The sequence below is a fragment of the Chelonia mydas genome, chromosome 2 (genome assembly GCF_015237465.2).
Source record: "Chelonia mydas isolate rCheMyd1 chromosome 2, rCheMyd1.pri.v2, whole genome shotgun sequence".
Classification (NCBI taxonomy): domain Eukaryota; kingdom Metazoa; phylum Chordata; order Testudines; family Cheloniidae; genus Chelonia; species Chelonia mydas.
The window spans coordinates 227,908,386-228,374,338 of record NC_057850.1 but is presented as its reverse complement, the minus strand read 5'-3'; the positions used below and the strand labels follow the sequence as shown (position 1 = coordinate 228,374,338).

Genomic DNA, 465,953 nt, shown 5'->3' with positions numbered 1-465,953 from the left:
GAAAGGAAATGTATCATTGAGCTGCTGCCTGACCTTGGGTGTCAATGTATCATTGAGCTGCTGCCTGACCTTGGGTGTCACTTTGTCTCTCTGCGTCGCTGTTCCCCCTCCCATCCTTTGGCTGTCTTGTCTGTTTAGACTATAACTCTTCAGGGCAGGGACTGTCTCTTTCTATGTGTTTGCACAGTGCATAACACAATGGGACCCTGATTTGGTTGGGACTTCTGGGGGCCATTGTGACACAGGTTTAAATAAACATTATTTCTGCAACAATGCAGAGTTTTGTTTAAAGCTGTATGTGGGATCAGTTCAATGCAAACAGTGTTTTTAGGAGATTCATGAGAGATTATTTTAATTTTAGCTTATTTAGGATACAAATTAAAATTAAAATGTAATAAATGCAGAATTGCTACCACTAGTGCAGTGTTAATGTTGTAAGATTAAGCATTCAAAAAATTCTGAAAGCTCCCAAAGTGAAGCTTGCCATAGCGATATTAATTTGGCCATATTATGCATGCTGTATTATTTTATGGCATACATTAATAACATTAATATTTTACAAGGGAAAGAACAGCAAATACAACGTACAAAATGGGAGACAACAACCTGTAATAAATAATAATAAAGCAACAAAAACAGGATGAGGAGAAAAATAAATGTATAACATGCAAAACATACATTTGTGTTAAATGTCTCTGGGTGGACACATGAAACACTCAAAAGTTAGGAAATGCCATATTTAAGATTGTACAGGCAACAGAAATGATCCCACTGTACCTCAGGCCCTTCCTGATCTCTTTGGGGCACAGTGGGATCATACATGCTGCACAATTCCTTTGGATACTCACAGTCGGTTTTCTTCCAAATCATCCTTCTCTGACTCTCAATGCAATTTATGGATCAGTTTAGAAATATAGTTTAGGTAGCTTTTCTTTATTTTAAATGTTCTGTACTTTCTTCAAAACTTCTGATCATTACTTAGGTACATTAGAAGTTCCTAAGACAGATAGAGGGGTATCATTCTCTCAGTTAGCATGTCACACAGCATGCTCTGTATTAGAGCACATCATTTTATAGCTTCTGGATTATTTATTATATACAGACATAGCAAAAGTAACAAGGTTAAAGACATAAAATAGATAAACTTTTTAACGAAGAAGAAATACGAGGTTTACATTATCCAATCTAACGATCTTTCTTAGACACTTCTAATGTGAGCATCACCAGAATGGTGAAGAAAGGGGAAGGATGCTCTTGTGCTTAAATCACCAAATTAAGATTATAATAGTTAATTATTATATTTATTTATATGGTGGAAGCACCTTGAGGCCCCAGGCAGGGACTAGAATCCTAGAGTGCTGGGCACTGCATACACACACAGAACAAGGGTCCCTGTCCCAAACTCTAGTCAGAGCTCTGCCACAGATGTCTTGTGTAACCTTGGACAAGTTATATAGGGTAGGCCTATGCTAGGAGCTGGGGGTCTGAGTCCCAGCTAAGGAGACATTCTTGTACTTGCTCTGATAGAACTAGCACACTAAAAATAGAACGTAGCCACGGCAGCATAAGCTGTGGGATGGTTTGTGCCCACACGACTGACAGGCATGTACTTGGGGCAATTAGCCCATCCTGCTGCCCCAACTACATTCCCTGTTTAGTGAGCTAGCTCAATGAGAGCGAGTGTCTCTCCCCTCTGGCTGGGAATCACACCCCCAGCTCCAAGTCTAGACATACCCTTTATCTCTCTATGTTGCAATTTCCACCTCTGTAAAATTCAGATAATACTGCCCTACATAAAGGGAGGGCTTGTGAGGATTAATTATTTGTGTGGCATTCAAATACCACACTGCCGTGTTCCATAGAAAAAAAATATATAAATAAGCAAATAAATAAATAAGAAATTGCATCTAGGCAGCAGAAGATAGACTATTGGGTTAAGAATTAAATACAAAGAGTACACTTCTCTCTCTGAATAATTTTTTTTTCTGTCTACTCGTTCAGCATAACTCAACAAATTTCTCCCCTTTTGGTGTCTATTACAGGAAACAATACTTACCTCTACACCTAAGCAAATATCCTTCAGGAAAACTATCAAGTAGCTTGTCTATGCTATAGCCAATTGTTCTTCTGATCACACGTATTATTTGCCATAATAAATAATTGAGCATAACCCAGTTCCAGAGTTACCCATTGAGTGCACAGATTTCTTTGAAACATTTAGGCTCTGCCACATATTTTCTTTAGTGACTCAAAAGAGCTCCCTATCCCTTTCTGCAGCTCTTAGAGGTGTGATCTGTGTAATCACATTTAAGGGGCTGGTTGGCTCAGGAAATTGTTAATAGGATACAGAGCCTTTTGCATCTAGCCTGGATCAGGGGTGATGAAAAGTTGTTTCCATGTAACAGCTCTTTGGGATCATATGTGATTTGAGCTAGTGGCCTTAGTCCAGTTCCTAGTGGAGAAATATTTGCATTTATTATTTTAATGTATAGAATGTGTTTATCAGACTTCTCCAATTGCCTGGACAACACTGAAAGACATTTGGTAATTAACAAAATAATTAATGTGCCCAATGACAATTAAAAGATTCAACCAGGTCGATCATCAAAAGGATCAAAAAAATCTCCACTCCAAAAAATATCTCCTTGACCTATGCAAGCCATTGCAAATAGGTGAACATTAAAGAGTGCCTTAGAGATCAATAAACTTGGGTTCTGTCAGAAACCCCGGGGAGTGGGTTAAAGAGTTGAGAGCCCTTCACTGAGATTCCTCTTTTATACACTCCATGGCATTAAATCTAGGGGCTATTAGACTGAACACCTAAAAGGATCTCTCTGTCAGGAGAGATTGAGAGGACAGAGGTGGTCTCTAAATTAACTTGGATTGAAACCATAATGGGATTTATATATCAAACCCAACACCTTGAATTGCACTGGGAAATGAACTGGAAGCTTGTGCAGATTCCCTGAAAGCAACCCCATCAAGTGGGCAGCCGCTTTCTGCTCCAGTTGATCTTTCTACATGGTCATCAAGTGTAGCCCCTGCATTGTAATAATCCAACCTGGAGTGACAAAGGCACAAATAGCTCTGGAGAGATTCAAAAGGACTGAACACAAGTAGAGCGGATAAGCAATATATTTTTAAAATTTGCAACATTTTTGTTTAAATTTCAAAGCTGTTTCCATTTCACGGGGTTCAAAACAGCCTTTTATATTTTCAATTTTTTGGTGCTTTTTTTAAAATCAAAGCTAATTACTGTCTTTTAACATTTACTGAAATCCCAATTTTGAGGACCAATTTGATCATCTTTTTTTATAACAAATTCTATAATAAATGTCAGGGAGAGGAGTCTTGGAAAACTGAGAACTCCAAAAATTTCCAGAGCTGCTCAGTAACTACACATGGGAAGGTTAGAGACAAGGTGATAATTGAAGAGATTATCTATATCATGATAGGACATCTTGGATGTGGGCCTAACAATTGTTTATTTAAGAGATGCTGGTAACCTACCCCCACTTTGGAAGTCATTGACTATTTTCACCAAAAACAGACCAGGCCTGGATTTTTGGCACCTAGAAAAATCACAGGAACACTGTGATCCACAAAGCCCGAGTTAAGCATCTAGGCATCCTTTACAACGGATGGGGAGAGACAGCCACGTTAGAATGGGCTCCATATACTTAGCAGGCTAGGCAAGGAGCTGCCTAAGATAGCCAATGGAATATGCCAGGGAGAGGGGTATATCCTAAACTCTGCCTCTCTCATGGAGTCAGATACCGAAGTCTAGACTGCAGGGAGGCACCTCTCTCTGCTAGTGATCAACAGCTGGGAACCCCTTCTTAGAGTCAGGTTGCTTAGGTGCCTAAGTGATTTTTTGTGAGAATGAGTTAGACACCTGTCTCACACCACACAAAATGGAAGAGAAGGAGGTATAGGTGGGTAAAAGTTATAGAGTGGGCACCCAGCCCCTTTCTCCTCCTCAATTTTGAATGGGACGTGATCCTATAGGCAGCCTCTGAGCACACGCACCAGATTGTGCCCCGCACACAAGAAACATGATCACCAACCTATCTTTCTCCAGTTCATGGATCGCTCTGGGACTTAGGTGGGAGATGGGCCTCCATATGCCTAGAGTGAGGAAGCAGTGCGCATGCCCAGAGGCAGGAATATAGTTGCCTAGGGAATTTTCACCTTGATAATTTATGCACCACGTGAATTTAGGTGCCTAAAGGGATTAGCAGGAGTTTTGTGGATTGCAGTGGAAGCATAGAAAGACCTTTGTGGATCTGGGCCCCAATGTCCTGCATGCTCAAGCACCTCCAGTACCTCAGTGAGTGAAGGCAGCTGAAATCCATTTACAAGTATATGTAATTTTAATGAAAATGTTAAGTTAAAATTATTTTTAAAATGATTGTTGAATTAAAAGACAAAAGAAAAAATATTATCTAAATTAAAAATACACATACACATTTTTCTGCACCTAGACCATTCCACAGCTAGTCAAAAGAATTAGCAGCTGAGTGGTTTGAGATTAAAAAAAATACACAGGAAACAAACATCTTCCTAAAATAACCATTAACTTCATTAAGTAAAATGGGCTTTCTTACTTAAATATCACTTTGTTAGCTAATGAAGCACAGCCTGATATCAATGGTTTGGTTTGGTTGGAAAACAAATGTTTTAAATATAAAACAAATTCTCATCTAAGTTATTCTGATAGGGAATTATAGGAGTAGTGCAAACACCCTGAACTAAAAAGGGCCCTTTCTGAGATTTATAGATCTCTTCCTGCAGACAAAACAAGAATTAAAATCTAGGCGCTCTTTGGGGCAGGGACTGTTATTTACTATATATCTGTGTAGCACCCAGCACAATGGGGTCATGGCTTTGTTGCCTTCTGGGTGCTACCACAATATGAATGTTTAACAAGAGGGCAAACAGAGGCCCAATCCATTTAGAATGATGAAGCAAGGCCCAAGCATTGATTAATTACCCCCTCCCCGAATAGGCCACTGGGCACAAAGATGGATTCAGCCCAAGGGTAACAGGTGACAGTTTTTGACTGGTGACCAGCCTGCGGGTTTCATCAGGGCAAACCTGTGCTTCTGTGGCCAGGGTGCTATACTTCCACGGGAGCACTCTGTACATGAAATCTATTACATACCTTTATACCCTGGCTACTCCTGCCCTGCCCAAACACCAGTTCTAGGGTCTGCACTGGTTATGGCTGCTTGCACCACTGCAATTCTCCTCCAAGTGTATCTTCTGATACTGAGAGCCCTGCAGCCCTAGTCAGGCCAGCATACTCCATGGCTGAATCAAACTCAGTGATTTTATTGTGAGTCTTGTGAAATCTTGGACTTTTATTGGCCAATGTACATGGCAGAGAGGTTTTAACCGTATAATCTCTATGCAAAAGAATAAATGGACACAAGAATTATAACGTTCAAAAGCCAGTCGGAGAACACTTCAACCTCCCTGGCCACTCAGTTTCAGACCTAAAAGTTGCAATTCTCCAACAAAAAACCTTCAAAAACAGACTCCAACCAGAAACTGCAGAATTGGAATTAATTTGCAAACTGGACACCATTAAATTAGGCTTGAATAAAGACTGAGAGTGGATGGGTCATTACATCAAGTAAAAACTCGCACCTTCTTGTCAACTGTTTGAAATGGGCCATCCTGATTATCACTACAAAAGTTTTTTTTCTCCTGCTGATAATAGCCCACCTTAATTGATTAGTCTCGTTACAGTTGGTATGGCAATACCCATTTTTTCATGTTCTCTGTGTATATATATATATCTTCCAACTGTATTTTCCACTGCATGCATCCAATGAAGTGGGTTTTAGCCCACGAAAGCTTATGCCCAAATAAATTTGTTTCTAAGGTGCCACAAGTACTCCTCATTTTTTTTTAAATTAAGTTTCTAGTTCTTGTGATTGCAGAGGTAATCTTGGCAGCATGGGCAGAGTGTACCCTAAAGGCTAAGGAATCAAAAGTCAAACTATTGCTTGTTTTAAATCTCATGATTTGTAAGCCAATCTCGTGATTCTTTGGGGCCTGACTTATGATTTTTGCACACTTGGGGTTGGCAGCACTACAATCTCTACATCACTGCCTTGGCAAAACAGTTCCTTTGCAAATTTGGCATTTTACATTATACACAAAATGTTTTGGCTCAGGTACACAAAGGGTCTCCCTGTTCAAACGCTCCCCGTTCTTCTGATTCTGGCCTCCCTTTGAAAAACTTACCAACACAGAAAACCATTTGGCCTGGATTCTGCTCCCTCTGAAGTCAAAGAGAATTTTGCTATTGCCTTCAGTAGGAGCAGGCACATTGCCTGACTCTACACACATCACAAATATATCTACTAATATCAGATTAATCCCATATTATTTGCTATAAAATATCAAAGACTAAGAATTTTTCCCTCAAGGCAAAATAAAATAGAAGCAGGCTATTTCCATCTATTTAATACCAAATGATGAGCAGTGCCTTAATCTGACAGTATCTTTACTTGTCAAAGGGAGGTCTGGCCCTCTGTCTCAAACTGTATAACCATTTTTCTAAAGTAATTGGCTTCTCCTGTCCATAGTGTCCAGCCTGCGGGTTCTTCTGAATTCCTTAGTCTCCAAATCCATAGCCACATCCAAAAATAATTCTTATAAATAGGTTTTTTTTCTGTGTCTTTCATTAATCTCTGGGGATATTCCCAAGATAGCCATCAGAGGATTTGGATTTGTCTTTCTTTTTTTATCCAATTAGGGAGCATAGCAAACAGTGGCACAAACAGGATTACACTTTCAGGGGGCCCAGATCTCGAAGGGAATAGAAATCTTTTCAGCTCCAGCTCCCTGCTCTGCAAGCTGTTCTTTTCGTGATCTCTTCCTTTTGCATCTTTCTAGTCTATTGACAACACATTTTAAATACATTGCATTTAAAAAAAAGGGCATGCAGTCCCATTGCTGCAGTTTTTAAAGCTTATTTGCTCCAATGTGTTGGACCATTTTAACTAGATGTAGCATTTCCTCTCACTGAACGACAGGAGGTGCTCAGCCCCTCAGTACCAGTATCTGCATCTATTTGAACCAATCAACACATTGCTGGTTCACCAGAGCACTTCAGACACGCTTGCTAGGGCCTACCTGCAGAGGCAGATCCTTTCAAGGCCAGTTTTCCATGGACCAAACTATGAGTAGCAATCACAATAGAAATAAGGCCCAAAGTTTTGAGAGCAAGGGTTATTAAACACTGGAATAAACTACCAAGGAAATGGGTAGATTCTCCAAATCTTGATGTCTTCCAGTCGAGACTGGATACCTTTCTAGTAGAAATGTGTTAGCCAGACAAGTTATTGGACTCAAGGTAGGGGTAACTGGGTGAAATTCTACGACTTGTGTCATACAGGTGGTCAGCGTAGATGATCTAATGGTCCCTTCTGGCCTTAAAATCTATGAATCCGTAGTAACTGAAAGGATCCTTGCTTGAAGGAATGCTGCTTCCTCCATGCACTTCTGGGATGCACATTGGTTTAAACGAATGAGGAACAGGCAGGGTAATGACTCTGTCCATCCAGCCCTTGCTGGTCACTGAGCTGGGTGATTTATCTTCAAGTTTAGCATCCTCAACTCCTATTGCGGTCACTGAGAGGTAAAGGCACTCAGTACTTTGCAGGACCAAGCCCTGGAGGATCCTAAAGGATGGGGTAGCCTGAACAATTGTTTGCACAGTGGGCTGCTCCCCAAAGCCAAAGTCCTCCTCAAACTTCCTCTGGACTGCATTACCACAGCAGGCCAGAGCCTGGGTGGCACAATTTGGCCCCCTGAATTGAAAGTTTGCCACACAGATTAGAAATCAGTTACATTAACATAAATGATTGTCCTTGGTCAAAAATGAGCTAGGCTCATTCTTAAATCAAACGACAGTATTTAACTCTTTGATCTGCTAGAACAGCAAACATCACAGACACTAAAACGTTTTCAGATGGACCACATGATTTTGCGTCTCTTAATTCTGGGGTGTCTTTAAGGTGTCTCATACATTGAGGCACTCAAAATCATTGGACATCTTTGAAAATTTCGGACTAACGGGGATTGGTTTTCTGAAGTACGACTCTGCTCTGAAAAGTAATTCTGGAAAAGTGGCATTGTGTGAGTCCATGTTTATAGTCTCTCAGTAATTCCCAAATCAAATATGCTCCAATTAGAAGTTAAAAAAAAAAAAAAAAGTTAACTGCCAGCCCTGCCAGTTCAGCCTGGGATCTGAAAGTCAAGCTAGATTCTTTCCTTTTTATACATTATTATCAGGACTGTTTCTTTCAGAGGTGCTGGCACAACCCAGTTGCCTTCAGTGGATTTGTACAGATGTAACTGACTGGAAATTAGCAAACAATTCTGTTCATGCATAAGAGGGTCTGTAGTAATAACCAGTACTTGTTACAAAAAAAAAAATCTGGTTTGTGCCAGTATATTGTATTTGTTTTTAGAACTCCCAACCCTTCAGACCTCAGCGATCTGAGCATGTAACACAATTCTGCACTGCAACAGGAGCTGTCTTACAGGAATGGCTGATGCTCCCCAAATCCATTCCCATTGCTCAGTCCCCTGTGACTGCTCAGTAGCTTCCCTGGAGGGAGACCAGAGGGCGGTAATATATTTTCTAGCAGCATTATCTTCTGCCAAGATTTCCATAAGGAAAGTCCGTGTTCTGCAAGGGATGGTGCTGAAAGTAGAAGAAACTCCCTTGCTCCATTCCCATCTGCCTTTGCTCCACCTGCTGAATTCCCCAGAGCTCTGTCCCTGTGCAGTTCCAGTGAGTGGGCAACTACATGGGAGAGGGGAGAGCGTATGACATTGCAGAGTTGACACTCTCAGGCTTTCTGCACAGAAAGGGGAGAATCCATGCACACGGGATCCTTTCCAAATGGGGTGGTTCAACTCTGAATAGGGCCAAATTGTGAGTTCCTTGTTCTTGTATCTCACCTAGAGCCCAACATCCATCAGGGGTTCACATTTAAGAACATGTTTGACAATTACTCTTATGTGCTGTCTTGCACATACACAGCAAATAGACAGTGCATGATAAACTACCCTGCTTTTCAAAACAGTGGGTTGATGTCTCAATTCCATTACACCAGGTCTAGGTTATGATTGGAGAATGAGGCCCCAAATCATGGGCATTTAAAATGAATATGATGTAGCTCATTTTACAAATACTTATGTATCAGATAGCATACAATGTACTTCAATACAAGGTGCTGTAAAGAAGAACACCACCTCACTGATCCTCTGGGAATTTTAATTTTCATGAGGAAAGAATCATTTGAATATGCTATGATGAAGAATGTTACGAACAAAATGTAAATGAAATCATAAAGCTGCATTTGAAAAACACAGAAATGTTTTAAATTGTCAGTATTTCCCCACTGCCTTGTCTAAGAAGCATGGAAGGTGGCTTGGAATGCAGGCTGCAATGTGTGTGTTTGTTAAATAATGTACCTTTGTAAAGCTGAGGTAAACTAATACTACAATTCCTTAAAACATTTAAGCTGCCAATTAGCATAATGGCCCAGCAGGTATTGTGTCAGGCTGCTGCTCAGTGCCAGAAGAAGAACTTTAAGGAGGAAAAAGCTACTAACGCAAAACTGAAATGGGACTATGATTGAGCTAATTGTAGCCATGACACCCAAGGCTGTATGGGTGAAAGTCTCCAATCCCAGATGTGAAAATGGATTTTCTGAAGCTGTTTTAGGTAAGAGGCTAAGCGGAACAAGCTCCATGACTCACAACTACTCCACACTCCTTTATAGGTGTTACTAGCCTACCGAATCCCCTCCAAGGGCCAGATCCTGCAAAGTGGTGTTTGGCTTCAGTTCCCATTGAGGTACTGGCATTAGTAGGTGGCATTCATCCAGAGGCAGTGCTAGCCCATTGGGGGCCCTAAGCACGAATATTTCCCCCCTCCCGGAACACATAATAAAAAGTGAATAGGTCCCCCTCTGGAGCTGCTCAGGGCCCTAAGCAATTGCTTAGTCTTCTTATGCCTAGCACCAGCTCTGCAGTCATCAGACTTATATCCTGCCAGGATTGGCTTCTCCATCACCAATGGGGTCCTGATTGCTGAATCTTGACCCGACCTCTCTCCTGCAAAGAGCTTGCCCCTTTTAAACCTTCAATCCCTGTGGCACTGGTAATGCCCAGCCTCAGAGTTTTATTGTTTTTTATAACTTTTTCATGGGAGTGATTGGATAGGACCAGCGAGCACTTCTCTCAATCTGGATTCTGAGCCACAGCATCATACAGAGGCCTTAAAAACAGGCATTACTTTATCCCCATGGATCTGAGGTGAGTTTTTTGGGGCCTGTGATGGCTTTGATGGTTCAGTCATCAAAGTGTGCAGTGGAACCAGCTGATGCCCTTGTTGTCTAAGTTCCAGTGGCAACAGCCCCCCTGAAACCATCATCATCCTTCTTGAGGTCAATGGTTTCTTTAGGACAAGGATATCAAGATGCTCATCTGAGTGCACTGGGATTGGGCTATGCATGGGGGCACGGGCTTTGGTGAGCCTTAGCTTTAAAGTGGGAATGTAAAACGTTGGGTCACATGAGCACCAGAAGCGGGGAGGCTAGCAACAGCTTGTTGTGACTGTTTCTTTCCTTCCTTCACTGATGCAGGACTGGCCCCTCTTCAAAAGGTTTAATAGATAATGCAGATGTCAAATATAGGTGGAGCTGATAATACAATGTAATAAATAATAAATAATAATAATATGTAATGCCCAACACTTCCCACTATAAACCTCTGTTTTCAGTTACTTATAATTAGTCAAAAATTAACCATTAACCAGGCCCAGGCTGAGAAGAGAGAGAGAGAGAGAGAGAGAGAGAGAATGTGTCTGTGTAAAATTTCAGCCAAACGTTTTACCTGTTTCTAAGAACAAGGGAAAATACATAGTTTTGCCCATCCTGGTGGCCTTTTATTTGAAAAGCTCTAGCACCTGCATGCTTAGGAGCAGGGACTTTAAATTTGCAGCAGGGATGGGACTTTTGCCATCCTTGTGTAATCCTGCCCTCATTTGGCCAAGTTGTAAGCCTTTGAAAAATTATGTTTCCCCTATGTTCAGTAGAGACTTAGATTTTATCAGCTAAATTCCTCAAAGATTCTGTCTTTGCTGAGCAGGACTTTTGCAGCTCTGGGCTGCTGCAGGCTATGCTGGGCCTGGCCCTGGGCACATGACCTGAGAGAAGGAGACTGTCTCTTCTGTGTTCTTAGGGGACTGCCTGCTTGGCTCAGACAGGGTGGAAGGGGAAGCTGCCTGATTTGAATACAGAGGGACAAGAGCTGGACCTGTTGGCCACAAGTCTGTGGAGAGGAGGAATGGGGTGTTGGAAACTGGGACTGGAGGCTGGTAGGGGGAGAGGGAAACTGGGATTAGGAGTTAGATGAGGGGTGGAGACAGGGCTGGCTGGATAAAGAGAGTGGGCCTGAGAACCAAGGAAGGAAATTGGGAGCCAATAGGTTAACAGGGATACTGAGATCGGATGAGGAGCCAAGGGGGAGACTAGGATTGAGAACACACAATTAGTGACCAGTTATGAAAAGTCTAATTTAAGTGACGTACCTAGCATGACATAGCAATGCAGTGGCAGAGGCAGGGATAGAATACAGTTGTTCAGGGCAGCTATCAACTGCCTAAACCACAAGACCATCCTTTCTCTTCCTGCAGGCCCCTGTCTCATTCACTACACACCTAGGGGAGATGGTTGGGAGATGTCTAGGTAATCTCCATGCCGGATTTTAGCATTGAGAGGGAAGAAAAAGTAAGAAAGGATACAGCTGTGGGTAGGAGAATGTATATAAGGAGGACAGGCAGTGTGGATACCAGTCTAATAGGTTATAATGGCTGTAGAATGACCTACCTAATCGGGTGAAGAAAGTGAGCGAGGCCAAACAGCAAAAATTAAGATGTTTGTACACCAATGCAAGGAGCCTAGGTAACAAAATGGAGGAACTAGAGCTACTGGTGCAGGAAATGAAACCAGATATTATAGGGATAACAGAAACATGGTGGAATAGTAGTCATGACTGGACTAGAGGTATTGAAGGGTATGTGCTGTTTTGGAAAGACCGAAATAAAGGTAAAGGTGGTGGAGTAGCATTGTATATCAATGATGAGGTAGAATGTAAAGAAATAAGAAGCGATGGAATGGATAAGACAGAGTCCGTCTAGGCAAAAATTACATTGGGGAAGAAAACTATTAGAGCCTCCCCTGGGATAGTGCTTGGGGTGTGCTATAGACCGCCGGGATCTAATTTGGATATGGATAGAGCCCTTTGTAATGTTTTTAATAAAGTAAATACTAATGGAAACTGCATGATCATGGGAGACTTTAACTTCCCAGATACAGACTGGAGGACGAGTGCTAGTAATAATAATAGGGCTCAGATTTTCCTAGATGCGATAGCTGATGGATTCCTTCATCAAGTAGTTGCTGAACCGACTAGAGGGGATGCAGCTATCGGAAGCCTGCATCCCAAGAAAGGGGAAAAAATTCATAGGCAGGAGTTGTAGACCAAGCTGGATGAGCAAGCATCTCAGAGAGGTGATTAAGAAAAAGCAGAAAGCATACAGGGAGTGGAAGATGGGAGGGATCAGCAAGGAAAGCTACCTTATTGAGGTCGGAACATGTAGGGATAAAGTGAGACAGGCTAAAAGTCAAGTAGAGTTGGACCTTGCAAAGGAAATTAAAATCAATAGTAAAAGGTTCTATAGCCATATAAATAAGAAGAAAACAATGAAAGAAGAAGTGGGACTGCTAAACACTGAGGATGGAGTGGAGGTCAAGGATAATGTAGGCATGGCCCAATATCTAAACAAATACTTCGCCTCAGTCTTTAATAAGGCTAAAAGAAAAGGAGTACTTGTGGCACCTTAGAGACTAACCAATTTATTTGAGTATAAGCTTTCGTGCTCAAATAAATTGGTTAGTCTCTAAGGTGCCACAAGTACTCCTTTTTGCGAATACAGACTAACACGGCTGTTACTCTGAAACCTGTTAATAAGGCTAAAGAGGATCTTAAGGATAATGGTAGCATGACAAATGGGAATGAGGATATGGAGGTAGATATTACCATATCTGAGGTAGAAGCGAAACTCAGACAGCTTAATGGGACTAAATTGGGGGGCCCAGATAATCTTCATTCAAGGATATTAAAGGAATTGGCACCCAAAATTGCAAGCCCATTAGCAAGAATTTTTAATGAATCTGTAAACTCAGGGGTTGTACCGTATGATTGGAGAATTGCTAACATAGTTCCTATTTTTAAGAAAGGGAAAAAAAGTGATCCGGGTAACTACAGGCCTGTTAGTTTGACATCTGTAGTATGCAAGGTCTTGGAAAAGATTTTGAAGGAGGAAGTAGTTAAGGACATTGAAGTCAATGGTAAATGGGACAAAATACAACATGGTTTTACAAAAGATAGATCGTGCCAAACCAACCTGATCTCCTTCTTTGAGAAAGTAACAGATTTTTTAGACAAAGGAAACGCAGTGGATCTAATTTACCTAGATTTCAGTGAGGCATCTGATACCGTGCCACATTAGGGAATTATTAGTTAAATTGGAAAAGATGGGGATCAATATGAAAATTGAAAGGTGGATAAGGAATTGGTTAACAGGGAGACTACAACGGGTCCTACTGAAAGGTGAACTGTCAGGCTGGAGGGAGGTTACCAGTGGAGTTCCTCAAGGATCAGTTTTGGGACCAATCTTATTTAATCTTTTTATTACTGACCTCGGCACAAAAAGTGGGTGTGTGCTAATAAAGTCTGCGGATGATACAAAGCTGGAAGGTATTGCCAATTTAGAGAAGGACCGGGATATCATACAGGAGGATCTGGATGACCTTGTAAACTGGAGTAATAGTAATAGGATGAAATTTAATAGTGAGAAGTGTAAGGTTATGCATTTAGGGATTAATAACAAGAATTTTAGTTATAAGCTGGGGACGCATCAATTAGAAGTAACGGAGGAGGAGAAGGACCTTGGAGTATTTGTTGATCATAGGATGACTATGAGCCGCCAATGTGATATGGCCGTGAAAAAAGCTAATGCGGTCTTGGGATGCATCAGGAGAGGTATTTCCAGTAGAGAGAAGGAGGTTTTAGTACCATTATACACGGCACTGGTGAGACTTCACCTGGAATACTGTGTGCAGTTCTGGTCTCCCATGTTTAAGAAGGATGAATTCAAACTGGAACAGGTACAGAGAAGGGCTACTAGGATGATCCGCGGAATGGAAAACTTGTCTTATGAAAGGAGACTCAAGGAGCTTGGCTTGTTTAGCCAAACTAAAAGAAGGTTGAGGGGAGATATGATTACTCTCTATAAATATATCGGAGGGATAAATACGGGAGAGGGAGAGGAATTATTTAAGCTCAGTACCAATGTGGACACAAGAACAAATGGATATAAACTGGTCATTGGGAAGTTTAGACTTGAAATTAGACGAAGGTTTCTAACCATCAGAGGAGTGAAGTTTTGGAATAGCCTTCCAAGGGAAGCAGCGGGGGCAAAAGATCTATCTGGCTTTAAGATTAAACTCAATAATTTTATGGAGGAGATGGTATGATTTGATAACATGATTTTGGTAATTAATTGATCTTTAACTATTCATGGTAAATAGGCCTAATGGCCTGTGATGGGATATTAGATGGGGTGGGATCTGAGTTACTCAGGAAAGAATTTTCTGTAGTATCTGGCAGGTGAATCTTGCCCATATGCTCAGGGTTTAGCTGATCGCCATATTTGGGGTCGGGAAGGAATTTTCCTCCAGGGCAGATTGGAAGAGGCCCTGGAGGTTTTTCGCCTTCCTCTGTAGCATGGGGCATGGGTCACTTGCTGGAGGAGTCTCTGCTCCTTGAAGTCTTTAAACTACGATTTGAGGACTTCAGTAGCTCAGACATAGGTGAGAGGTTTTTTGCAGGAGTGGGTGGGTGAGATTCTGTGGCCTGCATTGTGCAGGAGGTCGGACTAGATGATCTTAGGCATCCTTCTGACCTTAGTATCTATGAATCTATGAACTTCTGAAACAAATGAAGCAGGAGCTTTCTAGACAACAGTTTATTTCATTTCACAACCCTGATCCATCTTGTGGATTACATGAGGCAGGTGGCCTGTGGAAAAACAGTATGTGATCATGTAATTGAAGACTATCATAGTCCATATGCACAAGGGGACCACATTAAGATTGCACAGGTAATCCTAATTCTGGTATTTCCTAACTTTTGAGTGTTTGATTTTGCAACCTTAATAATGTTCTTTGAATTTTGTTTCAGTGTGAGATATATATGAACTATTTATAGTAGTTACTGCTAAAATATTTTGCAGGGGATATAAAATCTCCTACTGCAGGGGTTTAAACCAATCTAACTATTAGGGATTAGGATAAGACCTTAATTGGGGGCAAAGGAAGGCAGATTATCTCACACAGAATCATAGAACTGGAAGGGACCTCGAGAGGTCATGTAGTCCAGTCCCCTGCACTCATGGCAGGATTAAGTATTTTCTAGACCATCCCTGACAGGTGTTTGTCCAACCTACTCTTAAAAAAACCTCCAATGATGGAGATTCCACAACCTCCCTAGGAATTTATTCCAGTGCTTAAGCACCCTGACAGTTAGGAAGTTTTTCCTAATGTCCAACCTAAACCTCCCTTGCTGCAATTTAAGACCATTGTTTCTTGTCCTGTCCTCAGAGGTTAAGAACAACTATTTTCCTCCCTCCTCCTTTTAACAACCTTTTATGTACTTGAAAACTGTTATATCCCCTCTCAGTCTTCTCTTCTCCAGACTAAACAAACCCAATTTTTTTAATCTTTCTTCATAGGTCATGTTTTCTAGACCTTTAATCATTTTGTTGCTCTTCTCTGGACTTTCTCCAATTTGTCCAGATCTTTCCCGAAATGTGGCACCTGAACTGGACACAATACTTCAGTTGAGCCTAATCAGTGCGGAGTAGAGCGGAAGAATTACTTCTCATGTCTTGCTTACAATACTCCTGCTAATACATCCCAGAATGATGTTTGCTTTTTTTCCCCCCATCTATCTATCTACTGGGGGCTTCTTGTACCTTCCTATGAATCATCTGGCCACTATCAGTTACAGGATACAGGACTAGATGGACCTTGGGCATGATCCAATATGATAATTCCTGTGTTCCTGGTGCAGCCATTTGGCCTCAAGATTCTGATGTCTATCTCCATCTTCATTGACCCCTGCCATCTGCAGTCTTCCGCTTGGAGAACTTCCCCACCACAAACAGTTTAGTTTAGATTTTCCCCTCCTGCTATTACACCCCTGTTAATTCTTGTCATCACATACAATTAAAGCACCTGAGGTGAGCCAGGGAGTCAGTGTTGCCATTCTATGTGCACTACCACCATCCAATCAGCCCTTCTCCCACAAAAGGGTTCATTTTATTTCCGTAGGCAGTTTTGTGTCCTCAGGTTCCAGCTGTGATTGCGGCAACTGCCTGACTTAGCAGACACCACAGGACAGAAGGAGAAAAACAAATTAGAACAGCAGGCGGAGGCTAGCACTGCAAACACAGACACACAAGAGCAGTGCCACCCACATCTCCCTGCTGTGCAGATCAGACAATTGATCTTTGATTTCTAGCTTAGTTTAGCCTGAATTCAAAGGAGGAAGCTTCATGTAAGAGAAATTGTTTACGATTTTCTGCCTGCAGTAAATACAAAGAAAATATTTTCAAAACAGCAGGACTGCGTCTGACCCGCTCTCCTCTGTGTAAAACAGATCCCACTTCAAACTCATCCCTGCCGTTTTTGAGGAATGCAGCCCTCCCTGTCTGCTGCATTTACAGAACAAAATACAATGGACTTGAGCCTCCTTGTTCTAACATCAATACAAAATGGGAGTGGACTCCCCTGAAATCAAGGGTGTAAAACCTTTGTAAGCGAGAGGAAAATCTGGCCCATTTTTGCTAACCATTACAGCCAAGAGTAATGAGCTTTAATTACCATACTCATATTTGTATTAATTAGTTTCAGTGAGGCCATATGACACTTGTTTCAGGTTGTGTAGTGGACATGGATTATTGGCTACTTCCAATATTATTAGTTTACATTCCCAGGGCCTGATCCTGATCCCACTGAAAGCAGTGGCAAAAACTCTCCTTAACTTCAATGGGATACGATTCAGCCCCAGTTCACAATCACCGTTTAACAGACCAGGAGACCCAAGATATTTTGCTTGGCAAATGCAATTCACTGCTTGTTTATACACACAAGATAATAACAAGCAGTAACAATATTTTACATGTACAGTGCCTTTTCTCCCTTAGGCTCCGCAAATGCTCCACAGTTGATATATACAGAATTGATATGCCACCAGCTCTGGGGTGGAGGGTGGCAGGCAAATGATACATAACACTGCAAAAGGGAAATTTTAGCTAAGGCAATCTTAATCAAAGGTGCCCTCTATCTGTCTCTTTAAGCATTTGTAATGTGCCCAACACCACGCTATCTGTGCTGCCTTAGGCAGTGGGGGATCTCTAATGCTCACACATAGCACACAGGACCTTAGTTTTTAAGGTCTAAATCAGCAGATCCTCACAAAGCAAACTGCACAATATACTTCAATATATCTGCCTCAGTACAATTAAGGGCTGCAATATGTTATGTTTTACACTTACTATGCAACAGAGAGCAATTTGCCAATTAATTCAGGTGGTGTTAGAGAGAAGAGCTAACATGTCTTGGATTTCCTGCTTTTAATTTATTGAACAGTCCCCATGGGACTCTGAAAATAACTCCCTCAGCATGTCTATAATTTCTGACACTATACAAAAATACGGCATTTTGGAACAAGCAAAGTACTGACCTGGGGCAAGTCTTGTGTACAGAGCATTCATGATAAATTACTGTATACATATGAATGGCTCCAGTCTACTGTGAGGTATTATCCCTCGTGGGCAAAATGATTACTGCATAACATCTTTTTAACAGGATGGGGGCACAGAGGAATGAATTTCATTCACTTCCTGCTCCTCTGTTTCTTCACACTGAACAGGCATGTGGAAGCAGAACAAGGTTAGAAATCAAAAACATTTAAACCCCTTTCACAGCTCTGCTGGTAAGGTCTAGGCCCCAAAGAGGAGTCATGGTGACTGGTGGCTTGCATTGCTTTAGCCCTTCTTAGGCAGAGCTGCAGCTTGAGTTTCTGTCAAAACCCTGGAGTGAATTAGGCCCAAAGCCATCACTAAGGGTATACAGAGGACTCCATCAGCTTGTGAGCTGTAGAATGCATGGGAAATATCTGAATTGTATTGCTTCGAAGAACTTTCTGCAGGTCTTCTGCAGTTTCCACGATATGCTATGCATCCGATGAAGTGAGCTGTAGCTCACGAAAGCTCATGCTCAAATAAACTGGTTAGTCTCTAAGGTGCCACAAGTACTCCTTTTTTTTTTTTTTTTTTTTGAAGAACTTTCTGTAACTCGGCTATGAATTTCCTGCATCTCTGCAGTTTCATTAATAATAATGGGGGGAACAGCTAGCACACCAGAAAGTCCTTGTGCAGCACAGCAAACTCCTAGATTCTTCTCAGTTTCAGACTAATAAATAAGTCAAACATTTCTTATTCATGAAGTTAGCGGTGTCACGTTACAACATTTGTTGGGATACCAGAAACAATTTAGCTGGGAGTCAAGGGTCTTGTGAATATTTGCAAATACTTTTTTTTTCTCCTGGAAGGAAAGCTATTGCATCTAAAAAACAATGCTATATGTATTTAGAGAGGAGTATTACAAAATGAAAAGACACTGAGTAAATGTCCGCTGAAGGACACTTGCATTTCACGAGTTCTGCTTTATTGTGTTTAGGTGATGATAGATCATAGAGCCAATATCTAACCTCAGATGAACCTGGCTGCAACTTAATTAAATGAGGGCTCAGATGATGGCGATGGGCATGGTATAAGAATAGGACAGAGCTCATCATGTGGCCCCTCTTATTCCCCCCCAAATAATATTAGTATTTTAGAATTTAAAATGGAATATAATTATTATTAGTATTTTTCTTTTTTTCCTAAATACCAACACTAGTTCCTTTTCCTACTTACAAATGAAACATTTCTCCTCCCTTCCCCTGACTATATTCAAGCATTTAAGCAATTTTAGATTTCTAGCTAAGCACTTAAATTCTCCAACCTAGAACAGCTGTGGAAGACAGATGATTCTCATTTGTTACTCCAACATCTCCGCTAACCTTTTCTTTGGATGTTCTGTTGAGAACATAGCGGAATATTACGGCATATCTGGTCTAATGGGCTGCACCACACGTACTTGGCATACCCGGCCTAGCCAAAATAAGCCTCACTTACACCAGGTTCCACTCACACAATTATTTGGGAAATTATGAATGTTGTAGTCTGTTCTCATTTTAATCCCTGTTGGCCTCAGAATATCACATCCCAGCTCTGTATTGCTGTACTCATACAAATACTATTGAGTTCACTGCAGGATTCCTAAGCCAGGCTTTTCATTTCTGTATGAACAATCAAGTAAATTCTATTGCCTGAATGTGACAACCAAAACACGAACAAAATCCCCTCATTCAGGGGATCTCTTTCCCCTCCCTGCTCCTCTTATGGCAGCACACTTACTTGGTATCTCAAAAACAGCAAGATCAGCCCTAAAAGGTTCTAATGAGAACTCCCTTCTTACCAAAGTGGATGATTTTCAGTCCGTGTGTCTCAACAATATCGTGTGTTTTTGAATTCAATGTACAATACACGTACCCCACATGTAGTGAAGAGGACAATACAGGTAAAAATCTCATCTTCAATTTCGGTATGCTGTGGCGTTGTTATTTTGGTGGTGTTGTTTTTTGCTCTTTCCCCACAAGTGCTAGGGCCCCTTCCTTATATAAAAATATGTACCTAGGTTCTGTCCAACATTTCACCAGCAACATCAACAGATCATCAATTCCATTTTGTAGCACAATATTTAGTTCAGAGCTACAGTCCCTATAAGTGCACCACCTGTTTGTGTTTTTCAAAGCCAAATGAAACAATCTTTCTGGGCGGCAAACAGAGAAGTAAATTGTAGCCAGGTCTAAAGAGAGGAGGGAGCAGAGCAGATAAAACACACCATGAAGTGGGCTTTCAGTAACCTGTCTGATATGCAGATATAAACTCCACTGGGTGCACTGACCTGCTGCTCTATGATTTCAGTGAGATCACCTCACTGAAATGATGTTCCAATACTTCTTGATCATGTGAGCCAGGAATTTTTTAAACTAATTTTTATGTTTTTACAACTTCCTGATAAGAATATTCAGAAAATGACCAATTATGTATTTGCACAAGAGGCCAGAGTTCTCTCCTGTAGATGCAGTTTTTCTCTCTCCCTCGCATTACGTTTATTATCTGTCTTTACCAGATTTTTTGGGTAAACATAGCTGACTGTCTAGTGACTGGTCCACAAAGTTACTAGTGACTGTGACTGCTGAATTGGAATTAATTTGCAAACTGGATACAATTAGGCTTGAATAGAGACTGGGAGTGGATGTGTCATTACACAAAGTAAATCTATTTCCCCATGTTTATTTCCCCCGCCCCTACTGTTCCTCACATGTTCTTGTCAACTGCTAGAAATGGCCCAACTTGATTATCACTACAAAAGGTCCTCCCCCACCACCCCGCTCTCCTGCTGGTAATAGCTCACCTTACCTGATCACTCTCGTTACAGTGGGTATGGTAACACCACCCATTGTTTCATGTTCTCTGTGTATATAAAATCTCCCCACTGTATTTTCCACTGCATGCATCCGATGAAGTGAGCTGTAGCTCACGAAAGCTTATGCTCAAATAAATTTATTAGTCTCTAAGGTGCCACAAGTACTCCTTTTCTTTTTGCGGATACGGACTAACACGGCTGCTACTCTGAAACATAGCGACTGTGAGTTTCACTTTGAGATTTGGGTCTCAGTGATTCCCCAAACCTCAAAGCAAAACTCAATCAAAGTGCCTGGTTGAAAGGATCACATTTTACTTACACAAAGAACAGAACATACCCTTCCAGTCCAGGTAATTTTACTTATATTAAAGAAATCACAACAGATAGAAAATCTCAATGAGACAGAAAGCAAAGTATGGCACAGTTTGTTTGAAATTCTTAGTCTTGAAAGGTCTCATGCTCTAGCTTCTCCACACCTTCAAAAACAAGGAGTTCAGCTGTTTACATTTAAAGGCACACTACACAAATTAGAATCATATTGTAGCTACAGACATTCTGGGAAACCATAGTGGTTCATATGGTTTCCAATCAAGTTCCATAAAACAGTGCATGCTTGCTTGAAACTCAGCCCAGGATTGCTCTAAATTCATTACCAGTTTTGTGAACCTTCTCCAAAACTTCCTTCACCCTTTGTGAAGCTTGGGCAGAATCTCGTGTCTGTAACACAACCAGGCTGATTGTTTCGGAGTCCATTAGCAATATTTCACAGAGTTCAGTGTGAAACCGAAACCCCTGTGCCTTTGTATTGCAGATGTCTCAAAATACTGTTTCATCTCACATAACATACATGCTGTAATTCCTAAATCCAACTGCGTGAATTAGGGTGAGAATTATTTTTATGGATTTTGGTTACCATTTCAATTTTATTTTCCCTCTACATTTTTACCTTAGTAGATTCTCATCCAACAGCAATGAAACTACAGATAGAAAGCTGACATCTTCCTCCATTCATGTAAAATACTGATAAGCTTTACGATGTGTCTGTTTCTGTATATTATATGAAATCTTTCCCAGAGAAGACAATAGCTTCATTCAAGTGATTATGGAACATTTTCATTTACTATTCTCTTCATCTGTCTTATTTCAAGGCTCAGAATCAATGGATCTAGGCAAGCAATTCACAAGACAAATGTAAACCTTCCTGCTGATTTCAGATCACTCTTCTGCCCCATCAAGGGACCTATACTTTCAATTCTTTGAGCACGGAATTCTCAAAGAACCTGATGCAAAGCCCACTGACTCCATGGGAGATTTTCCACTGAGTTCTATAAGCTTTGGATCAGGCCTACAGATAACAATGGGAGCTCTGCATGCAGAACAAGATTAGGCCCACATGAGTATGACATTGCTGATGAATGGTCTGGGCCATAATGCATATTTAGAGGTTTATTCTTCCATATGTAGCTGCCATTAATGCTAATGGGAATTGGGCACATAAATCTCCTGTGCATCGGTGAGTGAACAATCCCATTTAGTTGCAGAATAAAAATTATCTTCAATATTTGGAGGAAAACTCTAGAAAATTGAATCACATTATTAATGTTTTATACACTTTAATGCTATAAAAATCCATAATAAATATGAATATCAAGGCAATCAACACTCACCGTCTCTCTCCTTATTGTTTTTTAGATGTTATCACTGTATTATACTGGCAAACTGCAGCCAGGTAATTCAAGCTTCTAAGAAAACCTGGGAAAGGAGAAGTGGAAATATCCAGGCTGCAATCTGTGTTATAAGGAGGGAGATCAACTATTTATATGTCATAAATCAAAACAACAAAATATTAAGGAAAAACCTCAATCATTTTTATACCCTTAAAGGGCTCAGGAATGTCGTTTATGAAACCATGTAATATCAATAGGTTTTACAAAATGATTTAATCTTTAACTATTTTATCTTGCTTGTGTTTAGAGCTGCTTCACAGTAAGTGATTTATTTACAGAAATCATATTATTTTAGTTACAGTTCAAAGCAACGTGAGTGTTCGAATGAAATCCTGTACCTTTATTGCAATTGCATTCCAGGACCGGTGCTGCTGGGGAATCTTTTTCATTTCTTGCTCCACTGATTTAAAAATGGTAACAGTAGCAGGGAATTGTCACAGTGGTAGTCTGAGAGAAAGCCCCTAATCTCTTAATGGCTAGCAGGCAACAGTCCAGGGTGCCGGGTTATCTGAAGCAGTAGAGTGACAATGGAATCATAGATGTTTGGAGATATTTGACCAAGTTGCAAGGCTAGATGAAAATACTAGGTCATTGATGCTTAAATGCTTCATACCTTTCTTTGAAAGCTGAAAGCTATATTATCAGGTTGTGCCACTTGACACATTCACAGGGAAATCATCATGCAATAAAATATGCCTGGTGAATGCTATTACACACCACCACCAATAAATCTTTTATATACAGAAAGAGATCTCTACGCAGTCAGAAGTCAAAAGGGAACAGTGTTACATCCCTTGGAAGTGTGTCCCCACACACTTTATTAGCATTCAATTCTATAGCAGGGCCCACTATTGTTAAGGGTGCACAACAGTTTCCACTGTAACGCTGTGTGCTGAAATTTTCCATGCATGGTCCATAGGCAATAATTATGTTTGTTAAACTTAAGAGCAATATCATCAGCAGTTTTTGAGTTATGGGGGAGGGAAGAAAATGGGTTTGCTTTATATTAAACATAACCAGGCCAAGTGTAATCACATTTCCATTTGAACAGAACTGCAGCAAATATGGCTGGAAATTGAACCTTTGTATGGATATAATCCTCACTGAGGATTCTACCTTTGCTTGGTTTGAACATTAAAACCGAAGAGTCATAAGTAAATGAAGAGTGTTCATCTGACTAATCATTGTCTGGGAGATAGGTAGGAGTTTCTAGGAGAAAGAAGATAGACATTTAAAGAAAAAATAAGTGACGCTCACCCGAGCGTAAGAGAGAGGGAGCACAGAATCACTGACTTTGCCTCTCCTTGGGCAGAGCTGTGCTAGTGTATAACTCAGTGTACCCACCTATGTGAGCTTCTGAAGTCTAGGCTTAACCTTGATGTCACCAATGGAAATGGACATATCCATCTTTCTTGTGTTTTACACTGGAGTCAAGCAGCACAAATGGACAACACACACAACAACAAATGCTCACTGTCTTTATTCTATGCTATGTAGTCTGTTTTCCATCACATACACCAACTACTCTTTGAACTGTGTACCATACATTCCCACTCATAGGTTCTCTCTTCTCAGGGACATTTAAACAGAGGCACAAAGATAAAGTCCCAGCTCTCCGGGAAAACTCTGTTTCAGATGAAGCCTTCCTGAACACTTGCCTCTTCCTTCCCCCCCTTTTTTTTTTACCCACCCCAAGGATATTCTGAACCCAATCATCATAATGCCCCAAGTCATCGACTGCTTAGTCCCAACCTAGTGGGCATACAAATCACAAAGCCCCCAGAGATACACATGCAGTACTGCCCAGTTTAAAATGGGGAGTAAGTGGTTAACCAGCTCAGCTAATTTAGCCATATAACATTTAGCATAAGTCAAAAATAGTGCAAAACGCATAAGGAATCACATTTGCTAAATATAAATAGCTATCACTTCAGAGCAACTCAGAAGCAACCAAAATGACACCACAAAAGAGAGGAGTTGAAAGAGAGCTTTCTGCTTTAAAGAGGTCACTTATGCTGAAACTAGAGGGTGCCTCCGTAAATCAGCTGAGATGCCAGGGTGGCTATTGAATGTATGAATTAATCTGAACAGTTCTGTCCTGATGTTTGAACTGTGAATGAAGCTCCCTTTAATTCTAATAGAGATGAAACTTAGAATGGCTTGCAAGTGTATTCAAAGAGTTTCATGCAGTCTGTTAAAACATTGGAACCCTTTTGAAATCCTGGAGATGCTAGACACAAACAGAGGCATTTCATGAGTGAATGAAAGAATGGAAAACATGAGAAAGAAAAGCTGGCTCTCCAAATTGAAGTGAGACTCTTCAGTCATTACAATAACACTAGTTTTCATATCACAGCACCCATCTCTCTCAGTGCTTTCTTGGTCCAGAATACAGAGACCAGCTGACTGGGTTAACAGTATGGTCACCATAATAAAACCAAACAAGTTAAGGGTTTAACTAGATCTAAAAGATTTGAATAAGCAGGACCATTATTCCATGAGGACATCTAGACTTCAGAATATAAGAATATTTTCAATTTTGGATGCAAGCCAACTGTTTTGGCAAGTCCAGATTGATAGAGAAAATGCAAATTTTGGCACTGCCTACTCTCCTCTTGGTGCCCAGGATCTTTGAACATCTGGATTGGGTGATAGATGATCTGCTGCTGTGGGGTGAAAATGATCGATACGACAATGACAGACTGTGTAATATTCTGTTGTGTGCCACAGCGAAGAACCTTGATGTGAAGAACAAATAATGCCAGAGTAGGATGAAATGTGTAGGTTATCCACTCAGGGACAAAGGAGTTCAGCTGGATCCAGGAAAGGGGTAGAAAAGCCATGTTTTATAGTTAGTTATGGGTTGAGAGTAGCTTCATGAATATGTCTATATGAATAAACTGTTTGAGGTAGAAACAGATCATAAAAACCATTAAGCCATTTACAGAATCCATCGTGCAAAGCACCAGCTAGCACTTGAGAAAAGGATCCCGAAATTGCAAAAGTACTCATTACACATGAACTACAGATCCAAGTAAGAAGTTTCTCATAAGGGAATATGATTTCAAGAGTGCCTATAAATAGTGAAAGCAAGGAGTTGGAGAAAGGGTCGTTTGAAGTAAATATAACTCAAGAGACACCCATTTCCAAAACAAAATCTGGCATGGCTGACATTAGAAACAACTGTTTGAGTGAGTAATTCTGGGTGGATGACCAATGAAAAAAGCACAGGCATCTCCAAGTATAAAGTCGTTGTAGCCCTATCTCTGGATCACTCCCCAATTGTGGTGAAGCCCTTATTTGGGCTTCAAATTCTCTGCCCTCTGTCTCCAGCTGGTTGCATAAACGCACAGAGCAGCACCTTTGACCTCTAGGACATTACAAATTATAGTGACAGGGAACCAAGGACCAACAGATTATAAATGATAAATATTTTATTCCAGAGAAAAACTAAATTAAAAGAAGGGAAAAGGTACAGGGAAGGGAATCAAAGATAACAAATAAAGGAGTGAGCAACCAATCCCACAGTGATTATTAAAACGATTCCTTCCTCAAAAGCCCTCAGCAGAGTAAAATCAAAGAGGATGCCCTCCCTCTCCAAACATCCTCCCCACAGGCCTTAGCCGGGTGATGGAGTTGGAGCCTGAAAAAAGACTGTGGTGCTCTTTGCTGGGAAGCTCTGGCCCTCCCCACTGGGAGGCCTCCTGAGTGCCAGTGACTGTCAGTTCTTTCTGGCCAGTCTCAGAGCTCAGTCTCTGCTCTGTGGAGCAGTTGGTCTCAGCCCCTGTGACTCTTGGTTGGTCTCAGCCCCTGGATTCCAGTGCAGGGGAAGACTTCTAGGCTCAGCTGGCAAGTAACCTCTCAGATCGAGAGAGACAATATGCAGTCTCTGGTTCTCTGCTGCAAAGACCACCTCAGGAGTTCACACCTCTCCTGCTGTTGCAGCCTGACTCCCTTTGTCTACAAACACTGGCTCTACTTAGGCTCAATGTCCATGTTGTCCAGCCACATGCAGGTATGTTAATCAGGTTCTGGCGCAGTGACTCCTCCTCCTCTTCAACATGGTGTAGGTCTAGGTTCAGTTCACATATCTGGGTTGTCCCAGCCCTTTGCAGGCTGTCTGGGGCCTGCAGGTGGTTTCCCTGCCAGTCAGTTGCATTTCTGGCCAGTAACTCCTCCTCTCTTCTCCTCTGGTCCAGCCCCACCATCAGGCAGGTCTCAAACACAAATTAGGCAAGGAGTTTCAGTTCCCTAGATTTGCCTCTTAGCTGCTCTGTCTGAGCTGGTGGGAACTGTCTCTCTCAAACTGCTGAGCAAAGAGAGGAAAGAGTGCAGATCTCTCCAGGCAGTGGAGAAGTCTGAGGCCTTTCAGCAGAAGGAGCTGCTGCTGGAACCTAGGGACTTTTGTTTTGGGACTTTTAAGTTTTATCTGGGGTATGAGGTAAGAGTCTTTAAACCCTTGTACAAGTGCTCCTTTTGGAAGTCTTTATTAAACGGAGAAATACCGCTGTAAAGTACAGTGTTTGGCTCCTCCTTGATTGGTCTAAGTGCCCTCATTGTTACCTCATTAAGGAAGAGAAACCGAGGCAGGCCACAGAAAAGCCATGCTCAGCCACAACGGGGTGTTCAGGAGGTGACAGCGTCCCTTGCACAAATCACCACTCCAGACAGACTCACAGGTGGAAGGACAAAATCTAACAAGCTTCTTGAGTCACAGGGCCAGATTTTTAAATGTATTTAGGCACCTAACTTCCATTGATTTCAATGGGACTTATGTCTCTAAATATATTTGAAAATCTGTCTCAAAGACAATATACCCTGAAGCAGTTACAAAAGAACAATATGCCAGGAAACTAGAACAGAAGAAATATTATGACTAGTCTTCGAAACATTGCAAATGAGAAAGAACATTAGACTGCAAACAGAAAGGGGTAGGCAATCAGCCAAGCTAGCAGCTATCCCATCTGCACCAACATCCTATGCCATAGTCACATCTTAGAATCAGACCCACAAATTACATATAAACAAAACCAAGGAAGAAGGGACACTGTTTATTTAGGATATCCAGTACGTTCCCTGCACCTCTTATGTGCTAATAGAAGGAACGCATGCCCAGACAACCCAGTTAATGACAATGAAAAACACCAAGAGCAGCAAACACAGGCTAGATGTGGCCAATCTACCGCAGTAGCCCGACCGGCCATTGCAGAAGAAAGTGTTTTGTGAACAAGGAACACGATTTTTAAAAATAGGCACCTAAAGTTAGACTCTAAATCCAGTTTTAAGCACTTAAATATGTGGCCTGATTTTCAGAAGTGCCAAGTACCCATTAGCTTCCACTGACTTCAGTGTGGGTTGTTAGAAGCCAGCACTTTTGAAAATCAGGCCATTTGTTTAGATGGGCCATGTGGTCAGAAAGCCTTTGAGGTTCAGAGGTAGCAGTTATTCACAGACATCCAAGAAGAAGGAGAATAATCCTCTCATCTGTCAGCAGGTTCAGGTCATCTGTCCTGATCTCCATCTTAGACATCCCCTCTAATGTATTTATTAGTTACCTGGGCCCAGGCTTATAAAGATCAGACTTCTACAAACATTTGTGTGTGTCACACCTTTATTAGAGGCGTAGTTCCATAAATCATTAAAATAATCCCAAGCATAACCATGCAGTTTGGTTTTAATAAAACATTTAATTACATAGTTTGTAATGCTGGATGGCACATGGCAAAGCATGTGGATGCCTTCTTTCTGGGAAAATTACTTCATCTTTCAGACGCACAGATACTGTGAAAGGCAATATATCAGAGTAAAGCAGAACACAATGCTTTGGGCATCCCAAAGCTCTCACAGACTCCACATGACAGAAATAACAAACCTCAAACAAAAAATGTATTACTATGCTATCAAGGCTTTTACCTCACTCTTTTGCCTCTGACTTGGACCATGAAAGCTTTTATCTCACTCTTGCCTTCCTGATAGAGTCCTCCTATCTGTATAAATAATCATTAAGCAAAGCTAAACCTGTAAACTTCCCTCTTTGTTGAAAAAGAAATTATTTTACATTATTTCTATTCACATTTTTAGGAACATGAGAAATACGAGGGATTAACCTTAAAACACTGGTAAAATCACTACCCAAGTTGCAAGGCCGTGAAGAATCAAGCCCAATGACATCAGTGGGAGTTCTACATGGAAGGCTTGCAGGATCCAAATTTCTGGAAACTCTGTATCTTGGACTGATCCTGCAGTCGCAGACAAAATTCCCAATGGGCTTGATCCTGCAAGTCCTCCACACACAACTCCTCTTGAAGCCACTTGGGGGCTGACTGTCTTCTCCACTACCTTGCACCTTGTCCTGTCATTTCGATCTAGGAACATAAGACATAGGTCTGGAAGGGACCTTCTGGGTCATTGAGTCCAGTCCCTGGTATGCAGACAACCCCATTATTTAATTCCAGTTATACATTTATCAAGATGCATCTTAAAACTAGTTAGGTTGTTTGCCCCCACTACTCCTAGTGGAAGGCTGTTCCAAATCCTCACTCCTCTGATGGTTAGAAACCTCCTAATTTCCAGCCTGAATTTATTTGTGTTTGGTTTATACCCATTTCTTCTTGTGCCAACATTGTCCTTTAGTTTAAATAGCTTTTCACCCTCCCTGGTGTTTACCCCCCATACCCCCGATGAATTTATAGAGAGAAATCATATTCCCTCTCAGACTTCATTTGGCTAGGCTGAACAAGTCAAGCTCTTTCAGTCTCCTCTCCAAAGAGAGGCTCTCCATTCTCCTGATCACCCTAGTAGCTCTTTATTGCACCAGTTCCAGTTTGAATAAATCTTTCTTGAACATGAGTGACCAGAAGTGTACACAGTACAAGGTGGATATGGAATGCTACCAAGTCAAAATGGTAGCACTCTCCACCCACTTAGCACCGGTGTTGTCATAAATATAAAGAGAAGGGTAACCACCTTTCTGTATACAGTGCTATAAAATTCCTCCTGGCCAGAGGCAAAACCCTTTCACCTGTAAAGGGTTAAAAAGCTAAGGTAACCTCGCTGGCGCCTGACCCAATAAGGGGACAAGATAACTTTCTAATCTGAAGGGGGCGGGTGGGGAACAAAGGGTTCTGTCTGTCTGTGTGATGTTTTTGCCAGGAACAGATCAGGAATGCAGCCTTACAACTCCTGTAAACTTAGTAAGTAATCTAGCTAGAAAATGCATAAGATTTTCTTTTGTTTAACGGCTGGTAAAATAAGCTGTGCTGGAGGGAATGTATATTCCTGTTTTTGTGTCTTTTTGTAACTTAAGGTTTGCCTAGAGGGATTCTCTATGTTTTGAATCTGATTACCCTGTAAGGTATTTACCATCCTAATTTTACAGAGGTGATTCTTTTACCTTTTCTTTAATTCAAATTCTTCTTTTAAGAACCTGATTAATTTTTCATTGTTCTTAAGATCCAAGGGTTTGGGTACCAATTGGTGAGGATTATTATCAAGCCTTCCCCAGGAAAGGGGGTATAAGGCATGGGGGGGATATTTTGTGGGAAGTCGTCTCCAAGGGGTCTCTTTCCCTGTTTTTTGTTTAAAACGCTTGGTGGTGGCAGCATACTGTTCAAGGACAAGGCAAAGTTTGTACCTTGGGGAAGTTTTTAACCTAAGCTGGTAAAAATAAGCTTAGGGGGTTTTTCATGCAGGTCCCCACATCTATACCCTAGAGTTCAGATTGGGGAAGGAACCTTAACAGGTGTAAAGGACTATACAGGGTTCAAGGCAGTGAACAACTATCATTGCCCCCAATCTGTATAAGATCACTGACAACTGAGGACAAGACAAATACACAGACAGATCTGGGTGGGGGAAAGGTTCACAGCAGACAAAGTGGCCAGGATGCTGTTAGTAATAGAATGTTTGATAACACAATCCTTTTTTAAAGTCATGCAGACTGTTTAACCCTCAACCTGGCCTCGCTTAGTCAACTAGGTTCTGATGGGCATCAGGGTGTAAAAAGTGGGTGTTCAGGAGGGATTTGCATGTGATGAAGACAGTTGCCTGGAGGAGCAGTTCAGGAAGGGCACTCCACGCATGAAAGTTGGTGTGGAAGAAGGCACAGAGATGATTGTCAGATGAATGGAATATCAGATGAATGGCATCATTGGTTGAGCAAAGGGATCAGTAGCAGGGGAAGCTACAGAAAGACACAAGGACCAGTGATTAGGGCTGGAGAGAAAGATCCATGGCTTTGATAGCAAGGGCAGGGAGCCTGAACTAGATTAATTGGAAGAGGGAGAAACAGGGATATTCAATTAAGAGGCAGTAAATTCAAAACTGATACAAGGAAATAGTTTTTCCACACAGACATAATTAGACTGTGGAACTCATTGCCACAGGAAACTATTGAGGCCAGGAATTTAGCAAGATTCAAAAAGGGATTAGAAATATATATGGATAACAAGAATACCCAGAGTTACAGGAGTTAGTACTATTTTAGAAGGGATTTTAAGCCAGGGGTTAATCCAATCTCTGACTATAAGGGTATGTCTACAGCAAAATAAATTGGCCTGGGTCAGCTGACTCAGGCTCAGGGGCTCGGGCTGTGGGGTTAAAATTGCAGTATAGATGTTTGGGCTTGGTCTGGTGCGTGGGCTCTGAGACCCTCCCTCTTGCAGAGTCCCAGAGCTTGGGCTCCAGCCTGATCCCAAACATCTACACAGCAATTTTACAGTCCCACAGTCCATCCAAGTCAGCTGACCTGGACCAGCTGCAGGTGTTTAATTACAGTGTAGATGTACCCTGAGAGACCAGGATGAGACCTAATGTTGGAGACAGATTATCCCACATCTGCCAACTGTGGGGTTCTGACACCTTCTTGTGAGACAACTATTGCTGGCCACTGTCAGAGACAGGATATTGGACTAGATAGACCTTAGGTCTGATCCCGTCTGGCAATTCCAGTGTTCCTTACACTGAGAAAGAGATCTTAGCACCTGTTTCTAAGTGGAAGAAAGAAGTGCAGTGTGGGCATTAAGGAAGCCAGAGAGGAGGAATTTACCCTCATCCATTTGAAAGAAGATGAGAACCTGAGCAAGAATTTTACTGTAAGGATACAAAGTAAAGACCAGCTCTTAGACATACTGTACAAGAAGGAGCAGGATTTGGATGTGACTTGGCTCTGATGAAGCTGTCCACTGACAGAGATTGTAAGGAAAATCACTTTTGGCCTTTTTGAACTGTCTAGGAGGAAATGTCTGGGGAACAGTCCGAGACGTCCGATTAGATGGATAGAAGCAAGTTAGGAGTGGACTGGCAGATTTGTGTCATCAGTACAGAGATTACCTCCTCTCTCTGTCACTGTGGACAACACCACCATCCTGCCTGCCACTCAGGCCTGGAACCTGAATGTCATTTTCAACTTGGACCTCTCTTTAGGTCCTCACATTCAGACTATATCTAAATGTTGCAGTTTCTAAGACATCTCTAACATACGGCCTTTCCCAGCTATCCACGCAGCTAAAAAACTCTCCTCCAGGCTCTTATCGTCTTATGTCTCAATTACTGAAACATCCTTCTCTAGCTTTGACACATGCAACCTTATCCCACTCATATACATTCAGAATGGTGCTTCAAGCACCATTTTCCCAGCCCATTGCTTTGATCACTTCATCCCTCTCTTTGCATCCCTCCATTAGCTCCTCCTTCTCTATCACATCAAACATAAGCTACATGTCTTCACTTTCTAGTGAAGGTCTATCTCACCCTATCCTCTCTCATTGACTATCAAGATGTTGACTCCTCTGATCAGTCAATGATACCAGCTTCCATCACTCTCTTGTTACATCTGCACACAAGCACCTTCGTGCTTTCTCCCATGCTGCCCCTCATGCCTGGGGGAAGCTTCTTGTAAATATCCACAAAGCCACCTCATTATCCTTCTTGAAATTCCTCCTTAAAGCTCTCATCTGCAGTGATATCTACAAGCAACTTGACAATGGCAACTGAGGCCCCTACCTATCATGCTGTGCAATATTGTTTCATTGTTTCCTTGCACTCCCCCCTCTATCTGTCATCTCATCTTGTAATTAGACTGTAAGCTTTTTGGGGCAGGGACTTTTTGTTCTGTGTTTGTGCAGTGCTTAGCACAACAGGGGACTGGCCCATGATTTGCACTATGGCAGTACACATAATAAAAAAAATAATAGTAGTGGCCATTGAAGACACATGAGCAGATGACATTACCCAAATCTTCTCATATCTTCTGTACCTCTCTCCCCTTCCCCTTCCCAGCTCTTCTGCCTTATTCCTGTCTCTCCTAGACATTCCTCTCTCACTGCTGGAGCCAGGCTCTAAGGGGAGCTCCTTTTTCTTCTACTTCTTTCTAGCAGCATATCATAGTAGAGACAGGTAGGTTGGCTCCTCTTCCTTGTTTCTAGCTGCTTATAGAAACCGCCACAGGCTCTTCTTTGCAATGAAGATCCTTAACACCTGCAGAAACCTCTGGAAGCAAAGAGAAGGATCCAGCACCATGTGAACTGCCAGCTCTCCATGGACCACCTACAAGTGCTCCAGAGACCACAGTTTTGGAACTGCTGTTAATGGCCTGATCCAAAGCCCATTGAAATCAATGGAAAGACTTCCATTGACTTCAGTGGGCTTTGGATTAAGGTCCTTAGATTTTAAGCCTCTTAATGCAGGGAGTGGCTCTTTATTCTTGTCTATGAAGTACTAGTTTACCAAGGGAGCCATATAAAAACAATTCTACATTGTATAACAGATCCAATTTTCTACACTAGAACTGCATATGCATTGGGAGGTGTTTTATGATCTGTACACTGGTTCTTATTCAAAATCAGAATAAAGAGTAACTGAATTGTTTTTGGTACTGCTTGACTGACCCTCGGCTGTTTTATGATACCTAATCTGAGATATTATACATATTCACTCATTCAGTTTTCCCCATTAAAAATTCAGTTTGAATTCTGAAAAGTAGTCAGGTAGAGCAGTGGTTCTTATGATGTTTCAAATGCTGTGATCATCCCTAGCCAACAATATTTAATGCACTAGCATTTGGGGAAAGTATCCCAAGTTTTTCAGCCGTGAATCAGTATGCAGTAAAGCTGCACATCTGAAATATCCTGCATTTGGGCAGGCTGCCATATATCTGTGGGCAAGGGCCCTGAAACAGGTTAGGAAACTTTAATCACTAAATTCTGTAATTTGACTTTTGTTACAAAAATATTTCTGGCCATTTATTATCTTTCTTCTTACAAAAATTTTTAAAAGATCAAGTAATCACAACATATAGGTAGAAAATACCACCATATAGTGTAAGTCTCTCTCTCTCTCTCACACACACACACACAAATCCCTTCATCTCTCCCCCTCCCTGCCCCACTGAAATGCAAAACCTCTGCCACAGGGGCATCATTTCAGAAAAATTCAGGGGGTGGCATGGGGGAAGTCGTGTCAGGACCTAAAACTTTATTTGTGATTATATTATATCCTGCAAAGGGGGGGTTGGGGGGAAGAAGTGGAAAACATGTAGACCTATTAAAAGTTTTTTGGGGGGCAAACAAAGGTCTGGTGGCGGCAACTACTCCCTTGCCTCATAGCAAATGACCCCCCTGGCCTGCAGTGAAATTTGGCCCCTGATTAATAATAGACTCCGTCACGAACAATTTAGGACTCAAAGTGAAGAAGAACATTGTGTGTATCTGAAACTGCCGGAGGCGCTTCAGTAAGCAGAACGTCATTATCCAAACTGGAACTATTTCAGGACATGGAGCCTAGAACTACTTTATTTGCATAGAAAAAAAAAGAAGAAAAAGTGTGGTATGGGATCAATGAGCATAGATGTCGGGATCACAATTTGACATTTTCTCTAGAGCGGTCAGATAGTTTTATAGAACAAGAGAGACATAAGGAAAAATACTTTTTTCCTAAAAGACAGTACCTCCAGCAGCACAGCATACATTAACGCCATTCTGAGATCCATGATCAGGACTGACTCTGAGAGAAGAGTACATACGGCCATCCAACATCTTGACAGATGAAAGGAAACACGATGAAGTCAGTCAGTAGTGTGGAATAAGAGCCCACTGTGTGAGCGGAAAACCTTCCCCCAATGGCTACTGGTCCACTCGCCAAATGGAGGTTGGGGCACACACTGCTTTCTGGCTCACCTGAGGCCTCAGCCTGGGCTCTCTGATGGCTCTCCACACTGACTGCACCGGCCTTGACCCAGCTTCTCCACATTGAGTGGTTGTGGGCAGGATTCTCCCAGTTGTCTGTGGGAATGTTGAATTTCTTGAGACCTTACTTGAGCTTGTTGCTGTATCAAAGCTTTGACTTTCCTCAGTTCTTGACTTGTCTGTAGAGCACAGCCTTTGGCAGATGATTTTGAGGCATGCGCTCCACGTTTCCCAGTCAGCAAAGCCTGCAAGTGTCCAGCATAGTTTGAAGAGACTGTAGGCTGGTTCTCTCAAGGATCTCATTATTGGTGATCCCTTGGTCCCAAATGACTCCAAGGGACAGTGAAGGTGGAAGCTGTTCAATCTCCGCTCCTGCTTGGAGTACGTGACCCAGCTTTCACAGCTGTAAAGGAGGGTGCTGAGAACACAATTCTGATAAATGGACACCTTTAGGATACCTTGAACTGTAAGCAGCAGAAAGCTACTATTATTTATATAACAATAGTGCCTAGGGGCCCAGTCATGGACCAGGACTCCACTGTGCTAGGAGCTGTACAAACACAGAGCAAAAAAAAAAGTCCTCCACTCTGAATGGAATTAAGGGCTTGTTTCCAAGGGGTGCAGGGTAGGGGTAGGGTTAAATCAAGTTAAACTGGTTTGAAAATGCTTGCATACACACAACAATTCATTATAGCACACTAACTCTGTATTTATTGGGAACTCTTTCAAAGTGAACTAAGTTTGCTGTGAATTGAGTTAGTTTGGTCTGTTCTCGTGCACACAATGCTGCCACACAATACTTTGGCAGTCCTTAAATTGCTACATGACACTGCTTTGCAACTACTAGTGACCAGTCTGTTTCCCTGCATGCCCTCCCCTGCTCTGGTATCTATGACGGGTTCGGTCACATAGACCCCCTGGGGACTGTCACCTGATGTGCTGAATTTGCCTCTGAGCCTGTTTTCCCTGCCAGCTTGGGACTCCAGAACCCTGCCTTGTTGAGCCAGACACGCTAGCCAGCTGCAAACACAAACCTAGGTCTGGTCCACACTCTGTATAAAGTTTATACAGGGTAAACTCATAAATCGTCCACCCTCTGTAACACTGATAGAGAGATTTGCACAGCTATTTGCTCCCCAGGTATTAATCACTTACTCTGGGTTAATTAATAAACAAAAGTGAGTTTATTAAGTATAAAAAGTAGGATTTAAGTGGTTTCAAGCAATAACAGACAGAACAAAGTAAGTTACCAAGCAAAATAAACCAACACACGCACGTCTAAGTCTAATACATTAAGAAACTGAATACAGGTAAATCTCACCTTCAGAGATGTTCCAATAAGCTTCTTTCACAGACTAGACTCCTTCCTTACCAGGGGAAAGATACAGACCTTATTAGTTCCAGCAGGCATCTTAGGTGAAAAGCAGGGGGATTCCACATGACTGGGACCCCTTTGTTCTGTTCCAACCCCTTTTATAGCTTTGGCACAAGGCGGAAATCCTTTGTCTCTCTCTCTGGGTTCCCACCCCTCCTTCTAAATGGAAAAGCACCAGGTTTAAGATGGATTCCAGTATCATGTGACATGCTCATATGTCCTGTGGGACCCCTAGTCTCCATTCTTCCAAGGCTGGCCAGCAGTACCCAGGAAGCTTTGCAAGTAAACAGAGCCATTCACAACCAATTGTCCTAGTTAATGGGAGCCATCAAGATTCCAAGCCACCATTAATGGCCCACACTTTGCATAATTACAATAGGACTTCAGAGTAATTTCTAGTTTTAGATACAAGAATGATACATACAAATAGGATGAACACACTCAGTAGAACATAAGTTTTGTAATGATACCTTACAAGAGACCTTTTGCATAAAGCATATTCCAGTTACATCATATTCACACTTATAAACATATTTTTATAAAGCATATGGAGTGCAACATCACAGTATCAAGTTGACCACATGTGCCCTCTCCCATTTAAAAACTAGTGCCCATTTACTTCTGGATTCAATATATCCACATTGCTGAGATATTACTCAGAAGTCTTCCAACATGCCTCAAGCAGCCACTTGGAGACATGCTGAGACTCTGGATCTCATCGCCATCTGGGGAGAAGTGTAGGTGCAGGAAGCTCTTTTAGCCAACCACCAGAATAAAGATCTTTGCATGGACATTGCTAAGCAGATGATACTCCTGGGGAACTCTGCGCCACTGTGCAGGTGCAGAATTCAGGTTCCTCCCCAGATTTCTTTTGGGGAAGCAATGGGAAGCTGCAAGACTGCTCATGCACCTGTGTGGTTTCTGGTGCCTGATCAGTGGCCTTGAGGACACCCATGGGTTTAGTTTGGGGTGGCATTGCCCCCCAAACAGAGGAAGCATGGGTTGGGCATGTAGCTGAGTGGTTGTCTAACCCAGCCCCCCTGCACCTGGACCACCCTGATGAGCCCCCCCACACACTCAGACCCCCACCCTACTGAGCCCCAACCAGCTGCACCTGGACCCTCACCCCACCAAGCCCGTCTCCCCCAGCACCAAGCCCCCCCAAGTCCCCTACACACATACCTCCCCAGCTGAACCCCATCTCCCCACACCCAGACCCCCCAACCAAGCCACAACCACCTTCACCTGGACCCCCCCCTTTAGAGTCCCATTGCCCCTGCACCAGGAACCCCCACGAGTAACCCGTGCACCCAGATTCCGCCCCCTGCACCCAGATCCCCCGCTGAGCCGCCTGCACCCAGATTGTCCCTCTCTTCTTACAACTGGATCCCCCCACAATAAGCCCTTCCAAACTTGGACCCTGCTGGGCTGAGCCTGCCTGGTGCAGAGGGGAAGGGCCCTGGGGTGTTTCTGGGGCACGCCTGGCCCTTGTGCTGTGTCAAGGTCGGGTTCAACCTCACTGCCACATCCCAGTCCTGGGGCGGGGGGGGCATGGACTGGGGGGCTGCAGGTTGATCTCCCACCTCTGTGCAGCCACTGGCCTGTGCTCCCCACTACCATGCTGGAGCCTTCACATGTATTTATTAAACAAATAAAATTTGCAGAACTTTAAAATGTTGTGCGCAAAACGAAACAGCATACACTGGACAGACAAAAATCCCAGTGCAGCCCTTCTCATGCACACGCCACTTACCATTTCTGAGGTTCCCCCAGATCGGGAAGCATCTCAGGAAGGGAAAGTCAGAAGTGCCAATTAAAAATATTCTATCAATGCCTCTTTGGAATATGTACAATAATAGCTTGTGTTTTTTTCCTTTTCCCACAGCCACGGCACCTGCAGCAGCCGGAACCTTAAGGCCTTGGCCTTTCTTAGGGCTGAGTGGTCATCTAACTGGAAGGGGGGAAAATGGAAAACCCGGGATAAAATGTTCATGGATCTCATTAAGGAATCCCAAGAAAAACAATAATAGAGGAAAGGTTGAGGCAGTGCTTGGGGATGGAGAGGGTAAAGGAAATGGAGCTCTCCAGGGAGATGGTTGGGCTGGCGCCAGACAGTGTCATAAGGACAGAGGACAGCGTTACCATGTCAAAAGACACTACAAAGGCAACTCCTGGAGGTACTACAGAACCAGAATCGTCTGCTTCAGCACACGCTGCTATTAATCAGGACCCACCAACGTTCTGCAGCCCCTGGACAATACAGGGTCCTGGGAACACCAGCAACTCCTCCCCACCTTACCCCATAGCATTGCTCTCAGAAGCCATTCCTTTGATAGGCCTAAGCTCAGGGCAGCAATTACAGCTGCACCTGGGAGCCCAGCTCTTTTGAGCCATTTAATGCTCCTGTCCAGTGCACCCCATCCTTCAAGCCGCCCTCTGTCTCCAGGCAATGAGGCTTAAGGCTAAAGTCAACCAAGTGACCCTTTTCTGCAGGGCTAAGGCCTAGCAGCCAGAGTCAATAAGGCTACACTGGTTCACCGGGCAGCAACGTCTAGTTGCCAGAGTCAATAGAGATACCCTGATGAGTAGGGTGGCATGGCCTGATAGCCTGAAGAGGGGTGGGCCACCAACCGGAGAGGGGGACCTGGGCCCTCCCTACTCCACCAGGTCCCACCTTAGAGCCCTGGTGGTGATGAGTGAGTTCGGCACCAAGTCAGCAGGGATCCAACTGCAACTTGCCAACTATGCTTGGACTATGGCTAGTCCCTCCTCTGGGCTACTTCCCATGGTGACTCCGGTGTCCATTGTCTGGATGTTTGGGGTTCCTGGGTTCCTTAGCCTGGGCTGGTTCCAGTGGCTCTGAAGTCCCTGGGTTGTCCACAGGTATCAGGGCATCTGCCAGGGTCTCGGTGCCTCTTACTTCCACTTTCAGGGGCTGCCGCTGCTACAAGGTGGGAGCCTGCAATGGACATTCGTCCTCTCTGGCGGTCAGCCCAGATTGAGCTGGGCTGCTCCTTTTTATACTTGTACTGCACTTGGTGCATGCCCAATAGGGACATGGGGGCATGGGTTCCTCAGCCCACGATCAGGAGTTAACCCTTTCCATTCAGTGCAGGGTGAGTTCACCCCTTCACAGCTCCTGATAACCTTGACCCTCTCTCAGAAAGCCTAAGAATATGAAGAGGTAGAGGCAAGGCATATACTCACCTGTGACTCAAATTCTTCCTCCATTTGTTGTGTTCTGCCCTCTATGGAACTTTTAATTCTTGGTTCAGAATAAATTTAATACATTGTTTAATAATAAAAACTGTTAAAAATAATTTATAAAGAGTCAATGCATTTTACACAGAAAATCCCTAGATTTTAAATAATTCATAGGGCTTTATAAAAGTACTTAGGCTCGGATACAAGATAAAATAAGGATTGCCACAGCATTCCTGTAATGAGGTGCATTCACCTCTTGCGAGTGCCCCCCAGTAGAATGTGTGTGTTCCTGCAGTTTTTTCTCAATTTCCTCCCCTCAGGGTGCCCCCATCAGCTGCTGTGCTCATCAGGTAGTCTTCGGTTATTCACTCCTCCAGCCAAATCATACCCTGTCCATGTGCGAAACAAATAAACCCCTTTCTGGGTGCACAATCCAAAATGTCCCCAATGTCCTGCAGTTCTCCCTAGGTTCAGTCTTCTAAAATAGTCCAGTAGGGTGCAATGTAGTACCCTTGGTTGGAGTGTCCGTCTCTGCAGCCCTCCCTGGGCTCAGTCTTCAACCAGTCCAACAGGGCCTGTCATGGAACCCTCGCTTGGTGTGGCTCGGTTGCAAGGTTCCTATTCTGGTGTTCAGCAGCACCCCGAGGGCTTCTTCCTTGGGGACTCCTAGCCTCTACTTGAGTCATCAGTGTTCCCAACCTTCCTGCTGAGCTACCCCTTTTGTTCGTTGACCACATCTCCCCGCTGAGTCAGTCCCAGTAGTGCAGCCCCCTTCTCTGCGGTACCACAGTTCTATTTCCCTTCCTTAGGGCATAACCACTTCCCCCCTCAGTGGCTGGTGGGTGGGAACCTGGTCCCACCCACAGCTCTGGGTCCCCACGCAGAGACCCTTTAAGTATAGCAGCCTTGTGCTGCATCCCTTTACTAATTGCTGCTCTACGGTTCCCGGGGCCACTTCCCTGTAGCCTGTCTTAGTTGAGTCCCAGCAGCCAGCCAGAAGCTCCTTCCTCACTCTCCCAGTCCCTGCCATTAACTACCTGCTTAGTCCCAGAAGCCAGCCAGGAGCTATTCTCGGGCTCCCGCAGCCCCTACCAGCAACTTATCTGTCCAGACCTTTCAGTCCCTGCAGCCAGCCAGGAGCATCTCTTGCTCCCCAAATCCGGGCTAGCAGACTGAACTCACTCTGGCCCTGAAGGTCCTTTTATATGGGCCTGATGGGCACTAATTGGCTGCATCCCACACAGCCTCTCTAGGAAACTTGGAGGACCCTTTCCACTGCCCTCTTCTGGGGCGTGGTAGGGCCACGAGTCCTTCAGCAGGGGGCCTAGTCCACCCCATCACAGTTCCACTTTCACCATCTATAAGCAACACTTCACAGCTATAATTTAAGGCACATTTGTTCTGCACCTCCAACCCATTCCACAAACAGTGCCACTTGCCTTTCAAATGGCCAGACACGTACTCCACAATCATTCTGCAACTACTGAGGCAGTAGTTAAACAGTCCCCTCCTTCTTTTGAGTGGCCTGTGAATGGTTTCATTAACCAGGGAAGCAGAGGATAAGCTGGATCTCCCAGGGTAACAGGAGCAACCTCCATACCAACAATGTCCATAGTGATCCTGGGGCGAACAGTCCTTCCGCCATTAAGGTAAACAGAGCTGAGTTCTAAAATATCCTACCATCATGGATCCTCCCTGACCACCCAGCATTTGTGTCTGTAAACCTGCCAGTGGTCACACAGCTCTTGTAACACCATGGAGAAATATCCCTGTCTGTTTATAAATTCTGTGCCCTGGTGGGGAGAGGGGACGGGCAAATAATAAGCATGCAGGTCCCATTAGTTGCTCCAAGACAGTTTGGGAACCACAAGCCTGCAAAGCCATCAGTAATCTCCTGAGCACACACAAGCTTCATAACCCAGCATAACAGTACCTTTTCCATGGCATTACACATCCACATGACAATGGCCCCAACAGTTCATCTCCCCAGACCAAAACAATTGGCTATAATTGGTAGCCTTCAGGGGCGGACAGCTTCCAGATGGCAATGGCAACCCACTTCTCCATACGTTTAGGGCACCCCATGTTGTTATGCTGCCACTACAGCTGTGGGGCTAGTTCAGCACAAATCCTGAAATTCCCTTGCTACTGCTGGTCAACGCAGGGTGGCAGAATGATCCTTCCCCACCAGTCCACACTGGTTCAGAGACCAGAAATGGTATTGCATGGTGCGAGGCTGTTTCGGGAAATGGTCCTCTAGTGTTAGTCGATTGGTATCCTCCTCTTCTTCCTCGTCCTCCTCCCACTTCTGCCATCGCTGAATCTGCTGGTGGAGTTGCTGCTGCCACGTCATCTGCCCAGTGACATGGTAGATGAAGTCAAAAGCTGAATTAATCTGCCTCTTGATGTTGAAACACAGCCCAAGCAGCCTCTGTGCATTTGAGGTTGGCAGCATATCGGTCCAGAGCATTGTTGTGTCCATGCTGGCCAACAGCAGTTTGAGAAGGATGCTAATCCACCCAGAAAAGAGGCATGGGGCAGAGACAGTGGAAAAATGGGACTTTTAAAATGTTTTACCTGCCTTGCTTCTGCTATGCATCCTACAATGCAGATTGAGAAAAATCCCACAATGCACACTGCTGAGCAACAAAGCAAAGGACCATGGGATACCCTCCAAGAATGCCCCACACTTAGCATGCAGCAAGCTGCCACCATGTGTACACAAAGATGCAAATTGAAAGAAGGAATGGCATCGCATGTGCACACAATTACTGCAGCTTATGTCCTGTGAGTTAAAAAATGCACATCAAACCAATCCAGTCTCACACACACTCACGTGTGTGGACAATCTGTAAGGCTCAAACCACTTGTGCATCCAGTCTCCTTATTCTTAAAAGCATGGGATATAAATGGGGCAGGGTGTTGCTGGGGAATTGGGATAGTTGAGAACACATGGACTTGAATGCGAGCCTTAGTGTCCAAATGAAGTACTCACTTCTGCCTTTACACCTGCTACTAGACAAAAATAATTTGGTGGCCACACAGTAGCATTCTTATTAATACCAGCTCAGGTCCCCTGTGCTTCTTGTCCTGCGTATCACTTTTTACCTTACACTTAAACTTGCAACACTTGGCACCTGTACTGGCCAATTGTTTTTACCCCTTTGTCCATGTGTAACCATTCTATAGCAAATGGATAACGTTAAAATCGCAATGTTTCAATTTAACTGCCCCAGATCATCATCCTATAGCAAATTAGTATAAACCTCATTAATAGAAGATAAAGTCTACTGTATATGAGATGGGAAGGACCCTTCCAAGAGCCTAAAAGCCATCATTACAGAGCAGTGTAGCAGTACTTGAGAAATCAACGGCACCATTAGGAGTCACTTTTCTATAGAAAAGGAACCAGACCTGGGAAGGCAGGCACTGAGCTGATAATAGGAAAGCTGTTAGTAGACCCCTTATTTGTTAGAAAATGATTCTAGCCAGAATGACGCTGGCCCAGCAAGAAGCAACCCTGCCAAATAGCTCAATAGTTTCAATTCCCTTGAATAGACAAAAAAAAAAAAAATAGACAAAAGAGCTGTAGGCCTCAATTGTGTCCTGCATTCAAGCAATTGCAAAGATGCACCTGCCTTGTACCATCTGTTAGGATGGTGTAGAATGCTCCCCTCTCTACACCTTGTAGCTTCTGCTGGCTGGTTTGGAGATGCTGTGGGGGCATGGCCCTGCCTCCTCTCTGCCCATTTGCAGCTGTTTTATAGCCCCAGAAACTCCAGACACAATCTAGCCTTCACTGTGTCTGGACTGGAGTCACCAGGGCTGAGAGAGTCAGGTAAGGGCTGCAACAAGGTGGCCACAGAAGCAGCTGGATAGAAGATACCATCTACACTGCACCATTCTTTCTGTAAGTGAAACCTTGTCTATAAGCCCCTCTATGCAAGCTTCAGTTGTGCTGCTTTTGTTGTTAACATTTGTTCGTTTCAAAGCCAATCTGAAAGAAGCGTACAGTTGTAAATAAAAGCAGATTAGGATAATTTATTAAACATATAACCATCTCCTTATTTTGTCTCCTAAAAAAAAAAAGTGACCCATCTTCTGAGGTTCCAAGTATGCTGGCTGCTCAGTCCTGTGACATCACCAGCACACCTGGATTCAGCAAATGCATAGCATTTACACAGAAAGCATGTTATCTATGCATAAGCTCTTTGTCCATAGTCACACGGAATGTGTGTAAATCCCTATTCACAGAAGGAGGAGCACAGAAATACTAAAATCTTATTATATCATTGCGTCCCATACTATGATAGCAGGGCAAATCAGCTGGACTCAATAGCATAAATATAGACTGCAAAACAATGAAAAACATACCTATTGGAAATATGCTTTCAAGAAAGCTTTTGAGGTTCTCCCCATCAACAGCTGAGCACAGCAAAACAATTTCAAGTGACTGCATTACAAGTTTCAGAGTAGCAGCCATGTTAGTCTGTATTCGCAAAAAGAAAAGGAGTACTTGTGGCACCTTAGAGACTAACCAATTTATTTGAGCATAAACTTTTGTGAGCTACAGCTCACTTCATCGGAGTTACAAGAGTTAATCCTCCAGGTAAGATGACTGTTGCAAGGTCTGCACGAGAGAGGAATGGCTGCACTCCCCTGGCCAGCCACTGATGATTATGGGCAACACTGTTTTGTGTGCTGTTTCTTTAAATCTGTTAGAGGAAACCAGGCAGGCCAGGGCTGGGGATATTTCTAGGCAGAGGCTCTGCAATGAGGCAGAGAGGGACAGAGTAACTTTATTAGAATAACAAAAGCAGATTATCTGTAAAGTTCCTTGTTCAATGTTAGAAGAAAGTGATTCTTTCTGTCACTTTTTACCATTGTCACATGGCAAAGGCCACTGCTGTGCCCCAACAACAGATCCAGATCTGAGTCTGCAAACCATGTTGATGAAAGAGTGCCCCACCAGTGCAGAGATTCCAACTCTCATTCTCTTCCAACAAACATCACTCCTATCTTGTCCGGGTTCATTCACAGTGATTAATTTTCAGCCATCTCTCTTTCTCTGTCAAACACAGAACAATGGTACTCTATAATCTGGATTCAATGCAAAGAAAATATGGGAGCTAACTCCAGTATCACCAATATATTGATAATACTGCTGCCCCTAATTTCTCTCTCCCCTAGTGGTTTCATATAAACATTGACATTAAGAGCTGCTGTGAAGAGTTGCTAGAGGAAGCCATTTGCAGGGCACAAGTTTTATTGGTCCTACAAAACTCAGGAACAATTCAATATGCTTTTGAGTGCCATCTACGGACACCAAGTCAATTAACTATTTACATATAGTCAGATATAAAATGTTTCTGTAAGAGCAATAAGATGGAATCCTGGCTCTTAGGCTCCTCCTGGAGAGAGAACACAATCACTGAACTCTTCTCTCTGCACCCTCCCCCTAAAGAAGGAAGCGCAAACCCACTGAAAATGTAGATTAAGCAGGAGATAATGATTTATACCAAAATACCCAGTAAAGAAAATTCACAGCAGTTTTGCTCTCTGAGCATCTGGGTGTTCACCAAACTCTGCTTTTAGGCTCAGATTCAGCAAAGTACTTAAGCATGTGTTTAACTTTAAACAGGTATTTAAGTCTCATTGAAGTCAAGCACATGCTTAAATACTTCAATGAATCAGGGCCTTAGTAATTTGAGATTTGAAAACATATTAAATCATCAGGTCCATCTCACAAGCCCAACATGGCAGGATATAGTTATCCATGGAAGACATTTGATATTAACCGGATATAACAATTGAAATTAGTCAATGGTCCAAGAAAGAGCAAGAACATCAACTTTATCTTGGAAAGCTCAGTAATACTAGTGTAGAAAACACACTCAAGAAGCTTAGCTTTAGATAGCATCTACTTGCCATTTTTTTCAGCAAATAAAAACGAAAAATCCGAAGTCTTCCCCCAGTGTTTTTATTTTTGAAGTAACGATGCATATATACTGTACCATATCATGCCATGCTGATTCATTATGAACTTTCTCAAAGTTAAATAAGGGAAACTAGAGACAGTAACAAGACATTGACGTACCTCATGATTTAATTAAATGAATGTATCATTTCAAAATTTGGCGAGCGTCAACTGTTTGTGACTACACACTGTATGTGCCCAAGCTGCAATGTACTCTAGTTTTGCTGGAGGCTTGAGAAATATAGCTAAAAAAATGACCTGGCAAAGTACACATCAGTGAAAATACAGGCTGATACTTCCCTCCTTTCAATGTTACTTTTCAAAGAACAAGCAGGGAAAATACAGGAATTTTCTTGTTGAAAATAACAAGATGGAAAAAAATAGATCAGCAATAGATAAATTATGGTAAATGCCAAAGTGTGAAGAGCCACGGTGAACTATAGATTCTGAGATTGTTTCTGCTGCAAATTGCAATTACAAAAAGCACCAAGAATATATTAAAACATAGAAGTGGGTAACATGTGGTTATGTTTGAAATATGCTAATGGAGGGCCAAATCCTGGACTGCTTGCAGGGTCCCTGTATGGGCTACTAACACCCTAGGTAGCACCACTGCAGGAGAGTTGGCCTACGCAAAGCCACTATATCCCCCTTTGAGCATGTGGATGGGAGTAGATGGGATAAGGCAAGACATGGGTGGAACATTGGCTCCTCCCCACAAACACACCGAGCAGCAGCATGGTTGCAATGGTTCTTTGGGATATGTGTGTTGTGCTGGGCATTGACCTAGTGCAGGGTACTTCACCCTCAGAGCAAGTGGGACCCAAGAGACTGATTGTGAGTCACAACCCGTCTTCTGCGTAGTTTCAGGAGCAGCACAGCTCCCTGCTGTTCAGGGCTTGTGTTAAACCCATGATTTATCCCTGAGAGAGAGACAGAGAGGTTCAATATAGACCAGAGGTGGGCAAACTACGGCCCACGGGCCACATCCGGCCTGCGGGACCGTCCTGCCCAGCCCCTGAGCTCCTGGCCCAGGAGGCTGTCCCCCATCCCCATCCCCCGCAGCCATGCAGTGCAATGCTCTGGGTGGCTGGGCTGCAGAGCCCAGCCCGACCCGGTGCTCTGTGCTGTGCTGCGCGGCTGCCTGTCCAGGTGCAGCCACACTGCCAGCCACCGGTGCTCCAGGCAGCGCAGTAAGGGGGCAGGGAGCCAGGGTTGGGGGGTTGGATAGAGGGCAGGGGAGTTCGGGGGTTGGTCAGGGGCATGGATAGGAGTTGGGGCGGTCAGAGGGCGGGGCATGGGGGTTGAATGGGGGCAGGGGTCCCGGGGGAGCAGTCAGGAAGGAGAGGAGAGGTTGGATGGGGCAGTGGGGGGCGGTCAGGGGACAAAGGAGGGGGGGTGGATGGGGCAGGGGTCCCAGGGGGCAATCAGGAAGGAGGGGGGGTTGAATGGGGTGGTGGTGGGGCAGTTAGGGGCAGGGGGCAGTTAGGGGCGAGGAGTCCAGGGGCAGTCAGGGAGAAGGGGTGGTTGGATGGGGCAGGGGTCCTGGGGGGGGTAGTCAGGAAGGTGGCAGGTTGGATGGGGCAGCAGGGGGCAGTCAGGGGCAGAGGGTCCAGGGGCAGTCAGGGGACCAAGGGCAGGTGGGGGTGGATGGGGCAGGAGTCCCCAGGGGGCCATCAGGGGGCAAGAAGTGGGGGGGTTGAATAGGGGGCAGGGGCTGGGCCATGCCTGGCTGTTTGGGGAGGTACAGCCTCCCCTAACTGGCCCTCCATACAATTTCATAAACTCAATGCGGCCCTCAGGGCAAAAAGTTTACCTGCCTCGATACAGAAAAATAAGGGTTTATTTTCATTTTGAAGCTTCAGATAAAAGCTAATGGTTCTCAATCAGATTCAGAGCCTGAGAAATGATAGCGCATCTCAAACAGGTGTGGGAGTCCGGGACTAATAATGTTTTTAAAAAGCTAGCATGGGGGGCTGGTAGATGGTTAGTCATAAAGGTATGATAATTTTATATCATCAAATGTCAAAGAAAATGTTACAGATGTTGGTCAAATTCATTGCTTGGCATTAGTGGGTCCTATTCCATTCACCTGTCTTGCCAGCAGTGAATTTGAGTCACTATGTTTTATAGTAGAGTCCATTTTAATTCTCTTCTGCTTTAATCCCCTTCTTTATGGCAACTGGCACCATAGTTATAGCTAGCTTTAAACACAACTTACTCCAGAAACCTAGCAAGTCTGGACAGGGGCCCTGGATGTGCATCTCATAGGTCCTATGTGATCTCCCACTCCAATGACAAGAGGGGAAACTCCTCCCAGTCTATCCGCTCTAGCTAGCAATGTGTGATACAGCTGTTACTTGTGGTCCCACAGCTCCAAAGTTTGTCCCAGACGGGCACGTGGGAGGAGCAGCAATGGCACATGTACAGTAGAGTTGGTTGAGTGTGGCTTATGGACACCCTCAATATAAACTGAGGCGCCAAAGTCCAAAACAAACACCAGAGTTTTGAGGCCCAGCACTTCTTTCATGGGGGTCTATCCTGATTGCCATACTTGAAGCTTGACACCATAAGGCAAATCTGGGGAAAGTTACCATTTCCATTGATTTATGGTTTTACTTTCAACTACTTATGGTCCTGGAGAAGTTCATGTCTGACTGTTCATACTTTCAGAATCCTTATATTACACACAAAGCTGTTCTAGTAAGAAATTTAAATATTTCCATAGGAAATGTTTCTGTGCATTCCATAAAGTTACAAAGCTTTCAATACCAAGTGGACAGTAACATGATTCAAAGGCAAAAAAAAAAAATTGGCGATATGGTGGGGAAAAACACTCTTTTCACTGATTTCTTTTTCAAATTTCTCTCAGAAAAAAAGTTGAGAAAATACCACACACACACTTTTAACTGACCACACCCTATAAAAGGTGTGGAAAGGGGAGAGAGCAAAAAATACTGGCGAAGGGGTCGTGGGGGGAGAGGAGAATTTTTACCAAAATGAATCAAAAGGTTTTAGGGTTTGATTTTTTTTAAATGTTGTACATTTTTATTTTGAATTTTTTTTTTTGCCAAGAACCACAGAACGTTGAAGACAATGAAAATTGTAGTGAAAATGTCAATTGTGTCTAAAACACCAATTTTAATTAAGAAACTGACAAAATATTCAACTAGCTCTGTTCATAACTGCCTCACTGTTATCTTGTGCTCTTCTTGCCTATCACACCTACCTGTTTTCTCTCGTCTTAAATTTAGATGAGACCTTTTGGTCAGGGACCATGTCTTTGTTAAAAGGTCTGTACACTGCCCAGCAGCACAATAGAGCCATGGCCCTCATGTGCTACTGCAACATAAATAATAGCTATGAAGGTACAGCTCTACATCATTAACAGCGGGGAGCACATGGGGTCATATGCCCCCCCAGATTTCTGCCAGGGTGGGAGTCAGGCTGAGTGCAGCTGAGGGGGACATGCCTGGGAAAGGAAGGAAAGGAAGTAGCACGGGAAGCCCACTGAGTCCCATCCCTTCCACACCCACAGCCACAGTTACCGATGCACAGCAGTCAGACAAATATTAATCCTTGATGTAACTCCACTGATGCTAGTCATCATTCAAAGCCCACAAAGTAGACTGTTCATGTATAATATGGAGGAAAGAGGAAATGTGATCTTGCAGCTGAACCTTTCCATTGTCCCTGGATGAAGAGGGACCACAAGCAGCACAAAGAGATGGCCTATGCAGAACAGAGAGTCCTTTCATTAAAGGGAAGCCCTTGCTTATGCAAATGTCCATTTCCAGCAATTTATGAGCAGCTGCTCACCACAAGTGTTTTAATTGCCAGTGTACTACTTCAATTACTAATCTGTTCTCTGTCCTCACCTCACCATGAACAGAAGGTAAATTATTGTAATTTGTTATGATGTGAGGCATTATAATGGTGCCTGAAAGCAGTACGATAACTAAGAGTCTCTCATCATTTCACTTAGCAACGTTTATAGGTGTTGGCAATGACAGGTGGGAAGAAAGTTATAAGAGATGGCAATACAATTCTGCTGTGGCCCGAAATTTAGCTGACAAGGTCGTGGGCAAGGAACTTTTTGTTGCTGTTGCAAATTTAGATTTTTTAAAATCATAATTTACATTTTATGAATGTAAGCAAAAAAATATGTTTGCATGTTTTCTAGCACTCAAAACCAATGCTGATTTTAAAAGTATAGCATTTGCAGGTGAGTAGTCCATTATGTACCTATTGCTGACTTTTGAAATTTGGTTTTAAATTTTAAGAAATTGAGATTGAAGTTTAAAAGGTAACCAACTCTGAGGCTCACTTGGGGTGTGGGGGTATACAGGATGACAAGAAAGACAGAGGACAGAACAAAGCAAGGAAAAAGGCTGCTTACTTGAATTGCTGATACATGCTAGCTGCAAAAATCTACAAAAGAAATTAACCAATTAAGGGGATATTAAGAAGTGTGGAAAAAATTGTACCTGAACTATAATATGTAATAAATTGATTAACTCTCATGATGCAATTCCAAACAGCGTTAGATTTATCAAATTCAGTCATTGCATGGATTAACTGGGTATTTTTCTTTTTAAAAATCAATCGGGAGATCTGAGAACTCCAAGCATTTACATTTACTTTTTAATTGCAACAATAATTTTAGGACCAGATACCTTCTGAGGGCCTCATGGCCAGCTTCCCCTCCTGCTCTTTCTATAAGCTAAAATGACATTCACACATGCATTAAACCTCCAACTTTCGGGCAGGGTAGAGGCTCACTACAAATATTTCACATATAATTTTCTAGGACTGAATTCTAATCCCATGTCTGACACTGATGTTCCTCCATTACCTTGGATAGGTCTCCTACAACTGGTCTACACAGTTTTTTTTTGGCACCTTAGAGACTAACCAATTTATTTGAGCATAAGCTTTCGTGAGCTACAGCTCACTTCATCGGATGCATACTGTGGAAAGTGTAGAAGATCTTTTTATATACACACAAAGCATGAAAAAATACCTCCTCCCACCCCACTCTCCTGCTGGTAATAGCTTATCTAAAGTGATCACTCTCCTTACAATGTGTATGATAATCAAGTTGGGCCATTTCCAGCACAAATCCAGGTTTTCTCACCCCCCTCTCTCCCCCCCCCGCCACAAACCCACTCTCCCGCTGGTAATAGCTTATCTAAAGTGACCTAAAGTGGGTTTGTGGGGGGGGGTGAGAAAACCTGGATTTGTGCTGGAAATGGCCCAACTTGATTATCATACACATTGTAAGGAGAGTGATCACTTTAGATAAGCTATTACCAGCAGGAGAGTGGGGTGGGAGGAGGTATTTTTTCATGCTTTGTGTGTATATAAAAAGATCTTCTACACTTTCCACAGTATGCATCCGATGAAGTGAGCTGTAGCTCACAACAGCTTATGCTCAAATAAGTTGGTTAGTCTCTAAGGTGCCACAAGTACTCCTTTTCTTTTTGCGAATACAGACTAACACGGCTGTTACTCTGAAACAGTTTTTTTTATTAGTATAACTACTTTTCTTGGGGAGGGGGTTCTTCTGACACACTTACAGTAGTACAACCCCTGTGGATGCAGGTATAGCAGTTTAAAGGTTCCTTATACAGGTTTCGCTTATTACATTCCCCTTCCCATAGGGGAATAACCTTTAGTGGTATAAGAGACCTTTATATTGGTATTGCAGCATCCTCAGAAGGACTTGTACCACTTTAACTATATCATTATGTTAACCTACAGTCAGGGTTATCTACAAGTATAAAACAGTGTTGCAGGTAGAATAGTCCTGAGCTCCTGCCAAAATACACACACTCTCCCTGAACAGCACTCAGACTTTTTGGGTGTTCATCACAGGAAGTTACAAGGATTAATTAGTTACTCTTTGTGAAGCACTTTAAAGATGAAAAGTGTTAAGTGTATGAATATTTCTATTTATTACTCCTCTGTGCTATTCACTGTTACTATGGTGTTCTGTTTAGTAAAGATATGATTAAAAAGTCTTCTCTGGAGTGGATGTAGTTAAATGTGGAAATAAACATTGCTATATGGGCTCCTTTTATTTATGCTATTGAATTTTAATTTTCTGCTCATCGAATGCATATTCATGGTCTGTCCCATGATTTAGCTATGCAACTGTGGTCTCTAGATGTTCTTGTAATTATTAGAATTGGGAGCACTGGCTGTTGGGAGTCTGAAAGAACAGGAAACAGGAAGGAGGGGGGAGGAGCTGAGAGGCTGGGAGAAAGCTACACAGGGTGCAGCAGCAGCTTGGTAAGGAGGTTTCCACTTTGAAAATAAAGTCCTTTTGAAGCTTATTAGTACCTTGTCTGGTTGACATAACATTTTGGCGACAAGGATGGATCTTCTGCCTCTGAACCCACCTGCACCCTTTCTGCAAAGCCCAGGTGAGCCTCCAATTGCTTTTACTACTTGGATCCATATGTTTGAGATTTATCTGCTTGCGATCACTGCTACAGAGATTTCTGAAGTAAGAAAGTGTGCTCTGCTAATCCACTGCCTTGGAGCAGAAGGGCAGCATATATTTTACACTTTTCCCCTTGCAGATGATAAATATGAGCCTGCACTCACTGCATTAAAGAATTTTTTGTGCCAAAAGTGAATGTAGTAGCTAATCGCTACACATTTTGCCAGCGTGAGCAGAAACCAGGGGAAACTATAATGCAGTATATTGCTTCCCTGAGGAGTCTGATTGTAATTTCTGATTTTGGGAATATGGCAGATGAGATTATTAGAGACCAGCTCATTGAGAAAACAACCATGCTTCATATAAGAGAACGCTTACTTCTAGAACCACTACTTACACTAGAAAAAGCAATAACCATTGCTACTCAGATTGAGTCAGCTACAACTGAAGCCAAAATAATGAGCATGGATACAGGAGGCACAATCCAGGCTGTGACTCCTTTGCAGAAAAGTTCACTACCACCACAGACACACAACTGGAAGAGGAAAACTAATGAAAAACCACCGAATCAACAAATTCAAAATACAGTAAAAGCATGTTTTCGCTGTGGATCCCCACAACACCTTGCAAGCTACTCAGGATGTCCGGCAAAAGTAGCTCAGTGCAATCATTGCAAAAAGATTGGACATTTTGCTAAAGTATGTCGCAGTAACCAGTTCAATCAACAGGTGCATGCAGTTACAATACCAGATGTTACTGTGCTGAGCGTGGACAAAATCACTACTGCACATATTCCAGAACAGATAAAGTGCACTGTAAACATTTCCGCCATACCCTCAGGCAAACCACACTCTAGTCAGCTAATGTTGGACACTGGCTCAGCAGTATCTATACTACCGGATTCCATCTATCTGCATTACTTTAAAGATGTGCCTCTTACTGAACCCAAACCTCACTTGGTGTGCTATTTGAAAAACCATATTCCAGTACATGGCTGCCTGCCAGTAATAGTTACTTTGGGTGATTTCTGTGTAACCGCAGAGTTCTACATTGTACACAAAGACACTCCTATCCTTGGCAGAGATTTATTGGCTGCTTTAAATCTCAGGGTAGATAATGAACAAACTGATCTTCCTCAGCAAAGCACTCTTGTGGTACGCACACCAGTTTCAGCTGCGAACCAGCACCAAGTTGAGGAGAAACTCGGCTGTGCTTATGGGTTTCTGCATGAAGTTAAAATGCGGAATAATGTGATGCCTGTACGACAGAAGTTACGGCGCTTACCATTTTCAGTCAGGGAAGCTGTTTCAGAGGAACTTAGAAAACTTGTTCAAAAGGACATTATTGAAGAGATCGACTCCTTGGAATGGGTTTCACCTACAGTAGTGAAACAGAAGAAGGGTGGAGGCATTCGCCTTTGTGTGGACTTAAGGGAACCAAATAAAGCTATTGTGATTGACAGCCATCCTCTTCCTCACATAGAAGAGGTATGTGCAGAACTCCATGGAGCAAAGACATTTTCTACTCTTGATTTGCAGAACGTATACCATCAGGTTATGTTGCCTGAAGATAGCAGAGACCTCACAGCATTTATTACATACAGGACTATTTTATTTTAAATGTGTTCCATACGGTCTCGCATCTGCCCCAAGCGCCTTTCAAAAAATGATGTAATTGATTTTGAAGAATCAACACAGAGTTCAGTGCTATCTGGATGATATTATCGTGTTTGGAAATACTTCTGAAGAGCATGAAAATAACCTGCAGTCTGTACTAAACTGCATCAGCACAGCAGACCTCCAGCTGAATAGGTCCAAATGCAAATTTAGACAAACTGAACTCTCCTTTCTGGGGCATACAATTTTACAGGCTGGACTAAAACCTGATCCAGATCATACCCTGGCAATTTCAAATGCTCCTCCTCCAACAGATTTGTAAACCTTACATTCCTTCTTGGGTCTTACCTCCTGGTATGCAAAATTCATTCCCAATTATGCTTCTGTCATTGAATCGTTAACGGGAATTACTATGGAAAAGTTCAACCTTAGTGTGGAAAACGGATGCACAAGCTAGTTTTGAAACAGTGAAAGACTTGATTGTACATAGTCCAGTACTTGCACTATTGAGTCCTGCATTGCCCACAATTGTAACTACTGATGCTTCTGATTATGGACTTGAGGCTGTTCTCAGACAACTGCATGAGGACAACACAGAGAGGACTGTTGCATTTGCTTCAAGGACACTAAGTAATGCTGAGAGAAAATATTCTACAGTCGAAAAGAAGCACTTGCTTATGTCTGGGCTACCGAAAAATGGAGAACTTACCTGTGGGGCCTCATGTTCAAGTTGCGCACAGACTACAGCCCTTTGACAACGTTGCTCACCACGAAAGGCTGACAAAGGAGGTGCTGTTGTCATCATGAATAGGTCGGAATATGAACAAGAGGCTGCTAGGCTGCTCTCCAACACCACTTTCTACAAGCCATTACCCTCTGATCCCACTGAGAGTTACCAAAAGAAACTACAGCATTTGCTCAAGAAACTCCCTGAAAAAGCACAAGATCAAATCCGCACAGACACACCCCTGGAACCCCGACCTGGGATATTCTATCTACTACCCAAGATCCATAAACCTGGAAATCCTGGGCGCCCCATCATCTCAGGCATTGGCACCCTGACAGCAGGATTGTCTGGCTATGTAGACTCCCTCCTCAAGTCCTACGCTACCAGCACTCCCAGCTACCTTTGAGACACCACTGACTTCCTGAGGAAATTACAATCCATCGGTGATCTTCCTGATAACACCATCCTGGCCACTATGGATGTAGAAGCCCTCTACACCAACATTCCATACAAAGATGGACTACAAGCCATCAAGAACACTATCCCTGATAATGTCACGGCTAACCTGGTGGCTGAACTTTGTGACTTTGTCCTTACCCATAACTATTTTACATTTGGGGACAATGTATACCTTCAGATCAGCAGCACTGCTATGGGTACCCGCATGGCCCCACAGTATGCCAACATTTTTATGGATGACTTAGAACAACGCTTCCTCAGCTCTCGTCCCCTAACGCCCCTACTCTACTTGTGCTATATTGATGACATCTTCATCATCTGGACCTATGGAAAAGAAGCCCTTGAGGAATTCCACCATGATTTCAACAATTTCCATCCCACCATCAACCTCAGCCTGGTCCAGTCCACACAAGAGATCCACTTCCTAGACACTACAGTGCTAATAAACGATGGTCACATAAACACCACCCTATACCAGAAACCTACTGACCGCTATTCCTACCTACATGCCTCCAGCTTTCACCCTGACCACACCACACGATCCATCATCTACAGCCAAGCTCTGCGATACAACCGCATTTGCTCCAACCCCTCAGACAGAGACAAACACCTACAAGATCTCTATCAAGCATTCTTACAACTACAGTACCCACCTGCTGAAGTGAAGAAACAGATTGACAGAGCCAGAAGAGTTCCCAGAAGTCACCTACTACAGGACAGGCCTAACAAAGAAAATAACAGAACGCCACTAGCCGTCACCTTCAGCCCCCAACTAAAACCCCTCCAACGCATTATTAAGGATCTACAACCTATCCTGAAGGATGACCCAACACTCTCACAAATCTTGGGAGAAAGGCCAGTCCTTGCCTACAGACAGCCCCCCAACCTGAAGCAAATACTCACCAGCAACCACATACCATACAACAGAACCACTAACCCAGGAACTTATCTTTGCAACAAAGCCCGTTGCCAACTGTGCCCACATATCTGTTCAGGGGACACCATCACAGGGCCTAATAACATCAGCCACACTATCAGAGGCTCGTTCACCTGCACATCCACCAATGTGATATGCCATCATGTGCCAGCAATGCCCCTCTGCCATGTACATTGGTCAAACTGGACAGTCTCTACGTAAAAGAATAAATGGACACAAATCAGATGTCAAGAATTATAACATTCATAAACCAGTCGGAGAACACTTCAATCTCTCTGGTCATGCGATTACAGACATGAAAGTTGCGATATTACAACAAAAAAACTTCAAATCCAGACTCCAGCGAGAAACTGTTGAATTAGAATTCATTTGCAAATTGGATACAATTACCTTAGGCTTGAATAGAGACTGGGAGTGGCTAAGTCATTATGCAAGGTAACCTATTTCCCCTTGTTTTTTCCTACCTCCCCCCCCCCCAGACGTTCTTGTTAAACCCTGGATTTTTGCTGGAAATGGCCCACCTTGATTATCATACACATTGTAAGGAGAGTGGTCACTTTAGATAAGCTATTACCAGCAGGAGGGTGGGTTTGTGTGTGGGGGGGGGTGAGAAAACCTGGATTTGTGCTGGAAATGGCCCAACTTGATTATCATACACATTGTAAGGAGAGTGATCACTTTAGATAAGCTATTACCAGCAGGAGAGTGGGGTGGGGGAGGTATTTTTTCATGCTTTGTGTGTATAAAAAGATCTTCCACATTTTCCACAGTATGCATCCGATGAAGTGAGCTGTAGCTCACGAAAGCTTATGCTCAAATAAATTGGTTAGTCTCTAAGGTGCCACAAGTACTCCTTTTCTTTTTTCTCTTTCAATTATGAACTGGAATATAAGCCTGGAAACCATAATGTGGTCACTGATTGCCTTTCTCGCCTGCCTTTGCCTTCACCAGATGGTCCACTGGAGGATGAGGATGTAGCGGTTGCACTTATTACAAGCACTCTCACTGCAGTTACAAGAGAACAATTTCAAGCTGCTTGTTCGGCGTGTCCAATTCAACGAAAACCACAGGAATTTCTGCAAAGAGATGGCCCAGTCACCCTAAAAACTTTGACCCAGTTTTGCTGCCTTATTTTAGAGTTCGGGATGAACTTTCTTTGTTTGATGGCTGTGTGCTACGAGGTACACATCGGCTCCTTGTGCCAGAAGAATTACAGTCAAAACTCATACACCTGGCACACAATACTCATCAAGGAATTGTCCGAATCAAACAATGACTACAGGATCTGTATTGGTGGTCAGGGATGGACTTTCAAACTGAAGCACTCATAAAAACCTGTGTCACTTGCCAAATGCATGATAAGACAGCAGTGACGTACCCAGTGGTGAGCTGGAGCCGGTTCACACCAGTTCGCTAGAACTGGTTGTTAAATTTAGAAGCCCTTTTAGAACCGGTTGTTCCACGAGGGACAACCAGTTCTAAAAGGGCTTCTAAATGTAACCGGCCAAAAGTGGCAGCCCTGGAGCACCCAAGGGGAAAATTTGGTGGGTGCAGAGCACCCACCGGCAGCTCCCCGCCCCACCTCCGGCCCCAGCTCATCTCACCTGCGCCTCCGCCTCCTCCCCTGAACGCACTGCCCCGTTCTGCTTCTCCGCCCCCCCCCCCGGCTTCCCACGAATCAGCTGTTCGGCGGGAAGCCGCGGCAGGCTGAGGAGCAAGCGGCGGCTTCCCGCTCAGGCCCAGGGAGGCAGAGCGGAGGTGAACTTGGGTGGGGGGGGGGGCGCGAGGAGGGTCGCCCGCGCCGCAGCAGGTAACCTGGGGGCAGGGAGCGCGCAGGGGAACTGCTCCCCGCCCCAGCTCAGCTCCGCCACCCTCGGCCTGAGCGGGAAGCCGCGGCCTGCTTCTCAGTCCTCCCCGGCTTCCCGCCGAACAGCTGATTTGCGGGAAGCCGGGGGTGGGGGAGCGGAGAAGCAGAGCAGGGCGAGGAGTTCAGGGGAGGAGGCGGAGTGGAGCGGAGGTGAGCTGGGGCTGGGTGGTGAGCTGCCGGGCACCCACCAATTTTCCCCGTGGGTGCTCCAGCCCCGGAGGACCCAGCGAGTCGGTGCCTAAGGCACCACTTTTGATGTGATTAGTGAGGGGAGCGGCCGCTCCCCCTACTCCCCCCCTAGCTACGCTCCCCCGCCCCTAGGAGCCAGAGGGACCTGCCAGATGCTTCCTGGGAGCTGCCCCAGGTAAGCACTGCTGGGACTCTCCACCTCGCTCCCCGGCAGGTCCCTCTGGCTCTTAGGGGTGGGGTGGGGTGGGCACCCACTACAGTGGCCCACCAGACCCTCCTGCCCGGTTCTGGGGGCAGTCAGGGGACAGGGGAGCGGGGTGGATGGGGCAGGTGTCCGTGGGGGTGGGGGTGGGCAACGACCCCCTCGTGGGGTGAGGAGGGAACCCGTTAAGATTTTGGCAGCTCATCACTGCATGTACCCCTCCATTACAGCCTGTGCCTCTTCCTGAATCTGCATGGGAAAAAGTGGCAATTGACATTGTAGGACCCTTTGATGCTGCTCCAATTGACTGGTGTTATGCCATCACTTTAATAGACTATTTCAGTAAATGGCCTGAGGTAGAGTTTACATCGTGAATCTCTTCTGCTACAGTATTTAAGTTCCTCTCTTCAGTTTTTAGCAGGGAAGGTAACCCCAAAGAACTGGTTTCAGATAATGGTAGTCAATTTACTTCCCTGAAGTTTGAAACTTTTCTAGCACAGAGGAACATTTTACACAGAAGGTCATCCCTATATTACCCTCAAGCCAATGGGGAAATCGAACGGTTTAACAGAAGTTTGAAAGAGAGTTTGCAAACGGCTAAACTAGAAGGGTGATTTTGGATACCCTTCACTACTGATTTCCTGCAAGCATACCAGGCTACATGACATGCCACAACGTAAAGGTCACCCGCAGGGTTACTGCATGGGAAACAGATGACTACCAAACTGAACATTGCTGGATTGGTTAAAGGGATGACCTGATGCCCCAAACGAGGATGAAGTGAGAAAAAACAGTTGAAGAGATCCAAGCAAAGTCTAAGGCTTTCACAGACAAGCGGCAGGGTGCTAAGGAACCAAAGTTTGAGTGTGGTTCCTGCGTTAGAATACGAAAACCTGGAATTTTATGCAAAGGAGACCATAAATTCACAGCTCCTCTTAAAATCACAGAGAAGAAGGGACCTTACACCTATTGACTTTCTGATGGGTGGGTTTGGAATGCTTCTTATCTTGCACCTGCCTATGCACCAAGAGGAGTTTATGCCAACACCCAGTCTGCATTGGATGACTTCACCGTAGTACCAACACAACAAGACATTGCACTGGAACCAGGGCTTGAGAGATGGCCTGTCAGACCCAGACGACCACCTGTCTGGACTAGAGACTATGTTATGTAGTATCTAGAGTGTTTTCAGTGTAATATTTCTGCCAACAGTATAGTGTCTTGTTTCATATTTATTTATTTTAGTTGGGAGAGTTTCTTAAGAGAGGAGGGAATGTGGTGTTTAGATGTTGCTTGTAATTGTTAGAATTGGGAGCACTGGCTGTTGGGAGTCTGAAAGGACAGGAAACAGGAAGAAGGGGGGAGGAGTTGAGAGGCTGGGAGAAAGCTACAGAGGGTGCAGCAGCAGCTTGGTAAAGAGGTTTCCACTTTAAAAATAAAGTCCTGTTGAAGCTTGTTAGTACCTTGCCTGGTTGATATAACAGCAACTCCCACTAACATCACTAACCTGTGACAAAAATCACTGTGTACTTCTCTAACAAGTTTATCATTAAACAACTTCTTCACCAGTTGGCCAACTACACTCACTCAATAAAAATGCACAAATTCTGGAAGTACCTTTGTAGCAGCTAAGTAGCAATAATGTTATGTTGAATGTGCAAAGCAGCTTTTTTGCATTCAAAATTCTGTGCCGTTCAAGTGTCAGCGATATAGGCTGGCAATCAGACAGCAGCTACTGGAAATGGAGGCCTGAGAGCTCTGCGCATTGCGTTATGTTTACATTTAGAATATGCTGTGGTAATGCAAGACCTGGAAATGCTGGTCATTGGTCATACACTAAGTCATTTCAGCAGAGACCTTGCATGTCATTCAGCATCATTTAGCTGACACAAGGGCAAATATACTTAATCATTATTACCCTGTAGCCATTAACAAATAAGCTTAACATAAAATATCCCACATTCTTCCAGATGCATCAAAGGCTTAACAATTAGAGTTATTCCTTTGAAATAAATCAAGATAGTCTATTTTTGTAACTTACCTTCTTGCTTATACAATTCATGGTCGTTATAATGTGATCGTACATGCTGCTATGTTATGCCTATTGATTTTGTATAATACTGATGAACTATTTACAATTGCACGCTAGATGATAATAATCCTACATATTTTCTTGTAATTAAAATGACAATAGCTTTTAACATAACACTACCTGAATGTGGCTGGTGGAGTTTCAAAGTGGTTAATAATAGCTCTCCATTTGTTTCTCAACTCTCACTGCAGTTACAAGAGAACAATTTCAAGCTGCTTGTTCAGCATGTCCAATTCAACAAAAACTATTTTTTTATAAAAAATTTTTTTTATAAAAAAAATTATATGCCACCATCTAATACTAGCGAAGCATGTTACTGCCAGCTGTACCCTCAGAATTGAAATGAAGGCACATAATCAACAAGACTTTTGCAAGCCCTTCAGCTAGTTGGCATTGTTGTATGGTAAGGGGTTGTATCATTTTTAGTTTATATATGAAGGGTTTTTTAAAAATTTGATTGCACTTCTGATGTGAGACCATAGATTAAAAATGCTCTGCTCATTTTAATGTGCTTTGTAACAGGAGGTTAGTGTGATCTTTTAAACCCCCCGAGTTCTTTATTGACAGAATGATTATAATCTTAACTACACTTACAGTTTTTATTACAATTCAAATAATTACTCAGTGTTATTACATGTAATCTTTGCTGGATACAAACCTTTTAAAAGGAGGCAGACTCAGAAATACTAAACAATAGGCACATTAAGTGTGGAAATGCATGGACATTTCTGAATATGCAGAATCGTACAATCAATTAATCTCGCACATTTTCCTAATTTATTCTCTCTCAAATAAACCACTGGCATCTGATTCACAGCAGAAATATTTGCAGTCACTGATAGCGAAGGGTTAGATTATGAGCAGTTACTCACACTGGTGAGCAGTTACTCACACAAGTAGTCCCCGCTCATAAGGTCAGGTGCAAGAGGGGGGTGTACATTTCCTCTCCTCCACTTCCCCCCCCCCCACCAAATTCCACTCTAACCAAGCAGAGATTCAGAGGTGCTGTAACTGGCTCCCCGGTTAGCCCCTCTGATTCTTTGCTTGGCCCCAGCAGAGAATTCAGATTAGAGCAGCCTAATTAGAGCTCTAAAAATGCACCAACAATTGTCCTAATGAACTATTTGCCAACTGAGGATTACTGAAGAAACTCCTCCTCTCCACCTTTCCCACACTTGGTGTGCCACCAGAACCAAGTCCCATGAGGATGCTGGTGTTAGAGATGGCTATGCCCCTTCCATGCATGCAGGGCACAGAATCTGCACGTCTGTTGGCAGCAAATGGATTGGTTACATCACAATGAACATGTTCTTAAAGTAGGGATTCGTGGCCTTCAAAGGTTTAAATGTAATAGAAGGCCTGGCATGATCCCCTTGCCTAGGGTTGAATTTCAACTTGGGTGAGCAATTCTCCTATTTTGGATAAGAAAACATTTCCAGAAGCAGCAAAAACATAAACCCTCCAAAAAAGGGGAAAGGGTACTTGGTCCATTTTGCCTGACAAGTTTTGGTTTTTTCCTTTTCTTTTCCCGCCCCCATCTTTGTTTACCACATACACAATTTTACTGAAGCCACAGGCACAGAGCAAACACATTTGTGTAGCTTGGTCAGGACACTTCAGCCTTGACCATCAACATCTCCAGCTCTGAAACTTTCTTGAACAAAGCCAACTGAGTTGCGCAAAATTGTACACCAGTTTCGGCGATGTGATTAAGTGTCCACAAGGAACCTGTAAGGGACTGGGGCAGAGGCAGCCTGGCCTAACAGTCACAGCTGGGCTGGTGCCCAAAAGTCAATGACAGCCATGAGGCGGTTGTCAGCAAGCAGGGATCAGAGTAATCGCTAGAGCCAGGATTGATAAGCAAGAGTCATGGTCAACGTCAGGCCGGGCTCAGAGACTGGAAATCAGGAAGCATGGTGCAGTCTGGAGTTGTAGCAGGCCAGAAATCTGTGTGGTTGCCCAGTCAACTTCCTGGGGCACCCTCCAGAGTGGAAAAAAACTCCAAAAACACACCACAGTTGGCTAACCAGAGGGCCACAGGGTACTGCACTCCAGATCCTTTGGGCAGTACTTCCTGCAGTACCTAATTTCCACAGTGCTCCTTGGATAGGCTTCCAAATGCCTTGCCGGTGGCAGTGTGGGACCGTCAGCTGTCCCAGGCTCCGGAGATCCAGGTTCTAGTCTCACAAAACTAGTAAGACAAGCAGGTCAACTGATATTCACTTGTGACCAAAACACAAGCTGATCCTAGGTTTACACGGGTGAAAGATTTGTGCTCATCTTCAAAATTAGGAAAGGGTTCAGGAAAGAGCTGCAAGAATGATCTGTGGGCTGGAAAACAAGCCTTACAGTGAGAGGCTAAAGCAGCTCAATCTATTTAGTTTATCCAAGGAAAGGGTAAGAGAGGACTTGACCATGATCTAGGAGAACCTAGATAAGGAAGAAATTTTTGATAGTAGATAGTTCTGTGATCTAGCAGACAAAGGCATAATCAGATCCTATGGTGTAGCAAAGCGACAACTCACCGGTGCTGTGCCTCCTTCTGGTTGTCCTGGGAATTAGCTCAACTCCAGCTCCGGAGCGCCCTCTGCTGGCCGATGTCTCGCCTGCCTCAGGCCCCATGTCACTCCCAGACCCCGGTGCCCTTTACCCTAGGAGTTCTGCCCCACAGCAGTCCCCACGCTGTAGGTCTTCCCTCCCAGGGGAACCCCCAACCCTCTAAGCCCACCTTGCCTAAGTGGCTACTGCCAGTCATCATCTAGCCCCCTTTCACTGGGGCAGACTGCAGTCTGTAATGGCCACTCATCATTGGCAAGGGGGTTGGACCAAGCTGCCTCACCTAACCCCGGGCTGCACCTCTGTAGCCCCAGTACCTCTGTAGGCCTTCAACAAGGCCAGCAGCCTGGGATTTTACCAGGCTGGAGCTCCCCCGCTCCCTTTGCCCTTCCCCAGCACTGCTCCCCTTCAGGTACCTTGCTCCCAGGCAGCTAGCCCTTCCCACTCCAGGGCTAGAGTGAGACTCCTCAGCTCGTGGCCCCCAGCCCTCTTATCCAGGCTAGCTGGGCCCTGATTGAGTTGGCCACACCTGTGGTCAGCTACTCACTCAGCTGCTCTCACTGCTTTTCCCAGCCGCAGCCCTCTCCAAGGCTGCTTTTAACCCCTGTACCTTGGAGTGGAGCCGCTGCCCCACTACATATGGATAAAAGCTGAAGCAAGAAATTCAGCTAGAAATAAGGTGCAAATTTCTAATAAGGGAAATGAACCATTGTAACAATTTATTACGGATGTGGTGGATTCTCCATGATGGGAAGTCTTTTAAAAAAAAGAGTGGATATCTCTAACATATATGCTCTAGTTAAAACAGTATTTGTAGATACGAAACAAAGATTACTGGTTGAGATTCTTTGGACTGCGTTATGCAGCAGATCAGACTAGATGATCATAATGGTCCCTTTTAGCCTTAAAATATATGATTCTATTAAAAGCCATTGTCCATCAAGCACCAGACATGTCTAATACACATTTTTAAATTCCTCATTTAACTAGTGTAATTACTGCCTGTTAACTGATATACTTGAGATTATGTCCTTCTGCTACAACAAAGGAATTACCACAACAGCATGGGACGTTGGTTCAGCTAGTCTGGTGCTCTGTTTATGGAAGTGGGCTGTAGTGGGTATTTCAGAGCAAGAGTGAACCATACCCCAATAATGCACCTGATCAATAATATAATGGTAGAACACGATGGTAGCTAGGTGTGGAAGTCCTTCCTGACTTTAGCTGAAGTGCATACATATAGATCATATGTATACGCTATTGATTTCCATATGCCTACTGAATCACGGGCATGCGTCTGTTTGGATATTTGTACCAGTCACTTATATAAAAAGAAAATATGGTATATCAGCAAAACTAGGAATGTTGAAATCATTGGAATGTCGTTCCTAACACACTGTAGAGAAAGCCTGGCTTAATTGCAATGGTCTGCTGCTTTAGAAAGACTAAGCTTGGTCTTCATCACTTTTCCAAAAAGACATCATTATTCAGTGATGAGTAGAGCCCTGCATGGATACAAAAATGTGGATCCGCATCTGATCCGCATCCACCAGAATCAATCCGTGATCTGACACGCGATCCTCTAGCCATCTTTTACCAGTATCTGCATCCGCACCTGCAGCAACAAGCCATCTCACAAGGGCTAGCGATGGGGGGCATGGGATGAGCAAGTGGGGGACAGAGACTTGAGGAGAAGAGGCTGGGAGGAAGGGGCAGCACGGGGGGGGGGGGGGCTGGGAGGAAGGGGAGTTGCATTGTGTGCTGCTCCCAGGGGCTTGCAAGCAGTGGCAGCAGTGCGTGTTGCATCACAGTGGGATCACAGTGGGGTGGAATGCTGTAGCCCCACCAGCTCCAATCCCCGCATCAATGGGCGGGCCCTGCTGCCCAGGAGCTGGAGGGCCATCAGTGTGGCCAGTGTTGCCGGGCTGGGCCATGGTGGGGATGCTGATGCTGCCCAAGGGGCCCGAGCCACTGGACAGGAAGCAGTGCGGCAAGTGGGTGTTGGATGGCCTCAATTCCAGCCTGCCGGCCAGCCCGAGCCACTGGCTGCCCAATCCAAATGCCGCGGGACAGGCGCCGCCAGTGAGTAGAGCCCTGTGTGGTTGTATCCACATCCGATCCACTACCCGGAAAAATGGTCCGCGGATATCCGCATCTGTGGGGTTCTGCGGCTATGATTTGCTGTGCTCTCGTAATGAGTATATGAGACACAGACAAATTATTCAGTTACTGGCAATCTTTTCCTTACCTTGCTCACTAATCATAAATATAATCATTTAATTCATAAGTCATTATATTAAACCTTTCCCCTGTGATACAAGGAAACAAAAAAGCATAAAATAACTTTTTTATGCTCTAGATAGTCAATGACTGAACCCAAAATGACTATTCTGATGAGCACAGACATCTAACTCAGAATTCCCCTTTTTAAAAAGGAGCAGAACAAAATGTTAGTCTAGTAAACTAAAACATCAAGATCCCTACCCAGTCAGACCCTGGAATGTCAGAAAGATTACCAAGTAATTACTGAATATAAAGTAATCTATGTTAAGAGGTAAATCAGATTTCAAGGATCAACATGATAGTGAACAGATGATTCGTGTGTTGTTCTCCCCCAAAATATGTGAAACCAACTCCGTGCATACCTTCTCGGCCAAAAGGAGCAAACATACGAGGTTCATGTAGCCCACAACATAATATTTTCTTCTAAACATTTTGCTAACTCATGGCATCCTATATAAAGAGAGGATATGATAGAATTCAGTGAAATTTTGTTTTAACAGAAAACCTACCACTCTAATGGGAAGGCTGGAATCATTACAGCCTAGAGAGAAAACACTCCAAGTCTAGGATTAGTAAACAGAGTGAATGAATTTTGCTATGCCAGAAAGTGCACAGTACTGATTTTATATTGCTTACTGGAAGGTATGATGGAAAGCTAGGATAACTGAAGCCAAGCCAAACAACTGAGTCAAGCAGGAAGCCTAATAAGGGAGGCAAAGGCCAGTGAATTCTCTGGACTGGACACTTCATCGCATTTCCTTTCCAACATAATCTGGACCTGCACAAGGACAAAGACTGCTGAAAGGGAAACAGGCTGCAAGTCCTCAAAGACCTAGATCAGAGAATTGCAATACTGCGATATAAGTGGCGGATGTGTCTGTGGAGTTTGCTGTTCTTGCTTCATAACTGTTTAGTTCTGATATCTCTCTGGTTGGTAGATATACCTCCTAAGCTTCAAGAGGAAGAACATTAAGATTTATAAAAGGTATTATAACGGTTAGATTAAATTTTATGAGGGCACCTTTAATTGCTAACCATAAAGGTATTGCAATAAAAATTATCTTACAATACTATATAGAAATCACTTTCATAATATCACTAAATTACTTTACTAAATTCTTTACTCCTAGTAAAGAACTTCTTTGATTAAAGATATTATCAAACATATTTTATTTGGCAGAGACCCTGTTTCAACTTACTGTTACTTGATGTACTTTGTGAGAGGATCCAGGCAGAATGGGAACTTATTTGCTTACCACTTACTCTTTTACTTCAGTCAGATATATTTTTGTGGATTTTTTTCTGTGTGCTAATCCTAATTCTCAATGGAACAGCCTTTTCTTGATCCATAACTCTGCCTACAATATAGTGAACAGTTCCAATGTACAGAAATCCCTACCCCACAAAAAATAAATGTCTGGACGTTTGCAGTGTCCCTGCAGCAGTTGACAACACGACGCAGGAGAAAAGTCACAGAAAGGTGATTTTTTTCCACCCCCTTTCTCTTATTTTATTCTAACAGATGGAGATTTTTCTAGAAAAAAAGAGAAACAAAATAGCATATTCATTTCTCAGACAGAATATGGAGATAGCATTCATGGTGAAAACCAAATCCTTATGCTTTGTATTGCAGCACTCTGTGTACATCTTCACCAAGCAAAAATATAGATAATGGGCCAGGTGCCCCCCCCACAGATGCTGTGGGTGCAATTTGCCTACCTCTGGGCCTGTAGAGAAACCACAGACTGGAGGGGAGAGTCACCTAAGCAATTTTTCAGAGATATGCATTTGCCAGACTAGTGGCAAATACTCAGTTGCAGTCACTCAAGCCTCTATACTGCCACCTTATCTAGGAACATTTCCCTTATCAACTCAGACCAAGTAGAAACAGCACCTTTAATTATAGCAGTAAGGTGGGCTTTTTTGGCTGAACACCAGAAAATAAGAAAAAAAGAAAAGGGGCGTATGCATATGAAAGTTAACAACAGGTAGGCTGTTGGTATGCTGACATCACAACCTATCATGCTGATCTATACTCTCTCATTGTTTTCCTGTTCTCCCCATCTGTTTGTATCCATCTGTTGTCTCTTGTCTTATATCATAAACACCTTGGGGCAGGTACCATCTTATTGTTCTGTGTTTGTACAGCACCTAGCACTCTGGGGTCCTGGTCCATGATTCAGCTCTTAGGTAATACAAAATAATAAATAACAAAGAGAATTGGGGCCAATATTTGTCTCTCATATATTTCTGATAAATGGAGAATGGCATCTCAAGATTTAGCCTAGTATAATTAAACCTGTATTTTAAGTACATTTCACAGTTCACTGAATGTGAGAGAACTCTTTACTTTCATCTATAGATATGAGATACTGATGCAGTCCTACAAGGTAAAATTATATTCTACTGTAGGATGTCTTTAAAGTAGCTGATTTACCAAGTTACATGTAGGAGATCAATCCTGGCTTTAAATTCAGCCCTGAGCATATGGAGGAGAAGTGGAGTTCAAAAATCTGGACACAAATCCCAACTTTCCCAAATGAAAGTCTCTGAATTTGTCCAGTTTTAGAGAGAGACTAAATCTAAATTCACAGCTTGAATATTGTGGGTTCTGTGGATCTGATCCAGGTTTGGACTTGCCCAGCTCTTTCTCAAATTAATTCAAAACAAAATCACATTATAAATAATACCTACAGGGGAGAAGGATGTTCAGTGGTTAGGGCACTTACATGAGACTCAGGAAAGCTGAATTCAATTCACATCTCTGTCACAGACTTCCTGTGTGGCCTTGGGCAAGTCCCAGTCAATCTGTGCCTCAGGTCCCCATCTGTGAAGTGGCGATGACAGCTTTTTACTACCTCAGAGGTCTGTTGTGAGAATAAATACATTAAAGACTGAGGGACCTAGCTACTGTAGTAATGAGACCATACAGATTTATGTGTAAATTTTGGTTTTATCTAAAACTTCTTCTGTGTTCTGGAACCCCTAACAGGAAACCTCTGAAGTTAGTGGATATCTGTAATATTAAAATACGTTGTGTGTTGACAGATTTTTTTCTACTTCATTTTTAGACCGGAGTACGGAGAATTTGTATAAGCTGTCATAAACTGTTATTTCTCTTTCAACAAAGACAATCATGTAAGGATATAGATATTCAGGCCTGTCTGTAAAGGCCTATACTCTAAGAATTTAGGTGTATTCTTATCACTTAGCTAGTTATAGCAGTATAAAAGAAAGAATCAAAATTACTGTTTGCTGGTGTAAGGGCCTTTTCTTACTGTGACAGTCTGAGGCCCTGTTCTTAGGCTAAGATTTTTGGCTAAGCTGGGAAGCAGCCGGTCACCTCCTCACATTTCAAACTAGTTACATTGAAATAAGGCAATCTGGAGCTGTTAGAAAGGTGATCTGATTTATCACCTCCAGAGAAAAGGAAGAGCCTAGAGGATGTAAAAGGAAGTTTAGTTTGATAGTTTTCTGTTCAGTAGCTGCGCATGGAGCGGCCGCCGACCCCGTTCCCCAACTGGAGCACGGGAGTGGGGCAAGCCCCAGACCCCACTCCCCAGCGGGAGCTCGAGGGCCGGATTAAATTGGCTGGTGAGCCGGTTGTGGCCTGCGGGCCATAGTTTGTCCACCCCGATTTAAACCATTTTCAGAAGTGACATGGCTGGATGCTAGAGCCCTACTGACAAACACAACTCTGCAAAAATGCTCCGCATGCATTGTATGTCAACTATGCGTATTAATTTCTAGCTATAAACAGCTGGTTTTACTCCAGGATTTCAAAGATGCTAAAATCGTAACAATCTACAAGCACAAAGGGGACAGACCTGACTGTGGCTATTATTGTGGCATTTTGCTCCTCTCCACCACTGGTAGGACCCTAGGTCCTGTTGCTGAAAAGACTTCAGGTTATTGCAGATGATGTACTCCCTGAATTCCAGTGTGGGTTTTGTTCATCACGCAGCAGTGCTGACATGATATTTAACCTACATCAGTTACAGGAGAAAGCTGCTAGCCAACAAATACCCCGTACTTTGCCTTTGGCAACCTTAATAGGGCATTCGACTCAGTCAGACGCTCTGCTCTCTGGCGCCATCTTGCAAAGTTCGGTTGCCCAAACAAACTAATCAACCTTATATGCTGCTTCCATGACAACATGCAGGCACATGCACCAGTGGGTGTCAACTCATCCGATCCTTCCCTATAGCCTAATGGGTTAAACAGGGCTGTGCGCTTGCCCCTATATTATTTACTTTGTTCCTGGCTGGAGTGCTAGAAGTCGCCGCACATACTATCACTATAGGCGTCACTCTAACAACACTTCCTCCTTGTCCCTATCCAACTCTCTTTCCTTCTAGAGAGAGACTGCAGACCCCTTCCTGCTCTGGCTTCCTGTTTTATAATCCTATCTCACCTCCTCCCCCAGCTGGGCTTCATCTGCCATTAGACATTATCAAACCTTGGTTTCCCTCCAGGTGCATTATATAAGGCTAATTGTCTCTTCCTGGCCCATATTAACCTGATCTGGGCTTGCATAGGGTGAACAATCCATCACAATCCTACATAATCACCACATATGATTACATCATTAGTTAACAATTATAAGAAGATTAACTGTTTAACATGAAATCTGCTTCCCTTTCAGTGTTCAGAAATGAATATACTTCCCCCCCCCTTTAAAAATTGGTTATTTTGAATAAAATAAGAGCAAACAGGTGAAAGAAGTGACCACTTGTCAGACCTCTCTTTCATTATGTTACTCACTGCAACAACGAACTCTGCAAACAGAACCAGCCATTGTGTTTGTTGTCTATTTCTATGTATTTCATCTGTACACTATAGGCCTGATTCTGCCACCCATACTCACACTGAATAGTTTTGCTAATATTCAGACTGAAATAATTGGGACTAGTCGTGGAATAAGATCCTAGTCAGCCTGTGCAAAAGTGACAGAGTTAATCCCTAGATAACTGGTGCAGTTATATGACAAAATGGCTATTCCACACTGCCCCTATTGAATTGTGGAGAAGCCAGAACATTACTCTACGTATTTACATTCATATTCATTTCACAGCTGGGATAGATAGTAAACTTCTGTTAATGCAAGATTATAAGTGAAACCCTTGCTGGCCTTTAGGTTGCTGTTTGCATGAAGTGTCTTGAGACTTTGTTTTTCCCTTATTATTTCTTAGCCATCATTCAATCTAATCACAGCTCCTGAAACCTTTACAGATCATTTTTTTGGTTCCAGTTTTCTCTGGCTGTGTAATTAATTTTTTTTTTTTTTGCCTTTTTTCCCCTCCAGGAGTTGCACTTTCAGTGAATTAAACAGATGGAAACCTGAAAGACTCAGGAAAGTAAAGACGTATTCAAGAAAAAAGCCAGCTAACTAAAAGGAGAATTATTTGCTGGAGCACATAATCTCCTCTTTTATGTAGTTATCCACTGATTACAGGCAGAGCAACATTAATGAAATCACAGGTGGCTTTGAAAAGAGAGTTGCATAATGGGGCAAATTTGAGGTGGGAGGAAAACATTTACATGAAAACCCCTATGGAAGAAAACCCATGTAATTTAATGAGGATGAAACCATTATGGTTTTGTAGCCATTGGGGTTTTTTTAAACCATCCTCTGGAACTCTGCAGTAAGGATATAAGACCTCCGATTTTTTCATGAAGGTTTAAAAATCCTATAGAAAAGTTACCTATTAAATTCTGAAGAGTGTCTCCACATCCATATACACTCACAAATTTCCTTTCTCATTCATTTTCTGTATCTCTCCCTACTATTCAAATATTTGTGTTTGACTAAGAGCTTTCTTCTTCAAAAAACAGACCTTTTTTAAATTCTGCCAAGAAATCATAAATCAAGATTTAGGACAGTCTGTTGCCAGGGAAATAATTGTGTTGTTACAAATTTAGTCATATGACTTCCCCTGTTAGAGAATAGTCCGGAAAAAAGAAAACCTTAAGTTTGAAAACAAATTAAAAAACAAAACAAAACTGACAAGCAAAATCCTGGAGAAAGATATCAGGGAGGCATTAACCATAGAATATTAGACTTATTACTATGTGTTTACCGGTATGCATTCAGAGCATGCAAGCACTGTGATTCGACTAACCCCTAAATTGGTGTAAGCGAGGGAGGGAGAATATTTCTTTGCCCTTTTCAGACTTGCACAGGTCAAGACACAATGTAACCCTAAAACAACCTTTGAGAGGAGACATCGCAAGATTAGGATTTACCCTAATTCGGTGCACCAACATTTCCCCAATTCTCAGATCTCCTATCCCTATTATTGGAGATAGGTTTAGGCCCAAGTACATCTTTCACAGTTTGCTCTGAAAAACAAAGTCAACAATAATGTCACTATTTCTGATACTGCATCCTTTTGACATATGATTCAAATTGCCCTGACATTAGGTGAATGAAGGAGATATAATGGTGATGCAAGCTCATCACTGTCTCTAGGTACTAAAATATACCTCTCATGGGTTACTTAAGGTCATCACTGTTCAGAATTGAAACAATGGGCAAATTCAGCTATGCTGCAAGCAGGTGTGACTCCACAGTAGTCAAGGCAGTAGAAGGCAGAGTGTTTTGGAGGAATAAGCACAGAGCTAGGAGTCAGGGGCCCCCGGACTGTAATCTTGGCTTTACCACTGATTATCCATCATTTCTTAATTACTTTGATTAGCAGTAAAATATGTATCAATATTGACAGTCCAAGTCCATATAAGTAGACTTGAGCATTAACTCCCTTTGAGCTGAATGAGGGCCCTATTGGTTCAGGCCGTCTGCAGACTCAAGTTGACATCACTGCATTGGTGACACTCATGTCCATCTTCAAGGGTTAGAGATGTGTTTTTTCAAATGAAAGCTTAGATTTTGGAACACAAATTAGCAGCCACCACCAAACAGTTCCAGCTTACCAATTCAATCAGTTGCAGGCCACCCAGTGCAAGCCAGGAATATAACAAAACCATCTTCAAAATACAGAGTAAAATTGTCAGTTATCTCAGTTGAAATTCTTCACCTTTTAATTTAACCTGATACGATCTCTATAGAAAAAAAACAAAAAAACCCCACTAAAGGCAGCAATAAGACCAATGTTGGTAGGAGGACATGCTCTAAAAGCCTGATAATCCAGATGGAACAGATAAATCTGTTACCATTTCTCTAAATATCAACTGTGCATAATTAGCAGCTGCTAAAATAATAGAAGCCAATTGAAGAAAAACATGGTATGCTCTATATACATTTATTAAATACCTTATGTTTTCAAACATAGCTTTCCATATTTGCTGCAAAACTATGTGGCTTTGTGCACCACACAACTAAGGGGAAAATGACATCAGTGAAATAGGCTATTACTATTTCCATCAGGAAGATGGGGGACTAGTCTACGTGAGCAAGATGGAAAAATATATTCATCAAAAGGAAAAGCTTTTAAAAGCTGCCACTATCTAAGAGATCAGCATCCTGTCTCCCTTGGAGACAGCTAAACCCCACATTTATCTAAATTATCTTGGTAATATGACAGAGTGATTGCTCACTAATGGTCAGTAACAGTTTTCTTTGTCATTTTCCTTGTCATTACCTTCTCAGAATGAACTCCAGAATAAACTGCTTGTGTGCTGTGACTAGAATACAAAGCACACTGTTACAACAGACACAATTTCTATCGAACTCATGTACCCACACATCAGACTTTTGACATTTCATTTATGAAAAATAATACCCTTTTATTGCATAGCCTGATGAGCTTAGAGATATTTTATACTTAAAGAGAAAAGAAGCAGTATTTACTTGGCACAAATGTCTTCTGTTTTTTCATCTGATATGATATACTCTAGCTATGTTCTCTGCAAAGCGAAGGGTTTGCATGGATAGTTGCTCAAGGATATCTACTTTTCTCGATGGACATTTTTGTACTTTGTGGTCCATTCATCTGCATTTTTTAATTTGGATGTTTAACTCCATTTGCCCTTTTTCAATGGCTATGGAGAATCACTGATTATACAGTCAGTCTGAAACTCATTTCCCCTGCTGAGCCTGAGAAAAGCCCTTACAGAAGGCTGGTACACATGCGGGCTGTTTATTGGCTCCTTTTCCTCCCCTTAAAGAATAGAATTTTTCAATGCCTGACCTCCATTGTGTTTCTTTGTAATTAAATGGAAATGATACACTGAGTTGCAAAGGGGAAGCAACTGATCAAATCAAGGGGCGGAAGCACAGGAGCAGACATCTTCCCATCTCAAGCTGTCCAGCTTTAAAAAATGTCAGACTGAAAAAAGGAAGATTTAAAAGTCATACTATGACAGAGAACACACAAAGTTTATAAGTAGCTCACAAAATATTTAGGCCCAGCTCCTCTAGTGCAGTTGGAAAGCTTTGTGCTGTTCTATTAGGACACTGCTGCCCTAAAACCAGTTTAACAGTCCACAGGAAGAACTCCTCTCCCCAGGCATAAGCAGGCTCAGTGGCCTAGAGCTATCTCAGCACTTCTGACGCATTCTCACTCCCTTTCACTTGCACTAACTGGATGTTTTCAGGGCATTTCCGAACACTGATGACCCCAACCGCTGTAACAAACCCTTGACACCATGGCACCTAGTCAAACTTAGATCAACCTTGAGATTGCCTTAAATTACCCTGGGGACTGGTCCAGCACCCAGTCAGGTACAGATGGGGGCAGGAAGAGCAAATCTCTCAAGATGTGCCATATGATCCTCCATTTATAAGCCAACTGAAATTCAAATGGGCTGGTAGCCATGCAGTAACAGCAACACCACATGTTGTTGTAGTGTCTCAGCTATGTACTGTTGGCCACCTCCATACTCTTGCCATACTGATAAAATACTTTGCTTTGCTACCGGGGCCTTGCAATAACTGAGTTACTAGCCATACCAGAAGGATCATGTTTTAGCTACACTTCCCTTATTCCTCTATAACAGTGTTTCTCAATGGGTGGGACACAACCCCCCGGGTATCATGAAAGGGACTGAAAATTTTCTCTTGTCATTTGAATAAGGAGCTGCCAACCTGAAACTGAGAAACACTGCTTTGTAACATTTCTAAGGACACTAATCAGTGTGGTATTTGAGAGACCCTAGTTGAAGAGTTACATCTCTCTTAAAACAAGCTCTACCTCACATCACAGAATTTCCATGGACACAAGGCTTCTAATTTCAACTGTCACCATGTTGACCAGGTCCTGTACTTTGAATGCAAAGCTCAACTGTGGAAAACATTTAATCCTTATGCAGAACTAATTACTAGGAAAGGTTTGATTGATTTATTTCCATGTATGTGTTAGTATTCAAAGGACAGATTCTAATCTCTGATCCAGGACACACATCGCCATATCTGAGACTGAAATGTCTGCTACCGAGATGCTAAAGGGGCAAGAGTGCCCCAGCCATGAATATCCAGTTGTCCCTGTATTACAGGCAGATTTTTTAAGATGAGGTGAGGTAGCCCATGTTCTGGCAACAAGGCTGCTGAACTTTGTGGACCTTTACTAGAGTCACTCGATAGAGTAGTTCAGACAAAGGCACCTTTGTTTATTTGGCTAAACAGCTGCTAATGCAAGGAGCTAGTGCTGCACTGATTAAAACAAAAACAAAAACAGACTTGCATAAAATATTGTAGACCTTTATGAGGGGCCATTTTGTACCTCACCCTCAGAAAGAGGCTGACCTCACACTTAAATGTGTTAAAGCCTCACAAAAACCACTATGACAACTGGCACTAATTAGAATCGTTTGCTGGCAGTCTCTGCAGAGAGTCCAGGAATTGAATGGTAATGGCCTCTTCCACCTCACTGGAGGTGGTCTCCTGTGTTGAGCCACATAGGCAGGAAAGCCATAATTGCCAAATCTCAGACTTTATCAGAAAGGTGGATGAATTAAAGAGTTCAGTCTCCATAGCTTTCAAAATGGAACCTTTTATATTAAAAAATGGCAGGGGGAGAGAATGAGAGAAGCTTGAATTTAACTGGGCTTTAAAGCAGAGTCCATGTTCTTTCACGCATATATTTTTCACCCTGAAACACAGCCTAACTGTTTGCTGTATTTTTAGTGCCTGTGCAGATAGTAGATCTCTTTTGGCAGGGTATGTGTTTGAACCAGAAGGGAGCAGATGATTGGCACAGAGCATTAATAACTTTTACGTCCAGGCTTTGGTGCATCATTGGTTGTCACATCTACTCAGACTCCAGTTTCTTGTTTTAAAAATACCACTTACTGCCTCAAGACAAGCAGTCTCCTTGAGTATTATGAAACACAGCAGCAAACCACTTCCACACACTGAACTGTGCACAAGCCTGAGATCATCAAATCATGCCTAGAGAAGGCTGGCTGATGCCCACGCATATGATCTGGGAAATCAGCACATCCTACGTATTTTAGATGAATCAGCCTCTGCTGTGTATCTGTAGCACTTATATCCTTTACATCCCAATTTCAGCACAGTCCTGTTTATGACCTACTATTCTGGAACCAGATCAACTCTTAAAATTTCCAGAGGAAGGGAGGCTAATACAAAACTGAAAGCTGCAGACTTGTTGCTCTAAAGAGTCTAGGAAGGATTTAGAGTGGGAGCTCTACCACCAATTTTCAAGTAAAACTAGCATTATGTAAAATATTTTACATAATGCTGGTCTGTCAGGAATTGACTATCTGTCTGAAGATAAAGATCAGTTCAGATAGCCGCAGACTGCTAGTCAGATTATTTTCACCATTTAGCCTTTCACTCCTGAAGCATGTTCAAATGTTTCAAAATAAAACATGGCCATAAATAGTCAATAAAAGTGTCATAAGGTGCTGCTAAAGTTCAGGAGTTTGAAATCAGCTCCCAAATTTCCCCAACCAACAATCTTTTGCATACGAGAAGCTATTCTACTCTGTACATTTTCTACTGTGTAGAATTCCTTTTGTACCAGAATGATTCTGCACATCCCAAAGTTTTGCTGTGTGCATCGAGTTCTTAGACACACTGAATGTGTGTTTTTGTGTGTTGTACGAGGTGCCATTTCAAGTGACCATCCTTTATGGGTGAGCTTGTGCTGAGCATACCCAGTGTCAAAGCAGCAGTAATAATATAATACTTAATATTTAATAATTTAACACTGGAGGATGATGGACTATCTTAGGTTTTAGTGCCTTTTTTAGTTTCATCTTGAGAAGATTTAAAGTAGCTTCCTCTATCAAGGTGAAAATTTCAGGAAGAGAAGCTGATTGCCTTACAGCCCAGTGCCAAATGTTACTGTAAATTTATCTTTGTGACAAGAGTGATGACATTGGTCATAAATTGTTTAGAGGTAAGTGATTGGTTGTTGCTATGATGGTTCTTTAATCAGCTATTTTATAGGATTTTTTTTATATTGCACTTTCCATAAATTGAGGACATAAAATCACCTTAAGACCTTTTATTCACAGAATACCATGCCACCTTCCTCAAAAGTGTATTAAAATCCAGGCTTTTGATATTTTTGGGGTGGGGTCTCAGACTTTTCAGTTTCTGTGGTATGTAAAATCCCTGTATGGTTTTTTTAAAATTGATGCTTGCTGTGGATGACCGCATTCAAACTAGATTGGGCAAAGCGGCATAGCTGTAAGTCAGGCCTTGCACCAGATGTGTCCAAAGACTTTGGAGGGAGAGGGCCTGAAAAGTGGAGTAAGAGAAGTTCATAATCTATAAGAAATCAAGGGTAATCAAGACACTTTTTGGGTCAAGTCACCTGAGGGAAGACTGATGTTCCTGAAACCCTGAGACTAATCACCTGGGGGAGAGAAAGTCCAGCTTTTGATCAATCTGTCCCTGCACCTGATGGAGGCCCACTAGCACAAGCTACTATGCAAGGGGAACATCACCATCTGGCTCCTTGACCACAGTCTCAGCTCCTATATTGAGAGCATTCAGAAGACTGCAAGAGCTGAAGAGTTTGTGAACCCCTTGTCATCTTAGGTAACTTAGTTTTCCTTTTTCTATTATTATCTGGGGCATGTCCCAGCCCTTTCTATACTCTTTAATTTGAGGGCAGGGCCGGCTCTAGGCACCAGCAAACCAAGCACGTGCTTGGGGTGGCACTTTTCAAGGGGCGGCACTCTGGCCCCCCCCCCCCGCCTTTTTTTTTGCTTTGGTGGCACTCCAGCTTTTTTTTTTTTTTTTTTTTTTGCGCTTGGGGTGGCAAAAAACCTAGAGCCGGCCCTGTTTGAGGGTATGAAAATGTGACTGTGGGTTTGTCTGTGTTAGCATTCAACATCCACATGGGACCAGGGGATCATCCAATGTGGGACCAACATCCACCATGGGACCAACCAATGTGGGACCAAACTACAACTCCCATAATGCAGCTGAATGTTTTGTTGAAATGATTTGGAAAAAAAAAGTTAAGTCAGTTTAATGAAAAGAGATATGCTGATTTGAGTCAAACCAACAGAAAAGGAAACATTACATTTTTATTTTCCCAATGGAAAAAAATCAAAATATTCCCACAGAAAATTTTAATTTAGCAGAGACTGCATTTTCCATTGAAAAATCATTCCTATGGAAAATTTCCAACCAGCTGTAATAGGGTCTCTGAGTGTCTCAGGCTTGCTTGTGTATTTATGCACAGCTTGTTGCTTTTTCTAAGAGCTATTTATACCAGAAAGTAGAATCTCAATGAGCTGGAAACTATTACTGCTTCAGCAGATGTTTTGGCAAATTGTTTCCTGGCTGTTGATATGCGTGAAAATGACAAGAAAGTTTGGCACTGACCAGTGGGAGATTTCAAGGTTCTATCATTATCATGAAGTAAGTCAGGACCTACTTCATGTAGTAGACCATGCACAGTAACATGGGCCTGTATCTACAATGGAAGCACACAACACCAGGTTAGTAAAGATGAGATCCTTTACACTATATCACTCTAACACGGTACTAGGCCTTGACGCACATGCCTATTCCCCATAGTGTTGGTTATAGCTCTTTGGCCCTTTAAGGCTTGGAGTTGTAGTTGCAGAGTACACACTTACAACTAGTCATATGCCTTATAAAACATCTCCTAGAGGGCTTCCTGCAACTTAGACGCAGAAGCAGGCAGGGGAGACATCTAAAGGGTAGTGTCTGCTGGGGAGGTCTGTAAGGACTACAAAGCCCTGGAGACAAGAGCTAAGATAAGACCCCCAAGGGGAGGTGAGAGCGCATTGGGTTGTGTCCAAATCTTTATTAATAAAGAATGTCTTGAGAAGAGAACTGGAACTTTGCCATGGTTTGGAGAGTGAGATCACCTGCCTTGGCTGGTGGATCAGTCCACCAACATACGTATCTTGACAAAGGAAATCTGGCATCTGCCTAATATACTAACATTCTGGTTCAAAATTAAGAGAGAAAGACACTGATAATAAATGATACCTACAGTCAAATTCGGAGGTAGAGCTGAGGATGTCCATGTTGATGGAACTTACAACTTCTTGTAGACCCCTGAACACCAGCTTGGAGTCCCTTAGACACAGATTCCCCTAAAAATCATTTATAAGCTACACTCCTCTATATGTCATCTCTGAAGTTAGTTCAGTAGTCTACTATATCTGAAACAGAGACAAAAAAGGTCTGTAACTTTAATGCACAGGGCTTGGAAGAGCTAGGTGATGTAGGAAAAAAAACTAAGAGGGCTAACACCTACACCACCATCTTCTATCTTCTCAGCACCTACATTAAACCAAGTTGGACTCCTTCAGTCTCAAGAGCATATTCAAAATTACATTGCTTGTTTGGAAGTTGAATTAGATCTAAGCAAAAAAGAGTGAATATTGACTTATCAACTCTTGTTTGTCTGATTGTTTACACACAATACCCTAGCCATGCTACATGATCACATTACAAATTAAAAAAAAAATACAGGGATTGAGGGTCTTCCAAACCTGAGAAGTTTGGAGCTCCTTGCTGTACTGAAAGGTCAGAGAAGGTGTACCACAACTCACAGGCTGCTGGAATATCTTTGGTTTCAGGATCTGTTAGCTGCAAAGTAAAGTTGGATAATTGGCCAGGCTGCCTACTAACTGGGAGATCCTACCTTCAGGGATAAAAAAAAACGTTGACTTTCCCAAGTCATTAGGATGCTGCCACCTCCTTCTTTTGCTTCCTTGCTATTAATTATTATTATTAGGTAAGTGCTGATGTTACTTCCAATTTGTTAATGGAAAAGCATACTGTCTGTTCAGATCACTACCATGGTTTACTCTGGTTCATGAAGGCTATTGGGTGAGACACATCCAACTGGCTTGAGAGCTGCTTGATGAGGAGAACTTTCACACATGAACCTACTACCCAACATGCATCAACTCCTCATCTCCAGAAGTCAGAGCATGACATAATCACTGCCTGTTGCAAGCTGGAAAGGGAAATTTAGCTTTCTAAGTTTTCATCTGAAATGCACTAGAGATACTATAAAAAGTTTACTACTCTTTTGGGGTGGGGGGGAGAGGAATTGGATTTTTATAGGGAAAATATACTATTTTAAATATAAATAGAATACCCTCTTGACCTTAAACATTCACAACAGAATTGAATTATAATCTTCTTAAAAGTAACCTTTGTGCCATAACATTTTGAGAGGTGTTTTAGGACTTTATTGCCAAGGCTACATGAATTCAGAGAGCATATGATTAGCATTAAACCAAAAAGCATTTTAATCCCTTTGTAAACTTAAAAGGGTGCTAAGAAAATAAAATACAGTGTTCCTGCCCCTATCTAAACGAAACTTTTTGCCCAACAAAAGCAGGAAATTTTAGAGATGAAGAACTTGAAAGTTATATGCCTTAGATTTTGGTGTCACTTAAATGGATGTCTAAATCCTGAGCAACTCCATCCACTTCAGTGAAGTTACTCTAAATTTGTACCAGTGTAATAGAACAGAATCTGCTCCACACACCTCAGGTGTTAACCAATTCAGTGGTGGCTTATTTGCAGCTCCCTAACAGAGAAGCTTACAAATAAGTGGCTCAGTTCAGTAAGGTCCAGTTTACAAGTTGCATGCTACAATACAAAGCTATCTTGTTTATTTTAAACAAATACACCAGTTTTAGTCCTGCCCCATTTGTTAATGAAATGAGAGAACCCAATAGAAATTATTGATTAAATCAAAAATGTTTTGGTACTACTGGCAAATAAGATTTTAGATTTCAGGTCTTGCACACCTGTACCACTGATCAAAAACTAACCCAGTCATTTTAAAAAGTCTTCCATATTTGCAAACTATGCACATACGTTTTTGAAAGACTTGCTGTTTGTATTATTGCCACTCTGTCCTTTGCCTTCCCCATTTGTAACCTCTTCTGTTATGTCTTTAACTATGATTGTAAGCTCTTAGGTGCAGGGATTTCCTTTCACTGTCTGTCTGTACAGTAGCAGAAATATGCTTAACAAAACTATGAGTACTATTCAAAAACATTAAAGAGATATATTCTCCCATCCATGTACAGTAGTTTGCATGGCTATTTTCCATTAATGCTAATGGAAATTGCATGCACTTCCATGGAAGACTAGATTTCATAGTCTACAGCATGGGGAGAGACAGAGAAAATCTAATGTATGTTTGGCAGATGATAGAGTGGGTCCCACTACTGCAGTATAAATAGTATACAATTATTTCCCTCCCCCCCAAGACAACTAGAATGTTACTTACTTTGAATGCTGGATTTCAAAAAAAAAGAAATATTTACCAGCCCCTTGACAGATGATGTGCTGCAGTATGACAGGTGCACAGATACTGTGGTAACAGGGCTACATGCCTACATTAGATAGACAGATGCAAAAACAGGGAATCAAGACTTTGGACCAGATCCGAAACCCATTTAAGTCAATGGAAAGACTCCTATTGATTTCAGGGGTCTTTAAATCAGGCCTTTTTCCCCTAGGTCAAATGGGATATTTATTCTTCAGCTGGTTGCCCTTTTAAACAAAATAGTAAAGGAAATATATTGATAAGAATGATATTTGATGAGGCTATTACTGCTACAGTATTCTACAGCAACAGAATTCAAACAGATTGCATCGTTTCCAGGGAGGATATCCCTAGGAATGTGGCCTAGGATGGCTCTGCAATGCTGTGCCTTAGTTTCCCTCTTTCACAGAGGGGCTCAAAAGTTCTACCCAGTCCACATTGTCTTAAAACGTTCCCCTTCTGGAGGGGGATCCAATGTATTTAACACACACAGACATCCATACTTCATGTTGGCTTCACCCAGCTGGCCACCAGTTTTGTGTTTCCAACAATTCTCTCTCCTTGACTCAGGAGTCCCCAGCCCCACTTCCCAGAGCTGGGTTATAATCCACCTACTCACTTTCTCCTCTGCAGGAGCCTGTCTTGCTCCCTGCAGCATTCACTGGCAGCTGCTTCTTTGAGTCAGCGGCAGCTTTCCAGACTTTTGTCCTGACTGGCATTCGCAGCCCTACCGACCTACCTACCTGGAGCATTACAGGCTCCCACTCAAACTCCTCACTCTCCCTTGGGTCCTTCTAGGTATCTCTGCTCTGCAGCTGGGAGCAAGCCTCCCAGCCTGGGAAGATGCACAAGACATGCAAGTCTTAGCACACTAAAAATAGCTGTGTGGATGTTGACTCAGGCTATCAAACTCACCTGACCCTCTAGGCTTCAGAGTCCAAGCCAGAACATCTACATTCCTAGTTTTAGCATGCTAGCTCAAACCCCACTAGTGCGAGTCTGTCTACCTGGGCTGGGGTGCAAACATACACTTCTTTATATCCTTGGGCCTGTCCTCAGTTACTCACATGACCTCGTTCATCATCACTCATCCTCCCCAACTGGGGAGAGGGGCTAAGCTTGTCACAGAGAAGGGGCTGATGCCTATCTCCTCGTAAGGGGCCCAGCCACTCTGATAGTTAGATTCTGCCACCATTACTCATGTTTGGTATTAACTTACTTTGCAAGTGGGCTCACTGAAATCAGCACTGGATCTCAAAACAGGGTATTAAGGCCCCAATCCTGCACAAACTTCTCCTCATTAGCCTAAATCTACACAAAGAACTGGTGATTTGCAGTATGTCACAGGGCAAGTACACCCCGTCCCCCACTGGGGCGGGGCAAGGGCATTGTAGCCTCATGGTTAAGTCTGGCTGACTACCCGTAGCCTCTGGGCAGTAGGGCCTAGCGGCCAAAGGCCATGAGGTTGCCTTTGCTCACAGAGTTATGTGGCCTAGTTGTCAGAGTACATGTGTCTGCCCTCTCCCTCAGGGCAGTATGGCCTTATGGCCAGAGTCAATATGGCCTCCCCTCTCCACAAGACTGTGTGGCCTACTGACCAGAATTAATAAGACTTCCCTTCTCCACATGGTTATGAAGCCTAGTGGCAAATCGGGGAGGTGGGCCACCACCTGGGGGGATGGGTGGCAGCCAGGGTAGGGTGACTCTGGCCCTCCCTACTCCACTAGGTCCCAGTCTAGAGCCCTGGCAGTGGCATGTGCGCTCGCCACTGAGTCAGCGGGGATCTGACCAAAACACACTGACTCCACCTGGCACAGTGACTAGCCCCTTGGCTACTTCCTACCTTGTCCCTGGTGCAATGGCCCTGGCATCTCCAGGGTCTTTGGACTCTTTAGCCTGTGCAGCTCCTGGTGGCTCCAACCTTCCTTGGGTGTCTGCAGGTGCTTGGGTATCAGGCTGGGTCTCAGCACCTCTGACTTCCATGGTCTAGGGCAGTGATCACCAAACAGTCGATCATGATCAACTGGTCGATCCTAGAGGATTTCCCAATCGATTGCGATCCCCAGTGGCACAGCGGGGCTGCCGCTATGGAAGACCCCCTGCCTGCCCTGGCCCCACACTGTTTGTGAAAGCAGTCAGCGCAGCTCCGCAGTCTCCCTCCACATGCTGCTCCTGCCTGCAAGCACCGCCCCGAAGCTCCCATTGGCCAGGAATGGGGAGCTGTGGCCAATGGGAGCTGCGGGGGTGGTGCTTCCAGAGAGGGGCATCACGCGGAGCCACATGCCCCCTGCCCCGCCCCACCCCACCCCCAGGGGCCGCAGGGGTACATTGGCCCCTTCTGGGAGTGGCATGGGGCTGGGGTTAGCAGGGAGCCTGCCTTAACCTCGCTGCGCCGCTGACTGGGAGCCACCCAAGGTAAGTGCCTCAATTTTCAGGTGCTCAACTTCAGCCAACTTAAAGTGACCTGATTTTCAGAGCATATTCAGCAGTCTCTGAAAAACCAGGCACTCAAATTACTAGTCACTTGAAAATTTAGGCGATTGACTTCAATGGCACTACTCATGTACAAAAAACTACACACATGTGGTGGGTTCAGGGCCTAAACATCAAGTGCAGACAAGTTCTAAGCATTTTCAACATTGTACAGAAGATTACCGGACTTCAATTTTTAAAAACACCACGTCTCAATAAGTTATTTCCCAAACTGGAGCAACTTTCAATTTGAATGGGCTTTTTATTGTATAAACCAAAAATACTTATTTTAAATTGTCTACAAATACTAGACTATAACCAATCATATCCATTACCTAATATCACAACGTTTTTCTAGCAATCTGTGATGACAGATCATATGTAAATAGGTCATATGGAAAGTATGGAGCATAACCAATAGCCCTATACTTCAACAGTGAGTAACTAAAACAGTGAAGTAAAGCACAAAGCAAATCATAACTTCATAGCTGCTATAATACATCTTGTTAGAACAACCTTAGAGTCCATTGATTTTAAAATTGTTCTATACCAGGGTTTCTTTCATTTTTTGACAGTCAAGATGATTGCACTATTGATTTTTCCCCTTCAGAGTTGAGAAGATATGTTGAAGAAGAAGATTGTGGCAAAATTGCGGTCCTTAAATAAATGAAGAAAGAAATATTATAGGTGTACTAGTATTATAGAAGTACTAGTACTTCTGTTTTAGACATAGATCTCAAGATGTAAATGAAAACCAACACCACCACAATGTTGCAAAGAGGGGTCATTCACTAGCAAATAACTCATTTTTTATTGCTAATGAAACAAAATCATTTTTCATTGAACTATAAGCTTTCAAAGATGTCTATAGACTGCCTTCCATTGCCTACTTGAGCCTGTTTGAAAGGATGTTTGTATTCAGTGTGAACGCTGTCTGGACCCTTGCAGAGATCTACTGCATGGTGGTCATGTGCGGTAGAAATAATGAATACAGAAGGCTAGATTCTTAGCTGCAGCTGAAATATACTTGGCAGAGCTGAGGAGAAGGACAAGGTAGCTGCTTTAAGACACCTTTGTGGTTTCCTAATCCTGATGTTGCAAACATCCTGGCCACTGGTGTAAATCAGAATAGCCCTGAAGTTGCTCTAAATTATGCACAGCTGCCAATGGCCTGGAGGGGCCTTGTGGCAGCACTCCAGCAGTATAGTCTTTTCTTCTGCACTAGCTTCATGATTCCTAAGAAAATCAGCAGCCATCTGATCTATCCCATTAAAGCGCAAGCCAGAAAAGTTCCTCTCTCTATACTGGTGCCTTGTATTAATCAACAGCAATCAGCATTAACCAGATAAAGAGAGAGCTTATTACTGGTTACGCAAGAGACAGTTTCTTCCAGGTAACAAGAAAGCAGGGACATTGCTTTGGCATAAAAGAGAATTACATTGTGGTGTCATCTACCTGATATGGAAGACAAGTGTGCAGTATGTAATGACTACTCTAAGTGATATCAAATAAATATTTAAGAAAATTGATCTGGAGAATGATCCTGGGGAAATCTCATGCGCTTACAGCATGGATAAGTAGCTGTACAGGAATGGGCCCTCTGAGAACTCAGAGCAAACTAAGATGAGACTGAATAGGTCACAGTGAAGCTCCACAGACATTTCAATAAAATTACATGGTCTGCAGTATCAAGGAGTGTTGGGGAAAAAAAATCTGTCAATACCAATAGAATTATTAACCTCTATCAGAATTAACAAGAAAGAGTAACTGCAGAGATCCACCAAGGCAGACTGTAAAATGGCCTTATCAAGAAACAACTAGATGTTGAATAAGGTAGATGGGGCACTTTTCCAAGTATGTGCCAGAAACTTTACAGCTGGAGTGGTAACTTAGTACAATATGTGATGGTAAAGTCCACGGCACACACTCTCCAGTATTCTAAGCACAAAGTGGACTTAAAGCATCTTTATATGGCCTGCAGAGGATTCTCCCTCTGAAGAGGAATGCTCCAATGGCATAGCTGCTTCCTGCACCCAACACCCCCACCTCACTTTTGGCAGGGAATGAAGATGTGTTATAAGCAGTAGACATGATACATCTTGATTTTAGTAGGGCTTTAGACATCGTCCTGCATTACAGTCTCATAAGCAAACTAGGAAAATGTGTTCTACATGAAATTACTATAAGGTGGGTGCACAGCTGGTTGAAAAACTGTACTCAGAGAGTAGTTATCAGTGGCTCACTGTCAAAATGGGAGGATGTATCCAGTGGGGTCCCACAGGGGTCAGTGCTGAGTCTAGTACTATTCAATATTTTCATTAATAACTTGGATAACAGAGGGGAAAGTATGCTTATAAAATTTGGAGATGACACCAAGGGAGGATGGGTTGCAAGCACTTTGAGGGATAGGATTAGAATTCAAAATGACCTTGACAAATTGGATAATTGGTCTGAATTCAGGAAAAAGAAATTCAGTAAAGACAAGTGCAAAGCATGGAGGAAAGAAAAATCTAATGCAGTGGTTCTCAAACTAGGGCCGCCGCTTGTTCAGGGAAAACCCCTGGCGGGTCGGGCTGGTTTGTTTACCTGCCATGTCCACAGGTTCGGCCGATCGCGGCTCCCACTGGCTGCAGTTCACCGCTGCAGGCCAATGGGGGCTGCAGGAAGGGGCGCAGGCTGAGGGATGTGCTGGCCGCCCTTCCTGCAGCCCCCATTTGCCAGTGGGAGCTGTGATCGGCCGAACCTGCGGATGCAGCAGGTAAACAAACCGGCCCGGCCTGCCAGGGGCTTTCCCTGAACAAGCGACGGCCCTAGTTTGAGAACGACGATCTAATGCACAACTACAAGATGGGGAATAACTGGCTAGGTGGTAGTATTGCTGAAAAGGGGGATTAGAGTGGATCACAAATTGAATATGAGTCAACACTGTGATGCAGTTGTGAAAAATGCTAATATTCTGGAGTGTTAACAGGACCATCATATGTAAGACATTGGATCTAATTGTCTTGCTCTACTTGGCACTAGTGATGCCTCAGCTGGAGTATTGCGTCCAATTTTGGCCACTACACTTTAGGAAAGATGTGGACAAACTGGAGAGAGTCAGAGGAGAGCAAGAAAAGCAATAAATGTTTAGAAAATCTGACCTATCAGGACAGGTTAAAAAAACTAGGTATTTTTACTCTTGAAAAAAGACTGTTATCAAGTCTACTTCCCCCTGCCCCTCCCCAGTCTTCAAATATGTTAAGGGCTACGGCTGTCATGGATTGTTCTCCGTGTCCACTGAAGGTAGGATGAGAAAGTAATGGGCTGAAACTCCAGCAAGTGATATTTATGTTAGATATGATTGTGACAGACTGTACGCTTATGTTTGCCACTTTTACAGAACTATGATAAATTTTGTACAAAGTATGCCTTGTGAAGTATTATTTGAAATTTGCTGATCATTATTGTCCTGGTAAAATGTGTGTGGCAACATTGTGTGTAAAGTTAAGATTCTACTGTATTATGTTACTAAGGCATATTCCAAATTTGGGAAAGCAGCCCAAGCCAGTTCCTCTGAGACAAAAGGCAAACAGACGCCCAGCCAGGTGTCAACAAAATCAATTGTTGAATCACCTGGGTAAGCAGCCATCAGCCATTCTTTGGCAGGAAGAGGGGTGTGAGCGAGAAAGTTACATCTTGGCAAACAGAATTGCTGTCACTTGAATCCCAGCTGGAAATGATTCTAAAAGAAGAGAAATACTATAAAAAGGGAGAAAAAAAGGCCACAAATCACCTCTCTCTTCTCATCTCTACTCACAGCATCAACAACATTTGAAAAACAAAAGGAGCATCACTGTACAGGGGGAGGGACCCTAGCTGAAGGATCCAGCCGGAGTACTGTAAGCATACGGTGAGATAAATCTTTGCTTTGAATTTCCTTAGCTTGGTAAGTTAGGTATTAGTTTGCATTTTACCTTTTATTTCTTTGTAACCAATTCTGACTTTTATGCCTGAGCTTGTACTGCACAGAAGGAAAGAACTGGGCAGTACAAGATGCACATTTCTGGGGACAAGTCTGGGACTGGGAATTTGCTGCTGTATCTCTGTAACATAATGCAGGAGTGGCTGGCTAGAAGCACTCATAATTCACCTGGGAGCGATTTTGCATACTGGAGACTGTGTGTGAATAGATCAGAAGTGGGTGTTCTCACAGTGAAGGAGTTTGAAAGGCAACCCAGGTTAGAGAACTAAGAGGACACAGCTGTTCAGCAATCCAGATTGTACCGTGGGGAATGTCACAATGAGGAATAACTTTCTAACCATACACATAGTTAAGCTCTGAAATAGGCTTCCAAGGGAGGTTGTGGAATCCCCATAATTTTTAAGAACAGGTTGACAAACACATGTCAGGAATAATCTAGTTTTATCTGGTCCAGCCTGGGTGTAGGGGCTGGACTTTACTTCTCAAGGTCCCTTCCAGTCATACATTTCTGTGAAGGCCTGGGTTGTGAGGCAGGGAGTTAGTGTGAGAAATAGGTCTGACAAATAGAGCTACACCCTATTCTCCACTGGCTTACAGTCTCATCAGGTACGCTGGCTGGGCCAGATCCTAGCCAAACTAGCAGAGAATCTGGCCCCCTTTCTTTAAGGAAATTAGCAAATCCCATTTATGCTGAACATAACACCCACCTTAGTTCATAACATTGTAATTTAACAAGAATGCAAAAACCATCTGAATCCAGGACCCAATTTCAAAGGTTAAATTATTAACAATTAAACATCTTTTTATTTTTCTTGATTATCTCCCCCTTCACCACCACATCACTTTAAAATATCTTGCCTTGCTTCTAAAGGCCCTAAGGAATTATACTCCTGCCTCCATTTATGACCTCGTCTCTCATGTCACCCCTGCTTGTTCCAATCTGCCAACAACTCTGGCCTCAGCATCCTACTTGTATGCTTCCCCCACAACAGTCTGTGCCTTCTTCAGTGGTTACCCCATACATGAAATGCCCTCCAGTTGCACCCTGCCAAACCACACTCTACCATATTCTCACCATGAAGTTGTGGAAGGGAGTCTGGAAACATAATGCTTCTCTCTCGGGGAAAATCAATGTATCATCTCTTGTGGTTTCCTGGGAAGCTGTTGATAAATAGGTTACTGCCACCTTCAACATCATGCATTTTAATGTAATGGGCACCTGGAATTGTATCAGGGAAGTTGAACAAGTACTTCATGAGGAAAATATCTATACTGCTGCTATTTAAAGAAACAACACAGGTTTTGACTCCCTGAGGAAGGAACACAAGAAAGGAGCTGGTGAAGGTCTCATGTCCTATTATTAGGAAGACACTCTACAAAAGAGACATGGAAGTGTAAGAGATGAACGCACCTACTGAGTTGGATTGCATCACTATCAAGTTAAGGATGAGGTGCTCAGAACTGTTAATGTCTATCATCCTGATGCCAGCCTAATTGATAAAGAGAAACGTGCGATAGCATTAGGAAACTTCAGCCACACAATTATCTGTGGAGATTTTAATTCCATAAGTGAAGTTGGGGGATTGGGGGAGGCGCGGAGGAAGAGAAAATGACTGATGCAAATAGAATTTTACTAGAGAACTTTGTCACTGAAAATTATTTAGTTGTTGTTGTAGCCATGCTGATCCCAGAATATTAGAGAAACAAGGTGGATGAGGTAATATCTTTTATTGGATGAACTTCTATTGGTGAGAGAGAAAAGTTTTTGAGCTTACACAGAGCTCTTCAGCATTAGCTATAACTCCAATCAGCGGCATGTCCATGAGCTTGGATTGTTTTGGAGGATGCTGGATCATTGACCTGCACTCACTTGTTGGAGTAGGAAGATAGTGAGCTCTCAATTGATAAACAGGAAGTAGAACTTTCATAAGTTGACTGTTCGCATTTCACAGACACACTTGAGACCATTATTTTTCAAACATCATGAAACAACCTTGAGGAAGATCTTAAGGTCTTTTGAATCTGCTGTGAAGAAATCATCTTGCCTCTTGAGGTGCTCTTTTTACTGAAGAAATGGGGTCCCACATTAGCAATGATACTGGCATAGAAAATCTTATTAAGGAAAAGAAGTTTGATTTGAGGTTGAAAGGAATCCCAGAGATAAGAGGCCAGAGGAAAATAGAACAAAGTTTTGAAAGAGGTCAGTATGAAAATAGCTGAATGTAGACTAAGGCATTGGGAAGAGATTTGTGAAAGTCTGGATCCTCACAGAGGAAAAGATTTAGATTTAGATGATACTGAAGAAAATTGAGAGCAAAGAAATGAAGACTCGTAAACTAAACCCCCCCCCACCAATAACCTGAAAACTGGGTGTGCAGAGGCATTAGATGACAAAGTCTGTGAACATGCTGGACAGACATTATACCAAGACTAGCATGCTCATGTACAAAGATGAGGATAGAGCCACCAAAACATGCAAGACAGATTAAGCAGAGTGTGAAGGAGCAGAGAAACTGCTGCCTGGCACAGCAGGGGTTAAAGAAAACCTGTGGGCTCAGCTAGCGTGCCCCATTTTACCTGCAGCCAATGCCAGGCCTGGAGCGGGGAGAAAAGAGGGAGCCTGGCTCAGTTGGGGGCTGACTGGTGAGGAGGCAGAAGCTCTCTGTTTGCCTGCCTGCCTGCCGCACAGATGAGCAACCTGCTAGCCAATGCAGCTACTGGAGGCTAGTAAGTCTTCCCCTGCCACCGGGAGCCTGCAGATATGCCTCAACTGCAGAGTAACTGGCCCACTGGGGCCACACCACAAACTAAAATGACTTTCATCGGAAGCAGCCCAGGAAAACAGGTCCTGAATCCCCTCCAACTGGGAGAAAGATCCATCTCCCCTCTTAGGGGGTTGAGTGACACAGGACCCTGGGTCAGAACCTGGTGGAGAGGAGAGGGAGGGGGGTCAGGTCCCCCTACAGCCCCCCCCCCCTTCCAATGATCCAACCACTAAGCTGCCCAACCAGTGAAGGCCCTATCACACAGAGAGACAAATAATCTTATATGAAGACAGATTCAGCTGAGTACCCTGGCTTCAGGAAGCTCTCATACATGAGCTAGAAGATGCAACAGAGAAGCTCAAGCCAAGCATATCCTCTGGACTGGACCATATCTATGGCTATATGGTAAAGCACTTTGGGAAGAAGGCTAAAGCTAGGTTGCTGGACATCATAAACAAATCATGGACAAATGCAAAGGTACCTAACTGCTGACTTCCACCATTTATTTCTTCCTAGAACTTGCAAGGATCCCTCTTCTCTGGGCAGCTATTGAACTGTATCTTTAACCAGTCACCTCTGTAAGACAGTGGAAAGAAAGGTACAATCAAGGCTTAGAATCATAGAATATCAGGATTGGAAGGGACCTCAGGAGGTTATCTAGTCCAACCCCCTGCTCAAAGCAGGACCAATCCCCAATTTTTGCCCCATATCCCTAAATGGCCCCCTCAAGGATTGAACTCACAACCCTGGGTTTAGCAGGCCAAAGAGAAAACCACTGAGCTATCCCTCCCCCCCTTCTGTGGTGGCTTCTAAAAGAAAGGAAGCTAGAATGTACCCAAATGGCATACAAGTCCTTGCACTTGCCCTTGCACTTCTCAACTATGAACGTTTGTCTTCGGTCAACTTATTATTGATGGATTTCAAGAAAAGCCACCACAGTCATCTACAGGAGTCTTTTTGGATCTCAGTGTGGCAATTGTCTGAGTGTGGCATGATAAGCTCTTAGTGAAACTCAGTGAGATGGGAATCTGTGGCAAAATGCACGACTGGGTAAGAGATTTTTTACAGTACAGGAAAACAGTAAGATTAAATGCTACTCTTTCAAAGACCAGGCCAATCAGGATGGGAGTTTCTCAGGGCTCAGTTTTAGTCCTCTTCTTTTCCTGCTGTATTTCTCTGAACTATGAGGCCACTTGAGATCTGTGTATGTACTGAGGTTTGTTGACTCGCAGGTGGCAAGTTCATCAGTTCCTTTAGAAGAAACCAGAGTGCTATCAACAATGCAATTTACTTTACAAATGCAAAGTACTCCACTTAGGAAGGAACAATCAGTTGCACACATACAAATTGGGAAATGACTGCCTAGGAAGGAGTACTGTGGAAAGAGATCTGGGGGTCATAGTGGATCACAAGCTAAATATGAGTCAACAGTGTAACACTGTTGCAAAAAAAGTAAACATCATTCAGGAATGTATTAGCAGGAGTGTTGTAAGCAAGATACGAGAAGTAATTCTTCCACTCTACTCCACACTGATTAGGCCTCAACTGGAGTATTGTGTCCAGTTCTGGGTGTCACATTTCAGGAAAGATGTGGACAAATTGGAGAAAGTCCAGAGAAGAGCAACAAAAATTATTAAAGTTCTAGAAAACATGACCTGTGAATGAAGATTGAAAAAATTGGGTTTGTTTAGTCTGGAAAAGAGAAGACTGAGCAGGGACATGATCACAGTTTTCAAGTACATAAAAGATTGTTACTAGGAGGAGGGAGAAACATTGTTCTTCTTAATCTCTGATAATAGGACAAGAAGCAATGGGCTTAAATTACAGCAAGGGAGGTTTAGGTTGGACATTAGGAAAAACTTCCTAATTGTCAGGGTGGTTAAGCACTGGAATAAATTCCTTGGGAGATGTGGAATCTCCATCATTGGAGATTTTTAAGAGCAGGTTAGACAAACACCTGTCAGGGATGGTCTAGATAATACTTAGTCCTGCCATGAGTGCAGGGGACTGGACTAGATGACCTTCTGAGGTCCCTTCCAGTCCTATGATTTATACAGAGGCTCAGAAAGGAAGGCAATGGATCTTTTCAATTGATCCAATAACACATTGGTATATATGGGAGTAAGATAGCTGATGATCTGGACAAAGCTGGAAGATTGGAAACTAAGGTAGGAATGATAATGGTCGAGGATATTGAAGCCTTATCAAGGAAAAATATTAGCTGAAATAAATGGTCAAGAGATAAAAGATCCTCTGACTGATATAAAAATATCTTGGAAATAACATCCACTCTTGAGACTGCAGAGAGGGCACACCTCAGGAATGAAAAATCAATAGAGGTCGAACCAAGATATGTCAACTTTTCTAGTTGTGTCAGGAGCAGGCTTTAACACCTACCCATTCTTTTGAGCGTGATATTGTAAGGAAAGTGATGATCTTAGATTTCACTCCTTGGATCAACAAAGGACCCTGTAAGAGTCAATGAATTCATTCTCAAACTTCATGGATTGATATGATTAATGTGCGACAAGACAAGACAAGACAACACCACTCTGCCCTCTCTGAGGATAGAAAATCCATCCACAGCAGGAACTTGAAATAGTCAATTTTGCAGAGGAATCCTGAATCATTTTCAGAAAATCACTTAGAAAAGAAATACTTGGGAATATGTTCCCATTACTCAAATGTGTGCATGACGTGCTCATTTTAGAACAGATTATTTCAGTCTGTGACACACCATTACAATGCCTGCCTTCACCTTTCCCTTTGCTTTATGCATCTTTAAAATCATTGAATAATAGTCTTAAATGCTCACTTAACCCGATCAAACTGAGCCCAGCAAATCTACCTCCACTCCAAAATGCAAATCAAATAATGACTGGAAAATGAAAGTAAACTACCATCTCAGTTTGTGTGTGTGTGTATAATGGCTCAATGCAAATAACGGTCTCTAGAATGTGTCCTAACACAGATCAATACCTATAATGATGCTCCAATAACTCCTCATGCTCCAATAACTACTGGAATTGAATGGTAAGAAGCATACTGGACAAAGAGTAAAACTGCTTTCTCCGGGGGGGAAAAATGAATAAAAAGGAACTCACTTTAAATGAAAAGTATTTGAAGCTAAAGGACTAAACCAAATGGCTGTTCAATAAAAAGGGTTACATGCACTAATGAAAAAGCTCTCAGAAATGGTTTACAACTATATGCAGACCATAACATAAAACATAAGAGCACCCAACCAGATTTTAAAATATTTTTTATTAGGTGCTGCTTAAGTGGTGTGACGTGCAATATTAGTAGAAGTGAGGTCTTTTCCCTCCTTTGCAATTAGACAATTACATTTTAATTCCTAGTTAAGAATATGATGACTCTCCCTACTCTAAGCAGATATGTGAGAGGGTTTTGTAACAAAGTAATTGGAGAAACCATTCCCCCCACCTCTCATTTAATTATGAATTAAAAATTGGTCAATTTCTAAAAAAAATATGGCCCAGTTATAGTTTAAATTCACAATTATTTCCCCACACTTTTAATGCAAGAACAAGATTTTGCATAAAGAGATTTGGGGCACGCAAAAGGAAACAGAATAAAAAACGTTCACAAGAAGGTGAATGAAATGGACATTGAGTGTCTATCTGAAAGTGTAACAAGGAATTACACAACTCTAGGCTCCTACTTTTGGATCCAAATACAGATTGGGTCTCTAGCATTACAAGGCATTTTCTCATAACATGGAAATAGAAAACCGATCATATCAAGTCTACTGTTCAAATCTGCAATGAGAATGTTAACTAATGCAGGAAGCTCTGTCAGTAATAATAAAATAAAAGAATAATAATAAGAATTAAGAATTAAGAATTAAAAACAACCCCACGAACACACACTTCTTGCAAATTGTACAGATTGGTCAGACTGACTGTCAGGATAACATCAGATGCTTTGCACTAAGCATACAAGTGAATACACTATTACACCTATCTAGTACCTGATCCTACTCCCATTATCAAAAATGGGAATTTTTCTGCCAATATCAATGGAAGCAGAATCGGGTCCCTGGTGGTTCTATCTTGATCTAATCACATCTAACATTATCACTTTCTAATTCAGCAGTGAAGGACAAATGTGCTTTTGTTTGTTTTGATGGTTTAAAGAATTTACCAGTTTTATTCATTCTCAATGGGAATAAAGTAACCCATTAAAGCTAAATAGATAACACAGAAAGCAAGCAAGATCTGTTTCTTTTTCAGGATCTACCTCCAATCACCTGATCACACTGCCAGTTAGTTCTTCACTGTGTTTCTTGGCAGCCAGCAAGCAACAGCAGAGAGCAAGAACCAGCACGAGAAGTAACAACTTGGGAGAGAAAAGTGAGTAAAATGATTTCAACCGAGAAAGTTAGAGTCTAACATAAATAAAAGAGAAACTGGGGTTAGAAGCTAAATCTTAATGAAGGGAGGCAACTCAGATTACTGACACTACAAATTGGAATAAAATTACATCATACAAAAAACATCGATGAAAAGTGACAAGGATGCAAGTGAAAACATTGAAATGAGACAGGCAACTACTGCGGCACGATTTAAGAAGAGAAGATCAGAGGTAAAACAGAAAGCAAGATGCAGCCGACCCAGAACTGAATGGGAAAATAGAGTAAAAATAAAGTGAAAGCCCAGTAAAAATAAATTGAGATGGAAATAAATAGAAATCAGTAGATAAATAGAAAAGGGAAAAGAGAAAAGAAAGAAGGTGATTTTAATGGTACTCTGTAGAAAGTGAAATTAAGTACATAGACCGATGGGGAACATTTTAGTATTCTGCATTAGTTTTCACTGAAATATACTTTTGATTGACAGACAAATGCTATTGTTATTTAGAAAACAGGCAGGCTGTTTTTACCACCCTGGAGGTGCACTTACAAAGTCTTCTATATGCTCACATCCGCGTTTGTAAAAGAAAGAATGCATCTGCTTGCATCAGATTCATCAGCAATAGCTATTGTATTGAGCAGGCTACAAGCAGCTTGCAGCAAACTACAGTTTATACCTACCTGAATTTTGACAGTCTCTTCTATACACAGGGAAAGGAACAGAGCACAGATCTGTTTCTGGAACACCCACGAGGGAGTGGTTTACCTTACCTTGGATATACCTACAGTACCACTGGATGTCACTGTTGCTTCATGAAAGACAAAAGACAAAAGCTGTACCAGTGCCTATGACATTTCGTAAGAAGCTTACCTGTTATCTGGAAGATTTTTCCAGAAGGACCAATGTTATAAAAGTAATATACACTATTGCAGAGTACTTCACAGTGTTTATTTGCCTTTTATGGCACTTTATCAATCATTCCCCTCATAAATTGTTTCTTTCTGTTACAGATATATTGTTTAGCATATACTGAAGTTTGCTCATATTGTGTTTCTTCACTTTCCCTTGTACCAGCTATTGAGGTTTGTGCGGTTTTTTGTTTTGTTTTTAATTATTGTCTCCCTGTGTGGGGAAAAAAGGCTTTCTCCACCTGTTACATCTGGTCATGTAGGCTGTGAGCCTCTTTGAGGCAGAGACTTCTTTATTTGTCCATACAGTGCCTAGCAGAATGGAGCCAAGAACATTGACTAGGCTTCCTACATGCTCCTCCAATACAAATATCACATCAGAAGCAAACGGGAGGGCTGCGCGGGGTGGGGGGAAAAGGGGGGAAGGCAGGAACAGTTCCCATTCACTGCTTGTGTTACTGGCGACTGATTGAGGATTCTATGTAGAATCCCCGAAGAAAAAGGGGAGCCAGACTCCACCTAAGCCTCTGGGCTAGCACCCCAAGGGCACACTTGGTGCATCAACCCATTAAAGAAATGAAGCTATGCTGATTTATATCAGGAAAGGGAGTGGCCCTCTGTGTTCTTGTCAGCATAAAGGCAAACTGAGAATTTCAAACAACTTTTACCGTGGTGAACATTGACTTGTTTAATGGTCACCAACACTAACTGCTTACACTATTTCCCTGTACATAGAATAGGAAATAAATGAAGTATCTCATAACACTGAGTGGTAAGACCTGGTGAATGCTGACTTTTTAAATGGTGGCCATAGTGTAGTGCACCAAGTGAATATAGACACAGAGTTCCCTTCACCTACCTCAGGAATACACTTCCTTTCTGTGTATTTGTGTACTTATGAGTGTCCACAGCAACACAACAGAGCAGGAAGCATGCCTTATCCAACTGAAACCCTCCAGGAGAATTTTAGGTGGGCAGAAAGTCCCATAGTTATCCACATAGGAATTTGATTAGGACCCTTTGCAGATGATAGGGTGTTAGACCCAAAGTGCCATGCACTCTAATAACCACATCCATTGTTGTATAATATAAAAACAAATAATAGGAAACAATCCTACATTGGGGTGTAAAGGATTAGGTGACCCAATGGGTGTTCTCTGTCTGTAACGTATACAATTTACCAGTGATCAGAAGGACCTTGGTTCTATGGATTATTCAAAAGACAACTCCCCAAAATCATATTTTCATCCTAGGTCACTCACTCATAGTATTGACTCAGCAGGGAGAGTGTTATTTACTCACTCCTACAACATTTGAGTATCTCTGGAGGTCTCCCATCCATGTATTGACCTAGCCCAATGCCACTTAGTTTGATATCTACTATAGCCATGTAAATGGGTATCAGACAGGAGGTTCCTGTATGGAGGTACAGTGCTATTCTGTTGACTCACCTTTGCAGCAGGTCAGGTGGCTCTCACTAGCATCAGTCAGGAATATAAAAGGCTGAGAGTCTCCCTGATTTTGAACTAGAAGGAGAGAGAGAGCTTGCTAAGAGAAATCCTAATTAGGAATTGAGGAGTAAGCAGGCTTGGGGCTAAGGCTTGTGTTCAGGAGTACAGGCTGGCCTTAGGAATTTGTTATTTAAATTAAAGGCAAAGCCCCAAAGGAGGGGGTGAGAATAGCCATTTTGTGTGTGTTATGCTATATTGAGAATGGGATGGAGAAGCCACTCTGTTACAAACAGGTTTAGCAGTGACATTTTAGTTATGGACCCTTCTTCTGGTTGCATAATTAATAAGTAGACGTTTGGGCAATGGCACGTGTTAGTGAAAATATATGCATCATGGTCACATCAGCATCAAGGTAACCAAATATGTTAATGACGGTTTTGGAGTAAACTGTGTCAGCTGGTGGTGACGTCTTGAGAGGAAGACAATCGACCTGATTATTATTTAAAGATTATGTTGAAAATTAGGTGTCACCACAGAATTTGGAGAAGCTGAAGCCAAGGTGCCACTGGGAAACATGAATGGTGGAGAGAGACAGGGAACTAGCCAAGTCATGTGGAACAAAGTGATTGCTAAAAGGCTGGCCTGCACATGGATTATGCGGATTAATAGGCAAGACTGAAACCAAAGGCAAGAAACCATCATGAAATAAGATGTGATTCACACACCGCCAGTGAGCTTTGCCTTGGCTAACCTCTTACACAAATCTTTTTCTGGCTGCAGTCTTTATTTGTGGATTTCTAACAGCAAAGGAATACTGTTAATTTCTTCATTTTCAATACAGCAGATACCATAGAACCAAGGCACCAGAGAGGGAAAAGCCCAAGTAGGTCACTCAGTCCACCTTCCCACTGACTATTTATAAGAATATTCTAGCTAACTTCGGAATATTTCCAGTTATGGAGTTTTCACAACTGAGATTTGCTGCAGTTTCCATTGGCTGGCAGAGCTTACATTACATTTCATCATGGGGCACATGGGGAGCTTGGATACTTGTTTATCTGATCTAATAAAGTTTTGACCTGAATATTCATTGTACACTAGAGGGTCACACACTTTGTGGATTCTGTCAGACAAGCTTATTACACACCCCAGGGGCTCCTCTCATTCCTCCTTCTCCCCCCGCCCCAAGTTACTTTGGTGTTAGCTGCCAGTGCCTTCTATTTAAGGGTCTCCCTGCAACCCCTCCAGCCCTCCCTTTACACCAGGGGCTCTATGTGCCCCCATTCCTCTTCCTCCCCCATTCCAGGGGCTTCGTGTGCCCTACTTTCCCCTTTCCCTGCACATGCTAGGGTCCCCCACGTCCTTCTACAACTGTCCTCCCTTCTTTCCCTCCCCCCCCATGGACTTTGTATGCCCCCCATCCTTTGCATGCTAGGTGCACCACTGTGTCAGTGGTGACAATTAAATATGTAAGTGTACGTAGGTACTATGCCTACCAAAGCGCTGTCAGTGTACATCCCTAGGTAGAATAGTGAATACAATTGTATCTATTTGAAAGATATGTAAGGTATTTGGGATATAATACAGCAGTAAGATCCCCTCTCCTGTCCTAAGACTCACGTGGGCAGATCTGCATAACCATTCTGTCCTCACGGCAGGATTTGGATCTACAATTATTTGTGCACATATTCCTACTATTTTTCAAAATGTGCAGATACTGATTTTTATAGCACCCACCGTGTGACCACTGCTTCACAGAAAATATAATAGACATGATCTCTGCCTAGAAGAGCTTTATATTCATCATACCGGTTATTCTGTGGTGCTCAGCACCATAGCTGGAGGGACCCGGGGCTGGTTCATGCTCATAATCTAGCCACTCTGCCATCAGCATAGCTTAGTTGGTGAAAACAATGTTTTCTTTTATCCTGCACAGTACTGAGAAATTTTTTTAAAAAACCCATGACTCTGACACATCAAAACAGTGTGTGAGCTCCGCCTGGTGGCGCAGAAGTCTCGGAGAGTCAAACAACAGGAACAAGGAATAAAAGGAGAAGCATCAAGAAAGGTATTACACGGGGGGGGGGGGGGGGGGGTGCGGAGAAAAAACAAAATAAGAGCTAGCTGGGGCAGTGCCTCTTTAAAAGGTTTTAGCATTTTCTCTAACATCCATGAGATGTACAAACGTATTGCACAGTCAATGCAACTGTTAACCATTAAAGATAAAGGACATTTCTGACAGATTTGCTGCTCTCGGCACTCTCCACCTCCCTTGTGTTTGCAAACTGAATCTCTCATTCTCCATTATGTGCTGACACCGATACCAGAAACCAGCAAAATTTCCTTTCTCTCCTCCCACACTACTCTAATTTTTTTTCAGTCCTTCATGATTTTAGTCTGCTGCTTTTAAATTTCTAAGCAATTATTTTTTTGGCTCAAATACCCAATCAACAGGTGTGGAATGATTGACACGGCCCTGATATGCTCCATCTGTTCGCTCCTGATAATGTAATCCTGTTGGCTACTGGGTAATATCTTCAACATACTTAAAAGGCAGCAGTCTAATCTATCTGCAGGAAAAGAAAAAGCCCTGCAGTTAACATTGTTATGCGACAGGAACAATTGGCAACAGACAGCACTTCTATAGGTACGAGGGGAGGCTTTTATTCAACTATTTTCCCCACTGGGAGTGATGATTCACGCAGTGCACAATTTCTCACTCTTGGAAATATAAAAAGGTTCATTTTGTGTCCAATTTGTCAAAAAAAAAATTTGCATGCAGCCATCCAATTATGGTTTTGCTTTTACCTCCATATGCCGGAAGAATCTTATTTTATTTTAAGAAAGCGGTGGGAAAAAAAAGACTAATATTAGCTTTGTTATAATACATAGTATAATCATCATGGTAAATATATACAAAAGTAGCAGGGCTGGTGCCTGAGATCTAGGTACAAGAGAAAATGTACATGTGCTCGTGGATATTCTCCTGTATTTAAACAACAGTAGTAGATTAAGGATTCTATTATCTCCTCAATGCACATTTTTCATTCCCCCTAACCGTAGGAAGGGCTCTGCATGCATAATGAGCAGGGAATATAGCTTTAGATCTGGGCAATACCTTTTGATAGATTGTGAAAAAATACGGAGTGCAAAACTGAGATTGCATGAAACTTCTATGGATTGGTTTTCATCATACAGTTAAGAATGAACCTGGCTCTCCCTCAGGTTGTAATCCAACATCCCCCTGTCCCAAATACTACAGCTTGCCTTTTTTTTGTGCTGAAACATTTTTTCCACCAAATAATGCAAATTCAGGACAACCAAAACATTGTTAATTTGTATCAGTTTTGGCTAATCGTTTTGGTCAAAATTAAAACAAATTCAAATATATCAAAATGGTTCATTCTGACATTAATGAAACAGCTCACGTTGATTTTTGGCGGGCTAGGTTCACAAGGGGATTTAGGCACCAAAACCACTGGAGGAAGAGATGGTGGTGGTCCCTCTTTTATAACATTTATGGCAGTGGTAAGAGCCCTCAACAAGGTTGTGAGAGACTGTGATTCAAATCCCCACTCTCAGTTTCTCTTGTAGACACTCTTCCACTTTGTATTTTTTAATAGTCATGAGGCGCCCACGTGCGAGAGAGATTCTATAGCACAGTGGTTAGTGCACTTATGTGGGAGAGGGGAGACATGGGTTCAAGTCCCTGCTCCAGAGGGTATTTGAACCTGGGCCTCCTGCTGTCAGAGCAGCCTGGCCTAGCAACAGGCACAGGCCAATGACCCAGGGGCCAGGCCAGGTTGGAACACCAGAAAAATCAGAGTCACGTGACAAACAAGAGGACCAGAACCAAGAGACAGGTGTCTGGCAGTGTTTCTGGGGAGGGCTGGTTATTTCTTCCACCGCAGTAGTACAGTTTCCCACACCACTCAGTGATTACTTCAGTAGAAACCATTGCAGTATGCAGGCTAGCAGCATGCGGGCCTGGGCAGCACTGGAACACCAGCAACGGTTGTGCTTTCTTGGTCTCTGTTACACTTGGGAGTGAGATATCAGCTAAAATCACCATCACCCACAGAAAGTGGTGCCAGTATTCAGTTCCATTGCCCTATACAACTATAACCATGCCAAAGAGCTACTCCTCCCTCATTTCCCCAACCACCCCCAAAGGTCATTCTTGCCACGGCTTATGCTGTGCTCTATCAATCCCAAGCAGAAGCAGCACTTCTTGAGAAGCAAGGGAAGTGAGCTCAGTATCTTAAGTTTCAATTTCTGTCGTAAATACACTGACAATCGTTCTTCTGTGTGTTCTATCTGAAGCTGCTGCTAATTTAGCCTTCAGGGTCTCTCCCTCCACACCTGCAGAATGACTGAGCCAGATAATGAGGAGAAAGAAGTGGACTCGGGATGGCACATTCCAGGAGATCCTGCAAGCCAGTGCTGCATCAGAGAACAAGACCAGGGCCTGGAAGATCACCCTTGCAGACAGCCTGGAGAAGGATAGAGCAGAGAGGAAAAAGGTTCAGGAAAAGGAAAAGGACGTGCAACAGGAGATGCTTTCACTTCTCAGACAGCAAACTGAAATGCTGCAGACTCTGGTAGACCTGCAGATTAAACAATCCCATGCTTGCCTCACTCTGCACAACTCAATATTGGGACCTCCCTATGCCGTCCCTCAACATTCCACGTGGCATCAAGGGGCCACTGCACCCCTACCACTCCACCCTGGGGGACATTAAAGACAATGACAGCTTGACATACACTGACCTGTGAAAGTTACTGGTGGTGTATGGGTACCTGGAATGGAATGTTCTTTCCCCTTCAAGTTTTGTTACCTTAATTTATTAAGTTTTAAATTTTTTTTAATTGTCTGGTTCATGTTACAGAATAAAATTCAATTTTTGGAACAAAAGTCATCTCTATTAGTTCACAACATATGCTAGTGCTGAGCAGGTCTGACAAGCACCAATTTCCTGTTATTTCACTTTGCCACAGAACCCATCAACATCTTTCACAGACACTATTAACAGGTTATATTACAATGTTATATTCCTACATACAGAGTAATCACTACAAGATTCATTTCTGGCTGAAAAAGAGCAAGGCCAGGTAGAACACACTGCAGCAACACACGATATTCTAGCTCACTATTAAAATGGTCTTTCAAAACCTCCCTATCTGTATAGCTTCACATTGAGCTCTTCTAATAGCCCTTGTACCTGGCTGTTCAGATTCAGCAGACAGCCACTGCACCTCCACCCTCTACCCCAGTGGAGACTTTTTGCCCCTTAGCTTCACAGATATTATGTAGGACACAGCAGGCAGCTATAACTATAGGGATACTTTTCTCATCTAGAGTCAATCTTGTACATAAACAACATCAGCAACCCTTCAAATGACCAAAGGCACATTCAACTGTCATTCTGCACCTGCTGAGGCTGTAGTTGAATCTCTCCTTGGTGCTGTATCGGTGGCCAGTGTACAGCTTTATGCACCAGGGGAGCATGGGTTTAGATGGGTCCCCCAGGATCACTACTGGCATTTCAACATTCTCAGTGGTAATCTGCTGGTCAGGAAAGAAAGTTCCAGCTTGCAGCTTTCTGAACAGTCCTGTGTTCTTAAAGATACAAGCGTCATGCACCTTCCCTGACCAGCCTGTGTTGATGTTGGTAAAGTGTCCCAGTGAGCCAATTCCACCATCATTTGCAATAGCATAGAAAAGTATCCCTTTCTGTTGATGTACTCTGTGGCAAGGTGGTCTGGTGCTAAAATAGGGATATGAATGCCATCTATCACCCCACCATAGTTTGGCAATTCCATTGCCGCAAAACTATCCACTATGTCCTGTACATTGCACAGTCCTGCATAGCGGGAGGCAATTAATGGTCGTGCATGTTTGCATGACAATGGCCCCCTGTAGCAAAGTGAGAATCACTGGTGCGGCGCCTCCTGCTGCTTATCTGGGAATTAGCTCTTTTCCAGTGTATGGAGCACCCTCTGCAGACTGGTGTCTCACCTGCCTCAGGCCCCCATGTCCCTCTCGGACCTTGGTGCCCCTTTCCCTGGGGTTCTGCCCACCACAGTACCCCCACATGCTGGGTCTCCCTTCCCAGGGGAATCCCAAACCCTCTAACCCCACCTTGCCTCAGTGGCTACTGCCAGTCATCATCTAGCCCCCTTTCACTGGGGCAGACTGCAGTCTGTAATGGTCAATCATCATTGACAAGGAGGTTGGACCAGCTGCCTCTACCTAACCCCAGGCTGCAACTCTGCAACCCCAGTACCTGTTTTGGCCTTTAGCAAGGCCTCAGCCTGGGGAGTTGCCAGGCTGGAGCTCCCCAGCTCCTCTTGCCTTTCCCCAACCCTGCTCTACTCCCGGTGCCCTGAGCTCCCAGGCATCCAGGTCCTTCTCTCTCCAGAGCTAGAGAGAGACTCTCTCAGGTGCTGGCTCACAGCCCTTTTATAGGGCCAGTTGTGGCCTGATTGGGGCATGGCCCCAGCTGTGGCTGCTTCCCCAATCATCCTAGGCTTTTTTCTAGGAGCGGGATAACTGCCCCACTACACCCCCACAATATGTGTTTGGCTGCACTTTCCCCCCTCACCTCCTTCTCTATGCACACCCTATCTGTGGCCCCACAAAGTCACAGGACCTCCTCGTCAACCTCTTCCTGGCCCTGGCTAAAACGGCCATCTATAAAACCAGGGAGAGGAGGTTGGCCGACGGAGATTCCTGTGACTATGGGACCTGTTTCCGATTCTCGGTCCGTTCACGTATCTGGGCAGAGTTCCTCTGGGCAGCGTCCACTGACTCCCTTGACACCTTTGAGGAGCAGTGGGCACTGTCCAGGGTTCTCTGCTCGGTGTCCCCGTCAGGCTCCCTTCTTTTAACCCTTTGACCGCACTTCTGTCCCTCTTATTTCATTAGTTGTCCCATGGAATCATTTGGTTTCCAGGTCCTGTGGATCCTCCCCTTAGGCTGGGGGGGGATGTCCTTAAGCAGTGGGCAGGCTTCCACCCACCCACTTCCCAGAACCCAATAGGTACACCCCCACAGTGGATTTCCCAACTCCAAATTGATTCCCAATTCACTGGTAGCAGTCTAGTATTGCAAGTTTTCACAGTGTGATGAGCACTCGCCTTCACCACTGACAGTGCAGCTCTCATTTTGGGGTCCTTGTGCTGGAGGCCTGGGGCACGTTTGGCACACAGCTCCAGAAATGTGGCCTTATGCATCCAAAAGTTCTGCAGCCACTGCTCATCATTCCAAATCTGCATGACAATGTGATTGCCCCAGGCAGTGCTTATTTCTCGGGCCCAGAATTGGCTCTCCAACATCTCCAGCTGCTCTGTGAACACCACTGGCAACCTTGAATTGTTTCTTTCTATTTCCCACAGCAATCAAGCCTCCAAGGAATCATCATGGTCCCCACGACCCCTCCTGTAGCTCTGCAAATACTGGAGGATCATGAGCCCTGTACGTGCAACGCTCATGACAAATAGAGCAGACACGTGCGGGCTCCATGTTTCTGTCAGACATGGGAGACAGCGAGGAGGGACATGCATGTTTGTGCAGATTTTGAAAAAAAGGTGCAAAATATTGAAAGGTGCAAGTGAAATTGTGGGATGGAGAACACTGCATTATGGGAAGTTGACCCCATGCTGCCAGTCACCCCTGCATGACTCATTTCAGCCCTGTCAGGCATTGCAAAAACTTCCAAAAACACCCTGCACTGGATGGTGCTGAGTTGTACAGTGGGATACCTATCCACAGTGCAGTGCATTCACAAGGAGCAAAGACTGCACACACACAAGCCGTGTAATAATTGAGGCGACCGTATGCCAACATAACTTAGGTTGACATAATTTTGTAGTGTAGACATGGCCTAGGTTTGGGAGCCTGATTAAATAACTGTTGTGCTTAGGCATAGTGCTCAGGGATCAATGGACCAACTTTGATGCTCAGCTGCAGGAATCCCTCTGAGTCAAAAGGCACCTTCTGAGCAATTGAAGACACTGGAATGACTGACGATGATGACTCTGGAGAGGACAGAGGTACATGATGAGCACTAGTGCATGTGATGAGATGGAAGAGCCCCACTATTGCAATGAAGGGGAACCAGGGTCCTGGGCTTTGGTACCAGGAATAATTACAGCAAACAGTTCCTCAGGCCAGGAATCATTAAAACTGTCATTTAATCAGGGCCAGGGGCTCCCAAACTTACAGTCTGCATCTCAGTCTCTGAATCAGGTTAGGCCTTTCTCTAGGTATCTCAGGGAGCAACTGCAGCTTGCCTGGCTTCTACTCTCCTCTTTGTTTCTGTTTATTTAACTCTGCCCCAGAGTGGGGAAGAACCTTGTAGATTACCCCTAGGTGCAGGTGCTAGCCTGTCCCTTAAAGAGGTAGCACGCTTTTCCCCATACACTCTTTCACAGCCATAGAGTAAGTACAGTGTAGTCCTATTGCAGCATAAATCAGTACATCTTAGCTATGGAAATATTCTTTCCTCTCTGAAAAGGACTTTTTCTTGTCCTCTCCCATCCTGGCTGACAATACGAAATACTGCATTGTAAGTATTTAAAGAAATCTTTCCCTAGTTCAGTTTCTATCTGTAATAATTAGAAAGATTTAAAGCCTCTTTCAAAATGATGTCCTACTTTCTGAACCCTTAACTTCATCTCCCATCTGTGGAAGGGCTAAGGTCACTACAGCGGAACAGACATCTCACAAGGAGGCCAAGGTTGGCAAAGAAAGACCCTCTCTAGAGTTTCACTTTTATTTACAGGTAGTTGTCATTCCAAAGTAAAATATATTAGTTGAGTCCAGAGTTTTACCCCTACATGCTTTGTACCACCCCTGGACAAAATCAAAACAAGATTAACAGATTAGCTGCTCTCAGCATACAGTTGTTTTGTGCTCCGAGAAATCTTTATCCAGGGTTGGTGGAACTGATTCAGCAAACAATTTAAATATACACTCTTTTAAAGCGGCACTTCCCCTCACAGAAGAGGAAGTACAGAGGAAAAATGAGCCCTTTTTTCATGGGCACTGAGACTCTCTTGAGCCAAGTCTTTTAACTCCTCCTAAAAACTGAGAGAACTCTTCTATATGTTCCTTTCGAATTGGCGGCTTAAGAGCAATGAAACCCACCTGCTGTGAGTTGCTCTCAGCAAACCCAGCTGCTTTGCCTCAACCCTGAGGAGCTGAACAGAAAGCCACTATCTGCTACACGCCCTTAAAGAGCAGAGCTGGTCAAAACTCAGAATTTCCAGTTCACAGGAAATTTCAACAAATTTTGTGTTAATTTTTTTCACTAAAATATAAACAGAAAACACTTTGATCTAGAAAAGATAAGATTTTCAATCAGGGCTAAGTAGAAACTGCCTTTAATGATTTTAAAAATAAATTATGTCAACGGCCTTTAATGATTTTAAAAATAAAATAGTGTGTATATGGAGAGAACAGTATGTAATTATAGAATTAAAATACATAACTATAAAAATAAAATAGAATATTTCAACTGTTACACTATGGTATGTCAGTAGTAGTGCAGATCATGACATAATGTAAAAATAATATAAAAATGAAACAAAATAAAATTAAAAACAAAATTTTGAAATCCAAAATGAAAATTTTTCAAACCAAATTTTTTTCTTTCCAAATGTTTTGTTCCACAAGAATATTTGTTGAAAATGACACCATTTTTCTGAAATATTTTGATGTTGACAAAAAGGAACTTTCTGTCAAATAAAACATTTTGACAAAAGATTCTGACCAGAGCTATTCTGGAGTTCGTCTGCCACAACACCTGTATAGAATCTAGATTTAAATTTTTTATTAAAGTTAATGTTAAAAAATTATATAATACACAGGTTAAGAAAAAGAGTATCTGTACATCTGGGTATAGTGCTTAGATTATCCAGAAATACAAAGTTTGTTTTAAAAGTCATAAGATACATATAGTACATAATCAGCAATAACCCAAATTTAGGTGAATAAAATTAAGAATACAGTTTAGATATTAGCATCCAAGTATTTGGGTACATCACTCAAGAAAAGTTATTCAGAGAGTTGGTTTTGGAAAGCAAATATATCAATGAGTTAAGATTGTCCCTCAGTAATTGAGAATTTAGGGTAGGTTGTCTATTAGAAAATACAGTCCATCAGGGAAGTATTTCAGTTACTTTCTGACTGTGCTTAACCCACACAGGTCCTCTGAGACCAGCATCTGGATTCTTAGGAAATCATTGGTGGCCTGAAACCCATTTTGCATAATGCACACGATGAACCCTGCTGGGCCATATAAGTGAAGTTGTGAGGGGTTTGGATCACCAAGGACTGCTGATAGTGGGGTAGGGGGCCTTTGGTCTTGGCAAGCTTCCCCACCTAATGCCAAGAGAGAGGCTAACTGTCAAGCCTCTCTCCTGATTTTGTCATTATTTATTTTTCTGCATTTGGTTTGAACTAGACCAGAAATGTCTGAATTTGATTTTTTTTTAAATCAACCTTTTAAAAATCCCTGTCCTCACACATAAAACAATCAAGGCAAAGGTTCAGGCTAGTTTGTAAATTATCTCAATGTGTTCATCCATCCCTAGTCCTAACAAATTATATAAGTAAAATATAACTCAATCTATGGCAGGTGCTTAGTTCGAAAGAGTATAACTAATTCCATGGAAAAGAGTAGAAGAGTCTTCCCATGCCTTTCAAGAAACAGCCATTGTAAATAAGTAATTGGATGGCTCTGTTTACTGACACATCATTTGAAGCAGGAACTATAAAGGCCAGATTCTGATTTCACACCAGCATAACTTCACTGATGTCAGTAGAGTTAAACAGGTATAAGATCAATGTAAGTAATCGCTGAATCAGGCACCATGTGTTTTGCTTTTCCTTTAGTTCTTTACAGTTATGTTTTAGTCACATCAGATAGTGTCTGTCAAAGTGAAGAGGGGAACAAAAGGGAAAAAAAACTAGCCTGATTAGTGAGGAACTGTCCATATTTAATCACAGGTTTCAACTCAGACTTTTATAATTTAAACTTCACTAACTGTCTTCATGATTTTGGCATCCATTTGTCCCGGCCTACACAGTATCTTTGAACTAACAGCATAGCTTATCTTTGTAATTAAGCATTCAGTGTAGCAACAAATCTTCAATTCAGTATGAGTCACTCAGCTGCTAAATCAAACAATGTGCCACTAAACAAACTGGTTTCCTCCTGACCTCAAATGATAATAATGTTATGTTATGTTAATGTTATGCAGCTATACTTAAATTTCTTTAGTATAATTTTCTGATACCTTTTGACACACTCATTTTCCTAAATATAATTAGGTGCTGTAGTTAAAAAGGGACCACACAAATATACATACAATGTATGCTAGTTATCCTGGAAAAATGACACCTCAGTTGATAAAAAGGCAAGATGACCGCCCCAAAATTATAAATCTTGGATGGCTACAGCAAAATAAATGTTGTACAATGACCGTTATCACATTGATCCTTGAACTTCAGCATATAGTGAAGGTGGCAACTTAAGAGTATTACCTTACCTGTGTTTGGATTGAAACAGCATCGAATAGTCCATTTGCTGAGACAGCACCTTGTGTTCGCACAACATAGGCAAAAGATATCCTGATAAAAGCAACTGCTCTGGCAAAAGTTGCGAATGTACAATTCTGGTCCAAGCTGAGACACCAGCACATGAATATCCATTTCATTTGAATCAAAAGAAGATTCACATAACTAGATTTTGGACCTTGCCAGATACAGACAATTGCTGACACTTTAAAATTGCCTAATTACATTCATGTGTTTGATACCATTCAGTATGTTTCAAGACTAGATGAAAAGATCAAGCTGCAATATAACGGAAAATAACAGAAGTCTAGCAACATATTAGATGAAAAGATAATTAAAGCTATTAATTAGGAAGCAGTTACAGGAAACGGGCTGTTACTCCAAAAACAGTGGTCAGCATTAAAAAGTTAGCATTTGTCATATGTTACCACACCGATGTATCTCAGGTGAATAGTTCCACTTTCCTCCATTCAGAACTGGAAAAATTTATGTTCTTATATTGGTATCCAGCACCATAGCATTTGGGCACCTCTTCAGTAAAGAAAGGAGAGAGAGATAGTTGTTGCCCTTCTTCCCTGTCAGCAAGAGGCTTATTTTTTTGTAGGGTGTAGGAGTGTCCCTTTATATTGTTTGTGAGCCTGCTAGTGGCCTCCCTATCGTCTATATTTCAGAAGCCACCAGAAGAACCCTGACAAGCTGCAATGTATAGCTAGGCCTTGTATGCTACATATGTTTAGTAAACATGACTCTTTGGACCCCACCATGCCCTTGTGTTTCTTTCATAGTATATATGTTATGTAAAGAGCAAAGGACACAATTTTTAAATTATTCCTGAACAGAGGCGAGTGGGAGCATTAGTGCAGGGGCACCAGGTTTCGTTCAGGGACAGAGACCTTGAACTGGACTCTGCGTACAGGTGGACTGCTGTGCGCCAGGCTAGGTGGAGCTTCTGTGAGACTGACAATATCCTGAACAAACCTTATGGAATTAAGATAAGCCTTATGGAGTTACATTAAACCTTGCTGAATTAGGGTTAAAACCTTTGGGGTACACTATATTAAGAATACAATTGTGCAGGTGGTGGTATGCATTGTAGGTACCTTCTCTAATAAGAGCACCTTTGTTTCTCTCCTCATCCTTTCTCTACCTTGTCTATTTAGAATGTAAGTTTTGGGGGCAAGGACTGTCACTGTGTGTTTATACAGCGCCTAGCACAATGGGGGCCTGATCTCAGTTGCAGCTTCTAGGTGCTAGTGTAAACACAAATAATAAAGTCAGACAACATCAAATACTTTGATTCTCTAGACTGCTTCTTCTGATTAACTTATTAGATGTGATGTTAATATGATCCCCCCAGTGCCCCTGTAGGGAATGAGGTATAACAGGGGTTGTGAGTAACTTATTAGAAGTGATGCTAGTTGGCAGTGATTCCCCAGTATCCCCTGTAGGGAATTAAGTATAATAAAAGTAATGAAGAGAACAACGTGTGCAATGGAAGTTTCCATATCAAGAGCTGCACCCATGTGAGGAATGGGAGCAGGCTCTGAGGGAAAGTGCATGAAGAATAGAGCAGGACAACAGCTCAAAAAGCATTCTGCCAGTATTGGTTAGACTCCCACTTAGGCATTATCTTTATATGTATGGCAGGACTGTTTTTGTTAGATCACCAAAGTGCCCTTTGAAGTATTTTTTAGAACACGAAGTGGGGGCCAGATCCTGCACCACTGAACTCACAGGAGTTTCGTTACTGACTTCAGTTAAAACGTGTAAAGTATTTTTTTGTATGCATGAGTCAGTAACATCACCCTCTACGGGCTGTCCCACAGAAAGGATGAGTAACAGGCTACTGTTAACAGCTACACTAGTAGAGGCCAGCGTTTTAGGAACCAAAGGAGCAGGTTGCAAGTTCCAGCTCCCTATGTGTATGGCTTTGAGAATGTAGAAATTGTGGGCCTGATTCTTCACTGCTTTGCATGCTGTGAACTCATTGGTACATGTGCAATGTACTCATCGCGCCTCTCCACCACCTCCCTGCTGGCTGCTTGTCGTGCCTCTCTGCTGCCGCCTTACTGGCTACTCATCATGCCTCTCTGCCGCCATCCTGCTGGCCGCTCATCACGCCTCTTCGCCACCACACTGCTGGTCACTTATTCGCCAGCTGACTGTCAGTCACCTTCTGCCTCTCTGCTGTGACCTCTGCACATCAGTCCCCCAGTGATTTTCAGCTCTTTTGCAGGCTGGGTAGAAACACTGCCCCATCTCAAGTGATTTCAGCTCTTAGCAGGCAGAGCAGAAACACAGTCCTACCACAACTGGTTTCAGCTCTGATTGAGCAATTAAAATAGGCACTTTGGTCTAACAGAGAAAGGTATAACATGATCCAATGGCTAGAAGTTGAAGCTAGACAAATTCAGACTGGAAATAAAGCATACATTTTCAACAGTGAGGTTTATTATTGGAACAATTTACCAAGGGCTGTGGTGGAGTCTCCATCACTGGCAATTTTTAAATGAAGATTGAATGTTTTCTAAATGACACACACTAGTTCAAAAGGAATCCTTTGGGGAAAGTCTGTGGCCTATGTTATACATGAGGTTAATCTAGAGGATCACGACGGTCCACACTTTTGATTTATATTCCTTGCATTTTCAGCACGTCAGCTGTCTTCCTACACATCAGCAGCCTGATTAGGCAAGTTAGCTTGATCACAATGGTTGAGCCAATGGTACATATCATAGGTCTAAAGTTACTAATGCACCATATTTTAAGCAATTGGGAAAAATACTTACATGTGCCCCAATGCTACCATAACCAAATGCCTCCCATATATTCATTCTCACAACACTTGGGAGGTAAAAGGAATATCACCATGCACATTTTGAAGATGGAGAATTGAGGCACAGAGAGAGATTAAGTGATTTGCAAAAAGACACACAAGAAGTTTTTAGCAGAGCCAAGACCAAAATTCACATCTCCTGAGTCCCAGCCCAGTGCCTTAGCTAAAATAATCTACTCTGCATAAAAATAAAGTAAAAAATAAAATGCAGCACTATTTGTATTCTGCCTGCAGGCATTTTGGAGTAAATTTTCATCAGAGCCAATACCAGGCCTCCACTTGAGGCCATATACAAATTTGCTGGTGTGAACACCTATTAAACCTACATGCTCCTGTGCTTTCAGTAGTCAAACACTAGAGCTGGTTGGAAGATTTTTGCTCAAAATGCATTTTTGCTGGAATATGCTGTTTTGTCAAATGAAAAAAGTTTCATGGAAACATATTGACTTTGACAGAAATTTCATCAGAAAGATTTCTGATGTCCAGAGCTTTCAGGTCAATGCAGACCAGAGAGAGAGAGAGAGAGAGAGAGAGTGAGGAAACAGAATCAAATCCTTTTTGAGAGGAAAAGAGACATTTTGACACTATTTTGTTTTGCAGAAGCATTGGAAAAGTTTGGGTTTTGTTCCAAAGTGGTATGAAAACAAATTTTGAAACTTCGAAAGTTGTCACAAAACAAAATGTCACCCTCCAGTCAGAGCTATCCAACACTTTTGTTGGTATATGTTTTATACAGTCTAACACCTGTGTGACACAAATATTTGCATTTCCACCTACAAAAACCACTAGCCCCAAAACAAACAAAATATTAATCTAATATTAACCAAAAGACCATCTTTCCTCTCCAAATTATTTTTTCCATATGTTCATGCTATATGGTATAAGTCAGCAGAGATCCATTGTCTTCAGTGTCGATTTACACCAACTAAGATTTTGGGTTTTTTATGCCCAAACGTCCAAATTCTTGTAGATTAAGAACACTAGGATGCATATTTCAAAATTTTATAGCAATTTACAAAGGGGAGGCTTAAAAACTAATATCTTTAAACTGATCTAAATGGCCTTTGATCCACCAGAATATTTCATAACAAACACCTTAGGTTAAAATTGAAAAACAGGTGACAGCCTAAAGGAGAAAATTTCTGTATACATTTATATTAAGAGACCTATGGCCAGATCTTCAACTGGTGTAAACTGGCATAGCTCTACTTCAAAGGACGCACACTGATTTACACCCTCGGAGGATCTGGCCTTTAAAATCTAATAATTCACCCATACTCCATACTTGAAAATAAAGAGTAACTTGCATTCATTACTGGAAATACCACCTCCAAATGGCCTGCATTCCTACCTGTAGAATTATTCATATATAGAATTCTTAGAGAAAAATACAGTAGATAGCATGGATAAGTGGGCCTGTGTCAACAGTTACAGAATGATAGAAGAACGCCTAATTTGTGACCTGTGGAGATATACCAGTAATTTAATGTAGGTGAGAAGATAAACATTACACACGCATACACGTGCGTGGCAAGGTTTTGAAATGCTTATTATGCTGCCCCATGACTTTCCTTTAAAAGGAGAATATTTTGTATCATTCAAAATCCTACAAGATGAATCACATAACACAGCATTTTTATACAACAGATTGATAGTTCACCAGCAGGTATTGCATAATGTAACATAAATTCATATTATAAATCTATAACGGATGCAGGCTTACAGCTGGCACATTTTAATATCTTGAATCACTTATGCTGGATACCCAAGAGGATAATAAACTGGTGCTTAGAACATTCAGTTTATGCAGTCACCATTGCACCAAGTCCTGGAACGGGTATTCACTTGTTCTGGATGTGGATGGAGACAAAGCATTTTTAGAAACAAGTGTCACCAAAATAAAAGTTTATTTTTAAATACAGTACAAGCACCCGCATTCCAGAGTCCTTCTGTGTTTAAGATGCCGCGACAAAGCAGAACACATTTTTCAAAAGGAGAAGTTAAGTGGAATAAATTTATCTTTTTGATAGCAAAGAAAATACTTAGATACTGATGCGATTTATCACCATCCTCTGGAAAAGAATGGGCATTCGTATTGTTGAATGCTGCTGCAGCATGAAAGACTTGCTAATCCCTCCCCTTGCCTTAGAATGTGTCAGCTGTGAGGATTCCTTCCTCATCCCATCAGCCTCTGCATAGCACCTCAGTATGCAGTCTCGTTATATGGGCTGTGTGCTGAGTTAAGAACTTGGCTTTACAGAAGAGTTCCACTGTGTTTTATAGCTGACATCGATATAACATTTACCAAAATCTAACTCTGATAGTTGACACTTGGTAACCATATTGGCAATAACATTCTGATCATGTTGGCATCTCATCTGTCTAGCATCCTGCCTTGGGTTCCTTTTCTGAAAGCATGCCTCAGACAATCTGCAGTTTTGCCACATGAGTGCAAATGCATTTCTAGGATCAGCCAAGGAGAAGAGCTAGTCACGTTATTTTATGACTATCAAGCACCATCTGGAAGCAGGGTCATATATATTGTACAGCAATAATTTTGCACACCATGGTATCCCAGCAGTAGATGAAGCAATTAGAGATGTGGCCTGATTCATTCCACACACTGAAAAAGAATCTGTCATAGTCCTGCAGAGGGGAAATAAAATCACTGCTTGGGTACTGTTCTACAGTTTCTAGCAAAATAAATCCCAATTGCAAAATGTGCCTCCTTATCCATTAGCCTGGCCTTATGTTCCAATTATTTTTCTCCTAAGCACTCAGGCAGTAAATATGAAGTTACATGTTTATGCTGAACTTTGATTGGGCTTAGATCAGGCCCTTAATGAATGATAAAGTCAATAGAAAGATTTCCATTGGCTTGAAGAGCCTGGCCCTGATCATTCTGTGATATCCTCTTTGTGTAGATGGGTGTCAGGCATGTTTCTTCCCCTTTTATACGTTGGGCCTGATTTTCAAATATGCTGAGCAACTCCAACTCCAACTGAAGTCGATGGAAGCTGTGGATGATCAGCACCTCTGGAAATCAGAACATTATTGGAGTCCTTTGGCATCTTTCTGGTATGTGTCCCAACTGAAATGAACGAGAGTTTTGCCACTGAATTCAGTGCAAAGAATCTTGGGCCATTAGCAGTATGTATTCGGAGCCTAAAATACAGTGATTTTTATGCTGTACCTTTATATATGATACACGCTGTAGTTTTCACATCTACCAAACTCCATCTGTTGCTGGGAAGGAACACACAGAATCTCTGTTAAGGTTAATGGTTTAGAGGTTAAGAACAGAGAATGCTGCTCAGGCAGAAAGGAAAGCAAAGAAAATGTATTACTTGTTCCAATGCACTTTGTGATCTGCAGTTGTGTTCATCCTTTCCCAGCTTCCTGGAGTGGCATCTTTACAGTCTTGTGGGTTATAATATTACATACATTGTGTCAGGAACTTCTGAAAATAGTATATTTTTTTCATAATTTACTGATACTTGGTATTTCAAAGAATAATTGAAATAAAGCAGCAAAAAATTCCAAGCAACTTGGAATCTAATCTTGATTTGGTGAACAATAAATGTTACCACACAAATATATTGCATATGAGAACTGTACAGTTTGCAATCAATCCAACCACAAGTACAGTGACTTTCCCAAAAGTATGTTATGTATTGACATTTAGCTAGATCCTGTAAACTGGATTTAGAGTGAACCAGGATCACCACGAATGCATCTAGACACAGATTACAATACCACAGCAGGATATAGGCCTTTGTAGGTCACCAACAACATTTTGATCTTCTATGGGAAAATAAATCTTCTGAAAATCCTACAGTGATGTGAGGAAATCTAAGGTGGCGATGGCATAAGTGGCAGTGCCCAGGCCAGCTCATCAAGACACAAGGAAGGAATCTGTTTAAATCAAGACTTTCTGGTGGAAATCTCTGCTGTCAGCTGGGAGTGGCATGAAGATGACCAAGGTTTATCGAGGAACAATACTTCAAATGGTAACTATCAGCTCTAACATATTTGATTGTTTTTTCAAACACTTTTAAAGGATATTTCATAATTATTACTTAGTGAGGGGCTGAGTATTGGTTCCAATAAAATATAATGATTACGTAGCACTTACACAGATTGCTTTCCAGCTCTAGATCTTTACAAAGAGGGCTTGATTAACATATAGACAAACTAGGCATGTGCGTAGGGCCCAGATGAGTGGGGGAATCAGGGAGCAAGTCCCAACAAACAGCCACACACTGCAGCCTGGCTGGCCATGCTGGGATACACGACGGTCGGCTTCTCCTCCTGCTGCTCAGAGCACTGCTCACCATGACAGAGGGGTGGCTGAGCCAAACCTGAGTGCTGCTGCGACCAGATCACAATGCTTCTAACACAAATTTGGCTGGGTTTTTAGTCATGACAGAGGGTGGCTGAGCCAAATTTGAGTTATGGCTACTTTTGCCATATTTTTTGCGAACTCTCTATATTGTATTTAAGATTAGATTTGCATATCTAATCCCATTTATACTTATGAAAATTAAGATATCTTCCTTGCATATGACTCCTTAGTCAATCCTTTAGAGCTGATTGATACCTGAAGGAACAGCTGAGAGGTCTCAAAGAAATGTACTCATTCGGAAAGTTTCAGCATCCCACAAATGTGTCTCTGTGGCAGGGACCTTACCTTTCCATTACGTGTCTGAGCCCCGGTTTCAGTTTCCTCATTGCTGGGTAAATTACCTCTCACTGACTGTCGCCAAGCCAACAAACTCCCCACTTCCAGGCTAAACAAGAGCCCAATGGCACAAAAATTCAACCCATGTCCCCCAATCCTTCACCTGTTGCTGCACAAGCTCTTTTCTTATCAATGAAATAACCACAACTTCCCATACAAGACCAAACCGTCCCCACTCCTGATCCGGCAACTCCCAAGCACTCTTCCATGGAAAGATCAATTCACCCCTCCCTGGGAGTTCCTTAGTCTCATGCCTGCCTCCTCCCTGGCCCGTGCACAACCTTCTTTCCACAGCCGATTGCAGCCTGCTCACCATAGGCCCCCAATCCCCTCTGCTAGAGAGAGGTTCATCCCCCGACACTGCTACTCTCTCCAAAGAAAGGGAGCTTATGTATATCCCTGCTCCCTTTCCCATCAGGCTTTGCTCTCGGGCTATAGTTCCCAGGGTCCCTCTGGGAACGATGAGCCTCAGAATGCCTTGCTGCTAACCCACGGTAATACCTAGCCATAAGCCTGCCTTAGTGAACTCAGTGCACCCTGCTACAATCTCCTTCACATTTCTGGCAGGGGGAGGAGGCAGAAGGACATGGCTAATGACACTCTAGCACTGTGGAAGGTAATTAAAAGAGACTGCACTGGAGCGCACAGCACACTGTCAAGTGACTACCATCAGCTTGGGCAACATATCACGAGGGACACAAAATGAAGGAACGTGGTGAGTGGCATAAACACAAGTGATTTGTTTCTGGGGAGCAGGGAAGCTATGTAAGGCTCTCAACATTGATGCCTGAGGTGCCCAGCATGTCATCCTATATAAAGCCAATTCCAATGCAAAACACAGAAAAAATATGAGAGAGAGAAATGCATTTGCCGCCTGGGAAATCATTGCACATTGAGAGGCAGGGAACAGACTGATTAAGGGAGGAAGTGTCCCGCACTTCCCTCATTATACATACATCAGTAAGGAATAACAGCATTCAGCTTGGCATTAGGTAACCAGCAGTGTGTGAACTGGCATTAAATGGGGTTTGAAGAGGCTAGAGGGACAATGCCTGAAGAGGAGAAAGAGAATTGTGAGGAGGAGACAAGTAGGGGGAAAGGAAAGGTTTCATATACAGAAAAAGCAAAGGAGCACAGCAAGAGAAAGAAAGGAATCCAGGAAGTTTTAAAGGGGTAATAGCAGCTTGGAGACAGAGAAAGAGGCTTAATTTCACCCAGTAAAACCTGGGGCAGAGATGCGGATCTGGAAGCAATGAGAGCTGGAGCCTGGAAGCAGAAAAGGGCAGGACTACATAACAACCTGGGGCTGAATTCATACACCTTAAAGTTACCAGCTTACTCCACACACAGGGCACAGAGAATAGAATTCTTGATCTTCTCTCCACAAACAGTGCCATCTATTATTGCAGGCTAAAGAAGGGCCACCATTAAGGACCATAAGTTGTAGCAGGCTTTAAATACCCCCTTTCTACCACCGCTACAATGTAAAATCATCATAAACTATCAAATGCGCAACCATTCTGCCAGGTGTTATCTGCAGCGAACTCCCTACCCTCTAGAGCATCAGGCCACAGGGCTTACCAATGCTTGAACAGAATGGATTCTATTCACTAGAGCAGGGGTCTCAAACATATGGCCGATAGGCTGGATCCAGCCTGCAATGAGGTATTCATGTGGCCTACATGTCAGATGTAGACTGCAGAATCTCAGCTTTCATTTTGAATCAAAAAGTAAGTTTCTAGCCCTCCTGGCAGCAGAGAAAAATCTCCAAAGGAGAACTGAGCATCAATTTGATGTTTATCTGCATACCGCCTGAAACAGTGACCCAGAGGAGTGAACCTCCCTGTTCCCTGTGAAAGTCCAGTGGTGACACTTCAGGGTCAACATTAACTAATCCATTGCCAAGCGTATGAAAGGGTAGAACAGGAAGGAGATGGGAGTAAAGCCCTCGAAGAGTGAGAACTGCAAGTTGCTGCAGGGAAGCAATTGCAGAGGAAAGAACAGAGAAGACATGCAAAGACAGGGAAAAGAAAGAGAATCAGAGGAAAGAAGATGAGGGTGAAAAGGAAACAAAGATCACAAGTAACACTGGGACTAATATTCTCTAACTGAGTCATATATTTGTGGGAGATCCACTTTAGCTTAAAGGGAATATGAAATCCTGGATTTATATCTCCTGAGCAATAATTAAACATGGACTCAAGCCCTCTCCTCTGACTTTGACACCCATGGCCTAGAGCGTAGTGGTACATATAACACAAGACAATATGTAACAATGGGTCCTGAGGGAGATGGGCTGGGGGAAGGGAAACAGAGAAGGGTGTGGGGTGGGAAGTGTCAAGGAAAGAATAAAAGAATAAAAAAACTTTGATAGAGACAGAAGTTTAGAAAGCCAAGGTCAAAGAACATTCCTGAGAGTCTAAGCATGAGAACTGTGCAATAAACATGCGAGACACAGGGAGCTGTGGAAAAAATGGTATTTTTTTCCTGGCTCCACTCACCTGGTGCAGGTCAATGTTACAAGGTTAATATCCATCTCACATGACATGAAAGAGATCAGCATCCACTGTGACTGACTACTGTTCCAAACTGTGGTTAAATCATTTTGTTTTGTTTGATTAAATGTAAAGTAATATGGGCAAAAATCACGGTAAAAATATTTTTTTAAACAATTAGAGATGTTCTAACTTAAAAAAAATAAACATTGTACAATTGGAACTTTCTGTTTTCTTAAACAGTAAAGATATTTTAGAATCAATGTTAGCGTAATTAGAATTTCTTCCTATCTGCCATCAACAGTTACTGCTTACTGTTCAGCAGTGCCTCACATCTCTGCTGTGCAGAGGTCAAACCGTGCTAATACGACATCTGAATGTCCCCGAATATAGAACTGCCAATCTTGTTAGTGGCTGGAGTGTAAGTCCAAGATGACTCTGGAGCCATGGAAGTTACCGTAGCAACCTACATTATAGATAAGAGCTTTGCTGAGGACACTGGCTAAATTAACTGTCTCTCTTAAATGGCACTTCAGCTTGATAAGCCTGCAGCTTTCAGGAGAGAGTGGGCCACATTCTGTTCTCGCTTACACAGCTGCAAATCTGTAGTAAGTCCACTGCTTTTTCTGAAGATTTACAGCACTGGGTAACTGAGAACCAAATTTGGCTCACTGAACTGGTATCAGGTGCAAGAACCAACTGGTGGGCTAATCAGAAAGGAAAAGAGAGCCTGTCATAAACATACAGCTAAGGGTAGCATAAAATCCCTCCTTTACCAGTAAAGGGTTAAGAAGCTCAGATAACCCGGTGGGCACCTGACCAAAAGGACCAATAAGGGGAGAAGATAGTTTCAAATCTGTGGGGGAAAGGGTTTTGCTTTGGTTTTTGTGTGTGTTCTCTCGGGAGACAAAGAGAGAGACCAAGCAAGTAATCTAGCTCCTACTGAGTGATACATCTAAACTTACAGAAATAGTAAGTAATAGCAAGGAAATGCATTAGAGTATCTTTTGTTTTAGCTTGTGAATTTTCGCTGTGCTAAGCGGGAGGTTTATCCCGTAACTTTAAAGTTTTGCTTAGAGGGGAATCCTCTGTGTTTTAAATCTGATTACCCTGTAAAATTACCTTCCATCCTGATTTTACAGAGGTGCTTCTTTTATTTTGTTTTGTTTTTATAATAAAATTCTGTTGTTAAGAACCTGATTGGTTTTTAGGGTCCTAAAAACCCAATAGTCTGGTTTGTGCTCACCTTGTTTACCTATCTGGTTGGCAGATTATTCTCAAGCCTCCCCAGGAAAGGGGGTGAAGGGCTTGGGGGGATATTTCTGGGAAACAGGAACTCCAAGTTGTCCTCTTCGTGAATCTTTATTTAACTCACTTGGTGGTAGCAGCAGTACCCATCCAAGGACAAGGAAGGATTTGTGCCTTGGGGTAGTTTTAACCTAAGCTGGTAGAAATAAGCTTAGGGGGTTTTTCATGTGGGTCCCCACATCTGTACCCTAGAGTTCAGAGTGGGGAGGGAACCCTGACAGAGCCATCAAATGATGCTCAGATACAAGCACTCAATGAGGCCTGCACTATTCACAGCTGCATACCTTGCAGAGACTACTGCCAGCATTTGCAGCCCAATAAATGCTGTTTTCTTACACCGACTATACATAGACACAGAAATGAATGTATAATGCTGTGAAACTTCAAGCTTGCTGATAGATGGGAGCTCCTGTCCTGAAACTTATCAAGAGCAACTAAAAAAAGCAATCCTCAAGTACTCAGCAGCAGTACAGCTCATGGTCTGTTAATGATCTTTTTCTGGTGGGTATTTTACCTTCTGTTTTTGTTTCTTTCAAGGCTTGTGTTGCCATCCACTGATCAGATTCTGTCATCCACGGACCTGCTTCTTGGATTCAAATTGGCTGGTTTTTTAGACAAGATTATTGAGTACAACATATTGCACTTTACTTAGAATCTGTTGTCTGTTTCCTTATTATAATTATAGCCTGATTTCTAGAGAGGCTGAGCACCAACAACTCCTCTTGGGTTCATTGAGAGAAATGGATGTTTGCACCTCTGCAAATGAAGCCTATGCTGTATATCCATCAGTTATGGCAGAGACCCTAAGAGCTATTCCTGTCTTTCCATATACGTTATTGAAAGAAATAAAGGATAACTGCATAAAAAGAGTAGAAATATTTTCCTGGATTTACAGGAATCTCTCTTGCTCTCTTCTTCACAAATGGCTTTCCAAAGAAGCCATTAATGCTTTAACCAAAGTCATTTAGGGAATGCTTTTCTGCAAACAAATTATTTGAAAGAGTAAATGGTTTTTATAGCCACTAACTCACTGTGTGCTCAGTGGAGTTTGTGGGTTTTGTCTCAAATCCCTCATAGTTTATACCTTTTTATCCAAACTATGGTTCAGTCAATGAGAGTGAAGTACATGCCTTTATTGCTGTTGGTAGCATATGCAAAGCTGTGTCCTGCTTTCAGAGAAATTTACCACTAAGACAAAGTGAAGGATTGGACAGGAGATATTCTGGTTAAAAAGCACCAATCTGAACTGAGGTAGCAATGAAGCCATCTCTATATTTTAGGTATTTCTCTGGCTCCAAGTACTCTGCAACCAAAATATCCCATCCCCACATACGTCTTTTCTTGTATTATTCTAGCTGGCTGGGTTTCTAAGAACCACTAGTGAATATCAGGTCTCCGCAGAAAGGAAATGAGAGTATCTGATTATATTTGTAGCAGAGTTTTTAGACTTGACCACAGGAATTAAAAGAGCAACACACCAGCTGTCTCCTGACTTCAGGAGGCTGAGAGTGTGCTGGGTAGGAAACTTGCAACCACATGCCACCTTGTGGTTACAATCCAAACTCAACATACTGTAGGAAAAAAGTCTTGTGCAGGCCCATAAAGAAGGTTCAGCAATATCAGATTATGGTAGAAGTCCACAAATTTAGAGTATGTCTTCACTACCCGCCAGATTGGCGGGCAGCGATCAATCCAGCGGAGATCGATTTATCAAGTCTAGTCTAGACACGATAAATCGACCCCTGAGCACTCTCCTGTCAACTCCGGTACGCCAGCGCCACGAGAGGCGCAGGCAGAGTCGACGGGGAAGTGGCAGCAGTTGACTCACCGTGGCGAAGACACCACGGTAAGTCGATCTAAGTACGTCAACTTCAGCTACGTTATTCAAATAGCTGAAGTTGCGTAACTTTGATCGATCCCCCCCGCCGCGGGTAGACCAGGGCTAAGCGTCAGGGCATGGGGACCCATTAGTAGAAATAAGATAGTGAATTTGCCTAGGCTGAGACTATAGAAAGAGTCAGAGATTTCAGTCAGTGCTACAAAAAGTGTCCCAAAGACAGAGGTGTCTGAGGACAAACAGATGGATCTGGTTCATGTGTGCATGTAGGGAAAGAGTAATGCCCTGATTATGCAGTGCTAATATGCCCATCCAAAGGTGTATACAGACAAAAGGACTGGTGATTACTACACATCCAAAGTGCTCCAGATCCATCCTGAAAGCTGTTCCTTAAACAGAGTCCCATTATTATTATTAATTTATTTATTGTATTTAGTTATATTACTGTAGGCTAGGGGCAAGAGGCTGAGGGTATCGCCCATTTAAATAGTTTTGAAAATAGTTCCTCATTTGATAAGAGATGAGCCAAGGAGGCTGGGTCTGGGGTTCAGGATGGGCAAAATTGTCAGTCAGATTTTGGCTTTGCAAAACCCAAACAAGGGTAGGCATTGATCTGTCTTCCATTTTGTCTGACCCACTGAAATGCAGAGGGGCAGAGGAACGATGGTTAAATGACTCTAACAGTGCCCCATAGCTATATTTGAGGCCATGTGGTGCATTGCAAAAGTAAAATAAAAATTACCTTTCCAAAGGTGTTTTATTTTTAATAATCCAAGGGTAAAGAATCATCCATGGCAAGGAAAGTTTACTAGTATCTGGCGATGGTGACAAATGCAAACAGCAGGGACATCTGCCACCCATCCACCAATCAGCTAAAAAAATGCTGAAATATTCTTTGGGCTATATTCTATGCTGAACACAGTATTAACTCGGGAGGGCAGCATGGAAAGGACACAGTTGCAACTCCCTGATTCTGAGGTCAGTTCTATGCCAGAACCCGTGTACTCCTTCCCCTCTCCTTGCCATGCAAGGGATTATAAGAGCAAAGGGTTGCCAGAGTACAGTGGCTGAAGGCTGTGTGGCATATAAGCCAGCTACACTAACTCTGTGTCTGCCAGGGGCGCTCTCACACCAGGAAAATCCTCAGCTAGAGAGACGCAACTGCTATCGAGCCCCTGTGTGCCACCAGATTGGAAAGGGGCCAGGTTGCAATGTTGGATCATATCAAAGAAGTTCTGTATTAAAATCACAAATGAGTTTGATTCCCCATAGTTTAAATTCCAGGGTTTTACTAATTAAGAGGTCTCTTGGTTTTTGGTACTGTTTCTCTCCCTCTGTGTGTGAAACTTACAAGCTGCTAATTGTGTTAGTACATTCTAAGAGTCTAAGAGTCTGTTCTCAAAGCAATTCTTTATAACAACAACTACTCACACAGAGAGAGACTCAAAACAATACTCTGTAACAATAGAAACAGCACCCAGAGATTCCCCGCCCTTTTGTTGTATTCATCTCGCTTTGTTAACAATTGTGATTAAAATAGAGATAGAGGATGTATGTGGATGGATAATAACTGAATGATCAGGGAGGTGCCAGCCTAAGAATCCAGTGTCCATCAGCTGAAGAAGGCGTCAAGTGGAAATAACCAGGCCGGTGGGCAGACTGGAATCCACCCAACAGCCTCAAGAATGGGAGAACCAAAGAACAAGATAACATCTGGCAGCACGGAGCCATCAGGAATGTGCTATCTGCTGATTGATTCAGCAACAGCATGATGAAGCAATTCCCATAGACTGACATAGGAAGAAATTCCTAGAAAAATGGACTCTGGAAAGTGAGAACTTTGGGGTCTGATTCTGCAAACCAACTTCCAGGAGCATCAGATGAGCATCTGACAAGGCCCTGCTCCCTCTTCATGTCCAGGCCACCTGGCCAGTGGCTTGGCATGAGCAACTCTAAGGCTGGTAACTATGATAACAACCTTGCAGAACCTGTGTGTGTGTGTGTATGAATGAATGTGTGAATAAATATGAGATTGAATGGAATGTTATAGCTATAACTGACTACTTACTATGATTCTGTCTGTATTCACAATAAATGTGGTATTTTGCCTTTTCCCCTTTAATAAGATCCTGCTGGTTTTTATTTTATTGGTATAACAGCAAAAGAGAATCTGAGCCCTTCACTTGGATTACTTGCCCTATGGTAGACTGAGATTCGCTCTCAGAGTTACAGAAGTGAAAAATATTTATATCAAACATTTCATCTAGCATTTGCTGTCTGACACATTGCCAAAGCACAGGTCATCTAGCTTGGTTATTACCAACATTGCCTGACAAGGATAAACTTAAAGGAAACACATAACACATAGAAAGGTAGGCAGTGTGGGGCTGGAAGGGATTATGAGAAGTCAAGTCCAGCCCCCTGCATTGAGACAGGACCAAGTAAACTAGATCATCCCTGACAGGTGTTTGTCCAACCTGTTCTTAAAAAACCTCCGGTGATGGGGATTCCACCCTTGGAAGCCTATTCCAGAGCTTAACTTCCCTTAGAGTTAGAAAGCTTTTCCAAATATCGAACCCAAATCTTTCTTTCTGTAGATTAAGCCCATTGCTTCTTGTCCTACCTTCAGTGGACATAGAGAACAATCCATTACAGTCCTCTTTATAAGAGCCTTTAACATATCTGAAGACTTTTATTAGGTTCCCCCACGCCCCCCCCACTACCCCGTCTTCACTTCTCAAGACTAAACATACTCAGTTTTTTTAATCTTTCCTCATAGGTCAGGATTTCTGAACCTTTTATTGTTTTTGTTGTTCTCCTCTGGACTCTCTCCAATTTGTCCACATTTTTCCTAAAGTGTTGTGCCCTGAACTGGACTCAGAACTCCAGTGGAGGCCTCACCGGTGCCAAGTGGAGTGGGACAATTACCTGCCATGTCTCACACATGACACTCCCATAAATATACCCCAGAATGATATTACCCTAGATCTCAGCTGTAAACATATGCAATAATGACCGACAGGAGGCGCCGCAGGGGTGAGTCTCGCCCTGTTACAATATGGAAGTTAAAATATGAACAAGGAACAACTTAGATAAATATTCACACAGAACAACTTTGTTTAATGTTAGTTAGTGTGGCTTTGTTCTGCTTTAGTAGTGTTTTACTCAAATGCTGAAAGCTAGGAAACAGAAGTGTGGTTGTTGACCTTAATTTTTTGTTTCTCTAATGTAAAATATATCAACTCTCACCAATTACTGTCCTCCTTCCACAACGTGTTGTTCACACCCAGAACTCAAACAACTATGCAGCCTTAATTCCAACCTACATATAAGAAAGGCATCTGTTAAAAGTATATGTCCTTCTTTTGATAGAAGCTTTTGTTTCTGGATTTCTTTGAAGAAAAGATAACTTTTAACATATGTCTCCTTGATATATGTTGTAGTTAAGGCTGTAATTCAGTTTATAAAAGGAGGATACATTTTAAAAACTACATTACTCCCCTACACATTCCATCTGCATAGAAAATTCAATGCTTTCCTCCATTCTATGTGGCATGTTTCTTTCTCCCCCCACCCAACTAAGACATTTATTGGATATTTCCATTTTCTCCCCATTAAACAAAAATCTCTGATACAACCTTAATTTTGGCTTCAGTACCACACCCTCAGAATACAGTATCATTGCACATCCTAGTAAACTAGGGGCCAAACCCAAACATTCTAACTCAATATTTATTCATTCCATTGAAGTCAATGAGAATTGGTCCAGTTAAGGACTAAAGAATAGCTGGCAGCCAGATCATTGCCTTCTATGCCCACAGGCTGCAGTGAAGAGTTGGAAATTTCTATCAGATTGATTTTCTGATGGAAAATGCAGTTTCCACAAAATTTAAATTTTCATGAATATTTCACTTTGGATCTGTTCAACCTGAACTGGAATATCTCATTTTGTTAAACATTTTGTTTCAAGTCAGTTCACCATTAAACTACATTTCCCTAGAGTAGCACATTGCCTCATGGGAGTTATAATCTGGGCGCCCATTCTCTTCTCTGAGATGAACTCAATGGAAGACTACATATCCCATGAAGCAAGGTGAACTCCCCTCTGATCAAACTTCTTGGTGCATCATAGGAAAAGCAGTCCTACCAAGGAGCCTCACCTAAAGGAAATAATGGAGACATCAGGCTCCTGAACTACAACTCCCATGAGGTAATGTGCCACAATAGGAAAATGCAATTTAATGTTGAACTGACTTGAAACATAGCATTTCAGGTTAGTTCAACAAAACACAATGAGGCATTTTGATTTTGGAATGTTTCCTTTCTATCAAAAAGGTCACATGACAAATTCTGATATTTCCACTTTTTGCCCCAATTTGGTATGAAAACAAATGCTGAAATATTGAAATTTCCTAGTCAATGGAAATTCCATATTTCACTCAGCTCTAGTGAAAAACTCTGAGTATGAGGTTCCCCTTGTGAGGTTTTCTCCACATTATTCCTTCAGAGAATATGGGTTGCCCCAATGACCCCCATATAAAAGAATCAGCGACATCCATGAAGAAACACTAACCTCCATATTGGCTATGGGTCCTCAGCACCACGCCTCTCTTCCCTTGCTGAGTAGCTCAGTAATTCTGCTGGTCATGTCTATCACAAAGATCCCCTGAAGGTGGGAGTGCCCCCTCATGAAAGGGGCCCTACAGAAAACATACTACAAGACCTGGTTGTGGTTCTATAATTTTTGCCTCTCTGTTTTTTGGTGCAGGCTGGAAGGGGAATGGAAATGAAGTCTACCCCGCCAATCTCAGATTGTGTAGTCATAATTTCACAATGGAAATGCATGAAGAGTAAACAGCAGTCACTGTGCTGAATTCCTGAAATTCAGGCCTTCGCTTCATAGCACATTATGACACATCAGGTTAGTTTTTTGACATGCTAATTACAAGATGGGAACACACCTTTCATAGCTCCGTTCTCAGAATAATAATAAAGACAATCAACCTATACTACACAATTCATTCAATAATCCACAGAATCTAATGAAAATGTACTGAAGGAGGCTATTCAAGAATAAATAGTACAAGTAGATAAAATTGGGATATTTTACAAAATGATGAGGCTCCTGGCCAGAAGATTTATCCACAGTAACTATGTATCTTCAGTAGCTCCACTATGAGATACTGTTCTTTCCCAGTGATTCTAGATTACGGACAGAAAAATTTAGGGAGAAAGGAGAATACATCCAGTTGTCAACATTTTGTTTTGTGAAGGAGCAGATTTGAAATTGGACCTTAAGGCAGAACATAAAGAAGTCAACCGAAATAGTCCAGTGATACGATGTGAATATTCCACACGAACTTTCTATGATGACCTAATTTAAAGGTGGATGAATCTTTCTATTATAGTCTCCTAGAAACGCACACATCCTCCCCACTCAGCTCTGTGAAACCATCCCTTACCACTCAGACCTGCCATATCTCATCTTCCAGCTGCCTGAAACATCTCTGGTCCCTAGGCACAAACCCTCACCTAACCCGGCTCCCAGTTCCTGGAATCCTTCCCTGTCCCTTGGATAAGTGTCTCAAATTGCAACCACTTCCAACTGCCAGACCCCCCACCTTAGCTCACGGACAAGAACCAAAACTTGGTTTACCTCATAAGTACTAGACTCCTCCCATACCACACAGGAAGAGCTCAGCTTGCGCCAACTCTCAGCTTCTGGTTCATTTCCATTACCCATTAGGCAAAAGATTTGAGCTGACCCCTCCAATCTGTGAGATTCATCCTTCTAATTACTTGGGATCCACCTCGCTACTGCTACAGGGTGTCTGCTTCCTCCCAGAAAAGAGCTCCAGGACAAGCCACCTCTCAGTTCCCCAAAATCCTCCAGCAAAACCCAGACAAGACCCTCGAGGACACTCCATCTCCCTACTACTGCGTGTTTCAACTGTTTTACAAAGGTGACTTTCTAATGGGAAAAATGGGTTTGTACCTATTTCCCCTTCCTTATGGTATAATAGAGGCAGCCTGAAAAGTTGTTTTTGTAATTTTTGAAGGTTTTTTTTTTCTGTTTCAAACAAGATGAATAAAAGTCACTTCCCAATTCTCAGCTAATCAAGTTTCACTGCCTTGGTACCTGTGATGTTCTACAGCAGTGGCTCTCAACCTTTCCAGACTACAGTATCCCTTTCAGAAGTCTGATTTGTCTCGTGTACCCTCACGTTTCACCTCACTTAAAAGTTACTTGCTTACAAAACCAGACATAAAAATACAGCACACTATTACTGAAAAATTGCTTGCTTTCTCACCGTTACCATATAATTATAAAATACATCGATTGGAATATAATTATTGTACTTACATTTCAGTGTATAATACATAGAGCAGTACAAACAAGTCATTTTCTGTATGAAATTTTAGTTTGTACTGACTTTGTTAGTGATTTTTTTGTAGCCTGTTGTAAAACTAGGCAAATACTTAGATGAGTTGATGTAGCCCCTGGGAGACCTCTGAGTATCCCCAGGGGTACATGTAACCCTGATTGAGAACCACAGTTCTACACCTCCAGTTCTTCAGCTGACCATAGAATTTCCCAGGGCAGACAAGATGTGGATTTTAATGTAAAACAAGCTGAAAAAAATTAAATTAGAATAATGACTTCCATCTGCTTTATACACCATAAACAAATAAGGATAGGAAATAAAAAAGGACAGCAATGTGTGAGACACGGTGTGACGTAAATGGTCTGGTTGTCACATGTGGAGCTGCCCTTGCATTTAGATAATGCCACTCTCCTGATGAGTGGTAGCAGATATTGGAGTCATGCAGCTCAGCTTCCTGGTGGAAGAGAAATCAGTGACACAGAGTCTGGGTATATTCTTAGTGCAACTTGTTCATTTATATACACCAGTCCTTGAACAGAGATGGCCACAATCAGCCTGCAGGCAATTCTATCTTTCAGGGATCTCAGCCTAAACTCCAATGTCCTCCAAGGCAGTCAATCTGCCTCAAGAATTGCCTTTAGTTAGAGTGGTGAAGGGATAGAGCAAACTTCCTTGCTGCTTGCCAGCTCCCCCAAAGAAACAACATCAGAAAAATCAACAAGGCTGCAGTATTTTCTTCTAAGTCTAAAATCTTGCTTGTACACTAAGGAAAAGAATTTGTAAAGCTAAATGCAAGAGTGTCATCTTGTGACATGCTACAACAATAACATTTGGAACTGTCATAGAATGATACAAATTAAGCCAGAAGTTATATTGATTTAATAATATCCATTTCTAAACCGAGTTAGTTTACTCTATGCAATTCCCATGTGCAGACACTCTTAGATACGTTAAAGAGAGACTGTAACTGATTTAGCTGAAATATATTAATTAAATTGGAACAATTTTCATGTACAGAATGGGTGCTAGAACTGGGAAAGGATCTTTTAGGTCATGTAGTCCGTCCTGTTACCATTAGAGGCATGTTAGCTACAGGCTATTCTTGAATACTGTCCAGTTTAGTTTGAACTTATTCAGCTACATCCCTGTGGACACCCTTCTCTGCTTATTTTACAGTCTATTGGGCACTACTGATATGACATTTTCCCTGATACTCAGCACATACTTTCCTTTACTCAGTTTCATCCCTTGTAACTCAAGGTTAAATGCTGTTACTTCTAGCTTCCTTTCAAAGGCAAAAACAAAGCACAGCAACACCCCCTCCCACCCCCACATTTCCCAGTGCTGTGTTCTCATTAGGGTTTGGCTTCTTTCAATGTTCTGTCATTCCCAGCTAGCGTAAATAACCCCTTGTCCTGTGTTATGCTACCAACTCCCAGACAACTATAGAGGATAAAATGTTCCCAAGTGTCTACATGAGTTAGGTGCCTGAGTCCCATTTTCAAACAGCAGTTAGAAGCCTCCTTATTACTGACTTCCAGTGAGACTGGAGCACCTACAGGCCTGTCACATTTGAAAATGGGGTCTAGGTGCTTTTGACCATTTTAACCATTGTTCTACCTTTTCATCTCTTTACCTCTACGTTGTACAGAACTGGCCAAATCCAGACCTGGTGCGAGTGAGTGAAATTCCACTGAAGTCAATGATGTTACAAACCCACTTACACCATGTCTGAATTTGCCCCCTTGGGGCTGTAACCTCTTGGCATATGTTCTAGTCCACATAGCCTTTTCTGTTGCAGTTTGTTTCTGGTTTCTCCAGTGTATTGATGTCCCTTTTAATGATGAGATTTCCAGAACTGTACACAACGCTCCTTTTCCCCTACACCTTGATTTATATTCGAGTGTAAGAATCCCTTTTCTTCCCTGTTTGGTAATAGCAGTGGTCATCTCGGAAATCCACATTCTGGAGGGGGCATGGGGCTATCGGACCCATCCCTTGGGCAGACAGGAATATGGCTGACACTTCCCCCACTATTTGCATTGAATGTATCATGTTTCCTATGCATATATTTTGATCACTGATGTCAAGATATTTTGCTGATACAGTTTTACTCCTTAGGAATTAACAGGGCACATAGGGATAAACTGTACGTGCTATATGATTGTTTTGGTCAGACGGAACAAAAAGCTCTGCCTGCATATTGAAGGCCAAATTCGATTTATATTACTTACATGAGTACTCTCATTTAATTCAATGGGATGACTTACATGAGTAAACTGATCATGATTTTGGGCCTTATCCAAAGCCCATTGAAATCAATGGTCTTTCCATTGATTTCAGTGAACTTTGATTCAGGCTCTCGCTTTTAACTGTGTAATTATGTCTCATCTCTATCCCTTATGTTTGCTGTAAGGTTAAATTCTGGCCAGAAATCATAAATAGGAAGTATTCAGGGTTTGAATTTGTTCAGCTAATATGGCTTACGTGGAATAAGTAGAGTATCTACTGGGATTTTTCCTGTTGATTTTTTTTCTTGATCTACAAGGTGCAGTATCTTTCATTACATTTATACAATAGCTCAGAATCAATAAAATGAAAGCTCTCTCTCCTATGTAGTACTCCATTCTGTCCACTGAGGGTTGCTAATGTACTGGATTTGAATCAGCGCTGGCTTTCTCATAAACTGATGTTACAAAAATTAATGATGATGCAATCATCTTCCCTGCATGTATTTCCATTACAAGTATTGTTTTCACATAAAACAAATGCATATGTCTATTTATAAACATCTTGTTCTAAGCAAAGACAATTCTCTTTATTCTGATTAGCCAAGTGCATCCCAGAATCAGCAACTGAAAAGAAATGCAGTGCAGAATGAAAGAGTAAATACTGTGTAGCCTCCTTCAGTATGAATTGCTTTGCCTTTTACCTCTTTTCTATATCACTTTTAGCAATTATCATTCAATCTGGGATATTTTCCTCTCCCAATTTATCCACATCTCCTACAATCCTGTCGTGAGTTTAGAAGCCTGAATACTACAGTTTTGGACATCACAATACACTACAGATAAATCAGCAAATCGTGTTGTCACAAAACAGAGACTAGATCCAGCCCAGCTTCTTCCATAAATACCAAATAACTCTAACTGGTGTCAACGGAAGCTGAGGTGGCCCAATGCCTGTGAAACTCAGACAACTGTTTAGGTCTCTAATTCTGGTCACACATGTTTGAAAGTTTTGGCCTCAGGGAGTTGCATAAGAGGATGGATTACCTCGCCAGTTAAGCAGAGGACTGGAAATCCCAAAACCTGGGTTTTAATCCTCATTCTCACAATGCCTTGATTTGCAGGCTTGTGAATTTAACTTCTCTGCACCACTTATACTCTGCCCCAGCTATAATATGGGAAAATGATATTTAAGTGCTAAACAGGGTTTTGTAATGTCCTACAATGGCCAAGTATTATTAAGGTCAGTCAGTTCAGAGACATTGTGGAGAAGGTCCAAAATCATGCATAACAAACTGGTGAAAATTTGCATGAACTTATATAAATCCCCCACCAGCTCATACCATTAAAATATTTTTGGTAGCCCCTTAAGGAGAAGTGACAACATGAATCTACAGAAGATAGCGCAAGAGCCTTGAATTAACTTTATCAATAGTGAAGAGGAAAAAACAAAAGAACCTTGTAGACTTGCGATGCATATAGAAACACCAGTAGGTGGAGCGCTGGCATTCATTCCTCCTTCCTCTGTCTCACCCCCTCCCCAGAATACTAACTTCAATAAATAAATCCGTTTATATATTACAATTAGAAAAGAGTTCACTTTTGAAAACTTTGAGATTTATTTTAATTTTACTACTACCTATAATTATAGTGGTTTATATAACAACATTGCATAATATATAGATTCAATGCTGTACTAAATGTAAAAGCACTAGAAATACAATCAAAAGCATTTCCCTTACAATCAATATCCTGGATGATAGGAGAGCCTCAATATGCTGTTAAAAGGCCCCATATGATCTTTTCCTGCACTTCTTAGCTGCAATTCCTTGACCTTGCTGAATTGCAGACAGCATAGGGATGGTTGTAGTTAGTTCTTCCTCTCCTTCCCAATGCAAAGAAGGATTTGTAAAACTCATTAGATAGTTCTATTGCCATGCAGTAGATGGTTCTTACTGTGATGATAACGAAATCTTAAGACAATGTCCTTGTTCCCCTCCGCCCCAAGTATGGCTGCTTTGCACTGTATATGAGAACCACAGCACTGATAATAGTGGCGAATGCAGGTGGTGAAGGGTTCCCCTAGTGCCGGGAAATCCCAAGGATGCATATATTACTCCTGGGGGAATTCTGTGCCACTGTACATATGCAGAATTCATGTCCCCCGCAGATTTCTTTGCTTCCCTGCAGAAAAATGACTGTCTGACAGGGAAGCAAAGGGAAGCTGCAAGAGAGGTCATGTGCCACTCCCCAGCAGCACAAGAGCATTGTTTCAGATACCTGGAGCAGCCAGCGGAGTGGTAAATCACTGGGGGGGGGAACAACACCCCAGCCAGTGGCTCCTACCCTGTGCCTGGCTGGGGAGGACAGGACTTCCTCTTCCCCTGCAGGGAGCAGCCACGCTGGGTCAGACCCACCCCCGGAAACCTCTCCAGCTGCGGGAAGCACTGCACCCTCTCCCTGCTTCCTGCCCCCATCAGTCCTCAGCTGTGGGCAGAGCGGTCACTGTACAGGGAGCTGCTCCCACATCCGCCCAACCCCCATGCATCTGGACCCACCTCATATGCATATTACCCCACCAAGCTTCACCCCCTGCACCCAGAACTCCCCATTGACCCTCTCTGAACCTGAACCCACACCCTGACAAGCCTCACTCTCTGCATCTGGAAACCCCCTGTACCGAGAACCACCCCCACCAAGCCCCACCTCTGCATCTGGACCCCAGCCCTGAACTCAGATCACCCCCCCGCACTCAAACCCCCACCCAAACAAGTGCCACCCCACCTGCATCTGGACCACCCTGACTAAGCCCCTGCAGCCAGGCTCCCATCCCACTGAACCCCACCAAGTCATCAGCCAGACTCGCACCCCACCAAACCAGCACCTAGACCCTCCCCCCACTGAGCCCTTCACACCCAGAACCCTGCCCCCCCGCTGAGCCGCAACCACCTTCACCTGGACCCCTCTGTAGACTCCCATTGTGTCTGCACCCAGAACCTCCCCCCACATGAGCACCTGCTCATCCAGATCTCTATCACACCCAAACCCTGAACCAAGCCGCCCACACCCAGTTTGCCCCACACAGAACCCTATCACCCCACACCTGGATCTCCCTACACTAAGCCCCTCCATACTTGGATTCTGCTGGGATGAGCCTGCCTGCCTTCACCTAGTGTGCTTGGCACAGGGCGGGGTGAGGCAGGGCTCCAGGGTATTTCTGGGACAGTCCTGGTCCTTGTGCTGTGTCAGGGTTGGGTGCAACTTTACCACAGAGTCCTTGTCCAGGGGGGTGGGGGGGGTGCAGGGTGATCTATCTGTGTGCAGTCAATGGCCTGTGCTCCCCACTGCCATGCTGGAGCTTCCACATTTATTTATTGACAAATAGAATTTGCAGAATTTTAAAATATTTTGTGCAGAATTTTATTTTTTTTGGCACAGAATACCCTCAGGAGTAATGTATGCAGGATTGGGGTAAAGGGGAAGCATCACATTCTGCTCTGATTTACACCTCTTCAACTTTGCTGATTTCAGTGGGATCGCCCCATTGTAACTGGAGGGAAAATTTTATTTCTACCCAGCTCTCTGTCAACATTCTGTGCTCATGGCCACCGTTACAATCAGATGGCAGACACAGTATACTCTCCACTATTACATTGTTTATCCCAGCAGGCTCACCCAATGGCCCTGGCCTCTCAGATGCTCTCTTTGACAGCATTGCTACATCCTTCCCGTGTAGGACTATTTCCTCAGATCTCTATTCTTTCCTAATCATTTTGTCCTTGATAGACCAGAATTACAACATTCCCATCTTTTTCAGAAATGCCAACAGAGGGACAAACATCCAACATGCAGGAATAAATCAGAAACATACGGATACAGGGCCCAGTGCTGCCACTTGTTCCCACATTGAATTGCATCTCAGTCTGGGAGTAGCCCTAAGTAAATCAGTGGAGCTACTCTGAGGCCCCGAGGTATTCGTTTAAACATCTGCCTAAATCCTTTGTTCTTCAGCAAAGCACCTAAAACAGGTGCTTAAGTCCCTCCGAAGTCAATGGAACTAGACACATACCCAAAGTTGAGCACATGCTGAAGTGTTTTGCTGAAGAGCTGTGGACTGGGGCCAGCATAAGATGGGATGCTTGGGGAGCGCACACTTTGCTGTTTCTGACAGTGTGCTTGCTGCCTAGGCTGCTGAATGGGAGCAGCTGCTGGGAGCAGGCCCCGGGTCAATCCCTGACGGGGAGTGCTACTGCAAGAAAGCCTGGCTCAGCAGAGCAGGAGAGCAGCGCATCAGCACGAGCAGCAGCAGGAGCGGTCATAGGTTTCAAGCTGAGAGAGACAGAGCAGAGAGCCCAAGGGAAGTGCTCTGGAGCTGACAGACAAGAGGAGAGAGACAGAAGGAAGCTGAAAGACAGGATTGGCCTGGCAGGTGCAAAGAGGCCCTTTCAACCAGCCCAGAAAATAGGGACTGTTCCCATAGGGTGCTGAGATCCCCATGGGAGATGAGAGGTGGTGGCTCTCTGGAGGACCTGCTCAGCAAAACTATGGCTGAGAAATGACACATTCCAAATTAGGAAATTCCAAAAGTTCAGGCTTTTTCCATGTCAATGTGCCCATCTGCCCATCCTGTATATTTTCTTAATTAAATTGCTAACAGTAACAGCTTACATTTAACATTGAAAATGGGGTAGAAAATGCAACCTATGTGCAAGGCTAGCTTCTGCACTGAGAATCCACTTCTGCTCCCATTAAAGTCCAGGAAAGTCCTGCCGTTGTGCACATAGGATTGCTCACCTCTGTGCTACACATCCCTGTGTGAGATGTTCAGCCCCCACTTTCCCATAAACGTGCAGGATGGGGTGGGTGAACATAAGCACAGTATTTTCCACGGCTATTGGCTAGAAAACTGGAGACTTTCACCCCAGTTCTCTGCCCCTAAAGTCAGTGGCAAGGATTCCTTAGACCATGTAGGTGCAGCCCATTATATGGAGCAGTGCAGAGCTGCCACACCACAGGGAAAGCACCAGTAGGCATCTTCTAGTAGGCCACCTTTGTACACACATCCCTGATGTGAGATTGCTGCAGATTGGCTGTTCCCCAGAACCCAGCCCCTAACAGTTGGGAATCATCTGAGTTTTGATGCTTGATTTCTCAGCTTTGCCCCTGCAGTCATATTAGGTTTTGTTTTCAACATTCTATATGCAATATTGTTAAAACTTACTGAGGAAGGATGGCCTGGTGGTTAGAGCACATGTGGGGGCTCTGGGTTCAAGTCCTGCTCTGCTAAAAAAACAGGTCATTTAGTTTCACTGTGCCTCTGGTCCCCATCTATAAAATGAGGATAATAGCATTTCCCTACCTCACAGTGGTGTTTCGAGGACAAATACATTCAAGAGCGTCAGGCGCTCAGATACTACAGTGATACGCATGATATAATTACCTAAGTTAGAAAATGAAAAGCAAATGTTACATGACACCCGTTTGTCACATGTCTACAGTATTTTTAAAATATAATTGGAAGTGCTCAGCAACTCATAGGCCCAACAGAATTGCCTGATCCAGCAGTCCAGCTAGTCCAGGGTCTTGTCTCTGAGAGTGGCTAGCGCTAGATACTTCAGAAGAAGCTGCAAGAAACTCCTACCAGTTAGTGGCTGGCTTATGCCCTGAAGCATGAGGGTTTATGTGCCTTCATGAAAACATTTTTTCAATTTTCGCTAGCATAACTACAAGCACACATTTTTGGATAGTTTTTGAAAGGACCGTTTTTTCCTGCTCCTGCAGGCATGTGCAGTTTCCTTTTCCTCCTAGTCTAAGAGCCTTAGGGTTGCCTAATTACTCTGAATCAGAATCTCTGTGAGATGTCTCTTGATGAAGAAGCAGTTACAATTTGGCAATTAGAGTAGCTTGATTTGTCATCTAAATGTAGAAATCCTTGTGGGCGGGGAAGAAGGGAACACTTGAAAAATGATGGCGTGTAGACCACAGTGAGACAATACTTACTCACATGCACTTGAACGGAATGGCATTTAAAAAAAAATAAGCCAAGGTTGCTAATAGTAGATGAGAAGGCAGTATGACTGATGGAGTGTCTAGAAATGGAAATTACCACATATGACTTGGAAGAAAAGCTCAAAGAATGTAATGCGCTCAAACTGGGGGGACCAGATAATTTCCATTCCAGAATACTGAAAGAACTGGCACATGAGATTGCAAGGTAGCGGGGGAATTTTTTTAAATCTATGTATTCAGGCGCAGTCCCATATGACTGGAGAAAAGCGAATACTGTACCTATATTTAAGAAAGGGGAAAAAAATGATCCAGGCAATGGCTAGTCTGACCTCAGTAGTACTCAAGGCTTTAGAACAAACTGTGAAGGAAAGACTAATTAAATTCATGAAGGTAAATGGAAAAGGGGATGTAATTCAACATGGGTTTACCAACGATAGATCGTGCCAGACTAACCTACTTTCCTTCTTTAGAAACTAACACATTTTTTTGGATAAAGGAAGCACAGTGTAAATACTTGATCTTCAGTAAAGCATTTGACACAGTACCACCAGGGAAATTATTAATTAAATAAGAGCAGTTGGGGATCAGTCCAAGCATTTTAAGGAACTGGCTCAAGGGCAAAGGCAGTGGCTTGTATGAAAAGTAGAATGATCAGACTGCAGGGAGGTTGCTAGTCGAGTTCCTCAAGCATCAGTCTTGGGATCAATCTTATTTGATGTTTGTATTACTGACCTTGGCACAAAAAATAGGAGTGTGCTAATGAAAACTGAGGGTGTCACACAGTTGAGAGGCATTGTCCATACAGAGGAGGATTGGAACATTATTCTGGAAGAGCTGGATGACCTTGAAGACTGGAGTGATGGAAATGAGATGAAATTCAATAGTACAACATGCAAAGCCATGCACTTAGGCTCTAACAATAAGAATGGCTGCTATAAGCTGGGGGGCTCATTATTTAGATGTGATAGAGGAGAGAGACCTGGATGTGTGGGTCAATCACAGGATGACTATGAGCCACCAATGTGATGCGGCTGTGAAAAAAGACAAATGAGATCCTAGGCTGTATCAGGTGAGGCATTTCCAACAGAGTGACAGAGAATTATTAATTCTATTGTACAAGGCACTGGTAAGACCTCACTTGGAAAACTATGTGTAATTCTGGTCACCCATGTTCAAGAAAGATAAATTTAAACTGGAACAGGTGCAGAGAAGAGCTACTAGGATGATCAGGAGAATGGAGGGCCTCTCTTATGTGAGGCAACTGGAAGAGCTTGGTTTGTTTTGACTAGCAAAAAGAAGGCTGAGAGAGAGAGATGATTGCTCTTTCTAAATACATTGGGGGTAGGAGGCAGAGAGTGGGAGGAGCTATTTAAGCTAAAGGACAATGCTAACCCAAGTACAAATCGATATAAACTGGCCATGAACAGATTCAGGCTGAAATTAGAAGATGGTTTCTAACCATCGGATGGGTGAAGCTCTGGAATAGCCTCCCAGTAGGAGGTGTGGGGGCAAACTTCATTAGCTTTAAGAGTGAGTTGGACAAAGGTGAATGTGACCAGGTGACAGGGTTGCCAGTGATGGTGGGAGGCAGGGCTCAGCAGCCCTGGGCTCAATTACAGTTTATGTTCCTAACAGTTTGTGCTTCAGGATTACAATCAGTCACCTGCAGGGGTCAAGAAAGGATTTTTTCCTACCCATTCTGGGGAGAAGGGGTAGCTCCTTTATCTAAAGCATCAGGGATGACCATGACTGGAGATGGGACATTGGACAGAGAGGGCCATGGCTCTGAGGTGCCACAGAGCATTCTCTGGCTGGCTGGTTCTTGCCCACGTGTTCAGGGTCTGATTGCCACATGTGAGCACAAGAAGGAATTTCCCCCCAGGTCAGATTGGCAGTGACCTTGGTGTTTTTCCACCTTTCTCTGCACCAAGGATGTGGGTCCCTTGCCAGGATGATCTGGGTGTAGCTCACTTAATCATTTCCTGGCCTTGGTGCACCTCAATCCCTCCTATTCTCTGCCTGTGGCATGTCATAGTCTATTCTCCTGTGAGCTGTGACACTTTGGTCTAATTTCGCTTGTCGAGTTTCGTGTGAGGGTGCTGGGTGGGCTTGGTGGCCTGTGATATACAGGAGGTCAGACAGATGGTGGTCCCTGTCGGCCTTATACTCTACGACTGTGTGAGAGGACTAGCAGTAATCCAGCTTTTTGCTGCGTTCCACTCGTGCTTTAATCGAATCCTGTTCCTACAATATAGCAATTCCCAACATGATTAGAAAATCCTTTTTGTGGACGAACTCCCCCTCCCCCCCCCCCCAATTTGCAGTATGAAAACGTTTCCATTCAGCTGGCAATCTACTCATCTTAATGCAGATTTAAAGGACCACCATCAATTCAGAGGAGGCCCAGAATTCCGCTACTAAAGCAAACTCACATAAAAGTCAGAGTCCCTACAAGTATATGGTGTTGTCAAGTACATAGTATGGGTGAAGACCTGGAAGATCTGTAATTGTTGTAATGCTTTAAAACTGCAAGATGTTTCATTTAGAAGTGAATCAAAGTTTTTATATTACTATCTGTTTTTGTGGTGTATTTTTATTGTTTGTATTTTGCTTAATGGGAGCTGCCCCTTTAAGAACAATGAGGGGCACTTGGTTGTGGGGTATGTTTGCAGGAGGCTCAAATCAGTGGGTGAAAGACTTTGGCCCGTTCCAGAGGGGTGAAGATCCTCCCTGGGTAACTCCAAAAAGTCAGAATTTGATTTAATAAACATTCCTTTCAAGAAAACTAGCCTTATTCTTCAAGTTGTAGCATATTTTCTTATGCAAGCTTTACTCGGCACTAGTAAGAAAACCTGTAATTTTTTCAGTATGTTTGAATTTTAAATTGAGTATATCCAATCAATTTTATATGTACAGTTTCCCTGGGTGCACAGGGCCATATTTTGGCCCTTCTACAGCATGTATAGTGGAGATGAGGTAAAATCACAACATTATAAAACCTCTTCTATACCACTTATGCTCTTTAAGGCTCACAGGTGTGCCTCTGGGTTGGCCTAAATAACTCAGATCTGATTAGTGTGTACATTCTGCAGCTCATGCACTCAGCACTATGATATTACTTCAAAAACTCTTTTATGTCTCAGAAGCTCTGTTGGCTCACACGTGTTCAAATGTTTGAATTTTCCACTGACATGGCTGTTTCTTCAGCTAATTGAAAGCAGAGGAGTGGAGTATAGCAGACATCCCTCTTTTTATGAAAAGGTAATAGAGATGATCCAGGAAATAACATGTCAGTGACCCTTCCCCCTTCAATACTAGGTAAATTGGTTGAAACAAATAGTCATTACCAGAGGTGAAAGTAAGCCGGTGCGCCCCGGTACGGCATACCAGCAAGAGCCGTATCGGCTTCCCCAGGTGCAATTTAAAGGGACTGCAGCTCCCAGCAGTGGCTGGAGCCCCAGGCCCTTTAAATTGCTGCCAGAGCCCTGCTGCCGGAGCCCTGGGGTAGTGGCGGCAGGGCTGGGGTGGAGATTTAAAGGGCCCGGGGTGATAGCGGCGGCCAAGCCCTGGCCTCTTTAAATTGTCCCCGGAGCCCCGCCACTGCTTCCCCAGGGCTCTGGCAGGCTCCGGGGACGATTTAAAGGGCCCGGGGCGGTCGTGGCAGCGGGAGCCCTATCCCCAGAGCCCTGCTGCCAGAGACGGGGGAAGCGGTGGGGGGGGGGGTGCTGGGGACGATATAAAGGGCCCAGGGCTCCAGCCGCCGCTATCGCCCAGGGCCCTTTAAACCGCTGCCAGAGTCCCTGGCTGCCGCTGTTACCGCCCCCGGGAAGGGGGAAGGAAGCACTTGCCGGTACAGGGTGGGCCACGGCTGGGTCTGACCTCCCCAGCCCCACCCCTTCCGCCTGAGGCCCCACCCCTTCCGGGGGCCAGAGCCAGCCCCAGCCCAGCCCTGTACTGGTAAGTCCCTAGACTTACTTTCACCGCTGGTTATTACAAATAGAATTACAAAACCCTTAAATGGTCATGACCTCACAGGAGCTAAGTAGCCTGGCTTTGGCACAGGAAAATTGTGCCTTATTAATGTAGCAGAATTTTTGAATGGGTCAGCCATGTGGCTGGATATAGAAAAAAAGGTTGAAATAACTTTTGGAACTTTTCAAAATATGGAATCATTTGAAATAATCCTGGACCTTAATGAGGTCTAAATTAATATTAACGAGTCAGCAAAAAGACTCATGCATCATAGTAAACAGCTCAATGACAATCTCTGCTCAGTGTGCATCTGCTGTGAAAAAAAGCAAAGAATGTTAGGATAAATAAGAACTGGGAGAGAAAATAATACAATGCCATTTATAAATCCGTGATACATCCTTGCCTGGAAAACTGGATTCATTTCAGGGCTTTACAGACTATAACAGTAATAGAGAGGGCTTCAGGGATAGGTAATGGCAATGATTAAAGACAAGGAAAATTATCCATACATGAAAAACTGAAAAGATTGGGACTGTTTACTTTAGCGGTGAAATGAATAAGAGGAGACATGATAAAAGTATACAAAATAATGAAAAAGTATAGACAAGATGGGCTGAATAGCAGTGCCCATTATTCCAATAATAGAGGAATACAATGAAACTACAAGACACAAAAGTTTAAACTGATAAAAGGGAAATTTATATATGCACACAATACACAATTAAACTATGGAACTCAGTGTCATAAGGTATGCTGGAGAACAAGAATTTGGCAAACATTTTTTTTAAAATTAGATATTTAGTTGAATAGTGCAAATATCCAAAGTTACACAAGTAAGAACTTAAAAGAGCAAACAATCTAAACTATCATGCGTCAGTGTATAAATCAACCTCAGAATTAGAGGGTTGGGAAGAATCTTTCTTACGGGCAAGTAATCCCCTTCAGCATTTCTTGCAACTGATACTGGCTGCTTCCTGAGATAGGCTATTAGACTAGATGACCCACTGACCTGTTCCAGTACAGCGATTCTTATGTTTCCAGTGTCTTGAGGTACACTCTGGTCCTGATTTAACAGGCTTAGTTTATTTGGCTGACTTTAAGCGTGTATGGTAAATTATATATAAAATATTTGTTATTTGAGCCTATACATCTTTTCCTTGTATTTGGTGCTTTGTTTGTTAAGGTTTGTATTTTGCATTTCATCCAATCAGCAAGATATTCTCTTAAATCATTGGCCAATATATTTTTGGTTTATAGAGGTTGCGCCCCAAGGAGATGCATCACATTTTCAGTCTGTGTTACCCCTGCACTTAGGTTTAACGTATTTTTTCCAGGACCTTGAAATATGTATATTGCAGGGGAGCAGGACAGGACAGTAACAAGATGGAAAGCCTAGGACATGAGTCACAGCACGCTTGTGAGTAAGGCTCTCAGCCTCTCTGGTGTTTTTCTTCACCAGCGTTTTGCACAGCAGCAAACAGTTCCCAGCAGTGCCACATATAATGCAGTACTCTAAACAGATCCGTTTTAAAAAAGTATTAAAATTTACCAACAAACACACAGAAAGTCAAAACAGCTTTCAAACCAAACCCAAGTATTATGAAATTCACAGAGGCAAAGTCGCCCATTATTAACAAAAGAGAGCGCACAGTGGAGGAGACTCACTTTTCGAATCCTCAGGGACTAATGGATTCCTGACTAAATTGGATAAATGGCAGTTTTACAAATTTTACTCTTAGCTGGAGCCCTCAGAAGGATCAGCCTAATGGCAAGCTGCATAACTCATTTGTACACTTTTGAATTATTTTTAGCCCAAGGAAAATGGAGTTAGATATTAGTCTTTTTCATAATTAATGATCAGTCTTTCAGATCTTCAGTGGGAAATATCTTGGACCCTGTTCTGTTCCCACTCGCTCTAGGGAGCGGCATCAGTCCTGGAGTTAAAAAGATCGGTATCCAGTATGTAGCATGTGTGTGAGAGATACAAATAAATGCCTGCGTTTGAGGACTTAGACGCTGAAGTCCTTTCTACAGTACGGTCTACACAACAGTACATATCTCTTCAACTGTATCAAGTTGGGGAGAGGTAGCAAGTGGGATACCACAGGGATCTAGCTTCAGTCCAGTCATAATTTAGTAACTTCATGAATGATCGAGACCAGCATGCTAGTGAAATTCTCAACAAATGAGAGGAGCTACAATTACGAATGAGGACAGAGAACTAACCCAGAGAGCCAAGGAACTGTCAGAAAACAACAAATTGAGATTTCACTTGGAAAACTGCAAAGTTCTACAGAGGTTGCTGTTTAAAATAGCCTCATTTATTAACGGTTACCACCCAGTGGTGTGGAGATGTTCTTGGTTTTAATTGTTTTAAATATAGGCTAATAAGCAGTACTAATATTTAGCTCTAATATAGCATTTTCATCCATACATCTCACAGCACTTACTGCTGTATCTCTGGTTTCAGAGTAGCAGCCGTGTTAGTCTGTAGCTGCAAAAAGAAAAGGAGGACTTGTGGCACCTTAGAGACTAACCAATTTATCTGAGCATAAGCTTTCGTGAGCTACAGCTCACTTCATCGGATGCATTCAGTGGAAAATACAGTGGGGAGATTTATATACACAGAGAGCATGAAACAATGGGTGTTACCATACACACTGTAACGAGAGTGATCAGGTAAGGTGAGCTATTACCAGCAGGAGAGTGGGGCGGGGAGGGGGAACCTTTTGTAGTGATAAACAAGGTGGGCCATTTCCAGCAGTTGACAAGAACGTCTGAGGAACAGTAGGGGGGGAAATAAACATGGGGAAATAGTTTTGTGTCATTACACAAAGTAAAACTATTTCCCCATGTTTATTTCCCCCCCCCGCCCCCGCCCTGTTCCTCAGATGTGCTTGTCAACTGCTGGAAATGGCCCACCTTGATTATCACTACAAAAGGTCCCCCCCCCCCGCTCTCCTGCTGGTAATAGCTCACCTTACCTGATCACTCTCGTTACAGTGTGTACGGTAACACCCATTGTTTCATGTTCTCTGTGTATATAAAATCTCCCCATTGTATTTTCCACTGAATGCATCTGATGAAGTGAACTGTAGCTCACGAAAGCTTATGCTCAAATAAATTTGTTAGTCTCTAAGGTGCCACAAGTACTCCTTTTCTTTCTGCTGTATCTCTGAGGCACAGTGTCAGACTATTTTAGAGGTTGGAGGCTCAATGGCCAAGGTCAGAAATTTCTCACTTGAGTGGGAAAGGGCTAGGACAGCACAGTTGCATGCTCTGAAATAACCTAGATTCTCAGTCTAATCATCATGCAGGTATAGCCGGCTGCACATGAAAGAGAAATGTGATGATGGTATGGAATGTTCTTCCCTAGAGGCTAGTGCTGATATTATGAGAGATGGTGTGTGTGTGTGTGTGTGTAACATTGACAGTGAAACTGAATAAACTACTTCTGGGAAAATGGCCCCTTGACAAATCTTCAATGGGATTTCTGGTTTTGTACAAATGTTTATGTAACGAAGGCTGTAACTGGACCAGGGCCATTGGGCTATAGATGTTGTTCTGAATTCTGAAACACGTATTATAGAGGCGTGCATAGTGGCAGAAGCTGTGAATGTATAGTGACGTTATTCAGATTTGTATATCATGGCCCCATAGAGAAATGCCTGATGAAAAGCAGTCTGCATGTGCGTGTGACTGCGTGCAGGGAATAGCTGCTTCTGACCTTAAAAAATCCTCCTTAACGTTATTTTTGTACCTATAAGTCACTTCCTATCAGCCCAAATAATGCTGCCCACACAGAGTTTGAATAAACAGGCTTTCAGTATCACCAATGCCAAGCACTTAATAATCCTGAGTCAGCCACACACGCGCCCATAATAAAATTGGCTTAACAATCATGAAATTTTTTAAAATAATAAATTTGGGCTTTTTATTTGCAGGATGGGGTTTGAGCCTTTAGGATTCCTATTTTCAGGCCTTTCTCTGCAATCACGAGGGCTAGAAACTTTTTTCAAACGAAAGCTGAGTTCTCCCCATAACGATTAACCTCCAGCTTGAGGAGTCATGTTCCAAATAAAGCGCGAGGCTCATGGTAAAATTGCGAGAGCCGGCAACACTGAAGAGAGGGAGTCTTAAAGGGGTTGCGAGGGAAGGAATGCATCCCTCCTCTCGCCAACCTTTGGCTTCACACAGATGTGCCGTGCAGCCATGGTGCCATCACTACTGCAGAGCATAAACAGTAGTAGGAGCTGGGGACCTGCACATTTCTTACACAGGAGCTGTTAGGCCTGTGGATCCACTGGCCATTCTCCCATCCTATCCCGAGCTTGTCCCGACCGCAACTTGAATCCCCCTCTGTATTGCCAGGAAGCCAGGCACCAGAACGTAGAGCTCAGACTCACACAGCAGAACCACTGCAGAGGTGACACTTAAGTCTTTCTGCAGCCATAGGAATTTATCTCATTTGTTAGCAAATCCTCCGAACGGCCATCTTTAAATGGTAAGGGGGCAGCTTCTGCTGGGAGATGACAGCAACAGAAACTGCAAACCTCTGTCGTAAAGCCTCTGTGAAAAGAAGAGGGCAAGGCGAAAATGCTAGGATAGAAGGGGCACGCTCACTATACCAGGACAATGACTTTTCCAAATTTAAGGTGGCCTCACCCATTGGCTGCACCTTTGTTAAAGCCCTCAGAAACACTTCTGGGTCCAAAACGGTAATATCTTACATTGAGGGTCTGACAGGGGGAAAGAGGGGCGGTGGGAATGCCATAGCTACAGGGGCAGGGTCAAGGTTGTTTAACTGCACTTCTTTACTTTCAAATGTTCAGCTTGCTTTTAGATTTAAAATTCAGGCCGAATTGCCTGGTTTTTCTGATAACTACAGCAGTGTTATAAGGTTTGGGGTTTTTTTATCCTTAAGTTACTGCTAGGTATTCTGAATCTTAGCTTTAATCAAGTTAAGGCTGGACTATATTACCAGTAGCAGTTCAACCATCCTAACATGCTTAGCTATCTAGCACCATGCAGTCTGCAAAATAGTTGTACATTAGGGACCTGCTTTATTGTCAGTCGGAAAGTTGACAATGATACCAGCATTTTCCTTTACTCTGGAAAAAATACCATTACGTATTAAACCTCACCAAAGATGGGCACAAAAGGACCGGGCTCAACAACGCTTGTTAAAATGGATTAAATATTGCTGCACTAACAGCTGCAAAGTGCTATATGACACGCTGGTTCTTTTTTTTAAATTGGTGCCTAGAACAAGGTTGATTTCTCATATCCACTTGTCTGAAGGTCTGCTTGCAAGCAGAACCAGTTCACGCTTTAATGAGTCACTCCAGCACATGTAACACAGACAATCTCCCAATAGTGCCTTGTTCTTTCCTTCTGAGCCACACGTCTCCCAGAGGGCACTTACTGAATACACATGGATTGATTGCCACCTTACACATTCAATTAAAAGCTGGAACATGGTCCAGATATATTGCAGAGAATGTTCATCCAGGTGAATTTGCACCTTAAAATGGTGGTAGAATCCCCCCTTTACACTAGAATCATTATGTCAACATATGGCATCACGTGTGTCCTTATGGACAGGGTTTGTGGGCCGCATCCAGGAAATAGGTCAGAGATAGGCAGCTGAGTTTTGAAAAGGTATGTCAAGGAGGAGAGCGAGTTTGCAAGGCATATAGGACCATACGCCATATGTATTCAGTTATATAATCCATATATATTATATATATATATATGGGGCAGTATGGGAGAACTCATGGAATTATTTGTGGGAGAAGCAGGGGAAGAGCACCCAGGCACACTCTGTGGGCACAGTGTTGTCCAGAAATGAGGCATGATGGACAAGATATATGCAGAGACAGAACTATACAGGGCAGCATGAGGGGTTTGACTGCAATATGGAGAGAGACTGGAAGCTAATGCAGTGGGGGAGCAATATGGCACAGTGGCACTAGTAAGAAGAGATATTTCATTAGTATCTCCTCATTAAATTCACTGAATTAATGCAACTTTCATTCAGAACTCAACAGAACTTCTCTGAATTTTATCAGAACCAGCAGATTATAAAGATAGCAGAAGCATTAAATTGCAAGCAAGAAAAATAAAATATGGTTATAACTACAGAAATAGCTACATAAGCTTTCAGCATTGTGTGTAAGCTATCAAGAACCGTTAATGAACTCTTATGAACATAATCATTGTAATTCATCATTGGATATTAATCTGATTGAACTGTATTCCGGGAAGACAATTTTGCTTTTACCAGGGAGCACTATAGGTCATGTTATTTGTCAAGGCTGAATCCCTACTCTGTCACTCCGAGTGCAGAAGGTAAGGGCCTGCAAGGATTCTAAAAATTAATATGTGCCACTCCAGGCTTGTATTAAACTCCCAAGGTTACAGCTTTTCTCTGACCTTGGCTTGGTAAACTCTGCCACCACCCAGATGCAAAAAAACCCCTTTGAACCCAGGAAGGAGCACTTGGGAATTCTTCCCTGTGGGGTACCCTGAAGCCCTTTCACCCCCTGCTCCAGGGAATAGCTGAGAAAGAAAACAAAGGAAATTAGCTGTGTGGCTATCAGCTAATCAAACAACATGCACAAACCTCTTAGGACACCAAAAATACAATCCTGTTCTTAAAAAGGTACATTTTATTAAAAACAAAAAGGGAAAAAATACATCTGGAATGTAGGCTTTTGCTAGATTTTAAAAGAGCAATTCCAAAAATCAATCACCCAAAATATCTTTCTTGGGGGTTCAGTTTAAAGATTACAAGCAAATAAAAGCATCTGGGGTTAGCACAGAGGAGATCCACAAGCCAAAATAAAAAATGAAAGAAATAACCCTAATCGAGTCTTTTTAGACATTCCCTAATTTTACTTACATATCTGAGGCTCCAGATAAGTAGGTTCGAGGTATGAATTGATAATCTATAAATCATGCCTGGCTTAAAGCTGGTTACAGCATTACTGCTCCGTGTCCTTGCAGCCCAGAAAACAACAGACAAAGGGAAAGTTTCTTTCTAATTTTAAAAAGTTCTACCTTCCCATTGGCTCTTTTGGTCAGGAGCCCACTCCTTTTCTTTTACCTGTGGGCTTGTTAACGCTTTACAGTAAAGCAAGCAGAGAACAGACCAAGAGGGATTTTACAGCTAACTGGCTGGCTGGGTGTCCATCAAAGGGAGCTACTCCCCTCCTCCCTTCATGTATCACATTATTAAAGAAGCTTATCAAGGCCTATCAAACCTCTCTGACTAACAATGTCAGTAGTGACTGGTCACAAGGGCCAATGGGGCTAAACCCACCAATTCAATCACCTCTCCTTTTCTTCTTTAAAGCAAACCCCTTTGGTGGCAGATGTTGGCTTTCCCGCCTTCTCTCCAGCAGCAGAATGGAGAGTGCAGGGGGCGAGGCGTGTATGGGAGAGAAGAGGCAGGACTGGCAGATTCTAGCGGCTTTAGGCCTGCAGTCAGTGGAAGGAGGGGCAGGTGAGGCTGCTGGGGTCTAGCTCCTAAGAGAGCTCCTCCCATCATCAAAGGCATAGAGCAAGGCTGAGATCAGAGCATGCCCACAGGCTCCCTTCTCAGACCCCTTTGGGGCTAAAGACTTGCCCCAGTGAGAGCCCAGGCTTGGCACTCCAGAGCAGAGCTGCACAGGAGCAGCACAAGGGACACCACAGAGAGAAAGATGAGGTAGGGGAGGTGAGGAGCTGGCCAGCCTGTAATTTCAGGCCTATGACTTGGGAGAGACACCAGTGACTTTGTAAAGGGGCTAAAAGGCAGAGAAGGGGAAGCCTATGACCCAGCAAGGGCCATGTGGTAGGGAGCAGAGCAGAGGGAGGCTGCCGGTCAATTTTCAAGAGCACTAGGGGAGCAGAGGTGGGAGATACAGCAGAAGAGCTATGAGAGAGCGGGGAAGGGCGTAGCATTTACTTCTTGGGGCAGGGGAAGAGTCCTCAATTATCTAACTGGTTGGGTGCTTTTCTTTGGGAGATCAGAAAATATTTGTGGGGGGAGAGTGCTTGGAAATATTTTGTCAGGTAGGGGTGGGAGGTGCATCCCATTTCCAGCCCCAACCTCCACCCCCACCCCCACCAATTATTTTGGTCACTTACCAGCCACCATCAATAATTGTCCGGTCAAAGTAAATTCCCTAAGATTAACAGTTTGTGTAATTCCGTTATTTACTAAATAAGGACTAATTTGGTACAAAATTTATGTTTCCAGGCAGTTGTTGCTACGGTCGCTTCACTTGATGGATACATTCCCTCATGCTCTCTCACACCCACACAGAAGATTGCCTAATATATCAAAGTACCAACCCCAAGTTCACTCTATCAATGTTTTCAGGTGTCATAATACTCCTGTACTAGTTAGGCTTAATCATAGGTAGCTGTTCAATAACCTTAACCTTCAAATCACCCTACACATACATTTTATCATCAAACTGTTACAATCCTGCCACTCTTAATTTCAGTAAGTTAAGGTGTTTGTTCAATATTTAAAAACTATATCTGTTTCATATGGTATCTCAAGCCATGAATTTAAGTCATTTCAAGCTTCAAGCTGCTTTAGATGACATCTTTTCAATTACATCCTTGCACAGTATATAGAGCAGTTACTCAAAACAGAAGGAGTTATTCAGATGTACTGAGTTTTCAAGGTCACTACATTGTTAACAAACCTTGTTAACTGGCACAAGTATTCATCATAAATCTGAGTAACAGCAACTCAGTTCCTTTCAAACCTGTCGCACACTTTCTAAAAAATGGTCACTTAAAGTCTGATCCAAGGCCCATTAAAATCAGTGGGAAGACTCCCATCAGCTTCAGTGAGTTTTGGATTAGGCCCTTAATAAAGAAGCAAACCATCACCATTATAAAAGAGTATACAGCAGACTGATCACTTGGATAATAATACCAGTGAGTTTTTCAGACATCCACATCTCAGTTACAGTTCATAGCTATAGCAGTCATCTCAGGAAACAGATGGAACTTGAGGTCAGCTCCAGGTGGTACTGTAGTTACATTTTAGTACCACAGATTTCTCTTAATGTTAGAAAGCATGACCTAAATATTGTCTTTGTTTGATGGGTCTTGTTGATGTTGCCACATGGGGAACTGTTAAGAAGGGACGGTCTTTGCTGTAGATTCAGATCTCTCCTATCCTATTCCCAGGTTTCTGCATTTCAAACAGAATGGAAACAAAGAAACAGACATGTTCCTTCTTTTATGAGGCATCCAATGAGTAAACCTGTGGCATCTATTTTTTGGGGGTTCCTTCCGGCAATATATACTTGAACCAACACGTGCAGAAAGTGCACTTTTGTACATCATTTTCCTCATCACTTAATAGGAAGCCCGCTGTGGGTTTGATCATGTGAACACACTTTCTAGTCAATACATTTCTTCTTTTGGGATATTTTTTAATTGCCATGGGGCATTTTGGCTGGACTGTGATCAGGTGATATGAGGTCCACCTGCTCTAATATTTCCGTTGTATCATGTCAATGTTTTCTCTGTTGTTATAGCAGATAAAATTCACAACAACAATCACTATGTGCAGAGTATTAAACAATACCCTTTATATTGTCTCTGCATATAAGGGATAAGGCTCTTAAAAACATGATGCATCAATAACTTCTACCATTTAGCATATGTAGCAACCTATATAGAACTTGGAGGGAAAACTACAGGTTGCAGGGAGGAAGCATTTGGAGGAGGCACCAGGAAGTCAGTCTTTGTACACATGGCTAGAATGCTAGCTGCAGCATCTCTGTAAACTGTCCTCTTGAAAACGAGCCTGATAAGTTGACAAGCATGCAGTCCTTTCTTCATGTTATCACCCAGCTCCCAGGAAATGAAAAAGTCTGGATATAAACCTCCCCCATTTATTGAACTGAGAAAGCAAAATTATTTTGATTGTTTAACAAAAATCTATGGAAAAACCTGCTTTTGACTGATTATATTAAATATTTAATAGGAAAACCTGGCTAGGGAGGTAGTGAACAGAGATCTCTGTTCGTTATGCATGTGTTCATTTTACTTTTACCATATCCTTCCGATGCCCTCTTTTGTCTGTCTGTTGTGTCCTGTCATCAGCCTAGACAGCAAGCTCTGGAAGGTGAGCACTGTCTAATGTATATGTTTGTACAGTGCCCAGCACAATGAAGCCTCAAACCTTGATTGGGCCTCTAGATACTAATGTAATGCAAGGTCTCACTCTCATATAAGAGACCCTAGATTGGGTGTGATGTGGTTGGAATGTCAGCCAAGAAAGGTGATTTTAGCAGCAATGAGCTGGACAGACCACTCACCTCCCAACATTTCAAGTGGCTAAAGAGGGATGCAGTGCCCATGCAGTTAACACCATCCACCTCTCTGCAAATGGAGATGGAGGGATAGATGGGCCAAACCTGAGTGGCCCTGTGACCCTATGTGCCAGGTTGCAACACTAATTTGTTTAGGGGGTCCTCTCAAATGCGAGGGGAAACTGCCCCTTTGTCCCCCTTCCTGGAGGGCTCTGAATGCAAGAACTCTTCTGTGTCAACTGGAACAGGGGAGTTTGGGGGATTAAAGCAGGACAGTCCCCTGAAACTCAGATGTGTTGGGAGAACTGAGACTGGAGGGGTACAAAGTGAGAGTCCAAGAGGCAGGAGAGCATTGTGTTGTGGTAATCAAGGTGAGGTTCAGAGGTTCTGCTGTGGGGATGGAAACGTTAGTACGGATTTTGGAGCTATGGTAGTGCAAGAACCAGCAGGATTTAGCAACAGCATGAATGAGAGGTTAATGGAGAGAGGGGAGGAAAATATAACACCATGGTTGCCAGTCTGAATGAATGGAAAGATGGTGGAGTGGTGAAATTAGGAACGAGAAGGAAAAGAGAAAGGGGTTAGGGCTCTGTGTGGGAGGGAAGAGTGGGGTAGGATTTTTCAAAAGCCCCTAACTGACTTCGGAGAACAAGGCCCTTTGACTTTCAACTGGATTTGTGTGCTGAAGTCAGATAGGTGCTTTTGAAAATGCCACCAAAGGGGTTTTGTTTTAAGCATGTTGAGCTGGAACTGTAGCTGGACATCCAAGACAAGCTGTCAGCCAGAGCATTGCAGGGGGTGCGATTTAATGGAGTAGAGCGGTAGGTTTGGAAGCCACCATTGCAGAGATTCTAATGCATCTGTGAGAGCAGCTGAGATCACCCAGGTCACTGGTTGTAAGAGAAAAGGGAGGGACGAAGGTCAGATCCTTGAAGGGCACCAAGGGTGGGAGAAGGGTGGATCAGGAAACTAAGAGAAGCCTCCTTCCAAGCAAATCCTGGGCTCATTTTGAAGGTGACATTAAGCACAAATAAAGTTATTTTCAATTATAGATTCCTTATCTGCACTTTGTGCAACTATTTATGTATTCTCTGATCACACTTAGCTCTGTTTACCTAGCCTGGATTTTCAGATAGGGATTTAAAAAGAAGCAGGCTTTGATATATTTTATTTGCATTTAACTACCTCCACAGAATCAAAGAGAAATGAAAACTGGTAAAATTGAATAGGTTTATGAATTTGCAGCTGATAAATGCTGCTGATGTAAATATCCAAGAGGATCCCAAGGACATTTGTCTGGTATTTGGAGTATTTGTTCCTTATGTGTACAATGGCATGGCATGATGTAATAGGCAAATGTAAAAGCAGTCAAAGGAATGCCCAGAGTCCTTCTGAGGTCACTCAGTTTAAAATTGCAGAGCTTTTATTTCACATATTAAACAAGTGGGGAGCCATGCAAACGGTCATATGGAAAGAGGTCAGGTTCACTGGTGATTTGCACAGCTTTGATTTCCTTTGTTAAGAAAAACGTTAAGGTATAGCACAGGGTCAAGATTTAGCCTCTTGTAGCACAAAGGTAACCATCTGAACCAAGCTTCCACAACTTCCAAATTCCCAGTCACAGATTTCATAACCCTCTTTGATTCAGGATGGATTTTACTTATGCCAGCTAGGATGTTAGCTGAATTAAATCCATGTTAGTCTAAAAGGGCCAATATATCCTTTTATGCCACCTCACAATCTTTCATGCATCTCTCCTCACAACACCCCTGTGAAGCAGGACTATTAGCCCCATTTTGAAGATGGGAAACTGCAGCACACATTGATGGGGCAGATTTTAAAAAGATGCAGGTAGGTGCCTTGTGAGATTTTCTGAAACACCACGTTGCCTAATTCCTATTTAATTACCGAACTGCCTTTTAATATCTGGCCGTAAGTGACTTGCCAAAGGTCACACAGACAGTTTCTACCAGAGCTGGGAACTGAACCTGAATCTCAGCCTAGTACCTTAACCACCGGACCATCCTTCCCCACTAGTTGTACTGCATCATACTGTAGATGTATTACTAACACTGCGTTAAAACCAGTGGGACTACTTGAGTAAGTGCATGTGAGGGCTCCACAATTGAAATCAGTGAAATTCCAAATGGAATAAAGTACTACTCCAAATGAGTAAGGCATCAGAATCTGGCCCTGTCAAGGTTCCTTCCCCACGCTGAACTCTAGGGTACAGATGTGGGGACCTGCATGAAAAACGCCCTAAGCTTATTTTTACCAGCTTAGGTTAAAACTTCCCCAAGGTACAAACTATTTTACCTTTTGCCCCTGGACTTTATTGCTGCCACCACCAAGCGTCTAACAAATATATAACAGGGAAAGAGCCCGCTTGAAACATCTTCTCCCCCCCGCCAAAAAAAATCCTCCCAAACCCTACACCCCCTTTCCTGGGGAAGGCTTGATAAAAATCCTCACCAATTTGCATAGGTGAACACAGACCCAAACCCATGGATCTTAAGAACAATGAAAAAGCAATCAGGTTCTTAAAAGAAGAATTTTAATTGAAGAAAAAGTAAAAGAATCACCTCTGTAAAATCAGGGTGGTAAACACCTTACAGGGTAATCAGATTCAAAACACAGAGAATCCCTCTAGGCGAAACCTTAAGTTACAAAAAGACACAAAAACAGGAATATACATTCCATTCAGCACAACTTATTTTATCAGCCATTTAAACAAAACAGAATCTAACACATATCTAACTAGATTGCTTATTAGCCCTTTACAGGAGTTCTGACCTGCATTCCTGCTCTGGTCCCAGCAAAGGCAACACACAGACAGAGAGAAACTTTGTTTCTTCCCCTCTCCAGCTTTGAAAGTATCTTGTCTCCTCATTGGTCATTTTGGTCAGGTGCCAGCGAGGTTATCCTAGCTTCTTAACCCTTTAAGAGGTGAAAGGGTTTTTCCTCTAGCCAGGAGGGATTTAAAGGTGTTTACCCTTCCCTTTATATTTATGACAGGCCCTCAATGTGTTATTGATTTTTCAGGGTGGTGGTGGGGACTTCTCACTGGGAAGTGTTGTATTGTGATGGTAAGTGAAGTTTTAAAAGGTACAAACAGTGTGACGGGAGGAGGTTAGGAGCATAGTGCTGCTGTGTACTCTGGGGCTGAGTTCAGAAAAGCGACTCCAGGGGAGCAGGGAGGCTTTAGCAGCAAGATGAAATGTTTGGCAAGAGCTTTAGTTTTTGTATAATGCTGCCAGCCTACAACTGAAATAAAAGCAGAACCAAGCATGAGCAGGAGACAAAGGAGCCACTGTGACATTTTACTGAAATGCCAAGCCTTTTGTACCACCTGCATGTGAGCTAAATCAGGCAGTGCCTGATAAGAACCAGCTGTAAGGCAGGGCTGGAATGGAGGGACAAAGGAGCGAGGGGCATTGCCTTAGGTTCTGAAATGTGTGTGTTTCTTTTCTTAAGAAATGTTGGCCAATGGGATTGCTTAGAGCAAAGTCCTAGGGTGGGATCCACAAAGGTAGTTAGGTGCTTAAGTCTTGGGTTTAGGTGTCTAATTCCCTGTTTTGGCCCCACTGTGATCCACAAAATTCCCCAGGAGCATGAGACTGGGAATGACTCTGTAGTCCACTGGCTAAGGCACCCACGTAGGAGGTGGGAGTTCTAGATCTAGTCCCGCTTCTCCAATCACTTTATCATTATTTATCCACTGTGGAACAGCTTCAGCAGGCCAGACTGAGGTAGCCCCACATCAGACTATCCCATAGCTCAGTGGTTGGAGCACCTTCCTAAGAAGTAGGAGACTCCTGGTCAAATCCTTTCCCTCTGCCGCCCAGCAGAGAGAGGGGAGTTGCACGTGGGTCTCCCACATCCCATGTGAGTCCACTAACCATTAGGCTAAAAGTTGTAAGGTGGGTGGCACCACAACCATGGATCACTCAGAAGAGCACTGCACCTAACCCCAAGATAGAGGCAGGGCTTAGCACAAAGCCCTCCCCTTGGCATTTCCTACTGGCTGGCTTAGGTGACTCACTGCCTCTCATTCTGGTTTTTTGTGGGTCATATTCTTAGGCGCTTTCCTCTCCCCATTCATTGTACAGGGAGTCTGGGTGCCCAACTTGGCTTTGATTCACAGTGTTGTTCCTGTGATATTTCAATGCTGAGCATCACAGCACCTAGAAAATCAAAGTCCTTTTGTAGATCCCACCCAAGGTATGCACATGAATCAGATTGATAGTGACCAAAAGTCATTATCACAGGACAGCTATTTAGTGCCCTAAATAAAATGATCATTTGGTTTCCATCCAGATCCAGGTGAAAAATCATCACCACCTTTTTGGTACTATTAATGCTGTTTTGGGTGGTCTGAGCAAGGATTGGTTTCAGAGTAACAGCCGTGTTAGTCTGTATTCGCAAAAAGAAAAGGAGTACTTGTGGCACTCTAAGGTGCCACAAGTACTCCTTTTCTTTGAGCAAGGATTGTCTCCAGTTGAAGAGGCTGATAAAATACAGTTCTATTTCTCGTTGGAAATGGGTTCTCAAGCAAAGAACCATTTGGCATGCGTACCTATTGGGTTCCAGAAAGTGGGCAGGCGGGAGCCCGCCCACTGCTTAAGGACCCCCCTGCAGCCTAAGGGGAGGATCCACAGGACCTGGAAACCAAATCATTCCGTGGGACAACTAATGAAATAACAGGGACAGGAGTGCGGTCAAAGGGTTAAAACCAGGTAGCCTGACGGGGACACTGAGCAGAGAACCCCGGACAGCACCCACTGCTACTCAAAGGTGTCAAGGGAGCCAGTGGACACCGCCCAGAGGAACTCTGCCCGGATACGTGAACGGACAGAGGATCGGAAACAGGCCCCACAGTCACAGGACTCTCCATCGGCCAACCTCCTCACCCTGGTTTTATAGATGGCCGTTTTAGCCAGGGCCAGGAGGAGGTTGACCAGGAGGTCCCGTGACTTTGTGGGGCCACGGATAGGGAGTGCATAGAGAAGGAGGTGAGGGGAAAAGTGCAGCCAGAAACGTAACAAGATATTTGTGAGGAGCCGGAATAGGGGCTGCAACCTGGCGCACTCCAAGTAAACGTGCGCCAGAGTCTCTCTAATGCCACAGAAGGGACAGGTGTCCGGGATAGGGGTAAACCGTGCCAAATACACACCTGTGCTCATGGCCCCATGAAGGAGCCGCCAGCTGATATCCCCGACAGGCCTCAGGACCAGGGTGGAGTATAGGCTGGCCCACCGGGGCTCCTCACCTTCTAGAGGTGGCAGGAGGTCCCGCCACTTTGTGTCGGGGCAGGACACGAGGGTGAGGAAGTGAAGGGTGTGGAGCACGAGCATGTATAGGCGTTTCCTTGGCGTGGTCTGGAAACGAACCGGCTGCAAGTCGTGCAGCTGGCTCATGGAGAAGGGGCGGGGGACCAGTTGGGTCCATGGGGCTGGGGCCCGATGAAAAGGTCCGGAGGGCCTGGGGTGGAGGGTGGGTGGGGCATGCCCTCCTGCAGGACCCGGTCGAGGTAAGCCCGAGCAGCGGGCGGCAAAGCGGCCCTCACCTCCTGGAGTATGCACCGGGGAGTACAAGGCCTGGAGAGCCCCATATGCATCAGGGGATCCAGCTAGTCTCCCCGGTCGTAATCCAGGAGGTCTCCGACTCTGGTGACTTCTGCCACGACCAACCTCTGGCGCACCGAGGGGTACTCTGCCACCTGCACATGGAGCTGGGGGTTGTGTAGCAGGGGCTTCGCGAGGAGATCTGTCCCCTCGGTGGCCGCCATGTACCTGGTCGCCGAGACCAGTTTCCAGGTCTGAAGGAGGTCTTGGTAGAAGACCGGCAGCCCAGAGAGGTCTCACGGAAGACCTCTCGGATTGAGATAAAGGAGCTGCCAGTCATATCGGAGCCCTCGGAAGTAGTGCAGGAAGGCGTGCGCCAGTACTCTCCACGCAAGACTACCTGCACCATAAAGGAGCCTCTGCAGGGCCTGGAGGCAGAAGACATGGACCTGAGTGCGTAGGCACTTCAGACCCTGCCCTCCCTCCTCCAGGGGCAGATGGAGGACCCCTGCAGAGACCCAGTGCAGTCTTGGCCAAAAGAACTCCAGAATCGCCGTCTAGAGGTTGGCCAGGAAGCCCGGGGCTGGGACCAGGGTGTTGAGCCGATACCAGAGCATGGACGGGACTAGTTGATTGAGTACCAGTGCCCTCCCTCGAAGGGAGAGGCACTGGAGTAGTCCTGTCCAGTTCCGGAGCCGCTCCGTCACCCTGCCCTGTAAACCGTGCCAGTTCTCCGGCGGAGACAGATGTGTGGCAGAAAGGTAAACGCCGAGATAGAGCAGCAGACCCGCGCTCCACCAAATGGCCTGAAGCACAGGTAGGAGGGAGCTTGCCTGCCATTTGGCATGTGTAGCGGGGTGGTTACCGTTACCGTTACCTGCTCCTGCTCCTGCCCTGTGGGGCTTAAAAGACTGCCCTGGGAGAGAGCCAGGGCTGAGGGCAAAAGAAGCTAGGCTGATTGGGGAAATGGCCGCAGCTGGGCCATGCACCACTCAGGCCGCAGCTGGGCCTATAAAGGGGCTGCTAGGTTAAAGCTTAGCCAGTCTCTCTTTGTGTTCAGAGAGGGAAGGGCCTGGCTGTAGGGACCTGAGGGAATACCTAGACTGGAGCAGGGCTGAGGGGGAAAAGCCAGGGGAGCTCTGGCCTGGAAACCCCCAGGCTGTGAGGCCTAGATTAGGGCCTGTTAGGTACTGGGGTTGCAAGGGGGCAGCCCATGGGTAGACAGAGGCAGCAGGTCCAAACCCCTTCACCTGTGATGAGTGGCTGATACACTGCAGTCTGCCCAGGGAGTGGGGCTAAGTGAGGACTGGCAGTAGGCAAGACTGAGGTGAAGTGGGGATAGCGGGTGGGGGTTCCCCTGGGTGGGGAGACTCTGAGATTGAGGGGTTGCTGCCAGAGGGGCAGCACCCCAGACAAAGGGGTATTGGGTCCGGGAGGGACACAGGGGCCAATGACAGGTGGATCACCAGACAGCAGAGGGTGCTCTGAAGGCAGGTGAGCTAATTCCCAAGGACAACCAGCAGGAGGCGCCACCGGGTGAGTCCAGCTCTATTACAGCATGGTATCCGGTACCTTCATCTAAATTGTTCATTTACCAGGGCATTGATTCTCTCGTTTTTTTTTCCCCTAAAAACATTCATAATCCTGTGCCCTATATGTAGTATTCAGGGAAATAATGCAGTTATGTTTGTTTAAGCAAATGGTTTGATTTTTCTTACACAATGTACAGCAAACAGTACAGACCTTTGTATCAAAACAGAAAATCAGTAAAAAGATTTGTCCAACAGAGAGAACAATCATCTAGACTTTAGGTTGGGGTTTTCAAAGGAGCCATTGGAATTCAGTGGGTTTGGAGCACATAACTCCCTTAGGCATCTTTGCAAAGACTTAATTTCTAGTCTATCTAAATGTCAGACTATTAATAATGTTCCTATGGCATGCTATAATATCTGCTTTGCAACTGCTGCCCCCCTCCCACACACTTGTTGGTGGTTTTTTTTTTTTTAATTATCCTGAATGTGTTTCCTTTCCTCAGTGAAAGAGGAGGCGGCAAGGGACAAATTAAGGAAAAGTGTGAACATTAAGAAAAATTATGTTGTGAAATCATTTTTTGAAACTTGCCTTAGTGACCAATTGGAATTCTACATTACCCTTTTGTGACTTACTATGGATAAGGCTAAGATTTAGTCATGTGTATTTTTAGTAAGTCGTGGACAGGAAACAGGCTGTAAACAAAAATTCTTGGCCCGTGACCTGTCCATGACTTGTACTATATACCCCTGATTAAATCTTGGGTGCTCTGGAGCAGGGGCTCCAGAGGTGCCATGGGTGCTCTGGGGCGGGGGGTAGGTTCTGGGGGTGGCGGCGCGTGGCCAGAGACCGCTGCTGGTGCTCCAGGGGTGTGTGTGTATGTTATGGCCTGGGATCGCCGCTGGTGCTAATATCGTTCAGGGAGGTGGTATGATACTGGCAGAAAAATTCCTCCTGTCAGCGTACAATGTGTCTACATACGGGGGCTATGCTAGCATAACTATGCAGACATAGGCTCTACATGTAGACATAGGCTCGCCCCCCCCCCCCCAACACTTTTCAAATCTACACATGAACATATGCAATCACCTCACCCTTCACTGAAATACAGCCCTCTCTAGGTTAGGATGCAGAAGCTGTTAACAGCATAGAGCAACATTGGAGCTTAGGGCAAAAACTGGAGATGCAGACAATACCCAAATGAAAGTGCAAGGGATTTAAGAAGGAGAATGTACAGTAAGTACCCCAAATGGAATTTTAGGAACCCAGGAATGTAACAAGGTATTACTAAAATTGTAATACAAAAATATAGGTGCTTTCTAGCAAAGTAATAGACCGACTGACTGCTACTGCGTTTGTACAGTGCCTAGCACAATATGACCCCATTCTTGGTTGGCCCTTAGGCACTATTACAGTAATAAAACAATAAATAAATCCAGAAGTCATTGATTACTCGGGGATGTTAAGATTTTTTACATCGTCCCCATAACTGGTTCATAATTGCAAAAGATAAAACAGCTTTTAATCTTGTTATCTAATTTATTAGCATCGACTTTTACATCCCGTACGTTGAATCATAATGGAATTTCCATGGAACTAAGTACAACAGTGAAAACAGAACAATATGTCTGACAAATATTATCATAGTAAACACTAAAGCACATAACTTGGCTTGTATTTGAAAAGTTTCACAGGTACTTGCTCACTTGCATGGACAATATATCAGATATGAAGAAAAATCTCCTTACACCTTATGCTTTTGTCATAATATATTTTCTTAATTTCTGTTTTACTGCAGATGAGTGACTGAATGGAACAATTGTGCACTTCATAGTGGTAATCTATAATTATAAATATTGGAAGCAAATATGAGCCTAGATGCTTCTTAGATAGCAATGAACATACTGTTTTCCTTGCAGATCGTATTTATTGTATTTTTGAAGGACATTACCAATGAAAATGCAAGTTCTCATGAAAGTCAGCAGAACACAAATTCAATGTAACATGTACATCAGTTTTCAAAATTGTATTAAACATTTGTTTTTCATCACTCACTCTATAAACTGTGTCTATTGTTTTTGCACTTCAAGTGCATTTAAAATATTTTGAATTAACTATGACTTACAATGAAGATATAGAGTTATATACCAAAATATTACAGGAGGATGTCCTGTGCATCAATACACATAAAATATGAAGACAATAAAATTACTATTAACAAAACAGAAAAAAAATATAAGTAAAGAGAAGCTAGCCAGGTTTGTCTTTTTTTTATTAAACAAATTGTGTATTTCTATATGCCTCATAAGAAGGTGGCATGTCTGAATGCCATAAGCACAGGTAACCTTTTCAGTACTGGTGAGATTTTTTCATACAGGTAATCTAGCTCGTTTCTCAATGACAGTTTGGACAACACAGGCTTTTTTAGAATCCTGTGTCATGTAACAGTGTAGGCATCATTATATGATATGACACTTTTCATTAAGAAAAATAATATCAACATATTTTTCACTGATAGCACCCAACCACTACTCTAATATTTGGAGCACTATACTCTTTTTTACATCTTTTGAATGCAGTGGAAAATTAGCACCAATCATGGATCTTGGAGTGTAGATTTCAATAACTTGGTAGTGTAGTGTAAAGCAGGCCATTTGTTCAGATAGTCAATAACTAAAACAATCAATAGCATAAATGAAGAAAATGTTCAACTTTTTGAGTATTAAAGGAATTTGAGCATTATAGCCCCACAAAGGGCTGTAAGATAAACAAGTTAAAGAATAATAGAAATCTTTTGTTATACTCCTAATATTGCTGGAGCCAATCTTTGAATAAATTAGCTCCGAACAGCTGTCAGCAGTATTGCCTCTTTAGGAAGAAAAAGGTATGACAGAGAACCAAAGAAATTTAGGGCTGGAAGGGACCTCAAGAGGTCACATACACCAAGCATATCTAGACCAAGGCTTACAGGTGTTTATCCAATCTGTTCTTAAAACCTTCCAATAACAGGGATTCTACAATATCCCTTGTTAACCTATTCCTATGCTTAACTATCCTCATGGTTAAAAAGTTTTTCTGAATATCTAACCTAAATCTCATTTGATGCAAATTAAGCCCATTACTTCTTGTCCTACCTTCAGTGGAAATAGAGAACAATTGATCAATGTCCTGTTTATAACTGCCCTTAAGATATTTGAAGACTGTTTATCAGGTCTCCCCCTCACTCTTCTTTTCTCAAGATTAAACATACCCAGTTTTTTAACCTTTCCTCATAGGTCAGGTTCAAAACCTTTTATCATTTTTGTTTCTCTCCTCTGTACTCTTTCCAATTTGTTCATATCTTTCCTAAAGTGTGGCACCCCAAACGGGACACAGTACTCCACATGAGGCCTCACAGAGCAGAACAATTACCTCCCATGACTTAGATATGACACACCTATTAATGTTGTGCAAAGCCTAAGTTATAGTTCATCATATAACTGAACCAAATTATATGTCATATTGAAATAAATATAGTCAAAAGCTTCAAAATTTTGAATTTTTAATGAAAAATTTCATCCAGAATTCAATTTGACAGAAAAACCAAAAAAGTTGATGAAAATGCATTTTTTTAATTTTGGTCAGTGACAGATGCTGCCACCTATAGATCTGGTCAAAATTTTCTGATGATCCAAAAAACTGTCAAGATTTCAAAAAAGAGGCACAAATTTAAAAAAAAACCTCCCATTTTTTCCATATTCCAACCAACTCTAGAAATAATTATGACTATCTCACGTTAACTGTGTACCTATTTCTGCTGCAGTGATCTGAAGAAAACAAACATTATATGCAACATATGAGAATGAAGATATTATCATCATAAGATCAATTAATACCTTTAATGTGTTGGAAGACTCACTTGAAATGTTATTTTTCAAAGTAGATCAGAAAACAGTTCAGTTTGAAACAGTGACCACTTTGCAATACAACATAAAAGGATCAGAAACAGATTTTCATATAAATGTGCTTTATTGCAGAGAAGTTACATTATTTACATGCTGTGACACATTACAACATAAATCTATCAAATATTTCATGGTGGATACTTAGGTTGCCAGATAATATTTTTATAAGAACTACTGAATAAAGTGAATAGACTTTACAGCTTTATTTACTCTACAAGTCTGAGTAGCTAAAATGTTAAAAGTGAAAAGGCAGTGTTTTCTCAGGCGGGCCAGTCATCGAATGCATGCAAAAGTCTAAGGAGAGAAAATATAAAAGTGCTGTCTCCTTTTCAGATCCATAATGCCACCAAAGCTGATGGGAGAGTAATTATTTGTATTTTAAGCATATAATTCTTGCATAAAATATACAAGTCTATTAAGATTGGTATAAATCTAATTATTTATGAAACAAAGGAGAGATGCAGCTTACACATGCATTTGAAAAGGACAACCTAGCAAATGTTTGTGACCTGAGCGATTATCATCTATCTTCTTAACAAATCTGCTGGAAAACATCTTAATTCTAGAGTTGTATTTCTCTTGGCTGAATAATGACAATGGAACTCCAGAAAAAGACAACTAAGCAATCTAGCTAATATATGCTGGTGGAGGAAAATCTATGGAATATAGAAAATCATTTAAGTATAAGTTAGTATGCCTTCTTTTAGCAACATTTCTAGCAGGACCATAGTGAAATATAACAATTCAGTGAAGTTTGGCCCCTTTGTTTTCTAAAGTGCTAAAACAATCTAAAGTACTAACAGAGCTGAAACCCAAATATCAGTTACGGTATGTGTCAGGAAAATCATTCCTTAATGACTGTAATTGTTTTTTTAAAAAAGTTCTCCGGTTTCACCAGGCTTAAAGTACATTAATTGAGCAAGCCTAAAATCCATAGGGATAATTTTTAAAAAGAGAGGGAAACATTCTGTCCATCAGAAAACAAACATGAAACTAAAATATCCATTCTGGGTCAGATCCTTGGCTGATATAAATCACTGTTATGCCATTGACTTCAATGGAGATATGTCAATATATACCTGTTAAGGATCTGGCCCTATTTCTTTGCTGCTGAATTTTCCCATTCCAGTTATCCTAAGGAAAAGCAATCAGCAGAGGGATCAGCCGTGGCACAAATACAGTAACACACATAGGAACTGATCCTGCCTGTGATGCAACAGGTACCACCAGTGCACGGATCCCATGTGGATCCCCAGCTGGCCTGGTTTGGAGAGCTACCCGCACATGACTGCCACATAGCAGAAGCAGCCCATTCACACGCCGCGCCACAGGAGTGCACAGGTGGCAGAAGGGGCATGGTAACTAGTGAAATCAAGGCATGGCATCACACCCCTGTGAGATCCAGGAGGTGGTAGGGGAATGCAGAAGATACCCCCACCCCATTACTCTGTGCATGCCAGCTGCAAGTGTGGGTGTCATCATGCAGACAGGGACAAGGCAGGGACCAAGCTGCACCACAAGCATCATGGCCCCAAACACACTCATCCCTGCTGGAGAAAGGGGCATGTCTGAAGGCCCATGTGCTCCTCTGCCTCTCAACACGGGCTGTCTTCTGCTGCACAGGCAGATCCCTGCACATGGATAGGATTTGCGCCGTGTGCCTCTCCAGAAGGCAGTCAGCTTGCTCCTAGAAGGCTCTGTCCACTTGGTAGCACCCTGAGATCTATGCAATGGCAGAATGAAGCCCACATATCACCCAGAGGACTTTGGGCTTGCTAACCAGGGGCTTGATCCTAATCCCACTGAAGTCAATAGACAGACTCCCATTGACTTCAATGAGCTTCAGCTCAGGCCCTAGATAACGTTTGTAGGATGGGGAGGACAGAGAGAATCTGTGTGTGTGCACTCTAATTACAACTCTTATCCACAGGCACACTGCTGGAGGCAAGGCCAAGTCTCTCACTCTCCTACAGGATTGGCTGCCTTTGCCTACACTCTGAAAAGGAGAGGGAATGCCCTCCTCGTTTCACTTTGCCCAAGTCTTTTATGAACCCACCTCTATGAGGCCCAAGAGAAGTGAGATTATATTACATATGTGTATCTACATATGCATTAAATATATCTATATGTATGTTTAATACACGTACATGTATTATGCACACACACATATATTAAACAACACAGCATTAAGTTATCCTCACTTCTGGCTTTCCCGGTAAATCTCATCATCTCTCTCAAACTGAAAACTCTTCAAGAGGACTGGAATTGCCTTTATTTTGTGGTATTGCACATCTCCAAGCACAAAGCTGGGTACATGACAAGTCCTAGATTTAGATGAGCCAGGGTGGCACCTTGTCTGCTAGTACTTTATTTATTTATTTATTAGTCTTTGTAACCTCTACAATACCTCGTAAGCCCTGACTGTGCCAAGATTTATTCCTTTGTCAATCCCATTGACTTCAACTGATTACTCAGAGTGTATAAAGTTAAACATGTCTCAGTCTTTGCCGGATCAGGGCCTTAGTTATCCCTGGGGATTAATTGTATCTAACATATTATATGTTATTACAAATGTTACACACATGTAACATAAAAACATTTGAGAGCGGAGGAGTTTCGGGGTGTGTGTGGGAGGAGTGCGATGCCCCATCCTTTTCTTCTCTTTCTGTCTCTTGATTGCATTTTGGGGGGAAAATGTTGTCTTAGCACTAATCTCCTCTTTTTGATGTTTAAAGGGCCAGTTCTTGGAAGTTCACCAGCAGGAAACACAGCAGCTCTAAACTATTTAAAATATTTCCCTTAGCTGTGTGTTTCTAGTGAAACGGATCATATTCCTAAGGTTATTTTTTGTCATCTTTGTTCTTTTTCTTTAGCAGAATATGGTCAGGATGAAATACTGAGAAATATACTGATGATGGATGATTAAAGCAGGAATTCTGGAGTGATAAATGATATTTGTCAAACTTGTAACAAACAACAGATAAGTTGTCCTTGGACTTATCCAAATATACAGCTAAATAGATGACTTGCTCTCCACTAATAAAGTCTATGAGTGCTAACAGAGAAGTGCCAAACAAATAACTTACCTTGTATAAAAACCCTGAATAATACAAACTATAATTTTAAATAATAGAGAGTAGAACAGAAAATTCACAATATAAATCACAACAAAACCCAAGGTATTTTCCCATACAAGTTATGGCTTTCATAGCCAGTGAAAGCTTACTGTAATTCATAAATAAACAAAAGTCTACAGCAGGTATTGTAAATTGCAATAATAATAGAGTATCTGCATATTGCATAAATGTGTTGTTGTGTCACATAATATCAAAGTTATTTGCAAAATGTATACAATCTGGAATGCTTTAATATGAGACACAACAATGTACTTAAACATACATGTATAAGAAAATGAGAGCAATCGTTATATAAAATGTATTTTTGGGATGCATTAAGTTAGCAGTGCTATCAAGGTTAAATATGTAAAGTGAAAAGTCATCTTTTCAGTAAGCTGCTCATTGATACCAAAGTTTGCCATCAGGACATTTTCCATGCCACACTTCTATTGGATCTTTAAAGTCCCAAGGGCAAGTTTTGCCCAGTTTGGGGCATTCAGGAATAATTCAGTTGGAATTTGATTAATTGTTATAGCCATTCACTTTTTTTTTTCTGTTTGTAAGAGAGAAATGGTTTTGCAAAGGCAGGTGTCTGTTCATTTAGACTGTAAACTCCTTAGCGCAGGGACCAGGTCCCCTCCATGGTTTGGATACCACTGATCACACTGTTGGCACTCAACAAATAAATAACAACAATAATAATAATAATTAATAATTTATTTTGCTTATTTCCTGCTTTTTTCATGTTCTGATCCCCTCAGTTAAGTGATACTCCTTAGGAATTTTCAGATCCTCTTGGCCTAGTTCCCCTCTCACTTTCCTCCTTCCTGTAGTCTTTCTTCTTAGTGCTGCTACTCTTTTCAGTCCAAAACCTCTTATTTTTGAGGAGTTGCTGTTTTAGTTGTACCTAAAGTGGCTGTGTTTGATAAAGCTACACCTCTTTCTGCATTTGGTAAATCTGGTGTTTCAAACTCCCATGGGCAGACTTCAGCTCGAGACGTTAAAGCTTGCTGTAAGTTACTACTTGATCTATAGGAGTCAGATGAAAGCATGTTTCCCTCCAAGGGTGTGTTTTTTTTCTTTCCTCCCAAATTATTGAGCTTTTCCCTTTCAGCTGTTTGCACTGCAGCTTTTTTGGGCAGTTCCTCAGATTCCCCAGCACAAATATTTGCTGCATAATATTTATTAACATTCTCACACTTAAACCCAGGGATGAGCTGAGACTTGGAATTTAAATGTTTTTTCTCATCTTCAAAAACCTGCTGCTCTGGGGTCTCCTGAGTGCATGCTTCCGACGTCTCTGTGCTCTTTTGATTCGATTGCTGATACCCGTCAGCTGTCTTAAGCTTGTGATGAGATTTCCCCTTTGGCTGGGAGGTGTGATTTTTCTCTGTTTCTGAGGAAGCAATAGACACATGTTTTTGAACTTTCGACTCAGAAGGCACAGAATCAGGAGTTTGGTCATAAATCTCCCAAGGACAAATTTCTGCTATGTCAAAATTGTCCTTAAGCAGTGACTTGCCTGTGCCTGTGTCAGGATTTGCAATTGTCTGACTAACCCTTTGTTGTTTCATAATTCCAGATTTATGGGGCTTCCTTGTCTCCTCAGTGTGAGTAGAGTTTTTCCGATGTGAATCTTTATGCTCCCCTTTATCACTGGCTGAGTGTTTTTTGCTGGCTTCTTTAACCTTTTGCTGAGGTTTATGGGATCTACTGCTTTCTTCTAGACTTTGTGTTTTCCCAGTTAACCCCAGAGTCTTTTCCTTGGCATTAGCAATAACACTGAGAGATTTTTGTAACACAGATGGTCTTGGTTGCAGAGGCTTCTTATCTGCACTTAAGTTGTGTGCACTTACTGATTTGCACACTAACGGGACGGATTCAGTGGACACAGCTTCAACTTTTTCTGTAGATTTTTTTGTGAAATTTTTCCCTGTCAAGGAATCCAGCAGTGAATTATCAGCATTTATAACTTCTGCGCTTTCTGTGGATAAGCTATTAGACTCCTCTGTTTGATCTCTAACATGATCGTAAGTGCTATGGGACTTTTTTAATGAAAAGACTCTGTTTTTCAAAGATTCCTCCTTTGGCTTTACATAACTTGTGGAATCCTGTGGGTTCTTTCTCACGACTGCAGTGTTCTTTGTAGCACTGTGGTCCATAAGGTCCTTATCCTCCCTGGAGCACTGCCTGGTGACTGTCTCAGGGATTTCAGTAATTCGTCTCATTATTGAGCGACCCAAGCCCTTCTTGGAGCACCTCTTTTTCTGGAGATGTGGGTTATTAGCAATCATCTTTTTCCTTTTGTAGATTTCAAGCTGGGCATATAGTTTCTTCAACTCATCCTAGAAAACAAACGGCAAAACTAGTACATATGACATAAATCAAGTCAAATGACCAGTCTCAGTGAATTCCATTTAAGTTCCAGTTGTCTAAATATGACATTAAATTATTTCATTGCATCTTTTCTACTGTTTAAATTTGTCATTTCTCCATGTACTTGGATTACATTTTTCATTGTTAAGGTATGTTCAGATTTAACCCATTGCACAGAATAGCCATCACATATGGTCTCACAGCATATTCCATGCACAGACAGTTATCAAATACTCATGCTGTATTTCTAGGCTTCTTCTGGAACCGAATGGGGTTACTGTACATTCTTTATTAACCAAAGAAAAAGACAACAGCCCCTTTCTCTGGGCAGTGTACAGTCAAAGCACGAGTGGGAGAGAAGTGCCCTTTTATCAGCTGAAGTAGGGATGATGTGTTTTGATCAGTTTATGAAGTTTTATAACAAGTAACACAGTCTCTGCTCATATTAGTATGTTTTCCCCAAAATATGTCACATGATTTGATATTGCTAGAACTGAGCTGGCCCACTTTATCTGGAGTCTGCAATAAAAAAAAAATCAAACTGACATGGCTCAGAGTTTACTGGTAGAAAAACACTTGTCCTTAAAAAAGAATTTCAATTAAAAGTTTTGTATTTACCCTGATGTCCTCAGGGTCCAAACTGTGCTCACTCCAAGCTGAGTTGATACTGCTGTTTAGATAGGACCCAGATCGACCCATGTCCAGTTCATCTTCATATGCTTCAGTAGCTATGTCATCTCTTGGGTTATTGCTTGAGTGTGAAAACTGCAATAAGTATTTGTAAAAAGATGTTGCAGTTAGTGTATTGATAAGGGTCACATCAACATTCAGAAGTGTTCAACTATTCTCCAGGTTTCATTTTACAAGCCTGGATTCAAACAATGGCTGTCTCTTGGTAGGCATTATTAGAAAAGGGTACTATCTTGTTAATTATTAATTATTATTGAATAGATACTACTATTAGTGGTGGGTTAACCTGAAAAAGTTCAGAGGTTCACTTCAGAAAATCCAACCCTAATCTGCGACTCCTTGGATTTCAACTCAGTCCTGGCCCTTGGCTATTGTTCCTCTTTCCTATCTGACTTCAGCTCTGACCCCGGGCTTGACTCTCAAACCCAACTCCTGATCCAACCACAAGATCTAACTGCCCAAGCCCCAGTTGTGACACCACCTTACTGTAGGCCAAAGATGCCACCATACCTTGTGTATCTTCTCGCACAATATTTCCCCTCCAAGCACAGATCAAAGTCAATATCCTCCATACAGAGGGCCCAAATTTACCTGTACTCTTATACACTGGACAAACAGACGCTTCACAACAGTTACAGAACAGTTATACTGAGGAAAGTTACATTGCAAAACTATTACTCATATGGCACTGGTGTACTTTAATCTAGATACTCAGCAGAACAGACAGACATTTCATGTGGCAAATGATCAGCACTACGGGGGCATATGCAGAAGGTGGCCAGGAATATGGAGACAGAATTAAGGATATTGTAAGTATGTTAACTTTGAATTTCCTTATGTTTGTGTAATGAAATTTTTTTCTTATTATAAAGTTCTAATAATTGATTTTTATAAGTTAAATATATTCACAAGGTTAATTCTATTAACAAAACTTTTTTGTGGGAATTTCCTTATTGTTCTTTCATCAAGAATTTCCGTTCTAAAATTAAACTTTCTTAAAATGGAAATGCTCTGAACAAGAACTGAAATCAAAGATAATCATAATAATGTTAAAATACAGCAGTGGGCAAACATATCATTTCCTCGTAGTCTTGTGTGAATTCTGATATGTGCCTTCGCAACACTTTTGAAACAGTATGTATCTCAAATACTAAATGTCATAAAAGCACTTCTGATTAGCAAATACAAATAGTGGCTTGTGTTCTTTGCAGTTAACATTATCAAAAATAATTGATTATTCAAAGCAAGAATTTCTGCGTATGTAGTAATAAAAGAGAACAAAAATTAATGAGTTTCCCAAATATTTTAAGATATGAAAAATTTTCAAATATATATATATTTGAAACAATATTGGACCAATATCCTAATCCTCCTCCCCCAGTTACTTGCTAATTTTAACAAAGAACTGCTTCTGCAGAATTATACTGTTCTTTCTGTGGACTTGACAAGAAAAAAGATAGAAGAAGAATACCTTAGGTATCAGAAGTAACCCAATGGTAACTGTCACCGTCAAGTGCGTGTGTGCAAAGAACAACATCAGCATCCAATCGGACTGAAGTCTTGAGGCAAGACTAAATCTGAAAATAGAATTCAGAGTGTTGGCAATTTGTCTTTTTTAATATGTTAATCTTAATATTCCTGGAGGTAATTTGAATTAAAGATAAAATGATGTGTTTCTTCTGTATTACTTTTATATAGACTAAAAGTTACATTTTCATCCTTTATACATGTACCATAACTCCAAAGGAACTGCGGGGCACAAAAAACAGACCTTTAAGAATATAGCTTACTTAAATATTCTCACTCTATTCAGATCCCCATTGACTACAACTGAGCTATGATAATTTACACTTGTTGAGGATTCGGCCCTACAATTTTTTGATTATTCACAAAAGCACATTCTTCTCTATTTTACAGCACACTTCCTAAATAAGTTGCAGCTACAGAAAGGGGCTGACAAACTGGCCAGCCATAGTCACAGAGAACTGAACTGAAATACATTTTAGAAGGGCTAAGTGGGGAGTACAGAAATGGCCTTGATTGCAGGAGCTCCCAGCTCAATACTACAGGGCTTAACAATCTTGCAAATTCTAGTAAATGAAAAGCTAATTTGACTAAATTAATTACATGAAGCTAAATTAAGTAATTTTTTGCTGTGCTTTTTTAAAGTGTCATAGAATAAGCACTGCAGTTAGAGCTGGCTGAAGCATGTTCGATTTATCTGCATATGAGAGTTCCCCAAAATGGTAAGCAACGGAATGGATGAATGGATGTACCACTGGCTTGTAATATGCAGGTTTAAAAAAATAATTCAAATAGAATTGATGTTTGCAACCTCTTTCAACTTAATATACATTTTATAAGAACCATATACTTTTATTAATATCACTGATCTGGCATGAAACATTCGTTTATATGCTATAATAATATACACATAATTTCTTGTTTATTACTTGTAAGCATCCTGGTTCATGCATACAATAAAATATAACAGACTCTTCCTTAAACAGAAGTTGCCACACTTATATTTTGGAAGATTTTTTTTCTAAAACTCAGTTGGACTTTGTGTTATCCAGAAATATGAGGGGTCACTAATTGTAGTCATCATTTGGTTATATATTAGAGCTGGTCAAAACATGGGGGATTTTCCATGGAAAAGTTCAACAAACAAAAGTGTCATTTTCATCTAAATTTTCCACAAAAAATTTCAATTTTCAGCAAAAATTTAAAAACAAAAAAATGTTGTTTGGGAAATGCTGCTGCAAAGCCTTTTGGGAGTTGTAGTTTGGCTGCCTCATACCACCATTCTCTACAGGACGCGAGGCTCCTTGGTTGGACTATATCTCCCATGATGAATCATCTCTCTTCTTCAATATAGTTGGGGGAAATATTTCAGTTGTCAATGAAAAGACAATTTTTTCATGGAAAATGTTGACATTTTTAATCAAAAATTTCATTTGATCAAAAACCCAATTTTACTTTTAAATGGTTTTGATGGAAAAATGTTAACCAGTTCTCATATTTTTCATATAAAATTAGTACAAGTTACTTAAAAAAAATTATATTCGGGCAATAGGCAGAGACTGAGTAAAACTTGATAGCAATCGGGTGGGAGGTATGACAGCAAGCCCACCTTGATTAGTCAGTGGCCTCCAGTATAAGTACTAGGGTCCCCACAGTGCTGCCACGCCTGCCTCTCTGTGAGAGAGAGCAGATCCCTTCTGCTCTCTAAGAAAACGGAGCCCCTGCTACCATTCCTGGGAGGACAAGAAAGCCATATGCCAACTGCCACAGCCTCTCTGGGAGGGGAGAGAGGGCCCCTACCACCAACACTGCAAAAGGACATTGGGGTCAGAGTGCAGGGGCAGAGGTACCGGGGTGGGGCCACGAGTGCCCCATGACGTGGTGTTCTAGTCAGATGGCTGTTCAATGGCCTGGCAGATGTAACTATAGCATTTTTAGAACATCCACTACTGCCCATTCCTTGTGAAAATACGTAGAGTATTGTTCCAAAGCACTGCAGCTCAACACAAAAAATAAAGGGACATTTCAAGGGCACTAACTGGCATTCTTAGCAAGAAGCCAAAGCCTGTATGGGTCACAGAGACTGATGTATTCTGTCACCCACAGATCAAGCAGAAGGCATGCTGGAAACAGCAGCTCCTGTCCTGCGGGGCCAGGCCTCGCTCTACCCAAGCCTGGTGCAGAGAGGAAGCGGGGGTGGAGTGCACCTAGAGAGCAAGCCCACCCAGCCCCACACTCACCTCAGGCAGTGGCAGCTCCTGTCTGGCGACCCTGGGGATTGAAGAGCAAACCCGACTGGCCCCACACTCATCCTGAGTATTAGTGGCTCTGTCCTGTCCCATGAGGCTGGCCTGGGCCTATCTCCCCTCTCCAGCTCATTGGCTCTTGCTGCTAGGAGGAGCCTACCACAGCATCTCATGGTACAAGTCAAGGCTTTGCCTCAAGCTGAACATGTATTCAAAGGGCAGTTGGTAACCTGGGCTGAGATTTGGGGGAGGGGATTGAGCTCCCTCTATCCCTAGCCATCTGCTGTGTATGATTGGGGCTGATGTGTCTGTCCTTTACTTATGCTGTTCAATAAGGTAGTGTGTTTGTAAATATCAGACTGGAAGAAAATATGAGATTGGAAGCAATTTCTTTAATTTCCATTGATACGGCCGAAAGCCAGAAAAAGCATTTCACACTTTGAATTTAATATTACTTGTCTGAAGATGAAGAACGTAGAAGCTTTTCGGAGGTAGCGCCACTCGTAACCTAACTGAACCACCTTGGCGTAAAATTCCCAGCAGAATTCATTCTGTCCTTAGGGGTGGAGATTTTGCTTCTCTACAGTTGTCTGATTTTATCACCATTTTATTGTTCCAGCTCTAGCTATATATACCTAAGTTCTTATATGGCATGCATCTCTGTGGTATTTGAGTGCTTCCCCTAATTACCGTGCATACACAGTCATATATTTCTCTGTTTCCTCCAATTTTCAGAGACTGGACTGTGGTCTGTGGTGTTATTTTGGGAAGGCAAGCCCAAAGAAGTGGATTTTGTATTTTGCTGTGAAGATGCAAAGACTCATGGTTGTTCTGATCTCAACCCATCTCACCCAGATTGGTGGCCAGTTGTTGAGAAGTTCCATCTCCTACACAGACAGTTTTCACTCAAGCTTGACACATGACACATGGTTATAAGGAGGTTTATGTGTCTTGATGTTGACTAAACACATTACATAAGCATGGCATTAATTAACTTGAACTACATCACAAAATACCATGACCTGCCACACAGTAACTCCATTTTACTCATGTGCCATGATTCGTGTCACCAATGTATCCATTAACAAACTGTATCATATACATGGGTGGGAGAATTGAACATAAGAACAGCCATACTGAGTCAGACAAAAGGTCCATTTAGCCCAGTATCCTGTCTTCCAACAGTGGCCAATGTCAAGTGATCCAGAGGGAATGAACAGAACGTGTAATTATCGAGTGATACACCTCCTGTTGCCCATTCCCAGCTTGCCACAGCATGGGTCCCTCATGGTTTCACTTCTGCTGCCTGCAAAGTAGTTGCAGTCCACCACTAGTCCTGTTGCTAATACTGATGGATGGGAAAGGAGGGACTCACTCTGTCATCTTTATATGCTAATTAAATAAAAATCTATTTAAAAAGAGGGATTCCTGTACACAAATGTAGAGGTGGTCTAGGGTATTGTGGGTTTGAAAAGGGACTGATACCTGATATGTAAATGACTGGCAAATGTCAAAAAGATCAGGGTTTGATTTGGATGCTCATCTGAACTTTACTCAAGCTATCTTAAGCTGCTGGAACTGTCAAATATTATGGTGTTTATCTCATCAGAATAGGTTATGCTGCAAGACATCCAGTGCATCCAACTTTTCACACATACTCTGTGAAAATGCTTCTTGGATTTTGGCTGTTTGGGTTACACCCAGAGTTTAGGGAGAAGGAGGAGGATAAAAATGAAAGAGGATGGGAAAATAAATGCACAAAACATTGCAAGAAGATTTAGTTTATATTGGGTTCTGGGAATGTTCAAAATTTTAGAAGGGGTCTTACATTTTCCAAACCAGTTCATTCATCCCTATTTAATTATGATGTATGATCTCTTATTTCAACAGAATGCCAATACATCCAACAGTAAGAGAGGCACAGGGCAACTATGACAAACAGCAAGGAAGAAAAAACACTAGATCTTGTGCTGAAGGGAATAATTCTTCAGCAGCAGGGATAGAGAATATGCCCTACTGGCCACTTCCATCTCACATTTATATGATTCTTTCCACTTCCTTATTCTGACTATGCTATATTTACACTGAGAGAAGTAGCTATTCCAGTCAGTGACAGGCGGGAGATGTCTCCAGAACTGCATGTTCAGAAAATGACAGCTTCTCTGGCCATTGCAAGGACTATAAGAATGATAATAAAAGAGTCTGAAAATCTACTGATTTTTTGAAAAGTTGAGCTGATCAGAAAGGAAATAAAATCAGACATATAGAACAGAGGGAAATTCTCAAAAACTCCAATGTTGCAAGCTTGAGTGGCATGGTAGAGTTGTCACAGCTGTGATGAAGGAAATGGGGAGGGAAGAAAGTTTAGAAGGAAAGATGAGAAGTTCTGTTTTTTCTGCGTTTGGTTTGAGGCAACTGTGACTCATCTAGGAAGACATAAGAAAGGCAGCAAGAGACATGAGCCTGACGAAAGGGGAAGAGGTAGATTTGAGAGTGGTCAACACAGAGATGATAAGAGACCTTAGGAGTGGATGTGGCTGTCCAGGAGACAAAAGGAGAAGGTAAGCGAAAGGAGACAACAAAAGACATAATGACAGGTTTCAGAGTAGCAGCCGTGTTAGTCTGTATTCGCAAAAAGAAAAGGAGTACTAGTGGCACCTTAGAGACTAACCAATTTATTTGAGCATAAGCTTTCGTGAGCTACATTGGAATGCATCCGGTGAAGTGAGCTGTAGCTCACGAAAGCTTATGCTCAAATAAATTGGTTAGTCTCTAAGATGCCACTAGTACTCCTTTTCTTTTAACAAAAGACATAAGAATCTCATAGTGTGAGACAATTTGTAGAGTATCCCAATATTTTGGATTTTCCAGAACAATTTTATTTCTGCAGTGAAAATTTTGCAAAACCAAATTTGATCATTTTCCCACAGCTGTAGCAAAGACCCCCTAATTTTTTGTTACCATTACTATAATTTCCCACAATTAAATTCAGGGTACATTATAATCCTTATAAAACATGAATTTCCATACATATTTGTTATAGTATTACATACATAAACAGTATATTATTATTGCTTTATTTTATATCCAGCATATAAACCACTATGCTTCATGCACAAACCAATGTAATTATCTTAAACCAAGGATTTTCACTTGCTGATCTGGAAGAATTCACATAAACTAATATACCGTACTTAATTGCCAGTTTGGGGGAGATACAAACCAGTGTGTGCTGTGTAAATGAATTAAAATGGACAGTAGTTCTGCTAAATCTAATTTGTTATATATATTAACTTTTGATCCAATTGACATAAAGAGCATGTAAACTAGCCATACTAAAAAAACAAATCACATGATTAATAAGTTGATTACACATATTTTTCCAGTCCTATGAGAACATTAGATTTAATAACGTTTAAATTTGCAGATTAAAATATTTACGAGGTCCTTCCGTTTTGCATCCTATCCAGTTTACCCATTTTAAATTGCACCATAGGAAACCTGAAAGAGAAACAGTTAAATACTAGATCTACAGATCACTTGCCTAATTGTATGGAATATAGCAGAGATAATGAGCTCATTGTGAACTGCAACAGTCATATAACGTGGCTCATGAAATGCTGATGGGACTGTCCGCACTGCATAGCAGAGATAAACACCCCACAAGAGGAATAAAAATTCAGCTGTGAGAAGAACAAAAAGAAATAATTTGCTATTAGTTTTATAGATGAAATATAAAGGGAATCTGAAGTTAGATAGCATGTTCTATATGTGTGTATATATATAAATATATATACATATAGACAATATATCATAAATATATACATTCATTCACAAGTATTCATATACTTTCAGATATTTTAAAATTGACATTAATATTTAACATTTAACTTCAAACATTTAATTTTTACACAATGTGTCATTAGACCAGGAACTTTTGCTTCCATGTTTTCCTACTATTTTAGTTTACAAGTGTTAAAACCAACCTTTAGCAATTTCTTGTCTGTTTTTCAACGTGATATCTTAGAAGCTTGACATTATTTGTAATAAATTTTTGATTTTTATCTCAGGTTCCTGTTATAAAGGAAGCTACAAGTGCCACTTCAGTTAAGAGTCTATAAGCCTTTTTAATATGAATATTCTATTTCAACTAACTCAGCTTGAATGATTTCTTCTGGGCTAAAGTACACCCTCCACTCACTTTAATTCTGTTGTGCCTATGTTTTATAGACATTATGAGTCTCTTTTGAGGAGCCTAAGGACTTGGTAATTACAACCAATGACACATTTCTCCTTAATAAGTACGAAATAGGTGATGAAAGAAACAAAATAGGGATGGATGAATGCTCAGGGCCAGTTCAAACCAACTCTGTATGAAGGGACTGAACTGAACCTCACACTCAAGAGTTTGTATTTCAGTCAATGTTTTACTGTGACACAATTTTGTTTGTGACACAAACATCATCTTTCATATCAGCCCAGAAAATCCCACATTCCAGGGATCTATCTCAGGGGTGTGGTTATTAGAACAGCCTGTTTCTTTCATCTCTTCTCTTCTGGGATGTCCTTCTCGAGAGCTGGGCTGGAAGAGGCCAGCCCTGTCTTGCCACATGCACTGCCAGGATCAACTCCTGGAACATGGCTCTTCTGGGCCAGTATCAAGACATGATGATGTCTATGTTGCGTTGGGTTTGCTGAATTTTGTGACTAGTATTTCGCTCATGACATCCCTCTATATTTACCACCCTAAATTATATATATGCTCATATACATAATGTCGTTTTCTGAATTCAGGTTAGTTATATTAGAAACATGCCTTCATCACATTTCACCACATCATAACTCCTAGCTACAGGCTCATCTGTTAGATCAGCAAACAACCAGCATACCATGTAGGTACCTAAACAACCTTATCATTTTCAGTTTTCTTCCCATTGGAATCAGTGACAAAGCTCCTATTGACTTCAACTGATGGAAAATTGAGCCCTAACACAGGAAATGTAAGACAGGAGAAAGAGGAAAAGAATTGTTAAGGATACACTGCCACGGTTACTAATCAAGTAACAATACTGTCTCTCTCTCTCTCTCTCTCTCTCAAAAAAGTATATTATCTCATTCAAACATTACCGTGCTTGGTAGCTCTGCCCAAGAACATCTTATGCTCAATTAGAAGCAAGTTCATACACTATTAACACAAGAAAAGAGAAAAAGTAAAACTGTGGCTGTCTATCTCTGGAATTAATTCATCTGCATGAGCTAATGGAAAACTTATATACATAATATACATGCTCCTTCCATCTTTATACTTTCATGCTTATTTTTGATACTGTGTTAAAAATATTACTGACCATCCCCAAAAAAGAAAACTTACAGTAAAAAATACAGATGATTTTTCATTTTACTTTATTTTTCTTTTTGAAAATTCTATCTACATAATGGGCACCTGTTTCATTTAATTGGTAACATCACAAGTAATGATTGGCAAAAACAGCTACCAATCTGGTTTTGATAAATATGCAACAGTTTGGAAGTTTGCAACCATATCTGAAATAGGTTCTGAGTTAAGTCAGAAATTATTCTCCTAGTATTTTAGATCTACTGATTCTATTTTGGGTCTTGTATGCAACCAGGAAGTGCAACGGCTTGAGAAAGTGAAAATGAATTCAGCATTATGTGAACTTCTTTGAGCCTCAATAAAAGAATCAGTGAGTTTTGAGCAAAGCTTTGAGTGGTTCTTGTTTTAATGTGAGTGGTTTACCCAGCCCTAAGTCCATATATTTGCTGACCAAAAGTTACGTATCTTCTCACAACTGCTAATATGTAGCACACTTGTATTACTCTTTCTCTTTGATGTCCCCCAACAAAAAAACAACAATAATTACCATTAAAAATGGAACAAATAACAGTTTGATTTGGGATTTTAAAAAGTGTCTCTTTGGGGACCCATGGTACATCTTTTGTGATTTTTTTGACTGGGTCTATTTTTGGGCTTCTCAAATGAATGTAAAGTAGTACAGCAGTACAGCACTCCCATGTCTCCGATACTGACTGCCTGGACAAATTGGGTACTAGTTTCATTTCACTACCACTTCATTGGCTACACCGCCAGTGAAGTCTATTACTATATCTCATTAATATCCCCAAACTAGGAAAGATCCACTGAATTTTTTTTCTCCCAAAGTCTTGACTGAGTACATGGCACACAACTTCTGGTTCGATTAAATTCAAGCAAACCTTAACAAGCTAAATAGCAATCTTAGAACTATTTCAAATACATTTGGTGTTCATTTGGGTGCTCTCTTTTTAAATACATTCTTCTCTTAAATCTAGAACCACAGCACAAAAAATGTATAGTTCTAACTTAGTATTAACTTCAAATACAATTAAAAAAAGAGATAATCCTGTAATAAACTAAGGTTGGTACAGCTAATTCATTGGCTCCTCTAAGGGTCTACAGAAATTTCTCATTGACCCAGCAGAGTTTGAGAGATGTGCCACCAGAACATATTGCCCCTGCTATTTGCACAAATTCTGTCTTTCAGTCCAGTGTCATCCTCGATAAACAGATATTAACAGTACTGTAGGACAGAAAAATCTCAGTGCTAGCTGCCAAGGAATGAGCAAATTCCTGAATATTACACCTAGGGCTCTCATTTCTCTTTCTCCTGAACAACCAAACTAAGTGAGAAAAACCCCAAATCTGTTACTGATACAAGGAGAAAGTGATAAGTTTCAAGGGTAAGTGGAACACTGAGAGTTCCAATAAATATAGCTAAGTGCATGGAAAGAGAAGAAGTTTAAAACTCCACGTTCTGAAGATACCTTTATTGAAAAAAGGAACCTGTATATCTGGAATAACTCTAAAGAAGGCATTGTAGTTACTCTATATTTACAGAGCTGTAATCAAAAGAATACTTTAACTATGTTTCCAGATGCACTGTAATCTCTTAAAATATCCCAAGAAGCAAGTGAAATGGAATAAGCCACACTTCAATTAGCAAAGGTCAATTTCAGTGGGCTTGCATGGGTATAAATGATGGCAGAATTTGATTCTAAGTCGAAAGAAGTTCTGTGCATTTAGTTTTCACATATGCAGGCAATATCACTCTTTCTAAGCAGCCACTTATACTGTGACTTTAATGCCAACAATGGAATTCAAAGTATGCGTATACTGGAGCACAGCAGACATTTCCATTATTTAATGTAAAATGTTTCTATCAATGCTTTTGATTTAGCACAGAGGTGGCATTTCTGACTACAGAAAATAATTAGCATGACATCTGGTATACCACACAAATGGGAATAGCTTTTAGAATGCAAGGTAAAATAAGAGTGTATATACTAGCTAAGCCCAATATTATAATAATTTAATTAACAATAACAAACAAAATAGTCTGGTTGAGAAACAATTTATTATCCAAAGCACCAATTACATATCTTAAATAGATCACGTAGAAGTTGTGCTTGAGGAAGAAAATCAGGTTTATAAAATTAATTTCAGGCTAACACTGCAATTTACAAAGAAAATCGGCAGATGTTACCAAATTTTGCTGCGCTTTTTTGTACGTGGGCATTGGGCAACATATTGTGATTCTGAGTATAAAATTAAGACAGTGATATTTTAATATCTGTATTATACTGATGGATAGTACATATATAAATAAATGAGGTTTTTTTTAAAACCAGGTAGGAGCGTGGGACACACTTTTGGGGTGCTGAAACTAATTCAACAAGAGAAAATGAACACTGCTGCTTCAACTATCATCTAAATAGTGGTCACACAAAAGACCGCATAGGAAGCTACAACCCCAGGCATGATTAACATTGTTGATCATGCACTATCCTAGCCAGCTTGTGCGACACAACTTTTAATGATAAATCTGCCAGGTTTGAAATGAGGATTTATATTTGACTCACTCAGGAATGAAACATTCAGAGAATGGAGTAGAGGAGTGCATGGGTGAAAGCTAAAGGACTATACTGGTATATTGCAAATCTGCTCAGAAATGTTCTGCAGTGTAGCAATGTTATATCACTGATATGCTACAGCAGACTTTGTAAAACTGCATTAAAATACTGTAAGGTGTAGGGTTTTGGACTAGCACTGTAGTGGGTTATTTTTAAAAAATAAGGGATGGTGACATCTTTAACAGAAGCAGTGAGGTATATGTTGACCCACGAACAGGGGTGAAAGTAAATCTAGGGCCTTACCGGTACGAGGCTGGGCTGGGGCCGGCTTTGGCCCCCGGGAGGGGTTGGACCTCAGGCAGAAGGGGCAGGGCTGGCGGGGTCAGAGCCAGCCCTGGCCCACCCTGTACCAGCAAGTGCCTTCTTCCCCCTCCCCGGGGTAACAGCGGCAGCTGGGACCTCTGGCAGTGGTTTAAAGGGCCCGGGGCAGTAGTGGCGGCCGAGCCTTGGGCCCTTTAAATCATCCCCAGAGCCCCGCCACCGCTTCCCCAGGGCTCCGGCAGCAGGGCTCCGGGGACGGGGCTCCGGCTGCCACTACCGCCCTGGGCCCTTTAAATCGTTCCTGGAGACCGCCGGAGCCCTGGGGAAGCGGCGGCGGGGCTCCGGGGATGATTTAAAGGGCCCAGGGCTTGGCCGCCGCTACCGCCCCGGTCTCTTTAAATCTCCACCACAGCCCCGCTGCCGCTACCCCAAGGCTCCAGCAGCAGGGTTCTGGCAGCAGTTTAAAGGGCCGGGGGCTCCAGCCGCTGCTGGGAGCCGCAGGCCCTTTAAATTGCACCTGGGGAAGTTGATCCACCCCGGTACGGCACACCGGGTCTTGCCGGTATGCCGTACCGGGGCGCACCGGCTTACTTTCACTTCTGCCCACGAAGTACTAAAGTGGTATTTCACTAAATGAAATCGGTCACACTTTATATTAACGTTATATTTACAAATAGTTTATAAAGGGTTACTAGATGGTATGAGCATGTTTTAGACATTTATAAGCACATCAAAAGAAGGTGTTGCAAATGGTTATGAGGGTTTACACGCAACCTGTTGGATTCTATAAGAATCTGTTACAACTGAGCAATCATTTATTTCAATATGTACTAACCAATTCTAATAAATAGTTTTTAATGTAAAACTTGGCTATGAAACTCAAGAGATGAAGCAGTAGGAGCAAGGAGTAGGAAAGAAGCCTGAAATAGGCATCTGTATTATATCAACTGTCTAATGACCAAATATGGAATTAGAATATGCAGCAAAAATGCAAAATGGAGGGCAAAAGCAAAAATAGCCAGAGGGAAGGATGCAAATGGTGTGGATTTCTTTTATTAGTCATAATATTAAAAATGTCTATAAGCTCAGTTTAATACTTCTCCATTTTTGAAGTCATTAAATAACATTACTAAACAAAAAGTCAGGTGGCAACTGGCGCACAATGGAGGTAAAGTGAGGACTAAACAAAGATCTCCCTCATTATAGGATACAACATGTAATTACGTTCTGTCCTTAGTGGTGGAACTGCGTGTTGCAACCTCACATATAGCCATGTGTACAAGAAATGTTTTACTTAGGCCTCTCATTCTTGTTGAAAGAGTAATGGAAGTCGTGCCGTTACTATAGTTGCTGCTTTCTCCCTGGATAAATAGTTTGTTATACTTTGCAGGGACATGAGGACCACTCTGACATCCCTTATTCACATGAGCACCAGCCCCTGTTAATTAGTGTTTATCTCTAAACAGAGCTCTTGTTCTAACTAAGACTTTCTTCTGCTTCAGTTCAGTTGGAGTGGGCAACAAATCATGATCTTGCACTGGTCCATGACCCTAAGCAGTGTGATACCTTCCATTCAGCATGTTGGACTAGGGACTACTACCCAGACCTGTGCTGGGTCATATAGTTTGCCAATCACCTGCAGCTAGCGGCATGTACTGTACTTAATGATTTTCCACATAGCCAATATCGTCCATCGTTGACTCAGATAGGAAGCTTATGCTCAAATAAATTGGTTAGTCTCTAAGGTGCCACAAGTACTCCTTTTCTTTTTGCGAATACAGACTAACACGGCTGCTACTCTGAAACCTGTCAGATAGGAATGCGTCTTCCGATTATAAGGGGCATACCGAAGCCTAGATGGAACTTCTGGAAGGCAGACTGGGGCTCCTATAGATAGTACTTAGAACAGAGCATCGTAACCATCCCATTAAACATCATCTCCATGGAAGATGCAAATAGTCATTTCTATTGTGCCATTTTTAAAGTTGCAAGTGCAACAATTCCACGTGGCTTCCAACCTGGATACATTCCATGTTTGAATGAGGGATTGTGTAGACTTGCTGAGGCAGAATGAGGACTCAGGTGATCCGGAGATTGCAGACCATCTTATAGAATCATTGGATGCCGCTCATTGGGCTCGATGAGAGGAAGTGACAGTAGTGCTTGATTTTACGTGGTCAAGCCAGAAAAGCTGGAGCTTAATTCACCGACTAGCTGTGGCTCAACTTCCATGGGCACAAAGCAGGCTGGCAGTTACTCCAAATCAGATTGCCAGTCATCTGTTGAAGGTCGCCAAAGCTCCTGTTGACAGAGTTGTCAAACGACAGGTACATGATGAGTGGCGGCGTTTCCTAAGGATTAATCTAGTTGACAGTAAAATGGAGCATTCACTAATCTGGAATTGGATAAAGTGCTGAATGATTTAAAAACAGGTACAGCTCCCAGGTATGATAGAATTCCACCTGAATTAATGAAACATCTGGGTACCCTTGCTCAGGAATAGCTTGTTCGGTTTTTCAACATTTCTGCGGGAATCCAGACTGCCTAGAATCTGGCACCAAGCAAAGGTCATCGCCTTGCTGAAACCTGCAAAAGATCCACACTTGCCTTTGAACTACAGATCAATTTCACTCCCAAGCATCTTCTTTAAGATGCTTGAGCGTCTGATTTCTCAAAGAATGTCACCATCTGTAGAAGGCATGCTGGTACCAGAGCAAGCTGGTTTTTGCCAGGGTCATAGTACATGTGATCAAGTGCTGGCACTTACAAATTTCATCGAAAAGGGATTCCAACATTAGTTGAAGACTGGTTCAGTTTTTCTTGACCAGACCATGGCATACGATACAGTTTGGCACATAGGCCTTTTGGTGAAATTGTCTAAAACTACACCAAGTTGGTTTATATGTGCAATGGCTTTGTTTTTGAGAAATCACCATTTCTGTGTGCACACTGGTGACAGAACAAGTGCTTGGAGGCGCTAAAAGAATGGCCTACCGCAAGGATCAGTATTATCTCCAACATTATTCATTTTACATTCGAATGACCTACTATATATCAGGTCTCACAAGTTTGTTTATACATATGACATATGCCTCGGCACTCAGTTACACTCCTTTGACATATTTGAGAGTGTTTTGAATGCAGATATGGTGGCTATGGCCGATTATCGTCATTGGTGGCATCTGATACCAAGTGAAAGTAAAACTGTTTTGAGTGTTTTCCACTTACCTCATGCCCAAGCAGGCAGACAGCTGAATATAGTTCTCAATGGTCAGCGAATAAAGCATGATTCACACCTGGTTTATCTAGGCATCACGTTGGATAGAGCTCTCACCTACTATGATAATCTTACAAAGACAGCAACTAAGGTCAAAATGCACAACAATCTGCTCAGAATACTGGCCGGAACTACCTGGGATGCTAACATCCAAACGATACACACTTCAGCCTTTGCACTCTGTTATGCAGCAGCAGAGTACTGCGCTCCAGTATGGGCTTGCTTGTCTTACACAAGGATGATCGACGCACAACTTAATTCCACCATGTGTATTATTTCAGGCACACATAAATCTATTCCTCTACCATGGTTACTGGTTCTCTGCAATATTGCTCCACCCAGTGTTCGCAGAGAGGAAAACATAGGAAATCTCATGACAAAATTGTGTGATATGCCACATCTACAGTTAATTAAAGACTTGTTTAATCCACCATATAGTTGTCTGCCCTCATGGTGCCCATTGTGGATAAGCTTACCGGGTGAGGAATTTACAGTAGAGGATACATGGTGAGCTTCGTGGTCTGCAGAGATAGTGACAAATAATTATCTTGTCTCGGACCCCACTCAGTGTCAACCTGGGTTTGATTTACCACAAAGGTAATGGTGCCATCTCAACCGGTTTCGTACCAGACATGGAATTTGTGCTGCAGCAGAATTTCGGTAGCATTTTATACACAGTCCACTATGTCAATGTGGGCAGCCACAAACCATGACACACGTTGAGGACTGAAAAATGACTCATCTCTCTGGAAGTCTTCGTGCCTTGAACGTTGTTGATAAAAACACTGTGACTTCGCTTGACTGGATTACATACACTAAATAAATAAGTGGATTGTATCTGTCTAGACTGGAGTCCATTGCAAATTGAGAGGTCTGGTCCCAATTAATGGGTGACTGCTGGAACAGGGAGTAGAAGAGAGTACTGTTACTTATCAGCTCTTTCCTCACCTCAGATTTAGCATTTATTGGAAATTTAAGAAACAGCTGTTCATAAAAGACCAATGAGCAACAAGCTTCCTGTTTACCCAAACTGAAATCTCCAGAGGATATGATTCTGTACATTTCAACTTGAAGGATTTGTTACTGGATGTTTGAAAACTATTTTGTGCAACCCTTTCCTGGTCAAAAAAATTTCAACTAAATTCTTTTCCACAGAAAAATGCCATTTCATCAAAATAGGAATGTTTTGACTAACATTTTGTTGCTATAAGATGGAATGGATAGGAGAGCATGCCACCCCAGACTAATAGCACACAGTGGTAAGGGCACTCACCTGGGATGTGGGAGACCCAAGTTCAAGTCCTTTCTCTGTTTCAGGGACTTGAACCGGGGTGTCCTACATCCCAAGCAAGTGCCTTAATCAAAGGACTATTGGCTATACTTGAGGGGGGTCTTTCTCTCAATTTTTTTTCATGAAAAATTTCAGAAGGTCTCCGCTTTGTTTCACATTTTGAAACCTTGACATTTTTTGTGAAATGGAATTTCTGTTTTCTGGCCAGCCCTAATGTTGAATACTGCTTACTCATTGGGAATGACATAACCATGGGTTGCAGAACCAGGCCCTTACCAAAACAAAACAAATTTGTAGATTATGACTATTCTTATTCATCAGGCATAAGAAATAGGTTGCACATTCTCCCATTCCTACAGAAAGAAAGGTGGGGGGGAGGGAAGAGGCAAAAAAACAGAGAGCTGTCAACATCTGCATGCAAAAGAAAGCATTAGCTCACAAAACAGGGCAAGACAATGTATCCTCAGAAACGAAGTGACAACAGTATAACTGCAAGGTAAGTATTCAGGGTGGATGGACAAATGAGAGATGTACTGAGACACATATGAGAGTAAGACAAGTGTTGCTATGAAGGCATATGTTGATGTACATGTAATTGGAAGGCAAAAGACAAAAATAGGTTGTAACTTAAATATCCCATATACATGGATGGAGTTTTTAAATGATCTCTCCCACTGTTCATTACCTTGTTCTCATCTAGATTACATCTTATTCAGTCTTTGTGTTACCCAATTAACCAGTTTTATTGTATCCCCCAATTCCTAGGAACAATGGCTGTTTTTAATGGATTTTTACATGATTTTGATAGCAATTCAGCTATTTCATGCTTTTAGTTCATTTGGAACACTTAGACTGGTTATCCAATACACTGAGCCAAATTCATGCCATATTCTACACCAGTGGTGGGCAACCTGCGGCCCGTCAGGGTAATCCGCTGGCCGGCCGCAAGACCGTTTGTTTATATTGACCATCCATAGGCACGGCCGCCCGGAGCTCCCATAGGCCAGGAACGGGCAGCCGTGCTTGCAGATGGTAAACGTAAGCAAACTCTCTCACGGCCCGCCAGCGGATTACCCTGACAGGCCACGTGCGGCCCGTGTGCCGCAGATTGCCCACCACTGTTCTACACCATTATTCATGCCTGGTGTAACTGAACCATAATGTCAACTGTACCAAAGATGAATCTCCCCCATTTTCTATTTAAAATTTCATTTGTAAATGTCCTTTTTTGGTGTTTTCACCTTTCGGTGAGGAAGGGCAATGATAAGCTTGCACTGTGTAGTGCATGTTTACTATATACAGTGGACCGGACCCTCATCTGATGTAGACTGGTGTAGTTCTATTGACTCGATCAATTTATACCAGCAGAAGCTCTGGCCCTGTATGTTTACAATGTATTGTAGAACAGGGAGTTGTCTGTGGAAGTTAATTATTGCTCTTGAACAATGAAGTATCCTTTTAATGCACATGCCTCTGACTGCAAAGCCTCCTGTCACCAGTGTAGTTTATTAATTATCTTAGCACTAATTGGCATTTTAATAACTTTCCCTATGATTTAGACTTTCTTAATAAAAAGGTTTAATGTCTACATTCACTCCTAGCTGCCATTTACTTTATCTACAGTTCATATCCACTTTTCACATTTGTAGCTAAATATTTACCATCCACACAAAAACGTGCAGATGAGGAAAATGCATGTGTAAAAGACTGATGGCTTTAGGGTGTAGAGCTTGCAATGCATTCTGCATGGCGTGAGAAGGATTAGAACAGCAGTTCTCAAACTGTGGGTCAGGACCATGAAGTGGGTTGCGACCCCATTTTAATGGGATCACCAGGGCTGGCATTAGACTTGCAGGGGTCTGGGGCCAAAGCCCTAGCATGACCCCTCACATGACTCCTCCCCACCCCACCCCACCCCCAGCCTGGTGCCCTGGCGCTCTCCCTGTCCCCTCCCCATCCCACGTTATCTGGGGGGGCTCTGTCCTCCCGCTGTGCTGGATACCGATTTCTGAAGCGCAGGGCTCTCCCGGGAACCCCAGTGGTGAAAGGAGCAGAACCTGGGGCCACCAGGCGGCCCCATGCCAGCAGCTCCTCTGGCGCGGCTGTATTGTCCCCAGCCCAGTCCTCCGGCGGGCTGTACAGACCCAAGACAGGAGACAGCTGCGTGGAAGGGCTGGGGCGGTACAGCTGCGCTGGAGGAGCTGCCAGCATGGGACCACCCGGCAGCCTTACAGTTCTGCGCCTTTCACCACTGCGGTTCCTGGGAGAGCTCTGCGGTTCTGAAAATGTGTCTTTCCGGTATGGCATACTAGCAATAAATTTCTTAATGGTACGGAATACCTGACCGTACCTGCTTACTTGCACCACTGTTTATAAACGTACTGTCGCACTTACTTTCCAGTGGTGATTTCAGTTTGTAAAGTAGCATTCTGCAGTGTGTACAAGGCTCCTGCTCTCTAGAGGTGGCCTTCCAAACCACTGTCTAATCTGGCACACCTTTCAATACACTTCTTTCAGAAGGCGAAACCATTAACAACTACGATTTACTATACATTTACGAGGCAATTATGAAGCAGGTACCACTTGGAAAACACATAACTGTTCCATTACACTGAGGACATCTTTTCTCAGAATACTGACAGATTAGAACGCTAATTAAACCCATAACACAGGCTATTTGATTTTACTCAGTTTTAACTAGCATTTTATTTCCTCAGTCTATTGTCCTTATTTCAAGTTACGTTTCCTGAAATTCACTGAGCCATGATCTGGAAAGCCGGCTATTCCGTCCATTTAACCACTCAGACTGTCTTTTGGAAGCTAAGTGAACACAATTTTAAAACAGAAAAAAATACTATGCCCTAGATTCTTCTTCTTCTCCCTGTAGAGTCTCTTTCTGCTTCGCTGCACTCCACTTCTCACCTGGAGGGCTACGCTTCGCTGCACTCCACCTCTCACCTGGAGGGCTACGCTTCGCTGCACTCCACCTCTCACCTGGAGGGCTACGCTGTTTCATATTAAAAGTTCCTTTTCACAGACTGAAAGGATTTTCAGACATTGCAAGGATCTGTAATCCCTTTATATTTCTTCAGTTCTGAATTGTTTCCTGGATCATTCTGTTACCAGGGTTTTATCTGTCCCTTTTAACTAAGCTGTACTTATTTCAGTGTCATTTTAATCTTCAAAGAAAAACAATATGCATTCCTTTGCAATATACCATATATGGCAACTATTAATGACATAGGGCCAAATCCTTTACTGAGGCACAACTCCCAAGGACTTCAGTTGGGAGCAATGTGTAATATGACCGCCTGAGCTCAAGCCTCTGAACACAGTCTCTCCCACTCCCATACCATCCCCCTCATTTTATTCCCTTCCTTATTCCACCTGCTTCTCCATGCACTGACTCCACACTCTCATCAGTCATTCCACACCCCGTCTTCATTACTGCATCTACTCTCCCACACACGTTCTCCTTCCACAGCCTCTCCCTCAGTTTCACTCTGTGTGTGTGTGTGTGTGCGCATACACAAAAGATAAAGAGGGAAACAAAGAAAGAGAGAAAGGAGAGAGAAAGTGAAGGATGGAGGACAGCTGAGAGAGGGACAACAGAGGAGACTTTGAGCTCCTTACCCCCAGCTTGACATACCACTAGATATTGAGTGACAGGGAAGCCCTGGGACCTCTTCCCTGTCCCCTCAGACAAACAGCACAGGAAGTGGCTATGCAAAGGGGAAGCACCCACGGGGCTGTGGTATCAAAAGTATCAGGAATAGGGGAAGGCCTAGACAACACAAGAAGTGGTCAGGGAAAGGGGAGCCCTGGATTGCCTCCCCAACCCAGGCCAGTGCCACTGAAAGTGCCCAAAGAAGAGGAGACCCGGAGCACCTCCCCATCTCAGTCAACAGCACTAGAGGGAACTCCTCTGAGTGGCAGGTACCTTGCTGAGCATCAGGTTTGCCAGCAGGAGCACAGCCATGCAAGCGTGTTGTTTTGATGGAACCCTGCGTAGGAACTGTGCCTGAGGCCTGGTCTACACTGCTGCTTAAGTTGATGTAAATTACATCACTCAGGGGTGTGAAAAAGTCACCCCCTAAGCAACGTAGCTTACATCAACCTAACGTGGTGTCTACACTGCGCTATGTTGGCCGGAGATGCTCTCCCACCAACTTAGCTTTTGCCTCTCGGGGAGGTGGAGTACTGAAGTCAACAGGAGAGTGCTCTGCTATCGACTTATCACTTTTCACCAGACCCGCAAAATCGACACCACTGGATAGATTGCAACAGTGCCGATTTAGTGTGCCAGTGTAGACAAGATAACATAATTTGATCCATGCCTCTGTAGGTACTAAGAAGGGCAATATTGCTAGCAGGGAGCCTAATCCTGCACTGTTGAAGTCAATGGGAATTTTGCCACTAACTATGATAGGTGGAAAATTAGGGCTACAATAATTGCATATGTGCGCAAAATATCGATTTCTTGTTCATTTGCCTTAGTAAACCTATGGATAATTAAAGCAATCATGATGTAATAACAAAGCATTTGCCATGAAACACACATGTAGCTGTGTGATAAAGAATATTTGTATGCTGTATTTGACTCGTAACTTGGTAATATACTATACTTATGCATTTTGATTTTTTGAGGTTCAATCATTTTGTTAAATTTAGATTAAAAGTCAGCTGAAACAATGCTGTAATTTTAGAGGTTTTTAGGGCTAAATCCCATTTTAGTTTTTTTTTATTAAAAATTTCAGTGGTTTTCAAATATTACACAAAAGTTTATAAGGGGCATAGAGATGAACATAGTTAATCCGGGAGCCAAGCAATTTAAATACATTTCTAGTTTGAATCAATTTGCCTCTTCAGTGCACATTCAATTGAATTGCTTCATATTCCTAAACAATATTTGTTATAGGCCAAGCTCATACTGCTGCCTATAGTTAAAGTAGATTGACACTTTCCATAATAAGATCCTTTTTTCAGCAGCTTATAACTTTGCCAATTTTTAACTGTTTAGACTGAAATTTCCCATGCAGGTTGTCTGCCTCCGGCTAAATCTTTTTGGAATGTTTCAGCTAAAACAGTGCAGCTATTTCTGAGAACATGATGAAGAAAAAATAGGTTGTTTTGCCCATTAAAAAAAAATTCTTACAACCATTTTGTTGAGCTCTAGCACCTCTATACTGAAGTACAGTCTTGAAATTTGGCAAGGTCACTTTGGTGTTAGTAATGTGATTTTTGCTGTCCCTGGGAAAAATGACCCTTCAAGTTAAAGAAGTATGGGCTGGATGAATGGACTATAAGGTGGATAGACAGTTGGCTAGATTGTCGGGCTCAATGGGTAGTGATCAATGGCTCCATGTCTAGTTGGCAGCCGGTATCAAGTGGGTATCAAGTGGAGTGCCCCAAGGGTCGGTCCTCGGGCCTGTTTTGTTCAATATCTTCATAAATGATCTGGAGGATGGCGTGGATTGCACCCTCAGCAAGTTTGCAGATGACACAAAACTAAGAGGAGAGGTAGATACGCTGGAGGGTAGGGATAGGATACAGAGGGACCTAGACAAATTAGAGGATTGGGCCAAAAGAAATCTGATGAGGTTCAACAAGGACAAGTGCAGAGTCCTGCACTTAGGATGGAAGAATCCCATGCACCGCTACAGACTAGGGACCGAATGGCTCGGCAGCAGTTCTGCAGAAAAGGACCTAGGGGTTACAGTGGACGAGAAGTTGGATATGAGTCAACAGTGTGCCCCTGTTGCCAAGAAGGCCAATGGCATTTTGGGATGTATAAGTAGGGGCATTGCCAGCAGATCGAGGGACGTGATCGTTCCCCTCTCTTCAACATTGGTGAGGCCTCATCTGGAGTACTGTGTCCAGTTTTGGGCCCCACACTACAAGAAGGATGTGGAAAAATTGGAAAATGTCCAGCGGAGGGCAACAAAAATTATTAGGGGACTGGAACACATGACCTATGAGGAGAGGCTGAGGGAACTGGGATTGCTTAGTCTGCGGAAGAGAAGAATGAGGGGGGATTTGATAGCTGCTTTCAACTACCTAAAAGGGGGTTCCAAAGAGGATGGATCTAGACTGTTCTCAGTGGTAGCTGATGACAGAACAAGGAGTAATGGTCTCAAGTTGCAGTGGAGGAGGTTTAGGTTGGATATTAGGAAAAACTTTTTCACTAGGAGGGTGGTGAAACACTGGAATGCGTTACCTAGGGAGGTGGTGGAATCTCCTTCCTTAGATATTTTTAAGGTCAGGCTTGACAAAGCCCTGGCTGGGATGATTTAGTTGAGGATTGGTCCTGCTCTGAGCAAGGGGTTGGACTAGATGACCTCCTGAGGTCCCTTCCAACCCTGATATTCTATGATTCTAAGACCCTCCCCGCAAAAATCTCACTTTGCAGATGCTCAGTAGAGATTTATTAGAGCTTGGTGGTGAAATTCTCCACAGATTCCATCTGACCGAGTATGCGCCAGCTCAGGGCTACTGGAGATGAGCAAGACTTTCCCTTCAGTTGCTCTTCCCAGCAGCCAGAGCCCACTGCAGCACTGGGCACAAGTACTGAGAGCCAGAAGACTCTCTCCAATGCTCTCAATGCTCCCCTTATGTCCACTGAGTGAGGAGAAGGAGAAAACCAGAGCCGTTCCTTGGGTACGATGAATCAGAGCGATCACTCCGGGCCCCGTGCTTTGGGGGGCCCTGCGGGCCGGTGTGATTCGCCAGCGCAGTCAGTCCCGGAAGTGACGGATTCATCACTTCCACCCTGGGCCCTGCAGTCCCCTAGGGATGGCCCTGGAGAAATCAACCACACTGAAATGCAGACAAGTGAAGACTTGGGTTCTGAGCAGCAGGAGAGGGGATTGCAGAAGCCAAAAAGGGAGAAGCAGAAAGGGAGGGTGACCAGGAGCCAGGATAGGAGGTTGGACAGCTTAAGTAGGTTATCAGTGAGCTCCTGATGGAGACATTTTGGCCTCTTACTATTCTTCTTATCTTCATATCAAGATAGTTTTCTGTTGTGCTTTAATATTGTCTCCTTGAGAAACTCCCAGCTCTGCTGAACTCATTTTCCCCTTAGATTTTCTTCCCATGGGACCTTAACCTACCAGTTCTCTGAGTTGTTTAAGTCTGCTTTTTTGAAGTCCATTGTCTTTAGTTTGCTTCTCTCACTCCTTCCTTTCCTTAAAATCATGAAGTCTATAATTTTACGATCACTGTCACCCAAATGGACTTCCATGTTTAGATTTATAACCCACTCCTCCCTGTTAGTCACAATCAAGTCTAAAATGTACTTAGTTACTTCTTCCACTTTCTGAAACAAAAAGTTGACTGCAAACCACAATACATTCTGAAAACTGGTTGGAAATTTTGTGTTTTGCCATATTACTTTTCCAACAGATATCTGGGTGATTACAGTCCCCCGTTATTACCAGGATTTGTGTTTTGCATATTGTTGTTATTTTTTTTTCTACAAATGCCTCACCCACCTCTTTCTCTTCATTTGATGGTCTATATGGTCTACCGTGACATCAATCCTGTTTTTCCCCCTTGTAAACATATTGTCAAATGTAATAGAAACTTAAATACAAAACATTCACTGTTGCTAAAGGGTTTGGATAAATATCATGATTAGTATGGAAAATACTCCATAAACCCTAACTCCCATAATCTCTGTCAACATAAAAACTTTATCTCATTATGGATTTGTAGCAGAACCTTGTTAATTTTCTCTTCACTAATCTGCAATCTGGACAATTCTCTTTCTGCCTTTCAGCAAAGATTTGACAGCAGAGTGCAATGATGAACTCTCACATTGGTAGGATTTTATTTTACAAAATATACTACAGAACACTCACTAGTATTCTATGAAGCTTTACACTCAATTAAAATTAATTAAATCAACAAAATACATTTTGTAAGGCAGCATCCTTGGTTTTCATTTTATATTATTAATCAAATATCTTCACATATGTGCTAATTTATAAAATGTAATAATTATCAATGGAACTCCCAGTCAATGGTGTAAATTAGTGAGGTTCCACACTATGTATTATTTCTCCTGCCAAGTCTCAGAAAGGAAGTATCCTGGTTTTGAAAACACATCCAGTTGGTCAAGAGCTTTTCAGATCTTTAGTTACCGCACAAATCATCCAGTGTGTGCAACTGTATTGCATCTGTAATATCTTCTGGTATCCGTGATACTGATTCATAGGATTCTAGAGATATCTGTATGAACATATTTGCACATGTAGTTTGGGTTAACAGGCAAAATGATAAAAACTCAAGACATTTCTACTTTTCCATTTTTGTTCAGGCTTGTATTCCAGCTTTATCTTCATTCCTATCTGATTCATTTTGATAGTCATCAACAAATCTAGATGTATATGCATCTTGAAATACATTCCTTGTCAATTTCTAACTCCGAGCAGAGGAAATATTTGCCATTTGCATTGGTGATCACATTGGCTGGTCACATTTTTCTGTGTGAATGCTGTAATTCCGGCTGCTATTGTGGGTACAAAACCAGGAAAATAAAAATCTTTGTTTACCATTCTGTAATAACTAACAGTAGAAGAGCAGCAGGAATATACTAATATACTATTGTACTAATTGTTCTAATATACTATTGTACCTGATAAGCAATGAAATTATGGGACAAACTAGTTTAATATCTGACAACAACAAATGCTTCACATTTTCTCCTCTTGTTATTTAACTTAAAAGAGAGATGTCTGATGATGATTGAGTTTTATAAACATGGGGTTACTGGAGAACTTCCTTTTACATTGTCCCTCACACTTTATTATATTGTATAGGATAATGCAACACACTTTAGACAGTTCTTCCAAGAGTAGTGATTTACCTGGTATATTATCAAATGTTCTACTGAGTGCCAGTTTCTACCCACCAGCACAACATGGTCTGCAGGCCACTGGCTAGAATGTTAACAAAGAAATTAGGTCTCTGACTGACCCGGAGATCTCACACAAAGGAAAGAGGGGCAGAACAGAGGGACTAGAGAGATGGCATGGGGTGGCCTTGGAACCATCTCATACCCACTGCAGTCCCTGGTGAGGTGGGAGCAAGGAGCCTGGCCAGTTGCTGTCTCCCTTTACACTGCCATGATGTCAGCCTTCTGTGTGCTACTATGACACCAAAGTAAAGCTTGCTAAAAGGAACCGCTCTTATAACCCATAGCCAGCTTCTATCCATTTCTTCTTCACTACTCCCTGGGAGCCACTGAGAACACCTTCTCCTCACCCACCAGCAGAAGAGCTCTATTGAAAAACTGGGTTGGGGGGGAACCATGAAGAAGATGAGCCAAGGGGATAAGGAGGTGAAACAACTGTCGAGACAATTATCTATTTCTGTCTCTGAAATATTGGAGAATTTGATATAGTTTGGTGGAAACAGATCCTGTGGCTCACCAATACCACTGGAGAAATGACAGGATTAGGTATGAAAAATATTAAAGGTAACTGCATATTGTCAGGTAGTCCTCTTTATAGATATACTGGACTTCAACATGGGAAACCCAACACAACCTATTACAACCCAAAGGGAAAACAAACGTGCTGCCTTTCCTCTTCAACCTGTGATACAATCAGACAAGAGCCATTGCAGGTTGTCACTTCCCCCGTGCCTCAGCAATCTGTCTCAAACATGAGGAACACTCCTAACAAATAAATGAAGTTGGCAGTTTCAACAAACATGTCATCACTTTGACAATCAATTGTGAACCTGCACTGGGCTAAATCAGCCCAGTTCACACAAGGGTGATCTATCCAGGTCTGGTAGAACAGAAATAAAATGCTTGCATTAGGCTTCTCCATACTTTGTCAGTCTAAAGAGGATCTAGACTGGTTTCCTGGTTTCAAAGCTCTTATTTTCATGAGCACCAGATCACACTGTTGTTGTAGTCCAAGTTACACACCTTTGAAAATGATACAATATTCAAAATCTTTGGATTATGTTTCACCTTTCAGTGCAGATAAAAAGTGTTATTTCTAGGGCTGTCAGGCAATTAAAAAAATTAATCACAGTTAATCGCGATTAATCACACTGTTAAACAATAATAGAATGCCATTTATTTAAATAGCTTTGGATGTTTTCTACATTTTTCAAATATATATATTTCAATTATAACACAGAATACAGAGTGTACAATGCTCACTTTATATTTATTTTTATTACAAATATTTGCACTGCAAAAAACAAAAGAAATTTTATGTTTCGATTCACCTAATACGAGTACTGTAGTGCAATCTATTTATCATGAAAGTTGAACTTACAAATGCAGAATTATGTACAAAACCCCCCTGCCTTGAAAAATAAAACAATGTAAAACTTTAGAGCGTACAAGTCTACTCAGTCCTACTTCTTGTTCAGACAGTCGCTCAGACGAACACATTGGTTTACTTTTGCAGGAGATAATGCTGCCCACTTCTTGTTCACAATGTCACCTGAAAGGGAGAAAAGGTGTTCTCATGGCACTGTTGTAGTCAGTGTCACAAGATATTTAGATGCCAGATGCACTTAAGATTCATATGTCCCTTCATGCTTTAACCACCATTCCAGAAGACAGGCCTCCATGCTGATGACAGGTTCTGCTTGATAACAAGCCAAAGCAGTGCGGACTGACACATGTTCATTTTCATCATCTGAGTCAGATGCCACCAGAAGAAGGTTGATTTTATTTTTTGGTGGTTCGGGTTCTGTAGTTTCCGCATTAGATTATTTCTCTTTTAGGACTTCTGAAAGCATGCTCCACACCTTGTCCCTCTCAGTTTTTGGAAGGCACTTCAGATTCTTAAACCTTGAGTCAAGTGCCGTAGCTATCATTAGAAATCTCACATTGGTACCTTCTTTGCGTTTTGTCAAATATGCAGCGAAAGTGTTCTTAAAATGAACATGTGCTGAGTCATCATCTGAGACTGCTATTATATAAAATATATGGCAGAAAGCAGGTAAAATAGAGCTAGAGACATCCAATTCTCCCCCAAGGAGTTCAGTCACAAATTTAATTAACAAATTATTTTTTTAACGAGCATCATCAGCACCTGTATTCTCTGGAATGGTGTCCAAAGCATGAGGGGGCATACGAATGTTTAGCATACCTGGCATGTAAATATCTTGGAATGCCGGCTACAAAAGTCTTATGTGAACACCTGCTCTCACTTTCTGGTGACATTGTACATAAGAAGTGGGCAGCATTATTTCCCGTAAATGTAAACAAATTTGTTTGTCCTAGCAATTGGCTGAACGAGAAGTAGGACTGAGTGGACTTGTTGGCACTAAAGTTTTGCATTGTTTTGTTTTTGAGTGCAGTTATGGAACAAAAAAAATCTACATTTTTAAGTTGCACTTTCACGATAAAGTGATTGCACTATAGTACTTGTATGAAGTGAATTGAAAAATACTGTTTCTTTGTTTATCATTTTTACAGTGCAAATATTTGTAATAAAAATAATAATATAAAGAGAACACTGTACACTTTGTATTCTGTGTTGTAATTGAATCAATATATTTAAAAATGTAGAAAAAATCCAGAAATATTTAATAATTTTCAATTGGTATTCTATTGTTTAACAGTGCAATTAAAACTGTGATTAATTGTAATTCATTTTTTTAATCGCGATTCATTTTTTTGAGTTGATTGCGTGAGTTAACTGCAATCAATTGACACCCCAGTATGCATCTGATGAAGTGAGCTGTAGCTCACGAAAGCTTAAGCTCAAATAAATTGGTTAGTCTCTAAGATGCCACAAGTACTCCTTTTCTTTTGACACCCCTAGTTATTTAATTTTCCTATATGCTTTTCAGGTGAAGCTCCAAGGTCTGACAAATGCTTTGAGAGGTTTTGTTTCGTTTTTTGTAAAGGAAACGAGTTTTATTTAAAAATTAAGAGACAAGCCAAAAAGTCAACATACCAATAGCCATCATGTAATCCCAGCGGTCTAGGAGGCACATATTGAAGATCAGGTGGTCTGATGTTTGTCCCTGGCCAGTAAGTGAAATATTTCTCTCCAAGTTTTGGCAGACTGCAGAAGTCCAGCCGATCAGGAACCAAAAGACTATCAGGAGAATTACAGCCAGCATCCTCATCACTCGGCCACCTGTCATGTATGGAATACGTTGAGCAGTTTGGGACAGGAATACCTTCAAAACTCTGTAAAACCAAAGAATGACATTTGAAGGATCATTACTTTCACATTTATTACATTTAAATTGAACTGATTGCTTATTAGAGACTGCCAGGCAACAAGAATTAGTGAATTTGACCAGTAATTTTTAAAGCAAAGTTTGTGTCCAAATCCCCTAATCAGAGTTGAAATTTTTTCTACAAATGAAGAGCAAAAATACACAAAATCTTCTGTCTTGAGTCTCATCATATGAACAACCCTTGATGTTCAGCAATAAAATCTTACTTCAAGATTAGCATCTACATTTACTTTTACAGGAGAGAAAGTAAATGTAACTGGCACTTCTTAACAAAGAGTAGAATAGGGTCTATTAAGGCAGAAGAGCTAGAGCTTAAATCACAGTTTGACTATAAATACAAGCTTAACACTACACGTTAAGTGAACCTGGAGATCTCAGTAAGTTCAACATTATTCAGCTGTTTTCTTCCCAACAGTTACACCATATGGAGGCATACTTCTTAATCTTTCCTTGTTTGATAGATGTGATGTTCAGTTCTCCCTTTTTAGATACTAAATATTTTATATTTGATGCAGATTCCAAAACACTTCAGACAGGAAAAGAGATGGGATCAGGACAGATAATTTTCACATGAGTGAGTCACACACAAATTCCCCCTACCTTTATCAACCAAAAACTAATCTTGCATTCTCATTTTTAGAAGAAGGAGCTTGCTACAATTCCTGGACCCTTAAAAATTTAGCCTGACCAAAGGATTTCCCGCCATGCAGGGTGAATGTCACAGAATAACACTGAGTTCCTCAGGTAGGAAAAATAACCACCCTTTTCTTGCATAACTGGGGGAATGTGAAGGGTATAAATTAGACCAAAATTCAAGAAAAAATGTATAGCATGAAATATATGAAGCTTTGAGAATTATGGAAGCATTACTTTTAAACAATTTGAGAATTATACTAGCAAATTTCCTTTTCTATCTATTTTGGCTCTTCAAAGTCAAATTTTTAGATAATATTGAAAGCCAACATGTTAACCCGTTTTGGTTGGGATGAGTCAGGACAAGTCAAATTTCTTCCAGCACCATCTCAATGACTTTTGTCCATAAAATACTTTCCCAATGGAATTGGTTGAAGCTGTATTGTGTGATCACTTCAAACTAGATTGGACAGAGCCCTGGAGACATTCTGTACACTGTTATTCTGGAAGGTAGTAATGGCTACTATCAAGTTGGTCTTTGATCTATAGACAATCACAGACGTCATTCAAGCTGATGGATGTGCTAACCATCCTTCCTTTAGGCTAAATGGAAAGAGCAATTAGCCCTCTTATGGAATGAAACAGCTGAAGACAGTTGAAACTGGCAGATGATGAAGCCTGAGCAGAGATAAGCTATGTGTTCTGAGGGGTTTCACCTGGACTGATTGCAAACGCAGGAATAAGGGGACTCACTGGTTGCGTGTTGTGTGTGAGGCTATGTCTACACTCATAGGTGCCGACTCCGTGGGTGCTCCGGGACTGGAGCACCCACGGGGAAAAATTGGTGGGTGCTCTGCACCCACTGGCAGCTCCCCGCCCTGACACCCCAGCTCACCTCTGCCCCGCCTCCGCCTCCTCCCCTGAGCGTGCCGCCGAGTCCTGCTTCTCCCCCCTCCCTCCCAGTGCTTGCGCTGCGAAACAGCTCTTTCGCACGGCAAGCGCTGGGTGGGAGGGAGGGAGAGAGGGGGAGGAGGAGGAACGCGGCGCACTTGCGAAGAGGCGGGGCCGGGGCTGGGATTTGGGGAGGGGTCCAATAGGGCCAGGGAAGGGGCGGAGTCAGGGTGGGGCCAAGGTCAGGGGGAGACGAGCACACACCAACGCCAAGGAAAGTTGGCGCCTGTGTCTACACTACAAGCAAGGGCTGTGATTCCCCTGCTTGTGCACACATACTTGTGCGAGCTCTCATCAAGCTAGCATGAGTATAAATAGCAGTGTAGCCATGGTAGCATGGGTAGCAGCCCAAGAAACACCCGGTTTCAGGCACGTACATACTCGGATACACTGTGTCTCTGCTGCAGTTACCTGTGTTACTATAGCTACACTGCTATTTATACTTACCCTAGCTCGATGAGTACACATAGCCTGAGAGGCTGAGAGCTGGCAGAAAGGCAGCAGACAGCGAGAGAAGCAGGGATGAAAGCAGCTCGGAGAGGGAGTAGAGCAGGGGTGGCCAACCTGTGGCTCTGGAGCCCCATGCGGCTCTTCAGAAGTTAATATGTGGCTCCTTGTATAGGCACAGACTCCGAGGCTGGAGCTACAGGCGCCAATTTTCCAGTGTGCCGGGGGGTGCTCACTGCTCAACCCCTGGCTCTGCCACAGGCCCTGCCCCCACTCCACCCCTTCCTGCCCCCTCCCCTGAGCCTGCCGTGCCCTCGCTCCTCCCCGACCCCTCCCCCCCGAACCGCCAGCACGCCATGAAAAAGCAGATCGGGAGGTGCTGGGTCGGGGGTGGAGCTGATGAGGGGCTGCTGATGTATTACTGGTTTCAGAGTAGCAGCCATGTTACTTTGGGTCTTTGCCAATGTACACTGGTAAATTCAGGCTCCTTCTCAGGCTCAGGTTGGCCACCCCTGGAGTAGAGGGACAGAGCTCACTGGGGCACAGGACTGGCTGGAGAGGCAGGCCTGGAAACTGTGAGCAAGGAAACTCCAGCTGTTTGATTCCTGCTGTGTTCAGGGAAACAGGACTTTATATACATTCCCTGTAAACAAAATACCTGACTTGTATAATCAATTTCTCCTCCTAAAGGAAACAACCTGGCAAGCCCCCAAATATTGATTAACTGCATGGGTCCAAAGAGGCAACAGCATGAACAGTCCTGCAGTGGCAGCTGAATGTATAAAATAACCTACCTGAGCAATTTTTTTTAATTTCTAATTTCTATTATTTTATGGCTTTTCTGAGTAATCCTGTCAAACAGCTCCGTTTAACAATTTGTTGATTTTTGTGATACAAAAGCTATATTTACACACATTAAATGACGAGAAAAGGGTTAAGAAGTGGGCAGAGTGTATTGCTGACTAGACTTCCATAGGGGAGGCAAAGTTTGCTGGCTATTTTCACTGGCGAAACACAGTAAATGGGGCTAGCTACTCAGCCTGTTTAAATCAGTATAATTCCAATGAAGTCAATGGAGCTATGCCAATTTACGTCAGTTGAAGACCAGACACACATTTTCTACTTACTGGACTTTTTTTAAAGTAAAGTTTTAAAAGGTCGCATCTATCAGTGCAAGAAATGTAATTGAGAAGATTCAGGCTCAGACTCTGCTATTTTCAGTACAGCTGAGCTTGCCATCACTTTTGCATGACATAGCACAGATGGCACAGAAATGTTGATCTAGAGATGAGCATAACCTTGCATATACGGAGACACCCCACAGCTCTGCCAGTGCACTATATTAGCGCTCCTGTACAACAACTCAATCTACTACTGAAAAAAACTTTTCAGAATCATCTTCTCGCAATTCTACATGTGCAAGAGCATTACAAACGCCAAAAGAAATACAGGAGACACCAGAATTTCTAGAACATTCTAATAGTGTTTCTTACCATGATGTCAGCAGAACTGTTGGAAAAACATGGAGAACTAGCACACCAGTGACCCAGCAACAATTTACATCTATCACCCACAATAACAATAATACACTCAAAAACTTAAATGATGCCCCTCATCTGGATATCCCACTGTGCCTTCTGTGTCTGTCCTTGAGACTGACTCTTTGGACGAAGATGTCAGCAGTTAATAAATAAAAATAGTCGGTGTAACCTGAAGTAAAGCGTGCACTGGAGATGACTGTATGCTTCAAACAAACAGAGAACAGAAGACAAAACCAGCTGGTACATGGAATAGATGCAGTGTCTAGAGACTATAAATGAGTAATGGGTCAGTATTTTAATTTTGTCTGTAAATTGGTTACCACTACCCCTGCATTGCTATTTAGGATCAAATGCTTGCCTTTGCTGAGTGGGTGTGCTGGGCTAAGGGCATGAAAGGGAAGAGAGTCTCTTGGGGCTGTGGAGCTCCAGTGGGCTAATTTGCTCAACATCGCCTTGAATATTCTACCTAGCTGTTGCATGGGCCCACTAGTAGTAGGGGAACAGGCCTTCCTCCCATCTGTCCCCCCAATCCAGCTGTTAGGGACCAGATCATAGGCAGTCAAACCTAGTGGGTCAGAGCTGGAACTGGCATCAGGAGCCAAGCCAAGGATCAGAGTGGAAGTTAGGAATTGAGCTGTGGGCCAGTAGCCAGAAAATGAGCCAGACTCAGAGCTGGGACTGGTAGCTAACGGTCAGGAGCAGAGCACAGGGGCATGAACCAGAGAAAAGGCAAGGATCAGGCATGAGCAGGAGCGGGGCAGAAATTGAGGGCAAGGGCAGGAGCAAGCCATGAACCAGGAACAAGCACAGGAGAAGAGCAGGAAGTGGGAACAGGAGTTGGATGCAGATTGCAGGAAACATGCAAGAGTGGGGTCTGATGCTGCAGCAACGGAAAGTCCACGTGGTTGCTCTGTCATAAATATAAAGGGAAGGGTAAACCCCTTTAAAATCCCTCCTGGCCAGAGGAAAAATCCTCTCATCTGTAAAGGGTTAAGAAGCTAGGATAACCTCGCTGGCACCTGACCAAAATGACCAACGAGGAGACAAGATACTTTCAAAAGCTGGGGAGAGGGAAAAACAAAGGGTCTGTCTGAGTGATGCTTTTGCCAGGGACAGAACAGGAATGGAGTCTTAGAATTTAGTAAGTAATCTAGCTAGATATGCGTTAGATTATGATTTCTTTAAATGGCTGAGAAATTAAGCTGTGCTGAATAGAATGGATATTCCTGTCTGTGTGTCTTTTTGTAACGTAAGGTTTTGCCTAGAGGGATTCTCTGTGTTTTGAATCTAATTACCCTGTAAGGTATTTACCATCCTGATTTTACAGAGGTGATTCTTTTTATTGTTACTTCTTTTTTACTGTTTCTTCTATTAAAATTCTTCTTGTAAGACCAGAATGCTTTTTTCATTGTTCTTAAGATCCAAGGGTTTGGGTCTGTGGTCTCCTATGCAAATTGGTGAGGATTTTTACCAAACCTTCCCCAGGAAGTGGGGTGCAAGGGTTGGGAGGATTTTGGGGGGAAAGACGTTTCCAAACAACGCTTTCCTAATAAAATAAACCCTGATAAACTTTTGGTGGTGGCAGTGGAAGTCCAAGGGCAAAGGGTAAAATAGTTTGTACCTTGGGGAAGTTTAACCTAAGCTGGTAAGAATAAGCTTAGGGGGTTTTTCATGCAGGTCCCCACACCTGTACCCTAGAGTTCAGAGTGGGGAAGGAACCTTGACACATGCAAGAGTGGGGTCTGATGCTGCAGCAACGGAAAGTCCACATAGTTGCTCAGACAGCCCACCCCAGTCATTTCTGGCTCAAGTAGTGGGTGTAAACCAATCAGGTGACCACACACCTTGGGCATTCCAACAGACTTCCTGTGGGCCTGATGTTTCAGGATTTGGTGAACTGCTGCTTCGTCTCTCTCACTTGGAGGTGACAAGAGAGCATCAGAGACCCAAGCCCATCACTGACCCCAGTTTAGACCCACTGAAACAGAAGACCTGCACACTCAGATCCTTACAGCAGTATAGCCACTCTAGCCAATGAAGGATTTGGCCCAAAATTTATAATGACCTGTCTGGGGGGTAATAAATGGCAATATTCATATTTGAGGATATACTGGTGATACCTTAATGAATTACTGATCAAACAGACTAAAGAATTGAATGATTTGGGAATTCAATTTTGCGTTTCCTAACAAATCATATTGGCTTTTAAATAGACATTGTTTCCATGATTCCTTACCCTGGATTTAAAGAGGACTTGTATTATAAGAGACAAGCCCAGCCCAGCCCAAACTTGTCAGACAAAGTGTGACTCAGAGGAAAGAAAGAAATGCTATTAAGCGGGGGTGGGATTTCTTTTTTTCTTAATGCGTGGTAACAACTACCTTTGCAAGCACATAAATCTAGGATCTAAACATGGTCCTAATCTATAAGCTGTTTCTGTATAAGTCCTCCCCCATATCTCCTGAGGGTTTTCTACTCCCTGTTTTCTTCTTACATTAAGTGTAGCTATTGTACTGTATCTGTAAATAAATATTAATGTTTATACAACACACAGAAGGTATTGGATTGGATTTTGGAATATTCCACTGGAGCCAGAGGAACATTATTAAGGTAATTTTGAGAATCTTTGACAAAAGTCCTATTAAGAGTGTAGGGAATAATTTATGTTGCCATAATTTCTATGTATGTGGGTTAGGGTAAGGAAAGTTTAAAGTAAGGAGGTGAGTTCACATGCAGGAATCAAGAGCCTAACGGTAGGAGATTGTGAAAAGGGGCTCAATACTTATCTCATTTAAGTCAGTGGCAAATTTTCCCACTGACTTTAATGGGAGCAGGACTGAGCCCAGTATCATGCAACTTTAATAATATGGAAATGTTAAAAATACTTTATTTGTTTTCATTGATATTTATTAATTTGAACTAGATCTTGTCAATCCATCCACGTGTAGATTTGGAATGAGAAAACTGATTATTATTTTCTTAAATTAAATCAGCCACCTAGATTACAGTATTTTCCCATGCTGTATACATGTTTTGTATTCATCTTTCATCTCTGTGTCTAAAATTTCAATCCAGTGTTAAATGTAAAATTGGCCCTCTGAAGAAAGCTGATTTTCTTGTGGAATTCTGATCAAAATGTTTCAGTGTGTGGAGCTGACTCTGAAAAGTACAGCTAGAGAGTCTTTTGACAGATCAGTTGAGGTTTGTTTGTCCCTTGAGCCTCCCCATTTCCCAGCTCACTCTTGTGCTACATGCTTTGGTTTTGGTTGGCTGCTGTCCTCCATTCCAGGGGAGACTGCACTGCGTATATGTTGTTTTTGAAGCACTGTAGTTTGCTTATTACCATATTGCCAAGATATCCCACCCTCATCACAAATGGACAAATGGCTGCTCCTCCTCTGCTTCTGTCCATTCTGGATCTGGGTGTGTGTTGTACTGACTATCTGGGGACTGAGGGGTAATAAGGATCAACACCGGACCTGCCGTGACACATAACCAGGTTTCAATAATGCAGACCATATTGGATCTCATCTGCACAAAATCCTTGTCCGCTATCCATTAATTATATCTCCTAATGGAAATAAACCACCCCATGGATCAGTTTCTGTACTAACACCCCAGACTATCCCACTGAGATCATTGGTACTGCACAGGATATAAATCAGCACAGAATTTGACCCCTTAACTGTAAAGTTATCTGATCACTCAGAACTATCACAGCATATACAACTCTTATTTATGGTGTTAAATAAGGAACCCAGTCAAACCATTCCCAAATTATTAGTAGCAGCAAGATGACAGTCTGTCAACTTTTCACCTTTGGGGTTAAGCTGCATGGTTACTTCTGCTTCTTCAGCATCTACAGATGTCAATAATAATGTCCCGTCTAAAATTCCTAGAATTTTGAAAAACACCTGCTACCAAGAGAGCCTCTATAGTGTCTTTGACTCATGTCCTTGAGCCACTGCTGTTACTTTTGTTAACATAATCACTTCAATTATTTCTCTGTGGCAGACATATTTAAAATGATTATACATACTTCACCTGCTAAAAATGAATTCTGTGCGTCAGCTCCTCAAACATCCTTTTCCATAAGCAACCCAATCCAGTCTAACCCTTTTCCCCAATTCAAATTGAAGGTGATTTGTTGTAGAAACATTAAGTTCACAAATCCATAAGGCTCTTTCTTCTAGTGCTTTGGTCTAACAACTATAAATCCTTCAGGCTACACAAGCACTGGCTAAGCTAATTATTTGCTTCTAAAAATCACCAGGTGATCATTATCTTTTTGTAAATCTAAAGCCATTCAGTTCTTTACCCGTACCAAAGACTTTCAGAATTGGCAATACAAAAGATCTCAAGGTCACTATTTAGCCCGAAGCTTATACTGTGAAAATAGATCTGAGTAATGCCTGCCTGTTAATCTCCTCTCACCATAGTTCAGCACATTTTGAAAACCTCTATTTCAAAACTAGGTTCACTTGGAGTTTATGGATTTGAACTCACCACTCCAACTAAACGTCAGGATTGCAACCTGCGTTGAACTGAACCCACCGATTTTAATTTGACTTAATTTGGTGAATGAAAGCAGTAGGTTTGAAACAGTTCTATTTCCTTTTAGTTTTGCTCTCCACAGACATTCTCTGTTGCTGAAAATGTATATAGACAGTTTTAATAAGCCTCTTCAGAGGCAGACATATTTTTCCACTGGTCAATCTTAGGGTACTATTACCCAGATGTGGTATAGTTCTGTTCCCAGCTCTGCCACTGACTTCTAGTGTGACCCCTGCCAAGTCACTTAGTCTCTCTGTGCCTCAGGTTTCTCCATTTGTTAAATGGGGATAACAACTTTTGCTTCTTCCACAGTGCCCCAAGAAAGGAGTTAATAACAACATATAGCATAGACGCTAAATACAGTTATTCCCTCCTCTGGGTTTTCCGGTGAATTCTGTCTTAAGCATTTGCTTAATTGCTTTGCTGGATCAAGGCATCAGATCTTTAGAACAGGGACTAATTTTATTTATATATGTTGTTCAGTTCGACCACACCATTGGTCATTTAATAACACAGTATTTCCAACCCCAACTGATCAAAAATCATGAGTCAGACCCCCAAAACTCATAAGATTGGCTTACAAATCCTGAGGTGTTAAAATAATAAATATAGGTTCTTTTCATTTGCCTTCTAAGTTTTGAGCCATTATGGTTCAGTTGGCTCACATTTTCTTCACAACCATGATGGCTAGAAATTTACTTTTTTTAAAATGAAAGCAGAGAATCTTGTGCGTTCACATACTCCAGAAGTTAGGACTTCAAGAAAAATACCACATATAATGAGATTTGTGATAACATTTCAAGAGCTGGCAACATTGATAACAAAAGCACTTGCCTACCTCACAGGATGTTGCGAGGCTTAGTTCACTAACTTTTGTAAAGCACTTTGAGATCCTTTAATGGAAAGCACTATAGAATAATTGTACAGGTATTATTTTGAGTCAGAAACCAAAGACTAGTTCACTAACCATAAGTTAGGCGATTAAATATATTTCACTCTGCCACCAGATTTATTGTGGGGACTAAAATATTTATCAATTGCATATTCACAAATTATATTATTTTGCTTTATTTTTAAAAATAAATTTTATTTGACAAACATTAAATAATATTTTAGCAACAGAAGAAAAAACAACAAGAGAGTTAAGAAAAGTATGTACTGGGATACTTAACTGTTTTTACTCTCTGTCTTTTTTTATATATGGCCAATATGACATGTTAACTGTTAATTTACCTACGGTGTAATTGTGTTTGAAACAGACCGATATCATACCTTTAAAATAATCTGCTTTTTTAATTCACTGACTTTCCTAAAGTCAAATTAAATAGCAAGTTTCTGCATTAAATCAACCACTAAATCATCTCACCTCTAACTGGTCCCTTCTGATTTATTATTGCTTTGAATAATAGTATTGAAAAACATTAATAGTGCTATTATCATGACTTAATACAATTCTGTATTGAATCTTCTAATGGAATAAATTAGTTGAGTTAATGCAATGCATTGCAAAATTCAGGCTTGTAACCACAGTAGGATCTATGAACTCAGTGATTACTACGAAAACTCAAACTCTTACTGTTATGTGAAAAATAGAGTACAATTAATTTACTCCTAGAGCCACGTTCTGTTTTCTTTGCACATACCTACATGATTATAAGATTGTACTGAGAGGTCTAACCCGGTCAGACAAGATTAAAGAAATGTATTTAACAATATAAACTAGTTCTTTGAAACGAGCAGTGGATAATACCAGTAGATCCTAGACCAAATCTACTTTGCTAAATCCGGCATTAACACTTCCATTTTTAAAACACACTGCTTTGAAGCAGCCCCATTTGAGAAAGAAATGGGCTGTAGATACTGTATCAGATTATTTAGAAGGCACACATACATGATCATTAACTAATATCATTTCACTATTACAGAACTTCCTCTCCATAAATTCCAACTTATTTATTTATTTATTGTTCTCTCTAAGCATTCCCCAAGAACACTGCAGAAAGTGGAGTAGCCATTATGTGCTCAGTAATAACTCATACAGCGCAGATAAGAAATGTTGGCCAGGATGGAGTCAAAAATGGAAGGATCAGAGGAATTCAGTTCCCCTAGTTAAAATACTAAAATAAAGAAAAGAGTAAGAATCACTTCAGAAATACTGTATATATACGAACATCTGAAAAGCTGTTGCAGAGGGATGGATTGTTCTGCTCTGATTAGCCTCAGCTTGGCTTGCAAAGTGTTGGCAGTAAGGTACACAGCTGTGTGCAATACCCCTGTGTTTGCCTGTAAGGTACTTCTCCATAAATTATGCACACTATCAACTAATGGTATTGTTATTTAAACAGATCAATTAAATTCAAACTCTGGAGGAGATGAATTACATTAATAACACTTTTTTCTGCAGTTTCAAATAACGTGCAACCTTTAATTAAAGAAAAGATTTGAAAATTGTCTTGTTTCAGTAATGTCTGGAGATAACGAATCCTTTCTTAAGATTCAAGGTCTTACTGTCAGATAAATGCTCTTTCAGCTGTATGGTGTGTAGCAATGGGAAGATCCACTCACTAATTAGGTTAATTGTGAATTAATATGCCTTATGAATGTCACAGAGGATCTCTCCTTGAAACAATTTTTTTTAAATTTTTTAAAAATGTCTGTCTGAATTTAAATTTGGTGAAAATGATTCAGGAGAAAAGTTGCATTTCTTAGCAAGTACAAGCTTCAGGCTTCTTTCTCATGACCTAGTGACTCACTGCTCTACGCTGTGTATAAACTGCCAGGAATCTCATACAACCTGACAGGATTATCTATTGATGGTAACTCAGCATTAAAGGTGTGTCTAGTCTGAAATAACTATTTTTGATCTTTATGTATGTTAGTGCAAGAATATGGAGGGGAGGTGCAAAGAAACTAATGAACAGTGGTTTTAGCAGTAAGCATGCTGCCTCAGGCTTCTTCTTGATATCTTAAATCCTTTAGAATATCTGTTATTTAACTGATGCTATGAGATCCTCTATGCTTTGATCAGATGTGTAGTGAAAGCACAAATCAGTTTAGTAACATACAGTGGGAAAATTCTGCTCACAGATGCACTCCAAGGTACATTATTTCTCTTTAGTAATAATATTTAGTATGGTAAAACGTTCCACACACTTAATGCAGTGGGTAACATGCCATCCTCATTCCACATACAAAGCTATATACATACACCAAAAACAGCATGTGGCTTTGTAGGGAGAAGGTGTGGCCCCCCTCAGAGAGGGATCACAACACGTCCCCTGGGGGGGCCAAACCAGGAGAACCACGTCCGCCCTGCCAGAAGCAGAAGGGCAGGATAGGAACAGAAAGTGCAAAAGGCAGGCCCTGCAGCTCAGTTGGGCGAGAGCCACTAGAGGAGATGGAGGCATCCTGCCTGCTGCTGGAGCCTGCAGAGGAGGCCTTCTGAGGATGGAGCTCCCAGGACCTCTGGCCGACCAAGGGGTTGAAGAGTTGCCAGGGCTGCCACCTGAGGACTGGCCGGATCTCCACAGGCTGCTGGTTGACCAAGACGCTGAGGAGATGCTGGGGCTGCCGCTTGCGGACTGGCCAGAGCTCCCCAAGATGACAGACACAGGAAGGCCCGAGGGGGAGAGTAGGAAGCAGCCCAGGGAAACCGGGCAACAGTCTGGTTGGGAGCTGGCCTGATAGAAGGTCAGCATGTTGCGGGGGTATCCCTGCTGACCCCGTGGCAGACTACTCCGCCGCTGTTAGGGCCCTGGGCTGGGACGCTTACATGCTGGAACAGGGGAACCAGAATGTGACTTGGGACTTAGCCAAGGAATACTATTGTGACATTATAGTGGTGCTGAAAAACCTAATAGAGTATTGTGACATCCTTCTGTTGTGAGCCACCTTGGTGAGTTTCAATCACCTGCAGCTGACACTGATGTACTAACTGAAAGCAGACAATCAGCAGAGGCTCTTCAAGGGTAACACATTTTTGCCATGGTTTTGTGCTGAGGAGAATTTTAATGCACTTTAAGGGCCTTATTGAGCAATGTTTTTGTTATATGTTAACTGCTCTTTTTCGGCTTGCTCTATAGGGAGCACTTAAGTAGGGCCCTATGAAATCCGCATTAACGAGAATACGGACAGAATCACAGAATCCTGCTCTCCCCGGCACTACGACCACAGCAGCTGGCAAGCAATGCGGGCTGCATGGCTGAGCTACCTGCAGCAGCCGCATGTAGGAGAACTAAGCTGCTTTGGATCAGGAGCCTCTTGATCTGCTGTCCTGCGCAGAGCCAGGGAGGGGCTGATGTTGGGGTGTCCCCTTCCCCCCCACTGGTGTACCTGGTCTCTGCTGACCTGGGCGGGGGGTGCAAGGGAGCGCCTGTCTGTGAACCAGCCTCTGGCTCAGGAGTGGGCGCTGCCGGCTGCTGTCTGAACAAGTGTTCAGGCTGGTGAGTACCCTGCTTACGGAGACAGCATGTGGACACACTAACTCAGGTGCACACACTCCCCCAGTGCACACAGTTTCTCTCTCTCTCTCACATACACACACACATGCACACACACATACACGTGCACTCCCCTCCACGCACACATGCTCCCCACATACACTCGGGCTCTGTCTCTCTCTTTCTCTCTCTCACACACACACACACACTCCTCCCCCGCACACTCCTGTGGACTTCTTATGTTAGTGTTCAGCAGTGTTACTGAGCGCTACTTTAAAAAATCATTTCAAATGTGTTACTTTTACTGTATACTGTATATCTGCAGGATGTTTTGTTTAAATTGCAGGATTTCTTTCTAAAATCATTTTTTCCCATTTGCAATCCAATTCTGAACATTTTTATTATTCATAGTAAGGCTAATTTTTGTCAATGTATCAAACAATTTTGATTAAACAAACCCATAAAGATGGAATTAATATTTTTAAAAAGGAAAAAAATAATAATAAATCTGAAAATGCACAATAATAAAATGCATTTCATAGGGCCCTACTTAAGCATTATTAAAGTAATTTTTTTAAAGTTCTGTAAAGCTTTGAGAGGGACTTCACACATTCCGTCCTCACAATGTTTTCTGACATGGTTGCCTACAGCACTTATCAGGTGCTATACATGATTACTCCCTGGGCATAAGTATTACCATGGTTTCAAGAACTCATGACTGTTTGGTAAGGGTTGAGTAAAAGCACTGCTCAGTGTCAGATATCTTCAATGTTAATTTAGTTTTGTTTCCGTTGTCTGTATTATCACTTAAATTATTAACAAAGATATAAATATGATTCACTTAACTTGCCTTCTGGTTTTCATTCTGGTGCTTTGAACAGCAACAGTTATTTCGTGGCTTACTTCATTGTCACGAACACTTGTTTTTAAAAAATGACAAATTCATAGGCAGTGGAGGGAAGGAGTTGTCGGAGAGAGGAAATTGTTTGCATTTCCATGGCACCAGACTTTTAAGCAATCATAGTCATGTGCTGTGAATTCTGCTACTCCATCCCAAACCTTTGGGATGAACCCATGTCAGGGTGGTGCAGTGGTGGGGGATGTGGTGTGGTGGTGGGGGATATGCTGAGGCATGTAGCATCAGAGCAAGAGGGGATGTTGGCAGGGGTCCATCCACTGTAAAACTTACCAGTGTTTTCTGCAGTGTCTCTTGGACTTTCTCAGGGCAGACTTCCTCATTTGGGTACACCATGTAGGTGTAGGATCATATGCTCCTCTTCCTCCATGTCTCCCTCCCCGGTCCCTGCAATCTCCTGACTCTGCCCCTCATCAGTGTTCTGTTGTATAATGAGGCCAATGGGGTTAAGGAGGGGTCCGTGAGTCACTTCAGGTTCCATACTCACAGCCCTGGAGAGCACCCGGTCCAGTTCATTGAAGCAAGGGCATATGTTAGGTCCCCTCCCGGAGTGACCACTGGAGTCCTTCACCCTTCATTACAAAATCCTGAGGAGCTTCATGCATTCCTGGTGCTGGGATGGAGTCCGGTGAATGCCAGCCTCCTCGAAATTTCCCGGTACAGGTGAATGTTCCTGCTGACCTGGGAGAAGTCGCAGAGGATGGTGTACTCTGACCACACATTGATCAGCACCTGGGTGTGCTCCAGAGACCACATAGCTCCTCTCAGACCATGATCACCTGTATTGATCAATAGATTTTAGCAGAAAACTGTTCTGAAGGGCTCAGCACAGGTTACTACTACTGCTGGAAATGGGAGTTTGGGGCGGGGGAGAGGGAAGTCAGGGATGTTTATACCTTGGAGTAAGGGTCAGGCAGCAAATGGATCAAGGCATTCTGGGAATGGCCTTGGAGAACTATTGATACACGACCCTGCCCCCATCCTCACTGCACTGTATAATGGGTACAGTGCCATGCCACAGCAGAAGCGTGCATACACCCACACCCCTCATGCGTGCTAGCTTTTGCACACAAGACTGTCCTTCAGAGCGTCAGATGTGGACAACAAGGGGCGCATAACATAATAACACACACGTAACTGTGTACAGTCGCAAGTGTAGACGTACCTTTATAAAGAGAGCCACAAGCTATTAACCAATAAGCTAATGGTGTGTACAACAACTACCAAAATATAAATATATTTAAATCATGGACAAAGCATAAACAATAGAGAAGGTTCTGGCACACTGGCTGGCTGTGTCTATGAAACACAATTATACAGTCACCTAAAGGAATGCCTTGCACAGTCACAGATCCACCCATCTGATTATGGAAAATGAAATTCTTATGATAATAAAAAAGAATGAAAAGGAAAAAATGTTTTAGAGAGCAGAAGTTAAGAGAGAGGCTGCAATGAGGAAGCAAGCAAAAACTGTCACAGCTCTGTCGAGTAGGCACAGTACAAAAACTAAATTAATTGCTAACACTATATTGCCAGCCACAGTAAACATTTTTAGAAAGAGATAAATTGGCTAGCTAAGATTAGCCTCATCAGAGAAACAGCAAACCCTAAATGCTAATGAGCCTGCTTCAATTAAAAAAAAAAGGGGCCTGAATAATGTTCAAACACTGGGCCAAATTCTGCCCTGGAGATTTCAGTGGAGTTAAAACTGCTTACACCAGCACTGAATTTGGCCCCTTTAATTTAGTACATGGCTAAATGTTCCATATAGCTTGAAATAGAGAATAAAAAATCAGTACCAGCTATTTGAACATGGAAGACAGAATACCAATGGAAAATCTACACTCCTTGATGCTCAAAGCAGAGAATAATTTAACAATCCAACACTGGCCTCCAAAATGGATTATTCCATAGAAGACAATGAAACCCTCAAAACGCCACCTCAGTGAGAAAAACTTTCCCCTCACACAGCACCTTCCGTACCACTAGCTAGATGAAAGACTACCACCGATCCTCTCGTAATTTAGCAATCAAAAATTCTTGGTACATGCGTGGGGTGGGATTTGTTGTTGGTTTGTGGTTGTTATTTTAAATAGTCTTGGGAAATAAAGGCCTTGTGATTTGTGTATTCCAGCTGACACACTCTGCAAACTATATCAATGATTCTGACTTTGTCTGTGTAGTAATCCAACTGAATGATTACAGACCAAGCCTCTCTGATGATAACAGGGCAAGGTGCCAATTCTTTGTACGTTTGATTGCTCTTGAGCTGCATCCAGCTGCAGCAAGTTAGAAAGCAGTAAGGTGGAAGGGTCCCAGAGTTTGGGCTGCAGCCTGAACCCAAACATCTACACTGCAATTAAACAGCCATGTAGCCCAAGTCCCGCAAGCTCAAATCAGCTGGCATGGAACAGTCCCGGGTTTTATTGCAGCGTAGACACCTTAGGAAGCTAGTCACAGAAGTAGTGTTCCTCCAGCTATGATTTTGGGCATGCTTCAACTACTGGCCATTATAGGGTTCATTTCATTCACTGTCTCCCATGCTGTGGTAACTCGGGATGACTGTTCAGTCATCCTGGAAGTTAGGGAGTCCACATAAGATGAAACGTTGGGGTTTAAAACTGAAAATAATGGTTGAGGCTTCCAGGGTGAATCCCTCTATATCAAAATCTTCAGGTTCATTATTGTGTTCCTTGAATTGGAGCAGGACACAGCTACTAGGCAAGTTTTCATTTTTTTAAAAATAATACTTTTTTTCTCATAGAAGGAGTCCAACAACTGTTTAAGAGCTTTTTTGTTTTACAAAGCCTAATCACCCATTATAGAATACAGATTTAATGGATGGAAAAACAGACAATGTATTCTTTTAAGAATATATTTGCTAGCAATCTGAAAAATGCCAGTGTTCTCATTATTTAATGATAGTAAAAAGCTTTAAATTATTTATTTAAAAATATTTGTGTTCATATTTAATAAAAAAAAGAAGATTGCAGATTATTTATAGAAAAATACATCAGTTAGATACCTGGGTATGATTTGATAGACACTGAAGAGTCTCTTCAATGTATAATATCCCTGCAGTCCTGAATTGTTTTCTTCCAGCACCTGAGGCTGTAATGTTTTGGACTTTGTGGTACAACCCAGAGATCTAATATATTTAGAGTAGACTGGTTATGTCTCAGGAAGTAACCAATTAGCACATTTGAACAATGCACAGATTGGTACAGTGTCAACTTAACATCACAACATTAGCTAATAATGTAGTCACAATATAGTTGTTACCACTGTTCAGACAAAACTACTGAATTGTTGTACACGACTGGTTTTCATGGTAAGTCAGAGAAGTATTAACTAGAAACACATACAGATAACTATTTTCCATAGTTATTTTTGAGGCAGATCGCCTGATTCTCCCAGTACTACAAGCCTGCAAACAGATTTAAACCACTTACGTGATCAGAGCTACTTTCAAGATAATCATTAGCTGGGAAAAGGTGTAGGTCAGTAAATAAGATTGGTGTGAACGTGAAATTTAAATTCACAAAAAAAAGTTTAGTTATCCATACTGACCCAAATTAACACTGACAGCAGAGCTTGTGTTTCAGAGATACATGGAGTTTAAGGCCAGAAGGGACGATTAGAACATCTAGTCTGACCTCCTGTATGAGACAGGCCTTTAAATTTCACCCAGTTACCTTTGTATTGCACTCAATAACTTATTTTTGTGTTTGCATCATGTCAGTGCAGAATTGTGTATGTTATATAATTAGTAGGACACAGGGGTTTTATTACAAAGGCTATTGTCAGGGGCAAGCTGGGATATGAGATCAGTCTAGGCATGTATTATCTGCATGCACCCCAGGTAAAGTGAGTGTGGTCAGATCCAGCTATAGCTGTACTGAATGGTGGTTAGCACTGCTTGGTAGAGATACGTTTGAGAGATCTGTGGATTATTTTGAGGTGTGTGACAGATCTGTGACTGTGACAGGAGGAGGGCTATGTTTTCTACCCTCATGTGTAGGGCCCTACCAAATTCAGGGTCTATTTTGGTCAATTTAATGGTCATAGGATTTTAAAAATCGTAAATGTCATTGTTTCAACTATTTAAATCTGAAATTTCACAGTGTTATAGTTGTAGGGGTCCTGACCCAGAAAGAAGTTGTGGGGGATCACAAGGTTATTGTAGGAGAGGTTGCGGTACTGCTACACTTACTTCTGTGCTGCTACTGGTGGGGGCTGCCTTCAGAGCTGGGCGCCTAGCCAACAGCCGCCGCTCTCCGGCAGCCCAGCTCTGAAGGTGGCACAGAAGTAAGGGTGGCAATACTGTGCCTCCCTAAAATAATCTTGTGACCCATCTGCAACTCCCTTTTCGGCCAGGACCCCCAATTTGAGAAATGCTGGTCTCACCCATGAAATCTGCATAGTATAGTGTAAAAGCACACAAAAGACCAGATTTCATGGGAGGAGACCAGATTTCACGGGGGGAGACCAGATTTCACGGTCTGTGACGTGTTTTTCATGGCTGTGAATTTGACAGGGCCCTAATCACAAGTGTGAGGAAAAGGAAAAGGGGCATCTGGACCTTCAGGATGCAGAATGCATCATTTCTATGCAGAATTTTGTAGGTGATGTTGGTAGCCAGGAATAAGGCTTTTATTACAAATCTTATTGCCAGCAGTGAGGTGGAATATGAGAGGATTATCCTTTAATGATAGTTAAGTGAAAGTACAGGTTGAGATGGTATTTTGTGAGCAAGTGTAAGGAGGTTGTAAAAGACTGTGAAGTGGCGTGCTATTGTTTTTGGGGAATCGGCTAAGAGTCTGAGGATTTAGAACCTTCTGACTCTTATAGTGCGAAGGGCCAATAAGAGTATATGCTATGTGCATACTGAGGCATTGCTTGAAGACAGCAGAGGAAAGGTGATGTGGGCAACCCTTCCCCCCTTCTTTTTACCCTTTTAAATAGTGCTAGATGGAAACCTGTAGTGGCAGTGAATGGGTTGTAAAAGGAGGTGAAGAGCGTGTACATTTCAGCAATTATGTGGTGGTCACAGTAAAGGTGTGGGGCGGGGGGAGAAGGGAGTGATGGGGCCCATTGGACATTGCGGAAAGAAGGCAGAGTTAAGGTTGCATTGGACAACCTTACCTGGGCATTTCCTGGTTTTCAGAAGTTTGAGATTTGCTCAAGTGATCATTCTGCAAGGAGACGACATATCGCCAAGCAACCTTAACTCTGCACTGAGGCATTTTTTTGACACTGAATTGCCAAGATTTTTAATAGGAAAAGATATGTTGTTGGTAGGCGTTAGTAGTAATTAACACAGTTTTACATATTACGTCCCACAATTAGTATGCTGAACCAGCCAGCCCCCTACCCTCAGCAGCAGCAGCAGCCCACCAACCTTGCTTCAGCACAACTCCCCAGCCACACCCCTTACCCATTTTTTGTGTTACCCCCTCCAACCAGGCCCTCTTCCCACTACACTACCTAGGCGCTCCTACCACAAGCAGGAAACATATCTCCCTGAAGTCCTTGCTCCCAGTTATACACATGTGAGGGAGCCCAGCTGAGGAGGAAGGAGCTGAGCTGGACTTACAAAGGCAGGAAATTGACATCTGAGGGGGCAGCTGGGAAAAGGGAGGTGGGAGAAGGGAGGTGCATTTGGGAGAAAGCGGGGGAAGCCATGAGGGTAGGACACAGCTCAGGGAAAGGCAATAAGGTCTAGAAGGGAACAGACCTTGACTGCTGGCTGGAGGGTCCCTGAGCTGGAACTCGGAGTAGAGGACATGCCTGGGTTCCCCTGCCACCACTGAGGGAGTGGCAGTACAAGGCAGTGAATGGGAAGGCTGCCTAGGACTGCTAAAGGAAGACTTTGGTACCCAGGAAGGGGAAAATACGTAGAGTGACCTGGCCAGAGGGCTGATTGACAAAGAGGTTGCAGCAGCTCGTGGAGTGAGGGAGGGGCCATAGACCCAGAGAGGCCAGCAAAGGATACCATGCAACTGTAAGAAGGGGCGTCAACCTCATAAGCTATTCCTCAGAACGCCCAGGAGGAGGTGCCATTCTAGGGGAGAGTGGATCACGCCGTCACAGGTGGAGTTTGTAGCAGGGCCAGCAAGAGAATTTCACAAACAGTATTTTGGAATATGTTTTATGTTTGAGAGAAAGGGCTTCTGACCTCTGACTGCTAGATGTCCAAAAACCAGCGAGGTATCAGAGCTTGTAATGTTTCTATGCCTTACAGTACACATTTTCTGGTCAGCAATGAACCCTCCAATTTCCCAATTAATGTTCTTCTAACATTTATTGCTTGCTTTCATATTGTTGCTGTAACAATTATTCAGCTGCTCACCCAAATCAAAGCAAACTATCACAGCTCCTGGAAACAAATCTCTGATGTGGTCCAAATCTGCTCTCATACATTGTTTGAAGTACTCACCAGGAATATGACCCAGATAATTTCTGCCTGAGTGAATCACCACAATGTCCAGTAGATCACAACCTTTCAAGTTAGACACTGCAGAGTGGGCAAAACATGATGCCAACACAGGCCTCTTCTCTCCACCCAAATCAGCCTGTAGTAAGCAATCTCCATGTCATAGTGTAATCATTGCCCTTCCTCGAACTTCTGCAACCTCACAATCCAAGAACAGCCCAGAATCCACACCTTGGCAACCCTGGCAGGGCACATATTTCTTTTCTGAGCAGCCAAGGTACCGGCACTGTCAGTTCCAAATCTGAGTACAAAGGAGGTCCCTGTTCCAAGGTAATACACTTGCTTGGAATTAGGCCCATATCCCAAAACCACAGAGGACTAAGATTCATTCTAAGACCTCTTCAGGGTACACACAAAATCATCTTTGTCCTTGGGGACTGAAATGCCAAACTGACACTGCTCTGAAATGACAAGTTGTTTTTCATATGAAGTGTACCATAGGGTGGCTGGTTCTTAAAGGGGAGGTGGGTCCCAGACCTACCTGTGACTAATCAGCTGCTTCCCAGCTGATGCAGTGAGGCCAGGGGTCAGGTGATAATTGGAAGATGATCTGGTCCTTGTAAAATCCGCTAAGGAGCTCAGTTGAGCTAAAGAGCTGCAGGCGGTAGGAAGGTGCCTGCAGAAGTCCCTGGGTCAGGAGAAAGAACCCAGTTTATTTACGACTCTCAGGTGGATGGCCTCCAGGGTATAATCCTGCAGAGTGCAGGCAATGAAAGATAATGGCACAAAAGAGATTGCCTTGACTCCAACATGGACAGCCTGTGTAAAGTATTCCTGCAGATGGTAGATATGTTCTTACAGAACACCTGGGTTGGGGGAAGGACATGTATTGAACTTGTGTCAAACAGTTTTATTTTGAAGAAATAAAGCCAAAACCCTGAAGAAAAGGGGACTGTAATACCATGGCTGGAGTATGTTTTTGATGCATGGACTACTCTTGGGGGAATTCTGCACCACTGCACAATGCAGAATTTTGCAGAAATTAATGTTGCGCATGCCGAATTTCCTTTCTCCCACAGAAATCGGCTGCAGTGTGGCTGACTGCCACCAGAGGCTGCTCGACCCGGGAAAGCCCAGCTCACACATAGAAGACACTGCTGCGGGGAGGGAGAGGGAGCTAGAGGGTTCCTAGAAGCTGCAGTTCCCAGCATGCCCTGAAGGAAGGAGGTAGCAGTGTGCAGGAAACTCCATGCAAGCCTGGGACCAAGCATAAGGCTGTTTCTCCCTCTTGATCCCTGGGCTCTGGGGAGGGCATGTTTCTGGGCTCTTGGGGTGAGAAGGGACAGGTATCTGGGCAAGGGGGGGCCACGGCTGGGCTGAGGCGTGGGTATCTGGGCTGGTGGGGGGCGTGGCTGGGCTCGGGGGAGGAGGGGTTTTGGGTGTATTCGCTGGGGGAGCACCATGGCTGGGCTCTGTGGGGGAGGGGTTGTGGGTGTCTGGTCCCCTGGCTGGGCTCTGGGGAGGGGGAAGGGGGCAGAGAAACAGGAACTGGGTTGTCATAGGGGTTTCTTTAACTGTCTGCTCCTGGGGGAATTTTTGTGTGTGTCTGTATTGTTACCGACATACCTGCTCCTAGGTATTTTGAAATAAATTACCAAAATAATTGAAACTGGTGTGATTATGTAGTGTTATTTTGACAAATAAAATTTTCAGAATTTTGCAGAATTTTAAAATATCTTGCGCAGAATTTTTAATTTTTTGGCGCAGAAAGCCCCCGGAGTAATGGGCCAATAAGTTAACCCACTGGCTTATAAAGTGGAACAGAAATTTTCCTCTGGAATCTCTAACTGGCCACCCAGTAAATATGAACTTTTCTGATGAATTATTCCTCATGTAGACATTCAGCAACGCTGTATCTCTCTTCATGTCTAACTTCCGTTCTTCTTCTTCTTTTGTATGGGTTGGGTAGCTAGCAATGACTACAAATTTATATCTAGATTTGATGGCCAGCACATTGCCGCATCAGTGAGATGATGAATGTCCTTCAGGCCCCCGGTGAAAGAACAAAGGGGACACTCAGATATAATGTGCTCCATCGTTTGTGTCTGGTGACCAAAAAGTGGAGTTACTGACAGGTGTTTGCCTAGTTTTCCATTTAAAGAGGGTTTGTCCACATTTCCCAGGAGATTTCCTGATGTGACTCAATCCACACCAGTGTTTCTGACATAAATCAAAACCCGGTGGTTCCTTGACAGGGTCAATGACAAGCTATTTGTTTTGAGTGGTTGAAACACTCCATGGGACTCTCCTTTGAGCCTCAGTGTCAAAGTTGGGTGTAAGGGTCTTGATGCAGTTCCATAGCAGGATTTTAATCTTGCCTTTGGTGGGTTCTGCAAGTCATCATGCAGCGGGATTCTTGTGTTTGCACTGACATGGTTAAGAATGCAAGATGTCTGAGCAGCTCTTCTAATCTGTGAAGCCTGGATGTGCAGTAGGACCAGGAGCCAGTCAACTGGAGTCAATTTGAGCATCCCTGACATTATGGAAGTTATCATTCCCAGGTTGAGAACCGATGGTCCAAAAAAAGAACAGTACATGACCATTCTTCCCTCCAGAATTACTCTCTCTCACCCAGCCTCTTCTGTGTATTTTTCTTTAATTTTGATGCCAAGATGGTAGACATTCCAAAAATAAAATCTAAGCATAGAACCTGTTTTTAAATAAAAAACACAGACAAGGACACAGAGACAATCTGCAGTCACAGAGATGTATAGAAAGAAGCAACATCAGCAGCTCATTTGACCCCAAAGGGCTACCTTTAGAACAGCATTGCATTTGATCCACTAGAAACATTCTGTGGACTTCATTGTTGAGGAAAGTACTAGAGTCTTCTGTTCACCTCCCTGAATTTAAATCCGTTAAGTTTAGCTCATTTTCCTGTTTTCTCAAGAAAAAGTGGAGTTATAAATTCAGCTCATTATTTATAAATGCACAGTGAATAAAAAGTGGTTGAGGGTCAGAATGGATGACATAAAAATGGCACTGATAGGTTGATCAAAGACAGAAGATGATGCTGTTTATTTTACCCATTCTTCCTACAATAGGCTGTTCAGCCGGTTTGGGCACATGTATACAGCACCTTTCGGGTTTTCTGAAAGAACTGCAGAAGGTAGGTATGAGTAATGTGTGGCTGATCTGGAGATCCTTTAGACTTTGTTAGCATCATTCCTAGGGCTGCTCCACTGTCCTAGGATTCCCGCTGATCTCAAAATAACCAATTCATTGTCATAAACAAGTTCTTCCCACAAGTAAGTGTGGATGTGGCCACAGAAAATCTTCAGTTGTCTATTCTGTCCATTCTTCATTTCTGTTATGATCATAGATTAAATTAGATCTTCCAAGAATCTCAATGCTGGTCTTGTGCGGATTTATACAGCAGCCAGTTCTTTCTTACCTCACATGACTCAATTATAATTATTATTTAAAATATGTATCATAGGTTTACTCAGTCCTTCAGGATCACTACTTATACTTGGAGGAAGACATGCCCAAAATGTTTATAAATAGAGAATAAATAATAAATAGTAAATAGAGAAGGCAAGGCATAAGATTACAATACAGACATGCAGCTATAGAGTATAGAAACAAAAATGCACACCTTGTTGAATAAACTGGCATAAAAGCCAATTAAAGCAGTTTACAAGAGGTGGAGTAGTCATAAAGTCGTGAAGAGACATTAAATGAATCCAATGATAATGTAAATGTTATAGCTGAAAAATGCAGTTACTTATTCTGGGCCTAACATCAGCAGCACAATAATTTCAACCAAGAAATAAAAACCAGAGTTCTTAAAACTTTCTCTACATAGTCCAACTGTCGTGCCCCAGTATGGTTTTTGTTTGTATTGTTTTAATTTTATTTTAAAATTTTCATATGAATATATACCCTTGTGATTGCCTCTACTGCAGCTTGGAGAGACCTATTTCTAGGGGTTCATTCATCATAACGTGCTTGACTGTCAGCAAAAGTACTAAGTAGTGTGAAATGTGGCGACGTTGCGGAGCAGGGGGTATGGAGGCTTGTGTGTTTTAGCATAGACACTTGGCTTGTAGGAACTAGACTGAGAACTCAGTTTACACAGGCAACTGAACAGCCATCAGGTAACAACTGTTGTGGTCCCACAACTTTGCCTGGATTTGAACGGGCAATCTAGAGGTACAAGAGCTTCTATTCTATTTTCCAATCCTTTCCTCGCCTTACTTAAATGCAATTCCAGGTCCCTTATCACAATATGGCATCACCATCCATGTTAACTTTAAGTCATGTGATCAGCCTGTTACAGAACCGCATGTGGAACAATAATCTGGATTCTAGACATTCCTAGGCTCTTATTCTGAGCTCAAGATAATAGCTCCTCTAAACAAAACCCCCAATTCTCCTCTATATTTTCCGAAGTCCTCCAATATACTTCCCTTCTCACACCAGAATTCATCCTCTGCAAAGAAGGTACTTAGAGTATCATTTGTGACTTTTTTGATATATTTCAGTGCAAAGAGGTGATCAGACACCATTAAACAAACAGGCAAAGTATACCTACTGATATCAATACATATAATTAGTGCAAAATCCAGATGTCATCGGCCGTATCATAGCACAGTTCAGAGCATTATACTGGATCTCACTTGTATATCATGCCAATGGATTAAAGAAGCTAGAGTAAAACATAAGCATGACTACTTTACAGCTTCATCAGTTTTCTACGTGCTAATATTTATATACTCTCTTTTGCTCGCTCTTCATAAATACATTTAGGGGATGGATGTATAAGTAAGTATTCCTCTGTATTTCTTTTCATTGTGGTGTAAGGGGGAAAGTGTTTAGATTTTATCTAATACATGCCCACAAAAGGCATTGATTTATAAGGAGGCTATAGAGGTGGGATTTGAAGTTGGGTCTCAAAGTATCAGCATCCCCAGTTGAGTGCTCTGCTAGTTCAGCGAATTTCTTCATACATAACCCAAAATTCCCTGAACACTTTCTCTGGCAGGCAGTTACATCTGAGATAGTTCAGCCTGTTTGCCATCTGTGCCTGAGGAAAGCAACCTTTGGCTTGTGAGCCTTGAAAAGCTTATAATAAGCATGTATGGCATTCTGTCTGTTTTAGGATTTTCTATAGCCTCCATCACCATGTGGTATCAAAACATTTATAACATTAAAACAAAAAAATCCTTTACCACTTTCCTCTCTTTGGACCCTTGAAGGAACGTTTAGATATTTTACTCCCCTTTATCTTCAAATAAATCTTTTCCCCCTCTGCTAAAAACTCTGTATGATTTTACAATGTGCCTGTGTAACCCATGTGCCTAATAGGGTAGCTGCTTTTCAGGGGGTCATGTACTCTGTGTGAGTTGGGAGAAGCTGAGCCCAGGAGCAGAGCAGGCTGTTATCCTTAACTCTGAAGCATTTTGCAGCAGGTTAGTGATATTGTTAACTCTCTAACAGGGAAGCAGGTTAGTGATATTGTTAACTCTCTACAGGGCAATGTTAATTATAGCAAGGGGAATTTGGGAGGGAAAAATAATTTCTTCGATTTTAACTGTATGCTTTGAACGTTGTTTTGATTTTAGCCAAACTGTTCCAGTTAAATTGTCTCAACTAGTATGATCACCAACTTTTGTTTAAATGTAGTAATGGGGAAAGAGACATTTATATTTTGCTATTCTCGGTTTTGTATTTTCTTGTAACATTTTTCTTCAAATCTATACACTTAACTGAGTGATTGGTTAATCAGGTAGCTGACTGGCTAGTAGTGATTTCAACAGAGGAAGAGTCTGGATGGATTCCAACTGAAGATTCCTACAAGCAAGTGTGGTAAGATGTTTTAGACTCTGCAGAGTGTATAGATTTCATGATCAAAGACTCTAACTGAGACAAAGGCCTGGTCTACACTATGGGGTTTGGTCGAATTTAGCCGCGTTAGGTCGATTTAAAAATGACTGCATCCACACAACCAACCCTGTCCATCGACCTAAAGGGCTCTTAAAATTGACTTCTGTACTCCTCCCCGACGAGGAGAGTAGCACTAAAATCAACCTTGCTGGGTCGAATTTGGGTTGGGTGGACTCAAATCTATGGTACTGGCCCCCAGGAGCTATCCCAGAGTGTTCCATTGTGACCGCTCTGGACAGCACTTTGAACTCCGATGCACTACCCAGGTACACAGGAAAAGCCCTGGGAACTTTTGAATTTCATTTCCTGTTTGGTCAGCGTGGTGAACTCAGCAGCACAGGTGACTATGCAGTCCCCCCAGAATTGTAGAGTATAGAATGTTTCTCCGCTCCCCCATCATCTTCGTCCCTGAGGTTATTGCAGATGAGAAGGTGAAAAAAATGCACTCACGATGACATGTTTTCTGAGCTCATGCAGTCCTCCCACACTGTTAGGGCACAGCTTACTTAATGCATAGAGGCATTCAGTGGCAGAGGCCAGGAAAGAATTAAGTGAGCGCGAAGAGCGGAGGCATGACACGATGCTGAAGCTAATGGGGGAGCAAACGGACATGATGAAGCATCTGTTGGAGCTGCAGGAAAGCCAACAAGAGCAAAGACCCCCGCTGCATCCACTGTATAACCACCTACCCTCCTCCCCATGTTCCATAGCCTCCTCACCCAGACGCTCAAGAATGCCGGGGGGGAGGCTCTGGGCACCCAGCCACTCCACTCCAGAGGATGGCCCAAGCAACAGAAGGCTGTCATTCAAACAATTTGATTTTTAGTGTGGCTACAATAAGCAATGTGGCCTTCTCCTTCCCTCCTCCTCCACCCCACCCGGGCTACCTTGTCCGTTATCTCATTTTTTTTTTAATTAATAAAGAACGAATGCATGGTTTCAAAACAATAGTTACTTTATTTCGAAGGGGGGAGTGTGGTTAGCTTACAGGGAATTATAATCAACAAAGGGGGCTGGCTTGCATCAAGGAGAAACACACACAACTGTCACGCCAAAGCCTGGCCAGTCATGAAACTGGTTTTCAAAGCCTCTCTGATGCGCAGTGCGCCTTGCTGTGCTTTTGTAATTGCCCTGGAGTCTGGCTGCTCAAAATCAGATGCCAGGCAATTTGCCTTAACCTCCCACCCCGCCATAAACGTCTCCCCCCTACACTCACAGATATTATGGAGCATACAGCAAGAAGCAATAACAATGGGAATGTTGGTTGCCCTGAAGTCTGACCTAGTCAGCAAACAGCACCAGCGAGCTTTTAAACGTCCAAAGGCACATTCTACCACCATTCTGCACTTGCTCAGCCTATAGTTGAACTGCTCCTTACCACTGTCCAGGCTTCATGAGCCATGGGAGCAAGGGGTAGGCTGGGGTAGGTGCGACTGAACGGTGCTGCCAGCTGGGAGAGCAGCCTGAGGAAGAAGCCTCCAGGTCGCATGATATTCCAAGCAGGACTGAATCTCCATGAGACGAAACTTAAAGAAGAGAATGACCTGGAGTCTCTGGCTCCCATTCGGTGCTCTAAGAGGAGAATAGCCATGTCTGTCCAGGAGCCCCTGATCGACCTCACCGAGGTCTACCAGGAGCACCCAGGAGACATATGATGGCTATCAGTCCTACTGCACCATCTGCCACGAAGGCAAGGAGCTGCTGCTGTGTAGCAATGCAGTACCGCATCTGCCAGCAGCCCCAGGAGACGTACGGTGATGGTGAGCTGAGCGGGCTCCATGCTTGCCATGGTATGGCGTCTGCATGGGTAACCCAGGAAAAAACGCGCAAAATGATTGTCTGTCGTTGCTTTCATGGAGGGAGGGAGAGGGGCCTGACGATGTACCCAAAACCATCTGCAACAATGTTTTTGCCCCATCAGGCATTGGGAGCTTAACCCAGAATTCCAATGGGTAGCGGAGACTGCGGGAAATGTGGGATAGCTACCCACAGTGCACCACTCTGTAAGTCAATGCTAGCCATGGTAGTGAGGACGCACTCCGCCAACTTAATGTGCTTAGTGTGGACATATGCAGTTGACTGTATAAAATCAGTTTCTAAAAATCGACTTCTATAAAATTGACCTAATTTCATAGGGTAGCCATACCCTTAGCTTTTGGGACTCAGCCTAAGCTGTTGGGTCCTCACTGTTTCTTCTCACTGTATTTCTGTGGGGACTGAACTATTCAGAGTTTAATTTGTTTTCTTTATTTATGTTTATGCATAACTGTGAAGATAATGCCTGTAGATTATAAAATACCCATGTTATGCTGTAAAATTAGATCATTATGTTTCTTTATCATAAGATTTTATAAAGCTGTTTAATTAAATTCATTTCTTTCATTCATTTTGGGACATGAATATGGGGAGGCTGACCCTGTGCAATTGTTGCTGAAAATCCTTAAGAGATTGAACTCTGGATCTCCAGCTACTTTTCTATGGGAGTTGGGGTTTTTTAAGGCACTAGAGAAGGGCAATGAAGCGAACTCTAGCCCACCCAAAGGTTACCCCTGTATCAATTATTCCTCCTTAGTCGAATCCTGTGGCCTTGACTCAACCACTCTGGCATATAGATTCCTCAAAAACTAATATTACTACTATTACTACTTCAGGAACATTGAGAAGAGAGAGACATTGGTTTTAAACCTCAGGAAGAGCTGTTGTTTATAATAAATTCTCACCGCTCGTTTCTAGTTGACCACACACAGAGTACATACTACCACAGTGATGGAAATTAATAATACATGAAATACCTGTGGAGCTTGAGTGTCACAGTTCCATAAACAGTAGTAAAGCCCAGAAGACGAACCCATCTTAGGAGAACACAGCGAAATATGCTTGGCTCAAAATACAAAATGATAACCTATGGAACAGAGAGACAAAGAAAGAGAGCTTCAGTGCCAGCTTTCATGGGGAAATAGTTGTTGATTCAAATGCAGAATTGGATTTATACAATATAAGCAGTGGACATTTTCAAGCTTGTATTACTGTGTAACCCACACACCTCCTGGGTGTGGTGATCTGTCCCATCTAGTGTCACCGAGACCACTTAGAGAGAGAGAGATTAATGAGTCTGCTCTAGTGCCTTAGCTAACAGCCCGATGGCTTTTAGCTCATGCAGTAGAGGCTCATGAACTAAACTCCAGAGGCCCAGGTTCAATCCCGCCCACTGACGACCGGGGTATGTCGGTGTTACAACTGCATATTGAGATTTTACAGTAAAGTAACTAGATAATCTGATCAACCCACTGGCACAGTTCTGGGTGCTGATTGCCCTCTGCAGGGAGCTGGCAAAGGCCCTATGACAAGCTATGGAGTGATAGAACCTCTAAACACACTTCTGAGGACTTTTAGCAAAATGAAAGCATATACAGTATCCAGAGGCTACAAGAGCACAAAGGAGATTTTTAGTGGACTGTTATAATATTCTTTGGTGGGCCTCGTCCCACAGCTTGATTGATTACATTTATTATAGCAACTATATCACACTTCACAGTAATTCCTTCTAATAAACATGATAAAAGCTGAGCATCTCATTTTGCCTCTCAAACCCTCGCTGTATTACTCTTGATAACATCACCATCCTTAGCATCAGGACATTGGTGATATATATGATGCCTCTCTTCTTTTCCCTTCCCTTCCCTCCCCACCACTCTGGACTCTCAAAACCCAGCTGCCTCTTCCTCTACAACATCCCTCCTCACACTGATTGGTAATTATCTTTGTTCACCTTCTGGCCTCTTCTTGTCTTCTTGTCCATACAGAACGCTGCTACTACAATCAACTTCTCTCATCACTCCAATCATGCACTCTTTTCTCTCAATCTCTTTGCTGACTTCCTCTCAGCTTCTTCATCAAGTTCAAGCTTTTCTTCCTAATCTTCAAGGCCATGAAATCATGCCCTACTTATACAGCTCTGCTCATTTCCTCTAACAACCCCTACGGCTGCCAAAGCCTCCTTCATAGACACCTGTTTTGTATCCTTCTACCAGTCTTATTTTTGTGCCCTCTTCCATCCTAAACCCTATGCTTGGAGCACTCTCCTTTTTGCAAAACAACCTCCTCCTCTTCATTCTAATCCTTTTTTACAACTACATATCTCCAAGAAAACCTTTCATCATCAACCAAAAGAGACAGAGACAGGTAAAAAAACATCTGAACCATTATGAGATTGAACTTGATTGGTATTGTGTGTGTCTGAACTGTATTATCTGACCTAGACTGTTCTAGAAGCACTTAGAGCAGTGGTGGGCAACCTGCAGCCCACGGGCCACACACGGCCCATCAGGGTAATCTGCTGGCGGGCCACGAGACAGTTTGTTTACATCGACCATCCGCAGGCACGGCCACCAGCAGCTCCCAGTGGCCGCGGTTCACCATTCCCAGCCAATGGGAGCTGCGGGAAGCGGTGTGGGCTGCAGTGATATGCTGGCCGTCACTTCCTGCAGCTCCCATTGGCTGGGAAGGCAAACCGTGGCCACTGGGAGCTGCAGGTGGCCGTGCCTGTGGAACGGTTAATGTAAACAAACTGTCTTGCGGCCTGCTAGCGGATTACCCTGATGGGCCGCCTGTGGCCTGCAGGTTGCCCACCACTGACTTAGAGCTTTTGGAGAGGAATGTTTTATAAGCTGGAAGGAAATAAAATTGGAAACTGATTGCAACAGAGATTGTGTCTTCCTCTGTGTTTGCACAGCACAAACCCAATGACCGTGTTCAGTAACTATGAACAAAGAAAGAGTTATATAATATACTTGGTGTTCAGAATCAGTAAAATCAGTCTAGAGGAAAAATGCACTGAAATGTTCAGGACCATCTGCCAGTCAGCCCAGTACACAGTTAGTACTTTCTGGCAGTAGTGGTATTATTGTGCCTATGGCCTGCCACATTATATTATCTTCCTAAGTAAATGCTTTATTCGGAGCGAGAATTCTAGCCCAGGACGTTGGCAGGGAGACCAGAACAAAGTCCTCTGGGTGACATAGATAGATTAAGGAATGGTGGAAGAAAAAAATGGCAGAGATGTAGATATAGAGCAAGAGCTGGAAAAACCTCAATTTCTCTTGCTGAAGAACCAATACGTAAGTTTTTTTTAAAAAAAATCATGTTTTGCCAAATCAAAAATAACAATGCAAAATGTCATCTGTTTTTCTCAGTCCACTCTCAATGAACTGGATGTGCTTCAGAGAAGCAGGTGATTCATAGGCATTTGATAAATGCTGCAAGGAGAGAAAAGAAACGCATGCAACTGTGTCTTCCATTACATTTCTATCAGTGGCAATGCATCTTAGCAGAGATGCTACAAGTGCTACTGAGCCCCCACCACCAATTCTTCTTATGGCAGACCAGGAGATGGGGCGTGAGGTGCAAATGGATGAAAGCCAGAGAGTGAGGAGAAGTGAATCCAGCAGAAGCAGCTGTCCTATCTCGGGGCCTCTCCTTCTGCCCCTCCACCCCCACGAACATGATACAGCTCTGTGGTGACCTAGAATCCTATTTTCGACATCTCCGACTCAAGGAATATTTCCAACACACCTCTGAACAACATACTAATTCCCAGAGACCTCCCTACCAACACTACAAAAAGAAGGATTCTAGGTGGACTCTTCCTGAAGGTCGAGACAGCAGACTGGACTTCTACATAGAGTGCTTCTGCCGACGTGCACGGGCTGAAATTGTGGAAAAGCAGCATCACTTGCCCCACAACCTCAGCCGTGCAGAATACAAAGCCATCTACAGCCTCAGAAACAACTCTGACATCATAATCAAAAAGGCTGACAAAGGATGTGCTGTTGTCATCATGAATAGGTCGGAATCTGAACAAGAGGCTGCTCGGCAGCTCTCCAACACCACTTTCTACAAGCCATTACCCTCTGATCCCACTGAGAGTTACCAAAAGAAACTACAGCATTTGCTCAAGAAACTCCCTGAAAAAGCACAAGATCAAATCCGCACAGACACACCCTTGGAACCCCGACCTGGGATATTCTATCTACTACCCAAGATCCATAAACCTGGAAATCCTGGGCGCCCCATCATCTCAGCCATTGGCACCCTGACAGCAGGATTGTCTGGCTATGTAGACTCCTTCCTCAGGCCCTACGCTACCAGCACTCCCAGCTACCTTCGAGACACCACTGACTTCCTGAGGAAACTACAATCCATCGGTGATCTTCCTGATAACACCATCCTGGCCACTATGGATGTAGAAGCCCTCTACACCAACACTCCACACAAAGATGGACTACAAGCCATCAAGAACACTATCCCCGATAATGTCACGGCTAACCTGGTGGCTGAACTTTGTGACTTTGTCCTTACCCATACCTATTTTACATTTGGGGACAATGTATACCTTCAAATCAGCGGCACTGCTATGGGTACCCGCATGGCCCCACAGCATGCCAACATTTTTATGGCTGACTTAGAACAACGCTTCCTCAGCTCTCGTCCCCTAACGCCCCTACTCTACTTCTGTATATTGATGACATCTTCATCATCTGGACCCATGGAAATGAAGCACTTGAGGAATTCCACCATGATTTCAACAATTTCCATCCCACCATCAACCTCAGCCTGGTCCAGTCCACACAAGAGATCCACTTCCTGGACACTACAGTGCTAATAAACGATGGTCACACAAACACCACCCTATACCAGAAACCTACTGACCACTATTCCTACCTACATGCCTCCAGCTTTCACCCTGACCACACCACACGATCCATTGTCTACAGCCAAGCTCTGCGATACAACCGCATTTGCTCCAACCCCTCAGACAGAGACAAACACCTACAAGATCTCTATCAAGCATTTTTACAACTACAATACCCACCTGAGGAAGTGAAGAAACAGATTGATAAAGCCAGAAGAGTTCCCAGAAGTCACCTACTACAGGACAGGCCTAACAAAGAAAATAACAGAACGCCACTAGCCGTCACCTTCAGCCCCCAACTAAAACCCTTCCAACGCATTATTAAGGATCTACAACCTATCCTGAAGGATGACCCAACACTCTCACAAATCTTGGGAGATGTGCCAGTCCTTGCCTACAGACAGCCCCCCAACCTAAAGCAAATACTCACCAGCAACCACATACCACACAACAGAACCACTAACCCAGGAACCTATCCTTGCAACAAAGCCCATTGCCAACTGTGCCCACATATCTATTCAGGGGACACCATCACAGGGCCTAATAACATCAGCCACACTATCAGAGGCTCGTTCACCTGCACATCCACCAATGTGATATATGCCATCATGTGCCAGCAATGCCCCTCTGCCATGTACATTGGTCAAACTGGACAGTCTCTACGTAAAAGAATAAATGGACACAAATCAGATGTCAAGAATTATAACATTCATAAACCAGTCGGAGAACACTTCAATCTCTCTGGTCACGCGATTACAGACATGAAAGTTGCGATATTACAACAGAAAAACTTCAAAACCAGACTCCAGCGAGAGACTGTTGAATTGGAATTCATTTGCAAATTGGATGCAATTAACTTAGGCTTGAATAGAGACTGGGAGTGGCTAAGTCATTATGCAAGGTAACCTATTTCCCCTTGTTTTTCCCTACCCCCGCCCCCAGATGTTCTTGTTAAACCCTGGATTTGTGCTGGAAATGGCCCACCTTGATTATCATACACATTGTAAGGACAGTGATTACTTTAGATAAGCTATTACCAACAGGAGAGTGGGTTTGGGGGGTGGGGAGTGGGGAGAAAACCTGGATTTGTGCTGGAGATGGCCCACCTTGATTATCATACTCATTGTAAGGAGAGTGATCACTTTACATAAGCTATTACCAGCAGGATAGAGGGGTGTGGGGGGAAAGAAAACCTTTTGTAGTGGTAAATACCCATTTTTTCATGGTTTGTGTGTATAAAAAGATCTTCTGTACTTTCCACAGTATGCATTCGATGAAGTGAGCTGTAGCTCACGAAAGCTTATGCTCAAATAAATTGGTTAGTCTCTAAGGTGCCACAAGTACTCCTAATCTTTCCATAAATATTCAACCCAAGATTCACTCATCTCTAGTATGCACATTCTTGAGCTAAATTATATCACAGTGTGAAACCAGTCACTGATGAGATAGTTTACCCCCTCTGTTTCCCAGAGAGCAAGAATGGTAGGAGAACAGCATGGTCATGGTGGATGCATATTATCCACCTTCAATCATGAAATGAACTTAGAGTTAGAGCTGGTTGATAATTTTTTGATGAAACATTTTTGATGAAACAATTCATCAACTTTGAAACTGTTCATGGGAAAGGGTTAGTTTTGACAAGTTAACTGTTCCTAAACATTGTGAAAAAAGTTTCAACCTGATTAAACATTTTCTAAAAAATTTCTGTTTTTCAGGGCAAAATGTCTTTTCATTAGGACTTACCTACATGGCCCGATAGTTTGGACTATGGAGGTGTGAACTGCAGTGCGCACCCAAGTGGTACCTTTTTGTTCACGGTGGCAGCACCCACATGGAGGAGTTACAGCGCAGCACATGGCAATTCACACCCCCTATAGTTCGAACTACAGGGCCACGTAGACAAGACCTTAGGGAATGTCTACATTGCATGCTTTTTTGATACCATGTCGATTACATATCTGCACAGTCCCTCCTCCCCCCCAAGCACGGGTACAAACAACAGTGTATGGTGAGGCACAGCTTAGTCAAGTAGACTAAAGATACACCTGAAGAGTGTGGGTATGCAAGTACGTACCCTAAATACTTTCTAGTCATCCAAGCTGTGCCCGTTCATCTACACTGGTGTTTTTAGTAGTGTAATGTCCCATTGCCTCCCCGCTGCTGGAAAAGGCTCCTCCAGCTGGGAAAGGCACTGTCAGTTCCCTGTTGTAAGAGTCTTTCCCAGCAGCAGGGAAAGACTTCAGCAGCGAGGAAAGGCTCTAGCCAGAGCTTTTCCTTGCCAAGTGAAGGCTCAAGCAGTGGGGAGCTACTGAAACTTTTCCACGCTGCCTCGCTTCTGCCAAAGCCTTTCACTGGTAGTATGTCCTCACCACAGTGTGGATGCTGCTCGCCTTTCTCTGCAGCATGCAGCTACATGTACACTGCCTGCCAGCGCCAGTGGTGTGCCGTGTAGACGAAGCGTTAGAGTAAAACAATGTACAAATAATTTTAGAAGATCAAAAATGAAAAGAATTTTCAACTGACCCTCTCTGAAGTTCTTTTCATATTTACAGTTTGAACTTTTTGTCCTGATTTAGGAAGGGAATTTTTTTTGAAAATTCTCACAGGATGGGAAAACTGTTTCTTGACCTGTTCTCCTTAGAATATTAGCTGGAAGAACAAAACAAATGGAAATGCATCTTACATGCTTATCTCCCCCATAATGCTAATGGAAGGAGAGCATTCTAAGGGTGTCAAGTATCAGAGAGGTAGCCGTGTTAGTCTGGATCTGTGAAAGCAGCAAAGAGTCTTGTGGCATCTTAGAGACTAACAGACGTATTGGAGCACAAGCTTTCGTGGGTGAATACCCACTTCTTCAGATGCATGTAGTGGAAATTTCCAGAGGCAGCTATAAATATGCAGAGGCATTCTAAGGGTGGTTTCTCATAAAGTTATGGATAGGACAGTAATTTTCTATTGCCAGCTATTGTTTTCAGCTCTCAATGTCATACATTAGTACCGTTGCAGATTTACATAGCAAAATCAGTAACACTACCTCTGGTGTTGAAGTTTGTAGGAGGGAGAAATTGCCATGATTCATCTGTGGTTCCTCCATACCAGAGAAGCAATGTCAAAAAGGAATATTATGTAGTAACTCTGAGCTCTGAAATTAGACGAAGGTTTCTAACCATCAGAGGAGTGAAGTTTTGGAATAGCCTTCTAAGGGAAGCAGTGGGGGCAAAAGATCTATCTGGCTTTAAGATTAAACTCGGTAAGTTTATGGAGGAGATGGTATGATGGGATAACATGATTTTGGTAATTAAATATTCATGGTAAATAGGCCTATGGCCTGTGATGGGATGTTAGATAGCGTGGGATCTGAGTTACCCAGGAAAGATTTTTCTGTAGTATCTGGCAAGTGAATCTTGCCCATATGCTCAGGGTTTAGCTGACTGCCATATTTGGGGTTGGGAAGGAATTTTCCTCAAGGGCAGATTGGAAGAGGCCCTGGAGGTTTTTTGCCTTCCTCTGTAGCATGGGGCACGGTCACTTGCTGGAGGATTCTCTGCTCCTTGAAGTCTTTAAATCACGATTTGAGGACTTCAATAGCTCAGACATAGGTGAGAGGTTTTTCGCAGGAGTGGGTGGGTGAGATTCTGTGGCCTGCATTGTGCAGGAGGTCGGACTTGATGATCATAATGGTCCCTTCTGACCTTAATATCTATGAGTCTATGAATCTATAATAGCAACAATAATGTAGTTCAATTTAACATCCTTGTGAGCAAGAAAAGAAGCCCATCGCAGTAGCATTTAACTTCAGAAAGGGGAACTACATAATAATGAGGAATCCAGTTAAATGGAAATTAAAAGGTGACATGCCTGCAAGCTGCATGGAAACTTTTAAAAACATCATAATTGAGGCCCAAATTAAACGTATACCCCAAATTAAAAAACATAGTAAAAGGATCAGAAAAGTGCTACCATGGCTAAACAACAAAGTAAAAGAAGTGATTAGAGGCAAAAAGGGATCCTTTAAAAGGGCAGCTGAAATTCAACGCTGAAAAATGCATAGTAATGCACATTGGAAAACATAATCCCAACTATATATAAAAATTGATGGAATCTAAATTAGCTGTAACCACTCAAGAAATAGATCTTGGAGTCATTGTGGATGATTCTCTGAAAACATCCACTCAGTGTGCAGCGGCAGTCAAGAAAGCTAACAGAATGTTAGGAATAATTAGGAATAAGGATAAGAAGACCATTAGGACAATAAAACAGAAAATAATCATAATGTCACTATATAAATCCATAGTCCACCCACACCTTGAATACTGCATGCAGTGCTGGTCACCCCATATAAAAAAAGATACATTAGAAACGGAAAAGGTTCAGAAAATGGCAACAAAAATCATTAAGGGTATGGAACAGCTTCCATAGGAGGAAAGATTTCAGCTTAGAAAAGAGACAACTAAGCAGGGATATGATTTAGAGGTGTGGAGAACATGAATAAGGAAGTGTTATTTACTCCTTCACATAACATAGGAACCAGGGGTCAAATTAATAGGCAGCAGGTTTAAAACAAACAAAAGGAAATACTTCTTCACACAGCGCAGTCATCCCATGGAACTCATTGCTAGGGGATGTTGTGAAGGTCAAAACTATAACGGGGTTCAAAAAAAGAGTTAGATAAATTAATGGAGGACAGATCCATCAATCGCTATTAGCCAAAATGGTCAGGGATGCAACTGCATGTGCTGGGTATCCCTAGCCTCTGACTGCCAGAAGCTGGGAGCGGATGACAGGGGATGGATCAGTCAATGACTACCTCTTCTGTTCATTCCCTCTGAATCAAATGGCATTGGCCACTGTCGGAAGACAGGATACTGGGCTAGATGGACCTTCGCTCTGACCCAGTATGGCCATTCTTATGTTTGAACTGAACCATTTCTATGAGTAGCTGAGGCATTACACTTCCAGTTGCCTATCAGTAGGCACTGTGGGAGAAAACAACACTTTAAAAGGAGGTGTTGAGGGCGTGAGAGTTGAAGTGTGATGGCAAATGGTGAGGACCTTTAGAGGTAATGGCACAGATGTTGCGCAGGTATAAACTGTCACATTTCCATTTATAAATCTATGGCAATTTACCCCAGCTCAGGATCTTCTCAATGTTTGATAATATGGGGCAGATTTTCAAAGACACAAAGGGGATTGAGGTGCACAATGGTACATTGTAAATCTCTCCCTGCATTTTTAGATTATGTAAAACAGCTTGCTGTACCCAGTCAAGCTGAAACCATCCCTTCCTATTCTGTTCTTTATAGCTTGTATATGACATGGCATGGATCAAGTTTTGGACAGCAAAAGCCACTACAGAGATCTTTGTCCTTTCTTCTTGTGCTTTAAGGAAGGTTACATTAAGGATACGTCCGTCCCAGTCCCACAGGACTCCTTGGGTTGTTTTACTGCATACTCTGCATAAACATTTGTCAACATAAAGTCCATCATGCCAGTGAGAGGTTTAATACAGCGCATGGCTCTTTTGCTTTTGTTATTAATAAAGTTTATATAACTGCAAGTGGCCTATTTTGAGTGAGTACTTATGGCATAGCCAGAGTCAAAGTGGCTCAAGAGAGAGATTTCCCAGGAAGCTCAAGTTTAAACACACAAACTCTGTCTGGGGTTTCTAGTTTGAGGGTGTAGCCAGCAACTGTTTCCTGAGTGCCTCCTCATGGCTGGAATTGGCTCTGCTGTGCCTGCTAATAACTTCTCCATCAAAGGGCTCTGTACACAAACCCAGCACAGGCTTTGCTTGTCCATTCACCACCCATTCTGAACGGCCCGAGATTCTTCACATGAATAAAGCTCCAAAATAAAACTCAAAACACAGTCTAAAAAAAAAAAGTTTCAAAACACAGTCCATCAGTTTTATCCTCTTGTTGGGTCACTCACAGACTTTTCCTCCCTATAGTGTCTGTAGGGGAACCCCTGGTCCCAGGTCTTTCTGCTGGAGCCCGCTCACTTCCAGCAGCCTCCAATTCACTCTACTTCCATGCCTTCTTGACTGGGGCCTTTCCAACTTTGGCAATGACTCCCAAGCCCTATGGGTTGAGTCTCAGCTTTCCCACTCTGGCTTCCAAACCCTTTAATATTAACATAGGCACCAACTCTGTGGGTGCTCCGGGGCTGGAGCACCCACAGGGAAAAAATGGTGGGTGCTGAGCACCAATCGGCAGCCCCCATCAGCTCTACCCCCCACCCCTATTCAGTGCTGCCCATCCACTGGCAGGCCTCATGGATCAGCACCTTTCCCTCCCTCCCCGTGCCTACTGCCCGACGCAATCAGCTGTTTCGTGGCGCACAAGAGGTTCTGGGGGGGAGGGGAAGGAGTGAGGACGCGGCGTGCTTGGGAAGGGGGTGGAGCTGGGCAGGAAGTTGCGGGGTGGGGGTGGAGCAAAGGCAGGAAGGGGTGGGGCCCAGGGGAAGGGGTGGAGTGGGGGCAGGGCCTGGGACAGAGCCAGGGCTTGAGCACCCCCCGGCACTTTGGAAAGTCAGTGCTTGTGGGTGTCAAGGTCTTCCCTGCAGGAGACTTTCTTGCTACCTGCAGTTTTCTGAGTTTCTCTCCCCCCACCCCTCCTTACTGCAGCCACCTGCTGCCCTTTATAGGGAATTTCCTTACTCAGGTGGGGCTTATCCCGTAATCAGGCTGGCTTAGCCCCAGGCTCTCAAGACCAGGGACAAGCCACCCTGTTACAAAGCATTCTAATCTAAATAAAACACCACAAACTTGGCAAAAGTCTCTGGCTGCTGCATTCCATCCATCTCTCTGGCTAGCAAATACCAAACACAACTAGGGGAAACTCTTAGAGTTCCCCAGATCACCCTGTATATAGCCTTCTGGTCAGCAAAACCCCTGCCCCTCCCCCGCAGTGGGGCTAACTCTCTCTTTCTTTAAGGTGCTGAATGTACCAAGCCTCAGCTAAATCTTAATTAGCTGGTAGTACATTCCTAAAATTACACTGAACCACTGTAGGGAGTTAATCCCCCCCAAAACCAGCTGCTGTCTGGGTCTGCAGGGCATCCTTCTACTCTGGACAGGGGGTCAACAGGACTAAGGGGTCCCCGCAGGGACACTGAAAGACCCCTAGGCCCATCACAAATCTGATAATGCTTAGTGTTACTTATATGTTCTTACCCTGCTCTATTTCATGAGGGCTACATAAATCTTATGAAAAGTGTCTAGATACCTACAGTGATGAATGCCACCGGAACTCCTTAGAGAGAAAAAGTAGGTGAGGTAATATCTTTTATTGGAACCAACCTCTATTGGTGAGAGAGACAAGCTTTCAAGCCACATGGAGTTCTTCAGGTCTGAGAAAGGTACTCCAAGCATTACAGCTAAATGCAAGCTGGAACAGATTGTTTAGCATAAATAGTTAGCACATATTCTGGTCTCTCTACTATCCTATGACCGACAGGGCTACAACTGCATTGCATATAGGAACTCCTTATCAGAGATTAGATTCGGTGATGCCATCAGCTTCCTTGAAATCCTACAATACACTTAAATACTAGATATTGTCTCCTATTCTGCTGCACCACCTTCATTTAGAAAAGATATTTGAAAAACTTGAGAGGTGTATTCATAGAGTTCCAGCTCATATATCATGTAACCATAGGCAGCTGGTGAAAATATTTTGTGGGGGCTAACCCCAGCCCACAGTGGCAGCTTTGGTCCCATCAGGCTGCACCTGGCTTTTCACTCTGGCCTACTGGCTCTTGCTGCATGCAGATTTGAAGGAGTCCACCACAGTGTCACTTGACACACGAGTCTGCCCATAGGTGGGGTCTTCTCCCCACAGAGCTGTGCCCCACACCCTTCCTGGCCGTAGGACCGCCAGACATGGGGCCTCAGGGTTCCCCCCATCACCTCAGGATCTCCCCTTTACACAAGACTCTCTTCCCCTCACCTCCTTCTTCCCCACTTATCCATGGGAGGCTGGTACCATAGACTCCCCAAACAGCCTCCCCAAAGAGCCAGGCGTGGCTCAAGTTCTGTCCCCAGACTCCCTGCTTCCACTTTGTAGCCACGCCTCCCACCCTCCCGCCGGGTGCCCCAGGGCTGGGGAGGCTGTCCGCCCTCCCAGCGCTCTGGGGTTGGGGGCACTAGCCTGGGGTGGGGGCCGGTGGGGCTCTGGGCTCCAGTAGGGCCTTGGGCGGAAGGCTGGGGGCTAGCCTCCTCCAACCGGTAGTTCACGTGCTGCCCATGCACTTGTCCCTCTATCATTCCCCCTTTCACCCTCCTCCCTCCCTCTCCTCTTCATCTTTCCCTTCTTCACCTTCATCCCTGCCTCGTTTCTCTTTTCTTCCCCCCACATCAATCTATCTTTCCTACAATTTCCCCCCCACACCCCATACATGCGTCCCAGCCAGCTCCCCCGGGCACTGCACCAACCTTGCCTAACAGAGGAGGAGGGAGAGCAAGCGGGAGTGTTGTCTTTTGTGTGTCTGTAATGCATCCCTGCCAAGCTCAGGTGCGATCTCTCTGACACATATATATTGTGGTGTGTATGCCTCTAGCCTAGCACATACATAGTGATGACTAAGCACAGGGAAAGGAGAGTACTTACTTCCCGGCATATGTATGATAGTAATTGAGGAGAGGTGGGAGTGGGATGGGGGAGAAGGTAGGCTGGCTTTGGCACATTCAGAGTGTAGGTTACGTTGAGAGTGTCCATTGATGATTCCCAGGGAAGAGTACATGTGTGATGACCTGGCTAGACTATGCTAACTGTGAGGAGAGGCAGAGGCAACCAAGACAAAAGGGTAAGTTTACATTTTTAGAAGTTTTATAAGAGAAAACCTCAGAATTGTACCAGGAACATAAATAATATAGAACATTACCAAAGACTTACTACTTATAATAATGAACTATAGGTTCCCAATGCATTAACTTTTGTGAGCTTGTACAGGCTGGGCAGTTAGTATCAAATGCATTGTTAGTACCAAGAACAAAAGAGATTACTCTACAATATACTCTGTCACTTCAAGGAAGAATCAACATTTCCTCTCCTTGGCTGTAAGTCCAACTCCACTCTTGCTGCCTGTTCTTTGCTTCTCTACAGCTTGAAGCGCTCCTTAGATTTGATGTTCTTGTGGCTGTACCTTTTTTCATTAGTTTATCCACAAATGGGGTTTCTTCACCTAATGGGCCCTCACTTGTCCATTAGGCACCTTTGAACTGTATTCCTTCAATAGACGTTCAGTCATTCTCTCTGTTCATACATATTAGCTCCTTTGTGGGTGGGCTTCTCGTTTACCTCTTCCAGGATCTGTTTGCACCTATCACAGCTCTTTGATCAATTCCCTTTTTCACCAATTATATTTCCTTTCAAGTTTTTCCCTTGATACTCACTCTCTGGTAAGTCTGTAGATTTTATTTCTCTCTACTTCTCTCCACTAACAGTGTCTGTTCACGTACGCAGGTCTATTTTTTCTGCTTCTCCTAACCTGAAATCTCTCCTATTTTCTTTCTTTCCTCCTTCTCAGGTCCCAACCCCCTACTTTTATGCTCCTGGTCTTCTTTTATTTAATCACCTCCCCTTCTACCCAGGCTCCAGTTCATCCACTAGCTCAGCATCTCCATTCTTCTCCTTCTCTAACAGTTTTTTCCAATTGCCCCCTTTGGGTGGATTATGAGCCCCCCACTGCAGCTCCAGCTGCCCTCTCACTGGCCAACTCTCTCCCCAGGACAGTATTCTGTGTGGCTGCATTGCAGCTGCAGCAGGTGGTAGTGCCAGGGTGAGGGTTACGACACATGTGCACTGGGCAGCCCCAGGCCCAGGTGGCAGAGGTACAGAATGTGGCGAAGCAGTGAATGGTTTTTCCCTTCCCTCTCCTTCTCCCACCCTGCCCCCTCCATGGGGCAGTGGTGCAGTCCAGGCCACGGCTCAGCCCAGAAAGGCAGAAAGATCTGGGGAGGGCTGAGCTGCCTCTCATCCTAACCACCTGCCACCTATGCATTTCACCAGCTATTGCAGCTGTGCCTGCGCTGTCATAGAGTTTAAGGCCTGAAGGGACCATCCAGTTTGACCTCCTGTATATCACAGGCCAGTAAACACCAAACCACCCCCAAGCAAAGCCCAACATCCAGAAGTAGACCAAAGTATTACAGTTCTCCAGAGACTAAACCATTGTGTGGCACTGGCAGAAAACAGGAGGCATAAATGTTTTATGTTTGTCATCTGGACAACTGCATTCAGATATTTGTTCTTACCTCAAGCAGAGCATTTTGAGCTGTTATCGCCCTTCCCAACACCCCTTGCCAGTAGTTGCATTGTGACTTTTGGAGTCAGAAGTTAAAAGTCCCTATGGGTATGTCTACACCGCGATAAAGAACCCGTGGCTGGCCTGGGTCAGCTGACTCAGGCTCATGGCGCTTGGACTCTGGGCTAAAAAGTTGCTGTGCAAACATCCAGGCCTGGGTGGAAACCTGAAATCTGGAAACCTGTGAGGGGGGAGGATCACAGAGCTTGGTCTCCAGCCCGAGCCTGAACATCTACACAGCAATTCTTCAGTGCATACCCTGAACCCTACAAGCTCTAGTCAGCAGACCCAGGCCAGCCACGGGTTTTTTATCCCTGTGTAAACGTATCCTACAAGGCTAAGAGCTAACAAACTGAGTACACTCAATGCAAGAGAACAATAGGGATAGAACAGACAGAAACTTAAAATTGCTGACATAATATTCAGCCAGCTGTGAGTATTCTGGTAACATGCTGAACAATAGATCCAGGTAGTATTTGAGAACAATGGGTAAGGCAGAAATTAAGTGTTCAAAGCTTCGAGTAATAGTTAAACACAGATGGCATGGACAGGAGAATACCAGGTACAGTGTGGACTGAGACAGAACAATTACACTATTAATAAAACAAAACAGGAGTAGTATTTGCAAAAATAGCTGAAAATAAATGGGTGTTGTGGCTTTTGTGTAATTATTTCTTAGAAGAACAAAATCACCTTTTAATATAAGTAAAATGTTAGTCTATAGGATATATCTACTGTACTGGGAAATGCACTACCTTTCACTTGTTGTTTCAGACAGATTTTACTACAGGACAATGAGTTTTGGGAAGGGCACCACTTCTGCACCTAGACTTCAGAGACACAGATAAATTGGCATGTTTACTTCAAGCTATATAAATTGCCAAAGTAAAGTGTTGCCTACTCTCACAATTTTATTGCATGTCTTGAGATACTTTGTGTTTTATTTAAATCCTCAGCCCCTGGAGTCATGCGGATGTGAGAATCTCATCTCATTTATGAAAAAAAAATTTAAGTTTCTAGCCTTCAAGGCTAAGAGCAAGAGACAGATGAAGGGAAGTGTAAGTCCTCTACTTAGAGGGCAAGGAGAGCTAATAGCTGATGACATCAACAAGGATGAGGTGTTTAATGCCTATTTTGCTTCAGCCCACACTAAAAAAGTTAATTGTGACCTGGTGCTTTACACAATTAATATCAACAACAAAGGGGAAGGAACACAAGCCAAAATAGAGAGAGAACAGGTTAAAGAATATTTAGATGTATTCAAGTTGGCAGAGCCTAATGAAAGTCACCCTAGGGTACTTAAGGAACTAGCTGAAACAATCTCGGAACCATTAGCAATTATCTTAGAGAACTGCTGGAGGACGGTTGAGGTCCCAGAGGACTGGAGAAGGGCAACATAGTACCTATCTTTAAAAAGGGGAACAATGAGGATCCAAGAAATTATAGATCACTTGAGCCTAACTTTGATACCTGGAAACATATTGGAACAAATTATTAATCAATCTGTAAGTACCTAGAGGATAATAGGGTTATAAGGAATAGTCAGCATGGATTTGTCAATGACAAAACAACATAATTTCCTTTTTTTATATGGTTACTGGCCTCGTGGATAGGTGCGAAGAAGCAGATGTGACATATCTTGATTATAGAAAGTGTCTGACACTGTCCCAGATCACATTCTCATAAGGAAACTACGGAAATATGATTGAGATTAAATTATTATAAGGTGGGTGCAAAACTAGTTGAAAGACTGTACTCAAAGAGTAGTTACCAATGGTTCACTGTCATTCTATGAGAACATAGCTAGTGGGGTGCCACACGGGTCATTCCTTGGTCCAGTACTAATTAATATTTTAATAAATGACTTGAATAATAGAGTGGAGGGTGTGCTTATAAAATTTGCAGATGACGCCAAGATGAGAGGGGTTGCAAGGACTTTGGAGGACAAGATTAGGAGTCAAAACAACCTTAGCAAATTGGAGAATTGTTCTAAAGTCAAAACATGAAAATTCCAATAAAGACAAGTGCAAAGTACTACACTTAGGAAGGAAAAATCAAATTCACAGCTTGCTATAAAATGGGTAGATGGTAGTAACTGCTGAAGCAGATCTGAAGGGTAGAGTGGATCACAGATTGAATATGTCTCAACAATACGATGCAGTTATGAAAATGGCTAATATCTTTCTGGGGTGTATTTAAAGGAGTGTCATCTGCAAGACATGGGAGGTAATTTCCAACTTTACTCAGCGCTGGTGAGGCCTCAGCTGAAGCACTGTGTCCAATTCTGGGTGTCAAATTTTAAGAAAGATGTGGACAAATTGGAGAGAGTCCAGAGGACAGCAATAAAAATTATAAAAGATTTAGAAAAGTTGACCTTTGAGGAATGGTTAAAAAACTGGGCATCTTTAGCCTTGAGAAAAGACAACTGAGGAGGGACCTAATAAAAGTCTTCATATGTGTTAAGGGCTGTTATAAAGATCACTATGATCAATTGTTTTCCATGTCCACTGGAGGGAGAAGTAGAAATGGGCTTAATCTACAGTAAAGGAGATTTAGGTTAAATATTAGGAAAAACTTTCTAACTATTAGAGTAGTTAAGCTCCATAATAGACTTCCAAAGGAGGTTGTGGAATCCCCATCACTGGAGGTTTTTATAAACAGATTAGATGAACACCTGGCAGGGATGGTTCTAGGTTTACTCAGTCCTGCCTCAGCACAGGAGGCTGGATTTGATGACTCCTCAAAGTCCTTTCCAGCTCAACATTTTTATAATTCTGTGATTTTGCACAGCTCTAAACAGGACATCACACAGACTGTTTAGTGTCCAGTTAATGAAATTAACCCAAAGACCATTAGTTTCTTATGTAAGTCTGTTACATTATCAAATGAGCTGTCTGGTCTATTCCTTTGTCACACTATCTGCCGTTGTCTGACATGGAATAGCTGGCACATGCATTGCCCATAAGTTATTCTGTCACAGACGATAGTATTAGACTTGAAACGTGGTCTTTATATGTTTCACACTTGCCTCTGCATCGGTACGCATCTTGTTGGTAGCTTAGTGTGCCTTTGAAGCCTGTGCTTTCCTTTTCTCTACAGAATTTATACACTCTTTGAGCACATAAATGTCATCCAGCATGATCTGATACACAGAAATACTTGTCAGTGCTTCAGTGCCTGGCTCTGAGAAAGGGCTTCCTGTAACAGAGATGATGTTTGTGGTGTTATGTAGGCTTCCCATCTAAACTCATCACAGTCTGGCCCTATGCCTTCTAGATAACAGTCTGATCAACTTATGTGTGAGCATAATGCCATCAGTTCACAATGACATGAACAGAGGTATTCAAGAGCCTATGTACACGATGGGTATTGCATACAAGTGTTAAGGACATGATTCCCTGCTCAGATTATCTGCTGAAATATTAGTGAATGTGCAATTTGTTCTCCAACCTTATATTACCAATAAATATTTCCCATGCAACTGAATAAAACATCTTAAAGGTGCAGTGACTCCTGTATCTATTTTCGGACCGACTAACCAAGATGAACATTTCCTTCCACTTCCGCTCAGTTTTTTCAAATGCCATTTGTGGTTTTTAACTCAAAATACTTTACACTAAAATGCCTGTGGCTACACAGTATCAACTTGTCGTGTGATCCCGTCAGGTCCCACAAGACAAGCATGATAGGACTGGGACACACGGTCCCCAATGGAACACACAGTTGCTACAGGAAACCATAATAGTGGTTCAGTAGGTTTTCTTCTTTCCTATGACTCAAAATTGAATTGAACCAATGCCCCATCATACAGAGTTGGAAGCACTCTACTGCTGGAAGGCATCTCTCCCTGGGGCTCAGGAGGGCCTACTGTGCCGTGGAACTGATACAGATTCTTAAAGCCTCTGCAGTAGGTATCCACTCTCTATATATTGTAGCTTTGGTGGCCCCACCAAAGACCAACTTCGATAAATATTTCTACCTATCTAAATCCTCCCCTGTGGTTTCAACTGAAAGAATTGTTTTCTCCTCTTCAGGTGGTAATGACAGAACTCTAAGGCTGCTCCATGGAATATATTTTTTCAGCGAGCACTGTTTGACTCCCTGACAAGAGTCATCTGGCAGTTGAGCAAACAGAACTTTGGGTTTATCATGTATGTGGTTGAGGGACTGTCCTCCTGGCTCTCACTTTTGTTTATCTGACCTGAAATATTCGCTGATATTTTCTTCTGTTTGTGACTATGGACTTTTGCCAAAGCCTCAGATGGGATTTCTGTACAGTCTATTTTCAGGAAAATATATGTGCAAATGATTTCCAAATATCGACTCTTTCAGCAACCTGATTTCTACCTCAGCGCAACCAACTTGCAACAACTTCCGAAGCCCTATTTCTGAGCTCACTGCTGCCACTTACTACAATTTCTGCAGTCTGAAATGAAGAAGGAATGTAACACAGTAACTAATCCTATTCCACTGTATGTTACTGGATCTCATTAATATTTACTGAAAAATAACAGAATCACTCTTATTATCATAAAATAAACCACACGTCTCTGTGTAAATAACAATAGACAGATAAGCTAACAGAGAGTCAGGGCTGAGTTTGTGTGTTTAACTCATACTGAATATTTTCATAGATTAACTGAAAAAGAAAATATATTGTCGCTTTCTCTGATATGTTTAATAACATTTTTGCTCAAGTCCATTTTGAAAGTGGAGAGAGACAGAAAAATCAAGGTTAGGATGTCACTCCCCCTTGGCACCGTCTCGTTTACATATACCCACCTCTCTCTCCCCCTCAAAAAAACCTCCTTAGGGGATCCCAAAATATTGGAATCAAAGGCAGAGAATGGGTGTATGGCTGGCATCAAGGTATCCACCTATGCTGACATTCTTGTGTTTTATCTTAGGTACTTATAATACTCCCATTACTGTAGTATCTGAGCATCTCACTATCTTTAATACATTTATCCTCACAACATCCCAGGGAGCCAGGAAGCCCTGATAGCCTGGGGAGCCAACTGCCCAGCTCCCCAGTTAGCCCAGGGAGCTGATCACAGGGGTAGCTGAGCCTGTCAGACATCAAAAGTTTCAAGAATCAACACGTTCCTGTGGAAGATTTCAATTCCATTGAATCAACATTTGCCAATGCAAAACTGTTCCGTCACAAGATTTTTGACTAGTTCTAGTTTAAAACTTACATAAAACGAGACCTGTGAATTCTGAACCTCCAGGGATGGTATGACCACCCAGAATTTCTGTGCCCCACATGTACTTCCCCACTGCTCCCTCCCAGCCAACCACCTCAACATGCTCCCTTCACCCATGTTGGGCCTCCACACTTCCTTACCAAATTCAGCTTTTAAACACTGATTTGTGTATGTGTTGATAGGCATGGTAGGAAGTTGGGACACAGGAGAGCAGGTTGTGTAGTGGAGGATGGCAGGGACGGGAAGATTGGAGGGTAGCATGGGAGCAAGCCCATCAAAAAAATTTGGGACGATGGTACATTATGTTTGCTGGGACCCGACTCTCTCCCATTTCACCCCCATTTCATCCCAATTGGGGAGGGGCTGAGCTCAACCTCCAGTACAACTGTACCCTTTCCCCCCCTTGTTAGCCCTGCATAGAAGGAATGGAATTCTGCAGGGAAATAGGAGAAGCAAGTCTATGGAGAAGCATAAGGAGACATTTTGGTTCCACAGGGAGCTACACAGAATCATAGGATTGGAAAGGACCTTGAGGGGTCTTCTAGTCCAGTACCCTGCACTCATGGCAGGACTAAGTATTATCTAGACCATCACTGACAGGTGTTTGTCTAACCTACTCTTTAAAATCTCCAGTGATGGAGATTCCACAACCTCCCTAGGCAATTTATTCTGGTGCTTAACTACCCTTACAGTTAGGATACATGTGGTATCTATTAACACTGATAACTACTTAGGTATAAGTGTTGATGAATATTAAAAAAAATGAGAAATTCCCACACAAAAAGTTTCAGTAACTCGAGCTGGACTGAATACTCCCCCAGTACAAACTATTGAACAGAGATAAGCAGTTAAGGTATGCAGCACTCCAGGTACGGTTGAGATGAGGAACAGATGAGATGAGTTGGGTGTAGGTGGGGTGCTAAATGCCACCTTATCTGTTTATTTCCTTTGGTTTTATGGTTTGCCTGAGGTATACAGTCTAAAAACTTCAACCCAAAGTTAAACTTCAACCCAAAAAGGTTCTGTGGGGACAGTTTCATTTATAAAGCATGTGTATATGTACACTTCAAAAACTGTAAATATCAATACAATAAAGAATATTTAACTGTTTAAAAACTATAAACATTTTTGATAGAAAGAGAAAAAGTGTTTATTTTGTCCTTTTAAACTCAAAACATCAACTGGCAAAAATGTTTACTTCCACTACCAGCTATTATTTACACTCACACTCCAACATATTTTTTCATAATTTCACATAAGTTTCCCAGTGTGACGTATAAGACATGGACTTGGATAGATGACAACAGTTAACTGAATGATTTAACACAGCTACTTCATCTCAGGAAAAAATTACAAAGGAAAATAGATCTCCAACTTTGTTTTTTTACTATGCTTTTTTCTTAACAAAGATCTGAACAGCAATGAAAAGGAAAAAGAGAATTAGCTTCAAGTAATTCAGACATCTCAGATTAAAATAAAAATCTTTATCCATCCAAACCAATCATTTGCCAAAACTTTATATAAATTTTAAACAATGGAGCTAAGGAAACAGTTATTCTCATTTTATAAATAATTACATGCAATATTCAATATAGTATTTTGCTAAAAATTATCTGACTATACTGATTTCATTTGCAAGACTATGTTTGCTATTTTAAAGGAAAGAAAAACCTTTGAAAATATAACTGTAAAGTGGTCTATGCTGAAGGGAGTTTTGTAAGAGCTACAACCAAACCATAACATGTTAGACTACATTATTCAACACAACTTGCCATGTATACTTAATTCAGGATGTGGGTCAGATAAACAGAGTTGGAAATACCCACGAAGTTCATTGGAATATGGCTGGAAACTCAATTGATATACAGTGCAGAGAAGGAATTTTCATCTGAGTGTTTTCAAATCAATGATTTTTCAAGAAAAACAATAAAGAACAGTAGACTTTTTGTAATAAAATATAACTCCTATTGTGAAGGTAAAATATAACTCCTATTATGAGACCTTCACAATAGGAGTTATATTTACAATTACAAGAGGGCTCACAGTCGGTTTTCTTGCATAATAAACCTGGTGCAATGTTTAGTGTTGAGTCTATGAGGAAAATCACCTGAGGACATAGGTTCTTCACAGGACACTGCCTCAGTGAGGTCATGGTCACTGCTGAGCTACAGCCTAGGGACAGTGTCCCTTCATAGGTTTATAACATCACTAAGGGCTTGCACACATTTGTACTTACTTCGGTATAACTTAAGTCGCTCAGGCTGTGGAAAAGCCACCCCCCGCCCCGAGTGACACAAGTTACGCCCACCTAAGCATTGACACAGCAACCACCATTCGGAAAGGTGGAGTAATTATGCCGATGGGAGAGCTCTCTCCCATTGCCATTGAGCGCTCTCACTAACAGCACTAAAGCCGCACAGCTATGTTGGTACAGCTATGCCGGTGTAGTGATTCTAGTGTAGACTAACCCTAAGCTTACATAGAAATTCTGTTGACTCCAAATGCCAAGTTTGGAACATTGAGAAAGGTGGAAGGGCAGAGGTTGTCTTCCTTTGAAAGATCCAGCTGCATCTCTGCTAGAGACAGGATGCTGGATTTGATGAGCTATGATCCTGTATGTCAAATCCTGATTTGTCCGGTATTTTGATTACCCTTAATGACCACAGACATCTTCAGTAACATCAATCTGAGAAGTCTCTTTCCACAAAACAATGGTTCTAAGACTGACATCATGTACAGCCAATATCCAGTAGTCTAATCTGGACATCACTCCTGAAATTGCTGACTTCTAAACAGTCATTTTGCAGATTGCACATTCTCAGGAACAGCAGCACTAGTGATATGTCAAAAGAGTCAAAGATTAGGATGTAACAAACTACCAGGGGAAGTGTCGATTTCTCTATTTCCTGATGTCTTCAAATCAAGACTTTTTTGGATGCCTTTCTGGAAGATATTCTTTAGTCAAACACAAGTTAGTGGGTTCAGTACAGGAGTAACTGGATGAAATTCCATGACCTGTAATATACAGGAGATCAGACTACATGATCTAATGGTCCCTTTTGGCCTTAAAATATATAAATTACAGAGAATAAATTGAGTCTTGCAACATTTGTGGCATGAATCAAGTCCAGGAGACATCAGCCTGGGTTATAAAACCAAAACTCAGTCCACATTTGAACTGAAAATGTTGTTGCCTTTCAAGCAAATCTGGGCCAGTTTGTGATTTTGGATGGAAATCACGTGAAACTAAATTTACGACCACAAAACACACAAACTTGATGACTTCAGCTGAGTTTTGCATTGAAATTTGGAGTGTATATGAGCCTGAAATTCAAAGTGAAACTTAGGAAGAGCAAATCCAAACAAACCAAAAAAGTCATCTGTATTCTACAAACTAAAACTGCTACTAACTTTCTCACAGCCCTACAAAATAAACAGACATGGAAGAAGAGTTCTCAGAATGTGCACATTGAGTCCACTGTTAGAAAACAAGATTTCTGAATGTTACATAGCATTTAATAAAGCTGAGCACACATCCACTTTTTTTTCTCATCAGCACCATATACATAAAAGGACGTCTTGTATTCAAACCATGCATTATTCTCAAGCACAAGGGAGAATGAGTACAGTGTAAGTGATCAGAAGATTTTAGAGGTCACTGCCAAATGAAAAAATACATCAGAACCAGTGGAATATGTGAAAGAACCTGATCAAAATGTCACTCAGCATAAGAACGTTAAGACCCTCCAAGAAACACAGCTTTGTCTTCAGACAGTATGTTTTAGGGATCTCTCTCTCAACTTTGCACAAAGACAGCTCCTCACCCCCAGCTCTGTCCTTGTGTTTTTGTATCCCACTAGTCAGAATTACATGTCCCCTTCTGTACCTGGTCCATGGAGGATGTTAGTCTGTTGCAGCCCCCTAGTTACAGAACTCTTCCAATCAAGCTGCACACAAGCATTTATTTAGCTCTAGCAGTTAAATCCACATTGTTGGCCAAGTTGGCAGCCATCACATAAATGAACTTTAAATTGCTATTGATCTGAGATACTTGAGATGAGCTTCTTCTGACCATAGAAATATGTATCCCAGTGGTCAGTGAGTTACATGCCATCCTCTGCATGCAATACAGTGAGTATGTGAGTCTGTTACATTCTCCCACTATAAGTCCTGACTCTTTAGCTCAAGCTAGAAAGACTCATGTTTTTATCTTTAAAGGTCCCTGGTTCAATCCCAGATGGCAGCCTTCACACCTATGTTTGGCTCAAAGAGACAGCATGAAGCTCCTGTCTGCCTTAAGGGAAAAGGACTATTTTAAAAGCACTTCTTTGTAATGGGTTGTGTGTTTTTACATATAAAGAATGTTGAGAGGTCTTGATAAATTATGATCTACTCAGACAAGATTTAAAACTTCTGAAATATGTTGGCCCCAATTTTCAGAAATGCTGGGCATCCACAGCTCCCAATGATTTCAGATGGAAGTGAGAGTGCTCACCAGGGATAACATGTTTGAAAAGTTCAGAAACCAAAGCATGTAAGATGCAGCATGCAACATTAATGGACGGTTTTCTAAATTTGGGCCAAGCCTTTCTGTGTCTCAGTTTCATCATCTGTAAAATCAAGATAATTATCTCACAAGGATGCTGTGAATCTTAATTCATTATGGCTTATAAAGAAAACATGGTCAGAAAGCACTGTATAGAAATAAATTATCAATAATATTGTGACACCATAGGACTTCAGAGTGTGTGTGAGAGAGTGTAAGAGTAAAAACTGGTATATTTCTGCATGTGAGGTCTCTTTCTCTATATCGGCTTCTGCCCGTCCTTTCCGTCTCCCTCCTCCTCAAATGAATGGCTATCCCATATTCTTTGTACATAAATTGTTTCCCTCTGGTATATCTCCAGCTACTTTACTTATCTAAGGGATCACTGTTGTATTTTTAAATCCTGGTGCTCCTATAATGAATTGCCCCTAGAATATGAGCATCATTTAATGAGGTTAAAACCTTGTCTCAGTATTGGCTTCTTTAGATTACCTTTCCTCAACTCACAATAAATGTGCTGTGATTTACTATTATTCAGTTCTTCCCATTAAACAGATATCAAATCACCACACTGCAATTTTTATTCACAACTTCTAAAAGAGATCGGCATGATTTTCCATCAGAAATCTTTGTCCCATGGCTCACAGGCAGTAACTAACACAGCAAAACATGCAACCCCACCAGACCCTTTACATTTGAAGTACTCTCTATTCAAACTGGCAATGATATGTTCCAAAATTATATCGGTCACTTCAGAGACTTCTTTTTGCTTATACTTGCTTTTTGTATATACATATATTGGGATTGCCCTCCCTCCCCTTAGGCACCTGCCAACAAAACATGCAATTTTACAGAGAAGAGAAATCTGAAAAATATTAACTGACTGTCATCCCCAAAGGAACCCATGTGCCTCTTCTATAAAGAAACACGACCTACTTTGTTTAAATAGAGGCTCTATGCAACAGTGGATATGAGGAGAAGGGAGGAGAGTGGGAAGAGAACAGAATTAAAATGAAGTCACAGCAACCAAGGATTATGCTGTACTGACGTTCCCACACTAACTCAGATTGCCCACTTCTCCATTCAGGTCAGAATGCAGGAGCAAGCAGGTTTTATCAGAGTTGCAAGTGGTGCAAGCTGAACAATTAGCTTATTCCTGTACTGGCTTTGCCCAATTTAACAACCACCTACTGCTCCTTTTGCTATCTTTGCACCCTGCAGCCCAATACAAACTACTTGAACATGAATGCTGACGTAGGCTTTTTATATTGGAGCACGGGGTTCACTCCAAGGAACTATCTTGAACATACAATAAATAAATCCTTTTACAGAGGAGGGGTTCAGATACAATGTAAAGCTCAAAACACTAATATGATCATTTTTACTAGCTGACAATGTACTGTGAGCTGTATGAGAAACAAATTAACTCAGTCCCTCCATATCATGTACAAGACAAACACAGAAAGACAAGACAAACCGGAAGAACCAGAAGGAGGAGTTTCTTTAACAATCCTGTTTTCCTTAATCTAATATTTTTTCACTGTTTTATGTTGTGGCCCTCATAGGAAAAGTGGGTATTTAGAAGCTTTTGAATGAGAAGATGGGGGCCTGGAACATAGCTATTGGGAGGATGTTCCATGCATAGGGGCACCATAGAGGAAGACAGAAAAACAAAAAGAAGAAGACAGTGAAAGGCCATAAAAGTGGCATAGGGGAAGATGAATTCTGGATGTAGTCTGAAGTGGGAATGAACAGGGCCTTACAACTGAGGACTAGAACTTGATATGATGGGCAAGAGGAAGCCAGTGGAGTTACTCAAAGAGGGGAGCACTATGGTTTGGTTAAGAGGCAAAAAAAAGAACACTTTGGCTGTAGATTTTGAATTGATTGGATGGATACAAAGTTGGTAACTGGGAAGCCAAAGAGGAAACGGTTACAGCAGGCAAGGCAGGAGACAAGGGCACTCAGGAGTGCTTTTGACAACAGGACAGAAAAGAAGGATCAGATTTTCTAAATATTTTTGAGAAACACGGAAAAAGATTTAGTGCACACTGGCTCTTTGGGGAGATGTGAAGGGGAGAATCAAAGATGACACTGAGACTGCAAGCATAAGAGAAAAGGAGGTTGGCACTGTCAGTAGCAGTGGAGAAAGAAGGAAAAGTGGAAGGCTTAGAAGGAAAAATGTGAACTCAGTGTGGCCATGTTGAATATCAGCGGGTGATAGGCTATCCTGGGTGATATGCTGGGGAGACAGTTAGATACCCTGGGAAAGCCCTAAGGAGAATCACTGTGTTGGGGCAATCCCCACTCTTTCACAAATCTTGCAGTAAAAATCCTCTCCCTACCGCGACTGCTGTCAGGCTGGAAGGACAAGAATCTTGCCTGAACACAGAGAAGCCCTCTGAAAATCTCAGAATGAATATTTCTAACAACGTATGAAAGCAGAAGACCGCTACAAATGTCAATGCTGTACCTCAGACAGGGGAAGCTGCCAAGAAACTGAACAAATCCAAAAACAACAGAAAGGAATCTCTACCAGTGAAAAGTTGGATAAGGTTGGAAAAATCTATCATTGCTAGATGGAGAAATTAGTGGGGACCCTCTCTGGTGGAATTGGAGCCAGAGCTGGGGCATAGTAGGCGAGGGTGGCAAAGTCATGGGAAGCAAGAAGGGTGGAGTTGAGTGTCTTGACTACAGAATCCATGGAGCTGTGGGAGTCATTGGTGGGAAGTACTGGGTGCAGAGCTGCAGAGTAGAGCAGAAAGTAGATAAAATGGAGGTTGCAGACTGGGTGCAAGGACTTGGGGCGGGGTGGGGGGGAGAGGTCTGAGTACCGGATGGTCCCTTCTATAGAAAACAGACATTCACTCTATATGTCTTTGAGTTTTGCACTGCTGCCTATCACCATATTATCGACAACAACAGCTAAGTGCCTAAAGAATTATCGGTATTTCATCTCCCAGATCTAAGAATTGCTAAAAAAGAAATGGCATGTATTCTGGCCTTCCAGACAGTTATGTTGCCAATAACATGAGCAAAGATTACTTTCACATTTTCAATTAACTAGTGGGGCAAATTTAAAAAACAATAAGAGAGGCAGATGAACAAATAAAAATATCTGAGCAGCAAGATTAGAATCTGTCTGAGGGCACATCTTCTGGTCTTAACATGTCATACTTTGCACTAAGTATACTGATCCTTTATCTTTGCTAATTCGAAATTTTTGTTTCCCTGCTTAATATATTTGAACTCAGGTATCCTGAAAAATAGTGACTAGTATTTATAGCTTGATTTACTAAAATATGCTTGTTTCTTTCTTTTTTTAATTAAAACTGCTGATTACATCACATGTGAATAAATAATTAGGGGAGTAAACTGTGGGAGAGGGAAAAATCCAGAGTCAAACCCTAATTATTTTAGTGACTAACAGTTGAGCTTGTATTTAACAACAACAAAAAAGTTCTCAAACATAATTTCTCCTCTAACATGTATCATATTTACCAATTTTCAGATGACAGTTGTTAAAGTTTACTTTTAACCAACAAAAACTCCAAATATAAGCAATGTCTTTCTGGGATAATACTCATAACTGAGTAGTAATCAACATACACGAGTCTGTGGGGAAACTTTTATTCTTTTTATTAAAAATAAAATGGAGACGGTCAGCAGGTGAATAGTCACTTAGTCCTTCAGTGTATATACCATGAATTTGCTCTGAACTTGCACTCTGACGTTTGGTCATATTTGCCTGTGCATTTGTCTGTCTGTCTGTCTAAAGTGATTATATGGCCCCCATCACTGCAGTGAGCACGTCACAATCCTTACAGGATTTATCCTCTCAATGCCCCTGTGAGGTAGGGAAGTGCTATTATATCCATTTTACAGATGGGAAAGAGAGACACAGCGAGACTATGGGTACATTTACACAGAGAGCAACAACGCATTTCAGAGCCTGGGCTGATAGACTCGGGCTCATGGGGCTCACGCAACTGCTGAAAATAGCTGTGTAGGCATCTGGGCTCAAGCTGGCGCTCGGGCTCTGAAGGCTGCAGAACCTGCGCGGCAGCTCTGGTCTGAACATTTACACTGCTGGTTTTAGCATCGTAGCATGAGCCTAAGTCTGCTGACCGCAGCTGTGAGACTCCCTGTTGCAGCTGTGTAGGCATTCACTATGTGGTTTGCTCAAGGTCATATAGGGAACCTGTGGCAGAAAAGGGAATCAAACCTGGACCTCCCACGTGCCAGGTGAGGGCCCTACCCAGTGGATCATTCTTCCTCTCCTCTTTTCTGATACTCAGCTGTGTAGCTGTAACCAGTGTCTGTTGTATGCATTTTGTTGTTGCCGTTGTGTGAATAAAGCATTGGAGACAAGATCCTCCTGGTCCAAAATCTCTCATTTTGCAGTATTGATGCATTACACACACCAAGTCCACAAAGTGGGTTCATTAATGAACCAACAAAATAGCCTGGAGGTTCTCTTCAAATACTCCATTCATTTCTGGGTGAAGGGGGAGTGAAGAAGCTTCCAAATATTTAACAGTTTTATGAAAAGAAGGGTTCTCCCTCTCCCAGGAGATTCAGTGCACTTCTAAAGGGAATGTATTTGATATGTATTATGTTAGGCTGGGTTGCTAGGCACTCAACTGTGTTTAAGAATTATTATTATTTATTTATGTAACTCACTCCTCCCCACCAAGAGGATTGGGGTATTAAATAAACAATGAAAATACAGTACAATTAAAGCAGAATTAAAGCAGGAGAATGAAATATTGAAGAATTAATTGAACAGAGTCATCATCACTAAGAGCACGGGGTGTCTTAAATAAGTCATACAGTGATCAAGAGAAAAATACAACCTCTGAAAAAATAAGCATGATGGGCATTTTTATATAAATGGGGAGAGAAGATATGGGTAGCATATGTCTGGATTATGTGAGTCCTACACCCTAGAAATAAGCTCGATCACCCACTCTTATGTGCAGGGGATGAACTCCTAACAGGACTACGACCTTTTTCTCCATATTTCTTGAACACTCCATCACACATATTTATGATTTAAAACAAACTCACATTCAGGCAAATTTTGACAGGATTGTTTGTAACATATACAAGGAAAATGCATTACTGTTGAAATACAAGTGACAAAAGAAATGAACCAGGAAGACTTCTGCTTATCACAATGGAGGATTTCACTTAAGCTATGAAATTCAGTAAACAGAGTGACCTTGCACACATATAGCTAAAAAAAATGTGATTTGAATGTGATTAAGTAACTTCAGGATAGCAGGGATTCTGCACTGCTCTAGAGAAATACATAGTACTCAGCTAGTGTTTAATAAGTTTCATAAAGTTGGAAGTTATGCAAACCAATCAGCTGTTTTTCGTGTAGCAAAATTAGCTTCAGTTTATGGACTTCTTTAACTTTTGAAATTTACAATCTTTCTCTTGATCCCCCAAAGTTCAAATATTTCAGAACATGTTTTTCTTTTTCTACAGCATGTATTAGAAATAGGGCTGGGTAGGATATTATTCTCCCAATGTTTGAGATTTCAAAATTTTTTCCCATCCTGAAACAGAATGAAAAGTCAAAATCTTGAAAATGTTCATGAAGTAACAAAACAAAAAAAAATTGGTTTAGGTCAATTGAAAAATTTTATTTTTACAATTTCAAAACTTTTTGTCTCAATTTTGACTTTCTTCTTCAACCTTTAGTTAAATTTTGAACCAAAAAAAGTAATTTTGAACAAAAAAAACAAAGTTTTTGCTTTGAAAATGTCAGCATGGAATGTTTCAACAATTTCAAAACATTTTTTCCTCCTACATTTTTTTCAAGTCTGGAAATTCATCAAAACCAATTCATTCCCATGAATAGTTTTGATTGTGAAGAATGGCATTTTGGGCAAAAAAACTTTGTTGAAAAATTTGTGACCACCTCTAATAAGGAATACAACGAAAGATTAACTGAAAAGCTAGGCACACCAAAATGCATTCTCTATATGGGCTGATCCAAATTCCATTGAAATAAATTGAAAACACTGACTTCGATAAGAGATGGATCAGGCTCTTTCTGGATCCAAGATATGTTCACAATATATTGTACTGTATTATTTTATGTTAGAATTTGTCTTTATCCGTCCTCTACAGTAACTCCTCGCTTAACGCTGTAGTTATGTTCCTGAAAAATGCTACTTTAAGTGAAACGATGTTAAGTGAATCCAATTTCCCCATAAGAATTAATGTAAATGCGGGGGGGGGAGGGGGTTAGGTTCCAGGGAAATTTTTTTTGCCAGACAAAAGACTATATATATATATATATACACACACACACACACACATATATACGTGTTCTCTAATTGATCAGCAAGGTAACAACAAAACAATGTTAACAGGGGTGACTTTAAGTGAAGAGTTACTGTACTTCTTTTCTTCACCCATCTGTGTGTTCTCATTCTTCACTTTCTCTGCTCTCTACTCCACTCTTCAGAGTCTCTTCTAAGTAGAGTGGAAACCAATTACATTTGAATTCCAATAAGAGTTCTGAAGTTCTCAAAGTTTTGAGTGGGTTTGAAATGAGGTAGAATGAGTTTACCCAGCCTTAGCCCTTAATTCTCCCTTAATTTTATTGCTGGTCACCTTGATTGTTTGTTTAATTTGATAAATTTATCTGAACCCTTACCATTTGTATCCAAAACTGTACAATTCCATTAAGATAGGAAAAAATGTTGTGGAGGATAGTCTATAGAGAGACATACAACAAGCAAGATTTATTTCTTAGATGCAAGCCCTTGTTAATCTCCACAAAGTATTGTATAAATTGTAGATTCAAAGGAGAAAGTGGAACCTTAGCAACTATGTCATTTGATGTGAAAAGGCTTTTGATAGAGTTGAGTTAGCTTATTTATTAACACCGTAGGGAAGTCTGGAACACTGTAGTTCTTATTGTCCAAAAAGGAGTAAAGATAACTGATAACGGGTCCAAAGCATACAGTACAAACAAGGGCTTAATATCCTACCCAAGACAAAGTTCTCTATTACCTTCCTTATTATTTGCATAACCCCTGGAACTTTTAGCAGTAGCTGTAAGGGGCAGAACGCAGTATTAGAGTAGGAGACAAAACAGATCCTGGCTATCTTAAAATGCCACCTCTCCCGTCTCTATCTATCTATCAGGATTGCATCCATTGTAGTGGTACCTAAGTGCCAACAAGATTACATGAAGTCAGCAAGCAGGCTGAACATCTAATCTGTACTTTTCCCTAAAATTTTGTAACATCTGAGATCAGCAAAGGCCTTTCTGTTACCAGCACCAAGATTTAAACTCTACAAGACAAGACATTTTTGGTGGAGGGTCCTCAGCTCAAAACCTGTACCTCTTTGTTGGTCTCCCAGAGACTGTGTTTGTTGATCTTCAGGGCATGCTGAAAGGCCCAGCTGTTTACTGGGCCTTTGCCTGCGTAAGGATTTAGTTAGAAGATATTTTGTATTTTTAAAGGGCTTGTTAAGAGCTTAGTTAGGGAGGCATTTTGAATTTTCTACCTGTGGTAGTGGTGATTAGTAACTATTTGTGCATGGAGAGCTTGCTGCCATTTGTTGACTGTATGTTGTAAATTATTTTCATTACAATTTTAAAGATGTCAATATGCCGAGAGGCTCGGGAAGCAGATTCCTGTTTTATAAATATGAATATAACTAAGTAAATAATTTATTTCTGTATGCAAATTTTTTCATACTAATTTTTTATAGGTCCCAAAGCAATAACATGGGTGGAGATGGAGAGAAGTTTAACTGGCTCAGCAGACCATACAACTTATTTACTCTCCTCTGTAACAGAACTTCAAAGTAATATTCAAGTGATTCAGTATACCTAGAAATCCTGGAATTGGGAGTTTAGAATAGTGGGTTCCTTTCTTAGACTGACTGTTTGAAATAATTCCTCATGTACCCTAACACAGGTCATTATATTTGGGGAGGGCTGGAGTCAGAATAATATTGCCGCCATAGCAGATTTAGTTAATATATGTTTGGTATTTATAAACTAATTAAAATAAAACAAAAAACATTACAATTTTCAGAATTTGTTTTGAGTATTTTGGCCCTCATCCCAGGCATGGGATCCATCTTGGTGAAAAGATCTGCTCATGCAGTTCAGATTGCAGAATCAGGGTCTAAAAATGATTTTTACAACATTTCAAATAATTGGCTATATAGAAAGTTGCCATAATTAAAAGGAATATCAAAACTCAAAACACTGGGAGTATTTTTGAGCTAGAAGTAGACACATTATGCCTTTCCTGGTTTGTACTTCTCAACCCAATATCTATTTTCCCAGCTCCTCATTCTTACAGAATGCCTGTCATCTCTAGCAATGAAAAAATAATTGCATGTTACCAGACATCTGAGATAACAAAAAGGCCACCTTTATTTTAAAAGATAAGAAAAATAATTAAAGAGCTCTGGTATTCCATCAGTTGTTATTTATTTGTATTGCAGTAGCGCCTGAGGTGCCAACTGCAGATTAAAACCGTTGTGCATAGGCCTGTACTCTAAGCTATCCAAGGTAACAAAAGTCCAGCTCAGATTGTTGCATAAACATTTTTTAGAACAAGATATACAAAGGAGACAGACAGACTGAATTAGTCCAAATAAAAAGATCTTCTGATACAAAGCAAAGACTGTGTTGAGTCCATGATTGGTAAACAAGAGGAATGCAATCAGAAAATAATGGACCAACAGAGGCTTATCAGAAAACAGTCCTAATAGAATCACAGAATTAAAAAAATGTAGGGCTGGAAGGGAATTTGAGAGGTCACCTAGTCCAGGAGGAGGCAGGAGCAAGTAAACCTAGACGCTCTCTGACAGATGTTTGTCTAACCTGTTCTTAAAAACCTCCAGTGATGGGGATTCCACAACCTTGCTTGGTGACCTGTTCCAGTGCTTAAGTATCCTTCTAGTTAGAAAGTTTTTCTTAATATCTAACCTATATATCCCTTGCTGCAAATTAAGCCCAATACTTCTTGTCTTCTCTCCAGTGGACAAGGAGAACAATTGATCGCAGTCCTCTTACACCAGCTCTTAACATATTTGAAGACTGTTCCTAGGTCCCCCCTCAATCTTCTCAAGATTAAACATACAGTTTTGTTAATCTTTCCTCATAGGTCAGGTTTTCCAAACCTTTTATTATTTTGTTACTGTCCTCTAGATTCTCTAAAAAGAAAAGGAGTACTTGCGGCACCTTAGAGACTAACAAATGTATTTGAGCATAAGTTTTCGTGAGCTACAGCTCACACACAAAAGCTTATGCTCAAATACATTTGTCAGTCTCTAAGGTGCCACAAGTACTCCTTTTCTTTTTGCGAATACAGACTAACACGGCTGCTACTCTGAAACCTCTAGATTCTCTCTAATTTGTCCACATCCTTCTTTAAGTGTGGCACCCAGAACAGGACACAGTAGCACAGCTGAGGCCTCACCAGTGCTGAGTAGAGCAGGACAATTCCCTCCCATGTCTTCCATTCAATACTCCTGTTAATACACCTCAGAATTATATTAGCCTTTTTTGTAACTGCATGACATTGTTGACCCATATTCAGTTTCCACAATAACCTTCAGAGCCTTTTCAGCCTAGTCAGTTATTCCCCATTTTGTAGCTATGCATTTGATTTTTCCTTCCTAAGTGTTATACTTTGCACTTATTAGTACTGAATTTTATCTTGTTGATTTCAAAGCAATTCCCCAATTTCTCAACGTCATTTTGAATTCTAATCCAGTCCTCCAAAATGGTAAAACTCATCCCAGCATTGTGTCATCTGCAAATTTTATAAGCATAATCTCCAATCTATTATCCAAGTCATTGATTAAAATGTTGAATAGTACTGAACCAGGACAGACCCCTGCAGGACCATGCTGGACATGTATCTTCAGTTTGACAGCAAACCCCTGATAACTATCTTTTTGAGTATGGTTTTTTCACAAGTTTTGCACCCACCTTATAATAATTTCATCTCAACCATATTTCCCTAGTTTTCTTATGTGAATGTCATGTAGGACAGTGTCAACAAGTCTTACCAAAATCAAAATATATCATGTCTCCTGCTTCCCCTCAATCCAGTGGTGGATTAGTCACTGAGTCAATGGGTCCTGTGCCCAGGGGCCCTGGACAAATGGGCACTCCTGCTCCCCAACCTGCTCTGCCCACCTGGCGCTCCTGCCGGGGAGCGTGGTCAGGGTGCAGGGGCTTGCCCCACTCCACTACCCCAACACTCCTGCCGGGGAACATGGGAAGCCCCTCTGTCTCAACCCTGCTCCCCGGCAGGCGTGCCAGGAAGGCGGAGAGGGGCAAGCCCCCATGCCCTGACCCGACTCCTCCCCCGCCCCCACAGTAGGAGCACCAGGCTCCTCAGCAGGAGCACCAGGAGGTGGGGGAGGGGAAAACTGCCGGCAGAAGGGGTGGGGAGGGACCCCCACTTCTTCTGACCCAGAACCCCACAAAATGCTAATTTGCCTCTGACTCAATCCATTAGGCCAATAATCAAATAGGTTGTTTTAAAGATAGGTACTGTATTTGACCTTCTCCAGTCCTCTGGAACCTCACCCATCCTTCAGGAGCTCTCAAAGACAATCACTAATGGTTTCAAGATTACTTAAGAAACTATCTGAAGCACCGTAGGGTGAATTGCATTAGGCCATGCCACCATGAACAAATCTAATTTACTTAAATATTCCTTAACCTGTTGTTTTCCTATTTTGGCTTGCATTCCTTCCCCTTGTTAGTATTAATTGTGTTAAGTATCTGGTCACCACTGACCTTTTCAGTGATGACTCAAGCAAACTAGCTATTAAACACCTCAGACTTTATTGTTGTAAGTAAGAGATGGGAGGTAACTGTCCTGCTCTATTCAGCACTAGTGAGGCTTCAGCTGTGCTACTGTGTCCTTTTCTGGGTGCCACACTTGAAGAAGGATATGGACAAATTAAAGAGTCTAATTCTGGATGTCATCTATTATTAGCTCTCCCTCCCTGCTAAGTAGAGGACCTACAGTTTCCTTCTTTTCTTTCCTTCCGTCTTTCTCTTGCTCCTAAGGTATGTATAGAACCGTATCTTATTGCCTTTTACGTCGCTTGCTAGGTGTAATTCTTTTTGTGCCTTAGCCTTTCTGATTTTTTCCCTACACACTTGCATTAATCTTTTGTACTCATGCTTAGCCATTTGTCTCTGTTTCCATTTTTTGTAGAATTCCTTTTTGATGTTCTGGTAATTAAAGAACTTCTGATGGAGCCATTCGGGCATCTTACTACTGTATTCTTGCCATCTGTCCTTCCCAATGGGATAGTTTGCTATAGCACCTTTAATATTGTCTCTGGGGACTGCCAGATCTCCTGAAATCCTTTTTACCTTAGATTTTCTTCTAATGAGAGCACAATATGATGAGTGGAATGGCTATTCTGCCCATTACCCCTTTTTTGGGGTCCTTAAATAAAGAGACTTTGGGGAGTATCAAAATGCCAGATGGAGATGGCTGGACTGGAAGAAAAATGCTTTACAAATAGGGTTGCCACGCCACCATCTCCTAGGACACCATTGGGCTTTCATCATTCTAGTCTTGAGAGATGTCCTGACCAGACCAGGCCAGGCCAGAGAGAGAGAACCCATGACACTGTCATTGCTATCTCCTTTGCTGTTGGCTAAATCCTGAATATCACCTGGAACGTGAACCATAGGTTCTTGCTCTCACCCCCTCCCTCACATATAGGTTTCCCTCCCCACCTTATTTCTTCTCTTTTTTTCCCTCTCTTTTTTGCCTCCCATTTAATAGGACTCTTGCTTATCTAGTCAAGACAAATGCATCTTTTGCAACACTGCTGTGTCCCTGTGATCAGAGAGCAAGCTAAAAACAATACCCTAAACAGTCCGATGCTGGTAAATGTTTGATAGGTGTCCGAGTGGTTAATAAGAGCATGTGCTGTGCCAATATACCTCCAGCAGCCAGAAGGCAAGTCAGAGTCAGCACCAGACACAGAAGCTTTATTTTCTATCTTTGTTATTCTTTTCTCTCCCCTTTTTGTGTGTTCGTCTTGTTTAGTTTTAAAGGAAACAAGATCAGAGTTTAACAGCAGCAGCAGCAACGGCTTCAGCCCATCTCAACGAACTTCTTCTCTTTTCCCCAAATAGAACAGTTATTACCATCTGTAATACCAGGGGATTTTCCCTGTAAAAACTCTCCATATCTACAGGGAAAGGGGGTAAGGGATATTGTTAAAGTAAAAGCCTTATTTAATAATTCACATTTTAAATGATTTAACTGTTTTTCCTTCTTTTTCTGTATCTTTAATACAAGGTTATAAAAAATGTAATGGTCACTGTTGCCATGGGACTTAGTAGGCTGAGGTCTCTGTACTCAAAACCCTGAACATTGTTTAACTGCTTAGTGATGTACAGTGACAGGGTCACATTAATACCTTTGACTCTTTGGGCCTATTTATTCCATCAAAATTAACACAACAAGACCCCATTGTGCCAGGCACTGCCCAAATATGACAAAAAGACCATTACTGCCCCCAAAGAGCTTACAATCTAAGTATAAAACAAGAAACAACCAGAGAATACAGACAGACACAAGGAATACAGGGAGTACAAGGTAACAATAGGAGTTTTGTTACCTTATGTAAGTGGGATGGGGGGAGGAGACTAGTCAGGATTAGCGAGACATATCTAACTTATTTTATTTATTTTTTTGGAGCTACAGAACTGGTGATTTCACTTAGAATTAATGATTTTGTAGATGTCTTTGGATTGCACGTATAGAAGATAACATGCAGGTGAAAGAAGAAACAGGAACCAACACATTATCACTGTGCAACACACCACATCTGACTTATTTCTATTTTTACACTGTTTAGTTCCTTCATTTTTTATCTATGACAGATTTTAAATGATTTTTCATGAGAGTGTGTTAGCCTTTTTACTGGACCTTAATTTTAGAAAGCCAAAATTTGCTACTCTTTTCTTCCCACTATCTTTCCCTTTTTCCAATATCATGCTATATTTACCACAGTAAACTCAACAAAATACACCAGAGATTACACAGCATCAACATCCCTCGCTCATCTAACAGATTAACACTGCACTGATGGCCAATATCTTTGAAAACTCGTGGCGATTGGAGGAGGTCCTGGACGATTAGAAAAAGGCAAATATAGTGCCCATCTTTAAAAAAGGGAAGAAGGAGAACCCAGGGAACTCCAGACTGGTCAGCCTCACCACAGTCCCTGGAAAAATCATGGAGCAGGTCCTCAAGGAAACCATTTTGAAGCACTTGGAGGAGATGAAAGTGATCAAGAACAGTCAACATGGATTCACCAAGGGCAAGTCATGCCTGACCAACCTGATTGTCTTCTTTAACTGGCTCTGTGGATATGGGGAAAGCAGTGGACGTGATATACCTTGACTTTAGCAAAGGTTTTGATACAATCTCCCACAGTATTCTTGCCAGCAAGTTAAAGAAGTATGGATTGGATGAATGGACTATAAGGTGGATAGAAAGCTGGATAGATTGTTGGGCTCAATGGGTAATGATCAACGGCTTGAAGTCTAGTTGGCAGCCGGTATCAAGCGGAGTGCTCCAGTGGTTGGTCCTGAGGCCGGTTTTGTTCAACATCTTTATTAATGATCTGGATGATGGGATGGATTGCACCACCAGCAAGTTCACAGATGACACTAATTTGAGGGGAGAGGTAGATACGCGGGAGGGTAGGGATAGGGTCCAGAGTGACCTCAACAAATTGGAGGATTGGGCCAAAACAAATCTGATAAGGTTCACAAGGAGAAGTGCAGAGTCCTGCACTTAGGACGAAAGAATCCCATGCACAACTACAGGCTGGGGACCGACTGGCTAAGCGGCAATTCTTCAGAAAAGGACCTGGGGATTACAGTGGACAAGAAGCTGGATATGAGTCAGCAGTGTGCCCTTGTTGCCAAGAAGGCTAATGGCATACTGGCCTGCATTAGTAGGAGCATTGCCAGCAGACCGAGGGAAGTGATTATTCCCCTCTATTCGGCACTGGTGAGGCCACATATGGAGTATTGCATCCAGTTTTGCGCCCCCCACCCCATTACAGAAAGGATGTGGACAAATTGGAGAGAGTCCAGCAGAGGGCAACGAAAATGATGAAGGGGCTGGGGCACATGACTTATGAGGAGAGGCTGAGGGAACTGGGTTTGTTTAGTCTGCAGAAGAGAAGAGTGAGAGGGGATTTGATAGCTGCTTTCAACTACCTGAAAGGGGGTTCCAAAGAGGATGGAGCTCAGCTGTTTTCAGTGGTGGCAGATGACAGAACAAGGAGCAATGGTCTCAAGTTGCAGTGGGGGAGGTCTAGATTGGACATTAGGAAACACTATTTCACTAGGAGGGTGGTGAAGCACTGAGTGGGTTACCTACGGAGGTGGTGGAATCTCCATCCTTAGAGGTTTTTAAGGCCCGGCTTGACAAAGCCCTGGCTGGGATGATAAAGTTGGTGTTGGTCCTGCTTTGAGCAGAGCTTGGACTAGATGACCTCCTGAGGTCTCTTCCAACCCTAATCTTCTATGATTTTATGCACCCCACAGAAATTATGAAAAAAACCACAGTGAGATCTATAATTTCTTCTGAGTTTGAACAGTCTTTGTTCAACATTGTTTTAATCATGGGCCTGAAACACTGTAATACCACTACCTAAATAAGGATGGTATATTTCATTCAAATATAACTTCATGTCTAACTGTAGTTAGTCAGCTTAGTTAGTCTAATGCGGAACTTATTCACCTATTGGCCCCTCTGGCTTTACGTTTTTTTAAACACTGGCCAACTGTCATTTTAAACATCTCTCCCAGCTGACTAACAGGGAAATACCTTGGAAATGTGCATCCACCTCTTCTTGAGTCAAAAACGGACTCTGACTTCAAACAACAGCGTACTTTTTTCTGGTGCCAATGGCAGTTGTCCAGTTGCCACACATCCTATGACATTCCTACTGTGAGAACCCACTGAGTCCATAACGAGAGGAGGAGAAGCCCAGAACTGAGAGGAGTTTCAACATACTGTTATTGTCTTTCAGTAACCAGCAAAAGTAGACATTTAAATTATCGACTAGTTCTACCAACTCCTGTCATCGATTAACATAATTAGACCAGTATTTCAAACTAACACAAATTTGAGGTGGGGTAATTTTGCTATCCATATTCATATCCACAAAATAGAACACCGTGGCTTACAGATGGTTACAGAAATTTTATACTGCATCCTCTATTTTAAAAAGTAAACTTGTTTACACTTTCAGAAGGTTCTGGGTAATTAGTTTTCTTGCCAGTTTTTCTCCATAAGTAACAAGCTACTTTGTGAGTCCATAGAATGGACTGTTCTCTAGAGCCCCAGAACGTATTCTCTACCCAACTACTCACAAGTACTGTATGTGAAGATACTTATAGTACTGCACCTGATCTTATTTATAGTAGGTTGCTATTGACCTTGGGATTTAATGAGAAGCATTAGTTTAAATCTGGAGCATCCCTCACCACAGAAAGGTATCATGGGGAAAATTTAAAAATGTAATAAAACTCTGACTTCAGCAGAATTGCTCACATGAGTAAAGAACCAGGACCTTAAGGACCATTGTGGAAGCCCTTCATCACATGATTAGTTTCACTGGATTAGGGACTGCAAGCAGGGGTGAAAGTAACTTAAAGGACTTACCAGTACGCAGGTCGGCTGGGGTCCTGGGCAAGGTGGGGGGGGGGGCCGGCTCTGGGCCCCCAGAAGGGGTGTGGCCTTGGGCAGAAAGGGCAGGGCCAGGAGTGGGGATGCAGCCAGACTCCCCCAGCCAGCCCTTCAGCGCCATCCGGCCCACTCTGTCCAAGGCTCCGGCAGCGATTTAAAGGGCCCTTTAAATTCTGGCTGCTGCTGGAAGCCCCAGGCCCTTTTAAATTGCCAGGCCCCAGGGCAGCTGCCCCTTCCGCCACCTCATCAGCAGCCCTGCCGGTACAGTCACCTGTGTACTGGCGGCCACTTTCTTACCGGTACATCATACTGGACTGTACCGGCTTACTTTCATTTCTGAGTGCAAGACTGAACCCCATGTATCCCTCCAGACCAACAGTCTAAGAGTGTAGCTTAAAATCAAAAGTCCAGTGAAAACCTAACATGGTGGTTAGTTCAATTCATTGGTCATTAATTCCACACAATTTAACACTGCTGTCTTACTCTCCTTCTCCCTATACACACATACACACAATTGGCTGCTGGGTGAGCATAAAGATTTTTTACACCTACAGGCATGTGACTGTCCAAATTGGGCTTTGTTAAAAATTTGAATGTTAGTACAGGGAATCATGGTGAAAGTTATAGCAATTTCCTGTAATATCCTGGACAAACCTTACTGAATTAAGTTAACGTATTTTAGGAGCTTGTATTAAAAATGCAAATGTTTGTGTCTTATTGTGTATTATTGTATTTAACTTGTCGAGGACACCTGACTAATGAAAACCTTGGACAGTGTTGTGAGCTTCAAAGTAATCTATTAACAATGGATTAAGACAAAAATGAATTTTTAAAAATTAACTGCACTTCCCAAGAAATTTCTAGGGGGAGGTGTATGCAAATGAACCTCATCAGGTTATGCAAGAACTCAGCCTTTTGAAGCTTCATCCTGAGAGGGGGACCTTTGTCTGACTGATTACCTATTCATGGTGGTTTCAAAGACCCAAACCGGATAAAAAAGCGATTTACAGAGCCATAAAGGGGCTGGTTCTGAGTTGAAGCTGTTATGAACTGGTGACCACAGGAAAAAACCTGTGAGGGATATGAATGTGTGTGGTTCACCAGCCAGAGCCCTTGTTGGAGTGAGGGGGTGATCACTGGTAAGGTTATTAGTATGCATGTAGGTTCTTTTCTTGTTTTAATATGTTTTCTCTGTAATGCTTTAACCTTAATAAATGTCCTTGCTTATAAAGAGCTGTGCGATAACTGTGGCAATTACATTGTTTGCCATCTCTGAGGCGAGAAATGAAACAGGCCTGATTAGACAGACTGTCTTTTGCTGCGGAGGTCACAGTATAGACAGAGAACTGTTCAGCCTGGAAATACCCTAGTCAGAAGGGAGAGAGACATGTGTCTCCACCCAAGAGAGGCAACGGCTGGGAAGCCGGAAGCCTAGAGTGGGTGCTGTTGCTGGCCTACAGAGGGGAAATACAGATGCAGTTTCCCTGAACTGTGACAATCAAATTCCAGAATTCCACACTTTACCTCTAGACCTGCAAATGAATGGAATGGTTTTTGGTCTTGGTACCACAGTGACCTTCACAATCACAAATGTCCATTCACTTAAGAAAAACTTGTGGGACTAATTAACACGAAAGAATGGAACTACATAACACAAGTGTCTCCAGCCCCACTGACAAATCTATCAAGTGCCATTTTAAAATCACACAACATGTTCTGACAGCATTACATATTTCACAATTCAAATAACTACAAGCAGTTTGACTTTTTTTTTATTATGTACTTTGCATGCTCCTGTCCTGACAAAACACATTAAAATTCACATTGAATTTTATCCATCTTTTTTTCCCCTTGGAATTATTTATACCAGAAGTCCTGACCTTCAGGGTTTCCAAATCCCAACCTTGTCACAAACACCAACAAAACTGATGACTAACAGAAGATTTTCTAATTTGCGCCAATCAAGATTTGCACAGCCATGCTGTGGGACCATGGGAACTCCTTTTAATTTCCTCTCTAATTAATATATTCTATTTTTGTATTGGTGCCAGTGAAAACATGAAGAACTGTTACATCATACAATTTACTTTTCTGGTATTCCAAACAGCATTAATAAAAAATCAGTGGATTTTTAAAAGTAGTACTGCACCCTATTCTCCAGGAAGGCAGAACAAAGGACAATTTTTTCTAACCACATGAACTGGCATATATGACTGGCTTTGCTGAGGATACTTCCTGGATTGAGTTTCGATGTGGTTTTTTGACTTACCTCAGAAGTGGCACCATCACATTATTCAGCTTTTATTATTTTGCTGATTATCTGTACCGCCCCCAAAACTGGCTAGGTACGTACAAGGGCTGAGACACACTTTGGGGATCAGGAACGTGGGCAAGGCCAGAGGAGCCCTTAACACAGACAGTGCCAGAGCAGACACCAGCCACCCTGTCGGTGGACTCCCAGTGCAATTTCTTCCTCTTTTGGGATGGTGCCAATAACTCCAGCACCACTTGTTGAGGGTGCAATCCATCCCATCATCCAGATCATTAATGAAGATGTTGAACAAAACCGACCCCAGGACAGACCACTGGGGCACTCCGCTTGATACCAACTGCAAACTAGACATCAAGCCGTTGATCACTACCCGTTGAGCCCGACAATCTAGACAGCTTTCTATCCATGTTATAGTCCATTTATCCAATCCATACTTCTTTAACTTACTGGCAAGAATACTGTGGGAGATTATATCAAAACCTTTGCTAAAGTCGAGATATATCATGTCCACCACTTTCCCTATATCCACAGAGCCAGTTATCTCATCAAAGAAGGCAATCAGATTGGTCAGGCATGACTTGCCCTTGGTGAATCCATGTTGACTGTTCCTGGTGACTTTTCTCTCCTTCAAGTGCTCCAAAATGGATTCCTTGAGGACCTGCTCCATGATTTTTCTGAAGACTCAAGTGAGGCTAACCAGTCTGGAGTTCCCCTGATTCTCCTTCTTCCCTTTTTTTAAAGATGGGCACTATATTTGCCTTTTTTCAGTCATCCAGGACCTCCCTCGATTCCCAGGAGTTTTCAAAGATAATGGTCAATGGCTCTGCAATCACACAGCCAACTCCCTCAGCACCCTCGGATGCATTGCATCCAGCCCCATGGACTTGTGCATGTCCAGTTTTTCTAAATAGACCTTAACATGTTCTTTCACCACTGAGGGCTGCTCACCTCCTCCCCAAACTGTGCTGCCCAGTGCAGCAGTCTGGGAGCTGACCTTGACTGTGAAAACCAAGGCAAAAAAAGCATAGAGTACTTCAGCTTTTTCCACATCATCTGCCACTAGGTTGCCTCCCCCATTCAGTAAGGATCCCACACTTTCCCTGACCTTCTTCTTGTTGCTAACATACCTGTAGAAACCCTTCTTGTTACCCTTCACATCCCTTGCTAGCTGCAACTCCAATTGTGCTTTGGCCTTCCTGATTACACCCCTGCATTCTCAAGTAATATCTTTATACTCCTCCCTAGTCATCCGTCCAAGTTTCCACTTCTTGTAAACTTCCTTTTTGTGTTTAAGCTCGCCGAAGATTTCGCTGTTAAGTCAAGCTGGTCGCCTGCTATATTTGCTATTCTTTTTGCACATCGGGATGGTTTGTTCCTGCACCCTCAATAAGGCTTCTTTAAAATACAGCCAGCTCTCCTGGACTCTGTTCTCCCTCATATTAGCCTCCCAGTGGATCCTGCCCATCAGTTCCCTGGGGGAGTCAAAATCTGCTTTTCTGAAGTCCAAGGTCCGTATTCTGCTGCTCTCCTTTCTTGCTTTTGTCAGGATCCTGAACTCGACTACCTCATGATCTCTGCTGCCCAGGTTGCCATCCACTTCTACTTCCCCTACCAATTCATCCCTGTTTGTGAGCAGCGGGTCAAGAAAAGCACGGCCCCTACTTGGTTCCACAAGCACTTGCACCAGGAAGTTGTCCCCAAAACTCTCCAAAAACTTCCTGGATTGTCTGTGCACTGCTGTATTGCTCTCCCAACAGATGGCAGGGTGACTGAAGTCTCCCATAAGAACCAGGGCCTGTGATCTGGAAACTTCTGTTTGTTGTCCGAAGAAAGCCTCATCTACCTCATCCTCCTGGTGTGGTGGTCTATAGCAGATGCCCACCACGACATCACCCTTGCTGCTCTCGCCTCTAAATTTAACCCAAAGACTCTCAACAGGCTTTTCTCCAGTTTCATACTGGAGCTCTGAGCAATCATACTGCTCTTTTACATATAGTGCAACTCCTCCACCTTTTCTCCCCCACCTGTCCTTCCTGAACAGTTTATACCCATCCATGACAGTGCTTCAGTCATGTGAGTTACCCCACCAAGTCTCTGTTATTCCAATCACATCATAGTTCCTTGACTGTGCCAGGACTTTCAATTCTTCCTGCTTGTTTCCCAAGCCTCTTGAGTTCATCTACAGGCACCTAAGATAACTAGCCAATTCCCCTACTTTCTCAGTATGAATCAGGCGGCGTCCCCTGCTACCCCCTCCTCCTTGTGTTTCCTCCTGGTATTCTACTTCCCCACTTACCTCAGGGCTTAGGTCTCCATCCCCCAGTGAATCTAGTTTAAAGCCCTCCACACTAGGTTGGTAAGCCTGCCTGCGAAGATGCTCTTCCCTCTCTTCGTTAGGTGGATGCCATCTCTTCCTAGCAATCCTTTTTCCTGGAACAACACCCCATGGTTGAAGAATCCAAAGCCCTCTCTCCAACACTACCTGTGTAACCATGCATTTACTTCCACAATTCGATGGTCCCTACCTGGGCCTTTTCCTTCAACACGGAGGACTGATGAGAACACCATTTGCACCTCAAACTCCTTTATCCTTCTTCCCAGAGCCACATAGTCTGCAGTGACCCGCTCAAGGTCATTCTTGGCAGTATCATTGGTGCCCATGCGGAGAAGAAGGAAGGGATAACAGTCTGAGGGCTTGATCAATCTCGGCAGACACTCTGTCACATCCTGTTCCTCCACAGTTCCTCCCTATTTGTCAGAATCAAATCTAGAACAGCTTCTCCACTAGTACGTTTCTCCACCTTCTGAAATAAAAAATTGTCTCCAATAATTCCAAAAACTTGTTGGATAATCTGTGCACCCCTCTATTATTTTCCCAAAGGATGTCTGTGTATTTGAAATCCCCCATCACCATCAAGTCCTGGTCATATTAGATTATATTCTTGTCTTCTCTGAAAACCAGAAGCTATATGAGCAACACTTTTGCCTTGCCTTTGACAGACTCTGGCAGCATCACCTTTATATCAGAGAAATGTGACTTTAACAAGGACGTTATCGAGTTCCTTGGTTATATAATTTCCATTGACAGCCTGAGAATGGACCCATGGAAAGTGTCTGTCATCATTCAGTGGAGCATCCCAAAGGATATAAAGGACATCCAGTGGTTTCTTGGATTTGCCAATTTTTATTGGTGTTTCACTAAAGAATTCTCCCAGTTGTAGCACTGATAACTGTGCTCCTCAAAAAATGGCTTTGCTTTTTCTGGTTGGTGGAAGTACAGTCTGCCTTCAATCAGCTAAAGAAAGCCTTCACTTCAGCTCCTGTTCTTGTGCACACAGATCCCACCAACTCTTTTACTGTGGAAGCAGATGCCTTGAATTTCGTAATTGGGGCCATACTTTTGCAAAATGCAGGCCCCTGAAACCAGCTCCATCCTTGTGTGTATTATTCACATTAACTAAGCCACACTGAGAAGAATTACAATATTTGCAACAAGGAACTACTTACAATTAAAAGGGCATTCAAAGAACAGAGATATCTTTTGGAAGGAACTCAGTCTCCAGTCCAGGTCCTCACAGATCACAAGAACTTAGAATATCTTCAAATGGCCCATAATCTGAATCAACATCAAGATCCACGGGTCATTTTTCTTTGCCACTTCATTTCATCACCTGCTACCCTGGGTCATGAAATGGGAAAGCAGATGCCCTTTCCCACAAGGACAAATACACCGCAGCAGACAAGACTCCCCAAAATGCTGTGCTACAACCATTAATTTTATTCATGGAACCACAGCCCAGGATTTGATGTCCCTTATTCGGACTCTATTCCATGAAGACCCACAAGCAGCCAAAATCTGTCAACATTTGATACTTCTGACATCCCATTCAGGTTTCCACTTGCACAATGGTCTACTGTATGGTAGGAAGTGCCTTTACATTCCAGAAGGTCTGTCAGGACTCAAAATGTTAAGAATGTGCCATGCCACACAAGCGGCCAGCCCTCTAGGCCACAGTTAAGACCCTGGACTTGAGGCTATGAAGTTTCTGGTGGCCACGGGAGAGTACTGACATGAAAAAAATATATCAATTCCTATGACCTTTGCTGTGTGAGCAAGTGCCCACACATTCAAGCATTCAGCCTTCTCCAGCCTCTGCCTACCATTCCTCAACCCTTGTCCATGGTCCCATTGGACTTCATTGTAGAAATACCTTGCTCCCAAGATTGTACGATCATCCTGGTAGCTGTTTACCTTCTCATTAAGGTGGTGCATCTTATTTCTTTTTTGCTCTCTCCCCAATGCTTAGGAAACAGCCTGCCTTTTCCTAAACCAGGCTTTTCAGCTCCACAGATTGCCAACTAGAATAGTGCCTGATCACAGCCCACAATTCACTTCCTGGTTCTGGCATGAACTCCTAGGAACTGAACTTTTCACCTCCTCAGCCTACCACCCACAGATCAACGGACAGACAGAGCAGATAAATCAAATCCACAAGCAATACCTTTGATCTTTCCTTAACCATAGTTAAGATGACTGGGTCATTCTCCTGCCCTAGGATTAATTTGCTTATAATAACTCCATCCATGCCTCCATCTGACACAGTCCATTTTCACCATTGTCTCCATTTAATCACACCTGCAGAATTGCAAGTTTCTGCTGTGACAGACCTCATTACCCACCTTCATCAAGTACACCAGGAACTTACAGAGCATCTGGAAGCCATCAAGGAAACATACAAACACTATGGTGACCGAGATCACCAAGTTGCATCGACACTAAGAGTGGGTTGACAGGTCTGGCTGTCTGCTAAACATCTCAGATCTTCCTGCCCATCTTCCAAATTAGATCACCAATACTTGGGTCCATTCAAAATTGCTGAACAAGTCAACCTGGTAACATTTTGACTCCAGTTGCCAGAATCCCTGGAAGTCTACCTGGTTTTTCATGTGTCCCTCCTGAAGCCCTACTCAGAAAATCCCTTTCCTAGCATCTCTGCCTCACTGGCCCCACTCATGGAGGTCCAGGGTCAGGCAGAATATAAAGTGTGAGTGTCATAAACATACAGCTAAGGGTAGCATAAAATCCCTCCTTTACCTGTAAGGGGCTAAGAAGCTCAAATAACCTGGTTGGCACCTGACCAAAAGGACCAATAAGGGAAGAAGATCATTTCAAATCTGTGGGGGGAGGTTTTGTTTTGTGCTCTTTTTGTTGTTCTCTCCGGGACAGAGAGGGACTAGGGCAGGAAAAACCATCCCCTAAAACCCTACCTAAAATAAGCATCCAAGATCACAAAAATTGTAATCTTTTAAAAATCTGGCCATAAATGCCACAATGAGAGCTACTGGGTATTGGACTCCTTTGATTATTTGGCCTTGGCTGAGTGCTGAACATTAGAAAATGTGGCCCTGACGTTTTATTTGAACCTGGTTCTAAAAGCTCAAATCTCTATCCATTTGAGCTAGAGGAAGTAACTCCACTAGCAGGTAGAAAGTAGCCTACTATTTTTCTCACTGAGGGCAGCCACTTGGACACACTAAAGACACTGCCTGTTGAACTGATTATAGAATTTACACGTGAAAACAGTAACCGCTGATGAGAAAAAGTAGGAGACACATGCAAAGGGTAACAAAATATGTTTTGTTTTCACATGAATGGAGATTGAGTAAGTCAGAGATGCAGGAAGGCCACTCTAAATATCAGGAGGTACAAAGGAGAATGCTCTCACTGACACAGAAGTATTGTGCTAATGGATGAGGAGGAGACCAGTATTAGGCAAGCATAAGGAGTGGGGAGTAAAGGGACACAAACAGGTTTGTTATCAAGTCTATGTAGGTGAGTTTAAAAATAAGGAAGGCTGTTTTGAATCTAACCCTGAAGTGAATACAGAGTCAGTAGAGTTATTTAGTGTGGAAATTGTGTGGCATAAGTCCTTGGCCAGTGAGAGAGGAGGTGCCCTAGCTAAGAAATTTACAATGGTCAAGGTGAAAGGATATGAAAGCAAGAACAGGATTTCAACAGAGGTGTATGTGAGGCATTACTGAACTGTGGTCCCTATCTGGAAAATACAGGTAGCACAAAGTGGCGTTAAACTGGCTGGAGATAGGCAGAATTTTATATTGATTGTGCAGGGACACTGCCACTCAGTGGAAAGCTGGCAGAGTCCTGTCTAGTGCCTCCTGTGCCAGTCCCCCACCACTCCTGATCGAAGGGAAAGAAAGGTTTGTGTAGGAGTTGTGTTGGAAACATGGGGGTGGGAGGGTAGGCACAGGGTGATGGGGGAAGGTGGAACAAAGCTGCAGAATGTCCAATCCTTAAAAGGACCCAGATGTCTTTCAATCAGGGACCCACAACCAGCTCACCAGCTCCATTCTATGTAAGGAGAATCAAGGCCAAAGAGAGTTATAAACATAGGAGATTCAGAATCCTGATTTTCCTTAGATGTAGTGGAGAGGGGGAGCTGCATGGAGCTGGTTGAGCACAGTATGGCGATGTACTAAACAAGAAGTAAAAAGTCCGATAAATAAATTTAACCTATTAGGCAGGAAGTCTAAAAGTGGAAGCTGAGCTTTTCACTAATTGTCATGCTACAAAATATCCACTTGACATATAAAATGAAGAACAATTATCACTGCAGTCTTTTAATTATGAAATAAAAACAATTCTGCTCCTGTTTCAACGTTTTAAGTGCATTTCCCCCAGATCTATTAATTCCTTAAACAATTTGTTCTGATTCACAGAATTACAAAAACATTCCTAGATCTTTATAAATAAATAAAAATCCAATGTAACAGAAAAAGAGTTGAAGACCAGCAGCTGCACATATGTGAATTAGGTCTGATGTGATAATCAATATCCCATACCCTACCTATCTGGCATGAATTAAAATGTGTATGAGTGCCATCTGGGTACAAGTTATTCACTCATTTTATAGCCCACACTCGATCTTTTATTCAGCTATGTGTTCCGTAAAGGTTCATGCGAGCACAGGCTTGAATATGGTGTATGTACAATAGAACCTCATTAATTCACACTTCAAGAATCCACACATCCCATAATTCACACTCCAGAGTGGCAGTCTCTCCCTATTTAACAAGGTTTCATAGCAGAATTCTACCGTGAGCTTACAGAAGTATTTCTTAAAGCTGGTGAAATAATGGTTCATTTATCTGTCTAGGCTCTATGATGGCCCCCATTACCATGGTATCTAAGCCCTTTCCCATTTATTTAAAAATAGAAACAACAATCTTTCTCTCATTTGTCCCAGCCTGTAGGAGTAATAGCTTGATTAGAGCACAGTTGTGTATGTGAGGGAGAAAGAGAGCCCCACCAGAGAGTGTGTGGGAGTATAGAACTATTGCAGAGAGGAAGCTTGATCATGAGTTTTGCATTTAGCTCTGAACCAAGTGAGTAAGTAGTGGTCATTCTTATATATTATGAGAGTGGGTTACTTAGTCTAGGACCAGTTCCATTCAAAGCACCATCTCACAAGCCTCCTGCATTGGTTCAGAGTTTCATTGTCAGTGGAATGTAGCTGTCATGGGATCTCATTGTTGTAAAGTGAGAAACAACCTGTCAGGTAATCAGGCATAGGCGCCAACTTCCCCTCTGCCCGGTGGGTGCTTGACTCCACCCGCCCCTGCCCCTCCTCTTCCTGCACCTTCCCTGCCTCTTCTCCGCCTCCTCCCCTGAGTGCACCGCGTCCCCACTCCTTCCCCTCCCTCCCGGAAAGTGCTAAGAGCCGTCAAACAGCTGTTAGGCAGCGGAGGCACGGGAAGCGCTGGGAGGGAGGGGGAGGAGTGGGGACGTGGTGTGCTCGGGCGGGGGAGAAGTAGGCGAGGGAGGGGAGCTTGGCTGCCGGTGGGTGCAGAGCACCCACTAATTTTTCACCGTGGGTGCTCCAGCTGCGGAGCACCCACAGAGTCGGCGGCTATGTAACCAGGTACAGTCCCATGGAGGGCATAGAAAATCTGGACAGACTTTGAACTTGTCTCTGTTCAATACAGAGCTGGTGCACAGAGCAGAGCACTGCAGTTATGCGCTCATGGCAACCCGTGTGACTATGCACATTGTCTGCTGAATTTTGTACTAGCTGGAGCTTTCGTAGCCAGTGTGGCTTCATTCCTAGCTGTGCAACAATCAACAGGACACAAGGTTCTTGGAGAAGATCTGGGATCAAGACAAAAGGCTGGGGAAAGACTAGGGTGAGCAGATGGGAGCCACAGCAAGGTCAGGGATGAATTAAGCCAAGTTAGGGCTTTAGGAATATCTTACATGGGAACTCTCTGCTACGGCCTCACCCTTATACTTTGGCCCAACCTCCTGCTTGAGATGGTAGTAGCTGGTCTTCCCTCCCCTTGGTTGATGGGAAGTGTGACAGTATCTCTGCCTCCTTCCTCCCTCAGCCACTTGGAGAGTATGCTCCCCACTCCCTTATCAGGAGCTGGGACTCCGCATCATAGGGCCTCCTGCTCTAGTTGGGTAGCAGGGCACCGACCTGCACCCCACCTACCTGGCTGGAGAAGGTGACAGCTGCAGTAGCCAGGGGACTCATCCTTCTTCCCCCAGAAACCCTGAGGATCTGTGAGGTCCTGCCCCACTGAACTGATGACTGTGGCTTTCTCCCCACAGCAGTGGCAAAAACTGCAGCTGAGTCCCCGGAGAGTAGCAGGCTTCCCTCCTTGACCCCAAAAAAAGCAACAGGGGCGTGGTCTGGTCTGGTCTGGTGGGTGGGCCAAATGGCTTCTTACCCAGCTTTTGTGACTGCCTTTCCTTCCTCTGCTGAGCGCTCTCTACAGATTCAAACACTCCTAACTGCAGCAGTTACACCCAGTTCACACTTTGAAGCTTCTTTTCATAACTATGAGGGCTGGAAGCTTACTTTATTTTTGTTTTAAAACTAAAGCAGGGATTCTGAACTCACCATCTTACTGTGGTAGGGACCTTAGACCCACATTTACTGGTGCCTACCCTTTAATCTAGCCCTGGGCAAGTCTATAAGGGGTCAGAGTACAAGGTTGGGAAAAGGTTGGATTGTCGGAGAGAGAGGGGATACACAGATGGACTGAGAGGAGGAGATGAGAGGATAAGCTTATGTATTAGAGAGTGGAAAGGTCGTTACATCTCTGACCAAAAGTACTGGTTTCATTCACATTCAGACTGTGAGGCAATAAACTCTAAAGCAATGAGCACAGGGCTGGGAGTCAGAAAGGGTCTGATATTCTAAAATCCCAGCTCTGACACTGATTAGCTGTGGAATTTTAGGCACATCATTTCATCTCTTCCTCATCTGGGATTCGATTTTGTCCTCTAACACCTGGGTGCTGTTCTCACATAAGTGAAGACAGACCCAATCCCCAGTAAAATGGGGGGGAATAATTATTTACCCCAAAGGGTTATTGTGAGAATTAATTAGCATTTGTACAATGCTCTGAACATGTGAACCATTAACTAAGTGTTAATTATGATTATATTTCTGTTCCAAGCACTGCATGACTGGCCTTAACATGTTCCTCATTAGTTTCTAATGGTGATGTCCATAACGCAAAAACATTAAAAAATGAAATCTGTCGAACAACCTCAAAATTAAAGATGAAATTCCAGATAAAACTATCCTAGCAATTAACAAACGCTCTTTTAGGTTAAAAGTAAAAAATGTAACACAATTTTGAACAATTTAGAAAACAAACTCCAGAGGGATTTGTGTTTATTATGGCATTTATCACCCCTCCTTTAGTACTGCATATTTGCAAATTGTTTACATGTTTGCCTGGGTGTTTTGCTTTCCAGGGTCTCATTAATGAGCTGGAGCTCTGTAAAAGCCATATAAGCATTTGACCACTGGGAAAAGCTATAAATTAGAACATAACCATATTCAAAGCAGTCTCTAACTCTGTTTCCTCCTCCATTACTTCTTGATTCCTATCCTCTTCCCACTTCGTCCACTTCCACCCTTCTTTCTTCCATCCACTCCTTAGGCCTCAGACTGCATGACCACAAACTTGCACCAGGATATCTTGGTTCTCCCTTTTCAAAAATTCCAGAAAACTCAACTGATTCATTAAGTATTCCAGCTAAAAGAACCAGAACTATATTGTTCCATATTTTGCCCACTTACACTATATAAATAACAACACATCTTCCCAAACTTACACTACACTTACAATATATAAATAACACATATTCTCAAACATAAGGTATTCCAGATGTCACACAATTTCAGAGATATTTAATAAAACATTAAAATAACTCCCCTGCTTTGTAATAAACTCCAGAAAGCACTAGATATATTCAGTCTTTGTTCTTTATACACAAACTTGACATTTTTGTCATTTTTAAGTACAGTAGAGGACCTAGTTTCCAGCTTTAGATATTCTGTTCAACTGGGAACATACAATAGGCAACCTCAGAAAGTTTCCATTATCCCCTTTCCCCCCACCCCGCCGTTTTTTAAAAAATATCACTATTTAGTGTATTTGCAATATTCTCTCTATAGTACTCCCTGCGCTTGGAATTATTACAAATACCAAAAAGTTAAGAGCACTTACTGAACACAGTACATTAAAATAATTGTATTAACTTACCTAGTATGTACATAGTTTTGATATCTGTATTTATCACCAAATTGCTTATGTTTTAAAACTTTGGCAATAAAATCAGTTAAAAATAACAACATAACTCACCGGGAAGTACAGGAGGAGTGATCCAAAAAGGATGGTTTCCAAAAGAACCAGGCCTGAAGCCCTGATGCTCTAGAAAACAGAAAAGGATGCATGACATTAGAAAATATTATTCATTTTCTCTTTAAGTTCTGAGCTATTTATGAAAGAAACCTTCATACTTGTCTGCACAGGGCCTGGCACAATAATTACCTATAAATATTATTAATCCTGATACAGTAGTTAAATTTTAATTGATTTCAACCATAAAATATCATTCCCTCTTCAGTTTTGAATGTTGTTTAACACAAAACTGTTTAGATAGCATTTACTAATGCCCAATTTTGCCTTTAAATGTACATGCATTGATTCAGATCATGGGAGTTGCAATGATGAATTTAAGGGCAGAATTTGGTCTGTTCTGTTTGGATTTCAAATAGTCCTTCAAACCTTTTCACATGCATATTTAATGCCAATACCCTGGCTTCTGTAATATGTATGAATATTCTAAAATTTTATTATATACCAGAAGTGGCTTTTTAGAATGAAAGCATATAACTTTATTTCCCCCAACTTTTGTATGAGAATGCTGATTCAGTCATTCACTTTTAAGGAATCTATATCTAGCCAAGTACTGTACCCCTTAATCCTATCTATGGCACTTTGAGGCCTAATCATTATGTTCCCATTATCATTTGCTTATTGTTGTAAGTAAAAAAAAATAAAAATTGATCAATCTTCTCCTCCCACTATAAATCTTGTTCCAATAAGTTAAATGATTTATATACAGTAATCTACAGCTTATATAATAAGATAAAATGTAGACACTGCATTTCCCATTTCCTTAACTACCTACTTCATCCAACATTTTGTAATAAATCACTCTGTAAAACCCATTGTTTTTCTTTCAAACAAGGCAATTTTATGGTAGGCTGTCTCTCCGCAGAGAGGCAGGATGGCAGAAGGGCTCTTTGAAAAATCCCCTTGCTTCCTATTAAGAAAATTCTTTTATAGCCTGGAATCAACCTGCCATGCAAATCTCTCCTGTGGCTTTGGTTGGGTACCACCATATTCGTTGTAAATAAGACAGTAATTTTTAAAGACTTTTTGAAAATGTTTTACAGAAGAACTGGGGCCAAGGGATCCTTTTTTTCCTTGGCCAAATCCCCTGCAAGGAACTCTCCAGATGCCCTCATTCAGGGAGTTCACAATCTGACTGTGACGGGACATACCAACCCCCCAAGGGTTAAGGAATTGCTCTGGGCACAGAAAGACACACCCCCTCACCCAGTGCTGAGCATGCTCCCAGTGCAGGGAGAGCTCAAAAGGAAGCAGCTCAGCTCAGTCTGTGTTGACTGAGCAGGAGAGCAGTTGGGTGCTACAACCTCCTGCAGAGAAGCCACTGGGGCTCACAGTCAAGCTGCTGCAGACCTTTCAACCATGGAGGCCAAGGACAACCAGTCACTACAGAGAGGGGAAGATGCTCCAGGGAGTGACCCAAGAGGACTCCCAGGGGGACCCCAAGACAGACCTGTGGTGCAGATGAAGGAACAGAAGTAGGAGTAGGAAGTGATCGAAGGAACAGGCATAAGGGCACCTGTCCCTAGGCCATGTATCTGGACCATTATTTTGAACAGGCCTGGGTTGGAACCCAGTGGAGCAGGGAAGATTTGGAGTTCCCTACCCCCAGCCACTGACTCTCGTTACTGGGCGACACAATCATTGAATACAGCTGCTGAACCCTGCCACTAGACCAGGTGGCCTCTGACTCTCACCATCCAGAGTACTGTCACTAGGCAAAACTGCCAGCCTTGGACTCAAAAACCCCCTTGACACTGACTAACTGAGATTCCCTTCTATCAATAATAGTTACATCAGCTGATCACTGTGACAAGTGTCTGATGTACTTCATGGGATAGATTGAAAGACTGGGCAGTTCTTACTATGCCTTTGTATTATGAAACCCAATGGCTCCTAACTCAGTTGGAGCTGAGTTTAACATCATTTCCGACAAAAATTGTTTTTTGCAGCTGTGGCTGCTCAAAGCCAGTGGCTGTCCCATGGCGCCATTACTGACAGGCACTAGCAATGCCTAATTTAGCATACGTAAGAATATGGAGAATCCACTTCAAGAATGCTTCTCTGGGTGCTGCAGTGTTTTCCAACTATTACCCATGTCAAACCTCCTGTTTTTAAGAAAGATAACCAAGAATATAATAGTACTGCAGCTCTGGGTGCCTCTCCATACCAATGACACATGAGGTAAGTCAAGATGAAGGCCTTTTTTGAAGGCTGAGACTGCATTAATTAGGGGTTATGAATGATCTCTTACTGGCTTTTAATTGAAGTCAGGGAGCCATTCGGTCATGCAAGACTTCAGCAGCTTTTAATATGAATGAGCACAGTTGATGCTTCAGCCACATAAGTTATGCCTACACAGCCTGGGAAGCAAACCTCCCACCCCAGGTCAACAGACTTGGGTTAGAGGGGCTAGCACTAGCATGATAATAGCCGTGCAGACAGCGATTTGAATTTGTGGCTCAGGCTGGAGCTTGGGCTTTGAAGCCCAGGAGGGGGGTAGGCTCCAGAGCCCAAGCTCCAGCCCAAGCTTCAACTTCAAAATGCTGCCTACACAGTTTTTGTTAGAGCTCTAGGGAGAGCCCAACTAACCCAAGTCAGTTGACTTGGGCCAGGAGGTTTGCTTCCACGGGCTGTGTAGATATACCCATAAGGACTTTACTAGTGTGTCTGGGCCACCTTCATGGGATTCAAGTAACAACTTCTTTCAATCTTCACTAAAAAGTTAATTGTGACCAGATGCTTAACACAATTAATATCAATAGTGAGGGGGAAGGAACATAAGCTAGAATAGTGAAATAACAGGTTAAAGAATATTTAGATAAGTTCAAGATTTGTTCAAGTTGGCAGGGCTGGGTGAAATTCACCCTCAGGTACTTAAGGAACTAGCTTAAGCAATCTCAGAACCATTAGTGATTATCTTTGAGAACTCCTGGAGGGCAGGTAAGGTGCCAGAAGACTGAAGAAAGGCAAACATAGTACCTATCTTTTAAAAGGGAAACAAAGAAGGACCCAGGGAATTATACACCAATCAGCCTAACTTTGATACATGGAAAGATCCTGTAATAAATTATTAAACAATTAATTTGTAGGCACCTAGAGAACAATAGAGTGACGAATAATAGCCAACATAAATTCGTCAAGAACAAATCATGCCACAACAGCCTAATATCCTTCTTTGACAGGGTTACTGGCTTAGCTGATGGGGGGCAGGAAATGGTAGACATGATATATCTTGATTTTAATAAGGCTTTTGACACTGTCCCATGAGACATTCTCATAAGCAAACTAGGGGAATGTGGTCTAGATGAAATTACTATAAGGTTGGTGCAAAATTGGTTGAAAAACCATACCCAACAGAGTAGTTATCAATGGTTTGCTGTCAAACTGAAGGGACATATCTAGTGGGATCCTGCAAGGATATGTCCTGGGTCCAGTACTTTTCAATATTTTGATTTATGACTTGGATAATGGAGTGGAGAGTATGCATAAAATTTGCAGCTGAAACCAAGCTGGGAGGGGTTGCTGGCACTTTGAAGTACAGGGTTGGAATTCAAAATGATCTTCAGAAATTGAAGAACTGGCCTGAAATCAATATGATAAAATTCAATAAAGACGTGCAAATTACTACATTTAGGAAGGAAAAATTAAATGCACAACTACAAAATGAGGAATAATTGACAAGGCAATAGTTCTGCTGAAAAGGATCTGGGGGTAACTGTGGATCACAAATTGAACTTGAGCCAACAATGTGATGCAGTTGTGAAAAAGGTTAATATCAATGTGGGGGGTATTAGCAAAAATGTCATATGGAAGACATGAAAGGTAATTTTGCTTTACTCCGCACTGGTGAGGCCCTTAGCTGGAGTACTGTGTCTAGTTTTGGACATCATACTTGGAAAAAGATGCAGAAAAAATGGAGATGGTCCAGAGAAGAGCAACAAAAATGCTAAAAATTTAGAAATCCAGATGTATAAGAAAAGGTTAAAAACACAGGGCATGTTTAGTTTTGAGAAAAGAAGACTAAGTGGGGATCTAAGGACAGTCTTCAAATATGTTAAGGGCTGTTATAAAGAGGATTGTTGATCAATTGTTCTCTATGTTCACTGGAGGTAGGAAAAGAAGTAATTGTCTTAATCTGCAGCAAGGGAAATTTAGGTTACACATTAAGAAAAAATATTCTAGCTATAAGGATAGCTGTGCATGGAACTGGTTACCAAGGGAGGCTGTGGAATCCCCATTACTGGAGGTTTTTGACAAACACCTGTCAGGCATGGTTTAGGTATATTTGGTCCTGCCTCAGCATGGGAGGATGAACAGATGACCTCTCAAGTTCCCTTCCAGCCCTACGTTTCTGTGATTCTATACCTATAATATTGAAAAGAAAACAGTCTGTAGTTATCTTGTATTTGTATTTCACCACTAAGCAACTGAAGTGCCATGTGTCTAAAGGATCTAAGATATCTACAGTGTTGTTCAATGTATATATATTATGGGCAAGATTTTTACCCACAAAGGAAAGAATTTTCATTTACTGCAGAGGAATGTTCAGAAATAGTAAAGTTAAGAACCTTGGCATTATTTTCAGCAACATCGTTTCCCTGGAAAGCTACATGTTGGATATAGTACAAAAGTGTTTTCATTCAACTGTGCAATCTGTGCAGACTGCACCCTTATTTCTCCTGTGGTGAACTTGCAGACACAATACATAATCTTCTGACCATGAACCATGACTACTGTAATTGCCTCTTGGATCTTGTCTACACTAATATTTTAAAACCTGTTTGAACAAGTTAAGTAATACCATTGGAAATCCTAGTGCAGGCAGGATACAAATGTTCATTCCTAGTTGTGTTTAACCCTTTTGGAACACATTTTTGTCTGGCCTGTACTATAAATTTCAATGATGTTAGCCAACACAAATTACAACATGATTAAAAATGGTAGTGTAGGTGGGACCTCAGTAGGGCTTCTAGCAATGTTTCACCAACCATTTGCATCCAGTGTAGAGATGTAAAAGGACATTTGTGCACTAAATGGTCACCTGTGGTCATACTCCAGCAGCCCTATGATTTTCTACACAAGCTGCCTATAAAATGGTATATTCTGAGATGAATCTGCTGAATTTTAGAGAACTCACTAGGGAGGGACTGAATAAAACTGAAATCTCTTAACAGATTTCGGTGCTCTGATATTTCATGCCTTTTAGGGGTTCACGTTTGTGCCTCTAATCAGAAGGTGATGAATCCTTTATATGGTGCTCCCTAAGGCATGGATATTGATAACCATGGACTTCTGCATCCATCTGTCTCCTCCCCATTTACAAGTCCAAAAGCACTCTCTTTTTGGAAGTGCTTTTAATATAATCACTTTCCTATGTGCTAGGATATTTTAATTCATATTTTATGTATTTATCATTTTAGCTGCTTTTGCATATAGCATCAGGGAACATGCATTAATACCTATTGACATTTTAATTTCCATGTAATCCAGTCTGAAGATTTTAGGTTTCCCCAGTGCACTCCCTTAATATAAGATAAATCCACACAGTATTTCAATAGTATGTAAGGGGCAAGGGGAAAAAAAGAACATGGAGACTTTTGCATCCCGAGTGAATAAAACAGTCTTGTTCTATCTCCCTGATTTCTGGAGGGAATACTTTATGCCTTCCTGTGTTAGGAAGAAATCTGTATTTCTTCCACTCTCGGGAATCATTAAATATCTATATTGAAATAATGCAGCTTCTTTGGGAACTGTTGCTTTCCCACAGGCTGACAAGCCAAGCAACTTCTTTGATTAAAGAATTTTATACTAAATGTTCAAATACTTCTATATTTTCCTCTGGAATGACTGTCACAGCATGACCCTCCATACTTTATACAGAGTTATAAAGCATTTAAATGGATGCGACAAACAAATTTAGCCCAACTTTTGTGCCTCTCTGACAACAGAATTATTTGAAAAAGTTTTAATGAACAATAGATAATAAACAATTGGTTCATTTTACTTACTTGGACTTTCAAAAGTCTTTGGACTTTGGGGTGAATGAACCAGGAATTAAAATTGCAAAGCTTGTTGGCAAAGCAAAGTTATTTAGGTTAATCAAAACTAGTGAGGGTTGTGAATTCCATAAGGATCATACAACATTAGGTCCTTATCCTGTAAAGACATACACAGATGTTTAATTTTATACTTGTGGATAGCTCTCTGAGAATGTGAACTCCTTAATTCCAACTGGCAAGAGGGTTATAGAATATCCTGATTGTGGTATGTACATTCTGGTTCAAAGAATGTCATGTGAGGCCTTACATAAAAACCCGGGTCACACTGGTCATTGCTACCATTGTGAAATGTATGTACACATATTACGTAAGGAGTTATGTCTATGTACTGCAATTACATTCTTAAATTCTATATCACAGGAGAAGTGAAGAAACAGGTTTTCTGTCAAACAAAAGATGGTTTATTCACCAGTCTCTCAGTTGAGATGTTAATTGGGCATTGTAAGCTAACAAAATGGATGTCTATTAACATACAAAGTTATCAAAAAGAGATGTGAAGTCAACAGGGAAGAGCACACAGGAAAAACAAACCATGGAGGGGAGATATCCTGTCTCTGAGTACAGACAATGAACTTTGGAGATATAAAAAGAAGGCAAAGACAACACCACCTTATCCTGCACCTAGGAAGTAAATGGGCAGTGCGTTTACATGAAAACTGGACCTCAACCAATCTTGGTGAAACACTGTAGAAAAGACTTTGGGTGAGATAAACTTCTTTAGATAATAGAAAAGGAGTACTAGTGGCACCTTAGAGACTAACAAATTTATTTGAGCATAAGCTTTTGTGTAGCTCATGAAAGCTTATGCTCAAATAAATTTGTTAGTCTCTAAGGTGCCACAAGTACTCCTTTTCTTTTTGCGAATACAGACTAACACGGCTGTTACTCTGAAATCTGTCATTAGATAATAGAGTAACCAGTTAAGTTTAGTCTCTAGAAAGCATGTTATGATTTTATTTTATATATAACCTTCTGTTTCCAGTGTCCTTACTCACTATTTCTTGACTGTTGAATCTGTGGTAATAAATTTATCTGTGTTTTCACATATGAATATATGTAAGAGTGGTCTGAAATTCAGTGTTGATAAGTGCAAAGTAATGCACACTAGAAAAACTAATCCCAACTATACATACAAATGATGGAGTCTAAATTAACTGCTAGCACTCTGAAAATATCTGCTCAGTATGCAGTGGCAGTCAAAAAAGCTAACAGAATGTTAGGAACCATTAGAAAAGGGATAGATAATAAGACAGAAAATATGATAATACCATTATATAAATTCATGGTTCACCCACACCTTGAATACTGCATGCAGTTCTGGTTGTCCCATCTCAAAAAAGATACATTAGAATTGGAAAAGGTACAGAGAAGAGGAACAAAAATGATGAGGGGTATGGAACAGCTTCCATATGAAGAGAGATTAAAAAGACTGGGACTGTTCATCTTAGAAAAGAAACAAATAAGGGGGGGGGATAAGATAGAGGTCTATAAAATCATGACTGGTGGGGAGAAAGTGAATAAGGAAGTGTTCTTTATCCTTTCACATAACACAAGAACCAGGGGTCACCCAATTAAATTAATAAGCAGCAAATTTAAAACAAATAGAATAAATACGTCTTCACACAACACCTGTGGAACACGCTGCCAGGGGATGTTGTGAAGGCCAAAATCAAAAGTGGGTTAAAAAAAGAATTAGATAAATTCATTGAGGATAAGTTAATCAGTGACTATTAGCCAAGATGATCAGGGCACAACCCTGTGCTCTGGGTGTCCCTAATCCTCTGACTGTCAGAAGCTGGGACTGGATGACAGGGAATGGATCATTCAATAATTGCCCTGTTCTGTTCATTTCCTCTGAAGCATCAGGCACTAGCCACTGTCAGAAACAGGATACTGGACTACATGGATCATTGGTCTGACCTAGTATGGCCATTTTTATGTTCTTATGATATTAAACACGGTGCTGATCCTGAAATGAATCATACAAGCTGGTGTGTACATTGTTTTGTTGGGGACAGCAGCCCTGATATTTCTGTGAGTGTTCAGTGGATATGGGACTGAACACTACAAGAGAATGCTTTGAAGGGGCTCCAGGACTGTAGTGCACCTATTGTTAACCGACAAAGCAAAATAAGGGCTGGCATAGCCCAGAGGAGAGCGCTTGGGTGCGTAACAGGGTGATGGTGGCCGGGAGCTGACAGTAAGTTACGCACAAGAGAGTCTCCCTCATGCTGGAGGCAGGGGGCAACAAGATGACTTAGAGTTCCTGGGTACCCCGAGAACCATCACAGCAGGATTAGGGCTTTAGGTTACTGGATAGCAGGACAGTAGATGAACTTCAGTGTGGACAATTGCACAGTAATGCACATTAGAAAGAATTACTTAAGTTACTCACACGAACTGGGTTCAGGGATAACTGAGAAAAGATCTACACATTGCGCCAGACCCTCATCTTAACATGAATGGAACCACAGTGATTTATGCACATTGAGGATTTGGCCCATCACTGTGAATTGCTCAAGATAGTCCAATATTTTATTCGCTTTTTAAAATCATTATTGCACGTTCAGCTGATGCCTTCATTAAGATGGAACCAGAGCAGCTGAGATGGAGATGGGGCAATTACACAAGATCTTTTTTTCTTTTTTTTTAAATTGTGTTTTAGCCCTTCCGGTGCTAAAGAAAGCCCTTTGAATGTGAGAAATTGGACTAATTAGCTATATTGACTATATAGGATCTGGGAACATGCAACTCATTATGTTTTTGATAAAATACACTCAATCTAAATGCTTTTTTTGGCCAGGTACGACACAAACAAATTTTTAAAAATAACAAATGATTACGCATTACAGCATTTTGAGTTGTGAGAGTAGGTGCATAGGCCCAGGCCTCTGTGAACCAGGAAGCAGTTAAGCACCTTCAGTGGGCAGAGAAGGGGCAAAGCAGAAGTTCCACCATGATGGGTATAAGAATTTAAATAGAATTCAATACACCCCTCAGCATGTGCTGATGACAATATACCCACTCATAACTAGAGCTTAAATTTACACCAACACCACTGGATTCCAACATATGAGGGCTTTATTTCAGTTAACTAAGTAATAGTCTCTCTCTCACTAAATATATAATGTTTGATAAAGCCATAAATACAATCCTGAATGCAAATATTTAAACCACCAATTGCTAAGATGCTAGTGGCATTCTCTTTAGATATAAATGACCCCCATTCAATGACTTGCCAAATTCAATCACTGTAGGAGTGAGTGTTTTATCTAATTTAGTTCTGTCCTTTTGGCTGGATTTGGATCATCACCCACTATTGTGCTTTCCTCTAAATGTTTCCCCCTACTGCACTGCATTCCCTAAAGTAATGGCTGTTGCTGACTTCATCTAGCAGAGTACTCCATACAGAGACACACAGAAAAACATGTATATCCAAATACAATTAACAACGTTGATTCTAAATTTGCAAGTCATTCATCCTGTTTAACTGTCCTTAAAAGGCCTAAAAAGGCTGGCAGTGTCTTTTATGGCTGCAGAACTAAAATTATACGTGTACTCTGATTTCTGTGAATTCAAATTACACTATAAAATCAATACATAAAGCCAACTTCTACAAGATTGCTTTCCACAGACACACTTCTACCATAATCTAAAGAGCAAATAAGCAGAAACTAGACTCGAACAGGCCAATTACGAAGTCATTACATGGAATGTTTCCATTTTATTTTAATTAAAATTACTGTAATCACAGATCTGGTAATTTAAAAGGTTTGACGTGAACTGATCACATACATCAAAGTTTTGGTAAGTTTTTATAAAATATAAACAACTTTTACAAGTTGGTTCATGTTTCTAGAAAGTCTCAATAAAGGAAACATACCCTGGGTTTGATTAAGACATATGCTCTTTGTCCGTTCAGCAGACAAAGAAAAGTCAGACTTTCCCCATTAAGTAGAGCAATGCAGTCTTACAACACAAAGTAAATGGACACTGAGTGGCTTGTACAATAGTACTGACTACCTCACATACCATTAGGTGTGAGTAAATACACTAAGTGCCTGGATCTAAGGCAATATATACCAATAAAATGTATCAGCCATCTACCTAAGGTATTCATACCGTCCCCCTTACTGTAGTGTCTGAGCACTTCACAATCTTTAATGTGTTTATCCTCACAACACCCCTGTGAGGTAAGGCAGTGCTATTATCCCTTTTTACAGATGGGGACCTGAGGCACAGAGAGGCTAAGTGACTTTCCCAAGATCACATTGGAGGTCTGTGGTAGAGGAGGGATTCATAGATTCTAAGGCCAGAAGAGACCACTGTGATCAGCTAGTCTGACCTCCTGAATAGCACAGGCCATACAACTCCCGCAGAATAATTCCTAGAGCAGATCTTTTAGAAAAACATCCAATCCTGATTTAAAAAGTGTCAGTGACGATGAATCCACCACGAGCATTGATAAATTGCTCCTGTGGTTAATTACTCTCACTGTTAAAAATGTATGCCTTATTTCCAGTCTGAATTTGTCTAGCTTTAACTTCCAGCCATTGGATCTTGTTATATCTGTCTCTGTTAGACTGATGAGCCCATTATTAAATATTTGTTCTCCATGTAAGCACTTACAGACTGTAATCAAGTCACCACCTCCTCTTTGTTATCTAAATAGATTGAGCTGTTTGAGTCTAAAAGGCATGTTTTCTCATTCTTTAATCATCCTCGTAGCTCTTCTCTGAGCCCCCTCTAATACATCAATATCCTTCTTGAATTGTGCGCACCAGAACTGGAATACAGTATTTCAGCAGCAGCCACACCAATACAGAGGTAAAATAATCTTTCTGTTCCTACTAGAGATTCCTGTTTACGCATGCCCGGATTGTGTTAGCTCTTTTGGGTACAGCATTTGAACCCAGGAAAGCACTCAAAGCACTGAACCATCCTTCACTTATGCAATACATTAGTGTATGACAAGGTAGCTGAGCAACACGCTGAGATGGGCATCACTTAGAGCAGCACTATGAGATGATAAAGGGACTCAAAGTCCTATCTTGTGAGGCCTCCAGCTATAGAAGAGCTCACACAACCAATCCTCCAACAGCGTCCCTGTGAACAACTCTTCTGTGAAGAACTTTTCAGTCTTTCCCCTCATTATCTCAAAAACTACTTCTCTTTCTCTGGATGGCACCCTCTATAGTTGAGCCAGTGTGAACACTATTAATGGGGCTGTACCACGCTATCAGTATTTGGTGTATCCAATAAAGACAGGAGAGTTATCTACACACTGGCCACAACTTGCAAGGAGTGTTACCAGCATGCCATGGGTAGATTTACACTGAAGCTGGAAGGTGTAATTTCCAGCAGAAGTAGATATATCCCTGGTAACCCTAACAGCATCCCAATGCAAATGGGCACAGGGCTCACTGGTATCTAGTAGTGAGTTTCAGCTGGCCTGAAAAGCTCCAGTGTACCCCAGCTCACTATTGTCATAACCTGTATCTAAAAGGTGTCATGTCAGATATCAGTAGAAAGCTAATAACACACTGATCATTAATATTGTGTGGTGTATGTATGGAGGACAAATGCAAAATTACAAACTTATTGGAAATTATGTTCTTAACGTGTGTCTGACAGGCAGAGCTGAAGTTACCCCATCCTAGACAAAGGAATGTGGTTCTGCCACCTTGAAGGTGCTTTCAAGATACGCTCCCATTGTCCCTTAATGTATTTACATAAAAGGCAAACAGGGCCGTCAAGCCAACAAGAGGAGGAAACAACCACTCAGCATAGCATCATGGCAGGGGTAGGAGATGCAGGAACAGATCAATGTGCATTTTAGCAAAAACCAGCACGGGAAGAAACCAGCAGGGAACTTCCTTCACCCAGAGACCCCATGTCACCTTCCTCACTGCTTGAATTTACTTTGGGGGTGGTGGGAGGAACCTTCTGAAGAATGCATTTCAAAGGTTTACTGGGCTATTAAAGAGAGGGGCAAAGAACTCCAAGTTATCTTTCACCAAAGAAAACAAAGGAGCTGAGAATTTTGTTGGAGATCCTGACCCAGGGAGTAGTGAGCCACCTTGCTAGAACAAGGTTGGGCAAACTACGGCCCGGGGGCCGGATCCAGCCCGCCAGCCGTTTTAATCCGGCCCTCGAGCTCCCGCTGGGGATCGGGATCTGGGGCTTGCCCCGCTCCAGTCCGAGAGCAGGGTCGGGGGCTGCTCCACGTGGCTCCTGGAAGCTGCGGCATGGCCCCGCTCCGGCTCCTACATGCAGAGGCAGCCAGGGCACTGCACTCTGCACGCTGACCCCTCCTCAAGCGCTGCCCCTGCAGCTCCCATTGCTGGGAAGGGGGCAGCATGTAGAGCGGAGCCCCCTGGCTACCCCTATGCATAGGATCTGGAGCAGTGCCATGCTGCTGCTTCCAGGAGCCGCTTGAGGTAAATGCTGCCCACAGCCTGCATCCCTGAGCTTCTCCCCATGCCCTAACCCCGTGCCCCAGACCTGATCCCCTTCCCGCTCTCTGAACCCCTCAATCCCAGTTTGCAGCATCCTCCTGCACCTCAAACCCCACATCCTCAGCCCCACCCCAGAGCCTGCACCCCTTCCCACTCCCCAACCCCAATGTTGTGAGCATTCATGGCCCGCTATACAATTTCCATTCCCAGATGTGGCCCTCAGGCCAAAACGTTTGCCCACTCCTGTGCTAGAAGGAAGTGTGGTAAGAATCTTACCTTGAACCAACACTATAGTTTTGTTAAGTCTTAGTCTCTAGAAAGTGTTTTTAACTTTTATTTGCTTGTAGACATTTCTAACTCCATCCTTTATGCCTGAACTCAAAATCTTATCTCCATTTGTTAATAAACTTGTTTTACTTTAAATCTAAACCAACCCTGTGCTGTGTTTGAATTGAATTGAGTGTTATCTCCAGTTAAAATAAGAAGCTGTTCATTTTGTCTTTTTAGAGGCATAACAAACTAACCTTATTATTCCTCTGAATGGTCCAGGAAAGGGTAGGACATTGAAGAGCGCATGGTTTGGGGAAAATTTGGGACTGGAGAGTGATGGGGTCATCTTGCCAGATGTAACCAAGGTTGGTGGATACCAGACTGTGGCTGGGGTGTAACAAGCAGGCTGCTGGAATCAGAGCTGCTGAATCAGAGCTACTTAGCACACAGACACTCAGTGCGTGCTTGTTTGCTGGCTGCCAATGTCCAGGCTGTGAGCCACATCAGAGCATTTAAGGCACTCGGGGTTACAGGGCAAGTGGTGACGTAACCCCTTACCAGTCTGGTAATGTAATCCCAGAACGTGATACTCACCCTAGCTTCAATCGAGCTAGCATACTAAAAACAGAAGTACAGCTGCAGCAGCACAAACAGTGAGACAGGGTAACCACCCTGAGTACAATCATGCTTGTCTGGTCTCACCTCTTAAAAGAAAAAAAATCCAAACTCCACCAGAAACAATCCCTGACAGCTCCATTGCTTGTATAATTAATCAAGTCATCTCTAACTAGCACAGTAATCAGGTGTTTTAGGATAAAGCCCAGTGGAATTTTCTTCCACTTTCATGCAATGTTAGTTGAGCTCCCCCCACCCTCCCCGATCAGCTGCTTGTTTTGTTACATCTGCTTTTGCTGTTAGCATTTGTTTAGGCTTTTGCTTATTTATTTCTCCAGTGAGATATTGTTGGTCTTGTGTACTGTTTGTTCATTTGCTGCTTTGTCTGTGTGCTCACTTGCTTTCAGAGTTTTATTTCTCTGTTCCCTTGTTTGTGCCAGTGAAAGTGTCCTGTCTTGTTTTCTTTTTCTCCCTCCCCAGTTATATGCTGCTGCCACCACAACAGATTTGACTTCTGGTTAACATTTACATTTTCCCCTCTCTCATTAGGGTTTTTTTGGGTTGTTTGAAATTAGTTTACTTCTTCTTTAAAACGTAATAATTCTGAGTAAAATGTTCACTAAGATGAAGAGTGAATGGGAGTGACCAGAGGACTCCTGGTTTACAGCTTCAATCCAGCAATACTGGGCTCAATCCAGGAGTAACTGGATTAAATTCTATGGCCTGTGTTACACAGGAGGTCAGTCTAGATGACCTAATGGTCCCTTATGGTCTTAAGCTATATGAACCTCTGAATGCCCCTCCTACACTCTGCCCTGGAAGATTCTTGAGAAGGGACCGCCACCTCAGTCAAACTATGTAGTGTGGAACATTGTTCACTTGGGAGAATTCCATCAAAGCCATTGCCACTTGTCAACCAAGAGAGTAAATGCAATCTAATTACTGTCAGTTCCTGCACAGGAAGCCACCAAGTGGACCAGACACAAGTTGTACAACAGAACTAGATGCAGTGCAACAAATAAAAAGTGAGAGCGAAATAACACTTATGCAGTTAACTTTTTCAGAAAGGTTAATCAGCAGATGGGTGTAGTTATTGAGGGCTGGGAAACAGACTGAGGCTAGGGAAATAGTTAATTTAAAAAAGAAACTAAAAGTAATTTGATTAGAGGGGTATTTGGAGATGCCCTGAATAGTGACAGAACTAATTGCACCTGTACTCCCCCTCCATGGCCCAGCAAGGGCACTCATTCTTAAGCTTCTGGCTCCCCAGCAGTCACCTCTCTTAGTTGGGGACCCGCATCTCTTTCCCTCCTGACTAGGGTATTTTCAGGCTGCTCAGTTCCTTGACTACATTGTGAATTCTCTGTTTAACCAGGCCTGCTTTGCCTTCTCCTCTGAGGCTAGGAACTAGTGTAATTGCCTGTTATGTTACCACACAGCTCTTTCTAAGTAAGCACATTTATTCTTCAGGTGAAAGCATTACCAAAAAAAACCATTAAAAGCAAGAAAATAATCTATACGCAGGCTAATAAGCTTACCAGAGATCACCCCAACTCCAACAAAGGGTCTGGTAAATGACTAGTCCTTCAAACCCCACAGGTGATTTTCTGTGGTTACAAGTTCATAGCATCTCTTTGCTCAGAACAAGCATACCCATGAATAGGTCAAATTCTCCCACCCCTTCCCACGAAGGATTGGGGCTTTCCTTAGACAGAAGATCCTGTCTGTTTGCTGGATCAGAAAGAAGATACTGAGTTTAAACTCAGGGTATTTATCCACAAGTCCTTTCTTTGTCTGCTAGTTTCTAGAGAAGCTAGTTTGAACTAGTATATGGAAATATGTCTAGGCAGTAGTACCTCTTGGGAGGTGTTACAACCTAAGTGAATTTGCCTAATCACCCCTGATTGTTCTTAGTGGGCTGTGGTCCTGCTCTCCTATGGAATTACTTGCAATCCCTGGCCCACAGTGATACATAAACTTAATATGGTATGATTCCCACAAAGATATTGCAGAAAATTGCTATATCTGTCACAAGTTCCCTTTAAAGTATATATGTAGATAAACTGAGATGTCACGTGCCTATCACCACCTTGATCACTTTACCACCTTTCCCCTCTAATTGCTGAGATCTACTTTTACCAATCTATAAATGTGTGTACCCTAGTGGAAGTTACAGCAGACTCTATTAGAATCTCTCCTCTTCTGTTTGTTTCTACTCAAGAATGAATAGTCCCCAAAATCAGTACACAAATAGACCCGTCGCTCTATTCTCAAACCTAGCTGCAAACTGAAACCAGTTGAAAAGTAAACTGTGATTTCCATGAGCACATTCTTTTAAATTATTTTATTAAAGATATTTTAAAATACTGACATATACATTCATATGCAGAGAAACAACACAAACTAGTAAGAAAATGCATAATAAACCTGGTTCATTACTTCACGCCTCCTATGAAGCAATTTCAGGTGTCTCCATGTACAAATTCTTTAGAACAGGGGTACAACCATTTTCTCACCTCCTCACAATTAGCCTTTTGTCACAAAATACCACCCAACCCCAGAAAACCATTTATCAAATGTTTGTTGTTGTTCCATAGAGTAACTTGGTCTCCAATATGAGTAGAGTGTGCCCCCAGTACTAGTGTGTGAACTCTTACTCATAAAATTAATCAATATAAGACAGAACCATGAACTGACACCTGGGATGAGAAACTGGTTGATATCAGATTGGCAAAGATCCTGGAGGGTTTTTGCCTTCGTCTGCAGCATGGGTCACTTGCAGGTTTAAACCAGTGTAAATGATGAATTCTCTATAACTTGAAGTCTTTAAACCATGATTTGAGGACTTCAGTAAGTCAGCCAGAGGTTAGGGGTCTATTTCACAAGGGTGAGGTTCTGTGGCCTGCGATGTGCAGGAGGTCAGGCTAGATGATCATGATGATGCCTTCTGACCTTACAGTCGAGGAGACTATATGGCTCATAGGATATGTCTACATGTCAAGCTGGGGAGGTTGATTCCCAGCTCAAGGAGACATACATGAGCTAACTCTGGTTAAGTTAATGCACTAAGAATAGAGTATAGCCATGGCAGCGTGAGTGGTGGGAGGGGCTAGCCAGCCAAGTATATGCCTAGGGTCTTGGATGGGCACATATTTGGGGCACCTGGCCCCTCCCTCGGCTCACACTGCCACAGCTGCATTCTATTTTTAGCAAGCTGGCTTGATCAGCTCTAGAGCGAGTGTTAGAGAGCTTATTCCTTCACTCTCCCACTTCCCTGGTCCTTCTCGCATGAACAGAGAGCAACAATACCCGAAGTCCGAAGGTGCAAATAATTCGATGTTTATTGGGGTGAACTTCCAGCAAGCTTAAATACAAGTTCCTTTTTCCTTATTTTCGAATCCCAACTTACTTCCTGTTTGCCCCTAATTTATATAGTAATATTCTTAGCTATACCTTAACCAATCATTCTACTGAAATTTAACTAACCAATCCTAACATATTGTAACATGATTAGCTAACCAATTATATCCCACCACCTTAATTAGATTACACCCAGCAAAATTAATTATACAGCTGACAGAAACAATCACAGAACCAGACAGAGATTATACAGACAAACAATAGCAAAGTGGGAACTCTCATGACAAAACAATACAGAAGTGAGGATTTCACATCCCAGCTATTGATAAGTGAGTTCTTGCCAGACAGGATGCTATCAAACTAAGTTTCCTTTTACATTTTCTAGGCACTTCCCTTTCTCTGGAGGAGATAGGAATTATCAGGACAGGATTGTATTCCTAACAGCCCAATAGCACCTTCTTTCAACGTGACTAGTTTGGAATGTGAGGATGTGACTGTTCGCTTCCTGGCTTATGGCCGCCTCTGCTGCTTAGCCAAAGGCCTTAGCCTAAGAACAGGGCCTCAGACTGTCACAGTAAGAAAAGGCCCTTACACCAGCAGACAGTGATTTTGATTCTTTCTTTTATACCTCTAGAACTAGCCAAGTGATAAGAATACCCCTAAATTCTTAAAGTACAGGCCTTTACAGACAGGCCTGAATATCTATATCCTAACAGCGAGTACATCTCCTCAAGCTGAGAATGACACCTCCACCTGGAAGTCTAGACATACCCATGATATGTGGCTCTATAGAAAACTCACAGCTTATGCAGGATATAGCTGTACCACATTTCAACTGAGCAAAGGTTACTTTCAGTGAAACTTGGCCTTGTCCACTCAAATAACTTGAGCCCAGTGAGGGTTTGTAGACAAAAACTGAAATCTTACATTTGACCCTATATTTTGATCCTAAATTTACCCTAATTGTGAGCTCAAGTATGGAAGTGCATGAAAATTCATGAAGTGTCACAATAACCTATAACAATACACCTTGATGGGAAAAGGTGCAAAAGGGAGACAGAATGATTAAATTACTACAAATAAAAAAGTCTGGTGACATAATTCAAGGACTATGTCAAAATCATGTCTGATAAACAAGAGAAATACAGGACCAAAACTGGTGTGTCAGAAATTAGAACAGGAGAACATAAGAATGGCCATACTGGGTCAGACAAATAGCCCATTTAGCCCAGTATCTTGTCTTCCAAAAGTGACCACTGCCTGGTGCTTCAGAGGGAATGAACAGAACAGGGCAATTATTGAGTGATCCATTCCGTTATCCACTCTCAGCTTCTGGCAGTCAGAGGCTTAGGGACACCCAGAGCATGGAGTTGCATCCCTGACCATATTGGCTAATAGCCATTGATAGACCTATCCTCCATGAATTTATCAAATTCTTTTTGAAACCACTTATAATTTTGGCCTTCACAACATCCTCTGGGAACAAATGCCTGATCACCTTCCTCTCCTCCAAGTGCTTCAAAATGGATTCCTTGAGGACCTGCTCCATGATTTTTCCAGGAACTGAGGTGAGGCTGACCGGTCTGTAGTTCCCCGGATCCTCCTTCTTCCCTTTTTAAAAGACGGGCACTATATTTGCCTTTTTCCAATCATACGGAACCTCCCCCAAATCGCCACGAGTTTTCAAAGATATTGGCCAACAGCTGCACTATCACATCAGCCAACTCCCTCAGCACCCTCGGATGCATTGCATCTAGCCCCATGGACTTGTGCGTGTCCAGCTTTTCTAAATAGTCCTTAACCTGTTCTTTCACCACTGAGGGCTGCTCACCTCCTCCCCAAACTGTGCTGCCCAGCTCTCTTGGACTCCTTTCCTGCTCATATTAGCCTCCCAAGGGATCCTGCCCATCTGTTCCCTAATGCCGTCAAAGCCTGCTTTTCTGAAGTCCAGGGTCCGTATTTTGCTGCTCTCCTTTCTTCCTTGTGTCAGGATCCTGAACTCGACCATCTCATGGTCACTGCAGCCAAGGTTGCCAGCCACTTCTACTTCCCCGACCAATTCTTCCCCATCCATCATATCTTTGAGGCAGGACGTCACTATTACACAGTTGACTGCACTAGCTGCTGTGGGGAGGTCCAGGCCCTTGTCCATGGCAAGCTTCAAATGATTTTTCTGTTCCATGTCCCAGCTTGACTGGGAGGGTGTCCAGAACATTGGCAGTATCTTGGTGGAGATGGAAAATTCTCAGTTAGCCCACTCCAGAATGAGAGGCTAGATAATGGATGGTCGACGGACAGGTCAGTTGTTTCAAGTGATGGGCAAATTATGGCATGCTGTAGGGTGGAAGGTTGATTTTACTCCTCAAGGAAGTGTTGCTGATCTCCATTAGCATGGGTTCCACATGCTCTCAATTCTCTTTCCTTAGCCAAGAAAGCAAGGGTCAAAGTCACAACTGATGGTCACTGAGCTGTCCCTCTAGGATATAGTTTGCAGAAAACTTCCCTGTGACTTCATGTTCAGCCCCAACACCTGAATCATCAACTTGTTGATTCATTAAGGTGTCTAATACATCTTAAGGCATCAGTGATGGCACTACACTGATGAGTATGTTTCACTGTGTAACTCTGATCCACACACAGGCATGCTCTTCTTCAGAGAATTTGAATATGAGCTTCTGCTCCCTATGCATGCACTACTCCTGTTCTAAATAAGGGTTAGGTCTCCAGAAAATCAGATTTTCCAATCCACTAAAAGTTCTGGCATGGCTGCCTCCTACACAGGCTGCCCTATTCCCATCCCCATTGTGAGAGAGAGGATGGGGGATGTAGGAGTCGGTGCAGAGGCAGAAAGGGGGCATAGTAGAGTCAAGCTCCTCCTACTCTGCCCACCCCATTGGCATCGTCAAGGCTGAATCCCCACTCTGGCACTTTGAATGCGGAAGATGGCGGCCCGCAAGGATTTTAAAAATTAATATTTGCCACTCCAGGCTTTTTTCTGACCTTGGCTTGGTAAATGCAGCCACCACCAAAATACAAAAAAACCCCTTAGACCCAGGAAGGAGCACTTGGGAATTCCTCCCTGTGGGGTACCCTTAAGCCCTTTCACCACCCCCCAACCCCCAGGGAAGAGCAGAGAAAGAAAACAAAGGAAATTAGCTGTTGCTACCAGCTAATCAAACAACATGCACAAACCTCTTGGGACGCCAAAAATTCAATCCTGTTCTTTAAAAAGGTTAATTTTATTAAAACAAAAAAGAAAGAAAATACTTCTGGAACATAGGCTTCTGCTAGATTTTAAAAGAGCAATTCCAAAAATTAAGCACCAAAATAGCTTTCTTGGGATTTCAGCTTAAAGGTTACAAGCAAACAAAAGCATCTGGGGTTAGCACAGAGGAGTCCATTAGCCACAAGAAATCAACAGAAATAATCCTCAACGCGTCTTTCTAAACATTCCTGATCTACTTACACACTTGGGCATTCCAGATAAGTAGTTCTAGGTATGATCTAATGATTTATGATCATACCTGGCTTAAAGCTGCTTACAGCATTGCTGCTCTGTACCTCTGCTCTCTGGGGAACAACCACAAACAAAGGGAAGTTTTTTTTCCGAATTTTAAAAAGTTCTAGCCCTCCCATTGGCTCTTTTGGTCAGGTGCCCACTCCTTTTCTTTTACTTGTGGGCTTGTTAACCTTTTACAGGTAAAGCAAGTAGAGAACAGCTACTAAGACGAATTTTATAGCTAGCTGGCTGGTTGGGTGTCCATAAAAGGGAGCTACCTCCCCTCTCCCCCCGCTTCATTTATCACAAGCATAAATTCCATGAAGCAACTTACAGCAGTGTCAGAAGTTAGAGCACGCTCCCTGCTGCTCTCAATTCTGCCAGAGCAAGACAGACAGGGACCAGGGAACCACATCTCTCTCCCTCTCTCCCTGCAGTCACCATTTTCCACTACACGTGAGTGCAGCATGCATCAAACCAAGCTACTTTGATGTTTCAGTAGTGATCTCTTTAATAACCACCTTTGGTTTTAGAAATTTACTTTCTTTTTATTGTAAATTTTCTCCTTAAAACATCTGAGAGTCAACTTAGTGCCTGAGAAAGCTAGAAATGAACAGTGCAAACTGAACTACTACTACAGAGTGCAGGCAAGTGTTTTGCAAGCATCTTCCCCAATAGTCTTCAGTCTGATCTTTTGCCTCCTCTACCACTAACTGTGGCCTTTGTTAATTAAGCACTTTTCTGTACTACTGATTTTAAATTTCAGTGCAGCAAAAAAAATATTCTTTTGCAAATTGTGTTTAACCGTTCCATATTTTGGTATTGCTCAATATTTGTTCATAGCATTTAGAAATGTTAGTAGGCCTTAGGATAAATAACCACTCATTGTCCCCACATCTCTGAAGGCAGTGACCATATCAGCTCTTTGCTTTCAAAACACTGCAGTAAATCATATTAAAGAAGGAAAATCCCACATGCCTCCCAGGTACTGCTGGAGAGCCATAAATAAACTTAATTATTTCCACAAGGGAAATGCAAATATTTTTATATGGCTAAACTGCATCAGATAAAATGAAACAAAAAGCTAAAATGATGGATAAACAAGTGTGAAAGATATTGCATTTCAATTCTCTATGGTCCTGTGCAGTTAACAAAATACAGCCACATTAATTAGCATTGAATTTCCAAACATCCACAAACAAAGCAAAATTTTGTGCTTCAAAGTATTTGCAATGAGGAGGAAAAAAGAAAAAAATGCAAGAAGAAAATTAGAATAATTCTCTATCTGAGCTGTCACATTCTGTATCACTGGATTCAACAACTAGATCTGACAGGCATTTGGCAATACTCCAGCAAAGCTGTAGTTTTCTCTAGGGCCACATGTCACTATGAGCCATATGCAACGTGGCACCATGGAAAGCTAGTGAGGGGGAAAAAAAGAGTAACATACTTTGATTTTTCTCACTTTCACTGAGCAGCTCTGCCATTTGAAAGTCTGCCATTCCTAAGAAGGAATGAAAGAACCGGCGCACTGACTGCAAGACAATTTACATTGGCAAAGGTAACCAGCTAACAAGATGGATGCGCCTGACGCAATTTATTAGAGAAAAAAACTAGGAAGATTTGCTCACCAATCCAAAATATGAACATAACACATTACTACTTCATAAACTGAAAAGTAACCCTATGTAATTCAGTGCATATCAACAGAGCAGCGTTGGATGCATAGGACAGAATCATGGAGGTGACTCGTTTAAATCAATCCTCTGGGAGACTAAACAGATAAGAAAAATACAGAGACCAGGCAATTCACCCTGGGTATAAAACAAAGATACAGCAGATCTCACGGGGCACAAGTGCAACATAAATTACTCAGTTGGAAGGCACTGGGAAGATAACCACTACCCACATAAACAACAAATTGTCTGAAAAGACAGGCATTTATTAAAGATTGCATATGTAATGGGGTCTACGTGCCCTTTGGTGTTACAAGGGGATTTATTCTTGGATTAGTACTGCCCTGCTCCAGGTTTGGCAGGTTTCCACTTGTGTTGTGGGTGCAAGGATATGTGTTCTAGGGTAGCCAGGCACCTGGCTTTTAACCAGAATGCCCGCTTGAAAAGGGACCCTGGAGATTCCGGTCAGCACCGCTGACCAAGCCGTTAAAAGTCCAGTCAGCGGTGCAGCAGGGGTAAGGCAAGCTCTTTGCATGCCATGGCTCCACGCAGCTCCCAAAAGCGGCCAGCATGTCACTGCGGTCCCTAGGTGCAGGGGCAGCCAGGGAAGCTCCGCGTGCTGCCCCTTCCTTGGCACCGGCTCTACAGCTCCCATTGGCCAGGAACCATGGCGAATAGGAGCATTGGGGGCGCGGGCATCATGCACCATGCAGAGCCGCTGGGCCGTGCCTCCGCCTAGGAGCCGGACATGCTCGCTGCTTCCGGAAGCCACACAGAGCCAGGGCAGGCAGAGAGCCTGCCTTAGCCCCACTGCGCTGCTGACTGGGGGCTATATGCGGTAAGCACCCCCCAGCTGGAGCCCGCACCCCAACCCCTCTCCCACACCCCAGGTTGGAACCCCCTCCAGCACCCTAACTCCCTCCCAGAGTGCACACCCCATACCCCCTCCCACACACCCAGCCCTGAGCCCCCTTCCGCACCCAAACTCCCTTCTGGAGCCCGCACTCCCTCCTGCACCCCTGCCCCAGCCCTGAGCCTCCTCCCAAACTCCATACCCCTTGACCCCAGCCCAGACCCCCTCCCACATCCCAAACCCCTCATCCCCAGCCCTGCCCCAGAGCCTGCACCCCCACAGCCAGAGCCCTCACCCACTCCCACACCGCAACCCCCTGCCCCAGTCATGAGCCCCCTCCCACACCCTGAACCCCTCATTTCTGGCCCCACCCCATAGCCCACACCCCCAGCTGGAGCCCCAGCCCAGTGACAGTGAGTGAGGGTGGATGAGAGGGAGGGGGGGTTAGACTGAATGGGGGGTGGGCCTCATAAGGGGTAGGGCAGGGTTTTATGCAACTAGAAAGTTGGCAACCCTAAGGTGTTCTGATTCATCAAAAGCAGCAGAAAGCCAGGGTGGAAGGTATACAAGCAGCAGTTCCAGGCATGCAGAAGCTCTGCAGTGAAGCAGAGAGAGAGAGAGAGAGAGAGACAGAGACAGAGAGACAGAGAGAGAAGGAGTTTTAGGAATAAAACTCTTATTTGAATAAATTCCACTTCCCCATCCATTCTCCCGCTCCCAGCCTGGATTATCAGTTTTTTAAACTATGTCTTTATTTAGAAAGGTTTAACAGGTTCACATGTCCTAGCCATGTAAATATCAGAGACAACACAATAATCTTTACAACAATGAGCTTTTGCTTAGTAAAACATTATAGAATAATATAATCTTTGGATCTCTCTATTTACCGTGTTACAGACTGAGCATTTTACCCTACCCATGACATGTCATTTCTCGTGATTTTATTAATTTGAGTGAATTCTCTGATTACACACATTTAACAAACCAGGAATGTCTATCAAATGTTAATATTGAAAAAATTGGACAGTTGTGATGTTTAGGTTTGTTTATTTTTTGGCAGGCAAACATAGTTTTGAGTACTGAATAAATGGTGACTAAATATCTAAGTATCTATAACAACCACCTCCCATATATTTTTGAACCATTCCTCTAAAGATGGACTATTTTTCTTTTTCCAGTGGGAGGCTATCAGTAGCCTAGCAGCAATAAGCAGAGAAGAGATTAGTGAATAAAGGTTTTTGTCAATGTTAGGAGAAATTGACCCTTTGTGTGATTCCTTACTATGGTCACATGACAGAAAGGAAGGAAGTCTCTATCACCTAGGGAAAGTAATTGGTCTTAAGTAGAGAGAGCTCGTTGACTTTAAAAAAAAATCCTGCCAAAATGAGATTTAGCTGCAAGTAAAAATTTTCAATAGGATACTTTGAAATTAAACAATTTTTGTTTTGCACTGCATGTTTTGTTTTGATTTTCAATTTTTGGTATTTGGATTTTCAGTGTGTGTGGTATTTTCCCCCCTTTGTTCCCCTTCAGCCCCTTTTCCCCTACGGTTAAATGTATTTTTTTTTTTAATTGAAAAAGTACAAAATGTGCAAGGAAGGGCTACTATTTAAAAACTTCATTTCTTTTCAAAATTTCCCACAAAAAATAGAAAAAAGTCAATGTAGCCAGGATAGAGTTTAAACAAGTAGAGAGTATTTCACTGACCCTTGCTGTATGACCTTCAAGCTGGAATTCAATGAGCAGACTGGGCTGAATCTTCTCTTTGCCTTTTGTATTTAGAGCAAAGGCTGAGACTTGCTAGTTCCCAGCCAGCCTTGCCTGTGACTCCAGGAGAGAAGGACAGCCTAGAAACCAGCAGCCCTTTGTGTCACTTATATTTATATTCCTAGCGTTTGACAAGGTCTAATGGAATCAGTGTATATAAATACTGGCATGCCCCCGCAGCCAGAGAGAGTCCTATAGGGCCTGAATCAAAGCCCATTGAAGTAGGGTTGGCTGAAAAACATTTTCTTTTCACAAAACAGTTTTGAGGTTTCAACACTTGTTTTCATTCTAATGTGGAAGGAAAATGACACCTTTTGAAAGTTTTTTGTGAAGCAGGGAGACCATAAATTCTATAGCCCAGTGGTTAGGGTACCAGCCTGGGATATAGGAACCCCAGGGTCAAGTCCCTACTCCAAGTTAGGCAGGGCAGGGACTTACCCCACATCCCAAATTGGTACCCTAACCCCACTGGACTATAGAAAAAGAGTGCCCCTCCCTTAACATTTCTGTTTCAACAGAAAAAAGACTGTCAAAAATACTCCAATCAGCTCTATACTGAAGTCAATGAGAGTGTTTCCATTTACTGCCAGACTTTTCCAAAGTTGACTACAATTAATTAAGCTGTTGAGATGATCTCTCATGGAAGTAGTGCAAGAAGTAAATTCATTGTTTATATGTATTATTTTTTCAATTATTTCCTTTGTAATTAATTTGGAGACAAACTAAGACAGTTACCCAGAGAAAGTGAACTTCCTGTTAATACATTCAAAGGACTTACTAGGGGTTTTTTGTTTGTTTGTTTTTGGTTGGCTTACAACTGCACACAACAAACTCATTCACATACAAACTAAATTACATGTATACAGTAGTGTTGTAATGTTGGCATTCTATTTTTTTATAGCTTGTAAAATGCTCCATTTGGGATCTTTTAGGATGAAAAGAACTGTACAAATGAAACTTATTATTGACTACTACTCAATTCAGTCTTTTACAAAATCATTCACTACTTTAAGTGTTTACTGTCCTATTTGAAAGTATTTTTCAAACAGAATGAGATAGGAAAATATAGTAATTTCAAATTAAATCAAAAGCCAGATTTTTAGAGTTGGTTATACACAATTATGTGCAGATATCTAAGTTATACAGGCAAATTTGTCAGGATCACTCGTATTTGGAAGCTTTTGCAGTATTTCTGAACTCAATAAATATATTCCTTGTATATCTTTCATTTCTGCTTTAAAAATAAATATTTAGACAACAATCTAGTTTTCCTCTACAACTAGCTAACCTATTACTGTACCCAAACAGAATATACTTGCATTTACTTTCTACTTTTAAAAAATGAGGAGAAAACAAAGGGCAAGCAGCCGTCAGTAATAAATCAATCTCGTTAAGAGAGAAAGTGCACAAGATGTCAGAAGACCAAGAAATCCCCAGACATTTTCTTTTTAAATTCACCTGCACCTTGATCCTTTCTGTTATACAAGTAATGAAACTTGTCATGGTCTATTATGAAGATAAGTTGGCTTACATTTTGAAGCAGAAATCCTGTTCTATACCAGATACACCACACCTGCAATACTGAAACCTGAAACACTGTATCTCTAGGTGAAGAACTCGGATAGTGAAAATGCTCTCCCTGTGGCTAAAGTCACCAGAATGTCTCCTCTCTTTTTAATAGAAAAAGAAAAAAGTCATCAGTTGTAGCTGCAGAAGATTCAAGATGACAGCTCATAAGTATCACAGTTAAAAGTTTGTAAGTTAACCAACCCTATACTTCAAGGGAATTTATGGAACACATAATCAAGTCCGTTCCAAGAAGCCATCTGCCCCCTGATGTTAAGGCATGTCATCTTCTCAGGCAGGCAGAACAAGCTACCAAATATGAGACAAATCAGAACATATAACAGAGGAAAAAAACAACAAAACATTAAATATATAACATATACGTATGTATAATTGATTACCCGCAAACTAATTTGCCCAGCATAGTGAGTCACAGTTCAGTCTGCAAGCATGAGTTAGGCTAGCCATGTTCTAAGGCCCTGATTCAGGAAAACACTTAAATGTGTGCGGAAGTTCATCCCTATACATGGAAAGTAATACAAAAAAGAGGCATGAGCTGAGGTGAAGCAATTCAGCCATTTCACTGCATTCTACCAGAAGAGTTTTCTCCAGACATTCCACGGGCCTTTTTTCCATCTTTCACTTATGCTATAGAAAGCTTCCAAATTTATCAGTGAACCTCAGCAGAAAGAGACAGCATGCACGGAACCCAATGTATTATATTTATATGGCACCTTCAATCCCCAAGTATTCTGAACTAAAGCACTTTACAAATCAGACAGGCTGGGAAATGGAAGAAAGATTCACAAACATTTTTTCTTTTAAAAAAATGTGTCTTCTCCTCTCTCATTGTGCAGACACTATATGGATATGCAGACACTAACACATTTTTGTTCACATCGTACAACAAGCCCCACCTACATCAAAGACTAAATTGTGATCTATGAACCCTCATGACTACTGTGTATGTCTGAGGCAATACAGATAATAAAGCCCACAATGAAGTGTGTGAGAACTAGGGACAAAAAAACATTGTCTGCTGAGGGGATCCAGCTATGGAACAATCACCCAGAGGAGACCAGATGAATGCAGAGTCTGACCATCTTCAGGAAATGTTGCAAACATTAATTTGAGAGAGCATTTTCACCATAAGCGATACTCAAAATTCAAACAGCCCTTTTGTTCCCATCCACTCTTCCCCAAAACCGCAAGCCCTACCTCAACAGAGTTCTGACCCTGTAATGGGAGAAGTGCCAGAGACTCCATGATATCCACTAAGGACTTTGCTGTTGCTAATGATTAATAGGAAAGGTGCACAGATACTAGCAATGAGAGCATAATAAATATATCACATTGCTGCTATTTTGCTGATACTACAGAAAGTCACCTTCCAGAAAATCTATAGGTGTTCATTCACAAATCCAAATGGAAATTCAGTTAAGTGAAGTTATCCTGAATCCACTCTCAGCTTTACATCAAAGAATCAAAGGGAAAGACTTATTACGGTGTTGTAGGGAATAGAACTGTACCAGATGGACTACAAGGGCTCAGATATAAGACAGATAGGAACTAAGATTGAAAAGAACCAGCCACTATAAATTCTAGTAGTTAACCCAGTCTAGTTTTACATTTCTGAAGAGATCATGCTTCCGAAATTGTTTCTGGAAAATTGTTCCACTGTTTAGAAATTCACCTTAAATAGCACGAGAAAATTCCTTATTATGTTTACTTCAAGCCATTTATTAAAATATCTAAATAAGGCTATAATATACACATGAACTGAAACTTACAAGGCTGGGGCACAGCTTAATCTCTGCTATTAATGAATTTCACAGCCAAGGACCCTCCACTGAAAATGCCCCATTACCAGCCCCTTTAAGTCTGAATTTGGGATTGATAAACAGTAGCACACTTACCAAACATTGTTGCCATGGAGAAAAGCTTTGAACACAAAGACCAGGACCTGGGATTGGTTTGGCAGTCAATGCACAGTGGGGAGTCATGCATTGTGTGCTCTCATTGGTTCATACCACTTAGAAGGCAGGATGCTGTATATTGAACCATCTGTAGTTTCTAGATGTCAAGACAGCGTGAGGACAAGATATAGCATGTTGCAGTAATCCAGCCCTGAGGTAATGAAAACTAAGCAGCTAGATCAACATCTAAGAGGAGAACGATGCAGCCTTCTGGGCAGCCAAAAGGTTTAAAAAAATTTCTTGCTATTTTTTATTGGTATTTAAGCACCCATGAAAAAGTTAAGAGTACATCAGGACCCAAAGATTTTGGACCGCCTTGTCAAACAGAGGACAGATGCCCTCTATAGAAAGTAAGGTCACATATCTTAGAAGTGCCTCCAAATACTCTGATCTTCTCACCTCTCATCTCTCACATAACTGAACTTGAGCCAGTTTACATATTTTTGATCTAGACCCTTATTTCTTTCATATCCTAGACCAATGGTTCTCAACCTTTCCAGACTGTATCCCTTTCAGGAATCTGATTTGTCTTGCATACCCCAAGTTTGACCTCACTTACAAACTACTTGCTTACAGAAATCAGAAATAAAAATACAAAAGTGTCACCACACACTATTACTGAAAAATTGCTTACTTTCTCATTTTTACCTTAGAATTATAAAATAAATCAATTGGAATACAAATATTGTATTTGCATTTCAGTATGATACTTAAGCCTGTTTTTCACTTGTGAGCCTTGTCTGATGCCTGAATCCTGGGTGGCAGGGCTGAAGCCCAAGCCTCGCTGCCCAGGGCTGACGCATGTAACTTAGCTTAGCAGGGCCCCCTGTGGCATGGGGCACCAGGCAATTGCTCTGATTGCCAACCCTAACATCAGCCTTGCACTTGCGACCCCCCTAAACCTATCTTGGAGCCCCCACTTGGGAGTCTCAACCCCCAGGTTGAGAAAAACTGATCTAGATGAGTTGAGTACCCCCTGCAAGACCCTTGCGTACCCCCAGGGATATGTTTACCCCTGGCTGAGAACCACTGTCCTAGTTCGTCAGGGCAACTACATTGTCCATACTAGAGCTGGGTTTGTTTTCCTGATTAAATTCTGAACACTAGATTCCCCTAGATCATTCATATATCTCGTGTAAACACTGTGCTTTGAAGAGTGAACGACACCATATCCAGTAAATGTAGGATATTCACGTTGTTGCACTCATGCCTGTGAAAGGGTTTTCTTTTGGAACTTCAGTAACCATTACTGCAACTCTAACTTCTATCAGCAAATATAGGCATTTTAAGTCCACATACATCTTTTTTAATAGGGCATCCTGCAATTACTTATATGAGAGCTTAAAACGAAGAGCCTACCTAAAGGCATATTGTGACTATACAGAAATTGGGAAAAGGACACTGTTGTGAGCTCCGTTTATAAACAAAGGAAATGGGTAATTGACTAAAATGAATAAGAACATAAGAATGGCCATAGGTCCATCTAGCCCAGTATCCTGTCTTCCAACAGTGGTCAATGCAAAGTGCCCCAGAGAGAATGAACAGAACATGTAATCGTCAAGTGATCCATCCCCTGTCGCCCATTCCCAGCCTCTGGCAAACAGAGCCTAGGGACACCATCCCTGTCTACCCTGTTCTGTAGACAACAAGCTCAGTGTTTTTAAAGATATCCACCCACACTACAATGCAACTCTTCTAACGTACACTTTGAATCTCAGTTCATGCTCATAATTCAGTGCTGAAGAAAATTTATGCAAAGTAAACTAACCCTGCACAGAATCAATATATAATTTAGGAATTGTCGAGTGTACACCACCAGTGCAGCATGCAAAAGCAGCTGTTCCATCTATGCAAAAGCTCTTCCCCTCTTCCAAGTTTCCACCTCAACTGAAATGTTAGACTTTGGTGTACACACACACATGCAGCAGCAGAGTGTGCATGTAAGGCTGGACCTCAGTCCTGTAGCAACCCCAGCAGTCCACCACAGACCCTGCCTCTGTTTCCCTTAGTTGATTCCAGGATGGAACCTATATCCATCAGTCTTCGTCTGTAACTCCAGTCCTCCAGCTGGCTTACTTGAGTCTTTCCCCTCCCTGGGCTGAAAGGAGTCTGGCCCCCACTCAAAGTTCTACCAGCCCTGTTAGAGGAGCTTCGGTCAGTGGTCCCAGGAGTTTGACTTTCATCTCTGGGCCTCCTCTAACCCCCTTTCTGATGTTGCCCCTTTGCAGGTTCCTCCCTTTCTGTCTTCGACAGGCAGAAGTAAAGTAAGTTAAAGGCAAATTCCAGTATTCCTGTTATTGTCCCCATCCCTAATCAGTGTGGGGGGGGGGGGCAGGGGTAGATAAGGAGACCCAGGCCATGCCCTGTTCTCTAGATTACACTAGCAAATAAGGACTCAGTGAATTAGGAAATTCATTATATTTGGATATTAATCAATATCCTAGCAGTCCTATCCCTTTAAAGGTGTGGAACACAAATGGCCTTGGATTATCTTACTTTGCGAAAACTAATAATTCTTGCAATGCAATCATTGCTACTGTGAACCCCAGAGCTGTTATATGGGACAAGAAGCTCTGTGTTGCTAATATAGGAGAAAGGGGAATTGGTAGCTCTGGCAAGCTTCACTTGTATATTTTGATTCCATCTCAGTGTAGTTCTGTGCATGTTCTCTGTTGTATTGTTTGAGGGTCATTTACATCTCATGTTGGAAATACTATTAAATGGTGCATATAAATATATTTGTAACAGGAAGAAATTATTAGAGGTATAGCCTGGGGAACATGGGTCATCCTGAGCGGATAGGTAGTTGACTCTGATTTTGTAATGAGCGCAAATTCAACCAAAAATGAAAACTCTAAGGGGACAGATTCTCAGCTGGCATAAATTGCCATAGCGCCACTGACAGAGCTATGACAGTTAACACCAACTGAGAATCTGTCCTGGGGTCTTGTTTTGTTTGGGTTTCCTGTCCAGGGATTATGATAACTGAATGGAGCTGACTTGTTGTACCAGACCTGTCAGCAGTGGGGCTGACTATATGGGACTGGACCTGGTAATAGTAGAATTAATTCTGTAACACAGGACATGATCTGGTGGCAGCTGAGCGGATGGTGCTGACTTCACAGGCAGGGCCAGGCCACAGCTAAGCTGACTTTATGCAAGCATACTTGGCAGCAGCAGAGCTAGTGGACTGATTTCACTGGACCAGGATCTAGCACTAGCAGGCCTGGAGAAGATGACTTTGCAGAATCAAACTGCCAGCCACAGACTGGAGCTGGACCTGGTGGTGCAGACTTCACTGGATGGCAGTGGACAAGCTCAGGAGAACCACTTCCTGGTGCTTACTTGACCACCACAGAGTCTACCTGGATTAATGAGTAAGCAAGGTTTGGCATAGGTTAAGACTGTGTTGTGAATAAGAGTTCTGGGCCCCCGACGAGCTGGCAATTAATTACTGAGAATGTGGAGTCAGCCACATCACTCATAAGTTGTTTGTGTCTTGCTCATTTCATTTTTCATGTAAATAGAAGTTTATCTTCTTTCCTCCTCCTCCCCCAGTAAAAGCTATTTGTGGTTTCATATTCCCAAGGATTCCTGAATGCTTGTCAGTAGAGAAGAAACACCTGCAACAGCGGATTTAAAGAGGATTTAAACTATCAGTTCCTAAACCTGGGAGTGGATAAGGCTTTTCGGTGGGGGCTCAAGACATTTTAGTTAATTTAAAAAGGACTCAGACAAAAATGCACCAGGCCTTTACCACTGTTAACACCACCTGGCTGCAGGGTTATGTGACTGCTATTTTACAATGATTAATTTTGAAAATTTTTAAATCTTCATTTTATTGTTAAGTGACAATTGTTTAAATACACTTTTAATGTGATGGTTGCTATAAAAGTTCACCTTAGTACATTGGAATTAAATTCCTCCTGGTGATCTTCGTTCCTAACTTATACACCGTATGCCCTCGTCTCTCTGAATGGGGATGCAAATACTACACAAACAGCCTTTGTGACGATAGCCAGGCACTTCCACTTCCAGTCAGAACTTGGCAGTATAAAGAAGAATGAAAACAAAATATAACAGGAGAATAAGCTAAGCTGGTTTCTGTGGTACTACTCATAAGCCCCAATTCCCGATACAGTAAATAGAACTTCAACAAAGCACCTAAAGACATGCTAAATATGGATACTTTGGTAAATCAGGGCCATAGTGCATAACATTAAATACATGCATAAGTCTTTGCAGGATTGGGGCCTTAGCTGGCATTTCTTGACTTCTGAGTACCTAACTGTGCAACTTTAAAGGTCTTCAAATCTATATTTTCTAATGGTGGCAGTACATAGTCCCTTAAAAGTTTACATGAACAAATTACTTTTTCTAATATATCTGCCTTCATATTCACACCTTTGTGAATCACAACTGCTCTCCTTCCCACACTGATCCATCTCAATGGATTGGAGCAGTTTTACATCTCAACCATAACAAGGCACACATCTTCTAATATAATACAGTTTGTTTTGTTTGCTTTTAAATACATTTTATACTCAGAGTCTAGATATTTTAAATGTTCCAGTAGCTTTTATTTCATTTTAATGACTTTTCCTCTTGAGAGAAAATGCATGGCCAGTTACCAGCTCCATTCTTTCATTCCAATTTTCTGTCATTACCCAATGTAACAGACAGCTTTCTTATGCAAATTATCATTGTTCTCAGTATGTTTGCCTGGTCATAGAGGTCCTCACTTCACGTTAATTACACAAGATTCTCCCCCACCCCCCAAAAATCATGCTGTACCAACAAGATAAAGGACACAAAAGGAATCCAAGAGAAAATTCAGCTAAGTGACAGGAGGAGGAGTGGGATATAATTTTTCAGTTTCTACTAGTTGAAAACACTGCTCAAAAAGGAAAAGATTGTTCACCAATTCATTGCTGCTTTATTTAGATTTTTTTCCTTTGTAAGAAATTTATTTTGAGCAAAATCAACATTTCTTAAGCCAGTAAAACTATAACTGAATCTGTCTTCATCTAATTTAATGAAAATGGAATGTTGCAAAGACAACTCTCTGTCTGGGGAAAATGTCTATTTTGTCCCATGTCTGACTTCTGAAACACTCATTTATTCAGGCCTTAAAGGTAGCCTACAAATCTGGAAAAACTGGGCTTGTTCCCTTTTCTGCCTCCTTAGGATGTATAAAGAAAGCTGGACAGGAATTTTAGAAGTGGAGAGGACAGGAGATGCTGGTTGAGTTTTTAATATTAAAAATTCAGGTCCTGTCTGGGTTGTGTATACACTTGACTTTTTGAGAAAATGCCAATCACTTACTACACTATCATGGATGCAGCTTCACTACTACCAATGATAGTGAAAGTGGGAGATTCCCACTCCCCGCAAAAAAGTCTATAATATATGTAATAAAGTAGACGTATTTATTATTTGTTTTACAATAGTATATACACAGATATATACCTGGTCAGTATTATGTGAAAGAGTTAAAAATTGCCACAATACTAAGTGTCATCCTCCTCTTTATTAGGATTATAAAACCTAATGTAGGTTTCAATGAAAGGAGAAAAAAAAACGTCAAAGCACACTAATGTTAACTGAATGGGAAGCAAACTATTTTGTTCACTCCACTTCAGGCTTGGAATCTGATTTAAATTAACAAAGAATGCTTCTCTTGATATTTTCTCTTAATGATATTATCTATTTAACACAACCATTAGAAGACTATAAAATTACCATAAGGAGTAAAACCTCATAGAATTGGAATGGAGTTATTCTGCTAAATTTATATTAGGCAACTAAACAGATGCCTCCAACAAACTTTTTTCATTAAGATAAACTTTATAAATTCAATCAAGTCTGTTGTCTGAATCAATCTATACAATTTCAGTAACATTTCCGTAAAAATGTAAAATTTCAGCCAAGACTCTGTCAGAGACAGAAGAAGAAAAAAAAGAGAGAGAGAGAGAAAGAGTTTTACAGCTTATTCTGAGATTTCCTGCCAGGATACTGAGGTAGTCGTCTTGAAGAACGTGACACACACTTTTTTGCCACTGTAACTGTGAGATTCAGTAGACTGGACAATCGCTGTGCAGGAAAGCCAACATGGAAGCTGTCTCTGGACAGTGGCTGAAGTTATTAATTTCAATAGTGTGGTATGCTGTATGCACATGCAGATCTTCCCAAACTAGCTAGTAAATATGTGCAAGCTTCTATTCGTTTTTGAGTAAACTGGAAGTTCTCAAGAGAGTGCTGCGAACAACAGGAATATTATATGCGGAAATGTTTGCAATAAGGTGAACGTGGCAAGTTTATCAGAGCAGCATATAAGATGAAACTGTAGCAATGCCAGAGACAGCCTACAAGTTGCTGGGACATGTGCCCTTTTTTTTGTTTTTTTTAAACCAAAACTTTACCCAAAGGCACCCAATTAAAACTTTCATTAACTATCAGCATTTTGGACACATTTCTGATTCAAGTAATCCTCAACCATGTGGGCTCTCAGCAGATTTAAAACATCTGTCCTTCCTAACAGGATTCAAATACATTCAGTCTGAGATTTTCAAACATAGGTGCCTCAAGTTAGGTGCCTAAATCATATTAAAGTGCCTAAATAAATGGCCTGATTTTCAAAACTGCTGAGCATCTGACAGCTCTCACTGAAATCAGCTGGGTACACAGCACTTCTGAAGATCAGGCCACTTATTCAGGCACCTAAAAACGGATTTGGGCATGCCTGAAAATCTTGGCCTATGTAAAATATATTAGAGTTGCTTGGTTAAGAAGTTAATCATTCAAATTGGGAGCATTTAATTTAAAACAAATGTGTCTGCAACACATAACAGGCATGAAGTTAAAAGAAAACATGCCTATGATTACCTTTGCCTTGCGAAAATGGTAGACTACCAGCATGCTTATGAAGTCCAACAGCATACAGAGCGTTTGAAATGAGATGATAGCAAGCCGTAAATACTTGTCCTCCTGTGCATAGCAGGGAGTATCATCTGTGCAGTAAGAACATCCTTCCCTGCAGGGTAGGCAGGTGTAGACTTCCTCAGACATCTCGCCTCTGGAGAAGTGATTATCTGTATCTTTTCCTGAAAGTATCAAATGGGGGAAGTAAACCACCTTTAATTCCATTGCACAGGCAGTTCACACATACAGGAGCAAAACACTTCTCTGTTGACCTTTTTCCCACTCCCCATTTTCCTCTCTCACTAATTTACAGTACAGCTAGCAGGGATTGTTCAGGTCGCTTCACCTGGGAAATGCAGTCCAGTTTAGAAATCAGAGGAGAGCAACCTCACATGCCAAATGTTTTCCCATTATTCTTAAAATGGGCTCAGATTGTAAAGTTAGTTCTGTGAAGGCAACTGGTGAATGACAGAATTTATTACATCAGAGGCCTGGAGCACGGGGAAAAGAAATTTTATATTTACTGAGACATGAAGACCAGACCCTGCTAGCTACTTAACACTCAGAGTACAGACTCTGAACTGACTTTTTATTGTTCCTTAATTCCATAAAGATGTTATCTATGGAGTTAATTACCTTCAAATTAGATAAAACCCTATTTGATTAACAATTGTTCAGCACAGTATTGGATGATTACTCAGTTCCTTACCCAAAGTGGAACTTGTTCTTGAGTACTGTACCTAGTTTTCATTTACAAACACAAACCATACGAGCAGGAAGTCTTGTAAGTATGTTAACATTTTGTCTCTCTCAGTGGTTCTCAAACTTTTGTACTGGTGACCCCTTCCACATAGTAAGCCTCTGAGTGCACCCCGCCCTTATAAATTAAAAACACTTTTTTATATATTTAACACTATTATAAATGCTGGAGGCAAAGCAGGGTTTGGGATGAAGGCTGACAGCTCACAACCCACCATGTAATAACTTTGCGACCCCCTCAGGGGTCCCGAATCCCAGTTTGAGAACTCCTGGTCTATCTAAATCAGTGAGTCTCAGTTTTTTTCCATACTGTGATCTCCCTTTCCACACCATGAAACCCTCTCAAATGTCCTTCTATTCAGCTGGATTCTTGCTGGGATACCCGCCCCCTCCACCTGAAAATTTAGCAGTATAGCCAGGGTATGTAGGTCATGACCCAAAGACACCTGTTTGCAATCCCCAGGATGAGAGCTCCTGATCTATATACAATCTGTTGACATGGGCCACGAACAGTATTTTAATTTTTTTTATTTTGACACTCCTACAGGGAAAAAAATAAAATGGTCACAGAAACAATTTGCACAAATTTCTAACCTTATGTCTACATTACACATCGCTTTCAGGGGCATGTAGCATAACTATGGCTGCACACCACAGTGAAAAACACTGTGTCCACACCACGGACATGTGTCCGTGAAAGGCTCTGGCAGAGGGGAGGCAGCGGGGAAAGGCTCAGCCTTTTCCCTCCTGCCTCCCCCTCCCAAAGCCTTTTGCCACTGACAGAGCTTTCCCTGTGGCAGGGAAGGGTTCCAGACACAGGGAGCTGTCGGAGCCTTCCCCCACTGCCAGAGCCTTTTGCTGTGGTGGGAAGGGCTCCAGCAGCAGGAGGCAGTGGGACACCACTGTGCTAAAAACAGCAGTGTAAACAGGGGGCACAGCTTGGCCAGTAGAGAAGGTGAAGTATATATACTTCAGGCACATACTCATACCCTTCAGGTGTATCTTTACTGTGCTGGCTTAAACCATGCCTCACCGTTTACACTGCTGTTTATATCCATGCTAGGGGGCTATGTGGGTATGTATACTATACACCACTGAAAGAATCCTGCAGTGTAGATGCACCCTTAGTATATAACAGTTGAAGAAACCAAGTGAACTTCTGCAAAATTTGTCAGTGGCATAGTGGCAAGTTGGGAAGTGCATGAGTTAGGAGGAAGAATTTAGGGGATCTATCAGCAAACGTCTGTGTGATAGGTACAGGCACAGGCAGGCACTGGCACTGCAGATAATTCAGAATTAAATGGAGCAAAGTAGAAAGAAAAAAGAGAGATGTAAAAAAATAAAAATAGTAAACCGAACTTGCTGGAAGTGCTATATACAAACTCTAGGTAGGATTTAGGGCTTCCATAAATAACTTTTGGAAAATTTGATGCAAGCTCCAAGCAATTTAGTGTCAAAATAAATGTGACACCTTTCATCACTTTTCACAAATGCTGGGAATTGCTCCAGTATCTTCCATCAAAATTACCCTCCTGCAGCAATGTATGCAGTACGACTTGCATCTGTTGGTTCCTGCTCTTCACCCCAGTGGGGTGAGTGTGTGTTTGTGTGTGTGTGTGGTTAGTAAAGAACTCTTGGAACCTTTGGAATGAAATTCTTTACTAGACATATAGATTTATTTTATCTTAACTGTTGTGAGGATAATTCTCTCCTCTTGTTTTCAGGTGTGTGAGAGCATGTGCACAGACAGGCTAAGTCTGTAGGAGGTGAGCACAGAATGCATATGTTATGGGTCTCATCCTATTGTCTTAATCAGAGTTTTACCTCTGCAACTCGATAACATTGCCATAATATTCTGGTATTTGCAATAGGGCTATCAAGTGATTAAAAAAATTAATTGCGATTAATAGCATGATTTAAAAAATTAACCATGCTGTTAAACAATGGAATACCATTTAAATAGTTTTGGATGTTTTCTACATTTTCAAATAAATTGATTTCAATTTGAACACAGAATACAAAGTGTACAGTGCTCAATTTATCTTATTTGATTATAAATATTTGCACTGTAAAAAACAAAAGAAATAGTATTCACCTAATACAAGTACTGTAGTGCAATCTCTTTATCATGGAAGTTGAACTTACAAATGTAGAATTATGTAAAAAAAATTGCACTCAAAAATAAAACAATATAAAGCTTTAGAGCTTACAAGTCCACTCAGTCCTACTTCTTGTTCAGCCAGTCACTCAAACAAGTTTGTTTACATTTTCAGGAGATAATGCTGCCCGCTTCTTATTTACAATGTCACCTGAAAGTGAGAACCAGCATTCGCATAGCATTGTTGTAGCTGGTGTCTCAAGGTATTTACGTGCCAAATGCACTAAAGATTCATATGTCCCAACCTGCTTTACCTACCATTCCAAAGGGCTTGCGTCCATGCTGATGACGGGTTCTGCTCACCAATGATCTAAAGCAGCGCAGACAGACACATGTTCATTTTCATCATCTGAGTAAGATGCCACCAGCAAAAGGTTGATTTTCCTTTTTGGTGGTTCGGGTTTTGTAGTTTCCACATCAGAGTGTTGTTCTTTTAAGACTTCTGAAAGCATGCTCCACACCTCATCCACCTCAGATTTTGAAAGGCACTTCATGAAATATATGGCAGAATGCAGGTAAAACAGAGAATGAGACATGCAATTCTCCCCCAAGGTGTTCAGTCACAAATTTAATTAATGTATTATTTTTTAACCAGCGTCATCAGCATGGAAGCATATCTTCTGAAACGGTGGTCAAATCATGAAGGGGCATACAAATGTTTAGCGTATCTGGCCAGTAAATAACTTGCTGGTTACAAAATTGCCATATGAATGTCTGTTCTCACTTTCAGGTGACAATGTAATTATCTGATTTGATGGATGATTTGGTTGGGGATTGGTCCTGCTTTGAGCAGGGGGTTGGACTAGATGACCTCCTGAGGTCCCTTCCAACCCTGATATTCTATGATTCTATGATCTCCTGTAAATGTAAACAAAGTTGTTTGTCTAAGCAATTGGCTGAACAAGAAGTAGGACTGAGATTGTTTTGGTTTTGAGTGCAGTTATGTAACTGCAAAAAAAAAATCTACATTTGTAAATTGCATTTTCACGATAAAGAGTTTGCACTACAGTACTTGTATGAGCTGAACTGAAAAATACTATTTCTTTTGTTTATCACTTTTACAGTGCAAATATTTGTAATAAAAATAATAAGAAAGTGAGCATTGTATACTTTGTATTCTGTGTTGTAATTGAAATCAATATATTTGAAAATGTAGAAAAACATCAAAAATATTTAATAAATTTCAATTGGTATTCTATTGTTTAACAGTGCAATTTAAACTGTGATTAATTTTTTTAAGCACAATTAATTTTTTTAGTTAATCACGTGAGTTAACTGTGATTAATTGACAGCCCTGATTTGCAATATTCCCTACATTTAGAGTAAGGGCTACCCTAGGTAATCTCTCACTTTTCATAGTAAGAATGTAATGGGTTGGCAGAGTCCAGGAACCCATATAGGAACATGGGACTTCTCTGTGGTGCCTCATCCTAAATGCAGGTACTAAAGCCCTGAAGAAATGCAGAGTACTAGTGACTCATGCAGACAAGTGGATTTTATTAGCTCCAGCCAGGATATCAAGAGGAGCTGTAGTCTCTCTCTGACCCAGAGAGAAGAAAGAGATGGGAGACAGAAGTTCCCATGGGGTGAGAGAAGGGAAGCTAGAAACAACCAAACTTGGGTCAGCTGCAGAATCCCACAAAAGTGATCTCACAACTATTAGCTACCCAAGAGGGATGAGAAGTCATTGCCACCAAATTCAGCATCGACTTTAATTTTGTTCCAAAGTCCATTAATCTGGCAGACTTTCTGAACCCCAGAATTTCTCTTCATTTCCAGATGTCCCATATATGTAATTCTGCCTATCAGCATTCTGGGAGCTCTGCCAGCATTTGGGTCAGAGTAAGGCAAAAGACTAAATCTCTATTTATTGAGCTTCTGATAGACCAATGAAGAACCAGCAGATCCACATCACTCCTCTCCTCTATCACTTTTCCTACATCCCATCCATCCTCACATCCAAATTAATAGTACACTATTGGTTTTCAGAGTTTGCTATGAGCTAGCTCACCCTGCCTCTGACCTCATGTCCACCTATTCTCCAAGCTCTCATCTGTTTCCTTCTTATTTTCCATAGATGGGTGTCACCTTTCACTTGTTCTACCCATCTAGCTAGAAGTCTCTCCCTTCTTCTCAGTTACTTGATCATCTCTTTAATCCTCACAGTTCTGGTTTACAAGCAAGCCCTTCTTTAATGTATTCTGTATTGTGGCCACTATATAAATAACAATAAAATATTTTAATATCGTAAATGCTGAAAAAACAGCATTTACACATTTACCAGATTATAAGAAATTTACATTTTTATTTACAACAGATATTGGCTATGGATTAAAAGTTTTGCATGATGTAAAAAAAAAGTATTATAATTTTTTCTTAAATCTTTAACTTTGACAAATTGTCAAAAATATATTTTAATCCATGTTCTCAAGCATTTATTTTTGTAAGTTTTTCTTGGAAGCTTTTTTTCATGTCTATGCATGTCACATGTTATAGAGATAACAGCTGATAAACAGTTGCATGTTACAGCAAATATCCCAAGGATATGGCTTTATAGTGCAACAGCAAACCTTGGTTTAGCCATATCTGGTGAAATGATTCCAGCTGTCTTTAAAGAAAGGTCATTATATGCATCTAAGGCACTGCTGGCTTTGAGTAATTATGTGATGAGTATCTTTTGACTTAAGAAAGATTCCTCCTTACAGTTAATCTGCAGATGATATATATTGGGCCTGGCTGAAATTTTTCAAAATTTGACAAAAAGTTTCCCATTATCAACAATCACAAAACATTGCCACTTTTATATGCATACACACAGTCTCTCTAACAGACATTCCTATTTATTGTCATGGCTGCCACTGAACAAGAGATTTGTTGGGTGAGGAGTTTAAACCCAACCTATCCCCGAGGTTACATGACCTGAAGTACTGCAAGACGGCAACATTTCCCTCTGCATATGTGCAAAAATGAAGAGTTCCACCTTCTATCCTCTGACCAACTGTTCACCCACTTGAGGGATGCAACATCCACTCAAACTGAGAGCAGCTCAAGTGATGCATGAAACAGGAACACTTCACTGCAGCACTGGCAGGAATGGGGCTCCCTGTGCCCCACTCTTGTGCTGTTACGGCAACATCCTGGGCCCAAACATGGCTTCAGCAGGAGACTTTTCTGCCCAAAAGTGGCACTGGCTGGGGACTGCTAAGAAAAGAAAACAGTTCAGTAAGTAGGCAATGACTGGGAGCCAGATCCTGCTCTATTTAAGTCAACTGGAGTTTTGCCTTTCACATCAACGTGCACAGGACCAAGAAGATAGAAAGTGCTGAAAGAGTTAGAAATAAAGAGAGAATAAGGAAGGGCCACAGAGAAGGAAAAGACTAAAGGGACAGTGGAAAGGAAGAATAAATTGAGCGAAGGGAAAAGAAAAGTCTAGCTGAAAGGAAAGGGAGAAGGCATAGAAATGAATATGAAAGATTTATTGAGAGAATGTGTGAATATTAAAAGGATAAATAAGAAGCTTAAAATGGCAGCATCAATATAGAAGTCTTGAAGAGATGAATAAGGTTGGTCTTAGAAAGGGGGAAATAAAAATAAAGGAATTTTAAAAAATTAATCTGCAGGGGAAGAAAAATCCTAATGAAAACTGAAAGTATGAGGAAAAGGCTCCCAGTTACTGTACACAATAAAAAAAAAAAAAGAAAAGTCAAAGTAGAGTGAAGGAGGAACAAAAGTGTATTTATTTTTATTGATTTACTACCAAAATATTATTAATAATGAGTATTTTCACACACAAATAGATATCTACACAAACCAAAACACACACAGGTACCTATACATACATAGGAATATATATTTAGATACATATATTAATAAAGAGAGAGAGAGAGAGAGAGAGAGAATGAACAGATGCATACATCCATGTATTCACAAATAGAAAGTGGCGTGGGAATAATGTGTCTCCCTAAGGCACAAGCTGGCCCATCAGCTGTAAGCTCTTTAGAATAAGGACCTGTCATATGTCTAAAGTACTTAGCGCGCGCGCACACACACACACACACACAGACATTAAAAGAACAGTAATGTTGCAACATCAAGCACATAAAAGTTAGGAAATGCCATTGTGTGTACAATCTTAATTCAGCCCCTTTGTGCATATGCCATCTTCAGTTACATGATCTCATCGCAGTTTTTCCTCAATTCAACCAGACTCCCACCATAGGAAATTTCAGGCCAAGTAATTAAAGTTTGGCAAAGTTATAAACCTGAAAACACAGTCTTACAATGGGAAGTCTTGGGCAATCTTAACAACAGGCATCACTACCAGAGCTACCTTTAATAATTTTCAAAAATATTCTAAAACCTCAGAAAAGTGTATGCTCCATCCTAATGTACTGAAAAAAGAAAGATACAGCACACATTTTGGAGACCTTAGAGCAAGGTCCTAGGCACTCAGAAGTTTTTCAACCAATGTCTGGAGGACTCTTCATTATCTAGATAAACATATAAGGGAAAATAAATAGCCTCGGCAGTGATTTCCAAAGTATTTCTCTGTCAATTACTCTATTGTGAATCATTATTAGCTCACTGACAATCTAGGTTTAGCCCTGAAATCTAGGTATTACCAGGATCATCACAGAAATATTCACCAATTGCTCTACAGCAGGTCTTCAGCTAGAATTAATGATTTTTCTTCTTCTTTGTATCTCAGCATGTAAAACATTTCCTATTCTTGTTGAATGTGAAATGTAATTATCCAATCAGTATTTGGCCAACACATCTGGAAAGTGCGAATCCTAAAATAGTTAAACTTGGTGCCTGCTCTGAAGTACGTTAGGAATCCAGAAAAACCTCAGTAAATTACATGAAACCTGACTGGTAATCAGCACGTAAATGAGTTATGACTGGCATCAAACCACTTGGCAGAACTGAAGATCCCAGCAACGAAGCCAATTCAGAGGACACAAAGAAACAGACTTTTAAAATTCCCACAGCATATAAAACAATAAAACAGATTAAGGAAATGTTTTGTAAGGTTTCTGAGGTTTTCTTTGCCTCATTGGTGATGTTTACAGCACTGAGCACGCTGCCCTCATTTCAGTGCATTATAAATACTAACATTAAACAACAATGAGAATACGGTAGAAGGCTAACTAAGGCAAACACAGAAATGAAAAGTTAGTCCTGAAATAACTCAGAACTCAGATGACAGACTACACGAAATGGCTGTATATCAGCACTTATTCTAGAATCTCCTTTCTACTCTGTTTTTATTTTTGGCCTGTCAAGATTAACACCTGAAACCAAGGACTATTGATGGTCAATGTACTTTTAATTTAAGTGAGTCCTACTTTAATTTTCTCATTTTAGCCTTCCTGTATAGTTTATTTATTGAAGATGGTCACTCACTGCCCCACTAGAGATCAAGGACCTTGTCTTAAGTACCATTATCTAGAACGAACGGCATTATTTGTCCCTGCAGCAGATGAATATTGAATACTAAGAGTACCCAGGGAAGCCATAAAATGCACACATTTACATCAAATTTTGTTGCATGGTACTAGATATTTTGGGGGGATTTGATTATATTTCATTCTTTGTCACACAAATGCATGTTTCCCCATGCTTATCGCTTTATGTGCACATGTGAGTGGGAGGTGCACATGTGAGTTTGCCGTCTACAGCCCCTAAACGTGGGAAAGACATACACATACACTTAATTTTATGCTCACACTGACTCTCACTGAAGTTGACAAGACTCTTCACAGGTGTGAGCAGGGTCTGCCTGTGTGAAATCTATTGCAGAATCAGGACTTAAATTTAGATATAAGAGTAAGATTCTGGGATTCTCCCATCTGCTGTGGTCCTTTTCTGCTGCTGCAGTAACATAGGAGAGGCATTAGAGCTCTGGAACCAGCCGGGGAGAATTCCCTCCGATATAGGTTTTGCTCAATGTATCTTACTCTGCTCTACAAGTCCCCTGCCAGAAGCACTAACATAAGGGACATGTCAGCATGAGGTGAATATAGGGGGTGGAGTAAGGTTGCCAACCCTCCAGGATTCTCCTAGAGTCTCCAGGAATACATCCAACCAAAACTGGCAACCCTAGGGTGCAGTAGATAGACCCCAAGCATAGAATCATAGGACTGGAAGGGACCTTAATAGGTTATCTAGTCCAGCCCCCTGCAACAAGACAGGACTAAGTATTATTTAGACCAGTGATGGGCAACCTGCGGCCCATCAAGGTAATCCACTGGCGGGCAAGACAGTTTGTTTACATTGACCATCCACAGGCACGGCCGCCCACAGCTCCCAGTGGCTACGGTTCACCGTTCCTGGCCAATGGGAGCTGTGGGAAGCAGCATGGGCCACAGGCTGCCTAACATTGATTTAGACGATCCCTGACACAGGGTTTGTCGAACCTGTTTCTAAAAACCTCCAGTGACAAAGATTCCACAATCTTCCTAGGTAATTTGTTCTAGTGCTAAACTGCCCTTATAGTTACAAAGTTTTTCCTAATGTCTAACCTAAATCTCCTTTGCTGCAATTTAAGTCCATTATTTCTTGTCCTGTCCTCAGTGGTTAAGGAGAATAATTTATCCTCCTCCTCTTTATGATAACCTCTTATGTACTGGAAGACTGTTACATCCCCTTCTCAATCTTCTCTTCTCCAGACTAAACAAACCAATATTTTCAGTCTTTTCTCATAGGTCGTGTTTTCTAGACCTTTAATCATTTTTGTTGCTCTCCTCTGGACTTTCTCCAACTTGTCCACATCTTTCCTGAAGTGTGGTATGCAAAACTGGACACAATACTCCAGTTGAGGCCTTATCAGTGTTGAGTAGAACAAAAGAATTACTTCGCATGTCTTTGCTTACAACACTCCTGATAATACACCCCTGAATGATCACTTTTTTTGCAACAGCATTACACTGTTGACTCATATTTAGTTTGTGATCCCCTATAATGCCCATATCCTTTTCTGCAGTACTCCTACCTAGGCAGTCATTTCCCATTTTGTATTTATGCCATTGGGTATTCTTTTCTAAATGTAATACTTTGCATTCGTCCTTGTTGAATTTCATCCTATTTATTTCAGACTATTTCTCCAATTTATCAAGATCATTTTGAATACTAATTCTGTTCTCCAAAGTGCTTGCAATTCCTCATAGTTTGGTATCATCTGCAAACTTTGTAAGTGTACTCTCTATGCCATTGTCCAAATGATTTATGAAGATCTTGAACAAAAACGGACCCAAGACAGATTCCTCAGTGACCCCACTTGATACGCCCTTCCAGCCTGATTGTGCCCTCCCAATCCTGGGGAAGGGATAGCTCAGTGGTCTGAGCATTGGCCTGCTAAACCCAGGGTTGTGAGTTCAATCCTTGTGGGGGCCATTTAGGGATCTAAGGCAAAAATTGGGGATTGGCCCTGCTTTGAGCAGGGGGTTGGACTAGATGACCTCCTGAGGTCCCTTCTAACCCTGAGATTCTGTGAACAAGTGATAATCACTCTCTAAGTATGGTTTTCCAACCAGTTGTGCACCATCTTATAGCAGGTTTGTCTATGCCATATTTCTTTAGTTTGTTTATGAGAAGGTCATGTGAGATAGTATCAAAAACCTTGCTAATGTCAAGATGTATCAAATCTACTGCTCACCCCATCCACAGGGTTTGTTACCCTGTCAAAGGAGGATATTAGTTTGACTTGACATGATTTGTTCTTGACAAATCCATATCACTTTATTTTTTTCTAGGGGCTTACAAATTGATTGTTTGATTATTTGCTCCATTATTTTCCTGGGTACCAAAGTTAAAATGATTGGTCTATAATCCCTTGGATTGTACCTATTCCCCCTTTTATAGATAGGTTCTATATTTGCCCTTTTCCAGTTCTCTGGGATCTCTCCCACCCTACAGGAGTTCTCAAAGACAATCACTCATGGTTCAGAGATCTCTTCAACCAGTTCCTTAAGTAGTCTTGGAAGTATTTTGTCAGGCCCTGTTGACCTGAAGATACCTAACTTGTCTAAGTAATTCTTAACTTGTTAACTTAACTTATCTTGTTCTTTTCCTATTTTGGCCTCAGATCCTACCCCATTTACATTGATATTCACTATGTTAGTCGTTCAATCACTGCTAACTTTTTTTGGTGAAAACTGAAACAAAACAGACATTTAATATTTCAGGTGTTGCTGCATTTTCTATTATTGTCTTTCCCTCCTCATTGAATAATGGGTCTATCCTATCGTCGGTTCTCCTCTTGTTTCTGATGTATTTGTAAAATGTTTTGTTGTTATCCTATATGTCCCTCACTAGTTTATTCTTTTTTTTTTTTTTGCCTTGGCCTTTGTAATTTTGTTCCTACATGTTTGTGTTGGGGTTTTTTCTATCCATTCTTCATAAATTGACCTACTTTCCTCTTTTTGTGTGGCCTCTTTTTTGAGTTTCAGGTCATTGAAGAGCTCTTGGTTAAGCCAGAGTAATCTCTTACCATATTTCCTATCTTTCCTGTGCATTGGGATAATTTGCTCTTGTGCTCTTAAAAATGTCTCTTTAAAAAACTGCCAACTCTCCTGAACTCTCTTTTCCTTTAGACTTGCTTCCCGCAGGATCTTAACCTACCAATTCTCTGAGTTTGCTAACATCTGCCTTCTTGAAGTCCATTGCCTTTATTCTGCTGTTTTCCCTCCAACTATTCCTTAGAATCAAGAAATCTATCATTTCATGATCATGTTCACTCAAGCTGCCTTCCACCTTCAAATTCTCAAACAGATTCTGTCTGTCAGTATCAAATCTAGAATAGCCTCTGCCCCTAGTCACTTTCTCCACCTCCGCAGGTAGTCCTGTAAAGATTCAAGGCAGCTGGGGACATGCTGTTTTAATATAGGCAGCTCTCCAGGCCTGTCTAAGTTACTCCAGGGCCCAAACCAGCCCTCACAGCAGCAGCCTAGATTTGGGAGGGCACAAAGCTGGCTTAAAGCCACCTTCACCCCCACTCCTCCTGGGCTGCAGTGCAGCTCAAAACCTGACCAAAGTTTGAAAGTGATTACAACAGACAAAAAAGGGAAATTAGGCAGAAAGAAGAATTATATTTATAATTAAGATCGTGGCATCAGTTATCAAAAGCAAAATTTTGAAAGCTTTTAAGGGGGACCACTATATATATACATATATATTATTTATTTATTTATTTTCCGCAAGATTTGGAGATCAAAAGAACATTCTGAAAATAAAAGTTTTATCCCACAACAACCTTGGGGAAATGTTTAAAATTTTTGTTTTCTCTACCATAAGACTATTATACAACTAAATAAAATTTGACCATTTATTGTTAAGTGTTTGCTGATTAATTCTCAGTGCTGGAAAGAGGAAATGGGGGCAGTTTCCCCTTTATCAAACTTTATATGGAAGCAGAGTTATGTGTGTGTCAGATGTGTTTGCTTTAATTTCTCTGGAATTAACCTCTCTCAGAGATCATTTAAATCCATACGGGGCTCTCGAACACAGTCTCTCAGATTAGGTTGTTTACAAATGAGCGACACCTCCTTTAAGAAAGTGAGTGAGCCAACTGCACTGGAAAAGCAGAATGGTCCCCCTCATCCTCCAAAATCCAACACTGGGTGTAGAAAACCTTTCCAGCTACCAGCCTGACCCAACCTCTAATTGCTATGCAAAATCAATGAGAAAACAGTGCTTACACCAAGCTCCAGCAATGCATGGCATCTGCCAACATCTCTGATCTCTTACAAATGGGCTTCACCCAGGGTCCTGGCATGGAGACAGCCCTAGTTAGCACTACTAGATGATTTGCTCCTCACAACGGTCAATGGCTCAGTGCTTGTACGACTCAGCCCCTCTGCTGCTTTCAACACATCAACCACAAGGTATGGCTGACTGGTTGGAGTAGGCAGGTTAGTGCTATCATGGTTCAAATCAGTCCTCTCCAGTAGGACTCAGAGGTAATGGGCAGCTGTTCCCCCTTTCCCCAGAAACTCTCACTCCTAGAGTCCCGATAGGCATCTATCTTGTTTCCTGCTTCTTCACTGTCTACATGAGATCACTTGGATGGGATGTGGACTATGTTAATGATATCCAGCTAAAGATCTCATTTTCTGAAAACATAACAAACATCCCAATGCTTGCAAGAGATCAGCCCTTGGATGAAGAACAGTGGGCTCAATCAGACCAAAGTGACGCTGACTAGGAGAGAGAAATGTTTCAAAGAACTAGCTGAGATGCTGGTCTCCACTCCTATCAAAGGCAGCAGTCACCACTTTGTCAAAGTAGTGCAAAGCTTCAGGGTCCTGCTGGATTCATCAGTAACCATGGGTGACCAGGTAGCAACAACATTAAACACATTCTAATGTGGTGCAGAATTCCAGTAAGATCATTTGTAAATACTTCAGTCTAACATACACGCCACTCAGGTCAATGTTTTGACTTAAGGCAGCTCAAGACTCAATGACTATGCAATTCTGTTGCTATTTATAAATTTTATCTTGGCCCTTCAGAATCTTCTCTGGTGGTTCTCAGTTTTTATGTTTTTGGTCTAGGAACATTTTCTTTTACACTTCTCCCAGATATCTCTCTTATCGTCAGACTTTAAAAGCCTATCTATGCTAGCTGACTTTCAGGTCAGACAGTTTCTGTCACAACAGCACTCAGATTCCACAGTATTCACACCTGGAATTCATCTTAAAGCTAGCGCCTCTAACATTCTCCAAATGGGTGTTGTAACTCCTTGAGCCTTGTTTCATTTTTGTTGCCTTTATACTACAGGGCTAAGTTGCCTTTGAATCATGTCTTTTGTTCTGTCACTTGATAATCTTCCCTACTTCAGGCATTATCTGCCTCTCAGTGTTCAGTTTTGACATGATTTAGCAGACAGAGCTGAGTCTAGCTGAATAAAAGTAGTTCTTACAAAGAGAACATTCCAAAACTCAAGCTCCATCATGTTAATTCAGAGCCGTTTCAGGGTAGTTCAGAGTGATCCCGGAGAACTGAAATTGGTAGGCCATTAAGTTTCAGCATATGCAGGTACTAGTGATCAGTGTTGTTGATATTCTTAGATATATCATTCTTCCCTTTGGTGTGTTTTGGGGATTTGTTTTTATAAAAACAGAATTAATTTTGCATATTCACATTCAAGGAATTAAATCCTGATCTCCATAACAACTCACTCTGCACAGCAGAAATAACCAAGCATCACCCTCAATCCATTAAAAGATTAATGCAAAGCCCGGAGAGAAATAAGTATCACAAAGTTGTACTTTGTCTGCTCCCATCTCCATCCCAATGAGAAAATTAGTTCATTACCACTTGACTCTGGCACTCAACAAAAATGAATGAAACAGTGAAACAAAAATAATCATGCAAACTTTGGAACAACATACTGAACTATTTATACCACATACATACTTACATACATGATATAATGTAATGAGCCAAGACTGAGATCTCTTTGTGGATCCATATCAGGATTGACCTATTTAATTACCCACTGATAGGCTGACCCAGTGGATACCCCTACTAAGTGCAGGACGGCTTCAAACAGACATGGGAATGTCAGCCTTTCCTACCATTAAAAAGGGCCCCTATTCTGTTGCTTCTGCAGTGCTTGTAACTTTTTACTCAAGTGAACATATACCACCACACCTGTACACCAACAGAAATACGAAGTAAGAACCTGGATGTTTTGAACCTGGCAGTCTTGCAGTCTACCATCCAGTTCACTTGAGAGTTCAAATGCAATAATGCAATCAACCCATCCATGGTGCACGTGTGCATCACTTACAAATTTGGGTGTTTTGTCCCAGTGGTTTCAGATATAATTAAAACACGAGAACGAGTTTCTCCTCTAAAGATTGTAAAAAAGGGGGGAGGGAGGAAATATAACCAGAGGACAGGAAGTGATATAACATAAGTAACAAAGTCGGCTCATTAAGTAACGTTGTGAGGAACCACTGAGATAGATGTATAAATGGAATGTATTAGATGGTTAAATTTATTCAGACTCCTAGGGCCATGTCTACACTAGCACTTATGTCAGCAAAATTTAAGTCGCTCAGGGATGTGAAAAAAACACACACCCCCAAGTGACATAAGTTTTTCCAGCATAAGTGCTTGTGCGCATAGTACTGTGTCAGCAGCAGACACTCTCCCACCAACGTAGCTACTGTCGCTCATTGAGCTGTGCCACTGTAAGCTTCTAAGTGTAGGCATGGCCCTAGGGTACTACTCATGACACATTCAGGCCATGGTTCCCTTGTATCAAGCTATTTTTTTTGGTAGCTTTAAAGAAATAAAAGCAATTGAGCATCTATGACTAAGACACTACAAGGGGAAAACTTAACCAGTTTCAGGCTTTGTCTACACACAAAAGGTCCTGTTAGTTTAACTATACCAGCTTAGCTAAAGCAGTACAATCCCTTCGTGTGGACGCAGTTATACCTGTACAAAAGTGTTTTATATCTATATAGCTATTTCTGTACAGGAAGTGGAATATGCCATGCCAGTAAAAGGCACCTATATACAATATAAATGTGTTCAAACTAGAGGTTGGACTGGTATAACTACTCTCTTAACTTAAATAGTACACCCGTACAAAATTTGTGTGTAGACCAGGCCTCAGTTAGCATCATGCAAGTGAGATGATGGGCTCACTACCATATAAATAGTGTGCATTCTGGGAAACAGTATATAAATTGATTAGCAGCTTTCCTGATATTCATCATCAAGTCTCTCCCCCTGTGGCAAAACAGGATAATGGACCAAGCATTCACCTCATGTGTTTTCAGTAAACCTGTAGAAGTCATGTTACGCACATCACACAAATGACCAGTTTCTCACCCCCAACCATCTCTAATAACCATTTTGCACAAAATTATAGCTTGGATTTTCCTATACAGCTCAGGTAATATTAAGACAATTAAAAATGCAAAGAGGCAGCAACTAAAGCATCAACTCTGCACTAATACAAGGGAAAACAAATATTTATTTATTTCTTCACAGTCTGTGCACAAATATTGATGCCAGAAATCTTCATTCCCTGGTAGCAAGATTTCTTTTCATATTTTTAAAATTAATTTACAAGTCAAACATGATTAAAGTAGGTATGTTTTACAGGATCTTCAATCGTATCACAAATGACAAACCAAAGGGCTAAAACTCCTTAAGTGATTATATAATCCTACAGTTGCAGGCCATTGGGAATTTACTGTATAACCCTGACAAGGATAAAAAGAAGTCCTGCATTATTAATGCTATTTCTCTTTTTTTCCCTCTCTTTTTTTTTAAAAACTCAAGCAAAAGCACTTACTCTGAAAGCTGTTCACTGAAAAGATGTTGGGATGATAGAATCCAGCCTTGCAAATGCATTTGTAGGCTCCAAGAACAAATCCAAGGCCTTTAATTGGCGTGCACTGTGAGAAAGAAGAAAGGAAGGAAAAGAACGTAATGCAGATGATCACACTCCTATAGACACACATGCATATTCAACTACAAAACAAACAAAATAAGCTATAATGATAGCCCTTCTTGCAAGAACTATGTACTGATTTCAGTTTGTCATTATGTTTATCAGTTATTTTCCCCCTGTCATAGTTCACCACTGTATTTTTTCTTGCCACTCAGATCCTGCAAACTGCAATGATGACAGTTACGCTCAAGCTCATTCAACTGATGGGCAGAAGTGACCAGCTGGCACATACAGTTTTCATCACTTTTGGAGTGTCGCTCCATACATATCCTTTTTCAATTCCCGTACCACAGCCAACAGTCACTTGTAAGAATAGATGAAGCCTTAAACCTCTCTGAGTAAAGAGAACAAAACAAACAGCTGGGTCTTTGTGTTGATCTATCAGAGATGCAGAAGCCAAATTCTCCAGTACAAAATTCATCACTCTAAACATAAGATCCACACCAATTTGAAATTATGGGCTAACAGAATGAGTGGAATTACACAAGAAAAACTGTTTAATGAAAAATATCTAAGGAGTCTTTCATCAAAAGCAAAAATATTCTACCTATTTAAGTGGGGGTCACTTAAGGGGAAGTCCTTACACTTCCTCTGAGGTCCCTCAATTCTCTGCCCTAGAAAATAAGAACAAGTGAAATGAGTTCCAATTCTAATCATACAAAGATTACCTTTCACTGAATCTGAACATCAGGACCACCTTGCCAAAATGATTGAAGCAGCATTAAATCCACTATCAGAACCTTTTCATACCATACATAACGTTGTGTCCTTTCACAAACCCTGTTTCCTATACAAATAAAATATACCTCTACTTACAAACCAGTCAATTCCACAATATTACCTTTGGGATGAATGGTTTAAGCAAAACCTACACATCAATGGGAGCTTTCTCCAGCATTAACTGAAGAGGTGGAGGGGTGTTTAACAACTAGATCTTTCTTCCCAACCCTTGCTCAGGCAATTGAGTTAAACAGGTGCTAAAAACAAAACAAGAAACGAGGTCTTAGGCCTGGCCTACACTTAAAAAGTTTTATCAACATAACTATGTCGGTAACAGGTGTGATTTTTTTTTAATGGATACAGTTATGCCCACAAGAGCCCCAGTGTAGATGCAGTTAAACCAGAATTTATTCAGGCACAGTTTATTTCATTTTGCCAATTCAGAATAAGCACTTATACCACTATAAGCACTTTTCTACCGGTATAACTGTGCCTACACGCAGTGGAGTTTTGCCTCTAACTATGCCAGCATATATTAAAGCAGCAAAATGTTGAAGTGTAGACAAGGCTTTGAACAGTCTAATGAAAAATCCCTGTTCTTCATCTCCTCAGGTTCCACTTTCTAGTACTAGTGCTTTCATGATCCTGCTAAATCTCTCATTTTCCAAACAGTCTTCCAGGAAAAAAACCAGCACACAAATATCAGAATTTCTCATGTAAAACACAAACAAAGAGAGGATGGGCTTATGATTAAGGCATTTGACTGGGACTCAGTATACCTGGGTTAAATTCCAGGCTCTGCCACAGAATTCCTGCATAAATCACTCCTGGGTAAGTCACTTCATAGCTCTGTGCTTCAGGTTCCCCATAGGTAAAATGGGGATGATACTGCCTTTCTCCCACCCTTTGCCTGTCTTGGCAGACAGAAACCATTTCTTATCATGTGTGTGTGCAGAGCCTAGCATGACGGAGCCCCAATCTCGGCTGAGTCCTCTAAGTGCTACTATAATACAAGCAATAAATAATAAACAGAAAATGGATATATAAATATATTGTGAAAAACCATCCAGCCCTTCAATAAACACAAGAGGAAAAAAGATCGCAAATCCATTGTTTCCTTTGCATTTCAACTTCATCCTACAGCTATTCAGACTGCTTGTTGATGCAGCAGAGAGAAAAATAAAGATCAAAGTGGTATGGGAATGAGAGTCCAAAGGCACCGAAAAAATCAAGTTTGCTAATTAGCAGCTGCTAATTCTTTTAATAAGGAAAAGAATGTTAATAGCAATCAGTCTAGATTAATTTCTTAGTCTCTAAGGTGCCACAAGTACTCCTTTTCTTTTAGTTTAGACTAAGTGGATCTGAAGGTGCAAAAAAATCAACATTTTTAATATGAGCAGCTCTGGTAAACTATCTTTGCCCCCTTAACAATGGACAAAATAGCAATTAAAGGGGTAAGAGAGTTTATAAATGGTGACATATCGTGCATCTTTCAGTGTTCATGTTCCAGGAAATACTTTGCAGGCAAGAGTTCTGTGATAGCTCTTTTTCTTCATTATAATAGGTTACATGTTGTTATAGATAATATATTTTTCCTCTGAAGTTGAACAAAATCTAGATTCTACTGGATTTTGTGAATACTGCAGTGTTCCTAATTCCACAGCCACAGAGTATCCTCATTGCATGAATATTTTATATCAAAATGTGACACAGCCTTAGATAGCTCTGTGTTACAATTTTCCTGAAAACCCCCAAAAATAATTCTGACAGGAACAAAGATGAAATAGTCTTCTATTCATTGTATTGTTACACTTCAGTTTAAATTGCTAGAAGAGGAGAATTGAAAAATATCACAACAGTTATGTCTCCCCTTTCGCTGGAATATTATGAATATTTAAAAATCTTGGACCAAATTCTACCTCTTGTACACCCATGCACTCCCTTTAATATTTCACAAGTATAAGAGGGCAGAATTTTGGGCTTCAATTTTTTTTAATTTGGAAGGAGAGCTGGATCATTTTAGAATACTCAGAGACTAACGCAATTTCATGGAAACTCAATTATTTACAGTATGAATTTTCTACTAAACAATTTTGCTTAGGCCAACATCAGGAGTCAATATCAGAGGTAGTAAAAATGGGAGAAATTTTTTTTTAAAGAAAATATTTCCCTTTTCTAAAATGTTGACATTTCAAAAGTTGAAAAATATTGACCAGCTATAGTGAAACATTATAGTGGAAAAGGTGGTGAATGAATTAAACTAATACAGCTTGATTAAAATAAAAGCCTTTGACATGGAAAAAGAAGAGGCTTTGTGTTTGTGTCTGATCCTTGACTCGGGCTCCTAGGTGTAATGATAATAAAAAATAAACAACAACAAAAAGGTCTAACAGCTGCACCCAGGCCAGTCTCACTAAACGTGTGCAGGCAAGGAACTGGAACATTCACAGTCACTTTGTTAAACCTACTGACTTGAATAAACGGATAATTTTTAATATGTGCTGCATAAGAATGGTTCTACTGTTTGCACGTTAGAATCTCAGACAAGTGGACTCTAGCTGTATGCTGTTTCTGGCTAGACACCTTACTGGGGGAAATGACTAATGTCTGACACCCAAAACACAAGAGATCTTTGGCGTGTTTGGGGTAAGACTAGCACCTACAGGAACAGCAATTGAAACAGGGCCTCAGAGAAAGAGCAAACTGAAAAGCAGTTTGGCTAGAGCTTTTGAAGAGTGGTGTTTTGCTGGACCTTTCCAGCTCCCACTGGGAGTCCTTCCATTAACTTCAAAATGGCAGTTGAATCAGGCCTCAAGTCCACAACGCAGTAAACACTTAAAGTGCATAACATTACTTGTGTAAGTAACCCCAGTGAGTTGATTGAGGTCAATGAGGTTCCACCCTGGTGTAATGGGCTGCTCACACAATTCTGACCGCAGAATCAGGTCATACAGCTTAAGTGGCGCATAGGCCTTGTACAAGCTCTCTGCAAGGGGTATATTTCACTCTTAAACAAGACCTGCATTTTTTTTCTTTTTATGAATCAGTTCTAGCTTTAAAAAAAAATAAGATTTTATGTAAGTATTTGTACTATTAACTAACTCTCTCTCCACATATACAACAAATTTCAGAAAACTATCCCAAATACCTTTGCTAACTTACTCTGGATCCAATCAATCCATACAAAAGTTAGCATTGCAAAATAGAAGTGTTCGACATGTTCACACAAAAAATAAAATAAAAAGCTGAAACATGAAATCACCTGGTTTCACGTTTTCTGATAAACTCAAAAACCAAAGCTGGATGAATACTGCAGAACATTAGGTTGTATTTTTCTTTTTCCGGTAACTGTGATCTCTCTCTCTTGGGTTCACATTCCACAAATGGTCTAGTAAATTGATGGGAAAAGTTTGCCAAACCCACACATTTTAATCAAATATTCCAGGATATTCACAACAAGTAAATTTTGAACTCTTTGCTGTTTGCATTGGAAACCCAATTAAGAATAAAGAAAAGGAGTACTTGTGGCACCTTAGAGACTAACCAATTTATTTGAGCATAAGCTTTCGTGAGCTACAGCTCACTTCATTGGATGCATACTGTGGAAACTGCAGAAGACAACTTCTTTTTGCGAATACAGACTAACACGGCTGTTACTCTGAAACCAATTAAGAATTACATTCAACCAATCCAGGAACAGAAATATATTATGTGATCAATGTATCTAATCAAAACAGCTCAGATTTTGAATACTGGAGATGCACAATCAACTGTTCATGAAACAGTGACAGCATTATTCACGGGATTATTCAGCAAACAACTTCTTAATACTAAAATTCAACAAAACACAATCAGTTCATGGACAATTTGCAAAACAGAGAAAGAGGCTAACTTTGTCAAATAAATTCTTAGATTCACAGATTTTTAAAGGCCAGAAGTGACTATGAGATCATCTAGTCTGACCTCCTTTATAACACCGACCGTAAAATTTCACCCAGTTACCTCTGTTTTGAGCCTAATAACTTGTATTTGACTAAAGCATAACTTCTAGAAAGGCATCCAGTCTTGATTTGAAGACATCAAGCTATGGAGATTTCACCACCTCCCTTGGTAATTTGTTCCAATGGTCAGTCACTCTCACTGTTAATAATGCGTGTCATATCTCTAATTTGAATTTGTCTGGATTAACTTCCAGCCATTGGTTCTCGTAAATTACTTTCTCAAAAATCAAACTAGGTTTGTCAAAAGGTTTGCTAGGTTTGCTAATAAGGAGATACTGGTCATCTGCATAGCTAACAAAATATGCTTATTTCAGAAATCCAAGACATGGTTTGCAAACTTTATGTTTTCAGCTTTAGATTATTTGTGCAATATGATAACTCACAAATGTATTCCATTAACCTATAAATTATGCATTCAATCCCAAAGAATGAAGCATCTAACTGTATATTTGCAATGATCGGATAGTGTTACATTTACCAACACAGTGAATACTGTATTTATCTTTAAATGATTTATGGTTGAATAACCTCTGAATCAATATAATCACAATATCAAAACCAGTAAAAAGAAGTCAAATAGATGTGAAGTTTTTTCCTGCATTTCCTGCATTTTGTCATAAATAACATAGTTGGAAAAATCTAAGGTCATAATAACTGAAGAATTGAGATGTTCAGGACTAAGTTAATTCACTGGTGACAAATAATGCAGAAATTGCTCGTCAGGTATGAGTGGGTCAGAAATCAAGTGTAAGTGACAAAATAGTGTAACTGTACTAATCTGGCATTCAGTGGGTATACAAAACAGGTGATACTTACACATCAAGGAAGTGAAAGGAGAGTATGGGGGAGGGGAAGCAATTAACATGATATAATATAAGGTAGGTGGTATTACATCTCACATGTAACTTAAACAATTGATTAAGTCATCAAGTAAATTTGGCCTGTACTGTTTTAAAATAAAGAGGTTAAAAATATGAATTCAGCACCACAGTAATATGACTCAAAAATGCAACCAGCCTGACTCAGGTATTATAAATGTTTGAAGATACAGGAAAGGCTATCAAATTCTGTATTTCTGCATGCATGGCTTGATGAAACAAGTCAAGCTGTCTCTGCATAATAAGGTTAACTCCTTCCTTAGAGAATGAAATAAGAGAATAAGACACAATAGAAGAGTTTAACAAAGGTAGTCCAGAACAGCACACATTTCTTTGCTCAGTTTAGGTGCAGCAGTTAAGGAATTTCTTGAAGATATCACAAGGATAAATGTTTATCATTTACTTTTTAAAGGCAGATATATGTCTTTTTTCTCTGCACTGTGATAGCAGAGACTAGGTATTATGTTCTCAGAGACTGAGAACTCCCTTCTAATTCTGGTGTTCTCATCTATTCAAGCATGTTCAGTCATAAAAATAAATGAAATAAAATAAAAGTCATAGAGTGAAATCCTGGCATCACTGAAGCATACAGGCATTTCGTCATTGATTTCAATGAGGCAGGATTTCACCTATCATACTTTCTTCTATTTATCCCCTAGCAGCCAAATTCTAGCCTGAAATGAGTTTCCACTGAAGTCAATGGGAACCACATGAATGCATCTATTAGAATTCTTTAAGGGGGTCAACAAACACGTAGACAAGTGTGAGCCAGTGGATATAGTGTATTTGGACTTTCAGAAAACCTTTGAAACTGTCCCTCACCAAAGACTCTTAAGCAAAGTAACCAGTCATGGGGATAAGAGGGAAGACCCTCTCAAGGATCAGTAAATGGTTAAAAGACAGGAAACAAAAGGTAGGAATAAATGGTCTGTTTTCAGAACGGACAGCGGTAAATAGTGGTGTCCCCCAAAGGTCTGTACTTGGAGCAGTTCTGTTCAATATAGTCATAAATGATCTGGAAAATGAGATAAACAGAGAGGTGGCAAAGTTGGCAGACAATACTAAATTACTTGAGAGACAATACAATTGTTGGCAGACAATACTAAATTACTTAAGTCCAAAGCAGACTGCAAAGTGTTACAAAGGGATCTCTCAAAACCGGGTGACTGGGCAACAAAATGGCAGATGGAATTCCATGTTAATAAATGCAAAGTAATGCACATTGGAACACATAATCCCAGCTATACGTATAAAATGATGCGTTCTATATTATCTGTTACCACTCAAGAAAGTGATCTTGGAGTCATCGCGGATAATTCTCTGAAAAAGTCTGCTCAGTGTGCAGTGGCCGTCAAAAAAGCTAACAGAATGTTAAGAGCCATTAGGAAAGGGATAGCTAATACAGTAAATATCATAATGCCACCATATAAAGCCATGGTATGCCCACACCTTGAATACTGTGTGCTGTTGTTGTTGCCCATCTCTAAAAAGATATATTAGAAATGGAAAACGTACAGAGAAGGGCAACAAAAATGATGAGGGGTATGGAACAGCTTCTATATGAGGAAAGATTAAAAAGACTGGGACTGTTCAGCTTGGAAAAGAGATGACTAAGGCCAACGGAGGGATATGACAGAAGTCTGTAGTATCATGAATAGTATGGAGAAAACGTGTTATTTACCTCTTCACATAACACAAGAACCAAGAGTCACCTGGTGAAATTAATAGATAAAACAAACAAGAGGAAATACATTTTCACATAACACACACAGTCAACCTGCAGGATTCTTTGCCAGGGGATGCTGTGAAGGCCAAAAGTATAACTGGATTCAAAAGAGAATTACATAAGTCCATGAAGGTTAGATCCATTAATGGTTATTAGCCAAGATGGGTCATAGATGCAACCCTGTGATTTAGGTGTCCCCAAGCCTCTGACTGCCAGTTGCTGGGACTGGACAACAGATCACTTGATGATTGCCCTGTTCTGTTCATTGCCTTTGAAGCACCTGGCATTGGCCACAGTTGGATGACAGGATACTAGACTAGATTGACCATTGGTCTGACCCAGCATGGCCATTCTTATATTCATCCACAAGCTAAATGCATGCATCTGAGAGTCAATAGAATGACACTGATTCACACCGCTGAGGATATGGCACACTGATCTTGTTACTCACAGCAAATACATTTTTCCTCAAATATATTAGTTCCTGCTGAGGAAAAACTCCGTCGTGGAGCAGACTCTTTCTTTCTGCTCTTTGTGGACTCCAAGAGAATGAACTATTTATTCTTCATCTGGCTATCCCCAGGATGGTGAGAAGTCTTCCACCAGCAGCCTCCTTGTCAAATCTCTGTCACTGCAAATTCTGTTGGCACACACCATCTCCAGTGTATCTTGTTTTTGATTCATAGATTTTTTATGAATTTCAGAAAAGTTACAGTTTGGGATTTCTGTAGCCTTTCTTCCTGAGAGTGACGTAACTCATTATCCTGTATGTCATCTATACAAAATGGTAGTCACAAAAGATTACAGTTCTGTTGGATCAAACAGCTTCTTATATTGTTGAATTATGTCAGTCTTGTATTCATTAACATAAGGGTCTGCAGTGATGCTACACTGCACAGAGTTGCAGCACCATAATATAGACTGCTTTATAAGCAGCATTGATAATCTTATATAACCACTGTATAGTTTATTAGTTTAACTAAAGAAGTTTTTAAATGATCATATCTGCCATGCTTGACATGACTGTCATTGACTTTGACCATCAGGCCTCTCAGTTTTATCATGAATTAGTTTATTGTAACAAGTAAGAGAAATGCTGCCAACCAAATGAAAGCATTACCACTCATAGTGGAAGTGATTAATATGACTTAATGTAATGACACCATCAGTGACATTTAAAACAATACCCCAGAAATAGATCAGACCTTAAAACTTCCTCAAACCACTCCAAAATTCAAACTCCAGAAAGTAGCAGTTAACCTGAAGAGTCTCCAAGCACAGAATGACTGGATTAATATGCCAGGGACACACAAACTTTGTCCAATTGGTGGCCGCTGTGGCAACTTTCCCATGAGTAAGGGGCAACACCTAACTAACAAAGTGGAGTGGATTGCTGGTACCCTCTCCTTTAGTATGAAATTTTCCACTCACTCTGTGTGCCTTTACTCCCCTGCAGAGGCTACGCATATTATGGGCAGCAGTACAAAGGTGGAATGAGAAGACTCTGCAGGGCTGCAACCTCCCCTCCCATACTGGTGGGCAGGAATTGTGTGGGCAGAGGTGGGAGAGTGGTAGAAGGTTTGCCTTTGTTTCCCCCACCCCAAATGCCCCACGCAGTGCAGCTGGGAAATACAAATGGGGGGTGGCAAAAGTCTATGCCAAGTACAGTGTTGGTGTAGCTTACTTTCCTTGAGGCAAGGGGAGAACATGGGACCATACTGGGTATGTCTACACACCGGTTGGGAGTCTCGCAGCCCATGCCAACAGACTCAAGTTAGCAGGGCTCAGACTAATGTGCTGAAAATAGCTGTGTAGACATTGCTTTGATCATTCAGGCTTGGGCTGTACCTTGGGCTCTGATGCCCACCCACCCCCACATCCTTGTGCTTCAGACCCCAAGGATCCAGCCCAAGCCAGAACAGCCATTTTGCTATATTTAGAACACTAGCACAAGCTCTGCTAACACACTTCTGTAGACCTGGGCTGCGAGACTCGCTCCCAGCAGCTGTGCAGACATATCCATTGTGACTCTGAGTCACAATGTCATCCCTGCTCTTTTTCTGCAGCAGTACAGCTACTCAGAGTTAGTTGCAAAACCACAATTTAGCCTTTAGGATGGAGATTCAGCAATGCAAGCCTTTGTGGGACTCACTTGTGGGCCACCAGCTGTGTACTAGCCATCCCATAATCTGCAGAATGTTACCCTGTGGCTCATGGGAAAGAAACATGTCACTGTTAGGCATGGAGAGCTTTGCTGTTCTACACTTTACTTAGTATTTATAGCTTAAGTGGAGTTTTACACAGAATTTTAAAATACCAATTTTAAACAGTGTTTTCCAACAGCAATTTAGCTCTGTAATCATAACCAATTGTTTAAATTCTAAGTAAGACAAAGCATGCTGAATGGCCTGACAGTATTTTAGTTAGGCAAAGCTATGAACCTGAAAAATGTTCATCTCACATGAGCAACTCTTGGCTCAAACCCTCACCAAAAATTGCACACTGCTTTTTATACAATATTTTCATCTCATCATCAGGCATATTATCAGGTTAAATGCTGATGGCAAAGAACACTCAGGTTGTTCACTTGATTAAATAATTATTATTTCAAAAAGCATGCAAATGATTTTATTAAAGTTATAATCGCTGGTATTTTATTAGTTTTAACAGTAAGTCAAAACACATAAAACTCAGAAGACAAAGCAAGCAAGCAAGATCATTATTGGAACACACTGGATACTGCTGACAGATCTGGGAACAAAAAGGCTATGTCAAAACAGCTACAGTAATTCAATGCTATCCCATGAAGATGCCCACTAATGGAAGCGATCACACAAAATATTGAGTTATAACTAATCACACTGCAACTATGTGGAATCAGCACAAGTTAATACAATTACATGCATGAGGAACTCATGCTTTAAATGACCACCATTCAGTTCTAATCCCCACCACCACTGTGATCCAAAAGCAGTAACGACACAAGCATTGGCAGGAAAGAAGGCCAATGTCTGTGCCAGTAATTAAGACAACAACAGCTGATGGGGATGGAAGGAAAAGAGTGAGAATTGCCCGTGAAGAACAGTGCAAATTCACTGCAGGTTTTGTTGGGGCATCATCTACACTGGATACAGAGCTCTCAATGCATACATATGAGCTAGGTATTCTGTGGTCCAGAGACCTTACTGAATGGTGGAAGCATTCTGTCCATCTTCTAAATCTTGTTATTAGTGCAAGGTCACTTGCAGGAGCTCTGCCAAGCCACATTTGTGACAGACTTTTTAATACTGCTGAAGATATCTATGCAGACTACAAACACAGACTGCCTCTTGAAAAGACAGAGCCTTTTAAATACATAGATATGATTTCCCAATCATAATCTGCACATACCGTTGAAAGATTTCTGTATTTGCTTCAGATTAACTGTGCAAAATAATTTCACATCTCATAAAAACTTTGCACAGCAAAACCTGTTAACAACAGGCAAAGGGACTGTTAATTTTATAGCCATTATAATCTGTGACCACATAATGCAGAATAATTAATTTGAAGGAAATTTCATAGGGACAGATTCACTGGCCATTCAGGGTATCTACCAAAGGATCCACTGCTTCCACACTGCTGCTTCTTGCACCACACTCAGTCTCCCATGCCCCTTGGCAGCATGGCACAGCAGGTACTCTACCTGAAGGTGGGTTCACAGACTTGAGGAGGAAGCCTTCCAAGATATCACAGACAGTGTCTATAACATGTGAGGCATTGCCAAAAGGCTTTAGTGTGGAAAATCTAATGCAGGCCACCCTAGCAGAAGCAGGAGACTTGACTGCCCTAACGATCAAAATTGTTTATTAATTTGTACTCAGATTATTGGTAGATCAATCATCACTTTGCAAACTCTTTCTGACAATTCAAAGATTGCCGATTTTCATATTAGTTTATCAGAACAGGTTTTTTATAACTTGTAATCAAACATTTTCATAGTATTTCTACCTCTGAGAGCAAACACTATATACAGGTCGAATGCCTTTGCAATATTATAATTGTTGATTGTGATGGGGCCGCTGTCCCTCACTGGTAGGTAAGCCATTAACGCCACCTTGGGGAGGCTGCGCAGGAGGCAGCCAATGAGGAAAAGGCTTATAGTGCCAGCCAATCAGAAGAAGTTTTATTGGAACAGCCAATCAGGGCCAGGCTGGCCCATATCAGAAGGGGCTGCTGAGCAGAGTGGGAGGCCATCACTCCCTGAAGGATGTGGGAGGAGGACTGGCTGCTTAGAAGGCTGGAGCACCATGGACAGAGCAATGCTGGCCAGGGTCAGCAGAGTAAGAGAAAGCTCCAGGCTGATGGCTGTCAGACTGAGGCCTTGATACAAGGGCGGGGAAGATGCTAGGGCTGCCGGGAAGTGGCTCAGGGAAGGAAATGGCAGAGCCGGAGGAGGGGCAGTACGTGGCTGCCAGGTATAGGGTCCCTGAGTCAGGACCCGGAGTAGAGTGCGGGCACAGGTTCCCCCACCCGCCCCCACTTGCCACTGAGGGGAGAGGCCAGTGAATAGACTGCAGTTTGCCACTGAGATGAGCGGCTAGAATTGAGACTGCAGTTTGTCAATGAGGCAAGTGGTTGGACTAAGGACTGTCGGTCCCCCAGAAGGGGGGAAAGGACCGACTGGGACACCACCAGAGGGCTGTATCCAGAAGAGGACGACGCAGTTCAGGGAGCAACGTGGGTCCTGGAGGTGGAGACAGACGAGACAATGGGCGAGACACTACCTGAGAAGGGCGTACTGGCAACTCCCGAGCTAATTCCCAGGAGGGCCAGCAGGAGGCTCTGCGGTGGTAAGTCGCGACCCGTTACATTGATGGATTCTTTTATTTGGAAAATTAAAGAACTTTAGTCAATAACTATAATTATTACAATGCTACTTTTGTTTATATTACTAGTGTCCATTCACATTTTTTTTCAATGTTTGATTTAAAATACTTGTGTGGTAAGTCAAAGCTAGCATCTCATCAAGAGCATTGTGTCTTTTAGGCAATGAAAATGAATTCTACTTTAAAAAATGAATGATCCTTGTGCTCTGTGAAGGTATTAAGAATAATGCACATACACTAGCATTGCCACATGATTTGACCATCTTCAAAAGAGTATGAACTTTAAAATGCTGCTGGTGGGAATAATTTGCCAACCTGAATATTTGGGGATGAATAATACTTCTTGTTGTTCCTTGGATACCAAAAAGTGTTTATTCTATAGCCAATTAGTAATTGATATGAATAATTAAAAGGAGAAGAAAATGGTGCAAAATCTCAAATATATTACAATTTTGTTAAACGTTAAAAATTCATTGCTTAACTAGTAAGTCCTAGCCTCTCTCTGTCCCTGTCCTTCCTACTGTATTACATACATATCATTCATATCAATATCATATATCCACACATTTTTAACTTGTGGTCAAGTTTTTCAACGTTCGGTAGTTAATTCTTGGCACTCAAAACCATATTTAGGCAAGTAAAGAAATGGCCTGTTTTTCACAAGTGCTGAGTACTCTGAAACCAATGGCATATCTATGTGAAAGTGTGCAATCACTTCCTCTAAATATCAAGGCACTTCTTAGGAAGTTCTATATGGATGTTTTGTATGCAATACAATAGAAAGAACCAGTATGCAGAGGCTAGGAATAACTGAGTTAGCAATGAAGTTTACCTTTAACAGAATTTGAATATTTTAATGAAATTTTGCAGCATTCTGCCCTTTTATGTTAGTACCATGTCATATGTTAACTGAATGAGGATGGCCACCACTTTGGTATTTGGGCAAACAAGTAGTAGTATTCATCCCAAAACAGGGCCTGATCCAAAGCCACTAAAGTCTACTTTCCATCGACTTCAATGGTCTTTGGATCAGGCACAGAGCCAGGTTAGCAGCTTATCTCCATCAACAACTTTATTTATTTATTTTAGTGCATACTGTTTCTGTATTAGAAGACATTTTAATCCAGTGGCAATCTCAATGCGTGCTCCACAAGTCAACACTCTTATTAATTTTATCCCATTCAAAATACTAGTCCCTACAGGAGTTGTTATAAAATGTATCACTTTGCACCTAAGATAGATCAGCATGCCTGAAGAATAAAACCCAGATGCTTTTTTCCCCACAGATAAACCCCACTTCCATGTACATCATTCAAAGTTTCAGTTACTAAGTTTTCCTCTCTCTTGACAGCAAGAACAAGATTGATCCGTGTTTCAAGTTTAGAATTCAACTTCAAGATTTAAGTTTAATTTAAGATCTTAGATTTAATGAGCTACAAACTCTGCTCGATCCCACACCATAGAAAAACCCACTCTGTCTGGACAGAAAAGATGATTTACCTGAATGGGTTTGTATGCTTAATCCTTTCAGCACAAAGAATATGATCCTTATCCCCACTCCAGCACCTTAACACTGGCTAAAAGCACCAGAGTGCTATAAAGGTGCCCTAAGAGTCCTGGATCCCACTTGTGGAAGATTCCCCCAGTGCAGGCACTGCAGTAAGGCGCAGTGCTTATTTTGTTATGCAAGATGTGCCAGGGCTGAAGCACTTATGTACCGGGGCTCAAGCAATTTTTTTACATTCAATAACTGATGCAACAAGCCCAGAGATGTTGGGGCTATGAACTGCCAAGCCTAGAGGGGCCGGAGCTTAGCCCTGGCACAAATTAAGCACTGGTAAGGCTGATCTGAGAAACCTCTCACAAGACCCAGGTAGGGGTGGCACTGGGGGAGGGGGAGAACATGTGTTGGGGTGGGGAGCGGGTTTTGTTGTTATAGCCTGGAACTAGTCTAGATTGCAAAGTACACCTGTCACAAATAACAAGCTCTTTATTCAGGCGGCTACTCAGAATTAATTAAGAACGTGAGATTGGAAGAACATGCACAGAAATCTGATGAACTTTAATTAATACAGACAAATGTAATTGAAATAATAGGAAATCAATATGCATAAGTACAGTAAAATGATTTCCTGCATTGTTCATATTTAGAATCTTACATTGTGCACAATGGAGACCATTAGAAACAAAGATGGAAGCAAGAGTCAGTGTAGTTCACCCCAAGAGGAAGGTGCTGGGCCAGACTTCCTACCTGGTTTCCCCATGTCGTCATCCCAATGTCCCAATTAGGGATGGTTTTGACAACCTTCTATACACTTTTTTCTGTTCCACCCACATACATCCAGAACCGTATCTGATTAAGTCTCAGCCCCTGTTCATATCTGGTATTCCAGGAGACCAATTTTATGGTTCTGGGTGTCCATGTGTGGCATTCCAGTTTACTATAATTACATTTCCAACAGTTAACCCGATCATTCACATCAGTCTATTCCCCACAGTTTTGATACATCAATATGATTAGCCCATATTGCAAAAAGCCCCTAAGATGTTACCATATATTCATTTGTGGTTTAAATATGTATCACATGATGCATTGCTGGAATATCACTAAGTACATATTGCTAAATTTTATAACCTTAGGCCAAGCACATATCATTTCATAACCAACAGTCACAAGCACACAATAATCATGCCATCTTATACCAACTTCTACTGGGCCTTACTCTAAACACTTAACCCTATAGCCAAGCCTAATTTTAATACATATAATTAGGTTCTTCTGTTTGCTGTTACAGCTTCAATAAATTTCATTATTATTTCTATAAGCATGCTTTGCAGACAGCGTATAATTTACCCAAAACTACAGACCCTCCAAGACCAGGTCAGGGGTTAACATCAACATTGTATTAATTTAGATGGAAAAAATGAGCCAAAAGAATCAAAGGTGTTAACATGACCCTAACGGTCCAACATTAAACGGTTTAAACAAGGTTTGGTATACAGAGACCTCAGCCTTCTTAGTACCATGATAAACACACCATTAAAAAGTCCTTGAATCTTTTATTAAAAATACAGGAAAGAAAAACAGTTAAAGCATTTGAACTGTAAATTATTGAATAAGGCTTTCATTTTAACAACATCCCTTGTTCCCCTTCCCTTTAACTAGAGAGTTTTTAGAAAACTTAGTCTTAGATGATTGTATAGGTGGTAACAATTGTCCTTTTGGGGAAAAGAGAATTTAGTTGAGATGGGCTGGAGCTGTCATTACTGCGGTTATTAAAGTCTGATCCCATTTCCTGGAAAACAAAACAATACAAACACACACAAAAGGCGAAAGAAAAGAACAGCAAAGATAGAAACTGCAGCTTCTGTCTCCAGTGTTGACTTTCACTCGCACCATTGCTGTTGGAAAAATACAGGCAAAGCACATGCTTATCAGCCACTCCAGGACCTGGCAAACTTGTACCAGCATCAGGCTGTTTAGGGGCATTGCATTTAGCTGCCTTCCTGGTCACAGGCTTATAGCAGTGGTGCAAAGTATAATATTAGCCAGCTAAGATAGACTCTTATGAGTCCAAAGGTACCAGGAGAGCATAGAAAAAATGAATAAGGTAGGGAAGGAAAAGGACACACGGCAGGTGAGGGGGTCGGGTCGGTGACAAAGTCTCTCATCCCAGATGGTGTTCAGGATTTAGCTGAAGCTGGTGGAGGTGGTGATGTCAACTGCTCCTTTCTCTGGCCTAGTCTGGTCAGGACATCACTCGGCGTTAGGGTGAAGGTGAAGTCAAAAAGGGACCCTGGCGGCTCCAGTCAGCGCTGCTGACTGGGCCGCTAAAAGTCTGGTCGGCAGTGCAGCAAGGGTAAGGCAGGCTCCCTACCTGCTCTGTGTGGCTCCCGGAAGTGGCTGGCATGTTCCTGCAGCCCCTAGACACAGGAGCAGCCCTGGAGGTTTTTCTTTTCTATAGTGGGGGCCCCAAAACTGGACACAGTACTCCAGACATAGCCTCACCAGTGCCGAATAGAGGGGAATAATCACTTCCCTTGATCTGCTGGCAACGCTCCTACTAATGCAGCCCAATATGCCATTGGCCTTCTTGGCAACAAGGGCACACTGCTGATTCATATCCAGCTTCTCCTCCACTGTAATCCCCAGGTCCTTTTCTGCAGAACTGCTGCTTAGCCAGTCGGTCCCCAGCCTGTAGCAGTGCATGGGATTCTTCCGTCCTAAGTGCAGGACTCTGCACTTGTCCTTGTTGAACCTCATCAGATTTCTTTTGGCCCAATCCTCCAATTTGCTGAGGTCACTCTGGACCCTATCCATACCCTCCAGCATATCTACCTCTCCCCTCAAATTAGTGTCATCTGCGAACTTGCTGAGAGTGCAATCCATCACATCATCCAGATTATTAATGAGGTTGTTGAACAAAACCAACCCCAGGACCGACCCCTGGGGCACTCCGTTTGATACTGGCTGCCAACTAGACATCCAGCCGTTGATAACTACCCATTGAGCCCGACAATCTAGCCAGCTTTCTATCCACCTTATAGTCCATTCATCCAGTGGGTACTTTTTTAACTTGCTGGCAAGAATATGGTGGGAGACCGGATCAAAAGCTTTGCTAAAGTCAAGATATATCACATCCACTGTTTTCCCCATATCCACAGAGCCGGCTATCTCATCATAGAAGGCAATCAGGTTGGTCAGGCATGACTTGCCCTTGGTGAACCCATGTTGACGGTTCCTGATCACCTTGCTCTCCTCCAAGTGCTTCAAAATGGTTTCCTCAAGGACCTGCTCCATGATTTTTCCAGGGACTGAGGTGAGGTTGACTGGTCTGTAGTTCCCCAGGCTCTCCTTCCCTTTTTAAAAGATGGGAACTATATTTGCCTTTTTCCAGTGGTCCAGGACCTCCCCTGATCACCACAAGTTTTCAGCAATAATGGCCAATGGCTCTGCAATCACACAGGCCAATTCCCTCAGCCCCCTCGGATGCATTAGATCTGCACCCATGGACTTGTGCATGTCTAAGACCTGCAGAGATACACCCACAAACTGAAGGGCAGGTTCAAACCCCAACCTGGGGAGAATGTGGAGACAAAGCTACTGAAATGAAGAGACACTTTAGCCCTGATCAGTTCAGCACTTCACCACCACCACCCTCTTCTATTCAGTGGTGCACAGTTTCTGAGCTGGGACTATGTCTCACACTGACAGACGGTTTAACTAATTCTAAAAAGAATTTCCTGCTGTACTGAATTTATTGAGCCCTCTATGCTAGTTCAAATGGCAGATGGCAACACCACAGAGACATGAAAAAGATGAAGAGGTTTTCAGTTTGCACCAGAAGGCTAAAGCATCAGCTCGAATTATCTCTAGAACCAGAAACAGTGGAACATTTTATTCCTTTTTACTCCTGACAATATAACTACTGATAATGTTACTTGAAAATACTGTAACTGCAGATCTGGAAGTGAATTCTAGATATCACTAGGCATGTCAGAAAATTCCACAACCTTATCCACAATGCAATTACTTCTTTCACAAGCACCTGCAAGATTACTATGGCAAACAGGTAACTCAAAGTGGGCTCCAGGCAATCATAGGGTACACATCACCCACACATTTGATCAAATAAACTTCCAGAAAAAAAGGGAATCATGAATAACAAACTCCACAGAATATTCACTGGAGAGAAAAAGAGCTAGCATTTTGTCTCTATTATTCAGCAGCTGCCGGATGCTGGTTCACAAAGCATGATGGACTGACTGGAGCTTTCCTGACCTTGTTAAATTTAAAAAGGCAACTTTTCTATTATTAATTGTAGAAATGTACCTCTTGTTCTCTTTAGTGTACATAGCTCTCAGAGCATACACAGCATTGGTGAAGCAGAATCTGGCAGTGGCACACTACGAGCATGCATACTTTAACTGGCAAACAGCAAGATGCTTGATGGGGATGCTACTGACTCAAGAAAATGTCAAGTTTGCTTCTCATCTGACAGAGCAAGTCCATTTTATTGGAAGCCGTTACAGAAATAGCCTGAAAGGCATGATAAGAGTAAGTTCTTAATGTGTACACACAAAAAAGGACTCATCCCTATAGTATCTCACTTTTTTACTCTCACTTTGGAATCCCTTGAAATGTTTTAGGGCCAAATCGTCTCATCACTTCCACTGGTATAAATTAGTAGTAACTCCACTGAAATCAGTGGAGTTAAAGTAGCGCAAATGAGAGCAGTATCAGGCTCTAGTCCCAATTTACAAGTATTAACAGTGAACTTACATGACTTGTACAAGCAACAACAAAAAAGCAACACCAAGATTAAAAGAATTTTATTTGTACCCAGTTAATAAATTCAGTCTTGGCTTTGTATTTATAAATAATGAAGTACCATACTGCTTACCTCTCCCTGGGCTAACAGCTCTGGAAGAGTCTGACACATGCTGACTTACCCAATTAGACTGAATTAATTTTAAATATTTTGAAATGGTCTATCTTATGGTCCCTCCCTTCTCCTTCAAGCCAGTGCTATGTTGCAGAATACTATACCACCAGAGCGGCAACATCTCACTGAAAAGCTAAGCCTTATGAATCACCTCATCTGAGAAGTCTCTCAAATGGCATATTGTGAATGACAAAAACTGTCCATGTGTCTGATTCCTACAGAGAAACCTCACTCAGAGCACTGGCTAGGCATAAGACCATCTTTGGATACTACCTGAATTAAATATACATCCTTCTGAAGACAGAGCACAATGAAATGTTACTGTACTGTAGGTGAATAATACTAGCCTGGTTTGATGGCGGGGGTTTTGGTATGGGGTCAGGCCCCACTGAGAGTACTTGTGTACAGAAACAGAATTTCTAAGTAGGACACAGGACAGGAAACTCTGGAGACAGGTTGCCTTGTTTATATGGATTTGTTTAAGGCTTTAAGACTGTTACATTGCATGAAAGGAATATGGCCAGATATTTGAGGTGAAATCCTGGCCTCACTGAAGTCAATGATAAAATTCTCATAGACTTCAATGGGGTCAGGATTTCACCCTTGGAGAGATGGCTTTGTTTTCTATGGAAAACTTGTATAAGGAACCGAAAACCCAGAAGTAATGTTTCCTCAGAAAAGACTGAAAAGCACTTATTAACTACATGAGCATTCAGCTGACTGGATCTCCTTAGGCTTCTGCAAACATCTAGTTCACCCTGGGAAAGCTCAAAAGTTTAACACGGGCATAAACACAGTCATGCCTATACACACATTTAATCTAATTTGCAATACTAGTAACTTGTTATCTATCCTTACACCTGGAGAGGGGTTTTGTTTGTTTTTTGTTTAACTCGAGACTCCTGTTGAGTTTCTGTCCAGGCTCACAGACTCTTCAGGTCAGGTGTCTTCTATATTCTGCTAGAGTGAGAAATGTTCTGGTGAACCAGTATATATACTTTCATATACCTGTACACCAATAAATGTCTCCAACCACACATTCTGGACCAGGAATGAGAAAGAAAAATAATTTCAATCCCCACCCTATCAAGTAATTTCTGTATCAGTGTAACAGGTGAGGAGGCTACCTGACAACTCAGACTGTATTTAAAGTTTTGGAGTTCAGTAACTATGAACCCTTTAATACCTGTGTTACCTAATTTAAAGCTGAAGTCTTGACCTATTTGAAAGAACCCTAATAGTGGCCTGAGCTGAAGTGGTATCAGTTCTATGGGTCTATGATATGGTACCTACCCCCACACAAGGCCCAAACAGCTAAAATAGGACAATTAACCATACAGGCTGCATCTAGAGGAGAGCCAGGGACTGACAAGGCCTAATGGCTGATGAAGCCCAGCTAGTGGAAGAGTTGGGATAACCTTTTAAAGAGATGAAGCTGGTGGTAGAAGAAGGGCTGCAGCGAGGAGCTTTGCAGTCAATCCCTAGAGAGGAGAAAAGTTGGCTAGGTACAAGGAGGTGTTCTAGAGGACGAGTGTGTCCTGGGATCTGCACTGGCCTACAGATTCTGGCAAGAGGCCAAGAGGGGTGACGTAGCCCCAGGAAATGAATGACACTCCAGCAGTAAACCCAGAGGTGGGTTAGATGATAGAGAAGAGAGGTAGGAAACAGCCCAGGAAAACAGCAACAGGGTTGGAGCATGAGCATACTGTAGTTGATGGGCATAGGGTCCCTGAGCTGGAACTTGGAGTAGAGGGTGGACCCAAGTTCCCCTACTGGCGTGTGGGAAGATAGCACGGACCTGGAAGTGGATCAGAAAATTTCCTGAGACTGCAGATAAACAGTTTGTCCAGTGGGACTTTGATACCCCAGAAGGGGAGGACTATAGTGACCTGACCAGAAGGCCGTGTCGCAAGGGGAGCACCCCAGAGAGAGAGAGAGAGACTCCATGGAGTGAGCAACCAAAGGAGAGAGCACCAGACTTGGAAAGAGTGGATTCCCAGACCCAGCTTGTGAGGCGTGTCCTATACTTCCTCCAGGGGGATCTGGAAGTGTAGCTGTGATCTTTCTCAGGAGGTCCTGGAACTGCCTGTCATCGGATGGTGATTGTCATCCGCAGCCTTGCCATGAGAACCCTATTGGTCCAGGTGGTTCAGTCAGTTCCAGTTTGTCCTCCTCCATCTGTTCCTGGAGGGATAGAGGTTCTTCCCTACAGGGGAAGGGTTGCCTTATTACAATGGGATCTAATAGATTCAGGGAGACATATGTATGGATCCCATGAACTTCAGCAAGGACATTGAGAGGAACTGTAGGGAAATTTGATTGGTCGCCATGGGGAAGGTACCACTGGTCCTACAGTGCACAGATCCTCCTAAGCGAGTGGAATAGTGCCAACGATACCCTACATCCTCTGTCTGGGCTAATGGTGTGAGGCCCTCCCTCATTAGGACAGACCTGACAGTATTGGAAATTCTGGGTCCATGTAGATGATAATGTCTTCTGGATGGTGTATCTAGCCCCTGATATGAGGCAGAAAGCTGGGCTTTTGTTCCTCATTGGTGCTGGTGGGGTTGGTCTTGTTTTAATCTTTGGCACTAATGGCTTCTTCTCTGGCTGCATAGGTACAGGCGCATCCACCACCTTCCTTCCCTCACTGGTACCAAGGACAGCTCCTTCAATGAAGGCCAGTGTGGGAACACTTTTGGCATTTGGTTCCAGGAAACTGGTACTGTGCTCCTTGTGAGCTCCTGATACCCCGGTGCCAGGGTACAGAGTCTCACCCAACTTAGAGGGTGTCAGAGAGGGTGTCCTCTTCAGATAAGGAGTTGGAGGGGGATTTTTCACATTTCTTGTGAGACTATTTGATCTTTCCCTCCTCCTTCCTTTGTTTGAAGGAGTCCTTAGCTCTATTCCAATTGACTCCAGAGCTGGAGGGAACAGTGTTCAGAGGGGTGATCCTGGGTTCCATTGTCCAATGGGCCAGGGTCAGATGGGGGCCTTAACACATGGTCCATTAGGAATCTTCAGAGTCTGCACTTACAGGCTTGACAGGTTCAGTTTCGAAAGGGGCAGGCAGACATTGCACTTGGAAGAGGCATGAACTTCCCTGAGGCAGTAGAGGCATTTGTTGTCATCATCACTGACTGGAAAGGCCCTGAGTCAGAACACATGTTGTTGTCTGGGCATACTAGGCATCCAATAATGGGTGGGGGGGGAAATATGTCCAGCTAGGGGAGGAACCCGAAGTCTTAACTACTAAAAACTTTTACAACAACATTATCTAGCTATTAAAACCATCTAACAGATTTTAAAAATTACTTACAGATTAGACTAAAGTTCGACAAAGAGGGCCACCACCTAACACTGCAGACAGTGAAGTGTTCCGTCTCAGACCATGAGCTAAAGAAAAGAACTGGAGAGGTGGTCAGTTCTCATCACCCCTCACACCCTCTGTTTGGAGTGTGATGAGACAAGGAACACAGGCTAGTAAAAACCTTGCATGCGAATCCAGAGTAAAATATACTTCTGGACCATCACTTGAAGAAGAATTAAAGTGCTCACAGAAAAGAACGGAAAAGGCTCAACTTGTTAAATAATTCCACTCAGCTGCAAAATTAATACATAGCACTTCACACACTGATTTAACCACATGATTCTCAGCTCCTTATTAAATTTCAACTTAAGTAACTACTAGTTTCCTACAAACCTAAGTTCCCCCTATATCTTCAACTGGATGCAATAATTTTTTCTCAGTTTAAACTATTGTAGAGTGTTGATGTGAAATGATCAACAGTTTCCATGGTTTACCCTAGAAGTAGCTGTGTTTCTGTGGTACTGCTACATGAAATAATCCATGTATTTAGTTTGAAGTCAGTAAGGCATGTTTTGAGATCTTTGAGAGATTAAAAGTGTTATATTAATGTAAAATGATGTTATTAAAATTAATGGGAATCTTTCCACTAGACACTCCTCTCATTACAGTGAAAATATACACAGTTTCGGTAGATAGTCTAAACTTAAATGATTAGGCTCAGGTACAGATTTGTATCTACATTTAAAAATATATATCCAAAAATGGCCTGAAATTACCCCAAAATCAAGTTCATAATCTAACAATCTACCACATCACAAATGATTCACATACTTACGGTAAATAAATACAACTAAAACAGCTATTATATGGCAGTAAATATGTCTCAGAGAAAGCAATTCAGCTTGCAAAACTTCTGATTGTCCAGTAAATATATCCTTTCCCCTTCAACAATGGAACTCACCATTCTGTTTACACTGAAACCTCTAAACTCTGCATCGGGACTCTGATGATTCATTTTCTCAAGTAACGTCGAAATCTCTCTTTGATCAACATACCCTCCATAATCTCTCAGACTCTTTTCTCTTGTCTATGCTCTTTGACCTAATATAGTACCTTCCAAATTAGTTTATTAGAAGTTTCAATTCCTTCTGTCACCAAGTGCAATGTTCAGTTTAAACTGTCCTTATTTCTTTTCTTCCCCATCTGGTATTAGCTGCCAGTTTTAGAACTGTGCCTCCAAGGTCTTTATTCCTTCATTGATCTCACTATGACAAATGCAATCTCAATAGCAGTCCCTTCAGTGTTCATCAGTATGTTCCTCTATTCAGTTTGAAAAGCTGCCAGTTAAGGCTACCTTTTTACTTGCCTTTCTTCAGTCATTTCTTTATGCAAGTCTTCCATCAATTTTTACATTAAGCGTAACTGACTATATGATTTTTAAGAGCCCAGGTCAACAATAGCTTTTATCAGCCATACCTTTCATTAACTGATGTTACGGTATATTCTCAAAACTGAATATCAAGTATTCTTTTCTTTGTAAAACCATTCCATTTTCAATCAAAGCATGCTGCGTAAAATGTCTCCCTACTTAGTCCTTTAAAATACCTTTGCAGAACTCCAACAAAAATTAATGTTAAAATAACTGTGATAAGATTAAAATGTATACATTTCAATTAGAGAGGTAGCTGAAGTTTATTTTATCATAATTTCTTTACCACAGTATACATACTACAATGTACACTATGTGGTATATGTTTTGAAAATAAAATTGAATTCCATCATTAAATGCCAAATTCTGCCATGCATAAATTACTTGCAGAGTAAGGTAGTACTCAGTGTGAGTAGTATGTTACTCTGCAAGTAGTCCCATTGATTTTGATGAGACTGCTGATGGAGTAAAGGATTACTCAAAAGAGCCAGACTATCAAAATATGGCCATAAAATAATATGCAGTATGAAGCTATTATATTGCTAACTGTGGAGATGTCAAGAATTCATCAGATTTTTGAGGAACCATTTAAACAAATATTTTAAGATCTCAGAGTTGATACATTTACAAACCATTTAGACATCATCATTTTGTCACTGACACGCTTTTCAACAACATGTCCTTAGAGGAAATCCCACAAGGTCATTAACATTGGATTGAATGACAACTGAGGAAGTACATTCTAAGTATTTTCTTTCAACCATGAAAACAGACATGTAGTGTACCTCAACTTTCATTTCACCTGGAAGACTCAATCTTTTATTACTCTCATTGGCAAATACAGATCAATAGATTCATAGATTCTAAGGCCAGAAGGGACCACTGTGATCATCTAGTCCAGGGGTGACCAAACTACGGCCCAAGGGCCACATCCGGCCCTCCAGGCATTTGAATCTGGTCTTCGAGCTCCCCCCATTGGCTCCTACACACAGGGGCAGCTAGGGGGCTCCACACGCTGACCCCGCCCCAAGCACAGCCCCTGAAGCTCCCATTGGCCGGGAACCATGGCCAATGGGAGCTGCAGGGTTGCACGTGTGGACGGGGCAGCATGCAGAGCTGCCTGGCCGCACCTCTGCATAGCAGCCTGAGGGGGGACAAGCTGCTGCTTCTGGGAGCTACTTGAGGTAAGCACCACCTGGAGCCTGCACCCCGACCCCCTCCCACGCCCCAACCCACTGCCCCAGCCTTGATCCCTCTCCCATGCTCTGAACCCCTCAGTCCCAGCCTGGAGCACCCTCCTGCACCCCCAACCCTTCATCCCCAGCCCCAACCCAGAGCCTGCACCCCCATCTGGAGCCCCCACACCCTCCCACACTCCAATCCCCAATTTTGTGAGCATTCATGGCCCGCCATACAATTTCCATACCCAGATGTGGCCCTTGGGCCAAAAAGTTTTCCCAACCCTGATCTAGTCTGACCTTCTGCCGAGCACAATTCTTGTTTGAAATGAGCATATCCTTAACAAAAACATCTACTCTTGATTCTAAAATTGCCAGAGATGGAGAATCCACCACAGCCCTTGGGGAAACAGGGAGTGGCCTGTGCTTCAGTCAGAAAGGCAGAGTCAGATAGAGAGGAATGTTCCCCACAGAGCGGGCTGGGCGGCCACATGCTGGGCAGGCAGACACAGTCGGGCTACACTACGTTGCAGTTCGTGCCACTCTGGTTGGCTGCAGCAGCCTCATGCCGGCTGTTGCTAGGGCTCTGTGAGCCACCACTCTCCACAGGAACGTGCCTGCATGGTCAGTGTCTCACTCCTAGTGGCAGTGAATCCCCAACAGGGAGTGGCCTCCTGCACCACTAGGCCAGGGATGCCTGTAGCACCTACCACATGGGTGAGGGCTCCACGCAGGCAGCAGCAGCAAGGACCCATAGGGTGCGGGATGCATCTTGGGCATTTGTGGCCTGGATGGCAGCTGCAGTGCAAACCAGGCAGGCTGCTCCCTGTGGCATCATGCCCTGAGGGGGCGGCAGCTGGTGCTGATCCCTCTGGGGAGGTTGACGCTGCTCTTTCTGTGGGGAGCTGGGAGCAACTAGTGCTGCTCCATCTGCACTGCAGCTAAGAACTCCTGGCCCAAGGTTTGGCCCTTTCTTTCATAAAGGGCTCCCTATTTTCCCCCCATACGTCAAGCACTGGGTAATGCAACAAAACATTAGAGCAGCAGTTCAGCTCTATAAGGCACAGCAGTTTCCCTGAACGTGAAGACAGGCTGGGTTACCTGACAGAAGACTGCCCCCAAAATGTCATCTCTCTGTTGTAAATATTGTATAATACACAGCAAATTTGTATACAGTAAAACTATGTTGTGGTCATGTTCACCACTGTGGTGGCATATTTTATCCACACTGCTTGGAAAGATATACAAAAATATTATTTGTCAATGCATTGTTTTAAAATAGAAATAGAAAGACTGTTCTCTGAACAAAATAATAGATTTGAGCTCATAGTTGCAGGGTAGGTCTCACCAGAGTTTCTGAATTCTGCATAAAGTGCTATTAGTGACTGATAAAATATTAATTACAAGAATGTAGTTGAACAGCATCTGACCAAGGAAATGCCATTAGTGAACCATGATTTTTCTGCCAAAAAATACCAAGCACAGCACAATTTTGCTTTCTGCCCTATTTAGTAAGGATCACAAGTTTGTAGTTTGTGGTCTGAAAGCATCTTGGAGTCATCCACAATAGGGAGACCTGCAGACAGCATGCCCGCTCCTCTTTTAAAACAAACCAATCCAAAATGGTTACATAGTTTGCCTTGAAGGGATGAACACAGTTTTGTTGTTTCAGCAAGAGCAGAATTACAATTTTGCTAGACATACTTCATGTTAAAACCCCAATGAGATGTTCAGCCACTCTGTACTTGGGGAGTTGAAGTCACCGCTACTCTAAACCACTCACCTCCAACTACCTCTGACCCCTGCCTGACTGGTGTTTCCCACGATCTCCCGTCCTCTTGTTTCTGTCCCTAGCTCTGCAGTCTGAATCCCAGGTTGTGCCTTCAGATTCAAGCATCACTGTTCCTAGCTGACAGACAAAGATTTTCTCTAGTATGCCAGTTCACTTTAGGCTGATTTGCAGACTGACCATCCTTAGTCTATATTCCATGCCTAACTTACTACAGCCTGCTCCTCTCACTGTGGAGTCCAGAACCTCAATGGCTATGGACGGCAGGAAACTAGCTTCTGACACCTCCCAGCAGGAACTAAATGATTAGACACTGATAATATGTTGCATAGCATAACAATGAACCAGTCCCATTGCAACTAGTCTCAAAACCTTCCCGTCAGCTCTACTGACTAGAGACTTTTACTGTTGCTACCAAGCTGGCTCTCTGTAGAATTCAGTTTGAACTTAAAAAAACCCACAAAGTATATTTCATCATTTTAAAAAACATTTTCCCCCCAATGCTTTCAGTGACCTATTAGATTAGTGAATCTGAAGCATTCCCTTACAGAAGTTTTCTGGTCTATAACACACAGGCATACATACATGTTGGGTTTGTCTACATCAGAGGTGCCCAACCTACGGCCCACCAAAGCATTTCATAAGGCCTGCGGCCTGCTTCAGCACAATGTACTAATGGCTGATTCATTAGGGTTTGTCATCATGTTTACATCACTTTAGTTACAAGTGTGTAAATAGACAGAACTGTACATAGGAACAACCTATCTAAATACATACAAAACAAGTTGAACTTAAAGTTACCTGTATTGATTTATATTTTAAATCTTATTAAAATACGTAGAATCTGTCTGGCACACACAAGGTTGTGCTTAGGTTTACGTGGCTCTCCTATGTAACAAGGTTAGGCACCACTAGTCTACATGATGTGTTATCCCCACCAGAGGGGTGTAAATTCTAGTGAGCACTAGCATGTCATGCACTGTGTCACCAGCATGGACCTTGTTGGCATGCATGAAAAATTCCCTAGAGGAAGTTAATGTAGACCCCAAAAACTAAATTTTCCATAATTTTCATTCAACCCAAAACCACTTCATTTCAATGTTGTCAAACTAAAATATTTCATTTAACGTAAAACTAAATATTTCGTCTCAATTTTGGCCATTTTGAAGGTTTTTGTTTATTTTTAAATAAAATTAAGGAAATTTTAAAGCAAAAGTTGTTTCATACCAAAAATGTCAAAATGTTTTGTTTAGAAAATGTTTCGGGGAATTTATTTTGTTGTTTTTGTTGTTTTCCACCATGAACAATTTGGTGAAACCAACATGAATTCGTAAAACTTTTCAGTGTCACCAAATCTGCATTTTTCAGGAAAAAAAGTTGACCAGTACTATTTATAAGTCCCTATGTTAGGCTGCTTGCTGAGATGAGGGACCCCAAACCTAGTCTTTCTTTTGGTTAATGAAAGGAAGGACAAACAAGCAGAACCCTGGTCACATTTGCTTTCCAATGGCACAGCGCAAACAAGAAACACTTGGGATTAATAGGTCAGAGAACCCGGCAGATTTATGTGAGCTAATTGTGTTCCTTGTCTAGACTTATTTAACAAGGAATCCATGATTTAGGAGCACCTATTTATTGGCTTTCATTAAAATGAACAGGTTCCTTGGAGACCTGTATTTATTCTTTGTGCTACCCATTATGGTTCCTGCAAAGTTGTTTGTATTATCAAGTTTGAAGCAACTTTCTATAACTTGAAAGTGCTTGTTGTTGGGAAACTAGAGTTATATTCAAGATGCTTACAAAAACCAAAGTGTGCAAGCTGGTGGAATACCAGTAAATTTAGAACTCCCTAGTGCACTGGGATATATGTTTCCCCATCTGGTCTCTGGAAGGAATTAGGTAAGCAAATAGTTCTCTCTGTGAAGCTGCAGAGGTTCATTCAACAACAGATTCCAGAGAGCCTCTCTTATATACCCATTCTTTGCACTCAGCTTCCCCTGTTATATGTAGAATCGCTCCCTGTGTTCTTATTTGGGTATATCAGAATTTTAGCCCATATAACACTAGGAGCTGGAAATTAACAGCTGTGAAAACCTTATGTTTTGCCCAAAGGCTAAGTAAATGATGTAGTCTGCTATGGAAGAATGCAGAAAGCAGATTTCTTCCTCTCTCCCCACAGTGTAGGATTGCCCTATTAGAATTGGAATCAGAAGGAATCTCTCATGGTAAGTTCTGCATTCAAGTATTCTTTCAGCCATGGAAGCAGTATGTATTTGCCCTTATTTCTGGTTATAGCTAATTCTATATTATTATGGTAATTATTGCTGTCACAAGCTGATCTTAATCAACATAGAAGTCATAGGGCACGTGTTTTTATATATAACTGTTATAGGAATGTAGGTAAGAATCTGAGGACATAGTTATCGCATAACTTTTTTAAATGTTGTATAATACTAGTAGATTTTAAAAAATATTCATTTTCCATTAGCTAAAAAATTATCACAGAGCATAGTGGTAAATTGTAAATTAGTGTTATTTCCCTTTCCTTTATTGCATCAATTTTTAATGGACTGTGCATGTATATATTTAAATATACACACAAAAATTAAAAGCAATTAGAAATCTAAGCGCTACAAACACTATAGTTATTTTACATGCAGAATTACTGTCAAACTGTGATGGGATGGTCGGGCCTAGTGGTTGGAGCCAGGGAGTCAGAGCTGGAATCAGGAATCTAGAGCGGGGTTGGAATGAGAGCAAGGCTGGAACAGGACTAGGAACAGTGTGGGAGCAAGAGCAGGCTAAGACTTGGGGAGTCTATTACCACTGTCAGGCAGGAGAGAGTGCTAAGCCCTGGAGTGACGCGGAGCAGACTGAGCTGCTGTTCCTCCTCTGGGGCTTATATACCTGCCACAGGAGTCGCCAGGCCAGTTCCTGGTTTGTGGATTGGCTGGAGCCCAGTACAGGAGTTACTCATCACCTTACAATTACTAAATACTTTTCAGGAGTTATGGGGGAGGGTCTTTCATTTCATATTTTCCTCTATAGTATTATCTCCTTCTTTTGTACCCTTCTTCAACTTTCCACTGAAGTAGTTAAAACGGAAGCTCACTAGGACAGTCAAGCAATCAATCCCAACACTAACAACAGTGATAAAAGCTGCTGTACTGTATTTAAAATAGGCCTAGTGCTTCACTGCTCTTGCCTTCTGAATTCAGTCATCATAAATCCCAGCTCCCCCTTTGAAATCAGAATCAGCCTGCTGAGGTAGAGAGCTCCAATTTCACTGGGAGGTAATGAGGTGAAATCATTCCACAAGGGAAGAGAAAAATACAGCCAGCTGGCTATGCACCATTTAATTCAATGGCTCCCTAGTGAGGAGCATCAATGGCTGGGGTGCAGCTGACAACAGAAATGTTGCTTTATATAACACTTTATTGTCCATTTGTGTGCTATTGTAGTAACAAATAGTTAACAGGCCACAGAGGAATAGAACCAAGTCAAAGAAATATGCTCTAGTAAGTACTTTTGGTGGTTTGGAGTCAATTCAGTGATGCTGCAGGTTTGCGAGCTGGCATATTTTTGTCCCTGGAATATACTTTCATTATACAATATTTTTCTCAAAACCATTTATACAGCCACATAGGTGTGTACAGTGCCTTACAGGCAAGTGTGTACACAAAGTCCTTGCCCTGAGGAATTTGTGATCCACAGTGGATGGGTAACAAGATGAAAGACAACAGATTTTAACATATAAAAAGGTGCCCCCACTTTAGGGTTGCCAGCTTTCTAATTGCACAAAACTGAATACCCCTTCCCCCACCCCTTCCCCCAGGTTCCACCCCCTGCCCCGCCCCTTCTACAACACCTCTCCCCTGCTCACTCCATCCCCGCCCTCCCTCCGTTGCTTGCTCTTCCCCACCCTCACTCACTTTCACCCGGCTGGGGCAGAGGGTTGGGGTGTGGGAGGGAGGTGAGGGCTCTGGGTGGGGGTGCAGGCTCCGGGGTGGGGCCAGAAATGAGGGGTTCATGGGTTCAGAAGCCTCCGGGCTAGGGCAGAGGGTTGGGGTGCGGGAAGGCATGTAGGGTCCCGGCGGTGCTTACTGCGGCTCCCAGGAAGCATCTGTCAGGTCCCTGTGGCCTCTATACATATGGGCAGCCACGGAGGCTCCATGCACTGCCCTCTCACCTGCAACCACCACCCCCACTGCTCCCACTGGTCACAGTTCCCAGCCAATGGGAACTGCGGAGCCAGCCCTCGGGGCGGGGGCAGCACACGGAGCCTCCCTGGCAGCCCATGTGTCTAGGGCAAGGGTGGGCAAACTACGGCCCGAGGGTCACATCCGGCCCTCTAGATGTTTTAATCCGGCCCTCGAGTTCTCACCGGGGAGCAGGGTCGGGGGCTTGCCCCGCTCTCCGCGGCTCCTGGAAGCTGCAAAATGTCCCCGCTCTGGCTCCTATGCATAAGGGCAGCCAGGGGGCTCCGCATGCTGCCCCCGCCCCAAGCGCAGCCCCTGCGGCTCCCATTGGCCAGGAACCATGGCCAATGGGAGTTGCAAGGGCGGTGTCTGCGGACAAGGCAGCGTGCAGAGCTGCCTGGCAGTGCCTCCGTGTAGGAGCCGGAGTGGGGACATGCAGGCTTCCCCAAGCCTGCACCCCTGACCCCCTCCCATGCCCCAACCCCCTGCCCCAGCCCTAATCCCCCTCCCACCCTCCGAAACCCCCAGTCCCAGCCCAGAGTACCCTCATGCACCCCCAATCCCACATCCCCAGCCCCACCGCGGAGCCCGCACCCCCTCCCATGCCCCAACCCCCAATTTCGTGAGTATTCATGGCCCGCCATACAATTTCCATACCCAGATGTGGCCCTTGGGCCAAAAAGTTTGTCCACCCCTCATCTAGGGGCTGCAGGAGCCTGGTGGCCACTTCCGGGAGCCACACGGAGCTGGGGCAGGCAGGGAGCCTGCCTTAGCCCAGGGGCTCCCCCTGCATCGCCAAGCAGACTTTTAACAAACTGGTCTGCAGTGCTGACCAGAGCCGCCAGGGTCCCTTTTCGACTGGGCATTCCAGTCGAAAACCAGATGCCTCGCAACCCTACCCCATTTGCTCTTTTAGGTGCCTTTGATATTATTTAAATAACAATACAACAAACCCATCCTGTAGCAAACCCTCATTCCAGCAGAACTCCATCCCCAACACAACCCAAAAGGCAGAATTTTCCCCACCAAAACTCAGTTCCTCATAAATAATCACTCCCAACGGGATCCAACTTGTTCAACCATTCAGGAAAAACAGGTAGGTCTTGCAGTGTGCCCTGAAGGTCAACAATCCCTAACTATTTTAGGCCCATGGCCGGAGTTTGTTCCACAGTTAAGGATGCCTCACAGAGAACACACTACCCCCAGCATCCTTTATATTAAATCAAAGAGACTCCATCTTACGTGTATCTGCTAACTGAAACTGCAGCAGTAGGGCACGGAGAGAGAAAGTCTTTCAAATAGAAAGGTCTATAGTTATTTAGGGTTTTATGTGTCAAAACTAGAGATAGTCTAAAAGAGTATTTTTTCTGAAAAAATATTACCCTCATAATAATCTTCTAGTCATTACCTCTAACTAATCAACATCATTGCATCTTTACCTAGACTGACTGTTAGACAGCTAGCTAGCTCTCATACGTATCCCAGTCTCCAGGCCACGCCTTCAACAGTGCTTCAAAGCCAGGTGCAATAGCAATATGATCTGAGTGTTATCCGCATTCAGAAAACACTGCAGGCCATACCGCCTCACTAACCTTCCTAGCCACCTAGCTACACCTTGAACAGGGGAAGAGACAAGATGGAGTCCTTCAAAACCCCACAAGGCAGTGACCTTTGGGAGGAGAAGCAGCTGCCCCACACCAGGCTCCAGGAATGCTCAGCAATGAAAGAATAAAGCCATTAAAGAACAGTCCCATCCACTCCTGCTACTGTCAATCATCAATGCCTCATGATCAATGGTATCAAAGAGTTAACTATATATTAGCATGGACAGCTGATTTTAAACCATCCTGAGGAGATCATCCACTAATGCCACCAGCATGTACTTTGTACTCTTGTACTTTGGTTTGTTCCCGGGCTAATAAGGATCAAGGAGATCTCAAGCAATAGGTAACTCGGTTGTCTCACTACAACCCCTTCTGTGATCTTAACCAGAAATGGAAGATGCTGTGCAGGCTGATAATTCACCAGACTGTCAACATCAGGCATTGGGCTTTTGAGCAAAGTTTTCACAATTGCCTCCTTGAGAGACACTAGGATCCTGTCATCCCAAAAGAAGATATTAACAAACTTCTCCAGAAGTGGACCAACGTTTCCCTCCTGGCCTTCTCCAGCCAGGAAGGGCATGGATCCAGAGACCAGATTGTAGGATGAAGTTCCCCAAACACCTCTTTTACTTCAGTGAGCCAGAAAACTTTGCATTTGTCCCCTCAAGAATCCCTTCTGCAGCCTTGAGAACAAGCATCTTACTCTGAATCTGCATGATTTTAACTGTAAAATAATCTGTAATTTCCTCACAGTAGGAGGGATTTGCATCAGCTACCAGGTGGAGATAACCTGCGTTAACCAAGATGCCCACATCCTTAAACAAATCTACTGATTGAGATTTTACAGATGCTAATAATAGGATGGAAAAGAGAAACCTTCTTATGGGATAATTTATTTTCCAGTCTTGTCTTCCTGGTAAATTTCATTCATGAGATTATTTATATTATACCATATTTCAATACAAACAGCAGATAATCTATTTTTTCCCCATAGTCAGAGACACAGCTTTGCAGTTTTCCCTCGGCTGGTTCCAAGTATTCCAGCTGTGTCTTCAATGGTTTGAACAGATTTTTAAGAGAGCTACAGTACAGAGTCAGCTGGCAGTAAGAGTTTAGAGTGTGAGGAAGGGATATTTCTTTTTCTCCCTCAGTAAGACTCCAGAGTTTGAATAGCTGATAGAAGCTTTGTCTTTCTGTCAAAGGGAGTTTCAAACAGTTGCCAGAATTCATTATAGAAAAATATAAAAAGGGGAAATAAAAAAAACCTATTTAAAGTGCAGTTCTGCTTACTGAAGTTATTTTTCCATTTAAAGAAATACACCAAGGTCAGGGTGACTAAACGGGCACTAGTATTTTATCATTATTATTATTAGACAAACTTTTATTTGCTTTGTGTGCCAGTGCTGATATGGAAATACATTTCCATCTATCCTCCACCCTTTCTTTAAATTTGAGATTTAATCCTTAGTGTATTAGGCTATATAGAACTACAAACATTCTAATAATGTTTTACATATATATTTATAATCTTAATTATCTTAAAGAACCTTTCTTGTCTGGGAACTCTAGCATTTCTAAATGACTGGAGACTAAGAACATGCTAAATTGGGAACTGACATTCTTAAAAAGAGAGACAGGGTAGATTAGGCAATATCTTTTATTGGACCAACTTCTTTGGTGGAAGATACACGCTTTTGAGCTACACAGAGCTCATTTACTGGACCAACTTCTGTTGGTGGAGCTCTGTGGAGCGCGAAAACTCATGCCTTCCGCCAACAGAAGTTGGTCCAATAAAACTTATTACCTGACCTCACCTACCTTGTCTCTCTCATATCCTGGGACCAACATGGCTACAACATCTATGGAAGGTTTATTTAAAAGGATTTAGATTCTTGTTCCCACTTCATTCCAAAATACTCATTCAAAACCTCTTTCATCTGGACACTGATGAAGCATTAGGATGGCTGTACTTATTTCATAAATAAGATATTATGCTAATTTTTATCTAGTAATCAGTGGCAGATTAGCCACTAGGCCCATACCCGGGGGCCCCTGGAAAGCCCGAAGCCCCAACTACCTGGGCGGGTGGGACAGGGGAAGACCTCGTGCCCCGACCCTGCTCCACAGCAGTAGTGCCAGGTGCGGGAAGGGCCCCCCAGCAGCCCACGGCCCCGGCCGAAACCACAGGAGGGGGGAAGTCTCCCCCACCCTGCAGCAGCCTCCAACTCATCCCCAGCTGAAGCTGCGGGATGGGGTGAAGCTCCCCACAGCAGCCCCCATCCCTGGCAGAAGCCCCTCAGTGGGGGAAGCACTTCCTAGTGGCCCCCAACCGCATCCCCAGAAGATGCCCCTGGGGAAGGGAAGCCCCAATACCCCCACCCATCCCCCCACAGAAACTGTGGGGTGCAGGGGAAGCCCCCATGCCCAACCCTGCTCTCTGGCAGAGGCACCAGGCGGCGCTGGAGAAGCCCCTGAACCTCAACCCTCGTCCTCTGCAGAAGAGCGGGGGGTGGCGGGGGAAGCCCCAGCACCCGGACCCCCACTGAGGCCCTGGGACTGGAGGAGCTCTCACTCCCCACTGTGCCCCAGGGCTGCGGTGCAGGGACAGAGCTTCTCCAGTCTTGGGGCCACACTGTGGGGGAGAGAGGTAGAAAGAAGCAAAAGGGGTTGCGGGGCTGCAGTGGGGGGACCGAATGGAGGGAACCCTGAGTGGAACAGGGGTGGGCCCCACACTGAGGGGGAGGGGCAGTAAGGGATGGGGCTGTGGACTGGGCCACAGGCGGAAAGGGTGGGGAGGGGCCCCCCACTTACTCTGGCCCAGAAAACCTTAATCCGCCTTTGCTAGCAATATAGGTAGCTGCCATTTTACACACTTGTAATTATCATAACTTACAGCACTAGTTTTAAATATTAAAAAATATTTTTAAAAATGGAAAGAATCCCTTGAAGTGTCTGCTCAGTGTATACTTATCCATATGCGGAAACATTATCATGAGTGCAGCAAAAAAGTTTCTGTGAATAGTTCTTCAAATTTTAACCAAGCTCATTTGGGTTGTTTTTGCACCATTTTCATGTTGGCCTTCTCCAAATATTCTGCATAGTTTAGCAACCAAAATATTGCTAGAAATAATGAAATCTGAATTTATAAATGAGTATTCAACAACGAATCCAGATTCTAAGAATTTGCTACATAAATAATGGAACAGAAGCATAACATGTGATGATATGTCCAAAGAAAATTTACACACACGGTTTGAATTTCATATATTGAATCCCTGTGCGGAGTGGCCAACAATCTACAAACCAAGAATCATTCACCAAAAATATGTAGCAAATAATTCTGAGAAAATCCTTCTCTGCTGGTGTAAAAATTTCAAAGAGAAAAAGAAAAAATTAAAATGTATTTGATAATTATGAATTATTTACTTAGCTCTAACTAGGATGCATACAGTAAAAAAAATGAAAATTACAAAATTATACAGTAAATTAAGGGCTTGATCCAAAGACTATCAAAATCGATGGAAAACTCCCATTTATTTAAATGGGCTTTGGATCATGTCCTAAGAGACTGGACAAGCAAGGAGAAAATTTTATTCTATGCAAATAAAACAGAACTTTGAGGGAAAATAGTCCTTGTCTTTAAATTTTTACTATTTTTTAATCAGTAAATAATTTTTAGCACATTGCATTATTTTAGTGTATCCGATTTGGCTGTTGTGTATATTGTTTGTTAAATATCCCCCCTCTCTATTCCCTCACTGTTTTACATCCACTACATTAATGTTATTTAAAGAGGGGAATGTAACTTAAAAAAAAAAGAACTAAATATCTCAAATCTTTCCATCATATGAGATAATCTTAATCTCCACATGCCCATTGGTTATAATTCTATTCAGTTATTCAGATTAATTAACTAAACCAGAGGTGGGCAAACTACGGCCCGTGGGCCACATCCAGCCCGCGGAACCATCCTGCCCAGCCCCTGAGTTCCTGGCTGCGGAAGCTAGCCTCCAGCCCCTCCCCTACTGTCCCCCCGCAGCCTCAGCTCGCCGTGCCGCCAGCACTCTGGGCAGCGTGGCTGGCTGCGGGCCAGGCGGAGCAGCTGCCAGTCCTGCCGCTCTGAGCGGCATGGTAAGGGGGCGGGGAGTTGGATAAGGGGCAGGGACTCCGGGGGACAGTCAGGGGACAGAGGGTGGTTGGATGAGGTGGAGGTTCTGGGGGTGGGATGGTCAGGGGACAGGGGGTTGGATAGGCATGGGAGTCCCAGGGGGCCTGTCAGGGGACAGGGAGCAGGGGGGGTTGGATAGGGGGTGGGGTCCTGGGGGGGAAGGTTAGGGGCGGAGGGTCCCGGAAGGGGGCATCAGGGGACAAGGAGTGGGGGGGGTTGGATGGGTGGAGGGTTTTGAGGGGGGCAGTCAGGGGGTGGGAAGTGGGAGGGGTTGGATAGGGAGCGGGGGCTAGGCTGTTTGGGAAGGCACAGCCTTCCCTACCCGGCCCTCCATAGAGTTTCACAACCCCGATGTGGCCCTCAGGCCAAAAAGTTTGCCCACCCCTGAACTAAACCCTACATATCTGCTAAACATGTGTTGGTGCTATAATAACCTAGCTTCTCATCTCATGGCATTTCCGCAGTGTGCCACAGCAAAAACAAAACTACTTTTCCCAAATAGTTTACAGCAGGCTCTTCCTGCTAATAGGTCATAAACAGGATGTGCATACAAAATCAGTTCACTCACACACGAGGAGTGTCATACCAATTGTATTATTTAAACTGTTAAGAGGTACATAATGTACACAGCACATTCTGTATTTAGCAGAAAATAATTCAGACATGAAGGGGTTAAGGCCAAACCTTGCTTCCTCAGTAGGCAAATTCCTCAGTCATACCAATAAATAATAAAATAGCTTTTTAAGTATTTCTGATTTCTGGAAATAGGCAAGTATTGAGCACAGAGTAACTACAGACTGAAAACACTTCTCAGTAACCACTTAATTCCACAGGATGGAAATATGATTGCCTCTCCACAGAATGGTCAGAATACTGTGTAACCACTGTAGTCCTGGGAATAGAGGCCACACAGTGGGATCAGTAGCAAGCCACTGCCTCGAGTGCGGAGGAGATTCGTACCAGGGGAGGGGCTGAGCGTGGCCAGTCAGTTCCTAACAGTATGGATCCACTGGAAACAACCCCAGAGTAAGGGTAGGAGTAACAACAGTTTCTTCTATGCCCTGCCTCCAAGCTGAGGAACATCCTCCCCACACATTGATCCTCCACACAACAGTACAGGAAGGTAATTAATTTCACCCATAGTGATTTATTTGCTCATCACACAGGTCACTATCTCAATACACCTTAGGGAGACTAAACTGACATGAGCAATGAGTGAGCTGACAGTTACAACAACCACATACAGAGAAAACAGCTTAGCTGACTGATTAGACAAAGGCCATAGGGTTTATGAGGTAAGATGTTTTCATGAATAAATATTTAATCCAGAATATCCATTTACTTGAAGCCCCCTTTTAGGGCATGCATCCCTGATCTCCAAGGGTGGTGGGGTCCTTTGTTCCTTCCTGATGCATCCTTAGGACCAGTGGACCCTGGGTTCCTAACGACCAGTTCCCACACCTTCTAGCCAGGTGCACAAAGGGCTGACAGCCCCAGGACCTCTAGGTTATTTCTTAACCGTGTGGTCTTTGATTTACTGTACTACAAAACAGTTTCCTGGACAGGAAAAGAGGTAAACTAAGAGTAGGGGAAAGGAAGAGGTAAAGGCCCCAGGGATGATAATTAAACAAGACCCCAACCCATGCCACAACAACTGAAAGCCCAGAGCAAAAATCAGTCCAATGAAAAAAAAACCCTCACCCTGCCCAGAGTCTACCCCCAGCCTAATTAGGGCACGGAGACTGGAGCTCAGGCTGAAGGGCTGGTATCTGTCTGTGCAGCTGACAGCTCTCACATCCAGGTGAACTGAGCCCTGGCTGACACCTGACCCAGGTAAAGGGAGACCTATGGGCTCTGGTGGTTTTCAGCCCCCTATGTGTGCCACAGCTTCTTGGGGCAGATTCTTTGTAGTGGAACAAGGGAGGGGTGGAGGGAGGGTTGCCACCCTGACAGGATTGTCCTGGAGTCTTCAGGAATTAAAGATTAAGCTTTAATTAAAGATTATGTCATGTGATGAAACCTACAGGAATACATTCAACCAAAACTGGCAACCCTAGGTAGGGGAGAGACTCCAGGCCAGCCTCAGGCCCTCTGACCAAAATGGCTGCTCTTCCTCTTGCAGTGGAGAGCAAAAACCAGCCTAATTCCCTACTCACAGGTCTCTCAGACTCAGTTCACAGGGGCCTGGCCAGTCCCGTGGAGTCTACTCAGGGCCTACCATTGGTCCCCGACATGCCAGCCAAGATCCTGCTCCAGGCTCGGTGTGTCCCTCCAGCACAGCCACGGTAGGCTGTCTCCATCCCAATCTCTGTCTCTGTGCTGATCGCTGTGGGAGCTTCATCTTTGAAGCCCCCATGCTAGCAGGGGCTACATATTTATTCTTCTTTTCTCTGTCATCTTACAGGCCTATGTGCAATAAATATTATACAATTATTCCCTTCTAAATCCATGTCAGTGAATTGCTCTGATTCACAAATCCCATCCCAGCTTACCCTAGAACATTGCTTTCCTTTATTTCTAAAGTCAACAATAATCTTCCTATGACTCACAAGACGTTTGAAAGCTAGTAGTCAGGACAGAAACTGCTCCAAGACACCTTACAATAAACCCCTCAGAGACCTGTGTATACTTCCTGTACCTCCAAATCCCTTGTCACCTCTTTTCCAGTACAGTCAGACGGTGCTTAATTTGTAATGAAAGAGGTGCCAGAGGTCAAGCCATTTTTTTACATTCATAACTGATGCAGCAAGCCCAGAAGTGCTGGGGCTATGAACTGCCAAGCCTAGAGGTGCCAGCCCTGGCACACTTAAGTACTGCAGTCAGCCTGAAGCCTTCAAGAATCCTGAGTTACAACCCCCAAAAACATGCAATTGCCACAAAATTAAATTTATTTATTTTTTGTTCATCTGGTGTTTGAACTCCCCCTTTTCACTCCAATGTGTGTGTGACAGTTACAGGCTGAAAATTTAAATTTCAATGCATTCAAAACACACACATACAAAAAATGCAGTTCCCACCACCACCACTGCACAGAGTACTACCAACTCCCCAGGTCTGCCTTAAAGACTCCCTAGAAGTGACACCTCCCTTCCCACCTGAGGGAGATAGGTAGTTATAGGTCTTTCAGGAGACTAGACTGCAGCCCAGGCCAGTCACCAGTGCCAGCAGAGGAGCAGATGTGAGGACATCTTGGGACCCCTTAAGGAGGAGGTGTGTCACTTGGGATCCAGTCAGGTATCAGTTAGGGCCCACCTCTTCTCTCCCAATGTATAGTACCTGGATATTCAGGGAATGGCCTAAAAGTTCAGGTTTGAGGGGAGGAGATGCCTTCTGGACACTCTGGGCTGGTATTATCAACCATGTACTTGAGCAGTTTGGAATATCTCATTCTAAAAGTAGCATGTTGGGGAGCTGCCAAAGGGAAAGTGGCCAGAGGAATTGGTAGCAGATTAAAAGAGCCTACGGCCAAAGAACTGTAGGAAAGAGCCCACTGGCTGCTATGGAAAGCCTACAAAAATGGGGATTAGTGGATATCTGGTCAGGCAGGGAGCAAAGAGTCAGGCAGAACTGGGGAGCCAAGCAGTGCACCTATATACTGAAGGAACCAGAGGTCAATGCAGTGAAGCAGCAAACTGAGAGGAGGAACTAACACACTTGTGTCACAGAAATTGAGATTCCTCTGTAAGGAAGGCTGCTGACCTAGGGTCAGCAGCCATAGTATCCCAGTGAAACCACAGGGAATGCTTGCTATTCAGAGCAGCTGCCAAAGAAGAACCTGCAAGAGCTGCTGGCACAGTTGCTGAGCTGCAGAATCCAGGAGAAGAAGCTGAAAGCATGTGTTAGTAATAGAGGCCTCCAAGAAGCAGCCATCTGGCCATTCAAGGTATGTCTGCACAGCAATTAAAAACCCACAACTGGCCCATGCCACCTGGCTCAGGCTCGAATGGCTGTTTAATTGTGGTGTACGAAGAGCCAGAGAGCCCCGAAGAGAAACACAGAGCACCCTTAATATCTGCGAGCAAACAATCCTCCAAGGCTGCCTTAGAGAGGACATGAAAGCTTTAAAGTTAGAAGTGTTCCAAAGTTGCTACCTGTTGAGAGCCAGGTTGTGAATGTCCCCTATACAGGGTATAGAGATATGTTTGTGGGGAACTGTGATTTAGAGACACTCCTTCATAAGGGACAGTATTATGAATATCAGAATTTAGAGATTTGCCCTGGAATCTGGGGTTGAGAACAGTGTAGCTGTGCACAGCAGTCCACCACAACAGCTCTCTCGTTTGTTTTATTAAAAGGTTTATTCCTTTCTCATTCACTCGCTTGCTGTTTAATGAACCCCAAGATCGTTGCACGGGGGAGTGTGGGTGCAATGATGCACCACAGGGATCATCCACAATTCTCCACTCTTGTCACACAAAGACTGTTCCCTGCTAACACATCAGGTAGAGGACACCCCAAATTAGGTTCAGAGGAGAGGATGCCATGTCACATTCCCCCTCTTTTCCTATTCATGGCTGGCAGCAAGCTCTGAATCTCTCACTGATACACTGAATAAATAACACCTGCATGCTACACTAACATGATGTAAGAATGGCCATATTGAGCCAGACCAATGGTCTGTCTAACCCAGTATCCTTTCTTCTGACAGTGGCCAATACCAGGTGCTTCAGAGGGAATGAACAGAACAGCAATCATTGAGTGATCCATCCCCTGTTGTCCACTCCTAGCTTCTGGCAAATATCCATTTCTCTGTGTGTACATGATCTCTACACTACAGTTTGCTGACCTGTCAGTATGTAATAATTACTGGTCTAAATATCTGTGTGCACATACTTATATGTAACAATATCACAGCAAATACCTGTGTGTGGCCAAGTGAATAACAAGTATCTTTTACTTATATATAACAACACTACACCTAAAAACTATTCACAGCAGTTTGTTTGACATGCATTTACCTAGAAATGCCCTATGAATCAAATCATTAAAAGGGGTAGAATGTTTTTGTTGTTTAAAATAAAACACACAAAAAATGCATTTCATCTTAGAGAATATCCCTCTTCATTTTCACTTCATTTTCATTTCGTAAAAAGCTGTTTTCTCAGGGGACAGGTGGAAGCAGAGAATAGTATGCTATGTCTCATAACAGCGGTACTGGGAACTAATGGAAAGATGGGCACTAACTAAAATTTTGCAAAACTGTGCAAACATTTTAGCTTTCGAAACAAGAGTTGCACATAATGTGACTTGACTACACTCCAACAATCCTTACTTTAAAAAAATTCCCAGCAGCATGGAATGGTGAATAAAGAGCCTGATGATAAAAATACCTGAACTTGGGTGGCAAGAGATAAGACGGGAGTCATCATACATTGTGAAGAGCTGCTGTCTTCTTTTCCCTTCCCAGAACCAATGACCCTTGCTTTATAGTGATCATGAGTTTCAACTTTTCTCTTATCTAAAAAATCCTGTAGACAGTTATAATAGGTTACGTGATAATACTGAGGACAATATCATACTTCTTCTTTTGTGTGGCAGTTCTCTGAAACCCTCATAAAATATGCATGGCTTAAGCTTCTTTGTGGCACTTATTGTGCCTGTTCATCTCATGAAAGCTGTGCAATAGCATATTTAAAGGGATACTGCCAACTGGCTTTACGCCTCAAATGTTCCTGTATCTGCCTCAAACTCTGTGTGTGCACGCACACATGCATTTCAGGTGATGTTAACAAAACACTGCATGTACAGAAATGTATGTTTCCATTAATATTTTAAAATTCATATGAAAACAGTTTATTGGATAATTTAAACATCTCTCCGCAGTATTGTGAATTCCCAAAAAACAATGGTCAGTTTCCTTTTCTGGTTCTCTCACACAAGCACAATCTGTTTTCATTGCCCCACCAAACTGATTAGTGTATTAGTGTTGGCACAAACAGTATAAACAGTGAAAACTAAATTAGATTTTTAATTTTTTTCTCCACTGTCTTAAAAAAACCCACCCAAACACTGATCTTTGACTCTCATGTTATTGTCCTTTTAAAGGACAGACTGAAAAAGAAAAAAAAGAGATTATATTATATACAGGGAAAGCACATCTCTTTTGAATTTGGGAATTTTAGTTCGAGTAACAGAAATAGCCAACCCAATCTGCAGCCACTCTGAGTGAGTACCTACCTAAGCATCCTGTATACAGTGGTGAGCTGGAGCCAGTTCACACCGGTTAGCTGGAACCGGTTGTTAAATTTAGAAGCCCTTTTAGAACCGGTTGGGGACAACCGGTTCTAAAAGGGCTTCTAAATTTAACAACCGGCCAAAAGTGTCACCTTAGGTGCTGACTCCGTGCGTGCTCCGGGGCTGAAGCACCCATGGGGAAAATTTTGGTGGGTGCAGCTCCCTTCCCCGCCCTGCCCCAGCTCACCTCCGCTCCACCTCCACCCCGAGTTACGCTCCGCCCCACTCTGCTTCCCCACCCCCTGGTTCTCTACAAATCAGCTGTTCGCGCGGGAAGCCTGGGAGGGCTGAGAAGCAAGCGCCGGCTTCGAGCTCAGGCGGAGCAGAGGGGAGCTGGGGTGGGAGGGTGTGAGGAGGGCTGCCCGCGCCGCAGCAGGTAACCTGGGGGAGGGGGTGCGCAGGGGAACTGCTCCCCGCCCCAGCCTCCGCCTCCCTGGGCCTGAGCGCGAAGCCGCCGCTTGCTTCTCAGCCCTCCCAGGCTTCCCGCGCCGCCAACAGCTGACTCGCAGGAAGCCGGTGGGGGGGGGTGCAGAGAACCAGAGTGGAGAGGCACGTTTAGGGGTGGAGGCGGAGCGGAGGTGAGCTGGGGCTGGGCGTGGGGCAGGGAACTGCCGGTGGGTGCTCTGCACCCACCAAATTTTCCCTGTGGGTGCTCCAGCACCGGAGCATCCACGGAGTTGGCACCTAAGGCACCACTTTTGATGTGATCAGTGAGGGGAGCAGCCACTCCCCCCATAGCTTCGCTACCCCACCCTAGGAGCCAGAGGGACCTGCTGGATGCTTCCAGGGAGCCGCCCCAGGTAAACACCGCCAGGACTCCCCACCTCGCCCCCCAGAAGGTCCCTCTGGCTCTTAGGGGCAGGGCCCCACTATGGTAGCCCACAAGACCCTCCTGCCAGGTTCTGGGGGCACTTGGGGGGGCACAACCCCCTCATGGGGTGAGGAGGGAACCAGTTGTTAAGATTTTGGCAGCTCATCACTGCCTGTATACACGTATCACTGTAGGATCTTAGTGCCAGAGTATGGGCTCTTCTATACAGTAATTTAGTGTGTGGCAACTTGGGGTGTGAATCTAAAGTGAACCAACTTCCATGCACTAAGTCGATTTGTGGACTCTGCTGTCATGCACCAGCAGTTCCATAGTGTGGTTTGACAGACTGTATCCAGTGGCAGTTCTAGCAAAGGTCCATGGGTACAATGAAACCCACAGAAATCAGGCCCCGATGCGCCCTCACACAGGCAGGGCTGGCTTGGGAACGTGGGGGGGCACAAAAGGGGCAATTTGCCCCAGACCCCTCATTTGAAAGGGCCCCAAAAATGACAGAGGGGTGCTGTCAAGGTTCCTTCCCCACTCTGAACTCTAGGGTGCATGAAAGACCCCCTAAGCTTATTCTTACCAGCTTAGGTTAAAAGCTGCCACCACCAAAGTGTTACACAAAGAACAGGGGAAGTGCCCACTTGAAAACATCTCCCCCCAAAAATATCCCCCCCGAGCACTACACCCCCTTTCCTGGGGAAGGCTTGATAAAAATCCTCACCAATTTGCATAGGTGAACGCAGACCCCAAACCCTTGGATCTTAAGAACAATGAAAAAGCAATCAGGTTCTTAAAAGAAGAATTTTAATTAAAGAAAAGTAAAAGAATCACCTCCGTAAAATCAGGATGGTAAATACCTTACAGGGTAATCAGATTCAAAACATAGAGAATCCCTCTAGGCGAAACCTTAAGTTACAAAAACAGGAATATACATTCCATTCAGCACAACTTATTTTATCAGCCATTTAAACAAAACAGAATCTAACGCACATCTAACTAGACTGCTTACAAACTCTTTACAGAAGTTCTGACCTGCATTCCTGCTCTGGTCCCGACACAAGCATCACACAGACAGAGAGAACCTTTGTTTCTCCCCTACAGCTTTGAAAGTATCTTGTCTCCTCATTGGTCATTTTGGTCAGATGCCAGCGAAGTTATCCTAGCTCCTTAACCCTTTACAGGTGAAAGGGTTTTCCTCTGGCCAGGAGGGATTTAAAGGTGTTTACCCTTCCCTTTATATTTATGACAGGTGCCATAAGGACGGCCATACTGGGTCAGACCAAAGGTCCATCTAGCCCAGCATCCTGTCTTCCAACAGTGGCCAATGCCAGGTGCCCCAGAGGGAATGAACAGAACAGGTAATCATCAAGTTATCCATTCCCTGTCACCCATTCCCAGCTTCTGGAAACAGAGGCTATGGACACCATCCCTGCCCATCCTGGCTAATAGCCATTGATGGATCTATCCTCCATAAATTTATATAGTTCTTTTTTGAACCCTGTTATAGTCTTGGCCTTCACAACATCCTTTGGCAAGGAGTTCCACAGGTTGACTGTGCGTTGTGTGAAAAAAATACTTCGTTTTCTTTGTTTTAAACCTGCTGCCTATTAATTTCATTTGGTGGCCCCTAGTTCTTGTGTTATGAGAAGGAGGTAAATAACACTTTCTTATTTACTTTCACCACACCAGTCATGATTTTATAGACTTCTATCATATCTCCCCTTAGTCGTCTCTTTTCCAAGCTGAAAAGCCCCAGTATTATTAATCTCTCCTCATATAGCAGCTATTCCATACCCCTAATAATTTTTGTTGTCCTTTTCTGAATCTTTTCTAATTCCAATATATATTTTTGGAGATGGGACGACCATATCTCCACACAGTATTCAAGATGTGGGCATACCATGGATTTATATAGAGGCAATATGATATTTTCTGTCTTATTATCTATCCCTTCCTAGATTACCAACATTCTGTTCGCTTTTTTGACTGCCGCTGCACTTTGAATGGATGTTTTCAGAGAACTATCCACAATTACTCCAAGATCTCTTTCTTGAGTGGTAACAGCCAATTTAGACCCCATCATTTTATATGTATAGTTGGGATTATGTTTTCCAATGTGCATTACTTTGCATTTATCAACATTGAATTTCATCTGCCATTTGCAATCTGCCTGGGACTTAACTATCTTGAGTATCATCTGCAAATTTTGCCACCTCACTGTTTACCCCTTTTTCCAGATCATTTATTAATATGTTAAATAGGATTGGGCCCCTCGGGGACACCACAATTTCTCTCTCTCTCCATTCTGAAAACTGACCATTTATTCCTACCCTTTGTTTCCTATCTTTTAACCAGTTATCAATCCATAAGAAAACCTTCCCTCTTATCCCATGACTGCTTACTTTGCTTAAGAGCCTTTGGTGAGGGACCTTGTCAAAGGCTTTCTGAAAATCTAAATACACTATTTCTGCTGGATCCCTCTTGTCCACATGCTTGTTGACCCCCACAAAGAATTACAGTAGATTGGTGAGGCATGATTTCCTTTTACAAAACCCATGTTGACTATTCCCCAAAATATTACGTGCATCTATGTGTCTGACAATTTTGTTCTTCACTATAGTTTCAATCAGTTTCCCCAGTACTGAAGTCAGGCTTACCCGCCAGTAATTGCCGGGGTCACCTCTGGAGCCCTTTTTAAAAATTATCATCACATTAGCTGTCCTCCAGTCATTTGGTACAGAAGCTGGTTTCAATTATAGGTTACAGACTACAGTTAGTAGTCCTGAATTTCACATTTGAGTTCCTTCAGAACTCTTGGGTGAATACCATATGTCCTGGTGACTTATTACTGTTTAGTTTATCAATTTGTTCCAAAACCTCCTCTAATGACATCTCAATCTAGGACAGTTGCTCAGATTTGTCACTTTAAAAGAATTTGGGAATTCTTGGGAAGGTTTTGGGAAGAATTTGGGAAGGTTTGGGAATCTCCCTCACGTCCTCCACCATGAAGACCGATACAAAGAATTCATTTAGTTTCTCCGCAATGGCCTTATCATCATTGAGTGCTCCTTTCGGATCTCAATCGTCCAGTGGCCCCACTGGTTGTTTAGCAGTTTTCCTGCTTCTGATATACTTAAAAAACTTTTTGCTATTACTTTTTGAGTCTTTGGCTAGCTGTTCTTCAAATTCTTTTTTGGCCTTCCTAATTATATTTTTACATTTCATTGCCAGAGTTTATGCTCCTCTCTGTTTTTCTCACTGGGATTTAACCTCCACTTTTTAAAGGACGCCTTTTTGCCTCTCACGGCTTCTTTTACTTGGTTGTTTAGCCATGGTGGCTCTTTGTTTTGGTTCTCTTCCTATGTTTTTTAATTTGGGGTATTCCTTTAAATTGAGCCTCTATTATCGTGTCTTTAAAAAGTTTCTTTGCAGCTTGCAGGGATTTTAGTTTTGGTGCTGTACCTTTTAATTTCTGTTTAACTAACCTCCTCATTTTTGTGTAGTTTCCCTTTCTGAAATTAAATGCAACAGTGTTGGGCTAATGTGGTGTTTTCCCCACCACAGGGATGTTAAATTTAATTATATTATGGTCACTGTTACCAAGCAGTCGAGCTATATTCACCTCTTGGACCAGATCCTGTGCTCCACTTAAGACTAAATCAAGAATTTCCTCTCCTCTTGTGGGTTTCAGTACTAGCTGCTCCAAGAAGCTGTCATTTAAGGTGTCAAGAAATTTTATCTCTGCATCCCGTGCTGAGATGACATGTGCCCAGTCAATATGGGGATAGTTGAAATCCCCCATTATTACTGAGTTTTTTTATTTTAATAGCCTCTCTAATCTCCCTGAGCTTTTCACAATCACTATCACCATCCTGGTCAGGTAGTTGGTAATATATCCCTACTGCTATATTCTTATTATTCGAGCATGGAATTACTATCCATAGAGATTCTATGGTACATGGGAAATCACAAGTCAGAAGGCAGGGGTAAGGAGGCAGGGGCAGGGGAGGAAGCATGGCCAGCACCTTGGTTCCAGTCCACCTGCTGGAACCCACAGGAGCTCCTCTCAGCGCCAGGGACCGGCAGGAAGTCTTGAGCCAGCAGGAAGGGGTAAGGATTTAGGTGGGGCAGTGAGGAAGTTGGACTGTTCTTCTCCAGCCTGGCAGGGAGCTGCGGTGTATGGGGGAAGGAGGAGCCTGTGTTGCAATCACTGGGGCAGGAGTGCCCAGTCCACGCACTTCTGCCCATTCTTGCTGCAATGGCAACTCCCTCTTGAGGACCTTGTGGGGGTAGAATGGGGGAACAGGGCTGGATGTGGGGCAGAGAGGGGAAAATTCTAAATATGTGCACAGATCTTGGGAGACAGACCAGTCCTCGCTTACAGACAGCCCCCCAACCTGAAGCAAATACTCTCCAGCAACCACACACCAAAAACACTAACCCAGGAATCTATCCTTGCAACAAAGCCCAATGCCAACTCTGTCCACATATTTATTCAAGTGACACCATCATAGGACCTAATCACATTAGCCACACCATCAGGGGCTCGTTCACCTGCACATCTACCAATGTGATATATGCCATCATGTGCCAGCAATGCCCCTCTGCCATGTACATTGGCCAAACCGGACACTCTCTACGCAAAAGAATAAATGGACACAAATCTGACATCAGGAATCATAACATTCAAAAACCAGTAGGAGACCACTTCAACCTCTGTGGCCACTCAGTAAAAGATCTAAGGGTGGCAATTTTGCAACAGAAAAACTTCAAAAACAGGTTCCAATGAGAAACTGCTGAGCTTGAATTAATATGCAAACTAGATACCATTAACTTGGGTTTGAATAGAGACTGGGAGTGTCTGGGTCATTGCACATATTGAATCTATTTCCCTAAATTAAGTATCCTCACACCTTCTTGTCAACTGTTGAAATGGGCCATCTTGATGATCACTACAAAAGTTTTTTTCTCCTGCTGATAATAGCTCATCTTAACTAATTACCCTCTCACAGTTTGTACGGCAACTTCCAACTTATCTGTATGCATATATATCTTCTTACCATATGTTCCATTCTATGCATCCGATGAAGTGAGCGGTAGCCCACGAAAGCTTATGCTCTAATAAATGTGTTAGACTCTTAGGTGCCACAAGTACTCCTTTTCTTTGTGTTGCCTATAGTATCTTCTATAGTGCTTTGTCCTGACTGCTTTTAGAGTACTGAAGCATTACAGCTTCCATCACTCACCCTTGGGTCTCTTGTAGAAAACAGGGATGCAGTTCACAAAAAAGTAAATGTTTTATTCTTGCAGTCTATCTGGTATTTAAAAACCAGCCACCTTCCTGAGCTATTGTTTACAGCAAGTGCTAGCATGCCAGTGAGGTGCATACTTCTAATATAAGACTATCTTTCAGCACACAGCTTCCTCTTCTGGATGTTACCCATCAGAGAAAATAACTGCTTTCAGACCTTAGTCATTTCAGCCTGCATAGGATTTTCCACTACTCACAGTTCAACATGTAGAGAATTTACTCTTAACTTTCCAGAACATCCTGACCTGGCTGTTCATGGACTCTGGCACTCAGATGAATCATTATTCATTATTGTTAACAGAGCAATCTGTGTTTTATCATCATCCCCTCCTTCTTCTCTTCCCCCTGCAGCTCCCAAGAGGATAAATCAAACTTCTTATCACTCACTAAAGACTTTTTTCCCACCTCTCACTATACATCTCTGCTGCCTACCTACATCTGTGTAGTTCACAGAATTCTCTCAATATACTGCAGATAAAGTAGCAACAGATAGTAGGGCACTCTTATTGTCAGAAAATCTGGAGTGACTCATCTTCATTATAGCAAGCCATGTGAGTCACAGCCATGACTCAGAAACATGACAAAAAGGTACCTGTCTGGAAGAAAGGATTGAAATTGTCCTGTTGAGCCAAGTATGCATTTTAGATAGGGTTTCTCCACTGGGGTTATTTTATTAAATCATTTTTTAAAAGTTAAGACATGATTGTTCGAGGAGTTTTTTGCACTATTAAAATACAAATTAAACTGTGACTCGTATTTCCCTCATTAGAGCTTCTGTTTGATAAACTTAAAGCATCTATCCTTGCTCTTGTTCTAGTGAGTGAAACTGAATTAGGCTTTTTTTTGTTTAACTGCTTGATTGCAGGACTGCAGTGAACGTTCAGTGGTGATTTAATCCATATGATAGCAATGATCACAGAAAGGAACAAAGTCAGAAAACATCCCAAGTTTCACTAAAAAAAAAAAAAAAAAAAGAGTGTCAGTATGCCTGGCTGAGGAAAATGCGTTGGAGGGCAAACGGCAGTATGTGGACTGACACGAAACTAGCACCATTCATATTCCATTGTATCAGAGACAGCAGATCAAATTGGTTGAAATGTAAATACTACAAACTAACTGAGGTCTGGTTGGTTCACTATAACTAGTAAATAGATCTAAGCTGGCATATTTTAAAATCTGGTGGCTGAATTTATGCAAATACGTATTCTGCATATTACCATAGTTATGATATACTTGGGATCCACCAGGCAAGATAAGAGAAACTAGACACCCTCTAGCTAAGTCATTAAGGTGTGTACTAAATCTCTCTTTCTATGGCTTATGCAGATCTACATGAGACTGGGGGTGGGGGGTTAAAAAGTTGAAAATGCTATGTACACACAGGAAAAAGCTTCAGAAACCACTACTTGTTTGGCCCCTGGAATTTTCAGGGCTGCCTGGCTTACCCAACTGGTTTTGGAGTATTTGTAGAATTAATATTTCACCCAAGAAAGGAAAGATGATCCAGTGGTTACGGCACTACCCTAGAACTTGGGAGACCCAGGGTTTCAGTCCCTTCTCTACCACAAATTTTCCGGTGTGACCCTGAGCAATCAGTTCCCCATCTATAAAATCGAAATACAGTAACTCCTCACCCTCACTTAACATTGTAATTATGCTCCTGAAAAATGTTACTTTAAGCGAAACGATGTTAGGCAAACCCAATTTCCCCATAAGAATTCATGTAAATAGGCGGGGTTAGGTTCCTGGGAAATTTTTTTCACCAGACAAAAGACATTATATACATATACAGTATAAGTTTTAAATAATTTTAAACAATTCAATACTGTACTCAACAATTATGATTGTGAAGCTTGGTTGAGGCAGGGGCGTAGCGGGGTTGGGGCGCGGGGGCTTGCCCGGCTCTGCCCACCTGGTGCTCCTGCTGGGGAGTGGGGTCGGGGAGTAGGAGCTTGCTCCGTTCTGCCCGCTCAGTGCTCCTGCCGGGGAGCGGGGTCGGGGGATTGCCCACTCCCTGGCTGGAATGCCGGGCAGGCGGAACACGGTAAACCCCCGACCCCTAGTTGGAACGCCAGGTGAGTGAAGCTGGGCGAGCCAAACAACCTTATAACAGAAAATTGCACGACTTTAAACGAGTATATTCTCTAATACATCAGCAACCTAACAACAAAACAATGTTAACTGGGACGACTTTAACTGAGGAGTTGCTATAATAGTACTTCTCTACCTCACAGTTTACTATGAGGATAAACACAGAGACTATGAGCCTCTCACATACCACAGTAGCAGGGGCCATACAAGTACCTAAGATAGATTGTTCCCATGTTGGTCTGTCCCACTGCCCAACTGCTTTTAGGCTTAAGTCTTTTCTAATATTTAGCCTATATTTTCCCTTGCTTAGACCATTGCTTCTGGTCCCGATCCTACTGACTTTAGTAAGCATAAATAACCCCTTCCTCGATTTATATTATTGCCTTGAAAATATTTATAGACTTTGGCTATATTCAGAAGTGACCAGTAATTCTGGGTGACCCACTTTCTGGATGCCCAAACTTAGATACTTGAAAGGGGCCAAGTCTTCAGAACGTGCCGAGCACTCATTCTCTGAAAAATTTGGTCATTTGAAGGAGTCTCAAGTTGGGCACCCAAAAATCACTAGTCCCTTTTGACAATATACATCTGATCCTATCTCCCTGAATCTTCACTACATCTGGCCAATATAAATGTAGCTCATTCAACCTCTACTTCAATTCTCGTATATTTTTGTTCCACTTTAATTTTCTCTACTTTTTTTATATTCTTCTCACTTTTTGGAAACAGAACTGTAGTCACACCATGGAACAGCTGACCTGAAGAAATGAGTAAAAGGCAGCCATCAAGAGCTTACAATTAGACGTGGTCATGAATTTTTTCAGTGAATCATTTAACAGACAAAAAAGCCAATTCATCACAATTGGAACTAACCCACAATTTTGATGAACTATCCCAATTCAAAAAATTATTTTAAAAAGTTTCAAAGCTGTCAACACACCCCGTTTTGACATTTTAAATGAAAAAAGTTTCAAAATTTTTAGTTGTGACTTATAGTTTTGAAATTTTAGTGTATTTTAGACATTTTCATTGCTCACGGTTAAAAGCTTCTTGTAAAAAAGAACCTCTCTCGAGACTTCTTCTCAAGACTACACTCCCAGAGCTTGTTCTAACTGTGTCCTTGGCTTTCCTTCTGCTTCTCCTTCACACACACAAACACACAACTTCAATCTAAACAATTGCCCACCCCTGCCTTTCTTATCAGGTCCCCAGGAAACCCCCTGGGCTGCATGATCCAGCCACTGCCCAAACATGCATGTGGTCTAATCCTTGGGCATTGGTTTTCTATTGTTTCAGCTACTGTTGTACATGGAATCATTTAAATTATATCCTCATTTAGCCTGAATGGAAAGCAGTCACTACACGAAACAGGCTCAGTGAGGCACTGCGACTGCCTAACTCCTAGCATAAGAATCTAAATAAATAAAATTAAAGAGCCCCTGTGACACTGACAAGACTGGTCAACTTGGGTATGACCCATAAATTCTTAACAAAAGGCACTGAAATGTAATCAAGACAATCTACTTGTATGTGCAGAAAGAAAAGGAGTACTTGTGGCACCTTAGAGACTAACAAATTGATTTGAGCATAAGCTTTCGTGAGCTACAGCTCACTTCATCAGATTCAACTTGTATGTGAATTTCAAATAGATGTCCTAGAGCAAATGAATGGGTTAATGATTGCTGTAGTAATAGAAATCAAGGGGAAATATTATGTGCATCTCTATCTGTGTTTACCTGTATCTTGTTAGAAGTTTAACATTGTGATCTAATTAGCTTGTAGATGCTAATCCAGTTCCTGTCTCACAATGCTTCATTACTGTATTCTATTGATTCATAGATCAAAGGAAGATATCATCATTTAGATTGGATTTGTGATGTTATAATATTATTGTCCTAATCTCTCCTTGAAGCTTGTAATTCTACATAGTAATCTACCTGCGAACTATCTTGATAGTTTGAATGGCTATTGCTTAAGGTTTTGTCTGAGAAAGGACTCACTGAATAGAGATCACAGACTGTCGGCCCGCTTTCATCAAAGCCCACATGGTGGGGTTACCTGTCAACGCCTAGCTTGTTTCAATTACAAAGGAAGCTTCCGGCCTCATCCTTTTTATCTCAGGTCTGCTTAAAATTTACAGAGAAGGTCTAACCACAAGACTGAGGTCTTCAGGTTTACTCTGGATTTACCCTGGAATTTTCACGGAAAAATTTGAACAAACTCTACACCTGGACTGCCTATTGGACTACAACCTTTTAAACTGATTCCAGAAAGACTTTTACAAATCAGCAGCCTCACTCTCTCTGCAATGAAACTGATCTAAGAACTTTTCACATATCTGTATGTATATTGATCTCTTAACCACTGCAACTTTCTTCCTTCTTTTTCCTTTTATTATTAAAACCATTAGTTTTAGTTACTAAAGGATTGGCTCTGCGGGATTATTGGGTAAGATCTGAGACTCATATTGACTTGGGGATCAGTGTTCAGTCCTTTGGGACTGGTGGACCTAACATATGGTGAATCTGGTTTTCAGTAACCACTCACTATATTAGACTTGGCTGTCTAGATGGGAATCAGGGGCTGGGACACTTAAAAGGTACTGTAGTTGGGCTTCTTAGTGACCAGTGTGGGATTACAGAAACTGTTTTATTACTGTCTTGGTGAATCTCACTAAAGAATAAAGCACCAGTGTGTGGGATTGTCTGCCCTGTTCCCTGGAATTCCTTGCAATTTGCCCGGAGCATAGCATCCTTAGTGTGTCCCAGGCATCAGGTCACAGCCCCTTGTTCACTCTCCCTAGTGTATAAATTTACATTGATTAATGATAAATCTCACCTCATCACCAACACTGTTTTAATCTCTCCGGGCAAATTTTTCATTTGATGTTGTTCTCTTCTGTGAATTTCGATTAATTTATTATTAATTAGTTTAGAATATTATGATGCTGTGGAGTTCACCCAGGCCAGTAAGGGGTTCAGTCAAACCTGCCATGCAACTCTGGGTGCCTTAAATGCTATGATGCTGTGGCTCACAGCCCTGATACTGACAGCCAGAATATAGGCAAGAAGATCTCACCCTGCCTTCCCCCACCCTATTACTCTTTGCAAGGAGACTAAACAACGCTTCCAGCCTCGAGTGTTCCCCAAAAACATTTTTCTGCTTCGCTTAGCCCCTCTCACTGTAACGCTCACAAAACCTTATCAAATTGGCTGCTCCTTTAAAGAGACAGTACACAACAACCTGTTAGTTTAACTGGGATTAATACACCCTCCACTTCAATGCACAGCACTGTATTGGTCTATAGTAAAAGTAAAACAAGTTTATTAACAATAGAACATAGATTTAAGTGATATCAAATAAGGAAGATAGGGATAGAAATGGCTACAAACAAACAAAAGTAAAAATACACTTCTAAGGCTAAAATCTAACTTGACAAATTAGTCTTTTGTTCAAAGTAGTTTTCTCACCACAGGCATTCTTCCTGCTTGGCAGGCCAGTCTTTGGCCAGGATCAAACACAGAACCCAAAGCACTTGGTTTCTTAGTCTCTTCAGGTGAAGAATGATGAAAGAGAAACCAAAAGCCATTTTATCTTCCCAAAGTTCATTGACCGTGTTTCAAGAGACAGGAAGGCTTCCAGGGGATGGAGTCTCCATCCCCAATCGAGATCGTTAAGTGGTCATCTTCCCCCACTTGCTTGCCTGATGGCTTTGTTTATCTTGCATGTAAATGTGCTTTTCATTGTCTGAGGTCACACCTTGCTTAATTTACACTGGAGACACAGTCAAGGCGGCAAAACAACATTCCTTTGTCTAGGACTGGCTGGGCTGAGGCACTGTCTGCTAAACATGTTAGTCACATATTTCCAGCACATTTGTATATTTTTGCATGTTAACCACACATACATCATGCAAGAATACTAATGATCAGTGAGTTACTAGGTTCACAGTGATATATTACAAAACACCTTTTAAATAAATAACCATGACAACGGCATGCAAGGTGCACTGGGCTGATCAGACCAGCTGAGCCTCACTGCTACATATACCAGGAAGGTCTTTGTCCTCTGGCACTCGGGTGCTCTCCGGGTCACAAATATTGGTTCTAACAATGGTATTGGTTCTATCCAATAGTACCCCTGTTTAATATTGTTAGGCAGATGGAGATCTTAGCTCTGTTTCCTATTTAATACTCACTTTGTCACACTTAAAAATCTGGGGGAAAAAAGGAGTACTTGTGGCACCTTAGAGACTAACCAATTTATTTGAGCATAAGCTTTCGTGAGCTACAGCTCACTTCATCGGTATGCATCCAATGAAGTGAGCTGTAGCTCACGAAAGCTTATGCTCAAATAAATTGGTTAGTCTCTAAGGTGCCACAAGTACTCCTTTCCTTTTTGAGAATGCAGAGTAACACGGCTGTTACTCTGAAACCTTAAAAATCTGGATCCTCTTTATCTAATTTGCTTATGTTTATTATGTGTCATTACATCAGGAGTTTTACAGAAATGCAAATATGCTACATATCTACAGTATTTCCTTTAGCTTCTGAAATAGTAATTTTTGCATGGATAATGATTAGATTTGTTTGCTATGATTTTTTTTTTACCAACACTTACATTTGTCTGTTATTATACCCCTTTCTCCCAAATGTTCACATACTGATCCCATTGCAACCTGCATTAATATTGTCCCTATAATGTCAGGTTAATTGGCTGGTAGTTGCCTGGTTTTGTCTTACTACCTTTATTTCATAGACTTTTAGGCCACAAGAGAGAATTATGACTATCTAGTATACCTCCTGCATAACACAAGCCACAGAATTTCACCCAGTAATTCCTGAAGAGGCAATTATTCTTCTCTATTATGGAAGAAAATACTATCAAGCCCAGTAACTTGTAGTCAAACTAGAGCATTCATCTCAGAAAGTCTCCAAGTAATGGTGAGTTTACCACTGCCCTTGGTAGCTACCCCATTAGTTATTTTCATCACTTTAAAAGTTGCATCCTATTTCTAATTTGAATTTTTCAAGCTTCCACTTCAGAAGGTGAGTGCCACTTTTGTCTTTTTCCAGCTAAGTACTGTTGAGAAATGCTGAAATTTCCTTTGTTTGTTCTGACAAAGCTCTCACGAGCTCTGATCTAGAGAGATGTGCCAGATAACTCTCTCACTATTTCTTTATCCTTTACTCACTGTTTCTCCAACTATGGTACTGAAAACAGAGAAAATACTAAGGGGCATGGCTGCAACATGCTGTAGTCTAGCTAGTCTCAGCCAGTGTAATGATATTTATGGAGCCTGTACAAGATGGTACACATTAAGAATGGCCGCTTAACTAGTCTAAGTTGCACCTGGAGCTGGGAACTAGCAGCCACTTGAAAATAAGACACTACATGCCCATGCCACATGACTTTTCCCACTTGGCTTTGTTTACAAACCACCTCACTATACATATTCCCTGCTATTTCAGCTCTTGCCGGTCTTCCATTGTGGAGACTGCCTATCACGCTTAACTGTTGAGTGAACAAAGAGGGTGTGTGTTATCCCCTGCACTTTACCCCAGCTTTGAAATCTATTTCTGGAAGTGATTGCTAAGATCCTGAATTACATCAATAGCAAAACTGGACTTTTGTACAGCAGCATTCATTAATTCCTCTGTGAACCCACCTACTCAAAGAAACCAGAAAAAAACAAAACCCACTGATTTCACTTTACAGGAGACTCTGGACACACTCATATCAGGACATCGAATAAGCCAGCATAGTTATATCATATGATAAATCATTGCTACTATTTGACATATACCATTATTTCAGAATTTTAGCTGACAGAAGCTAGATAGCACTATATATTTTAATTATTATTTATAATTCAGCTAAGAGGATACACCTATGTCATTTCTGCCCATCTCTGATCGATGACCAAGTGGAAGTTAAAGATCCTATAACACATTCTGGAATCAGTATTAGTTTCCTGTCCAACAGGCCTTCTCTCAATAAAACAAATTTCTTGTGTGTTAGTTGATTAAAATACGTTGGTAAGCACATGGCTAACAAAAGGATTAATTGCATGCTGTATTGCCAGAGCTCTGTTGGTCCCAGGATATTAGAGAAACAGGGTGGGTGAGGTAATATCTTTTATTGGACCAACTTCTGTTGGTGAGACAAACAAGTTTTTGAGCTTACACAAAGCTGAAGAACCCTGTGTAAAATAAAAAGCTTGTCTCCCTCACAAACAGAAGTTGGTCCAATAAAAGGTATTATGTCATACAATCTCTCTAAAGGATTGTCTCAGCAGGTATGCATTTAAATTAAACTAGAAGGGCAACTCAGAACACAATGGCTAGGACATTTTTCTATATAGCCCCTGCACTATCAGTACTTTATGTATGTGCCCTGAGAAACCTAGAGCAAGAAAGGTGATATATTGAAAGCCAAGTTTTTATGAATATGCTGTTTGTTAGAAAATTAAAAGATGTATTAATAGACTAGCTTAGTTTGTGTGTTGGATTTAATTGGCTTAGTAATCTCTTTTGTTCTGTTTGTTTCCCTTCTACCACTTAAAATCTGCCTTTCATAGTTGTTAAAATTTGTTTTATTATTAAACCCAGTTTCTGTAATTTCTAACTGGGGGGGGGGGGTAAGAAGTGTGCACACCTCTCTCCACATTGAGGGAGGGGGCGAATTTCATAATATATCTTTGGGTCTGCTCTCCCAGGGAGGCGGACATTTGAGCGTTGGAGCAAGTCCCTTAAACTGAGTCTTCCCAGAGCTGATCTGCAGCTGGGTGTGGCCCTGCCTTTGTGTGTGTGTTAGAGGAGGTTTTAAGATCCTGGCTCAGCAAGACGGGTTAAAGGGGGCCCATGCTGGCAGAACAGGTAGACTCAGTGGTATCTCAGCACATCAGGTGGCTTCCCAAGGGGTCCAACCCATCACACACTTATGTAGTAAAAATAACTCACTCCACAGCTGGAATTTCTGATCAACATTCTATGTGCTGTGTTATGCAGGTCGTCAGATTAGGTAATCATACCTGTCACTTTTAGCCTTAAAACCAAGTGTCATAGCTGAGCAAGAATATCTAATCTGAGATGGCCTAGTTTCTCTGAATGAAAATTATATCAACCTAAACAAGAATTGTCAAAATGGGTCTCAGATTTTAACAAATTGTCTTGGATTATGAAATTTACTTTCAACAACATTAACCAATTAAAATTACCTAACACTTGGGGTGAACCTAGAATTTGGAGCAGAAAATTTTTAAATGGTTTTTCATCCTGACTGCATTTTTCAGGTCTTTGCAAAACTCAAAGAATAAAAATTACACTGGTTCAAGACTCATTATATTCACATCTGCACAGCTCCCAAAAAGTATTACTGCTAGTTTGAGGCACCTGTGAAATATTAAGGTCTAACATCACATGCACCATCAATGATAGAAACACATGCCTTAGACTAATGCAACACTGTGATTTTCAATTATCCAGTGGTATGAGGCAGTTCTTTTTATCTTTGGCAAGTGGCATAACATCAGACCTTAAAACCAAATAATTTCATTCTTATAACCTTTTAGCTTTTCTCTCCCACCTCCCCCATTTCAATCTGGGTGTGATTTTACTGGCTGATAATTTAGGAACAGCTAGAAATAGAAACCAGTTCTTTGTACTATTTGAGAATAGATTAGAAACTCATGTTTCAAAAGGACATAAAGCATAAATCTTCTACTCAAGCAGTTTGCAATATATTGGATGTTTAAATTGTATCAGAATTGAAGGGGCGGAAAAGGCAAAGTGGTAATCAGAATGACATGATATTAAAAGGTCATTATCTCACAATATAGAAGGGCTAAAACACTTGGGTAGAAAAGTTTAATTATTACAAGGTTAGAAATTTTTTTCCAAACACTAGTCCTGGATTGATATGCAATACAGTGGGAACGCTGCAATCAATTGAGGTTGGTTAGCCCTTCCCCTCCCGTTACAAAATGCTGTGATGAATCTGCTCAGCAGCATACTATTTTATGCCCTGAATTTAAGGGGAATGTATACCCCAAAATGTAATCCAGTTAATTACAACCATATAATATGCATTCAGCCACCCTAAATTAATAAACTAAATTAACCACATATTTAAAAATTTAAAAACAATCTTTTAAAAGCAAAATCATATCTAGCTGGAATTTCTACTACTCAAAGTAAAAAACAAACAAACTAAAAACCTTAGTAATTAAAAAAAACAACGCTAAACACCTCTAATATTAAAATTTTTAAAAAATTATTATATCTATATATTTTATAAAAATAATTATAAAATATTAGCTAATAAAATATACGTTAAAGTAAACCTCTAAAGCCATCTTAAAAAATGTTTTTCTTAACACCCTATCTCCCCAGTGGGTAAGCATCTGGCCACTGCAAAGCTGCTGTTAATTACTCAGTACCATTCCAAATATTAAGTAAATATCTAAAATGTTCTAAACCTATCGCTTATGTTTGTGTGTGCTTAAATCTAATAAACTGCTATTTTAAATAAAGCACGCTTACTGGCATAAATCTTAGACAAAATTGCTGTATTCCTATTAATTTATTCCTAACACCGCCTAAAATAAAATAGTTACGTTGCCGCTATTGGGGTTCTAAAAAGCCCGGGTAACAGGTGCACTCATATCCTTTGGCTCACGGCGGAGTGGAAACTCCAGGAAGTGACCTCCTCCTCTGGGAAGACAGTGGATGTGGCAAGAGCAGGTCAGGCAGGAGAGGCCACAGTGTATATTGAGGATTGTGATGGACTTGCAAGCTATCACTTTAAGTTCCTGGTCCTCCTGAAAGGCTAGAGGGTTTGTAGCAAAGCACGTGATCAGATTCAGCTTGGAAAGAGCCAGCACAAGGTATATGTGAGTTCTGCCTCACTGCCTGTTTTCTCCCACTCTGTTTTAGGGTTCTTGTGTGCAATTGTTCTGAATTCTAGGAAATAAACTAGTGTTACATTGGAATCTTCCAGCAAGAGTATTTATGTTTTTATCTAACTTGTGTGTGTGTGCATGCTGCTAAAATAACGGCCATGTGGCAACTCAAGAGCAGAGTGAGAAAGCTGGAGCTGGAAGCAGCATGGACTTGGCCGCATGGCGTCTTGGAGCACAGTAGAAAAGCATGCTGCAGAGAAGCTAAGGAGACGTGTGTGGAGCAGGCTGTGAGTGGCACACATTGCAGCCAGTTGAAGAACTTGTAGAGAAAGGCCTGACCGGAGCCGCCAGGATCCCTTTTAGACTGGGTGTTTCAGTCCAAAACTGGACACCTGGTCACCCTACGGGGTCACAGCCAGGGTCAGCTCAGGCTCTTAAGGGGCAGGAAGCCCAAAGAAGGCTATTGCAGAGAAAATGCCCTAGAGGCTAGAGCTTAATCCTGACAGAGGCCACTGTGCTCTGACCCAGGGCTGGACCCAAGAAAAGGGGCCACTGTTCCTGTAAAGGACGATGATAGACAAGCAGGACGGGCCTGTGTGGTTAGAGCAGCCGTCTATCAGGAGCTGTGCAGCAAGCGCTGCCACAGCAGTGGAGCACCAATGTAGATGGATCTCCCATTAGATATGCCACAGACTGATCCTGGCCATGAAGCCTGCAAGTTATCTGCTGGCTTTAATAGAGGAACAGTCTGAAGATGGCACCCCATAGCTAGGCCTGGAGCACCCTAACCCTCTATTGGATGCCAGGGGGCAAGCCAGGAACCAGTATGTTGTATCTTGAAATACAGTGGCTTAAGCAGTTGTATCTGGGGTGTTTGCAATCTCTCTTTCTTGCCAACTCCGGTAAAACACCTCCTCAGTTCAGCCATATGTCCAAGTGCTTATTGGACCTACCAGAGCTAGAACCTGTAGGACCTAGCAGTTGATGAGTCTGTGGTTGCTGCCAAGTCACGGTACACCTGGTGTTACTGAGTACATTAAGAGGTTTGGGTTACCACAGCACTCAGCAGCTCTACTGATTACAATATCTCACATGGGGTAGCAAAGCTTTAGCGCAAGATGGCATCTGCTCCTTCCCACCAATGCTTGGGGGGCACCTCTGCAAAATGAGAGAATGAACAGCTTCCCTGCTTCAAATATTAGCTGGGCTTCTAATGCAAGACTAGTGCAGCAGACTGCTTTCTCCAGTTCTCTAGCTGCAGAAATTGACAGTAGTTCCCTCACCATCTCATCAAATCTGATATTTTATTTAAGGAGATGATGGCCTTTACACAGAAGAATATATAGTTATGATGTCTAGACTTCAGCATTATTGTAACTTAACATTGAAATCTGTTCTGATAAGATCCGCCATTAGAGAAGTACTTACTGAGACTATTTAAGTATAATTTTCTATTGTCAGATTTTTAAAAACTTCTATAGCAGATAACTCTGGACATTAAAAAAAAGTTATCTTTTCTAGGGAAATGGATGGGGGGATGCTTAGGAAGTAAATCAAATAAATAAATACAGGTTCAGAGTCCCAGCTGGTATAAATTGGCATAGTTCTATTAACTTAGATAGAACTACATAAGTTTACAGTAAGTAAGGATCTGGCCCACAATTTTTAAACTCTCTCATTTAATAAATCAGGGACAAACATTTAAAGATAAGCCATTTGTTCTTGTGTCCACATTGGTACTGAGCTTAAATAATTCCTCTCCCTCTCCGGTATTTATCCCTCTGATATATTTATAGAGAGCAATCATATCTCCCCTCAGCCTTCTTTTGGTTAGGCTAAACAAGCCAAGCTCTTTGAGTCTCCTTTCATAAGACAGGTTTTCCATTCCTCGGATCACTCTAGTAGCCCTTCTTTGTACCGGTTCAAGTTTGAATTCATCCTTCTTAAACATGGGAGACCAGAACTGCACACAGTATTCCAGATGAGGTCTTACCAGTGCCTTGTATAATGGTACTAACACCTCCTTATCTCTACTGGAAATACCTCGTCTGATGCATTCCTAGACCACATTAGCTTTTTTCACGGCCATATCACATTGGCAGCTCATAGTCATCCTGTGGTCAACCAATACTCCAAGGTCCTTCTCCTCCTCTGTTACTTCTAATTGATGCGTCCCCAGCTTATAACTAAAATTCTTGTTATTAATCCCTAAATGCATGACCTTACACTTCTCACTATTAAATTTCATCCTATTGCTATTACTTCAGTTTACAAGGTCATCCAGATCCTCCTGTATGATATCCCGGTCCTTCTCTAAATTGGCAATACCTCCCAGCTTTGTACCATCCGCAAACTTTATTAGCACACTCCCACTTTTTGTGCTGAGGTTAGTAAAAAAAAGATTAAATAAGATTGGTCCCAAAACCGATCCCTGAGGAACTCCACTGGTAACCTCCCTCCAGTCTGACAGTTCACCTTTCAGTATGACCCGCTGTATTCTCCCTTTTAACCAGTTCCTTATCCACCTTTCAATTTTCATATTGATCCCCATCTTTTCCAATGTAACGAATAATTCCCCATGTGGCACTGTATCAAATGCTTTACTGAAATCTAGGTAAATTAGATCCACTGCGTTTCCTTTGTCTAAAAAATTTGTTACTGTCTCAAAGAAGGAGATCAGGTTGGTTTGGCACGATCTACCTTTTGTAAAACCATGTTGTATTTTGTCCCATTTACCATTGACCTCAATGTCCTTAACTACTTTCTCCTTCAGAATTTTTTCCAAGACCTTGCATACTACAGATGTCAAACTAACAGGCCTGTAGTTACCTGGATCACTTTTTTTCCTTTCTTAAAAACAGGAACTATGTTAGCAATTCTCCAGTCATACAGTACAACCCCTGAGTTTACAGATTCATTAAAAATTCTTGCTAATGGACTTGCAATTTTATGTGCCAATTCCTTTAATATTCTTGGATGAAGATTATCTGGGCCCCCCGATTTAGTCCCATTAAGCTGTTCGAGTTTCACTTCTACCTCAGATATGGTAATATCTACCTCCATATCCTGCAAGAACTTCTTTGTCCAAGCCCTTTTAAAAAATGTAAGGATACACCTCAATACCTCCTTCCAATCCTCCCCAGGCTTAACCTAACCTAGACACTAACCTGGACCTAAATGCTCCAAATAAGAGGCCAGATCCTCAGCTGGTGTGGATTGACTTCAATGGAGCTATGCCAATTGACATGGGCTGAGAATCTGGCCCAATGTCCCCCTGTCTGAGAAAGTTTATCCATGCATACCTCACTTTTGCTGTTGTTTGGAAGATAGCAACAATACCCTGACAGTTACTACAAGGTCACTTCTCTTGAGATTACCAGAAACAGTTCTGACCAGCAGTCCTGTAGAACTGTTAAAACCTGGGAGGCTAGAAACTAGGTTAGCTTCCAAGCTACGAGTATCTCAACTGCAGATAATTATTCTGCTTCATTATGTTTCTTACTGTTAGAACAGTACAGAGAAGCATTCTACAGCAATGAACTGGAGAACTGAGAGCTATGATTTAAAGAGAGTCAGGCAAGAAAATCCAAACAATATGGTTTGTTGGCTAGTGGTGGCAAAGAACATATTCAGTAATGACTACACAGAGAAATAGGAAAATGTGTTCTTTTAGTCATTTGTTTTTATGCATGCTATGGAAGTATTGTATTTTGCAGGTGTGACTGCCACCATCTTGGCCAAATTGACAATTAAACAAGGGATCTCAAGAGCTAAAAGCGGGAACTTCTACAGCTTGAGCTAAAACAGCAGCCTCCATAGCTGGATCTGTAACAAACATACACCTCTGTGAATCAGACACGGAACTGGGGTGCATTACACACAGCCAGTGGGCTATGGAAGCAATAGCATGAAATCCCTTACTATCCCTTACTTGTGTACTGTACAGCTCTTGTACATTACTCCACAATGAAAACCAAGAAACACCTTTCATACCATCCCGCAACCAAAAGGAAGCCATGTGTAGAGATAGAATGGGGTTGCTTTACTAAATAAATTAAAAATCAATTAATTCATGCTTTCTTCAACTGGTTCTCAGCAATTCGATACGTTGCTGCTTTTTGTTTGCTGGTTTTGTTTGTTTGAAAATGGAGATTTGGTAGATTTACCAGCTTTTTTCCAGGGGATTTTAAATGCCCCAGATGTTTATGTTTAACATAGATCTGAATTGTTCTCTGATTTCCAGAAGGCCACTGTGTGCAAGCTGCATAGCTGTGGAAAAAGCTCAGAAGAGTATTGGCTGGTGAAGCCACAAGACAAGAAGGTCAGTACAGATACAGAGGTGGGCACAAAAAGCCAGAAGAAGATTTACATAGCTAAGCAAAAAAAAAAAAATGTAGAAAGTCACCATAGTCGCTTAACCCTCTGCACCCTCAATAGAGCTAAGACTCTGAGGACACATGGCCCCAAGCAGCACCCCATTCTGTTCCCCAAAGTGCCACATGATAGGATCCCTTCATGGGATTTCCCACTGCGAATGTCCCTTTAAGAAAGCCCTAACTCCCACCAAGATGTCGTCATCATGAAAAAAGAAACCGTCTCACATAGCTAGAAGCAATTCCACACAGGACTTTGAACAATCAGGATAGAAGCCTTGACAGGAACAAAGTGTTGAGTGGAGATCCAGCAGTACAGGATAGGGTTACAACCTGGTCAGTATTTAACCAGCCTGGCCTATTTTTTCGTGGATTTGCCAGAAAAATAATTTTATGTGCCAGGGTTTTTTTTTAACATGGGTCTAAAGATTTGCATTATTATCACAATACACTGGGATATCTAATGTTAAAAGTTTGTGTGTCCAGTTAAAGATGCTGCAATGTTCCCACTTCCGCAGTTTAAGCAATAACAGATCAAAACTGTTGAAAACACAGCAGCTGTGGGTCCACCAACATGCAAGCGCACCATGCGTGTGTGAGAGAGAGGGTTTGAGTCATGCGAGAGTGAGGAGACATGTGAGGCATGTTAAATAATGGAAGATCAGAGTGTTGGGGACACTGGGGCATGGCCACTAGGTAACTCGAGGGGATGGAAGACCATGAGTGTCGATGAAGCCCCCTCGCACTAGGCCAGCAGCTCTGCGTACTAGGCCCAAGTGTCCTTGCCTCCCCCCGCCCCGCCTGGAGGCACACACAGCAGTTATGCTGAGGATCTGCAACAATATGCTGCAGAATCAGACTGCCTGAAACTAAGCAAGGCCAAACAGGGCAGATATGGAAGAACAATGCTGAATAAAGCAGCTTTATGTATGGTTTAAGAAATGATACAGAGAACAAGGAAACTAGCTGGGAATTGGATTGGCTGGCTATATGGATACTTAGGGCAGCTTGCTATTGGATAAGTATGCTGGGAAAAAGGATGTATAAAAGCCTGTGTAACTTCCTGCTCTGTGTGCAGGATTTGAGATTTTATTCTCCGTGTACCTTTTTGCAGCTGCAAATAAACTTTTCTGCTTCTCCACCCCGTTGTGATTATTGGGTGTAGCACACCGGGTAGCGAACCAACTCCAGCTGTTGTTTAGCCTCTCGGCACTGGGTGCCAGCAACAAGAGCGATGGTGCTAGTGATCCTACTACACCCCCCAAAAGAAGAACTCACATCAGAAACTGCACGTTCAATGACAACTGGCTAAATGAAACAGACTACAAATACTGGCTGGCAAAATGTGCTGATAAATGAATGATGTTATCAGTTTTATCTCTATGTGTGCTCTCTGCAAGAGGTTGTTGAAGAGAGGATTGCGGAGATGCCTTGTGGTTGGGGGTTGGGATTGCAGTGGGCTTGCCTTTTGTGGCGGCCTAGCTGCCAGTTTTTTTGCATTTCAAAGGTGGTAACTCTAGTACAGGATGATGAGTTCCCAGTAACTGTTTTTGGGGAGCAGCAGGCTTCTGCATTCTGATCTAAATGGAGCTCTTTCATAGATTCATAGATACTAAGGTCAGAAGGGACCATTATGATCATCTAATCCGACCCCGTGCACAACGCAGGCCACAGAATCTCACCCACCCACTCCTGCGAAAAACCTCTCACCTATGTCTGAGCTATTGAAGTCCTCAAATCGTGGTTTAAAGACTTCAAGGAGCAGAGAATCCTCCAGCAAGTGACCCCTGCCCCATGCTACAGAGGAAGGCAAAACACCTCCAGGGCCTCTTCCAATCTGCCCTGGAAGAAAATTCCTTTCCGACCCCAAATATGGCGATCTGCTAAACCCTGAGCGTATGGGCAAGATCACCAGCCAGATACCCAGGAAAGAATTTTCTTTCAGAGCTTAGAAATTCATTCTTAGTGCTAGAGAGCTACATTCCATAATACATGGAAGTACATAAAGGCTAAATAAGAATTTCAATGTTGTGACAATTATCTTTTAATTGAAAGATAATTAAATTAAGTGTACCCACTGATTAATTGAAAGCCATGGAAGCACTACCTCACCCAACTCACATGAGGCAGGAGAGCAATTACCACAAGTGTGTACTGAATATAGACTTTTCAGCTTGTGGGGCATCTGAATTATTTCTGAACCAGGCAGCACATTTGTGGGGGACACTGTGTTCAAGAGGAATAAGGCATTAAATGGGTTTTCATGGAATTACTCACTCTTGGAGGGACAGACAGTATATTCCACTCATTGCATTTATATCCAGTCAACATTAACAGGAGTTTTATACAGGTGTGGAGAGAATATAAACCTTGGTGAAACTGGAACTGCATGTATCTGTTTTATGCATGCAGTCCAGTTATGAACAATGCAGGCAAGTTAAATGTGCAAGTCATACCAGAACATGTATTTGTGTAAGAATAATCAATAAATGTAATGTAGACACGGGTCTGTCTGTATTCTACTTATCTTTCCTAATAAGAGCAAATTGGAAGTAGTGCAGAAATCATCACACTGCAACAAGTACGATTCCAAAAGTTTTGGCTCTGCAGGCTATTGGTGTAGATGTAAAATGAAATTCACTACACACGTACAGATAAGCAATAGGCTCCAAAGTAACAACTACAAACATATAACCTGCGGGTCTGATCTGAATAGAGAGCTTGGGAAAGGCACCTTGTTGCCTGATGAAGTTGTGAAGAGGTTATGTAACTCCTTGAATTCAGAGCTATCTGCAAGTAGTGCACACAACATGCACACACAAACCCACTCAAGACAATCCTGTACACTCTCACCCACATTCCGATCTCAGTTACCTTGGCGTATATCCAGAATAGCTTCCTTTACTTAAGGGAGTTACTGCAAATTTAGGCTCTGAGATAAATCCATGGGATCCACCCACATGGAACTCATCTCAGGATCAGGGCATTTGATGAGTTTAACAGAAAATAGATATTTGCACTATAGCAATGCAGTCTCACTTAAGTAGGCATTCCCAACCTTCTGACCAAGTTCTTACAACAAGGACGGACTGGTAGAAGCTGTGTTCCCAGACAGAGATCTAGGATTTTCTCCTCTTTCCCCAAGGCAAGGAGTTATGAGACCCAGGTCTTTAAATTCAAGGGTGACTCCCTTATATCTTAATCACTTTTACTCTCACAATTGTCAGAAATTATAGTATACTTAATGCCTACATGCATGATTACAAAAAAGCCAGACAGCACATCTAAATTGGCTAAATTGGCTAAATTGATAAGATTAAGGGGATGGGGAAGGAGCCGATGTATTTTCCACCAATGCAAAATGCAATAACAGGAATTCTGTTACAATTACTCTTTAATTTCTGATCTGTTATTCAGGGTTTCTTGTTCCCCCTATGCAGAATCACAATTATGAATCAAAATAGTTCATCCCCCCCCAAAAAGCAAGCAATAAAATGCTGTTATGGAGAAATCTCAATTGCAATAACAGAGACAATGCTTTTCTGGATTCAGTTGGTTTCGTGCATCTTGCAGAAATATCTTACTTTCTCCCTTCCAATGTTAGTGAGAATCCAAATGGATCACATTCTGTTTTGCTGAGACTTTGGAACTCATCTACCAAAATTAATTAGCAGAGCAAAAACCATTCATACTAGAAAGCATTATCCACCAGAAAACAACAACATTTTTCAGACACAGTGGAGAGAAAGAATACAAATTAAAAATGTGTTTCGACAAAAACAGGGTAAAAATAATAATTACCAAATTCCAAGTATATAATTGAACCATTCTCATAGAAAGTGTACCCATTCCCGCCAACATCTGAGGCATGTTCTACATGCGCACCTGTAACCCACACACCTTCTGGGTTTGGTGTTCTGTCACATCTAGTGGCACTGAAACCACTTAGAGAGAGATTAATGAGTCTGCTTTTAGCTCATGCAATAGAGGCTCATGCACTAAGCTCCAGAGGCCCCAGGTTTGATCCTGCCCACCAACGACCGGGGTCTGTCGGTGTAACACAATGATAGCTCATTTGTGGTGAACTGTTGCTGTGTACAAACAATTTAAGCTTGGTGTAGAAAGCTCAGGGGGAGAGCTCTCAGCATTCTGGAGCTCCTTTTCTTGGAAGCTACGAGGAAGACCAGGACTGTTTGTGCTTCTTACAGGATCTGCAGGTGGTAGGCCTGATGTGAAAAAGCTTTTTATTTTCTGCTCCTAAGGGAGACAGGCAGGGAGGCAGGTGACAACAATTTTAACAGCAGCCCAGGGCAACATAAGGGGTTCAACATGTTCTACATAACTGACTCAAAGATCCAGGCTTGCTGTCTTGCGGTTGTGCGGCTTGTTGAACACTCTCTACAGGATCTGGATCCAAGAATGGCTCACATGGAACTATTCATGCTAGGATTTCATCATCTCATATATTCTTTCTGTTCTAAAATTGTAATAGTACAAACACACCCAACATGACCATAAACATCAGTTTACTGTAGGACTATTTTACAGAACTAATGTTTTTTTTTCCCCACAGGCCCCAGAACAGAGCTCATTAGGAGGAGAGGGAAAGCAAACTCACCCTTCTCTATATGCTACATATCCTTAGTTGTTGGGGGGGGAAAGGAAGGGAAGGGTAAACTTTACTGATCTGTAGTTCACCAAAAAATAAGTCTCTAACAGTCTTGTGCTGGCCATTGAACATCATTTGACAGGAAATCAATTGTACAATGTGTATCATTAGTTAATAAATAATATTTGGAAGAGATTCCAGGGTCCCACCAGATAAACTTAGATAATATTACTTAAAAGGAAAAGATTTCCAAAATATTTGCTCTACTTCCAAATTTGAACATTTATTCTGTTTTCTAGGATTGTTTCATGAAATACTGTTCTGTATGATTGCTGCAATTATTGGGACCCTGGGGTTCCATCTGACCACAGATTGGTAAGACAAACTAAGCTACTGAAAATAATTGAACAATTAGGGAGCAAAGGCTGTTTATCAGATAAGCTATACTGCCCTTGTGCCACATGAACATCTGCAAAAATTGTACACTTATATGAGCAGATCTCCAAAGTACTAATGAAAAATGCATTAACACTTGGCAGCAAGAGATCCAGACCCACCAGTGCCAAAGGGCACTACAGTCTTTGGATATTCCAGCTGAAAACAAAGTTTGTCAGGTAATAACTTACGATATGTAGAATCTACCTAATTCTATGTCAATAATTCAGTCACTAAAAGTGCTAGACCTTATTTCAAACAAAGAAGTTGTTAGACTGATATAATGAAAGGGAAATATTAAAATATTAAAAGCTTTACAAGAACATGTGGAAAAAAATTTAAATAGTCAGCCTTACCAAGTTGAAGCAGCACTTATTAGAGGAAGGAGGATACAGACATATTCTCCCCTTGAACCATATATGAAAAGATCCCACTTATGTAAACAGAATATAGGGAATATATATTCTGGAAAAATGGACATGAGCAGAGAGCTTGGCCAAAGACAGTCCAGAACAGACTAGAATGGAGAAGAGCAAATTTGATGACAGACATCTTCTAGCTACTGAGCTAGATTAATAAAACATACATTTTAACACAGCCAAGTGCAAGGTCATATGTCTAGGAACAAAGAATGTAAGGTCACACTTACAAGATGAGGGAGTGTATCCTGGAAAGCACTTACTCAGAAGAGAATTTAGGGGTCATGGCAGATAACCAATTGACTATAAGCTCCCAGTGTGATGCTCTAGCCAACAGGACAAAAGTGCCCCTTGGATATATTAGCAGGGGAGTATCAGGTAGGAATGGGGAGGTGCTATTAGGTCTTATTAATGCTGTACATGTAATATTAGTGGAACACCATTTCCAATTTTGGTGTCCACATTTTTTAAAAAAAAGATACTAACAAACTGGAAAAGGTTCAGAAAAGAATTACATGAATGATCTAAGGGCAGGAAAACGTGTTGGAAACTAAAAAGAACTCAATCCATTAGGTTTATCCAAGATGAAGTTAAGAAGTTACTTGATTATGATTTGAAAGCCATAATTTGTTACACTAGACAGCTCTTTATTCCAGCAGAAAGAGGTAGAAAAAGATTCAACAATTGGAAGTGGAAAGTAGAAAACTTCAAACTAGAAATAATTTTTAAACAGTGAGGGTAACTAACCATTGGAACAACTTACCTAGGGATATAGTGGATTCTTGATCACTTTTATAGGCATTAAATTAAGACTGAATATGTTTCTAAAGGATATGCTCTAGCACGAACAGAAGTTATGGACTTGATGCAGAAGTTGTTGAGTGAGATTCTTTAGCCTGTGCTTTGTAAGAGGTCAAACTACACAATCATAATGATTTCTTCTAGCCTTAAAAAAAAATAATCCGTAGCCAACTAAGAAGAATGGCTACAGATTATTACAATGGGACACGCTGTAGCATGATCATGGAGACTTCACTTTTATTTTAGATTCTTGAAAACAAGAACAAAAGTAACTTTAGCCTCAGAGCCTCTGCTCCTGGTTTAAGAAAGAATGAGAGTGTGCTTGGTTTTCTGTGTTTGAATTTAAAAGATGACTAAACTCAAAGATAGTCAGAATAAATGAGGCTAAATGGGTCTACCAAAAGTGCTAAAATCAATTATCTTAAGAGATAAAGAATGATTCAGCAACACTATTCATAAAAAATGAACAAACAATTTTAGTGGCAAAAACTTTTTTTCTTAATCTTATGAAGTGTTAATGAAAAATGTGTCATTATTCAGTGGAAAGCAACTACACAAGCCTACAGATCTTAATCAGAACACAATGTGAACTTGGAGAGTGATGGTTCTAATTTATTTTAATCACACACTAAACATTCCTCTTCCAGTTTTAGCCAAAGATTCTCTCATGATTCAGCTAATCACTATGCCTAGCAGAAAGGATTCTCAAGACTGAAGCGAAAGAAATTAACTGTATATAAAATGAATTTATTAGGGGAGGTGGAAGAAAAACAGCTTGGAAATAGAGTTGTTTTTAGAAGAATTCACCTGTTTAATAGAACTCCTACACAGAATGTTTTAATGCGAACCATAGATTGAGGGATACTAGGGAAATCCAGAGTCCTAGATTTGGATATTGTTACTCACATTGAACAGTACCATAATCCACAAGTAGTCCCATTATGGCCCGTGGGGCTGCTTGTGAATTAAGGTGCTACTAAACCAGAGTGAGTGTCTCAGAGTCTGGCCCAGGAAATGGGCCTGGATTTTATTAAACACATAGATTCATAGATTCCAAGGCTAAAAGGGACCGCCATGATCAGCTCGTCTGACCTTCTGTATAACACAGCCATAGAACTTTCCCAAAATCATTCCTAGAGCATACATTTTAGAATCTTGATTTAGACATTGCCAGTGATGGAGAATCCACCACAACCCTTGGTAAATTGTTCCCATGGTCAATTACCCTCACTGTTAAAAATGTACAATTTATTACCATTCTGCATTTGTCTAGTTTCAGCTTCCAGCCACTGGATCATGTTATATCTTTCTCTGCAGATTGAAGTGCCCATAATCAAATATTTGTTCCCCAAGTACTTACTGTAAGTACTTACAGGCTGTGATCAAGTCATCCCTTAACCTTATTGTTAAGGTCACTATAAAGTATGTTTTCTACTCCTTCAACTAGTCATGTGGCTCTTCTCTGAACCGTCTCCAATTTATCAACATCCTTCTTGAATTGTAGGCAGAACTGGTCACAGCATTCCAGCAACGATCATACCAGTGCCAAGTAAAATAATCTCTCTACTGCTACTCAAGATTACCCCGTTTATGCATCCAAAGGGCACAGTGGCTCTTTTTGCCAGTGTTGCACAGTGAGCTCATGTTCAGCTAATTATTCACTGTGACTTCCAAATCTTTTTCAGAGTCACTGTTTCCCAGGATAGAGTCCCCCATCTCGAAAGTATGGTCTATATTCTTAGTTTGTAGATATATACATTTATATTTAGCTATATTAAAACTACTTCTGCCCAGTTTACCAAGCCAGCCAGGTTCCTCTGTATTAGTAACCTGCTGTCTTCATTATTTACCAATCCCCCAACTTGCGTGTCATCTGCAAACTTTATTGGTGATGATTTTATGTTTTCTTCCAGGTCATTAATAAAAATGATGAATAGCACAGGGCCCCCATTAGAGAAATACCCACTTAATGATTCTTCACTTACAATTACATTTTGAGATCTAGTTAGCCAGCTTTTAATCCATTTATTGTCTGCCAAGTTAATTTTATATCTTTCTGTTTTTTTAATCAAAATGTCATGCAGTACCAAGTCAAATGCCTTACAGAAGTCTGTTACCTCACCAGTATTACTTTTGTCAACCAAACTTGGGGTATGTCTACACTTACCGTGGACTGACCCTGCGGCGATCGATCGACCGCAGAGCACTCTCCCATCGACTCCAGTACTCCACCGGAACAAGAAGCATAATGTAAGTGGACAGGAGAGTTTCTCCCGTTGACCTAGTGCCGTGTATACACCGCAGTAAGTCGACCTAAGTTACGTCGACTCCACCTACGTTATTCACATAGCTGGAGTTGCGTAACTTAGGTCGCCTTAACCCTGTAGTGTAGACCTACCCTTGTAATCTCATCAGAAAAGGTATCAAGTTAGTTTGATGAGATCTATTTTCCATAAAACTGGCAACTATGTTGACTGGCATCAATTATATTACCCTCCTTTAACCCTGTTAATTGGGTCCAGTATAAGCCACTTGATTATCTTGCCTGGCATCACTGTCATATTAACAGTGTCTGGGTTATCCCATTTACCCTTTTTAAGTATCAGCACAACATTAGCTTTCTTCCAGTCTTCTGGAACTTCCCAGTGCTCCAAGACTTACTGAAAAATCAACATTAACAATCCCACCATGCTCCTTAACCAAATCTTCTAAAACTCTTGGATGCAAGATATCTGGATTTGCTGATTTATAAATGCCTAACTTTAGTATCTATTGTTTTAACTCCTCCTGGATACTAGTGGAATGGAAAGAATGTTGTCCTATGATATTACTACATCTTTTTTCTCCCAAAACAGGACAGAATTATTTATTGAACACTTCTGCCTTTTTATGCATTATTGTTGATAATTCTACCATTTCCATCTAGTAATGGATCAATACCATTGTTAGGATTCTTTTTGTTACTAATATACTTTTAAAAAAACACCTCCTTTTTATTGTCCTTAACTCTGTTGGCAATAGATTTCTTCTTGTGTTCCTGCACTTCCCCTATCAATATTCTTCAGTATAATTTCTGATTTATATTTATTGCTATCAACTTCCTCTTTCTTCCATTTGTTATATATGTTATTTTTTTAAGCTACCTTCACTTCCCTTTTAAACCAGGTCAGATTTTTTACCAATACAGCCTTCTTCCTCGACCATGGTATTGTGGCTTTGGGGGCATCTAGTAAAGTGTTCTCAAACAATTCCCAGTTATCATTCACTTTTTTTTAATTACATTCTTCCTCCCAGCTGGTTTGGCTCATAATGGTTTTCAGCTTTGTGAAATTGGCCCTACTAAAGCACCAAATGTGTGTATATATATAATCATGCTGGACTTCATGCTGTTTGCACATTATAAATGAAATCAAATCATGATCACTTGTAACTGAACTACAATTAAGTTTTATTTCTGTGAGAGGTTCCTCTTTGTCTGTCAAGACAACGTCTAATATAGAATTCTCCTGTGATGTATGCAACAATTGTTTTTTTAAGTTAGAAAATTGTTATCTATAATATTTAAAAATACCAAGGATGTTTTAGTACTGGCAGCATGAGCCCTCCAGCATATGTCACTCAAATTTAAGAGCCCCATGATCACACAGCTTTTTTTTTTCCCTACACATTATAGATAGGTGGATAAGGAGCTGGTCATTGTGTTCCCTAGAGTGAGTTGGTGGTTTGTATCACATACAAACTAGTACTCCATCTTGTGCTTTATCTGTTAGGACATTGAGCCATAAGCATTCAGAATCATTTTCTTCCAGTTATCTGTGACTCAGAAATAGGTAATGCCACTTTTGACATGGAGTGCCACTCCTCCTCCCCATTTGCCCACTCAATCCTTCCTAAACAGGTTATAACTATTGATTTTTGACATTCCAAATATGTGAATCATCCCCACCAGGTTTCAGTAATACCAACAAGATCGAATTTATGCTCATAAATGAGCAGTTCCATTTTCATCTTGTCTCTAATAACAAGGGGATGTGACGATAAAATTTACATGCAATTTAAAAATCATATTGACAAAATTACTGAACAGACAAACCCAAAATCTCCTTTCATTTAATGCCGACAGTACTGTATCTCCCAAAGAAAATTCCAGCACTGCATTCTGGTTTACTATTGTTTTTATATTTGTATGACAGTAACACCAAAGAGTACCAGGAATGGATCAGAGTCTGGCACCCTAGATCTGAAACCCGGGCCCACGGGGTTGCCAAGTGAGAGCCTTACCCTCCACACCACCACACTGCAAGGGCATATGAGAGCTGATTCAAGGGCTGATTCAAGTCAAATGACTAGCAGCGGATTCCTAATTGGATACCACCTGGCATAAAGCTTCCTAATTCCTATGTCACTCCTTCTCTGAGCAACTAGTTGCTGCCTTCTTGCCTGCATCTTGTTCCTGCCATCTCAACTTTGTTTCTTGTCCCTGGTTGCTGCTTCCTTACCCTGACCTTCAGGTGCTGACACCAGCTCCGACCCTTGGCATGACTTCTGGCTCTGGTTTAACCTCTGGCACGACCACTGACTCCAGATTGACCCTCTATCCATGATTCCTACACTATTTCTGACTCTGACCACGAGGTCAGACAGCCCCCACTATGGGCCCTGACAACCAGGACACCCCATTGTGTTAGATACTACACAAACACAAGAATGATGGTCCCTATTCCAAATCATTTACTGTCTAAGAAGATATACAGTAAGAAATGCTGTTGTCAAAAGGGATAAGATTTTGCGGGAGAGGAGGATCATTTGCAGGACGACAAATGGAGTCCACGGTTTTATTCCAATACATCACCACCCTCCTCTCCCTGCACACATTCTTTTTTCACCGCCTTTGTTTCCTCTCATGGTTTTCTTACCAAGACTGGGGCATATGACATTCTTTCTATAAATGTATTATCTCTTAAATAAAAATAGCTTGCTCTGTGTTTTATTTGCTAAACTGAAGAGTGTTATAATGTTCAATCTCTTGCATAAATGATTAAATTTCACTTAGATCCCTATGGTCTAGATTAAGCTGCCTTTACTCATGTTAAAAAGTAACTTACTCCTCAAACAGTTCCACTGATTTCAAGGGTACTACTTGCAAAATATTAGTGACAGAGTATTGGTGGCAGAATCTGGCCCTATGAAATAATCCTGTTTTCCATTAAGAATCAACCATACTTCCCACTGTAGGGTTTGCAAGGATTTATTGGAAGATTGGATAAATATCCTAGGAATACAACAGCTCTGAACTCGCTCTCAAAATGTGCTGGGTCGTCATCCGAGACTGCTATAACATGAACTCGCATTCTGCCAATGTTAGACCAATGTAAAACTGATGCAAGTTTTACCCGCATTCTGCCATATATTTCATGTTACAGCAGTCTCGGTTGACGACCCAGCACATGTTGAGAGCTGTTGAGAGTGAGTTCATGTTATAGCAGTCTCAGATGACAGAATGTGAGTAAAACAGAGCATGGGACATACTCATACAGGGAACAATTCTCCCCCCAAGTAGTTCAGTCACAAATTTAATTAATGCATTATTTATTTAACAGGTGTCATCAGCATGGAAGTATGTCCCCTGGAATGGTGGCCGAAGCATGAAGCGTCATACGAATGTTTAGCATATCTGGCACGTAAATACCTTGCAATGCCGGCTAAAGAAGCCCATGCAAAGGCCTATTCTCACTTTCTGGTGACATTGTAAATAAGAAGATGGCAGCATTATCTCCTGTAAATGTAAACAAACTTGTTTGTCTTAGTGATTAGCTGAACAAGAAGTAGGACTGAGTGGACTTGTATGCTCTGAAGTTTTACATTGTTTTGTTTTTGAGTGCAGTTATGTAACTAAAAAAAAATCTACATTTGTAAGTTACACTTCCAAAAAGAGATTGCACTACAGTACTTGTATGAGGTGAATTGAAAAATACAATTTCTTTTGTGTATCATTTTTACAGTGCAAATATTTGTAATAAAAAATAATTTACACTTTGATTTCAATTACAACACAGAATACCGTACATTTGAAAAAAAATCCAAAACATTTAATAAATTTCAATTGGTATTCTATTGTTTAACAGTGCAATTAAAACTGATTAATCGCGATTAATTTTTTGAATCATGGTTAATTTTTTTGAGTTAATCGCGTGAGTTAACTGATTAATCAACAGCCCTATTAGAAATATTATCTGTTCCTCCCAACCATGGCAAGAACGGGGGGAGGAAGGGAAAAGCAGTTTAGGGAGCCAAAAAGTAAGAACGAAATGGAAAGGGAGATTTTGAGGGATAGTACAGAGAGCGGGTAAAATAAGCAGGCCAAGGCATTCCCTACAGTATTCAAATGGGACTTTTTTCCCCTTAAAATAATTAATCTCTAAATAATGAGGCTCTTTCTTCCCATCCAGTCATGTAAATATGTGAAATCAAACACATTTCACATTGATGCAATCCCAAAACGTGTGGTATAGATACAGGACTAATACAGTGCTATAGTTTCTAATTTTGAAAGCACGCTTTGGCCATTCATTCTATGTAAGTTGGCATACCTGATACATTGCAGGCAAATGCAAAGGGTTATAAGAATGATTCGGCTTTAATGGTCAAACACTTTTTCATTCCACTTATTGGAAGGAATATTTCATTTTAGGGGGAAGATTTTAGTGGCCTTAATCATCCCTGTGTGTGTCTTTGTCCCCTACCATTATACACGTTAGCCTGATAGAAAAAACTGAATTTTAATAAAGATTTAGCACTGTGTTCTGTTTTACAAGCCAGGATAGATGCTGACTTTAACAGTATGCCAGCATATCTGAGTGCAGGATCAAGTTTTTTGCTCCTGCATTAAATCCAAGGAGAAAGCTAGCCCACAGAATGCATGAACTGTGAATAAGTGATGAGTAATGCATCCCACACTTGTTTGCATAGTACAGTTATTTGATCTACTTTGACTGCTAGAGTGTAGCACAAAGCAAAATCATTGCTTTCCTATTCTTTACAGGAAGCCCTCAGTAAGTCAGCCTTTCTAAAGACCGGAAGGGGATGTGGAACGTTTAGATTTAGAATGTTAGATAGAGTCATTACTTCACAAGTGTTGCAACCAGGCAAAAAATATGGTAGATTTTGAAACTGTCTTGACACTTGCACAGCGCAGCAAATTGCTGATGGACAGCTGCCTAACTTAACAGAGAAGGTCAAGGACGTAAGGAGTGGGAGGAAAACAAAACAAAAGTCCATTGATCTTGGGGTGCTGGGAAGGAGAGCTTGCAGGAGGATCAAACAGCTAAGCTATTTTAGCTAAGCCATTATTTTAATGGGCTTGGGCCACATTTAGTTGTAATCAACCCATGTTCTTGTTCATTTTAAAACTCACATCTCCTCCTTTCACAATAATTATGAAGCCTCTAAAAGAAACCATGGGGGCTGATTTGTCATTGCCATTTGGTATTCTGTCCACAGAATGGGCAAATTCCAATGGAGGGCTTTTAAAGCCTTCAGAAGTTCCTTTAAAGAGACAAAACACATCACAGCTTATTAAACTAACTGGGATAAATACACTGTTCCCTTTAAACACAGAATTAATTGGTTTACAGTAAAAATAAAACAAAATCATTAACATTAGGACATAGGGTAAGTGATCCCAAGCAAAAGAAATAAAGTTAGAAAGGATTACAAGCAAATAACTGGGGGAAAAAATCTAAACCTAAAACTTTATCTAGCATGATATACAGGCTTTGTTCAAGATGGTTTCACTCACCAGTCATTCTTCTTCCCAGCAATGGCTGACTTTCCCCTAGATCAGGACCTTCCACAGAAGTACAAGATACAGGCTTCCCTTGTCTTCCTATGTGAAAGATCTTTGCCTAAGCAGGTTTCTCACCTGCATTCAGTTCCCAGAGACTTCAATGCCTGCTCTTGGTTGAAGGACTCATCTTTCTCAGCTTGCAAGAGCTCTTGCCTCTTGTGTCTGTCTAGCGATGGGTGTCAAAGATGGCTTCTGTCCATTCTTACATCTTCCAAAGTCCAATGACCTTGTCTGAAATGGCAGAATGACTTCATGCTGTTTTTCCTTTCCTTTGGTCTTCCCATTCCCCTACTGACTTCTGTGCAAATGGAGCGTTCATTCTTCGTGGTCACACCTTGCTTAATTTCTTTGGCGAGAGGTAGATAGCTGCCTTTCCTCCTGTCTGGGGGACAGCCTGTTTCTCCCTTTGTTTGGTCACAGAGTGTAAAGCATAATATCAATGGGTATCCATAATTCCTTATATAATGTTAACACATACAATGCACAATATCACCAGTGTGTACTAGACTTTCATAAATGACCTCCTTCCATACACTTTTATAATACAATAATATTGTATACAGTCAGCTAATTCATTTGCTTGTCACTTGAGGTTCAGGCTCCCCTGTCTTTATAGACTAGTAAACCTTTGCAATGTATTTTGTGAAATAGCATCTTTCTCCTGCTGGGTGTACATGCTATGTTGTTTCCTCTCCCACTTGTTATCTTGATAGCATTGTTTACCTAATATCTGAAAATGGACCTCCATTGTCTCTGCCTGAAGACCAGGCTAGTCAGAGAAGCTAATTCACAGGTCTTTGTTTAGGGCAGACCTGTTTACCGACTCTCCCTGACAGGCCTCATTTAAAACACACTTCAGTCATCATTCCAGCATATATCCATTTCTCTTAATACACACCATGCACATACATGACACAAGAATATTAATGATCAGTGAATTAGTTTTCAGATTAGTTCACAAGACATATTTTGTACAAAGATTACTAAAATAGTGTGTAGGGTATAAATACAGGGGTGTTTACGGTCACAGAGCCTCCAGAGTCATCCCATCAGCACTGGATCAGGATCCGGCTTTGGCTCAGCTAAGAACCTTGTCTTCCTCTCTGGACAATTCTGCCCACATCTTGAATACTGCATGCATATGTGGCTGCCCCATCTCAAAAAAGATACACTGGAATTGGAAAAGGTAAAGAAAAGGGCAACAAAAATTATTAGGGGTATGGAACGGCTTCCATATGAGGAGAGATTAATAAGACCAGGACTTTTCACTTGGAAAATAGATGACTAAGGGGGGATATGATAGAGGTCTATAAAATCATGACTGGTGTGGAGAAAGCAAATAAGGAAGTGTATTTACTCCTTCTCATAACACAAGAACTAGGGTTCATCAAATGAAATTAATAGGCAGCAGGTTCAAAACAAACAAAAGGAAGTATTTCTTCACAAAACACACAGTCAACCTGTGGAATTCTTGCCAGAGGATGTAGCAAAGACCAAGACTATAACAGGGTTCAAAAAAGAACTAGATGAATTCATGGAGGATAGGGGTCCACCAATGGCTATTAGCCAAGATGGGCAGGGGTGGTGTCCCTAGCCTCCGTTTGCCAGAAGCTGGGAATGGGCAGCAGGGCATGATCACTTAGTGATTGCTTGCTCTGTTCATTCCCTCTGGGGCACCTGGCATTGGCCACTGTCAACAGACAGGATACTGGGCTAGATGGACCTTTGGTCTGACCCAGTATGGCCATTCTTATGTTCTTAATGACCGGTTTGCTACTCTAGACCTTCCAGACGCCTATTTTCCTGTGGCGATTTTGCTGAGACACAGAAAGTTCCTTAGATTCGTCATGGAAGAGCACCACTCTCAGTACAGGTTTCAGAGTGCTTCCATTCAGCCTCTCTTCTGCCCCTCTGAGTTTTTACCAAGTGCATGGTTTTTGTTATGGCGTATCTCAGGAAGAAGAAAATGCACATCTTCCCCTATCTGGATGACTGGTTATTGAGGGGCAGATATAGAGACGAAGCTCATATTACTGGGGTGTAAGCAACATCCATCGCATTCCTCGGTGACCTTTCCATGCTGGACATTTGCAGGGCTGTTACGTGGTACGGATATATTCATTCACAAACCATTATTTCATAACCACATCTTCCAGGGGTGGATGTAGGTTTTGGTATAGTGGTCCTGCAGTGCTTGCTTAGGTAAACTCTGAGCTCTGCTTCCTGGGGAAGGTGCTGCTTGTGAGTCACTCAGTGAAATACATGTTTGCATGTACTCAAAAAAGAAGAAACACTTACTTAAACTGTGGTTCTTTGAGATGTAATGCAGAAATGTATTCCACAACCCACCCTTCATCCCCTCTACATTGGAGTCTTGTTTCCAGGCATTCGGTGTGAAGGAACAGAGGGAGGGTCAGGGTGGCACTGCTTCATGGAGCCAGGGGAGGGGCTACAGCCATGACGTGCGAGTGTCACCCCTCTACGGGTATTGCTAGGCAAATTTCTCTGGCTCCAGTGAACTGGGCGTGAACACACCTAAGCGGAATACACATCTCTATCACATCTCAAAGAACCAGTTACAGTAAGTAACCATTTCTTCTGTTTCCCATTTAGCTTTTGATATCAGCTAGTGAAACAACTTCAGCGGACCTCCTGCCCCATTTCTTTGGCATTTGTGTGGACTGATTCAGCTAAGCTTGGACGAATTATCAATAGCTGTTGCCTTGACATGCATGTGTACTTGACAAATTTCTGTGCAACGTCCAAAGACACTTCTGAATCCACATAGACCTCTTTGGTAGGGAGAGTTTTCTCTCAAATTACTATATCAGTTTCTCTACCCACGATTATTTCATTCAATATTGCTTTCTTTATGTGACTGTATAATGGACATTTTGTTGTTGAAATTCTTTTTTCACTTCTTGGGTTTTTTTTAAAGATTACTTGTTAAATCCTATGACCTGTTATTGATCAGCAAACTGCTGAGAAATAAAAATAGTTCTCAATCTTTTCTTTGCACATATTGATATAATTCAATGTTCTTTCAAGTCAAAATACTTTACAACTGAAGTATATAGTAATTCCATACGATAGCTCTCAAATTCCAGGACTTCTTATTTTGTGCTACACTCTGGACTTGTGTAGTAAGTTGTTATTGTAAAAGTATAACTGGTTTCAAAAAGGAATTAGATAAGTTTATGGAGGATACATCCATCAATGGCTATTAGCCAAAATGGTCAGGGACACTTCCCCATGCTTCAGATGTCCCTAAAACTTCAGACTGCAAGAAGCTGGGATTGGATGACAGGGGATGGATCACTCAATACTTGCCCTGTACTGTTCATTCCATCTGAAGCATCTGGCACTGGCCACAGTTAGAAGACAGGATACTGGGCTAGATGGACCACTGGTCCGACCCAGTACGACTGTTCTTACATTATGTTCTTATTATTTGTTAAGCACACATTTTAAACTCAGATTTGTAGTTGAAAGAATGCCTCAGATAAACTTCTACAGCAAACTGACACCAGATAATGAGTTTGGGAATTGTAACCTTTTAAATGCAGTGATTAGTTTTCAGCACATTTTATCATTAGTATAGAGGTTTTTGCAGGTATTGCTATCGACCGGGAATATGAAAGGCTACACAGCTGCCAAAATGCTGTGGTCCGTCAAGAGATGCTACGGGAGCATACTGAATCCCTGATAAAGGCCTTGTTTTCATCTCTTGGATCTGAACAGATTCTTGCTCCTTTTTTCATGCCTTCTTTCCTTTTAGGACAGAAATTCACTGTTACTTCTTTACCCAAAGGAAGAATAATGCAATTGAGTATTGAGATCTCTCATTGCAAGTGGTGTATTTCCTTAGTGGTTGTCTTACTTTATCTTTAGGAGCTAGAGCTATTGAGAAACAAGAGTGATGATCATTAATAATGAACCCTGCTTTTTATAATTTTGCCAATGAGGTGTGTTTTCGTTGTTATGATGTACAAGACGAACCTTAGTTTAAAACCCACAAAATAAATCACAAAGAACTTCTTCCACGTCGTTCTTAAACACAGTGCTCTGCTGGAGAGAAATAGTTCGCTCCTCTGGAATAAAAGCAATTAATTTAATCATTCTATATTTTTCAAGGTTTACTTTATTTAATAAAAGGGACGTTGCACCATCTTGATTTGTTTAGTTAATATCTTCACCATGACTTCACAAGCAATTAAATCCCTCAGGTGTGTGGGTTCTTATTTATTTTCTGTTACAGTTATTTTTGTTTCAGTTGGGAACCCTGCTGCTCTCTTCTCTTGATCTACTTCACATATCTGAAAGTACCATTTGTTTTATCAGCTAGTGTGTTTCTCCAGTGTATCTCAGTTCTCAGGTTCCAAGAGAAGAAACTAATAAAAGAAGGGTCCTCACCTCATTATGGTTTAAAAGTCACTGAGCTGTGCCTTAGGAAACAATAATGAATGCAGGGTGTGCATTCATCTGTCAATATTCACATCACTTAGATGTACTGAGAAATGAGGCTTCATTAAGTACTTTCATTACATCTGAGTAGCGACTGTTCACTGCCAAACATGCGAGAGAGTGTGTTACTGCACTTACACAACAGCTGCTTTAATTTAATAACATAGCATTGGATGCACGGGGTGGCATAGAAGTCAAACAAGTCAAACTAGGTCATTAGAATAGTTTCAGTATAAATATTTCATGTTGTTGATTCATCTAGCAATGTTTTATTTACCTGTACATACATGCTTGAATATAAAGGATAAGCTCAATCCAGATCCACATTTCATAGCTGTTGCTACAGACTTTTGGGTCAGTTCATTACAACAATCCACAGTGCTGTCAAATCTAGTATGTGGTAAAGACACATTATATCATCCAATCCTAACACAACCTAAGTTTCACTGTTAGGAAGTTTTTCTTGATAGTCAGCCTAAATTTTCCCTCTCAGTTTTATCCCATTACTGATACTTATATCCCTATGTACTTCCCTAAATAACTTCTCCCTATTCATGGTAAATCAGTGGATTACAAAACATGTAATCTACCACTGGAAAAAAAAAACTTCAGTCAGATTTGTGGGACTACCAAAATGAATGTTCAACTTTTCTACTCGATCACTGTCCTCACTCCAACTCACGCCCTTTCCTTGCGGGCATGCTATCTATTTTGCTTGCTTCTTACTAAGGTTAGATTATATGGTGGTAAGAATGTCTGTATCCTGTACACCAGTGCCACTGCAGAACCAATTCCAAATTTTCCTAGTTTAGACACACACTTTCTAGAGCAAGGACTTCATCTTGACAGCTGTCTCCAAGCCTTCTAGCATACTCATGGCACTACACAGAGAATTAAAGAAAATGTCCTGCTTGCCACCCACGATAACCCCTACATAGGGTGCCAGCTGTGAAGTTCAGATCCAGGCTGCCACAAAATCCAGGATTGTTTGGATCTGAAGCATTGGTTCAGGGCAGACTGGCAAAGGAAAACGCTCCATGATTCTTCAAGATAAAAGGAACTATATATAAATGCTCTTTTTAAGTAGTTTCTTTAAAAGGATATACTTTGGTATCTAGGACTTAAATATCCTATGGCACATTGATAAAGAGAGTTCATCATGCTTCAAATCTCTCTCATGAGATCTGTATTAAGTCCTGCCTCAAATCACTTCCCCATTGGGTGAAATGGTAAACAGGAAGGGCAAACAAATATAAGTGGTCTATTTTTGGTTCATCTGACCCTGGATTTTCCCCTTTTACAGATTCTCTGCCATTCCATAGCACTTTCAGTTCAGTTTGAACTTGGCCTGAGCTCCCTGCCTAACCCCATTTCTTTGAAGTGCTGCTGTTCTCTGAAAAGTGACCCCTGTAAAAATGGCATTGTGAGGTCCCACATGCATCATCTCCATAATTCTGGATCAAATGTGCTCATTTTACCAGTAAATCTCCACTCCCTCGCCCCCAAACTGCAGCAGACTCAATATTGAGTCTGAGTCAAGCTTTTCCTGCTTACACACTGTCACCAGCAAGAGATTCTACACCTCCAATCCTGTCCTCCATTACACTTGTGCAACTGTATAGATTACAATGAAGTTGTACAAACATCTAATTATCTTCAGTGGGGTCAGTGATGCAAACCAAGGCAGAATTCAGCTCTGTAATTTGAAAATCCCCTCCCCCTAAATTTCAGTTACAGAGACAAATTATATAGGAGTTGGGTATCTAACCACACTTTGTGCCTTTGAAAATCTCCCTTTTAGTTAACAGGTCTAAGGAAGATGCAACAGAAGAAAAAGAATTAGCTCCTTCTACTATAAGCTGTATTGGGCTCTGCAGCATTAAGAGGAGATTTTGTCACTAAAGTAAGCAGACATGGTTCTGAATAGACATAGATTGAGCAAGGTGCTGCCATTCTTACACACTTGCCTTTCAGCATACAGCCACACTTTAAAGTATTGTTACACTGCAGCAGCCTTTTGAAATTAATGGAGTGTTGCTCGTTACTCTGACTGTGTAGTGTTCTTTTTAAAGCCAAGCATAGGTCTTATCTTGTTGAAACTCATGGAGAACCTAGCATAGTTTTAAAAGAAAGGAGGTTTATTTTTTAAATGTCCATTGTTCAGACAGGGCATTAATTTTGAGATAGCAAGGGAACAGAGTTTTGAAGGAGAAACATCACTAATGAGGTTATACTAAATAAAATTGCATTGAATTATTGTATAATTACCTTGGTTTGGAATGCTCTCAACCAATCAAAATGCTGCTTTTATCCAATCTACATTTACAAGTGACATGAAACAGGGAAGGCCCAATGTCTGCCCAGAAAGACATTTCAGCAACCAAAACTGTCACATCACCAACAAAGAGAACAGGTGATACGTGTTTCAGCACTTCCCCATATTCATACATTTTAAGACCAGAAGAGACCATTAGACCACTTAATCCGACCTCCTGTACAACACAGGCCATAAATTCACCCAGTTACCCCTGTATTAAGCTCAGTAACTTGTATTTGACTAAAACATATCTTCCAGAAAGGCACCCAGTCTTCATCTGAAGACGTAAAGAAATGGAGAAACCACCACTTGCCTTGGTAGTTTGTTCCAACATCGAATCATAGAATATTAGGGTTGGAAGAGACCTCAGGAGATCATCTAGTCCAACCCCCTGCTCAAAGCAGGACCAACACCAACTAAATCATCCCAGTCAGGGCTTTGTCAAGCCGGGCCTTAAAAACTTCCAAGAATGGAGATTCCACCACCTCCCTAGGTAACCCATTCCAGTGCTTCACCACCCTCCTAGTGTTTCCTAATATCCAACCTAGACCTCCCCCACTGCAACTTGAGACCACTGCTTCTTGTTCTGTCATCTGCCACCTCTGAGAACAGCCTAGCTCCATTCTCTTTGGAACCCCCCTTCAGGTAGTTGAAGGCTGCTATCAAATCCCCCCTCACTCTTCTCCTCTGCAGACTAAATAACCCCAGTTACCGCAGCCTGACCTCATAAGTCATGTGCCCCAGCCCCCTAATCATTTTCGTTGCCCTCCGCTGAACTCTCTCCAATTTGTTCACATCCCTTCTGTAGTGGGGGGACCAAAACTGGACACAATACTCCAGGTGTGGCCTCATCAGTGCCGAATAGAGGGGAATAATCACTTCCCTCGATCTGTTGGCAATGCTCCTCCTAATACAGCCCAATATGCCATTGGCCTTCTTGGCAACAAGGGCACACTGCTGACTCATAGCCAGCTTCTCGTCTACTGTAATCCCCAGGTCCTTTTCTGCAGAACTGCCGCTTAGCTAGTCAGTCCTCAGCCTGTAGCGGTGCATGGGATTCTTCCTTCCTAAGTGCAGAACTCTGCACTTGTCCTTGTTGAACCTCATCAGATTTCTTTTGGCCCAATCCTCCAATTTGTTGAGGTCACTCTGGACCCTATCCCTACCCTCCAGCATATCTACCTCTCCCCCCACATTAATGTCATCTGCAAACTTGCTGAGGGTACAATTCATCCCATCATCCAGATTATTAATGAAGATGTTGAACAAAACCAGCCCCAGGAACAACCCCGGGGCACTCCGCTTGATACCGGCTGCCAACCAGACATGGAGCCATTGATCACTACCCATTGAGCCCGACAATCTATCCAGCTTTCTATCCACCTTATAGTCCATTCATCCAATCCATACTTTTTTAACTTGCTGGCAAGAATACTGTGGGAGACTGTATCAAAAGCTTTGCTAAAGTCAAGATATATTACATCCACCGCTTTTCCCATATCCACAGAGCCAGTTATCTCATCATAGAAGGCAATCAGGTTGGTCAGGCATGAGTTGCCCTTAGTGAATCCATGTTGACTATTCCTGATCACCTTCCTCTCCTCCAAGTGCTTCAGAATGGATTCCTTGAGGACCTGCTCCATGATTTTCCCGGGGACTGAAGTGAGGCTGACCCGTCTGTAGTTCCCTGGGTTCTCTTTCTTCTCCTTTTTAAATATGGACACTATATTTGCCTTTTTCCAATTGTCCAGGACCTCCCCCCAAACGCCACGAATTTTCAGAGATAATGGCCAATGGCTCTGCAATCACATCAGCCAACTCCCTCAGCACCCTTGGATGCATTAGATCTGCACCCATGGACTCTTGCATGTCCAGCTTTTCTAAATAGTTCTTAACCTGTTCTTTCACCACTGAGGGCTGCTCACCTCCTCCCCATACTGTGTTGCCCAGTGCAACAGTCTGGGAGCTGACCTTGTCTGTGAAGACCAAGGCAAAAAAAGCATTGTGTACTTCAGCTTTTTCCACATCATCTGTCACTAGGTTGCCTTTCCCATTCAGTAAGAGTCCAACACTTTCCCTTCTAGCTCCTTTCTTGTTGCTAACATACCTGTAGAAACCCTTCTTGTTACCCTTCACATCCCTTGCTAGCTGCAACTCCAGTTGTGCCTTGGCCTTCCTGATTACACCCCTGCATGGTCTAGCAATATTTTTATACTCCTCCCTAGCCATCTGTCCAAATTTCCACTTCTTGTAAGCTTCCTTTTTGAGTTTAAGCTCACCAAAGATTTCACTGTTAAGCCAAACTGGTCGCCTGCCATATTTGCTGTTCTTTCTGCACATCGGGATGGTTTGTTCCTGCGCCAGTTAATCACCTTCACAGCTTAAAATTTTTTTTTCCTTATTTCTAATTCGAATGTGTCTGGCTTCCGCTACCAGCAAGTGGTTCTTGTTAGTCCTTTCTCCCCTAGATTAAAGAGCCTTTTATTACTCAACATTTTTCTCAGGTATTTCTACACTGTAATAAGTCACCGAGAGAGAGAGAGAAATCAGTTACCAAAGATATAGAACCTTCCAGCTTTCCAGCCAGACTGCAGCTGGTTCTTGAATACGGGGAAGGAAGGGTGCAAGGGGCAGAGCCTCCATGCTGCCGCCATAATGTGCTATCCACCAGTGCAACCACTAAGCCATAGTCCCACACATCCTCAGCATTGGACAGCAGAACTGGGCTTGTGCTGGGGAGAGAGAGGAGAGCTATTTCTAAGGGTGTCGCAGGAGCCATCCAGCCTGTATTCCGAGAGCCCTGCGCCGATACACAAATGTGTATCCACATCCAAGCTGCAAAAATTATCTGCGGATATCCGCAGGCATCCACAGATGCGGATATCCGCAGATATATGCGGATTTGCAGAGCTCTACACTAGGGGCTGGGCTGAGGTTCTCCCCCCTGCCGGAGCCTGCTCAGGGAGAACAGCGTGGGCAGCTGTGGGAGGAGCCTGCGTGGAGTCGTGGACCCTCTACCTATCCTCGGCTGGGCGGAGAGTCTGGGGGGGCAGGGACACAGCCGGGGGCTGCTCTCAGCTCCCGCCCGCCCCTCCCCCCGCACCATGGGCAGGTGGCGGGTCCGCTACGGCTCCCCAGCTGGGCTCCATGCTGGCCTGCCCTCACTCCAGCCCAGTGTCCCTGCCCCACAGCCTCCCTGCTCAGTGTCCCTGCCGTGGTTCCTCATAGCTGCCCACCCGGCTCTTACCATCAGAGCCCTGCGTGGATACAAAATTTGTATCCACATCCGCGCTGCTACCCGCAGAAATGGTCCACAGCTATAAAGCAGCTACCAGCAGATTTGCAGGGCTCTATGTATTCCCTCAATGTTCCAGGAGATCTTCTGCCTGCCTGAAGTACAATAGTTCCAGGAGCTCCTACTGGCGTGGTAGTCTTCCTCGCCCACTTCAACCCAGCAATAAATTGGGAGATGCTGCATATACCACTGAGAAAAAACAAGGGGAGAGATCAGAAATATGGACACAAAAAAAACCAAAACAAAAAAAAAACACCCTAAAAGCCCCAAACAACTTAAAAAGACACAGTGTAGAGACATGTCAGGTAATGAAATATAAAATTCAGTCACTTTACAGGAAAATGCAACTTGAAAAGGAGTAATGCAGAAAGGCTTAGGGGTGATATTGGACAGCCAGTTAGATGTGGAGTTTCCTTTGCAGTATACAAAGCAAGTGTAAATTTTGTGCTGCATACGTGTATTTTACATATATGCATACATCCCAGAGCTGGGAAGGTAACTTTAAAAGCAAATGTAAGAGCTGTAGACTTTCATTTAAAAATAAAACTTAGATTTTGGACCACAAATTGTAGAGCAATTTTTTTAAAAAATTGGTGAATTATACATAGGACTCTGATTATCACTAGATATGCCATTATCTCATGGAAAGAGGTTGTGCTTACTGTTGTACCCAAACAGCCCAATCAATATCAGAATACTATTGTGCTAGGTGCTGTACAAACAAATAGGAACACATCAACCCTATACCAATAAGCTACCAATGTAAGAAAACAGTAAGTGATGGGTCACCGTTGTATTTAAGAAGGACTATCAATGAAACATTTGTGTGGACATTAGGAAGTAATAAAGCAGTACCAGAGTATTATCTGGAGTCATACAGAAGATTAAAGGAAACCTGATGAAAGGCTGGCTCATTTTAGAAAACATTTTCTTGCAGTAAATCCAAGAAAGGGAATAGAAATGAAAGGGTCATTTTAAACTATAAAGATGCATTATTCAAAGGTTAGAATGCATACCTGCCATAAACTGATTTGAACTCAGCTGTCTGGACCACATCCATAAGGCTATACTTTATATAAGAATGAGCTGCTGGCACTGTAGGACAAATTGGGCAAGGAGATCAATAGAATCCATAAAGTTGATAAAGAAAGATTGATCTGCTGAACAGTAAGCTAATTGGCCATAGTTGAGAAATAGAAGAGCACATTCCATTTGTTCCTTCTCTTCCTCAAAGATTTAAACTGCAGGATTAACAGAGGGTATTGTAAACTTGAATAAAATTATAGCACAATGCACAACAGGGGCTCTCAGGTTCAACACAACAGGTTGGCAGTACACTCATCTTGACCAAGATCACAGACTCCGGCTTGTGCTGTACAGGATTAAGTGAGGATTAGAAATATATCAAAGGAAACTGGTTTCACAACCCAGGAGTGAAATAGTGATGAATAACTGTAGGACTGAAAAGCTATTAGTAAGATGCCATTGACCTAGAGAGACGTTGAAAGCAGAATTTTGTAACCAAATACAACTAAATATATTAAAGGTCTTTAAACCAAAACCTATTTGAGAATGAATCAGACTGAGAAATAAAAAGATGCCTGAAAAACAAAATTAGGTGAGGCCATAAGTGCCGATTCCATGGGTGCTCCAGGGCTGGAGCATCCACAGAAAAAACTTAGTGGGTACTTTGCACCCACTGGCAGCCAAACTTCCCCCTACTCCCCACAGTGCCTCCTGCCTGCCCGTGGTTCGCCAGTCAACTCCTCCCCATCCCTCCCAGCACCTACCACAACCAGCTGTTCCGCAGCATGCAGGAGGTGCTGGGAGGGAGGGGGAGGAGCGGGGATGGAGCTTGCTTGGGGGAGGGGACAGAACTGGGCAGGAAAAGGCGGGGTGGGAGTGGAGACTTGGGGGAAAGGGTGGGATGGGGGCAGGGCCTAGGGTGGAGTGGGGGTGGGGGAGGGTTTGAGCACCCCCAGGCCCTGAGGAAGCTGGCACCTGTGATGAGGCCAGAAACTTTTATCTAGTCCACCCAGTGGCCTCGTGGCCACCCTCTTGTTTGCAAAGCAAAGAGCACAGGTTTTGGAGAAAATGTGACATCCAGTTCTATAAATGGCTAAGATGAGCTGTAAAAAATATATATATATTTGAGAGTCACATCATTCTCACAGCATCAGCTTGGACCTGCAATGAAAGTCACAGCATGTCCAGTCCATTTACTGTTAGCTTCTAGGGCTGAAGAAAGTGGTCTTTAAAAAACAAACCTGGCAAACCCATTAGATGTTTTTAAATCCAAGAGTTTTAAAAGAGCTGACTGAGAAACTTAATGGACCATTAATGTTGATTTCAATAAGTCGGGGAATACTGGGGAAGTTCCAGAAGACTGGGAAAAAAGCTATTCTTATACCAGTGTTTAAAAAGGGTAACCAGGATGACCTTGGTAATCATAGGCCTGTCAGTCTGACATCAATCCCAGGCAAGAAAATTTATCAGCCCACATAGGATTCGATTAAGAGGGAAATATAATTAATGCCAATCAACGTGAATTTATGGAAAATAGATCCTATCAAACTAACCGGGTTTTTTTATGAGATTAAATGTTTGTTTCATAAAGGTCATAGTGTTGATGTAAGGCGTTTGACTTGATACTGCACATCATTTTGATTAATAAACTGGAATGATAAAAAAATTAATGGCACACATTTGATGGATTAAAAGCTGGCTAATTTATAGGTCTCTAAACATAATTGTAAATCAGTAATCACCATTCAGCAAGGTGTGTTTCTAGTGGAGCCCTGAAGGGATTGGTGCTTAGCCCAAAGCTATTTAACATTTTTTTAGTCAATGACCGAGAAGAAAACCTAAAATCATCACTGATAAATTTTGCCGATGACACAAAAATTGGAGGAATGGTAAATAATGAAGAAGACAGATTACTAATACAGAGCAATCTGGATGACTTGGTAAACTGGGTGCAAGCAAACAATAGGAGTTTTAATACAGCTAAATGTAAATGTATAATCTTGGAACAAAGATTGCAGGGAATAATTTTGGGACATGAGATTCAATCCTGGGAAACAGTGACTCTGAAAAAGATTTGAGGGTCGTGGTGCATTTGCTGACACTGTGGCCAAAAGAGCTACTACAATCCTGGGATGCATAAACAGGGAAATTTTGGGTAGTAGAGAGATTATTTTACTTCTGTATTTGGCACTGATGCAACTGCTGCCAGAATAACGTGTCCAGTTCTGTTGATCACAACTCAAGAAAGATATTAATACATTGGCAAGGGCTCAGAGAAGAACCACAAGAATAATTAAAGGATTACAAAACACACCTTATAATGATTGAGCTCCTTGAGTCTATCTGTTTAGCTTAACAAAGAGAAGGTTAAGGGATAACTTGGTCACAGTCTGTAAGTATCTACATGGGGAACAAATATTTGATAACTGGTTCTTATATCTAGCAGAGAAAGGTATCATATGATAAAAAACCTGGAAATTTAAACTAGACAAATTCAGACTGGAAATATCGTGTACATTTTTTTTTTACAGTAAGAGGTAAACAGCTAATGGAACAATTTAGAATCATAGAACCATAGGGTTAGATGGGACCACAAGGGTCATCTAGTCTAACCCCCTGCCAAGATATAGGATTTGATGTGTCTAAACCATCCAAGACAGATGGCTAGCCAGCCTCCTTTTGAAAACCTCCAGTGAAGGAGCTTCCACAACCTCCTTAGGTAGTGTGTTCCATTGTCCTATTGTTCTCACAGTTAGGAAGTTTTTCCTGAGATTTAAACTAAATCTGCTATGCTGTAGTTTGAACCCTCTTGTCCTGTCCTCTGTGGCAAGAGAAAACAACTTTACCTTGTCTTTTTTATGATGGGGTTTCAAGTATTTGAAGACTGCTATCGTGTCCTTCCTTCATCTCCTCTTTTCCAAACTAAACATACCCAGTTCCTTAAGCCTTTGCTCATATGGGTTGGGTTTGATCATCTTTGTCGCTCACCTCTGGATTCTTTCCAGTTTCTCTATATCCTTTTTATACAGGGTTGACCGAAATTGGACACAGTACTCCAGCTGAGGCCTAATCAGCATAGAGTAAAGCAGTACTATCACCTCCCATGATTTTCATGCTATGCCTCCATTAATGCAGCCTAAAATTGCATTTGCTTTTTTGCAAAAGCATTGCATGTTGAGTCATATTGAGGTTGTGATCCACCAAAACTCCCAAATCCTTCTCAACAGTGCTGCTGTCAAGCCAGTTTTTCCCCTTTCTGTTTTTTGCATTTGGTATTTCTTCCCTAAGTGTAGCGCATTTGTCTTTGTTGAGTTTCCTTTTGTTGTCTATAGCCCAGTTCTCCAATTTATCAAAATCCCTTTGAATTTTATCTCTCTCCTGCAGAGTGCTGGCAAACACCCCCTCCCCACAAGCTTTGTGTCATCTGCAAATTTGACCATTATGCTCACTATTCCTATACCCAGGTCATTAATAAAGCTGTTAAACACCGGACCCAGAACAGATCCCTGTGGAACCCCACTTGAAACGTCCTTCCAATTTGACATCATTCCATTAATAGGTACTCGTTGTTTGTGGTTGTTTAACCAATTCTGTATCCACTTAATGGTAGTTCTGCCAAGCCTGCATTTCTCCAACTTACTTATCAGAATATCATGTGGGACTGTAACAAAAGCCTTGCTGAAGTCCAGGTATATCATGTCCATCACATTCACCCTATCCAATAATTAGTTACCCTGTCAAAGAAGGTAGAAATCTTGGCATTTTTCACAAAACAAAGTAATCCAAAGCACATATTTTCAGTCAGATTGGAATATCATTAATATTATTTTATATAATAATCAAAACATCCTGACCTTATTGAAACTACAAGTTCTGATATTTTCCCATCAGAATTTGACAAAAATTGATAGATTCCCAAAGTTTTTTGATTTTGTCAAATCAGCTCTTTCTGTCAGAAAATTTTCTACCAACTCTACTTTAAATGTCTTGATATAGCAGTTCACTAGTAGAGAACAATACCAGACATAGGGTCTGGACACACTAGAGAAAACAGCATGCAACCAAAACGTTTTATATTATGCAAATCATGCACAGGAAGGGGCGCATCCACATGAAAGTGTAGGTTTTATTTTCAAACTACAGTGAGGTAACCTAGTGAACCCAGTATATACATTTATGGTGTGCTCTTTTTTAATTCATTTCTGTTAGACTTTCAAACATATGGTACCCATCAGAACAGACCCAATAAGAGTCTGAATATTATTTTTGAATGGTCAGATGAGAACTCCTCCTAAACTATTACAAGTTGAAAGACATACCACATGTAAATGTTTGTAATCATGTCTGTGTTTTCATTTGGCTTCTTGCTGCCACAGCAATATGGGCAAAAGCCCTGCTCTTCAGACGCTTATTAATTTAGCGACAGAGCTAAATAGATCTTAGATATTTTACTGAATTATCTTTGGCCTCCAGATGAGAGTGTTGTGATGCTTCTTACAATTCTGGAAGATCTTCTCTCTGCCCAACTTAGAGGAGGGATTTGAAGTCACATCTTTGATACCTTCCAGGTGAGCGCCTTAATCACCAGACTGCAAAGTCACACTCACTCTCTCTTTTCGGCCCAGGGAGTATTTATGTATTTAATCAAAGTAAAACAGCTTCAACAGGAGAGACTGAGTTAAATCCACCCCCAGAACAGCCTAGTGGTTAGGCTGCTCATCTGGGTATCAGGAATCCCTGCTCCAGAGTGGGGATTCAAACCTGGGTCTTCTACATCCCAGGCAAGTGCCCTAACCCCACACCCTCATGATTTGCTGACCCTGAAAAACTTTTCCCTGGCTGAAACTATCAGGTCAAATTCACAAATAGTTTCAGGTCAACTGAAACTGCATTTTTCAGCAAATCAATTAGTCCAAAATAATTCACCCTATTCTACTTCTAACTAAACTAAACTAACTGTATACCCGAAGAAGAGCTCTGTGTAAGCTTGTCTCTTTCACCAATGGTATAACCATGGTGAAGTCATGCATTGATGTTGCAAAACAGAACTCTGATTTTTCCATTCAGTGTAAAATTTTGAGATTAATCTAGATACTCACAGTCTTAATTCAGTACTCTTCCCTTTTCCCAGTCTAACAATGTTATAAAGCCATACTCTACATGACGTTACCTTTGTTTTATATGTTATAACTTGCTTCAAACCTAGAAAAATCAACAAGCAGATAATGAAATTTGAGATCACTTAGCAATGCCTCTTCTAATTCTATTTTAAAAGTTCTAGAGACTGAACAAGTAGATATATTTGTAGCTACAATATGAAATATGAAAATCAGAGTATGCTTAATTTCCAGTCTTAATACATAAATGTTGATAAATGCAAAGTAATACACATTGGAAAACACAGTCCCAACTATACACACAAAATGATGGGGTCTAAATTAGTTGTTACCATTCAAGAAAGACCTTGGAGTCATCATGGATAGTTCTCTGAAAACATCCACACAATGTGCAGTGGCAGTCAAAAAAGCTTACAGAATGTTAGGAACCATAGGAAAGGGATAGATAATAAGACAGAAAATATCATAATTCCACTATATAAATCCATGGTACGCCCACATCTTGAATATTGCATGGGTATGGAACAGCTTCCATGTGAGAGGAGATTTAAAAGACTGGGACTATTCAGTTTGGAAAAAAAAAAGAGGACTAAGGGGGGATATCACAGAGGTTTATAACATTGTGAACAGTGTGGAGAAAGTGAATAAGGAGGGATTATTTACTCCTTTACACAACACAAGAACCAGGGGTCACCCAATGAAATTAATAGGCAGCAGATTATTTTTTTTTAAAAAGGAAGGAATTCTTCACACAAGCAAACTGGAACTCATTGCCAGGGGATGTTTTGAAGGCAAAAACTATAAGCAGATTCAAAAAGAATTAGATAAGTTCATGGAGGGATAGGTCCATCAATGGCTATTAGCCAAGATGGCCAGGGATGCAATCCCAGGCTCTGGGTGTCCCTAGGATGTTGGGACTGGACAACTTGGGATGAATCACTTGTTGATTGACCTGTTGGGTTCATTCTCTTTTGAAGAATCTGGTACTGCCCACTGTTGGAAGACAGGATACTGGGCTAGAAAAATTCAGGGGTTCTCAAACTTCATTGCACCATAACCCATTTCTGACCAAAAAAAAAAAATTGCTACACAACCCTAGGAGGGGGGACAGAAGCCTGAGCATGCCCAAGCCCTGCCACCCTGGGTGGGGGGGGGTCAAAACCAAAGCCCCACTGCCCCGGTTGGGGAGAGGGGGAGCTGAAGCCCAAAGGCTTCAGCCCCAGGCAGGGGGCCTATAATCTGAGTCCCGCTGCCCAAGGCTGAAGCCCTCAGGCTTCGGCCCCAGACAGTGGGGCTCGGGCTTTGGCTTTGACCCCTGGCCCCAGCAAGTCTAAGCCAGCCCATTAAAACGGGGTCCCATTTGGGGTCCCAACCCACAGTTTGAAAACTGCTGGGCTAGATGGACCATCGGTCTGACTCAGGATGGCCATTCTTATGTTCTTATCACTTTCTACCACTAAACTGTCAAAATGACATTGATCAACTGTTGGACAAATTATCAGGGTGTCAGATTAAGGAGGTAAAGAAGAATAGTCAACTAACTAAACCCAAATACCAAAAATGTTAAACATAAAAACTAGTAAAATAGGAATCTGAGCGGCGAGAACCAAACAGTAGAAACTGTATGGTCAAGCTCAACAGCCACTCAGAATTCATATAACCATTCTCAAATACTGTGGGGAAGGGGGCTGTGCAATATTTAGTCAGCTCTATAAATTAGCAATGGGCAAATCTCAAACAGCGTGGTATTTGGGTTTAGTTAATTGACATATTGGAATGCTTATATGAAAATTATCTCTTGGGTCTGCAAGACTGGGTAGGACACCTGAAAAAGACTCTCACAAGATGCTTGGTAGGGCAGAGGATACCATAAGAACAGACTGTGGTGACATTTTGCAACTTGCATCTCTGCTTTCCACTGGAACTTGAAAGCACACTGATATGTAAAGGTGTCGCTAGTTTTTATTTTTAAAGGCTGAATGAGTTTCGGATGAAAGTTACAGAGTTCTTATTTTGTCTAAATTAGTTTGCCCACCTACAACAGTAATCCATCCACGGGTAGCAGTTTATCACTTGGTTTTCTACCACAACCATTTTTAAAAGGGTAAAAAGAAACATAATTCAGAAAAGATAGGGAGACTGGATGGAGCTGCTAGTGCAGAAGCGCTGCAACTGCTCCATTCTGGCAGCAGCTGAATTTCGGAAAGTGCTTGGGGTTTAATTGCACAATTATTGCAAAGTGCTTCAGTACTATAGGATAAAAACTTGCAAAGTTCATGAATGTAACATTTATTCATTCTCCCATTCACTCCTAAAAATGACAAAGCACAGCACAGCTATGCTGAATTTATAAACAACCTCTAGAACTTACCCTTATTCTGTGTTTATACAAAATGCACGAAACACACATGTAAAGCAATAGGCACCTAAGCACGTACGATTCTGAAAATAGTGGGGGTTAGTGTTAGCTTTGAAGTATTTATGATAATACAATTCCAGACTCAGTTAAAAATAATGGTTCATAATCACTTTTTATTTGTAATTAGAGCTGTTTGGAATGAATAATGTGAAATTCATAGATTCCAAGACCAGAAGGCACCAATGTGATCATTTAGTCTAGTCTGACCTCTGGTATAACATAAGCCATAGAACTTCTGCAAAATAATTCCTAGAGCATATCTTTTAGAAAAACATTGAATCTTCATTTAAAAAATGCCATTGATGAAGAATCCACCATGATACTTGATAAACTGTTCCAAAGGTTAATTACTCTCAGCATTAAAAATGTATGTCTTATTTCCAGTATGAATTTGTCTAGCTTCAACTCCTAGCCATTGGATCATGTTATACCTTTCTCTGCTAAACTAAAGAAAACCCATTATCAAATATTTGTCCCCCACATAGGTACTTATAGACTAATCAAGTCACCCTTTAACCTTCTCTTTGTAAAACTACATAGATTGAGCTCCTGGAGGTTATCACTATAAGGCACGGTTTTCTAATCATTCAATCATTCTCCTGGTTCTTCTCTGAACCATTTCCAGTTTATCAACATCCTTCTTGAACTGTCGACACCAGAACTGGACACAGTATTCCAGCAGCAACCACCACAATGCCAAATACAGAGGTAAAATAACCTCTTTACTCCTACTTGAGATTGCTCCGTTTATGCCTCCCAGGATTGCATTAGCCTTTTTGGCCGCAGCATCACACTGGGAGCTCATCTTATGCTGATTATCCGTCATGATCCCTAAAACTTTTTTAGTCATTGATTCCCAAAATAGAGGGCCTACATTCTTGGTTTCTAGATGTGTACATTTACATTTAGCCGTATTAGAATGCATAGTTTGCTTGCACCCAGTTTACCAGTTGATCCATATCACTCTAATATCAGTGACCTGTACCCTTTATTATCTACCACTCTCCCAATTTTTGTATCATCTGCAAATTTTATCAGTGAAGACTTTAGGTTTTCTTCCAAGTCATTAAAAAAATGTTAAATAGCATAGGGCCAAGAACTAATCCCTTGTGGGGCTCCCATTTATATTATCTGGGATCAGTGTCAAACTGACAAGCCTATAATTACTGGGTCACCCCCTTCCAGTATTTATTTTTAAATACTAGAACACTAGTAGTATTTTTAAATACTAGAACACCATTAGCTTTTTACTGTCTATTGGAACTTCCTCAGTATTCCTAGAGTTATTGAAAATCAACATTAATAGTCCAATGAGCCCCACAGCCAGCTCTTTTAATACTTTTGGATGCAAGTTACCTGGACCTGATAATTTTAAAATGTCTAACTTTAGTAACTGCTGTTTAACATCTGCCTGAGATACTAGTGGAATGGAAAAAGTATTATCGAATTATATCAGTACATCATCAAATTATATCAGTACATAATCTGTTTTTCCCCAGGACAAAAATATGTATTGAACACTTCTGCCTTTTCTATATTATTGATAATTCTACCATTTCTATCTAGTAACGGACTAATACCATTCTGAGGATTCTTTGGTTCCTAATATGAAACCTCCTTCTTATTGTCCTTAACTCTGCTGGCCACAAATTTCTCCTTGTGTCCCTTTGCTTATCAATTTTCTACAATTCCTAGCTTCTCATTTATGTTCATTAATATTATCTTCCCTTTTCTTTCTTTTGTTATATATATTTTATATCTTCCTTCATTTCCCCCTTTAACCAGGTCAATTTTTAACCAATACAGCCTTCTTCCTTGACTGTGGCTTTTGGGGCATTTAGCAAAGTATTCTTTAACAATTTCCAATTATCATTCACATTTTTCTAATTAAATTCTTCCTACCAGCTGATTTGGTTCATAATTGTTTTCAGCTTTGTGAAATTGGCCCTACTAAAGCACCTACTACATATATATTACTGGTATGGACTTTATTCTGTTTGCACACTATAAATGTGATCGAGTTACAATCACTTGTACCTAAATTACCATTAATTTTTTGTTTTGTGATCAGTTCCTCTTTATCTGTTAAGAGAAGGTCTAATATAGAAGTCCCCCCTTAAAAAAAAAAGATGCAATAAAATCAAATCTGAGAAGTTAAGTTTGTAAAACCTACTCCACATATTTGTGTCTTACATTGTCCCACCCAATGATGTAGCAGTGTCAATTTCTGAAAAACTTAATTATGGACAGTTGAAAAAAAATCATACCCAAGATGTCTATAAACTGGTCAACCATAGTTTATGGTGGCGACATACTAAGAACTAGCCAGCAACTGAGCTGAGGAAAATATTCATCTCAAAATAAAACTGTGCAAAGGTTTCCCCTTTGTTAGCATAAGAAATTTCTAAAAAAGCTCCACATTCCATTCAAAAATTTCATCAATATCGACGTCTAATGTTTCTCTTCACCAAATGGATTTAGTCAAAATTTTCAATGTAGCTATTTGAGGTGAACTTTTAAGTTTCTAAGGCCTTGTCTACACACAAATGTGTGCCTGTTTAGTTAAACTGGTGCAAAACCTAAGTGGACACACTTAGTTAGCTTCAGAAGTGTCAGATTTCAATTTAATTTAAATCATTCCTAACTGAAATTCAGCTAAACCAAAATAAGCCACTCTTAACCCAAAACACTGGGGTTTGCACCAATTTAACTCGTTCGATTTTTATTTGCACATTAGGTTAAACTGGTGCAACTTTCTGTGTAAACAAAGCCTAATTGTGCTGGCTGGATTGTGTCATCTGGATGAAGTCACACTGTATTGTCCGATTCCTTGATTGGGTATGCTGTACCCTTGTATTCAGGAGAATCAGCAGAAGCCATTTTGAATGTGTTTATCAGACCTGTGTGAAAAGGAGGGAACAGGTACATCCCCAAAAGGTAGTAGCAGAGGAAACAAGCTTGCCATATGCTACATGCTTTGTATAAGAGTAACACTCCCTCTCCCTGTCCCCTGTTAATAGAAGGGTCTTAGGGAGCCCTTAAGCCAAAGTTGCTTGACATACAAAGCTTGTAATTCTGGTCTGGAGACAACTTCTCCCTCTTGTTGCTTATGAGTGAGGGACCCCAGGTCCAATGAACCTGAATGGATCCTTTAGATTGGGACTCCCACTGCTAAGCTTGAACAGGTTCAGAAGAGGCTGGAAGGATATAGATGGGAAGGGGCACAGGTAGTGGGGAGGCACAGCTAACTCCTAATCCTAACTTCCTCTAAAGGTCTAGGTGGGGAGAAGTCAGCAGAGTGGCAGGCCAGGTAGTGGAGCCAAGGAGGTATCATTGGCTTTTTGTGTTTAATTCCAAAAGGGAATAAGAGAAATACCTTATGTTCTGTTTAAATTTTGGAAGTCTGAAAATGGCCTGACAGTTGTCATTAGGGCATGTGTGAGTGCACAGAGTTTTCAATTTGTGGAGACCATAGTAGTTCAGCAATAGGGACTGAAAAAAGTGTGAAACTCTGTTAGGGCCCAAACTGACCAATTTTTAATTGTTTGCTACAGAAGAGATACCATATATTTTAGCCAGGTAAATACCACAGAAATTCAATTGTGTATAACAACTGTGCTGAATTTGGAGACTAAAGTCAACAACTGATTTGTTGGAGAGGGATTTTTATTTCCAGTATCTCCATGATAAGGCATGTTTTTCCTCACTTCTATCCTTCCTACAAAAGAAAAATGTAAAGATGGCCGCTACCTTATTTCTATTCAAAATTTCACATGCACAAAATTCTGTGCAAAACTGGCTTTTCATGCTCTCCTTATTCATTGAATGAAAAAAAAAGCTCTTCATAAGTAGCGAACTAGGGAACTAAGTGCCTACGAGGTGAGGGGGCAAAGAACTGCTATGGATTAGAAACAGGCTCAGCGATAAAACAAATAGCGTAAGAATAAATGGCCATTATTCAACTAGATAAAAGGTTAACAGGTAGGTGCCACAAGGTTTCATATTAGTACTGGCATTTAATAAATTAACCAACAGTGAAGAGGCAAAAAAAGAGGACACAAAACGGTTTAGGTTAGTGAAGACTTCATAATTTTAAGGAGGTTTACCACAGCTAAGTGAATGGGCCACATGATGGCAGCTGATATTCAGTATTGATAAATGCAAGATAATTCACATAGGAAAGAGTGATTTAAGCTAATCACACACATTTGTGGGTTCTAAATTAACTCTCATGGAGACAGATAGGAGTTATTTTTCATACACAGTAAGGTGCTGGGAGAAAATGCTTATATCCCACCAAAAATTTCCAACGGTACCTCAAGTCCTGATGCTAGAAACATCCTCCCATTTAGGAAACAAAATAAACTTGAATCCCTAGAAGTTATTAATTTAGCTCCCTGCATAAACATATGAGATTCAATAGTGCTCACTGGCTCTCGCTCTCTCTCTGGTTTCCCACCTGGGCTATTTAACAGCTTTCAATCTCATTTTAACTCACTATGGGTGGAGTGGGCGGGGGAAGCACAATACACTTTCTCCTCAAGTCTAATTTAGACTTGCCTCCTCCTGTGCAGTTTTCACTGTGCGCAGTAAGGCTTGAGAAATGCTTGCTCCATTTTAACACAAGGCTTCTTAAAATGAGATAACGGACAAGCTTTTTCACTCTTATGCTTCTCAGTGGTTTTGTCAAAAATTACCCTGCCAATGCATAACACACACTCTATCAAGTCCACATTTCTTCAGTAAAAAAAAAAATGTACTGTCCAATACTGCACCTGACACGAGCAGAATATTTCTCTGGCCACTGCCAAAAACAGTTTGCAATATATTGCCTGAGTAAGCAAGCAATTAAATATGTGATTTTGTAATAGCACAGTCAGAACTCACATATAGTTGGTACCAGGGACTATGGAGATCCTGGTTAAGTTCCTACTCTGCCACAGACTTCCTATGTGACCAAAGTAATTCTCTGTTTCTCTGTGCCTCAGTTCCCCATCTGTAAAATAGTACTTCCTTACCTCACAGGATAACTGCTCAAAAGATTGTGTGGGAGGTGCTCAGATACTAAGGTAATGGGAGCCACATAAATACATAAGATAATGTGTAGTCCTTATTATACAGGCTAACTGTAGTTATCACGCACAAAGTAAAACTATCTCAGAGACAGTACATATACTGCACATCCATCATTTTTATGTGCCTGTGAATTTTGCACCTGCTAATTAAAAAGTGCCATATTGACTGCCCTGAAGAATCAAGTTCTCTGTTTATATACAGAGCCAGTACAGCATGGTTAGCAGCAGTGCACATTTCCCCATCCAGCTTCACTAACATGCCTCAGCCACCTTAAGAGGGAAGAGGAGAGGTCTGCCTCCACGCCCATTTAGTCCTCAACTTCTAAAGTGGCCCACCAAAGTACCAGTTAATGCCGCCTGTAGTGATGGCTTTGGGGATGTGGACACTTGTCACTTTGGAAATATACTGAGACCATCAAACTCATTTCACGTAGGCCATTGAAGAGCTATCAGATTGTAATAGCTTTTAGTCAGCCCCTCCAAGGACTGGATCCAAACCAATATCCTAGATTTGAAAAGCTCCCCTACTACCAACGCTTTGAGTCTCTAAGCTTGCAAATATCTCCTTTTCTGATAATACGCATGTTTTGCTAAATTTGCACTGTAGAATGGTATGGAGGGAAAAAAAATCTCACAGATAGTGATAAGCAAATAAGAAGAGGGGCCAAAAATGAAGACTAAAAGGATCTTAATTGTCAGTTATTACTGTTTCCCAAAAGGAGTGCCCAGCGAAGCTCTGCTAATTTAGTAACAAGTCACTCCCATGACCCTCAATAGAAATAATTTATCTACACCTGGGAATACCAGACTTGGATCTGTCTGGGTCCACTCCATGCCAACTCACTTAAAGTTTCTACAAGTCAGTTGAGGTCACTTGCTTTCCATTCCCCTATAGACTTGCAAGGATGGCATCATGACCTCTGCTAATAGGCACTAGCTAATGTTGTGATGTCATCCTTGGCAATACAGCTTTCAGACTTTTCAGTGACAGCACTGAAAATAGCAACATCAGTGGAGAAAGGAGGTTGGAGTGGGGGAGGGAGGAGAACTGCCACTTCTAACATGACAATTAATGAAACGCTAGGATTGCACATCACTGCAGAAGCAAAATGCATTTTCATTGTATTTTGATTCTCTCTGTTCTACTTGCAGCATCACCCACCCACTCTCCTTCACTTCTCAAACCCTTAGGAAGGGAAAACAACAGTAAATAGAATCTAAACTGGATGAATGCAGAGTACTGAGTTAGCAAAGCTACTAGGAATCAGGCATTGGTTGATAAGGCTCTCTCCTTTTGAGGGAAACAGTAAGAAGCCAAGTTTAACTCTTGTGTAACACTGAGTCAGTTAACGCTTTCTTAAAAAGGCAAAGAGTACTGTAGCCAAGCAACCTGACTCTTCGCTGTACTGAAAAGTTGATTTGCCGGACACCTTGTTTATCACTAGGGCCCTAGCAAATTCAGGGTCCATTTTAGACAATTTCATGGTCATAGGATTTTAAAAATCATAAATTTCATGATTTCAGATATATAAACCTGAAATGTCATGGCGTTGTAGCTGTACGGGTCCTGACCCAAAATGAGGTAGTGGGGGGGTTGCAAGGTTATTGTAGGAGGGTTGTGGTACTGCCACCCTTACTTCTGCGCTGCTGGTGGTGGCAGCACTGCCTTCAGAGCTGGGCGGCCAGAGAGTGGCAGCTGCTGGCTGGGAGCCCAGCTCTGAAGGCAGTGCCACTGCCAGCAGCCATGCATAAGTAAGGATGGCATTGTATAGTATTGCTACCCTTACTTCTGTGCTGCTGCCTTCAGAGCTGGGCTCTCAGAAAGCAGCCACCACTCTTCGGCCACCCATTGCTACCCTTACTGCTGTGCTGCTGCTGGCAATGCTGCCTTCAGAGCTGGGCGCCTGGCCAGCAGCTGCCGCTTTCCAGCCAGCTCTGAAGGCAGCACAGAAGTAAGGGTGGCACTACTATGTGCCTCCTACAATAACCTTGCAACCCCTTTTTGGGGTTGGGACTCTCAGTTTGAGAAACGCTGGTCTCCCCTGTGAAATCTGTATAGTACAGTGTAAAAGTACACAAAAGACCAGATTTCATGGTCCATGACGTGTTTTTCATGACCATGAATTTGGTAGGGCTCTATTTATCACTGAAAGTTCTGACAAGCCTCTGCCATATTTTATATAATTGTGTGCTAGACTAGATCCAATTTGCTATCAGAGAGAGACTTTTCCCACGAACACTGATGATGCAAAGCTATATTATTTTAAAAAGCAGTCTGAGATGTTCTGTGTTTGCTGAATGCTTCCCAGATACTCAGAATTGTATGAGTAGCAATTTTTCTTGCAACTATGAATGTGACAGAGACAAATATTTCTTTCCCCAGTCGGTTCTACGAGGTGTTAGCTGCAATATTCTACACCTATTAACTACTCTGTGCTGCTCCTAACTCATTTTTGTTGTTTCAATCTTAGCTCTCCTTCTTAGCCCAAGATTTTGTATAGTATTTGGTGCTCAAGTCCTTTCTACCACCAAAAGATCTTTCTTCCTTCTAGAAACTATATCTCCATCCATTCTCTATGCCCCTGTTTATATTTTCCTGCTGCCACATCTCAAGTCCATAACTTTATTGCTTTCTGCCTGCACTTCCAAAGAGTATCACTGCCAGACTGAATGTTAACCACATTCTGCAATCTATGTCCACACTCAGATTGTATCACCAACATATCACATTCCTTTCCGTCCTTTTTATGCTGGGTGCCTGTTTCATAATGGCCTAGATGGAAAATATCTGTAAGTGATTACTTGGAAATTTTACTTGACATAACCCATTGGGATCTTATCATGTTGGATGCTGACCTCGTCTCACCTCCACTTGCCTAGGAGAACTTCAGTCAACAGTTTTTCCAATGTTTGACAATGATATTGGAAAGTGTTCCTCTTGGGAAACTTTAAAGGCATTGTTTTTCCTGATTTAGCTGCACCATTGCATGTTCCACTCACTTCACTTCTGAGTCTCTGTGAACTGCAGCTGCCACCCATTCCCTCTCTCAGCCCCACAGAACCAAGTCTCTGGTCCATGTGTTCCTCAGGGATACTGCTTCCCTCTCAGCTGTTAAAATGAAGGAGAGCAGGTGGGAGAACACTGCTCTCTGTTAAAAGATGAGCTGTCCCTGGTTTCCCTGGGCTTAGGTAAGCCACAGTTCCCCACAGCTCCCCTTCCTCACTGAGTGAGAGCTACCCCGGGTGTTTCAATAGGCTTTAACCTCCATTCTCACTTGACCTCACAGAATTGGTTCCAACCTACTTCTACCTGTGCCATCCAAGCTGCAACTCCCCATTCAATCAATCATCAGAGAAAGTCCTAATCCAAATTTCATCACCACCTTCCCGGACCCCAGGAGTCACCTCAGAATGATGAGACTCCCCAATCATAGTCCATTTTGCTATCTGCCTCTTTCCCTCCAAGTTACCCAAACCATTGTCCCCATCCAAAAATTAAACATTTTATTGCTCAAACTTCAGGGCTGCCTACATTCCAAAATGCCAAACTACCCTTCCAGAAGCTGCTGACGCTTTCAAGCTAGCCTCCTAGGTTGAAAAGACAACAAGGAAACCATGGGTATCATAGCCTTATGTTTGAAATCAATATCCCCCCTCAGCTTTAATCCTGTGTGTTTACGGCATGTTTGAACAACCTTTGCCGATGTTTACTGGACTAGGGAGAGAGGAAGGAATTACACCTCAAATTCCAACCACTCATTTAGGAAGATAAAGCTTTCTATCAAATATGAGAATACGTCATTCCTCGTGTAAAACCATTTCATGCCAGGTCACTCTCTCACATGAATAAATGTTAAAGTATTTACTTGTGTTGGTCCAGAAGGCAGCCATCATACAATAGGGATTGACCTGGGCATTCCAGAGATAAAAGCAAGAATTGCTACAGCTTAAGCTAAAGAGTCAGCGCTCTCTAGCTAGGGGCTGTAACAACTCATATATTTTGTGGATTGGCCTTGGGGGTGCAGGTGAAGGGGGGACCTGTAACACATTCACCAGTGGGTTACACTTGCATTTTTACCAAACTTTGGGGGGAAATTTCAGAAAGGCAGCATTCCATTTGGAAATACAATTTGCTCTTGCATTTGAATTGCAAGCACAAAACTGATAGTAGGTGCACATTTGGGTACTTGGAGGCACAAATACCCGCAAAGTGTGCATTGTTTGAAAAAAGTATATTTCCTTTCATCGGTTTTAAATGTTTTCCCCTGTTCTTGTATTGTGAGAAGGTGAGTAAAAGTGCCCAATCTACCTTATCTAAAGCATTTACTATGGTGTAGTTATCATACCCCCTCTTACTTGTCTTCTCTCTAAGGCTCTATCTACACTACAAGCAAGGGGTGGGATTTCCCCTGCTTGTGTACACATACTCATGTTTATTTTAGCTAAGTTTGAGCTTTTGCTAATTTTCTGATTTAGCTGCACCATTGTACGTTCCATTCATTCCACAAGGAGTTCATTCTCATGGTATATTTCTGAACCCTTTGTGGGCACAGAAATATGGGCACAAAGGAAGGCTGCACCTCAGCCATACCAAATCTATCCCTCAAAGTTCTGCTGTTTCCATCATTCTCCTCTCTCTCTGTTTTTTGCCTGTATGAAAGCCTGCAACTCTGCAAAGTGGCACACAATACTTTTTATGAAAGGTACTCTATAGAAATAAAATGTGCGTTTGACATTACACCTGCAGATAAAATGCAATTCACAAGCCCACACTTGCCAAATAGATGCTAAAATCATTTCCCATAATAATAGCAAAAGGAAAAATATTAACTGTATCACCTTTATATTTCTTCTATTCCCAACGACAGGTGACATTTAAAGATGGATGCTGTGCTCTAGAGACCTCAATTTAAGGCTGAGGAAAGGCTGAAGGAACTGGGTATGTTTTGTTCGGAAAAGAGGAGATTAAGGGGAGGACATGATCGTGGTCTTCAAATACGTGAAATGCTGCCATAAAAAAGATGGAGAAAAGTTGTTCTCTCATGCCACAGAGGGCAGGACAAGAGGCAATGGGTTCAAACAACAGCATAGCAGATTTAGATTAAATCTCAGGAAAAACTTCCTAACTGTAAGGACAGTAGGACAATGGAACAGACTGCCTAGAGAGGTTGTGGAAGCTCCTTCACTGGAGGTTTTCAAAAGGAGGCTGGCTAGCCATCTGTCTTGGATGGTTTAGTCACAACAAATCCCACATCTTGGCGGGGGTTGGACTATATGACCTTTGCGATCCCTTCTAACCCTATGGTTCTAAGTTTCTGGTGAGTACTTTTTTTGTCACCATTTTCTTATGATTCATAACAATATGAGCATTAACAGCGCATATTTTTCAGTCCTTAGTTTATGCTAATAATAATTTAATTTAATTTACTATCAGCCACACTGGAAAATGCTATCTAATTTTACTAAAAATTGTGTCTTTTTCAGGATGAGGAGCATGGAAGATTCATTTTGATTTTAATTTCTAATACAGAAATTTCACTCAAACATTAGTAAAAGCAGAAGGCAGTTAAATTTTCCTCACAGTAAGAATGTTCTTCCAATATTTTTGCCTCAAAAAGAATTTAAGTTAAACATCCCACAATAGTTAAGTAAAGCGCATACAAATTTCTTCATTATTAGCCCCATCTAGAAAGCCATGTAAAGTTCAGTGATGTGAAGTGAGAACATTGCCAGCCTTTAAAAATAAATACAGAAATGTACACATAAGCTCCCCTTCTAGAAATTGGTACTGGAATTCTAAAGACACATTCAAATCTCAAAAGCAAGCTGCTCACTATGTTTATTTTCCAGTTACGAATCTGACATGCCGGCCCAGCATTAAGTTTTAGGATCAGATCCTCAGGTGGTGTAAGTTGTTGTAGCTTCACTGTTGGAGATATAACATTACTCAGCTGAGATCTGCTCCTTGACTCTTTAACATGATGAATGAATGAACTAACAGAGGGCCCTGCAAACACTTACTCCTAGGCATGCATGGCACTTATCACTGTATTGCTGAGCCATAAAAGTATGGAGATTATGGGCTATAAAAGTACCTACGTGGAAACGTCTGTCTAGGTACTTTTGTGGCCCCTGATCACTCTAGTCCCTGTGGTATTAGGTACCTGAAGATACAAATGAACACCTAGTGGGATTTTCATCAATGCCTAGGTGCCTAGCTTCTATTGATTTCATAAGTTGCATTTGTATGCACTTCTCATTCTGGCATCACTATGTGCAAACACTGAAATGCAGCCACCGCTGGGGCAGAACACAGCAGTCATTTCTCACACCACCAAATACTTCCATTTATTGTGACCTTATTTTTATTGTTTTGCTTTGTCTGGGAAGTGGAGGAACAGAAACCCCATACACCTTAGACCATTGGCTTTAATAGGTCAGAATTGGCTTTAATAGGTCAGTCCCAAAGGAGACTGGAACAATAACTACACAACCTCATTTTTATCCTTGCATTGAAAGTATTAATGCTAGGTTTGCATCATTCCTACAGCCAAACTTTGTTAAACCATTATTGTTACTTGCCTGCATAGTTATTCACCATGCACAATGCAATTTTAACTTAGAAGCTTATTCCATGAAGTACTTATACAACATTTTGCTAGCAATAAATAAAAAGCTCAGGGTATGCGGCTAAATATTACTTTCAGCAATTTTGAAACTCTGACCTTTCAACTAGGTTTTCCATTCTGAAAAGTACTGTAAAGTGTCAACTGAGAAGTGCTATGAGACAGAGTGGCACTGCAGAAATGCTTCAAGGGAGACACTGCAGCAGCTGTGAAAGTACCAACAGCTGAGGAAGAGTGGCATCTTAGATGGAAGAGTCTATGCAAAAAGCCCAGAATGAAAAAACAAGACAGAATGTCCAACACTGTAGTGGTAGGCAGAGAAGTGACTGGCAGTTTATGTTATTGATAGGAAAGTGTCACTAGCAGATGTTTATGAGATTTGAAGTAATAATAGATTTTGCTGTGGAAGGACCATTGCCAGTTACTTCACTGCAGTATAATCTTGCTTAACCAACTCCCTGTTATCCAAAAAATGTTAGCCAGAGTTGACTTATGTCCCCTGATGTCCCCCTGCATTATAGGTCCTTCATTTGTTTGAAAATTTGTTTATCTAAACACCACGGTTGCTTGTTCTAGAGAAATAAGTGGTGCTCTGTTACAGTTTAAAGATAAAATGTAAAGTTTTTCTGTAAGTTAAACCATTAGTTTCTGTTTCATTTTTGAATGGACAAAGAGCAAAACCTGTATTTCCGATGTGAATGATTTACCGGAGATCAAGGGGAACAAAGATTTTGTTTTCATGAATCAGAGAATATAGTTTCTCACTAACATTGTGCATGTAAAGTGAAATGGTAGGTGCCCATGCAGCAGGGGCCTAGAGTAGGGCATGGGTCTCTTCTACATTTAGAGGTACAGCACACAGAAAATGGAATAGAAACGTAAGAGTTGCCTCCTGGATAAAACCAGTGGTCCAACAATTGCAGTGCCTGACAGTGGCCAGTACCAGATGCTTTAGAGGATCTGGGATCTCTAAATCATCCCCTTAGACTCTGATCCAAATCTAATTGAAGTCAATGGAGAGAGACTCCCATTAACTTCAATGGGCTTTGGATCAGGCTTAAAGTGACCCACAATACAGACTGGATTTCAACACTTTCAAATAACTGGAATTTACTAAACAATTCTGTCTGTCATGCACAAGGCTAGACCAGGTCACACACTCTGACTTGTATGGTCTCTGTAGGGGTACCAGGACTAAGAGCATTCAGATACTATGGCAATGAGTTTGATAAATGTACTTAAATAGCTGATGGGATATTACTAGCCCTAAATAAAATAATCTTATTCATGATAATTGATTGCACACAGGAGTGCCCCTAAAAACATAGGACTATGATACTGAGGTGAAGAATTGACCAACTGCCCTTATTAAGTTCCTTCTTACTATTTCCTCTTTGTCTTCCCCACAAAGACCCTCCGAATCTTCCATAGAGAAACTTCCTATTTGCCACTTACACAATATTGTGCCTAAAGGCCTGTTACTCATTGACTGTGCTAAGTAACAGTATGTTTTAAAATATGTTAAAAAATATATGAGATGAAGGGAGTTATAAGAAAACTTACAAGTTAAACTTTGCTGTGAGGGAAGAATCTGTCTTAGGGAACATCAGAAGAAGCCAAGAAAGGACTCTGTGCTGGAACACGGAATGATGATGCTGCTGCATAAGAACTTTCCTGTATTACAAAAACTTTGAGGGACGAGTAAGAAAACTGCATAAAGGATTATTTTACTAAACATTCTGTTCAGTGATTGACCAATTCAATTGCACCAATTGAAACCCTTGGCACATCTCCCTTTTTGAGGAAGATCTGTGCTAGTGAGTTTTCTAGAAGCTGGAGAGTTAATATGGTCGGCAGAAGACAGTAGGAATAAAGCACCTGGATCACACACGCCTGGGCTCCACTTTTCTTATACAACATGAAAGGAAGCAAAAGGAGCAAACAGAAAGGCCTAAAGACACTGAAAGCAGGCTCAGGCCTGGTCTACACTGGGGGAGGGGGAGGCAAGCTAAGTCGGTCTAAGTTACACAACTTCAGATACAAAAATAGCGTAGCTGAAGTCGACGTACTTAGAGCTACTTACTGTGGTATCTTCACTGCGGTAGGTCGACTGCTGCCACTCCTCCATCAACTCCGCCTCCGCTTCTCACTCCAGTGGAGTACCAGAGTCGATGGGAGAGCGCTCGGTGGTCGATTTATCGCATCTTCACGAGACGCGATAAATCATCCCCCAGTGGATCGATCACTCTGCCGTAAGTGTAGACATGCCCTAAGATGCATGCTTCCCCCTCCCCAAGCCAGTAGAAGCCCCTCAGAAGGGCCACCACATAGTGGCTAATTATTTTTGTTATGATAATGTCAGTGATGTGCTAGGACACTGTCTAGATATTCTAGAAGGGACAGTCCCTGCTCTGAGGAGCTAACAATCTAAGGACAGACAGGTTAGAGAGAAGAGGGAACAATAGACAATGTGTATACATTATGTTTCCCCTCTCCAAAAAACCCAACCCTACATTCAAAGAAAATTCAAGTTGCAAAGTCAAGCACTCAGAAATTATGAAATGCAAGAATTAAGGCTGCTCATGCAACCTTATTTCGGTCCCTTTGTGCATTTGTATTATGAAAGTTTTGCAATTACATGATCACATACTATTTTTCATAGGTACAGAGGCAATCACTGAAATTTTTCAGTCACCCAGTGAGGTTACCTTTGGTGACTCCCCAAAGCCAAAATCACATTGTGCAGTTGTAACACTAACAGACCCTGGTTGTCAAGATCGAACCTGGGACCTCTGGAGCTTAGTGCATGAGCCTCTACTGCATAAGCTAAAAGCCACGTGGCCGTTAGCTAAGACTGTAACAGAGTCATTAATCTTTAAGTGGTCTCAGTGCCACTAGCGGGGACAGAATACCACACCCAGGAGATGTGTGGGTTACATACTTCCCCTAGCAGAGGAAGCGCATCCCAAGCATCAGAGACTTCCCAGTTGAGATAACACACAGCTAACATCTAACCACACCACTAAATTTACCAAAGTAACACTCCACTTGCTTCACGTGCTGTAATAAAATGGGAGGCATGTGAAATTACAGCAATTTTACTAAAAGTCACATTCATAAGGAAAACCCCTTTTTCACAGCCAGGGTGCTCTGCCCAGCATACCCTTGTTAGATCTCAGATTTGGGAGGAAAGTTTGATTATGAAAATATGTCTGTGTTGGTTTGACTCTGTGACCTCACTTTCTAAAATGTAAAGGATAGGGCTTGATCCGATGCCTACTAAAGTAAATGGAAAGACTTCAGTGGGCTTTGGATCAGGTCTAAAGTGAGTTAAAAACCAGTACTGTCCCCTTCTTTCATTGTTCTCTCCATTTTAATTTAACATTATTGAGGCTCCCTCTCAGATTTTTCCTTTTCTCCTTGGTTGCAGGAAGAAATTTAACCCAATACCCACCCTCACCCTACTTATGTCCCTGTTTGTGACGTAAAGGAGGAGAAGACAATACTTGCCCCCCCAAAAAATACAACTATTGGCCTTAAGCTCAGGATGACTATTACATTTTAAAGGGTGGCATTCACTGATGATGAGAGCTGAGCAGAAAACTGTTTTACCATCGCAGGAAAAATTTCAAGATTTCAAAGGTTTTCCTGTCCTGAACCTGGACAAAAATTCAAAAGATCTTGAAAACTTTTGCAAATTAACAAACCAACAAACAAACAATCTGAAATTTTTTTAATTCAGGTCATTGTAAACGTTTCATTTTAAACAAATTTAAACTTTTTTTAAACTACAATTAGCTTAAATTTTAAAACAAAGTTTTTTCCAAAAATTAAAAGAACAATTTCTTTTCAAAGAAATGGGACATTTTTAAGACTTCAGAACTATTTTTTTCCCCCAAAAAGAGTTTTCTACCTGAGAAATCTGCTGAAACCGACCTTTTCCCACAAACAGCTTTGGTTTCAACTAATTGACATTTTACAACACAACACATTTTGTTGAAAAATTTCTGACCAGCTCTACTGATGACACCACCACCTAACGCAGAGGAAAGCAACAATTGTCTATGTATGTTTTGATAACTATTTGGGAGTTTTTCAGAGGTAGAAAGGGTAGTTAGGTACCCAATTCCCATTTAAAGTAAAGGGGAGTTGGACACGACTCTAATTTGTGCCTTTGAAAATATCTCCCATATAAATAAAAATACCAAGAATCTAATTAGTATTCTAATCAGTATTCCAGTGTCAAAGTCTCATTGCATATAGGTGACTGTCCAGTTTGGATGATCTGTGATGCAGCTACAAACTGAGCTAATCACAGACCCTTGAGGGAGAGTGACTGAGGGGGGAGAGAAGTAGTGCAGGAAGATGTGGAACACTAAAATATTTAGCCAGCTCTGTCAAAGTGTTAGCATTTCTATTTTAAGAGAAAAAAATACAAAATCCAATTTTCCCTCTTACTGCATATTACTCATCCAAATGCACATACAAAAGCAAGTCTTTTTGAATGAATACCATCAGCGTTTCAACCAGTTCTGTTATATAATCCACAATGGGTTTGCCCAGCCAAAAGTGATAGACTTTAATTGCAAGGCTATTTTAAGACATTGTATAAAGTAATGTCTATTATTTGACTCTCAAGCAAAACTTCATAAGTCATTTCACAGATAATCTTCTTTGCCGCTAACGCTGTTATGTCTGCAGAGTGAGATTCAGTTTTATTTTGTGCTGATATTCCTACTATTCATATACTACCATAATACCCTGAGGCACAGGAAAATCTTTACAGCACAAATTGCCTTTAAAGAAAAATATAAAGCACAACATACAGTAAACACAAAGCAAAGTGTTACATGATGGAAAGATAGAGAATTGAACTCAACTGTAATAATAAAAACTAATTCTCTTACCTCAGAATTGTTGAGATGGCATTTGTGAGTTCCTGAAAACCATCCCTCACTTGAACATTGGTCAATGTCCACCTTCTGCAGATTTATGTCAACTTTGACAACACCTCTGAAACAAGAAAGCCTCAATTAATAAAGAGACTTTGGAGCAACTGGTTCAACTTTTATATCTGTGAATTGTCTGCATGTACAGATCCAAAGCACAATGACATCTTTATTGTATTTGGCACAAAATATTTAATCTAAATACAGAATTTTGTAAGAGATCTGAAAACAGAAGATCAGTTGCTGAGGTAATAGCTGCAGAGAGATCCTCTTTGATATTATTGCTCCCTGACATGAATCACCATGAGGCCAGAACTCAGAAGATCATTATCTTAGATCTAAAGCAATCAGCAAAGGTAAAATGGTAGGTAAGAATAAGTTACATACTCAGGTAGTTTGATGAGTCTCAGTCGTTCAAGTTTTAGCGCCTAGCAATGGCCCGCACTTCTGGCCTTCAGTTCTGATTTTCAGAGCAGAATATATCTGCGACTAGCACAGATGGGATGCTCTCTGGAGGGGATCGTTTTAGTTTTCAGGTAATACAATAAGCATTACACAAACTGCCAGCCACGTCATTCTAAAAGACTAGCCCTCTTCTAAATGACACACATGTCCTATTGTCTACTCTAGAGGGAGCCATTTACCAAGGTAATAAGACCCAAATCCTGCTCCTGTTGAAGTCCATGGAGAAAGCTCCCTTTGATTTCCAAGTAGCTGAATAAAGCCTAAGAGAAAAAATAAAGCATGTCCTTTGGAGAGCATTCCTTTACTCCATTGCAAACTCTTTTTATTATCCAATACACACAGCACCTTAGCCCCAGGCCTGATTTTTCATTTGAATTACTTCCATCATTTCAAAAGAAAAGGAGGACTTGTGGCACCTTAGAGACTAACAAATTTATTTGAGCATAAGCTTTCGTGAGCTACAGCTCACTTCATCGGATGCATTCGGTGGAAAATACAGTGGGGAGATTTATATACACAGAGAACATGAAACAATGGGTGTTACCATACACACTGTAACAGTGTACCATACACACTGTGTACCATACACACTGTGAGAGTGATCACTTAAGGTGAGCTATTACCAGCAGGAGAGTGGGGGGAGGGGGAGAGAGAAAAAACCTTTTGTAGTGATAATCAAGGTGGGCCATTTCCAGCAGTTGACAAGAACGTCTGAGGAACAGTGAGCGGAGGGGAAATTAATTCCAATTCAGCAGTCTCTCTTGGAGTCTGTTTTTGAAGTTTTTCTGTTGAAGACTTGCCACTTTTAGGTCTGTAATCGAGTGACCAAAGAGATTGAAGTGTTCTCCGACTGGTTTTTGAATGTTATCATTCTTGACGTCTGATTTGTGTCCATTTATTCTTTTACATAGAGACTGTCCAGTTTGGCTAATGTACATGGCAGAGGGGCATTGCTGGCACATGATGGCATACATGCCATCATGTGCCAGCAATAAATATATGGCATATATATGGCAAAAAGGCTGACAAAGGAGGTGCTGTCGTCATCATGAATAGGTCGGAATATGAACAAGAGGCTCCTAGGCAGCTCTCCAACACCACTTTCTACAAGCCATTACCCTCTGATCCCACTGAGGGTTACCAAAAGAAACCAAAAGTTCAAGAAACTCCCTGAAAAAGCACAAGAACAAATCCGCACAGACACACCCCTGGAACCCCAACCAGGGGTATTCTATCTGCTACCCAAGATCCATAAATCTGGAAATCCTGGGCGCCCCATCATCTCAGGCATTGGCACCCTGACAGCAGGATTGTCTGGCTATGTAGACTCCCTCCTCACGCCCTACACTACTAGCACTCCTAGCTATCTTTGAGACACCACTGACTTCCTGAGGAAACTACAATCCATCAGTGATCTTCCTGAAAACACCATCCAAGCCACTATGGATGTAGAAGCCCTCTACACCAACATTCCACACAAAGATGGACTACAAGCCGTCAGGAACAGTATCCCCGATAATGTCACGGAAAACCTGGTGGCTGAACTTTGTGACTTTGTCCTCACCCATAACTATTTCACATTTGGGGACAATGTATACCTTCAAATCAGCGGCACTGCTATGGGTACCCGCATGGCCCCACAGCATGCCAACATTTTTATGGCTGACTTAGAACAACACTTCCTTAGCTCTCGTCCCCTAATGCCCCTACTCTACTTGCGCTACATTGATGACATCTTCATCATCTGGACCCATGGAAAAGAAGCTCTTGAGGAATTCCACCATGATTTCAACAATTTCTACCCCACCATCAACCTCAGCCTAGACCAATCCACACAAGAGATCCACTTCCGAGACACTATGGTGCTAATAAGTGATGGTCACATAAACACCACCCTATACCGGAAACCTACTGACCGCTGTGCCTACCTACATGCCTCCAGTTTTCATCCAGACCACACCACATGATCCATTGTCTACAGCCAAGCTCTACGATACAACCACATTTGCTCCAACCCCTCAGACAGAGACAAACACCTACAAGATCTCTATCAAGCACTCTTACAACTACAATACCCACCTGCTGAAGTGAAGAAACAGATTGACAGAGCCAGAAGAGTATCCAGAAGTCACCTACTACAGGACAGACCCAACGAAGAAAATAACAGAATGCCACTAGCCATCATCTTCAGCCCCCAACTAAAGCCTCTCCAACGCATCATCAAGGATCTACAACCTATCCTGAAGGATGACCCATCACTCTCACAGATCTTGGGAGACAGGACAGTCCTTGCTTACAGACAGCCCCCCAACCTGAAGCAAATACTCGCCAGCAACCACACACCACACAACAGAACCACTAGCCCAGGAACCTATCCTTGCAACAAAGCCCGTTTCCAACTGTGTCCACATATCTATTCAGGGGACACTATCATAGGGCCTAATCACATCAGCCACACTATCAGAGGCTCGTTTACCTGCACATCTACCAATGTGATATATGCCATCATGTGCCAGCAATGCCCCTCTGCCATGTACATTGGCCAAACTGGACAGTCTCTACGTAAAAGAATAAATGGACACAAATCAGACGTAAAGAATTATAACATTCAAAAACCAGTTGGAGAACACTTCAATCTCTTTGGTCACTCGATTACAGACCTAAAAGTGGCAATTCTTCAACAAAAAAACTTCAAAAACAGATTCCAACGAGAGACTGCTGAATTGGAATTAATTTGCAAACTGGATACAATTAACTTAGGCTTGAATAAAGACTGGGAGTGGATGGGTCATTACAAAAAGGAAAACTATTTCCCCATGTTTATTCCACCCCTTCTCCCCCCGACCCACTGTTCCTCAGAAGTTCTTGTCAACTGCTGGAAATGGCCTACCTTGATTATCACTACAAAAGGTTTTTTCTCTCCCCCCACCCCACCCCACCCCCGCTCTCCTGCTGGTAATAGCTCACCTTACCTGATCACTCTCGTTACAGTGTGTATGGTAACACCCATTGTTTCATGTTCTCTGTGTATATAAATCTCCCCACTGTATTTTCCACTGAATGCACCCGATGAAGTGAGCTGTAGCTCACGAAAGCTTATGCTCAGATAAATTTGTTAGTCTCTAAGGTGCCACAAGTACTCCTTTTCTTTTTGCGGAAACAGACTAACATGGCTGCTACTCTGAAACCTTGCATCATTTAGTTACCATTTCAATTTCCCATTTTGAATCGTGTGATTTCTATTCTGTATTTCACTCACTGACGGAGCAGTGACTTTGCCAAAGCTACCTCCCATCACACCTGGCTTACATCTTCACATCTGCCCCCAGCCCCATCACACTACCCTCACCATGTTTCTTTGACCCATCGGCTGACAGACCTTCACCTGCCTGCTCTCTCCCCAGCTCAGACAACACATACCAATAACTAGAGCTGGCCAAAAAAGGAAATATGTTTGACAAAAAGTTTGACATTTCAAAGTCATTTTCCCTCTGAAGTGACTTTTTGTCTTAGTTCATCCCCTGCCTTGGTCTTTGGAGAGAGGGCAGCTCACAAATAATGGGATCCCCAAGTGGGGATTTCTCATTTCTCCCACATGTGGAAAACACAACTTGTGTGATTTTGTCCAAGTCCTCTGACCTTGAGTCTCTTTTTACCATTCTCCTCAGAGGGATGGGATCCCACCAGGGAACAGACAAACCTCCACCAATGAGGCAAGGACTCCTCTATCCAGTCCCCACAAGAAACCTGTGCAATGGACCCGTGAACCTGACCTCAAGACCCTGAAGGGGATCATTGTCCAGTGGTTAAGGTGTTAGTAAAGAACCCAGGAGTCCTGGCTTTGAGTATCACAGACCACCCACTAGGTCTCAGACAAGTCACTTAACCTCTCAGTGCGTCACTTATATCCTTTACCTCACAGGGGTGCTGTGAGGATAAATACATTAAAAGATTGTGAGGGGCCCAGAAACTACAGCGATATAGGCCTTATAAGTTCCTTAGATTGACAGAAGCCAGCAGCCCAGACAAAGATACTGTCTCTAAATTCAACATCTCATCTGCATACCTGGGTATCAACTTCCTAGCCACCAGATGTGTAGCAGAGCCCTCCCCCCACCCCACTTCACCCCACCCCACCCCCAAACCATCTGCTTCTGGTTCTAAAGCACCAGTACAACATAGTCCTGTTACATAGTACCTCGGTGACCGCTACACATTCTGGAACATCTTTGGAGCCCGATTCTCTGTTGCCCTGTGTTTTGTATATTCATTTACACTAGTATAAAGTAAGAGTACAATGCCAACATTCTGACTCAACAGCATTTTACACCCTCTTTACACTGATGTAAATGATTTCACAAAGTGAAGGACAACAGGGAATCAAGTCCTTGGTATCTAGGAAATTCAGAAGGATGCTTCTAGTACATACACCAAATAAATGAGCAAGCACTCTCTGAAGAATCATACTCATGTGCCAGGAACTTAAAAGCTTTCATCATCAAAAGTTTCTCCCACAGTATTAGAAGATTCCTTCCACTGAAAATAGACTGATCCAATTTCCACTTAATCACACTGCATTACAAACACCCTCAAAACAGTATGAAAAGCAAAAAATGTTGAAAGAGCAGCTGCCTAGCTTTAAAAAAGAGAAAAGAAGAGAGTTTCCTTCCTTTCTCTTAGAATAGTCAGTGGAATGAATTAGTACTGAGGAGATTTATGTTCATCTTCAGAGATCATATACCTGTTACTAGTGTTTGACTCTTTATCGTGTGTTTAATTATAAAGGTTTTAGTGCAGTGTTTTAGTAAGGGATATTATATAATAATTGTGGGAAAATGCCACACCAAAATATCATAGTAATTAGAATAACTCGCAGATCACAACGTTAACAAACGTTCAATGTTGAATCCTCAAGCTCATTAAAGTTTCAAACAAGCCAAACTATACTAAAAAGCACAGCCTCATTTTGCAGCCAATTACTTTATGAAAAAACATACCACTGCAAAGTCTTAATTTCTACTACCAAATACAGAGATATCCTTACAAGCTACAGATTGCCGGCCCAGCACTTTCAGCCAGTACTCATGGTCTTCTTGGATCTGTGCCCCCGGTGAAGTGCATGACATCAGCTATGTGTGCTCTAATTTTAACCTGCTAATTTCAGGTTAGGAATCCAATTGCTTAACATCAGTTTTTTAAAGAAAGTGACATGTTTATTGTGCCAACAGTATTACTCACAAACAATTAAAACCTTTATTAACTGTGTCTATAATACCTTAATCTTTTCAGTGATGTACAAACTACTTCATTTTCACACGAGCCTTGTATGGTAGGGAAATATTACTATATTTATTTTACAGACAGAGATACAGGTCACAGATGCACTAAATCACTTCCTCAAGTCCATGCAAGGAGCTGGAGGCATAGCCAGGATATAACTCAGGAACTCCTGACTTAACCCACTAGAACATGCTGCCTTTTTTGGTAAGAGCACAGTCTATACAAGTAAGACTGATCATCATAAAACAGGAACAGAGCAATAGATTCATTTAATCCTTTGGGCCATTTATGGCCAAATTCAGAGCTGGTGTAAGCAAGTGAAACTCCACCAAAGTCAATAGTTACACTGACTTAGCGTCTAATTCATCAATCAAGGAGATTTTTATCTAAGATTCAAAATAAGTCACCACCTCTCAGACTCATTTTTACCCTCTTCATGTAAAACATCTTAAAGTGCTTATGTTCAGCCATAAATTATATAGTATTAGGCAGACATTCATTCATCATTATGAATTCATCGTCCATATTTAGATAAGTACATTTAGTTCATACCTTTGTGCAAATCTACATCTATCCTGTAAAATACATTCAGAAGTGCTTGTTGTATTTGCTTAAATGAGGGTTTGGGGATTGTTCAAGCCCTTGACAGCCTACCTCAATCCAAATCAAAAGATCTTCCATATTTCAGGTACCAAAGGGGTGAGTTTGGCCAGGAATACGAAAATCTGGCTTACTAGTTTAGTATCTTATATGTGATGTAGGTGTTGGTGGATCAAGATTCCTGAGCAGAATTTAGTTCCTTAACCTTACTAGACCGCCCTGACCACATGCAAACAATAACAAACTGCCTAGGTGCATGTGATTGCTCACACCATTCAGTTAGCTCCTAACTCTGCCCAACACAACTTTCACCACTCAGGTACATCATGCAGATTTGTACCATTTTTCTGGACCACTTTCGGGTCCTTAAAAACCACATACAAGCCAACAAATGGGGTTTGCGGGGTAGCTGGTCCTGTAAAGTATTCATTTCAATGGGGCACTGCATAGACACAGGAGGAGTCCGTCCTGTAAAGGAACTTGCAGGATTGCAGCCAAACTCACTTGCCCATGATAAAGCAGAGGCTTTTGCAAGCATTGGAAATTTCTCACGAAAATATTTAGCTAAATATTTTCTTCTACCTGCTGTGAAGAAACTGATTCACCTGCTGAAAGATCTGTGATGAGTCATCCTTATTAGAGCTGCAGCAGTCTCACCTGGGAGACTTTATAGACGCCTTAGGGAAGCAGGGCTTTACTTCCTGTTGAGGAAAAGAGCTTATCCCTTGTGTAGATTTTGTTTTTAATTGGTAGAAGGGAGGGTTATCCCCAACACCAGGGGTAGCCAACCTGTGGCTCCGGAGTCACATGCAGCTCTTCAAAGGTTAATATTGAGCTCCTTACCTAGGCACCGATTCTGGGGCTGTAGCTAGATGCTAACTTTCCGATGTGCTGGGGGGTGCTCACTGCTCAACCCCCTGCTCTGCCCCCACTCCACCCCTTCCCCCTCCCCAAAGCCTCCTGCGCATGTGAAACAGCTGATTGCAGTGGGAGGGGGGAGTAGGCACTGATTGGTGGGGGCTGCCGGCAGGCAGGAGGTGCTGGGGAGCAGATGGGGGGGGGCTGCTGACATGTTACTGTGGCTCTTTGGCAATGTACACTGGTAAACTCTGGCTCCTTCTCAGGCTCAGGTTGGTCACCCGCGCCCAACACATATTTTTTTTCTAAAAAAGGTAGGATGCATGAGAGAGAAAATAAGATGATTTAAGAATTTAAGCCTAACCACTCTAAGAGTGGGGGTAAAACTGCAAAACCTTTGTCTGCAACAGTAGGCTGTGCTGTGTGGTGAGCAAGCTGTTGCACAATTACTACAATGATTAAGAGCTATAAGGGGATGGAAAAGAGGCCAGAAAACAAGAGTGTAGCTAGAGGTGGTTACTTGTAAGTACAGCAGTACACAGGACTCAGAGCAATTAGGGACTGTAAATGCAGAACAAGCATTTGAATGTGATTGGACTTATTTTAGATCAAGGAATTTGTAACTAAGGTACTCTACTCCTTAGTGCACTCGAGTAGTACATCATTCTAAGTGGTTTCCGCTTAGAAAGAAGTACATTTGTTTTCAGCCTTTTCTACATGCAAGACAGTTGAAAAGTCCAACTTTATTCTGTGAGAAGTTTCAAGTGAAATGATTTTGTTCAAACATTTCCATGGAAAGTTTTGATTTCTTCAACAGAAGAAAAATTCAAAACAAGATTGTTTCAAATTGAAGTTATTTTTTCATTTTATTTTGGGTTTTCAAAACTGAACATTTCAATTTGAAACAAGACAAATTTGTTTTCAACTTTTTTGATTGAAAATTATCAAATCAAACTTTTCACAACATTTTGATTTTGGCAAAGGTTCATTTTTTATTTTAAAAAAGTGGACAAAAAATTTATCAGTTCTAACCCACGCTCCTGTCACCATTCAGATTCTTCCTCACTTCCCGCTTGAAGACCTAATGTGACCAGTTTCTTTTCCCCTCTTCCCATCCCTAGTGGATTGCTGGGGTTGGTAATCAGCAGAAAGGAGAGGTGGGTTGTGTCGGGAGGACAAGGTAGAGGAAGAGAAGTTCCTAACAGGGAGGAGGAAAACAAAACTGGTAATGGTTCTTCCTAGCAGCAGTCAGAAACCTTCCTCTCTTCTACACACAGTGCAGCCCAACAATAAAATTGGGAAAGAGATTTCTCATGAGTAGAGCTAGGCAAATAATGGATTTTTCAGTTTGCTAGCAATTCCAAAAATAGTCTTCCCCGCAGTGAAAAAATTTAGTTTTGGGTCAAACTGCCAAATGGAAGTTTTCAACATGTTCAGTGAATCAAAAAGTCAGAAACAAAAGTTTAAGTCAGGTTGAATTAAATATTTCATTTCATCCAACTTGAAGGTTTTCATTTCAACTTCAGGCATTTTAACAAAAGCAGAGGACAAGATTCACAAAATGAGTGGAGGAGCAAGTGCCCTTATAACTTTTAGCCCAGTCATTAGGGCACTCACCTAGGATGTAGGAGACCTGTTTTTTTATTCCCTCCTAGGCTCTCCCTAATGTGGAGGAGGGATTTGAATTTGTGTCTCCTACATTACAAGAAAGTGTCTAGCAACCAAGCGTATGCCTGTCTTAGTCCATTCTGTTGAAGCTGTTCCACTTTGTATAATGAATTGAATTAATAACTGAAGCAGGAATCTGCGCTTGGGTCTGCCATATCCTGGATAAGTACCCTAACCATCAGGCTAGAGAGTATCTCTCCTAGGTACAGAGACATTGAAAAAAACCACAGCAGCGAGTCACAGTGTCCTGGTCAACTGACTTGGGCTCTTGGGGCTTGTGCTACAGGACTAAAAACAGCAGTATGGACATTACCACTCAAGCTGGAGCCAAGGCTCTTGACACCCACCCCGCTCACCGGATTTCAGAGCCCAGGCTTTAGCCTGAGCAAGAACATCTACACTGCTCTTTTTAGCCCTGTAGCATGGGCCCCAGTCAGTTGACCTAGGCTGTGAAACTTGATTCTGGGGGAGGAAGAGAAGTTACAGTGTAAATGTAGCTTCTCTCTCCCCCATCCATCTCTCTCTCTCTCCATCCCATCCTGCCCTGCCCCTAAATGACTATTCATTGTCATTCATGATTACAAGGAATAGTCACTTGGCCAGAGAAACTGTATAGGAATGACTATAGCCTGCTGGTTGGGGCACTCCCCTGGGATGTGGCAGACTGCTCCAATGACTATTTAAAGATTTATACAAAGTGGAGTAGCTTCAATGGGAGAGACTGAGAAAGACCTTTGCCAGACTATCCCATACCTCCAAGGCTACAGCAATTAGCTGGGAAGAGGGATGGGAGACTCACATTCAAATCCCTTCTCCATATCAGGCAAAGATGGGAATTGAACTTGTGCCTGCCACATCCCCAGGTGAGTGCCCCAACTGCTATGCTAAAAGTTATGAGACCAATTCCCTTATCTAGAGCTACTCATGGGGATTAGACAGTGTCCTAAGTATTAAGACCATCAATGTTACATTGTGCATCTTAACTATTTTATTTACTAGGCCTCTGCAGCATGTAGTTCCCATCTCTGTCTTATTTTAACTCCACAGTTCTGGTAAGCCAGTAACAGGGGTTTGTCATAAATATAAAGGGAAGGGTAAACCCCTTTGAAATCCCTCCTGGCCAGGGGAAAGCTCCTCTCACCTGTAAAGGGTTAAGAAGCTAAAGGTAACCTCGCTGGCACCTGACCAAAATGACCAATGAGGAGACAAGATACTTTCAAAAGCTGGGAGGAGGGAGAGAAACAAAGGGTCTGTGTGTCTGTCTATATTCTGTCTTTGCCGGGGATAGACCAGGAATGGAGTCTTAGAACTTTTAGTAAGTAATCTAGCTAGGTACGTGTTAGATTATGATTTCTTTAAATGGCTGAGAAAAGAACTGTGCTGAATAGAATAACCATTTCTGTCTGTGTATCTTTTTTGTAACTTAAGGTTTTGCCTAGAGGGGTTCTCTATGTTTTGAATCTAATTACCCTGTAAGGTATCTACCATCCTGATTTTACAGGGGGGATTTCTTTATTTCTATTTACTTCTATTTTTGTTAAAAGTCTTCTTGTAAGAAAACTGAATTCTTTTTCATTGTTCTCAGATCAAAGGGTTTGGGTCTGTGGTCACCTATGCAAATTGGTGAGGCTTTTTATCCAACATTTCCCAGGAAAGGGGGGGGTGCAAGTGTTGGGAGGATTGTTCATTGTTCTTAAGATCCAAGGGTCTGGGTCTGTAGTCACCTAGGCAAATTGGTGAGGCTTTTTACCAAACCTTGTCTAGGAAGTGGGGTGCAAGGTTTTGGGAAGTATTTTGGGGGGAAAGACGTGTCCAAACAGCTCTTCCCCAGTAACCAGTATTAGTTTGGTGGTGGTAGCGGCCAATCCAAGGACAAAGGGTGGAATATTTTGTACCTTGGGGAAGTTTTGACCTAAGCTGGTAAAGATAAGCTTAGGAGGTTTTTCATGCAGGTCCCCACATCTGTACCCTAGAGTTCAGAGTGGGGGAGGAACCTTGACAGGGTTGCAACAGTGCTAACAGAGCTTTTTAACCTACTTGAGAGATGTAAAATAATTTTAAAATAGATTGTGTGTGAGGTGTGTGGCATTTACAGAATATGTCACCATAGCGCAGTGTAGTAAAAGGTTTATTGGCATTCATTTGTGATGACCTCCCTTTTGCATCCATCCCAGACTTATACCACACCATCGTACGTACATGTAAAGCATATACAGCTATGTAGGATGATTACATATTTCTGAAATATTTTACTGGTATTAATACAGTAGATAACACAAGCTGGTTAGCTACCCACATTTTTAGTTATTTTTGATTCAGTACGCCGAAAAGAGAACATATGAAAGAAGACATCCTACTAGTACATATAGGGATCAACTACTATTTACAGAACTAGCTGGGAATAATTTTAGCTTTGCTATCTTGGTCCAAGTGATCAAGACACAAATGTCAACAGTGTGTTAGTAAAACTTGGCTTGTCAGCACATACTATCAGTCTGATATTCACCCAGGCTGACAGAACAGCATAGCTGAACCCAGGTCACAATCACAGTGATAAGATGATAATAATATGAATGGTAATTGTAGACCATCTGGCAACCAAGTGTATTTTGTGCATTGGAAGCTAATCTCCTTATTACTATAAATATTCTGTTTTCTATCCTTGTTTTACAAAGCTGACACAAAATACTGCTTCAAGATTAGAGGGTCATATTTAGCATTTTGGATTTCCACAGACAAGAAATTACTAGTTAGAATTATGTATAATGGAGAATTGTTGAAGAATGATGTCATCAAGGATTTTCTGTCAGGTCGGAAGGTTTGATTTAAGAGGCTTTCATGTCTGCCTTAATTTCCAGCACCACTGTTTGTTGACATTCTGTCTCCTTCAAAATCAGTGCCAGTAATTGATTTAAACTTGTTTTCCCAACTTAGTGGTTATCTTGATATTTTCAGTAGTTATACTTTATTGTAACAATGAGTTACAAACTTTTGCGTCTGCAGGAGAATTTTTGACACCAGTGTCACTCTATAAAACAGAAAGAGTATATTTCCTTTTCACAGTGCTGCTTATAAGCAGAGGTGCACAGAATGGTTTGCCAAACATTTAAACAGTGACAAACATGGTCCTTCTATCTCCTAGATTTTAGGAGTCTTTTTGTCAAAGAGGTCAAGTCTCAGTTGAACAGGAATGCACTTTGTCTAATGCTTACCTATATAAAATTAAATACACACGAGCAGAGGACAAATAAAAATGAAGAGATGTCAAACGTATCAATAAAAGAACCTTGTAATCAGCTCCGCTTATAGTCTACCCATATAAGCTACACAAGCCTCTTAGTCAAGAAGATATGAAAAGAGACAAAGAATTAGCAAGACTTCCAGCAAGTTAGAGCTAGATGTGAGCATATAAAGAGGACACAACCTTTAAAAAGGGAATTTGGAAAAGCTCTCTAGGTTATATTCATGCTTTGTAAAGGCTTCAACAGTGAAATATATATTTCTTTCGACAGATGCTAGACTGACCTCCTAAGCTGACCATTCTGGACATGAAAGGATTCTGCATAACTAAGTGGAGTATAAACGCTTCTGTTGTGTGCTATATTAGAAAAAGAGAAATCAATGTAAACAATTTAAAGGACCAAACATCACAGTGCTTCTCCCAGCTAAAGGGCTTCTCCCAGCTAAAGACAAGGTTTAAGGCTGGGCTATAAAGTGGTAGAAATGATATCATTCCTTGGCTCCAGAACTCTTCCTAGAGGCCCCTCCTGACTCTTACTACCAGACTCAGGCTCCCAACTCCCTACAGTACATCCCTCTTACCATGTGCTGCAGAAGAATAGATTAATTCCCCATAGATGGTGTAGCCTGACTACCCTGCAAATCCCTGCACTCCTAGACAGATACATACACATACATTAATTAGTTTGGCCAAGATTTTCAAGAGTGACTAGTGATTTTGGGTGTCAATTTTTTGATTGCCCAACTTGAGACACCTTAAAAGGATCTTGAGTCCTCAGTACTTTTTGAAAATTAGGCTCCTTCAAGGTGTCTCTAGCTGGTTTTCCAAAATTACCAATCACTTTCTAAAAATGTTAGTATAAAATTTATAAGTGTGTCCAAGTTACTTAGGTGCCTAAATTACATTGACTATCAATGAGACTTAGGTTTCTCAGTGCTTAAGTTACTTTGGAAAATCCCTCAGCCATTTTTTAAAATGTAGGTCTATATGTATGCACGTGATTGCCACTTAGAGCTTCAGATGGCTATAGGGACTTACTATATGTGTGGCAAAGAACAGGATTTTGATCTGTTCCCCCACTACAATTCAGTTTTCATTAATACCGAGACAGATTTTTCTAAGACCTTAGCAGAAGCACTATTGCTGTTTTTCAACATACATTTTCACAGGAGTACCAGCTTTCACTAAAAATAAACCTGATCAGAGAACAGGGGATAGCAATGTGGGACATGAATTAGGATTTCTCTGCAAAGGAAATCCCCATGGGCCTTTGGAACAGTATTACAAGTGTGGAGTAGTTCTATCTGAAAGAAGATTAGACTCCTCAATCTCATTGACAACATAGGCTTCAGATCTAAGGCATGCATTGCTGCATATCTGGGGATTTCCCTGTAATTAAATCAAAAGAGCTTCTTAAAATAGTCTCTCTTGCTTAAAATTACTACTTGGCTGAATTCTGTCATCAGGGACAGCCTTGCACATGGGAACTTCTGTGTCCACAAATTGAGACTGTGGATTGAAGGAATAAAAAGTGGTAAAGATCAAGGGGCAGATCCTCAGTTGGTGTAAATTGTCAATGCTGCATTGAAGTCAATAGAGCTATGACAACTTATCCGAGAGGATGTGCTGTCATGGGGGAGGGGAGGAAAAATAATAGGAGTTTGCCCCAAAGAACAGGTTCTTTCTAGTCTTCCTTCCAAATGTTCAAACCCAAAATAACCCTCACAAAGGTAACATGCACTTCAACCCTGTCCACATTTTAATCCTCACATAAAACCACAGTATTTCTGTGTTTCAGACTGAATTCCAACAGTCCAAGATTCCAGCAGTGACTCAAGCAGATTTGCTGGTTTTTAGTTTATTTATTTATTGTTCCTCTTCCCTAACCTCTATCTACTGTCCATCCTTAGTCTTGTGAGCTCCTTAGGGCAGGGACCATCCATTCGTAGATATCTGGAGAACATCATGGGTGCTACGCTAAACAGATAATAAATCATCCATATCATAGTAATGGGCCTTCTCTGATCCCACCAGTTGCTGTCCTTTCATGACCATAAAGCCAAAAGTTTTGAAAATTTTAGGAAGTAAATGCTTAAAATGATCCATTCATTAACTTTAAAGTCAAATCTATTCTCCCCCTTCCACTCCCAACTTAATATGGGTCATAATATCTTAGAGTAAGAAGATATCATTTTCACCATTTTACAATATTTTTAGGATTATACAACTAATATGTGAAGTCATGTACAGTTAGTATGCAATCCTCCATAAACCTTATCCTATGTCTCCTTCACTATTTGAAATATTGCAGACCGGATTGTAGAGTTTAGGGAATTAGAAAACTAGTTTAAAATGTGAGAAAGGAATTAAAGTAAGGACTTGAGTCACCTATAAAGGGAAAATATTAATGGCCAAATTATTTTCTTTCATTTATTCAGGATTTGTTTTGACCTTTCTTTGAAAAATTTTAATAACAAACTTGATTCCTATTACATATTTAACAAACTAAGAAGCTACAGAAAATATTCCCTGGGAAATTGCTGTTTGTTCATATATATGAATTTTCCTCCATGGATGTATTTGCTTTCAGTAGTGCACTCCGAACTAAACACCATTCTACATGGCTTAATATGGGTTCAGTCCAATTCCTGCTGAAATTGGAATGATGACTCAGTGAATTCCACTGCCTTTATGGAAGGAATGACCAGGTTTGACTATACAGCAAAAAAAGCTAGTGTGCCTGGGGATATGTTTCTAATAATTAGAGATAAGTACTGAGGCCCAGATCATCAAAAAAAAGAAAATCAATGGGCATTAGGCACCTACATAATTTGAGGAACTGGGTCTGAAAGCCAGAAATAGAAGCATCAGAAAATAAAAAACACAGTACTTGGTCAGCTGAATTTGGTAGTCAATTTATTTTCTGTAAATGCTCCAGCACGTAGCATCATTCAAAATAAATGGTCAGCTGCTGATAATAGGCACTGAATTGCCAAAAGAATCATCTTTCAGATGTACTCTCCCAATAGTTCTTTAAAAAACAAACAAAAACAAAAAAATGAAAGAAAGAAAACTTGCAAGTACTGTACCAGACTCAATGAGGAAGCAGTCTGGACTTGTTACAGTAGCGGGAAAAAGAGTACTTATGGCCTTACGATATTCAGGCCTAGTGTAAGATACTGATGAGTAATAGTCATGATCACTCCCCACTATGTTAGTGCATTACAACAGGATATTAACAAAAATGAGAGTTGTATTCAAGATACTATTTAGAACTGAAAAAAGAGACCATTAATGGATAGTCTACTGAATACCAAACTGTGCGATTAACTTCCACCAGAGCTGTTCAACCTCCCCGTTGGCCCACTAATCACCTGCAGTTGTAGAAGCAATGTACTAACATCCAGCTCCCTCTCCAGAGGCCAAATATGCACTTCTAGAGAGTGAAATACATCCACGGTGGGGAACACAGATGCAAGTTTCTTCACACCATTTAAATTCTGCAGTGAGGTTGCAAAGACCAGCTAAACATGAGGTTTCTGCACCATAGAAGGTGATTCCAGGTCAGTATATAATGGAGATCTGGAAATTACACTGAGAGGGGACCACAAGATTCATGACAAATCCTATTGCTCCACCATTCTGTGCAGGAGTAGCAACTGCAGAGGGACTGAGTTCTAGCCCTTTCTGTGCCCACACTTTAGGTGGTGAACTCCATCCCTAAAACCTCATTACTCAGGCTTTAAAAGGAGGAGGAGAAGGCGGGGTGATGGTGGGAGAATTTCACTATATGGTGCATTTAGCCTCCTTAAAAAACCTATCCTTTTGACCAAATGTATGTTTTCCCAAACGGTAAAATAAAGCACTGCCATTGCCACTGTGTGATGAACAGTCCCTTCTAAAAAAAATCTCAAAGCTGACAGAAAAGGCTACAAATATAAACAGGTTTCTAAGGAAATAAGAGGCCCAAGCTATGGTAGAACTATTTACGCAGTGATTATCTTAAAAGAGCTGGGATATTATCATGAGTATTTTGAGTTCTCTTTAGTTTCTCGGCTTCATTTTAATATTGGCCTACCTTGCTAGCCTTTGCAAGACAAGATATAGGACTATATTTTCTTCTAAATTCTTTTTCTGGGGCCTCACCTCAGGCAGTCTGGTTTCCAGTTCCTGGGGCAGAACGGTCGAGGACAGATGACAAGATGTTTTCAGTAGAGGGCTCTACCCTTATAACTCACTTCCTCTGGCAATGCAGGGGATAGAGGCCTTCATGGCCCAGAGTAATGGGTTACTCTTTAAACAGGCTTTTGGTTAAATTTCCAAAATGCCATTAAAGAAAGGTCTAGCAAAAAATAGCAACAGCTATTGGACAGAAATAGTAGTCATTTGTCCACCCTACATTTGAGGTAATACTCATGTTCAACCAGGAGGGACAAATTCTACTCTTTTTTGCACCAATGTAGGTTTGAAACATTTATGCTGACTTTAGTGTTATTATTCCAGATCTACCTGGGTGTAACTAAGAGCAGAGTTTAGCCCTGTGTTTTTAATAATATGAGGTATACATATACTATTCGCAGCATTTCTCAAACTTCATTGCACTGTGACCCTCTTCTGACAACAAAAATTACTACACGACCCCAGAAAGGGGGACCCAAGCCCAAGCCCCGTCACCTGGGGAGGGTGAGCAAAGCTCGAGGGGCTTCATCCCTGGGGAGGGGGGAGACGGGGGGGGGAATGTAACTTGAGCCCCAGTGCCCAGGGTGGTGGAGCTCCAACTTTGGCTTCAGCCCTGGACCCCAGCAAATCTAACACCAGGCCTGGTGACCTCATTACCACAGTTCGAAAACCACTGCACTGCAATGCATTCATATAAATACAAGCAAAGGCAAACTCCTTTTCTGTAAATCTAAAGAATACTCTTCCATCAAGAAAATTAATGTTTCACTTTGTCACACCATGCATACAATATCATACACCAGAGATAAGCAAGCAAGAAAGTATATAAAATGTTAGATGATGTTTAGAGTGGGCATGCACTAAATTATTGCTACTGCTCTCATGCCAGACAACGAATGGCAGCAGCATTAACGCATCCTTAACAGATGGTTCACAGACACATTTTGTTGGGCAGAATCAGTTCAACTTCTTCAAAAGAAAGAGACCAGCATATACGTGTTTTGTTAGCATATGGGCTTTAAATAGGAATTTGAAATTTAAAATATGTTGTGTCACCCAGTGACAGATGGAAAGGGGAAATAAAAACCTATTTTGAGAGGCAACTTATGGTGATTAATACTAATGTTGTAATGACTATGTTGAACTTTTCATTCAGTTTCTGATTTCATATTTTTAATTCATTTCTTCTTTTAAAAAAGTATTGTGGTTTGGACTGCCTAACTTTGCACCTAAGAATTATAGAAAATGTTTTGCAATATTAGAATAATTTATGTTTTTAAAAAACTACAAGGCTAATCTTTTGTTTTCCATAAACTGTAATAATGTATTTTTAGGGCTGTCAAGCAGTTAAACAAATTAATGGTGATTAATCACGCTATTAAATAATAATAGAATACCATTTATTTAAATATTTTTGGATGTTTTCTACATTTCAAATATATTGATTTCAATTACAACACATAATACAAAGTGTACAGTGCTCACTTTATATTTATTTTTATTACAAATATTTGCACTGTTAAAAACAAAAGAAATAGTATATTCAGTTCATCTAATACAAGTACTGTAGTTCAATCTCTATATCATGAAAGTTGAATTTACAAATGTAGAATTATGTACAAAAAATAACTGCATTCAAAAATAAAACAATGTAAAACTTTAGAGCCGACAAGACCACTCAGTCTTACTTCTTGTTCAGCCAATCGCTCAGACAAACAAATTGGTTTACATTTGCAGGAGATAATGCCATCTGTTTCTTGATTCATTGACTAAAGATTAATATATCCCATCATGCTTCAACCACCATTCCAGAGGACACGCGTCCTTGCTGATGACGGGTTCTCCTCGATAACTATCCAAAGCAGTGCAGACTGACACATGTTCTTTTTCATCAACTAACTCAGACACCACCAGCAGAAGGTTGATTTTCTTTTTTGGTGGTTTGGGTTCTGTAGTTTCTGCATTGGAGTGTTGCTCTTTTAAGACTTCAGAAAGCATGCTCCATACCTCATCCCTCTCAGATTTTGGAAAGCACTTCAAATTCTTAAACCTTGGGTTGAGTGCTGTAGCTATCTTTAGAAATCTCACATTGGTACCTTCTTTGTGTTTTGTCAAATCTGCAGGGAGTGTTCTTAAAAGCTGGGTCATCAACCGAGACAGCCATAACATGAAATATATGGCAGAATGTGGGTAAAACAGCAGGAAACATACAATTTTCCCCAAAGAGTTCAGTCAGAAATTTAATTAATGCACTATTTTTTAACAAGCGTCATCACCATGGAAGCATGTCCTCTGGAATGGTGGTCGAAGAATGAAGGGGTATACAAATGTTTAGCATAACTGACATGTAAATACCTTGCAATGCTGGCTACAAAAGTATCATGTGAACACCTGTTCTCACTTTCAGGTGACCTTGTAAACTAGGAGCGGGCAGCGTTATCTTCCGTAAATGTAAATAAACTGTTTGTCTTAGCAATTAGCTGAACAAGAAGTAGGAGTGAGTGGACTTGTACGCTTTGAAGTTTTACATTGTTTTGTTTTTGAGTGCAGTTATGTAACAAAAAAAATCTATATTTGTAAATTGCACTTTCACGATAAAAAGACTGCACTACAGTATGAGGTGAATTGATTTTTTATCATTTTTACAGGGCAAATATTTGTAATAAAAATAATAATATAAATTGAGCACTGTACACTTTGTATTCTGTATTGTAATTGAAATCAATATATATGAAAAAGTAGAAAAACATCCAAAAATGTTTAATAAATTTCAATCGGTATTCTATTGTTTAACAGTGCAATTTAAACTGTGATTAAGTTTTTTGAGTTAATCACGTGAGTTAACTGCAATTAATTGACAGCCCTTGTATTTTTCCAGCATTTTGTAGAATATCTTTGTATGTATATTTTAAAGTACAAGATCATCTTTCATCTGTCACTCCACAAATTGAAAACAGGAAATAAAATGTTTGACAGTGTAAATCAAACATATGTACTTCTCCCCACCCCAATCACATACAATATTTACCAGAAATATTTAACAATCTGTATTTCAGTTGTGTTTTAACTATAAAAAAACATACATAGTAGTTTAATCACCTTTAATATTAACCTTTCAACACAACAGAATCTGTTTTAAACATGCTAACAACATGGCCCATTTCAGTATCTTCAAATGGGGGGGGGGGAAAAGATGAATATAGAGCTCCAAAAACATAGTTGTATAACAGCTGCCCAGAGGTGCATAAAATGGTTGCAATGGACTCTGAATCTAGTTAATCATTGTTATGTCAACATGCTAAATAGCACATTTATGGGGAGGCAGGGTGGGAAGGCTGCAGAGGTAAAAGAAATGTTTTGTATTGCTACCATAATGACCTCTATTGGTCGATTTGGGTGGCAAGTATTGCTCCAAAATTGAACTGGTATATTGCCTGGAGTGGAGAGTGCTATCACAGTGTGGGCCTATATCATAGAGATGTGTCTGTGGCAAGGCTGGGGCTGTACTCAGTCCAGCAGATGCGTTTTTTGGTAGGATGAAGAGAAGTTTTAAGGGATCATGTGGATAGAATCCTGGCATGAAACAGAGTTACTTTAAAGCTCTGCTGCCTCAGGGCCTGATTCTGCTCCTGTTGAAATCAATGGCAAACCTCCTATTGACTTCTATGGCACAGTATTAAGCTCTAAGTAAAGATCTTAGTTCTTGGATGGATGGTGCTGAAGGGGTCAGCCAACAGCCAGATAGCACTTGTTTAGGGATGAATAAACTTTTATGGATTATATATTCCCCCTCCGCCCCAACAAGAGAGAGCTCCATGCTGTGCACCGCTGCATGTACAGTCATCTCCATTCATCCATACCTACAAGTTCATGGAGTGTACAAACAACGAATGTCAGTGAAACACCAGCACTTTACTGGCACATGAGCTCCTCTTGTGCTGTGCTGGCCCAAGCTCTGAAGAAGTTATAAAAGAGCAGCCAAGTTGATTTTTGCCCTTCTGAGAAATTCAGCAACAAGGAGCTTGCAGCTGGGCTCAACACTTGCTAATCCAATCAATGCAACATGTGAGAAGAGTTCAGATTACAAGAGCATCATTCCACTGGAGAAGAGTCACTCTCTATTGGGCTTGAGTTTTCAGAGACATTTGGCCATATTCATCCTTGGTTTGACTCCAGTGGATATCATACTAAGCCTAGAAAACCGTAATTCACAAAAATGTTTGGCTGAATTGCGTTTGTTATCATTGCTGTCTGGCCACCCTACCTTGAGTGCTGGTAAAGCATATAATGTACCTCTTTGTTCTTGGCTACCTCTGCTCACCAGCTGATTCCCAAAGTAAAGGGGCATCAAATACACAAAAGAAGCTTTGCACCTCTATTTTACCCACAAAAAGGCTACCACCCACTTCAGAAAAAAAAAATAAGGACACAGTGGGGATCTCGAAGGAACTCCAGTGCTTTTCCTAGCAACAAAAGTTCCTATGGTCCCATCCAGGGGCTCCAGTCTTTACTCACACAAATCTCCTGCTGATGTCAAAGTGGATATAGAACATCTTCGGACGTGGGCCTTTGTACATTTTTCTCAACTGTTCACAGCTCATTGGCTACCAGGGAATAACTTGTATATAACTCTTTAAACATCCCATGTATCAGCTTTTATGACATGAAACAGCAGAGGCATAAGGGAGCATTATATTTTTATCTTTAGAAAAATATTAATGTTTTACCTGTAGCCATCTAAGGATCTAACTATATGCATTGTATTGTGAACAGAGGTGACACAGGTTTATTCATCTGCACGTGCATTATCACCTTTGAGCACACCCCAGAGTGGATGGGTTTGAAAGACTATAAAATTGCAGTTTGCAGAATAAAAATAATGTTTTCTGGCTGGTTAAAATTATGTCTGGGATTGTGCTGGTTTTAATTATACACCATAGTAACTAATGACACATCAGCAAACATTTAACTACCAACTCTGCATTCCTCCTGCAGTTAGAAATAACTAACTACAACAGGCAACTTCTCCTGCTTTCTTCTACACACAGACACGCACCCTGCTTTCTGACCATGAAAATAACTCCCCCAGACTCAGGTGATTAGAGAAAACAGTGTTTTATACATTGTCACAAATAGTGATGTTTTTACCAGGCAACAGCTCCCTAGAGCATGGCAATAAAGAGCTCAGCCAAGGTCTGCCTCTAAAGGAAGTTTGATTTTGCTGTGTGTTTGATTGGGGGGCAGGGTTGTTCTAGAATTGGATGATCACGTTAGTTGAGAGACAAGTTCCTGGGTGCCCCTTCCCTACAACAAACCCATTTGGAATTTGTGTCACCTTCCAAACACCACTCTGAGTACTAGTAACTACACAGAAAGGAGTTCTCCTCCTACCTGAATTCGGGGAGAAGGTTTGGCTGCAGCCCATAAAAAGCTGCTGACAGAGTCACTAGCCATCCGGGTTTGTAATTCCCATGCTCACACTCCAGGTAGGGCGAGGACCATTTGATGTGGTTCTTATCTGCCGGGTAGCTGTCCTTCTTCTTCCAGCTGCTCTCCAAAGTTTTAGGGCCCGGCGTTAAGACCTTCCTGTGCAGATGTGGCCTCCACTTGCGCTTCAAGCTGTGGAACCACTCGGTTTCGATAGAGGCATTGGCTAAATGGTGAGCTGTGGAGGACAAATCCTGCAGGAGGATCTGGGTCTCCTGCCGGCTGGCCTGGAGGAAAACCTGGGGAGCAGAGGACAAAGGCTCTACATTGAAAGTAATAGCTGCTCTGGATATGTTGGGGTTCCCTTCCAGGAGGCTCCTGATCAAGGCTTGGTACCAGCCCATGTCCTCCTGCAAGTTCTGCTCCCGGGATTTATTGCTCTGGAGGATCATGCTCAAAAAGTTGGTAGCGTGGAGGAGCGTGTCCAGGGCACCGTGCAAAGAAGGGTGAGCGGTGAGGCGAGACTTCCCAGCCAGGCTGGCCAGTTCGTACCTCCGGGAGCAGTTGGCGCGCCCCAGTTCCCGGGAGTCCCCCGTGTAGAGGAAGGAGGCCACGTTTTGAGGCACCTCTTCGGTGAGCCTCTGCGCCAAGATGGTGCTCTCGGTAGATCTGCTCCAGCGAGCCGGGGGAGGATCCGGGCTCTTGATGTTGTTGTAAATAGGCTGTTTCCCTGTGATTGCTTTGTCTTTGTGGTGCACCGTCCGCCCTTGGCCGGATCCAGCCCCGACCCCCACTTGGGCAAAGAGCAGGAGAGAGAGAAGCAGGCGCCGAGCCATGTCCTCGGAGCGCGCAGGCACGGCTAGGTCCCCGTACTATGATTATCACAGCTCTCCCCACCCGCCCCCAGCCAAGGTGCAAAACAACGATCAGTGGCAGTGGCGTGCCTTGGCAAGGCAGCTGCAGCGGAAAAATTCAAGTCACCTGTGGCGATGCCCAGCGAGCGCACCCTCTGCACGCTGCCCAGCGCTGGGAATTACGCTGCCCGGCTTCCGAGCAGGTTGCAGCTCCTCTCTGGCTCCGGGGAGAGGCTATAGTTAGCCTGCTTACGTCTTCCTCCCCCCGCCGCCGCCACGGAGGTGTTCCGAGCCGCTGCACGCAGAGGCTGCCGCGCCCTCAGCCGAGCAGGTGGCAGGTCCCGTCCCCCACTCCGGACCCACGCGCCTGGGCTCCGCATCCTGCCGGCATGGCGAGGGGCGCGCGGACGCGGCCGGGGAGGCGCGGGGCTGGGTCCTGTGGGACCGGCTTGTTCCTAGGGAGCGGGTGCCGGGCTAACTGAGCGCTCGGGTTTCCCAGCCGAGAGACCCACGCTCCGCCCTCTCCCGGCTGCGGGAGGCTGTTCAGCAGGCTGCTGTGCCAGCGCCAACCCCTCATTACCGCTGGCCCCTTCCCAACCAGCCCTCGTAGGTGCACGCCCGCTGCCCGGCTCCCCGTATGGCCGGGTCGCCTGTCAGTCACCCGGGAGCCACTGGCGGGCCGGGGGAGAGGCGCTGTCCAGTGCTGGGCAAGGAGGTGGCGGCGCGGCTCGGGACCGGGAGCCCGGTTCGCCTGCAGCCCCGCGGAGAGCGGGGACAGCGCCCTGCGGGGAGCGGCCGCGGCTCGGGCTGCAGCTGCGGGGCCGGCTTAGCAGAAGGCGGGAAGTTGAGGCGAGGGTGTCTCCAGCCCCCTGTTCCCCCCACACACACACCCCCACAGGAGGGGCCCCGGGCTGTGTGGAAGGGGAACAGGCAGGAGGGCGGCTCTCTGCCCGCAGGGGAGGTTGAATAAAGGATGATGTATTTTAACTGGGTGGGGATAGGCGTAGATGAGTCGAATAGAGACATCTGCTGGATGGGCTTAAAACGATACCGCTGCTGCCTTAGCCAAACGGTCTGCACTGAGAAAGGTGAGGAACCCGGGTCAGTTATAGGTACGGGAGAAGAAGAAAAGGCGGGTGGCGGAGCAGGGGATCAGGGCGCTTAAAATAC

General features: G+C 42.0%; 1 protein-coding gene and 1 long non-coding RNA gene across 2 annotated transcripts; both read right to left on the bottom strand.

Moving 5' to 3' along the window:
* Positions 1-158,631: 158,631 nt before the first annotated feature.
* Positions 158,632-465,576, bottom strand: GPR158 (G protein-coupled receptor 158). Its single transcript, XM_007058480.3, has 11 exons — positions 463,894-465,576; positions 442,170-442,275; positions 328,611-328,713; positions 312,340-312,557; positions 277,299-277,367; positions 224,641-224,750; positions 195,691-195,929; positions 174,505-174,643; positions 168,662-168,767; positions 167,119-167,265; positions 158,632-166,469 (listed from the first exon to the last, which is right to left on the bottom strand). The coding sequence occupies exons 1-11, from the start codon at positions 464,763-464,765 to the stop codon at positions 165,000-165,002; spliced, it is 3,579 nt and encodes a 1,192-aa protein (XP_007058542.3). The 5' UTR covers positions 464,766-465,576; the 3' UTR covers positions 158,632-164,999.
* Positions 267,124-274,655, bottom strand: LOC122464753. Its single transcript, XR_006289076.1, has 3 exons — positions 274,646-274,655; positions 268,915-268,921; positions 267,124-267,279 (listed from the first exon to the last, which is right to left on the bottom strand). It is a non-coding gene; the product is annotated as an uncharacterized LOC122464753 (long non-coding RNA).
* Positions 465,577-465,953: the final 377 nt, after the last annotated feature.

What these genes read in the sequence shown, in the direction of transcription:
- GPR158 (XM_007058480.3), bottom strand. Translation starts at nt 464,765, where the DNA reads ATGGCTCGGCGCCTGCTTCTCTCTCTCCTGCTCTTTGCCCAAGTGGGG. An exon ending in AACCTTCTCCCCGAATTCAG is followed by an intron (nt 442,276 to 463,893) that starts GTAGGAGGAGAA and finishes TTCTTGTTTCAG; the next exon opens with AGGTGTTGTCAAAGTTGACA. An exon ending in GCTATATTCCATACAATTAG is followed by an intron (nt 168,768 to 174,504) that starts GCAAGTGATCTG and finishes TTCTATTTTCAG; the next exon opens with ATTTAGTCTTGCCTCAAGAC.